Source organism: Bubalus bubalis, chromosome 2, assembly GCF_019923935.1.
Source record: "Bubalus bubalis isolate 160015118507 breed Murrah chromosome 2, NDDB_SH_1, whole genome shotgun sequence".
Taxonomy (NCBI): Eukaryota; Metazoa; Chordata; class Mammalia; order Artiodactyla; family Bovidae; genus Bubalus; species Bubalus bubalis.
This window is the reverse complement of record NC_059158.1, coordinates 38,182,953-38,716,949: the sequence shown is the minus strand read 5'-3', so window position 1 is coordinate 38,716,949 and position 533,997 is coordinate 38,182,953. Positions and strand designations below refer to the sequence as shown.

The following is a 533,997-nucleotide window of genomic DNA, read 5'->3' as shown; positions in this document are numbered from 1 at the left end:
CAGCATCACTGTATCGATATTCCCAAGGTTCTGAGCAAGCAAGGCAGGAGGCCATGTTGTTTTACACATGTCTGTATAAACAGATGGCAGGGAAACACTCCGTTGTGACAGGAAGGGATGATAAGGCATGAAGAGTCATAAACACTTTGGCACAACCTTCATCCCAGCTGAGCCCGGGCTCCATGTTTGCTCAGGTGTGGCCCTTCTCTTGCCACAGCTCGGATTGCATCACCTGTTGCCCTAGAAGAGAAGGGGTTAATCTGGGGGATGTAAAATAAATAAGCACACACTCCTTGGCAACACTGCCACCCACCCTCTTACACGCACAGCATACCTCCTGAGAATAATCACACATTCTCATGCGTTACATAACAACAGTCCCCTCCTTAGCTTCCCTGCAGTTTGCAAAGCATTTGGATACACTTCATTTTTACATATCTTAAATATTTTTAGACCATTTCAACTTTACAGAAACTCTGCAAGGACAGTGCTAAGAATGCCCTTGTCCCTTTTATCCAGATTCTTCAACATCTCTCCATATTTTGTCCCTTTTATCCAGATTCTTCAACATTTCTCCACATTTGCTTTGTCACCTTCTCTCTCTCTCTCTCTTTTTAACATATTTAATTTAATTATTTATTTGGCTGCATCTAGGTCTTATTTGCGTCATGTGGGATCTTTTCCTGTGAGCCCAATAGTGTGCAGAACTCAGTTGCTCTGTTGCATGTGGGATCTTAGTTTCCTGACCAGGGATCGAACCCGTGTCTCCTGCTGTGGAAAGCAGATACTTAACCACCGTACCATCAGGGAAGTCCCACCTGTCTTTTAATAAACACCCATTAGGGCTTCCCTGTTGGCTCACTGGTAAGGAATCTGCCTGCCAATGCAGGAGACACAGTTTAGATCCCTGATCCCGGAAGACTCCACGTACTGCAGGGCCTGTGCACCACACCTACTGAACTCTGTGTCTCGAGCCCGTGAGAAGCAACTGCTGAGCTGACATGCCACACCTACTGAAGCCTGAGTGCCCGAGAACCTGTACTCTGCAACAAGAGAAGCCACCAAAATGAGAAGCTCGTGTACTAGTGAGTAGCCCCTGCTCGCCACAACTAGAGAAAATCCCTTGCAGCAATGAAGACCCAGTACAGTCAAAAATAAATAAATAAATAAAATTTATTAACAATTAAAGCATTATTTGTTTAACCATATATTTATGACAGACTTTAATAGCCCAGACGGTAAAGCATCCGCATGCAATTCAGGAGACCCAGGTTCGGTCCCTGGGTCGGGAAGATCCCCTGGAGAAGGAAATGGCCACCCATTCCAGTATTCTTGCCTGGAGAATTCCATGGACAGAGGAGGCTGATGGGCTATAGTCCATGGTGTTGTAAAGAGTCAGATATGACTGAGTGACTTACACACACACACACACACACACATCATTCTCTGAGCATTTTGTTATATTCTGGCACAAGCAAATGTCCCAGGCTCCTTTGTACTTTCCCTGCTCTGGCCCTGGAATCAGCCATTGCTACAGGAGCCCTGATTTGTTTTAGTGGAGGGTGGTATTTAGAAACTGTGATCTGGGGGCTTCCTGGGCTGCTGTTACTGGGGTGTCATTACTTCTAGGCCTTAGGAAGGAGCTAGGACACGTTTGTATAAACAGCCACTTTTCATTATTTGCACTGGTTGTGTTTTATAAAGAAACTACAAACACCAAATGGACGATTTAGGGGAACCCTGGACCATTTAGGAGAAATGGGAACCAACAGCCTCAACACAGGGCTAAGTGATCTTCTGGCCCCAAAGGAACTGGTTCCAATCCAGGGCAGACGCAATATGTGGAATGAAACTCCAGTTGTGCAATAAATACTCTGCCTAGTTGTCGAATGGTGGTGATGACCAAACTGATGGTGAAGGAGAAGAGTTGGCTGTTTAAGGCAAGTGCTCCTGGCTGGCGGCAAGTCCACTGGGGAAGCCCAGTGGCCTCTGCCAAAGGAGAGCAGGCCTTGTTCACCGGTCCAGCTCGCATTCTCTCTTCTATGACTCAGCTACACTAACTCTTACTATTTTCCACTTGCCTGGGCCAGGGGACTTTCATGGGTCAGTGGCTCCATGCCTGGGAGAAGTCTAAGGTCCTGGGAAGGCAGAGGCCCATGAACTGGCCTGGTCAGGAGATGGCAAAGGGATGGGAGTAGAGAGGCCAGATAGCTGCATACCCCCAAAGAATCTGACCCCAGAAAAGAATCAGCCAAACTCTAATGCAGTGCCCGGTCCCAGCTTAGCCGATCTTGATTGGGACATGAGTGGGAAAATGAGTTCCTTGCTAGGAACGGCTCAGAGCAGGACTTCTGAGCTGGGGCCTTGCCAGCTGACCCTGCCGCCCCTTCCTGGCCCTTCCTGGCCTCGGAGGAGCAGGATGGAGGTGGGGGCAACCACCCCTGGGGGTACAGTCTCTGTTTCTGTGCTTCTTGCACTTGAACACCCTCCCCTTACCCTCTCAGTCCCAAATCTTACTCCTTACCACCACTACCCCACCCCCAGTGCTTAAACATTTACCAAAGCCTGGTCAGGCAGTTTTCCAGGGGCTTTGGCCCCGTCAGGCACTGATGAGCACTGAGCGTCACTGAGCGGTCCACGGAGCAGAATTGCTGATGCTGACTTAATGCCCCCCACACCCTACAAAGGTCCCCACTAAGGCCCTTGCCACTTGACAGCCCTTCAGTCTTGGCCTACCTCCCAGACCCCAGGCACCATTGTTCCGAGTTACTTTATCACCAAAGCACCAGGCTTGTCTCCAGATTACAAGGAGAATGGGAGGAGAAGGCCGGGGCGGGGAAGTGGGGAGGCTGGAGTTGTTATAGTCGCAGCCACGTCTGAGTGACAGGTCAAGGAGCTGGAGATCTGGCTTTCCACATCTTAGGCAAGTGATGTCAATCTCTCTGGGTCTCAGTGTCCTCATTATAAAGTGCAAAAACCTAGATACATAGATACTAGAAGTTTTTTTTGTTTGTCTCAATACAACTGAGCGACTAGCACACGGAAGTTTTGCAAATCTGAAGCAAGATCATGAGTATTTTTAAGTTGCTGAAAATTGGAACGATCCACGAGAAAAAAAAAGTTTAACTCTCACTTGACTTCTTTTATCAGCATTTGTGTAGCTGTGGTACCAAATGCTAAGGAATCATATGTCCAGCTGTGAAGTCGTAGAAGCCAAGAATGTCATAAGTTGGATAGCATTTCTTATTTATTTAACAGTTTCTGACATTTTCAACACTAATATGTATTGAGAATTGCCAAAAAAAAGTTTTAAAGGGCATTTTAGCACTTTTTAAAATTTAAGTGTTTTTCAGTAATATATATATGTATATATTAGAGATGTATTATTAAAGTTTTATAGTAGAGTTCATTTTAACTAAAGTGTGTATGTTAGTCACTCTGTCATGTCCAACTCTTTGTGAACCCAATGGATTGTAGCCCACCAGGCTCCTCTGTCCATGGAATTTTCCAGGCAACAATGCTGGAGTGGGTATCCATTCTCTTCTCCAGGGGATCTTCCCAACCCTGGGATCAAACCCAGGCCTCCCACATTGCAGGCAGATTCTGTACCGTTTGAGCCACATAATGTATAAAGACTAATGTTGAGTTTTTCCAGCGTAACTGTCACTTACTATCTAAGCAAGAACATGATTTGTTGGATAACTTCAAAATGATAAGTTATATCATGTTTAGGTAGGGATTGAATGTATTTAAAAATGGATTGATACCATTTTATATGTTAGAACATCAACAATTTCAGGACGTGGTGCATGGAATTCTTGCATTTTCCATCATGAATAATCAGCAGGTTCCCTGCCATACATTTTAAGCATGGTTTCTACTCAGTGGGAGAGAAACTTTCAGGCTGGTTTTTCTAAGCATGTCTCCGTATTTAACACTATACAGTCTCCATTTCCAATAAAAGCAAAGCCAAATTGGAAGAAATCAGCATTTGCTTTTTTTTTGGAAGAACCCAAGATGTCTTGTTGTGTTTTAAATACTGGGTTGGCCAAAAAGTTCTTTTTCGTTGGTGAACATGTTGCTCAATAAAGTTCTTGGTGAAAATGAAAAATATGTCTTGTATTTTCACTTAGAACCGAACAACCTTTTTGGCCAACCCAATAATTTCAATCAAAGATGAATGCAAATTATAAACCTGGCGATGAACACTTTGAGGCAAATTGCAAGATTCCTCGTGAAGTTGCTATGCTTCAGCATCAATATTTTTTCTCTTTCTCCTTACTAACCAACCAGCCATTGTGGTTAGACATAAAATGATAAATGACGGTATTGAAAAACTATTTAAAGTTGTTTAATGGTCAAAAAATACACATCGACTATCATGTGCTGCTGAGTAAGAAGCTGTGCCCTGGAGAGGCCAGTCACAAGAACTACTTGCTCACTCCGTAAGTACTCCCATTGCTCTGGGGGAAGCTTTTTAATTTGTTCTAATTTATTTTTAAGCAGTTAATAGGGTTAGGTGGTTTTAAATGTAAAAACTACAACAGCAAAGTGGAATTATGGGGTTGAATTCAACATGCATTTATAATTTCAATAGCTGCTGCCAGACTGTTCTCCAGAGGGTTTGTTCCAATTTACATGCTCAGCAGAAAGATCTGAGTGCTGTTTCTACACATCTTTGCCAACTCAGGGTACTGATGAATGTTTGATCTTGGCCAGTCTGATAGGTGAAAGTGGTATGTTAGTGCTAGTTTAAATATGCAGTTCTCTTATTGCAGGTGAGATTGGCATCTTTTCAAATGTTTGAGTCATTTGAATTTTTTTCTGCCTGCAGATTGTCTGTTGATATCCCTTGTTCATTTTTTTCTATTGAGGTTTGTAGGTTGTGGTTTTTTTTTTTTTTTTTTTAAGTGATTTGGAAGAGCTCCTTATTTATGATCTGGAGAAGAAAATGGCAACCCACTTCAGTATTCTTGCCTGGAAAATACCATGGATGGAGGAGCCTGGCAGGCTACAGTCCATGGGATCACAAAGAGTCAGACACGACTGAGCAACCAACTATTTACGAGGGAAAATTAGCTGTATGTTTATGACATTAACCACAAATACTTTTTCAAGTTTGTTGTTTATCCTTTAGTTTTGTTATCATAGTTTCTGTCATGCAGAAAAATTTGAAATATATATGTATACTTTTTTGGAGTGGAATTTATCAAGCTTCTATTTTTACGACTTCTGGGTTTGTGTCCTAATTAGAAAGGCCTTCTAATTGGAAAGGGTGAGGAAAATGATTATTTAATTTAGTAAAACTGCATGAAATAGAATGGGACTAGACACCATCATCTCCTTTTAAAGTCCCCGGCTAGGAAGACGTCACTCTGGGAGATAATGAAGGACAGGGAAGCCTGGTTGTTCTGCAGTCCATGGGGGTCACAAAGAGTTGGACAAGACTAAGACACTGAACGACAACAACAAAGAAGACTCTGGGAGACCTTGGGCTCTCACAAGCCTTTGGTTGGTACAAACGGATTTATCCCAATCTCTTCATTGAATCAGCGTGAAGGCTGAGACCCAGAGAGGGAAAAGTCCAGTCAGGGCTGGTGTAGAACCAGCCCACCCGCTTTCCCTCAGGGGGCACTGCTTTCTCTTCTCAAGGCACCCCCAGGTGAGGGTAAGCTCAAACTGGGCCGTATTTCTGCATAGAGCAAGCCTCCCTGACTCTGCTGGGAAAGGGGAAGAGAGGCTGCCTCTAGCTACAAGTGCAGAGGCAGATTCTTTGAGCGCTGAGCCCGTAGGGGTGCGGGAGAGGGCGGGGGAGCCTCAGGCACCGCCCCTTCCTACCATCTTCTCGAGGCCACGCCCCTCCCGGGCCCTCTCCTGACCTGTAAGAAAGCAGTTCCTCAGTGCCCAAAGCCTTCCTAAGAGCCTTATCTGGAGGATCAGCGCTTTCGTTCATTTCTGCATTTCTAAGAAGCAGTGAGCTGGGTTTACCGCAAAGCTCAAGAAGCTGCGGCTTCAGCATCTGCCTCGGTTTACAACAGGTCCTTCCCAGGATGCGATGGATCCCGGCGTGGTGTCCCCAGGATCGCATATTTTTGTAAAAATCGCCTTTTGAATTCTCTTTCTGAGAGAGCTCCCTCCCACACTGGGGCTTCCGGTCCCACAACCCACTGCGGATCTACAGTTAAGCTTCAATAACTGCGAGGTTTAAAGCCAGCTCAGGCAAAAGACCCGCTTGTGGGAGGGGATCTTCCCGCCACGTCTAAAATCACATCGATCCAGGGGACCATCTTTAGTCACAAGTTCTGCAGAACAACGTCAGCCTTCCAGCGAGCCTGGGCCCCCAAAAGCTGTGCTCTCACGTCTGAAAATTCTTTTCCAACCGGTGTCGGGACCACGACCCTTATTTATATTAAAGGGGGCATGATATAGTGACCCACTAAACATAGTTCTGATTTAAATAATCTACTATACAATGGGCTTCCCTGGTGGCTCAGATGGTAAAGAATCTGCCTGCAATGCAGGAAACCTGGGTTTGATCCCTGGGTCAGGAAGATCCCCTGGAGAAGGGAATGGCAACCCACTCCAGTATTCTTGCCTGGAGAATTCCATGGACAGAGGAACCTGGCGGGCTACTGTCCATGGGGTCGCAAAGAGTCCGACACGACTGAAGCAGCTTAGCACGCACGTAAAGTGTAACCGAGAACCACTCTTCTTTATTAAAAGAGAAGTGGGAAGCCCACGTGCTCTACAGACACCTTCTCAGGGTTTTTTTTTTAACAGCCCTTTCTTTCTACTCAACTTAGATTCCTGTCTGAGAGTGACACTCCCCACACAACACTCTGCTCTTAGCTTTTACCTAAATGCCAACAGTTATCAGGGAGCAGAGAGCCCCTAGTCTGAGGACGGAGGCACCATTCCCACCAGGAAGGAGCCCCAGCATGACATGGGGAGCAGGGAATACAGAGCCTTGGAGGGATCAAAGGAGACAGAACAGGAGTGAAGGAACAAATGCAGATTAAATCACATTCCAGATTCCCTGGAGATGATGTGGAAAAGACTTGTTAGTTAGGAAGGGTGGGAAGGGCAGGGTGACAGAAGGGAAGGGAAGAAGGGAAGTACCACCCAAAAGCACATGGAGGGAGGCAGTGGTGAATATATGTGGGCTGTGGGGAGCTGCCCCCCATCTCCTTCCTTGCCTGCCAGGCTCCTCTGTGCATGGGATTCTCCAGGCAAGAATACTGGAGTGGGTCACCATGCCCTCCTCCAGGGGATCTTCCTGACTGACCCAGGGATCAAACCCACGCCTCTTACATCTCCTGCATTGGCAGGCAAGTTCTTTACCACTGGGTGTAAGGAGTGCTGAGTAACATCTGTCTCCCTGAGCCCTCTCCTCCAAACACCCAGTTCCCCTCCTTCCCCTCAAACACTATTGCCAGCACCTTCCTCCCACCACACATAATGTATGAAACAGTGGTGGTGAGAATGCAGCTGGTTATATGAGCTTAGACTTTCTCTTGTATTTAAAAAATAAAGGTTGTGAAACCACTTTTGAAAACTGGTTGGCGATATCTTGAAAACTGACCACTGGCATATCCTATAACCAAACAGTTTCTTTTCTAGGTTTCTTTCTGACAGAGATACACACGTCTGCTCACCATGAGACTGTTCAAAAGTGTTCATCACAGCATCAGGTCTAAGAGTCAACCATTGGAAACATCCAACAACTCATGGAAGGCAGAATGGATAAATAAGTTACAAAATATCTCTCTAATGAGCTAGCAAACAGTGTTGAAAATGAACCCATGACTGGGTGTGTCCCAGGAATGTGCTGAGAAAGCCAGATTCACAAGGGGCATATGGAACTCTTGGTGCAAAGATGAAATGCAACAACCATGAATCTACAGTGCTTGGTGTCAGGTTGTGGTGACCAACGCAGGGAGAGAGAGCGGTGATGGGGGTTTCTGAAGTGTTGTCTGTGTCCTCCTGGGCTCAGGATCCTGAATCGCCCCGGGTCTGTCCAGGGCCTGTGGTGCCCCAAGGTAGAAGAGCAACATGAAAATGGGGATGAGGGACAACGTGGCAGAGGGAAGTCATCATGTATGAGAAGCGTGGGGAGCCCCACAGGGACCGAGTGAGCTGGACCATCAGCCCCCCAACCTGGCCTGAGCAGCCTGTTGCTGGAGCCGGGCTGGGAAGGCTAATGTGCTTGCTAAATCAAATTCAGGAATTGAGTCCAAAGCCTTTTACACAGCCTGGGTTGGTTCTCTAGGATCCGAGAGGAGTGAGACCTGCTCTCAGCTCTCACGGGGCTCGCAGTTTGGTGGGAGGAAGATGTGGCGTCTGGATGAACAGCTTGAATGTAACACAGTGAGAGCCACCAGGGAGGGAGGTGTGGGCCCGTGCTACAGGAGCCCTGAGGAGGAGGCATCTCTCAGGCTGAGGAGCTGACACAGGAGAAGGAACAGGAGCCCCAGGGCCAGCGGAGGGCCAGCAGAGTCAGAGGATCAGGGTTGGGAAAGCCCAAGAGCTTTGGGCAACTGCATTTTCTCTGGAGCAAAAGTTTATGCAGGGAAGTGAAAGGAAGTGAGGCAAGAAACGGGCAGGACAGGACCCCGAACTGTGACCAGCTTGGTTTATCTCACTTGGGAGTCAAACTTTCCCTTCCTTCCTTCCTTCCTTTCTTTCTCTTTCTCCCTTCCTTCCTGACCCTCTCCCTCCCTCTCTCCCCTCCTCCCTTTGTTTTTTCACTTTTTCTTCTGCCTTTAGAAAACCAATACCTAAAATAACTTAAAATAACCTTCCCTAAAATAGCTTTGAAATATGCAAAAACTGAGAGTGTTAGCTCCATAAAAACAAGAACTTTGCTAATTCCCCATCATTTCCCCAGGGTTCATGGTTGGTACATGACATTAGGTAGATGCCCAAAAAATATGCATTGATGATGTGTTGATCATCTGTGCTGTACCTGTGATATAACATAGGCAAGATGGGGATTGACCGTCTTGAATCATTATAGTTAACCAGCAATCTTGGCAAATGCCACAGCAGGGGACGGGGGCCAAAACACCTTACCTTGGGGTGGGTGGGGAGGAAGGCTTCCTGGAGTGAGCAGTACATGGTAGGAGCTAGTCAGGGCAGGTTTGTTCCAGGCAGAGGAAACAACACTGGAGAGGCCCAGAGGCAAGAGAGCCCTGGCTGGGGTTGGGGGGAGGTGTATGTGCATGGCTTGGGGGCAGGAGTGAGTTTGAAGAGGACAGAGCTATGAGGTAGAGTTGTAAAAGGGGAGCAGGGATGGCTGCAGAGTAGGGATCATACTTGAAGGCCAAATTAAGAACATGTGGCTTTGACAGGGAACTCTGCTCATATCATAATGTCATGTGGCGGCCTGGAAGGGAGGGGAGTTTGGGGGGGAATGGACACAAGTATATGTATGCTGAGTCCCTTCGCTGTTTATCTGAAACTATCACAACATTATTAATTGGCTGCATTACAATATAAAATAAACGGTTAAAAAAAAAAGAATGTGGGGCTTTGTTTTAAGGACAGTGGAGCTCAGGCAGGACAATGCTGTGATAAATTTTGTGGCAAAAGGAACAGATCTGAGAGGGCAGGGAGAGGGGAGCCAGGCAGGTAAGAGACTGTTAACACCAGGTGATGGAGCAGAGGGTGGTCTAGGCGAGGACAGAGGCCACGGGGGCAGGAAACAGCAGGACTCACAGAGTCTTCTGAAGGGAGACTGGACTTCCCTGGCGATCCAGTGGTTAGGACTTAGTCTTCCACTGCAGGGAACACGGGTTTGGTCCCTGGTCAGGGAACTAAGATCCCATAAGCTAGTTGGTATGACCAAATCAATAAAGAAAGGGAGACTGGTCTTGGGGACCAAGGATGGGTGAAGGAGAGAGAAGAGCATAGCATGACTCCCAGGTCTCTGGCCTGGAAAACAGGCTCAATATGGGGAGAGGGACATTATGTAGATGCTACACAAGTGTTATGTAAATGCTACACGGGGCTTGCCTGGTGGCTCAGACTAAAAGCATATGCTTGCAATGCAGGCGACCTGGTTCAATCCCAGGAAGATCCCCTGGAGAAGGGAATGGCAACTCATGTCAGTATTCTGGCCTGGAGAATTCCATGGGCAGAGGAGCCTGGTGGGCTATAGCAACCAATACACACTCAAGAGTTACTTCCACTTATTCAAATGTACTGTTTGCCTGTGGCTCCTCTTCTGTGGTGACTGATAGAAATGACAAGTGGCCTGGCCCCAGGCTCTTCCGGCTCTCAAGGGCTCAGACCTGGTTCTTAGTCTGTGGATATCTTTCAGGCTCCTTTCTCCTCCCTCCACCCTCCAGCTCTTAAGGAAGCAAAAATTTTTCCTTTCTGGCCCTGAGCCCAGCTTTCAGCCAAGGATTGCATGAGTTTCTCTCCAAGTCACCTGCTCCTTACTCATTCCTGCAGGGAAATGCCCCACCTGCCATAGAAGTGAAGTCGCTCAGTCGTGTCCAACTCTTTGCAACTCCATGGACTGTGGCCTACCAGGCTCCTCCCTCCATGGGATTTTCTAGGCAATAGTACTGGAGTGGATTGCCATTTCCTTCTCCAGGGGATCTTCCCAACCCAGGGATTGAACCCCGGTCTCCCGCGTTGTAGACAGATGCTTTACCGTCTGAGCCACCAGGGAAGTCCTGCCATGGGGCCTGGCTTTTGACTCAATTTCCCTTTCTCCCACCCAGGATTTTCTGCTCATCTTTCAGGCCTCTTGCCCAGCAGCCCCTTCCTTCTTCTTGGCTTCCTTCACCTTTCTCCCCAAGCTGCAGCTTCTTTGAAAATCTTCCCCACCCTTCTGGAACCCTTGATTGTGCATCGGTGCCTATACCTCTTGGGTGCTAAGCTGTAGGTACTCTCTGATGCAGGCAGGTGGTCACCCTGATCTTGATACAAGATATCAGGGTACATACTCAGGTTTGTGCAGAGAGATGGGCTAGACTGGAAGGTCTCCAAGGCAGAGTCTGGTCTCATTGAACAGCCCCAAAGCCTGGCACTCAGTAAATATTTGTTGAGAAGAATATAGCAGACATGGAGGTGTGTTTGCAGACCTCCCTCCAAGAAAGGACTTGCTATTTGCTGCCAGGAGTGTGGTGAGCTGACGGGTCCAGTTCTTAGCCTCTCCCTGGTCCCCAGGGCTGGGACTAGGCTGAGGAGAGTGAGGCGCCCAGCACACACAATGTGAGGTGGGGCTGGCTCCCAGGGTCATCCAAACACCTCCTATTATTTTGTGCACCTTGCTCACCTCTCTCTCATCCTGGCACTTGGGGGCCAATGGGGGCTGAACCCAGCGGTGGTCCTAGGGCCCAGTCATCTCTGCCCAGCTCAGGCCTGGCTCCTCCCATGGGCTGGCTATCTTTGCTCAGGAGTTGCACATCAGGCTTGTGGAGAATTGTCAGATCTGCCCAATCCTGTTTCCTTTCACGGCAGTGACTCCCCAGGGACCCTTTCCCATGCCTATCTTCATCTCAGCAGCTGCTTCCTGGTGAACCTGACCTGATGAGCAGGTGCATCCAGATTACAAAGCAAAGCACTGATGCCCCTGGGAGTACTCACGCCCCGTCTTGGACCTAGTGCCTGGCATAAATCACAAGGACTGACTGAACGGTGAGGCGATCCCCAAGGGTCTGAACGCCTGGTGGGAGTCCAGTGACTAGATATGCTGGCCTTGGCACCCCTGTAGGTAGTCATGAAGGTGGCAGAGCTGTTTCCACGGTTTAAATGTTCTCCTGAAATCTATGCTTTTAGAGGAAACAAGGCCACTCAGGTTCACAAAAGGACCCAAACTTTTTGCTTTTGGTGGGAATGATATCAGAGCAGTGTGGCAACATCGGCTTATCTTGGGTAAGCAATAATTCCCATTGGCACCTGTATATAAACATGTTTTTCACTGGGCATAATGGGAGCAGAGGAGAGCAGTGGGAAGGTCAATGGCTTTGGACTGTCACACCAGGTATCCTCAGGCGAATCATCCTACCTCTCTAAGACTCAGTTTCCCCATCAGTAAAGTGGGATCTAGGAATGTCTGGTTATGGGGACTGCGGGGATTGGATCAGATCACAATATAAAGAGCCCGCCACAGTGTTTAGCCCAGCATGGAGTGGCAGCTACTTTTATCATCAACTAATGCCCATCAAAACCTTTTTTTTTCTTCTTTTTACTATTTGGCCGTGCCACTCAGTGTGTGGGATCTTAGTTCCCTGACTCAGGATCAAAACCAGGGCTTCCTGCAGTGGAATTGCAGAGTCTTAACCATTAGACTGCCAGGGGAGTCCTGCCCATCAAAGCCTTTTCAAAGATGGAGTTGATAGGCATGGATGCCACAAGGTGGTGAGTGGCCGAACTGCTTTGCAAGGACCAAGTCAAGACAATGCCAGTGCCAAGTCACTTCAGCCATGTCCAGTTCTCTGCGACCCTATGGACCATAGACTTCTCTGTCCATGGAATTCTCCAGGCAAGAATACTAGAGTGCGTTGCCATGCCCTCCTCCAGGGGATCTTCCCAACTCAGGGATAGAACCCACATCTGCATTGGCAGGCAGGTTCTTTACCACTAGCGCCACGTGGGAAGCCCAAGTCAAGACAGAGACCATTCATTTTGAGAATAAGAGAGCATTCAAACTCTGAGGCCATAGCAAACACGGACCTGAGCTGAGCCAAGCTCCTTGGGAGCCAGGGACAAGCTGGAAGAGTGAAGTGCAGTGGGAATCTTCAAGTTTCCAGCCAAGGGCAGAGCTTGGTGTGGAGTGTGGGAGATGGAATAACCTCTGTATTTACAGGATTAGGGTTTAGTCAATGTCCCAGGGATGCTCATGTACATCAGCCTGAAGGATCAATACATACAAATGACTTGGTAGCTGGATCCGCCAGGAAGATGCACAGATCTACATTTCTGTGGGTGCCCAGGGCTTTTTAGAAAGGAGACTGTTCCCACATGCCAGGGGCTGTGGCCAAAAAATAAACCATAAAGTAAAATAAAAAAGAACGTTGGTGCCTTAAAAAAAAAAAAAAAGAACAACAACAAAAAAATGGAGACTGTTGGCTTTTCCTCCTAGGAGGCAGGAGGTTGCATATAAAGAAGGCCTTTATGTGGTCTGGGGCTCTGTGGAATACTCTACATGTACATATGAAGTAAAGACTGAAAGGATTCTGTAAAGCAATTATCCTTCAATTAAAAAATAAATAATTTTAAAAAAGACTGCAAGGAAATACATAAGTGTCAACCATTGTTTTTTCACTTAGGGAGTGGGATCATGGGTGATTTTAATTTTATTTTTTATACTTTTTAGTTTCTTCTGAATTTGTTCTCCACAGATGGTGATGATGTAGGTAGATGGAGGGTGTAGGTAGTGGAGGGTGGACGTCAACAAGGAGTTTTAAAAAATGTATTATCCTCAGGATCTATTTAACTTGAAGATGAGGTTCTAGACTCAGCATTTTCACGGCATGACCGAGAATCCACTGTCAGCTTACGGTTTATAGCAAACAAGTGAAAGAAATCCACCGAAGCTCTTTACACCCCATTTGGGATGGGAGTAAGGATGGTCCAGGAAGCCTGAATGATCATCTCAGATTCTCATTTATTCTTCCCTTCGACACAAGGAAGGGAAGTGGAAGCGGAGGTCCTGATTGTCCCTAGAGCAGCTCTGCGATGAGTCAGAGGCTCAGATAGGATCTATGGAGAGAGATCTCTACAATCTAATACCAGGCTCAGCTTGTCATTCTGAAGAGGAAGAGCCTGGGCACCAAGCCCTTTGATAATCTGACAAAGTGTGTGTTTGGCATTCTCACTCTCTTTCCTGAGTTATCTCTTTACTTCTAGACATACTTTCTTGTCCCTCCCTGTCTAGGCTCTTTAAAACTCTCCTGGACCCAAGCCTTACACATTCCCAAGTTGTCCCTTTTCATTCCCAACCTCCCTCTCCACTTTTACATTTCCTTCACTGTCCTATTCTTTGCTCTCTCTTTGCAAAGTGTGCTGACCACTAATTTTTACTAGAGTGTAAAAGACTCCTACTCTGTACTAACTGTTCGTAAAACAAGCTTCTAAGAAAAGCAATTTTACAATGGAATTCACTCTCTGGAGAAGTAGTATGTTGTTGTTGTACAGTCTCTAAGTTGTGTCCGACTTTGCAACCCCACAGACTGCAGCATGCCAGGCTCCTCTGTCCTCCACTATCTCCTGGAGTTTACTCAAATCATGCCCATTGAGTTGGTGATGCTATCTAACTATCTCATCCTCTGCTGCCCCCTTCTCTTTTTGCCTTCGGACTTTCCCAGCATCAGAGTCTTTTCCAATGAGTTGACTCTTCGCATCATGGCCATAGTATTGAAGCTTCAGCTTCAGCTTCAGTCCTTCCAATGAATATACAGGTTTGATTTCCTTTAGGATTTACTGGTTTGATATCCTTTTGGTCCAAGAGACTTTCAAGAGTCATCTCCAGAACCATGATTCAAAAGCATCAATTCTTCAGTGCTCAGACTTCTTTATGGTCCAACTCTCACATCTGTACATGACTACTGGGAAAACCACAGCTTTGACTATACAGAAGTTTGTCAGCAAAGTGGTGTCTCTGTTTTTTAATATGCTATCTAGGTTTGTCATTGGAAAGGAAGCTTTCCTTCCAAGGAGCAAGTGTCTTTTAACTTCATGGCTGCAATCACTGTCCACAGTGATTTTTGGAGCCCAAAAAGATAAATCTGTCACTGCTTCTAACTTTTCCCCCTTCTAGTTGCCATGAAGTCATGTGACCGGATACCACGATCTTAGTTTTTTGAATGTTGAGTTTCAAGCCAGCTTTTTCATGCTCTTCTTTCACTCTCATCAAGAGGCTGTTTAGTTCCTATTCACTTTCTGAGTGATATCAGAGTGATATCATCTACATATCTGAGGTTGTTGCTATTTCTTCCTGCAATCTTGATTCCAGCTTGTGCTTCATCCAGTCCAACATTTCACATGATGTACTCTGCATAGAAATTAAATAAGCAAGGTAACAATATACAGCCTTGTCATACTCCTTTCCAAAATTTGAACCGGCCTGTTGTTCCATGTCTGGTTCTAACAGTTGCTTCTTGAGCTGCATACAGGTTTCTCAGGAGACAGGTAAGGTAGTCTGGTACTCCCATCTCTTTAAGAATTTCCCACAATTTGTTGTGGCTTTAGAATAGTCAGTGAAGCAGAAGTCAGTGTAGAAGACCCAAAACCTAATTCTAGAATCAGAAGATCTGGATTCAAGTCTTGTGTTGGCCTTTAAATTATTAGCTCACCATGAGCAAGTCATGCCCTCCTGGAGCCTGTTTCCTCACTTGTCATAACAGGACCTCGAAACTGTCTTTTTAAAAATCAGGTCACAAGATACTTTCCCCCTCCATTGTCTTGTTTTATTTTCACACTAATCCTGTGGTTATTCCCCATCCATTATATCTTTTGATTGTCACACTAATCCTATCTGGGCAGGAAGCCCTATTTTCTGATTTGCCTTTCAAAGTTGAGTTCAGATAAGCCCATCCCCAGAAAACCCTTCTCCCCACCCCCGCCCCCAGGCTAATCATTCCATGGAGATGGGAGTGGGGGGCTGGGCAGCCTCTGAGTCTGGCATTGGTTCCTGTCGCTCCACTCAATCCCCTACCTGCACCAAGGGCAGTGATCCCTCATTGTCCTTTTGGTTCCTTAGGGCTTTGCACACAGTCTCTAGTGACTGTTCTAGAAAATTGAATGACACCAAGTCATCATTCACGGGGGAGATTGAAACTGAGCAGGGCCCTGTGGGGATCCCAGATGTGGATGTCTTTCTTTCCCCCGTATCTTGTAGGCAAGACTCCAGCCTCCGTCATGACCTTCCCTGCGTTCCAAAGGGTGGATTCCAACAGCTGCTAATCAAGGGTGGGGCAGCCAAGAAAACACCTGCTGTTGTTCAGTTATGCCTGACTCTTTGGGACGCCATGCACTGAAGCACACCAGGCTTCCTGTCCTTCACTATCTCCCTGAGTTTGCTCAAACTCATGTCCATTGAGTCGATGATGCTATCCAACCATCCATCCTCTGCTGCCCCCCTCTCCTTCTCACTTCAGTTCAGTCACTCAGTCATGTCTGACTCTTTGTGACCCCATGGACTGCAGCACACCAGGCTTCTCTGTCCATTACCAACTCCTGGAGTTTACTCAGACTCATGTCCATAGAGTTGGTGGTGCCATCCAACCATATATTTGATCTCAAGATGGTGGGGTAGAAGGATGTATGGTCCTCTTCTCCTTCGAGAACTCCAAAATTACAACTCACTGCTGAACAACCATTGACAGGAGAATGTTGGATCCCACCAAAAAAAGATACCCAAGTTCAAGGGCAAAGGAGAAGTCCTAGAAAGATGGTAGGAGGGGCAAAATCGTGTTTAGAATCAAACCCCATACCTGCCAGAGATGCTCGAAGGGTTCAAACAAAATCTTGTGCACACCAGGCCCCAGAGACCCCACAGAGACTGAGCCAAAACTGTGTTTGAGTGTCTCCTGAGGAAGTACGGGTCAGCAGTGGCCTGCTGCAGGGGCAGGGGCTCTGGGTTCAGGAGACTTGGTCACACAGCCTGTGGCGTAAGCCCTCTTGGAGGAGGTCACCATTAACCTCACCATAGAGCTGCCGAGCAGACGACCCACAAACTGCAGAACAATTATACCACAGAAATTCTCACACTGTGAAGAAAGTCCTAGGACTTTACAACAGATTTCCCAACCTAGGGATCTGGCAAAGGGACTAAGAACTCCCAGGGAATTTGACTTTGGAGGCCAGTGGGATCTGATTACAGAACTTACACAGAACAGGGGAAACAGACTCCAGAGGGCACAAACAAAACCTTGTGTGCACCGGAATCCAGGAGAAAGGAGCAATGACCCCCACAAGAGACTGACCCAGACTTGCCTGTGAGTGTTCAGGAGTCTCTGGCAGAGGCATGGGTTAGTGATGGCCTGCTACAGAGTCGGGGGCACTGAGTGTGACAATGTATGCATGGGACCTTTTGAAGGAGGTCACCATTATCTTCTTCTACCTTCAATCGTTCCCAGCATTAGGGTCTTTTCCGTGAGCTGACTCTTCGCATCAGGTGCTCTAAGTATTGGACCTTCAGCTTCAGCAGCAGTCCTTCCAATGAATATTCAGGGTTGATTTCCTTTAGGATTGACTAATTTGATCTCCTTGCAGTCCAAGGGACTCTCAAGAGTCTTCTCTAGCACCACAATTGGAAAGCATCAGTTCTTCAGTGATCAAGCCTTCTTTATGGTCCACCTCTCACATCTGTTCATTACTACTAACCACCTGAGGCAAGATTAAAGGGACCAGAGAAACTCATCAAGATTAGGAGACTGGACCACCTGAGACTAAGGACTGCAAACACTGCTTACACCTTAATCTTGTCAGAGACCTCACGTTTGACTCACTGTTATAAAAGTGAAAATGTTAGTCGTTCAGTCGTGTCTAACTCTTTGGGACCCCATGGGCTGTAGCCCACCAGACTTCTCTGTCCATGGAATTCTCTAGGCAAGAACACTGGAGTGGGTAGCCATTCCCATCTCCAGAAGATTTTCCCAACCCTGGGATCAAACCCAGGTCTCCTGCATTGCAAGTGGATTCTTTACCATCTGAGCCACCAGGGAAGCCCATTCTTATGAAAACCCTCACCAGATCCTTTGGGGTCGAGACACAGCTTTTTGAAGCTTGGTGTGTGTCCCTTCACCTGGCAAAACAATAAAGCTATCCTTTTCTACTTCCCCCGAAACTCTGCCTCCAGGATTTGATTTGGCACCAGTGTACAGAGAAGCCAAGCTTCTGGTAACAAGAATGCCCTCTGAATTCTGTTTTCCACAATATTCATTAGCAACTACCGCCTCCCCCTACCATGACCCTCTCTAGAAACTCAGTAGGTGGGCGGTGGGCAGGGTCTAATGACTGCACCAGGCAGGAAAGATCTAAGGGCAGAGCCCTGGGCCCCTTCTATAGAGGCTGCCACCCTCAGGGCACCAGTCCTACAAATACAGTTGGTTCAAACACCAAAGAATTGTGAAATTACCTGTACTGCCCTGGGCCAAATATCACCTTACAAGTATCAAAATGATATTGCAAATATCATCTGACAAGTGCCTGACCCAGGGCTGGTACTTCACTGATCTCCAAGGCTTGTTCCTGCTTCCACCTTCTTAGCAGGTGGAGGTGGTCAAAGGGGACAGTGCAAATTGGTTTCCAGTACACACAGCATACACCTCTCTGATGGCAAGGCAGAGGGCCCGCCCCCACCCCCGCCACCCGCCCCCACCCCCGCCACCCCCCACACACACTTCCCCAGCACTGGCAGCCACTTGGTAATTTATCCACAGAGTTTATTTCCTTCTCTCAGGGTTCTGGGTGCCCTTCTCCTAGGGAGAAGTTTGAGAGGTTTGCAAGGGTGCTGCAGAAGCTGGGTCACTGGCAGCATGCTGATAAAAAGCAAGAATTTGAGGCTTCCCTGGTGGCTCAGTGGTAAAGAATCTGCCTGCCAATGCAGGACACAAGCGTTCGATCCCTGATCAGGGAAGATCCCAAACGTTGTGTAACAACTAAAGAAAAAAGTCACTCAGTCATGTCTGAGTCTTTGCAACCCCATGGACTGTATAGTCCATGGAATTCTCCAGGCCTGAATACTGGAGTTGGTAGCCTTTCCCTTCTCCAGGGGATCTTCCCCACCCAGGGATCGAACCCTGGTCTCCCACATTGCAGGCAGATTTTTTACCAGTTGAACCACAAGGGAAGCCCTATAATTGATGCTACTATATGTTATATATGAAAGTTGTTAAGAGTAAATGCTAAGTGTAACAACTAAGCCTGGGCACAGCAACTATTGAGCTTGTGCTCTGGAGCCTAGGAGCTGAGACTACTGAGCCCACGTGCCCCAAATACTGAAGCCTGTGCGCCCTAGAGCCTGTGCTCTAAAACAAAAGAAGCCACTGCAAAGACAAGCCTGAGCACTGCAACCAGAGAAAAGCCCTGGCAACGATGAAGACCCCGCACAGCCAAAAATAAATCAATAGAATAAATAAAATTATTTTTTTTTTAAAGAAAGAATTTGGAACTGGCATTCCCAGCTCAACCACTTACCAGCTAGCTATGCCACCTGGACATGTAACTATGTCTCTTGTAACCCCAGTGCTCTCATCCTATAAAGTAGAGGTAATAACATAATAAGATTGCTACCTCATTGAGTTTTTAAAAAATATGTATTAATTTATTTGCCTGGGCCGGGTCTTAGCTGTGGCATGTGGGATCTTCAATCTTCATGGCAACACGTAGGATCTAGTTTCCTGACCAGGGATCAAACCCAGGCCCCCTGCACTGGGAGTGTGGAGTCTCAGCCACTGGACCACCAGGGGAGTCCCCTCACTGAATTGCTAAAGAGACTTAGGTGAGGAAATATATGTCACAGGATGGGCAGAGTAAATTAGACTAGTAATTTTTTTTCTTCTTCCAGATTTATTGAGAACTTCTTCCTGGTATAATTGACATACACAACAGCATCGTTTAAGTTTAAGGTGTACTTATCGCAGTGTTTAATGAACATCCACCTCATACAGATACAAGATTAAAGAAATAGAAAACAATTTTTTATTTTGATGAAAACTCTTATGATTTTCTCTCTTAACAACTTTCATACATAACATATAGAAGCGTCAATTATAGGGCTTCCCTGGTGGCTCAGATGGTAAAGAATCTGTCTGCAACTTAGGAGACCCAGGTTTGATCCCTGGGTCGGAAAGATCCCCTGGAGATGGGAATAGCTACCCACTCCAGTATTCTTGCCTGGAGAATTCCATGCAAAGATAGAGGAGCCTGCTACTGCTAAGTCACTTCAGTCGTGTCCAACTCTGTGCGACCCCATAGACAGCAGCCCACCAGGCTCCCCTGTCCCTGGGATTCTCCAGGCAAGAACACTGGAGTGGGCTGCCATTTCCTTCTCCAAAGCATGAAAGTGAAAAGTGAAAGGGAAGTCGGTCAGTCGTGTCCGACTCTTAGCAGACCCCATGGACTGCAGCCTTCCAGGCTCCTCCGTCCATGGGATTTGCCAGGCAAGAGTACTAATGGGCTACAATCCATGGGGTTGCAAAGAGCTGGACATGACTGAGTGACTACTCCTATTCCTACTAGTGTTAAGTGTATTCATCATGTTGTACATTACGTACATGTACTTATTTATCTTATAACTGGAAGCCTGTAAATTTTGACTGCCCTCAGCCAACTTCTCCTCCCTTCACTGAATCTCATTTTCTATGAGGTTTTTTTTGGCTGTGCCACGGGCTTGCAGGATCTTAGTTCTCAAACCCATGCCCCCTGCAGTGAAAGCATGGAGTCCTGACCTCTGGACCTCCAGAGAATTCTATGAGCTTATTTTGAAATATAATTAACCTGCATCACTATGTTAACTCCAATATTACTTCAATATTAGAATAGCAATTTTTATGATCATCTCCACTGTTGCCTTTGGGGGTCAGGAGGAAAAACCGGGCAGGGGTCTTTTAGAGCAGCCTACACCAGGACCCCCAGCCTAGAGTGAGTCCAAAGGCTGCCTTGGCAGGTGAGGAGCACTCAGGCAGCCCTGCCCTTGCTGCTGGCTGGGGCTGGAATGTCCTGGGTGCTTGCATAAAATTTGGGATGGGGACCAAGTGGCTTGGTGTGTACAAAGTAAATCATTCTCTGGGCCTCAGAAACTGTAAGCCTTGGCCAGGCTTTCTAGGTGATGAAATGAACCAACCCTGGGTGGAGCCTGTCAGCCACTGCCATGGATACACCGCCCTACCCACCGGAGTGAGAACGGAACAGTGTGTCTTCCTCTGGGTGTCAGCCTGGCCCAGAGCCCCGGGACCAGGACAAGACTGGAAAGTCAGGCAGAGGGAGAGAGACAGTGGATCCTGGTGCCCTTCCCCTTGCAGGACCTCAGTTTCAGGAAATTTCCAAGGTCCCATCAGTTGAGGGAGATGTCTCCCTCCTCCCTTCCCAAGGAAAGGCAGGGGGGCTGGGCACTCTCTGAACTCTTACTCTGCCATGAAAACAGTCTGAGTCTTAGTTTCTGTCATTCGTTCATTTGTTCATGTTTTCCTAAGGACTGAGCCCATCCTGCTGCAGTTAAAACATCTATTCTCAAGGCTTGAGGATCTAAGATAAGAAGAAAAGGGGGACTTTCCTGGCAGTCCAGAGGTGAAGACTTCATCTCCAATGCAACGTGTGCAGCTTCAATCCCTGGTCAGGGAGCTAAGAACCCACATGCCTCATGGCCAAAAGATCAAAATGTAAAACAGAGGGGATATTGTAACAGATTCAATAAAGACTTCAAAAATGGTCTACAGCAAAAAAAAAAAAAAAAAAAAAAAAAGAGATTAAAAAAAAAAAGAAAGAAAAGATGCAAACTTCCACCTACCCCATATTAGCCAGGTGACAGACAGCAAGGGTACCCAGACAGAATGTGTTGTGGGAGGTCTGAGGGCCTAGGAGGGGCTGAAGGAGAGCAGGATGTGGCACCCCGAGGGGAAGGGGCGAATATTCCAGCTGAGGGGACTTGATGTGTGTCTGATATGGCAGAAGTCAGAAACCCTGGGCTGCAAGTGACCTCTTCTCCTAGACCCCCTAGACTGCCCCTGCTTGTGTACTTGGCCCTGCCCTGACCCAGGGCTCAGCCCTGCTGTGGGGGCTCCCCAGGGGCTGGCTGTCCTCCTCTCAGCCCCTCAGTTGGCCTCGTTGGTAGCTTCAGGGGCTGCTGGGGACCAGCTGAGAGCAGGCCCAGCGTGGAGGAGGCGGGAGCTGCAGGAGCTGAGCCCCCGGCAGCCTCTCTCATCACTCTCCCTTTCGGGTTTCATTCCGGGTTCACTTAGCAGTGATTTTCCTACCGCTGAGTCACCCCGGGAAGAGCAATAAACAAGGGTGATTAAACGTGTTATAGTTTCTGGGATTTCCCAATTCTGTTTATAGGAATTGAGAGGCATGCCACAGACATACCTGTGGTGAGGTGGGCAAGGGCCTCCAGGCCCTAAGGAGATACCCCTCTTGGACTGGGGGTCTCCAAGGGCACAGTCAGGGTCTCCCTGTCAGATCCTGGCTTCCTGGAGACAAGGCTCTATCTCCCTTCAGACTGGGGGCTCCCTGAGGCCGTATCTCCCCCTTCCATCAGGGTCTTCCCGAGAGGAGCGTCCAGCTCTCATTTTCTGTACCAATCCCCTGTAGCCGTGGGTCACTGGGTGCCCCCTCAGAGGTATAGTTGGACCCACTGTTTGGAACAGACTAGGTATTTGGTGTCCTCTCCCGGGATTCTTCTCACATCAGAGGAAAATGCCCAGACATGAAATCTCTCATCTCTCTCCTGAGTTCCTTCCTCCTCTCTCCTTTCCCTTCTCCCACTCAGACCACAACATTTCCACCCCCATCCTGCCCTTTGGTCCCCTGTTCCATTCGAGAGCTACTCTGCTATTCATTGACCAGAGAGCAAAGGTGGCAGACTTGGGCAGTGTGGTGAAACCAGAGTCCAGGCTGACGGGGTGAGGTCTGGGTGCCTGCCTCTCACCCCTCCTGCTGACGGCTGAGTGAAGGCACTCTGGGTGCCTCTGGCTCCGTCCTCAGTAGGAGCCTCGGGTCAGAGAGAAATGGCTGGTGCCACATCCATAGTGGGAATGGCTTGCTGGTCACCGGCTGGCCCCAGGAGACGAATGTCAGCCAGCATTTCCACCATCCCTGTTGTTGGCCCTGGCAGCAGCTCACCCGGATGACCCCAGCGGCTACTGGTGGCAGAGCCTGTCCTTGGGGTCGTGGGTGTTAGACAACGTTGATTCTTCTCAAACTTTCCTGCCAAAATGACACCCCAAAGGGCCAGATCTCCTCCTCCTCCCCAGGGCTTTGGCTCAAAATAGCCCCCTCAATGCCTTGGTAGGATCTCAAGTCTTGTATCTAAAACCCACAGGTAAATGTTACATTCTATTCCATCACAGCTGTCTTTAATACAAAATGTCCGTTATCTTCCTCATGTTCTTTGAAGTCAAATGGATGTTGCAGGAGAATTGGGGGCCCATTTATCCTTTGGCTTTGCAGCCCTGGGCCCCTTGAGGACAGCGGTGGGAGCCCAGAGCAAGTGGCGCAGGGGCCCAGGCAGCCTCAGACTTAGTCCCAGTGCAGACTTACCACCCAGCCTCAGCTGTGCAAGAAGCTGCTCCGTCCTTCCTGCCTTCCACTACCCAGGTGTCACAGTTGGAGGTCAGGGGTCTCTCGGCCCCCTGAGGGTGCAGGCAGGGTGGGGGAAGGGTCAGGGAGCTGCTGCCCTGGATGCAGGGCACTGCGGTTCCTCCTCCTGGAGAGCTGCTTGGCTCTGCTCCCTGAAGAGGCTGAAGAAGGATCACACACTTGGACTAAGGATGTTGATGAATCCATGGACAGTGGTGGTGTCTACCATGTCTGGTCCCAGGAGGCCTTGTCACGCCCCTGGGCCTGGCCACTTGATAGGAATGCACATGGAACATGGCAGCTCCTGGCAGATGCTATGGGGGTGCTGCCTGCCAGAACCTGGGCAAACCCCTAGGAGGAGGAACTATGACAGCCAGGGAGCTGCTGTTTCCTGCTCCCCTATGTCCAGGGGGGTCTTCCCGACCCAGGGATTGAACCCACGTCTCTTAACATCTCCTGCATTGGCAGGTGGGCTCTTTACCATTCGCACCACCTGGGAAGGCCCCCAGAGCCCGTGCTCCACAACAAAAGAGCCATGGGACAAGAAGCCCATGCATCACGACTAGAGAGTAGCCTCCACTCACCAGAACTGGAGAAAGCCCATGCACAGCACTGAAGATCCAGAGCAGACAAATATAAATAAATTAAAAAAAATTTTAATTCATTTCACTTTTTTGAGATATAATGAACCTACAACACTGGGTAGTAAGTTTGAGGTTTACAGCACAATGACTTACATATATTGTGAAATGATTACCAAGATAAGTTAACATCCATCATCTTACATAGCTACTCCCTGCCCCTCCAAAAAAAGAAAAAAAGTGTTTTTCTTTGTGATGAGAAATCTTAGGATCTACTCATACCACTTAATAACAAAGAGACAAATAACCCAATTGAAAAATTGGCAAAGGGCCCAAATAGATATTTTTCTAGGTAGGCCAAGAGGTACATGAAAAGATGGTCAACATTACTTGTCATTCCAGTTCAGTCGCTCAGTCGTGTCCGACTCTCTGTGACCCCATGAATTGCAGCACGCCAGGCCTCCCTGTCCATCACCAACTCCTGGAGTCCACTCAAACTCACGTCTGTTGAGTCAGTGATGCCATCCAGCCATCTCATCCTTTGTCGTCGCCTTCTCCTCCTGCCCCCAATCCCTCCCAGCATCAGAGTCTTTTCCAATGAGTCAACTCTTCGCATGAGGCGACCAAAGTATTGGAGTTTCAGCTTTAGCATCATTCCTTCCAAAGAACACCCAGGACTGATCTTCTTTAGAATGGACTGGTTGGATCTCCTTGCAGTCCAACGGACTTTGTCATTAGGGAAACGTAAGTAAAAACAAGAATGAGATATCACCTCACACCCATTAGGATGACTACTGTCTAAACCCCAGGAAAAAACAGAGTTGATGAGGATGTGGAGAAATTGGAACCCTTGTGCCCTGTTGATGGGAATATTAAATGATGCAGTCATTGTGAAAAACTGTGATGGTCCCTTTAAAAATTAAAAATAGAATTTCCATGTGATCTAGCAATTCCACTTCTGGATACATACCCCAAATAATTGAAAGCAAGGTCTCAAAGAGATGTTTGTACACCCATGTTCATAACAGCATTACTCACAATAGCTAAAATGTGGAAGTGACCCAAGTGTCCCTTGAAGGATGACTGGATAAACAACATGTAGTAAATACATACCATGGAATATCTTTCAGCTTTCAGAAGAAAGGAAATTCTGCAATATTGCTACTATATGGATGAAACTTGAGGACATTATGCTAACTGAAATAAGCCAGTCACAAAAAGACAAATACTGTATAATTTCACAGCTGCTGCTAAGTCACTTCAATCGTGTCCGACTCTATGCGACCCCATAGGCAGCAGCCCACCAGGCTCCCCCATCCCTGGGATTTTCCAGGCAAGAACACTGGAGTGGGTTGCCATTTCCTTCTCCAATGCATGAAAGCGAAAAGTGAAAGTGAAGTCGCTCAGTCGTGTCCAACCCTGTGCGACCCCATAGACGGTAGCCCACCAGGCTCTCCCGTCCCTGGGATTCTCCAGGCAAGAATACTGGAGTGGCTTGCCATTTCCTTCTCCAATGCATGAAAGTAAAAAGTCTAATTTCACTAGAATAGTCCAATCATGGAGATAGAAAGTAGGAGGGTGGTTGCCAGGGGCTACGGGGGAGGAGAGGGTAGAGAGTCCTTGTTTCACGGATATACAGTTTCAGGTTTACAGATGGTCATGGAGTGGCAGACCTGACTCTGGTTAAAGGCTTCAGTCCCACCAGCTCTACTATTGCAACTCCATTATCTCCCTCTGGAATGCCCATATTAACCAGACTCTCGAGGTCCCAGCAGGCTAAGTCCTGAGGCTAAAGCATTGCCTGGGAGAGAACTGTAGCCTTTAGTCTGATCTGCCCATAAATCTCATGGCCACAGGCCACTGCTGTGAACTGGTGCAACACATTCCTCTTCCTGAAAATCTCTAAGAATTTACACAAATTGATCCACCTGTTCCCCTAAACCCAGAACAATGGATGCCCAACTGTTCTACTTTTGAGTAACTAAGTGTTCTCCAGAACTAACCCTTTGTCTCACAGAGAAGGTCAGTTGTCCTCCATTTCAGAAAAGAAGGAAGGAAGGAAAGAATAAAAGAAGGAAAAAAATAAAGACAGACAGACCATCCTGCTACATCTGAAAGATGCAGCCAGGTGGGCATCCAGGAGAAAGTGCAGGGACACAAATGCCGAGTCTCTGAGATGGGCAAGTCAGATAAGACTGGACAGTGTAGCTGGCGCCGTGGAAAAAGTCTGGGTCCCTTCAAAATTTATATTGAAGAGGGGTTGAAATCTGAATCCCCAAAGTGATGGGCTTAGGTGGTAAGGGTTTTGGGAGGTGCATAGTCATGAGGGTAGAGCCCATCTGAATGGGATTAGTGCCCTTATCAGGGAGAATGCTCCCTCTCCCCTTCCACCCTATGAGGACACAGAAGGTGGCTAGATAGGAACCAGGAAGTGGGCACCCGCCAGACACTAACAGCTGATCTCAGACTTCCTAGCCTTCAGAATTGTGAGAAATGAATTTCTGTCATTTATAAGTCACCCAGTCCATGGCATTTTAAAAAAAAATATATATAGCTGCCAGAGACACCTGGACTTAATAACATGGACATCTGTCCTCACAGAGAGACACTCTGGGGTCTGATTCTTCACTGGAGTTGCGGGGAAGGATGTGGCCAAGTGAGGAAGCTCAGTCAGGGTGTGTCTTTGGAGGTAGTGTGGGGTGGTGTGAACACCAGGGTCTTGAAGTCAGGCTGAAGGCTGGTTTGAACCCTAGCCCCAGCGCTACCACCTCACAAAATGAATGAATACATCAACACATAGTAAGCGGTGAGGAAGCTGTAGTGTCATTTCTTTCCCCATTTTCTTTTCTAAAAATATTTATTTAAGCTGAGTCAGGTCTTAGTTGTGGCACACAAGATCTTCATTGCATCATGTGGGATCTCTTTCTCTTCCTTGTGTGGGCTCTCTAGCTGCAGCCCATGGGCTTAGTTGCCCTGCAGTATATGGGATCTTAGTTCTTTGATCAGGGGTTGAACCTGTCTCCTGCATTGCAAGGCAGATTCTTAACCACTGGACCACCAGGAAAGTCCCTCCCCATTTTCTACTAAGAGTGCCCATGGGCAGTTCATGGTCTCTGAGCTTGGTTATTGTTTCTGAAATGAAATGCCTGTCTCTGTGTGTGTCTCTTCTTCCTCCAGCAGGTTAGTACAGAAATGTTCTCATGGAAAACATGAGGAAGAGAGAGAGAGAGAGAACAAGTCAACTCATAAGCACTTTTGAGCTTTAGTTGGTGGAAAATTCTAAAGGAGGTGGGAATACCAGACCACCTGACCTGCCTCTTGAGAAACCTGTATTCAGGACAGGAAGAAACAGTTAGAACTGGACTGAACAACGTGGAACAACAGACTGGTTCCAAATAGGAAAAGGAGTACATCAAGGCTGTATATTGTCACCCTGCTTATTTAACTTATATACAGAGTACGTCATGAGAAATGCTGGGCTGGAGGAAGCACAAGCTGGAATCAAGATTGCTGGGAGAAATATCAATAACCTCAGATATGCAGATGACACCACCCTTAGGGCAGAAAGCGAAGAAGAGCTAAAGAGCCTCGTGATGAAGTGAAAGAGGAGAGTGAAAAAGTTGGCTTAAAGGTCAACATTTACAAAACTAAGATCACGGCATCTGGTCTCATCATTTCATGGCAAATAGATGTGGAAGCAGTAGAAACAGTGGCTGACTTTATTTTTTTGGGCTCCAAAATCACTGCAGATGGTGAGTGCAGCCATGAAATTAAAAGATGCTTACTCCTTGGAAGGAAAGTTATGACTAACCTAGACAGCGTATTCAAAAGCAGAGACTACTTTGTCCACAAAGGTCCGTCTGGTCAAGGCTATGGTTTTTCCAGTGGTCATGTATGGATGCGTGAGTTGGACTATAAAGAAAGCTGAGCGCTGAAGAATTGATGCTTTTGAACTGTGGTGTTGGAGAAGACTCTTGAGAGTCCCTTGGACTGCAAGGAGATCCAACCAGTCCATCCTAAAGCAGATCAATCCTGGGTGTTCATCGGAAGGACTGATGTTGAAGCTGAAACTCCAATTCTTTGGCCACCTGATGCGAAGAGCTGACTCATTTGAAAAGACCCTGATGCTGGGAAAGATTGAGGGCAGGAGGAGAAGGGGACGACAGAGGATGAGATGGTTGGATGGCATCACCGACTTAATGGACATGGGTTTGGGTAGACTCCGGCAGTTGGTGATGGACAAGGAGGCCTGGCGTGCTGTGATTCATGGGGTCAGAAAGAGTCAGACACGACTGAGTGACTGAACTGAAGTGAACTGGTATCTCATTCGCTAACATTCCATTGGCCAAAGAAAGTCAGATGACCAAACTTGTATAGTCGTAAGTTATGGACAAAGGGATGCAGAAAGTGGCAAAGAAGAAAAAGAGTTGATTTTGGCTCTTAGGAATGTGGGAGGCATTGATTCAAGTAGCAACTAAAATGTACTCTGAGGGAAATAGACATGGCAGGGGTTTATAAAGGTCATACACAAAGGCATTCCAGAGAAGTTATATACGTTATCTTTGCAGAACTAAGGGTTGATGCCTACAGGCATCTGGTCACTTGTGGGTAGCAGATTCATTGCTGAACTGCGTTCTCTAGGCAGTAAAGAAGACAAGTTCCAGGTGGTCTCAGGATCATTGGGTTGAAAGTTTATTTTTCATTCAAGAGTGAACAGGTGTAAGTTCTACTTTCTTAATGGTGCCCTGGCTTCATTTTAGACCCTGTAAAGGAATTTTCTGGCAGTCCAGGGTTAGGCTTTCATTGCCAAGGCTGTGGGTTCAGTCCCTGGTTGGGCAACTAAAGAAAAAGAAAAAAACAAAGCCTGTGACATAAGTAACTCCATTATGCTGTTCATGGTCCATAGAAGTCACTGTAAAGTCTCATGACATGGAGGGAATGAAGAGTTTGGAGTATTTTCTAGGTTGTACAGCAAGCAACACAGGGCCAGGGGTACACAGCTAAAAGCTCTGTAAAACATTAGAACTTCTCAGAGTTCCCCCTTCCCTCCCATTTCACCAACCATGTGATGACTGATAGCCGGGGGACTCTGAGCTAGGGGGTTTCCCAGGTGGCCCAATGGTAAAGAATCTACCTGCCAATGCCGGAGATCCACGAGACACAGCTTTGATCCTTGGGTCTGGCAGATCCCCTGGAGGAGAAAATGGCAACCCACTCTGGTATTTTTGCCTGGAGAATTTTATGAACAGAGGAGCCTGGAGGGCTGCAATCCGAAGGGTCACAAAGAGTCAGACATGATGGAGCAACTGAGCATGACACACGGCAAGAGCTAGGGAGCATTCTCAGTTAGCCAGGAAGAACACTATCAGTTAAGAGCAGGTTCAGCTTGCCAGTTACAGAAATCCCAAGTAACAGTGTGCTAAATGAGGTGGATACTTCTCTCATGTAAAAAAAATCCAGCGGGAAGCAGATCAAGGCTGGTATGGCAGCACCTCAATTGATAGGAACGCATGACCTTGTGAAATGAAATATCTCCTACCATGTCAATAAACAAGAAATGTCACAACCATCAGCTATTCCTGGCCTCCAAATGTGAATGAGGGCTCCCAAAATGGGACAGAGCATTTACAGTCCAGCAAGAAGCCGCCATCTGCCACATGAACCACACCTTAAGGTGAACAAGCAAACAAGATCTGGCCCCAGCGAGCTGAGGTGCATATGAAATTAACGAATTCAGCGAGCCCAGAGACTTGCATCTTCCCATACACAGAATGCTAAATTCCTTAACTTGATATCTGATTTCTCGTACCTCACAATAATCTTTGGTGTTCAGACTGCCTGCTCCCTTTGTTGCAAACTTATATATAGTCTGACTCCCCCCTCCTGCCCCCTTGGAGCAGTTTTCTCAGAGCTACTGAGAAGCTGTCTCCTGGGCTTGGGGTCTTAAACATTCTCACTAAATAAAATAACTCTTTTATTAAAATAAAATTAAAAAATAAAATATTTTTTTTTAAATAAAATAAAATTTTAAAACAAAATAAAATATTTTCAGGTTGTGATTATATTTTTTAGTCAACATCTTCCTATAAAGTGGATTTCCTACCTTAATGCAGCTTTTTTACCTCACAGTCCAAGAGGGCTGTTGGAAGTGCTACCTTCCAAAACAGAAAGGAGGAGCTGAAAAAGGGAATACTCCCCTTTTTCAAGACAGTTCTACACACAACTTCTGACTCTATCCTGTTGCAAACACAGAAGCCATTCTCCCCTCCTTACATAGTAATAGCATTTTTGATGGATCCTTAAGGGGCTTCCCTGAAGACAACATTTCCCAGCCTCCCACGCAGGTAGATGTGCGCATGTGACTAACTTCTGGCCAATTGACTGTGAGTAGAAATGATACACCAACTAGCTGTCACCTTAAAGGGAAGAAGTTTGATCTCCCTTTCCCTTTTCTCCCCTTTCCACTGACTGGGATGTGGATGTGATGGCAGGAGTCATCCTATATGATGAGATGAAGGTCTTCTATTGAGAATGATAAAATAATAAGATGGAAGGGCCATAGACCACCTCTCGCTTTAGTTGCTAAGTCGTGTCCAACTCTTGCAACCCCATGAACTGTAGCCTGCCAGGCTCCTCTGTCCAGGGGATTCTCCAGGCAAGAATACTGGAGTTGGGGAGTGGGTTGCCATTTCCTTCTCCAGGGGCTAGCAGTATAGTTAATTCTCAATTCTCTAGCCCATAGACCATATACCAGGTATTTATATGAGAAATAAATACATTCCTCCATTATTTACCACTATTTTTACCATATATCTACCATTATTCCTCCATTATTCACCACTATTTTGCATCTCTTGTTTCAGTAGCAAACCAATATCCCTTTAATGTCCATTAGACACGCTTATCACAAAGCCACTCTGTTTCAAGGGAGCCTGGAAAATGTGGTTTTTATTCTGGGCAGCCCTGTGCTTGGTTAATGACTGGAGGTGCATCCTTGAGGAAGAGAAGATCCTGGAGGCAACTCAGCCATCCCACCCACTGGAGGAATAATAATAGTCAACACCACAGTCTACTTAGTGGGGCAGATGCTGTGCCGGTGGCTTTGCCTCCAAGTCCTTATGGAACCTCACAGTCATCCTGAGACTAGGCATTAGAGTCCCAGTTTTAGAAGTGGAAGGACCGAAGCCCAAGAAGTTGGAACCTGGCCAAGGTCACACAGGCCCTAGGCGTGGAACTAGGATTCAGACACATGTCTGTCTAGACTCAAGCTCCTAAACCTATGCTTGGTTCTTAAAGTGTGCTTGCTGGACCAGCAGCCTCAGCCTAAGAACTTGGAAAAGCAAATTGTCCTAGAAGTCACATACTCAAGAGGTGGGGCCAGCAACCTGTCTAGCCTTCTTGGCAAAAGGGATGTAAACTCAATGCTGAGAATTTTCCAAGTGGTTTCCGATTGCTCCAAGGCAAACCTGAAAATGGTGTGCAGGGATCCTCACCTCCTCCCTCTCCAGACAAACCCAACCACCAAGAGAGATTCAACCCTGACCAGCTCCAGGCTTCAGTTCACCTACTAGCCCCAGGACTGGAGCTTGACTTAATTGGTGCAGGCAGAGTCAACTTGGGGCAGGGAGATGGCTTTGTCTTCTCCCCAGGAGACTCATAAAAGGGGTGATGGAGAGGGAAGTAGCTGTGGCTCAGCCCCTGGATGAAGTTTTGGGGTGAAGAGGGGAAGTTTACACCATCTTGGGGTCGTCTTTAGGTATCTGATGTCTACTCTATGAATGAGATCACAAGTGTCCTCTCTGTCTCTCTGTCTGTCTCTCCCTCTCTCTAAGTCCCTGGGCGCTACTGTCCAAGGTACGGCTGGTTTTCAGCAGGGAGGAGGGGAATGGGAGTCTATGGTGGAAGCTTCAGGGACTTTGGTCATTTCTGGTTCCCTCCAGGGCAGAAGGTGATGATGATGGTGTTTTTACGACTATCACATCTGTAGCATTTACTCTGAGCCAGGCCATTTTCTAATCTCTTCATGTGCATGAACTCATTTAATCCTCACAATTCCGTGCTGCTAAGCTACTGCTGCTAAGTTGCTTCAGCCATGTCCGACTCTGTGCGACCCCATAGACGGAAGCCCACCAGCGCACCCCCCCCCACCCCCCCCCAGTCTCTAGGATTCTCCAGGCAAGAACACTGGAGCAGCCATTTCCTTCTCCAATGTGTGAAAGCGAAAAGTGAAAGGGAAGTCGCTCAGTCGTGTCTGACTCTTAGCGACCCCATGGACTGCAGCCTACCAGGCTCCTCGGTCCATGGGATTTTCCAGGCAAGAGTACTGGATTCCATGAGCAAGGTACTATTATTAACCCTGTGTGAGATGGCGAAATGAAAGCACAGAAAAGTTAATCATGTTGCCCGCGGTCTCACAGCCAGTAAGCAGTGAAGCTGACCTCTGAACACAAATCACGTGGCGGCTGTGTCCATGCTCGTAGCTGCTGAGCTATTCATCCTCCAAATAATAGTAAAGACATTCAAGGAGTTTTTTTCTTTTCTTTTTTTCTTTACTTATTTTAAAAAGTGCAATGTTCTTACCATTGTAGAAAGTGAGATATTTCTAGCAGACCCTTGGTGTTGGTGGATTAAACATCTGCGGTTTGGGTTATTTTTTAGGACCCATTGTGCATGTGTGTGTCTCACCAGGAAAAGCGGGAATGTCAAGGCCAGAGATCGCTGCTCTTTCCATGGTGTCATGTTCTAAAAGGAACCTGTGCATCACACTTGTGGTTCCCATGAAAAAATAAACCCGATTTTCACTACCAGTCAAAACAACAATATTTGTGCAGCTCCAGTAATAACCACTAGAACCACTCTTCCTCCTGACTTCCTGGCAGTGCCTTACCCTCAGCTCACTCTCACTCTCAGGGCCCCTGCAGCTTTCTTCCCGTGAAACCCATGTTCTTAGGCTGACAGCAGCTTCTAACTGGTTTAGGGACTCACCTCCTCTGGGAAGTCTTCTGGGATGGCTCATGCCTTCACTCTGGGTGGGACTCAGCTCTTCAGAACTGTGTGCTCTCTATTGAATTGACCTTTGTGATGCAAGCCTCTGTGGTTCTCCCTAGACACCTGTGATTGAAGTTTCTATTTTTCTTTTTCTTGTCTCCCAAGTTTGACTCTTATCATCTTCCCCTCTGGGCTTCCCTTGTGACTCAGCTGGTAAAGAATCTGTCTGCAAGGCAGGAGACCTGGGTTTGATCCCTGGGTTGGGACGATCCCCTGGAGAAGGGAAAGGCTACCCACTCCAGTATTCTGGCCTAGAGAATTCCATGGACTATATAGTCCATGGGGTTGCAAAGAGTCAGACAGAGTGACTTTCATTTTCACTTTCTTCCTCTCTGCTATTTTCCCTTCCTTTTCCTTTCCTTGCCTTCTCTCCCTTTCCTCTCTCTTCCCTTTCCCTCCCTTCCTTTCCACTGCCATCCTTCTCTTTAATGCTCTTTTCTACCCTTGATCATCCTCACTTCTTTGCTTTAGCTCTCAAGGTTATTCCACCTGGTCTACTCTCTCTCCTTTTCATCTGGTGACCAGAAATCAGCCCAGAGCCTCAAGCCTTGATCCAACCTTTCCTGATGCCCACAGACTTGACTGCATCACCTCCTTCTCTGGCTTCCCACAGCCCTCCAGCATCTAGTTAATCCCACAAGTTCAAGCATTTGAATCGCTCTCCACTTATTTGGCATCATTTAAACATTTATTGTGCACCCACCACACACAAGGCCTGCCTCCTCCTCTGCCTGGAACACTCCTCCTCATGCTTCAGAGCTCTCCCGGAAATTGTCTCCTCCAGTCTGGACTCCCTTTCCGGCAGGTGGGCAGGGCCCCCTCTGCTGCCATGTCCCCTGCACATCGTAAGTGTGATGGAGGTACACGGGCACAGATGCTGACCGTGCCCTGTCCACCCTCCACTCACATCCCTGTGCACTCTGCAGGCTTCTGCACCACGTGTGGTGGGGAGCTAGCACCTCTGGGTTTAGGGAGATTTGAGGATTATATATCCCAGATCCCTTGCCCCTCAGGAGGGCAACTCTAAGCCACCCAGGTTCCCAGGATTCTGCATGGAGTGGAGCCCCAGCCGCCCACAGCAGTCACCTGCTCGTGAATACTCTCTGCCTTGGTTTCCTCTTCTTCCCTGTGCTTCCCTCACTTCTTACCAGTGCTTCTTGGAGCCACTTCCCAAGTAAACTACTTGCAGCCAAACTTTGTCCCACAATCTACTTGTAGGGAACGCAAACGAAGAAGGTAGATCACATAGAACTTACTCTGTCTGAATCACATAGAATGTTCTAAGTCCTGAATTTGCATCAACTCCTTTTTAAAAAATTTATTTTTGGCTGCATCCGGTCTTAGCTATGATACACAGTCTTCTTTCTAGTTGAGGCGTGCGGGCTTAGCTGCCCCAGGCCAAGTGGGATTTTAGTTCCCTGACCAGGGATCGAACCCACATCCCCTGCATTGCAAGGCAGATTCTTAACCACTGGACCACCAGGGAAGTCCCTGAATTCACTTCATCTATACCACAGCCTTCTTCATGAGGGAGATCTTGCTATTTATCCCTTCCATTCACATATGAAGAAACTGAGGCCCAGGGACTTTGAGTAGAGGGGACAACTGTCTCTTTTTTTCTGGGGACTAAGGTGTTTCCTGGGTGTGAGACTCTCCCAGGACAGTCTCGGGAAAATCAGGACTGGTGGTCACACAAGAGTGAAGGGGAAGATGGGTTGGGAGCCAGGCAGGTGCTCCAGGGTGGCGTTCTGGAACACCCCCCTGCCTCCCAAAGCACAATCTGCTCTGCTTTTAAGGGGTCTGCTTCTCACCAGAGGGTGGGGTCACGTTTTGTACCTTTCTGTCTCTAAGTTTTGCACTGAGGGGATGTTTCTTGGTGATTGAGCTAGATATTGGGGATCATAGAAACAAACAAAGAAACAAACAAGGACTTCCCTGGTGATACAGTGACTAGGAATCCACCTGTTGATTCAGGGGACATGGGTTCAATCCCTAGTCTGGAAGATTCCACATGCCTTGGCACAACTAAGCCTTTGTGCTAGAACTACTGAGTCTGCGTGCTGCAACCACTGAAGCCTGTGTGCCTAGAGCCTGTGCTCTGTAACAAGAGAAGCCACCTCCATGAGGAGGTCCCACTCTCTGAAACTAGAGAAAGCCCACGTGCAGCAACAAAGGCCCAGTGCAGCCAAATATTAAATAAATAAATAAAAATAAAAATATACGGGTGAGATGCAGCCCTGCACTCAGGGAGCATCTAGTCGGATGGCGGAGACCTGGTTTCTTACGTCACGGAGCCCCCAGTCTGATGAAGGGGTTTCCTGTTGGGGGCAGGGTCTGTCCCTACCTCCCTGACTTCTCTGCAGGGCCCAGAACAGGGTTTCTGGGAGCCTTTTCCCTGCCTGCCCTCACGCTGCTGTCCCCAGCCAGGCAGAGCCAGGCAAGGGTGACAGGGTCGGCCTGACACCCCATCTAGGTCTCCACTCTCGCCACCCAGAGCATGAGCTGGAGCCTCTCCTGGACCAGGGTGGGTGGATTGACTCCTCCAAGCATTAATTCAGAGCTCTGAGCCTCCATCCCCACCACCTGGCTTAAGCTTGGCTCAGGTAGGTGAGAGGTTGATGAACTTGAACTGGGTGCCTGGCTCAGTCAAGCCCTTGCAGGGAGTGGGGTGGCACGTTCCATGAGTTCATGGCAAAGAATGTCACGAAGAGAGCGTGCACTGTGGGCAGGTCTAGGCGATGGTGCGGTTCCCAGGGCCTAGAAAGGGTGGGGAGTCCTTACCACTCCTAGGCTGAGGGGGCAAGGAAGGGCAGTCTTGTGAGAAGCCAGCCAATGCTGCTACCCTGGGAAGGGCCACTGGACACTGTGCCCTTAGGCGAGGGACACAGCCACTGCCAAAACCAGGACCTGGGGGGAGAGGGGAGCAAGTACCCTGACTCCTCTGTCCCCACCTCACCCCCCATCACTTTCCTTCTCAGGCCTAATCAAATCTGAAGCCAAAGACCAAATGAGCCTTGGTGATGCAGTCCTTGGGTGTCAGCCCCTGTCCCCCACCTTAGAAGGTTCAGAAGTTCAGAGAAAGTCAGAGGGTGGATGGGAGAGGAATCAAGAGAGATTAACAACCAGAGAGCTGCCGAAGGCTCTCCCCTCTGCTGCCCGCCCCCCACCCCACCCTACCATCATGGGGAAGGCCCTGTTAGGTGGGTGGATCAGGAGTTGCCCTTCTGAGATTCACAATAACATTCTCATTTTACAGTCTGTCTCTTTGCTTCCCAGAACTCTGGCGAATTTATTCCATCTCCTCCTTACTTCCTGCCCCTCCCAAGTCCACTGGAGGCCAAAGGGCAGGCAGGTCCAGGTCTGGAAAGAAGGGGCACAGCAGGGCTTCATGAACTGCTTGATGGAAGAAGGTGGAGGGGGAGATGTTTCAGGCCAAGAAGAAGAGAAAGTGAGGGAAACAAATATTTCTGAGCCCTATACTGCGCTAGATACAACATGGGTGCTTTCTCACCGGTTACTCATTCCCCTGCATTCCTCAAAACAATCCTGAGGTTGGTATCAGAATTTCCATTTTAAGGATGGGAAGATTAAGGCTCAGAGAGGCTCTGTGATTTCTCAAATATTGCAGAGCAAGTGATGAGAGTAAATGAGGTAAATGTTGGTCTGAAAAGATATGAAAAGATTGGAATGTGGGCAAAGGTCAAACAGGATTCTATCCCCAGGGTCAGGCAGGGAGTAAGGGACTGGGTCAGTGGCTGGAGAAGAGCCAGCCAATTTTTCTTTTATACTTCTGGACAATATGCTGGTAAGCTGTGGGGACCATCCCCGGCGCCGTGTCTAGCTCCAGCTGTTGTTCCTATCTGCAGGTTGTGAGCTGCAATGGGTCCCGGAGGGCTTGGGAGAGATTTTCTGTCTGAAGGTTGGGGCTGGTAATCTTGGGCAAAGACCCTAGGGATGAGATGAGAAGGTCTGGTGGGAGGTAAGGGTGGCTGTCTCCTTGGCGCCAAGGAACAATTTCAACTGAGATGATTTCCCCCAGCAAAGGGCAAAGGAGAAACATGAGATAAGGAAGTCCTGCACTGTATTTGGGGGGAGGGGGAAGGAGGATCAGAGAGAGTCAGAGGCCCAGTCACCACTGTGTGTACATGGCAGGTGGGATGGACTGGGGCAAGAGGCCAGGGACCAGCCCTGTGGGTCAGTGGTTGAGTGGATCTGTGGGTGAGTGGATTTGTCAGATGGGAGGTCCTGGGGCCAGCAGTGTGGGTTGTCTGGGGAGGGTGGAGGGGGTGGTCCGTGGGGTCGACTTCAGGGCAGTGCTCTCTAGGCCTGGAGCCCAGGGGTGGGGACCTAGTGAGATAAGGGCTGAGGGGAATGGGGAACAGGGAAGTTTCAGCATCGCTCTTGCCCCAGGCTGAGGATTCTTCCAGCTCCTACTGAGTCAAGTCCTTCTCTGGCTTGGCTCCTAAAATTAATGGACATCCCTCCCCAAGCTGGGCCTTCAGCATCAGACAGGCCACAAGGGAGTGGGCAGGGCCCTGGGAAACTTGTATTGTCTGTGTGTGTATGAGAGAGAGAGGGAGACAGAGAGAAAGAAAAAGACAGAGAGAGATCCGTTGGATCCAAACTCTTAAGACAGCCCCAGGAGACAGGTGGGGCCAGGAACTGCCCTCCCTGAGACGTGGTTAATTAGAACAGTCCAGACTGAGATTGTAGAAGTAGTAAGACTCAGACTCCCTGAAGCCAGGCTCTTCTTTTAGAGGTGAGGAAACTGAGGCACAGAAAGAGGAGTGGCTGGTTAAGATCTCACAGGACTTAAAAAAAAGGAATCTTCCTGCCCCTTCCAGAGAACTGGCAGCGATCATTAAGATGACCCACTCACGGGGATCAGTGGCTACCTCCCGTCTTAACATCCATCAAGAATCTCATTTCCCTCATTTTAAAATAGCATTAAATAAATAGCTCCTTTCTCACAGAGTTGATGGGAGAAGAAAATGACCAAGAGCTTAGAACAGTGTCTGATGCGTAGTAAGCACCCAATAAATGTCAGACATGATAATGATGATGGCGGCGATGATCATAAAAGATGCCACTGTTTTAAAGGTGACGGCCGTTTGACATTGAGTCTGATCTTGCCCGGGCTGTGCTGGAGCCACAGAACTGGGCCGCCCATCCATGAGGGAAAGGGGAAACAGCAGCTGCCTGGGGTGAGGGTTCTGTCTGCCCCTCTGCATCAGGGTCCCCAGCCTTGCATTTGCCTACTCTGTCTGCCCTTCCTGGTCTCTGCTAGGAGGTTCCCCTGTGACTCATGAAGAGTCCAGACCCCTCCTGGCCAGCAGCACCACGGCATCAGCCTGGGAGCCTCCAAGGGCAGGGTTTAGTCCTGCATCACCACTTGCTCAGCCCAGTCCCCCTGGCCAGCCACCCACTCCCCCCAACCCAACCCTCAACCCCGCCCCAGCCCCAGAGGGATCAGCAAAGGCTGCTGCCTGCCACGTGGCTGCCGGCCGGCAGTGTCCGCCTCCTGCCTCAGCCCCCGGGCCTGCTGTGGACCGCCAGCCGCTGACGTCCACATTGCGCTTCCTCTGGGCTGACGCACACTCTTCTGGTACTTTGCACAGTCACTCATTTAATCCCGGGAGATCAGCTCTGCTCTTATCTCCGTCTCGCGGAGGAGAAAACTGCTGTAAAGAAACTTCGAGTGATTTGTCGGGGATCACAGAGCTGGTCCAGGGTGAGCCAGGCACCACTACAGTATACAGTTTTGAGGGCCCCCTTCCCCCCCTCCTCCAGGATTTGGTGGCCGAAGTTGTGTGAGTGAATGAAGGACTTGGTTCCTTGCCTGCACACTGTGGATTGCTCTCTGGCTGCGACTATCACAGTATCATGGTTCCACTTCCCCTCCCTCTTGACTATGTGGGAAAGACCTCACTGCCCATTTTGCTCTATGATTTCAGTCCTGAGGTCGGCTTTTCTGTTCTCGTCCCTTTCCCAGATCCCGACCTCTTTCTGTTTCTTATTATTTGTCTCGCCACTCTACAACCCTCGCTGTTCACCTGTGTTCTCTCTCCTCTACCGGTCCCAACTTCCCGATTTGTACTGAGAGTCCCAGCGTCTCTTCTTATTGGCTGTGGGGCAGACGTCTGTAGGGAACTGGCCAATCAGAAGCTTTCTTCGGCCCCGCCCCCAGCATCACAGGTTGTCAGTTGCCTGTGCAGCAGACATTCTTAGCAGGGATAGGCACGCGGTGATGGGCTGGGTGGAAATAGAAGGACTGTCTAGAGAGGCATGTGAAGAAAGAGGTTCAAGGCAAGACAGAATTGGAACCACAGAGGCCAATCTAGCACTCTGGGTTCCTCTCTCCTAGTTCTGAATTGCTAGGCCCTCCTTCTGGGGTGTGCTAAGTACAAGGAATGTTATTTCCAGAACTGCAGCAAACTCTTTTGCACTTCGACTTTCCTCTGCCCAGCCCGTAGGCCTTAAGAAGTGGGCATGGACCCTGATGTTTACTCGCTGGTGTTTGCTCCTGAGTCTGGCCTTGGTCCACTTTGGCCCAGGCCAGATGGGGCAAGCTGGATGGTGTAACAACCCTTTCTTCTTACTCTGCCAAGAGGCTGCCCCTGACCCAGTTCCACCAGGGCTCTGAGGCTGAGGGGTTTGCCCACAGGGAGGAGCTACATGGAGCAACCCCAGGTCCTTGAGATGCTATCTATAGGATGGTGGAGGGGAGCAGACTTGCAGGTGCCCACTGAGACCAAGGACCCAGCTGACCCAGGTGACCTGCAGGTGCTGGTTGGTACTGCCAGGGGCTCCTGGCTGGGCTTGGGTTCCTGGGTGTAGTGGGGACCACACAGCTCTGTGCTGCCTTAATAGCAACCCTGAGTAAGAGATAGAAATGCTTAGGGTGACGTGCTTTGCAAACAGAAATGACCTCTGCAAACTCTACCTGGCTTTACAAACGGTGGTTGGAGCCTTCAAATGCAGTGGGGCAGGTTGAGTCAAGAGGAGCCCACTGGCCTGTTCTGGGCTTTTCTGTGGTATAGTGAGTGATTGAGTAAGAATTAGGAGCCAAACTGGGACCAGTTGCCTGCTGCGTATAGGAGCCCTGAGAGGTATCAGCAAATCTGTAATGACTTTCCCTGGCAGGTCTCTGGGGCTGTGGGGAGCCTGCACTGCAGCCCCCAGTCCATTCCCTCCTCCTGTCTGGGGCAAATCCACCTGGGGAGGGAGTGATTTCTCTAATATGTTCCAGTCTCAGAAGCTGCCTTTGCCTCTGGGTACATGTGTCACCTGGAGTTAGAATTAGATTTGGTTATGAGTGACAGAAAAACTCAATTCATAGTGTTTTAAATAAGCTTAATTTTTATTTCTCTCTTATATAAATGAAGTCTGGTGGAATCCAGTCCAGGTTTGTTATGGTGCCTCTGCAAACGTCAAGAATCCAGGCTCCTTCTATTTCATTGTGTCACCAGTCTCAAACATGGCCTCCAACTCATGGTGCAATATGGCTGCCAGAGCTCCCGCCACCGTTGCAGCCAGCTAGAAGGGAGTGGTAAAGAGAAGTACCCTCCACACACTGTAAGTCACACAGATTACTTCTCTGTATATCCCACTGGATAAAATTTAATCATATAGCTGCACCTAGCTTCAACGGAAGACCAAAATCTGTAAACTTTTGTCTGGGCGGTCTTATGCTGAGCTTAAAATCAATAATCTTCTTGCTGAAGAAGAAAGTGGAACAAATGCTGGAATATAGTTAGCTGTCCTTTCCGCAGCATGAGACTTGAGTAGAAGGTTCTGGGTGCTGCCCCTCTGGAGAGCAGCTTGGCTGTGGGGAGTGGGGTCCTGCCTCCTCATCCAGGCCCTGACTCCAGCTTCGGGGCTTGAAGTTCCCCTTGGAACTCTGAGGATAGCAGGAGTATGATTCTCGTGGAGCCTCCAGTAAGGAGAGGATCAGTTTGATGATCAATGCCAGCCACGCCATCCCAAAGAGGATCCACAGAGACACTGTGTTCTGGTACCACAGTGGGTAATTCCGGGAGGGGTTCATTCCTGAGGGAGAAGCAAGGTCAGAGGATGCAGACCTGGGAAAGTCAGGGCCAAGTTCCCCAAACAGAAACAGACACACATGGCTTTGTGTGTATAAGCAGAACGTGGGAGGTCCTAACTGGTCTGAGATGGCTGGGATCACCTCCCTAGGATTCTAGGAAGCCTCCTGGATTAACTCCTAGAGTTTTGACCCTAAAATTCCCCTTTGTCTTTCTGCAGGACTCTGCTTATGCTCTGTCCCAGTGGTTCTCAAAGTGGGGCCTGGGGACCAGCACCATCAGCATCACCTGAGAGTTTGTTAGAAGTGCGAATGGTCTGGATTCCATTCCAGATCACTGAATCAGAAACTGTCATAGGAAATCCTCCAAGAGTGTGTAATACCTGCTCTGTGGTTTGCCTGTTTCTATGTTTGGTTTTCTCAAAGGAAAGGCAGCTTGCCAGCAGCTTTAGGAAGAAGGAATGGAACTGCTGGGGTTTGTATCCAGGCTCATTTCTCACTAGCTGTGTGACTGTCATCTGCCTGAATGTCCTTTGCCTGTGAAATGGGGACAATAATTTCTCCTCCTTGGCTTTTAGATAGGTCCTACACGCTCATCCCAGCGCCCATCATCTGCTTCTCCAGACTGGATTTGCACATCTCTCCCCCTTGAGCGCTGTGCTCCAGTTACTCTGGTCCTTCCCCTATTTCTCCATCTATCAACCTTCCTGCCCCAGGACTTTTGCACTCGCTGTCCTCGCAGTTCAGAATGCTCTTCATTTCCTCACCCTTCAGATCCCAGCTCAGAGACTAGACTGAGCCCCTGTGTTACCCTCTCTCACAGCCCTTGTGCTTTGGCCAGGTAAGTTACTTACTCTCTCTGGGCCTCAGCTTCCTCATCTATAAATTGGGGACAATAAGAGGGTCCACCTTCTAGGACTGTTGTGATTATCATATGGTTCGTATCGTAACGTGTTCATATTGTAACATGCCTGGCATGTAAGATCTGTAGTCAGGTGACTGTTTTTCTCAGCTTTGGAGCCCCACAGATCAGGACTGGATAGGGAATGATGGAAGGAGAAAACAGATGGACTCCCTGTGAGGCTTAGGTAGGTCATGTGAAGAGCCTGCTCCAGGGCTTCCCTGTTGGCTCAGTGGTAAAGAATCGCCTGCCAAAGCAGGAGATGAGGGTTCACCCCCGGGTCTGGGAAGATGCCACATGCTGCAGAGCACCTTAGCCCGAGCACCACAATTACTGAGCCTGTGCTCTAGAGTTTGGGAACTGCAACTGCTGAAGCCCAAGCGCCCTAGAGCCTGTGCTCAGCAACAAGAGGAGCCACTAAAATAAGAAGCCCGCACAGCAACTGGAGAGTAGCCTCACAGCAACGAAGACCCAGCACAGCCAAAAATAAATTTAAAAATAAATAAAATTATATATATAAGAGGCTGCTTATAACTTCGTTCTTCCCTCTGTCCTGGGGGTCTATCTTACCTCCCTCATCAGAACAAGATTGTTCAAAGGGCAGAGCTCTGGCCTTTTATTTCCCTGACATCTTCTTCTGTCTCCGATCTGTATACTACCCACCTCTCTGTCCACTTCCCATTCTGTCCTGCTGGCCCCAACACCACCACTCCTCACTGTCTTCCCCAGCCTGGACACGTCTCCTGGGTCCCAGCTTGGGGATGAGCGCACAGCCCTGGAGCTGACATCACCGCCTGGCAGCAGCCCGGATTGCATTACGCTGATTGGGTTAGGAGGCCACGATTCCGCTGGCGGTCCCAAATGAGAGCAGCTGTGAGCCAGCTCTCTGCCCCCGGGGACCGGTCGGCTTGGCTTGCTCCTGTCGATGGAAGGGGGAGGAGGTGTTCTTCTCCCTTCTGATTTCATTTTTTCTTTAGCTGAAATCGTAAGCAGCAGGAGACCCAGCAGCTGGCAAGGCGCTCAACTGAGTTGCAAATGCAATTGGGGGACGTGGGGGCTGGCTGCAGGGCCAAGGAGGGGCAAGCGGCTGGGACCTGAGGGCTGCTCTGACCGCGGCGTTTGGACAAGAGGATCGGCTATGAAGACAACGCCCCTGTGGCTGCTGACATGGGACAGTGGAGGCCCAGAGTCCAGGTGGTGGACCTCAGCATTCCCATCCGAGAAAGGGGTTTGACCCTGTCCCTAGAAGACAAGGAGGGCTGAGAGACATGGGGAAGAGCTGAAGGTGGATTGTCCCCTCTCAGCTATGGAAGATTCCAGAACATGTGCACATGAGGATCCCTAGCTTGGGAGTCTATCCTAGACCTGTCCTTGGCTTGCTTGCCCTATGACTTTCATCAACTTCTTTCTCCTCTCTGGGGCTGTCGCTGAGGCAGCGGGGGGGCTGATTGTGCAGACTGGGCACCGTACAACCCTAGAGGGTTGCCATTCACACCCAGCACAAGGAAGATGTGCTCGTGGACCTGGTGTGGCCTCTGTCCTTGTCTCCACTAGGCTCTGTGACCTTTAAGAATTACAGGCACTATCATGTCACCTACCCAGCTCCTCTGAAAACCTTCAGAACTTTCTTGTAGTCTTAGGACAGAGTCCAAAATTCATGACTCAGCCTGAGAAGGCTCTTTATGTGACCAGGCCCTGCCTCCCTCTCCACTCTGAGCTCCCTGCTTCCGCACTGGACGTGGGTGCCCAGGAAATACTCTTCTGACCAGTCCAGCTGCAGTAGCCTCAAGCCAGAGCTGTGTGTTCTCATGGAGAGGGCAAATGAGGGCACGTGTGGTCACTTGTCATGAGGCGCTGAGACGGCTGCAGAAGGAAAAGTGCGTGGTGCAGGGGACAGAGCTGCCCATTGCCACTCCGTGGGCGTGGTCTGCCTGGCACCCCTGTGGACTTAAAGGGCCCTCGTGGGTTCATACCAGGCCTTCTCAGTCAGAGCATGTGGTGGGAGGGGGCTCTGGGGGGCCTGCACCCCACACACCAGCCTCCCTGCCCTGTCAGTCCCCACTGGGTGGCTCACAGGGTAGCAGGGACCCTCTGATCAGCCCTCCTTGCTCCTGCAGAGATGGCTGTGTGGAGGTCGCGGCCCACCTCCCAAGCCCCTGCTCCCCCAGTGGTGGCAGAGACCTTGTCTCCTCTTTCCAGGGTGCCATGTCTAGAGACGCCTGCCTCCTCCCCCTGGCCCTGCCTTCCCTCAGGGGACCATGGGGCCTCGGGACATCCTCACAGAGCATCCTAACAACCCACAGAGGTTTGTCCAGACATGCTTCTAAGGAGCCTATTGTCAGCTCTTCCCACCTAGGACCAAACTCTAGAGCCCTAGTGGTCAGTGGGCACCAAGAGACTGTAGTTAGGGGTCCCATTCCCATTTCTCTTCCCTGCTTTTTGCACAGGGCACCCTCAGAGAACAAGGACTTGTGGGTTTAAAACTGGGGCAAATCCTGAGTTTCATCCTTTGAGCCCTGGGGTAAGGGGGAGAGTTGGTGGGAGGGGGCCAGAATGACTACAGAAAAGCCCTGAGGTTTTCAGAGGAGCTGGGCAGGTGACATGAATTTTTTTTTTTTGGCTGGCCCCCATGGCACGTGGGATCTTAGTTCCCCAAGCGGGGATCGAACTAAGGCCTCTGCATGGGAAGCACAGAGTCTTAACCACTGGACAGCCAGGGAAGTTCCAGGACTTGTAATTTTTAAAGGTCATAAGAGCCAAAGGAGCACAAGGACAGAGATTATGCCAGTCCATGGGTGCCCTTCTCATTGTGCTCTGTGTGAATGGCAACCGCTTAGGGTTGTGCAGTGCCCAACCTGCGCAACCAGCCATATGCAATGGCCCTGCCTAGACTAGGGAAACGGCAGTGGGCAGAGAGGAGAGGACAGATCCAGAACTCATTCTCTGAGCTTCATGTGTGTGAGTGAGTGTGTGTGTGTGTGTGTGTCTGTGTGTGTCTGTGTGTGTTTGGGGTGCAGTTGAGGCCTTGGGGACGCTGGCGTCACCTGTCCTCAGACACATTTCTCCTCTGGGGCCAGGAGTGGAAGCATGACTCACTTGGAGGAAACCATCCCAAAGACTTCCTTCCAGAGCAACAGCGTCCCTTCCAGGATGGGGGACATCGGGAAGGGGCACCATGAGGCCCCAACACTGGACCCTGGGGATGGAGAGGTGCAGGGAAGCGGGCCCGGCACCCAGGCCAGAAGGCGCTGACCATCACCAGGCCCAGCCCCTCGTTTTACAGACAGGAACACTGCGGCCCAGACGGGGGTTATGGGAGGCCGTCTGGAAAGGGTAAGAGTTCTTGGAGGCAAACAGATCAGAATTCGTGTCCTACTAGCTGTGTGATAGCAGGTAAATGGCTTGGCCTCTCTGAGCATCATCTTCCTCCTCAGTAAAATGCAGTGACAATCATTACTCTTAATGGGCTAGCTCTTTGTTACTTTGGTAGGACCTCATTTCTTTTTTTATTAAATGTATTTACTTATTTGGCTGCACCGAGTCTCAGCTGTGGCACGCGGGCTCTAGTTCCCTGACCAGAACTAGATGAAACCCGGGCCCCTGGCATTGAGAGCATGGAGTGTAGCCACTGGGCCACCAAGGAAGTCCCGGGACCTCATTTCCGTATTCCAGTCTGGGTTCTGTCTTTCTCTGAAGGAGAGAAGGGACTCCTCCCCGGTTTAGGATCAGCGATGGGAGGCGGGGCACAAAGCCCGCCTGAGGCCTGTGTGTGGTGGTGCTGGGGGGCCTCTGCTTGTTTGGTGACCCTTTGGGGGCAGGGAGTGAAGGGGGATGAGGCTGCCCCTGCGCCCACAGAACGCCTCTCTGCTGCCCCCTGCTGGGCACCCACCCCACTCTGTTCTGCAAGGACAGTTGCTCCTGTTTACCTTGCCCACGATGGGTGATGACCATCGAATAAATCCCACCCTGGACACTCTGGGCCACACAGCTCTTTCTTGCTAACACTCAAGAGTTTGGAGGCTGACTGGGGGCTGGGAGAGGCTGGGGTTTTCTGATTCTCCCAGGCTCTCCTGCCAGACAACCCTGCACTGTGATGGGGGCGACGTGGCCCTCAACCCAGGGACAGTAAGAAGTTGGCATTTTGTGGGGCAGGGTGAAGTGGGGGAGAGGTGAATGAGAGAGGCCCTGGCCAAAGATGGATGGGGGAGGGGACTCAGAGCCCCCCTTTTTCTGATAAGCTTTAAAAATATGTGACCCTGTGGGATCCTCAGGTTCCTCGGAATGACTAGAAATGTGGCTTACAGCCCGAGGCGCTGGGTTCAAACTCCAGCTGTCACTTTTAGCTGGGCGGCCTTAACCCCATCACACCACAAAGGCAGGTTAAACCAGCCAAACTAAGCCTGTGTGCTCTGGACTTTGGGTCCCCAAACCCCATGGGCTGGGCATGCAGCAGGTGCCCAGGGATGCGGGCTACGAGCAGATGCATGCAGGGTGCCGCTCGCGTCTCACCAATCACGTAGTCGCCGAAGCCCACGGTGCTGAGAGTGACGAAGGAGAAGTAGAAGCCCTCCACATAGGTCCAGCCTTCCATGTGGTTGAAGAGCAGCGGGGGCAACAGCAGGAAAAGCAGGAGGCCCGACAGGAGGGCGCTGGAGCCCGCCAGCCACCGGGCCTTGGCCGGGTCCTGTGGGTACACACGGCGCCCAGCCCCCGTGAGGCTAGTTCTGCCCGGTGTGTGCGGCCCTGGGATGGCGGGGTGGGGTTGGGCAGATAGCCTGGGGGGTACTGAGCTGCAGACAGGGCTAGCACTCCCCTGGGTAAGGAGGGAGGTGCCCTCGGGGCTTCTCCACCAGTGTGTGTTCCCCGGGCTCCTGAAAAGGGCTTGGCTGCCTCGTGCCTTTCCTATGTCTCCCCACTGATGCCCCTTTGTTACTGAAGACCCCCCCCCATTCTGGGCAGTGACCCCCCCAACCCCACTGCACTCCTACCAGGAACCCTGATTTCCAGAAAGACCTTCTGCTTCCAGCAGTGACCCACCCCCTGGGGCACCCCGTGACTGCCAGCATCCACCCTTTTCTACCAGAGACTCTCCCTCCAGGTGGCGGTGGCGGCCCCCGCAGCCCCCTCACCTTCCAGGCGCCCCCCAGCCTGCGGGCACAGCGGTGTACCGCCTGCTGCATGCAGTGCCCCAGGCGGTTGAGCACCACGAGGTTGAGCGGGATCCCCACGAGAGCAAAGAAGATGCAGAAGAGCCGGGCGGCCATCGTGCGGGGGCTCAGGTTCCCGTAGCCTGAGGGCAGCAAGGGGACACTTCAGGGAGCCTTTCTATCCTCAGGGGCCCCAGTTCTACCATTGCTACGGATGGGACGCGGCAGCTGGGCTGCCCTTCCCGGGCGCTGTGCAGGGCCCGACACACTCCCTCCCTCAGCCCAGCCTTAGCCTCCCTTCCCATGGAGGTCATGCCCCAGACCTGCAGACTGGAAGACCAAAGCTCTAGGAGGGACGGTGTTTGCACCATAAAACGTGAGAATCCCGTTTGTCCTCGCTTCGCTTCTTCCCTCCCTGGGCGGGCGGAGAGATGGGAGAGGGGGACGGAAGGATGCAGAGCCCCTAGGGCCCTCCTCCCCCTCAGAGCTGGCCCAGACAGTTTTAGGGCTACACCGAGCGGACAGAATGGAGAGGGACAGAGTCCACGTTGGAATGGTAGAGCTGGGCAGAGAGGCTGCGAACCTCTGAATCAGGTGGGCCTGGGGCAGGGGGTGTGGGGGTGTGGGGCTCAGAGATGAGGGCGCCCTGCACACCCGGGAGGCCTGGACCACAGTGAGTACATCAGCACCCCCTCCTGCTCTGGAGCTCAGGGAATGCTGGTGGAATGGGTATTTTGGAATTTATTAACGTGTCAGCATTTGTTGAGTGCCCACGGTATGCCAGGCTTATGCTAGACCCCTGGGGTGTAAGGATGAATAAACACCATTCTGCCTCATCCTTCTGGGGCCCATTGGCGTCAAGGGGCCTCCCAAGCATGCTTGCTTCACGGTGGAGGACTACCCAAGTCCCCGGGTAGCCTGAGATCTGCTTCCAAGAAGTATTTTCTAATTTAAAGCTAGATAGAGAGTCCTCTGGGTGCATCTTCTTAGCTCCACTCTGGGGAGGAAAGGGCGGCAGGGGGTGGGGTGGGGCGGGGTGGGAGTAGGGGGCGGCTGGGATCCTGGTTTTCTGGGGCCAGCGTCCTGGCTGGAGGAGGTAGCTGTAGCCACCAGTGGGGTCAGCCTGCCACCTGGTGGTGAGTATTGTGTCATGCAGGCTCCGGGGCAGGGCGGCTGGGCTGGTTGATCAGGCAGCCCCACTGAGTTATTTCCTGGGTGTAGAGTTGGAGGGGTCTAGGTCACTCTTCTTCTCCAAACAACAGCCCCCAGACACCCTCCCAGGACAAGTTTCGCCTCTGCTCTCCTGAGGACAGGGCCAGAGGAACGGGAGTGAGAACTAATCGGGCGTCCCTGTGTGTGGGGGAGGAGAGGGGCTTGGGGAGGATGGTGATGGGGGTGAGGAGGTGCCTTAGTGAGCTGGGGGGAGGCCTCTGACAGTGGCCACCTCTCCCAAGGCTGAGACAGGGCGTTCTGTCCCTTCTTCCTTCCCAAGTTCCCCTTATTCTCCTGCACCCCCTCCTGCCGCCCTTCCAGGCTCCGTGTTAGGTGGGCTTGACTGAGCAGACCAGGACCCTTACAGTGCCCAGAGGGTCTTTACCGCTACACAGGGGACCCTCTGCTTCCTGAAAGGTTGTTTAGCAGAAATCCCCAGAGCAGGACTTCACAAACCTTCCAGGAACCTGGGTGGAGGGCAGGAGTCGATTCAGCAGATCTTCCGTAAGACCAAGGTTCTGCTCCCAGGCGGTGTCCAGGCTGCTCGGCCTGACTGTGCTTGAGGTCCTAGTAATGCCTCCGAAAGTAGCTGGTCCCGGTCTCTCAGGCAAGGCCACCCTCCCCAGCACCATCCCCCCCCGACCCCATCCTTCTCTTACCGATGGTGGTGATGGTGGACACGGAGAAGAAGAAGGAGCCCACGAACTCCCAGCGTCCCATGCTGGTAGTGTTGCCAAGGACGATGTCCCCATTTTTGTATGCCTCGATGATGCCCTGGGGGAGAGGCTATAGTGACCACCAGGCTCTCTGGGGCAATGGGGCCCCTGCACCCAAACACACACACACACACACACACACACACATGCACAGAGCCATCCTTGTAACCACTCTGATCTCAGCCTGTCTGGAGGAAGGAGGCTCTTCCTGTGCAACCAGGGCCTCCCCCAGGGCAGGGAGCATGGGGACAGCTCCTTCCCCTGTCTACCCTGGAGCCCAGATCAGCCCTGGGTATCACACTGGCTGGGAGAACTCCATTTGTTTTCTCTCCTGTTCACTCTCATTCTTGCAACAAGCCCTGGTCAGGACCTGCATGTGAGGTATCAGGGGAACTGAAGATGAAAGAGACATGACCTCAGTTTTCAGTGCGACAAAGCCAAACTTAACTTTGTTTCTTTTAATTTTTAAATTATCTATCTATATTTTTGGCCATGCCAATCGGCATGTGGGATCTTAGTTCCCTGATGAGGGATCGTCCCCCTGAATTGGAAATGCAGTCTTAGCCACTGGATTGCCAGTGAAGTCGCCAAACTCAACTAACTTTGATACAGTGTCCTCCATGAAGCTTTAGGCACCCAGCTACGTGATTCTGGGCAAGATAGCCAACTTCTCTGTGCCTCAGTCTCTTTCTCTGTAAAACGGGAATATTAATAGCACCCACTTCATGGAGTTGTTGAGGTTTAACGAGTTATTAGGTGTAAAGGCTTAGAAAAGTACCTGCAACACGGTTAAGGTTAGCAACTGCTATCATTATCATTATTATGAATATAATGCTGTAGAAATACGGGATAGGAAGGGTGTGCATTCTGATGGGGGTAGGGTTAGAAGACTTCATGGAGAGGGTGATTGCTTTTCTTTAACGTACCAAAGTACAAAATACAGTTTTATTAAGAATTATGTGTGTTTTCCCCCATGATTCTCGATTTTCTGAAAGGTGCTTATTTTGCCTCCATACGTACTTTAAAAAATGTATGTCATCAACATTAGCATTCTGTATAAATGTGAGAAGGCAGCTGAGGGTGATGCTTTAGTTGGGCCTTCCTAGAGGGTTGGCTAGGATTGTTCCTGGTAGAAGGACGTTTAGGGAAATAGGACCACAGGAGCACAGGCTGGAAGGGAGGACTGTGTCTGGGATACTGAAAGGTGGTTGGCAGCCAGGCTGGGGATGGAGTGGCAGGCTTCTCCCAAGGTCACCGAGTAAAGAGGAGGCAAGCTCAGGTATGTGTGCTCCGTGGCAGCTGGCAGTACAGAAGATGCTGGCAGATCCGGAGAGGAGAGAGTCCTGCAGGGGTGAGTGATGGAGAGGGCCTGGCCTGCATCCCGGTACGGAGTGCCCAGGAGGCACAGAGAGGAGGTTCTCAGAAGCCCAGGGCTCTGGCCTTATTTGGTGTGGGTAGTGAGGGACACATCTAAGAGCTCTCTGAAGGTGTGTGGATTCGGGGACAGATATTCGGAGCAGGGAAGAGCAGAGCCGCTTACTCTTGACCCGGGGGGAATTTGAGGGCTGCTAGGAAGGTGCAAGAGGAGAAGGGGGCAGGAGAGGATGAGATGGTTGAATAGCATCACCAACTCAAAGGACATGAACTTGGGTAAACTCTGGGAGATGGTGAGCGACAGGGAGGCTTGGCATGCTCCAGTCCAGGGGGTCACAAAGAGTTGGACACAACTTAACAACTGAACGACAACAACAGGAAGTTACATGAACATGTCTGCCCTCACTGGGGAGATCTGGGTTGGAGACACCACATCTGTATTCCTGGGGATGGTTGAAGCCACAGGGGGCTGAGGAAGGAGGTGAAGTGGAGGTGAGCCGGAGGTGGGTGGAGGGGAAGAGATGAGAGCTCCGCTAAGAAACTTGGGAAGCACCCCCATACACAGATCTGCACTGAGGCAGTCCTCATGGTGGTTGAGAGCCCCAACACTCTGACTCTGAAGCCGTGCCTTTGTATGTAATCTCTCTGAGCCTCAGTTTCTCCATCTCTACAATGGGCACGATAATAATGGCATCTACCTGTGAGACAGGTAGACTCACAGGAGCAAGCTCACACACTAGGAACAGCACCTGACTCGCAGTAAGCGCTGCATGGAAGTATTTCCTATCATTCCCATTGCCGTCACTGTCACATTTTGGGGGGCCAGGCTGCTTGTAATTGAAGTTCACCACCTTTTCAAGGGGAGTGTCGCATAGCCTCCAGGACTAGGTGGTCTGTATTTGTAGAAGTTTAAAGATAAGGTGGAGGTGTCATCTGAGATTCTTAGCAGAGATAGTCCTCTGCTGGGCTCCGGGCCTGACACATCCACCCAGTCCCAGGGCTCAGGACTTCACCTCCGCTCCAGTGCCCTTGTCCCTTGCTAGCAGACACACTTCCCTGCCACCTTCTGGGGACCAGCTTTGGGCTGGCAACTCTGGGACACAGGCCCTGCTTTCCTCGCCAGAAAAGGCACCCGGACTGCAGAGCGGGGACGTCTGGCTAGGGGTGCAGCTGTCTGCGCTCATGGACCAAGCCAGGGACCTGGAGATGGAAGCTTGCGTCAGATCGGAGCAGCCCTCCGTCCAGCCCAGGGTCGAAGGAGACCTTCATCCATCGTGAGGCCTGGAAGAACCCTCCCCTGCCTGCCTCCCTCCCCTAACCCCGCTGAGTCTTCCCCCACCCACTCAGCAGTCTCTGCCCTCCACGATCTCTGCATCCTCCCACCCGCCGACCCCTGCAGACCCTCTGGGCCCTCGCTGCGTGCCCTCAGACTCGGAGAAACCCGGGTTCAGCCACCGAACTTCCCTGTGTCTGCTGCTTTCTTTTTGCGCACCTCAAATCCCCGGGCCCCTGGCTCCTGCACCTCGGCCCCATTCCACTTAACCTGGGGCGTTTTGTGTGTGTGTGTGTGGCAGCGGGGACAAGAGCGCTCTGCATCCCCTTTCCTCCCAGCCTCCAACGATCTTGCTGCCGGCTCGATCATCATCAGACCAGACCAGCGCCCTCTGCTGTCCCCGTCCCCAGGTCTCAAATTCGCATGTGGGTCTCCTGTGGAAGGGGCCATGGGTACCCCTTCGCCCTTCGCCCGCTGTCCGACCCCACACAGCGCCCTGAATTCCCAGGTGGACCCCTCCCGCCTTCTCCCAAGCTGAGCAGCGCGCTCTGTCTTAACGCCGCCCGGACCCGGTCGGGCCCACCAGCCCTGGACCCCGTCAGTGCGCCCCCTATCGCCTTCACCCCGAGATTTGGATGCGCGCGCCACGCAACTCTCCGGACAGGGAGGGTTTCGCCTCTCGCCCCGAACCCTGGGCTCATGGCGCCGCGCTGCGCATTTCTCTCGCCCGAGCCGGGGTCTTTGCATCGGCGGCCATCCAGCCCAGGACTCTGGTCTCCTCCCTGCAACGCGCGCCCCCAGTCGTCCGCGCGTCCGTGCCTTCCACTTTATTTCGGAGAAGTGCTCCTGGCGGTGCCCTGACCGGAGCCGGACCGTGCCCTTTCTCCCCGTGCCCGTGCGGTCCGCTGAGCCAGCGCCCCCGCGCCCGGGCCGCCCAGACTCTCCCCTCACCCGGATCAGCGAGTCCAGCGCCTGGCCATCCAGACACGTGAAGTTCCGCAGCAGTGCCCACTTGTCGCTCTGGAATCTCTTGCTGGAATCGTGCGCCGCGGGGCTCTCCAGCACCCAGAACACGCAGGTGCCCAGGACCAGGTAAGTCAGGTAGGTGAACAGCAGGAGCAATGTGCTCGGCACCGGCATCGCGCAGCCCTGGACCCTGCGCTCGCTCGCATCCCAGGCTCTCCATCCGCTCTTAGCCGGAGAGGCGGAGAGGCGGGAGTCGGGAGCCATGGACCCAGACCGAGGCGCAAAGGAAGGGCTAGGGAGGAGCTTGGCTGGTCCCTTCTCTGGCTAACGCCCGCCTCTGCCCCGTTTTCTCAGCAGAGGAGGTGTGTGCTGGGGAATGGGACAGTCCTGCCCCACCCCGAGCTGGGATCCAATCCCCGAGACAAAAAGAGGGCAAGCTGTGGGCATCTGGCCCCGCCTCGAATGCGTGTGGAGTGCCCACCCCCCGGCACGCCTAGCTCAGGAAGAAGGGGAGGTCTGTTGGTGACCGCAGGCGCTGGGAAAGACCGGCCCAGGGCCTCCCCGTATCCTGTATGTAGCAACAGGTGGGAGGAACTCCTGCAGATCGCGCTCAGGGGGAAGAGAAAGCGGCAGGCAAGTTTATTTTCCCGGGGCCCTGGGATTATTACCAAGGACCCGCTGCCTGTCAAGTCCTCTCTGGATCTCTCCCATCACCATCCTTGCCTTATATACCCAAGGATGCGAGATCCCAGCAATCTATCGCCAATTGCCCGTGAACTTGGGAGGCAAGAGGAGTCTCGGCCAGCGGGCTTGTCCATTCCCTGCTTCTGAAGATGCCCCCCTACCTATTCCCTCCTCCACCCAGGATGGAGGAAGGATTCAGTATAAAGAGTCCTGGGGGTTCCCAGTTTCTCAGGCTTCTCCTCCATGCCAGGAAGTCCTGGGTGTAGCCCGGGTTTCTTGCTGCTGTAGATCCTTCCCTGAGTGTCCCACCCAGAGCCTCCTCGGCTTCACGGTCTAACCTCAGTCCAGTCCAGAGGTCCCTGGTCTGTCTTGGCTCAGAGAGGTTTGCAGTCCTTGGTGAGCTTGGGCCTTTTGATATGTGCGTGTGTGCTAAGTCACTTCAGTCATGTCCGATCCTTTGCGACCCTATGGACAGTATGTAGCCTGCCAGGGTCCACTGTCCCTGGAATTCTCCAGGCAAGAATACTGGAGTGGGTTGCCATGCCCTCCTCCAGCGGATCTTCCTGACCCAGGGACTGAACCCATGTCTCTTAACATCTCCCTGCATTGGCAGGTGGGTTCTTCACCACTAGCGCACCCACCTGGGAAGCTCTGGGCTTGGGATGGACTGGTATAAATCTGTCTTCTCCTTCTGGCCAGAGGTGTCACAGTCTGGCAGGAGAGAGTCCAGGCTGCATGAGATATTCCCAGTGGAGGCTGGACCTCCTCACAGCTCATTTCCTGGAAATCTCCTGGGATCAGCTGGCTGGTGTTTTCCCAGGGAGGGTTTGGAAGGGCTTGTAAGAGCCCAGAAGGGGTAATGAGATCAAAGGGTGCCATGAGGCAGTCAAGGGAGGCCATACTCAGGAAAGTGGGTGGGACGCGCGGGAGTGCTGAAGCCTTGTTCATGGACAGCTCTAGACCTCTAGGCAAGAGGAAGTGGCAGACCTGGAGGCAGCCTGCCCACCCCTCTAGCTGGGAGTCTGCTGAAGGCATGATGATGACTCCAGAGTCCCTGCCTGGGCCAGCGGGTCCCATGGGCGCACGTCATATCCTGGTCTGCCCATGCCATGAGGTTTTGGTCACTGGGTCGGAGTTGCCTCTCTGCTTGTCTAGTCCTTCCACCTGGGGGGCAGGAGCGTCACTTGCTGCCCTGGAGCCTGGCCCAGCGCCTGACGCACACTGGGGGCCTGATGACGCCCCGCACACGTATCAGATGAGGCACAGATACAGCGGCCCTTTGTTTATTGTCCTGTATGAGATCTTCTGGGGTGGGGGGTGGGGGCAGTTCAGGAAGCGCGATGGAGATTTGGTCATAATGATCCATGTCTGGATTCAACTTTTTCAGGTCTTTTTTTTTTTTTAATTTTTTGGCCAAGTGGGATCTTAGTTCCCTGACCAGGGATCAAACCCACACCCCATGCATTGGAAGAGTGGAGCCTTAACCACTGGACCACCAGGGACGTCCCCACAGGTCACTTTTGAGGGAGGGGCTCGGGGATCGCAGCACACATCTTGCTCCGCACACATCCGTCTCCTGTTCTGTCTCCTTTCTGTCACTTTCTTGGGCCCTCCTGTCTCCTTTCTCTCTCTGGAGAGCTCCTGAGACCAGCTCTGGCTGGGAAGTGAGTGGGTTGGCCAAGGAGGAGGTGTGGCAAGAAATCCAGGGGGCCTATGGGGTGGACAAAGGATGCTGTGAGGGGCTTCTGAGGCCATGGATTGGGGGGGTTCATGCAGAGATGGGAATCTTCTGAGGTCTAGGGAGCCCATTGGTCTCGGGGGCTCCCCCTTCCTTGAGACCGAGGCCTCTGCCTAGAAGCCAGAGCTGGGAGCACCGGTGCAGAAGCAGGGGGCCCAGTGGGAGGACCAGTGCCAGCCATGCCAGGCCCAGGAGGATCCAGATAGCTGCCAGACTCCGGTACACCGAGAGGTAATGCTTGCTGGGGTCCGTGCCTGGCAGGGAAGGGGGACACGATCAGTGCCAGTGGTCTGAGGGACAGCCACCCTCCAGGTTCCAAAAGGGTTCCCACCAGTCTCGCCCTAGTAAGGATCAGCAGGCGAGGCCCCTGGGGCGGGGGAAGGGTGATGGGTTCCGGGACCAGTGACTTCTGAGGATGTTGTGAGAATTCACAGCAGCCTCATAAAGTGTTTGTCTCCCTTGAATAAGCAGGGGCTCTCTGGTCCTCAAGAATTACCCTCCTCCCCACGCTGACACCCGCCCCTCCCCCAAATCCTGGTGGCCCCACCCCTGTGATCTGTGGCTGCCCCTTTCTCACCGACAACATAGTCCCCGAAGCCGATGGTGCTGAGGGTGATGAAGGCAAAGTAGAAGCCCTCGCTGAAGCTCCAGCCCTCCACGTGGCTGAAGATCATGGGCGGCAAGATGAGAATGAGCAGCGTCCCCAGTGCCAAGAAGAGGGCCAGGCCCAGGGTCTGCAGCAGCTGGAAGCGGAGGAGTCTCTGAGTCCGCTCGGAAGGCCCATGGTTATAAGCAGGGGAGGGGGTCTGGGGCGAGCTAGGAAGTGGGCTGGGCCATAGTCAGGTCCTTAGCCTGCACCCCTGTGGGGCGGGGGTTGTATCTCTGTGTGTGTGACATCTTGTCCAGGCCAGGGAAAGAGCTGGTCAGCAGGATTGTGTTTGTGGGTCAAGTTGGAGATGCCTTTCGGCTTGGTGTCCACATGTGCAGGACCCCGAGGACTTAGATATGGGATAGAAGATGGTCACTGAGCTGTCCCCAGTCCTTCTACACCTCTGCCTCTTTGCATAGCTTTGCAAGGGCCCAGATGACAGGGTGGGCACTGGGGGTGTTCAGGGTGGGTGGTGTGGAGATGGCTATTGGAGTTCTCTGATGACCATGGAGGTGTGTGCCCAGATTGATCCCCCTTCGAAGAAGGCCTAGCTGAGCTGCCAGCAGGTGGCCTCCAGCCATCTCTCTCGCTCAGGGTGTATTTCAGCCTGGCCCAAGGGCACACCTTGCCATGCCTGATTGAGGCTGGGGCAGAGTCCTGGCCACGTCAGCGCCCACTGTGGGGCAGCTTGTGCCACCAGCACCCGCCCAGCTCCTTGAGGGGTGGGCCAAGGCTTTGTCCAGCCTGCGTCACAATTTCACTCCTCCGTCCACCTGGACCTTTTCGTCCATGGTTGTCGACCCCTAACACCCTGCTAGCCAAACTCTGTCTCCGTGTCAGCTTCTGGGCGACTTGAGCGCAACTGACTCTGTCCCAGTGGGGCTGTGGGGAGGGAGGACCTTACCTGGGAGCGTCTGGGCTGGTCCTCCCACCTCTCCAGCATGGTCAGGTGGGCACGCAGCCCTGTGCCCAGGTGGTTGAGGAAGACCACATTGAGCGGGATGCCCACCAGGGCGTAGAAGACACAGAAGACCTGGCCTGCCTCTGTGCTGGGCGCCAGATTCCCATATCCTGCAGGCGGGGGAGAGGGTGCAAATATGAGGAAGGGAGAGTTTGGAATGGCCTCCCTGACAGACTCTAGCAGAGGCTGGTTTTCCACCACCACGGGGAAGAGCGGTACAAAGGGGAGGGTGGGACGGGGCGAGAGAAAGCTCCTCTGTTCCCATGAACGCTCTTCTTAACCTCTTCTAGAATGATCTCGATTGGTAAGTATCCTTTGAAGGCTCATCTCCAAAAACACCACCTCTAGGAAGCCCTCCTGACTGCCAGCCTCTTCCTCTTTACCAGGTGTGATTCCCCACAGTGCTCTGTGTCATTCCTATCTAGCTATCTAGTTTGCCCTGTGCTCCTATTTTTAGCGTGCTTATCTTATCCTTCGTTATTGGATCAGAAGCTCCTTGAGAGCCAAGCTTGGGTGTGATCCAAGGTCATACTTTGCTATCTCCACTCTATCCTTGGGTCTGATCCAAGTTCATACTCTGCTACCTCCACTCCAACTGCTTTAATGTCACCTGAATTCAAGGACGGTGTGTGGAACTGAACTTAATCGAATGAATGGGGAGACCGGGCTTCGCGGAATGGAGGGGTTCCTTGTGGGAGGGGGAGTGGGTTTTCTGGCCGAGGGAGTAGAGCAGATGCTGTTGGTGCTATGTCCCCTGGGAACACAGGGACAGCAGTTGCAGCTGAGTGGACAGCTCTTGGACACTCAGGGGACTCCCCACCCCAAGTCCCTGCCTCTCTGTCTACCCGAGGGGTTCTTTTGGCCACAGGAGTGTGTTTGGTCTGGGGGCAGGTCCGAAGTGCTGGAGAATTCATACATCTGGACTCAGTCCTCAACCAGCCAGGGCAGGAGTAGGTAGATAAATACGTCTGCTTCCTCCCCACTTGGCTGGGCTCTCCTTGGCTTCTCAGAGGGTCCCCAGCACTGGTGAACCCAGTGGCCCTAACCAGTCCCCTGCTCATGATTGTGAACTCTTTTGCCCTTTCTCCTCTTCCTGTTTCACTCTCCCGCTTCTCCTGCTTCCCAGAATCGTCTCCGAGATAAACCACATCCTTGTCTCGGCCACTGCTTTTGGGGAACTCAAACTTCAGCGGGGGTACTGGGGTGGCCTTCTCCATCCCAACGCCCTACCTATGGTGGTGACGACCGTGCCCGCAAAGAAGAAACTGCTGCCGAAGTCCCAGTTGCTGGGGTTGGTGGAGTTGCCTTTGGGGTTCACGCCCTTCACCCAGGCTTCCATGATGACCTGTTGAGGAGGGGGAGCAGCAGGGGGTGGGAGGAAGAGGTTGCTGACAGCACCGGCTGGTGGCCAGCCTCCCCGCTGAGTGTTTCCCTGTTGTTTCACCTAATGAAGTTCTTAAGTCACATTCCCATTTCATGGAAGAGGAAACTAAGGCTCAAAGTGGCTGACTTGCCCAAGATCGCTGAATTCCAAGCTCACTTCCTGCTTCGCTGGCCAAGGGCTGAGTGTGGTGTGGGCTTTAAGTGTGGCTAGTGGAGGGGAGATGGCTCCAAGGGGACAGACTACTTATGGAGTCATCCAGGTGGGACATGTTGCCTATAGCCAAGAGAGTGAGACCCCAGGGGTTGCCAGGACGAGAAGACTTCAGGTTGGATGTTCCTGGAAGGGTGTGCTTGCGAACATGAGGTTTGGGACCACAGGAAAGCCATGGGGCTGCCCTCTCTTGGGGCTGATGGTGGACAGAGGACCTTGAGTTCTCTGAGCTTCCAGGTGAGCTGACAGGCTTGCTCTCTGCTGCCCCCTGGTGAGTCCCAGGTCTATAGGAGAAATTCCATCAGAGGCCAGGGCAAAGGTCTCTGTGTGTGTGTGTGTGTGTGTGTCGGTGGTGTATATGTGTGGTGTGTTGTATACATGTGGTGTGTGCATGGGTGCCGTATGTTGCACGTGTGTGCATGCTGTTGTTTATAGAACTTGAATCCTGCAGACTCAAGCCTAAGCCCCTCTGTCCCCTGCCAAGCCCTCTTGGAGGTGGGCGGGGCACCTGCCCCCATCTGCTCCCAAACTCCTCCCCTGTAGCCGTGAATTGTTCCAGGGTAGCTGCGCAGTCTGGCCACCTGGTAGAGCCCCAAAGGCCAGAGGGAGGTGGTGGGGAGGGGAAAGCTCCAGCCTCCAGTGCCTGTGGGAACCATTTCCCCGCTGGATGGGTGAGCAAGCTCTGCAGGGGCTGGGGGTGACCCCTGTGAGGGCCAGGCTAGTCTGGATGTCGTGACCGGGGCTGTCTGCTTCTCCTCATTTTGGCAGAATTGGCCTCTTCTCATGTGAACCTTGGCCTCTTTCTCTTTCCCACTCATCCAGAGAGGCCAGACCGAATATTCCAGAACACGCCTGCTCCCCAGAGACCCTAACCCATGGGAGCAGCACTGGCCCTAAGATCCGGCTGTCCCCTCCTCCAGTCTGGGGGTCTCCATCCTGCGGAGGAGGGGCCGCAATGCGGAGGGTGCTGGGGGTGGGGCTCCCAGTGCGGACTGTCTATTCTTCTCTAAGAATCCCCGTGCCCAGGTGAGAAAGGCAGACTTGCACCCCGGGCAAGTTTCCTGATGGTGTCGGTCTTCAATACTGTTTTTGTTACTGTTATAGCTCCGCTCCCCCTATTGTCATCTGAACAGTAGAGCAGGCCCTCTGTATCCAGGAGATTCACACCAGCGCGGTTCACACTGGCAGATACGGAAAGCATCCCTGGGGTTCCTGGAAGCAATCCCGCGCGGACACCGAGCGATGACTGTTATGTGTGTTCTTTGGGAATCTTACCTGGCATTCTTCTGCCTCTCAGTTGGACATCCCCTGGCAAGTGAGGGTCCCTGCCAAGGAGGCTGAGGACCCCCGGGGAGGTCTGGGGGCCTTTCATCAGTGGCACCTCCCTCAGGATTGTAGTCAAGCCTGTACCTTTAATTACATACCAGCTACCAGTCCCTCCCCTGCGCCCTCTGCAGCTCCAGGAATTGCCTCGAACCGGGAGCTGAGGGTGGAGGGGTTCCAGGGCCTTTGCCTTACTCCCCATCCTGAGCCCTTCTCACCCCTGACTGGGGTGCTATGGTCCCAGCCCTGTGCTGCTGGGGAGCGAGGAAGTGAAACCTGAGGCCAGAAGCCCCTTTTCCTGGGAGAAAGGGCCTCTCACGGTTCTGGAAAGTTCTCTGACCAGCCAGCCCACATCTCATCTTCAAGGCCTGCTGTTCTCCAGTCTTGGGGGTCCATCAGTGTGGCCTGAGGACTTGTTAACACACAGCCTGTTGCCCTGGCTGCCCCCTGGAGTTCCTGACTCAGGAGGTCTGGGGTGGGACCTGAGGGGTGGCCTTTGTAAGGAGCGTCCACATAGGGCTGATGCTGCTAGGCCAGGGCCCAGCCTTTGAGAGCTGCCCCCTGCACTTATGTTAAGCTGTGTGGCGAGGAGCAGCTGGCTTGGGTTAGAGTTCTGCCTCTGCCATTAACTACGCAGCTCTGGGCAACATACCCCACCTCTCTGTTGCCCAGTCCCCACCTGCAAATCTGAGAGAGTGGTGGCAATAGGTAATTATGAGGAAACACATAGAAAACACTGGGCCCCAGGGGATGGACCAGTATTGGTCTGACCCCCTTGTGATGGCCCTGCTCCCTGCTGTTTGGGCACATTATAAACACTCAATAAAGACCAGTCATTGTGATGAATCTGCACGTGGCTTGCTCCTTTGTGGTGGGTGTTGTCCCCCACCGGACCCCCTGGTCTCACCCTCCCCCACAACACCTTGGTTTTGTCTGGTTTCCGGGAGAGAGGGGACTGGGGCCCCATAGTTTCTACAGAAGGGATCCAAGCAGGGGTGACCCATCCATCACCAGAGATGCCCCGTGGGCACCAGAGGGGTGGGGCTCAGTCACCCTGGCTGTTGCTTATCAAGCCCAGGTCCTTGGCGGCCGGCGTGGTGGCTGCTCCTGACCTTTATCTGTGTCTCCCACCCACAGTGTGGTCAGCAGCCCAGGGCCGGGGGAGGTGAGCTAGTGGGAAGGCAGAGGAAGAAGCTGCCTGGAGCTGAGGAAGGGGAAGCGAGGAGTGTGGGGGCGGAAGTGTGCACCGTGCTGGTAGCCCTGACACACGATTCACATTTATGCAGCAAGTGGCAGCCTGGAAAGAGCTTTCAATCAGCTCTCAAACGTCTGCGGCACATATAAGACTATTCTCCTCACCTAGAAGGGGACCAGAGAGGTTAAGTGGCTTGCCCAATATCACACAGCAATCCAGTTATAGACCCCGGGGCCAGACTCCGACCTCAGGTCTCCCCTGGCTCTCTGTTCCCATCACGCTCGGCTTCCAAATGGGGCCTCAGCCATCGGTGGTGGCTCTGCGCCTGCATTCTGCAACCCCGCCTCCCCAACCCCCATCCCACATCAGCCTCTCCCCTCCACCTGCACAAACTGCTCCACGGCCTGCTGGTCCAGGCAGGTGTAGTTCTCCAGGAAGCGCAGCTTCTCGAACTGGAACCGGTCCCTGGACTGAGACTCTGCCTGCTTCTCCAGCAGCTGGAAGATGGTGGCGCCGAGCAGCAGGTAGCAGACGTAGGCCAGGAGCAGGGGCAGCACCCGGCCGCCCCAGCGGCTGCAGAGCCCGGTGCGGGGCATGGCAGGCCCAGGACTGTGCCAGGGCCGTGGGGGCGGCTGTGGAAACAGAGGCGGGAAGCGCCCGGGGACCTGGTCTGGCCTCCTGCCTGCCTTACCCTCCCTGGCGGCACAGGTGTTCGGAGGCTGGGGAGTCTGTTTGAACAGTGCAGCTCAGCTTGGCTGCACTAAGTGCCCTGAGTGCAAACAGGCCTGCCACCCCCCGCCCAGGCTTTTTTTTTTTTTCCCCATGGAGAGCAGCAGGTCAGCGGCAGGGACCCCTCAAAGAGACCTAACGGTCCTCCTGAGCGCATCATGTCCCACTTTCTGCCTCCAAGTTGGATGGGTGTTTGGGGACCAAATCGGATGCTCCCCTTCACTCTGTCCTGGCTCCCTTGGCAGCTCCCAGCTTTTCACCCATGACATCTTCTGAGCCCCAGGCTTAGGAGCTGGGAAGAAATCAGAACGGGTGTGAATAAAACTTGCACTCAGTTGCCTTGGTTACGAAATGGGGCTGGAGGGATGGACCTGCCTCTTGGGGGAACCCAAGGATGAGAGACCTGGGTGACAAATCAGGGGAAAGCAAATAGACAAAGGACAGTCTGGATCAGGAAAAGTGTGAGGCTTGGTGTTCCTAATAAACTGGATGCATTTGCTTCAGAGTGTTTGCTGAAAATCCTCCTCGCTTGAAATCCTTAGCAGGTTCCCTTGGGAGGCTACGTCGGTGAGACATAAGTGTGAGTAAAAAGAAGCTAAGACAAAGTATCTCCCGGCCTGGAGGTCTTAACAGTGGTTCACTCCGGGTGGGTGGAATCGAGGGTGTTTTCCTCTCTTTCTCTGTGTGTGTGTATTTGCAGCAGCTTTTTTTTTTTTTTGATTTATAACTCACATGCCACCATTCACACACTTAAAGTATATAATTGGATGGTTTCTCTGTTCAACTATATTCAGAGGCCTGCAACTATCCCAAGATCAATTTTAGGATATTTTTAAAACCTCAGAACGGAAACTTGCACCTTTTAGCTGTCACCCCCATCCATCCAGCCTGCCCCCTTGGCCTCTGGCCAACAGTTAACTTGCTGTCTCAGGATTTCCCTAATCTGGACATGTTTAAAAATTTTTAAAAAGTGAAGTATAGTTGATTAACACCATTGTACCAATGTCCACTGTACAGCAAAGTGACTCAGTTATACACATGCTGCTGCTGCTGCTAAGTCGCTTCAGTCGTGTCCGACTCTGTGCGACCCCATAGACGGCAGCCCACCAGGCTTCCCCGTCCCTGGGATTCTCTAGGCAAGAACACTGGAGCGGGTTGCCATTTCCTTCTCCAATGCATGCAAGTGAAAAGTGAAAGGGAAGTCGCTCAGTCGTGTCCGACTCTTCGCGACCCCATGGACTGCAGCCCACCATGCTCCTCCGTCCATGGGATTTTCCAGGCAAGAGTACTGGAGTGGGGTGCCATTGCCTTCTCCAAGTTATACACATATATACTTTTTAAAAAATATATTCTTTTCCTTTATAGTTTAATCACAGGATATCAAATGTATCGGTAGTTCACTGTGCTATACAACAGGACCTTGTTAGACAGCATTTCATTTAAATGCAGTCATACAATATGTGGACTTTTGTGTCTGGCTTATTCAATTAGCATAATGTTTTCATTATCCGAAAAGTAGCAAGTGTCACTACTCCATTCTTTATGGCTGAATAATATTTCATTCCATGGATATGTACCAACATTTTATGTGTATTTATATATCCGTTTATCAGTTGATAGATATTTGGCTGTTATGAATAATACTGCTATGAGTGTTCACGTATGAGTCTCTTCTAGTGGGATTGTAACTTTTCATTTCTCCCCTGTAGTGTCCTTAAGAGTAGAATTGCTGGGCCACATGATCACTCTATGTTTAATTATTTGAGGAGCCACCAGACTGTTTTCCAAAGCAGCTGTGCCCTTTTACATCCCCACCAGCAGTGTGCGAGGGTTGCCAGTATAAGCTGCTTGTATTCTCTGGTGTTTCCTGTAACAAGCTGCGCCCGCAGACATGAGTTGCCACGCTGATAGCTTTTCCCTCCTTCTCGACGAACAGAACCCCACATTTGTACATGTCAGCCCCAGGCAGTGGAGCCTGGCTGATCTCACCCATCATGATAATCCCACTCCTCACTGTCTCAGGAACAGCCCTGCGAGGGCGCTTTATGTACGGGCAGTGAAGTAAGTGAAGACCCATAGGGGGTTAAACAAAGCACCGTAGCTCTGTCCTCCCCTGGTTTCTGGGGAGCCTTGATGGGTGAAGTACACCGTTAGTCCCCTGGAGGCAGGGAGGCCAGGCTGTCATCGTCCCCACCCAGGCAGTCATTCTGGCATTTCTAGCTCTGCATCTGCAGGCAGAATGGCTCCGGGAGCCTGTGGACAGTCCACCAAGGAGCCCCAGGTGCAGCCAGGCCATTAGAAGCAAACACGTGAAAGCGGAGGAGAGGGGCCCAGAGACGGGGAGGGGATCAGGGGATCGCCTGCCCCTTGCACCCACTTTCGGAGCTCCCTTGCAGCAGGGCCGCCCTCCCCGCCCCGATACCTGGTTCTGGCCAATTAGACGTGAACAGAGACAGCTGCGGAGGAGTGGGCTGAGGGTGCTGCCTCTGAACCAAGGGTGGTCTGCCCTGAATGCACAGATGCTGATCCCTGCTCAACCACCCCGTGTCCTTGCAGGAAAGGTCATGAGCATCGCAAAGATGCTCAGCTAATTCCTGCACACGCCTACCTCTAGATGTAAATGGGCTTGAAACCTAAGCCTGATTTGTTTAAGCCACAGTTAGGGATTGTTACTTCTCAATGGTTAGATAAGTTCAAGGTTCAGTTGGGGCCCCGTCTGGGGGTGGCAGGTGCTGGCTCTGGGTCCCTGAGGCCACCTGGGGGTCCACAGCTGTCTCCTGTAAGGCCCTCCTCACACCCAGAGCTTTCCCAGACAGCACCATGCTGGGAGGCCGGCTGGTCCTGGGGCAGAAGCAAGCATCTGGGTCACACATCTCGCCCTCGGTCCTGGCTCTAAGCTAGGGTTATGCTTACACACCTGCCAGGCGTGTGATAATCAAATCCCATTTTATTGCCTGGGAGAAGCTCAGTATGTGAAGAGTTCTCCTTTACCATTTGGAAAGCTCACGTGCTTCTGTCTGGGGACTCGGGCGGGTCTTAGCAACCTCTTCTGTGCGAATATCCTTGCTGAGTCTGGGCACAGTCTGCAGTGATGGTGGTGATTCTCAGGTGGAAGGAAAGGGAGGGGGAGCACGGGCGAGCACAGTGGGGAGGGCTGTCTGTTGCAGGTGGACAGGGCTCCCTCACAGCCTGGACAGGAAGGATGCCAGGCTCCCTGTGGGCCAAGACCCCCACTCCTTTGGGGACCCCCTGTTGAAGGCCTCGCCCCATTTCTCCCCGCTGCTGCTGTTTCCTCTCACAGGGCATTGTGTGTGTGTTGCTCAGTCGTGTCTGACTCTTTGTGACCCTCTGGGCTGTACCCTGCTGGATCCTCTGACCATGGAATTCTCCAGGCAAGAATACTGGAGTGGGTAGCCATTCCCTTCTCCGGGGGATCTTCCCGACCCAGGGATCGAACCCTGGACTCCTGCAATGCAGGTGGCTTCTTTGCTGTCTGAGCCACCTGGCTGGAGTTTAAGACAGCCTTTCCCAGGAGCTCTTCCAGCTTAAGGGGACCACAGAGCTAAAGGATGGAGCCTTCATGGTGGACTTGCTGGGAGCTCAGCTCGATCGGTCCCCAAAGCACGCCCCACTCCAGAGCCAGTGCCTGCCCCGCCTCCGCTTCACTCGTAGAATACGTGAGCTGGGTGCCCTCTGTGTGCTGGCACCTGCCTTGGCTGCTCCCCTGCCTGGCTGTGGCCTGGCCTGGCCTGGCCAGGTTTAGGAGGGAAACTTCAGGCCTGCGGGGACCTCCCCTGCCCATCAGACATGGTCCCTGCCTGCATGACACCTCCCCACGTGGGCGCCACTCTGCTGGGAGCGATGGACGGACACAGGGCATGATTTATAATCCCTTTCAGGGAATTACTGCTCCTAATGGGAAGCACCAATTTGTGCTTCCCCAAGGTGGGAGGGCAAAATCAATTAATGGAGAGTCTAACGTGGCCAGGCCTGCTGGCAGAGTGTGGCCTGACATCCGGCAGTGATAAGGGACCTTCTGAGGCTGAACTAATAAGGAGATTGGAGGAAAAAAGAAGAAAAACAACCCTCCCCCCCACCCCGATCAATTTCATGTACAGTGGCCAGAGGATGCAGGGCAAACAGAGCAGCTGGATGTGGGCCTCTTTCCGTCTGAATGAGCCTGGAGGGCAGGGCAGGCCAGCTCGCCCAGCCGCCGTCCAACATTGGTATTTGCTCATGGAGTTTCTCGATAGGCGTGCATCTGCACAAATGAGAAAGGCACGGACCAGAGCTCAGGGGAGGGGCTGAGGCCCACCTGGCCCAGGTGCGTCCCCTGCAGGGGAAAGGGCAGGTGGAGCGCTCCGGTCTCAGGTCCTGCCACCCTAACCGTGCCCACCTACACAGTGGCGCATGGGGCCAGAGCCACAAGCCCGGTGTGTGGTTGTCTGGGCTCCTGGTGGTGTCCCCACTGTGAAGGGTGTGGGAGGCAGGCCGTGTGGGTGTGAGTGCCCTGCTGGCCAGAGAGTCAGGGGAGGTCCCGCTGGGCTGTGTGGCCCCCGGCGGATGGGGAAAGCCAAGGGGAAGGAGGCTGAAGATGGACAATCAGACAAGCCCACCTGTTACTGACCTCATTCAGAAGATTCCATTGTTTATTGGGGCAGCGGGATTCATTTCTCATGAGAGATAATTCCCTGAGCCCCAGTGTGTAGCGAGGTTGAGACGGGGGCTCTAGTTGAAGTTGGGGGGACTCCCATTCTCATCAGCCCAGAGAGCTTGATGCAAGAGCCCCCCGCCGTGACTCTCAAATAGATGTCCTTGCCTGAGTTGGATTGACCTTGGAGCAGACTCTGAGACCAGATGTGGGTGTGCGTGGTTTATCTGGAAAATGAGCCCAGGAATGGATTCCGAGAGAGCAGGGAAGAGGGGCAGGGGAGAAACGTGGGCAGCCCCACACATGTGATGGAGCAGGTGGCCGCTGTGGGCACCCAGGGGGTCCACCTGTGGGGGCCTGGGGGACACCACCTGGGTAGGGCTCACTCAGAGTTGTCCCATGGGGTGGAAGGAGGGTGGGGTGTTTAGCTCCCAACTCCCATCCCTACCAGCTGAGGGCTGACAGGGAGGTTACCTCCTGCACTGCCAGCCTGCCCGCACATAGGCGACTAGAGGGCTCACTTCACTTGTTTCTCTTCTCTTGGGGTTCCAGGTCTTGTAGTGCCTCTGGTCGCATGTCGGAAAACCCTTGTTTTATGTGTCTTGCCTAGTTTTCAGTCGCTTAGTGCAGGAGGCTGAATCAGGTCTCTGTTGCTCTATTGTGGCCAAAAGTGCCAGCTCCATACAACCTACTCTCACGTGCCTGCTTCCCTCTTAGCTCAGTTGGTAAAGAATCTGCCCGCAATGCAGGAGACATGGGTTCGATCCTGCATCGGGAAGATCCCCTGGAGAAGGAAATGGCAACCCACTCCAGTATTCTTGCCTGGAGAATCCCATGGGCGGAGGAACCTGGCGGGCTACAGTCCATGGGGTTGCAAGCGCTGGACACGACTAAGTGACTTTGCTACTAGTACACTTTATTTCTTGGTTGTGCTGGGCCTTCGCCGCTGTGTGTGGGCTTTCCCCAGCGGCAGTGAGTGGGGCGCTACTCTTCCTTACGGTGCTCGAGCTTCTCGTCGCGGTGGCTTCTCTTGTGGCAGAGCACAGGTTCTAGGCATGGGCTTCGGTAGTTGTGCTGCATGGACTTAGTTGCTCTGTGGCATGTGGGATCTTCCCAGAGCAGGGATCGAACCCATGGCCGCTGTGTTGGCAGGCGTTATCTTAACCACTGGACCAGCACGGAAACCCTCGAGTGCCTTTCGATAGGCGGCATAGAAGGAAGGAAACAAACTCTGAGAAACTCTGGGTCTGTTCACATACGATCTCTGGGTTTCAATTCCTGTGGCTCTTGCCACAGTTAATGCTTCATAGCAAGTCACAACCCCCACCCTGCCAAGTCTCTGGCTAATGACAGCCAGCATTTATTCTCAGGAGTATGGGTCCTCAGGTCAGCTAAGGCTCAGCAGACCTGGGCCGCCTGATGGGGAATCCAGGCTCCAGTGCTGCGGGGCTCGACTCCAGGCTGAGGCCTGGGCCCGGGTCGGCTCCCTGCGTGTTCTGGGGTGTGGGCTCAAGGGGGCAGCGCCTGCCCAGGGCATGTTCTTGCCAAGCAGAGACCACCAGCCTGGCAAGAGGCAGGCCCAGCCAGGCCAGCACATTTCACGCCTCTGCTTGTACTGTCACTGCCAATGTCCCCACTAACCAAAGCAAGTCGCAGGGCCGAGCCCAAACTGAAGAGGGAAGGAGGCATACTCTGCCCTGATGAGGCCATGGCCAGTGCTTTGGATGCCTGTTACTGTTACACAGGGGGTGAAGAATTAAGGCGGGTTATTCAGTCTACCCGGAGAAGGCAATGCCAACCCACTCCAGTACTCTTGCCTGGAAAATCCCATGGACGGAGGAGCCTGATAGGCTGCAGTCCATGGGGTCATGAAGAGTCGGACACGACTGAGCGACTTCACTTTCACTTTTTACTTTCCTGCACTGGAGAAGGAAATGGCAACCCACTCCAGTATTCTTGCCTGGAGAATCCCAGGGACAGAGGAGCCTGGTAGGAGGCTGTCTCTGGGGTCGCACAGAGTTGGACACGACTGAAGCGACTTAGCAGCAACAGCAGCATTCAGTCTACCACAGCTTCTCTGCTACTGCTGCTGCTAAGTCGCTTCAGTCATGCCCGACTCTATGCGACCCCATAGACGGCAGCCCACCAGGCTCCCCTGTCTCTGGGATTCTCCAGGCAATAATACTGGAGTGGGTTGCCATTTCCTTCTCCAATGCAGGAAAGTGAAAAGTGAAAGTGAAGTCGCTTAGTCGTGTCCGACTCTTAGTGACCCCATGGACTGCAACCCTCCAGGCTCCTCCGTCCATGAGATTTTCCAGGCAAGAGTACTGGAGTGGGGTGCCACAGCTTCTCTATCTGCTTTCTAACCACCGCCCCCCTCCCCGCCCCGCCCTTTCCAAGATCCGAGAAAGCCACATTCTAAGCCTCCCTCCTCCTAACACTTCCTGCCACAGGACTGGCAGAGCCAGTTTGGTCCTAGTAGGACCTGAGTGGGAAGTCACTGGCCAGGCTGCTTTCCGGAAGACGTTTTGGGAAAACTCCACACTTCGGCCTGGAGTGAACTCAGATACTCTGGACCTCTTCACGGCTCTCCGGAACCCGGTGCGGAAAGACCCTGCTGGAGGGTCTTTCTAGAACGTTTCCTCCGCTCCTCCCATTTGCAGGGCCCACAGGGCTGAGGGGAAGTTGCACCGGGGGAGCGGCCGTCCACGTCAGAGGCCGGCCTCTGTGGGGAGGGGGCAACTTCGGGGGCTGTCTGTGTTCCTCTCGTCTTTTCCTCTCCGGCCTCAGCGACTGTTCTAGGAGGGGGTTTGCGCTCTGCGTGGGGCCACGTCACACATCCCTGTCAACGAGGCCTTTGGGTCTGGGAGGTGACTTCTGGGCAGGAGCGCTATGGTCCGCAGACGAACCAGCTCCAGAGGGCTGGGTACCAAGGTGTGCTGGGTACTCTGAGTCTGTTTCTGAGGGAGCCTGGCCCACTCCATGCCATCCTCGGGGCTCGTAAGAGAGAGAGAAAGAGCGTGTTTGTGTCCTGCGGGCTCCTGGGCAGGCTTCTAGAATCAGGCTGTGAGGGCAATTTGTGCCCCCCTCACTGGTTCCGTGGACTTTCCCAAGGATTTGCTACATGCCACGTGGGGGCCAGGTTGCCCAGTGGGCCCAGGGGAGGTCACGGGGGCCCAAGAAGCAGGAGCGTGGCTCTGACTCTGCCACTCGTGAACTAAGGACATATTGCTGGGGACACAGTGATGGGCAGGACAAGCAATCCCTTGTTGTTGTGGGGCTTTTAGGCTTGGCGGTGGTGGGCTCTGAAGGCCATTAGAGAAGAAGCAAGCAGGGGATTCTCTGGCAGGCCAGTGGACGGCTTGCTGTCAATGCCGAGGACCTGGGTTCAAATCCTTGTTGGGGAACTGAGATCCCACAAGACGTGCACCATGGCCAATAAAGGGGAAAAAAGAAAAGCAAATAAAGATCTGAGATCTGTCAGGTAGCGATGAAAAGATAACAGAGTGACGGGGTAGAGGGTGACCAGGGTGGGGGTGTCCCTCTAGTGGGCGTGATCAGGGAAAGCTGCCTGTGGAGGGGACCTCTGCCGCTAACTGGCTGTATAATTAACAACCAGGACCTCCCTTTCACTTCATTTTTCTTTCTTTTTTTAAAATAATTTTATTCATTTATTTTTGGCTGTGCTGGCTCTTTGTTGCTACGTGGACTTCTCTAGTTGCAAGGAGCCGGGGCTGCTCTCTAGTTGCGGTGCTGGGGCTCCTCACTGCGGTGGCTCCTCTTGTCGTGGGGCGCAGGGGCTTCAGTAGCTGCAGCTCTGGGCTCTAGAGCACAGGCTCAAGAGCTGTGGCTTGCGGGCTTAGCGGCTCCTTGGCATGTGGGATCTTCCTGGACCAGGGATGGATGGAACCTGTGTCTCCTGCATTGGCAGGTGGATTCTTTACCACTGAGCCACCAGGGAAGCTCCCCCCACTTCAGTTTTCTAATGTTATAAACAAGGGTGTGGGTCAGAGGAGCTCTGTCTAGCTTTGAAATGTAATCACCTAGCTTCTCTTGCATGATCCTGTTACCCAGACCTGAAAGGGTCGGGAGGGGGTGTGGGGAAACTGACTATGCCGTACTCTCTCTCTGCTCCCTCCCCTGGGCGACTCATGGGCCAGAGGTGACAGGGCAGTGGACAAGCGCTTTTATTCGGTTAGCTGCATTTCCAGGGTCCCTCCCCTTTCCCCCGTCCACCCCGCTGCAGCTGGCTTGGACCTACTGCCAGTGTCCTGAGGCGGGTGGCAGTCCCCTCAAGGGCCTCTAAGGGGTGGCCCACCCTCCACTGGCCCTGAGCCTGAAGTGCTGAGAGGACTCCCTGAGATATGATCCTCCGTGGGAGCGGGGAGAATTGGCCCAAACCCTGCTGAGTCCAGAGGCATGGGGTGAAGGTGAGGCCCAAGGTGCCCACACCGCCCCTCTCGGTTCTCAGCAGAGCTCCCGGGAGCCATCCACTGCCCTCTGGGTGCTGCCGTAGGGGTGGCTCCCGGGAGACGCAGCTGATTCAGGTGTTGCCCGTGGGTCATCTGGACCATGAGAGTGGTGGTGCAGGGTCTGGCCTGGGAGGGCAGGGCTGGCCATCTGGATGCCCTGCTGCTCTCCACTGCCTTGCCTATGGTCTGACCTGCTGTGTGACTGCCCCAGCCATTCCTGGGCGTCTCACCCAGGGGCTGCGGCAGGGGAGTGGCGGGAAAATATTGGGTTGGCAGAGAAGTTCATTTGCAATTTTCCTGTATGATACAGAAAAACCCATATGAACTTTTTGGCCAACCCCATAGCTAAAGATAGCCCATTATCATTTCCGCCTCCTTCTACCAGTATGAGCTTCCCTGCCACTGTGCTAGGATGGTACTGTTTCATGATCTCAAAGGCTTGTAGTCGTCTATGTGTAAGACCACAGCAAGGGTGAGCTAAAGCACTCGTTCCACCCCTAGAACCCGGCGCTGCCTGGCTGCCCACAGCTCCAGCACCCACAACAAGGACAGCACCGTGAGCCTGGCCCAGCCCCACTGGCAGCATCCAGGGCTCCATCCTTAAAGAAACACAGCCTCCCAACTGGGATCCAGGTCACTAGTTGCTTCCAGCAGTCCACAGATCGCTGCTGGAGCTGAGCCCTTCTTCTGGAGTCCGTTCTTGCTGCCACAATGCACCGGGGAGCTTACTGGAAACCTGAAAGGAGACGGGTGGTCTCGGTTAGGCTCTGCTTGGGTCACGGACCTCTCGGATCACCCCCCGTGGGTATCAGGTGGCGCACCGCTCAGGGCCTTACTCCCAGGGGGCTATGTCTACTCCCCAAACACTGTAGGAACTGCCTGCCTGCTTTGCTCTTCGCAAAAGTCTCATCACCCCGAGCCAGGACCCACACTCACTTTCCCGCTCCATGGTTTTCACTGACACACCTGTTTCATTCCTGCAGATTCGCTCCTTGTTTTTTGCCTCAGGTATTCATTATATTCCATGATGTTTTATCCTACAACCATGTGGCCCCATCTAGAAGCTTCCCATGGCGGGGCCTGGAGAAAGGGTTCTCTGGCCTAAGAAGCAAGACCCCTGGGTTCTAGCCAGGATGGTCCCCAACCCATGGTATGACCATGGGTAAAACATGCTTGTTCTCTGGGCCTCACTTTTCTTACTTCCAAATTGCTGGAGTAGACCAGGTACCTGGAAAAAGCCAAATAGCTAGTGTGGCTCCCTGCTTTGCAAAGCGGGGCCCACTGACCTGTGGCACGGGCATCTTCAGGAGCTTGTTAAGAGATGTAAACTCTTGGGCCCCACTCAGACTCATTGGACCCAGAAAAGTATGAGAACTAATATGGGGGACGTGCAGTTAATTTGCTTAAAGTTTGGCTACCATAATAAGAATTTCTGAAGATCCTTGGGTAAAGAACACGGTATTTTTTAAAAAACTGCATCAGACAGAGAGATGAGGCGGCTGCAGCATGCAGGTGTGGACGTGGGTACCTGGCAGTGGGAGGTGTGGGCGTGGCTGGCTCACTCTTCCGGAGGGGGAGTCGGTGATTCTCTGCGACGCAGAGAATGTGGGAAGTAATAGGGAGGAAGATGTTGAAAACAATTCAAGGCTATGAACCCTTCATCCCCAAATTTAGTTCTGTGTGCAAGACCTAGTTCCACGGACTTCACTGTCTAATTCAATGGAGATGGTCCTTATTATTATTTTTTTTTATTTAAAAACTTTTATTTTATTTTTGGCTGCACTGGGTCTTCACTCTTTGTGAGGGCTTTCTCTTGTTGTGCTGAGCGGGGGCTACTCAGTATTTGTGGTGTGTGGGCTTCTCATTATGGTGGTTTCTCTTGTTGCGGAGCACGGGCTCTGGGGCGTAGGCTTCAGTAGTTGCGGCCCCGTGGGCTTAGTTGCTCCACGGCATGTGGGATCTTCTCGGACCAGGGATAGAACCTGTGTCCCCTGCACTGGCAGGTGGATTCTTAGCCACTGGACCACCAGGGAAGTCCTGAGATATCCTTATTTATTTAAACAAAAATTATTTAATTTTTGGCTGCACTGGGTCGTCATTGCTTCTCGGACTTCTCTGTAGGGGCTCCTCTCTAGCTGCAGTGCGTGGGCTTCTCCTGTGGGGGCTTCTCTTGTTGCAGAGCACAGGCTCTAGGGTTCATGGGTGCAGTAGTTGCTGCTCCTGGGCTCTAGAGCACAGGCTCGTAGTTACGGTGCTTGGGCTTAGCTGCTCTGTGGCATATGGGATAATCCTGGATCAGGGACTGAACCCACATCTCCTGCATTGGCAGACAGATTCTTTACCACTGAGCCACCAGGGAAGCCCAGTCCTTATTTTTAAGACATTCCTGGCTGTCATAATTGACTCCTAGACCAGGAAGAAAGTCAGACACACCAGAGGGTGGGAAGGTGATGTGTTCTAGTCACTCTGGACCCAAGGTTCCCCCAGCTCTGGTGCAGGTTGGAAAGGGCACCCTTACTGCTACTGCTAAGTCACTTCAGTCGTGTCCGACTCTGTGCGACCCCATAGACGGCAGCCCACCAGGCTCCCCTGTCCCTGGGATTCTCCAGGCAAGAACACTGGAGTGGGTTGCCATTTCCTTCTCCAATGCATGAAAATGAAAAGTGAAAGTGAAGTTGCTCAGTTGTGTCCGACTCCTAGTGACCCCACGGACTGCAGCCTACCAGGCTCCTCTGTCCATGGGATTTGCCAGGCAAGAGTACTGGAGTGGGGTGCCATTGCCTTCTCCCTAGGGTGCCTTAGGAATCCTCATACCCAGGCCACTCACAGGATGGATTAAATCAGAATCTCTGGGCCCCGGCTGTTCTGAAGAACGGCCAGGTCCAAACCCGCTGCTTTTATTTCTCTGTTCCAAGAGTTGGCGAGGGCAGGTACTGGGGACTGTTAGGCATGTGGCTGTGGACCAAGTCACAGGTCTGAGGCTTCTTCTGCACCACTGAGAAGCGTCCTGGGCCAGGACTGGTAAGGAGCACAGAGTCGGAGCCAGCTCCCCACTAGGGCTGTCCCTGCTTCCCTGCCCCAGACACTTGCCTGCAGTGAGGACTGGGGGTGAGGGTGGGGCTGAGAAGAATGGGCCCAGTGCTGGGCTCAGAGTGCACGATATTCAAAGACATAGCCTTTCACACGGATCGACCTCCACTCACAACAAATGTCCCAGATCCCATCCATTCTCTATGAACCTCATTTAAGTAATGGAGCTACCAGTCGATGCTGGTGACTGTGGATTCCCAGGGTGGAGGGCACTGCTACACCATTGAAACCACCACCGCACCTCACCGCGTTGGATCAGGTCTCAACACACAGGCCAGTTTCCCCGCTGATGGCTCCCTGGCGCTCAGCAGGTTACGAGGGAACTTTGTGGACCTTGTCTCAGGAGAGCTGTCCACCGGGGCAAAGGTGGAATCTGGACCTGACAGGGGTGACAGGGAGGCTGGAGGAGGTGAGCGGCCCCGGGTCGCCCAAGGCCGAGATGGACAGCCCTTACGTCCCGGTCTCTTCCTTCCCAGATCTGTGCTGTTTCCATTTCCCTGGGAGGGCTCCTGATGGAAGGAGAGAGCCAGGGGCTTCTCAGAGCGGAGGTGCTGGGGCTAGGGGGACTGGGGGGCTTTGGGGATTCTCCTCCTGGCTGGAGAAGAGGGCGTTGTGGTCACGGTGGGTCACAGCAAACATCAAAGTTCCAGACAGACATTCTTCCAAACTCAGGATTAAGGAAGATTCTAGAAAGGGGTTAATCTCATTTTCTCCACTCTCGAAGCCACTGTTGGCAGCTAGAAACAGCAGCTTTGACACCATGGATGACTAATGCCCCTTCCGGGGGAGATATACCTGTCCACGTGTGCCCCTGGCAGGGATTGGAACGCTCCACAGCTTCCCCAGGAATCCTAAATCAAACAGATTCATCCTGGCCCTTGGTGAAGCCTAAGAGCCGGCTAAATCACCCTTTCCGGGCTCTTGTTCCTTGGCTGACGGTCACAAATCCCCCATAATGAGCACTTGTGAAGGAGCCCCGCCAGACAGTGCCACTGAATTAAGAGCAGAGGGGCCCAGGGCAGGGACGGGCAGTGTTTGCTTTGGCTGCGGAGGGGAGGGCAAGGTGCCTGGGCCCAGCCCGTGTGTTTGCCCACAGGGAGGCCTGATAAGTGGGCTGTGTAGACAGCGCGGCGTGGTGGACCGGGGCCATCTGCCATGCGTCGGGGGTGGGGGGAGACCACACCTGCTGCTCTGCAGCCCCGACCTGGCCAGAGGGGGGCCCTTTTCACCCTGTCTTCAGCTTCCCTGGGGCCCCGCGGTCACTAAGAACCCGGGATTATTTTCCTCCCCTTGGGGAATAAAAACTGAACCCTCGAACTTGTGTTTGTTTTGATGAATTACTTCCAGGCTGCCGTTTGTTTGGAAAACCAAGCTCCCCAGCTGCAGGGAGGGTGGAGGCTGAGGGAAAACACCCTCAGCAAGCTGGCTTTCCAGACGGCTCGGCCCAGCGGAGTGCGGGAGGCCTGGGTTCTCCTGGCTCTGCCATTGCAGTGGGGGGTGGGGGGTGGTGGGTGGTGGGGGGTGTACCTCAGCTTCCTCTCCTGTCAAAAGGGGGGAATCATACTCATGGTTCTGTGTGCCTTACAAGTGTGTTGAGGGCACCACATGGAATAATGTTCATGAAGAAAACATAACTGGTAACCTGCTCTAAACATCATAATGAAAGCACCCCAGCTGGACTTCCCTGGTGGTTCGGTGGCTGAGACTCCATGCTGCTCCCAATGCAGGGGGCCCGGGTTCGATCCCTGGTCAGGGAACTAAGATCGTGCATATAAGCAACTAAGATTCCGCGTGCCACAACGAAAATGGACCATCCCGCGTGCTGCAACGAAGACCTGGTGCAGCCAAATAAAGTAAATACATAAAAATAAATAGTTAAAAAAAAAAAACCAAGAGTGCCCCAGTCTTTGACCCAGTTTCCTGCACCAGCCAGGCCTGGTGTCAGCGGGAAGATGCCATCCTGCCATAGACCTTGGATGTCTGCCTTTTCTCTTTGGAGCGGGTTGGAGGGTCACATCACTAATGTGTGAAACAAAAGCTGAGTAAATGGAACTTTAAAATATTGCTTATTTGTAGACTTTTGGATGGGACAAATGATGGTTGAATTTTATGAATTTGTTCCTGGGGGTGGGGGTGTCTCCTAGCTCCAAGAACAATGCTCCCTCCACTTATGTCCTGGACATTATTCCGTCAACTTCCTCAAAGAATTTTCTCTTGCATTTTGGTCCTCTTTCCCACATCATAAATCCCCCTCCATTTTTTCTCCCCTTCCTGGGCTGTTCCTTTCAGTGTATAAACAAATCTGCGTGACCCCCACGTGTCCCTTGCAGGCGGCAGTAAGTCCAAGCCATCCAGACCTTCCCAGGAAGGTACTTCCCTGAGAACCACTGGCTCCTGGTCCTCAGTGGCCTGCACGACACTCTGGGGCCGGAGTGAGCTTTCCAGACCACTGGTCAGATGACATCACGCTATGGTTTCAATTCTTCCCGGAGTTCCCACCACGCACTCCTGGAGCAGAAGCCAAGCCCAGGAGGCCTGTGGGATCCTGCCCTCCTCCCTGGCTTGGTCCCCTGTCCCAGCCGTGCTAGTCTCTGTCCCACTCTGTGACCATGCTCAGTCCTTCCCCTCTGGGCTGGCCCTTGCTGCTCCTCCCAGAGTGAGTGGAACCCTGGCCCCCAGAACCACAAGGCTGCGTCATCCTCACTCTTAGGCCTCAGTTTTGAGTCTCCCCCTTCCCGCCTCCCAGATAAAAGCATCTCTCTGGGGATCTCTATGCATCACGTATTCCAGCTACTTCGGAGCTCTCGTTGGCGCCGAGGATGAACTTATGTCTCTCGGATGTGTTCACAGCCTCTCTCCTTCCTTCCAGCCCGTCGAGGGCTTCAGTCTTGTTCACTGATATGGCCCCAGCACTGGTACAATGCCCGGCATACAGAAGATGTCTAATAAACACAGTGCTCATTTACCGACTGGCTGTCTGATATTGCTCTGTGTCTGAAACGTATCATTAGAGTATTTGGGGGATGAGTGGGGGGTGGGGGAGGAGGGGCATGGCTTGGAGAGTACTCAATCTGAATCCAAATTTTTCTAACCCTAACCCTAACCCTAACCCGTCTGGTGCCTTGTGGCCGTGTGAAAGCGACGCTAAGCCAGACGAGTAGCCTTTGGATTACTGAGATGAGGCCAAGACTAAAAGGAGGGCTGGGGTCAGGGGCCCCGGATGGAGGCTGGTCCCACGGGTCTCCAGGGAGAGGAAAGAAGTCCTGTCCACACAGGAGGGCAGGGGCCACGAGGAAGCGGGGGAGGCCAGTGATGGAGGCCAGGCTGGGCCTTCTCTTTCTCTTCCAGCTCCTGACACACCGCATATTTCTTCTCTGACTGTTCCCCTGTCCTCAGGCCTGGGCCTTCAAGTGGTGTTCACACCTACAACTCGCTGGCAAGAACCAGGCTCCAACAGGAGAGTAAGATTTTGAGCTGGGGGTCGAACGAGTTCCCAGCCGTCGGTCATCCCTTCGTTTGGAGCGGGCAGATGGAGGGGAGCTGGCTCTGGGGACAGGCGACCAGACATCATCCTAAAGAGCTGGGGACGGAGGGACACTTTGCCAAGAGGGGCAGGCAGGGGCCCCTGGGCCGGCCACCCCCTTGGCCTGTCTTGGTGTGTCCGAGGCTGCCTTCTGGGGCTGTCTCCAGGAGGAGGCAGCGGTGGCAATGCAGGAGGTGACTGCAAGGCCCTGCCCGAGGCTTTGGGAACCTGTGGAAGCTTCCTATTTCCTCAGCTCCCTGTTGTTCCAGCTTTCCCCACACCGCCCCTCCCCCCGACAACCTAGGGCCTGACCATGACCTGGGCCCTGGAGGAGCTGCTGGGGAAGGGGCTCTTACCTGTCCTCTGCAGGATGTTATGTCTGGCCTTAATGAAGGCCAGGATGTCGGAGTCCGTCTGGCTGTCCCCTGTGAGAGGGACGGACGACAGTGGCCTCTCTGGGATGCTGGGGACAATGACACACCACACTTTACCATGCTTGACCTTTGGTTCTGGGATTCACCTTGCCAGGGCACTTTTCCTTGCTCATGGCTGGATCCACTCTCACCCCCGCTTCTCTGCAGCTCCTGCAGCAAGCCGCCTGCACCCACGCGAGGCACGTGGCACCTGGTATTTTGGCTCAAACCCTTCGTGGCTTCTCATCAGCCTTGGGATGAAATTTGGACTCGTCCCTGTGTGATCTAGGCTGCTCACTGCACTCCAGCCACCCCGTTTCTCTGATAGACCAGGCTCCTCCCGGCCTCTGGCCCTTCGCTTTGCCATCTCCTCCTTCTGGGCTGCTCCGTCCCCAGACCTTCACACGGCTGCACGAGCTTTCAGCACCTCCTCCATCCCCTCACCCCCACCTCTCTGCCCCACCTCTAACTGACACAAACCAAGCCCATTCTAGGGTGGGCCTGCCTTCCTCAGCCCCTGGCTTAGGTGTTGTATCCTCTAGGACATGACCCCACTGCACCCCCACCCCCACCCCCACAGGAGGTGAGCGCAAGGCCCTGCCCGAGGCTTTGGGAACCTGCAGAAGCTTCCTGCTTCCTCAGCTCCCTGTTGTTTCAGTTCCCCCCCTGGCCTCCCTGCCTTGGGCCTGACCATGATGTCGGCCCTGGAGGAGCCGCTTAGCTAGCCCTTAGCTAGTTGCTCCTGAGACAGAGATAACTCTTTCCCCTTCTCTCCTTAAAAAGAGAACCATACACTATTTAGCCCAGCAAGTTGCCACATTCAGAATACTACATTTCCCAGCCTTCTTTGCAGCTATGTGTGGTCAGGTGACCAGATTGTGGCCAATGAGATTTGGAAGAAGTGAGATTTCTTTTCCCCTTTAAAAAGGGAGAGATGCAAGGCTCCTCTCCCTTCTCATTTTCCATGCAACCCCTAGACGTAAAATCCTCCTTGAGAAATTCAAACGAGGTGCTCTCCTGGCTCTGGCAAGCATTAGTCCTCGCACCCGTCACTCCACAGGGCATGGACAGTATCGACTCCCTTAGAAGGTGGGGAGGATTGTATGTAACAGAGGGTTGCTTATCACCTCATGCAATATTTGGCATTCTGACTGCAGCTCAGCGAGAAGAGCTAGAGCAGGGCTGGGGCAGGGAGGCGGGGGCAGCTCTGCAGTTGTGCCTTCCGTCCAGAGTGGGGGTGTAGGGGTGGAGTGGGGGGTGGTGGTGGGTGGAATTCACCCTTGGGCAGCCTGTGGAGAAGAGCAGGGCCTGCCGGGTGAAGCAGGGCTCGCGGGTAGTCTAGTCAGAGGGCACTGGAGACACGCACTGGGGGTAGGGGCCGCATCGGCTTTGCTCAGCCTGAGGCCAGGCCTATCAACTCCATCCCTTCCCACCTGGGACTCTGCGTGGAGCTGGTGGGCTACATGGAACTGCCCCTGGCCTGGCTCCTGTTCCTTTAGTGGCCCCAGGTACATCAATTTACGACGACACATGGGCTTCCTGGCTGGTGCTAGTGCTAAAGAAGCCGCCTGCCAGGGCAGGAGACATAAGAGACACAGGTTCAATCCCTGGGTGGGGAAGATCCCCCGGAGGAGGGCATGGCAATCCACTCCATTATTCTTGCCTGGAGAACCTCATGGACAGAGCAGCCGGGCAGGCTACAGTCCATGGGGTCACTAAGAGTCGGACACGACTGAAGCGACTTAGCACAGATGCACGTGAAGCAACTCAGGCTCCCCAGGTGGCGCTAGTGGTAAAGAACCCGTCCGCCAGTGCAGGAGACATAGAGATGTGGGTTTGATCCCTGGGTTGGCAAGATCCCTTGGAGGAGGGCATGGCAACCCACACCAGTATTCTTGCATGGAGAATCCCATGGACAGAGGAGCCTGGTGGGCTACAGTCCATGGAGTCGCAAAGAGTCAGACACGACTGAAGCGACTTAGCATGCACGCACGCATGTGGACCAACTCTGCCTGCACGGGGCCCCAGTGACTCTGGGGACACTTCCTCAGCTCTGGGAGTTGGCATCTGTGAGAGATTCCAGGGAATTCCTGGGGTGCCAAGGTGGAGGCCTGCCCTGGGCTCCGTCTGTGAAGCCACTGCACTGAGGGGCTGCTGGGGCTGAGAGAAGCTGACTGGCGGTTTCAGCCCGCTGCACCCACGGCAGGGCTGTCGCGGGAGTCAGAGGGGGAAGAAGACCACAGACCTGTCCTCCATGGGGGCACCAGGGCTGCTCTGTTCCTGGCTGTGCAGGAGGGGGCCAGGCGAGGGCAGGATCTTCCTGGCGTACACATCGCTGTAAAGACAGATCAACAGGAGACAAATGTGTGGAAGGAGGTTTGCAGAGGAGAAATCTAGAGTTTATAGTTAGGAGCTGTATGGATTGATTGAGAGTTTGTGCCTCCCGAAAACTCATATGTGGGAATCGATTCCCCAGCGTGATGGTATCTGGAGGTGGGGCCCTTGTAAGGTAACTTGTCTGGATGAGATCATGAGTGTGGAGTCCCCAGCATAGGACTGGTGGCCTTATAAGAAGAGGAAGAGAAAGAAATCAGAGCTGTCCCTCTGCTGTGTGAGGACTCAGAGGAGACAGCCATCTGCAACCCAGAAGGAGGTTCTCACCAGGAGCTGATCCCTTTGGACCTTCGCCTGGGACTTCCCAGCCTTCAGAACTGTGAGAAGTAAACAAATTCCTGTTGTCTAAGCTGCTTAGTCTATGGTTTCGCTTATGGCGGCCCAACCTGACCATGGCAGAAGCCAAGACTCTGTTATGGATGATGCTCAGTCTGTTCAAGCTGCTATAATAGAACGCCATGAACGGGATGGCTTCAACTACAGGAATTTATTTCTCGCTGTTCTGGAGGCTGGAGTTCTGAGGTCAAGGGGTCTGCAAGGTCAGGTCAAGGCTGCCAAATTCTTGTGTCCTCACATGGTAGAGAGAGTGAGCTCTCTGGCCTCTTTTTTATCAGGGCACAAATCCTATTCCTGAGGGCCCCGCCCTCATGACCTAAAGACTCATCTCCAAATACTATCACTTTGGAGGTCAGATGTCAACAAACGAGTTTTTGGAGGACACATACAGTTTATAACATTCTGCCCCGACCCCACTCCCCCCAATTTATGTCCTTCTCATGTAAAATACATTCGTTTCACTCCACCAGCCCCCGGCTTGTGCCAGTATCAACGCTAAATCTCATCCACTGAGGTATCATCTCAATCAGATGTGGGTGAGACTCAAAGAAGGATTCATCCTAAGGCAAAAATCCCTTGTTGGCTGTGAACCTGTGAGACCTGACAAGGTATGTGCTTCCAAAATGCAATGATGGGACAAAGCATAAGATAGACATTTCCATCCATTTTACCTTTTTCATTCCAAAAGGGAGAAATAGGAGAGAGGAAGGGAGTGAAGGTCCCAAGCAAACCCAAAGCCTACAATGCAAACTTCATGGGATCTTAAGGTTTGAAAGGTCTGGACCCTCTTTGGCTTGATGCTGTACCCCCCAGACCCACTAGGGGTGAAGGTCCTGTCTTCTGGACCCATGGGTGGAGGTCCTTCATGGTTTTGCTGAGCAGCCCCACCTCCACATCTTTGGGCAGAGGCTGTCTGGCTTGTTGAAAGCAAGGCTATGCCCCCTCGCCCCCCGACACCTTTTGAAACAGACGAGGCAGTTGTGATGATCTGTGAATTGCCTCTGTGGTCATTCTTGCCTTGACCTAAAGGCTACTGCCCGTTCACATTGGATTAGCTCTATAGTCCCGTCCTGTGAGATCTGAGAGGTCCACCAGCCTTCCTTTCTTCCTCTCATCTCCTCCCCTTCAGTTCAGTCTCACAGTTTTCCCTCTAGGAAGGCTGATAAAGCCCGCGATCCACACCCACGCTAGTCTCCCAGTGTTCTCTTCTGATACATTTCCTCGATTTTTGCAATATGAATAGGCTGAGATGTTTCCAAATCTTTACATTTGAGTTCCTTTTTGCTTAATAATTCTCAAATCATTTCTCTCTTCTTGAATTTTGATCTCAGCAGTCAGGAAGGGCCTGGGCCTCTCCTGCAACTCTTTGCTTAGAAATCTCCTCAGCTAAACATATGGTTTTGTCACTTGCAAATTATTCCTTCTACAAAAGGCCAGAACGTGAGCGTAGTTCAGTCAAGTTCTTTGCCACTTTAGAACAAGATCACTTTTTCTTCAGTGTCCAGTAGCATGCTCCTCGTTTCTGAGACCTCACCATGGGCTTTACCATCCATATTTCTAAGAACATGTCCAGAAGATGGACATGTTCTCCTCAGCTCTCCTCAGCTCTCCTCTTTCCTGTCTTTCTTTCTTTCTTCCTATTTTTTTTTTTTTTTCCCGTGGCTGCACTCCGTCTTCATTTGGGTGCTCGGGCTTAGTTGCCCCACAGCATGGGGAATCTTAGTTCCCAGACCAGGGATCGAACCCACATCCCCTGCATTGGAAGGCAGATTCTTAACCACTGGACCACTAGCAAAGTCCCTCCTCTTTCCTTTCTGAGCCCTCGCCGGAACTGCCTTTAAAAGTCCATTCATGATGATCTTAGTGTCTTACAGCACGAGCTTCCAAACTCTTCTAAGCTTCTACTCATGACTCACTTCCAAAGCTGCTGCTACATTTCTAGGTATTGGTTATGGTAACACCCTACGTCTTATACTAATTTCTGACTGAGTCAGTTTGGGCTGCTATAGCCAAGTACCATAAACCGAATGGCTCATAAACAGTGGAAATTCATCATTTCTCTTGGCTTTGGGGCTGTGCGTCCGAGGTCAGGTGCTGGCATGGTTGTGTTCTAGTGAGGGCCTTCTTCTGGGTTTCAGACTGATGACTTCTTCTTGTGCTCTCACGAGGTAGAAAGAGAGAGAGCTAGTTCTCTGAACCTTTTTCAAGATTTTTTTTTTTTTGATGTGGACCAATTTAAAAGTCTTTATTGGTTACAATAGTGTTTCTGCTTTATGTTTGGGTTTCTGGGCCGCAAGGCATTTGGGATCCTAGCTCCCTGACAAGGGGTCGAACCCACGCAGCCTGTGTTGGAAGGCCAAGTCCTAAGCACCGGACCAGCAGGAAGTCCCTGGACTCCCCTTACGAGGAATAATCCCGTTTTTGAGGGCCTCACCCTCATGACCAAATTACCTCCCAAAGGCCCCATCTCTTAATACCATCTCACTGGGGATTAGCGTTCGATATGAATTTGGCGGGGGCACGAACATTCAGTCTATAATAGATGTTTACACGTTAATTCTCATTGTCAGAGCGTTGCATGTACCGGCTGTGGAAGCCGAACAAAGACAACAGTGAACACAGCTGCCACTTGCAGACGCTGGCCTCACACAGGTCCTGGGAGGGCGCTCAGCAAACATCACCCCACGTAATCCTCTCGATAGCCTCCTCATCCCCATTATATCGTTGAGAAAAGCTGAGGCTTAGGAAGGCTAAAGAGATTCTAAAAGTTCCCCAGCTGGTAAGTGGCAGTATCTGGATTTAATCACAACTCCGTGAAGCTTCAGAACTTGAGCTTTATTTTTATTTTTGGCTGTGCTGGGCCTTCGTTGCTGTGTGTGGGTTTTCTCCAGTTGGGGTGAGCGGGGGCTCCTCTCCAGTTGTGGTACGCAGGCTTCTCATCGCAGTGGCTTCTTTGCTATGGAGCACTCGGCTCTAGGCAGGAGGGCTCGGTCAGTAGTCGTGGTTCCCGGGCTCTAGACTACGGGCTCCGTAGTTGCGGCACACGGGCTTAGTTGCCCCGCAGCACATGGGATCTTCCCAGACCAGGGATCGAACCAGTGTCTTCTGCTTGGCAGGTGGAGTCCCAACCACTTGCTTTATTAACCAGACTCAACTCTGGCATTCTAAGGACACACATGAGACACACAGCTTGTTCCTGGCTGCGTGGATGACCCTGGGTGGCCCTGGTTGACCGGCTCTGTGCTCTCTGAATCAGGAGTCAGAGCCAGCAGCTCCGCAGATGCAGCTTTGCACGTTTAATGGATGCCGGCTCCTTGCCTTGCTCCCCAGTTGGGAGACAGTGGAAACCAGTAGCACCCCAAGGAGGTGAAGAGATAAGCCGTCCGGAATGGCAGTGATGTGAGAGATCCCCTCCCTTGCTTTATGACGTCCTGCCTAGACCAGAGTCAGAGCAGAAGGAGGCCTGCAGAGTCACCTGGCCAGAGCTCTCCTTTTCCCAGTGGGGACTCGCGGGACAAATAGCAGTAGGGTTAGAGACAGGGCCTCTGGCTTTGCCCAGCCCGTGTCATCAGCCACAGGCTCTCCATGGGCCCGACAAGCTGCTGTTCCAGCCGTGAGCACCGCTTCTTCCCCAGCTCCAGCCTTCTGCCTTCTCCCGTCTCAGCCAGAGGCAGGGTCTCTTACCCTGGGCCTGCCTCTACTGGCTCAGGACTGTGGGTCCTACAAACAGGAAAGGAAACAGAGCCTAGGGTTTTTTTTCACCCCCAGCATCTCAGAGACTCTGCACTGAGTCTAAGAGAGCAGGGCATCTGTGCCGTTTGGCCAGGGCTGCTGCAGGACCAGTGGTGGCCGCAAGGTGGCAGGCTCTGCACGCCTTTCTTTGGAGAACAGAAGCTGGCTTCAGAGCTCCTTCTGAACAGTGTCTGGGGTACAGCCTCAATACAGGAGGGAGAAAGAGCTTTCCATCCTGCAGGTGCTGCAATGACACCAGGCCGAGGTCAGTTTGGAGACTGTAGCAAGCCTTGCAAGATCCAGCCATTGGCACGCAAATGGCTCAGGAACTCAACGGTTTCCCAGAGGAGATGCTGGAGGATGCTCACAGGTGCCAGCTGCTGAGAGTTGGGGGTGGGCGGAAGAGAGTGGAGCTGGAGCTGGCAGGGCAGAGGGCATGACCACACCAGGGCAGAGGGAGCATGTAGTACCCTCTGTGGGGACCCAACCGCCCAGCCTGTTACCTCCAGCAGCTCATGCAGGAGGATGGTGCAGTATGGAGGCCGTAGCTCCAGGACAGGGGTGGGGGGCTGTGGGGTGGGGGGGGATGGGAGTGGTTGGAGGGGAAGGACTCCTCCAGTCCGGAGGCTTCAGGAGCGTCCCAGGATGCCACAGCCTCTGAACCCTCAGGGCCATACCACAGTGACCTTTGTCCTCTCTCCTGACCCTCCAGCCTTTGACAGTGAATTCATTTCTCACACAGACGTGCCTTCTTGGAGAGACAGCACGCCAGCCATCAGAACTGATTATCTCTTTATTCATATGGATTAATTAGTATTATTAATAATGATTAGGCCTCCTGGGTTGCCCATCAGCATGCGGTGAATTTAGTGTGATTGGCCCACAGGCCCTAAACATCCCTGGGGAAGGGATGAAGTCAGGTCTCTGTCAGAGTCTAAGAAGCAGAGGACCAGCCCCTGGGCTGCGGAGGGTCCATTGGGAGGAGCAGCCTCTCTGGGGCTCAGGGGAGACCAGCAGCTGGACTCCCGCTCTCCCACTCCGGCAGCTTTCAACACTGAAAGCTGGGACATTCATCTGTTCATGGAAGGATAGTGACAGAGGGATCTGGGCGCAGCTTACGGATAAGACAAGGGCATCCCAAAGGGGGATGCTGGCTTGCCCGAGGGCCCGTAGCTCAGGAGAGCACCCTGGGTGAAAGTGTAAACTGAGGGGACTCCTTGCAGGTAACCCATGGTGAGCTGATGGGCAGCTTCGAGATCCAAGGTTCTGAACCTCAAGGTTTAGGATCTGTGGTAAGCATACCCAGGGATCACTTTAATTTGGGATGGGTGTGTGCATACTCAGTCGCTTCAGTAGTGTCTGACTCCTTGCAACCCCATGGACTGTACTCTGCCAGGCTCCTCTGTCCATGGGATTCTCCAGGCAAGAATACTGGAGTGGGTTGCCATGCCCTCCTCCAGGGGATCTTCCCCACCCAGGGATCGAACCTCTGTCTCTTACCTCTCCTGCACTGGCAGCTGGGTTCTTTACCATTTGTGCCACCTGGGAAGCCCTAAACTTGGGATACCCAGGGAATATCCTGGAAGGCCAAGGCCAGACGGGCCATTCTTCTCAGACAAGGCAGAGGCCGGGGGAGGGTTCTAACAGTGTTTCCCAAGGAGATCCTAAGAGGTCTGCCCAGTGGCCGGGTCTTAGACCCAGTCCAGGGTGGGCACTCTCTTAGAGGAGCTGGCAGTGGATGGACACATGGACAAGCAACAGAGAGTTGCCTGGGTGGAGAGGGAGGAGGGGGAGAAGCATTGGGAGGAAGACGAGAAAAGGGAGAAAAAGAATGTAGGATGGGGGAGGTTAGGGAAAGCAAGAAAGGAACGGAAGGAAGGGGAAGAAGGGAGGGAAGCAGTGAGCAGGAGGGAGGAAGCGGGGGGAGCAGGAAGGATAAAGTGCTGCTCAACATGGAGCCTGGAGTAGGGCTGAAACTGCAGCTCTTTCCATTGCTTTTTGTTTGTTTTTTTGTTTTTGGCCACACCTCTTGTTAATCTCAGAATTCAGAGCATCACAGCAATGAATGATGTTGCCGTTTCTCCACATCCTCACCGGCATTTGGTGGTATCTGTTTCATACATTTTATTCTAGCCATTCTCATAGGTGTGCAGTGATATCTGGTTGTTGCTTTAATTGTAATTGGCAATGATCTGTGATGCATCCTGTTGTACACTTATTTGCCATCTGTATATCTTCTTTGGTGAGTGGCTGTTCAGATCTTTTGCTGACATTTATATATATATATATATATACACACACACACACATATATCAGAGAAGGCAAGGGCACCCCACTCCAGCACTCTTGCCTGGAAAATCCCATGGACAGAGGAACCTGGTAGGCTCCAGTCCATGGGGTCGCTAAGAATTGGACACGACTGAGCGACTTCCCTTTCACTTTTCACTTTCGTGCTTTGGAGAAGGAAATGGCAACCCACTCCAGTGTTCTTGCCTGGAGAATCCCAGGGACGGAGGAGCCTGGTGGGCTGCCGTCTATGGGGTAGCACAGAGTCGGACACGACTGAAGCGACTTAGCAATAGCAGCAGCATACACATATATATATTTCAAACATTTTCTCCCAGTCTGTAATTTATCTTTTCATTCTCTTAACAGTGTCTTTCATACAGCAGCATTTTTTCATATTTATAAGGTCAAACTTCTCAATTTTTTTTTTCTATTGTGGGATCTAAACTGCCTTTTAAAACATCAGGGTAGCCAAGGAGGACACACCCTGCCAGCTATTAGCCTGGGGCCTAAGAACTCACATCGGCCCATGTTTCCTAAAGCTGGAATACAAGCCGAAGTGCTGGCCCTGAGGACCAGCTTAGGGGGTGTGAAGAAGTCCAGGGGAAAATGTCAGCGAGGTGGTGGACGGCTCATTGGTTGGCTGCTTTGTTTTAAGAACAGGTTTAAATTTTTTAAAAATTTGAAAATTTTTTGGCCACACCACTCAGCATGTGGTGTCTTAGTTCCCTAAACATGGGGTATTGAACCCATACCCCCTGACGTATAGAAGCCTGGTGTCTGAACCCCTGGACCACCAGGGAAGGCCCAAGTGTAGGTTTAGATTTAAAGAGAAGTTGCAAAGCTAGTACAGAGAGTTCCCACGTACCCCACTTCCCGTTTCCCTTATTATATAATCTCACATTCAAGAGAGGCACGTTTGTTGCAACGCTGATACACTGTTATTAACTATAGTCCTCTTGTTATTTGGATTTTCTGAATTTTTCTTATCCAGTCCCATCCAGGACAGCACACTCCATTTGACCATCATATCTCCTCGGGCTCCTCTTGTCTGTGATGGTTTCTCAGAATTTTCTTGCCTTTGATGCCCTTGGGCAGGCCTTTTGTTGAATGCCCCTCAACTGGGATTTGTCTGACCTTTTCCTCATGATTCAATGGGCATTACGGGTTTTTGAAAAGAAGACCAGGAGGCAAAGGGCCGTTCTCATCACAGCATCATGTAGAGGACACTGTCGGACAACCCCATTCCTACCCCCTTTAAAAAGCTCTATTTCACATTCCAGTGCAAGAGCTCGGTTCCTGTCAAGGATCAGGCCCTGGTGGCGGAGGTCGAGGCCCCGCTCCCGCTGGCCTGGCCACGACGCTAGCCGGCCTGTCTGAGGGATGGAGGCTGCACGAGGCAGGTGTCATTGGCTCCACCAGCTGCTCTGCGCCCCCTCCTGAGCCTGGGCAAGGGCACAGTCATCTGCCAGAGCTCCCTGGGTCCCGGCAGGCTGACTCCCCGCTGCCTTCCACCAACACCCCCCCCCACCCCAGGTCACCCCTCCTTCTCCCCTCTGCCAGTCGTTCCTTCCTACCCCGGGGCGGGACCGTGCCCACAGTCTGGCTAAGTTGTTCTTGTCGCTGTGGCAGCCGGTCCCCTGGCTGTCAGAGCCAGAGGGACAGGGCTGGGGGTGGGGAGGTTCTCCCACAGGTCTTAGTGACAGCCACTGGCTTGAGCATCTTCAACTAATTTAACAGTACAGGTCACTCATTTTCCTGGATCACGTAGCCTACAGAGAGACTTTTAGAGCATCAAGACTGGGTTGGGCGAGAGAGGTAGGGCACCCCAACCTGTTGCAGGGTTCTCCCCTTACCTTTTGTTAGAGAGAGGCTGGGACCTTTCGTGCTGGGCTTCTGACATCTGGGGAAAGGGCTTCATGTGATTCGATGGAGTCACTGCTAAGGAGTTTACCTGCTGGTCCAGGAGAAAGTTTCACAGTGTAAGTGTGAATCCAATGACGTGGGAAACTGTCTTTGATGTATTGCTATAAACGTTGGAATATACAACATGTATGGGGAAAAAAATAGATCTAGATGTAGCCATGGACCATGCTGATGGGCGTGGAAACATTCTCTCTGGATAGCAGGCTAAGGGGTGATGTTTGAGTCATTCTGTGTGCTTTTCTCTGTTTTCTGAGTTCTCCAAATTGAGCCTGGTGCACTGGGACGACCCAGAGGGATGGAATGGGGAGGGAGGAGGGAGGAGGGTTCAGGATGGGGAACACATGTATACCTGTGGTGGATTCATTTTGATATTTGGCAAAACTAATACAGTTATGTAAAGTTTAAAAATAAAATAAAATTAAAAAAAAATACAATTTAAAAAAATTATTTATTTATTTTTGGCTGTGCTGGATCTTCTTTATTGCCAGGGCTTTTTCTCTAGCTGCGGCGTACAGGCTTCTCACTGCGGTGGCTTCTCTTGTTGCGTACCACAGGCTCTATCTAGGGCACGAGGGCTTCAAGAGCTGTGGCTTCTGGGCTCTGGAGCACAGAGCCTGTATTACTTTCTGAAGTTAAGAAAAGATGTGTCCACAATGTAATCTGACAGTGCTCCAGAAGTCCTTTCGGCTTTGCCTTCCCTCGTCCCAAAGAGATGCTGGAAGAGTCAGGCTGACGCGCTCAGCGCTGTATGTGGGGGCAGCCGGGCCAGGGTCCCAGAGACCTTGTACGTCTCCACACAGGTCTCCGGAGCAGCAATTAAACCTCCGCTGACCCGAGTCCTAGCAGAACGCCGCCCCCCGCACCGCGCCCCGCCCCCCCCAGCCCCGCCCCGATTCTCCCAGAACAGGAGGGCGTGGGAGGCTGTGAGCGGCTGCTGCCAGGCCACTCCCCCCGTGCCTCGCCGTCTCCCTCGGAGACCGTCAAGGGGCAGCTTCTCATCACCTGCCGCCTTCTGATGAGGCTTATGGCTTTCCGCCTGCCCCACTCAGGCCTCCTCCTCAGGCTATGAAGTGGTGTCGTGGCCGCATGGAGCTGACTCCCCAGCTACACGTGACCTATTGCCCCTGCTGTGGTCACCTGGTCCCTTCTGCTTCTGGGACATCCTGCAGGGTGGAAGGCCCACGCGGCGACACCTTGGCTACCCTGGCTTTCACTGTCCATGCGAGTAATAAACGATCTGAAGCCAGCAGCCTCGACGGGACTCTTCCTGGCTCACACAGAATGACCTACACAACTGTCCTGCGGCCAGATGCCCGTGGGCACCAGCAGGGCTAACGGCCTCACCCACTGGTGACCTCACGAGGGAGGCTTCCTAACTGGAGAACAGACAGAACCCAAGGGGTGCTGTGAGTGTGACCGGGAACCAGGGACATCTTTATCCTTCCTAACTTCCACCTGAAATTTAACATTTCTTTCAGTGATTAAATGTCGACAACAAACCACAGGAGTATGGGAGGCACCAGTGACTCTAACCAGTAGAGATTACACTTATTTTCAGATCACATTACAGTTGGTGCAGCAATCTTGAAATATCTGTGTTCTACTTTGAAATTTTGGTAAGTATGGAGCACTCCCCCAGATCTTATTAATTTGTGCATTTGTAAAACACTATACATATTATTATACCATAACTTTGCTGCTAAAATATTGCGATAACTGTACTTCCGTCTCATTGGTTTTATTTGTCATTGTGTGTATTTAATTTTATCCAAATAGGCTTCTGCATTGTCTGGTCACAGGTGGCAGTAACATACGGGTTATGGCTTGGTTGTGTCTTTGGGAAAATATCTTCCGTGCCTCTCAGCTTCCTCATCCTTAAAATGAAGTGAGCAGCCTGTGAGATGGCCTCGAAGGGTTCTGCCAGCCCCACGAGAGGCAGGATTATGTGTCTGTCGCCTCCTTTGTTGCACACACCTGAGGGGAGGTCACGGGAGGGCGGTGGGAACTGAGGGTTTGTACTAACGTTTCTTACCAGGTTATTCTAGCCTTTATGATATCATAGAGTACTTCTAGGAATTTGTCTAGGAAATATGCAAAAACGTTTCTTCAAATACGTTTCCAGGGAACCAGTCCCCAAACAACCTAAACATTAAACAATAGGAGGCTAAATATATTAAAACAGATCCATATGCTTGAACAGCGAGGGCCTTGGAATGATGTCATGGAATAATAACATGGAAGAGGTGGCAGGCTGGACAACGAGGGAAAAACAAAGGCATTTGTAATACTCAGAGACTAATATGGGCACTTCCCTGGTGGTCCAGTGGTTAAGAATCCGCCTTGCAGTGCAGGGGACACGGGTTTGATCCCTGGCCGGGCAACTAAGAATCCACGTGCCGTGGAGAAACTAAACCCACGCGCTACAGCTGCTGAACCTGTGCAGCACAACTAGAGAGTCCGTGCGCAGCAACAAGACCCCTCGGGTTGCAATTACGACCCGGCACAGCCAAATAAATAAATTCATATTTAAAAAGAAGGAAGATTTCTTTCTTAAAAAAAGACTAATATGATTCTATTTTTATAAAAGCATGTGGATGTATATGCGTAAAAGTATAAAATAATATAATCCAACATGTTATATCGATTATCCTTAAGTGGTGGGATTATGTAATCTTACCTCGCGTCTATGTTTATAACATATATAAAAATATATATATATATATAACTGTAATAAAGAACAATCAAGTGTTGTCACTCCATCACAGGAAGCAACGGTGGCAAATCCCTCGGCTTTTGGGGAGCTGTGCACACTCCACCTCCACCTCTCCCTGGGAACAGTGAGGCACCGGACCACTCACATTCCTTATTACTACTGAACACTCACTTCAGGAGGCAGGGGCTGAGAGTGCGTTCGGTGTGGGTCAAGGCCCCCCATTCTTTTCCCTCTGCACCCACCCCGCCAGGGGAGGGCTGCGTGTCCCGCCCCTCCCTGGCTGCCTGCCAGTCCCCAGGCCGCAAGAGGAGGGTGGACTCCGGGTCAGCGAGCGGCACAGCGGCCAGTACCTGCAGGCTGGTTGCCTCCTTGGCCCACCAGGCTTCAAACTCTTTCTGCAGTTTCACCTTGGCTTTGTCCATGAGCAACTGCAAATGCTCTATCTCCACCTTCAGGGCCTTCAGGCGTGCGAACATCGTTTTGTATCTACAGTGGAATCAGAGAAGGGGGAGGGAGGGAAGGTTCGAGAGACCAGGGTGAGCCTCAGAAGCCCGGCAGAACGGCCGTGGTGCCCGAGGCCAGAGCACTGTGCTGGTGTGTGAGCCCAGAGCTGGGCATTTCTGTCCAGCAGGGCACGGGCTCCCCTAGAAGGCTGGCTATCATTACTGGGCACTGAGGGGCAGACGTTGCTCTAGCCACTTGCTGTCTACAGACTCATTCAATCCTCTTCACCACCTTAGGAGGAAGGTGCTATTATAACCATCTCCCCTTCACGGGTCTGGAACCTGAAACATGGAGAGGTTAAGGAACTTGGCCCTTAACACAGAGCTAATAGGTCAGGGGTTTGAACCCAGGCCATCCGGGGATGAGGGCAGGGTGACATGTGACCCATTTGGGGTACATTCCTAGCCAGCTCAGGGGTGGGTGGCTTGGGTGGCAATGACATCATTGCCCGCTGCAAGCAAGGAAAGTTTCTTGTTTGGTTTCCCACAAGCAAATTTTTCCAGGGCAGAGCAGATAGCCAACCTCTCTGCTGAATGCCTAAATAAAGAAATGAACCGAGATGCTTGTATCAGTAAGGACCACAGGACTGTTTATGCTTGAGGCTCCTCGCTCAGCAGGTTAAATCATTCTGGGGCTCTCAGTGGCTGCAGGAGGGTCTGATGTTCTCCGTCACCCTGCAGGTACCGAGCCTCAGAAGAGCAGCGAGGTGGAGGCCCTCCGTGGTCATACTCCGGGGCTCCCCTAGAGGGCAGCAGCAGACAAGACTAGCTGCTTCCGGGGCTGCAGCCCGGGCCCCAGGCTGCAGAGGCTGCAGAGGGTGCAGATGGCGACCAGCTCTCCCTGCCCGAGTCAGGGATCCTGGCTCTGGGGCCTGGCTGGGCCTTCCATTTCCACTCCAGCCTCACCCTGCCACGGCTGGCTTCCTGCACCTCACGACTGCCTGCTTAAAGGTGGCGCCTCCTCCAGCTAATTTAGGACCCACTTCTCAGAGGAGCTGCAGGCCTGGGTTGGTGGGGTGGGGGGTGGTGGCCCCCTGCCCTGCCCCACAGCTCCAGGTGGTCCCGAGGGTCCTCTAGGGGAAGGGGTTGTGGTGGGGGTGGGGGGCAGGGATCAGGGTGTGTGCGGCGAAAGGAAAGGGCACCTTCTCTTCTCTTCCTCCAGCTGTGATCGCAGCTTCTCTTCCAGCTGGTCTGGCACCGAGGGCACGGGGATGTTTTCTGAGATACCTGGAGAAGGGAGATGCTGATAGCTCACTCCAGCGAGGAAGAAAGGGAAAGTGTGATGTTTAGAGCAGATGACAGAGTCATCGTGCCTCCCAATGTGAGAGGAGACCCTGTGAGTCCCCGTAGGGTTTCTGGATGGAAGCTTGCTTCACTCGCCTCCTCTGGGTGGCAGCCTCTGCTCGGCCGAAAGGCCCCGGAGGAGGCTTCTGTGATCATGCTTTGGACGTAAACCCACAGTCCAAAGCCTGTCACAGGAAGGCAATTCTTCCTTATGTCACTATCAGTCCTTTCCCCATGGGGTTCCCTCATTCCTTCTTGAGTCATCAGCGAAGATGCAAAAGAGCATTCCCCCCTCTTTTGATACAGAGCCCTTTGTAAACCACGAAGGCATCACTAAAACGGCTCACATCTAACTTTGCACCACCTAAGGTGCTGAATTCTCCAGCCTCAAACCATGTGCCCCACTTTTGACTTCCCCTAAAGCACTGCTTCTAAGCCTGATTAACCCAACGCGTACCTGGGCTGAGAACCACGCTCATATGCCCTGTCCTGTGGGCAGCGTGACAGGACCCCTCACAAGTCCTAGGTGAGGGCTGCGACCCAGACATGCCAGCCGCTGCTGCTGGTTGCCAGGTTGCCCGCTCCAGGTACTACTGGGCTTGTCTGGAGCCTGTCTTTCCATAGCCCGGTGGTTGGGATCTGTCTATCCTCCCAGGAGGCTTTTGGTGGTTATACCGCATGTCTTACTCAGAAGGCATCTTAGAAGTCACGCAGCCCCACTTTCTGCTCCTTGGAGGGGACACTATCACGGGCCGGGCACTTAATGTACATGTTCAGACAACTGCTCCCACTTTACAGATAAGGGCATGGAGGTTCAAAGAGGTCACACAGCTAACTAGAGAAGCTTGGATCTAAATCCAGGTTTGTTTAGCTGCATAGGCTTTGGAATCAGAAATTGCTTTGATGACATTTTTGAGGGTGGTCAACTGCTTTCTGCCATGGTATTGCCAGGTGTTGGGTTCACTGCTTTGCATGAGAGCACAATTCATTGAGGGCAGCTCTGTTTCCTCTTTTTTTTTTTTTTTTTCTTTCTGTTTCCTCTTAATTGGAGCTGAGACCTGCCGCACTAACTTCTTTTCACCTCTACTTTGGACCTGTGGAGCAGCACAGTATGTCCTCCTTAATCTGAAGAGTCTTTAAAATATTTTAACAGCGACCACCACAACAAACTGTCACATCCGTCTGGAGCTTTATTCTCAGGCTGACTCCGCCCAATTCCCTCATCTTAGGGCTCAGTGACATGGTGACCTTCTAACTGATCGTAAGTATGGAGTCTGCATCTAGACATTATATTCCAGACAGGCCCAGGAGAGGCAGGGTAGAGGACAGCTTTCCTAGCTTTGAAAAATTCATGTTCAATATTTCTATGGGAGGTGAATTACAAGCAATGATCATTACTGAGCGTCTCCTTTATTCCAGATCCTACCAAGTCCTATTAGGCACTGGGCTAGGTGCTCTATTTACTATTGCTAATTCTCAAAATAACCCAGCAGGAGAGGCATTACCAGCTCATTTAAGTTAAGAGTCTGAGGCTCAGAGAGATCAGTAACTAACTCAAAGTCACTCAGCTAACAAGCGGTAGAGCTGGGATTTGAACCCAGTTTCTCTGGTTCTAAAGAGCTAAATGCTTATACCAGGCAACACCCAGCACTGCTTCTGTATTTCAGCAGTAAGGACATTGTCACGGTCATGTCAAGTCTGTCACTGTCTTCTATTAATCTTGTAGTCGGTTGACACACGTTCCTATTTTTATGAGTGGTGGTCAAAATGCATTCTGTTTCACTGTGACTGTCCTTTGGATCCCAAATGCAACATTTCCCATTCATCAGGGGTTTAGCCTGCCGAGGGGTCCTCATTCTGGCATGCCTCTATTCTTTCCCTTTTGGTTGCTTTTTATGTTGCTATCTACTGCTACGGCTGCTGCTGAGTCGCTTCAGTCGTGTCCGACTCTGTCGACCCCATAGACGGCAGCCCACCAGGCTCCCCCGTCCCTGGGATTCTCCAGGCAAGAACACTGGAGTGGGTTGCCATTTCCTTCTCCGATGCATGCAAGTGAAAAGTGAAAGGGAAGTCGCTCAGTCGTGTCTGACTCTTTGCGACCCCATGGACTGCAGCCCACCAGGCTCCTCCATCCATGGGATTTTCCAGGCAAGAGTGCTAGAGTGGGGTGCCATTGCCTTCTCCATGTTGCTATCTAACTCACTGACAAATATGCTAAGTGGATTGGGATTCTGTTCTTTATCTGCCGGGCACCTGTTTCTCTCTCCCTTGTGTCATGGGTCACCTGTCACTGGCTGAGCAAGCGTCTCACCCCACAGACACCATAGACCTCCCAGAGGAAGTCTGTGCTAAGCTGGTGCCTCTTAGTGGCCCTAATGACCCAGACTGCCCATCCTAGTCACCGTGGGTCCCCCAGACCCAGGCAGCCAAGTCCCCGAGGGCAGGGACTGGCCCCTCTGCTCTTTGTTCAGACTCCACATCCAGGGTGCCCTCAGTGCCCACAGTGCTCATGGGCCCTGTCCTCTCTGGGAAAAGTCAGGAAGTACCTCAATGCCAAGCTGATAACTATGGGACTTGAAATGTGAATATTTCCTTTCCTAACAGTTTCAGCAATAAGCACATGCATCTCTGTTTAAAAAAAAAAAAAAGCTGTGACTCTTCTGCTTCCTTTTAATACTTTTCCACCCAGACCAAGGAACTCCCTCAGGGACGCAGTGAAGACCCTGCTCTGGGGGAAGTGAAAGTGTGAAAGTGAAAGTCACTAGGTTGCATCTGACGCTTTTGGACCCCATGGACTATACAGTCCCTGGAATTCTCTAGGCCAGAATACTGGAGTGGGTAGCCTTTTCCTTCTCCAGGGGGATCTTCCAAACCCAGGGGTTGAACCCAGGTCTCCCGCATTGCAGGTAGATTCTTTACAAGCTGAGCCACCTGAGGCGAGATCATGCTGGACCTCAAAGGGCCTGGTGGGGACATTGGCTTTGTGAGAACTGAGAGGCTGGGGGCTGCTGAGGAGAGGGAATGGCGTGATCTGTTCCTTTGATGGCCAAGCCAAGTAGTTGATTTGCCAGTTAAGACAAAGCTGTTGCAAACAGAATAGTTAATGTGAGGTGGCGCCAGGGTGGTGAAAGGATCTGGGAAAGAAACCTGGGACTCGGGGACTTGGGCAGCCAGAATGAGGGCACAGCGTACCCCCAAGACACAAGCCATCCACGTTGCCATGGCAACCAAAGGGGCCTCTCTGCCAAAGTGATGTTTGCTGAGTGAAATGCATTGTAACCCCACCAGGAGACGGCCCCTGGCTACTTCTGCTGCTTCCTGAGGCTTGGCTTATCAGACGTCTCTCAAGAGAAAGAGGGGCTGGGAGCTCAATGGGAACCAGACAAAGCGGCTGAGCAGGAACAGAGGCAGAGGGAGCAAGTAAAGGGCAGTTGGGCTTCGTGGGTCTCCGTGCCCACTGGGCCTGTGGCCAGCGACAGGGCCTCCGGTCACCTGACAGTCACCTCCTTTCAAGCGTGGGCTCCTGGCTGGGATGGGAGCACAGGAGGTCACAGCCCTGAGGGGCCCAGGAGGTCACACTATGGGCAGCTGGCCCCCAAACAACACACAAGCGAAGAAGGAGGGCTTAATTCCAGCGGCCGTGGGTCTGAATGTCACATACAGAGGAATCCCCCAAGCCTCAAAGAGTAACTGGAACTTCAAGTGGGGCCCGCGCCGTCCTGGGGTGACCCTTCCTCTGATGAGTCAGGTGTTCGGGAATTAGCAGCGTAAGACAAGAGGGGCGCTGGTGGGGAAGGCCAGACTCCCATGGGTCTGCTTATACCTGGTGTGATTTTGGGGGCACCGGAAACATCACCTCCCTGCACCCTACACATACACACACACACACACACACACACACACACACACACACCCGCCACAACTCTCCTAGTCAGTCCATGTCTGAAATGTGTGAATCTCATTTCTTTTGTTCACAGGCTCTTTACCGGGGGTGAACGTGAGAATCACCTAAGGAGCTTGTAAAAGCAAGAGACCTCTGGGCCCAACCCCAGACACACAGCATTAGGATTTGACAGCAGATGCCCCTGTGATTCGACGCTCACCCTTTATTAAGAAACTGCTCAAGGGACTTCTCTGGCAGGCCAGCGGTTAAGATTTCACCTTCCAATGCAGGGCGTGCGGGTTCAATCCCCTGTCAGGGAGCTAAGACCCCACATGCCTTGTGGCCAAAAAACCAAAAACATAAAACAGAAACAGTATTGTAACAAATTCAATAAAGACTTTAAAAACTGTCCACATCAAAAGAATCTTAAAAAAAATCTTAAAAAAAAAAAAAAAGAAACCGCTCAAGGCTCTACATCCAGTTTCAATACAAGTACTTCATGTGGGAGTCACCGAGGATGCCAGACCTGCAGGGGGTTCAGGTAAGATGCTCTACGGGGGCCTGAATAGCAATTTACCCCCCGCCCACCTTCCAGACCTCTGGAAGCCACTGTGGGGCAAAAGGACTCGGGGCTTTGCAGCAAGAAGTCACGGTCTCTGTGGGGCTGGAGCCACCTGCACTTGGCCCTTGCCGGTGGAGGATAAAATCTGAACATGTGGCTCTCTGTGGCTCTTCTATAGTAACTCCCATCACAAACCGGGAAACTGAGTTCTGACATGGGTAGTGACCTTCCCTGGGTTCACACCACTGGTAAAAAGAGCCGGAGTCAGGACCCTGCTCTGCCTGACTTCAAAGCTGGTGCTTCTTCCTGTGCAAGTGACCTGCACAGTGAAGGCTGCCACAGGGCAGATCACTGAAGTCGGTATTGACTCGCCCTTGGTATTTGCAAGTGATGCTCTTTTGTGCGAATGCCTTTCTGATGTGGGGCTCGGGAGCTGAGAGAAAGCCTCAGTCTCTCCCCTGTGTGCTGGCCTGCGTGGACTGCCCTTTCCTAACCAAACCCACCACCTGCACCCTGATCCCACTTGGCATTTGTAGCTCACCCGCTGGGTGTGAGGAATGGTCTCATCCACATTACCTACTGAGTAATTACCCACTGGGGCGCCTGAGGTCAGCCCCCAGAACACTCCGAGCCAGCCTGCTTATCTCCTTAACTGTCTGCTAGGAGTCTCAATGAAGGCAGGATTGACATTTCCAGCTAGGTACAACCGAAAGTCCCTTGGACTGCAAGGAGATCCAACCAGTCCATCCTAAAGGAAATCAGTCCTGAATATTCACTGGAAGGACTGATGCTGAAGCTGATACTTCAATACTTTGGCCACTTGATGTGAAGAGCTAACTCATTTGAAAAGACCCTGATGCTGGAAAAGATGGAAGGCGGGAAGAGAAGGGGACAATAGAGGATGAGATGGTTGGATAACATCACTGACTTGATGGACATGAGTTTGAGTAAGCTCCTGGAGCTGGTGATGGAGAGGGAGGCCTGGCATGCTGCAGTCCATGGGGTCACAAAGAGTTGGACACGACTAGTGACTGAACTGAACTTAACAACCGAAAGGGGCCCTGTGGGCTTCCGGGGAGCAAGGCCAGGGCCCTCTGTGGAGGAGGCTGTGAATTATGTGGCTCTCCCATGGCAGACGAGACATGAGAGCCACGAAAGCATTCTGGCGGGTGGCCTCAGCTATCTGACTCAGGGTCTGCTTCCCAAATACCCACTCTAGGCCTCCTTGGGCTAGACTGTCTCACAGAACCCAGGTTGCCCAGCTCCATCCCCTTTCAGAAGTCAGCATGTCTATTCTCCTGAAGATGGATGTTGTCAGTAGGCTCAATGACCACGACGGTCAGCAGCTCAGAGGCAAAGACTCTGGCTTCCCCATCAGACCATTTCCTGTTTAATGGCTCAAGTGAATCGCCAACTGGAGCGATCACAGGCTGCTGGGCGCTTGGCGCTGCTGTCCGTCTTGGTGCTGATTTTGCGTAATGCCATTGCTGCCCGTGGCTGGCTCAGACTCAGGGGTGTGATGAATACCCTGCAGACCCAGGGCTGTGGCAGATCATTTCTCTGGCCCCGACTCATCACCATTATCTTCCCCACAGGGAGAATGGGGCGATTTCCAAGAGCACAGATGGCCATAGTGAGAGTGAAAGTGTCAGTCACTCAGTCATGTCTGACTCTTTGAAACCCCAGGGACTGTAGCCTGTCAGGCTCCTCTGTCCATGGGATTCTCCAGGCCAGAAAACTGGAGTGGGGTGCCATTCCCTTCATATGGTCAATAGTACAATCACGATCCTTCCATTCGCCTGTTTGAAGCATGGACCCTGCTCCGTGCCTGAAGGCCGGCCACATCCCTTCCTGCCCGAGTCACCCGCTCTGAGTCCACTTTGAGCCTCTCTGCCACAATCTGGCCACTGGGATGGGGGCTTCTCTCCTTCCACATTGCTCCCCTCACTGCATTCTTGGAGGAGGATGCAGCCTGCACAGAGGGTCAGTGTGGACTGACAAGCAGTACAAGGGGGACCCCAGAAGCACCCTGTGTTCACAGGAAGGTGTGTCTGGTCTCCTCACTCACTCCCCGACCACGATCACCTCTGCTCAAACTGGAGCTCTTTCCTCCTTCTGTCTCTCCACAGTCCTTCCTGCTGGGACCCCAGCTGTACCTCCACTTTCTCCTCAGCATTCTCTGGTTGCACCACCCAGAGCCTGGCACAGTGACCCTCTTTCTGAGGCCCCTGGCATCCCCCACTCTGCCTGGGGCAGGTCTGTGCAGAGGCTGCTCCTTCCTGCATCCAGTCCACGGAGGCTGCCTCACTCTTCAGAAGTGCCCACAGTTCTGAACTCAGGGTTTCTCTCCGGGCCTGAGTCCCTTGGCAATTCTACCCACTGTCACTTTAGCCTCACCGACCAGTGGTGACCACATGCCTCAATCTTGGTGGCTTTTCAGAGAGTCATTAGCAGGAAGCTTGGCATCCCTAAAACTCAGGTTTTAGGGATCCCTAAAATCCATCACACTGGACCCAGCATCTCCTGCATTGGCAGGTGGATTCTTAACCACTGAGCCATCAGGGAAGCCCAACACCAGTATTTTCAAAGCACCACTTAGAGCTTCTTCTTGGTTATATGGAATACACAGCACCTATCATTTGTATCTGAGCACAGACAACCCCGATTTCCCCAAATTCATCATTGGTTTCTTTGGGGGAAATGGGAGGATCTCAAGCAGCTCCACTACACTGGCAATAGAGTAGGACCTACCAAACAACGAGACCTTTCCTGGCTGAGACTGGCCAAGCACAAGGACAGGTGGAGTAGATGGCCATGATACATTTTAATCCAGCACATGAGGTTCAGGGGTTAGAATTTTGTCTTCTGTGTTTGATTGCTACCAATGGAATGTGTCCTCCCTGCCCTCTTCCCGCTCCAAGTTCACATGCTGAAATCGAAGCCCTAACTTGATGATATCTGCAGGTGGGGCCTTTGGGAGGTAATTCGGTCATGAGGGTGGGGCCCTCATGAATGAGATTAGTGCCTTTCTAAGAAGAGACCCGAGATCTAGCTTGATCTTTCCACTATGCGAGGGCACAATGAGAAGCCAGCAGTCTGTGCCCAGGAGAGGGCCCTCACCAGCACCTGACCGTGATCTCCAGCTTCCACCCTCTACTGCTGTGAGGGAGAAAGGTTCTTGAAAGCTACAGAACTTTTTTTTTTTTTTTCAAAGGCTTAGTGGTAAGAAGAGAAATAGAAGTTGTTTTGGTTGATCCATGTGAAAATCTGGGGGTGCTGCCATTTGTACCCTGGGTTCTCTCACCCTTGTGGGGTCCCACAGAGCCCATCTGAAAACCACTGAGCTGCCTGATCCTGAAGGGTCCAGGCAGTTGTCTCCATTAGGGGTTCCTCTCCATACCCTGGAATTCCTGGTCTGGATCATACTAGGTGCTCAGTCAAATCTGCTGAATAAATTGATGATGATCTGGCTTTCTGTTTTCTCTAAGATTTGTGGTTCCCAGGCTCAGAATTCCAAAAGAGTATTTCAAGACTCAGTCTTAAAGAATTTTCCGCCGAATGGCAGAAGGTGGCATTAGCAGTGGCCTGTGTGTGGAGCACGGCAGGGGCGCCACAAGAGGCCACTGCAGCGATTCTGTTTGGGAGACGGAAGCTTCTCAGAGCGCTTGGGGCTGGAACAGGGCAGAGCCTTCAGGGTCAGGGCTGCTCCTGGCCCTCCCGGAGGCCCTGCTGGGATTCAGTGCTCTCACTGCTGGGTCTTCAGGTCAGGTTGGTGGGCCCTGCCTGGTGGTCATTTGAGGGCCCACAGGGCACTGCAGCCACCGTGGGCTGCTGTCAGGGGCTGCTTCTGCAGGGTGAGTGGCCAGCGTGGGGCTCCCAGGCGGCCCCAGCTCTCGCTGGGCAGCGTCTGCAGCAGGTTTACTCAGAGATGGCAGGAGCACCATCCCCCCGGGCCGGGCTGCAGGTGTGTACCCAGAGGAGGCGCCCAGTGCAGGGGCTGGGTGCAGGCTTGGGTGGCTAGGTGGGCAAGGGGGGGGTCCCCAGGGTGGTGCAGACTATTTACTCGTCAGTCAAGTAGTGTATGCTGAGGAACGCATGCTCCTGCCTGGGGCTGTCTTTTCCTAAAAGGCCTCTCCGACCAAGACTTCCTTCCTTGCTCAGAAATGTCCAGTGGCTCAACTGCCTGTGAGCGAAATGCTCAGGTTCAAGGCTCTCAATAAACTGGCCCTCCTCACCATTTTAGTCTTTTTTTCTGGACGATTTCAGATCAACTCCCCACAGTCATCCTCCCCCCACCTCCTCCACACACAAAACAGACACATGCCACACACATACACCCCACATGCATGAACACTCACACTACAAACACACATACACCCCCATACACATATATACACATAGACTGCATACACACATATCCCCCACATACATATACATATATACCACACACATACACTCTACATTCATACGTTTATATCTCTCTCAGACACACACCACACACATGCATCCCTCCACATACATATACATACATATCACACACACTACACACTCCCCCCACATACATACATATACATACAGGTCACACTTACACTATATACACACATATCCCCCACATACATATAAATATATACCACACACACACACACACACACCCTACATTCATACATATACATATGTATCACACACATACCAACATGCATAAACATACATATACACACATCCTACACTCATACATATACATCTATATCACACACACTACATACACACATATCCCCCACATACATACACATACACATCACACACACACCCTACATTCATACATATATATCACACACAAACTACATACACACACATCCCACACATACATGTACATATATACCACACACACGCACACACGCACACACATGCACACACACCCCAGCCCCTCTCCCCATGCTCCTTTCTGAAGTTCTGAGTCCTGCCTATTCTTCTAGGCTCAGCTTAGGCCCATGGCCTTGGTGATATCCCCAGTTCCTGGAGCTCCGACGGCCTTGTGCTCGCTCTCGCCTGTCACATTTCACATGCTGCTCGGCAGTGCCATGCGCTTTTTAAATTTTAATCACAGGCACTTGGTAGAGTTCTGATTGTGAGCTGAAGGAGAGCCAGTCCCTGATCAAATACTGCTCAGAAGAGACACTTGAGAGAGAGGGCACAGCCCTGCGTCCTGGGGCGGCTTCTCCCTGTCCTGTTCCCGCTCCATGTGGCCATCAGAGGGCTGGGCGCCCGGCGTGTCACCGCACCGCTCCCAGAGACACCCTCAGCGAGTCACGCACTCCTGACGGGCCTCTCGCTTCTACAGAGGGTCGATGCCAGAACCATCTTGTTGGACAACATTTCGGTAACCTTTGCAAAACTGCAGTTGACGATGTCATTCGCTGTCACTCAGAGTCCTTTATACAAAGGTCTTCACAATAAATTCTGCTTTGTGTTTAGTTCCAGAAGAAATTCTCTTTCTGCAGATAAATTAGCATGCTTCCTGTTGTCAGAAAATGAAAACTATGGAACTCTGGGTGCTCCTCTTTCTGCTCCGAGGCTAGATAAGACAGAGTTGGATTTACTGCCTGCATGTTGTAATCTGCTCAACTGTGGGGTCCAAAGGCATTTATTCCTTCTACTTCCTTTAAATGGACTTATTTTATGCTCAAATGTCTCATTACACTTCTATAAGATGCGTGAGTCTCAGAGTCATCTGGGGAAGCGTTGACTCTGGCCTTTTTATTGCCTGTGCCAGCTGCTGCAGGGACAGAGATGAATTTGACTGCACCTAGCTTCCCAGGAGCTCATATTTTTGTGTGAAGAATAGATATGGAGATAAATAATTACAGGACAAGGGTGGTGCTCCAGCAGAGGTGCCTGATGCTAGAGGACAAGCAGACTGGGGAGAAGGCGGCAGGCGAGGCTTTGTGGGGAAGGTCAAAGCTGACTTGGTTTGGGGCTACAGTGGGAAGAGGACAGTGGACAGAACAATGTGTGCGTGCTGTTGCTTCAATCGTGTCCGAACCTTTGCGACCCCAGGGACTATAGCCCATCAGGCTCCTCTGTCCATGGGGATTCTCCAGGCAGCAATATTGGAGTGGGTTGCCATGCCCTCCTCCAGGGGATCTCCCCAACCCAGGGATCGAACCCAGGTCTCTACTGTCTCCTGCTTTGGCAGGCGGGTTCTTTACCACTAGCGCCACCTGGGGAGCCCCACGGCACCTCTCACCTCACCATTACACTTCTGCTTTTCGAGATTGCCTTTCTGCAAATTTTCTTGGGCATATGTCTATTCCCACAAACAGAGACACATTCTTACGCAAAATACATGAGAAAACCTCTCCTGCTCAGACTCCCTCATTACCCCTGAACCCCCTCACCCCCCAAAATCCCAAACCCAACCAACCAACCCCCAGCTACACACTCATGGATGTAAAAGAAAGAAATACTACCAAAGGGAATATCAGAAATGGAGGGAAAGTAGAGAGGAGAAGAAGCAGACGAAGAAACAGAACAGACAGGGAAGGGATCGCCATACGAACAAACCCACGGGAGTGGAAGCCCAAGAGCGGGTGTAGTCACCTCCTCATCACTCCACCAAAGCTCAAACTACAGAACGTCACGAAGACAAATACACTGAGTGAGCTGTCTGTGGTCTTACAGAAGCTGTGGGTCCTTGCCTTCAGCCCCAACGCTAGTCCGAAGGGCGAGGGTTAAGGCAGGAAATGGCGCTGCAAGCGACCTGCTGCATCGAGACTTTCTCTCAAGGAGAAGTTTCTGAACTGAGGTCCCCTGGGACACAGCGCACCGGCAGGTCCACAGACCTGTCAGACAAGCTCCCCAGGCGCCTGGACAGCCACGTGGCGTTTGATCTCAAGATGGCAGCTGGAGATGGTACCACTTCCTCTTTAATTGGGATAGTCGGCTTTTAAGATAATTAGGCATTTCAAATGCTCTTAATGAGACTCAGCCACAGTGTTTTTCGTTTGAGGTTTGCTGATTACTTTGGGTGAAGCTGGGCCCTGCTGAACCTGACACCAGCCATATTTTGGAAGAAGGCTCCAGAGAGGTGAGCAGAGGAATTAAGGAGGAGCCTGCTGTTGAAGACACGTGGCAGGGTCAGGACTGGGGGGCAGAAAGACTGGAGCACGTCCTGCCCTGAAAGCCATGGAAATGGCTCCCCAGACCACAGAGTGAAACTGCCCTTGGAATGATTTGAGTGGTATTTTCCACATCATTGTTTCTATTCAACAAGCATGATGGACACTGGAGAAGAGGCCCAGGGGGAAGCCCCAGGGACAACTCCCCATCCAGTGACCTGCATCTTGACACAGCTTCCAGTGGAGAGCCTTGTGCCCCGCCCAAGCCTGGCCCTAGGAGTGAGGACCCCGGGAGCCCTGGCTGCATCTGGAGGAAGGTGCTCTGCCGACCCTGCACAGAATCTCAGCTCCAAGCCCCTGCACAGGCCTCTGGCAAGAGGAGGGTAGGCCCCGAACGTCCGTCTGACCCTTCAGTCCTAGGCCCAACAGGGAAAAGCTTGGGTTCTGTCTGTGTGGCTTAGGCTTCCTTGTTGTATGTTTCTGATGTAATTGCTAGTTATTTGATATGATCATTGTTATGACCGAAACTGAACAACCAACCTCCCCCTTAATCCAAGTTACTGGAGTCAAATGGATTACCCTCATGATGCTAGGGCTCAGCTCCATAGCCTCCAGAGACCCTGGGTGCAAGGTTTCTCCAGCTATAGGTGATTTCGGGGGTCAGACATTCTCAAGGGGAACCCCCGTTTGGAATACAAGAATAGCTTATTTAATCAAAGCTCTAGAAGGCTTGATCCCAGCTAGGTGGTGAGGACACGGGGCTCCTGCCCAGGAACCCTGCTCTGCCAGCTTTCTTGGGTTGTGTATCACAAGGGGGCATTTTCAGTGGATGCCCACTGCCTAAAAGGTGCCCAGGGCCTCTCAGAATATCACTCTGTTGGTTTAGTGCTTGCATTATGGGCCCATCATTGCTGTGGGCAGTAAATAGCATGGGGACCAAGGGTGCCTGGGGTGGACTCAGAGACCTGGTTCAAGTCCTAGCGCTGACAGTTGCTAGCCTGTGACCCTGGGCAAGCCACTGAATGGCCTTCATCCAGAAAAGGCGCTGGCCTCAGGACTGTTGGGCACACAAAAACAGTGCACAGAGAAGAGTTCAGCCACCAGGAGCTGTTTTCACCACCAATTGTTCCTTCTGGGATTAGCTGGTCTAGCTCCAAGTAGGACCCTGAGGAGCTGGGATATAGCGGGTGAGTTCAGGTTGGAATGTGGGATGGAGAAGGTCAGAGATGAGGCAGCTGCTGGGAGGGTGGGTGCCAGGTGCTGACCGCTGGAAGCAAGTACACTGGAGGGGAAGCCTGGTGCCAGAGAGGAGGGGCGTCCAGAGGAAGCTGCCCTGACAGCAGTCCTCCCCACCCCTGACCTTCCTGAGGTCCAGCTAGGCGTGGGTTCCCCAGACCAGCTCAGTCTGTGTTACCTTCACCGTCCACCTGCAGGCTCCACTCTGTACCCACCTAGAGCCACCTGCTGCATGTGCCGCTGGGTGATTTCCTCCTTCAGGCAACCTGTCAAAGACACAAAGGAAACCCCAGGTGAGTCCTCAGCGGGCTGGGGGAAGAGGTGGCCTTGGAAGCAGGTGGTGTGTTAAAAACCTTAGGCAGGGTGAGAAAGGCAAAAGTGGGCACAGGGACCTCTCCTCCCTGGAGACTCTGTGCTCCCAGTGCAGGGGTCCTGGGTTCGAACCCTGGTCAGGAAACTAGATCCCACATGCCACAACCGAAGATCCCACACGCTGCAAATAAGACCTGGCACAGAAAAATAGACAAATAAAAATTTTAAAAAGGTGGGTACAGCTTCCAAGAAGAGCCCTTCATGCCCTGGATGTCTGGAAGAAGAGGCTGCAGAGACTGGGCCCCTGGCACATCAGTACAAGCACACATTCCACCTTTGGAGACAGTATCCGTGGGCTCAGTTATCTTAGTCTGTCCCTCATAATCTTCGCTGGGGCTATAGTCTCTTAAATAGTTCTGTGTGTGCATTATTAATGCAGGGGGAGGCAGGATTTGATCTTCTAATACTTTACAGGGCCCCCTTGAAATCCACTTCTTTCTTTTAAGCTATAAAGAAACTGTGTCAAATAAAAAATACTGTGGTTTTAGTTGACGATAACCTTCATTTGAACACAACAGTTGGTGATTTGGTAGGAAACACATCTAATGCCATATTGCATTAATGCAGGTCTAGTGGCTTCCCTGCTGGCTCAGATGGTAAAGAATCCATCTATAATCCATTATAATGCATCTATAATGCAGTTTGTTTTATCCCTGGGTCGGGAAGATCCTTGGAGGAAACGGCAACCCACTCCAGTTTTCTTGCCTGGAGAATTCCATGGACAGAGGATTCTGGTGAGCTACAGTCCACGGGGCCCCAAAGAGTCGGATACGACTGAGCGACTAACATTTTCACTTTTCACAGTGAGTGGAACAAGGGAGGTGAGAGCACCGCTGTACTCTGCAGTGGTCAGAATACAGTTGGTTATTTGTTCTAGGAGCTACTTTTTGTAAAGAACATTCGTAAAACAGAACATATTTAGAAGATGGTAACCGGGCTGGTGAGGGGGTCTGAAACCACACCATGTGAGAAATGGCTAAGGTGACTGGAGATGTTTAGACAGGAAAAAAAAATATTTGGAGTTCTGGAGACAATGGCTGTCTTTAAAAATCTAAACACTCTTATATGGCCGAGGGAATGGATTTATTTCTGTCCTGCCGAGGGTAAAAGTCAAGTTAAACGAAGGCAGATTTGGGGCTCAGTATGGGGAAGACATGGCTCATGAGGACTGTCTCCATTGTGGATTAAGTTGTCTCAAAATGGACTAAACCTCCTGGCAAAGCAGTGGTTCCCCTCCTGAAGGCGCTCAAGCAGAAGCTGGGCAGCTATGTGTTGGGGTGTTGGACGGAGAATTCCTGCCTGGGGTAGGAGCTGGGACAGAATGACCGCCTGTCTTCCCCCATCTCTGAAGCTCCATGATGCCGTGCTTGAGGCCTGGCTGCAGCGGCCGCCCTGGGGTTTGTTTATGTCCCAGGGCTCCACGCACTTGTTAACATGCCAGTGCTGTCTGTACTGCACATCCCATTTGGGATACGAGATCAGGTCACTGGGGGATTCTGAGAGAGCCTGGGAACTTCACTGCCTCCTTTCCTTGTATAAAGTACATTCTGTGTCTCAGATGGCTTCCCAGGTGCTGGTGGTAAAGAGCCTGCCTGCAAATAGAGGAGACTTTAGAGATGTAGGTTGGATCCCAGGGTCAGAAAGATCCCCTAGAGAAGGGCACGGCAACCCACTCCAGTATTCTTTCCTGGAGAATCCCATGGAGGAGCTTGGTGGGCTATGGTCCCTAGTGTCGCAAAGAGTCAGACCCTACTCAAGCGATTGAGCACAGCACATGTGTCAAAGGCTATGCCTGAACTGAGTTTCCAGTGAAGTGGTCACAGGAGACCTGGCCATTCCCTGAAAGTTCTAGGGCATTCCTAGACTATTAAGGTTGGGAGGGATGGCAGAGGCCATTCAGTTTAATTTCCCCACCTAATTGAGGAGTCCCTTCTACAGAATGAAATGGTCATTTCACCTCTCACTTGCATGTACCTGGGCTGTTCCACTGGTTAAACCATACATAAGGAATTACTAATGTGGTGTTGATGCATGACTCCTTGTAATTTTCCCATCTGGATTTGGTCTGTTCTCTGGAACAGCATAGAAAAAGGATCCTCTCTCATGGTCAGTGAGACTCCTTCATACATCTGAGGATGCTATGGTTTCTCCACTTAGACATGTCCTCTGCAGGTTAAACATCCCCAGGTCCCTCAGCTTCACCTTGGAGACCACCATCTCCTGGTGTATCACAGTGCAAGTCTGCCGTGACTTCCAGTGTCCGCCCAGAGAGAACTAGGCACAGAGAGGGAGCCAGGGACTGGGCAGAGCAATCGTCACACCCCAATTCCAAGTGGGGCCCATGAGAATGTAGGGACTGTGTTATATGGGAGTGGGGAGGTGGGAACCTGGCCCAAGGATGAGTACTGGATGAGCCTGGAGCCATCAGGACCTGAAACCTGAACAGTCTCTTCCCCCATGATCATACTGTTTGTGCCAGCAGAGTCAACAAGTTGGGGGCACAGAGGCGGTGCTGGGCTGAGCCTCCAACATTGCTGACTTGATTTTTAAAGAAGCACTGCATACACACTCTTCAAATAAAAGGAGACAGTTCTGTGGCAAGCACAGTACCTCTTGAGACCCCTCTCTTGATTTTGAGGATGTCATCAAGGGCTTTCTCAGGTCCACAGTAGGGAGTGCTGATGCTACATGGTTCCTGGCTGGTTTCTTGGGTATCTGCACAGTGCCTTGCACCACAAGCCTCTTACGTGCCTGGGTACTGTGCTGTGCTTAGTTGCTCAGTCATGTCCAACTCTTTGCCACAGCATGGACTATAGCCTTCCAGGCTCCTCTGTCCATGGGGATTCTCCAGGCAAGAATACTGGAGTAGGATGCCATGGCCTCTTCCAGGGAATCTTCCTGACCTAGGGATTGAACCCAGGTCTTCTGTACTGCACGTGGATTCTTTTACCATCTGAGCTACCAGAGAAGCCCAAGAATACTGGAGTGGGTAGCCTATCCCTTCTCCAGGGGATCTTCCTGACCCAGGAATCGAACCTGGGTCTCCTACATTGCGGGCGGATTCTTTACCATCTGAGCTACCAGGGAAGCCCCATGTGCCTAGATGCCTCCCCTCCTAATGAGACTGGACAAAGACCTGCTCCTTTAGAGCCATATGGGGCTGCCTGCCCCTCTGGAAACTACTTCCCTGATGACAACAAGCTTCCCTGCCAGGAACATCCTTGACAGCTGGCTTTCCTGACAACTCATCTCTCTGACCAGGTGCCTCCTTGTCTATGTGCCTCCCACAGGGCCATTTCCCCAAGCCTGGTGGCAGGTTAGTTACTCAGTCGTGTCTGACTCTTTGTGACCCCATGCACATTAGCCCGCCAGGCTCCTCTGTCATGGGATTTCCCAGGCCAAGAATACTGGAGTGGGTTGTCATTTCCTTCTCCATTCCCAAGCCCTGGGGAAGCTATTTTGGAATGATGGGATGAAAGATTCTTACCGTCCCAGGCTAGGAAATGGTGCTCATGAAAATAGAGAGGGAGGTTTTGCCACCAGGACTGAGAGTTCTATAAACTCTGCAAACATAGATACCCACTCCCTGAATGGTGAGCTGTACCTATGGGACACGAGCTGGGTCGTCAGAACGCTGCATATTGATAGAGGTAGGTTGGAAATGTGTTTAGTGATTCTCAGTTTTGGCCAATTTGGCTAACATCTACAAATCCACCACAGGGCGATTTTTGTTTTAGAGATCTTCGCCAACAAGCTTCTAAAGATAGCCTCATGGCTGATATCTAATTGCATTTTCCAACAGAGCCATTCTTCATGCAATGATAACAGTCTCTGTAATCGGCTGGATCTTGCAGCTCCACAGGTCTTGGCAAAAGGAGTTGAGGGGGATTGCAGAAATCACTCTGCATGCAGCTCGCTGTCATTAGCATGGTGATAAATCTGCTGCTTTTGGCCTGGGTTCCTGGACACGTCCCTGTCCCAAGGTATGGAAAAGAGATGAAACGGAAACAGAGGACTCCCAACCCAAGGCAGGAGATGCCGCGGAGGGGAGGAGCGCTCTGCTTGTAGGAGAATGGTGGTAATTAGTAATTTGGTCCCTGGTAATTTACAATGGTACATGTTAGAAACACCTTATCTCCCTTTCAGATTCATTAATGGACAGAGTGGGGGTGGCAGCAAGGGGTGCAGGAGTGCACAGAGCTCCAGAAGAGATGCAGGACCTTAGAAACAACCGCGTGGAGGGTACGTGGAGGCGGTGCACTTCCTGAAAACAGTTTGTCTGTACCAAGTGGTAGCTCATATGAGAGGTATAACCATCACACGGAAGCAAAACTCATTTTTCAAACTGATACTCAGTTTTCTGGATGAAACAATTTTCCTGAAGCTTAATACTCTATTTTGCATGCATATTGGTTTGAAATCCTGTACCAAGTGAAAGCTGCTTAGCTGGTCCAGACCAGTGCCCTTCACTTACGTCCTCCCAGTATAGTTGTTGCGAGCTGTTTGTTTCTCTTTCACCATGCAGTGCCTTATTGAGGATGTTGAAGTTACAGTCAAGCAATACCTATTTATTTCTCCTTCACTCTGTGTTAAGCACTATGTTCTAAGTGCTACAGAACATACAGACTAGACTAATAGAAGACTCCATTCCAACTCAGGAACGTTAGTATGAGGTGGTAGATGGCAAAGAGGTGGCCCACGTGCTCTTCCTTGAAAAAGCTGAACCCACAGCAGACCTTGCTCTTCTGTCATGGATGGTTTGCCTTCCTGCTGAGCCTGACTTTGGCTCTTCAACACAGTACTTTGGGCAGTGATAACCAGTCGGTTGAAGTTGGACTTGAGATGAAGCAAACCTCTTTGCCATTTTGATCATACTACAAAGTGATTGCAAATGTGTAGGTCAAGAGTTGTTACTGTTCAGTTGCTAAGGACTTCCCTGTAGCTCAGATGGTAAAGAATCTGCCTGCAATGCAGGAGACCTGGGTTTGATCCCTGAGTCGGGAAGATCTTCTAGAGAAGGGAATGTCAATCCACTCCAGTATCTTTGCCTGGAGAATCCTATGGACAGAGGAGCCTGGCGGGCTACTGTCCATGGGGTTGCAAAGAGTCGGACACGACTGGGCAACTAATACTACACTACTACTAAGTCGTGTCTGATTCTTTGCAACGCTATGGATTACAGCCCACCAGGCTCCCCTGTCCTTCACCGTCTCCCAGAGTTTGCTCAAACTCATGTCCATGGAGTCGGTGATTCTATCTAACCATCTCATCCTCTGTTGTCCCCTTCTCCTCCTGCCTTCAATCTTTCCCAGCATCAGGGTCTTTTCCAATGAGTTAGCTCTTCACATCAGGTGACCAAACTATTGGAGCTTCAACATCAGTCCTTTCAGTGAATATTCAGGGTTGATTTCCTTTAGGATTGACTGGTTTGATCTCCTTGACATGCAAGGGACTCTAGTCTTCTCCAACACCACAGTTCAAAAGCATCATTCTTTGGCGCTCAGTTTTCTTTATGGTCCAGCTCTCTCATCCATATATGACTACTGGAAAAACCATAGCTGTGACTATATGGACCTTTGTTGGCAAAGTGATGTCTCTACTTTTTATTACACTGTCTAGGTTTGTCATAGCTTTTATTCCAAGAAGCAAGCATCTTTTAATTTTATGACTGCAGTCACTGTCTGCAGTGATTTGATTCAAGTTCAAATTCCAATTCTGTTACTTTCTAGTATAGCAGCTTACTTAACATCTCTAAGCCTCAACTTTATCATTTGAAAAATAGGTAATAATAATATAACTGGGATAATATCTGCTTTCTTGTATCTCAAGACTCTTGGATGGGATCAGAAGATAACAAACCAGCATCTGTGACACAGCTTTAGGCATCGAGGCTCTTTCAGACATATTGGAAGGAAACTGTATTTATAAGGTGACAGACTCTGAAGGGCAGATGGTTCACCATTGGTCAACGGTAGAGGGAAGTTGAGAGGAGAAAAAGGTGGGCTAGTGGTGTTGGGAAAGGCATCATCACTAAAGGTGAGATTTGAGTGGGTTCCAGGAAAAGCAAAGGGGTAAAGGGGGGGGGGTTGGGAAAGCCATTCCAGTCAGAGAGCCATTGGGGTCAGAGAGTGGAGAAGGCCAGGTGTACATTGGTTGAGGGAGGGGTTGAATGGGGGAGGACGGCTAATATTAGAATCCTAGGTAATTCCAAAGGGCTTTGGACCCAGGTAGAAATCTCTTATTCTATTTGACTATTATTTGACTACTATTGTATCATAGCCCAGGGAAATCAAGTGAAAATACACTTCAGTAGCAGGACTGGGGTGCGTGGAGAACACAGAATGTTTACTGCAAGGGGCCTCTTTGAAAAGGAAGGTCTAGTTAGTGGTTCTGAATTTGGAGCATTGCTTTCGACTGTGACATGGAAGCTGGTTTCTCTGTGTTCTAAACAGAGGACTGTGATTACCATAGGTTGTATTCCCTGAGTGGTTCGTAAGGCTGTTAGTAAAAAGAATGGGCCTAGCATAAAGCAAGTGTACAGTCTTAGATGAATTTCCAATAAGTGAGTACATAAATCATTTGAAGCCTTAAAATCAGGCACCTTCATCTCCTCCTTGCTAATAAATATTTCATCAGGCTTTATCTAAACATGTTTGTGAAATTTGACAACCTATTGAGTCAAGAATCACCTTGTCCCACCTCAGCAATGGTGGGTAAAATTAAAACAGACTATCGAGAAGGCTTTGCTGGGTTAGATGACAAGACATATTTCTGAAGACCAGAAGTGGGGCAGAAATGCACAGTAGAAAGCAGAGCTTAAGCCTTCAGTCTCAGGACTCCGGTCCAGAAGCAGGAAGAAGACCAAGAGTGTGCTGTGCAAGACACAGTTTGAAGTCGCAGGTCAAGGGGAGACTCCCTGCCACCCAGCCTATGAGTGAAAGGGGACCGAGGGAAACCAGTTCTTCCTGAGCCACCTGGGGCTGAGTTCAGTTCACTTGGGGCAGGCCCAAGATGGAAGAAAGGGCAAACTCAGTCTCTGTTGGCTGAGCTGAGATGCCCACTGACTTTCTGACCAGGTCAGCCACAGCCCCATCCCAGTACTACTGGGAGCAGCGGCTTCGGATTGTCCTTCTTAGAGCTGCTTCTGGACTGGGGGCCTGGAGGGCCTGTCAGACAGAGAGGGGTGAGCGTAGGAGACAGGGAGAAAGAGAAAGAAAGAAAGTGGTTTTCATTAAAAATGAACCTGTCCACCCAAATGCCAAAACATATGAATAAATCTAATGCTAAGAAAAGATAGCAAAATCAATAGTTGGGACATGAATTTGTGAGAGATGAAAAAGTAGTTTTCTGGACAGGCAGAAGACAACATTTATTGATACAGAGGCACAGAGGGTTGAATTAGTCTTACTCTTCCATTTACTGCGCGCCAACCTCATCAGTCTGGAGAAAGCCTCCTCTGTGTGTGTTTATGTGTGTGTGTGTATGTGTGTGTGTCTCTGTGTGTGTATGTGTGTGTGTGCATATGTCTCTGTGTGTGTGTATGTCTGTGTGTGTGTGTGCATTTTTATCCTCATGCCTTACACCCCACCCCCGTTCCTATTCTCCTCTTCCTCCAGCAGGCACATATACTAATTTGCTTGAAGTGCGTCTTTGTATTGTGTGTAATATTACAATCGGCATTATAAGCTTTCTGTGCAGTTTTTAACTTATAGAAATAACACTGTGCTACAGATCTCATTGTTTCCTGCTTATTTATCAGTACTGTGTTTTGGACATCTACCTCTTTTGCTATATGTGCATCTAATTCTCAGTTTGTAACTGCTACATACATTTCATAGTAAGTACCCCTAACTCCCCAATTTTACTTCCCTTTCCGGAGGCTGGAACAACTAGACTGCCCCCATTTCCATGAACAGAAATAGCACTGTGATGGCCATTCATCATGGAGTCTTGTAAGTCTCTGAGAAATCTCCTTTGCTGGGTCTCAGCAGATTGGTGTTTTGAATTAACACTATTCTTCATCACAACTGTTTCAGTCTACACTCCCAAGACAGACTTCAAAATAAGCATGTTGAGAATACTCAAAGAGGCGAATGCAGGTATAAGTTTTCTTTAAAAGGAACAAGAAATCATGCAGCAAATAGGAACTAATACAAATGAAATAAGAGCAAGTGGATAGGAAAGAAATTTTGAAAAGAAAACTAGAATCATTGAAACAAACAAACAAAAATAATAGAAGGGATAAGGGACTAAACCCCAGACTGGACATATTTTAATGGTGAATTAGTGAACTGGAAGAGAGTATAGAAAAATCCATCCCAAACACAGCACAGAAAGCAAGAGGTAAAGCTGGCAAGAGCAGTTAAGAGTCACAGAGAAGCGACTGAGAGGCTTCATCATCAGTCTGGTAAGCGTCCTAGGAGAAGTGAATGAGGCAATAGTGAAGAAGCAATATTGGAAAAGATAGCAGTTGAGATTTTTACAGAACTGAAGGAAAGCATAAGCCCTTGGGTTGACAGTGCACTCTGAGCATTAAGCAGGATAAATAAAAATAAATCTACCCCTGCACATATTATAGTGCAACTGCAGAACTTCAGGGGAAAAGACCCACTATTACCAGGCTCCAGGGAACCTGCAAAGAGCTACTCAGACAACAGCCCCCACCTCAGTGACAGAACAGGCCCAGGAGACAATGGAGGGAAATAATTGTCAACCTGAAGTTTATACTCAGTCCAACTATCATTCATAGGTGAGGACACAAGAAAGCAATTTTCCATCGTAAGAGGACTAAACTTTCATTATGTACAGAGCCCCCTCTCCAGCAGGACTCACTGAGAGGCAGCCAAACAAGAGAGCATGGACTCTGGAGCCAAGCTCCCTCATCTGCAGACCAGCCAGGTCATTTGCTGGACAACTTCGGGTAAGTAGTATGTCAGGGTGCCTCAGTTTTCTCATCTGCAAAATAGAGATCATGACAGTATCTGTTGAGAGGACTCAACTAGGTCACGTATGTTAAGTGCTTGGAAGATTGTCTGGTGTATAAAAAGAACTATGCAAGTGTAGTTCATGGCACATAGATGGGGAAACAATGGAAACAGTGGCAGACTTTATTTCCTTGGGTTCCAAAATCACTGCAGACAGTGACTGCAGTCATGAAATTAAAAGACACTTGCTCCTTGGAAGAAAAGCTATAACCAAACTAGATAGCATATTGAAAAGCAGAGACATTACTTTGCCACCAAAGACCCGTCTAGTCAAAGCTTTGGTTTTTCCAGTAGTCATGTATGGATGTGAGAGTTGGACCATAAAGAAGGCTGAGTGCTGAAGAATTGATGCTTTTGAACTGTGGTGTTGGAGAACTTGAGAGTCCCTCAGACTGCAAGGAGATAAAACCAGTAAATCCTAAAGGAAATCAGTCCTGAATGTTCATTGGAAGGACTGATGCTGAAGCTGAAGCTCCAATATTTTGGCCACCTGATGTGAAGAACTGACTCATTGGAAAAGACCCTGATGCTGGGAAAGATCGAAGGAGGGAGGAGAAGCGGACGGCAGAGGATGAGATATTTGGATGGCATCACCAACTCAATGGACATGAGTTTGAGTAAACTCTGGAAGTTGGTGATGGAGAGGGAAGCCTGGCATGCTGCAGTCCATGGGGTAGCAAAATGTCAGACACAACTGAGTGACTCAGCTGAACTGAACTGAACTGAGATACAGCAATGAGATCTGAGAGCCCAAAGCTGAAACAGGGGCCAGAGCCAGGTCCTGGGGTGGGAGTGGGCCGGGGGTGGGTGGGAATGACATCAGGAACCCGTGCAGCTCCAGAGCCCAGCACACTCCCTGTGCCTCCCTCAGGGCCTCTGGTCGTGTATGATGACAGAGGATGAGATAGTTGGATAGCATCACCGACTCAAAGGACTTGAGTTTGAGCAAGCTCTGGGAGATGGTGAAGGACAGAAAAGACTGGTGTGCTGCAGTCCATGGGGTCTCAAAGAGTCAGACACGACTGAGCAATTGAACAACAACAAGGCAAGTATAAAGCCTTATTATGATGATCAGCAAGAAGAAAAATAAACTCAGACAAATATGCAAAATAAAAGAAACAAAGATGTACATAAAAAGTAGAGCATTTAAGTAAAAATATTTAGTAGCTACTAAAAACACCCTGTGTGTGTGTGTGTGTGTGTGTGTGTAAAAACTAAAATTTTAAGCAGCAAGAACGTTGGAGCTAAGGTGAGAGGATGTCCTAAGGGGAGTTGAAACAAGCTATAGCCCTGGTTGTGGGTGGAGGAGGGTAGATTTGTAACTGAAGACTTTGTTTCATTAACTTTTTAACTCTAGAAGAATAAAAATATGTGCCATAGCAGCCAAATAATAGAGAATCAGAAAAAAGACAGGGGAGAGCCTTGCAGAGAGGGAAGGCTGCAATTTTAACAATTCAACACAGCAGGAACAGAGGAAAAAAAGAAGCAAAGAAGACAGTGGGGGCAAAGAGGCATAAATAACCCTGTTTGGTCAAACAATGATAAGAATCTCCCATACGTGTATGTATATGTGTATAATCGTGCATGTATGTGTGTGTGTGTGTGTGCAAGTGGGCGCACACCTATAAACATGCACTTATGATTGTGGAGCTGATCTGCATGGGAATCTACAAAGTTGTTCTGATGTGTTACCTGGGGGTGGAAATGGGTGGAGGATGAACTGGGTGAGAAAGTGAGAGCCAAGCAAGATGAAAACAAAATCACACATCAATAAGTGAGTATGCCTTATGGTTTATGTAAAAGTGTATCTGTGTGTGTTTATAAAAAGAAATTAAAATTTAAAGACCCACTGTGGAATGCTTCAGATGTGATGCTATTGCAGCATGCTGAAAACTGTTCTGGGGACCTGCCACATGTGAGGACTGAAAATATTCACAACCTGAGCTGCAGTGATAGGTTGGGGGCCATTGGGACTGTTTCGGCTTATTAGTTAGGGCTCTGTTACTGCTCAGGAACCTGACTGAGAAGGGGGGAGGATGGAGGACAGAGAGTCAGGCGGAACCCAGAGCAGGAGCACGTCCCCAGCGCTTTCCCACTGGCCTGGGCTGGAGGAAGGTGTCCGAGAAGTCTGCAGCCCTCCCCCGGAGCAGAAGTTGGGTCCTTCCCTGGGTTCCCTAGACACAAAGGTCCAAGGACGGAGCACAGGTTGGGAGACCAGAAATGTTTTAATGCTTGGCATGTGTTTTTAAGCCTTTTCATTCCAAAATGATATTTCAGTCCTCCGGAATTTCAAGATGCTTCTTCCATTTAAGATCATGTTTGGTAACATTATTAAGTCACAGAGAGAAAAAATGCAGTTCATTCTAAAAACTATCAGTGATTTTAAGAAAAACATATTGTAATTTGCTTTGATTCCCCTTATGGGTCTTCTTCTCTCCAGGGCACCCCATCACCCTAGCCCTCCCTTGTAGAGGAGGACGTGACCCATAATTGATGAGCATTTCAGCTTGGGATGAAAACACCAGACCTGGGCTCCTTTCTTATCACTAGGATAGTACCTGGTGATCATATTTGGCGAGACACTCTCATTTATTAAAAAAAATGATCAAATTATACTATGTCTGAGAGACCAGATTCCTTTCCTATGGGATACTCATCCTGGCTACCCAAAGAATCATAATATTTATATGAGATTAGCACATTCTGTCTGAAGCTTAGGCATTTGGCTGTTGAATATGCTCAATTAAGCTGAGGAGCTTATTGATATCACTATTCCAGTATGTGATAATATTCCATGAACATATTCAGAGAATTAAGTAAATGAGTGCATTTGTTGAAAAGCTCAAACAAATGTGCAGGTTAGGTAAGCACAAGGAAAATTTTCCGCTGAGTAACCAGCATGAATTGTTAAATACTAAACTTTTCAGGGAGCTGAGGCTTCATGATTGTGTTGGCATCCATTCAAAAGATGTTACTTTAGATGCCTGGAAGTCCTTATTTCAGCAAGGGAGGAATATACCCAGCTTCTAAGACCTGCCCTGGAGGAGAAAATGTAGATCATAATCTTTCTTTCCATTTGAAGATGTGGCTCTTTTTGCCAGGGATGCTATTTGGGGCGAGGGGAGGGCCCCTGCATCACGGCTTCTGACCTCCATCCCTGTAGCCCCAAAGTAGCCCAGGACACTCTCAGAGGTGCCCAAATGCATTCAAGACTCTCCTGCTCCAGGCTGGGGGTGGATAGGGCTATTACACCTGTTTCCAACATCCCCCACTCACATGGGAGGCTAGTTTGTATGGACCCCTCATTGACTGGGAGGTAAAGGGCAGGGTTCACCTAAGGGATATAAAATAAGATGTTTGATTTGGCAATGTATATAGCTTTTAGGTAGAGTAACATGAAAATAGTTTCACATTGCTCTTTGGTACAGATAATAAACTCTTGCACTCCAAGATAAGGCTTGGTTCTATCCACTTGGCTTTAAATCAGCTAATGCTTAAAAAAAGTCAATGGAAAGAAATATGCCCCAGTGAAGGCTCACTGCCGGTCCAACTGCCAGCTGGTGTGTGGAATGACTGCCTTACAAAGAGTGCTTCTTGATGCGGGAATTGTTCTCCTTCAGAAGAGGCTGGAGATTAGGGGAAATGTGTCAGTGGGTTTGTAAATAACAGATAAAATCAAATGGAGATGGTTTCAGCTTCCAGGTTCAAAAGTCACTTTTTAATGTGCTATTATACCCATTGCATTACCAGACCACCTGATCTGCCTCTTGAGAAACCTATATGCAGGTCAGGAAGCAACAGTTAGAACTGGACATGGAACAACAGACTGATTCCAAATATGAAAAGGAGTACGTCAAGGCTGTATATTGTCACCCTGTTTATTTAACTTATATGCAGAGTACATCATGAGAAACACTGGACTGGAAGAAACACAAGCTGGAATCAAGATTGCCGGGAGAAATATCAATAACCTCAGATATGCAGATGACACCACCCTTATGGCAGAAAGTGAAGAGGAACTAAAAAGCCTCTTGATGAAAGTGAAAGTGGAGAGTGAAAAAGTTGGCTTAAGGCTCAACATTCAGAAAACGAAGATCATGGCATCCGGTCCCACCACTTCATGGGAAATAGACGGGGAAACAGTGGAAACAGTGTCAGACTTTATTTTTTTGGGCTCCAAAATCACTACAGATGGTGACTGCAGCCATGAAATTAAAAGACGCTTACTCGTTGGAAGAAAAGTTATGACCAACCTAGATAGCCTATTCAAAAGCAGAGACATTACTTTGCCAACAAAGGTTCGTCTAGTCAAGGCTATGGTTTTTCCTGTGGTCATGTATGGATGTGAGAGTTGGACTGTGAAGAAGGCTGAGCGCCGAAGAATTGATGCTTTTGAACCGTGGTGTTGGAGAAGACTCTTGAGAGTCCCTTGGACTGCAAGGAGATCCAACCAGTCCATTCTGAAGGAGATCAGCCCTGGGATTTCTTTGGAAGGAATGATGCTAAAGCTGAAACTCCAGTACTTTGGCCACCTCATGCGAAGAGTTGACTCATTGGAAAAGACTCTGATGCTGGGAGAGATTGGGGGCAGGAGGAGAAGGGGATGACAGAGGATGAGATGGCTGGATGGCATCACTGACTCGATGGACGTGAGTCTCAGTGAACTCCGGGAGTTGGTGATGGACAGGGAGGCCTGGCATGCTGCGATTCATGGGGTCGCAAAGAGTCGGACACGACTGAGCGACTGATCTGATCTGATCTGATACCCATTGCTTTTTTCTTGTGTAATGAGGGCCCCTGGGCTCTGCCTCTGCAGTCATCTACTGGGGGCTGGGATCTGTGAGAACAGTTCAGGAGAATCACCCAGGGTAGCCACGAGGGGCTGAGCCTAAGGGAAGGAGCCAGTGGGAAGACTGGGAAGTTGTGGTGGAAGTGAGAAGCCAGAAGTGTGGCTGGCCTTCTGAGACCACCCAGTAGTGGTGAGGGCTCACTTGGGAGGAGGACAATGGAAACTGGCCTAATTGCAGCGGGACCCTGGGCCCGGAAGAATGGAAACAACAGGGGTTTGGGAGCAGGTGGGCTGGGACTGCCAGTAACTTCCAGTGAGTCATCTTGGGCCACTTCATCCCTTTCAGCTTCATTTTCTTCACTAAAATCAGGTGATAACACCATTGCGGTGAGGTTGCTGAAAGAACTGGACAAGATATACAAGGAGATCAAATGAGTCAATCCTAAAGGAAATCAACCCTGGATATTCACTGGAAGGACTGATGCTAAAAATGAAGCTTCAATACTTTGGTCACCTGATGGGAAGAGCTGACTCATTGGAAAAGACCCTGATGCTGGGAAAGACTGACTGTTGGAGGAGAACGGGATGACAGAGGATGAGACGGTCGGATGGTATCACTGACTCAATGGATATGAGTTTGAGCAAGCTCTGGGAGACGGTGAAGGACAGGGAAGGCTGGTGTGCTGTAGTCCATGGGGTCGCACAGAGTCAGACATGACTGAGTGACTGAATAACAAATACATCAGCTACCCAGCACAGTGCCTGGCACATTGAAGGGGCACAAAATGAGGTAGCGATGGTGGTGTAATAGTGAGAGTAATTATTATGGGGGGTGAATTACAAGTAATATTGGATCTTCTCTGGTGTCCAGTGGCTAGGACTTCACCTTCCAATGCAGGGGTTGTGGGTTCAGTCCTGGGTTGGGGAACTAAGATCCCACATGCCGCATGACCAAGAAAATCAAAGCATAAAACAGCAGCAATATTGCAACAAATTCAGTAAAGACTTCAAAGAAACAAAAAACCAACTAATAACCACAAAGAGGACAGGAGTAAGCAAATCCACTGTAATTGTTTTTAAGCCTTGATTATGTTCACATATGACACCTGCATTTTTTCCTATATCCTTTCTTGAAAGTCATCTAAAGTCTAAATTAATGCATTTCCTTGGGCCCAGTGGATGCAATGTCCTTGCAACAGTCCCAACTCAGGGCTTCCGCCGTCAGTGAGTTCATCTCCAAATTTCTACAAATGTAGGACCCCATGGACTAAACCTCTTGTCTTTGGATCAGTTATTCAGCCTCAAACTCACCATCACTTTCTATCGTAACGGGGTCTTTCATGTTCCTTGGCATTGGCAAATATGATTGATCTCCATAAGCAGAGGTAAGTGACTTTTTAATAAGCTTGCTTGAAATGGTGTTGATAATGGCCCTGCTTTCAGAGCCTGAAATAATTCCTACCCTCATTCTTTTATTTTGCTGTATTTTCCAGAAAATAGCACTAGAACTCTTTCTCCCTAGGTTTCTGTGGTGGCTAAGTATCCCCAGTGAGGGGAGGGGAGGCAGGGAGAGCGGCAGAGCTTGCCAGCCGTGTTGTAGAGGATGCTCTTCAGGAAGAACACCGTTCCCCTCCCTGAACTTGAACTCCATGACATTTCGCATACATGGCTTCATTTCTGTACAGATTTCAGTCCCGCTGGTCATTTGGGGGATAAGTGGACTCCAGGAAGTTAGGACTAGATAAAGGAGGCAGAGCAGATCACAGAGCCAGGAGGGAGGCGTTTGCGGTGAAGTTCTGGGAGAGAGAAAGGGAGTCGACAGGGACAGTCCCCCAGCCTGAGAATTACACTTCTTCATTCATCAGGAGGGCGAGGGGTGGGGTGGTGGTTGGAACACGCGTAAGTAGGGCTGACAGTCCCAGCCCTGGGGTCTGGTGCTGCATCTCAGGGCGATCAACAGCTCCAAGTGCTAACATCAGAAAGGCAGTGCGCACTGAGAGAGAAGGAAAACAGACACAGAGAAGGGACTGCCATCATACAAAAACACAGAAATAATTTACAAGCTGCATGCTGAAACTTCAGGGGAGAGAGATCCTAACTCTTTTTTCAGTGTATTAGGAATGGTAAGGGGAAGTCGAACACGCAGAACCCATCGTGACAGACAGAAGATGAATCAGATGTTGTGATGGAAATGGATTCTTTAGTGTCCTGGCTTTAGTGTTTTGTTTTGATGAATATAAAAATATTTGCAGGACCTTTCATGGGTTTACTCAAAAACTGAGTCCTGTTTTTCACAAAAAGTCTCAGTCCTTAATTCTGACTTTTCCTATCGTAGGATATACAGGTCCCTGGTAGCTGGGATGGATGGACAGCTGTACTCAGTAAATGAAAACATACAACAGCATGTATCTCAGGGCTTAGCAACTGTTGAGAATTCTCAGTTCAGTAGAAACTACTTTCCTCTCGGGCTCCCCTGGTGGCTCAGTGGTAAAGAATCCATCTGCAGTGCAGAAGACACAGATTTGATTCCTGGGTCGAGAAGATCCCCTGGAGGAGGGCATGGAAACCCACTCCAGTACTCTTGCCAGGAGAATACCACGGACAGAGGAGCCTGGTGGGCTACAGTCCCTGGGGTCAAAAAGAGTCAGACATGACTGAGTGACTGAGCACTCTTCTATCTACCTATCTACACACACATATCCTACTGGTTCTGTTTCTTGGAGAAACTTGACTAATACAGGTGATGTGGGTGTGTGTACTTGTCTAAGCACTTGCTCTAGCACTTTGGGAGAAGAGGACAGAGCATCATAGGATGGACGTGCGTGCGTGCTTAGTAGCCTCAGTCAAGTTTGACTCTTTGTGACCCTATGGACTATAGCCCACCAGGCTCCTCTGTCCATGGGATTCTCCAGGCAAGAATACTGGAGTGGGTTGCCATGCCTTCCTGCAGGGGATCTTTCCCACCCAGGGATTGAACCTGAATCTCCTGTGGTTCCTGCATTGCAGGCAGATTGTTTACTGCTGAGCCACCAGGGAAGCCCTCATAGGATGGACACGCAGGCTATAATCTTGTCCTCATCTTGTAGGTGAATGCAGGCTCTCCTCCATATTTTAAAAAAATGTGACTCATAAGGACTTAATTTCCAAAATACACAAACAGCTCATACAGCTCAATAACAACAACAAGAAAAAACCAAACCAATTGAAAAATGGGCAGAAGATCAAAATAGATATTTCTCCAAAGAAGACCTCAGATATGCAGATAATACCACTCTAATGGCAGAAAGTGAAGAGGAACTAAAGAGCCTCTTGATGAGAGTGAAAGAGGAGAGTGAAAAAGCTGGCTTAAAACTTAACATTCAGAAAACTAAGATCATGGCATCCGGTCCCATCACTTCATGGCAAATAGAAGGGGAAAAAGCAGAAGCAGTGACAGATTTTCTTTTCTTGGGCTCCAAAATCACTGCAGACAGTGACTGCAGCCATGAAATTAAAAGGCACTTGCCCCTTGGAATAAAAGTTATGACAAACCTACACAGCATGTTAAAAAGCAGAGACCTCACTTTGCTGACAAAGGTCTGTATAGACAAAGCTATGGTTTTCCACTAGTCATGTATGGATATAAGAGCTGGACCACTGGAGACTAAACATCGAAGAACTGATGCTTCCAAATTGTGATGTTGGAGAAGACTCTTGAGAGTCCCTTGGATAGCATGATCAAACCAGTAAATCCTAAAGGAAATCAACCCTGAATATTCATTGGAAGGACTAATGCTGAAGCTCCAATACTTTGGCCACCGGATGTGAAGAGCCGACTCATTGGAAAAATCCCTGATTGCTGGGAAAGATTGAAGGCAAAAGAAGAGGGCAGCAGAGGATTAGATGGTTAGATAGAATCACCGACTCATTGGGCACGATTTTGAGCAAACTCTGGGAGATAGTGAAGGACAGGGAAGCCTGTCATACTACAGTCCATGGGGTCACAAAGAATTGGATATGACTTAGTGACTGAATAACAATAACCAGATAAGACATACAGATGGCCAATAGGCACATGAAAAGATGCTCATCATTGCTAATTATTAGAGAAATGTAAATAAAAACTACAATGAGGTATCGCATCACCCCAGTCAGAATGGCTATCATCAAAAATCCACAAAGAGTAAATGCTGGAGACAGTGTGGAGAAAAAGTAGCCCTCCTACACTATTGGTGGGAATATAAATTGGTGCACCCACTATGGAAAACAGTATGTAAGTTCCTCAAAAAACTAAAAATAGAGTTGCCATATGATTCAGCAATTCCAGTCCTAGACATATACCCAGACAAAGCTATAATTTGAAAAGATACATGCATCCCTATGTTCACAGAAGCACTACTTATAATAGACATGAAAGCAACCTAAATGTCCATTGATGGATGAATGAATAAAGACGATGTGATGTACACACACACACACACACACACGCGCGCGCATATATATATATACACAATGGAATATTACCCAACCATTAAAAAGAATGAAATAATACCATTTGCAGCAATGTGGATGGATCTAGAAATTATCATACTAAGTGAAGCAAGTCAGAAAGAGAAAGGCAAATACCATATGTTATCACTCATGTGGAATCTAAAATATTTAGGTTAGTACAAGAGTAATGGTGGTTTCGGACTGTGAATTTTATATCATTGTAACTAGGGTCAAACACATCTTTATTAATCAAAATAGGAACCATTACAATCAACACATTTTTGCCAATGAGAAATAAGCTTGTTTGTTTAGCATAAAAATCCATGCTTCAGGATTGAATGAACTCTTGGAAAGCATTTTCTGCTTCTTGCTGGTTGTGGAAGTCTTTTCCCTGCAAAAAGTGGTCAAGATGCTTGAAGAAGTTATGGTTGGTGAGAGGTCAAGTGAATACGGCAGATGAGGCAAAACTTGGTAACCCGATTCTTTCAACTTTTGAAACATTGGTTGTGTGACTTGCAGTCGGGCATTGTTGTGGAGAATTGGGCCCATTCTGTTGACCAATACTGGCTGCAGGCATTGCAGTTCGGTGCATCTCATCAATTTGCTGAGCATACTTCTCTGATGTAATGGTTTCACCGGGATTCAGAAAACTGTAGTGGATCAGACCAGCAGTAGACCACCAAACAATGTCCATGACATTTTGGGGTGCAAGTTTGGTTTTGGGAAATGCTTTGGAGCTTCTTCTCAGTCCAGTCACTGAGTTGGTCATTGCCAGTTGTCCTATAAAATCCACTTTTCATCATGCATCACAATCTGATCGAGAAATGGTTCATTGTTGTTGCATAGAATAAGAGAAGATGATACTTCAAAATGAGGATCTTTTTGATTTGTGATCAGCTCATGAGGCACCCATGCATCAAGTTTCTTCACCTTTATAGTTTGCTTTGAATGCTGATTGATTGTAGAATGATCAACATTAAGTGCTTAAGCAACTTCTCACGTAGTTGTAAGAGGATCAGCTTCGATGATTCTCTCAGTTGGTCGTTGTCAACTTCCGATGGCCAGCCACTATGCTTCTCATCTTCAAGGCTCTCGTCTCCTTTGCAAAACTTCTTGAAACACCATTGCACTGTACATTCATCAGCAGTTCTTGGGCGAAATGGGCTGTTGATGTTACAAGTTGTCTCTTCTGCTTTATGACCCATTTTGAACATGAATAAAAAAAAATCACTGAAATTTGCTTTTTGCCTAGTGGGCCTTAGAAAGCATCACTACAAACAAAGCTAGTAGAGGTGATGGAATTCCAGTTGAGCTATTTCAAATCCTGAAAGATGATGCTGTGAAAGTGCTGCACTCAATTTGCCAGCAAATTGGGAAAACTCAGCAGTGGCCACAGGACTGGAAAAGGTCAGTTTTCATTCCAATTCCAAAGAAGGGCAATGCCAAAGAATGCTCAAACTACCACACAATTGCACTCATCTCACACGCTAGTAAAGTAATGCTCAAAATTCTCCAAGCCAGGCTTCAGCAATACGTGAACCATGAACTTCCTGATGTTCAAGATGGTTTTAGAGAAGGCAGAGGAACCAGAGATCAATGCCAACATCTGCTGGATCATGGAAAAAGCAAGAGAGTTCCAGAAAAACATCTCTTTCTCCTTTATTGACTATGCCAAAGCCTTTGACTGTGTGGATCACAATAAACTGTGGACAATTCTGAAAGAGATGGGAATACCAGACCACCTGACCTGCCTCTTGAGAAACCTATATGCAGGTCAGGAAGCAACAGTTAGAACTGGACATGGAACAACAGACTGGTTCTAAATAGGAAAAGGAGTACGTCAAGGCTGTATATTGTTGCCCTGCTTATTTAACTTCTATGTAGAGTACACCATGAGAAACGCTGGGCTGGAAGAAGCACAAGCTGGAATCAAGATTGCCAGGAGAAATATCAATAACCTCAGATATGTAGTTGACACCACCCTTGTGGCAGAAAGTGAAGAGGAACTCAAAAGCCTCTTGATGAAAGTGAAAGAGGAGAATGAAAAAGTTGGCTTAAAGCTCAACATTCAGAAAACGAAGATCATGGCATCTGGTCCCACCACTTCATGGGAAATAGATGGGGAAACAGTGGAAACACTGTCAGACTTTATTTTTTTGGGCTCCAAAATCACTGCAGATGGTAATTGCAGCCATGAAATTAAAAGACGCTTACTCCTTGGAAGAAAAGTTATGACCAACCTAGATAGCATATTGAAAAACAGAGACATTACTTTGCCAGCAAAGGTCCGTCTAGTCAAAGCTATGGTTTTTGCAGTGGTCATGTATGGATGTGAGAGTTGGACTGTGAAGAAAGCTGAGCACTGAAGAATTGATGCTTTTGAACTGTGGTGTTGGAGAAGACTCTTGAGAGTCCCTTGGACTGCAAGGAGATCCAACCAGTCCATTCTAAAGGAGATCAGCCCTGGGTGTTCTTTGGAAGGAATGATGCTAAAGCTGAAACTCCAGGACTTTGGCCACCTCATGCGAAGAGTTGACTCATTGGAAAAGACTCTGATGCTGGGAGGGATTGGGGGCAGGAGGAAAAGGGGACGACAGAGGTTGAGATGGCTGGATGGCATCACCGACTCGATGGACGTGAGTTTGAGTGAATTCCGGGAGATGGTGATGGACAGGGAGGCCTGGCGTGCTGCGATTCATGGGGTCGCAAAGAGTCGGACACAACTGAGCGACTGAACTGAACTGAACTGAACTGAAAGTAAATATAAAATAAACAGCAAGTAATAAGTCATTAGCAAAAAATAGAGAAATGAACATTAAAATGATATATAACATAATCACATTTAACAATGTATTCCAATATCAAATGGCAAAGTTCAACAAAGCAAAACTGCAATTATCTTAGCACCAACCTAACACGACACAAGTGACCAGATCTACGAAACAGAAACATGTTCAAGGACATGGAGTGCAGACTTGTGATTGTCAAGGGGAAGGGGGAAGGGGAAGCAAAGTATTGAGAGTTTGAGATTAGCAGATGCAAACTACTAAATATAGAATAGATAGCACAGGGAACTATGTTCAAAAGCCTGTAATAAACCATAATGGAAAAGAATATGAAAAAGAATACATATATGTATAATGGGATCTCTTTGCTGTACAGCAGAGATTAATACATTATAAATCAACTAGACTTCAATAACCATTAAAAAAAAAAAAGAAGACAACAGCTTGGTTTGGGAAAACAAACTGCTATGAACTATTTGTCATGGCTCTGATCCAGTGGCCTGGAGAGAGTAAATATGGGAAGATGTGGTTGGGCCTGGAGTTTAAAGCAGGTTGCTCCCCGGAACACCTGACTCAGGGGATATAGTGGCCTCAGTAAACAAGGCTCCAGAGCCACTGAGTCAGGACTCTCCAGGGTCTCACTGCCAGACGTAGGATTTAGAAAAGCTACTCTCCGGGGAGCATTTCCATTAGCCTCAAGCATATGGTGAATTCTTGTAGAAGTCTGCCTGGCCTGGTGTTGTAGGGTAGCTAGTGGAGCAGGGTCACTGAGGCAGGAGCGGTGGCCACTGGTGATGCCCACAGTGGAGGCGGTGGGCTCAGCAGATGGCAGCCCCTGCAGGAAGAGGAAGCCAGGGGAGGTGCACTGGACCCACGCTCCAGAGCCTTCAGGAGGCAGCCCCTGGAGACCCTCACAGGAACAGTGTGGGGACTTGTTTTGAGATGACTAGCTGAATTTCCAGCAGTGAAGCCAGCAGGGACTCTGGCCACGATGATTTGGAAATAAAAAAGAGGCGTAGGCTGTTTGGCTGTCACAGGCTAGTTAGCCAGGGATATGTGAGACTCCGGGGAGAAGTTTCCTCTAATGCTGTCCCCCCCTACCCCAGCCACCACCCCTGCCAGCCCCAAGCCAGGGGTGGGAATGGTGGCTTACAGGGGCAGTCGGAGGTGAGGAGCCATACACAGTGGGGAAGGATGGCCTTCTCTCAAACATGGCCCAGCCGATTATGTTCCTAACTGATGCCAATCTGAACTCACAAACTGCTGAAGAAACGAAATCTGGTTAAATTTGTTCTTTTTCACTCTTCTTAAAAAATATCAAAAAGCTAATATTTTGCAGGCAGCTCTTATCCTGGCCATGCGGGCCTGGCCTTGTGGGGTCCAAAGCAAACACACCTGATCTAGATTTGGTCAGCATTAGGAGGCCCAAGAAGCGGCCAAGGAATTAGGAGAGGAATCCGAGGATTGTTCCTCCTCCCAAAAGGCCTCCACTTGAAATAGCTCTCGCTTTGCAGGAGCTGAGTGGGCGTGTGACAAGGAGCAGGGATGTGGGGAGAAGTGTTTTCAATTCACTCGGGCTCACGTGAAAGGATTTTGATGCTGACCTGTCATTGGCAACAGATCTGACTCCTTCACGGGGATGAATATTTGTCATTTCTCTTCACAGTCCAGGGTACCGGTGAAGAGTGAAGATGTGGGTTTCTGGTGGGGACTTCACTCTGAGCCGTAGGCTGTTGTCTGCTGGAGACAACATGCTTGAGGTAATGACTTTCTGAACCACAGAATTGCAGAAATCTGTTTTTCATGGATTATGTGTCAGCTGACTGAAGTCAATGACGGATCCTGGTTGTTATTTTAGCCATGAGGGGGTGTTTGGTGGGATTGGTGGTTTTCACCTGGAACTTAGGAAATCACCGACTTGTGTCATGAATGTACAGCAGGAAAAGAACAACTAAGTTTCTGAAGGGCAAACGGCCGCCCTGACTCCTGACAGTGTGACGTTACCAGAATTGACGTTTGGGCTTCTGGGAGGCTGTCAAGGGCTCCGAGGCTGTCTGTGGTTTCCCCACTCACTTGAATTCTCTTGGATCCAGTCTGCGTCACCCCACTTCCAGTTTTCTCTATCTTCCTTTAACTGCTTGAGTTAAGGAGACCCCCTATCTTAGGGAGGTGTCTTCCAGAAGCAGACCCTAGTATAAGCAACTTATTTAGGAAGCTGTCCCTGGACAAACTGATAAAGTAGCCAGTGAACTGGGCACTAGCAAGCCAGTTCTACTGGAGGCAAGTGCAGCTCAGTCCCACTGAGGACCCCTGGGGGGTCAATGCAGGACACATTTCTCTGAGCTGTCCCTTCTGGGGGTGAGGGGGGTGGGGGAGATAAGTGTGTATACACCAACTTCTAACAGTCACTGGGGAGGCCCCCTGGGGGAGGGGCATTAATTCCCTGGCACTTGCCTGCCCCACTTGCATTGCTTGGATGGTCAGAGAAGGCTCTCGGGGGACTGGGAGGTGCCGGGAGGTGAGGTCGTGCTAGGTGAACACAGAGCAGGCATCGAGGGTACAGGTGGAGCCCTGACAGCATCTGCTCCCGCCTTTATTTCTTGTTCCTCATCCTCCTGGTCTGGAAGAGATTACCACTGCCCTCAGTCAATATAGTTTCTTACAAACAAAGCTAGTTCTCTGGCAACCAAGCCAGCAGAGAGAGAGGCAGAGGAAATGAAATATTCTGGCCAGTCTGCTGCCTGATTTCTTAGAGGTCTGGCTGGTACTGGGCAGGAGAGAGGGTCAGGTTTATTTTCTGGTGTAACAGCCCCTAGTTTTCTATTGACCATGTGTTAATAGAAAGCAGATTTCCTGGACCTTGGCTCACATTCTGCATGTTGGAGTGAGCTACTCTCTCTCTCTCTCACTGCCTCAGTTTCCCTCTCTGGGGTGACACCTTGTAAATGAAGCCTTGATATCAGAAGCTCCTTAAGGAGCTTCTTCATGGAGATCAGCTTTCGTCTCGCGCTGTGGAAAGGTGCTGACAGCTTGCTATGATGGTGAATGCTACTTTGATCAACCCTGGCGGTGGGGGACACCATGTGGAAGCCCGAGGGACTTCAGCTGTTTCAAGGACTGAAGCTAGGACAAGAGGAACAACACATTCTCCTTTTACCCATTCTGTGCCATGCCTGGCAGAGACCTGCAGCAAACTAGGAAGTCAGGGAAAGACACTCCTGGTTGGGCGGAGCTTGATGAAATACTGTTACGTGGAGAGAGACAAAAACATAAGCAAACTGTCTTTAAGCGGGACAGGGATCAGAAAGTCTCCAGAGGTGCATTTAAGAAACCCCTAGATTTTCTGGGTTGACCACAGAAGGGAAAACTGAATTACAGATGATTATCTCTGATCAGATCTCTTATGGACACTTATTTGTGGTGACCTGTTACTCCACCAACAAAGCCTGGCTGAGGAGCCCTGACTATTTGTTTTATCCGGGGATCTACAGAGTAACCACAGAGTCTGACCCCAGGAGTCGTCTTTGTCTTCTCAACCAGCTTTTAAGTGTCCGGAAGCTGGGACTCTGTGTATCCCCCACACAATCCTGGATTTTATTGATGCACAAAAATCACCAAATGAACAAATCACAAAACCTTGAGTTTCCACCAATATTCCTGATCATCAGTTCAGTTCAGTCGCTCAGTCGTGTCCGACTCTTTGCGACCCCATGAATCGCAGCACGCCAGACCTCCCTGTCCATCACCAACTCCCGGAGTTCACTCAAACTCATGTCCATCGAGTCTGTGATGCCATCCAGCCATCTCATCCTCTGTCGTCCCCTCTTTGATCATAGAAGCCCTCAATTTTCCTACTCTCTCACTCTTGTTAGCCCTGCCCAAATTGTAGAAAAACTGTGGTAAAGACTCCTTCTGTGTTCAGCCTGAGATAACTGACCAAATTTGTACTCTTACCCCATACACAATTGCCTAAAGCACCCTTCCTAGAGAAATTTAAAAAAAAATTTCTGTCCTCTACATAAGATTCATTTCAAAATCATAGCTGAGATATGTTAATATTCCCTTCCATCTTCTTTATTCCATCCTGTTTCATTTGAAATTTTATTAAATCAGCATATGGTAAAATTGACTTGGCTGTGTGTGTGTGAACACACATGAGCGATTCTATGAGATTTAACACATACACAGGTTTGTGTAACCACCGTCACAATCAGGATTCCCAAAAGTTCTATGACTTCACAAAAGTCCCTCATCTTGCCCTACTGGATTCACACGCTCCTCCACCCCTGCTCATTATCACCACACTTTCACCCTTTTCAGAATATCATATGAGTGGAATTAGGTTGGATGCAATTAGGTTGGGTCCTGCTGACTATGCCAGACTTCCTTGGAGGCTCATTGGTAAAGAATCTGACTGCAATGCAGAAGAAGCGGGAGATGTGGGTGTTCGTTCCCTGAGTCAGGAAGATCCCCTGGAAGAGGAAATGGCAACCTACTCCTCTATTCTTGCTGGGAAAATCCCATGGACAGAGGAGCCTGGCAGGCTACAGTCCATGGGGTTGCAAAGAGTTAGACATGACTAAGTGACTTAGCACAAACACGCAGGTTGTATACAAGTTTATGAGCACAAGGTCTCTGAGGTTTTCGATGTTGTCATGTGTATCTGCAGTTTGATCTTTAATTGTTGAGCAGTATTGTATTTTATGTAGTTGAGCCATTCATTCATCAAAAGACATTTGGGTTATTTCTGGTTTTCACCAATTATGAGGAGGACTGCTATACACATTCGTATGCAAGTTTTTGACTGAAGATAAGTTTTCATTTCTCTAGGTTAAATAGCCAAGTTGTATAATATATCCTTGTGTAACTCCATAAGAAACTGCCAAAGTCTTTTCCGAAGTGTGTTTACCATTTTGCATTCTCATTAGCAGAGTATGAGTTCCAATTGCTCCACATCCTTGTTGGCACTTGATGATATCAGTTTACAAAATTAAAAAGCCTATTTCAATGAAGGTACTCATTAAGAGATTAAGACAATCTCATCATTGTTTTAATTTACCTTTCTCTAACTGCTAATGATGTTGCACATCTTTGCATATGTTCATTTGCCATCATATATCTTCTTTGGTTTGTTCAAGAGGTTTCTCCTTCATTCTTGAAGCATGGATTTAGGAGTTGCTTTAAATCTTTGCCCCCTAACTTGAACACTGTGTCAAGATAGGGCTGGTTTTATCTGTCATCTTTTCCCTTGTGAGTTGAGATTTTCTTGGTTCCTCTTAAACTAAGTAACTTTGGATCACATCATGAACATTTTCAGGGTCTTATTTAAATCCTAAGGCTACTGATTTTTGTTTGTCTCTTTCAGCAATCAGTCTGGTTAGGTTCAGGTGGCAAATTCCACTAAGTCTTCTTTGGACCGTGGCTCCAGTGTTGGCTCTGTTTTCAAAGGCTCTGCGGTGCTTTTCAGATTCGTCCCATGTGTGTGCCCCTCAGTGGCCAGTATGGGACTTGGGTGTTGGTCTACCTTATAGCTGGCTTCCCTTGTGGCTCAGCTGGTAAAGAATCTGCCTGCAGGGCCAGAGACCTGGGTTCGATCCCTGGGTGGGGAAGATCCCCTGGAGAAGGGAAAGGATACCCACTCCAGTATTCTGGCCTGGAGAATTCCATGAACTGTATAGTCCATGGGGTCACAAAGAGTCCAACACAACTGAGTGACTTTCACTTTCACTACCTTATAGTCGGACTGTCAAACTCTTTGTTACGCTCTTTAGAACCACGCAGGCCCAACTTGAAGGTGAGCCCAGTAGTTAATCTAAACAACTTTATGAAATTCCTGTCTTGATCTCCTTTCCTTTCCTGTGTGATCTTCCTGACTCATTATGACTTCCTGAGGCCTCTTGATGCTGCCATGCAGTCCCCATGACTATGTCTGCATCCGGCACCAAATAGTGGGAGGACAGAGAGGAAAGAGCAGTGGGAAGTCTTCCCATGTTTTTGGTACCCCGTTTCCCCTGTTCCGAATGAGGGAGTCTCCTCCATCAGAGCTTTAGGCTTCTGTTTGGCTTCTGCTGCTGTCACTGCTACCAGATTTTCTGGGGGTGCCAATTTGATGGCACTTTAAATTCTTATCTCCTTCCCTGAGCTGCCACTTACTTTTTGGAATTCTCAGATAGCTGCTCCATGTGTTCTGTGCATGGTTTATAGCTGCCTTCAGTAGGACAGATGGGATGGAGTCTGGTTACCTTGTTCAGAACTGGAAACTCACACTGCGTTTTTGACTTTTTTATTATAAGAATATATCCTTCTCACTGTTAGGGATGAAAACTCTCTTCCATAATATATTATTCATTTTCTTTTATTGAAAGTTTAATTGATAAATTATTTTTGGCTGCCCTGGGTATTCATTGCTGCATACAGGTTTTCTCTAGTTGTGGCGAGTCGGGGGTACTGTGAAGCTGTGGTGCGTGGGCTTTTCATTGCGGTGGCTTCTCCTGTTGTGGAGCACGGGGCTCTAGGTGCATGGGCTCGGTAGTCATGGTGCCTGGGCTTAGTTGCCCCATGGCATGTGGAATCTTCCTGGATCAGGGGTTGAGCCCATGTCCCCTGCGTTGGCAGGTGAATTCTTAACCTTTGGACCACTAGGGAAGTCCTAGTTTTCTTTTGTTGTCATGAGAGCAGGCTCATTTCTTTCCTTTACCCAGCTCATTAGCTGATTCTATAATAGATATGCTATATTTAATTTCTTATCAAACTTCAGACATTTGTTACTACCTGATCCTCTGACCACCAAACCCTGAATCTCTCTATTACCTGCCTTGTGGTCCTGTGTTTAGAGCATGTGGATCTGCCTCACATCAGATTCATACTATAGAAACTCTAACAGCCTGGATTTGGATGAGGTATGACAATACTTATCATATTCATATAATGTCTTTTGTCACTTTAAATTATGTAATCTTAAGCCATTTTCATTAAACTTGGGAACAGGAAAGGAGAAGCTGTTCCCGTTATTAGCTAATAGTGATTCAGAGGTTCTAATGAATGCAATAAGACAAGAAAAGAAAATACTAAGTGCAAGCAGTGGAAAGAGATTTTTCTTTTGCGATGAATATGATTTCATTTCCAGAAAATGCAAGAGACTATAGCAAGAAAAAGCCCACTAAAATTGAAAAGAGAATTTGGTAAGATGACTGGGTACAAGAAAAAAAAAATCTATTTTTTAAGTAGATTTTTTTTTCTATCCCAGGAAATGGAACAATATTCCATTCAAGAAAGCAGCAAAAATTATAATACTCTTAGGAAGAAATCCTACTCCTAGAACTCTATTCCAAGGATTGGCAAACCAGAGCTGGCAAGCCAATCTGTTCTGCGGTCTGTTTTTGTTTGGCTTTGGACTTTGTCGACCTAAGAATGGTTTTTACATTTTTATAGAGTTGTAAAAAAAAAGGAGAAGAAGAAGAAGAATATACAACAGAGACCACAGGAAGCCCACAAAGCCTAAACTATTTACTATCTGGTCCTTTAAAGAAAAAGTTTCCATAGAGGTAAAAGCACCGGTGTATAAGGATATATATGCATGGGTGTTTATTGCAGCACATTTTGTATGGCAGAAAAATGGAATTAAGAAAATGCCTGTCAACTGGAAAATGATAGAAAAATATGGTGAGGCAACCCTTCTATAGAATATTATGCAGGCATTAAAAGGAGTAAGATTGCATCCTAAAGATTAATATCTCCACCCTTGGGGCAATCTCTCTCTTCCTCACTCCCACTCAGAAATCTCTGAAGCCTACCCATTGCCAAACAAAAATACTCATGACACTTTAGCCTTAAAAGGAGTGAGAGGCTTCCTTGGTGGCTCAATGGTTAAGACTCTGGGCTCGCAATGCAGGGGGCTTGGGTTTGATCCCTGGTCAGGGAAATAGATCGTGCATGTCACAACTAAGACCTAGCACAGCCAAATTAAAAAGATAAATAAATAAAAATTAGAAGATATATAGCCACAGCAGTTGATTTGGAGGGATTTTATATGTATATTCATATACATATATGAAATTCAGAATGCAGGATGTAGAGAAATGTACATAACATGCTTTTTGTCTCTTTTGATAAGACAAGCAACCCAGTCTTTCATATAAGAATATGAATTTAATATAATTATTAATGTTGACATAGTATAATTATTATGTTGACAAGGATAAAGGATTTAGAAAGGCTAAAGGGGCACTTTCACTTTTCACTTTCATGCATTGGAGAAGGAAATGGCAACCCGCTCCAGTATTCTTGCCTGAAGAATGCCAGGGACAGAGGAGCCTGGTGGGCTGCTGTCTATGGGGTCGCACAGAGTCGGACATGACTGAAGCGACTTAGCAGCAGCAGCAGCAGCAGCAAAGGGGCATGGGCATTTTTGTTTGGCAATCGGTAGGCTTCAGAGGTTTCTGAGTCGGAGTGAGGAGAAGAGAGATTGCTGTGAGCTATGGCTTGGAGATATTAATCTTTAGGATATAATCTTACTACTTATTACCAAGAATTCTAATTTAAAGGTGGCCAACTCCACTGACTCAATGGATGTGAGTTTGAGCAAGCTCTGGGAGATGGCGAAGGACAGGGAAGCCAGGCATGCTGCAGTTCATGTGGTCGCAAAGAGTCAGATATGACTGAGCAACAACTTCCTATAGGCAGACTACTGCCATATCTGCTGTTTCCCTCTCTGCTAGACCCTTCTATCCAATGGATTTCTCTCTTTTGGTATCAGTGTCCTTGGATTCTACTTTAGCAGTGGAACAGCTCTTTGCTTTTGGCAGCAGTCTGAGTCAACCCTGACTCTGACCTCTTTCCTCTGCTGTTCATCTCCTGCCCCAGTAACAACAGCAGAAAGGTACTACCGTTAGGGTCCCACTGAGGGCTGACTATGGATTCACCACCTTGCCTTCCAAGTGTTGGACCCCTTTTTCCACGTGGCGTCACCTCTGGAATGGGAGTTAATAAAGGTAGTGTTCTAGTTATCGTACCGGGGGGTGAGGCAAAGCTAAGCCCTTCCTGACTCCTCTCCATGTCGCAGCCTTTCCTTTTCACAAGACACCTCTGCAGAAATATGCTGAATATGTTGCTTCACCACCTTCAAACATAGACCTGGCCTTGCTTTGGATTACGGGTGCAGGCAATTGATAAACTTTACGTCTTTGATGTCCCTTGTCTATTATGTTTACCTGGCACATTACCCATTTCTGTACTCATTCCTTAATTATTCACTTTTGTCTTCCAACAAAGGGAGTACCCAAGACCTCTAGTATTTGCTAATGAGTTATAGGTACTTGCCACATTCCAATTATTTATTAGCAGGTTGTCTAGACTAAAGCATCATCAAAACATGTGCTAATAAGTTGTTTTGCAAAACACAATTAAGTTTTTAAAATATTCAGGCATCCTTAAAGATGTCTTCAATAAAGATTAAGTCAATAAAATCAGTCTTTACCTCATTACAAAGCTTAGGCTTTCAGCGGTAAGACTGCCAGACTCGTGGTCTGCTAAAAGGTTTAAACATCTGCAGGCAAGAATCATGTGATCATGCAGTGGCTAGTGGCCAAGAGACCATGATCTGCAGTCATCATGTTCAGTTTTGACCCATGTCTGTTTCAGTGAGGCCTGTGCACTGTGACCAAGGTTGGGTTAGATGTTTTGTTAGATGTTATGTAGTGCTGTGGTGAGGTAGGGCTGGGAAGGGGACTTGTGCACGCATGCTAAGTTGCTTCAGGCACATCCAATTCTTTTGAGATCCCGTGGACTGTAGCCTGCCATGCGCCTCTGTCTGTGAAATCCTCCAGGCAAGAATACTGGAGTAAGTTGCCACGCCCTCCTCAAGGAGATCTTCCCTAAACAGGGATCAAACCCACATCTCCTGTGGCTCCTGCATCGCAGACATATTTTTTACCACTGACCAACCAGGGAAGCCCTGATAACTCTCACTCGTTGACAACTTAAAAAAAAAAACAAACAAAAAACAGACAAGGGGGAGAATGGATACATGTATATGTATGGCTGAGTTCCTTTGCTGAAACTATCACAGCATTGAGAACTGGCTATACCCCAATACAAAATATAAACTTTGGGGGAAAGAAAAACCAGACAGATCAGTCTTATTATCCAAGGCAATTTTTAAAAATTAGAGAGAGGCAACTGTCCTTGGGTTCTTCCTAAAAACCTTAAGAGAAAATTAAAACAAGTGACGGACTGGAAGAAAACATCTGCCACACATTCCACAGAGAAAGGCCCAATATCCAGACGGTACTAAGTGCTCCTGCAAATCAAATAGAGAAATTCAACAACCAATGGGCAGAGGATATGAGGCACTCACTTCCACCAGCTGTCAGCAAAATGCAAATTAAGACAATAAAGAGATACTATTTTTTTTTTTTTTTTTGCTCTCCAACTGGCAAAGCCTAAAATGACTGATATTATCATGTAAAAGCAAGGATGCAGAGGAATGGGTACTGTCACACACTGATGGGAATATAAACTAATGAAACCATTTTGCAAAGGCAACTGGGGAGTACTCAAGAAAATTGAAAATACATATCCATTACCGTTCTCCCCAGCTCTACTTGGCATCTACCTCAAAGAAACACTCATGTTTGTATACAAAAACGCATGCATTGTGACAGAGAAAAATTGGAGGAAAAAAAAGACATTTCTCTCACAAGGGAGTTGTTAAATAGATCATGGTTCACTTATACTTAACAGTGGCCCCATTAAAAATGGTGAGCAGTAGACCCGTGCTCACTGTAAAGAGAGAAGAGCAAGGTGCAGAATAACATGTACTTTATGGTTCTATTTATTCAACAAGATAAGGCATCTTTGAATAGGTCTACTTCTGTCTATCTCTCTCTCTATCTATCTATTATCTATCTACCTACCTATTCCCTATCTTTCAATCATCTATCTATGCCCAAATGCACAGAAGGGAATGGAAGGACATGCATCAAATTGTTGAAAGTGGTTTCTCTGATCCGGGGAGGGGTCTTGGTTGGTTCCAGGGAGAGGAAATGAAGAGGATTCTTACCTTTTGATATGTATATTAATGTAGTGTTTGAACATTCTAGAGCAAAATGCACCCATGAATCACTTGTGCAATTAAAAATGTACAAAGATAACCCTGAAAAGAATCCATAACTTTTTAAGCACTAGAGAGAGGCTAGTAAGGGTCCTGTCACTGACTTAGCCCTTCTTCAGCTCTCGCCAACCTCTCCGCCTCCTTCATTATCTTCCTGGGAGTAATGGTGGGAAAGGCTTCTTTCACTGACTCCTTTTCTTTCTTTTCATCAACTTAACTCAGAGAGGACGTATGACCTAATATCTCCTTTTCAGTTGGCTTGTGAACTTTCTGCCATGTGAGGGCACTGGCCTTAGAGCCCAGCAGAAAGTGGGCTCGAGTTCTGCCTCTGCCCCTTATTGCTACTGCTGCTGCCGCTAAGTCGCTTCAGTCATGTCTGACTCTGTGTGACCCCATAGACGGAAGCCCACCAGGCTCCCCCGTCCCTGAGATTCTCCAGGCAAGAACACTGGAGTGGGTTGCCATTTCCTTCTGCAATGCATGAAAGTGATAAGTGAAAGTGAAGTTGCGCAGTCATGTCCAACTCTTTGCAACCCCATGGACTGCAGCCTACCAGGCTCCTCCGTCCATGGGATTTTCCAGGCAAGAGTACTGGAGTGGGGTGCCATTGCCTTCTAGCTGTGTATTATTGGGCATGTGTATGAGCCTCTGTAGACTTCAGGTTCTTCGTTTATGTTAAGAGGATAATATTATAATAGCACCTCTATCAAAGTTGGTTATTATTATTATGATGGGGACTTGATCTCTTTGACTCTTAGTGGCCCAAAATCTGTGCTTAGACACCTGATAGTTGGTTGCAAACATCTCTTGTAAATATCCCAGTCCTTTCGGGCACCCCCAGCACTGACCAGACATCGATCCTAGACTCTGGGGAGTCCCTGTGGCACTGTCTCTGGTTCTCTGCCTCTGGGCCTCCTTTCAGATTTGCTCAGGCAGCTGCCCGGGGTCCTGTTGTTAGGACTTTCCCCACACAAGCTGCCTGGGTTGGGCTTTTGTTCATGAGATGCCTGATGAGGGATGCAGTCCAGATGTGCTTGGGAGGGAGTGTCCCTGCTTTTTAATGCTGCCTAACTGCAGACACCTACCTGCCGGAGGGGAACGCAGAGTCCCTGTAGTGGCTATGAGAATGTCTCTCTGTGGAGTTTCATCGCCTTCTCTGAAAGTCTGAGCAGTGCCTAGCAGCCTTGCTGTGGAGCTGTGTGTACCTTTTTCAGGCTTAAGTAAGTTGTGGTGCAGACTGAGCATTAGAGAGCGGGGCTGGTCCACAGGGTCTTGTTACTACCTGAGGCCAACACCAAACCATGGCCATCTCCACCCCAAGCAGAACAGGGTGAGGTGGGGACAGGCCCACTCTTGCATACGCTGTGCTTTGGAAAACTATTGGTGGTTTTCAGCAGGGGACTCATCAGTGATTTCAGGGTGGTTGATAGTGGACATAGCAAACAGGCTATTTTCAGCTCTTCCCTGTTCAGCATCACTGACAAAGCCCCTACCCCCACTTCCACTTCAGTTACCACTGTTTCCATGGTGCCAACTACCTTCCTCCAGCAAATGTGTAAGGGGAGTCCAGCTCATGCTGCTGTGTTTAAAGACTATCTCTTTCCCCTTCAGAGGGTGTTGACAGAGCCCTCAGCCTGTGGGGTCCACCATTCACAGATATGTGCCTGTCGTTCCCCGTCCACGGGCTTCCTGGTTTACAGACAGAGTCACAGATGTAGAAAAAAACTTATGGTTATCGAGAGAGAAGGAGGGGGTGGGACAAACTGGGAGATTGTGAAGACATATACACACTATTATATATAAAATAGGTAAGTAATAAAGACCTACTGTATAGCACAGGGAACTTTACTCCATATTCTGTAATGACCTATATGGGGAAAGAATCTAAAGAGTGGATATAAGGATATGCGTAGCTGATTCACTTTGTTGTACAGTAGAAACTAACACAATACTGCAAATCAACTACACTCCAATAAAAATTAATTTAAAAAGAAGTTGGCACTTTTCTGCAGGGTTATTCTGATGTCTAGATAAAAGTATCGGCTGGCAAAGTTATTTTTGAGATACTTGTATGAAAATGATCATATGAAGAATGCACATTACTGCTATGATGAGATTAGAATGCATTATCTGCCTTCTGAAAATCTGAAATTACTCTGCTATGAGGATAAGAAATTTTATTTTAAAGCATTTCATTAAATGAAATAGGTGTTGGGAAAATTGGCTCTTTGAAAAAGATTCAACTTACAGCCTCAGCTTATACCACATTTCACAATAAATTCCAAATGAGTTGCGTGTGAAAAATAGAACAATAAGAAAAACTAGAAGAAAATTTAGGAAAGCATTAAACAAATATCAGGCAATGAACAATTCATCATTATAACTATTACAATGACCCTTCCTAAGTATAAAAGCACTGGAGGAAGTTGTAAAAGAAAAGACCAATGAATTTAACTAGATGAAAATAAATAAAATCCCTATATATTATAATGTACTTTACAAAGATGGGTCACTATTACTGTTGGTAATACGAAGAGACAAGGGCAAAGTGCTTCCTGGGGAAACTAGAAATAAAAGAATTGATGTCGCCTTATAGGTGTGGAAGCCTGGTGTGCTGCAGTCCATGGGGTCACAAATAGTCAGACATGACTGGTCAACTGAACTGAACTGAACTCTAAGTGTTCAATTGGCAAAACCTTCACACCTGTGAGATAGAGCCAAGAGGACACGAGATGTCCATTACTGTGCCTGCTCAACACGTTCTGGTTATAAAACATAAACCTCCCCATCACACCTTCTTTTGCCTAGGTGGACACTTTCTGAAATACAAGACCTCTCTTCCTCCCTGGTAACATCTGCCTGGACAAGACATGGGTTTCTGATCCAAAGACAGCACATTCTTAAGCTTGCCAGCAGCGGCTGTCCTGAAGGCCTGGAAAAGATAAACTGGGCCAGTCAAGTTTTCTTTCTCATAACTTTGAGCTAGAGTTAGTTGCTCAGTTGTGTCCAACTCTGCATCGGTTTGCGACCCTATGGACTATATCCAGTCAGGTTCCTCTGTCCATGGAGTTCTCCCTGTAGTTTGCCAGGCTCCTCTGTTCATGGAATTCTCCAGGTAAGAATACTGGAGTGGGGTGTCATTTCCTTCTCCAGGGATCTTCCCGACCCAGGGATTGAACCCAGGTCTCCCACATTGCAGGAAGATTGGTTACCATCTGAACCACCAGAGAAGCTCTTTGAGCTAAGGAACTTTGAGCTAAGAAACAAGCAAATCTTTAGCTTGTTACCTTGGGGACAGAGTTAAAGGATGCTTTCAGGTACAGCTGGGGCCAGAGCAGACCAAAACCACGAGCAAGCACAACCCATGGTTAGCAGGGTCAACAGGTTGCAAGAGCAGATGTTCACAGAGGTAGCAAGAGGCCCTGAAGGAGGTATAGGCAGTGTGCTGGGCTCTGGAGCTGCACGGGTTCCTGAGGTCATTCCCACCCACCCCTGCCCCACTCCCACCCCAGGACCTGGCTCTGGCCCCTGATTCAGCTCGCTGGGCTCTCAGATCTCATTGCTGTATCTCAGTTCAGTTCAGTTCAGCTGAATCACTCAGTTGTGTCTGACATTTTGCTATCCCATGGACTGCAGCACGCCAGGCTTCTTGCTCCATCACTAGCTCCTGGAGCTTGCTCAAACTCATGTCCATCGAGTCGGTGATGCCTTCCAATCATCTCATCCTCTGTTGTCCCCTTCTCCTCCTGCCTTCAATCTTTTCCAGCATCAGGGTCTTTTCCAATGACTCAGTTCTTCACATCAGGCCAAAGTATTGGAGCTTCAGCTTCAGGATCAGTCCTTCCAATGAATATTCAGGGTTGATTTCCTTTAGGAGTGACTGGCTTGATCTCCTTGCAGTCCAAGGGACTCTAAAGAGTCTTCTCCAACACCACAGTTCAAAAGCATCAATTCTTCAGCACTCAGCTTTCTTTATGGTCCAACTCTTACATCCATACATGACTACTGGAAAAACCATAGCTTTGACTAGACGGACCTTTGTTGGCAAAGTAATGTCTCTGCTTTTTAATATGCTGTCTAGGTTGGTCATAGCTTTCTTCCAAGGAGCAAGTATCTTTTAATTTCATGGCTGCAGTCACCATCTGCAGTGATTTTGGAGCCCAAGAAAATAAAATCTGTCACTGTTTCAATTGTTTCCCCATATATTTGCCATGAAGTGATGGGACCAGATGCTATGATCTTCTTTGAATGCTGAGTTTTAAGCCAGCTTTTTCACTCTCCTCTTTCACTTTCATCAAGAGGCTCTTTAGATGCTCTTTGCTTTCTGCCATAATGGCGGTGTCATCTGCATATCTGAGGTTATTGATATTTCTCTCTGAAATCTTACTATTTTTTGACTTTGAATTGGTTTATGTATCTGAAAGAGAAGTTCACTGTCAGGCGAAGAGTCGGTCAGCAGGTAAATCCAAGAGGAAGCCACTGCACTGAGCAGGTCTGTGGCTGAGGGTGGGGAGCATACGCCGGGATGTATTATAATAAGAGATATCAGAGGGAGCAGGTCATTGACAGGAGGCTTTGAAAGCATCTACTTAGAGAATACCAGAGTGACAGTCTTCAAAGATGAACAATCCAAGGCATTTTCTTTATCTGTGGCTATTTGGAGTATTTATATTTGAATACATAGGGGACTTCCTTTGTAGCTCAGTTGGTAAAGAATCCGCCTGCAATGCAGGAGACCTGGGTTCAATCCCTGGGTTGGGAAGATCCCCTGGAGGAGGGCATGGCACCCCGCTCCAGTATCCTTGCCTGGAGAATCCCCATGGACAGAGGAGCCTGGTGGGCTTCAGTCTTTGGGGTCACAGAGTTGGATACGACTGAGGGACTAAGGATGGATGGATACACAGCATAGATAGACAGGATGTTTTGAGATATCACTTTAAAGAAAATAATGTAGTTTGACTTTGAAATTATAAGAGTGTAGAGAAACTGTTGTTTTCTAATTCTTTCTTTAAAAAAACTTTTTATTTTGTAGTGGCATTTATCTTTCAAACTGTGGTTCTGGAGAAGACTCTTGAGAGTCCCTTGGCCAGCAAGGAGATCAAAATAGTCAATCCTACAGGAAATCAAGCCTGAATATTCATTGGAAGGACTGATGCTGATGCTGAAGCTCAAAAACTTTGGCCCCCTGATTCGAAGAGCTGACTCATTGGAAAAGACCCTGATGCTGGGAAAGATTGAAGGCAGGAGGAGAAGGGGATGACAGAGAATGAGATGGTTGGATAGCATACCAGCTCAATGGACATGAGTTTGAGTAAGCTCCAGGAGATGGTGAAGAACAGGGAAGCCTGGCGTGCTGCAATTCATAGGGTCGCAAAGAGTCGGACACGACTGAGCGACTGAACTGAACTGAAGTGAAGTAGAAACGTAGCATATGGTATTGTCTCTTCTGGAGAAAAGTGTATTGTGCCCAGAAGAGAGGTGGCTGGGGTGGAGGCTGCCTGGAATCTCTGTGGGGACATTCACTCCCCTGGACACTGGATGCCTGGCAGGGCTTCACCGTGCCTGTGAGAACCTTGCTCTCAAAACACTTCTCTGATTTGACTCCCTTTGTGCTTGGGGATGCTTATTTATTAACCTTCCAGTAATGAATCTATTTTGTTCCTGGGAGAAGAGGCCTTGGACAGAGGCAGTTTAAGAGTTCCTGTCTATAAAAGAACATCCTCCATGGTAAATTAATAGACTGCCTCTCTAGGTTATAGTGAGTATGATTGACAGGGGACAGCCCTCCTGAGTTCACCCTGCATGGGCCAGATCCTGGACCTTGTTTCATTCACTAAGGTAGGACCACTCTGTCAGGACTCTTGGGAGGCAGCCATCCATCAATTTTTTTTTTTTTTTTGGCTGACATTCCAACCAAATCACTGCTTCCTTCTTTATATGTGACAATTATTAGTGTTACCTCTTGTCAGTTAATACACTCCACAGTCCTCCAGCTTGCTCAAATCATTTTGCTGTTGTTGTCTGATCTCCAAACTAAGACAGCAAACATTCAATCAAGTCTATGAAGATATCAGTCATACTGGTTATGGGCTGTCACTCCGGTAACTGCACGTCTTATAATTTCAACATTCTAAATTGTTAAGGGAAGGACTTTAAGAAATCTTCCTTCTGCTCTTTTCATCTTTGGATACACCGAGTCATCTCAAAAGGTGCCAATCTATCCTGCTTTTAGCGATTCTGAGAATCTATATTCTGTTAATCACCTTTTCTGACAAAATGTCTGTTTCACATGATCAGCTATAGGTTCAATACAACTGAAAATCATCTCTTCCTTTTTGAGTCTCTTTAAAGATGAGCTACAGTTTACTGATCCCTCTGCGCAACACCAAGTAATACGCAGTGTGCCCTCACGCAATTATGTTTAACAGGAACCACTCACATGGGATTGGTTAGGTGGAGCTGGACTCAGTGTCATACAGCAGGTTCATTTGTTGACATAGGGCGTTTTTTTCTAGAAAGTTCAAGAAAAGGTTGTTAAATACAAAGGAAGCTAGCAGAGCTGAGCCCCGGGGGCGGCGGGGACGGTCAGAACTGAACCCAGCCCCTCTCCCCACATGCCTCCTCTGAGTCCAGTGTGGCCAGTGCTCTTTCTTAGAAGGAAGCGCTTCTTTCTTCTTGTGGGGCCCTCTGTCTGAGCATGTGTTGTTCACGTCTCCACAACTCAGCCCTCAGACCTTCCTATGTGCTCTTCTATCATGAGAGCCTCGTTTTGGGAGAAAAATGGATGTTTTGCATAGTGTTTCCTTATGCATTAGGAATTTAACGTGTCTTTTTATTTATATCATTATTTTTTATTAGGATTGTAATTGGTTGAATTAGAGCACTAATTTTAAAATTACATGGGCTTTGAGAAGTCTTTCCAGTCTTAATCTTCCTACAATCCCTGCTATTTTTTTTAGTATGTGACTGCACTTATTCCATTACAGCAGAGGCACCGGTACATAAAGCCAGTTTTTAAATCCCTCATTCACAGCTTCCTTTTTTTCCAGGATAAATAACTCTAAGCGTTTTGGTCCCTCATAGGAACTACTATCCATTCTTTTACAGACGTATCCTGTTTCAAGCCGCAGATCAGTATCTTAGAGGTTTGTAGTGAATATGATTGCTGTCAGCCCAGCACTTCTTCCTTTGGAGACAGAGACTTCTTCAGTTCCCTAAAACCTGTATTCAGCTTCTGTGGAGCAGGTGGGCTGAGTCCTGAGGAGGGGACATAGGATGTAGCACCAGTGAATCAGAACGTTTCACTCCCTGGATGTAGGGTCTCCTTCAGAGATGGACGCATGACCTAAGCCAGGTCGGTCATTCCCCCTCTAGGGGTTTTTGCCAACAGTGTTGGAAAAGACCCTGTTTACTGGGATTATGAATCTATCATCCAGAGGTCCCTAGCCTTTATGGCACCAGGGACTGGTCTTGTTGAAGACAATTTTCCCACAGATGGTGTAGGAGTGGGGGCAGTTTCAGGATGATTCTTATAAGAAGCCCTCAGCCTAGATCCCTCACATGTGCAGTTCACAGAAAGTTAGTGCTCCTAGAGAATCTAATGCCACTGCCGATCTGACAGGAGGCAGAGCTCAGGCAGTAAGTAATGTGAGGGATGGGGAGTGGCTATAAATACAGAAGGAACTTCGATTGCATGGCCACCATTCACCTCATGCTGTATGGCCCCAGGGATCATGCTGTATGGCCCTGGGGATCATGCTGTATGACCCCTGCTATGGTCCACATTAGCTTAGACCTTTGAGAAGCACCTTCCCACTAAATTGGGAGAGACTCCCAGAGAACCCAGTCGAGTTGGGAGGAGGGGAGAGGGAGAGAGAGGACGGAGTGGAGGATGGGGAGGAGGGTGCATATGAAGCCAAATGCATTCCTTGGATTTCCTGCTTTCATGAGACAATAAAATTCCTCTCATGCTTACAGCCAAACATCCTGGCCAATACAAATTGAACACAAATTAATTAAATTTGTTTGGTAAGAGTAATTAAAAAAATCAAACTAATGTGCAAACAGAGCTTATTTAAAATTCATGTGATGAATTACTTAATAAAGCAAAAAATCCCCCTTGTAACATTTTCATCATGACTTTACTGTTTTTCTCTGAACCATATCTTTTCCCGTAGACAGGCAGAATTCCCAGGAAATGCAGTGCACACACATGGAAATGCTGGGCAGAGGGAAAGGGTGTCACCTTGACTTTTCGCATTTCTTAATTTTGAGAGCATGCATTTTTTCACATTATGGTGACATATTTTTATTTTGTGGTCCTTGATTTCTTTGCCTGCCCTTAACCAGGTTTCTCTGGTCCAGTTGATTGGTGCTTGTTTTGGTACCTAAGCATAAGTACTTCATTACACCCATTTCTACTAAACCTCATCTAAGTTTGTGATTTGAAATCTCTCATGTTTTCTGAAGCATCAGTAAGTGCACTCAGTTGGAATTGTATAGAGCCTGAACATATGACCCCTCTATTTTATTTTGCAAACCACTGGAAATGCGAGTTGAGACCCATGTGGGACACTGAACCCTCCAGGGCTGCGGCAGGTCTGCAGCACACCTTTCTGCAAATTAGAAAAAGGCACCCCTCTCTAAGGATCAGTGCAACCGTGGGCCAGTGCACGTGGGATGGAGAGCGAGGACAGGCTGGGTGTCACACCCACTCATCCTTGCAACTGAGCTCCACTGGGTGAAAGACCAATCATTAACCATGTTACAGAGACCCTTTTCATCTTCTTGGGCTCCATATGCATGAGCTAGGGTCTAGTATGAGCCTTTTGTTGGGCACATCAAATGAAGGGCAACAAGATTCAGGAAAACTGAGTAATAGGTTAGTAAAATATTAAACTCAGAAAATTTCAGAGGCAGGTAAATCTGAATTTATGGAGATAATACACTGTATTTAAAAGTTTTGGAGTTGGACAGAAATGGACTTTGATCCCAGACTGGCTACTTAACAGGCCACCTCCCTGAAATTCCATTTTTAAAAAAATCTGCAAAATAACGATCATACGATATTTCAGAGAATCTAGGCTACGTCAACTGTAAGATCTGGTCTCATTAAAGAGGTTTTTAAAATGAAAAGACAGCCAATGGATTGTTAAATGTTTCCTGACTTCAGAGGTGTTAAGACTGTAAAACTTGTGTATTTTAGAATCTATGACACATGTATCGACTGCGGTTCTTTGCGTAGATTAAATGAGATAATGCGCTTGCTAAGTTCTTGGCACGGCCCAGCGTCAGTGCTCAGTGAAGCTGCAGTGGGTGCAGTTATTTGGAGCTGGTGACAAATAGTAACAAGAGAATAGACTTGACTGAGGCCTTCACAGCCTCACAAGACAATCTGGATGTAGGGTGAGATACTAGAAGCCAACATGCATGGGCAGGTCCAGAAGTACACCTCAGAAGAAGATGAACGTAGGGAAGATGCACAATGGAAAAATAGTCCCACGAGTTCTGCTGATGGAGACCCAGATCTGAGCAATGACCTACCCAAACCCCAGATGTGTAGGAGAAACACTTTTTAAAAGGGTACTGTTCAAATGGTGGGCTGGCGGTCCTTGTTTGAAGGTGAAGCAGGAGAGGGAAAACTTCCAGAATGTTCTGTCAGTTTTTCTAGCATTTGGGTTTTCTTCTTCCCTGCTCACTGACATCTACTTCTGTTACATTTCCTGTGATTTCTGAAGCGATCACTGATTGGCTCCCTGGGGAAAACGCTTCTGTGCTACATCCTCTGATGGATGTTTTCAGTTAGGCCTAGAGGGGTCTGTGGAGGGTGAAGAGGTGCCAAGACGCGTCAGTTAGGCTATTTCACCTGCCTCAGAAGCTGCTGGTTCCCAGACTGGGCGAGTGTGGGCCTCATGCCAAGGAACAGCCATTCATTGTTCTCTGATGCCAAAGACAATGCTGCCAGAGGTAGCACACTGCTGCAGAGAAGCCAATGCCAGGATTCTAATAAGTGAAAAACGGCCTGGATTGTGCCTCTGCTTTGGAAGCCGTCTGTTTCTTTTCCTGCAGTTTAATGGCATTTTTAGAGATATGATCAGTGGAGGCAGGGTGTATATGAATGTGTGATGGAACCTATGATGGGAAGTGGCCTAAATGCTGTTGAGTATAGGGCAGGAAAGTGCAATGAAAATGGCTCTCCTTTCGAAAACAAAGACCTCATTATTCGGGGAGGAGATCCTGAAGAAATTAGTCATTTCTTCCATTTCTGACTTCAACTTGTTTCAGCGTCAGGACTGATGTAAATGGGGTACAGAGAATGACGAAGAAAGGAGTTTGTGGCAAGAGTTTAATCGATTCAGTTTGGGTTGGTTTGTTATAAGAAAAGAAAATAACATGGAAATTTTGGTTGAATGATTATGCCATGTAAAAATTAGATATTATATGGTTGCTCCTGAACTAATAACCTCTAGGGATTTTTAATAATGAAATTCATGGGCTTTCCCGGTAGCCTAGTGGTTGAGAATCTGCCTGCCAATGCAGGGGCCACACATTTGATCCTTGGTCCAAGAACTAAGATCCCACATGCCGCAGAGCAACTAAACCCCGGAGCTGCAAGTACTGAAGCCCGGGCGCTCTAGAGCCCATGCTCGGCAACAAGAGAAGCTACCGAAAGGAGAAGCCTGAGCACCACAGCTAGAGAGCAGCCGCCACTTGCCGCAACTCGAGAAGGCCCGCGTGCAGCAGTGAAGACCTGGTGCAGCCAGAAATTAGAAAAAATAATATATTTCTTTAAAAAAAAGAATGAAATTCAAGTGGCAGCTCTGGATCACAACATCAGAGAAAAACCAAATTGCCCGAGAAGACAGTGGCAACCTGCAGTCGAAGCGTGTGGGCTAGCTGTGTAGATCACAGACAGAGCTTCCCTCTCCCCTCGGCAGGCCAGTTGCACATGCACCCCCAGCTTCTCACTCCAGCCCGAGGGTCCGGAGAGAGGATGTGGCCCAGCCTGGGAGCGGAGCTGAGTCATCACCCCACGCATGTCATGGCACATCCGTGCCACGCTCCCACCTCCAGGCTGTTAGATTCACTAAAGGACTTGTAGGGGGATGAAAATTCCACTTGATTTAATTTCTCCCTAGGAAAAAATACACTCAGCAATGTTGTAAATCTCTTGAAACCAGTTTCCTTCAAAGTTGCCTCGGAAATTTTAAATATGTGTACAAGTTCCGCCTTGTACTTCCTTAGTCTTAACCCTGTGTCGAGATGCAGCGGTGCCGGTGGTGGGGGCTACTCACGGTGGTCAAGCACTGTCAGGGGCTTGTTGCGTAAGGGGGCTGAGTCTCAACGATCCACTTGCCTTGGCCCCACCTCGTATCAAGAGCACATTTTTAAGATGGGTGGCCAGGAGGTGGGTCTTAAGCCTATTATTTGCATAAAATGACTTGAGAGTGACATTGGTTTTATTTGCACCACTGAACTACCAGCCACTTTCTAATTAGCAATAAATGTTTGAGTTTTAACTCTGCTGTGAACTCTACTTATTATTATGCAGAAAACACAAAGGTTTATTTGCCCAGGGCTCTCTCTAGTACATCTGGACCTTTTGTGTGTAAATTCCAGACATATTGTCTGGAATACCAACTACAGCCTTCAGATCCCTGGCCTGGGCAGCTGTGGGGCAGCCTCTGATTTGCCTAATCTCAAGAACTATGGCAAATTGGATCCATCAATGTGTGTTGTTGCATCAGAATTATGGAGAATTTAAAATTACTTGTGACGGCAACACACTGTACTCAGAGTGAAACACTAAGCGTATTAGAATGGCCACTGCTGTCTTCCGCCGTTTGTATATTTCATTAGTGTTGGAACAGTTTTATTTTGGTTTAGAGAGTTAGATGTTTTCCAAGGGCAAAACTTTATGTCACTTTTTGGGGAGAAACGATTCATAAAATGCCCTCCCCTCTTGTCTCCCCAGGAGTGAAAACAGACCATTAGGTCCTTCGAGTCAGATGACTCTGACAAGCTGGCTCTGAATCCACTTAGGCCTGTTTCCCCTTCCCTCGTCATTGGTTTGGGTCACTGATCTCTATGAGAGTCTGATAAACTATAAATGTTATCTCTAGAAAAGTGCTCCTGACCCTCAGGTTTTTTTTTTTTTTTTTTTCCCATATGGTTTTAGGGGTTTTGAGAATTCAAGCCAAGAAAGGAGTTTTACATAGGATTTTAAGAGAGACCAATTCCATTGAAATAGTTATCAAGATTTTAAAAAGTTTTGTGATATAGAAATAGCTATATGTGCTTTTATATAAGTGCATTAAATAACAAGGTCTACTGGTGAGTCTAATAACTACTGTAATTTTGAAGCACTGATGAGTATAAAAGATATTTTACAACATCTGCCAACTGTGCTGTGAAATGAAAATGTCAGTAATTTCCACTGTGACAGGTGCTGGTACTTCTACTGTGGTCTGCTGCTGACATTCATCATTGGACGGAGCGCTAAACTGCAGTTAGAGGTTAGTGAAAATAAAGGTGCCTTTTCCCTGCATCCAAGTTGCTGGACCTTAAGTCAAGAACCTCTGAGACTCTAGAGATCCTTGTCCTGGTGCTGGACGTGGCTCGGGGTTTGCTGGCCTCAGTTCTTTGTTCAGGCCGCAGTAGAGAATGCAGGGCTACCTGGTTCCCTAACTGAAATGACCCTAGGCTATTGTGAGTTGCCATATTTTGTAGGAAAAGCCAAAAGGGATGTTCATAGTGGCCTTCTGTCCTGTTCTCACTTATGAGAGCAGAGAGGTCGGGACGAGGGGGACACAGGAGTCAGCTGTACCAGATAACTCCGTCTTAGCTAGCACAGAGACAAAGCCACAAGGCACCCCCTTGGTGAAGCTGCCCAGCCTGGGAGATGGGTCTCTGTGTGTCTTCTAGCTTCGGGTGAAAGAAGCGTCTTCCTCTCACTTTGACAAAGATCTGAGGCACAGTATTACCGAGGTTGCCTCTTGCCTTAACCTCGCTTTTCCAGGGATGCTCACCTAACTGGGGGAGCTCCATTGGCAGCCCAAGTCCTGGGAGGGCAGAGTGACTCATTTTTGCCTCTCATTCTCCTAGCTACTGAAAGAGAGGAAATGGTGCTGAAAAATGCACACCTGGTCAAAAACGATAAGTATAACTCTCGGAGGTGTGAAAGTGCTCCACAGTCCCTTACAAACGTCAACCGTTGCTGCAATAGTACAGTTATGACCAGTTGAGCTATTGCTGGAAAACACCAGGTACAGACAAAACTTGCTCATTGGGATGCTCAGGCTCAGGCCTGTATGAGGATGAACAGTTCAAGTTCTAGACAAAAGAAAGTGATTTCCCTGATGAATGGTGGGAGAGATGACAAACTTCCAAGGAGAGGTGCTCTCAAAGCAGCCTCCTTGGCAGGGACCTCCTGAAACTGGTCCTCACGGCTGCTTGGAAGCACATCATGACCTGATTTCACCAGGAAAATGGCCTGTGAAAGAGGCTCGCAGAGTGTCATCTGCTTACCAATTTTACTTCTTGCTTCGTTTATGCTTTCTCCCAGGGCCTTAGCTTCAGCAAATCTGGAGGGAAAAAAAGAAGAAATGAGAGTTTAACCTTTTCTGTTCACCCTAAATTATGTTTTAAAAATAAGAGATTTCTGAGAGGTCTCTGTCATAAAACTTCATGGAAAGGGACATAAAAAGACAATTTAAATGAATGAAATACATTTGGCTTAAGAGCAGAGATAAAATTTGCATTAATTACTGGTGTCATGAATTTTTACTCCTCTCTTCAGTGTAGAACTTCCTTCTCATAGTCTCTAATTTACGACTTTTGATTTCGAATGTTTTATGATACAAAGAAACCAGAGTAAAGCAGGGCTCTACGCCTTATGTGTGGTGTTCTATTAATCATAGTACCAAGATATTAGAGTCAAAAAATATTTAAAGAACTTTTTTTCTTCTGATCTTTTCTCTTTTTTTTCTGACTGGTAAACTATGGCTGGTCATGAGGCAGATTCACGCCATCATCAGCTTCTATAAATCAAGTCGTACGGGACGCAGCCACATGGATTCCTTTGTTTACTGTCTAAGGCTGGTCTCACACTGCAGAGGCAGTTGAGCGGCTGTGACGGAGACTATGGAGCCTGAAGAGCTGAAAATATTTACTATCTGGCTTTTTCCAGAAAAAAGTTTGTTTACTTTTTTTATAGATGATGTTAAACCACATTTTGGAACTATCAAAGCAAGAAAAAAAATAAACCCCTCATTATTCCCCACCCAGAAATAGACCTATTCTGAGATCTAGTTTTCTTTCTAGCCAGTTGTTACATTTAAGATCATATACATATATATATATATATGATTTTATGCTTTGATTTTTTTTTCATTTAGCATTGTAAGTCCTTCCCTATGTTCTTAGAAACTTTTCCATTATCTTTAGATGGCTGCCTACTAGTCCCCCAGATGCTGTATTGACATTTACTTAATGACTCCTCTCTATTTTCCAACAGGTATTCTTGAGAAGCCCCCTGAGAGCCCAGTCTTACACTGGACAAGTGTAGAAATGACCTCTACGAAAACTATGCCTTCTAGGCCTACACACAGTGGGCCCTTAGGAAATGTTATTGCTCCATCCGCAAATCTTTCTGGATCCCAGTAAAACCCAGATGTGCTATTGCTTCATCCATAAGCACGTTAGTCCTGCGGGATTTTGTTAGAGGACGTGGGGAGAAGAGGGCTCCCAGGTACGGGAATACCAGAAGTGAAGCTCAGAGTGCCCAGAATGCTCTGGGCTGGCTGGGAAAGAGGCGTGAATTACGTCACTGCTATTTTCCGACCGTGTCTGCTTGGCTGGAGACTGCCGACAGAAGTTTCCAGGGAAGGGGACTACATTTTCTCTCAGCGTTAGGTTTCTTGGGACTCCCCACCCTGGCTCCTTATTAACAGTGTTCAGGCTCATCCCAGACGACATATGTCCCTTCTGCAGCTAGGGCTTGTCGCCTTCTGGAGATGAGTACAAGCCCACTGGATGCCACGCAGACTGAATTCAGCTCAGCAAACATTTGTAACATGGGTGGGTCGCTGTGCTGGGCTCTGGGGCTCAGTCTGGCCTCTGTCCCCTGGGCAGGTAGACTGAGGCTTTGTCTGGGCCACTCAAATGAGGACTATCTTCATCCTTTAAGCTCTGCCATGTGGAGGTGGCGGGGGGCGGGGGCGCTCTAACTGTTTGTTGGTACCACGTCCATCCTCAGCACCTGCGGTTTCAGGGCATTTGATAGTCCTCCACAGCCCAGTGAATGACGCCTCTGACAGCCTGGTCCACAGAGTTCTGGAAGCTTGAGATTCTTGGGAATGAGGAAACTACAAGAGCAAGGCTGCAAAGCTGCTGAGATTTACATCAGTGCTGGAGGAAACCAGGACAGAGCCGGAGAAGGGAAGTTTCTGAAGGCAGAGAGGGCCATCTTTGCAGAGGAGCCCCCACAGGCACGGAAGGGAGCTCCCCGCCCTCCCTGGTGGTCACCCACACATGTCGGGGTGTGGGGCCCGTGGCGAGGAGCTGCTGAGTGCTGTGGTCAACCGTCTTCAAAGAGCCGCCCCACGCCAGGCTGGCAGACACGGCCAGGAAGCCGTGGGCTGTTGTTCCAGGCTCTCTGCAGCCCAGCGCGGAGCTAAAAAGGGCTTTCCCACTGGAGAGGAGTGGGCTGAGGGCTGAGCCGTCTCTGAGAGACCGTTTTCCCTTCGCTCTGCAGCTGTTGCCACCCCAGGCCACCCCACCCACATGCTTTCCTGTTCCTGCGTTGTCAAGACAGACTCTTGCCTGAGGAAGCCCAGCCCTGAAGGAGAAGGAGGGGAGTCAACAGCGATGAGACATGGCTTTGCATTCCTGTCTTGTTCGTCCTGCATCTCCACACTCCCCAGCCCAGCTCTCTCAGAGCCACCCCCTCGCCTTCTTCCTGCCCTCGCCTGAGCTCTGGACGAAAGAATTCATTTACCATGAGAGAATCGCAGAGTGAAAACAATTCTCTTCCATTGGCTTCCACGTTTCATCATGTATCTCCCTGTTTTTTTCCCCCCTCTCTCCCTGACTGTTGCTTCTCAGACTCTTTTTCAGGCTTTTCTTTTGCAATCTGTTCCTTAGATGCTGGTAATGGTCAGGGTTTGGGCTTCCCTGGCGGCTCAGATGGTAAAGAATCTGCCAGCAAGGCAGGAGGCCTCGGTTTGATCCCTGGGTTCAATCCCTGGGTCGGGAAGATCCCCTTGAGAAGAGAAGGGCTACCCACTCTAGTACGCTTGCTTGGAGAATTCCACGGACAGAGGAGCCTGGTGGGCCACAGTCCACGGGGTTGCAAAGTTGGAAATGAATGAGTGACCAACACTTTCATTTTCTTCAGTGGTCAGGGTTTAGTCTTAGACCCTCTCCTCACGACACCCACTCTCTAGGCACTCCACTCAGGCCAGTGCCTTCATTGGCCACCTCTTTGGACACCTTCCAGATCTCAGTCCTGCTTTATTTTCTGTCTATTTGATGCCCTGCAGATAACTAAAACCTATGGGATCCAGAGCAGGGCTGAGGACCTTCCCTGAAGACCTCCCTGCCTTTCTCCCCTCGCTGCTTGGTACCCACACTCGCCCAGGGGCTCATGCCACTAACCTACACACCACACCAGCCTTTGCCCTTCTCTCCATCAGCCCCTTCACTCAGTCCTGGAGTCTTGCCCCCTCTCTGTCCTCAGTTCCTACACTGACATCCCACTGAGCTTCACCCTGCGCCACCGGCCCTGAGAGGGTGCTGCCATCTCTCCCCCATACCACTTCAACTGCTACTTGCTGGGCTCCCTGCATTTATGTTGCCTGCCTTTGGGCTATTTCCCACATTTCAGTCTTTGTCTTCTTGTCTAGGGTGATTAACATAAAAAAAAAATGTGTTGACCATTCATGGAGTGAACGTCCAATTCGCTTCCCCATCATAAAGACTGGGTCTATGTCCTTTCCTTTCTCTGTTGACTCATTCCTGATATGATACCTTGGCTGCCTCTGTCATATGGTGATGAAGATCCAATTTCCATTTCTATTACACTTTTTAAAATACCGAAATTCCTTTCTATCGTGTCCCCTTTCCCCATCAAGATGGCTGCCCTCTTGCCCCCACCAAGGGCTCCTCCCGAAACAGGAGAGCACTGCTACCCTCACCTACTTCCAGCGAGCAGTTCTCAGGCAGCATCTGGGCTGCTATGCTTACTCAAAGACAATTTCAAATTGTTACTCTCAAGCCAAAAAAAAAAAAAAAAGTCTTTTTGAATACCTTTTTTTATGGCTAGCATTGTTTTAAAAAAAAAAAAACCGTGGGGAGACTGAGAAGATTCTAATCTAATCTTTGCTCTCAGAGTTCATAATTCTAGTTCAGGAGACAAGGCGTAAATACAAAAAACAAATGGAAAAATAATAAAGGTTAAAATTGAAGTCTAACAGGAACCAGGGAACTCCTATTTGGGGTGGACTTTATTTCCAGATGATGATGGTTAGATTTGCTCTTGGATGCTCTTGGTCCAGTTTTCCTGTTGGCGTGATATTGTTGTTCTAATCTCTATCTAAAGGATTCAACTGAGTGGGGGGGGGGGTGCTTTTCTTGGTTGCGTTCACATTATCAACGCCTTCATTTCCAATTGTGGCTGACCTCCCCATTGATTTACTCTTCTGTTACTGAATGGGACCCTGCGACAGGGGATTTAGTTTGTATGAGGGACCCGTCACAAAAGAAAGTCAGCTATGTGGTGCCTGGGCACTGGAGTTAGCCAAGCATGGGGCTTCTAGCCTCTCTTCATGCTATTATATACTGTGACGATGAGTCATGCCTGGAAAATGTAGTGATTTTCAATTGCACTTCTATCTGAATCGTCTCCTATTGAAAAATCCGGCTTAAGAATTGGCTCACGTGCTCCAGTCTACTGGAGGGCAGATATCCTATTAATGTGCCAACATCTTATTTCTGTTGTCACAGGCGGGCAGCACAACTTTCCCCAGGCTGGGGGCAGAGCTGAGACATGCTGGCAACAAGGGGTAGAAATCCCTCCTACTAAGTGACCCTAACGGCTGAGCCACTGATGGTCCCCTCTTGCAACTCGGCATCAACTCCCACACTCTGGGGGAGCTGAGGGAATTTGAGTCATCAAGAGTCCCTGTATTTAGGCTTAGAAGCTACTTGCCATTGGCTAACGAGGCTGAGCTGGACCAAGGCTTGTGTTGTTGGGGGGTAGTGGTGGTCCTAAGCCCTTCTTTTCTGGACTTTTCCAAGTGCAGCACTAGGGCCCTGGGTTGGCAGAGTTACTTGATAAGAGAAGTAGTGAACAGAACGGGAGAGCCCAGGCCCACGGGTTCTGCTGGCTGTGGATAATCAGGAAGGTAAGACTTTATAAGAGGAAGTCTATTAGAAGTAGAGTTAGGGAAGAGCAATTATTTTTTGGCTGTGCTGGGAAGCATGTGGGATCTTAGTTCCTTGACCATAGATCGAACCCTCAGCCCTTGCATTGGAAGCGCAGAGCCTTAACCACTGGACTGCCAGGGAAGTCCCAGGGAATAGCAGTTTAACCACCCTGGGGAACACCACTCTGGTGCATATCTGTATTCCTAGGACCCGTCATTCCTCCAACAGATGGTCCACGTGATGCTCTCGGTCACTAGAGGGACTGGGAGCAGATGGGTTGGTGGGATCAGGGTCACTGCAGACTGATTCCTAAAGAGATGGAGGCCTGGAAGTTTTTCACACTTGATTTCAATGTTTGCTATGGGAGCACTGATTGTAGTTATTTGTTTTCTATGAAAACATCTCTCTTTGTCCTCTGCCGTAAGAGTTATGAGCATGTAATATCTGCTAATTGAATACTCTCTGTGAATGCAAAGGTTCCAATCCTGAGAAAAGAATAGGACCTGGCTTACACTCCCTGGTCCCAAATATTCCTTTAATAATTGGTAACGCTGAACAGATGTAGACATCTTAAAAATGTGGGCTGGTCTGCTGACTTTTCATTTGATTTTAAAAGACTGATTTACTGCTGGGAAAACCTCTTCTCAGAGGGGAGCTTTGTGTGAGTTTCATTAACTCCTTTGCTTTAGGGCCTTGAGGAAGATGGGACCACCATTCGCACCAGCCCGTCCTGTGAAATTTCCACGTGTGTGAGCCCAAAAGCACATCTGTCATGTGGCTGTCAGAACTCTGCTGTTCTAGAGTTAGTGAACTCTGTACTGGAAGCCCATACATCCTCATCTTTTCCAACCGCCCCACCTTCCCCCGCCCCCCACAAACCCATCTCCTGCTGGAAAGACACCTCTAAGCTCAAGAGTACAAGCCTGACCCAGGAGCCGCATCAATTCTAGAACAAGAGACATGACATATTATGTTCTTTCTCAAGGTCTCTGGACAAGCTTTCTGTCCGGCCAGTGGTTTTCAAACATGGTGGCATGTTGGAATTCTGAAACAAATGGATGCTTGGGCTCTATCTAATTCAGTGAGAATACCCAGGGAGTCAGGCCTGGGCTCTGGCAGCTTGTACAAGCTCCACGGGTCAGTTTACCATGAAGCCAGGGCTATGAGGTCACCGGTACAGGCCCTGAAGCCCCGGGACATAGCTAAGGGCTCTAGTGAAGTCACTGGACGAGGCAGCTGTCCTCCAGCCTGATGCGCGTGTCTCCAGACAAACAAGGTGTCCTGCTCCAACACATCCAGCTGAAAATACACAGCCTGCCCCAGGGAGAGGTTTGAAAGGTACGTGAAACCCCCTGGATTCACAGGCTCAAGTCTTCATGGGTGTGCATATTCCAGTTTCCTGGAAACAGAGACCTCAACTTTCACTCGAGTCACTTTATTTTCTCCCTGTGTGAGTGCTAGTTGCTCAGTCGTGTCGGACTCTTTGCGAACCCCATGGACTGTAGCCCACCAGGTTCCTCTGTCCATGGGATTCTCCAGGCAAGAAGAGTAGAGTGGGTAGCCATTCCCTTCTCCAGGGGATCTTTCTGACTTGGAGATGGAACCCAGGTCTCTCCCACATTGCAGGCAGATTCTTTACCATCTGAGCCGCCAGGGAAACCCACCTTCTCCCTACTCCTTGTTTTATCCATCTATCACTCACATGCCACATCGGGCTCCCGTTCTGTTCCCTGCAGAGGTAGCCCTCCTTACTGGTAAAGTAGGCTGAAGGATACTTTTTTGTTCTGTTGTTTTTGTTTGTTTGGTGTGCATCTATTTATAATTTATATAAACTGTGCTCTTACTTAGTGCTGCTCTTGTTGGCATGTGCTCAGTAATCCACCGCTGCCTGCTGCACCCAGCTCCCCAACTGTGGCCTGCACGGAGCGCCCCCAGCCTTCTACTCTCCACTTTCCCAGGGATGGACAATCAGCCAGACGGACAAAAGAAGTTGAAGCAGGACAAGAGATTGAGGGTGGTAATGAAGGTTCAGTAGGTACAGCTGCCACAGGCAACAGGAAAGAAGGCAGAGCCGGGAAAAGGAAAAGGGAAGGCCGGCGGCCCTGAGGTCCCAGCCCAGCTGTTAGCCGATGGCGTTTACACTTGGGGGCGTAGATCGGAGAAAGTGGGCTTCCCTGATGGCTCAGATGGTAAAGAATCTGCCTGCGATGTGGGAGACCTGGGTTCCATCTCCAAGTCAGAAAGATCCCCTGGAGAAGGGGATGGCTACCCACTCTAGTCTTCTTGCCTGGAGAATCCCATGGACAGAGGAACCTGGTGGGCTACAGTCCATGGGGTTCGCAAAGAGTCCGACACGACTGAGCAACTAGCACTCACACAGGGAGAAAATAAAGTGACTCGAGTGAAAGTTGAGGTCTCTGGTGGGTGAGACAAACCCACCGGCTTTCCAGCCCTCCTCAGCCACAAGCAGAGCTGCTGTGGACATCCTCCTCTATGGCCCCTTCTGAGGCTGTGAGAACCTCTTGGGAGCTGCAGTCGATCCTCTGGATCCATGGGTGGAACTTGTGGGTTCGGAGGCCGACTGTACTACTCATTTCGCCTAAGGGACTTGAGCACGTGTGAATTTTGGTATCTGTGCATGCATGCTTAGTCGCTAAGTCGTGTCCGACTCTTTGTGACCCCAGAAGCTGTAGCCTGCCAGGCTCCTCTGTCCATGGGATTCTCCAGGCAAGAATACTGGAGTGGGCTTGCCATTCCCTTCTCCAGGGGATCTTCCCCACTCAGGGATCAAACCTGGGTCTCCTGCAAAGCAGGCAGATTCGTTACCGTTTGAGCCACTGGGGAAGCCCTGGGTATCTGTGGGGGGTTCTGAAACTCATCCCTGCAGGTGCGGAGACACGCTGGCTGTAAACCCAGAAGGGGAATTGCTGGGTCACAGGGGTTGCAGACACCTTCTTGGTTAGGAGGGCTGCTCCGGCCTTCACTGGATTCCTCCAGTGATCTGGGATCCGCGCCCCCGAGTGTAAATGCCATCGGCTAACGGCTGGGCTGGGCCCTCAGGGCCTCCCCTTTTCCTTTTCCCAACTCTGCCTTCTTTCCTGTTGCCTGTGGCAGCTGTACATACTGAACCTTCATCACCACCCTCAATCTCTTGTCCTGCTTCAATTTTCTTTTTCACAGACAAAACAGAGGCCATCTTTAATGTGCCCCCTCTGCTTCCAAATGTATCAGCGTCAGCCCACCTTGCTGTGTTTCTCCATTCCGGCTTCCTTCCAGGCCCCCCGCCCTCTGACGGTCCCCACTGCCTGGCTCCCTGGAGCCTTGCTGGGCCAGCGGTTCCCTTGTTTTGTTCCCTACTTTTCCGCCCCTTCTCTTTCTCCCTGCTTGCACCCCCCAGAAGCTTGCTTTTGCCTGCTGCCTACAACCCTGACCAATTCTCCTTCCTGAAACAAACTTCTGATCTCCTCAGGCTACTTCCCGTTTTCTTGCCACAGAAGTCTTCCTCCTCTCACAGCTCTCTGAACACACTGCTGGCCCTCCCTCATTTGCCCAGTTCCTTCTCACCTGCTCCTTCACTCCTTGTACCTAGTTCAAGCCCTTTCAGCTGCCGACTCCCTGGGCACTTTTTTCTGCTGCCTCCAGCTTATTACTTTTTAAGTTTTTGAAAATAAGCTTTATTTATTTGACCTCTTTTTAGAATTTTTGGTACCAAAGAATTCATTTGCAGGGCAGCAATGGAGAAACAGACATAGAGAACAGATTTATGGACAGGGGAAGAGGGGAAGAGAGGGTGGGAGGTATGGAGAGAGTAACATGGAAACTTACATTACCATATGTAAAATTGATAGCCAAGGGGAATTTGCTGTATGGCTCAGGAAACTCAAAGAGGGGCTCTGTATCAACCTAGAGGGGCAGGATGGGGAGGGAGATAGGAGGAGGTTCAAGAAGGAGAGGACATACGTATACCTATGGCTGATTCATGTTGAGGTTTGACAGAAAACAAGATTCTGTAAAGCAACTATTCTTCAATTACAAAATAAATAAATTAAAAACAATTTTGGGTGCACTTGTGGCTTCTCTGGTGGCTCAGATGGTAAAGAAGCTGCCCGCAATGCAGGACACCTGGGTTCAATCCCTGGATCGGGAAGATACCCTGGAGAAAGGAGCAGCAACCCACTCTAGTATTCTTGCCTGGGAAATCCCATGGACAGAGGAGCCTGGCAGGCTACAGTCCATGGGGTCGCAAAGAGTTGGATGTGACTTGTGGCATATAGGATCAGAGTTCCCAGACTCGGGATCAGACCTGCACCCCCCGCATTGGAAAGCAGAGTCTTAACCACTGGACCACCAGGAAAGTGCCCCCTGCCTATTTCTTTGTAGCATCTGACACCACTGACAACTTGCTTCTGGGAGCCATCTCCCCTCTTGGCTTTCAGGCTGGTCTTTCCTGCTGGTTCTCCTCTCTTCTCAGCTCCCTCCCCTCCTTTCTTGAAAGCTTCCCCTAAGTTTCTTACCCTCCAGGCTCTTGTACTTTGGGCCCGTTTCCTTGAGGGAGCTCGTCCCCTTCTCATGCTTCCTTGAAGCATTTATAAACATATGATTCTCAAACCTGGAGCTCATTTTAATTCAACAAATACTTTTTGAAAATGTTCTGTGTGCTGCGATGCGGAGTCACACATGATGTCTGAGAGTTCGCGGTCTAGAACCCTCTCTTTTAAACCCTAGGCCCACATGCCCAGCAGTGTTTTCTGTTTGCACCCGCTTGAGGACATGCACTGAATTCAGTCATTAGCTGTAACAAATGATGTACCTCTAAGCTTTTTCTAAAGGGCCTAGAACACAGGCTTTGCTGGACAACCTGTCAACGAATGGGGCTGCCTGCTCTGCTTCTGGCCGGGAGAACACATTAGAGGTGTCTGGGTCACAGGACATGCATGTGTATACGCGTCCCGTGACCAAGAAGTGCAGGGCGGCTCTGCAGAGCTGCTGGAGGGCCTGGGGTTCTAAGATGCGGGGTTTGGTATGTGTTGTTTAGTCACTAAGTCATGTCTGACTCTTTTGTGACCCCAAGGACTATGCAGCTCACCAGGCTCCACTGTCCATGGGATTTTCCAGGCAAGAATACTGGAGTGGGTTGCCATTTCCTTCTCCATTTGGACTGTAAGCACTTTTTTTTTTTTTTTTCCCTTGCCTTTGCAGCAGTGAAATAGAGATAGAGTCCCAGACTGCTGGGAATTAATGTAAGATGTGAGGACTGTATGCAAAGTGCTGGCATGTATAGCCCCTGTTCTAACGTTGCTGGTGACCCAGCTGTACTGGGATAATGAGGCTTAAAACGTGGGAGACAAGGGTACCAGGCTGGACGCAACTCAACCAACGTGAAGCTGCACACACCCCATGCCCTTCTCTCAGAAACCGGACTGGGCGGATGAGAGAAGCAGAGCAGCAAGTTTTCTGGAGGCTGGCCCGGCAAAGCCTTGGAGGACCAGCTGCTCTCCATGGCGGCCTTACCTCTGCTTCAGAATCTGTTTGTTGTCTTCGATGGTAACGCTGTCAGCATGGTCCCTCTTGAAAATCTCAAAAGCCTCCTGGCGTCCTAACGACATTTCCTCTCTCATCCCTGTTTGGAGACACAGGGAAATGGCCTCAGTGACGGCATGGGGGTCCCATTAATTCCGTTGTCTCTTTAGTCAGACCTCAGAGCCAAGCCTGGATCTGGAGGCCCACAGCAGAGAGGCTCCTGACCAGACAGGTGGCCCCAGGCCAGGTGGCCCCAGGCCCTTCCAGCTGGCCACTGCCACCCAAGGAGGAGGCCCTTCCAGGGACACCCGCTGTGACCTGTGGGGCCTGAGCCTGGGCCTCCTCGTGACTCTTGCAGGGCGGAGTCTGGAATGTCTGGTCAAAGGAAATGAAAACCAGAGCCCCAAGCCTTGGATGGCCGGGGACATCTGCCAAAGCACTTTTGGCCATCATTCGGGGCCACGTTTCTCCCCATTCTCCTGTTATGCCCCATTTGGGTTTTCTGTTAAATTTCACCCTGAATTTTCAGGCATCCAGTTAAAAGAAGTCAGGTTCTCAATCACAAGACCCAAGAGTGGACAGCGGTGGAGGTTCCTAGTTCACAACTAACTTCAATCTCCTGGATCCCTGGAGCCACTACCGGCCGAGCAGGGTGGCTGGGCCCTGCTCAGTGGGGCCAGACTCTGAAAACAGAGTCAGAACAGCCAGGGCCCTGGGGGTGAGCAGATGGCATTCCTGCCCTGAGGCCTCTTCCTCGCAGCTTCTCAGGGTGAGGCTCCAGGCAGGTGTGGGACCCCATGGTGAGAGCTGCTCGCACAGCTGGATTTTGGATGAATCTATGGAGTCGTTTTCATGCCTCTGCCTGTGGTTCCCTTTGGTGTATTGTCATCCACTTAACTCTATCTTTGAAGCCCTGGCTGAGTGCCGCCACCTCCGTGGAGCTTGCCGTGAGCCCCAGACTAAACAAATCCTCCCTCCACTCTGTGTCTAGCAACGCGTCTGTGACCTGCACAGCCCAGCAGACGCTGCCTCTTCACATGACAGGCCTTTCTCGTGCAACGCACGTCTCTCAGGAGGTAGAGATAATATGTTTCGTGAGTCCCCAGTGTCTTGTTCAATGTCTGGCATTTAGAAGGTACACAACATATGTCTGTTAAATGAATCAGGTCAGGCATGAACCAGGAGTGATGCAGAACCTTGCTCTCATTGCCATGGGAACTGGGTCCAGGGTGAGAGGGGCTCGCCTGGGTTATGAGAGAGGTGCATTCATATGGACCACGTGCCACATCTCCTTTTGCCTGGAAAAAACCCATGGTATTCCATCACCCAGCCCTGGGGTGAGGCACTGGACCAGCCCATCTGATACCAATTTAATGATTATTGTTGATAAAAATAGCACCACAGAGAATGTCTGAATGGTGAGGCACAAGACACCCCACCCTTTTCCAATCAGAAGCAAATGGGCTCATCTCAGTCCTATTGCACACTCCTGAGTCGGGTGGGCCTGGGAACGGGTCTGAGCCATGCTCAGAAAGATGAGCCCTGATGCGTGAGGGACATTAGTCGGAGGGTGCTTTGGCCCAGCAGAGCCTGCCAAGAGCCAAAGGACTCCTTCCACACTTTCCCCCCGACCCTAGTCCATGCCCAACTCTGACAGTGTATGCCCTTTTACTGCGTTACTTTTATGATTTATCATGTATAGGATTTGTTTTAACCAGAGGGTAGAGGACTGAATCTCTCTGGACTACTCATTGGAAAAGACTCTGATGCTGGGAAAGACTGAGGACAGGAGGACAAAGGGGACGACAGAGGATGAGATGGTTGGATGGCATCACTGATTCAATGACATGAATTTGAGCAAACTCGGGGAGATGGTAGAGGGCAGGGAAGCCTGGTGTGCTGCAGTCCATGGGGTCACGAAGAGGCTGACATGAGTGAGCGACTGAACAACAACTGGGTTTGGGGAGAGGGAAACTCCACCAAGATCACGCTTAGAACCCATCTGCCTGTGGGACCCCTAGATTGCCTCCCACCCAGGAGGTGATGAGAGGGCCTCCACCAGCCAGAGGCAGAGGATGTGGGGTCAGGGTGGAGGTTGTCCAAAAAGCTGTAGAGGAGAAGAGTTCATGGCCTTTTCTCTCCCAGGCTCTGCGCTCTTTTGGAGCCAAGAGCCCAAGGTGACAGCTGGGTGGAAAGACCACAGCGAGGCTTCTCAGAGTCCACGGCACTGATATGGTCGTAGGTCCTGGAAGAACTTACAATCAGCGGAAAACCCCACTGGGCCTTTCCTGAGGGGTTGGGGATTGGTCCTGGCCAGAGGGAGCAGAAGGGACAAGGGACACACAGAGGCAATAAGCCCAGAGGGTAGTTTGGGAGCATTTTGCAGAGAATTTGGAAGGTCGTGTTAAGAAAATTTGGGGCTGGTGCCATGACATCTTGTACACAAATCATCAATTTTTGGAGACTAGAAATTTAGTAAAGTCCACATTATGGGGTAGTTCCCCTGGAAGTATTTGACACTTTTGGTGGTTTAAAAGGCACCTGGGGTCCTGCAGTACCATGGCTTATTGTCAGGAACGCGGGGGACTCATTTTCCTCCAGCTACAGTGGAGGAAGATTCTGGGACTGAAGTTCTCTGATGGTGATGACCTCGGGTGAATGGGCATGAGAGTGAGGGCTGACGGCTCCGGGAGGTCAAGGTGAGGTGGCGAGGATGCCCATGGACTGAAGGCCAAGAGGCAAGGCCAGGCCTGAAGCCTCTGGGGGCTTCACGGCTTCACCTGGAGGGTGAGGCTGGGTCTACAGAGAGGGGTGTGTGGAAGAGGCCCCACAGGCAGCCACAGTGCGTGATCCTGGATCCATTTCACCCCTCCTCTCGTCCACCTCTGCTGGCTTAGAGCCTTTTGGACTGTGCTAAAAGACCAGCTCTCACTCCAGTTTGGGGTCAGCCACAAAGTTAAAAATAAAATAAAAAAGCACCTTTTTTATTTACAGAAGAGACAGCCTCACCTTCCTTCCCTCTCAGGGTTTAGAAAACAGCTCTTTCTGGTCTGGTGACCTCTACCCTCTCAGCGCTGAAAAGAGCAGGAGCTTCTCACCTCGCTAATGATTTATTTATTCTCTCAACAAATATTAATTCATCTTAGGTGCTGTGCTAGGCATGTGACAGAGAGATAAGCTGGAACAAGAAGATTAGAGCGATGGATCCTTGCCCTTAAAGAGTTAAAAGTTCAGTAAGGGAGAAAGGTGAACAAATAATTATAAAAGAAATCGCTGCTTGCTGTAAGGCAGGCTTAGGTCCGGGAAACAAGGAGGGAGGGAGGCCAGGTCTGTCAGGGGGAGTGGGGAGGCTCCTGAAGATGGAGCAGCACTTGTCAGGTGGAGAAGTGGAAGAGATCCCAGGGAAGCAAGGGGCCAGAGAATTGTAGATTAAAAGGGCAACTGGAACCTCCATCCTGTTCTCTATAGTAGCTCCATCAATTTACATTCCTATCAACAGTGTAAGAGGGTTCCCTTTTCTCTACACTCTGTCCAGCATTTATTATTTGTAGGTTTCTTGATGATGGTCATTCTGATTGGTGTGAGGTAACACCTCATTGTAGTTTTGATTTGCACTTCTCTAATAATTAGTGATGTTGAGCATCTTTTCACCTACTTCTGGGCCATCTGTATGTCTTACAGATTGTGATACAGAGTGAAGGAAGTCAGAAAGAGAAAAATAAATATTGTAGATTAATGCATATATGTGGAACCTAGAAAAATGGTACAGATGAACCTATTTGCAAAGCAGCAATAGAGACACAGATGCAGAGAACAAATGTATGGACACCAAGGGGGGAAAGCGGAGTGGGATGAATTGGGAGATTGGGATTGATAGGTCTCCCGCATTGCAGGCAGATGCTTTAACCTCTGAGCCCCCAGGGAAGCCCATAAATACACTACTGTGTACAAAATGGGGCTTCCCCGGTGGCTCAGTGGTAAAGAATTCCCCTGCAATGCAGGAGACGAAGGAGACTCAGGTTCGATCCCTGGGTCAGGAAGATCCCTTGGAGAAGGGCATGGCAACCTACTCCAGTATTCTTGCCTGGAGAATCCCATGGACAGAGGAGCCTGGTGGGCTACAGTCCATCGAGTCGTAAAGAGTAGGACATGACTGAAGCAACTGAGCGAGCGAATGATATATAAAATAGATAACTAGTGAGAACCCACTGTATAGCACAGAGAACTCTACTCAATTTTCTGTGGTGACATTAATGGGAAGGAAATCCAAAACAGTGGGACATATGGATACACACAACTGATTCATCTGCTGTACAGCAGAAACTAACACAACACTGTAAAGCAACTATTCTCCAATACATTTTTTTTAAAGGGCAACTGGATTAATATCTGTGGTAGTGCCACTGGTAGGAATTAATTTTTTTGCATATCTGATGCTAATCATGGTGCCAAGTGCTTTCTTAAAGATTATCCCAGTTAAACTTCTGTGTGATCCCTGGTCATAATTTCATTTTACAGAGGAGGAAACTGAGGCTCACTCAAAGAAATGGTTATAAAGGGAGTAAAAAATTGCCCAGCTTGTAGAGGAAGGTAGATCTACTCTTAGGTCAGTTTTTCCAGGGAAAAGTATGCCCGATAGAGAAGGCAGTTGCTGGGCTCTAAGTGACCTGGTAGCAATAGATTTACCCACGAGCTTGTAGATTATACTCTTATTAGTGCCCATCTTATCTAAAATTCTGAATTCTTTTTTACAGTATCATCGAAGAAACAGAACCATGAGTTCTGTTTACTCTTTGCATAGTTTGCTTCATATGTTAATATGTTCTATTGGTATTTCTAGAATTGTGAGCTCCAGGAGGGAGGGGATTTTTGTCAGTTTGGTTTGCCGCATTATTACTAGTACCTGGATAGTACCTGGCACATCAGTGGGACTCAATCAAATATCTTGTTTTTTCTTTTTTTAAGATTTTTTTTGATGTGGATCATTTTAAAAGTCTTTATTGAATTTGTCACAATTTTTTGCTTCTGTTTTATTTTTTTGGCTGAGAGGCATGCGGAATATTAGCTCCTCAACCGGGGATGGAACCTGTACCTTCTTCATTGGAAGGCGAAGTCTTAACTGCAAGACTGCCAGGGAAGTCCCCAAATATCTTTTGAAAGAATGAATGTTTTAGATGCTTTACATTGTTCCTCTTGGAACAGCTCGCTGTGATGCAATGCAGGAGGAGAAGCAAGCACCCACTGCTGCTAGGGGAGTGGGTCCATCCACTGAATGGTATGATTTTACATTGGCAGGTGGATTGTTTACCACTGAGCCATCTGGGAAGCCTGCATGGTGTGATTCTAGAAATTCAACACCATCTTCTCCCTACTATATCTTACCCTTAGAGATGAATTCCATCTCCAAGAAGCTTTTGTTAAAAATGCAAATACTCTTGAAGGTATCTATTTTAGGGTTAGCCAAGAAAAACTCCATCATTTGTTGACAAGTAGCTAACAGGTCCTACAAAGATGAGACATAAGATAGTGTCTCGGGCTGGTGCCAGAATCGCTGCGGGGTGGGAGGGAGATCTGAGCTTAGAAGGGATGATGCCCTGTGCCTTCTTCCCAACTTTGTTTAGTCTGCCAGACTCAAAGGTCTATCAGTTTTGGCCTCAGGAGCTCTGACGTGTCATGCCATCTAGAACTCTCAGTTTTGTTTCCTCTTATTGGATTTCAACCAGAGGTCCCAGTGCTGAGTCCCAGAAAATATAAATGACTTAGGGAAGCCTGCTGGCTTGCTGAATCACAGAACCACTTAAAACCTAAAGGAGAGCAAACAAAACATCACGGGGTAGTATAAAATTTCAAACAAAACAAAGCAAGAAACAAAATCCCCCCCAAACCCAAAAGGACAGGAGTTTCTCAATCTCAGTCCCCAAAATAGGACATTGCAATTCTGGGTTGTGAGTTGGATGGAAAATATTTCCAAGTCCTGAAGGTGCAACCTCTTCTGAATTTTGATACTTATTAAAGAGCACTGAGGTAGAGATGGCAGTCAACGAGGTGTCCTCAAAACTAGCTTTGGAGCTGGGTTTCTGAAAAGTTCGTAGGTACTGGTCTCCTACACAGTTCTGAATGCTTCTTTTCCTTTTTCTTGCCAGCCTGAAATTTTGTTCCTTATTTTTCTACAGAATGCAAATCCGTATTTTTGGAAGCCCTCCCTGCCCCCAACCCAGGGTCCCATGGAAACCAAATGGAAAGAAAAAACATCGGAAATGGAGAGTTTATGCTGCTGCCGTTGGGCCTGCTGTCTGATTTCCTTTAGTCTGGGGCCTGTGGGCCAGAGCTCATTTTCCTGGCTGCCCCCAAACAACCTACTACTGCTTCAGCTATTGCTTAAAAATTGACAGGAGAAAAATGATGGAGCGTTGTGTTCTTCATGCTGAAAAATGATTTGCTAGTCTGAGCCAGAAATATATTTGCCTTGGGAAAGACATGTATTCATGTGGTGCCTCACTTTCTTCTGACTGAGAAAGGAAGGGGAGAAAAGAAGATCAGCAGGGAATCAGGAAAAGTGGGGTGGATCCTAAGGGGAGGGGGTTCAAGCCCACTGTTGGGTTCTAGATACATGAGAAGACTCAGAGCCGGGAGGGGACAGGCGGGCGTAGGCGGGGAGGAAGCCGGATGAGCGACGGGATAACCACACCCTCTGTGGCTTGGCGCAGAGGTGTTCTAAGGTGAAGGTAAGGGAATGGCTTTGACGCAGTGCTGTGATGAACACCTACAGTACGTAGACCATGGAAGTGCACATGGGGATGAGAAGAGATAGGTAGGGAAAGAGTGGTTTCTTTGGTATCTAAGTTCCACATGCACTGAAATTTCTCAGTAAGTGCTGACTTAGGTGAAATAAACAAGAATGTGTGTGCGTGCATGCTGTGTGCTCAGTTGTGTCCGACTCTTTTGTGACCCCATGGACTGTAACCCGGCCAGGCTCCTCTGTCCATGGAATTTTCCAGGCAAGAATACTGGAGTGGATTGCCATTTCCTCCTCCAGGGGATCTTCCTGACCCAGGGATTGAACCAGAGTCTCCTGAGACTCTTGTATTGGCAAGCAAGATTCTTTACCACTGCCAACACCTGGAAAGCCCATACAAAAATATCCTTACACAAATAATCAGAAGAGAATCCCACCCTCTAGTGTGTGGAGAAGTTAGCATGAATAGACCGATGGGAGGGAAAGGAATGAAGAATTGAGATGAAAGGAGGGGCTAATCTATCAAGGTGGCGTGAAACATAAAGGTCAGGAGGACCTTTGGGATAGGAGGACCCAGGGAAAAGTCCATGGTCCAGCATTCTTGGGGATGGTACTTGGATGCCCCGAGGGCCAGAGGAAGTGATGGCTTCAGCCAGAAACGTGGGTGAAGGACACATCAGTAACTTTAAGCATGAACAGCAAAGGGTCCTATGATGCTAGACTAAATGAACTCATGAGATCAGGAGGTGCTTAAGAATGGACCGCCTCCCAGAAAACCTAGAAAGGACATCTGAGATACTGCTTTCACTGTCTTGCCCCCGCTGTGGGGCGGATGCTGTCATCTAGGAAGGAGGAGGGTTTCTGCAGCTACATGAAAGACAGAGATGACACGAACATAGCCCCTGTGTTCCCACTTTCCTTTCTCACACCCATGGAAGACGGTGCTAACCAATCACAGTATTCTTTGCTGGAGAAACTAACTGTAGCTCTAGAGTTTTCAGTAGGGCTCTTCAGGCCTAGAAGTCAACTCCCCGAGGCACAGCAGCTCTTCCTAGTCAGTTATCTCTGGCATAACAGCTCTTGCTGTAATAGGGCCCTCATATTACTAGCCGATTAAATGACGTCTGCTGTTGCTTTCATCATTCCTGTGCTTTTAGGGAAAAAGAGTTGCCTTCTTCCATCACCTTAGGGATTGACATGAAGGTAATCCTTGCCAGGGAGCAGCATCGAGCCCTGAATCCCTGAGAGCGGCGGTCTGGGAGGAGACGCTCCCCACCGCCAGGGTGATAGAGGTCACCACAGGAAGCCATGCTATGGCTCTGTTTACTTTGAGGGCCAGAAGCAGCTCATCTACAATTTGAGGGGTTGCTGGGCGGGTAGAGCAGGGTATGGAATCAAGAGGAGGAGGGGAAGACAAAACCACTTAGCCACGACCCAAGTGGCTGCAGATGTGAAGCCCGAAGAGTAGATCTTTTGGAGGGGGGACCAAGGACACTTGCTTAACCTACTTCCCCCCTTCTGATGGACAATTTCTGGAGTGGGTGGATGCCCCCAAAAGCTTTGGGGTCAAAAACCTTAACATTCAAACCAGATGATACCACCTGGGCTAAAGTCCTCAGATGAGGACTTGCCCTGGAGTTTCCTAAATTGCCACATGAAAGACGTTAAAGGAGAACTTTAATTAGTAGATTCTTAGGGGTGGCTTGGAGCGGCCTTGGCAGGGAGTGGAGTGAAGGGAAGATTCGAAGTGGAAAGAAAGCCACTGAAACCTTAGGAGACCCACCCAATGGTGGCACCGCATCTAAATAAATCAAATGGGCTCCTGACTTATTGTGCCAGAAGTCACACATCCCACCAACAACCCTACCGGGGCCAGGCAGCACAGGCCATGTGAGCTGGACGGGACGAAGGGACAGCATGTGATGCAGGCTGTTTCCTTTTTGTCTTGGTAACCGGGGCTGGTCCACCCTCCTGGTGCAGCTGTGTCCTGGATGTAGGCCTCAGCAGGTGAGAGAAGGCCCCGTGTGCCAGCCCAGTGGATGGTCTTGGAGCCCCTGAAGGAAGGGCAGCTGTTTGAGCTGCCCGTTTCCAGCAGTAACATAAAACCTTCAGACAGTGGTCCTGAAGATCATCTGCAGAAAACTGTCATTTTCCTAACCCAGGATCTCTGTGGTTTTTTTTATTTTGTGAGTGTTTTTATTCAGGACAAAGTGCCCATGTGGGCTGCTTAGAGAGACCTGTGGGCAGACGTGGGCCTGGAGTTTGGAGAGCAGCCTGGGTCATGTTGGCATTTCTGCGTTTTGGAGTTCACTCAGGAATCTGGAGGCCAGTGATGTTTCCATGAAATAAGACAGCATCCTGTGGCTTCTGCTGCCAGGCTGACCTGGACCTATGGGGTCTTTTCCATCCATTTCAGTCCATAGAAGTGACAGCCGCCAAAGGGCCTCAGTGTCTCATTCCACACTCAATATTTGGACTAACCCTAGGAGGAACGACGTGGGCTCTAGACCTTTGGGGGTTAAAGGGCAGTTGATTGAGAGGCCCACTGAACAGAAAGGTAGCATTTCTCTTCAGTTTAGAGACAGTCTCCAAATTCTGCGAAACCTGAAAAATACTGAATTGCGAGTCTGATGTGTCTTGATCACTTCTAAAGGCCGTGGTTAGCAGGGTTCTGTTGCCTGGATCCCCCCTCGATGAGTTTGGTTCTCATGTCAGCCTGTGCTCTGGGGTCAGTGGTGGTTAAAGCAGAGTCCACATGTCCTGATGTCTGAAAACAAGGCACATGGTCTATGTATGCCTAAATTAGGAAGGAACTCCACTCTAGTCTCAAATTTATTTGATACATTTTAAAAAGATAATTAAAGAATCACATTTTAGCCTAGTAGCAAAATGCTCTTTTCCTGCAATGCATGTGGGTTTAGATAAAATTCTGTTTCCCTGGCTTGGAAACAAATATAAGGCAAAATGGAGTTTAGATGCTCATTCCTTCAGGGAAAAAAGAGAGAAACTTATTTTGTGTGTGTGTGTCTTCTATGTGACAGGCATAGTTCACAAATATTAACTCAACTAATCTTCACAATAACTCTGCTGGTGGTGGTGGGGAGCTAGTGCTGGCTGAGAACTCGGTACTATATTGTCGTCTCATTTAATTCTTTCAACTAGGGAGTGTGGGGCCCACTTTACAGGTAAGATAATTGAGGTTGAAGGAGATTAAAAGGGACTCCAACACAACAGTTAGTAAAACAACAAAGCCATAACTCGATCCCAGGTTTGTCTGATTCCAAACACTTCCCTGTGCATATAGCATTGCGAGATGGAAATCATTTGCCAAGTAGAATTAATCTCACAAATACCAGCTAACCAGCGTGGTCAGACTGATGGAGTCAGGGGTGGCAACAAGAAAAAGGCAGATTTGGGAGGGTTGGAATGTGGACTGAAAACCATGAAAAGCATGATGGCAGCTCAGAAAAGCTGGAGATCTCTGTGAAGGGGGAACAGAGGGCACCAGGTGGCTGGGAGGAGTCGCCTCACCTGGGGCCTGCGGGGTGGGGTAGAGATCAGAGGTGAAGGGCAGTTGGCTGACCTGCAGTGAAGCCTTGTCCTTCTGCCATGAGGGCTGTGTGAGTTAGCCTGCTATGGCAGGACCAGCTAAGTAGGTATCTTTCCCTCATCTACACGGAGCTTGTACGCAGAAGGGTCTCCACCGTGAAAGGATTTGTGCCCTGAAGATGGTTCTGTTGGACTGAAGCCAGGGAGGATGCTCCAGGAAAGAGAAGGGGCAGGGTCCCGGTTCTCAGTGTGGACTTCTCAGAGACTAAGCTCCCGCCCCAAATCAGCAGTGGTTGGGAAAGGAGGTGACAAGGCTCCAGGAGGCCGTCATCTCCCCTTTGACCTCTCCACATCCTAACTGGCGCGTCTCTGGAAAGCATCTCATTGCTTACATGGAACATCTGTTTGTTCACTTAGGCAGCGAGTCAGTGGGTGAAGCGGACCATCTGTTAACAAGTACCGAGTGTCTACTCTATTGACAGCTCGCTCTCCCCCGGCTAGTGACAGATAAATGGAGGAGCCGTTGCCCTTGGCCTCAGGAGGCAAAGCACTGTGGGGCACGGGGAGATCAGAGCTTATGTGACGAAGCACGCGAGTGCTGAGACAGAGGGCCGACGGCGGCGCGGTGCAGGTGGTGTGGGTGTTCGTGGGGTTCCAGGGGGCCATGGTCAGACTGCAGAGGGGCTCTTGGAGGAGTGTTCCTTCTGGGGAAGGTTTTAGAGGAATGAAGAGGAGGAGAGGGAAGAAAGGAGCTTGGCCTGGCACAGTCTGACGGGGAGGACCTGGGGGCGTGGGTTTCCTCTGGCTATGACAGGACCTGGGGCCCAAACGACCTCTAGGGGTGGACAACACACTCCCCACTGTTTGCTCAGGGCAGCCCCAGGCAGAGGCCACTGGGGCTTTCCACAGCCTCCTCAGGCAACTCTCCCCTCTGCAAATGACTGAGGAAGAGCATTATGCTTTAGCATGTACCCTTGGTGATCCTCCCAACCAGGGGCTGGGAAAAGGCCATAGGATATGGAGTGAGAAGCCGTGGATCTGAGCGTTGGCTTCTCTTCAGCTTCGGGACCTGGGGTCTCTGCCATTTACACTGCTCCAGGTCTCAGCATTCTCCTCTATCAAGTGAAGCTAACAGGACTCCTATCTCTTAATGTTACTGTGAAGGTTAATGAGAGGAGGCAGCACTTGGTGCATAGCCCCCTTTCAAGGCTACTGAATACCTGGGACTTCCCTGGTACTCCAGTGGCTAAGTAAGACTCCCTGTTCTTAATGCAGGGGAGCCTGGGGTTTGAACCCTGGTCAGGGAACTAGAGTCTACATATTGCAACGAAGATGAAAGATACTGCCTGCCCCAACTAAGACAGGGCACAACCAAATAAATAAAAATAAATATAAAAAAACCCTACTGAATACCTTTTGTAATGATGTATTTTCATGGTGATTTCACCTGCCCATCACCCCCACCCCTCAGGCCACTAGCTCCAAAAGGCAAGTGAATTTGCCTTCTGTGTTTGTAGCCCCAGCTCCAAGCTCAGGGCCGGGAACACAGTAGGTGCTCCAAGCAAGGTCTGTCGACTGAATGAGTGGAGCAAGGATGAGATAATATCTTTGGTTAACTTGTTTTTCTTAAAAGCATTATTTGTTAAACTGTATATATACCTCCAATGCGGTTTTCTGTGTATATATTTTACAATAAAAATAAAGAAAGACGAATACAGCAGCTCTGAATCATTTAAGTCTCTGACAGAGTGAATGAATAAGTATGGAATACCCTATAAAAAGTGAAAGTGTAAAAAATGAGTTATTATTATCACCATAAGTAATAATGAGTCATCTAAGAACCTCCTCGCAGAGAGCTGTTCAGAGCGCGGGAACTACTTTAACACACTAGCAGAATTTTTAAGGTGGCTGCAAATTATAGTTTAGCAACATAGGGAGAGAGAGTGGTTTAAACGGTCAGGCTGGCTTCTTCTTCCAGCCTCTAGATGCTGCAGTGTAGCAGGACTCAGCTCTGGGTGCTCCTATCTTTCAACATGTAATTTCATTCAGTCTCACAGTTTTAGTATGCATTATACACCAAGGGCTCCCAAAGTTCTATCTTTAGCTCTGTCGCCTCCACTGAGGGCCAGACTGGGACGTGTAACAGACCGCTTGAAATCTACTTGAATCTCTAATTGGCATCTCAGACCTGACATGCCTCAAGCAGAACCCCAAGTTTCATACTCCTTTCCAAACTCCACCCCAAGCTGTTTCCCCTAATTATTTCCATATCAGTCAATGGCATCACTTGCTCTAACAAACAAAAAAAACCTAGGACTCTCCCACGATTCCTCAGTTTCCATCTAGCTCCGTCGGCACGTTCGGTCAGCAATCCTTTACGATTATGCTTTCCATCTCTCTGCTTCTCCTGGTCTCTTTTTTCCCCCACCCTAAGGCACCTCCTCTGCTCACCTGGACTGTTTCCTAACAGCTTTGGGAAGCTTCCTTTTGCTCTCCTGTGATCTTTCTGCTCCCCACAACAACCTGAGTGATTTCCTAAGAACACAATCACGTCACTTCTCTGCTTTAAATTTTCTGGTGGCTTCTCATGGTCCCCAAGGAATTGAAAGTGAAAGTTGCTCAGTCGTGTCCGACTCTTTGTGACCCCATAGACTAGCCATGGAATTCTCCAGGCCAGAATACTGGAGTGGGTAGCCTTTCCTTTCTCCAGGGGATCTTCCCAACCCAGAGATCAAACCCAGATCTCCTGAATTGCGGGTGGCTTTACCAACTGAGCTATCAGGGAAGCCCTACAAACCCCAAACTCCTCAGCCTGGCAGGCCTCCCATTGTCTAGTTTCTGCCTACGTGTCTTCCCCACCAATCTCCCACTCACATCCCCTTTGCTCGTGTCTCTCCTTGGCTTACTGATCTTTCAGTTCCTCAAATATGTCAACAGTATTCTCGCCTCTGTGTCTGTACACGTGCTGTTTGTCCCTTTTGTCTGGAATGTTCTTTCCCTGAATCATTATGACTATTAACTCCCTGTTCGGTTCTTAGCTCACTCGTCACCTCCTTTGGTCCTCAACCCACCCCTATCGTTTCCTACCCTATTATTCTCATTTTATAACCTTCCTACCACTTGTCACCATCTGAAACTACATGCATGCATTATGTAGAGTAAAAACTCCGCCTAGGTATAGATCTGTTTTCACTACTCCTTCTCTGGTGTTGGGAAGGAAGAAAAAAAAAAAAGAAGAAGAAGAAAGGAAGGAAGAAGAGAAGGGAAGAAGGTGGGAAGGAAGGAAGGAATCAAGGGAGACCGGAGGGCGGGAAGGAGGCACTGGAGGAAGAGCGGGGTACAAGTTCTATTGGAAAGAGGTCTCCTAACAGGCCCCAGATTTGTGCCCTCATCCTGCCTTCCACATCAAGCCCAACCTGCCCCTTATGGAGACTCCTGGGTTTGTAGTCCCTCCTCTCTGCACCCACAATCAGAATTTTAAAATGACTATTCTCTCCCAGGGACTTGCCCGGGCAGACTTGCACAGGCCTTTGTTAGCCCACCTCCTGGGCACCCCCTCACCTCACCCTCCTGCTCTCCCTCTCTCCCTGAGTCTTCACTTGGGTGGTGTTTGTTTTGTTTTTATTTTCTGAATATTGAACCCAGAACAAATTTCTTTCTAAAGGGAACTAACCTGCATTCCACATGAAGTGGCGGGGGGGCCTTTGAGAACAGTTCCCATTCCTTCCCCTGGCAAGAAGTTCCTTTTCTTTTCACTTATTTATTCATTTTTGGCTGCACTGGGTCTTCGCCACTGCATGCGGGCTTTCTCTGGTTGTGGTGAGCCAGGGCTACTCTTTAGTTGTGGCTTGCGGGCTCAGTACTTGTGGTGCATGGGCTTAGTTGCCCTCAAGCAGTGGGATCTTCCCGGACCAGGGATCAAACCCATGTCTCCTGCATTGGCAGGTGGATTCTAAACCACTGGATCACCAGCGTAGTCCAAGACCTTTCATTTTTAAGACTGAGAAATGAGAATCTTTGGGGCTGTGCTTAGTTGCTCAGTTGTGTCCGACTCTTTGGGACCCCATGGACTGTAGACCATCAGGCTCCTCTGTCCATGGGGATTCTTCAGGCAAGAATACAGGCGTGGGTTGCCATGCCCTCCTCCAGGGGATCTTCTCAACCCAGGGATCAAACCCAGGTCTCCCGCATTGCAGGTGGATTCCTTACCGTCTGAGCCACCAGGGAAGCCCCATCTTTAGGGCTGCTGCTGCTGCTGCTAAGTCGCTTCAGTCGTGTCCGACTCTGTGCGACCCCATAGACTGCAGCCCACCAGGCTCCCCCGTCCCTGGGATTCTCCAGGCAAGAACACAGGAGTGGGTTGCCATTTCCTTCTCCAATGCATGAAAGTGAAAAGTGAAAGTGAAGTCGCTCAGTCGTGCCCGACTCCTAGCGACCCCATGGACTGCAGCCCACCAGGCTCCTCCATCCATGGGATTTTCCAGGCAAGAGTGCTGGAGTAGGGTGCCATTGCCTCCTTTAGGGCTACCCAGCATCATTTCAGGATGCTGTAGGGCTATCCAAGTTAACATCTGTGCCTGGCATTCATACATCCTCAACAAGGAGAAGGAAATTTACCATTATTAACTATTTGTATTATGCCATTCAGGGAAGTTTCTGAAGAATTTTTCTTTCATAGATGCATTATCCTATAGGGATTCAGAGAGGAATACAGCTGATGCAGAAGGCAAGTCCTAAAGATTTAAAGCCCGTATCTTTGCCTAATGAGGTAAGACTATGTAAAAGGTATTATTTGATTTTACTTATTATCAAGATATAACTCACCCATTGCTCCAAATTTAGGAAATAAAAACATGGTACAAATAAGCAGGAAAAAAAAATCACTTGCCATTCCTCCACCTCGGTTTTTCCTATACTTTGTTTAACTACATGGTTAAGATGATAATGTATATACAATTTTGCAGCCTGTTTATTTCACTTAAAATTATCTCACCATCCTTTTTTCTAAGTCATTAAATTCTTCATGAATATTATTACCTTTTACAGCTGTCTAATATTTCTTCATTATAGCCCATTCCCTAATGTTGGACTTAGATATTATTTTATATATATGCTCTGTAAATGCTGCAGCGAGCATCTTGGTGTATAAATTTTACTCCACATTGAATTATTATGTAATTAACATAATTGCATTTACTGAGTGCCCACTATACCCCAGTTACTGAGAGCTGGTGAACACTCCCACTTCCTTGGAGAGCGTTCATCCTCCTGAGGGTGAAGGGCCAGGAGGATCAAACTAATCCACACGGCTAATCAGCTCTGTGAAGAGAGGTGAGGCAGAGTAAGGGGGCAGAGGGTGACGAGTGGCTGGGTGAGCCGATTTTCCTTAGGGGGACTGGAGGAGCGTCTCTGAGAACACGGTATTTGCACAAAGACATTCTGGATTATTTCCGCAGGCTAGATTCCTAGAGGGAGCTTCTGAATTAAAGTTCGTGCTTTCTAGGGAGCCAGTTTACAGTTCTCAGCAGTGCCTGGAAAAAACCCCAGCTGTAGAAAGACACCCTGCTAGGGCATGATCTTAATGAGCAAGTGACTTAATTCCTCTGTTCCTTAGTTTTCTTGAGGGAGGTGGAAATAATTGCACCTGTTTATGTACAGTGTGTGTGTGTGTGTGTGTGTGTGTGACAGAGGCAGCAGGGCTGCCAAGTGGCCACAGGGAAGGGACGTTAAGGGTCTGCATCCCAGGAGAATGAGCTCAGGGAGCAAACGTGAGTCTGTGAAAAGTGAAAGATCAGGTTGCTGAGTGTGTGCGGGGCACTCTAGCTGGTGAAAGCATAACTGAAAGAGGTTCCGGAAGGTATGGCACGAACACGGACTGTGTCTGGCACGAATCGGGTGATCTGAAGGAGAGGAACTCAACCTCTCGAGAAGAGCTGACCGACAGTCGGGGCTGAGAAGGGAAGCTATTAAATGACTGGTCACATAGTGGTGCCCCGTGGCTCGTGACCTTCAAGAAGACACTACAAAGAAAGCCTTTTTTCCTTTGTGAGTCTGCAAATAGGTGGTGTCCTTGGTTTTCTCAATCATAAAATGGGAAGAGCAATGTCTCCTGGCTCATAGGCTGGCTTGGGGGATTAAGTGGGCTTGAAATTCGGAAAGAACGTGATGCCGTGACTTGTTCACAGAAGGTTTTTGATAAATGCTTGTTTCTCTCCCTCGACTTGTATAAGCGTGTGGGAAAGGTTCTGGGGCAGTGAGAGAAGGGGCAGTGGTCTAAAGCACTTAGAGTGGGGAGGGCTTAAACCCCAGCGCCGAGAACTGGATTGTTTATTTGCCGATGCACCAGCATTTGGGTTGTATCTTTTTGAGATCTGAGATCTGTAGTAATAATAGAGATGCAGACATAGAGAACAGGCATGAGGAACGGGGGTGGGGGGAGAGGAGTGGATGAATTGGGAGATTAGGATTGACATATATTTACTACCATGTGTATAATAGATAGCTGGCAGGAACCTGCAGTTTAACATGGGGAGCTCAGTCTGGAGCTCTGTGATGACCTAGAGGGGTGGGATGAGGGGTGGTGGGAGGGAGGTCAAAGAGGGAGGGGATATATGTATACTTATAACTGATTCCTGTTGTTGTACAGCAGAAACTAACACAACAGTGTAAAGCAATGATACCACAATTTAAAAATGAAACATTTTGTTGCATCTAAGAAAACATCTGCTAATGTTGATAGAAAAACTCCAAGGAAGGAGTTTCAAAGGCCTTGGCTGATGGCTGATGATAAGTAAAGTTATCAAAGGCCTCTATTGTAGCCTCAGACATAGATGCTCTCCTTATCTAAAATGATCCACCTAATTTGGAAAGCAACTCAAATTGTATATTTCCTTTGGGTCTTTCCAGCAGTGTTTCCCCTTCAGCTCCAAGTCCCTCTACTGCCGCAGGTCCTGCTGTAATCTCTCTCTCCTCCATCATACCTTTCTGATCCAACTGGAGGCTCTTTGTAAGGTGGGGACCAGGTGGACCCTGCTTGGGTCTTGTGCATTTGTCTGGGTTGAGAAAAAGACAAGACCTGCCCGCCAGTACCATCCTCGCCTCTCCCAAATTCCAGGATGTCCCGGCTCCGGAGGCACCCAAGGGAGGCCACAGATCGGCTCCAGCTCCTGCTGGCCTCATGGTTCCCACTTGTATTTCTCTTCTGCTCTCTTTGCCTCATCTCTACACGAGGCAGCAGCACGTGCACAGCTTTTCTCGGCACTTGCAGTAGTAGCTCTTCTCTGACTTCTTCCCTCACTTTCTTTTTTTTTTTTTTTCATCCTGTCTTTTCTTTAAGCCAGAAGCAGAACCAGATTGCGGAAAACAACGCCAAGGGCAGGAGGCCCTGACTGCTGCCATCTGCTGCAAAGGCAGGAAGAGGCGGGGGAGGGAAAGGGTGCTAAAAGTCAAGTAGCCTGATGAAGAAGAATCGCAGTTTGATTTGCCTCTTGGGTTGGCGTTCATCTGCAGTGGAAAATGTTCCCTGGCAGATGCTCTTGGACCTGGTTAACTGTTTGCAGTCCAGTGGCTGGGGAGAAAGACTGTCCCCTCTGCCTGGGCCCAGGAAGCCGTCTTTCACTCCACTGGGTCCACTAATGAGCGCTAGGTTGCCTTGGGCGGTAATTTGCTCTTTGGAGACCAAAAAAAAAAATGTGAAGAGTGAGTGGGCTGAAAGCCCCCCTGGCTGGGCTTCCTCTTGTTACAAACAGCCAGTCTTTGAACTTGTAATTATGAGTCATGGGGCTCCCAGTCTGGTGCAAAAGTGACTCATTTTAAGCAAATTATCAGTGCTTTCCCTGTTACCAAATGCTAGGATCAGTCATTCTGTATATTTAAAAAAAGGAACCGTTTTATTAAAAGAGCAGGATGCGTGGAAGGAGAGCGAGCTGCACGGTGCTTTCCAGATGCATGGACCCAAGTCAAGCTCAGGCCAGTGCAAGCCAAGCAACAAAATAAACAGTAAAAATGGCACAGAAAGCCAACGATCAGGAAAATTCGTTTCAGAACAGATGCAAAAGCACCTCTTTCAGCCAGCAGCATACAATTCCTGTAGCGCTGTGGTTCCTGGACATTCTCCCCTGCCCCCTGCCAGCTCACTTGGACCTACTGGAATTGAGGTCAAGGAAGAAATATCTTTCTTTGGGTTGATTTAACCCACAACGTTGTTGAAGAGTCCATGATGAGAGATACCTCTGAGTTGCCCAAACCTGGTGACTTAGACAGATGGACTTACAGACACAGCAATCACAGTGAATAAATGTGATCTAGAGATGAGTCTGTGGTGGAAAGAGAATTTCAGGGCCTTCTGTTCCAGAGCTTTCTCCCGAGGACACCTGCTATGTTAATGGTCTTTAGCTGAGGAAACATTTGAAATGATCATTTCAAACGATCAGTTTTGTCAGTTGCAAGAGTAGTAACTGCTCTGAAAAGACAATTTTTCTTCTCTGATGCCTTGGGCATGACGAACACTTCCCAGGACCACAATAAGGGGAAATGGGACCAGAGAGTGGATTCGTGTGTGTGTGTTTTGAAAAAATGGCTTGAAATTTCTCATTAATCCCTTTAAATAGCCTCTTATATACCCATACCACTGTAGGAAGATTCCATAAGCTACATGGGGAACTTGGCTCTGAGTTAAGTTGTCTAACTTACAAATTTTACATCCTTTCTAGATTATTTTCAATTTAAAACAGCCTTTCTTGTTTTTTGAAAACATCATTTCTCATCCCTTCCACAGAAACCATATACCAAAAAACTCTATATTTGTATGTTCCCAACTCCCCAGGCTAAAAATCCACTAATCAATTCTCAATATTTTTGGAATATCCATCTTTTATGCATTCTGCTAATTACAGTAACTGATAAAGAGTCAGCAGAAGCCATAAAAAGTAAAGGCAGAACATAACTGTCAACAATCTGCTCCTAATTGGGAATTCCAGAACGTATTTTCAATTCTCATACCTCTTGGCCTCTCTGCAGTATTTAAATATTCCTTAATTATTAAAATTTTTCTCTCTAGCATCTCCACATAGTTCTCTCCTTATCCTCCTTCTGTGTCTCTGACTGATCACTGCAAATCTCTGTTACTGGCAGCTATGCTGCTTGCCCATCTAAGCGGCACAGCTGACACCGAGGAGGTCAGTGGGGCGGAGGTGTTGGATTCTGTGAATGCTTCTGATGGAATCTGATGACATACACTGTGTGAGTGTATACTAGAACTCTTGAGTTGCAAATAATGGAAAGCCAAAATTTAAGATGACCTTAAAAAAGGGATTGTATTAGTTCAGGTAACTGAAAAATGCAAAGGCAATGCTAGTTTCTGGCATTCTTTGATACACAGATTCAAAAACCAAAAGAAAGAAAAGATTGATCTGAGGAAGTTGCTCAAAACACAGCACAGATATCTAAAGAGATGCAAAATGTGAGAGACTGCAATGTGGAAGCTAGAACAATAAGACCTAACAGATGTTTAGTAGGTGTTTCCAAAGAGGAAAATAGAATTGAGGAGAGTCAATATTAAAAGAGATAATGGCTTTGCATTTTCCAGAAATAAAAATTATGTGAATCCTGGTATTCAGGAAGCGCAATAAATTCTGGACAGGAAAAATAAAACCAAAACTCATTCCCTAATAATATTGATACTGAGAACACCAAAGACAAAAATCTTAAAAGTAGTCAGGGGTTTTAAAAGGCACATTACTTACTAAAGAAGGACAACTAGATTTACAGCAAACTTTCCGATTGTAACAATAGGAAAAAAGACAGTAAGACAGTAGCTCAAAGGTATTGAAAGAAAATATGTACCAACCTAGAATTCTATTCTCAGCTAAATTGACATTCAAATCTGGGGAACAGAATGCTTACTTCCCTCTCTATCCTTAGAAAGTTTACTTAGAATGCTTACTTCCCTCTCCATCCTTAGAAAGCCCAGTAATCTTTACCCCAGCTACACAAAAATTTTCACCAGTATCCAAATACATTATATCTTCTCATGAAGCTTTTGGGCTTTGTGATGCTGCCTTCTTGGCCTGGAATGCCTTTTTCCACATGGCAGGCTCCAATTTATTCTTGTATTTTACTTCATGAAGAAAACGTTGAATGTAAAAGAAAGAAGGAAGATGCAAGAAGAATTAGTAAAGGCAAGTAAAGTTCAACAAATAAAGGAACTAGGAAGATAAATCTAAATAAGTAGTGCCTGTATATAACAATACTAATACTATTATTAATTTGGAATAAAAGAAGAATGAATATAAACCTGGTAATATGTTGAACACCTACAATATTTAAGATAGAGAGTGCTTAGAATTAAAATGTTCTAAGTTCTTTTGTTTAGGAAGGGGTAGAACTATTAACTTGCATTTTATTTCATAAAGTAAAAATTGTTAAATTTGAGAATAATAGAAATAGTCTATGAAATGTCCAAGTCAATATAAAAATAAAAGAGAAAAACCCTCAATAAATCTACTGAAAGTAGGAAATAAAAATAGAAGGAAAGACAAATTACAATGAATAGAAAAGAATAAATTAAATAAAACTAGAAATCCAAGATATTAGTAATCATAATAAATGGAAATAGATCAAATTCAGTATTATAAATAATAAAGACTGTCAGATTGAATTTTGAAAATAAAGATTGAAAGTAATAGGAATGTAAACACTAACCAAAGGAAAGCTAGTGTAGCAAAGTTACCATCAGGCAAAATAAATTTTAAGCCAAGTTCATTGTTAGGGGCTAATAGGCTCACTATGTGTTGATAAAAAGAAATCATAAAGCAGATACAATAATTCATAAATTGAAAGCACTGATAATACAGCAACAAAATGGACAGAACCAGGGTAAATAAATTACAAAAAAGTGGCTAAACCCATTATTACAGTGGAACCTTTAAATATACCTTCTCAATAATTGAAAGATAACTAGACTAAATGAGTAAAACTGTTGAGAACTTGAAATAATGTGATTAGTGAGATCAAGCCAAAGAACACACAAAAATCCTATATCCCCAAATGGAAAAACATACATTTTTTTTGAACATACATGGAACATTGACAAAAAACAAATATGTACTAGGTCCCGAATCAGGTCTCAACAACTACAAAGATTTAGCCATAGAAGCCACGTTCATTGATGACAGTGCAATAAAATTAGAAATTAAAAAAAAACAAAAAGATATCTTTAAAAGTCCATGGGAATTCCCTGGTGATCCAGTGGTAAAAATTCACCTTGTAATGCAGGGGATGTGGGTTTCATCCCTGGTTGGGAAACTAAGATCCCACATGCCTTGGAGCAACTAAGCTCGAGCATGGCAGCTACTGAGCCCACACGCTGTGGAGCTTGAGTCAACACACCACATCAAAAGATCCCACATGACACAGTGAACATCCCACATGCCGCAACTAAGACTCAATGTAGCCAAATAAACAAATAACTTAAAAATTAGTACTAAAAAGTCCGTATGTTTGATCATTTATAGAACATCTCAAAATTACTTATGGGTCAAAGAAAAATCAAGAAGGAAAGTAGACAGTATTTGCATGTGTGCTAAGCCACGTCAGTCATGTCTGACTCTGTGCGACCCCATGGACTGTAGCCCACCAGGCTCCTCTGTCCATGGGATTCTCCAGGCAAGAATACTGGAGTGGATTGCCATTCCTTTCTCCAGGGGATCTTCCCGACCCAGGAATCAAACCCGTGTCTCTCACATCTCCTGCATGGGTGGGTTCGTTACTACTAGTGCTATCTGGGAAGCCCTTGATAACATTTATTACAATGTTAAGGTTTTCATACCAAATCTTGTGGAATGCAGCTAAAACAGTAATTAATAGCAAATTAATAGCTTCAGGATTCTATCAGAAAATAAGGAAGACTTTAAGTTAATGAAATAAGCACATATCTTGAAAAGGTAGAGAAACAACATCAGGATAAATCCCTTACAAGAAAGAAGTACATTAGAAGAACACATCTGTTCTTATGATTCCCCTGCTTAGAGCAATATCCTGCTCATTTCCCACTCTGCCCTCATAGATAGCCCAAGTTCCACCTTCAATTCCCAGCAATTTACTCTGGGGTTAAATTTTCACGAGTGTCTAAATATACTGTATGTTTTCATGCTTTTGCAATACTGACTCCTTGGTTTGGAATGCCCTTTTCCACATGGTAGGCTCCAATTCATTCTTCTAATTTCAGTTCGAGTGCTACCTCTTCTTGGGTAATCCTTCATAACTCATCCGGGTAGAATTATTAACTTCCTTAATGCATTCTTTTACAATCATTTCAATATAAAATGCTTTTTAATTTGAAAGTGAGCATGCATGCATGAATAAAAGTCCTAAACCAGGTTGTCAAAGAAGAGTTTTTGGAAGACATCAGCTTTAGACTAGAACTTGCTTAAAGCCGAGCCAGATCTTGCTTAAGGCCAAACTTAATAGCAATAGGAATAACCTCAGCAATAAATCATACTTAAGATTTACTGAACACTGCTCTGTACCAGTTAATAGTTCAAAAGAAGTATTCTTCATGGGCAGATGACTCAGATGATATGAGTGAGGCTAACCCTGTTGGTTGGCTAACCTAAGAATCAGCCCTAATCCACTTCACCTTTGCCTTCCTCTCACTCTAGAAAACCACTGTTCAATAAAAATATACTGCAAGTCATTTATACATAATTTTAAGTTTTCTAGTAGATATATTAATAATGTAAAAAGAAAGAGGTAAAGTTAATTTTAATAATATATTTTATTTAACCCAACATATCCAAAATATTATAATTTCAAAATGTAATCAATATTTATAAAATTAAGATATTTGCATTTGCTTTTTATGATAAATCTATGAACTTATTTTATGCTTATAGTACATCATAATTCAAACACTGAATAGACATCGAAAACATGACCTATATTTATATTTCATAGAATTTACAATTTTCCTAAATATCCTTAAAGGTTTTCCAGTAGCATGCCATGTTCTCTGTCCATGGGGATTCTGCAGGCAAGAATACTCGAGTGGGTTGCCATGCCCTCCTCCAGGGCATCTTCCCAAACAGGGACAAAACCCAGGTCTTCCACATTACAGGCAGATTCTTTACTGTCTGAGCCACCAGGGAACCCTATAAATACTGGAGTGGGTAGCCTATCCCTTCTCCAGGGGATTGTCCTAACCCGGGAATCGAACTGGGGTCTCCTGCATTGCAGGTGGATTCTTTACCATTTGAGCTACTTGGGAAGCCCTTCCAGTAACCAAAATGAGGGCTAAAAAGTATTGTCTATTGATAGTCACATCCATATTGACAGAACTGGTCAATTAAATGTGTATGTCTAGTACTAGAAACAATGCATGTGCCTATTGACATGTACTACAATATTAAAATCTTGTATCACACAATGATTAAAGTATAAGATTAAAGTGAAATGTACTCCTACCAAAACAACAAAGTTGTAGCTAATGGAGATAGGTTTTTTTTACTGCTTCCATTTTTATATTTGAATTAAATAAAATTATTATAAATTAATAATAGAGAAATTAAAGTTAAATAAAATTAGAAATTCAGAGCCTTAGTGGCTCTAAGAGATTAGTGGCACTAACCTCATTTTGTGTGTGCTTAGTCACTGAGTTGTGTCTGACTCTTTGCAAACCCATGGACTGTAGCCCACCAGGTTCCTCTGTCCATAGGATTCTCCAGGCAAGAATACTGGAGGGGTTGCCATTCCCTTTCTCCAGGGGATCTTCCCGACCGAGGGATCGAACTGGGTTTCCTGCATTGCAGGCAGATTCTTTGCCGTCCAAGCTACAGGGAAGCCCAACTTCATTTTAAGTCCTTAATAATCACAGGTAGCTAGTGGCTACCAAATTGGACAGTTCAGCTATAGAGGCTAGAAAAGCCATACATCCATGTTCCCAGACTTTCTAGCACCTTAGCATAGCTCTGTAACACGTTTTTGACCAAAGAAAATGCATGACCACATTTGGAGTGGCCTTCTGGGAAGTCTTTTGCTTTCTTGATAAAGGGAAAAAGTCAAGAATCTGCTAGCACCATTCCCTTATCTTTCTTCTTACTTTGCATGTGAACATTATGTGATGCCTGGAACAACAGCAGACCACTTGTTGCCAGGGGGCAACTCATATGAAGATGAAAAGTCTACACACTAACAGAGAATAAAACTTGCACCTGAAAGCATTCCATGCAAGAAAAGAGACAATCAAGCAGTCTAATAGAGTAGAAGAACATGTAGAAGAATAGTAATAAATTTGCAGAGATGGGGTAGAGCCAGAAGATGGAGGGTCCCCTGGATACCTCAGCTGAGAAGCCCTGAGTAACGTAACTGTATCTGTCTTATGGACCTTGTCATGTTCTGTCTTTTCTATAACAGTTTATATATATATGTTATTTTTTCCAGTTACTAGATTATAAAGACTGGGAACTTTTACAGAGAAAGCATTCAGTAAATATTCATGAGCTGAATGATCAGATATAGAACTGGAGGGATCAAGAATACCTTTTCAGCACAGATCAGATGTTTGAAATGAAAGAAAACCCAGCAAGCTAAAGCCCTGAGTAAGAAATCCCATTAAGGGTTCCTGTGTTAATGTGCCAAATAGAAAGCCCTTAGCCTAACTCTTCTATGCTATAGACACCCAAAACAAAAAGGACAACGCTGAATTGAATTTTGCCTAAAAACCCTCTCCACTTTCAACTTAATTACTAGGTTGTACCTTTATCCTTCCTCTGACATTGGGCATCTATTTCCATCTCTTTGAACATGTAGTACCTAACCTCGCTTCTGTCCTTATTCCTCTGAACTAAGCTCTCCCGTTTTCTCTCCTGTATCTCACTTCCACATCCCACTCCCAGTGTGAGGCCTCTAACTTACAGCTCAAACACTGTTCAGACCTCTACTGGCCAGTCTGCCGCCTGTCTCATCAACTCCAACTTACAATTCAGTCAAATTCCTCTGACTTTATATTTTACAGGACATGTGATTTTTTTTTCAGATTTTAAAATAACACGTTCCTTATAGAATATTTGGAATAAACTTAAAAAAAAGAAAAATCTTTAATCTGACTACCAAGTGATAATAACTATATTTAAGTGTACTTTCCTTCAGACATTTTTCTATACACGTTGAGACTATGTAACATAATTAAAATTGTATCATAAACAAAGCTTGCATTCATCCTTTTGATTTCTCATCACACCACGAAACGTTTCCTGTGTAATCAGAAATGCTTCAAAAGTGTTAAAAAAAAAACCAACAAATCACGTGATATTCCATCTGATGGCCGCTCTTTAATGTAACTGTACTTTTATGCCATCAGTTCTCTTTTCTGATTTCCCATGGTGACTGCCAATTGTCTTTTGCATTAAATAAAAAGTGTGATTCCCGGACCCTGTCAGGTGCTGTCATTCTATGTCTGCCTCTACCCTCCAGCTGGTGTTTCATGTTCCAGCCAAACACACCAGCTCTCTCCTTCGCACACAGCTCACCTCTTTGCCTCTGAGCCATCCTGCATTTTCTTCCTCTTACATCTCTCTCTTGTCAAATCGTTGCTCTCCTTAAAATTTACCTCAGGCGTCATTCCAGTAACCTCCCACCGTCCCTTTATATTTCATAGGTCCCAGCTTCTCAAATGTGCACGTTTATGACTTGGTCTGTGTGTAGCTGGTCATATATATGTTTCTACCCCCATGAGTTACGGTCTGACAGAGGGTGGGGCCTGCATGACGGGCCGAGAGCAGGAGGAGCGGAGCTGGAGGGTGGGGAGCCCCTTCTTCTTGATCCCCGCCCCTCTAATGCACTTTGCAAGGTCTGGTCAACTTTAGACGGGAGACCAGACCTCATGTTCTCATGCTCAGGGCTGAGCAGCAGTGGGGAGGGGCTCATGCTGGCCTGACTGTGAGTAACAAGATAGACTATCAGGCATTTGGAGACCATCTGCATTTCCAGGCTAAATGAGAACATATTTATTTTGGCTGTGGAGTATCTGGAGGATGAGGGAACCTCTGTGCATATGGGAGTCTTACCCCCCCCCCCCTTTTTTTTTTTTTTTTTTGGAAAAAGTGATCTCAATTAAATCCTATATCTGCTTTAGATTAGCTGGTGTGTGAAGTACAAACTTGTGCACTAACTGAAGGGTCCCAGTGAAGGGTCCCTACTTTTGTATCTAATGTTTATCTCACACGACTCTTCTTTCATAATTGAAAGTTGTGAGCATCTTCACAACTTTTGGTTAAAAGCTGAATCGAATATAAAACAGCCACTAGCCTCCTTGTCCTTAGCCCGGTCAGGCCATCACTTGGCAGCCAGTCTTGACACAGCCTGGAAGCCAGCAGGCTGAGGTGACCAGCCAGGTAGAGTGTTTGTAAGCACCACTGAGTGACGGTGACCCCTGAGATGGTTACAGCTTGCTGAATTCTGCGTAAGGATACACCTACGACGGATGAAAGGCCTTTCAAGAACTGCCTTTTTCAACTGATCGTTTTTACCCTTGTTAATGGACAACAAACTCTAGGTTCCTGAAAGCATGACTGCTCCAGTTTATGGCAAAAGAAAGCTACATGAAAACCAGGTTTTGTGCTTGTTAGCTACCTGAGCAAAAAGCTAGATGGGAGCTGGCAGCTTTAAGATGTATCAGTAGATTTGATTGGTCAGGACACTGTTCTGTCACTCACTTTCCCAAATGTTTCTGGCTTCACCAGATAGCTGTGTATTTCTTGCTTCCAGGACAGGTTGTGGACTAACTCTTCTGCTTCCATAGTAAATGGGATGCCATAGCCTCGATATGTACAAGCTGTGAAGGAAGTAGCTCTATTATTTAGCTGGTAGCATCACTGGCCATGAAGTTATCAAGGGAGGGCACTGGGGAGAGGTCAGATATAACCATAGGGTGTGATGGACACATCTTTGCAAATGAAGAATTTTGGACAAGTAATTTTGGATGAGATATAAGCATCTGAATGCAGAGTTCCAAAGAATAGCAAGGAGAGATAAGAAAGCCTTCCTCAGTGATCAATGCAGAGAAATAGAGGAAAACAATAGAAGGAAAGACTAGAGATTGCTTCAAGAAAATTAGAAATACCAAGGAAAAATTTCATGCAAAGATGGGGCTCGATAAAAGGACAGAAATGGCATGGACCTAACAGAAGCAGAAGATATTAAGAAGAGGTGGCAAGAATATACAGGAGAACTGTACAAAAAAGAGCTTCACAACTCAGATAATCACGATGGTGTGATCACTCACCTAGAGCCAGACATCCTGGAACGTGAAGTCAAGTGGGCCTTAGAAAGTATCACTATGAACAAAGCTAGTGGAGGTGATGGAATTCCAGTTGAGCTATTTCAAATCCTGAAAGATAATGCTATGAAAGTGCGGCACTCAATATGCCAGCAAATTTGGAAAACTCAGCAGTGGCCACAGGACTGGAAAAGGTCAGTTTTCATTCCAATCCCAAAGAAAGGTAACGCCAAAGAATGTTCAACCTACCGCACAATTGCATTCATCTCACACACTAGTAGAGTAATGCTCAAAATTCTCCAAGCCAGGCTTCAGCAATATGTGAACTGTGAACTTCCAATGTTCAAGCTGGTTTTAGAAAAGGCAGAGGAACCAGAGATCAAATTGCCAACATCCGCTGGATTATCAAAAAAGCAACACAGTTCCAGAAAAACATCTATTTCTCCTTTATTGACTATGCCAAAGCCTTTGACTGTGTGGATCACAATCAACTGGAAAATTCTGAAAGAGATGGGAATACCAGACCACCTGACCTGCCTCTTGAGAAACCTGTGTATGCAGGTCAGGAAGCAACAGTTAGAACTGGACATGGAACAACAGACTGGTTTCAAATAGGAAAAGGAGTACGTCAAGGCTGTATGTTGTCACCCTGCTTATTTAATTTATATGCAGAGTACATCATGAGAAACGCTGGGCTGGAAGAAGCACAAGCTGGAATCAAGATTGCTGGGAGAAATATCAATAACCTCAGATATGCAGATGACACCACCCTTATGGCAGAAAGTGAAGAGGAACTAAAAAGCCTCTTGATGAGAGTGAAAGAGGAGAGTGAAAAAGTTGGCTTAAAGCTCAACATTCAGAAAACGAAGATCATGGCTTCTGGTCCCATCACTTCATGGGAAATAGATGGGGAAACAGTGGAAACAGTGTCAGACTTTATTTTTGGGGGACTCCAAAATCACTGCAGATGGTGATTGCAGCCATGAAATTAAAAGATGCTTGGTCCTTGGAAGGAAAGTTATGACCAACCTAGATAGCATATTCAAAAGCAGAAACATTACTTTGCCAACAAAGGTTCATCTAGTCAAGGCTATGGTTTTTCCTGTGGTCATGTATGGATGCGAGAGTTGGACTGTGAAGAAGGCTGAGTGCCGAAGAATTGATGCTTTTGAACTGTGGTGTTGGAGAAGACTCTTGAGAGTCCCTTGGACTGCAAGGAGACCCAACCAGTCCATTCTGAAGGAGATCAGCCCTGGGTGTTCTTTGGAAGGAATGATGCTAAAGCTGAAATTCTAGTACTTTGGCCACCTCATGTGAAGTGTTGACTCATTGGAAAAGACTCTGATGCTGGGAGAGATTGGGGGCAGGAGGAGAAGGGGACGACAGAGGATGAGATGGCTGGATGGCATCACTGACTCGATGGACATGAGTTTGAGTAAACTCCAGGAGTTGGGGATGGACAGGGAGGCCTGGTGTGCTGCCATTCATGGGGTCGCAAAAAGTCGGATACGACTGAGCCATCGAACTGAACTGAACTTGTCTCTTCAAAAATCTAAGCAATGACGTTGCCACCAAGAGACAAGAATAGGCAATTGAGAAACAGCTGCCAAATGTGATCCCTCTGAATCACCCTTGAATCCTCCTTCCCCAACACTGGCATTTAATTGTTCACAAAGACCTTTTGATTTCGTTTCACATAAATCTCGCCCACTCATCTCTTCTTCCTCTTCAACACTACTGCCTTGCTTCAAAGTCTCATCATCCCATGCCTAAACAATTGCATCTCACATTTTCCTGATTGACTCTCTGACTCCATTCTAACCTTCTCCTTATGCTTGTCAGGAATATCCTTTTCATGTTGATCTTATAGCATTTATGCTTACTGTACCATTTCCCAACCTTATGGATTCAACAATTGGGCCTCATCTTGAGCCCCTATTTCTGCCACGCTCCCCACCTGCTAGTGCATCTTGTGTTCTAATTACACTCAACCACTTCAAGTCCTCTAGCCAGTTCATACCTACCCGGCTTTTGCACATCTCTGTTCTTTTTTGACCATGCTGTTCCCTGTTTCTCAAATATTCTTCTCTATCACCTCTGTAGGATGAATTTATTTCAAGAGGCAGCTGAAATGTTGCTACTCCTGAAGCCCGCCCTGGTTCCTCCAGGACAGAAGGTCATTTCCTTCTCTGCATGGGCTAGCACCCTCCTTATTTTACATTGGAGTATAGCCAGTTAACAATGTGAGTTTCAGGTGGACAGCAAAGGGACTCAGCCATACATGTACATGCATCCATTCTTCTCCAAACTCCCTCCCATCCAGGCTGCCACGTGACACTGAGCAGAGTTCCCTGTGCTATACAGTAGGTCCTTATTGGTTACCCAAGATCTCCTTTACATTTGTCCATCTCTTTCACTTTTCCGTGGGTTCCCTGACCTCAGCACTTAGTATCCCAGGAACTAACACAGAGCCTCACATATGTGTGATGCTCATTCAGGTTTGCTGAATACATAAATAAGGTGATACAGGAAATTACTCTGATCAACAATTCTGTTTGACAACAAAACCAGCTTCCCGTCCTCCCTCCTTCCCACTATCCTAATCTTTCTTCCTTCCTTTCAACAACACTAGGTACCAGAACTCTTTCATACTTTCTAGAAGAACATAGAGCAATTGTTCCTTAGTTGAAAATCAAAGACAAGGGAGTTGGCATTTCCAAAATGGCTGTACGAGGAGCTCAGAGGGCCTTCTCACCAGAAAACAACCATAGCTAGTGAAAAAGTTTTTTTTTAATTCTGGAAATCATCCTAAGGGGACAGAACAGATGGAGAAATATTTATTCAAGAAAATCTACTAAATCTCAGTAAGAATAGTCATAGTTCATGGCATTTGAGCCAGGAGCTTCCTGTTTCCCACTTCAGGGTGATGAAAGTTTTACTCCAGATGAATGCAAATTAGAACACAAGCCTCCCTCTACCCACAGACCCCAGACTAGAATTAGGGTACCTTGATAGGAGGGGTAGGCTGCCAACATTTCTCATGATTCCCAGGTCAGGTGTTTCAGAAATTTTATTCTGGGCAGGAGGAGATGAGAAGTCTTCATCCATCCCCCATCTTAAAGACAGAACCTCCACCCCAAGTATAGCAGGTCAAGAATACTGGGACTTTATCTCCTTTGCCCTAGTTTTCTCATAAAGTGATGGTTCTGTGCTGCAAGAGTTAAGCTGAGAAGACAAAAGGTTACTGTACCTGACCAGCACTACAGTTATAAAGCAGGAGTGTCACTTTAAGAGAAATAGACTTGTCATGTATAACAGAACTCTAGGAAGATTAAAAGCTGACTTCTTCTCAGAAATGATGGAGACTGGAAGGCAATGGGATAATATACTCAAAGTTCTGAAAAAATCTGCCAACCAAGGAATTATATCCAGCAAAAATATTTTTCAAAAATTCAGATGAAATAAAGATATTCTTAGATAAACAAAAAATGGAGAGAAGCCATTGTTATCAGATCTGCCTTAAAAAAAAAATACTAAAGGATATCCTTCAGGCCAAATGCAAGTGACTCCAGATAAGAATTCAGATCCATAAGAGAGAACAGTGGAGCAGGAAGAACTTGTGCTTGTCTCCTTCCATGGGACACCAAAATCGCAATTATTTACAGAGCAACTCTTGATGAGAATGATCTGAAAACTAGCAGAAAAGATCTTATACCACTAACGATACAAAGTAGGAACCACAATGAAATGGGTAAGAGGAATTAAGATGCAGTATAGTCAAGACCCACACCCTGAGCTAGGTAACCCACAAACAAGAGGATAATAACAATTGCAGAGGTTCTCCCCAAGGAGTAAAGAGGTCCACAGCCCACATCAGCCTCCCCAACCTGTGGATCCTGCACTGGGAAGATGAGCCCCCAAGGATGTTTGCTCTGAAGGCCAGCTCTCTTGGGAGAACCAGAGGGCCATAGGAAACAGACTCCATTTTTAAAGAGGGCACACAAAATCTCACACACTCTAAGATCCCATGTAGAAGCAGTAATTTGAAAAGAGCCTATGTCAGACATAATTTCTGATCTTGAGAAAGAGGCGACTGGTATTCACTCTGGGGATTGCTGTGCTGGCGAGTGCCATTTTGGATAAAGATTATCTAAGGATGATGTCTGGGACACACAGGAGTATGATTAGGAGGGGTCTCTTTTCATGCTTCACAGGTGATGTGGAAGATGTTGCCCATTCACAGGGTCAAGTTTAGATGACATATCCGTTGGATCACTGAAAAAGCAAGAGAGTTCCAGAAAAACATCTACTTCTGCTTTATTGATTATGCCCAAGCCTTTGACTGTGTAGATCCAACAGACTGGAAAATTCTTCAAGAGACAGGAATACCAAATCACCTTACTTGCCTCCTGAGAAATCTGTATGCAGGTCAAGAAGCAACAGGTTAGAACTGGACATGGAACAACAGACTGATTCCAAATTGGGAACGGAGTACATCAAGACTGTATATTGTCACCCTGCTTATTTAACTTAAATGCAGAGTACATCATGCGAAATGCCGGACTGGATGAAGCACAAGCTGGAGTCAAGATTGCCGGGAGAAATATCAAATAACCTCAGATACGCAGATGACTTGCTTCCAATAGAAGCAAGGTCCGATGCTGTAAAGAGCAATATTGCATAGGAACCTGGAATGTCAGGTCCATGAATCAAGGCAAATTGGAAGTGGTCAAACAAGAGATGGCAAGAGTGAATGTCGACATTATAGGAATCAGCAAACTGAAATGGATTGGAATTGGTGAATTTAACTCAGATGACCATTATATCTACTACTGCGGGCAGGAATCCCTCAGAAGAAATGGAGTGGCCATCATGGTCAACAAAAGAGTCTGAAATGCAGTACTTGGATGCAATCTCAAAAACGACAGAATGATCTCTGTTCGTTTCCAAGGCAAACCACTCAATATCACAGTAATCCAAGTCTATGCCCCAACCAGTAATGCTGAAGAAGCTGAAGTGGAACGGTTCTATGAAGACCTACAAGACCTTTTAGAACTAACACCCAAAAAAGATGTCCTTTTCATTATAGGGGACTGGAATGCAAAAGTAGGAAGTCAAGAAACACCTGGAGTAACAGGCAAATTTGGCCTTGGAATATGGAATGAAGCAGGGCAAAGACTAATAGAGTTTTGCCAAGAAAATGCACTGGTCATAACAAACACCCTCTTCCAACAACACAAGAGAAGACTCTATACATGGACATCACCAGATGGTCAACACTGAAATCAGATTGATTATATTCTTTGCAGCCAAAGATGGAGAAGCTCTACACAGTCAGCAAAAACAAGACCAGGAGCTGACTGATTGAAGAAAGTAGGGAAAACCACTAGACCATTCAGGTATGACCTAAATCAAATCCCTTATGATTATACAGTGGAAGTGAGAAATAGATTTAAGGGCCTAGATCTGATAGATAGAGTGCCTGATGAACTATGGAATGAGGTTCATGACGTGGTACAGGAGACAGGGATCAAGCCCATCCGCATGGAAAAGAAATGCAAAAAAGCAAAATGGCTGTCTGGGGAGGCCTTACAAATAGCTGTGAAAAGAAGAGAAGCAAAAAGCAAAGGAGAAAAGGAAAGATATAAACATCTGAATGCAGAGTTCCAAAAAATAGCAAGAAGAGATAAGAAAGCCTTCTTCAGCAATCAATGCAAAGAAATAGAGGAAAACAACAGAATGGGAAAGACTAGAGATCTCTTCAAGAAAATCAGAGATACCAAAGGAACATTTCATGCAAAGATGGGCTCGATAAAGGACAGAAATGGTATGGACCTAACAGAAGCAGAAGATATTAAGAAGAGATGGCAAGAATACACAGAAGAACTGTACAAAAAAGATCTTCACGACCCAGATAATGACCCAGATAATCATGATGGTGTGATCACTGACCTTGAGCCAGACATCTTGGAGTGTGAAGTCAAGTGGGCCTTAGAAAGCATCACTACGAACAAAGCTAGTGGAGGTGATGGAATTCCAGTTGAGCTATTCCAAATCCTGAAAGATGATGCTGTGAAAGTGCTGCACTCAATATGCCAGCAAATTTGGAAAACTCAGCAGTGGCCACAGGACTGGAAAAGGTCAGTTTTCATTCCAATCCCAAAGAAAGGCAATGCCAAAGAATGCTCAAACTACCGCACAATTGCACTCATCTCACACGCTAGTAGAGTAATTCTCAAAATTCTCCAAGCCAGGCTTCAGCAATATGTGAACCGTGAACTTCCAGATGTTCAAGTTGGTTTTAGAAAAGGAAGAGGAACCAGAGATCAAATTGCCAACATGTGCTGGATCATGGAAAAAGCAAGAGAGTTCCAGAAAAACATCTATTTCTGCTTTATTGACTATGCCAAAGCCTTTGACTGTGTGGATCACAATCAACTGTGGAAAATTCTGAAAGAGATGGGAATACCAGACCACCTGACCTGCCTCTTGAGCTGTATGCAGGTCAAGAAGCAACAGTTAGAACTGGACAAGGAACAACAGACTGATTCCAAATAGGAAAAGGAGTACGTCAAGGCTGTATATTGTCACCCTGTTTATTTAACTTATATGCAGAGTACATCATGAGAAACGCTGGACTGGAAGAAACATAAGCTGGAATCAAGATTGCCGGGAGAAATATCAATAACCTCAGATATGCAGATGACACCACCCTTATGGCAGAAAGTGAAGAGGAACTAAAAAGCCTCTTGATGAAAGTGAAAGTGGAGAGTGAAAAAGTTGGCTTAAAGCTCAACATTCAGACAATGAAGATCATGGCATCTGGTCCCATCACTTCATGGGAAATAGATGGGGAAACAGTGGAAACAGTGTCAGACTTTATTTTTCTGGGCTCCAAAATCACTGCAGATGGTGACTGCAGCCATGAAATTAAAAGATGCTTACTCCTTGGAAGGAAAGTTATGACCAACCTAGATAGCATATTCAAAAGCAGAGACATTACTTTGCCAACAAAGGTTTGTCTAGTCAAGGCTATGGTTTTTCCTGTGGTCATGTATGGATGCGAGAGTTGGACTGTGAAGAAGGCTGAGTGCCGAAGAATTGATGCTTTTGAACTGTGGTGTTGGAGAAGACTCTTGAGAGTCCCTTGGACTGCAAGGAGACCCAACCAGTCCATTCTGAAGGAGATCAGCCCTGGGTGTTCTTTGGAAGGAATGATGCTAAAGCTGAAACTCCAGGACTTTGGCCACCTCATGTGAAGTGTTGACTCATTGGAAAAGACCCTGATGCTGGGAAGGATTGGGAGCAGGAGGAGAAGGGGACGACAGAGGATGAGATGGTTGGATGGCATCACTGACTCGATGGACGTGAGTTTCAGTGAACTCCAGGAGCTGGTGATGGACAGGGAGGCCTGGCGTGCTGCGATTCATGGGGTCGCAAAGAGTCGGACACAACTGAGCGACTGATCTGATCTGATCTGATGCAGATGACACCACCCTTATGGCAGAAAATGAAAAGGAACTAAAGAGTTTCTTGATGAAAGTGAAAGAGAAGAGTGAAAAAGCTGGCTTAAAACTCAACATTCAAAAAACTCAGATCGTGGCATCTGGTCCCATCACTTTATGGCAAATAGATGGGGAAACAATGGAAAGAGTGACAGACTATTTTCTTGGGCTCCAAAATTACTGCAGATGGTGGCTGCAGCCATGAAATTAAAAGCTGCTTGCTCCTTGGAAGAAAAGCTATGACCATCCTAGACAGCATATTAAAAAGCAGAAACATTACTTTGCCGACAAAGGTCCATCTAGCCAAAGCTATGGTTTTTCTTGTAGTCATGTATGGATATGAGAGTTGGACCATTAAGAACGTTGAGTGCCAAAGAATTGATGCTTTTGAACTGCGGTGTTGGAGAAGACTCCTGAGAGTCCCTTGGACTGCAAGGAGATCAAACCAGTCAATCCTAAAGGAAATCAGTCCTGAACATTCATTGGAAGGACTGATGCTGAAGCGGAACTCCAATATTTTGGCCACCTGATGTGAAGAACTGACTCACTGAAAAAGACCCTGATGCTGGGAAAGGTTGAAGGCAGAGGAGAAGGGGAAAACAGAGGATGAGACGATTGGATGGCATCACCAACTCGATGGACATGAGTTTAAGCAAGCTCTGGGAGTTGGTGATGGAAGGGAAGCCTGGCATCCATGGGGTCGCAGAGAGTCTGACACGACTGAGTGATTGAATTGACTGATTTTAGGGAAGGAAAGAGGAATACTATGTCATTTGTTCACCCACGTGGGTAACCGTCTACTGCAGCTGTTCCTACTGAGCATTGGAGAGAAGCCATAACTCCATCCGTGAATACCCTACCCTTCCTGGCAAGTACGTGAGCTTCCAAGGGAGTAGTAAGCACTGACCGCCCACATTCCTTTATTCGACGTCCTTTTTCACGTGGGCTCCTTTAAGGTCATATTGCTTTAAGATGACCAGACTTTTTCCTTTAATGGAACATCACCAAGCCCTTCTTCCCCCGACCTTTTAATTCACATTGAATAATAAAACTTAACGTTGACCTGTCATTTGATATTGCAACACCATAGATGCCAAAGGTAAGGCCTTGAGTTTGTGAGAAGTTTGCAATTCTTGGTCCAGCAAGTTTTCAGGATGTAATCTGGAAGTGTTTTAAATTCCAAAAAGAAATATGACACCCCTCTCTTCTGTTTTCATTTCCTTTTTATCCTGGTCTTCTTTTCCCCTGGTATCTTTTATAGTCTCCACGTTGCCTCTTTGAGGCGGTCTCTCCAGCACGTGGAACCACCTCTTCCCAGGGAAGGCGCTGCATTTGCTGCTGTTTTTGCTTCCTCCTCTCTGATTCCCTGACCTTCCTTTCCGTCGTGCCTCTGTGGTCCACAGCCAGTCTTCTCTCTGCCTTTTTGTCTGGCCATGAGACGGAGCCCTTCCTCTCCTCTCTGCCAGCTGTGCAAATGGATCTATCATGCTCTTTCTGGATGAGGACACTGGTCACTCTACGTCTTGAGTTTTACTTTTCTGTGGTCATTTTATAGGTCCTCCATTCATAAAGTCACATGTGTTCAGCAAATATGTACCCATGATAGCTACAGGCTATACAGAGTCTCTCAGATGTCCTGACCCTGAATGTCACCAGGAGAGGGTAAGAGAGTAATAAATATAATTCCTCAGCACACCTGGAGGGACAGCTCCAAGTAGAAAAGGTCTAAGTAATTCAAATCCTTGTATTCCTCCCGATGGAACTATAATACTTTAGGAAAGAGAGACTCTCCCTACATACTTGCTGAGGATCTAAATTTTGGGGATATATGTATGGCCTTGCTGAATAAACATTAAAGACATCATAGAGAGTGGAGTAAACTGTAAATATTTGGCCTTCTACTTCCATTTTTAAACAAAGCCATTGATACTGTTGATACACCAAGGTAGCCTAAAGTCCAGCAGTCCTAGCACAAGGGGCTCTTAAAATCTATGTCTTGGAGCATAGTATCCTAATATAGGTAGCAATAAATCCCTGTACTCTACCTTCCAATCCTCTGCAAACCCCCATCTTCCTCCCCTTCACAGGCAAATGCTTATAAATTCTCGGTATTCTCTGGCTCCAGTTCCTCAACTACTCTTCACACTTCATTTCATTGTGGTCTGGTTTCTATATTTGACACTCTATTGAAACTGCTCTTCTCAGGTCAACTTACACCTCCTTATTGCCACACCCAATAATCCTTTTTTTTTAAACTAGACCTTATTTTGCTGGGAGGGATTGGGGGCAAGAGGAGAAGGGGACGACAGAGCATGAGATGGCTGGATGGCATCACTGACTCGATGGAGGTGAGTCTCAGTGAACTCAGGGAGTTGGTAATGGACAGGGAGGCCTGGTGTGCTGCGATTCATGGGGTTACAAAGAGTCGGACACGACTGAGCGACTGATCGGATCGGATCAGATCAGAGACCTTATTTTTTTAGAGCAGTTTTAGGTTCACAGCAAACCTGAGGGGAAGGTACAGATATTTCCCATTTACCCTATATCCCCACACATGCACAACCTCCCCATCATTGACACCCCCACCAGAGTTACAGCTGATGAACCTACACTGATCCATTATTACCACCCAAAGTCCATAGCTTACGGTAGGGATCACTCTTGGTGGTGTACATTCTATGAGTTTGGACAAATGTATAATGACACGTATCCACTCTTACAGTATCATGCAAAATAGTTTCACTGCCCTAAAAATCATCTATGCTCAGTCTATTTATCCTCCCCTCCCCCAGCTCCTAGTAATGAATAATCTTTTTACTGTCGCCATGGTTTTCCTTTTCTAGAATGTCATTATGTTATAATCATACAATATGTAACCTTTTTATATTGACTCTTTTTTTTTTTTTTACTTAGTAATATGCCTTTGAGGTTCTTCCTCATGGCTCAGTAGTTCTTTCATGGATTGACCATTTCCTTTTAGCGCTGAATAATATTTCATTGCCCGAATGTAACACAGTTTGCTTTTCCATTCACTCTGGAAAGACATCTAGGTTGCTTCCAAGTTTTGGCAATTATGAATAAAGTTGCTACAAACATACATGTTCAGATTTTTGTGTGATGTAGATTTTCAACTTCTTTGAGTAAATATCAAGCAATATGACTGCTGGATTCTATGGTAAGAATATGTTTAGTTTTGTAAGAAACTGCCAAAGTGTCACTTTTAAGTTTAAAAAATTTATTTATTTATTTATTTTGGCTGTGCCGGGTCTCTGTTGCTGTGCGGGCTTTTCTCTAGTTGCAGAGGGTGGGGGTTACTCTCTGGTTGTGGTACATGGACTTCTCGTTGCTGTGGTGTCTCTTGTGGAGCACGGGCTCTGTGCATGCTGGCTTCAGCGGGCTCAGTAGTTGTGGGCTCTGGAGCATGGGCTCAGTAGTTGTGGGCTCTAGAGCATGGGCTCAGTAGTTGTGGGCTCTAGAGCATGGGCTCAGTATTGTGGCACACAGACTTAGTTGCTCTGCAGCACGTAGGATCCTCCTGATCCAGGGATCGAACCCGTGTCTCCCGCACTGGCAGGTGGATTCCTTGCCACTGACCCACCAGGGAAGCCTGCCAAAGTGTCTTCTAAAGGGGCTGTATCATTGTGCATTCCTGCCAGCAATGAGTGAGAGTCCCTGCATCCTCCCCAGAATTTGATGTTGTCAGTGTTTGGGATTTGGGCCATTCACAGAGGTGTATAGTGGTATCTTGCAGTTGTTTTCTTAGTAGTCTGCAATTTTCTGATGTCCTATGAGGTGGAACATCTTTTCACATGTGTATTTGCCACCTGTATCTTCTTTGGTGAGGTGGCTATTAAGGTCTTTGGTCTATTCTTTTTAAATTGGGTTGTTTGTTTTCTTACTGTTGGGTTTTAAGAGTTCTTTTGTATATTTTGGATAACAGTCCTTTATCAAACGTATCTTTAACCAACACAAATATTTTCTCATAGTTTGTGGCTTCTCTTTATTTTCTTGACAGTGTCTTCCAGGGAGCAGAAGTTTTTAATTTTAGAAGTCTAGTTTATTGATTTTTTTTTCCTTTCAGGTTTTGCCTTTGGTGTTGTATATAAAAAGTCATTGCTATACCCTAGGTAATATAGATTTTATCCTTCTAGGAATTATAGTTTTGGGTCCTGGAACCATTCCTCTATGGATACTGGCAAATGACTATATGCAGACACACAACACACTCTAATATAAATATATATATTTCACATTTTAACTGGGCTTCCCTGGTGACTCAGCAGTAAAGAAGTTCAGTTCAGTTCAGTTCAGTTGCTCAGTCATGTCTGACTCTGTAATCCCAAGGACTGCAGCACGCCAGGCTTCCCTGTCCATCACCAACTCCAGGAGCTTACTCAAACCCATGTCCATCGAGTCAGTGATGCCATCCAACCATCTCATCCTCTATTGTCCCCTTCTCCTCCTGCCTTCAGTCTTTCCTAGCATCATGGTCTGGTCTTTTATAATGAGTCAGTTCTTTGCATCAGGTGGTCAAAGTGTTGGAGCTTCAGCTTCAGGATCAGTCCTTCCAATGAATATTCAGAAGTTATTTCCTTTAGGACTGACTGGTTGGATCTCCTTGCAGTCCAAGGGAACTGTCAAGAGTCTTCTCCAACACCACAGTTCAAAAGCATCAGTTCTTCGGCGCTCAGCTTTCTTTATGGTCCAATTCTCACATCCATACGTGATTACTGGAAAAACCATAGCTTTGACTAGATGCACCTTTGTTGGCAAAGACAGACCTTTGTCAGCCTCTTCCAGCAATACAAGAGAAGACTTTACACATGAACATCACCAGACGGTCAATACCAAAATCAGATTGATTATATTCTTTGCAGCCAAAGATGGAGAAGCTCTATACAGTCAGCAAAAACAAGACTGGGAGCTGACTGTGGCTCAGATCATGAACTCCTTATTGCCAAATTCAGACTGAAATTGAAGAAAGTAGGGAAAACCACTAGACTATTCAGGTATGACCTAAATAAAATACCTTATGATTATACAGTAGAAGTGACAAACAGATTCAAGGGATCTGATAGACAGAGTGCCTGAAGAACTATGGATGGAGGTTCGTTACATTGTACAGGAGGCAGTGATCAATACCATCCCCAAGAAAAAGAAATGCAAAAAGGCAAATGGTTGTCTGAGGAGGACTTACAAATAGCTGAGAAAAGAAGAGAAGTGAAAGGCAAAGGAGAAAAGGAAAGATATACCCATTTGAATGTAGAGTTCCAAAGAATAGCAAGGAGAGATAAGAAAGCCTTCCTCAGTGATCAATGCAAAGAAATAAAAGAAAACAATAGAATAGGAAAGACTAGAGTTCCTTTCAAGAAAATTAGAGCTATCAAGGGAACATTTCATGCAAAGATGGGCACAATAAAGGACAGAAATGGCATGGACCTAACAGAAGCAGAAGATATTAAGAAGAGGTGGCAAGAATACACAGAAGAAATATACAAAAAAGATCTTCATGACCTAGATAACCATGATGGTGTGATCACTCACCTAGAGTCAGACATCCTGGAATGCAAAGTCAAATGGGCTTTAGGAAGCATCACTACAAACAAAGCTAGTGGAGGTGATGGAATTCTAGTTGTGCTATTTCAAGTCCTAAAAGATGATGCTATAAAAGTGCTTCACTCAATACACCAGCAAATCTGGATAACTCAGCAGTGGCCACAGGACTGGAAAAGGTCAGTTTTCATTTCAATCCCAAAGAAAGGCAATGCCAAGGAATGTTCAAACTACCACATGATTGCATGCATCTCACACGCTACCAAAGTAATGCTCAAAATTCTCCAAGCCAGGCTTCAACAGTACATGGACTGTAAACTTCCAGATGTTCAAGCTTGATTTAGAAAAGACAGAGGAACCAGAGATCAAATTGCCAACATCCGTTGGATCAAAATAAAGCAAGAGAGTTCCAGAAAAACATCTACTTTTCTTTTATTGATTATGCCAAAGCCTATGTCGATCACAACAAACTGTGGAAAATTATTCAAGAGATGGGAATATCAGATCACCTTAGCTGCCTCCTGAGAAATCTGTATTAGGTAAAGAAGCAACAGTTAGAGCCAGACATGGAACAACAGACTAGTACCAAGTAGGGAAAGGAGTATGTCAAGGCTGTAATATTGTCACCCTGCTTATTTAATTTATATGCAGAGTACATCATGTGAAATGCTGGGCTGGATGAAGCACAAGCTGGAATCAAGATTGCCAGGAGAAATATCAATAACCTCAGATATGCAGATGACACCACCCTTACAGCAGAAAGTGAAGAGGAACTAAAGAGCCTCTTGATGAAAGTGAAAGAGAAGAGTGAAAAAGCTGGCTTAAAACTTAACATTCAAAAAATTAAGATCATGGTATCCAGTCCCATTAGTTCAGTTCAGTTCAGTTCAGTTGCTCAGTCATGTCTGACTCTTTGCGATCACGTGGACTGCAGCATGCCAGGCTTCCATCTCCATCACCAACTCCCAGAGCTTACTCAAACTCATGTCCATCGAGTCAGTGATGCCATCCAACCATCTCATCCTCTGTTGTCCCCTTCTCCTCCTGCCTTCAGTCTTTCCCAGCATCAGAGTCTTTTCCAATAAGTCAGTTCTTCATATCAGGTGGCCAAAGTATTGGAGTTTCAGCTTCAGCATCAGTCCTTCCAATGAATATTCAGGGTTGATTTCCCTTAGGATGGACTGATTTGATCTCCTTGCAGTCCAAGGGACTCTCAAGAGTCTTCTCCAACATCACAGTTCAAAAGCATCAATTCTTCAGCACTCAGCTTTCTTTATAGTCCAGCTCTCACATCCATTCATGACTACTGGAAAACCATACCTTTGACTAGACGGACCTTTATTAGCAAAGTAATGTCTCTGCTTTTAATATGCTGTCCCTCACTCCATGGCAAATAGATGGAGAAACAAGGGAAACAATGTCCAACTTTATTTTCTTGGGCTCCAAAATCACTGCAGATGGTGACTGCAGCCATGAAATTAAAAGATGCTTGCTTCTTGAAAGAAAAGCTGTGGCCAATGTAGACAGTATATTAAAAAGCAGAGACATTACTTTGCCAACAAAGGTCCGTCTAGAAAAAGCTATGGTTTTTCCCGTAGTTGTGTATTGATATGAGAGCAGTAAGGAATCCACCTGCCAAAGCAGGAGATGCAGTTTGATCCCTGGATCAGGAAGATCCCCTGGAGAAGGAAATGGCAACTCACTCCAGTATTCTTGCCTGGGAAATCCTATGGTCAGAGGATCCTGGAGAGCTACAGTCCCTGGTGTCACAAAGAGTTGGACACGACTTAGCGACTAAGCAATAACAACAACATATCTTAATTGAAAAATACTTTGTTGCTAAAAAATGCTAAACATTATGATTCTTCAGCAAATAGTCATCTTCTTGCTGGTGGAGGGTCTTGCCTACCATTTGATGTCTGCTGATTGATCACGGTGGCAGCTGCTGAAGCCTGGGGTGACTGCAGCAATTTATTAAAAAAAGACAAGAAGGAAGCTTGCTGCATAGATTCACTCTTCCTCTCACGAATGATTTGTCTGTAGCAGGCAATGCTGTTTGATAGTATTTTACCCACAGTAGAGTTTCTTTCACAATTAGAGTCAATCCTCTTAAATCCTGCCATTGCTTTATCGACCAAGTTTATGTAATATTCGAAATCCTTTGTTGTGATTTGAGCAATTGTCACATCATCTTCACAAGACTAGATTCCAGTGCAGGAAATCACTTTTTTTGCTCATCAACAAGAAGAAACTCTTCATTCAACGAAGTTTTATCATGAGATTGTAGTAATTCAGTTACACATTCAGGCTCCAATTTGAATTTGAGTTCTCTTTCTATTTCCACTGCCTCTGTAGTTACTTACTTCCTCCACTGAAGTCTTGAACCCCTCAAAGTCATACATGAGGATGAGGGCTGGAACCAACTGCTTCCAAACTTCTGTTAATGTTGGTATTTTGAGCTCTTCCTATGAAGCACTAATGATCTTAATGACATCTAGAACGGTGACTCCTTTCCAGAAGGTTTTCAATTTACTTTGCCCAGATTCATCAGAGGAATAACCATCTATGGCAGCTATAGACTCATGAAATGTATTTCTTAAAGAAGACTTGAAAGTTAAAATTACTCCTTGATCCACAGGCTGCAGAATGGATGTCATATTAGCAGGCATGAAAATAATACAAATCTCATTGGATATCTCCCTCAGAGCTCTTTGGTTACCAGGTGCATTGTTAATACAGTAATATTTTGAAAGAAATCTTAAAAAAATTTTTTATGAACACTAGGTCTCAACAGTGAGCTTAAAATATCCAGTAAACCATGTTGTAAACACATGTGCTGTCATCCAGGCTTTGTTGTTCCATTTATAGAGCACAGGCAAAGTACATTTAACATAATTCTTAAGGTCTTAATATTTTCAGAATGGGACATGAATATTGGCTTCAACTTTAAGTCACTGGATGCATTAACCCCTAAGAAGAGAATCAGCATGTCCTTTGAAGCTGTGAAGCCAGGCACTGACTTCTCTCTAGTCATGAAAGTCCTAGATGGTGTCTTTTCCCATTATAAGGCTGTTTCATCTGCACTGAGAATCTGTTGTTCACTGTAGCCACCTTAATGAACTATCTTAGCCAGATTTTCTGAATAACTTGCTGCAGCTGCAACAATTGCTGCTTCCTTTTGCTATGGAGATGGCTTCATCCTTTACATGTCATGAACCAACGCCTGCTAGCTTCAAACTTTGCTTCAGTAGCTTCCTCACTTCTCTCAGCCTTCTAGAATTGAAGAGAAATATGGGCTTGATCTGGATTAGACTTTGGCTTGAGGAAATATTGTGGCTGGTTCGATATTTTATTCAGACCACTAGAACTTTCTCCAAATCAACAATAATTTTTGCTTTCTTATCATTCTTGTGTTCACTGGAGCAGCACTTTTCATCTTCCTCCATGAATTCTTTCTTTGCATTTACAACTTGGCTAGTTGTTTGGTGCAAATGGCCTACCTTCAGGCCTATTTCAGCTTTTAACATGCCTTCCTCACTAAGCTTAATAATTTCTAGCTTTCTGCTTAAAGTGAAAGGTGTTCCTTTCATTTGAACACATAGAAGCTATTGTAGGTTTGTTAACTGGCTTAATTTCAATATTGTTGTATCTCATGGAATAGGGAAAGGAGAGTTAAAGAGACAGGGGAATGACTGGTAAAGCAAATAAAACACACACAATATTTATCAATTAAATTCATTGTCTTATGTGGGCATGGTTCATGGGGCCTCCAAATAATAAAGCCGAGACAAGCTACCACATGCCTGAGGTCAGGAGAGGCAGCCGAGAGGAGCAACCCCACATCCAAGGAGCGGCGGCTGAGCGGGCAAAGGAGGGCCAAGAGGAGCTACTCCATGCTTAAGGTCAGGAGGGGTGGCCGTGAGGAGATACCCCTCATCCAAAGTAAGGAGCAGCGGCTGGGCTTTGCTGGAGCAGCCATGAAGAGATACCTCACGTCCAAGATAAGAGAAACCCAAGTAAGACAGTAGGTGTTGCGAGAGGGCATCAGAGGGCAGACACACTGAAACCATAATCACAGAAACTGATCACATGGACCACAGCCTTGTCTAACTCAATGAAACTAAGCCATGCCCTGTGGGGCCAGCCAAGATGGGAGGGCCATGGTGGAGAGGTCTGACAGAATGTGGTCCACTGGAGAAGTGAATGGCAAACCACTTCAGTATTCTTGCCTTGAGAACACCATGAACAGTATGAAAAGGCAAAATGATAGGATACTGAAAGGGGAACTCCCTGGGTCAGTAGGTGCCCAATATGCTACTGGAGATCAGTGGAGAAATAACTCCAGAAAGAATGAAGGGATGGAGCCAGAGCAAAAACAATACCCAGTTGTGGATGTGACTGGTGATAGAAGCAAGGTCTGATGCTGTAAAGAGCAATATTGTATAGGAATCTGGAATGTCAGGTCCATGAATCAAGGCAAATTGGAAGTGGTCAAACAGGAGACGGCAAGAGTGAACATCAACATTCTAGGAATCAGTGAACTAAAATGGACTGGAATGGGTGAATTTAACTCAGATGACCATTATATCTACTACTGTGGGCAGGAATCCCTTAGAAGAAATGGAGTGGCCATCATGGTCAACAAAAGAGCCCAAAATGCAGTGCTTGGATGCAATCTCAAAAACGACAGAATGATCTCTGTTTGTTTCCAAGGCAAACCATTCAATATCACAGTAATCCAAGTCTATGCCCCAACCAGTAACGCTGAAGAAGCTGAAGCTGAATGGTCCTATGAAGACCTACAAGACCATTTAGAACTAACACCCAAAAAAGATGTCCTTTTCATTATAGGGGACTGGAATGCAAAAGTAGGAAGTCAAGAAACACCTGGAGTAACAGGCAAATTTGGCCTTGGAGTACAGAATGAAGCAGGGCAAAGTTTTGCCAAGAGTACACACTGGTCATAGCAAACACCCTCTTCCAACAACACAAGAGACGACTCTACATATGGACATCACCAGATGGTCAACAACGAAATCAGATTGATTATATTCTTTGCAGCCAAAGATGGAGAAGCTCTACACAGTCAGCAAAAACAAGACCGGGAGCTGACTGCGACTCAGATCATGAACTCCTTATTGCCAAATTCAGACTTAAATTGAAGAAAGTGGGGAAAACCACTAGACCATTCAGGTATGACCTAAATCAAATCCCTTATGATTATACAGTGGAAGTGAGAAATAGATTTAAGGGACTAGATCTGATAGACAGAGTGCCTGATGAACTATGGATGGGGGTTCATGACATTGTACAGGAGACAGAGATCAAGACCATCCCCATGGAAAAAAAATGCAAAAAAGCAAAATGGCTGTCTGAGGAGGCCTTACAAATAGCTGTGAAAAGAAGAGAAGCGAAAAGCAAAGGAGAAAAGGAAAGATATAAGCATCTGTATGCAGAGTTCCAAAGAATAGCAAGGAGAGATAAGAAAGCCTTCCTCAGTGATCAATACAAAGAAATAGAGGAAAACAACAGAATGGGAAAGACTAGAGATCTCTTCAAGAAATAATTACAATAGTAACATCACTGACCATAGATCAACAGTAAGTTTTTTTTTTTTTACCATCACCAATTCCTTCTCCAATGTTCTTCCTTTTTTTATGAACATCTGAGTTTCTGACCTATATAATCTTCCTTCTCTGGAAAAAAATTCTTTTATTTGTTTCTCTCAAGACACATCTACTGACAACAAATTCCCTCAGTTTTTGTTTGTCTGAGAAAGTCTTTATTTCTCTTTTACTTTTGAAGGATAATTTCACAGGGCACAGAATTCTAGATTGGTGTTTTTTTTTCCTCTCTCACAACACTTAAATAATCTCACTCTACTCTCTTCCTGTTTCTAAGGTTTCTGAAGAGAAATTGAATGTAATTCTAATCTTTGTTCTTCTACAGGTAAAGTGTTCCCCCTCCCCCCTGGGATTCTTCCATGATTTTTTTCTTTATCTCTGACTTTCTGCCATTTGAAAATAATATGCCTAGGTGTAGTTTTCCTGGAATTTATCCTATGCACGCTAACTTGCTTCAGTTGTGTCTGACTGTTTGTGACCCTGGGGACTGTAGCCTGCCAGGCTCTTCTGTCCATGGGATTCTCCAGGCAAGAATACTGGAGTGGGTTGCCATTCCCTTCTCCAGGGGGTTTTCCCGAGCCAGGGATCAAACCCGGATCTCCTGCATTGCAGACAGATTCTCTACTGTCTGAGCCATCTGGGAAGCTAGCCTGTGTGCTGTTTTCTGAGTTTCCTAGATCTGTGTTTTAATGTTTGGCATTAAATTTGAGGGATTCTAAGTCATTACTGCTTCTTATGCTTCTTCCATTCCTTTCTCTCTTTTCCTTCTGGTATTTTCATCACACAAATGTTACACTTTTTGTAGTTGACCCACAGTTCTTGGATATTCTATTTTTTTCCCCAGTCTTTGTTTTTCTTTTTCCTTTTCTATTTTAAAGGTTTCTATTGAGATATCTACAAGCTAAGAGATTCTTCAGCCATAATCAGTTTACTAGTGAGCCCATTAGACATACTTTATTTCTATTGCAGTCTTTTAAAATCTCGGGCATTTAAAAAAATTCTCCCTTAGAACTCCCATCTATCTTCTTACATTTCCCCTCTGTTCTTGCATATTGTCTATTTTAATCATTAGAGGGCTTAGAATTCCTTAGAATATTAATCAAAGTTTTTTAAATTTATTTTTATTTTTCAATATAAATTTATTTATTTTAATTGGGGGCTAATTACTTTACAATATTGTATTGGTTTTGCCATACATTGACATGAATCAGCCATGGGTATACACGTGTTCCCCATCCTGAACCCCCCTCCCACCTCCCTCCCCATCCCATCCCTCTGGGTCATCCCAGTGCACCAGCCCCAAGCACCCCATATCATGCATTGAACTTGGACTGGCGATTCGTTTCACATATGATAATATACATGTTTCAATGCCATTCTCCCAAATTATCCCACCCTTGCCCTCTCCCACAGAGTCCAAAAGACTGTTCTATACATCTGTGTCTCTTTTGCTGTCTCACATACAGGGTTAATGTTTCCATCTTTCTAAATTCCATATATATGCATTAGTATACTGTATTGGTGTTTTTCTTTCTGGCTTACTTCACTCTGTATAATAGGCTCCAGTTTCATCCACCTCATTAGAACTGATTCAAATGCATTCTTTTTAATGGCTGAGTAATACTCCATTGTGTATATGTACTACAGCTTTCTTATCCTTTCGTCTGCTGATGGACATCTAGGTTGCTTCCATGTCCTGGCTATTATAAACAGTGCCGCAATGAACATTGGGGCAAAGCTTTTTTTTTTTTTAATTCCTGGTTTGATAATTCCAACACCCCTGCCTGTATCTGAGTCTAGTTTTAGTTCTTGTTTTGCTTCTTCAGTCTGGCTTTCTTTTTTGTTTCTGCTATTGTTTGTTTGTTTTGGTTTTTAGTACATCTTGTAATTTTTTTTCTTGATAACCAGATATGATGTACTGGGTAAAAGAACTGCTATAAATAAGCCTTTAGTACTGTATGGTCTTGTGTGGGAGGGGGTGGGAAGAGGGAAGCATTTTGTACTCCTGTGATTAGGTCTCAGTCTTTCACTGAGCCTATGCCTCTGGGCTGTGATCTTTACACATTTTTCTCAGTCCACACCTCTCCTCTACACCCACTTAGATGGGATAGAATACCTATAATGGGCTCGAGTTGGATATTTCCCTTTTCCCACATGGAAGGCTAGAGTCAGCTGGAGTTGGTTATTTTCCTCCCCTAGGTCAGTTAAGACTCTGATAAAACCCCGGCAGGTTAAGTTCTGGTTAAAGAGCTTCTCCTGAGGGCAGACCTTGCTAAAGAGAGCAGATCCACTTGCATGGAATGTGTTTTTTCCATCCCTTACTTTCAGTATATGTATGTCCTTACTTCTGAAGTGAGTCTCTTGTTGGCAGCATAGAGATGATGGGTCTTGTTTTTATTTATCCATTCAACCACTTGATTGGCCTTTTGATTGGTGAACTTAGCGCATTTAACATTTCTAAACATTTATTTAATTTCAACTGAGGGATAATTGCTTTGTCACACTGTATTGGTTTCTGCCGTACATCAGCATGGATTAGCCATAGGTATACATATGTCCCCTCCCTTTGGAACCTCCCTCGCATCCCAACCCTCCAGGTTGTCACAGAGCCCTGGTTTGAGTTCCCTGAGTCACACAGCAAATTCCCACTGGCTATCCATTTTACATATGGTAGTGTATGTGCTTCCATGCTACTCTCTCCATTAGTCTATTTACATTTAAAGTAATTATTGGTAGGTATGTACTCACTGCCATTTTGTTCATTGTTTTCTGGCTGTTTTTGTGGTTCCTGTCTATTCCCGCCTTCTTTCTCTTTCTTCTGTTGTTTGTTGGTGGTTTTCTTTAGTGTCATGTTTAATTCTCATTTTTTTTCTTCCGTGCATTTACTGTAAGTTTTTTCCTTGTGTTACCATGAAGTTCACATATACTGTTGTATATAAATACTAGTCTGTTTTAAGTTGATAACAACTTAAATTTGAACATATTCCAAAGTTTGTCTTTTTACTTACCTCTCCCACTTACTTTTGATGGCACATTTTATATCTTTCTATTTTATGTATCTCACAACCAATTATTGTAATTTTAGTTAGTTTTTACTACTTTTGCCTTTTAACATTCATTCTGACTTTACATTGCTTTTATTAAATATTTACCTTTTCCAGTGAGATATATTTACTTTTGGATGGTTCTTATTGTTAATCAGTACCATTTGTTTTCTGCTTAAAGAAGTTGCTTTAACATTTCTTGTAGGGCTGGCTTAGTGGTGGTGGATTCATTTAGCTTGTGCTTATCTCTCCTTCAGTTCTGAATGATAATCTTTCTAAGTAGAGAATTCTTGGTTGGAAATTTATTCTTTACAACACTTTGACTACATCATGCCATTCCCTTCTGTACCGTAAGGCTTCTGGTGAAAAATCTTGCAATAGCATTACAGGATTTTTCTCATTTGTAACACTTTTTTCTTTCTCTTGCCACTTTTAGGATTCTCTTTTTATCCTTAAATTTTTACCGTCTTAATTATAACATGCCTTGGTGTGAGTCTCTTTGTATTCATCTTATTTGGAACTCTCTGAACTGGTATGTCTGTTTCCTTCCCTGGACTAGGGAAGTTTTCAGCCACTATTCCATCACTTTCTTCTGTTGATAGAGATCAGCTTCTTCTCCTGCATTTCTCAGTGCCATAATTCCTCCCCTTAAACTAATTTCAATGAGCTAAGGACTGAATCCTGGAAAGAGCCCCGGTTTTGGGTTCAGAAGTCTCAAGTCAAAGTCCTGGCTCCTCTTTATGAATTGTGTGACCTTAGGCAAGTCATTCAACCTCTCCCGACTCCTCCTTGTCTACAAAATGGGTGGGTGGTGGAGATAAGAGCGACTATAACAGCTTTGGGGGGAGGAAATGACACAATGAACACAGATGCGTGGGAAAGACTCTTAAATGTTAACATATGTTAAAACTGTTTCTTCTTGACTGCTCATTTAAACACATACACACACACACACACCCAGAAGTGACAAGAGAAAGGAAAAGAACCAATGGTAGTAAGTTTGCCGGTATCCTAATTTTCCAAATGTTCTGATTTTCAACAGTTAATCTCTATCAATGGAGCTAAAACATCAAGTAGAATCCCATTCACATTATTTTCCTAGGCCCCTTGACAGTATTTTTTAGGATTATTTTCGGTCACAGAGGGTCTGGAATTGGGGCCTTAACCTGAACTTCAGGGCTGCCTTCTCATTCTTTTCCTGCCCCACTTCTGACTCGCTGATCCTTAGTGTGGCTGTCACCCCTGACCCAGTCCCTGGCTTGACCTGATCTTGTACTCTGGGCTGGGCTCTGCTTTAGGAGAGCTCCCTGAAACTGTGGAGGCAAGTCTCACGCTCTGAGGAGGCATGGAGGCCTTAATGAGCTGGCGGAGGGACTCATGCTTCTTTTGGGGGATGGGCTTAACTTTGGGCACAGCTGTTAGGAAAGTCACTTCAGGTACCAGTGCGCCGTGGAAAGCTCTGCTGTGGTCTTGCCGACAATTACTCTCATCCCTTACCTAGTCGTGGCTTCTCTTGGACTGAAGATAGTATAAAACAAACAGTTGGCAAATATATTGCTGGAGAATGGAATTCCATGAAAGTCAAAACAACAATCAAACAGACAAACAATCAAAATGCACTTTGCTTGTGGCTTATGGTATTCTGTTGTGGGAATGCATAGAAACAACAGAGAAACAAAGAGTGCAAGCTTGAAACTCCAGCTAATGACAGTCTTTGTGGCCACAGGAGCTGAGTTTGGGGTGGATTCTTAGGGAAAATGAAGCTGGAAGGAGCCTTATTTTGTTTGTCCTGATTTATTAGCTAGTTCTATGGAATCCACTTGATCAAACCAGCTCCAAAACACTCTAAATGAAATCTTTAAGTGAACCAGAACCCATGGGAAAGAGAATTCCTTGTCCCTCAACTCCCTCACCTTTCTGGGGATGAACAAAGTATTTCATGTAAGAGTCTCCACTTTTCAGCTTGAGGCAAATACTTATTCACTCTTAGAATACTGCATGTAATATCTGAACATACACAACTTATTTTAAATCTTCTCTGTGAGTTTATCACATCTTATGCTGCTTCAGGGAAGAATCATATCTAACTGAAGATTTATAACTCCAATAGTACAAGCATTTATGCAACCATTTATCTACTCATTCATACAAACATTTATTGGATTTACAAATTTTGACTGAAAATCTACTTTGTAGCAAGGCACTGGGGAAAGCTCTGGGAGGCATAGAGAAATGATGAAGTCAGTCCCTGAAGAAGGAGCATAAAATCAATCCACTGGGCCCCAAAACATATGAAAATATGCTCAACCTCACTCATAATAAGAGAAAAGCAAATTAGAGCCGTGCAAAGATTTTACCCAATAGACTAGAAAAGCCCCCAAAGTGGTAACCCGCTGTGTTGGCAAGGCTGTGGGGAAGCAGGCAATCCCAGATATTGCTGACAAGAATGAAAAGTTGTACTACTTCCCAAAGAGGATAATTCTCAAATCTCTATGAAAGTTATAAATACATGTAGACTTTGATGCAGTGAGCCCATTTACAGAAATGTATTCTATGGTTATACAGGCACATATACAAAATGATATAAGAGCAAACTATTTTTTTTCAGCATCATCTGTAACAGTGAGAGATTATTAAAATACACACATCCATCAATAAGGGCCTGATTCTACATATAATGGAATACCATGTAGCTGACAAGAAGAACGATGTGTTAAAACCTTCAAGATCTATTATCAGTGAGAAAAGCAAAATCCACAGATGCATGTTACTTTTTTTTAAGAAGGAAGATAAGAATATGCATTAGTATTTCCTTGAGTTTGCACAAAGCAACTCTTGGATACACAAGGAGGTCATGAAAGTGTCTTAGAGTGGTGGTGGTGTGGACATATCAGGCTTGATGGGAAGGGGACAGATGGGAGCAGGCGGGAGCAAACCCTTCACTGTATGCCCCTGTATTGTTTGGATTTAAGAGTCACGTGGTTGTTACTATCTCTTCAAAAAATAAAATAGGTCTACTTAAAAATATTTTTTAGGGAAGGCACATACTTGTTCCAATAATGTGTACAATACACGTTGGGCCATATTTTCTTATTAAATCTAAAACTCCTTGAGAGATGAATCACATAAGAGCCTTTTAAACTAATATCTCAGATATTTTCTCCCTCTCCAAATTCTCTTGTAAACCCTTGCCAGATTAATCTTCTCAAATACCCCTTTAGACAGACTGTCAGAAATGTTTCCTTATGGTCTCTGCATCAAATTCAAACATCTCTGTTCGACTTTTAGGTCTCTCCCCAAACTCACTCAATCCAACTGATGCAATCTGATGTCCACTATTGAGATCTCCAACTAGCATCTCATGCTCCTATCAGGCTGGGTTCAATGTTGTCTTTGAACGATTCCATCCCTGTGCTTTACTTGGGCTATTTCCCTTGTCCCTGGGGATGCCTTCCACTTTGCCTTCTGTTTATTCTGAATCTCACTGTCTCCCAAGGCCACTCCCTTCCCTAAAGACTGTGCTGTGAGTCCACACTGATCTGTTCCTTATGTGACCTCCGAGATACTTAACATCTTAACCAAGTGCTCTAGGCTTGGTTTTGATTCTGTGTGAGATTCTTAGGTCCTTAAAGATAAAGCCAATGGCACCTAAACACACACACACACACCTCACTGGGACCCTTAGGAGGCAGCAACATTAACCATACACATATACAGTTTTCTGGGTCCTACTAAGGAGAGGTTGTCCAGGCACAGCTGTCTGACTGGCTAGACCTCAACTCATTTCCCACTTTATGCTTTAAATGGGGTTTTAGGGGCCATGAGCCAAATTCTGTTCTGATTCATGTTAAATGTTACATAACAGGCATCCTGTTGTTGTTTAGCTGCTAAGTCATGTCCAACTTTTTTGTGACCCCGTGGACTGTAGCTCACCAGGCTTCTCTGTCCATGGGATTCTCCAGGCAAGAATACTAGAGTGGGTTGCCATTTCCTTCTCCAGGGGATCTTCCCGACTCAGAGGCTGAACCTGCAGCTCCTGCTGCATCTTCTGCATCACAGGCGGATTCTTTACTACTAACCACTGGAGAAGCCCAGTAGGCATCCTACCTTGAGACAAAACTGAGATCCAAACATTACTGGCTGCACCTGGTGAACTGGAGGGTGGTCCCAGGTGGAGTCCCCCCGACCTCCCACCATCACCACCAGATGAGGGAAGAGGCAGGAGGACATTTGAGGTAGGAGAGAAGAGGACGCGGTGTCTTTTCCCAGTCCCGCTAGCCTGTGTCTGAGTGCTATGGAGCAAGATGCTGCAGGGCAAACCAAAGGTCCCGTTTCCACGAGGGATGCCAGGAACCACACAGCAAGAGTCCGAGTCTGTGAGGGAGCATCTGCTAGGCCAGTGTGGTTCTGGGATGGTGAGAAGTGGAAAGCAAGCAAGGCAGCTTCCACAGTTTTTGAGTTTTGCAGCTGGAGACGCACCAGGAGCCAGAGCCTGAGCCAGGTGGCCTGGTGAGCCTGGGACAAGTGACTTCTCAAGCCATGGATGTGAGGGAGGGGACTGCTATGGAATTACAAGAAATACCAATTCTTGAGCAATGTTAAGATCCTTACTGGGGCTGTCAGAAATCCCTGGGTGGTTTGGGGATTCTGCAGGATGCTGGGGACGGGAGTGGATGGAAGCAAGAGCCAGAGACGTTTAGATGACTGCTGGTGGTGTGACCTGATCCACACCCCCAAGCAGAAGACACCTCGCGGAATTTAGCTTACACTTGCCATTCATCAACAATTTCCTCCCGCAGAGGGGGCCCACAATCTCACTGATCATGAACCCATGGTTTGAATGACAGAATTTCAGAGTGAGACTTAGGAACAGCCAGCAGGTTGCATCCTGAGTGCTGACTCCTTCTCATCAACTGGGAATGGCCCCTGTGAGTCCCCTCAGGAAGGATTTCAAAGCCCAGTCTGGCTCACTGGGCAAAAACACCATAATCCACTCTACACATGTCTGCCCTGGGCTCAGAATGGGAGGCCACACTTCTTGTGGATCTGTTATCCTTGCTCCTGTGTTACAGACAGAGAAACTGAGCCCTAGAGAAGAGAAGTGGCTTGTTCAAGATATTCTTACCAAGACAGAACCAGGACCTATGGCTTCTCCATTATCTTGTAAGGTTTGTTTTTGTTTTGGTTTGGCTTGCTTTTAGAAAGAGGAAAAAGTAAGGATAGTCAAAATAATGAATGATCCAAAACTTTAATTTTAGTTAATAGTTTTACTCTCCCATCCCTCCCCACTGTGCTGCCGTGCTGTGCTTAGCTGCTCAGCCGTGTCTGACTCTGTGACCCCATGGACTGTAGCCCACCAGGCTCCTCTATTCATGGGATTCTCCAGGCAAGAATACTGGAGTGGGTTGCCATGCCCTCCTCCAGGGATCTTCCCATTCCAGGGATCGAACTCAGGTCTCCTGCATTGCAGGTGGGTGGATTCCTCTACCATCTGAGCCACCAGGGAAGCCCAAGAAGACTGGAGTGGGTAGCCTGTTCCTTCTCCAGGGGATCTTCCCGATCCAGGAATTGAACCGGGGTCTCCTGCATTGCAGGTGGATTCTTTGCCAGCTGAGCTACCAGAGAAGCCCATTCCTTCCCTCTGCCCCTCCACCCACTCACAAAGAAACTATGAGTTCCTCATAAAATAGTCAACAGATTTGAGACTTTCTCCTTTCTCTCTAGCTCTCTGCCTACTCTTTGGGAGGGGGGGGGGGCGGGTAAGATGGAGAAGTAAAGGAAACCAAACAGACAGAATACAGGTGGTCTGCAGGAAAAGCAAGTTGGAAAATACAGTTGAATAACCCAGAATCTAAGGTGCCTGCAAACCTTTCTTGTAGGTACTCAGATCCTTTCCCTTCACAGCTGCTGTTTTCCTGAAGGTCCTTCCTCCACTCCTACCACATACACCCCCACCTCCAACCCCACCCGGCTCCACATCTGATCTCTGCAGCTGGGTTTATGAGGAAATAGTGATCTTTTAAGATTTCCCACCTGCCACATCACATCATGAGTCATCACACTGGGGTGTACCTTCGTCTGACGTGCCAGGTCTCTCTGCTCACATCTTAAAAGGCAGTCTTTCACTCACAATAACAATCTGAAACCCATTGATAGAGACCAGGTTTTAAACTAGTGCCTTTCGAGCATCTGAAAGAGATCTAAGCTTTGACCCTAACACGGAGGACGCGGGCACTTAAATGTTTCGCCATTCTTCCAGGCCTTTATCCAGGATTCAAAGGGAAAACTCAAGGACTGTTAGTGCAATATTCAGGATATTAGCCCTAAGAGAAACGGGAAATGGAAAAAAGCCTGCCAGTGTTTCAGGAGCAATCAATGAAATGAGACAGCCTCTGACAGAAGACAAGGCATCGAAGAGTGACATTTCTCGGTGATAAGCTGCTCTATTCATTCCACAAACATTTATTGAATTCTGAGCCAGGGCCAGGAACCAGGGACAAAAACCGAAGCAGTCACATTCCATGTTCTTCATGGAACTGTGTGGGGAGGCCTCCTCCCACGTGAACAGGTGACTTTGGTGCGGTGTGACACGCAGTGAGGAAGGCGAGGGCTCGGAGCTATGGGAACGCTTTCAAAAGGGACTTACAGGGACTCGCCGCTGCTAATATGCATTCTGTGCTTTTATACTCTGCCCTACATGTGCACCTGTGCACTCCCCCGCCATCTCTGCTGCTAGGTTGCCGGTGCCACATTTCAACATGTTTGTTTTGTTTACAGGGTCTGTCCTACAGCAGATGCTTCCTAAATAATTAAATCCACAGACATTGATCGAGCAGCTGGTACCTGGTGAAGCAGAGAGAGCAGGGGAGGCTCGTGGTGAGGAATGCATCCTTCCCCGACTCAGGACTGTCGTTCAGTGAAAATGAAAGGCATACTGTGCTACAGGGTCATAAAGGCAGCACAAACAGACGTGCTGGAAGGCAGGAGCAGGAGAGATCAGTTCTGCGGGGATGGACAGGGAGGCGCAGGGTAGGGACAGAGTACGGAGCAGAGTAGAAAAGAGTACACTGGGGGTGAAGCAGCAGGGGAGGCAGGAGAGAGAGAGAGGCCAGTGCCACGCTGCGGACCTTGGATTTTATTTTCAAGGTGACAAAAGGCCTATTGCTGACTGACTGATGGGAGTGATTAACTTCAGGAGTCCCAGGTGTGTGGGAATCTGGCCGCGTTACCGGAGTTAAGCAATTACTAAGAGCCCCCTGGACTGTGTGGCTTCCCTTGGCTCAGACGGTGAAGAATCTGCTGGCAGCTCAGAAGGCCTGCGTTTGATCCCTGGGTCGGGAAGATCCCCTGGAGAAGGAAATGAAAACCCACCCCAGTATTCTTGCTTGGAGAATCCCAAGGACAGAGGAGCCTGGTGGGCTACAGGGTATGGGGTCACAGAGAGTCAGACACGACCGAGTGACTAACACTTTCACTTTAACACCTGCACTGTGAACCCTGGTGCTATTTTTCTCTGCATTAGCTCTCTGTGCTAAGGACTGGGCCTGTTTATGAAAAAGTATTGCTGTTTCCTCATGCACAGGCCAGGCCACAGGGCACTGGACACATTACGGCAGTCAGCTTGCACTTGTGACTAGTCATCCCTGCCCCTATTCCTCCTCAACCCGGTGTTTGCCGCCCCGGGGAAACCTCTCCCACCAAGTCTACATGGCGAGCCCTCCGGACCCATCCTCTGCCCCGCTCTCTTCACTCTGATTATTCCTCTATCAGGTTCTGTCTCTCCGGCAATTGACTGTCAGGTCCCCAGCCCTACCCTGGGCTCTACTCTTGACCTGGGGATTTTTCCACCTTACAGATGAGAAAATGAAACCTTAGTGGGATTAAGAGAATTGCGCCTGTCACTCCGTAGTAAGTGCAGTGAACAGAAAGGGGCCTGCGGTGGTGCCCCCGGTGCTGGGACGCTAGGGTACTTCCTGGCTGTGATGTTAGCACAGCCTACACGTGGTGGGTGAGACTAACCACTTGCAGAACCATTTCAGGGACAGGATGTCTCATGAAGTGAAGGAAGGAAGGAAAGTTCTAGAAATTTAGAAAGCTCAAAGAGTTCATCCCTGATGCTTTATCTAAAAACATCCTCCCCTAGCCTAACACCTCAACTCGGACTATAGTTTGGTTCCCTTCCAAGCACTTCTGACATCTTCAGGTACCTGACTGGTAACTGTCCAGTCACTTGAACACGAGGCCCTTGAAGGCTGGGGTTTTATGTCTTCACCGACCTCTGATCTTTGCACTTAGAATAGGGCTTGGGACAAAGTAAATGATGGATTACAGCAGCCAACAGCTGAGTGATTTTCAAGTGAAGAGCTTGACAAAGCATTGCTCAGGTTCCCACCCTCCAAAGATTCTGATTCCTGCCTCTCTCACTGATAATCTGTGTGGAGAACCACTGGCACCGAAGGAGTTGTTGGCCCTTCAAGTGTTTAGAGCAGAACAGAGGAGCAGCCCCAAACGAAGGTACTAATGGACGTTTTATAAAGAATATGCCAACATGAGGAGAAATGGTAACAGAAAGAGCTGATACGTACATAGCACTGTCTTCAGGCCCAGTGAAGGGCCTTGTGCTCTACATTTTGCAAGCACTGAATATTCACAACAGTTCTATGAGGGAGATGGTATACATTATCTCCATTTTGTAGGTACGAAAACTGACGCACGGAAAGGTTGAGTGGCTTGCCCGAGGTTGCACAGCCAGGGAGTAGGATTCAAAACCAGATGGTCATGGTCCAGACTCCAGTATTCTTGCCTGGAAAATACCATGGATGGAGGAGCCTAGAAGGCTGCAGTCCATGGGGTCGCTGAGGGTTGGACACGACTGAGTGACTTCACTTTCACTTTTCACTTTCATGCATTGGAGAAGGAAATGGGAACCCACTCCAGTGTTCTTGCCTGAAGAATCCCAGGGACGGGGGAGCCTGGTGGGCTGCCGTCTATGGGATCACACAGAGTCGGACACGACTGAAGTGACTTAGCAGCAGCAGCAGCATGGTCCAGAGGGCATGCCAGGCAATCCACAGCAACGCTTGTGGCAGATTACAGATGGCCACGAGCGCCCTGACATTCCTCCCATTGAGAGGGGAGACCGTGTGCCCTCCCCTTGAGCCCAGCTTGGCCTGCAGCTGACCTGACCCATAAGGAATGACAGAAGCATCACTACACCAGATCTGGGCCTAGCTTTTAAGAATTTCCATTTCTTTCCACTGGAGCCTTGACCTTCCACATCAGGAGTCTGACTACCTGCTGGAAAGGCCGGGTGGAGAGGCTCCAAGGCTCCAGGGAGAGACCGGGGCTTGGCAGGGCCGGGCTCTCCCTTCTGGGACCCCAGGCATGTGGGTGAGCCATCCTGGAGCCCAGCTACGCCCGGCTGACTCTGCTGGCGGCTCCACTCAGCATCACGCGGAGCTATCGTCACTCGGCTGACCCCCATCTACATGCCCGAGTCACAAAACCACACGCTGTTAATAAAACCGTCTTGTTCTACACCTTGCTGAGTTTGGGGACAGTTTGTTACACAGTTATGCTTCATTAACCAGAACAGTGTCTTCCCAGGTTCCAACTGTGACACACAGAAAGAAGTATCTTTTCAAGAAAACACATACACACTAGAGAAACCCTGAAGTTTGCTTTGACTCCAGACTTTGAACATGCAGGTGGCCTAGAGCCTAACATGACATCGTTTCTGCAGTCTCTGAACTCGTGAGTGATAGGCTGCATGAAGCCAGCAATGTTAGTAATAAAAGAAGGCATGTTGTTCGCATTTATTGTTAACATCCATCCATTCATTCACCCATCCATCCATCTGAAATCAAATCTCACAATATTGCCCTTATTCTGTGTAATATACCCTGATGGTCGCTGTTCCATTTAATTTTTAAAACACTCATTATGACCCACTAAGTTACTTTCCTGACCCACCAGTGAGTCAGCACCAGCAGTCTGAGGAAGGATGGGCACCGAGGAGAAGCTTGTCAGAGAATGGGCATCATCTAGGTGAGGCAATGCTTCAAGTCAGCCAATTCCGACGTTCCATTTACTCAGCAGAGAGAGGGTGGAGAACCCCACCCCGCCACCGCCAGGCTTCATGACGCTAGTGTTGAAAACTCTCGTCTGACTGTTGTGCTCTGATCCCACATTCAATAATCAGCTTATATAGTTTGACCTGTCATTTCTGTACACGCTGCTCCCTTAGCCTGGGACTTGATCCTTTTGCCCAACCCCACTAATGCCTGATGAACAACTCCTATTCATCCATCAGGACCCATCAGAGATGCCCTTTCCTTTCCCCAGAAGCCTTCCTTGACTATCTGAGTCTGGGTTATGTCTCTCTTCTATGTAGTCTAAGCCAACTGTATTACCCTTGCCTGTGTTCTAGGTGGGGGGCTGTAAAAGCTTAAGATAGTATTTTACTCGGTTATGACTCCCTACCACCTGACACAGCACGTGGTGCTGAGCAGGCACTTGGTAAATGTATGTCAAATAAGCAAATATCTGTCTAACCATAGAAGCACCACTATGAACAAAGGTAGTGGAGGTGATGGAATTCTAGTTGAGCTATTTCAAATCCTAAAAGATGATGCTGTGAAAGTGCTGCACTCAATATGCCAGCAAGTTTGCAAAACTCAGCAGTGGCCACAGGACTGGAAAAGGTCAGTTTTCATTCCAATCCCAAAGAAGGGCAATGCCAAAGAATGCTCAAACTACTGCACAATTGCACTCATCTCACACGCTAGCAAAGTAATGCTCAAAATTCTCCAAGCCAGGCTTCAGCAATATGTGAACCATGAACTTCCAGATGTTCAAGTGGGTTTTAGAAAAGGCAGAGGAACAAGAGATCAAATTGCCAACATCCACTGGATCATCAAAAAAGCAAGGGAATTCCAGAAAAACATCTATTTCTGCTTTATTGACTATGCCAAAGCCTTTGACTGTGTGGATCACAATAAACTGTGGAAAATTCTGAAAGAGATGGGAATACCAGACCACCTGACCTGCCTCTTGAGAAACCTGTATGCAGATCAGGAAGCAACAGTTAGAACTGGACAAGGAACAACAGACGGTTCTAAATAGGAAAAGGAGTATGTCAAGGCTGTATATTGTCACCCTGCTTATTTAACTTATATGCGGAGTACATCATGAGAAACACTGGGCTGGAGGAAGCACAGACTGGAATCAAGATTGCCAGGAGAAATATCAGTAACCTCAGATATGCAGATGACACCACCCTTATGGCAGAAAGTGAAGAGGAACTAAAGAGCCTCTTGATGAAAGTGAAAGAGGAGAGTGAAAAAGCTGGCTTAAAGCTCAATGTTCAGAAAACAAAGATCATGGCATCTGGTCCCATCACTTCATGGCAAATAGATGGGGAAACAATGGAAATAGTGGCTGACTTTATTTGGGGGGGGGGGGCTTCAAAAATCACTGCAGATGGTGACTGCAGCCATGAAATTAAAAGACGCTTATTCCTTGGAAGGAAAGTTATGACCAACCTAGACAGCATATTCAAAAGCAGAGACATTACTTTGCCAACAAAGGTCCATCTAGTCAAGGCTATGGTTTTTCCAGTGGTCATGTATGGATGTGAGAGTTGGACCATAAAGAAAGCTGAGAACCAAAGAATTGATGCTTTTGAACTGTGGTGTTGGAGAAGACTCTTGAGAGTCCCTTGGACTGAAAGGAGATCCAACCAGTCCACCCTAAGGGAGATCAGTCCTGGGTGTTCGTTGGAAGGACTGATACAGAAGCTGAAACTCCAATACTTTGGCCACCTGATGCAAAGAGCTGACTCATTTGATGCTGGAAAGATTGAAGGCAGGAGAAGGGGACAACAGAGGATGAGATGGCTGGATGGCATCATCGACTCAATGGTCATGAATTTGGGTGAACTCTGGGAGTTGGCAACGGACAGGGAGGCCTGGCGTGCTGCGGTCCATGGGGTTGCAAAGAGTCAGACACGACCGAGACTGAACTGAACTGAACCATGTACATATTCTTACTAGAGAGAGACTGTCCTGACCAGCCATTTCCCAATCAAACATTAGAATTCCAACTTGCTTGGCAAACATAAACAATATTGAAAATTCTTGTTGATTGACATTTTGCAATTTAGATAAAACTCTGTCTTCTGTGGGTTTAGTTTGCCTGAGTCAGTCCCCATTACTCTCATTAACTCTGAGAGGAATCACAAAATTAAGTTTCTGGAATGGCAGTGCTGACTACTAGACCTTTATGATTTTACTGAATTAATGTGACCTTCTAAAGTCTTGACAGCAGTCCTCTTGTGTCTAATTCGACAGCCCTACCTTGCTCCCTGACATTGATTATAAGTGCAGGGCCAATATATGAAATCTGGTGCTTTAAAAAATATAGCTATTTTCCATGTCTTCATCTGAATTAATGTGATGACAGTCTTAGAAATAGGTTTAAGGTATTTTTTTTTTATTATGGTAATTTTATTTGTAATCATCAAAGCTTGAACAATCCAAGTATTTTTTCACTTTAAAAAATTTCATATAAAACCTTTGTTTTCTAAATTGCCTCTGACTATTTGGATTTCTTTTGTGGGATTTATTTCTTTTCCTTTTTGAGGTTCAGAGTTTTCTTTTTAAGGAAAGCTATTAACGATTTTCCAAATTGCTTTTGTCCCAAATCATGTAAATTGGTGCTCACAGCAGGTGTCTGTTGGTTTTGAAAGTCAGGGATGGTCATGGCAATGGACTTGAGAGCTATCTCAGCTCAAACTGAGGTCTGCAGGGACCTCTTGTAATTAATGTTATCACTAAAATAACCTTGGACTATTTGTTTCTTACTTGTTGCCAGGGTAGAAAATGAAGAATACTAACACTTGAGTGAAAACAAAACAAAACAAAACAAACTCAAACAGGAATCTGAAGACCAGAGAGGGATGGTAACTGTGACTGGAGCTGGGAGGGACTGCTCTCCCCAGTGACTGGCTTCATAGAACCAAGAAAATAGCTGCAAGGGGAGAGCCACGTGGGAAGGGGATGGGAAGATAAAGGTCTTATAAATGAGCAAACTGCACTGCACCAAACTACTTAAGACAGACCTAGAGGCACAATGACTTTATATTGTTATCAGTCACTTCAAAAAGAAAAATTAAGGTCTTTTGGAGAGCAGGGCACAGAGTCTAGGGAACAATCCAAAGAGTGGAAAGCAGATAATGCATTCAGAAATGAACTACTGGCTGTGCTCTTGACCCGTGACATCTTTGTTCTTCTTATCCTCTGGCCAGATTTCACCCTTGGATATATGTAAAAGTTCCTGGTAAATTCAATGAGAGTTAAATGTGCATGCTTAAAGGACAGATTTGGCCTGTAGTATCTTTCCAAAGATATTAAGAAAGCAATAGAAGGGAAAATGGTTGTCGGGCCATCAGAGTTCTTATTTCAGATGGGAAATGCCGGGAGAGATGGGAAGCACTGCATTACTCTCTCCTTTGGAGAAGGATCTGTCTTTGGATTCCCCGACGCCAGTACATTCTCATTACCACTTAACCGTGTCCACAGAAGCATGGTCTGTTTCAAGGAAAATTCTCATCCCTTGCAGTGGAAGGTGCCTAGACAACGTGAAATCTGGATGGATTGTGAAGGTATCTGATAAGGGAAAAAAATGTTGGGTTGGCCAAAAGAGTTTGTTCTGGTTTTTCCTATCTTATGGGAAAATCTGAATGAACTTTTTGGCCAAGCCAAATATAAACTCTTATTTCAAAGGAGAAACAGTGAGCTATGACGCTTTTATTGATGAGAAATGTGGGAACGCTACGGGGGGAAAATACTGGTTTGGGAATCCAAACAAGTGGTTTTGAGTTTGATGACTGTTGCCAATAGGGGTGGCGAATGACTCAGCTGCACTGAGCTTTGGGGCTTTCATCTGTAAAACAACAGATGGTTGACAGCATAAAGAAGATGTCCTTAGTTCTAATACTCTGTGATTTTGTGAAATGTAAAATTACCTATAAAAGTACTCTACCAGGATTGTTATTACTACTCAAGTCATTATTATTACCCTTAGTATTCAAGGTGGGCTTTTCTTTTTTTTTCCTGAGTACCTAATGAACTCAAGGATTTAGCAAGGGAGATTTCCAGGAAAAGCACTGAGAGAGCTGCCTGCTTTCTCCCAGCTGCCTATATTACAAAGAGAGAGGATAGAGATTAATTAAGAAACAAGTCAGTCAGTTTTTGAGTAGAAGTTGGAAGAATTTTATAGGCTCCAGAAGTGTCTTTTCAGCCAACAAAGGGTTCTTGAATTAAGGAATAGCTTTCTGGAAAAGATGACAACTGGGGTGGAAAGTTAAGGCCCTTTGTTAAGACCTCATAAAGACCTAGAGAGGTATCTCTTCGACTCGCTCTGACAGACAAGCATCTCCTAAGGATTTCAAGGGCTCACCCCACAGATCCTTCCCAGCCAAATAAGAGCTTCATTGTGCCAAAGCAGCCTCAACAGGTTGGGGGTCCAAAGGCTTCTTTTTTGTTTTGTACCATCTCTGCCCCTTTCAGCCCAAACTGATAGAATTTCCCTTAAAACTTTATGGGCTGCCTACATATCACTTACTTCCTCTATGAAGCTCACAACTTCATGACTGAAAATAAGCTCCTTTAGAGCAGGAATGGGACCTAAATTTGCCTAGTACGCAGCTCAGGGGCTTGCATTCATCAAACCTACATTAAATGCTGATGATAATGAAAATTTCTGAGAGCCTGCTATTTGTAAGGCACGGGTTAGATCCTTTTCTTCTCTGTTTCCCCTGGATCTTCATTAGATGCTGTTAGCCAGACTCAGGAAATAGAGAGGCATTCAAGCCTGTCTGCTTGATTCTCTTTGTATTAACAGTAGTTCTAGAGAAGGTTTGTAGGGGAAGATGTTGAAACTATTGCCATTGGCTTGGTATTGTCTGTGATATAGGATTATTTATGCCAGATGTTTTGTGTAGCACTTTATCACAGATAATTAGGAACTAAATACAGTGGCTATTTTCCAAACAGAATATATTTCATGCTCATATGGCCACCTTCAAATTGTATAAAATCCCATTCAAAATTTTACAGCAATCCTTCTTGCTAGTTGCTCTGGACTATCCTCTGGCCTTCCCCTAAACCCATCACTGCTTCTCAGTAAATAGAGCTCAACCTGGAGCTCCTCTTCTGGCTTGAAAAACCTTCTTATTTATTTATTTATGGCTGTGCTGGGTCTTCGTTGCTGTGTGTGGGCCTTCTCTAGTTGCAGCGAGCAGGGGGCTATTCTCTAGTTTTGGTGCGTGGGCTTCTCATTGCTGTGGCTTCTCGTGTAGTGGAGCATGGAGTCTAGGGGGAGTGGGCTCAATATCTGTGGCACACAGGATTAGTTGCCCCGAGGCATGTAGGATCTTCCCAGGCCAGGGATCGAACCCACGTCCCCTGTGTTGGCAGGCAGATTCTTAACCACTGGACCAAGGAGGTTCAAAGAACCTTCTTTTGGTCTCTTTCTACATATGTGTTGGTGAGGCCCTGGCATCTTTCATCAAAATCTTCCACTGCTCCCAGCAACAAATCTCTTGTTGCATAATTCCCTACATAAAGAATATTGTCTGCTCCCCAAACCATTAACAACATTCCTGATATTCTTGGGAAAACCTCACCAAAGAAACTACTTCCTTTTTAATCCCTCTAGGGACTGTAAGTGTGCAGTGTGGATTCTCCTTCCCCTTCTTACCAGTGTTTCTTTCTCATCTTGTGCTTATTACTGACTTGGTCCACAGCTTAGAAGGCAAGGGTGATATCTGGTAGGTGACTCTGGATAGTCTCTGGGAATCCTCACGCATTCAAGAGAATTGAGCGTTACATTTTGAGTTTAAGATTGCACACTCACTCAACTCACTAAGTCCTAGGAACATTGCTCCATTTTATTCACTTGGATGTTTATATATTAAGAGGTAGATCTAAATTCTTCCCTAAGAAGTTTCTAAAAGGAAAGGTTTACAGTGAAATAAGTGATAAATTGACAGAAATTCATACCAAATAAGAAGATATTTTTTAAAAAAAGGTTAAATAATCATAGGCATTTTTGTAGCACTTAGAGAACAGATTATACAATAGTATTTCAAATATCTGAAAGTAGCATTTTTGTAAAAAATATTCAAATAAAGCATCATTCAAATAAAGCATAAGTTACATTTGATAACAAATAAATTGCTTTCAGAATTCTGAATTTTTGAAAGAAAGACTAATATTCAGATGCAAAATAATGGGATATTTTATTCACGGAGAGAAAAAATATTTTGACATTTGATTGTTCTCTATTCTTCATCCTTTCTGTAGGAAAGACAATCAAGATGAATGGATGGTGGGGTATATCAGTTCAGTTCAGTTCAGTTGCTCTCTGATGACAATAGTTAAAATCTACTGTATTTTTTGTCTGCAAAGTTATCAGAAGTTCCTCTTATGACTTTATAGACAAGAAAGGTAAGGGAGTCTATATGAACATGGTGAATCCACAGAAACTTCCTAAATAGGCAGGGTAATTGCCAGGATCATCTTTCACCAGCGGACAAACATATCTTTTGCATCAAGAGCATTTCTCAGAGCATGTGGAGATGTGGACATCAGAGGCCTCAGAACCACCACATTTATTTAGAGAAAGGAAATAAAGGTGGAAAAAATCTGTATCTGCAGCTCCCACACCCCACGTCCGCGGGTGGCTCCAGAACAAACCAGTCACCAGCAGCATTTTCGGCCGATGAGATAACCGCATTCCCAAACAGCCACAACACGGACAAACTGCTGTAATTAAAACAGTTTCCACAGCGTCCTGGTTCTGTGAGGCTCCAGGGAAGGGGGGCTCTGCTCTCCGTGTCTCTGCACGAAAGGGGAACTGGGTGGGGAAGGCACACACGGTGAGCTGATTGCAGCAGCGAGAGAGAGACAGGTACAAACAGGGAAGCGGGCCTGGGCTACCGGGTATAAGCCCTTCCCCAGGGGCACTCTCTTCTCCAAGCCCTGCTTCCTGAAGGCAGGCAAGGGGCCACCGCCTTTGGTCTTGGTGTCTCTTCCTCAGTAGCCATGGCGCTTTCTTACCCCAGCCACCATCCTACAAAAAGCACCCAGTGTCTGCTCTGTTAAAGAGCGTATAAAAGGGATGAACAGTGCAGTGATCCAGCATGCCTGAACAATGGTTAAACAAAACAAACAGCTGTATGGGGGTGTGTGTGTGTGTGGATTTTCCAGATCTTTGGTAAATTAATACAGAGTGTGATTTTTTTTAAAGAGGGGGGCAGAGATGTAGAGAGCACACATAATGGATACCAAGGTAAGAAGAGAAGGGTGGGATGAAGTGGGAGCTTGAGACTGACATAAATGCACTGCTATGTATAAAACAGATAACTAATGAGAGCCTTCTGTGCAGCACCAGAAACTCTACTCAGTGCTCTGCGGCGACCTAAATGGGAAGGAAACCCAAAACAGAGAGGATAGATGTATACGTATAGTTGACTCGCTTTACTGTACGGCAGAAACTAACACAAAGCTGTAAAGCAACGATGATAAGTCGCTTCAGTCGTGTCCGCCAGGCTCCTCTGTCCATGGGATTGTCTAGGCAAGAATACTGGAGTGGGTTGCCATGCCCTTCTCTAGGGGATCTTCCCAACCCAGGGATCGAACCCACGTCTCTTATGTCTCCTGCATTGGCAGGCAGTTTCTTTACCACTAGCACCACCTGGGAAGCAAACTATACTCCAATAAAAATTAATATAAAAAAATAAAGGGGAGGGCAGGCTGTTTATCATACAGGAGACCTCCTCATTCGTAGACTTTCCCCCAGGACTGCTCTGGGGGAGACTGCCTTCCATGTGATAGATGCTCACGTCTTTTGAATTGAATTGCTGTGGAATAAGTCTTCCTCTTTCACTTGTTATCCTTCTACATCTGTATTCCTCAAGAATTGCATATTTCTGCTTGGTTTTTCTTTACCACGTTAAACCACTCTCTTTAGGCTTTCTTCCCCTGGAATGATCACCATACTTTCTATTCATTACTTATGAAAGTCTGTCTGCCTTCCACACTATAAGAGCTGGGAGGGCAGGTTCACCACACATCCCCACGGGCTCCCCTTTCTGGGTATGATCACTGCTGCTGCTGCTAAGTTGCTTCAGTTGTGTTCGACTCTGTGGGACCCCATAGATGGCAGCCCACCAGGCTCCCCCGTTCCTGAGATTCTCCAGGCAAGAACACTGGAGTGGGTTGCCATTTCCTTCTCCAATGCATGAAAGTGAAAAGTGAAAGGGAAGTCGCTCAGTCATGTCCGACTCTTCGTGACCCCATGGACTGCAGCCCACCAGGCTCCTCTGTCCATGGGATTTTCCAGGCAAGAGTACTGGATTGGGGTGCCATCGCCTTCTCCGGGGTATGATCACTAATAACCTTCAAAACCAAGGTGTCCAGAATGAATCCACCATTTCACAGGTGATCCCACCAACTAAGGCGATCTAACCATGAGACTGTTACTCCAGCTGTGTTTTAGACACGGCCCGCCTCCATCTGCCCAGGATCACACCAGCTTTGCTGGCAGGCCTCTCACAAAGTTAGCAGTTAACCAAGATCTCTGGCTCTCCTACACAGGGAGCTGCTTTTCCTGGGACTCTCCTTTTGCCACTTTCTTCTTGTTTGATGGTTGGTTTAAAATGGCTTCATTGAGATATAGTTCACATAGCATAGAATTCAACCACTTTAATTGTACACTCCATATTTTTTTATACATTCACCAAGTCGTGCAACCATCGCCACAGGCAACTTCGGAACATTTCCATTATGCTGAACAGAAACCCTGTGCCCTTAGTGATCACTCCATAGTCTCTTGTGTGTCCTCTGGCCCAAGGCAACCACTAATCCACTTTCTGTCTCTACAGACTTGCCTATTTTGTTCATGTCACTTAAACAGAATCATGTGTGGGTTTTTTTTTCTTGTGTGTGTGTGTGTGTGACTGGCGTCTTTCACTGAGCATATTTTCAAGGTTCATCCACATATCAGTACTTCTTTTCTTTTTGAGGCTGAATTACAAGTATATACCACATCTTGTTTATACAGTCACGAGTTGTTGGACATTTGGGGTTGTTTCCACCTTGTAGCTGTTGTGAAGAATGCTACTGTGAACGTTCTGTATAAGTATCTGTGTGAACATGTTTTCAATTTCTCTGGGTACGTACCTAAGGATGGAATTGATGGGTCATGGGGTAACTCCAAGTTTAACTTTTTGAGGAACTGCCAGACTGTTCTCTGGGTGACTGTACCATTTTACACTTCCACCAGCAGTGTGTGAGTTCCAATACTTCTGTGTCCTCTCCAATACTTAAATGTTTGATCTAGCTCCCACAGTGGTTGGAGTGGTCATCTCACTGTGGTTCTGATTTACTATTCTTCCAATGACTGATGTTGTTGAGTGTCTTTTCACCTTCTCATTGGTTATTTGTATATGTTCTTTGGAGAACTGTCTGCTTGAATCTGTTGCCCATATTTTAACTGAGTTATTTGACTTTCTATTGTTGAGTTATTAGTATTCTTATATATCCTGCATACCAGACCCTTATCAGATATATCAATTGCAAATGTTTTCTCCCAACTCATAGGTTGTCTTTTCATTTTCTTGATAGTATCCCTTGAAGTACAAAGGTTAGGAATTCTGGTGAAATTCAATTTATCTATATTATCTTTGCTGCTTACATTTTAAGTGTGTCCAAAAAAGCATTGATAAAACCAAGGTCATGTAGAGTTATCCCTAAGTTTTCTTCTAAGCATTTTATATAATCTTAGCTCTTTGATTCATTTTGAGCAATTTTTTGCCTATGGTGTGAGATAGGGGTTCAACTTCATTTTTGTTTTGAATGTGGGTATTCAGTTGTCCCAATGCCATTTGTTGGAAAGACCATTCTTTCTCCATTGAATGGTCTTGCCATTCTTTTGAAATTCAACTGACCATAGATATATGGGTTTATTTCTGGACTCTCAATCCTATTCCATTTGTCTATATTTCTGTCTTTATCCCAATATCATATTGTCTTGATTGCTGTTGTTTTGTAACAAGTTTTGAAATTGGGAAGTGCTGAGTCCTTTAACCTTGTTTTTCTTTTTCAAGACCATTTTTGCTATTCTGGATCCCTTGCTTTCCCAGATGAATTTGTCATTTTCACAAAGAAGCAAGCCAGGATTCTGATAGAGACTGGATTGCCTCTTTAGATCAATTTGGGGGGCATCACCATCTTAACAATATTAACTCTTCTGACCCATGAACATGGGCTACCTTTCCATTTATTCATATCGTCTTTAACGATATGAATAAAAGAATATGATTCTTTCAACAATGTTTTATAGTCTTCAAAGCATGTAACTCTGGCCTTACCTTAGTAATTTTTTCCTAAATATTTTATTCTCTTTGATATTGTTGTAAATGGAATTGTTTTCTTACTTTTATTTTCAAATTGTTCATTACAATATGTACAGAAATACAATTTTTCTACATATTAATCTTGTATCTTGTACCTTGTAACCTTGTTGAACTCTTTGATTAGTCCTAATAGTTTTTCTTATTTATATTCAAGATCATATCATCTATGAAGACAGACAATTTTAATTCTTTCTTTTCAGTTTGGATACCTTTTATGATGTTGACTTTTTAACACTAAGAGCAGAACTTTACATTTATTTCTACCCCATTTAATTTTATTTTAACCCATAGGTCATTTCTTTCCATTTTTTATAGTTTTCCAGTGTATTTTGTTTGCTTTTTATCTCCATCAGTTGGCATAGGGTCTGGTGTTTTGCATTCAATAAATGCTTGTAAAATTAAGAATGTGGTATGGATCTGCAATTTTGGAAGGAATGATGCTAAAGCTGAAACTCCAGTACTTTGGCCACCTCATGTGAAGAGTTGACTCACTGGAAAAGACTCTGATGCTGGGAGGGATTGGGGGCAGGAGGAGAAGGGGACAGAGGATGAGATGGCTGGATGGCATCACTGACTCGATGGACATGAGTCTGAGTGAACTCCGGGAGCTGGTGATGGACAGGGAGGCCTGGTGTGCTGCGATTCATGGGGTCACAAAGAGTCGGACACGACTGAGCAACTGAACTGAACTGAGTTATGTTCTATGTATTTAATTGATACGATTGTTAAACAACATGGGTGCCAAAAAATTTTCTAGGGTCCCAGGATTTCAACAGTGGTAGAAGTGGTGCTCAGAATCATCCCTTTCACAGGACCACGGGGCCATATCAGAGGCAGGGAATGGCAGCCTCAAGAATCAGTGGATGTACAACCAGCATGAAAAAGAGTATGGAAGTTCTAGCAATCCCACTCTTGGGTATATATATATCCAAAGGAAATGAAATATTTCAAAGAGTTAACTATACTCCTACATTCATTGCAACATTATTCATGACAGCAACAATCCAAGTGTCCATCAATGGATGAATAGATAAAGTAAATGTGATATATATAACAATGGGATATTATTCAGCCTTTTAAAAGCGGGAAACCTTGTCACTTGCCACAACATTGATGAACCTGGTGGTCATTATGCTAAGCGAAGGAATTCAGGCATGGAAAGACAGATACATCATTATCTCACTCATATGAAGAATCTAAAACATGAATTCACGGAAGCAGAGAGTAGAATAGTGATTGCCAGGGGCTCTGGAGTGGGGGAGATGTTTGTCAACAGGTCCAAAATTTCAATTTCGAAATTGAATGAATGAATAAATCCTGGAGATCTAATGTATAGACGGTGACTATAGGTGATAATACTGTATTACGTTCTTCAAATACAAGTAAATCCTGAATGTTCTCACCACACACAGGTACACACACAGGCAAACACACATACAGTAACTGTGTAAGGCAAGTGAGTGAGTGATAGTCACTCAGCCCAACTCTTTGCGGCCCCATGGACTGTAGCCCACCAGGATCCGTTGTCCATGGAATTCTCCTGGCAAGAACACTGGAGTGGGCTGCCATTTCCTTCTCCGATGTGAGGTGATGGATGTGTTAACTAGTCTTTCACAAGATATACATATACTAAACATTATATTGTATACCTCAAATATACACATTTTTACTTGTCAATTATACTTCATCAAAGCTTGGGAAAAAATAAAGTTTAAAAAAAGAAGCAATGGAGACTGGCACACACTGGCACTGGCCTTGTGCTGACAACAGAGGGAGGTGGTGAGGCATCCTTGCCTTGGGCAGCAGGCGGCGCCACAGAGGCCTAGTGAGAGAGGAGGGGCACAGCTGCCGTGATGTTGGGGGTGGGGAGGGGAGACCTTGGTCACGTGCACGTGAAATGCTCTCTGTGGACAATTAACGGACAGGGAGATACTCTCAGGGACCTGGGGATACCAGAAGACTAGGTAGGAGTGAGAGTTAGACGTGAGAGCTGTCTTACCCAGGCTGCAGTGGCCTGGAGAAACTTAAGCCAGATGTGTTAAGTCTCTCCATCATAAATTAGTTCTTCAATTCTACCTTTTCCTCAAGATGCCAGTCCATTTTTCTTCTTTCCCTTAATTTTACACCCCTAAGTTGCTTGCTCTGCTTCTTCAAATCCCACACAACCCATGACACTTTGGCTTCTATATCCACCATCTACTGAAGGAGATCTACCTAAAGCCCCTCAGATGGTGTGGTCACATCATACTTCATTTGCCACGTGACCACAGGATCAGTGGAAGTCAAAGGGGAGGCAGAGGCTTCTGCATCTACACGCTGTGCTCAAAGGGCTAAACTGCCTCCCACAATAACATTGATACTGATGTACTGCTAACATTTCTTGAGTACTTAGTCTGCTCAGCCAAAATTTTATGCATGTGTGTATATATATGTATGTATATGTAAACATATTTTAGATTTCAGACTCATAGTAACCCACTGAGGGTTCAGAAACTTCCTCTTTCCTCATTAAGTGACAGAATCCAGCCTACCATTTTCCTTCCTGCTCACAGTCATTTGAGGGAATAAAGTTTAGAAAAAAGTGAGCACTCCCCTTTTTCAAGCCTGAGATGGTTACAGAGTAAGTTAACCAATTTTTATATGGAAACCTTGTTTATGAAGAAACTACCCATTATGTTCGTCTATAGAGTCAACAGAAGCCACTTACCAACGGTAAATTATTAACATGTTCACACTGAGCCCAGAATGATGAGTATATATTTAGTTAAATTCTTACATGGCTAGAATGAGTCGAAGCCTGGGTTAATACTGCGTTATGCTTCAGGGACCCTAGTTTTGTGAGATAGTTCTGAAAATTAGCAAATTTAGGAATTCTATTTTGATTTATAGTGCTTGCTGTTGCTGCTGCTGCTGCTGCTAAGCCGCTTCAGTCATGTCCGACTCTGTGCGACCCCGTAGACGGCAGCCCACCAGGTTCCTCCATCCTTGGGATTCTCCAGGCAAGAACTCTGGAGTGGGTTGCCATTTCCTTCTCCATTATGGTGCTTAATCAAATTATTTAAAAAGTGTAACTTTTGTACCAGAGTTACAAACCTGTCACCGCACTGAAATAACTGCTAGGGTGACAAAGTAAAGATTGCAAACTGGAGTTTTCAGTGCTTTGCGTGCTTACCAGGGGCAAGCTTGGCCGCAGAGGCCACGTGTCCATGTCCAGCTCCTCCTTGGAGGCAGCAGCTGGACTACACTAAAAATGGAAAACTGCTCATTCTGCATCGACTCCCTTTTGCAGTCTCAGTAAGTTCCTCAGTGACAGGAGCCAGCCTGCCAAATGTCAGCGTCAGGATCCGGTCCAATGTAAACACCAGCATCGTGTGGCTAATACATGGAACTGGAGCTACACTGCTTACCCGCCACTCCTAGCTCAAAGACGACGTCCCACATCCAAGAAAAACAGATCGGTCAGCACGAAAATTGGTACAGTTGTCAAGGAGAGAAGTCAATGCTGGTCGAATCCACTGTTGTTAGTCAAGTCTGAGGAAGACCTTAAGAACTGTGGGCTCCTTACTTGACTGACTCCTTACTTGGGCTTGCCACACTATCTGTAACCTTCCGTATCCCAGGCAGGCTTCCCAGGTGGAGCAGTGGTAAAGAATCTGCTTGCCAATGCAGGAGATGTGGGTTCCATGTCTGGGCTGAGAAGATCCCCTGGAAGAGGGCATGGCAATCCTCTCCAGTATTCTTGCTTGGAAAATGCCATGGACAAAGGAGCCTGGTGGGTTATAGTCCATGGGTTTGAAAAGAGTCAGACAAGACTAACTGAGCATGTGTGCGCGCACGCACACACACACACACACACACACACACACACTATCCTAGGCAGATGGATTTGTTTGGAGAGAAAGGGATTATTTGCTCTGATGACTCACGCAATTCTAGCACAAAGCACAGTGTTCAGGGTTCCTGACAACCAGTCTAAGGCAGGCTCAGAACCAAATTTATCCTGTATATTGAACAGTAAGAAATTTCAACCATAGTGACAGCTTCTATGTGGTTGCATGGGGTCAGGCCTCCAGATAAAGCCACGCTGAAGTCACTTTTGACAACCCTTTACTTTCCTATCATTCCCCTACCCCTGCTCCAAACCCACGTTTCCTAACACTTCTTAATGTTCTTACACATTCCCTTTCCCTGTCCTCTTTACCATACAGTCACCCCCCTGTGCTGTTCCCTGCCATATTTCTGTAAGTGAACATCTAATAGATTATATATGATTGGAGCTGGAGAGGTAACTTAGTTATTTTGGAAACTTACTCTTGGTTGTGTTAGTTGCTCAGTCATGTCTGACTCCTTGTGACCCCATGGACTGTAGCCCACCAGGCTCCGCTGTCCATTGAATTCTCCAGGCAAGAATTCTGGAGTGTGTTGCCATTTCCTTCTCCACGGGATCTTCCTGACACAGGGATCAAACCCAGGTCTCCTGCACTGAAAGGCGGACTCCTTATCATCTAAGCCACCAAGAAAGCCTTATATTCCTGGTTGCTCATCTTTAAAGGAAAATTTTATCCTATTAACTAGGAATCCAGGATGTCTTAAGGAGAGGAGAATTCCGTGATTTTAGGGTACATCAGAATCGTATACAGAACTTGGAAAACTGTAGTTTGCATGAAGTGGGGCCCATATTCACCAACTGCCCCCATGGAGCTTAGGATTTGGTATTTTGAGAAACGCTGTTCCAGACTCCGACCAAGACCTTCCCTTCTTCCTAATTCCTGGGCTGTGCATGGTTTATATTTTCAAAAGCTTCTCAGTTGAATCTGATGCACCTGAGCCATAGATCTCATTAAAAAACCTAAGGAGAGATGGGGTGATGTGCGGATTCATGTTTGGCCTGGAGTGTGCCATCTGGGGTGGCTGCAGTCAGGGAAATGCAGACAGAGGGGGATACTCAGGGGAGGTGGGCAGGGCTGTGCTCCAAGGACACTAATGTGTCAGGGATGGGAAGACCATGCAGGTAGCTGAGCAGGTGAGAGAGATCCAGACAGTCCCGGGGACAACCCACCTGGTGGTGGCATGGAAGTGACTGGAGAGAAAGAGTGGAGAAACACTAACCAGCTTTAATAATCCAGGAGAGAGAGGATTAAATGCAAAACAAAGGGCAGTATCCCGAGTTTGGGGCAGAATTGGTCAGAATGAATAACCAATTCAATCGTGGGGAACTAGGGGAAGAAAGAATGATTTGTGGATTCGTTACAAGCAGATCCTGAGGGTGCTGACCCTCCCCTGGTTATTTCTCCAGGGGCCTTTGTTGTGATGTTCTTTTGTCAGTTCAGGAGTGTGCAACCAAGGGGCTGGCGATAAATATTTTTAATAATAAAAATGCATTTATAATATATATATTTTCCCCATGGAACCACATTTACAACTTCCATTTCTTTGTAAAACATTTTCTTTCTTGCTGTGCAGCCAACTGCCATGAAAGTCATCCTGTTTTTGGTAAAAAAAAAATTTTAGTCGCCTTCTCCAGGGATGACACAGTGTTTGTCCAATACATTTAGTGTCCAGCAGCCGGGACTTGGAGGTGATCAGAAATGGAGCCCTGGAAGAAAGGCGAGGATTGGGCTTGGGAAGCTTCCAGTGTAATCTGAAGCAAAGTTTTGCAAAGTGCGGGCTCTGTGTCAGCAACGCAGGTGCCCAGGGCCCACCCACAGGATCCTAACATGGGATTCCTACATCCACTAAAGTTTGATAACCACTGGACTAGAGGGGTGGGTTCTAGAGACTATGACTATTAACAAAGAGGCCAGCAGGAAGAATCAGAAATAAAGAGAAGAACTTTCCTCTCTACAGAGAGACTAAAGGGGTGGTGATGGTTAGAAACAACATTATTTTTTCTAAACTATTTTCTTTCCTTTTTCCTATGATTTTTGTTTGTTGTCCACCGTAGGATTTTGTGTATGTTTTCATTGCCATCCTTTGTTCATCTGCTTGTGATGCTGGTGGACCACAAAGAAGAGGGGCATTTCCAGGTTTGCTGGAGGGTGCTGGCTCACTCTTTCTCAGCCTGTCTATGGGACCCAGCATCTCTATGGCCTCCCACCCACAGCCTGTACCAGTCTTGGCTGTGGCAGGCTGCACTCAAGCAGCCTCAGCCGCTGAGCTCCGGGGTGAGTGTCGCCACCTCATGCCAGGGTTCTAGGGCTCCTGGTGGAGCACCTAGGCTCCCTTGTGTCTGTCCATCACTGTCTTTCTCTTCCTTCCTCCACCTAAGCACAGGTTATGAGAAAGCATTTTGCCCCAGCTTCTTTCCCTACACTTCACCCACTGAACTGCAGGCCCATCCCGGGCTTCATTCACATTTGCCAGGACGCCAACATCCAGTTGGGCCCCTAGAGTCCTTTCAGCCAATGGACAAGCTTCTCTTTCCTGTGCCTCTAACCACAGGCTAGGTTCTTAATACAAATCAACAATGAAGGGCTTCCCTTGTGGCTCAGCTGGTAAAGAATTCGCCTGTAATGTGGGAGACCTGTTCGATTCCTGGGTTGGGAAGATCCCCTGGGGAAGGGAAAGGCTACCCACTCCAGTATTCTAGGATAGAGAATTCCATGGACCGTATCCATGGGGTCGCAAAGAGTCGGACACAACTGAGCGACTTTCACTTTCACATGAAGAGCTACAGGAATGTTTCTGTCCTGACTTTGTGTTTAGTCTGCCTCCTGAAAGGAAGTCTACTATAATTTGGTCCTATGAGCCAGGAACATTTATGTTTTTGGTTTTGTTTCCCAATTAGGTCTTCGACAACCCAGAGACGTAGGTATCATCTTCAGGTTTATATAGATTAATAAAAAAAGAGGCTCAGAGAAGTCAAGCAACTTGCTGAAAGCCACTTGGCTACTGGAGGCATATGAATGAAGATTCTAGTTCAGATCTTCATGACCTCAGAACTCATAATTCTTTCTTTTATGAAGTAGTGGCTGGCTTCCTGCTGGTGTTCCCATCGGAGTTTACCATGATGTTTGAAATCCTATGGCAAGTGATCCAGCTGCCTTTTGAGGGGTCAGTCAACCAGATGGGAGGTTTGCTTCCCCAAGTACCTGTTGCATCAGCATCAGGCTTTTCCTTTTCCACCCTGCAAGACTCCCATGTGCCTGAAACTGCCCACGTCTCACAAGTAGCAAACACTGGCAGGCTGATGATTTCTACACTCTTGATCCCTACTCATCATCATCCACAACACACTGAGGCATCGTTGTTGTTGTTCATTGTTCAGTCGCTCGGTCGTGTCCAACTCTTCGAGACCCCATGGCCTGCAGCACACCAGGCTTCCCTGTCCTTCACTATCTCCCAGAGTTTGCTCAGATTCATGTCCACTGAGTCGGTGATGCCATCCAGCAATCTCATCCTCTGTTGCCGCCTTTTCCTGCCCTCAACCTTTCCCAGCATCAGTATTTTCCAATGAATTGGCTGTTTGCATCAGGTGGCCAACATTGGAGCTTCAGCTTTAGCATCAGTCCTTCCAGTGAATAGTCAGGGTTGATTTCCTTTAGGATTGACTGATTTGATCACCCTGCTGTCCAAGGGACTCTCAAGAGTCTTCTCCAGCACCACAGATCAAAAACCAATTCTTCTGCATTCAGCCTTCTTTATGGTCAAACTCTCACATCTGTTGGATCTATACCAACAAAGATCTTAATGGCTCGATAACCATGAGGTGTGATCACTCACCTAGAGCCAGACATCCTGGAATATGAAGTCAAGTGGGCCTTAGGAAGCATCACTATGAACAAAGCTAGTGGAGGTGATGGAATTTCAGCTAAGCTATTTCAAGTCTAAAAGATGATCCTGTGAAAGTGCTGCACTCAATATGCCAGCAACTTTGGAAAACTCAGCAGTGGCCATAGGGCTGGAAAAGGTCAGTTTTCATTCCAATCCCAAAGAAAAGCAATGCCAAAGAATGTTCAAACACAATTGCACTCATCTCACACGCTAGCAAAGCAATGCTCAAGATTCTCCAAGCAAGACTTCAACAGTACGTGACCCAAGAACTTCCAGATGTTTAAGTTGGATTTAGAAAAGGCAGAGGAACCAGAGATCAAATTACCAACACCCACTGGATCATAGAAAAAGCAAGAGAGTTTCAGCAAAACATCCACTTCTGCTTTATTGACTACACCAAAGCCTTTGTCTATGTGGATCACAACAAACTGTGGAAAATTCTTAAAGAAATAGGAATACCAGACCACCTTACCTGCCTCCTGAGAAATCTGTATGAAGGTCAAAAAGCAACAGTTAGAACCAGACATAGAACAATGGGCTGATTCCAAATTGGGAAAGGAGTACATCAAGGCTGTATATGTCACCCTGCTTATTTAACATATATGCAGAGTACATCATGAGAAATGCCAGGTTGGATGAAGCATAAACTGGAATCAAGATTGCTGGGAGAAATATAAACAACCTCAGATATATAGATGACACCACCCTTAACACAGAAAGTGAAGAGGAACTAAAGAGCCTCTTGATGAGGGTAACAGAGGAGAGTGAAAAACCTGGTTTAAAATTCAACATTCAAACAGGAAAGATCGTGGCATCTGGTCCCATCACTTCATGGCAAATAGATGGGGAAACAATGGAAACAATGACAGACTTTATTTTCTTGGGCTCCAAAATCACTGCAGATGGTGACTGCAGTCAGGAAATTAAAAGATGTTAGCTCCTTGGAAGAAAAGCTATGGCCAACCTAGACAGTATATTAAAAAGCAGAAACATTACTTTGCCAACAAAGGTTTGTCTAGTCAAAGCTATGGTTTTTCCACCAGTCATGTATGGATGTGAGAGTTAGACCATTAAGAAAGCTGCGCGCTGAAGAATTGATGCTTTTGAACTGTGGTGTTGGAGAAGACTCTTGAGAGTCCCTTGGACTGCAAGGAGATCCAACCAGTGCATCCTAAGGGAAATCAGTCCTGAATAGTCATTGGAAGGACTGATGCTGAAGCTGAAACTCCAATACTTTGGCCACCTAAGATGAAGAACTGAGTCATTAGAAAAGACCTTAATTCTGGGAAAGATCCAAGGCAGGAGGAGAAGGGGACAATAGAGAATGAGATGGTTGGATGGCATCACTGACTCAATGGACATGAGTTTGAGCAAGCTCAGGAACTGGTGATGGACAGGAATGCCTGGCGTGCTGCAGTCCATGTGGTTGCAAAGAGTGGGACATGACTGAGCTGAACTGAACTGGAAAAACTATAGCTTTGACTATATGGGCTTTTGTCAGCAAAGTGATATCTCTGCTTTTTAATAAACTGTGAAACTAATGAGGCTCTATTTTCACAGCCCCTCTTGCAGGAGCTCCTGAGAGTATCTTAGTGGTATAGGGACACGGCCATAGTTGTAATAAAATTTTCAAAAGACATTCTAATTACAATCAGTCAAGACCCCTGGATCGATCCACTTGAATTGCCCCTCCATCCCACTTCCCATCTAGTCTGGACATGTGGAGTGCTGGCATGACCACGGGTGGTTTAGGATCTGACTAAGGAACACATTTAATCTGGCTTTATTTTTTTTATTGGAGTGTAATTGTTGTACTGATCTTGCTTTGGAATAGAAGAGTCGCATAGTGTTCAGCTGTTGCTGTCTTTGCTTAAGCTATTGCCAGTGGTCCTGGTGCCAGAATAGCGCCCCCTGCAATGCATTCTCCACTCACTGCCCTCTCACAGGCACTGTGGCAGGAAGGTACAGGCTTGAGTCTACACCGTGACATGCTCTGTGGCACCCAGCACTAGACTCTGGTATGGGAATAGAAACAAGGTTTGAATGTATGAATGTGGAGACAGGTCTGTGGAGGTAGAAACATTCCTTCAAGTCCGAGAGCGCACATAAAAAGAAACTTGATGGAGTTTTTCCAAATTCAACAATAATTCTAACAATTTACATGACATCAGCAATAAGTTGAAAAGCTGAAAGTCTTTCCTAAACTACCAATAAGATAAACAACCTTAGGGAACCCTCTTAGACTGATGGTGGGAATGCAAACTAGTACAGCCATTATGGAGAACAGTGTGGAGATGCCTTAAAAAACTGGAAATAGAACTGCCTTATGACCCAGCAATCCCACTGCTGGGCATACACACTGAGGAAACCAGAAGGGAAAGAGACACGTGTACCCCAATGTTCATTGCAGCACTGTTTATAATAGCCAGGACATGGAAGCAACCTAGACGTCCATCAGCAGATGAATGGATAAGAAAGCTGTGGTACATATACACAATGGAGTATTACTCAGCCATTAAAAAGAATACATTTGAGTCAGTTCTAATGAGGTGGATGAAACTGGAGCCTATTATACAGAGTGAAGTAAGCCAGAAAGAAAAACACCAATATGGTATACTAACGCATATATATGGAATTTAGAAAGATGGTAACAATAACCCAGTATACGAGACAGCAAAAGAGACACTGATGTATAGAACAGTCTTTTGGACTCTGTGGGAGAGGGAGAGGGTGGGATGATTTGGGAGAATGGCATTGAAACATGTATAATATCATATATGAAATGAGTCGCCAGTCCAGGTTCAATGCACAATATTGGATGCTTGGGGCTGGTGCACTGGGATGACCCAGAGGGATGGTATGGGGAGGGAGGAGGGAGGAGGGTTCAGGATCGGGAACACGTGTATACCTGTGGTGGATTCATTTTGATATATGGCAAAACCAATACAATATTGTAAAGTTAAAAAATAAAATAAAATAAAAATTTAAAAAAAGAAGAAAAATTGAGTAATCTTTCTAATCTCTCTATGGAAAATAATATTATCAAATGGCCCAATGAAGTGGTGGTCAGAGATTATGCAGCAAAAATGTAGAGAAAAAGTATTACAGAGGTGTGTCAAGCAGTTAACTAATTGAAATATTGCATTATTCTGGACTTCGTTAGCTTTTTAAGATTTGTAGTGTGCTGCGATTAAGTTCTCTCATTATTTCATAAATATTAAATTTCATATCTACTTCTGACTTAGTAATTTTTTATTCTTTTCCTTAAGGAGGACTCCACAAATTGTATAAGCTTCAGGCCTCACAAACCTGGATTTTCTTCTAATAGTGGCATTTATGAAAGAGCTGTCTAGATTTAGGCATGAAACATGAAAATGTTGGTAGGTTTCAGACAGTGAAAGAGAAATATCTATGATATTCCTTACAAGCAGAATCTAAAAAGAAATGATGCAAATGAACTTTTTTGAAAGACAGAAACAGACTCACAGACTTGGAGAACAAATTTATGGTTACCAGGAAGGAGGGGTGGGGAAAAACTCCTACCAGGAGTTAGGGAGTTTGGAATCGATGTGTATATAATACTATATTTAAAACAGATAATCAATAAGGACCCACTGTGTATCACTGGGGAATTCTGCTCAGTGTTACATGGCAACCTGGATGGGAGGGGAGTTTGGGGGAGAATAGATACATACATACATGTGTATGGCTGGGTCACTCTGCTGTCCACCTGAAACGATCACAACATTGCTAACTGGCTATATGACCAACCTAGACAGCACATTGAAAAGCAGAGACATTACTTTGCCAACAAAGGTCTGTCTAGTCAAGGCTATGGTTTTTCCTGTGGTCATGTATGGATGTGAGAGTTGGACTGTGAAGAAAGCTGAGCACCGAAGAATTGATGCTTTTGAACTGTGGTGTTGGAGAAGACTCTTGAGAGTCCCTTGGACTGCAAGGAGATCCAACCGGTCCATTCTGAAGGAGATCAGCCCTGGGTGTTCTTTGGAAGGAATGATGCTAAAGCTGAAACTCCAGTACTTTGGCCACCTCATGTGAAGAGTTGACTCATTGGAAAAGACTCTGATGTTGGGAGGGATTGGGGGCAGGAGGAGAAGGGGATGACAGAGGATGAGATGGCTGGATGGCATCACCAACTTGATGCACATGAGTTCGAGTGAGCTCCAGGAGTTGGTGATGGACAGGGAGGCCTGGCGTGCTGCAATTCATGGGGTCGCAAAGAGTCAGACACGACTGCACAACTGAACTGAACTGAACTGATACTCCAATAAAAAGTTAAAAAAAAATTTGTGGTTTTTCTCTTTCCTTTGGGAAGTCAAAATGCTCAAATGAGGAGCAAATCCCTGCCTTTACCTTGCTGCCCCCACCTGTACACCGGCATCTCCATCTATGTACTAGCATTTAAGTAGAGAGTATGGCATGAGAGATTGAGAGTCAGAAAACCTCTTTCATGTAGGGCACACAGTTGAAAAAGAAGGCAAGTGTGTTTTCTAAATATCTATTACATACATACATAAACACAAAATGAATAAGATATAATTTTTGCATCCTTTAGACTAACCCAGAAACACAAAGAAGTGAAATCATTCAAATTTCAATGAAGTCCCCTAATATTTTCCTTGCAAGTCAACACATAGAGAGGCCATATATATTCACACAGAAATATTCACATAGGAAAAAAAAAAGGTGTGATGAAACACATTTAATTACTTCATTTAATGAAACTATTTGGATGACGATTCCAAAAATAGTCATTTAAACTCAAGACTTCTTTTTTTTTTCTGGAGATGATTTTCCCTACTACATGATTTAGTCATTTTCAGGTTAAGTAAATGGATGGACAAATGGAAAATAACACAGCATTAATTTGAACATCAAAACCCAATTAATGATAGAAAAACCAGCATTGTTTTCACTGATGATTAAAGTGAACAAACCAAAGAAATGCTTAAATGATGTTTTTATGTTGTTTTGATGAAGCTGATCTAAGATTAAAAATGCTCTGAAACCTCAACTGCAAATAGAAAACTATAAAACCTACTACTTTTTAAACTATATGAAAAATTTCTGCATGTAATGTACATTAAATTCATGTGGATTTGAGTGAGGTAAGGGAAATATTTCAATTACAAGGACAGGATTTCATTCTATGTATACTTAAGGTTCATCTTATAACCCTCATTCTGTTTTTCCAGACAGAAGGGCTTTTCCACGTCTTTATCAAACCCAAATGTCTAGAAACAGGAATGCAGGCTTTCACAGTTCAGGAAGATTTAAAAAGAGAGCTAGGTGGTGTCATGGGGCTTCTCTTGTGGCTCAGATGGTAAAGAATGCCCCTGCAAGGCAGGAGACCCAGGTTCGATCCCTGCTTTGAGAAAATCCTCTGGGAAACGGAATGGCTACCAACTCCAGTATTCTTGCCTGGAGATTTCCATGGACAGAGGAGTCTGGCAGGAGACAGTCTACGGGGTTACAAAGAGTTGGACATGACTGAGTGACTAAGTATACACAGATGGTGTCATGAAAATGAGCCGTACTGTAAGATTCAAAATAGAATATTAACACCAAAGTAGACCTTCCTCCAGTGTTTGATCTGGGCTCAGATAAAGCTGCCCCAACCCCCTCTCTCTGGTGTGATCCCGTCACTTGCTGCTGTGGCCCACGCCTGTTCCTCCCAGCTCCCTCCTACTTGCTCTCCTTTCACAAGGCTGCTGCCCGTGGTTCTCTTCCATTTCTACTCTCCTGGTCTGACTGTGATTCTTACCATTAAACCTTTGATACATTATCCTAAGTAGGAAAAGAGATTTCTCCTTACTGCTAAGTCGCATCAGTCGTGTCCGACTCTGTGCGACCCCATAGATGGCAGCCCACCAGGCTCCCCTGTCCCTGGGATCCTCCAGGCAAGAACACTGGAGTGGGTTGCCATTTCCTTCTCCATTCCCCTTACTACCTCTCTCAAATACGCCTCTTGCTTTGCACTCTGGTCTGACAGCCCAGAATGCATCTAACAAAATCATCACGAAGTGATGTAGGAGATGCAGTTACTTCATCTCTGCCACCCCAGCAACGGAAGTAAAAGCTGCAAGGAGTCCCTTTCCACCGCTGGCTGGCTGCAAAGAAATATCCAGCATACCAGATTGCTAGGTCCACATTTCAGGACACTAATTCCATCAGTGTGGGAATGTCTACATCACCTGTGGTATAACCGCATTTATGCATCATTTAAAATGACTGAAGTGGATCTATGTACGAAAGTGGATAAACCTCCAAGACATACTGCTGAGTGAAAAAAGATGTTTCTGAATGATAGCATTTACTACAATGTAAGTTTCATGTGGGCAAAGATCTTTGTTTTATTCAGAGTTCAGTGGCCAGCACCTAGAACAGTTCAAGTGCAGAGTACGTACTTGACATCTACTGAATGCATGAATTTAAGGAGAAATATACAACTATATATATGTTAAATAATGCTACACATTTTCCATGAATTTATCATATAAAGATATGTATTATATATTAAATGAATATATTAAAAATACAATTTATATTATATATTACAAATATAGATATATTATTTATATATTTTGAATTATATGTTATTTATATATAATTATGTATGTGCTCAGTCATGTCTGACTCTTTGTGACCCCATGGACTGTAGCCCGCCAGGCTCCTCTGTCCATAGAATTTTCCAGGCAAGAATACTGAAGTGGGTTGCCATTTCCTACTGCAACAAATATACAGACATATACATATATGTAAGTATATGTATATATATGTATGCATTTAATGAAAAAGTAAAGTTAACATACATACACTTTTAACAGTTTTAACCGGGGAGGTGGGGATTGAGAGATTGGCATGGCTTGTCAAAGGAAACAGTGTTCTTTGTAAGGTTTCAATTTTTTAAAAGGAAAATATGCACAGGTATTACTTATAAAATGAAAAGTTTTATGGCATCATTCTTGCTAAGCCATGAGGATGTGTGGTCACTGGACACAGAATAATCATACAAAATCTTTCTACAGGCTGCACACGAATGTCGGGTCTGTCTCGACAATACACTCTCCTGACTTCTGCGTCAGCTACCAGGAGGCCAGCTGATTGACTGTGGCCGACTGGTTCCCTGACCACTTTTCTTCTCTTTCCTGACCTCTGTAACCCTAGTTAACTCCGGTGGAAGGATAGCTGTACCTGATGTGGAGTGAGGCCTGGCAGGACAGAAAGGCCAGAGCAGTGGTGTTTCCCAGCAGCACACTTCATTCTTGCTCCCTCTCAGTGCCCTGTCCTCCCTGTGGCCGGCTCTCCAGGCCTCTAGAAAACAGGCCCACATCACAGTGGTATCCCACCCACATGTGTCATTTCCTCAGATTACCGGTGTTTATCTTAGCTAAGAAAGGGGTTGACTAAATGAAATGCACTGAATTAGAATAATGGATGCTTCAAGCTTAACTGTTTTAAACTTGTTATTTCATTCGCCTAAATGAAAGTGAGACTGAGGCAGTTTCAAGCTTTGGGGAGAAGGCTATTCTGGGCAGAGCATCCCTAACACCCACCAGAGGCTCTTGCTGTTAGGGATCAGGAGAGATGCAGAGGAGAGAGTCGTGCTGAGAGCCCAGCTGCAGTGGTGCTCAGCTGGGCCATCTTCCGTCTTCACCTTGGGCAGACTGGTGAGGGACAGTGAAGGATGTGGACCGAAGAGAGGCCCCCCCGGACACATTTAGACACCATCTGCTGCACCGCCACCTGCCTGCACTTGGTGACAAAGGGGACTTTAAAACTCCAGGGCCAATCTTCTGTCAAACAAAACTATTCCATAAAAATGGAACATTGAACACCAAAGCAGTGGGTCTGGGGGTGATGAGGTTTTGTGGGCTCTGTTTGCTAAAGGCAAGAATTGATTTTTTTCACACAGAGTAAGCATCACCAAAATGGAAGGGGTGGTGAGTCATGATGTTATGAAATGATGTGATAGCCAATTAAGTTTTCACTTCTGCTTACATTTTTAAAACAAGAGCCTATCTGTTATACATCCGAGCTAACGTAATTCGTTTAACAGACCTTGATGAGTTTGGAGAGCAGAAGAGACCACTAAATCCTGTCTGTCTCCCCAGAGGACTTTATCAAAAAACTATCTTGGGCCTTGATGAGAAAAATCACCCCAAACCCCACATTAGGCAGAACATCACTTTTCCATTATCTCATACATACGAAATGCTGTTCTGGTCCTGCTTGTGTTTACAGAATAAAATGGGTCAAAGGAATTCATTGAGATTATAAAGGGCAAGAGAAATGCTAGCGGATAGAGACCCAGTAGCTGCGAGACTTAATGGAATGGAAAAAAATGGAAATTTAACCTATGAGTCAGTAAATCAACCATTTAGATAGTTCTGGGCCAGCAAGTATGGCAGGACGTTTGTTTAATTTAGTGAAGACAAAGAGAACTAAAACAGGATACGCTAGAAAAGCCCCAAAGAGGAGAGGCAGTGTGCACGCACGTGTGCAGGGGGCATGCACACTGTGTGTTGCGCGTGTGCTGTCCATTCTGTGCGAATGTCTTCTGTGTGCGTGCATGAAAGTATGTGTACACACATATATTTGCACAGCTGGGACTGATGGACGTGATTTACAGTCACTCCTCAGTGTCATCTGATTTAAGTGATGAGCATTGCAGACTAACGGATTAAAAAAATCCTCAATTTCTCTTTCTCATGTCATACCCGTGGATTATAAAATACTGAGGTTACATATCTCACTGAGTTTTACAGTAATATAGGAGAATGATTAAGCAACATAGGACTTGAAATATGAAATACTATGCTACAGTCTTATAAAAGGAATATTCCAGGCATTACCTTGTGATCACTAACATGAATTTCTACTGAAAGAAAAAGATACCAGAAAAAGCCTGGGTGGTGTTCACACCTCAGTTAAACCGCTGTTTGGAGATGAGGCCTGAAGGGTGAGCTAGTGGCTACATGGTACTTCTTGGAAGTACCACTGTCCAAACCCATTAAAGTCTTGTGAGTGAAGTCACTCAAATGCTGCAAAATGTCACTCAAACCATCCAAATGGTAAATGTTGAGCTTCTAAAGAAATTAAAGTCCTAAGCAGAGAGATCTTTAAATACATCTCAATAGCACAGTTGGAGAAAACGCAGGGTGGCCTTGAGTATTCTCATCATGCAGTAAAGACGGAATACTACAGTTACATGTTATTATCATTTTGTTGTTATCTGTCAGCTTGGCAAAGGCATATGACACTATGAACAAGCTCTGGAATCTTTTAAGTCTGGATAGAGAAGTTCTTCTGATTGTATGGTTGGTGAAGTAAGAGTGTCTCAGGGGAAGAAAGCAGCATATATAATAGTTCTGTCTTGGCTTGTCAGCTTGAGGAAACTAGGTTCAGGGTCTTTCTGGGCACCTGAAAAACTTCCAGTGGAACAGGTCACATTATTAATGAATGTAGTGGTTACACAACGTATTTCTGAAAATAACCACATACAGATGGCTGGGCTCTAGAAACTCAGTCACAACAAGATATGGCCACGGTGCCATGATAGCAGCCACGCCGAGAGCTAGTTGTGGCCACTGACAACAGACCTGAAGAACAAAGAGCTGAATACACTACATCAGATGAAGTCAACAGGCAGCAAAAGATGTTCATGGGTAATAATACTCCAAACAATGTTCTATGGAGCATGAACATCCGGTGAGATGTGGATAAGCATTTGAGGCAAAAGTTTGAGAAATACTATGTACTATAGCACCTCTGTCCTCCTCCGAGGTTCAGAAGCTGGGAATTCCACCAGCCTGGGAGGAAATAGATGGGGAAGAAGTACAGAAAGCTGCAGTATATGGTGCTCATATGACATGAAGACCAGCTCCATCTCCTCCCGTACCGCCCCCCACCCCACCGCCAACATAAAACCAGCCCTGCAGCCGTCCTAATGAGCCCACAGAGACCTCCCTATTCCCCTCCTGGGGCAGCTCTTTTAAGGCTACCTGTGATTCCTGACACCAAGGAAACATCACGACAAAGGAAAGGGCCACGGGTAATATTGTCAGATAAAATGCAGGATTTCCCTGTTAAATCTGAATTCAGATAAATAATGCATAACTTTTAGTATAAGTATGTCCCAAATATTGAACGGGACCTACTTATACTGAAAACAAAATCTGTTGTTTATATAAAACTCAAATGTAACTGATCATCCTCTATTTTACTTCTGTCATCCCAGCCAGAAGAAGGTACACAACCCTCTTCTATCATTTGTAGAAGGTGCTGAACACAATACACCTCTTTATGAGGCTCAAGACATATAGGAAAGAGATGGCTATAGGAGCGCCAGGAAATTTCTGTTCACCAGAATGAAGTAGAAAACCAAAAGCACAGAATTTAACAGATTCATGGAAGCACAGCATTAACCAGTGCAGCATAATAAGAGGATGGGGAGACAGAACAGCCTGAAATGCAGCAAGAAGGGATGAAGCAGTGCTGCTGAGCTAAGATTTCTGGAGGACGGATGATAAGAGGCAGAGAAACAGGTGACAGGTGTGAAAAAGTGTTAAGTTGCTGAGTTGTGTCCCACTCTGTGCAACCCATGGACGGTAGCCTACCAGGCTCCTCTGCCATGGAATTCTCCAGGCAAGAATACTGGAGTGGGTTGCCATTCCCTTCTCCACGGGATCTTCCCTACCAGGGATTGAACCCGGGTCTCCTGCATTGCAGGCAGATTCTTTACCGTCTGAACCACCAGGGAAGCCCAAAAGGCGACGAAGCGCTTTTCAAACAATGTCTAGGATTCTAGTCAAAAAACAAACATCACATGTGTGCAGTGCAGAAAGGCTTGTTGCTTCCGAGGTGGCCTTTCTGTCACACCTACATCCGACTCAACATCCACTGAATACAGTAAATATGAGGGACATAATCATAGACAGGAAACCTAGCTGAACCTCATTGTAGTAGTAGCAGCAGAGTGCTGAATTCTGGCCCGGCTGTCAGAGCAACTGATAGATGTTTTATAAAGATCACGTCTTATGCACCAAACAAATTCAGGGTTCATCTATCATGTTTGCAAAAATACATTCCCTACCAAACGCACTGACAGAAACCATTTTTATCTTTGTTGGTATAAATCCCGGAACATCAGTTTTGAGAAAGGAAGTGCTGATGGAGTTTTCGAGCTCCGGGGTGAAGCAGACACTGCAGCTTCGTGTGATTATTGTCTCTCATCGCGAGGAAGTCTGATCCTGTTATGGCCACGGGGAACTAACAGAGTTAAAACTGTCAGACTGGAGGACTTAAGGATTCTCAGTGCTGAGCCTGGCCCAAGTCACACAGACCAGAGAAAGAAGCTCCTTGAGTCCCTTCTGTTTCTTTTGCGTTTGTGTTTCTGTGTTACCTCCAGAGGGGGCTCTGCAGAGGCCTCTGAACAGTGAAGACATAGGAGCTTACACTTCAGGAAATACAACAGCAAATGTATGAATATATGACTTAGGAACAACCCATATCTATAAACCCACAAAACCACTACCACTGATGCAAGAGCAGCCTCTAGGCCGGTGCCCTCTCCCTAGGAGGGTTGCTGCTGCTAGAACCCAGCCGGATTCTACCCAGAGATGAGCCTGGAGGGCCATACTTACTGCTTCCCTTGAGGTGGGGGCAACTCTACCCCAGGGGGATCTCTCAACTCCTCCCCCACGTTTTTCCATGCTGTATTTGTGTCCCAGCCTCCGCAGGGGCTGGGGTTTCCCTGGGGGTGGAACATTCTAGAAGCCAGCTGATCTTTCTCCCCACCCTCATTCCAACATATTCATCCAAGGAGAGTTTGTTTCAAGGAGAATTCTCAGAAGAACCGATAAGAGACTGAATCTACTACCCGTGGCCTCAAGGATAATCAATCTGACCACGACTTTTATCCCTGCCATCTTTGCTTGCCCACAAAAGGCAAGGCCCTCCAGGAAGTTGTCACCTCACTCGTGATCCCTGACTCCCTTGTTCTACCTCTGCTCACCCCCCACCCCTCATTCCACCGTGGGGCTCCCGGAGAATCTGTCCTAAGCTGCTCTCCAGACCCCACCTTCCACTGTTGACTAAACTCTCTCTCACCCTTGACATCTTCACGAAGCACCCCTGTGGCTCTTTCTAATCACTGAAATCTGACTCTCCCTGCAAGGACACTGCCTGCTCTGGAGCTCTCTCCAGTGGAGGACTTTCATTCTCCTGCAGTGTAGACACCAGAAGGGCCAGAGGCAGAGCTGGCCTTCTTCTGACTCCTTGATACCATTTCAAAATTACTGGTTTTAAAAATTTTTTTAAACACCAAAGCCAAATATTTTCCTCCTTTGAAATCTGTATTATTTGGTTCTGCTACCCACTGTCTATGATGCTGTAACTTAAGGCTACTCAGTATATATATATATATACATACACACACACACACATATATATATGTATATAGATAGATAGATAGATAGGACCAATAGTAGACAAACCAGCCAGCTAACCCAAGCTGACTTAAACTCCTGGTTCACAGTTTTCCTTTCTGCCCCATTTCCTGCCAATATCCGGAATGACTTCAACACCCACAAAGAAACTCCACTTAACAACCCTAGCCTCAAAATTCCTTAACCTGCAATGACCTGTGTGACCACTTCCATCTCACTTCCTCACCTCCTACTCTTCAATCTGGTGTTGAGAGCTTTCTGCCTCCTCACTCTTTGAAATTGCTTTGGCAAAGGTCACTGCTCACTCTGCATCCACTCCAGTGGACTCTGTAGTTCTCATCTTACTTGACCACACTGTAATATCCAGTGCAGTCAGTCACATCCATTCCCCTTAGAGCTCTGTCTCTAGCCTGGCTTTTGAGGTCTCCCTCTCTCCTGACTGTCTTGCCTGTCAAGTTCGCCCTTTCTGGCTCTTCTGCCCCTGTCTATGCCATCAATACTGGGGATCCTAAGTGTTCTACTTTTGCTCCTCTACTGCCCGTCTCATTGTGTGACCTTCTCCACTTCCATGGCTAAAGGTCAACCACAGATCCATGTCTCTAATTAACCCCTCACCTTGAGCACTAGCGGTGTATGTGCTGGCTTAGACACTTCCATCTTAGACCCAATCTCAATGTTCCTTAATTTGACTCAGAAACTTTTCCTATAAACCTGTTTCTCTTCATGTGTTCACTGCCTTGGTTAAATGGCACCATATCTACTCAGAAACCAGGGAGAAATCCTAGACTTTTCATCTCACCCCCACACTGATCAGTCACAAATCCATTCTCCTTCTAGATACTGCAAACACTTTTCTCATCTTTTCAGTCTCCACTGTGGCTGGTTTGATTCAAACCCTTTTAATTTCCTACCTCGATGGCTACTACCACATCCTATCTACTTTCCCCTCAGTTTCCAACTTACTTAGCACACTGCTATCAGTGACCTTTCTTTAACAGAAATCTGGCCACATTACTCTCATATTAAAAAGCCATTATGGCTCCCCATTGCCAACACAATAAAGTTCTGAATTTGGAAGCAAGGCTTTTAAGCTTCTCATGAGCTGATCTCTCTCCAGCTTTATTTCTTGCTTAATATTTCCTATCCACACAAATCCTAAAACCCACCCAAATCAAACGCTTGCAATGTCACGAACATACCATGTGCTCCACACCTCTATGCACTTGCTTGAGAAACTTCCTGGTCCTTAACGCCCTGTCCTTCTTCCCCTGTATCCCCGCCCCCCACCCCCGCCCTGGCCCCCATTCATTCTTCCAGATGTAAATGTGATTACTCTTTGAACACTGTGTTCAAGTCCCAGCTGTTCCACATCGGTTTCCTAAACCGGCCCAGGAAGAGTTGACCTTCCTCTTCCATGTCCCACGATAGTGTATGTGCATACCCACTGTGAGCCCTCTTCTAGACTGCACACCCTCTAACAGGCGCTATGTCTCATTCACCTTCTAATCTCTCACACTGAGCACTGACTCACTGCTTCAATTCAACGAGCATGTATTGTTGCTGCTGGTCAGTCACTAAATCATATCCAACTGTTTGTGACCCCATGGACTGCAGCACACCAGGCTTCCCTGTTCTTCACCATCTCCTAGAGTTTGCGCAAACTCATGCCCATTGAGTTGGTGATGCTATCTAACCATCTCATCCTCTGCTGCCCCCTTCTCCCTTTGCTTTTAATCTTTCCCAGCATCAGGGTCTTTTCCACTGAGTCAGCTTTTCACATCAAGTGGCCAAAGTACTGGAGCTTCAACTTCAGCATCAGTCCTTCCAATGAATATTCAGGGTTGAATTCCTTTAGGATTGACTGGTTTGATCTCTTTGCAGTCCCAGGGACTCTCAAGAGTCTTCTCCAGCACCACAATTTGAAAGCATCAGCTCTTTGGTGCTCAGCCTTCTTTATGGTCCAACTCTCATATCTGTACATGACTACTGGAAAAACCATAGCTTTGACTATACAGACCTTTGTCGGCAAAGTGATGTCTCTGCTTTTAATGTGCTGTCTACGTTTGTCATAGCTTTCCTTCTAAGAAGCAAGCATCTTTTAAATTTCATGGCTGCAGTCACCATCCACAGTGATTCTGGAGCCCAAGAAAATAAAATCTGTCACTGCTTCCACTTTTTGCCCTTCCATTTGCCATGAAGTGATGAAGCCACATGCCATGATCTTAGATTTTTGAATGTTGAGTTTCAAGCCAGCTTTTTCACATGTATTTAATAAATTTAATGAACACGTACTTAATGAATGAATAGAAGCCACCACTCCTGCAGCTAAGGATAATCTTTCATACTTCCTGTGAGCTCTGTAGTAGAATGTCTCATATTCTCCACATTATCTCAAACAGCACACTATTTCATGTGTTCTAGGGAGGAAATAAATATATAATTGGTGGAAGATTAATGTTTTATTGCCAAGGTCTGGGCAAGACTCTGCATGTGTGTGCACATGTGCTGGTGTGTGTGAGAGAGGGAGAGACAGAAAGACAGACAAAGAGACAGAGAAGACCTCTATTCCCCTGCTGGCAGAGTGAAGGGGCTGTGTTCTTGGCGTCCCAAGCAGAATACATTGTGTCACAGAAACAATGCTAAAAATAGTGATTAGATTATATGATTCCTTTATTTTCAGCTTTACGGGTCATATTGCTGTTGAGTTACATCATGGGCTATAAAGTTATATAATTCAGCTAAATGAAGGACTATATTTCAGATATCCTATAAAACTTACGACTTGTGGTGGATACTGTGATGTCGCACCCAGCTACTCCTTCAAGAACAAAGGACTTATTCCTCCAGTTGTCAGGAGCACCTCAGTGGAAAGCCCTCACATTTCAACCCTATTTGGGGATTTTTCTCAGCTGAAAATAAACTGCGTCATTTAAAGGCACACCTCCTTTCAGGGGCAACCCATATCCAATGATCACCTCGAGGGTAGAAAGGCCCTGCCCCCCTGCCTCAGCTTGGGGATGACTCTGAAAGGCCCACTCAGCAACAGAGCCCCTCCTCAGGCAGCTGAGGCCTTTGCTGGGGTTGCATCAAAGCTCAGCGTCTCCCCCCATCAATCCTGGACATCCTTCCTCCAACTTCCAAGGGTGGTGGTCCCAGGGACCCTTCCTAATGTGTCTAGCTTTGTTTCCCAGGAAACTCAACGTACCTGTGCATGGGAAAAAAAATCTGAGCTCAGAATAATCAAGTGAAAAATTAAGTTTTGAATGCAATGTTTAATAAGATGAAAATTACTTGTGTTCTGACACAACCCTCATATTTATCCTTTATCCTAGAGCCAAAAGACAGAGTTCCTGTGTCCAGGACACTCCTTAACTTTTCTGTTGCACACGAGTGAGTCCCTGTGGGCAGCTGGTCTCCCATAGGTGTCTGGTTAGGGCAGTGGAGTACCTTCTCCCAGAAACTTTTGAAAGGAGGCTTGAAGATATCCCTCCTACTTGAAGAAATTACTTGCTTCGGCAGGCAGTACCCAACCTACTTATGGACATAACTGAAGAGAAATACAGTCTTTCACCCTAAAAGCTTCAGGGCAAGTTGAGGAAAATAGCATTATCCCAGAAAATGATGTCTCCTGTGACCAGATGGGAAAGGGGGGAGGGTGTTGGCCTGCACTTTATCTGCTTTATCTTGGTGATTCTAGAATAATAGCTGTTTATACTGATGAAAGCCAACACACAAACAAACAACGCAATACTCTGCCTGGCTGCATCTTCCTCCACCCTCTCCTCACTGTCATCCGCAGACCTCTCTTCCAGTCATTTCATGGAGCACTTGAGTAGCACATTCATTGTCTTCCCCTGCATATTCAATCCATCAATTTTTATAGGTCATTTTGATGTCCACAGGACTAAATATCCATTTTACCAAACTACTTTCTGACTCTTTGATGCCTCTAGTGTTTGAACTCTCCTTGTATTTGGAACCTGTGTTCCCCCTCCTGACCACACTGTCTTTCCCAGAGTCAGGAATTGATGGCTGGCTGGTTGAAAGTCCAATGATCTGGACCCTCTTCTTGAGCATTAACCATCTTGAAAGACATCTCTATCTACCTATGTGTCTCTTCCACTGGATTAAAAATGACTAAAGGGCTCATAGAAGGTGACTTTTAGGGCTTCCCTGGTAGCTCAGATGGTAAAGTGTCTGCCTACAATGTGGGAGACCTGGGTTCAATCCCTGGGTTGGGAAGATCCCCTGGAGAAGGAAATAGCAACCCACTCCAGTATTCTTGCCTGGAAAATCCCATGGACTGAAGAGCCTGGTAGGCTACAGTCCATGGGGTTGCAAAGAGTCGGACATGACTGAGCTATTTCACTTTCACTTTCTAAGACAGGTAGGTAGATAGATAGATGGATAAACGACAGATAGATAAAGCACATGGGTGTTCCTAGGTGTCTGCTGAATCCAACCAAATGTCAGAAGCTCAGTTCCATCTAGGGCCCTGATGCTTTCCTTTAGAAAACACCTAGACTTTTTTTTCTTAACCAACATTTGGGGAAAAAATTATCCCTTATTTAAAATAGAAAGGTAAGGACTTCTCTAGTGGTCCAGTACTCAAGACTCCACACTCCCAATGCAACGGGCCTGGGCCTGATCCCTGGTCAGGGAACCAGATCTGCAGGTCATGACTAAAAGATCCTGCATGGCTCAACTAAGATTCAGCGCAGTCAAATAAATATTTTAAAAAACTAGAAATGTAAATTATGATAATGAGGGATACCACTTTTCACATATGATGTTGACAAAATATTAAAATGTCTATTTCCCAATGCTGGAGAGGGTATGGTGAAATAAGCACTTCATAGCACAGTAATTTTGCAAGTTGTATCGAGATCCAATTCCTCTGAGCCAGGGATTTTTCTGTGGATCTTCTCTAATGAAATAATCTTAACTATAGGAAAATCTATGTGTATAAACTTGTTCATTATAGCATTGTATAATTTTTAAAAAACGGAACCAATGTAGATATCCAATAGAAAACACTTAGACTTTTGTTTGTTCACTTTTTAAGTTTGATCTTATTGGGATTGCAAAGACTATCAGATTAAACAGACATTTGAAAATGGTTGTGAGCACTGATTTTGAAGCTAAAGCAAGTGATTTGTTCTCTCTCTCATGACTGTCATTTATTCATATAATCTATAGACCCTTCAAATATGAAGGATGCAAAGGTGCATTCCTCAGAAACAGTGAAAAGTGAAAGTGAGTGAAAGTGTTAGTCGCTCAGCCGTGTCCGACTCCTTGTGGCCCCATGGATTGTAGCCCACCAGGCTCCTCTGTCCATAGGATTCTCCAGGCAAGAATACTGGAGTGGGTAGCCAATCCCTTCTCCAGGGAATATTCCTGACCCAGGGAATGAACCCAGGTCTCCTGCATTGCCAGGCAGATTATTTACCACTGAACTACCTAGGAAGCCCTTGGAGTAAACCTGGTCAGTAATGCTTCCTGCAGAAATGAGATTGACCACAAAGCTACAGAGAAGGCAATGATCATTAACTCACTCTTTCTTTGATTGCATTTATGGGGAAGTGCAAAGATGAGTGTGGTTAGTTCCAAGAGACGGTGAGATGGACCATGAGAGATTTGAAAAGCCAGGGGTCAGTATTTGTGCCTGAGGTCTACAACAAAGCAAGCTGGAAAGGATCTTAGAAAATCTAATTGCGATTCTTCTCTGGAATAGGAAGAATCGTTTTGTGGATGAATTTTGCCTCCATAAATTTCTCTTTGAACATATCTTTTCAACTTCGTGGACTGGGTATATGAAGCCTTCGTAACAGTAGCTTTTGTTCTGGAAAGCAACCCTTTGAGCCAGAAGAGAGCAAATTCAAGGAACTGCCTCAAGGTTTGCATCAGCCTCCGGAGGCACCAACACCCCATCCTCCTGCGTGTGCCGCTTGCTGCAACCTCAGCACCAGGAGAACTCTGGAAGCTGAGGAGAGGGAGGACAGAGCTGTCCTTTATGCCGTGAAGGGCTGTTGTGGCAAGTTCTTCAGCTCCTCTCTGTTGCCATCACTCCTTCATCAGACTATGATGCTAGCTTCCAAACCATTTACTCAAGTCTCCCGGTGCCTCATTTCCAATACATCCTAAAGATTTCTTCCAGAAAAAACACCCAGAGCACAATGCCCCCCTCTGCTTTGGTGGTTCCCTTGCAACTGAAAGCAGGAAACTCCCTGGTGAGGTTTTACGTGTTTTCATAACATGGGCCTACTTGTTCAAGAAATAAAAGTAAGACATTAAAATAATATGAAAACATATAATATTAAAAGAAGTTCCCATCTATTCCTCTACCCCTCCCAGAAGCAATCATCCTAACAACTTCCCAATCATTTTTCTACCCTATTTATTCTGACTTCCTGTACCTCTTGCTAAAATAAAGACAACAGGTCCCAAATGGAGTCATTTATGCTAAACCCCATGTCACCAAAGGAAGATTTAACTGAATTACAGTTTTGGCTCCTCCAGAAGTGGAGTCTTTAACCAGTCAATCAAGAATCTACCTGACACAAACTTCCCTGGTAGTCCAGTGGCTAAGACTCTGCACCCCCAATGCAGGAGGCCTGAGTTTGATCCCTGGTTAGGGAGCTAGATCCCACATGCCGCAACCAAGAGGTTGCACGCCGTAACTAAAGATCCCACGTGCTGCAACTAAGACCTGGAGCATTCAAATAAATAAACAAAAAAATTGCCCGACAGACCCCTGTTGCGCCCGAAAGGAAGGTGACCTTGCTATAACCAACCTGCCTTTGGCCAGTATTTTTACTTGCTTGTTCCCACTCCTGTCTGCCTGCAAAAGGCTTTCATTTTGTACAGCTCCTCAGAGCTCCTTACTGTCTGCTAGACTGGGGATGCTGCTTGATTCACAAATTGTTGAATAAAGACAGTAAGATTTTTTAAATATGCTCGGTTGAAATTTAAAAAAAAAAACAAACTCCAAGAAAGCAGTTAAACAGATATTCCTGCAACTTTACTTGCTTTCATTTTCAAGCCTTTGTTCACATTAATTTTTAAACCTGGAATGTTGACAAAGTTCTTCCCTCCATCATTGAATGTCCAAACTCTAAAGGCCTAACTTCCAAGTCACTTGCTCTGTAATGTCTTTGCTGATTTACTTATTGAAACTTTTCCCTTCTCTTTCGAATTCCTGCAGTAGCATTTCTTGTATTTCCTGCTTATAGCATTTGTTAACTTTATTCTCTGCTCTTTCCCTGTTGCCCAAAAGCATTTCTCAGTCCCCCCCGCACCCCCACCGCCTCCCTCAACAGGTACCCTGGGGCCTTCCTGTGTATATGAAGGACTCAACAAATTCTCCCTGAGTAAGAGAAAAAGAGTCTGGAGTCTCCAGAGCTTCCCTGGTGGCTCAGAGGGTAAAGAACCCACCTGTAGTGCAGGAGACTTGGGTTTGATCCCTGGGTCAGGAAGATCCCTTGGAGAAGGGAATGGCTAACCACTCCAAGATTCTTGTTTGGCGAATTCATGGACAGAGGAGCCTGGCGGACTACAGTTCATGGGGTCTCAAAGAGTTGGACATGACTGAGCGACTTTTTTTTTTTTTTTTTTTAGATGCCAATGACATCACCTGTGATGAGTGGGTTCTGTTAGCATTTCAGATCATTAAAGGAAGTGGTGAGTCCTGAGGGGCTTCTGGGATGTTGACTGGTTCCAGGTGACTATTTGGAAGAACAGTTGGAGAACCAAATCAGAAAGATACCCCACAACAAAACAACAACAAAAACTCCCAAACTATAATATTCCTTCTATTTTAAAGAGAACAGTACGGATGGCTCTTTGTAAACTGTGGAGTTGAACAACCCCTCTCATTATTCCAGTGAAAGTGAAACAGACATTTAACCTCCAAAACAACAACAAAAGACTCTGGAAGCCCCAACCTCCCTCTGTCTTGGTGGGCGGCTCATGCAAAGATGGGGGTGCTCTCTGGTGAACCATGAATTTGGTTTCATTTTCTTTTCACACAAGGGATTTGAAAGAAGTTGTTTTCAGCATAAAGTAGCGGATGAATGGGAAAAGGGGGAGGCTTGCCAAAGGGGAAACAGTTGCACAAGAGCCTCAGAATGGAAGATGGTCAAATTTACTTGCTCTCTGCATTAAGACAGGGATGGCTAATAGAATCTGACAACACCTACAGAAGGCAGTAATACTTTCCATCTAAACAACATGCTTATTAATTTTTTGTATTTGTTTTAGTTTATACAAGCCTCTTGTATATAAAATAGTGCATGAATAAAAGCCCAATCAGCGCCCAGGATTTTAAATATTGCAACAAACTACCCCATTACCTGTTGCTTTGCGGCATTTGATTCATCAAGCAGTTTTCAACCTAATTGTAGTTTTGCCAAAAAATAAAACCATTAATCTCTCCTTCAAATGGTTAGATCATTATCAACCCATTTGTGAGCCGAGTCCTATTTAAAGTCATTGTGAGAACTATATCCGACAGTTAAAACAACTTGAAAACGCTTTCAACTCTAAGGCTTTTCTCCAAAACTGCTTTACCTCCTTTGTACTTGGACTTTGCAAACAATTTCCATTATTTTTTCAGTGCTTTTATGTTCAAGTGAACTTAATTCATCCTCCAAACAAAACTACAGTCTGTCTTGATAGCAATATCAAGGGATAAAAGAGTTACTGAAAAAAACTGGCTATAATTATGAGTTGGGAGAGAGATTATGGGATGCGCGGGAAAGAAGAATTATGAGAAGGGAGATGGTGTGGGCGAGAAAAAATAGAAACAGAGAAGGTCTGGCACCTGGCGAGCGGCAGGGTAGCGATACTGGAGGCCACTGGTTCACAGGCGCAATAGCGTGTGTCTTCAGAAAAGGCCACGGGAGAGAGTTCCTTCCATCAGGAGCAAGCGATTCTAACTCAGGAACTGATGCTGACCTTTCATTTCACGGCCAGTGCCATGTTCTTGCAGCCAACAATGCCAGCTGTTGCCAGGCCAGGGGAGGCACTGCTCTCCACCTCTGTGAAGAGCCTCACCAGCCACCCAGAGACCTGGGGACCAATCATCACCCCCCGTAACCACCCTTACAACAACAAGCCCTGCTCCTCCTGGAGTGTTTCTGATACGCCACCTCTCTCCTCCTCCCCATCCTCTGGCTGGGACTCCTGGACTACAACAGCCTCCTAAAGGGTGGTCTGGTCCTGTGTCTTCCGCTGCCAGTCCGTCTGCCCAGCATACTGCTGAACCTGTCCTCCCAGCCTCTCACTCCCCAGAGCCCACCACTCCTGGCCTTTCTGCTTCATAAAATGCTCCTTTCCACCACAAAGGCAGTGGAAGCCGTTCAAGTGATTCCTTCTGCTTGCAGAGTTCCTCCCAGCCATGCCCCACCCTCATGCCCACTTTGGGTCTTCCGGTCTTAACTTGCAGGAGAGTCTCCCTGCTGTGTGCTCTCTCAGCCATACAGAGTGTACTTTGAAATGAACTGTTCGAGACTCTCTTCTCTGTCAGTCTGTAAGTGCTCTGAGGTCAGGGGCTGCTGGGCCATGCATGTCCTTGTCTGTAATATGGGGGTAAAACAACAACTTAATGGAATAAGGATTAGATGAGTTCACTTAGGTAGTGAACTAACTATAGTACCTGATACATGTAAGGACTATGTAAGCTTGGTATCTGAGTCATTCAGTGGTGTCCAATTCTTTGCGATCCCATGAACTGTAGCCCACCAGGCTCCTCTGTCCATGGAGTTCTCCAGGCAAGAATACTGGAATGGGTTGCCATTCCCTTCCCCAGGGGATCTTCCCAACCCAGGGACTGAACATGGGTCTCCTGCAGTGCAGGCAGATTCTTTACCCTCTGAGCCATCAGGGAAGCCCATGTAAGCTTTAGCCATATGACAATAATTGACACAGTAACTAGAACAAAGCATGTACTCAATAAATGTATGTTGAATAAAGAAATGAAAAAAAATGATGGTGGAACTAATGAATTCACCAGTCCAGAGGGCCTCCTTTTTCCAGCTAGCTGTTACCCATAAGACAGTACAGAAATGCTGTATGGAGAACAATCACAGAGAAGAATGATTGCTTGTTCCTGTCTACTGACACCATGATCAATGGTAAAAAATAGCATTTTTGTTTCCTGGGATTTGAACTTATCCTACTCTGTTGCTAAAGAAATATTCACAGCAAGAAGATTTGGAATGAATGAAGAGATAAAGGGATATAACATCACCAAATACACTTCCAGCCTTCTCAGTCTTGTCTCTATTAACTAAAAAGTGTGCTCTTTAATGAGCACCATACTCTTTAATTATTTCCAAGCTAGATGCGTAAGAAAACCACACATGGCAGGTTGTTCATCCCAACAAATGTTTACACAGAAAATTTCAACCTAAGTTGCAAAAGGGAAGCTCTTTATCCCTTTGTTCTAGAACATTCCATACTTCAGATTTCTCAATGTCTTCACCAAAAAAGGCATTGGTCAACTATACACATGGTCTGCCAGTCTAATAGAAAGAGAAACGTATAAAACCAACCTGGACTTCCAGCATGGTTCTGTGGCTGCTGTAGTGATGCGGCGTGCATGCTCAGCCGCTTCAGGGGTGTCCGACTCTTTGCGACCCTGTGGACTGTAGCCTGCTAGGCTCCTCGGTCCGTGGGGATTCTTCAAGCAAGAATACTGGGATGGGTTGCCATTTCCTACTCCAGGGGATCTTTCTCTCCCAGGGATAGAACCTGCATCTCTTACGTCTCCTGCATTGGCAGGCAGGTTCTTTACCACTAGCGCCACCTGGGAAGTCCGCTGTAGAGGTGGTACCTACACACTTATCAAAAACTATACCCAGGGCAGGTGCCTCGGAGTCAGTCCAACCCTGACAAACCCTATTATCTGACAAGACTGTGTGTGCTTATTGTCCTTTAAGGCAGACTGTGATCATATCCGAAAATAAGTCTGCTGCAGAGAGCTCATTTGGATTTATAAATAAACACTGTTTCATCACATTAGTGGTGATTCTTCTCTCCCTCCTGTATTGGAGGAAGTTTTCTGTTCTCTTCTCTACAGTTGGCTTTTCTGCTGTTGCCCTGAACCCTCTATTTCAGCCTCTGGGACAGTCCACACTTTGTGTCTTCTGTTTAGTCATCAGTTTTAGAAACTGGCATTTAAGAGATTTGGTCATTATAAAAGTGAATTCTGACAGATAAGTTGTTAGAACCTTCATCCTTGCACATTTAAAACTAAAGGATGCTACACTGAAATCCATTATGGAGAATGAATTTTTTTTTTTTTTTTCCAGAATGGAAATAATGGCGACAGAATCCACATGCCAATGCAAGAGATGCAGATTCAATCTCTGGGTTAAGAAGATGCTCTGGAGGAGGAAATGGCAACCCACTTCAGTGCTCTTGCCTGGAAAATTCCACGGACAGGGGAGCCTGGCGGGCTACAGTCCATGGGGTTGCAAAGAGTCGGACACAACTGAACAACTGAGCACATACTTTACTTGGGGTTTCCTGTTATTGCTGCTGCAGCTGCTTCTACTACAACTTCAAGACTTCAAGAAATGTTGGTAACATTAAAAATGGTAATATTTATGATGATTAGTATAATAATAAAGATTATAATCATTTACATGTTTGTTTATTTTTTATATGGAGGTATAATTTGACAGCCTCTATTTCTGATTTATAATTATAGAGTTTGTGTGTATAAATAAGTATAACTGACCTGTTTTTCTGTGGAGCAAACTGGATCTGTATGGAGAGGTGCTGGAGTCCAGGGCCGGAGTGGGAGCTGAGAGTGGCAATGTCTTCGGACCGTCCAGGTTCCCAGGTGGGAAGGGGGCGCTCTGGCCATGACTCAGTTGACTTCTGTCCACGCTGGAGAGGTGGAGAGCATCCTGAGCTTTCTTCTTCTCCTTCTTTAACATATTTACCAAAATATCTAAAACTTGACTTAAGGATTTAGTCACTCATGATGGATTAGAATGATCAAAACACTTATTTTCAAGTGAGATTGATAGATTCAACAACACTTGCTATGGTCGTGTGACAAAGACAGACAAAAGAAAGACTTCACGTTTCTGAGGTCCTTGATAAAGTGATGGACAGGGTAGGAGGCTACTGGCCTTTCAATAGGGCACCATTATCATTACATGAAAAATGAGCAAGCCAAAAGGCCTTTAAAATCTTTGAGTTCAAACTAATTTGGGCTTAAAGCTTTCATGAAAGCATTTGTAAAAAGGAAAATGAATCCTGGGTAGTGGTTGACAATGGAGCTGTCTCCGTAAACAAGACTTGAATGCTGGAAGCAGCTCTGGAATCAGCAGGACGAGGAGCAGGGAGACTGCAGAGCCTGCCCAGCAGGCAGCTCAGCAAAGTCAGCTCTGGTGCCAGACCACCTCCACGTCCAACTCATGCTCATTCCGCATACCTTCGAACGGGGCTTTAAGTCACCTTTTTAAAAGTCTCTAATTTTTGGTCTCTCTAATTTCACTAAAAGAGGTGAATTATTAGTAAAGATGTGCATGCTAAGCAACTTCAGTCTTGTCCAACTGTCTGCGACCCTGTGAACTATAGCCTGGCAGGCTCCTCTGTCCATGGGATTCTCCAGGCAAGGATACCAGAGTGGGTTGCCATGCCCGCCTCCAGGGGATCTTCCTGACCCAGGGATCAAACCTGCGTCTCTTACTGTCTCCTGCACTGGGGGGCAAGTTCTTTATCACTAGCACCACCTGGGAAGCCCCATTAGTAAAGATTTATCATTTTAAATTAGAACTTTTGTGGGCCATATGGATCTATTAGGAGCACTGATGATGAGTGATAAAGTCACTCCATTCTACCCTCCTTCACTGTTCTTTCAAGTTCAAGTCGTCGAGCCCTCTAGGGGGTTCTGCCATCATGAGGAGAAAAGATGACACTCTTTGGAGAACCTCATAACTCTCCCTGCATTGCACTGAGATGAATCCAAGGCCTCACCAGCCCTGCAGATGGCTTCATTCAAACAGGAGTCTGAGGAAACTTGAAGATGGTGTAGGACAAGACGGCTACACGAAGCCGGGGGAGGCATCCAGGCATGTTCATTCTTGGGCAGGGAACATGGAGAGCACTTGACCTCCATTTTCCTCTTCAGCTTTGACCTCAGCTTTTTGTGATTTCTGGAAGCATGGTTTTTCTCTTACAAGCCCTGACACAGCCTCTGTTCTTCACCTCAAACAAGCTTGTATTTACCAAAGGTGTTCACAACTTTGGTGGTGTCTAGGAATTCCCCATTCCTCTGTGCGGGGGTGATTCGCGAGACCATCATGCACTTTCACTGATTCCTGCTTGGCCGTGGCCATGTCCTTCCTTCACTCAGTCAGCGACACTCCTTGGAGCTTGCACTGGGTGCCAGGCAATGCTGTGTTCCAGGCACAGAGATAGAAAGATGCAGGGGCACACTGGGTTTTTGCTCTCATGAAGCAGATGTCTACTGGAGAAAGCTGGATCTCTCTCACACACACATACGAGGGCAGAAGTGCCAGATTGCTTATTTTTTTAAAAAGGTCGAGAGTGACTGAGTGGCTGCTTTCTACTGGGTGCTCAAGAAAGGTTCAGGCCTCAAGACAGGCTTTTTAGAAAATGACATTTAAGCTGAGACCTGAATGACAAGAAGAGCCAGACGTAGGGAGGGTGTCTAAGCAGAGGAAGTGGCGAGTGCTGAAACCCGAAGGAGAAACAGGCCGGGCAGTGGTTTACAACAGAGGCTATTTCACCACCCACGGGACGCTTGGCCACGTCTGGAGATATTTTTGGGTTGTTTTTGGGCTTTCCTTCTGCCCAGGGGGTTGGGGATGCTCCTGGTGGCCAGTGGGTAGAGGACTGCTCAGGATAGCTCCGACGGCGGCACCGCTGAGGTTAAGAAGCTGGGTATTAGAAGTCAGGGCAGAGAGGCACCGTGCCCACAGCCTAACGTGCACGGGGCGGGGGCAGAAGACACGAAGAGGGGGCTGGGTGGGCGCAAGATCACGTGGGGCCTCTTCACCTGGAGGAAGAAGCATGATTGCTACTCTAAGTGTAACGGGAACCTGCCGGAAAGACTGAACCAAAGAAACGCGGTGTTCTGATGGACGTTCACAAAGGCCACAACAGAGACTCATCTCGCTGCCCCCCTTCTCTCCAGTTCCCTTTGTCTGGCCCTGCTTCCAACTCCCATCTCATTCGCGCCTCTGTTCCTGCCAAGTGCAGCCCTGGGGACCAAGTGTCACCCCGTTAAGTGTTTTGTGAAGAGATGTCTGAACTTTTTGCAAGCTGATAATGCCACTGAAGTGACACCGTTTTCACTCCCTTTCCACGGAGAGCATTCCGGGCTGCACACTGTCTTTCTGTTTGCAGGACAATCTTCTGCTGAACTCTAGTAGGATCACTTTTCCTCCTATTTTAAGCCATATCTTTTTCACTCCTCCTGTCAGTATACTGGCCTTCTTGGTTCTCCCCTAAAAAGATAATGAAAATCGTCTCCAACCTGACTGTGAGACACTATGAAACGTCAGGAGCCTTTCTTGGTCATTAGCCCTTGATAAATGTCAGCTTTGTGATGAGTATGTCTTAGCTGCTCTCCCTCCTTCTTCTGAGTCTGCCCATTGTCTGTGGGGTCACACCCTCCATGGTGCAGCACTCTACAGAGCCTGGAGCACAAGCCAGGCGGCATCTTACCAGCTCTGCTCAGCTCTGAGATGCTGGCGAGAGGCAGTGTTGTCAGAGATGACGGATGAAGAGCTAGGGCATCCATCTGGGTGTGAACTTCCAAGTTCAGTGCTCTTTTCACCATGCCTCCTACACATTCTCCTTGTAAATATGAGTCTCAGAAGGCAAGGACCCCGCTGGAGTTGTTCACGGTCGGGAAAGAATCTAGCACAGCCCTGCGTGGACAGCGGTACCTGGATTTACCAGTGAAGAAATGATGTATGTCTCTCTCTCACTCCCTTTGTAAAATAAACATATACGAACAAGCCTAGACTGTTCCCTCTCTGTCATATCTCATTTCATCCCTCCCATATGCACAGACATTCATAAGCCCAGAAGGGGATTAAGGAGTTGGTAGGAGTATTTAGGGGAGATGATCCTGAACTAGGATCAAGGCCAGGAAAAGAAGCAGAGCTCAGACTGGGGCTGGGGCCAGGACTGAGGCCTCGGCTGGGACCATCTCTGGGGATGGATAGGGCAGGAGAGAGGAAAAGGAATGCAAGGGCGACGACAGTGCAGCAGCACTTGGAGACTCGGGCTTGTGTGGGAGCTCAACTCACAGTCAGATCCACTGTTACTGGCCCGATAATAAAGCAGCTCGAGCCCACTTGAATCAGACACATGGGGTCTGCTAACACTCAACTAAAATTAGAGGCTGAAGTTAATCAGGCAGAGTGCCTACCTCCTATTTGGTTTGGTTTTACCTCTTTATTACTGGATTTCCTTCATGTAAGCTATTTTTTATGAATTTTGCACAATAGCTAAAGCTAAAATACCTTTTAGCAATTTTTGAGAAGTGAACAAAAATATTTGTTCATAAAGAACTGACCGAAATCATTTCTTATGCATGCTTAAAGCCTGCAAATGTAATGAAAATGCCAAATCTTTTGCAAGAAGCTTGGAAGATAAAATAAGAAACAATACTGAAGAAATACTGGGGATACCTGAGATCTAACCATCCATTAGGGGCTCTTTAGAGATGGACAGGGAGGCCTGGCGTGCTGCAATTCATGGGGTCGCAAAGAGTCGGACACGACGGAGCGACTGGACTGAACTGAGCTGAGAGGTAACCACCTCATCTGGGGGCTTGCCAGGCGGCGCTAGTGGTAAAGAACCCCATTGCCAATGCAGGAGATGTAAGAGACACAGGTTTGATCCCTGGGTCAGGAAGATCCCCTGGAGGGGACAATGGTAACCCACTCCAGCATTCTTGCCTGCAGAATTCCAGGGACAGCGGAGCCTCGCAGGCTATAGTCCATGGGGTCACAGAGAGTCGACTTAGCATGCACGCATGCACGCATGCATGTCATCTGGGAGAGAGGCAGTTCCCATGTGCTGTTACCATTTTCAGTCCCCAATATATGCTGTCTCCTAGAGACGTAAGAATTCTATCCTTAACACTCATCTACACTCACTTCCAAATTTGGAAACATTTGTAAATGGAACTCAAAGCAGTAGATCTGGCTTTTAAATAAAAAAGTTACATTTAAATCAATCTCTGCTCTTTATAAGCTAAATACCATTTGTCATTTCTCGGCCATCATTCGAGTTTCACCCACACAGAGGCCACAAATTCTGGGCCATGGTGAGGCTGTGGTCAGCCCGGTGTCCGGCCAGCTAGCTAAAGATAACCAGCTAGCTCACTGTGTCAGGACTAAAACAGGAAGAGCACTGTAGAGTAGTCAAAAATGTATTAAAAATTTTTTAATGTGGAGAGAAAGAAAACCCATGCTTTTCAATAAACTGAAATGTCTCCCATAATGGTGAGATATCTAGCTAAAAGCAAGGTAATTTTTTTTTTTTTTCTTTTATGGCAACTCTGGTTTTTACTAGTTGCGACAACATGTTTGGTGAAGGGACATTTTACTTCTAAACAGAAAGAAACAACGTGAGCTAGAAGCTGGGTGGGGAGCTGGGTGATGTGGCTAGGGGAAGATAGCTAAGGGTTTCCTGGTCCAACCCCATAGAAGAAGAGTCTCTAATCTCTGCAGAAAGGATACTGATTTCATTGTCCCTCTGCTGTAGAATATCACGTAGCTTTTTATACTCTTCCTCTTTCAATGGTTCTTGGCAGTTTTGATCTTTGTTTTCGGAGGGGGCTGTGCTCTGTCTGTGGATCTTCTTGTCATTCAGCAGTTTCTGTAAGATGAAACAAGAGCTTAGCACCCATACGTCTACTCCCAGTGTCTTGTGTCTCTGATTCTTTTCGCCTTTACCAATGCCTTGCACACATTAGGTGTTCTCCTCTGACGCCTCGCCTTGCAATGCGGTTGCCTTTGCTGCAACGTGTCTTCCTCCTCCTACCTCCTTCATCATACCCCTCCCCCTTATCTTGTCTTTCCCTCCCTAACATGGGAAAATCCTGCTCAAACACTGTCTTCTCTTGAACGTCTTTTGCTTTCTCTATAACCTCATACCACTAACTCACACTTTAAAAAAAACCAAACAGTTGTCATGTATTATAATTATTCTTTACATATCTGTCTCCTCTGTGACTTACTTATTCAACTTTGCCTTCTCTATGCCTAGTCCAGAACAGACTCACACAAATGTCTATTATCTTAATGAAGTATGCTAAATTACAAGTCAGGCAGACACAGAGGCTAAGGATATTCACACTGTGTCATCATGAAAGTAAAACCTAAGACCGAGGCTGCTGGAGAAAAATGAAGGATACAATTCTTTTGACATAGCTAGAAAATAAGTGGTTTTGAACACGAAATGATTTTGTGTAGAAGGTAGAGAGATTCCCGGCCAAAGCTTTAGAAGTCCAAGGTCTGAGCTTATCCATTGGAAAGTAAGATACAACCTCTGAAGAAATTCAGTGATCATCTGTTTGAACCATCTCAGTGGTTCAAAGATCATACTGTTCTGGAAATGGGAAGCTGGCTCCTCAACCTTTCAAGAGCAGGTCAACTAGAAAAGCTTTATTGCAGTTCGAACACAGCAGACAAGGGCTTCTAGTAGTGGAAATGCTTAAATTTACCTTTAAATAATGGAAACAGTGATGAATTTTACGCATATCAGTGCCAACCTCTAGTTTACTCTCTGGATCCTGGTCTTCCAAAAAGGATGTTATTAGTTTTTCCAGCCTAAAAATACATAATGTATGAGAATCAACTACAAGCTTGAAACTTTAGAAATTCTAGTGACATTACTTTGTTAGCTAACATTTGAATTACAGGACATTGTTCTCACTTCCTTATGAAAATACAGTTATCCGATTTGACTATAAACATTAACGAGGAAGAAACAAATTGGCAAAGTGAAATCTGGAAATGATCCAATTATTTGACTAATTTCCAGTGGACTTTCACATGCAGATTTCAATTCAAGAATCATTTGATTTCTACAAGATACGCATTCTAGCCTGCAACACTGCTAAAGATAAAGTAATGAAAAAAATTTTTTATTAGTTTCATTAAAAATTCATGCTGCTCAGTCTGAGCTGGGACCTTAGTGGTGCCCCAAACCCTTTGAATTACTCCTGGTTAACATACCGTATTCACAGTGGCTCTTCCAAATCCATCCACAGCCCCCAGCCTCCATCAATAATGCAGCTTCTCACTAGACTGAGAAGTCAAAGTTGTTTCAAGTGGGCTCCTTCTGCTACCTTTTCCTCCACCTGCCAGTGTCTCTGTCTCACCTCTCAGCCCTCTTCCTTCTGATTTTGGATAATATCCTTCCTCCTTCTCATGGCCAACCTCTCCCCAGGCTCCTTGCAAGGTTACCTGATTAGTTACTTCCTTAGCACCTCTTCATGCTGATCTTTCCCTTCTCCTTACAAGGATTTTTCATGTTAGTCCTATTCTAAAACAAATAAAAAATAGAAAACAAACATCTGCCTTTGGAGGGAACATCCAGGCCACACCAGGAAGCTTAGTTTGTGGCTTATAGTGTCCACACTGCATTCTAGGGTCTGCATGGCATCTTCACTCCCTCGTTAGTTTATGAGAATCATGGGGCAATTCTTGACTCTTATTCTTCCTTGTGTTCCCTCTCCACGTCCCTGTATCTACAGCATCAGTATAGAATCAATGGAATGATTCCTTCTGTGTTGAGATAAGACTCTTGATAAGGAAGGTGTAAGAATGGCAATCACTGTCTGTGATGCTCACTATCATTATATGGTGGCAGTCTATCTTTCTCACATTGTTTTGAAAATATCTACACACTTTCAGCATCATTTTGAACAGAACACATCTCCTTTCCACTAGTACTACCAGCCTGCTCAAATAAGATGTAATGATTTCCTTCAGATAGCAGAGGATGAGATGGTTAGATAGCATCACTGACTCCATGGACATGAATCTGAGCAAACTCTGGGGGTCAGTGAAGGACAGGAAGGTCTGGTGTGCCACGGCCCATGGGGTCAACAGAGAGTCGGACACGACTCTGCAGCTGAACGACAAGAAGCAGCTTTGGACGTCGTTCTTACTTCTTCCTGCAGTCTGTGACACATGAAAGCTGTTGCTTCCCAATCTGCACTGTCATTTTTAAGGAGCATCTTTGGGTGGAGGGGTACTTAGTTGTACCATTTGCTGACTGACATAATCTTACCTTGTAGCAGGCTTCAAACTGTCAGAGACATAGAGACATTCGTTTCTGATACAAAATGTGTTCATGTTTTTATGTGAAATATTATAAAAATAGATATTTATGGAAAGAATTCCAAACAACACAGGTGTGACTATATTAAAAAATAAACACTCCACTCTTCTCCATCCCTTGCCACCATTCTCATCTTTATTGACTCTCAATACTTTGGGGAATCCACGGTTAGTAGCTAAAATACATTCTTCTCGTTTTTAATGAAGCAGCTACCTATAGCCTTATGTGCATTTGTAGATTTCATTTGTTTATACAAAAATGAGATCACACTCTGAATGGAGTTCTATATTATTACTTTTCTAAACAATTTATCAGAAATAATATTCCATGCCAGTACATATATAATAGAATTATTTCATTTTAATGGCTATATAATATTGTATAGTGTGTGTCCTGAGCCTCTCATGATAGACACTGAGGCAACATATTCATAATTGCTACTTTCTTCTGTCACTCACGAGGAGGCCTGAATGCACAACTGCCAATTAATGAAGTTTCAAAAAATAGTAATGCATATCCATTTGTATTGACCCTGAATACTTAGCAAAAATTCTGGAACTTGGAAAATTATCATTAGTTCTAGAATTTACCACAATAGTAAATAGAATTTACTATCCTCTGGAGTAGAAGTGTTTTTTTGTTTCCACTGTCCCTAAAATTTCAGACAGCCAATATTAGATTATGGCACCCCACTCCAGTGTTCTTGCCTGGAGAATCCCAGGAGGAGCCTGGTGGGCTGCAGTCCATGGGGTCGCTAGGAGTCGGGCACGACTGAGCGACTTCACTTTCACTTTTCACTTTCATGCATTGGAGAAGGAAATGGCAACCCACTCCAGTGTTCTTGCCTGGAGAATCCCAGGGACGGGGGAGCCTGGTGGGCTGCCGTCTATGGGGTCGCACAGAGTCGGACACGACTGAAGCGACTTAGCAGCAGTGGCTAGTCAATTCTTCTGCCTTGCTTTTTCTTTCGAAAATAATTTCTCCTGTATAGTCTGATCGTGAAGTAAATATTCTAGGAAACACTCCATTAAGCAGGGCTGAAGTGGGTTCCAAGCTCACAAGAAAGCACTGTAAGATTGTACAGACCTGCTCATTAGCTGAGTTAACTCACAGATCACTCTGTCTCACTGGACTTTTTCTTGCACAATAAGAGTTTAGGATACAAGGAAGACCAGGAATCCAAACAAACGGTGAAGAACTTCTGCTGAAATGAAAGAAGTGGATTGCTTCACCCCCCTGAGACTTGATTAGTTGGATATAAAAGTAAGAATGAAGATCAGGCCTTTTGACGTGCAATTTTTTTTTCCTTAGTACTTGACACAACAGAGCCTCTTCAGATAAGAGAAACATGCCCGGTCTTCCCTTCATCCATTAAATGATTTATTATTGAATTAATTTTCTTATCAGCCAAGGACTTGGCCTAACAATTAAAATGCAGAAAAATGCCTATTCAGATGTTTCTGATGTACTCCTCTCATAGTTAAGAGTGAACGATTGACCCTAAATTCCCTGCATTTTCCTATCTCCCAAAATAGTTCCTAAGTTCATACCTAGTCACTGGTCCCAGTGGGGGTCTCCCAGCTGCCAGAACCCTGTTGGCCAGTGAAGAACTGTCTGCAGGAAAGCTCTCCCAAGAGGTCAAGCGAGCATGATAAGTCTGTTCTTTAGGATAAGCTTTTGTAAACAAGAAATTTTACTTGTTCTCTGTCGCTAGGAAAAAAAGAAGTAAAAGAATCCCATTGGAGAAGTAAAACTAAATGCATGCCAGTCAGTTCTAGTTCATATAGACAAGAAAGATGGTGGACAATCTATGTGCCTGAACACTAAGCCTGGCTGGTAGGTGACTGGAGGATGTTGGTGATGATACTTGTTTCCACCAAACTGACTGTTGATGAGACAGCGCTGACAGCCTGTAGCTTAGATCAGCAGTTCTGTTGTGCTATAAATTTTGATTCCTGGCCACATCACAAGCTGTCATTGCTTAGTTGCTAAGTCATGTCTGTCACTTTTGTGACCAGATTGACTGTAGCCCACCCGGCTCCTCTGTCCATGGGATTTCCCAGGCAAGAATTTTGGAGTGGATTGCCATTTCATTCTCCAGGGGATCTTCCAGACCCAGGAATCGAATTCAGGTCTCCTGCATTGGCAGTATGGTTCTTTACCACTGAGCCACCCGGGAAGCCCATGGCCACACCAAAGAATTGACCATAATTTCTAATGCATGCTTTATCCCCTCAAGACCACTGGACTACTTTTGTTTTTGCTCCCAACATTTCTTGCCAAAAATAAAGTTTTATCTGCAGCCATATTTTTGTGGAAATTTAGGTTTAGTAGTGTGAATAGAAAGGGAAAGCCAGTTAATTATCGTCAACAATAGCTGGTATTACTTGGGCAAGCACTAAATACTAGCTACTGGTCTGTGCCCTTTGAATACAACATTTCCTTAATCTGCACAACAACTAGATGGGCTGAGTACTATTATTGTCCTCATATCGTAAGTAAAGGACCTGAAGTACAGAGAAGTTGTATGTCTTGCCCAAGGTCATACAGCCAGCAGACCGCAGAGCTGGAATTCAAACTCGGGGAGGCTGACTTCAGAATTCAAGTTTTAAACACTGTGCTTACCATACTATGGCAAAGTCACTACATTTATTTAAATATCATGCTGGGCAGTGCATTTCTAAAGGGCAATGCCATACCATCTAGAATTTTTTGAAAAGGTAAATAGTTGAATAGACAAGAGGGAAATAACTGAGCTGCACTTGCTTAGATCTTAATAAGGTCACTGACTGGCATGCTTTATAACAGCAAAGGGAAAGAATCGGAATGCCCCCTATTAGGAAATTAAATAAATTATGGCATCATTGTTTACACTGTTAGGCAAGTATTTATTTATTTTTAAATTTTTTAATTTTAATTGTTAGGCAAGTATTTAAAATGATGGTGAAGAGGTATATCTACTGGCATTAAAATAGTCATGATATACTATGATAGGTTAATAATGAATCCCTTTACAGGGATTCTGCAAGTAGCCTGAAATACACCCACCAAGAAGATAAGAGACAAGAAGGAAGGAGTGAAAGACAGAAGGAAGAAAAAAAAAAAAACCTGAGGCTTTTGCCCAGTTGCCTTTGGCTCAAGAGCATTTATTATCTCCTTGTGAAAAGAGACTAGCGATCCAAGAGAAACTTGCTCTTCTGCAGTGTTTTTATCATTATGTTACATTCAACTGTTTATTAAATGAAGTTCATTGTTTATCCATTGTGCACGATTATGATGTTCTCATTATTCTAAAATAATCTTTGTTAAAAAAATTCAGGATGTTCCTTTCAGCATTAGCATCTCAAAATGAATCACAAACCATGTCTCTACGGTACTGGCTGTGGGAAAGTTGGGGGAAAAGAGGAATGGGTATAAGCAAGGAGCACACCTAAACTGGAAACCCTGGCTGGTTCTAAACCCCAGGGCAGCTATGGGAAGTGCAGCCCAGAGAGTAACTGGGGGACAAAGACGGCAGAAGTGTCCTATGACACAGTCTTATTCCAGGCAGTTAATGGGGAAAAACAAGGTTAGGGAGTGCAAGGCATTGGGACCTTATCCTCGGATACTGAGCTGGAAAGAGTGAGCGGGATACAAAATACCCCAGCTTGTGGGTTAGGGCTGTTCTGTGGCAGAATTATGGAGATGACTGGTGCCCCTGAGCTGATGGCCCTGCTGGCTTCTCACTGGTTCTGAGAGAACAGGCAGTTCATTCTCGAGGGCTACTAAGGAGTTCTGATTGCAGAAGCTAACTGGGACTAATTATGCCCAAATGTATCAGAATCTGCCTGACCCCCATCAGTCATTCGGCCACTGAAGATGGTGCTGTCGAGCACAGGTTGTGTCCGACAGGGTCAAGCAATGGGGTTGTTGACAAACTATAGTCACGTATCAACGTGAGCAAAGATCTTTCTTAAGAAGCTGAAAATAATGATAAAGATAAAAGGAAACTGGAGAACTCAACTTCTAGGAATATAACTACATAGGAAGAATGGGAGAATAGTTACAAAATTAAAAATACTGCTCACTGTATATAAAGAATGTGGCTGAACAATTATGTTGAATGATCTCAACCATGAACTAATTCATCAGCTTCTGTGGGTCACAAATTTCTCAGCTGTGAAATGTGCAAAACAACATCATCTCTGGACTGTTTGAGCTCTATGAAACAATGTAATTCAAGGAACAAAGACAGGGTATTTATTGTCTGGCCCATGAATGCCTTGCTCTTCAGTGTGAATAGCAGGCCAACTTCTTAGGCATCACCTGGGAGACTTGAAGAAATGTAGACTCCCAGGCCCCATGCCAGACTTGCTGAATCTACATTTAAACAACATTCCCTGGGGATTCCTGTGTGCATCAATGCTTAGGAAGCCATACAACACAGCAACTTGTTGAATTTTGAGTTATGAATATAAACACATCTTTTTGGCTCTGGAACCCAAAGAAATAACTTGAGATATTAAAGGAAAGATATTAATGAAAGATATTAAATTAAATTAACAGCATCCCTTGATGGTCAGCCACGTCCTGGCTACTGTGCTAGTGACCTTACATGATTTCTTACTTAAGAGGGAAAAGAATTAAAGAGATGATCAGAGTCTGGTGCTTTTTATAACTGCCTTCCCCTAAGTACTTTATTATTACTTTTATTGAACATCCATTACGTTTCAGCCACTCTTACATGTATTTTGTTATCTATCTGTACCTTAAAGCTAAAAATTATTTTCCCTCCTTCACAGGTAAAGACAGGAGCACTCTTAGAGATTAAGTAACTTGCATACTATTAGTGGCATATTATATGCAACGTACTGCATATAAGCTATAATCTATAATCTATACAACAGACTGGTTCCAAATAGGAAAAAGAGTACGTCAAGCCTGTGTATTGTCACCCTGCTTATTTAACTTCTATGCAGAGTACATCATGTGAAACGCTGGGCTGGAAGAAACACAAGCTGGAATCAAGATTGCCGGGAGAAATATCAATAACCTCAGATATGCAGATGACACCACCCTTATGGCAGAAAGTGAAGAAGAACTAAAAAGCCTCATGATGAAAGTGAAAGAGAAGGGTGAAAAAGTTGGCTTAAACCTCAACATTCAGAAAACTAAGATCATGGCATCTGGTCCCATCACTTGATGGGAAATAATGGGGAAACAGTGGAAACAGTGTCAGACTTTATTTTTTTGGGCTCCAAAATCACTGCAGATGGTGACTGCAGCCATGAAATTAAAAGACGCTTACTCCTTGGAAGGAAAGTTATGACCAACCTAGATAGCATATTCAAAAGCAGAGACATTACTTCACCAACAAAGTTTCGTCTAGTCAAGGCTATGGTTTTTCCTGTGGTCATGTATGGATGTGAGAGTTGGACTGTGTAGAAGACTGAGCACTGAAGAATTGATGCTTTTGAACTGTGGTGTTGGAGAAGACTCTCGAGAGTCCCTTGGACTGCAAGGAGATCCAACCAGTCCATTCTGAAGGAGATCAGCCCTGGGTGTTCTTTGGAAGGACTGATGCTAAAGCTGAAACTCCAGTACTTTGGCCACCTCATGCGAAGAGTTGACTCATTGGAAAAGACTTTGATGCTGCGAGGGATTGGGGGCAGGAGGAGAAGGGGACGACAGAAGATGAGATGGCTGGATGGCATCACCGACTTGATGGACGTGAGTTTGAGTGAACTCCAGGAGTTGGTGATCGACAGGGAGGCCTGGCGTGCTGCGATTCATGGGGTCGCAAAGAGTTGGTCACGACTGAGCGACTGAACTGAACTGAACTGATAATGTACTAAATTCGTATTTTCATTTCAGAACTTTCCTTCCTACAGACTTTTGAAAAACAAGCAAAATGCAAAGAACAATGTGATCAGATAAACTTGGTGTCTTGCATTTCAAAGAAAATAATTTTGAATAAGATGCTGCAGAGGGGGTCCTTGAGACCCAGTGGTGGAAGGTGAAGGAAAGCCTTATTTTGACTTTGCTACCATGACAAGCTTCTTTTATGGGTATGACCCTTTAAAACATACAGTGTTGGGAAAGCACATAATTTATAAAAGGAAAGTTCGGATAAGAACAATAAATTCACAATTTATGATTAACTACAATCCACGGGACATGAAAAACTGAAGGCTGCAATTGTGCCAACAGGACTACAACCAAAGGAAACTACACAAATATTTCTTGGGGTCATTAGTTTCACATTTGCTTTTTGTTCGAGTCTGCTGAATGAACTATTCCCAACTGGCTTAAAGGTGGTTACGTCAAGATTTTTTTTCTTTTAGACTTCTCTGGTCTATGACAAGTATATACATTTATACACTTACCAAGCCCTCACCAGTAAGTGAAAGACATGGACCCTCATGCGCAAGGAATTGAGTTCAGTGTCAGCCACTTTGTTGGAATGAGCTCTTTTTAATAACACTAGGGAGCCAGATAATGACTTCCCTGGTGGCTCAGATGGTAAAGAATCTGCCTGCAATGCAGCAGACCCAAGTTCAACCCCTGGTTGGGACAATACCCTGGAAAAGGGAATGGTAACCCACTCCAGTATTCTTGCCCAGAGAATCCCATGGACAGAAGAGCCTGGTGGGTGACAGTCCATGGGTCTCAAAGAATCAGAGACAACTGAACGACTAACACTTTCCCTTTCTTTCAGGGAGCCAGAAAGTTCCTAGTTTGGGTGATACAGAGGAAATTCCTATGCAGAGTTTACCAACAAGATTTCTCTTAGTAACACACATTTCGTTTACCTCCACAAAAGCAGTTATATAGCCCCTCAAATGCAGAGCTTCTTAACCTCTGGATACTTTCAGTGTTTCAAAATAGCAAAGGCAAAACATCCAAATCAGAATCCAGACTCACTTGCCTCTAACACTGAAAAGTGAAAGTGAAAGTGGCTCAGTCGTGTCCGACTCTTTGCAACCCATGGACTATACAGTCCATGGAATTCTCCAGGCCAGAATACTGGAGTGGGTAGACTTTCCCTTCTCCAGGGGATCTTCCCAACCTAGGGATTGAACCCAGGTCTCCTGCATTGCAGGCAGATTCTTTACCAGCTGAGCCATCCTGCATTGCAGGCAGATTCTTTACCAACTGAGCTATGAGGGAAGCCCTCTAACATTGAAGATATAGCCTATTTATAGGAAAATACATTCACAGACATGTACTTCAATTTATAGAATTTTAAAAATTATTTAAAAATAATTTTTAAAGAAACTAGAAAAACTTTAAAGGCCCTACAAACTCTTAAAATGCAATGATGAAGGCTTCTGATAAGTTATAAAAATTAATTTTTTTAACTTACATTTTCATATAGCCAATTCATTAAAGGCATACACATATGTTGATATGACCAAACATTTTAACTTCAGTAGACATAGAAAGTTTCATTGGTTTAGAACAAACATAAGTAAGAAATTAAACTAATGCAAATTAATCAATCCCTACCTAGGAATAACTGCCTCTTTAAATTCTACATCTTTTGAACCCTTTGCTCGCTGTAGGCAAATGCTCCATTATTTGTGTGAAAGGGTGAAAGTGTTAGCTGCTCGGCCCTGTCCGACTCTTTGTGACCCCATGGCCTGTATTCCACCAGGCTCCTCTGTCTGTGGGAGTCTCCAGGCAAGAATATTGGAGTGGGTTGTCCATTCTCTTCTCCAGGGGATTTTCCTGACTCAGGTATTGAACACAGGATCTCCTGCATTGCAGGCAGATTCTTTACTGTCTGAGCCATCAGGGAAGCATTTATGTTTAATGTAAACATGAACACCTGTCTCCACAAATCCATCATAACTAAGAAACTGACTTATAGGAAAGAGAAGAGTGGGGTGGTAGAATGGGGCAGAGATGCCAGTTAGGGAGCAGGACAGCTGGCGGCAGAAAAAGGTGAAGAAAGTTACTGTTCAGGAAGTGGGTAATGACAGGAGAAACAGGCAGGAAAGGTTTCATTACGGTGGAGATGGAAAGAGCTAGCAGAGAGAAGCTAAACTGGGTTGAAGCTTTGAGAAGAGTGTAGTAGAGAGACAGACATTGAGGGCAAGGACAGGGGAAAGACCGGGGACAAGGATGGACTGTGTTAAAATGGAGGAGCTGCGGGGACAGCCCCTCTGAGAAGCATACTGGGGGCAGCGTGGAGCAAGAGGGAGGAGAAGAGGCTAGAGACGGGGAGGGGAAGGGGCTGAGGGTGGGGTGGGGTGGGGCTGGGAAGCAAGGACAGGAAAGGCAGGCAAAGGAAAGGATGAGGTGGAGAGAGAGGGAGGGGAGAGAGAGACAGATCTCAGGTAGTTAAGACCAGAATGCACCCATGGAAGAAGGTGAGTGACGAATTTGCAGGACCAGGGCCAGTTGGAGGGGACTGGGCTCTGCGAGCTATATAGACAGCTATATAGCTCATTTCCTCGCTGGTAGCTCAGATGGTAAAGAACCTGCCTGCAATGCAGAAGACCTGGTTTGGGAAGGTCTCCTGGAGAAGGGAGAATGGCTACCCACTCCAGGGTTCTTTCTTGGAGAATTCCATGGGCAGAAGAGCCTGGTGGGCTGCAGTCCATTGGGTCACAAAGAGTCAGACACAACTGAGGAACTAACACTTTCACATAGCTCGTCTCCATGGTTATAGACTTCCCTGACAGTTCATTAACTTGAAGGAGCAGTGAAAGCTTTATCTATCCTTTGCTCCAATTCTTTGAACTCTTTTTCAATAATTCTGTCTTTTATGGAATTATGTTTGTGGACAACATTAATGTGTAGAAATAAAGATTTCTCAGTTGGTTCTTTTAGCAAAAATTTAAAGTAGTCTTGGTTTACATGTAAAAATGCAGAACATAAATATACATATATATAGTTTGTTTTTTAATATTTATTTTTTATTTATTTACTTTATTTTAATTGGAGGTTAATTACTTTACAATTTTTTAAATTAGAAAACTTTCAAAAGTTTTAAAAGAGGTTGAAAAAGATTTTGTTATGTAAAAATACAAAGTCAATCCTTGTGAGTATGTCCCCATTTGATGACAAATCATTTGATTTATCCTATCATATGGAAAATAACTTATTGCTGTTTGGAAACATGTGTTCATGTAATAGGAAATCGAGGACAAATTTATGTAAATTGAATCAAACTCAAGTTCTATATTTACATTGAAGATAGGTTTATAAGACAAAGACGGAGACTGTAGATGCAAACAAAAAAATCACAATAAGTGATACTGAAACCTTAAAAATTAAATACTTGAAAGGAAATGGACTTCCCTGGTGGCTCAGATAGAAAAGAATCTGCCTGCAATTCGGAAGACCTAGGTTCGATCCATGGGTCAGGAAGATGCCCTGGAGGAGGGCATGGCTCCCCACCCCAGTATTCTTGCCTGGAGACTCCCATGGAGAGAGGAGCCTGGCAGGTTATAGTCCATGGGGTTGCAACAAACACAACAAAGAGTTGGACACAACTGAGTGACTAACACTTCACTTCAAAAGGAAATGACCATTAAACTGTTAAAACAATGATGCAGGACCCATATAAAGAAAAATACAAATTAACAGAGGGATCAGAGAGGAAAAGAACACACTGGGAGTCATTATGATCCTGAGTGAGAAGATGCAGAACTGTAATCTCTCTCTAAACTATCACTAAAAGTTAAAGCAAATCCAATGAAAGTTTCAATGCACTATTTTTTCCAAAAAAAAAAAAAAAAAACCCCAAAAAACAAACATATACACCCAAACCCTACAAAGTTTTATTCATATTTTTTTGGGTGAAGGGTCTATCAGTTCAGTTCAGTTCAGTTGCTCAGTCGTGTCCGACTCTTTGCGACCCCATGAATCGCAGCATGCCAGGCCTCCCTGTCCATCACCAACTCCTGAAGTTCACTCAGACTCAGGTCCATCAAGTCAGTGATGCCATCCAGCCATCTCATCCTCTGTCATCCCCTTCTCCTCCTGCCCCCAATCCCTCCCAGCATCAGAGTCTTTTCCAATGAATCAACTCTTCACATGAGGTGGCCAAAATACCAGAGTTTCAGCTTTAGCATCATTTCTTCCAAAGAAATCCCAGGGCTGATCTCCTTCAGAATGGACTGGTTGGATCTCCTTGCAGTCCAAGGGACTCTCAACAGTCTTCTCCAACACCACAGTTCAAAAGCATCAATTCTTCGGCGCTCAGCCTTCTTCACGGTCCAACTCTCACATCCATACATGACCACTGGAAAAACCACAGCCTTGACTAGACGGACCTTTGTTGGCAAAGTAATGTCTCTGCTTTTGAATATGCTATCTAGGTTGGCCATAACTTTCATCCCCCTAAATCTATACATGAGCCTGACAGCACCTCTGCTGAAGATGAGCATATATTCTGATATGAGGAGATATTACAAGTGAATGAAAAACATAGGTTAAAAAGCAGTTTTAAAAGCATGAGCTCATTTTTATTGGAATACATATGTATTCATTGAAAAATTTGGAGGATTACAACCAAATAATAAACAGTTGTTATATTTTTTTATTATCTGAATTATACCATTTAATGATAACAGCTGTTATCTTTGAATAGTGGAATTACAAATGATCCCATTTTTATCTTTGTCCATTATCACTTTTTCCCAATGAATATGAATTGTCGTAAAATGAAAAATTATAAAACTCCTACAATTCTCAAAGTAAAATTTTTAAAAAATAGATAAAATTACCAACTTAGTTTCTAACATTTCAAGTTAATTTCCTTGAGGATAATGCTATGGGAGAGAGACATACATTATTTGTTATTAGGTCCTTGAAAAGAAGTGAAGTCAAAGTCTCTCAGTCGTGTCTGACTCTTTGTGACCCCATGGATTATGCAGTCCATGGAATTCTCTAGGCCAGAATACTGGAGTGGGTGGCCTATCCCTTCTCTAGCAGATCTTCCTGATCCAGGAATCGAACCGGGGTCTCCAGCATTGTAGGTGGATTCTTTACCAACTGAGCTATCAGGAAAGCCCCCTTGAAATGAAATCCACAGTTAAATCCTAAAGCTGTTCCTCCATTGCTTCCAGACGGGTTTGATTTGTTGATATGATCTAATTACTTATTTTATGGTGCTGATTATAGTAGTTGGTGGCTATTCCTGCATTTGTTTATCCATCCTTTGAGCTAAGCTATCAGGGACCAGGTGTTAGATGTCATGTAATTTATTATTTCCATAAGTGCACATTTTTACACTGTGGGTTTTCTGTAAGTGGCATAAACCATATAAAACTGTAATTAGAACAAACATTTGTTTCAGGAAGTCTTTAAAAATATCCAGCTCCATGTATATGCAAACCTTTCCTGTGGAAAGGTTACAGGGGAAGGCAGGAGAGAAATACAAATATTCCTGTGTGATGTGATGAAGGGTCTCATTCCTTCTTTTAAAAGAATTCCCCAGAGCTCACAGAATCCAACTCACAAAAAGCCTTCACATTGAGAAAGCATTAAATAATGGGAAGAATGAAATGGTATGCTCATACTTTCACACTCCAGACGTCCTAATTTAGAATCAAGTACTTGGACTGCTGAGGAAAGAGCTGTCTAGGCCAGAAGAATCCAATGTGTCAACTGTAGTCCGATAAATGGGATGGCCATTCATGCCTTGCCCGTTTTTTGTTATCTGGTTTTGATATTCATTAATTTGGTCTATTAGGACCCAAAGCACTTAAACTTTAGGAGAATAAAATAATCACTAAAGTACAGAAACAGACCTGAGATGGAGTCAGGCCTTTTTAATCATATTAGATAACTATGTCTGAAGAACTCAAATGCTTCCATAAACTACCCAAGGATAATTAACACAAGCTGTAGACCATGCTTTTAGTTTTCCCTTTAATATCTTCAAAATGTGGTGTCAGGACCAGAAACACTTTGTACTGAAGTGGAGGAACATCATCTGTAGTGAATTATATCTCATGAGTGATTTCAGAGATCTGATTTCTTATAAAATAAGAAGAGAGAGCATTAGCTATTAATAACCCTCTGGGATATTTAATCTGCAAAGCTTAGATTATTTCTCCTCAGCCAGCCATTATTAGAAGTTGGGATAAGGATGCCTAGGATCCAAGAGTTGTGAATTCAGGATCATGTTAATAGATAATCTTGTTTTTTTTTTTTCAAACATTATATAATTACTTGGGCCTTTCCTCTTCAGGTGGTGTGAATGAACTGTTTGGAAAATACTGACCATGTATAAGATGTTTCTCAATTCTTTACCGAGTGAGACATACTAGGAGGAAACTATATTGAAGGCTTAAATATACATGTTGCTGCTTAAGGACAGATTCTAAGATGATGAAGAATAAAAACTGAGAATGTGCTAACTCCTTATTCTTACACTGATTCAGAGAGCAGAGCATTTACTAACTGCCTACTGTGATCCCGGTAGATAATTTAAGACAATAAGATCCACCCAAGACTATTCTTTATAAATCCTCCTGGATCTGGATCTTTAAAAATCCTTGAGGTGGTGGGTTCAATGGTAATTTTTAAAAAAGATACAAACGGAAACATCAGTTAGTTGTTTTCAAGGCAAAAGTATTCATGGAAATTATGCAGATGAAAATAAGAATCCTGATCATACAAAACTGAAATAGGGTTACAAATATTGCATCAGACACATACTGAAAGGTTATTTGAGGTTTACATGAAATTCACATTTAACTGGACGCCCTGTGTTGTTTTTTTTTTTTTATTTGTTAAACCTGGCCACCCTGAGCTGCAAGCCAGAGAGCCAGCAGCTGCTCCAGCGTGGAGCTGGCCTGTGGGTGCCGCTGCGGGAGCGTGTCGTCCCAGGCATGAGGGAGGGTGCTTACAAATGCTGTTGGTTAATAACCTGCTCCCTAGAAATAAAGACAGGAGAGGCCCGACGCCACTGTTCTTTTCTGAGAGGATGAAAAGTACTGGAAGCATTGACCACAGCATCTAAATGTTTCCCCACTACTAATATACTACATTTTCAATTGATTTTAAAGCTAAAAATTCAGAGAATTATAAAGCTATTTAGAGCCTACAGGGAGCCAGAATTGGTGAAGGCCGGTTCTCTTAGGGTTAAAAAAAAAAAAAATCTGACTTGGTAGAAATCTTTTGTTAAGTCACATCACTTCTCTTGGACTAAACAGATGACTCTATAAAACAAGAAACCCAGACTGTGGCTTTGCTTGTATCGATCCCTCCTCTATCTGAAATAGTCTCCCTGGCCAACTTCACTTTTCTAAATCTTGCCTTAATTCATGGGTCTGCTAAAAGTTGTCCCTGAGCTTCCCACTCAAAAGTAATTTCTGCTCCTCCAGTTACCTCAGCACTTCTCCTGTGTCAGGTACCACTTTTTATCTTATAGATATTCACGTGCTGGTCTTGACTGCCTTCCATGACTGAAGCCCTCTAAAGCCAGAACCTGTCACTCACTCGTCTTTATAATCCCCGCCCTGCCACCCGGGCACCAAGTGCCTCGTTCTGATTAATGTCCCTGCTGTGGGCTGAGGACTCAGCCTTTTCTATGTGCTTCTAAGGAAGGCAGACTTTTTAGGGTCATTTTGCAGAAGTCATTGCCTGAGCATTTTCTGATTCAAGTCAGACCCTCAAAAATGCCTTTGTATAGAACTGAGCAATAGCAAACAGGAATAGAAATAGCGAACGCAATGAAAATCCTATTGCAGGCACTCCTGAGGTTGTGTAATTACGGTCAGAAGTCCCTGCATTTTAAAAAAGGCTGATTGGGGGCACTTATGGACTGAGCAGATAAGTTGCCTTTACAACAAACATATGGATCAGCATCAGGATTCTGACCAGAAAGCATGGCCACAGTGGGTGCAGAGGGGAAGTTCCCCTGACCCAGAAGACAATCGGAACCAGGGCAGTGAAAGAAGGGACCTAAGCCAGAATCAGAAGGAACCCTCCCCTAGAATAAGATGGACAGCTAAAACAGGACCTATGTAATAAGTTATTACTAACCTATATACTATTATCTGCACAGAATATTTATGAAAGTGAGTTTAAGTCATAAAGTTCTTTTCGGTAAAAAAACAAAAAACACTAAGAAAGCAAAAACATAAGTAGTAAAGTCAAACATTTTAGAAACAAACAGTGTGCAGTCTTTGCTTCCCTAACCCACTGAGGAAACGTGATGCTCTGGAGGTTCAAAGCCCAGCTTAGCCGCAGAACAAGGCTCAGCAAATGTGGAGGTGCCTGGGGAAGCCACGAGCATGATGGCATCATCCAGGGAGACCCCGAGGAGTGCGTTTACGAGATCAGGCATGAGGTGGCCCCAGGCCTTCTCCCCAGCCCTCTGGGCTTCTAGTCATGTGACACAGTCAACAGAAGCCATGTGAGAACATGTGTCTGTGAAATCAGTGATACTGACTGAATCAAACAAACAAACAAACAAAAATAAAATCCCATACATTTCCGCTTTTCCTCTTTAGCTGATAACAACAAAAAATAAGAAATGACCTTTGGAAAAGCTAGTCGTTTGACCTGAATGGTGGCTAATAAGGATAATTAGGATCTGTCCCTGTGTTTCTTAGTAAATACCTCATAGGTTAGTGGCCCTATGATTACTTGAACTGTGAGGAATTTAATTATTGGCATGAACTCTTGAGTTTTATCAGCTGTGGTCACTTCTACATAAACTGTCTCATATGAAAACAAGCACTGGTTAATATACTTCTAACACACCAAAAATGAGCCAACAGAGTGGGTGGATGTTAACTTTACTGTTCTCTGTCTTACTCCAGAAGCCAGTTCCTTAGGATGGAAAGCAACACACATTTCCTACCAGGGGAAACACTTAAGTCTTTTCCTTGTCTCTCGGCACATCTTCCAGATAAGACTAGATAGCATAGCTAGAGTGAATGAACAACAGTGAAGAAAATCCAGTGTTCCAGACAGACCTTAGTTTCTGAAACAAACAATATAGAAAAACCTAGCTAATTCTAGAATTCTGCATGCGTTTTGGCCTGTAAACTCCTAGAAGCAGGATTTAAGTTTAAGTCATCACTGTACACCTTACATCTTTGTAGCTCAAGGTCACAAAAGAGCAGCTCTGGAGACAGACACAACAGGGTTCAAATTCCAATCCTGCTTCTCGCCTTGTTAGCTGAATGCAATTTGCCTCATGAAGTTGTTGCAGAATTTTTATTAGACTATGTACATAAGAAGTGCAAGGCAATGCCTATTGGCAAATGCTCAATAGTGGCATTTACCTTTACAGTTACATGTTTGCTGAGTGATTTGATGATAACTTATGGAAAATGTTAGGTGTTAGAGAACCTTTCACTTTTATTTTACCATATATATTTTTAAATACCCTTTTAAATATTTTGTCTGATCATAGATTGATACATGTCTGTCTAAGGCAAAAAGTTTAGGAAATATAGTATAAAAAAGATTACTCCAATGTTAGAACCCAGAGATAACACTGTGAAACTTCAGTGTTTATCCTTCCAGAGTTGTTTGTAAGCAACTATATATATATATGCATATAAATGTATACATGTAAATGCATGTTTTGGTAACAAAAAATAAGATATAGAGTTTGGAAGTGTTCCTAGGTCAATATAATATATGGTTCTTCATTAATATAAAAAATCGCCACATTATGTTTCATTAAATGAATGTATCATAACCCAATTCACTATTACAAATGATACTGATAAATACCTTTATACATACTCTTTGTACATTTGTCCTTAAGGACAGATTACTAGAAGTTAAACTGCTGGGCCTAAAAGCACACCCATTTAAGTTTGTACAAATGCTCTACAGGGCTGTCCAACAAGGGGTGTGTGTGTGTGTGCTCACTTTTTCAGTTGTGCCTGATTCTCTGCAACCCTGCAGACTGTAGCCTGCCAGGCTCCTCTGTCCATGGAATTTTCCTGAAAAGAATACTGGAGAAGGTTGCCATTTCCTCCTCCAGGGGATCCTCCCAGCCCAGGGATTGAACCTGTATCTCCTGTGTCTCCTCCATTGCAGGCAGATTCATTACCACTAGGCCACCCGAGAGGAACAAGCTAAAAATTTGCCCAGGCCTCAGAACCGGCCTCCCTGTCTGCCACCCCTCACTGGCACTGTCTACTCTGCCTGCAGAGTAAGAGCTCATCCACGCCCTCACTGACATGGTATCATCATATTTTCATTATTACCAACATGACTGGCAAAAAATTACATCTCATTGTAATCTGCATTTCTTTGCTAATTAGCAACTCTTTGTTTCTTGATGGTTGCTCTCTTCTTCCAAACTCAGAGGAAAATTCATGGCTATCAGACAGGGAACATAACAAAAAGTGAGATGCGGAAAGAAGAGGAAACACGTGGCTGCCAATTTCAACAAGGGATTTCAGATTAAACAGAAAAGTAAATAGTCAGTACTGTACTCTGCCCAGCACATGCTATTTGACTGATCAGAAAGCAAATTGATGAGGGAAGCAGTTGAAAAGCATGAATAGTGGGAGGTGAGCTTATGAACAGGTAGAGGGAATCTGATTTCTCCAGGAAACTGAAGAAAGCACACAGGCAGCACTAGTTACCTTGACATTGCTGCTGCTGCTGCTGCTAAGTCGCTTCAGTCGTGTCTGACTCTGTGCGACCCCTGAGACGGCAGCCCACCAGGCTCCCCTGTCCCTGGGATTCTCCAGGCAAGAACACTGGAGTGGGTTGCCATTTCCTTCTCCAATGCATGAAAGTGAAAAGTGAAACGGAAGTCGCTCAGTCGTGTCTGACTCTAGTGACCCCATGGACTGCAGCCCACCAGGCTCCTCTGTCCATGGGATTTTCCAGGCAAGTACTGGAGTGGCGTGCCATTGCCTTCCCCCTACCTTGACATTACCGATGACATATTTTCGAGGCTGTGGCAAAAGTCATGAGCCTGCTCGGTTAATGATAAACCCAGAGGGAACCACTAGGGAACTGGGTTGGGAGGAGGGGAGTGGGAATGAAGAATATTCGGAGGAATACAGCACAAAAACAAAACAACAAACAAAACAGTCCTGGGTCGTCACTGAGCTTAGCCCCTTGGAGTTAGGTGGCTAGGACACGTTGCTTGCCAGGACAACCAGAGCAGGCTAAGAGCCTGTCCTCACATTGTCTGGAGGGATGTTTGTCTTCTGAGAGCCTTGATAGGACAGCCCGTGAACCCCAAGCAAAAAGGGCTCTGGGTGCTTGGGATGGGGTTGGCTGGAGAAGGAACAGGGATTGACATTTTACTTTGGTGCCTTCGTAGGGAGCTGGATGTACATTGTGGACTCAGATTTACATGTTATTTTGGAGATAATTCTTCACTGTATTCTGCCAAACTAGAACAGTCTGTCAAACTAGCATTTTTTTTTTTTTTTTTTGGATAGGTGTCAAAGTAAAAAGCTGTAGGATTTATCCCAATGTTCAGCTGAATACAAAATAACTGTCACTGCATAGCCCAGTGAATGACACAAATTATCCCTGTTCCACTCTGCGGCACTGTTAACTCTACTGGCACTATGATGTCAGACATTGGGGTTCTTCAATACAAAAAAAAAAAACACTTTGAATTTTCTCACAAGTTCTCAGATCTTTACTTGGATGTCTGGGGGTGGGGGTAGGGTGGTGGGCATCCATACTTTACAGAGAAGCCAGCTGAAAAATAAAAGCAAAGTGTCTATTTTCTGGATCCTAGCCACTTGGGAGCAGTGCTAAGAGTCCTCAAGTTTGCTTTGATATCGCATATGGATAGTTCCTGAAGCAGGCCACTTTGAGGCATTTTATTTAGAAAGCTTGATCTATTACAATTACCTGGTGATTAATGAACCTTTCTTTCATTTAGTCCCTCACACTCCTGGTCTTTATTGCCCACTTTGTACATGCTTAATTCTTGTCTTTATTTTTTGGACAAGCAGGTGTCCATCACTGGGTTCCCTCTGGCCAGGCACCATGATTCTGCTGCTTCTTGCTTTGGCTGTTTCAACAGCTCCTAGCACAGGGCTCCGGTATGCCAATAATAATCCTCGGGGACTGGGAAGTAAGACCTCGGGATGGATCAGAATACCCAGATTACAGCAGCTGCAAGGCCAAGAAATGAAATAGGAGGAATCTTAACACCTCCTCTTGCAAGCCTCAGGGGATGAAGCTAAGACAAACTGTTCTCTCCGAACTCTCTTTAGCCCACAGATTTGTAAGCAAATGAAGATAAATCAGAAGATATACCCAAAGGTTAGACTCCTAAAATTATACAAAAAGTGAGCTCCCCCTTCCCACCAAAACAAGTAATCAAAACAAAATCCTTCTCAGTAACTGCAAAAAAAAAAAAAAAAAAAAAAAACAACCCCACAAAACTTCAACTCAATTCATCTTACCAATTTATAAGATTTTAAGATGTTCCCTGACCATTTTATCTTTGTGTATTTTTAGTACAACTATGATACAGATGTTGAAATGCAAAATTCAGAAAATGGAAAACAGAAGGCTTTGCTGACATATCCAGCGTTTGAAAGAAAGAATGGAGAGTACAAAATAAAGATCCTGGGAAGCACCTGAAAGAAGTATTAAGGTATAAAAATAAAGTATGTATGTCAAACTTCCACAGAGAGATGCAGAGAATTCCAATTGGCAACAATCCTGAAGAACAGGGTGAAGAGAGAACCAGGGCTTGGAGTCCACATCTTGATGTTGGATACAATATTTATAAGTCCCTTGCAAAGTCATCTAGGAGAAAAAGTCTACGCCAACATCATTCGAGCAAAAAGGATCTGCCTTTTACTGTTGGCATGTTTTCCTTGTGCTCAGATATGGGCATTATATACAGGTTGTTTTCCTTTTAATGTCTGCCTGTATTTTATAGAACTTCTATAAGTGAATATTATTTATACACTTACATATTTTATCAAGTAACTATACATACATATATTTATAAAGATTTTGTTCACATTTATAATTCTGTTTTAAATCCAAGTATAAATGTTATGCTTCAGTTATGTGACTCAGGCTGTTACTTTAAATTTCCAAATATCTTAAAGGTCTCAGCACATGTTTCTCACTTGGAGGGTATGTGAAGCTTGTTATGGTTAAGGAAGTGGACAGTAAGATGCAAAGCAAACAAGTCCAATTTGGAAGCATTTTATGAACATTCCATTCTGGCAATTTACAGTTTTTGTTTTCTTTAGCCCTTTAGAAATACAATCTTATATCAACTGTATTAGAAAAGCACCACTCTGAAATGACTGATTAATAATACACAATATTATAGCCCAAATATACAAAAAAGAATATAAATATTATAAGATATTTTAAAGTTAAAATGCCAGAAGCAGATGTAATTTAGATCTCAGAAACAACTATGTGCGTTATGCAATAATTTGTTATATGCCAAGAGAGAACATTTGTTTTTAATTCTGCTGTGAAATGCAGTGTAAAAATAGAGTTAATAAAGAAGGGCATTTTTTTTCTGCTGTTCATTAATTAAGTGAAAAAAAATTTATTTTGCCACTTGGAGGTGAGAAGTCAGCAAGTGACGTGAATTTTATAAAAATAACTTTTAATTTTCTGTAGAAATCTTAGGAAATATGGCCAAAATAAAAGCAAGATAAAACAAAAACCACCACTAGTACTTCTAAAAACATTTTCCTGGTTTTTCCCTCTGGTACTACCTCTTTCTTTGTGCATGAATGTGTGAGTGTGTATATTCTTAAGATGTTAACACGTGGTTTCTTTGTTTCTAATAGAGGAGCCTGACACAATACCTAATAGAAGTGAATAGATTCTTCAGCTGCAACAAAAGTGGTATCAAAGAAGCACGGGGGGTAATACAATAATAATGTTAATAATAATCATCATAATTGTGTTTAGTGCAGAGGATGAATTATTCCATCAATCACAGTGAGTGGGGACAGTTATTACACTCACGACAGATGAGTAACTGCGACACGTGTATTGGGTTTACTAAAAAGTTCATTCAGCTTCCCCATAAGATGGCTCTTGTAGTGCTTAGCTTTCTTTAACTTCATTCAAAACAATTTTTTTAGATTGTATGTATTGTGACAGCTGTCATGTCAGTGTGCATTAAAAAAATTATCAAAATCGGTGATTTTTGTGTAGCCATTTTAATATTGAAAATGGAAAAAAAAGGAAAATTTTCTGATATTATGCTCTATTATTTCAAGGAAAGTAAAAACACAATCTGAATCTGAATTAAACTTGGGAATGAGCAAATTTAATTCAGATGACCATTGTATCTACTACTGTGGGCAAGAATCCCTTAGAAGAAATGGAGTAGCCCTCATAGTCAACAAGAGTCTGAAATGCAGTACTTGGGTGCACCCTCAAAAATGACAGAATGATCTTGGTTCATTTCCAAGGCAAACCATTCAACATCATAGTAATCCAAGTCTATGCCCCAATCACTAATGCTGAAGAGGCTGAAGCTGACCAGTTCTATGAAGACCTTCTAGAACTAACACCAAAAAAAGATGTCTTTTTCATCATAGGGGGCTGGAATGCAAAAGTAGGAAGTCAAGAGATGCCCAGAATAATAGACAAATTTAGCCTTGGAATACATAATGAAACAGGGAAAAGGCTAACAGAGTTTTGTCAAGTTTTTTCATTGGTCATAGCAAAGACCCTTTTCCAACAACACAAGAGATGACTCTATACATGGGCATCACCAGATGGTCAATACTGAAATCAGATTGATTATATTCTTTGCAGTTGAACTGGAGAAGCTCTATACAGTCAGCAAAAACAAGACCCGGAGCTGACTGTGGCTCACATCATGAACTCCTTATTGCAAAATTCAGGCTTAAATTGAAGAAAGTAAGGAGAACCACTAGGCCAATTGGGTATGACCTAAATCAAACCCCTTCTGATTATACAGTGGAGGTGATGAATAGATTCAAGGGATTCGATCTAGTAGACAGAGAGCTTGAAGAACTATGGACAGAGCTTCGTAACACTTACAGGAGGCAGTGACCAAAACTACTTCCAAGAAAAAGAAATGTAAGAAGGCAAAGTGGTTGTCTGAAGAAGCTCTTTACAAATTGCTGAGGAAAGAAGAGACGTGAAAAGCAAGGAAGAAAGGGAGAGATACATCTAACTGAATGCAGAGTTTCAGAGAACAGCATGGAAAGATAAGAAGGCCTTCTTCAATGAACAAGGCAAAGAAGCAGAGGGAAACAATGGAATGGGAACTACTAGAGATCTCTTCAAGGAAATTGGAGATATAAAGGGAACATTTCATGCAAGAATGGTCATGATAAAGGACAGATATGGTAAGGACCTAACAGAAGCAGAAAAGATTAAGAAGTGGCAAGAATACAAAGAATTATACAAAAAAGGTCTAAAGACAGGGATAACCACGATGCTGTGGTCACTCACCTAGAGCCAGACATCCTGGAGTGTGAAGTCAAGTGGGCCCTATGAAATATTACTACAAACAGAGCTAGTGGAGGTATTGAATTCCAGATGAGCTATTTAAAATCCTAAAAGATGCTGCTGCTAAAGTGCTGCACTCTACATGTCAACAAATTTGGAAAACTTAGTAGTGGCCATAGGACTGGAAATGGTCAGTTTTCATTCTAATCCCAAAGAAAGGCAATGCCAAAGAATGTTCAAACTATCAGACAATCATGCTCATTTCTGATACTAGTAAGATTATGCTCAAAATCCTTTAAGCTAGGCTTTAGCAGTATGTGAACTGAGAATTTCCAGATGTACAGACTGGGTTTAGTAAAGGCAGAGGAGCCAGAGATCAAATTGCCAACATCCAACGGTCACAGAGAAAGCAAGAGAATTCTAGAAAAATATCTATTTCTGCTTTATTGACTACATGAAAGCCTTTGACTGTGTGGATCACAACCAACTGGAAAATTCTTATAGAACTGGGAATATCAGACCACCTTACCTGTCTCCTGAGAAACCTGTATGTGGGTCAAGAAGCAAAAGTTAGAACCATTCATGGAACAACTGACTGGTTCAAAAATGGGAAAGGAGTATGACAAAGCTATATATTGTCACCCTGCTTATTTAACTTTTATGCAGAGTACATCATGAGAAATGCTGGTGTGGATGAATCACAAACTGGAACCAAGATTGCTGGGAGAAATATCAACAATCTCAGATATGCAGATGATACCACTCTAATGGCAGAAAAGTGAAGAGGAACTAAACAGCCTGTTGATGAACGTGAAAGAAGAGAATGAAAAAGCTGGCTTAAAACTTAATATTCAAAAAATGAAGATCATGGCATGTGGCTTCATCACTTCATGGCAAATAGAAGGGGGAAAAGTGGAAGCAGTGACAGATTTTATCTTCTTGGGCTTCAAAATCACTGTGGATGGTGACTACAGCCATGAAATTAAAAGACTCTTGGTCCTTGGAAGGAAAGCTATGACAATCCTAGAGAGCATATTAAAAAGCAAAGACATCACTTTACCAACAAAGGTCTGTAATGTCAAAGCTATGGTTTTTCCAGTAGTCATGTATGGATGTGAGAGTTGGATCATTAAGAAGGTTGAATGCTGAAGAAGTGATGCTTTTGAATTGTTGTGCTGGAGAAGACTCTTGACTTTGGACTGCAAAGGAGATCAAACCAGTCAATCCTAAAGGAAATCAACCCTGACTATTCATTGGAAGGACTGATGCTGAGGCTGAAGCTCCCATACTATGGTCACCTGATGCGAAGAGCTGACTCGTTGGAAAAGACCTTGATGCTGGGAAAGATTGAAGGCCAAAGGAGAAGAGGGTGGAAAAGGATGAGATGGTTAGACAGCATCATTGACTCAACAGACATGAGTCTGAACAAACTCTGGGAGATAGTGAAGGACAGGGAAGCCTGGCTTGCTGCATTCCACAGGGTTGCAAAGAGTCTAACACAACTTAGTGATTGAACAACAAAAAGACACAGTGAAATGCAAATAAGATAAAAGACTTCTGCAGTGTATGGAGAACAGTCAAAAGTGGTTGGGGAAGTTTCACACTGGAGATTTCTTGCTGGATGGTGCTCCATAGTCAGGTCAACCAGCTGAAGTTGATAGCAATCAGATCAAGACATTGAGAACAATCAGTGTTATATCATGCAGGTGATAGCTGACACACTCAAAAATCTCCAAATCAAGCATTGAAAATTATTTGTACCAGCTTGGTTATGTTCATTGCTTTGATGCTTGGGTTCCACATAAGCGAAAGAAACCTTCTTGACTGTATTTCTGAATGTGATTCTCTACTGAAACATAATAAAGATGTCTGTTTTTAAAACAAATTGATGAGTGATGAAAAGTGGATACTGTACAATAACATGGAACAGAAAAGATAAAGGGGCAAGCGAATGAATCACCACCAACCACACCAATGGCTGGTCTTCATCCAAAGAAGGTGACATGGTGTGTATGATGGGATTGGAAGGGGGTCCTGTATTATAAGCCCCTTCCAGAAAACACAGGATTCATTCCAACAAGTACTGCTTCAAATTAGATCAACTGAAAGCAGCACTTGATGAAAACTGCCCGGAATTATTCAACAGAAAATGCATAAACCTCCATTAGGATAACACAAGACTACATGTTTTTGAAGCCCAGGCAAAAACTGTTACAGCTTGGCTGGGAAGTTCTGAACATCGACTGCTTTCACCAGACACTGTACCTTTGGATTGGCATTTATTTTGATCTTTACAAAATTCTCTTAATGGAAAAACAAAACTCAGTTCCCTGGAAGACTGTAAAAGGCAACTGCAATGGTTCTTTGCTTAAAAAGATATAAAGTTTTGGAAAGATGGAATTATAAAGTTGCCTGAAAAATGGCAGTAGGTAGGGGAACAAGACAGTGACTATATTGTTCAATAAAGTTCTTGGTGATAATGAAAAATGTGTCTTTTATTTTTACTTAAAAACCAAAGCAACTTTTTGGCCTACCCAATAGATGATATAATTTGCCCAAGGTCACACAGCAAAGATTAGAAAATTGAGGTAGGGGGGTCATTTAAGATAACACATTGATGTTATCTTATCTCCTTCAATGAAGAGGAGAGTCAAGATTAGAAATCAAGTCTCTTGACTCTCAGTCCTTTCAAATAAATTTTCTCTGCCTTATTTTGGTTGACAACTCTGGATAAAGTTCAGAAAATAGCTGTGAGCAAGATTCTGAATATTGCAGATAATTCCTGCATCACTCATACTGACAAGATGAAACCCACCGGATACCAAACCAGTGCGTGTTGAATCTAAATGTCAGGAAGTGCTTACTGCCCACAGAGACTGGTTCTGAGGATCCTTGTTCACACCAAAAACCCAGCACCTCTGAGTAGAGACCCTGAAGATGGAAAATGAATGGCTCAAGAAAGAAGTATGAGAGGGAATCAAGGCCCTGATGGAATGTTCACCAAATCATTCAACAAATACTTATGGAGAATCTACCACGGGCCAGGTACATAGTAAAAAAACAACACAGATGAAGTCCCAGACCTCATGAAGTAGAGATAGACAAAGGAAAATGACACATTAAATGTGATGTTGCTGCTATGAAGAAAAATAACTCAGCATAAAGGAGGTAAAGCATGGTAGGGGAAGATGTATTTTAGACACTGTGGCATGGGAAGGTCTTTCTGATAATGTAACATTTGAAGAGCGAGGTAAGGGAGGAAAACTATTTCAGGGGAGGGATGGTGACAAGCAGCGGCTTGGGAGGGTTTGAAGCTGTAGAGGTTGCAGGGGCCAGGTCTGGTGGGGTCACTGGGCCCTGGAAAGAGGTTCTGGATAGTCACAGGTAGGCAGCATCACTCTCACTGGGACAGTTTCATCCATAATAATGAGAAATTAGGTACAAGCTTTCTTGAGATTTTTCATTTTTCAGTGAGCAACCTGATGTAGGACAGCATTCAGTCATATCTCTCATAATTTTCAAGAGATCGCTCAGATTCCGGTATAAGCCTCTCACTCTGTCTCTCCAGCCTCCTCTCTATATTGATCTCTGTCCGTCTCACTCTCCCTGTCTCAATCCCTACCTCCCTCTCTTTCACCCTTGCCCACATGCTCAGGTGCACGTGCTCAGTTGTGCCCGACTCTTTGAGACGCCATGGACGGTAGCCCGCCAGGCTCCTCTGTCCATGGGATTCTCCAGGCAAGAATACTGGAGTGGGTTGCATGCCCTCCTCCTTTAATCCTTAAGGAACATAGTTTCCTGAAATCTACTCTTTCCTCTCTCCACAGTGGAAGAATAATCAGGATAGCTCATCATGTTACAGAACTTTTATAGCATAAGTCATGATTTTGAAGCATATTTTTAATAGTTGTTTGACAAATAAAATCACTTGGATTTCTAATTATACACAAATTTATAGTAGTCAAAACAGTATGGTACCGGCCCCAAAACAGTCACACAGATCAATGGAACAGAATCGAAAGTCACGCATATATGGACAATGAATTTATGATAAAGGAACAAAGAACATATAATGGAGAAAATCTTCTCAGTAAATGATGTTGGGAAAATTGGACAGCCATATGCAAAAGAATGAAACTAGACCAATGTCTTACACTGGTACTCAAAAATTAACTCAAAATGGATTAAAGACTTAAGTGTAAGACCTGAAACCATAAAATTCCTAACAGGAAACATAGGCGGAAACCTCACTGATACCAGTTTTGGCCACATTTTTTTTTTTTTTTTTTTTTTGATCTGACTCTAAAGGCAAGGGAAACAACAGCAAAAATAAACAAATGAGACTACACCAAACTAAAAAGCTTCTGCACAATGAAGGAAACCAGCAAAATGAAAAGGTAAACCACTGAATGGAGAAGATATTTGCGAATCACATATCCAGTAAGAAGTTAATATCCCAAATATATAGAGAAGCCATTCAACTCAACAACAACAACAAAACCTGATTAAAAAATGAGCAGAGGATCTGAATAGATATTTTTCCAAAACAGACACACAGATGGCCAACAAACATATGAAAAGATGACCAACATCACGAATTGTTAGGGAAACACAAGTCGAAACCACAATGACCTATCATCTTACACCTGTTACAGTGACTATTATTGAAAAGACAAAGACTAACAAATGTTGGAAAAGGATGTGGAAAAGAGGGAACCCTCATATACTGTTGGTGGGACTGCAAATTGGGACAGTCACTATGCAAAACAGTATGGAGAGTCCTCAAAAAATTAAGAATAGAACTATCATATGACCCAGCTATTCCACTTCTGGATATTTATCTGAAGAAAATGAAAACACTAGTTGGAAAAGATATATGCACACGTATGTTCACTGCAGCATTATTTACGACAGCTAAGATAACGGAGATAACCTGTGTCCATTGATGGATGAATGGGTAAAGAAGATGTGCAACATATACATAATGGAATGCTATTCAGCCATAAAAAGGAATGGAATCCTGACATTTCTGACAACATGAATGGACCTTGACAGTATTATGATAAGGACAATAAGTCAGACAGAGAAAGACAACTACCATATGCTCTCACTCATACACTGAATCTAAAAAACAAACAAACAACAAACATACAAAATGAAACAAAGAAAACCTCACTGATACAGAGATCCGATTAGTGATTACCAGAGGAGGAAGGTGTTGCAGGGGATGAAATGGGGGAAGGGAGTCAACTCTAGAGTGATGGATGGTAACTAGACGTGTGGTGGTGGGCACTTTATAGTCCATACAAATGTTGAATTATAATGCTTTACACCTGAAACTTACTTTTTTAATTAAAAAAATTCTTAACAGTGGTTTGACAAATAAAATCACTTTAGAGGCCAGTGACAATAAGCCGAATATTAAAGGGATAAAGTATTATTGATCCAGGGTTAAGTACTGACAAGAGATTCTCCCTATAAGTCTAGTTTGGTATCTAACTCTCCCTAGGAGTGTATTAACTCAAATATTGGAGGGTATCATTTATTTTTTTCTTGCTTGCTTTTCACTTCATAAACAGTCTGAGGGTCACAGGACAAGATTTATTATGATGATGATGACATTTTTCAAATTATATGGGATAATCTCGATTTTAATTATTCTGTCCCATGCCTTTGGGAACAAGTTATCAAGTTTTAGCTTCAAGAGAGCCACTATACCTGTAGTTGAAATCTGTTTTATGGTTCTAATCCAGCTCAAAACGTATTGAGAAACTGAACCCAATAAACTTTTATTAGACTGGTCTAATAAAAAAAAGTTGAACTGCAAGTTAAACATGGTGGAAATGACTTCTCCTGAGTCACCTTTAAATGCTTACTTTAAAAGGATGAAAGCACTGATGGATTTTCTGTAAGGCACTTCCTCATTCAAGTCTTTCCTCCCTGGTCCTCTGCCCTTTCCAGAACACTCGCCCTCCCTGTCTTGGACCTGGACGTTTATTACAGCAGTTCGGCACCATCACGAAGCACGTATGTCTGGTCGTCTGTCCCTCTCTCTCCGATGGCCAGCCTCCTGCAGGACTCTTTGGTTTGTCTGAGTGCCTGACATGGTATTAACCATATTCAATCAGTGTTTATTCACTAGAAAGAATGAATAAAGGTAAAAATTAATCTTATTTCAAAGTGAGATTTATTTGGTGCGAGAATGGGACTTTAAGACTCTTCCTTTAGATGTATTTATTTGCATTGAAATAGAGGCTTGGACATCAATGAAGCTTTTATTAGTACAGATATACCCTTTTGAAACAAATTGTATTGTTTGTGGGGAAGATAACACAATGTATTTGGTTTTAAACTACATTTATAGCACAGAGAGCTCAGCTCCATGCTCTGTAATGACCTAGAGGAGAGGGATGAGAGGGAGGGAGGTCCAAGAAGGAGGGGATATATGCATATATATAGCTGATTCACTTCATTGTACAGCAGAAACTAACACATCATTGTAGAACAATTATTCTCCAATTAAAAAATGTATTAGTCTTATTTAATTGTATTAAAAGAAACACTATCAGATAAAAATTTCCAAATATCAAGCAAAGCCCCATGGAGGAAAGGTGAGGTCCTTCCTTCCATCTTGCACATGGTCTAAGGGCCCAAGGGTCAATTCCAGCATAGCTGCCAGCTTTACCCAGTGTTTTAGCCTGGAAGGATGGGATTATTCCCCAACAGGAGAGTGAGTAGAGCAAAGAGGAATCTGGGGACTTCTAAAGAGCAGGCAGGAAGACTGCCCTCGCCAGGGACTCAAGTCATTTCCTGTTTGGTAAAATGTACCTCAAACTAGGGCACCATTTCCTTCAGGTAACACTTGCTTGCACAAGTGCATTTCCATTGCTCAATATCTTAAACTGTGTGATCGTGTGACCATGAGCCAGTCAGAGACCTCTCAAGTTTTTCCCCTTGTGGATTTAATGTAGTTATGCATAATCTTTACTATATTAATATTCACTGCATATTCTTTGATTGTGTGTCACAAAATGACACAAAGAAAGGTGCTGTGTACATTCAAGTGTTTTTTCAAACTTTTAACTTTTTATTTTGTATTGGGGTATAGCCAATTAACAACGGATGCTGGGATAGTTTCAGGTGAACAGCAAAGAGACTCAGCCATACATATACATGAATCCATTCTCCCCCAAACCCCCTTCCCATCCAGGCTGGCAAATAGCATTGATGTATTCATTCATTTACAGCAGACATTGCTCCTGCCCTCAAAGGCCTTTCCACATGGAGGGGACACAGATAACACCCAAACAATACCACAAGTGCGTGATTATACAGAGATAAGTACTCCGAAGGAAAAGCACTGCAAATACGAAAAGATGCAGCACAGTCATGTTGAGCTGGGGCAGCAGGTCAGAGAAGATGCTCTTGAGGATGAACAATTTAAACTGAGGTTTGAAGGATAAGTTGAGGTTTGAAGGATAGAGTTTGACCCCTCCAGAGACTGGAAACGCTTAGGTTTTCAGAAACTTTATCAGATAAGTTAAGAAGGTTACATCACTAACAGGTACAGAAATTGCAAGGAATTTTTGAGACCTTGAGAAGGCAGGAATTCACCTACATCTGTTAGGTGAAATCTGTGATAAGCCTTTGGCATGACTTTCCTAGCCCTGGGACTTCCCTGTAGCTCATACAGTAAAGAATCTGCCTGCGATGCAGGAGACCCAGGTTTGATCCCTGGGTTAGGAAGATCCTCTGGAGAAGGAAATGGCAATCCACTCCAGTATTCTTGCCTGGAGAATCTCATGGACAGAGGAGATCTGGACCACTCATGGACAAGTCTGTGGGGTCACAAAGAGTCGGACATGACTGAGCGACTAACACTTGAAGGATAAGCAGAGCAAACTAGATACACATGTGTTTGTGAGCAAGCACGTGTGTACGTGCCCCCATGCACACGTCACCCCAGGCAGGAGTCAGCACCCACTGCCTGTACAACGTCCCCAGGGTGGAAGACAGGATGAAATTAAACACTGAAAGGTCAGTGCTGTCAAAGTAAAGGGAGCAGAGGGGAGAGGAATGTGAAATGCGGTTGAAAACACAGAAAAGGGTCAGCCCAGGCAGACTCTTGTAGGCCACATGCAGGATTTTGGTGTTTTCCCAGGAACAACAGGAAGTCAGAAGTCACTGAGGAGTTTTAGGAAGAGTGAAATGGTAAGAATCGTCCTTTTAAAAAAGAGTATTCTGGCTTCACAGAACAAGATTTAGAGGGGAGCAAAAAAAAACCTATTACGACATTATTTTAGTAGGAGAAAAAAGAAGACAGAGGTTTGCAAGGACAGCAACAGTCGGGGTGGGGTGAAGTGGTCCAATTCAAGACATATTTTGAGGATAGAGTCAACAGGAGTTCCAAACTGATTGGATTTGGGAGGTGAGAAAATGAATAGAATCACAGGAAACCTCTAAGTTTCTAGCCTTGGCAACTGTAGAGCTTGTAGAGACACTGACTGATGGGGATGTAGGGCCAGAGACCAGGTCTGGAGAAAGATGAAGAAGAATTCAGTTCAGGGCACCTCCCTGGTGGTTCAGCAGTTAAGTATCCACCAGTGCAGGGGACATGGGGTCGATCCCTGGTCCAGGAAGATTCCACATGTCACGGGGCAACCAAACCCATGTAGTGTAACTGCCGATGCCGGCGCTCTCTAGAGCCTTCGTTCTGCAAAAGAGAAGCCCCCTCGATGAGAACTCCATGCGCTGCAACTAGAGGGTAGCCTCTGCTTGTTGCAACTGGAGAACGACTGTGAGCAATGAAGACCCAATATGGCCAAAAACAGATATAAATAAATAAATTTTTTCCCCAGTTTTATTTATTTATTTACTTTACAGTATTGTATTGGTTTTGCCATACATTGACATGAATCCGCCATGGGTGTACACATGTTCCTTATCCTGAACCCCCCTCCCACATCCCTCCCATCCCATCCCTCTGGCTCATCCCAGTGCACCAGCCCTGAGCACACTGTATCATTCATTGAACCTGGACTGGCGATTTGTTTCACATATGATAATATACATGTTTCAACGCCATTCTCCCAAATCATCCCCCACCCACAGAGTCCAAAAGAGTGTTCTATATATCTGTGTCTCTTTTGCTGTCTCGCATACAGGGTTATCATTATCATCTTTCTAAATTCCATATATATGCATTAGTATACTGCATTGGTGTTTTTCTTTCTGGCTTACTTCACTCTGTATAATAGGCTCCAGTTTCATCCACCTCATTAGAACTGATTCAAATGTATTCCTTTTAATGGCTGATTTATACTCCATTGTGTATGTGTACCACAGCTTTCTTATCCATTCGTCTGGTGATGGACATCTAGGTTGCTTCCATGTCCTGGCTATTGTAAACAGTGCTGCAATGAACACTGGGGTACACGTGTCTCTTTCAATTCTGGTTTCCTCAGTGTGTATGCCCAGAAGTGGGATTGCTGGGTCATATGGCAGTTCTATTTCCAGTTTTTTAAGGAATCTCCACACTGTTCTCCATAGTGGCTGTACTAGTTTGCATTCCCACCAAGAGTGTAAGAGGATTTCCTTTTCTCCACACCTTCTCCAGCATTTATTGCTTGTAGACTTTTGGATCGCAGCCATTCTGACTGGCGTGAAATGGTACCTCATGGTGGTTTTGATTTGTATTTCTCTGATAATGAGTGATGTTGAGCATCTTTTCATATGTTTGTTAGCCATCTGTATGTCTTCTTTGGAGAAATGTCTGTTTTGTTCTTTGCAAATAAACGACCCAATCAAAAAGTGGGCCAAAGAAATAAATTTTTTAAAAAGAGAATTCAGTCTGGGGCATGCTGAGTTCAGGACCAGCTGTCAGAGGGGCAATGTGATCTATGAGTAGGGCATTCAGAGAAGAATAAATATGAATGAGTAAAATAAACATGAGTCTTCAGGGTTGAATCATCTAGTTGCATCTAGATGGCAACTGAGGTGTGGGTGTTGAAGAAATCATCTAGGAAAAAGTACAAAGAAAAAGAGAAAAGGAGGTCCTATGACAATGCTTGAGGAATGTCCACATGAAAGGAGGATAATCTGGCCCAAGAGGCCAAGGGGCAGTCAGGAGATAAGGAGAAGACAAGAGAAGAGAGTGGTCAATCATGTTGAATGCAGGGACTTCCCTGGTGGTCCAGGGGTTAAGACTCCACCATCCAAATGGAGGGGCTGTGAGTCTGATCCCTGGTCAGAGAACCACATGGCTCAGACTACACCCAAATAAATAAATAGAACTGTTTAAAAAATTGTTTAAAAAAATAATGTTGAACACTGCTGAGAGGTCAAGGAAGATAAAGACTTACATAGGCCTATCAAATTGATCTACACTGAGGTCCATCAGTAACCAGTGTAATGGGGCAAAGGCCATACTGGAGTGTAAAGGAGTGAGTGGGATGGAAGGGAAAGGAGACTGGGAGTGAAGGCAACTTCCTGGGATGGTTTAGCTTAAAGGAGATGAAAGCAACTGTAGATAGAGGGGGGCTTGGGGGTAAGGTCAAGGAGGAGCATTTCATTTCAAATATGGGAGACTATTGTAATTGAGCCTATTGTAATTGAATACTATTAAGAGTCTAGTAAAGAGTCCAATAAAAAGAGAGAAGTTGCAGATAAAGAAAAAAACAGAAGGTGAGTTGAGGTCCCTGAGATGGTAGAAGGGACTGGGGTTGCAAATATGGTTGGTGAGGTCACCTCTGGAGGGGACACCTTCTCTACTGAACAGGAAGGAGGGAAAGGTGGGGAAAGGTATGGGCTGCTGTGCAGGTTTGGAGCAGAGCAGGCAAGTGAGGAAGATGCCTCAACTTGTACACATAGTAATCAACTGTAAAAATATATGTCTGTGTGCTTTGAGGGGCTTGTCATCAAAGATAAGTTGCTATTATTTAACCATGGCAAAATTTTACCAAAAAGAAAATCCCTCACTGTACAGTTTTGTTTTATTTTGCTTTGGTTTGTTTAATGACTGGTCTTTTAATTTTATAGTTTGTCATACAGAGGTCTCCAGTTTTTTAAAAGTCAGGTTAGTTGAGGTTAAATTTATAGACAGTAAAGTTTTAAGTTTACCCTTTTTAGATATATACTACTATGACTTTTCTGGAACTCTCTTGCTTTTTCGATGATCCAGTGGATGTTGGCAATTTGATCTCTGGTTCCTCTGCCTTTTCTAAAACCAGCTTGAACATCTGGAAGTTCATGGTTCACATATTGCTGAAGCCTGGCTTGGAGAATTTTGAGCATTTCTTTACTAGCGTGTGAGATGAGTGCAATTGTGTGGTAGTTTGAGCATTCTTTGGCATTGCCTTTCTTTGGGATTGGAATGAAAACTGACCTTTTCCAGTCCTGTAGCCATTGCTGAGTTTTCCAAATTTGCTGGCATATTGAAAGCAGCACTTTCACAGCATCATCTTTCAGGATTTGAAAGAGCTCAACTGGAATTCCATCACCTCCACTGGCTTTGTCCAATACTTTGGCCACCTCATGTGAAGAGTTGACTCATTGGAAAAGACTCTGATGCTGGGAGGGATTGGGGGCAGGAGGAGAAGGGGACGACAGAGGATGAGATGGCTGGATGGCATCACCGACTCGATGGATGTGAGTTTGAGTGAACTCCGGGAGTTGGTGATGGACAGGGAGGCCTGGTGTGCTGCAATTATTGGGGTCGCAAAGAGTTGGACACAACTGAGCGACTGAACTGAACTATGACTTTTGACAAATGTGTATACTTATATAACCACCACGACAACCATGATATAGACTATTTCAATCACCCTTAATACCTCCCTCTTATTCCTTTTCACAGGTTCCTCCCCTACTGGCGGCCTTGGCAACCCCTGCCACCCTGACCCCTAACACGCACACACACACACGCACACGCACACACACACACACACACACACACACACACACACTGCGCTCACTCCTTCCAGGCAACTTTGTGTACCCAGACCCCTTCATCTTAGGGTGGCACCTTCTTCCTCATGACATCCTTTCAGACTTAACTTGCTCAGGGAATGATATCTGCACCCCCACTTTTTAATTTCTATGTAACTATTTAGCTTTTCATTATCATAGGTTGTGAGCAAATAATATATTAAACCATGTATAATAAACTGATGTTAGATTTAAAAACATGGGGCTGAAAGTGTATATAAATAGCATTTAGTCATAAGACAGCATTTACATATAAAGGAGTCATTAAAAAACTAATATGAGTAGAATTAAAGTATAATTAAGGCTTTACAATTCTCAGTGTCCATTTGTTCTTTCCACTAATACACCCTTGTATTCTCTGTTTTACATATATATACACTGTGCTCAGTCATTTCAGTGCTGTCCAACTCTGTGCGAGGCTATGGAATTTAGCCCGACAGGCTCCTCTGTCCATGAGATTCTCAAGGAAAGAATCCGGAGTGGGTTGCTATGCCCTCCTCCAGGGATCAAACTGGTGTCTCCTGTGTCTCCTGCATTGCAGGCAAATTCTTTACCGTTAAGCCACTGGGGAAACTGTAACTCCTAGAAATTATTTTCTGTATCCTATATTCCTGAACCCCCTCAAACACCTATTAATATGACTAGCGTCTAGTAGGTACTCACTACATTCAGGCAGTAGGATTAACTGATCTGCAAAAACTAGCTAAAGGAAGTAAGTCAGAGAAAGACAAATACTGTAAGAACTCACTTATTTGTACAAAATAAAAAAGGTGAACTCAGAAAGTAGACCAGTGGTTGCCCGGGGCTGGAGGGCAGAGGAAGCAGGGAGACATTAGTCAAAGGGTACAAAATCCCAGTTATAAGGTGAATACATTCTGAGGACCTGAGGTACAGCATGGTGACTAAACTCCACAATACTGCACCGTATGCTTGCAAATTGCCTACAGGGTAGATGTCAAAGGTACAGAAACAGAAAGATAACCGTGTGAGGTGATGGGGATATTGACTAACCTTACCGTGGTCTTCGTTTCACAATATATATACCTATTCACATATTAAATCATCACACTGTACTCTTTTAACTTACCCAATGTTATATGTCAATTATACCTCAATAAAGTTGGGGGGGAGGAAGAAAAAAGAAAAGCAAAGGATCAAGATGTTCGTAAATTTATTTTGAGAAACTTGAGCCCAAGAGATCCAATTCAGTTGCATCTCAGAAAGAAAATGTCGCTATGCAGAAAATATTCTACTCATTTAGATTTGGGCCAGGAAATGAGGCTTCCATCCTAGCCAGAGGCCTAAAGGCTTTAGAAAAAAACCCAAAGGAAGAAAGAGGTATGTGTTTAGAAAATCAATCAGAATCAAATCTTCACCCAAGAAGTTTTGCATAAACATTAACTTGGCTACACAGCCTTCATCCAGCTGTCTCTTTTCAAATTTACAGAGGCAAAGAAAAAAAGATGTAAACTAAAAATATCCCAATAACTGGAGGCTGACATCTGAAATCCTCTTCGGTTGGAGCATCCAAGTCAATGCAACAAATATTTACATTGAGAACTGAAATTCTGGGAAATAGTTCAAAAATTTGGTGGGGCTAGGAAATTAATAGACATCTCCAAACTGTCCAATGCATGCTACACAGAATATATTATCCAATACCTATCTGGTTTCTGATGTCCTTCACAGAATCTCTGATAGGAATGTCTTCATGCCATGCCAGTCAACATAAGCCCAGGGATCAGCAGGACAGAGAAGCAGATGAGGCTAGCACATTCCTGTCACTCTGCCCTGCTGCTCCGTGGGTCCCTTCTTGTCCCCACACCACCATCCCCCTCCCACGGCCACCACCAGGGAGCCTGGGCACAATGAGAGGGCTGAAGCTGATTCACATTCCTGAGCAAGTGTCCAGGGTGGCAGAAGACACAGAAGCACCAATGATATTAAATAGCAGCACATTACAAGCAAATGTTAATTTCCTTCTTTTACTCTAACATAATAAAGAGCTCTGAAACCTGATGAATTTTAAGCTATACCAATATTGATCTAGCTAATCAGGCCAAAATGTAACTGCAACAGTATAGCGAAAACAGTAACACAAAGCCACATAATCTGAATAATCCCCACTGTCAGCACGAACAAGCACCAAAGTTACTGGATTGCTCTGAAACTGTGCTTTGGTTTTGGCAGGGTGGATTCAGTCTGCAACATGTGTTCTCCCCAACTGCTGATCAGAAATCATTAAAGAGATGCAATGCTATACATGGTATACTTATCTTGACCCAGAGAAGGGACTTCATTGCGAATATGCCAACGTTTACTTACTTGCACATGAACTAATTTTACAATGATTCCCAGGTGGCGCTGTGGTAAAAAATTCGCCTGCCAATGCAGGAGATGCAAGAGACACGGGTTTGACCCCTGTGTGGGGAAGAGCCCCTCGAGGAGGAAATGGCAACCTGCTCCAGTCTTCTTGCCTGGAGAATCCCATGGACGGAGGAGTCTGGTGGTCTACCATCCATGCGGTCACAAAGAGTTGAACACGAATGAGCACACACTATGCCTGAACTCAAAATTAATCATTGGTACCTGTGCAGTCTCATGGCTTCTTCATACACCTCCACACAATGCTTATACACTGCATTGTCATTACTTGTGCTTGTGTCTGTCGCCGCCACTAAATTGTGAACCTGTTGAGAGCGGGATCCAGGTTTTGTTCATCTTGGTGTTCCTTGCAGGGCCTACAGTAGATTTTTGTGAGTACTGGATGAATAAGAAAGGTTGAATGGGTGAATGAGTGAATCAACTGCCCAGAAAAACTAATGGCAATCCTACATACTGTCTCTGTAGAAACGGTTCCAGCTGACATTTGTGTATTCATTATCCGTGGATCAAAGAAAGCCAATCCAAGATCTAACAGTCTGTCAGTATTTTAAACCTGTTGTCACAATTTTATTTCTCACGACTCTGCCCCCAAACTCCTGTGAGAGGAGAATCGTGAGAATTTGCTTGTTGTCAATAACTTTTAAACAGAAACATCTGTTTATGTAATAAATGGCAAGTTAGTGAAAGATGTAATGTAAATATAATATGATATTAAATATCATAGAGAAAGTATAATGAACTTTGCTTATTATTGTTTCTTGTGCTTTATAGAATTTTTCTTCTTGTGGAAGTATAGTCTGTGGTGGTCTATTTAAGAGAGGATGTACCATGGGAAATTTCCTGTCTGAAAGTTTGTATGTCTGAAAAATGGCCACCTTCACCTTTGAATAGTCGGCTAGATACAGAAATCTCCATTCACAGCTCTTTTTTGTTTTGGGTTTCAGTACTAGAAGTCCCTATTTCCAGAGCTGCTGATGAGAAGTCTTCACTAAATCAGATTCTTGGTTGTTAATACTTTTCTTCTCTAACAACTTTTAGGATTATTTTCAATATGTTGAAGTTCTAAAATTTTTCTACAGTATTATTGCACTACTTAGCATATGATAACTCTTTTGTTCTGAAGTCTTATGTCCCTTTTTTTTTTTTTAGTTAAAAAAATAGGTTTTATTTCTTTAACTGTTGGCACCCATGCCTTCTCTTTATTTCTTCTTTGGAAACTCATTGTTGTTGATACTGGTAAATCTAGGGCTATTCTCTATGGTTCTTTTGTTTAAACTTTCTTAATCTTTACCTTTTAACCTATATTCTGGAATGATCCCTTAGCTCCCACCTTCTTGGCTCACTGATTTGCCCCTCTGTGTTTTCATTCTGCTCTTCAGTCATCAAGTTCTTAATGGCAACAGGTACATTTTTTCATTTTCAAGATCTCTCGATCCTGCTGCTGCTTCATGGATGGAATGCCAGCAACCACTCCTCTTGCTTAGTTCTTGAGGCCTCCATGCTGTAAACGCTTGTTCTTGTCTTTCTCCATGCTGGCTGTCCTCATATTCCTAGTCACTCCCAACTGTGAGCTCACATTTCCTAGACTCTGAGCTCTCTGCTTGGGCAGCCAGTCTTGGGTAAGGGACTGACGCAGCGGTGGCTACCTGTGCTGCTTGCTGCTTTCAGTGACGAAGTGAGCAGAGCTGGAGGCAGGAGCTGTCTCCAGAGCTTACACAGTCCCTCTTTGTTCTGGGCATCATCAGTTTCCTGGGGCACTTCCCTATTTCCTGGGACTACTGACCTAAATACCAGGGGATAAAGGGAAGAAGGAGAACACTGGGGGTTCACAGGAACAAAGTCCTCCCATTCCAAGAGCTCTGCCAACCCGTACGGCCATTTCCAGCCCTCTCCCGCTCCAGCGTGCCACCACTTCCAGCCATGGGGCCTTGGTGGTGCTGCACCATAACTTGGTTGATCCCTTCCTCCTGTCTAGACCCCTGTGAAACCTACTTCTTATTCTTGGGTATAGCTGGAGATTCAGATGTTTCTTATATCAGTTCTATCATCCACCCAATGTGGAGGAAACCTGTGGCATAGGCTTACTCATTCTGACATCTTGAACCACCACATTCAAAATCTTAGCTTAAACTGAGCCTTCTGAGCAGCACAGAGCACACAGGAACTAGAGAAAACACTGCTACTTACTTGGCACGTGGGTCATTTCCCTGTTTGCTCTTAGATCCAATTTCCACTTTTCCTTTCCGTGACTACATCACACTGCTTGGCTCTTTTAACAACTGGCTCTGGGTAAGTTCAGCCAGTGGGAGGCACTGGTGGAAGCTAGAAGGGGAGATGAGGGAGAAGCCAGGCAGGGCTCCCTGTGGGATGATGCCTCCGTAGCGCCCAGGGCTCTTCCGAGGCCCCAGCTTCCGTCCCGACAGGCAGCACTCAGCTTGTGCAGCTTCTGCTGGCCGGCACCAGGCTCCGGCTTCGGTAACACAACCTTCTACTGATGTCCCTCCAGTCCCAGGCTGAAGGACCTCCTCCTGCTGCTCTGATCTTTGGGTTGCTGTGAAGGTGACTTCCCTGGTGGCTCAGATGGTAAAGCATCTGTCTACAATGTGGGAGACCTGGGTTTGATCTCTGGGTTGGAAAGTTCCCTGGAGAAGGATATGGCAACCTACTCCAGTACTCTTGCCTAGAAAATCCCATGGACAGAGGAGCCTGATGTAGCACCCCATAATACCGTCTCCTGTACGACAAATTTCCTATATTTAATTCCTGCTGTTGAGAGGCCTAGAATGCTTTTGTTTTCCTGACTGGATCCTGATTTGAAGATCAAAACTCTGAAGAGGCACCTTCAAAAATAATATTGGGTAAGCCCTTTCTTTATGCCTTCCCAGGTGGCTCAGTGGTAAAGAATCCGCCTGCCAAGCAGGAGATACAGGTTCAATCCCTGGATTAGGAAGATCCCTGCAGGAATGGCATGGCAACCCACTCCAGTGTTCTTGCCTGGAGAATCCCATGGACAGAAGAGCCTGGTGGGCTACAGTCCATAGGGTCGCAAAGAGTCGGACATGACTTAGCAACTAAACAACAACAAGCCCTTTCTCTGCAGGGCTGGGAGCACCATAATGAAGGAATTTGAAACTTGGGTTTCTCAGTATCTAAGCTATCCCAGGTTATTTCAAGGAGTGACATGAAATTCTTTAAAATGTGAATTCTGGCAGCATATTTCACCTTAATCTCATATATGTCATGAAGCAGTTTTGTAAGGAAAGCCTTAGGGGCCTATCACATTATTAAACACAGTGTTCTAAAATGAGGAAATGCTATCCCAGAGGAGGAAGGCTTGGCGTATAACAGAAACCTTGTTTAAGGCTTCTCAAACTTTAGCCCTGCATTCGGGGGCAGCCATGAAGTTGTTTAAAGAAAATACTTCCACTGCCTGTTAGTTACCATTTTCTCTGTTGAGAAAGGGTCATGTGAAATGACAGTAAACCTTCAGAAAAAGCTTGTGTAGCTTGTTTCTCTGAAGCAGAGAGTACCACTGCCTGCTAAGCCTAGTCCATTGTTATCACTTCACAAATGCTTAATAAACAGCACAGAAGAAACAAGAGAGCCCGCCGTGGTGGCTCGTGATCAGAGCAAGAACTCGAGCCACGCTGTGCCCTTGGCATGCCATATGGCTGCAAGTCTAAAGGCTCTGAGAAATGCCGCACTTGTATGAAGTCCTGAATACCTGCTTTCATTCCCATTTTGAGTGTTTGAACTGTAATATATGGGCCATCTATTTATTAAAGGAGAGAGCTTACTTTGGCATGGGATAAATTGGTGCTTGCAGCAAGATGCTGTTTAATACAAAGGACGTTTCTGGAATTCCTTTCAGATCTGAGATCCACAGCTTACAGAGTGTGTGGTGGATACATTTAAAAGTTGTGTGACTATTATACGATCCTTTTTCTTCAGCTGGCATGAGAAGGATACTCCCATCCTCTTCACGCTCTGTTCTTTTCTTCCTCAAAGCTGAGGCGGCAAAAACACTGCCAGCCTTATGCAGCTTTTCATGGAAAGCCGCCACTCTTCACTGGCGCCTACATGCAATTTCAGACTGTCCCAGGAGACCTTCGCGCTTTGAGGTGAATTCATAACATTAGGGCCAACACAGAAGTTAACACAAACTTGCACTGTTAAAGAAAAAGTCTACAGGCTTACTGAAGGAGCTCTGCTTCTGTGAGTGCCTCTGTCCTCTGCTCCCCAGTGACAATGGCCAGTTCATCCTTCAGTTCCTGGATTTCCTTTTGTAGGCGTATAATCATCTGAAATGGCAAGGCAGGAGCATAAATGTCAGCTCCTCATTGAGGGGACTATGTGACAGAGAACACACATCTTTTAAAATTATTAACAAAAATGTACAGAGAAGGATACCAAAGGCACTCTTGTACTTACCACCTCGCTTTGTTAAATCTTATCATTTGGTCAAAATAGTTCTAGAATTTTTCTTAACAAAGAAAACATTACTGACGGAACCTGGAGGCTCTTACTCCTGTTTCCTCCTGTCCTTCCTTGGGTGACTGCGATCCTGCATTTAGTGGGTAGCATTTCCCTGCATGTTTTAAATATTTACTCCATAGGTATAGGTATGACTGTAAATGATATATATCATTTTGCATGCCTTACACTTAATGTAAATGCTATTACACTGCATGTAACTGCAACTTGGCTTTTCTTCCTCACACTACGTTTGGAGATTATTTATATTGTTTCGTGTGGTTCTAGTTCATGAATTTTCATGGATGTATAGTATTTCAATAAAGGACTACATCACAACGGATGCATTTACATCTCCGGGACATTATGGACGTTGGAATTTTACCTTTGCTGTTACGAACAGTGTTGCGGTGAACACTAAAAATCTCTGGGCACACCCAAGTTTCTCTGTAGTGCACTTGCAGAGTAAGTGCAGCTTCCCTTTATTATATGTTGCTAAACTGCTCTTCAAAATAGTTGTATAAATTTATATTCTCATCAACTATATATGTAAGTTCCTGCTTCCCCACATTTTTGTCACTATGTATGTGGTATTGCCAGACACTAATTTTGCCAATTTGGTAGGTGTAAAATGGTCTCTTTTCTAGTTCTAATCTGTGTTTTCATAATTACTGGTGAGGTTGATGATCATCGTTGTAAATGTATGTTGACTGAGTTTCCTCTTCTGTGAATTTCTTATTCACCATCTTGCCCATGTTTCAGTTGAATTGTTTTTCTTTTCCTTACGGATTTTCAGGCTTCTTTATATATTCAGGATGTGAACCCTTTGTAAGTTTTATGCAATGCCTGTATTTTCTCCCAATCTATGTCATGCTTTCCACTTTGTGGTGTTCTTTCTGTGAAACAAAAGTTTTAAATTTCACGGCAATTTCATTATCAACTTATTTTGTTATGAGTTGCATTTCTGTGTTTTCTTTGAGGACATCTATTGTACCTAGAGCCATAGCAATATTTTCCTATACTGCATGTGCATGCTCAGCACATGTCTGACTCTTTGCAATTCTGTGGACTGTAGCCCTCCAGGCTCCTCTGTCCATGGAATTTTCCAGGCAATAATACTGGAGGCGGTTACCATTTCCTCCTCCAGGGACTCTTCCTGACCCAGGAATTGAACCCGAGTCTTTTGTGTCTCCTGCATTGAAGGTGGATTCTTTTTTTTTTTTTTTTTAATTTTATTTTATTTTTAAACTTTACATAATTGTATTAGTTTTGCCAAATATCAAAATGAATCCGCCACAGGTATACATGTGTGCCACCTGGGAAGCCTGTATTTCTCTATAAGTTCTTTAAAAAGTATGAAAGTTTTGCTTTTTACATTTAGGTTGATTTTACTTTATAGGAATTATAAGATATGGATCTAATTTTAATTTTTTTATGGCCAACCATGCAAGGTTTGCTATTACAATTCTGTTATGATTCTGTTATGTATTTCTACATATAAGACTTGTCTTTTTCTAGGCTATTGGTTAAAAACATTTGTCTACTTGACTATACGCATGGTAATACCACACTGTTTTAATTACTGTATCTTAAGAAATTTTGGCATCTAGATAGAACAAACCCTTTCCATCTTGTTCTCTTCTAAAATAGACTTGGCTATTCTTGATCATATGCTCTTTCATATAAATTTTAGACTTGGCTTGTAAAATTCTATCAAAGACTCTCCTCAAATTTCAACTGTAAATAAATTTGAGTAAAAGATTAATTTGATAAGTAATTAAAGTAATCCTAATGAATCACTGGGCTTCCCAGGTGGCTCAGTGGTAAAGAACCTGCCTGTCGATGCAGGAGATGCAGGTTTGATCCCTGGATTGGGAAGATCTCCTGGAGAAGGAAATGACAATCCACTCCAGGATTTTTGCCCAGAGGATCCCATAGACAGGGGAGCCTGGTGGGCTACACATCAGTGGGGTCGCAAGAGCTGGACACAACTTAGTGACCAAGCAGCACAGCATAATGAATCATGATATCCACAAACATGGTATGGATTTCCATTGATTCCTTTCAATACAGATTTATGGTTTTCTCTATAAATACCTTATACATCTTTAATTAGATTTTGTCCCTAGAATTTTAAAGTTTTTGTTGCTACTATAAATGAAATTTTTATAAAATTGCATTTTCTAATTACTGGCTTTTGATGTATAGGAAGGCAATTCATTTTTATGGATTATATAACAAATACTTTTCTGAACATTATTTTGGTTATCATTTTTTTTTGTTATCGAACACTTGGATGTCCTTTTCCTTCTTGGCTTCACTGGGTCTTCACTGCTGCATATGGGCTTTTCTCTAGTTGTGGCAAGTGGTGGCTGCTCTCTTCTTGGGGTATGCAAGCAGAGAGTAGCCTCCTCTCCTTTTCATTGTGGTGGCTTCTCATTGCACAGCACAGGCTCTAGGGCACATGGACTGAGTAGTTGTGGTACACAGGCTTAACTGCCCCTCAACATGCGGAATCTTCCTTCCACAAGACCAGGGATCAGCCCTGTGTCTCCTTCATTGGTGGGCAGATTCTTAACCACTGGACCACCAGGCAAGTCCCACTACTGGATGCTCTAGATGAGCAATCAAATAGTCCACCAGTAATGACCAGTATTCTTTTCAAATCCTCATAAATTAAAAAAAAAATTGTCTCTTTCCTAGCCAGAAACTCCAAGTACACCGCTTAAGACATTCTTGTCATATTCCTTTTAACATTTCACTTTTAAAATGTTTGCTGTAGTTTTTGATTGATACCCTTAATCACTCTAAGGATGTTCACTTATATTCATAGTTTGATGAGCCTTTTCAAACTATGGATGAATGTTTAATGTTATCAAATGTTTTTTTTTCTGTAGCTAATGATGTGATGATACAATTTTTTTCTTTTAAACTGTGAAAGTGATGAGTCACCTTAATTCATGTGATTTTACATTTTAGTAGAACTACTTCAGATAAATAAAGAGCTATAAATAATACCTTGTCCCTACTTCTAAGCTTAAGTGAACATTCAGGTACTGACTACTTCAGTTCAGTTCAGTTGCTCAGTTGGGTCTGACTCTTGGCGACCCCATGAACCATAGCACGCCAGGCCTCCCTGTCCATCACCACCTTCTGGAGTCCACACAAACCCATGTCTATTGTGTCGGTGATGCCATCCAACCACCTCATCCTCCATCGTCCCTTTCTCCTCCTGCCCTCAATCTTTCCCAGCGTCAGGGTCTTTTCAAATGAGTCAGCTCTTCGCATCAGGTGGCCAAAGTATTGGAGTTGCAGCTTCAACATCAGTCCTTCCAATGAACACCCAGGACCGATCTTCTTTAGGATGGACTGGTTAGATCTCCTTGCAGTCCAAGGGATTCTCAAGAGTCTTCTCCAACACCACAGTTCAAAAGCATCAATTCTTCTGTGCTCAGCTTTCTTTATAGTCCAACTCTCACATCCATACATGACCACTGGAAAAACCATAGCCTTGACTAGATGAACCTTTGTTGGCAAAGTAATGTCTTTGCTTTTGTATATGCTGTCTAGGTTGGTCATAACTTTCCTTCCAAAGAGTAAGTGTCTTTTAATTTCATGGCTGCAATCACCATCTGCAGTGATTTTGGAGCCCAGAAAAATAAAGTCAGCCACTGTTTCCACTGTTTTCCCATCTATTTGCCATAAAGTGATGGGACCGGATGCCATGAGCTTAGTTTTCTGAGCTTTAAGCCAACTTTTTCACTCTCCTCTTTCACCTTCATCAAGAGGCTTTTTAGTTCTTCTTCACTTTCTGCCCTAAGGGTGGTGTCATCTGCATATCTGAGGTTATTGATATTTCTCCCGGCAATCTTGATTCCAGCTTGTACTTCCTCAAGCCCAGCATTTCTTATGATGTACTCTGCATAGAAGTTAAATAAGCAGGGTGACAATATACAGCCTTGACTACTCCTTTCTTATTTGGAACCAGTCTGTTGTTCCATGTCCAGTTCAAACTGTTGCTTCCTGACCTGCATACAGGTTTCTCAGGAGGCAGGTAAGGTGGTTTGGTATTCCCATCTCTTTCCAAATTTTCCACAATTTATTGTGATCCACACAGTCAAAGGCTTTGGCATAGTCAATAAAGCAGAAATAGATGTTCTTCTGGAACTCTCTTGCTTTTTCAGTGATCCAGCAGATGTTGGAATTTGATCTCTGGTTCCTCTGCCTTTTCTAAAACCAGCTTGAACATCTGGAAGTTCACGATTCACGTGTTGCTGAAGCCTTAGCTTAAGAAATAAAACACTGCAGGCTCTTGGGAAGCCCTTACCCCTGTAGAGCTTTCCCTAAATGAATTTCCCACTACTACTACCCTAAATCTGGTATTTATTTTTCCCATCCAGTTGTGTTCTGGGTGGTTTTGAGGACAGTTTTTCAATTGTCACTTGTGTTTCAGAAAAGCTCTGTACATCAAATAAAGAACAGTAGTGTCAGTTTTTAGAAGCAATTATAAAAGAGATCAGGAAAAAACACTTGTCAATTACCAGATTATTTTGCTCCAGGAAGACCTCAACATTTGTTCAATTATCAGCTATTAGCTTTTGACTCCTGATTTCTCGTTTCATTAAATCTCTCACAGACCTACATCAAACACATGATAATGTTCATCTTTCTTCAAATTCCTCAAGTTCCTTCAAAGAAAAGTCTCTGCAGCCAAATTTGAAGGGAAAAACCTCAAATGTCTAATATGTTTATTTTTCTTTAGTCATGAAGTAATGTTTGTCTTCAGGCTAATGAGCCCACTCCTGTCTTTCTCATTCTGCACAGTAATGTTACAGGGTGGCTGGCAGGGTCGGAACAGCAGAGGGATTCATCCCAGGCATTCAGTTCCACTTGTCTTAGGCCTTTCCACTGTGTCTCCTTTTTTCAGGGGGGTGGGGCGGTGCCCTGTGATGCTGGTATGAGAGCAGGGGCTGGCCTGGAAAAAGGGACGTTCCTCACTCATTGGTTTCTCCAGAAGAGAATTCCATCAGGCGAGTTCAGGTTCCCGGAGGCAAGAAGGACAAAATGGTCAGTCCCACTATTCTTCTCTCCTCCTTTTCCTCTACGCTTTGATGGAATGATTTCAGGGAAGGAAGGGCAAACACCAAGAGGAAGTAATAATATGGGTAATGGATGAATTCGAGATTTTCATTTTTTGGAATTTGAGAAATCTATAAATTAAGCACCATTGAAAAGATTTCAGATTTTTTTCTTTTTTAAAAAATAATGTATACTACCAAACTTTTGCACTCAGGCTTTTCTATGGTGGTCCAACTCTCACATCCATATATGACTACTGGAAAAACCATAGCTTTGAAAATATGGACCTTTGTTGGCAAAGTAATGTCTCTGCTTTTTAAGACGCTGTCAAGGCTTGTCTATACTTTTGAACTGTGGTATTGGAGAAGACTCTTGAGAATGCCTTGGACTGCAAGGAGATCCAACCAATCCATCCTAAAGGAAATCAGTCCTCCTGAATATTAATTGGAAGGATTGATGCTGAAGGTGAAACTCCAATAATTTGGCCACCTGATGCGAAGAACCCACTCATTAGAAAAGACCCTGACTCTGGGAAAGATCGATGGCAGGAGAAGAAGGGGACGACAGAGGATGAGATGGTTGGGTGGCATCACCAACTCAATTGACATGAGTTTGGGTAAACTCTGGGAGTTGGCGATGGACAGGGAGGCCTGGCATGCTGCAGTCCATGAGGTCGCAAGGAGTCAAACATGACTAAGCTACTGAACTGATCTGAACTGAGGCTTGTCATAGCTTTTCTTCCAAGGACCAAGCAACTTTTAATTTCATGGCTGCAGTCACCATCTGCAGCGACTTTGGTGCCCAATAATATAAAGTCTGACACTGTTTCCATTGTTTCCTCATCTATCTGTCATGAAGTGATGGGACTGGATGCCATCATCTTCGCTTTTTGAATGTTGAGTTTTAAGCCAGCTTTTTCACTCTCCCCTTTCACTCTCATCAAGAGGCTCTTTAGTTCCTCTTCGCTTTCTGCCATAAGGGTAGTGTCATCTGCATATCTGAGGTTATTGATATTTCTCCCGGCAATCTTGATTCCAGCTTGTGATTCATTTAGCCCTGCATTTTAGATGATGTACTCTGCATTTAAGTTAAATAAGCAGGGTGACAGTATACAGACTTGACGTACTTCTTTTCCTATTTGGAACCAGTCTGTTGTTCCATGTCTGGTTCTAACTGTTGCTTTTGGGCCTGCATACAGGTTTCTCAGGAGGCAGGTAAAGTGGTCTGGTATTCCCATCTCTTTAAGAATTTTTCAGTTTGAGCTTTCCAGTTAAAGGCTTTAGTATAGTCAATGAAGCAGAAGTAGATGTTTTTCTGGAATTCTCTTATTTTTTCTGTGACTCAATGGATGTTGGTAATTTGATCTCTGGTTCCTCTACCTTTTCTAAATCCAACTTGAACATCTGGAAGTTCTTGTTTCACATACTGTTGAAGCCTAGCTTGGAGGAGTCTGAGCATTACTTTGCTAGCATGTGAAATGAGTGAAATTTGCTATAGTTTGAACATTCTTTGGCACTGTGCTTGTTTGGGATTGGAATGAAAACTGAGCTTTTCCAGTCCTGTGGCCACTGCTGAGTTTTCCAAATTTGCTGGCATATTGAGTGCAGCACTTTCACAGCATCATCTTTCAGGATTTGAAATAGCTCAACTGGAATTCCATCACCTCCACTAGCTTTGTTTGTAGTGATGCTTCCTAAGGCCCACTTGACTTCACACTCATTAAGATGTCTGACTCTAGGTGAGTGATTATACCATCATGATTACCTGAGTCATTAAGATCTTTTTTGTGTAGTTCTGTGTATCCTTGCTACCTCTTCTTAATATCTTCTGCTTCTGTTAAGTCCACACCGTCTGTCTTCTGTGCCCATCTTTCCATAAAGAAGGCTGAGCACTGAAGAACTGATGCTTTTGAATTGTGGTGCTGGGAAAGATTCTTGAGAATCCCTTGGACTGCAAGGAGATCCAACCAGTCCATCCTAAAGCAAATCAGTCCTGAATATTCACTGGACAGATTGATGCTTAAGCTGAAACTCCAATACTTTGGCCACCTGATGTGAACAGCCCACTTATTAGAAAAGACCCGGAAGCTGGGAAAGATTGAAGGCAGGAGGAGAAGGGGATGACAGAGGACAAGATGGTTGGATGGCATCACTGACTCAATGGACAAGAGTTTGAGCAAACTCCAGAAGATGGTGAAGGACAGGGAAGCTTGGCTTGCTCCAGTCCATGGGTTCGCAATGAGTTGGACATGACTGAGCAACTAAACAACAACCAAGCTTACCCTAGTTTATTTTCTAGAGAAATCTTTTTTTTTTTTTTTTAAAGGGAGTGATTTAAATAGTACTATAATCTTAATTTTGGAGTTTTACAAAATTGAGATACTGTATTTCAACATTTTCCATGTTGGTACAAATTAATTCCTTGTTTTATTTTATTTGTAGAAGAAGACTAACAAAAGAAATAAAACATATCTGCATTTATAATGAGTAGCTGAATCAGGTAACTTACAAATATCTTTCCTTAAATAAAATACTTTGATAAAGAAGAATGAACTGTTATAAACATAGAGGCTTGGCCATTTTTCCATGGATCCAACCAACTACTAACTTTTTAAAATCTCTAGAATAAGTAACAGAACAATTATGCAGAATACTATTCTATTTAATAACCACTGAAAGGCTAGGACCTTTCTAGAAATATAATTGTATATGATTTCATGTCTGTTCTCAGGACTCTCTGTGTATCTGACAGGGGGCTGTAGATAAGAGCACAGGCCCTGGGGCCAGACTGCCTGTGTCTGAGTCCTGTTCTGTGACCTATTAGCAATGCAACTCAGATCAAATCACTAAATGTTCCCGTGCCTCCCTTTTGTCACCTATAAGGTAGAGAAAAGTGAAAGTGAAAGTCGCTCAGTCACGTCCAACTCCTTGCAACCTCATGGACTATACAGTCCATGAAATTCTCCAGGCCAGAATACTAGAGTGGTAGCCTTTCCCTTCTCTAGGTGATCTTCCCGACACAGGGATCAAACCCAGGTCTCCCACAGTGGGGGTGAATTCTTTACCAGCTAAGCCACCAGGGGAGCCCAAGAATACTGGGGTGGGTAGCCCTATTCCTTTTCCAGCAGATCTTCCTGACCCAGGAATTGAACCGGGGTCTTCTGCATTGCAGGTGGATTCTTTACCAACTGAGATACCAGGGCAGCTCAAGGCAGAGGAAGAGATGGCATCTACTCAGGAGGCTGTCATGAGAATTAAATGATTTTACACGTTTCCGGTATTTAGAACATTGCCTGGTTATGGGAACTGAGTGCCCCCAGGCTTTAGCTAAGCTTTTACATACTTTGATTTTTTTTTTAACATAGTTAAAAGTTGCTTACCAATTTGGGATCGATTTCTTCATTGAGAATGGCTTCGTTCTTTATGAGTGCCACTCGTTGTGCAAATCTGCAGGTAGATATAGACTCCTAAGAAAGCAAGATTATGTCCTTAAAGTGTTATTGCAAATAGAGAGAAAACAACTTCTGCTCACAGGAAAAATGCATACAACAATTCATAAAACACAAAGAGGGAACAGGCTTCCAAATGAGGAAGCTTTGCCCGGGAAATTTATTTTTCATTAAAGTTTTGTTTGAGCTTAATAAAATGACCAATGCCCAAAGTGTGGAAGATTTGAGGTTCTAAGTGACAATTGGCGTATGATTTTCTACTTTTCTGTCAAACCAGAACCACACAATACAAAGCAGAATCATAGCAGGTACCACCATCCATAAGCATCAAAGGGTACAAAATAAATATCTGTAACAGGTCCCAAAGAGAGGCTTTCCACAGTATCTCACAATGCACTTGGGACTGGGCCTTGTTTGGGGAGACACCTGGGTGCTTTCCATTTTCCTCTCTTAGAGAAAGTCTGAATCCCATCCATTAAACTGAAATTCTGTAAAACATCAGCTGGCTCTAAAGGTACCTGGGACATTTGGCAGCCAGCCTCTACCAAGGCGTCCTGGCGTTGGGCTCAGGGACACGTCTAGGCTCACATCTTGGTGATGTCTCCAAGGCATCTAAGCAACCAGGAGAAGAGTGGGTGAGGAGAAGCTGATGGGTCTCCTCTCTCAGGTCTCTCGCCAAGGTAAATAACCCATAAGCAGGTCTTCCAAAACATGTATATGAAGTTTCCTGCAAACCATCCCGTGCTATGTGAACTCAGTTCTCAAAAGGGGGAATTTCAGAGCTGGCACATAACCCAAGGCTCTGAACTCTGGCAGCGTCTTTACCTCTGAAGGCATACCCCAGCCCAGCTGAAAAGACGGAGACCCACCCAGGACCGTCAACTCCATCTCACAGACTAGCACAAACACTCAGAACTAAGATCTCTGGAAAGAAGAACCAACATACGTCTATATTCCTTTTCTCTAAAGACAGCGTGGCGATCATGGTCGTCATGCAGTTCCCTCCCAGGCTGTCTCTCAGGACGCTGGTCATCATGGAGTTCCGATACGGAATGTGCGAGCGGTGCTTTTCTGAGAGGGCGATGATAACCTGTGGGGAAGGACAGAAACAGCAGCGTTAACTTAGCAGAAAATGCACAGCTGACAAACAACTGACACAAAATGCAGTGACCCCCCCACCCCAAACTGGGCTCAGGATAAGCTGAACAATAGTCAGTACGGTCATGGTGAAGAGGAAGGGAAGCAAATGGAGCAAGACCTGTCCAAGATGAAGCCTGGAATTGCTGGACAGATGATATAGCTTGTACAGAATTGTATATATTATTATTGTCTTTTTCAGTCACTGGGAAATTCATATTAAAAACTCAAGGGTATATCATGCCAGATTTTAAAAATTCAACCAAAACTGGTCTGAATGCCTCTTCGTCAAGGTAAGAGAGACAGAACACTGAATCAGAACCACAAGAGGAAACAGACCCCAAATTCTGGCATCAGATTGTCCAGGTCCAGATTCCAGCCTTCCAAGGCATGTCATTCAACACTTCGGCTTCAATCTCCTCATCTGCCAAACATGGAAAAGACAGTACTCACCCTGTGAGTAGTTGGGATGATTAGAAGAGTTCAAATGCACAAATTACTTGGAGTAGAACTAGCCCATAATAAATGCTGTATGCGTGTTTCCTTTCACTGTTAAGTGATGGACAAGAGGACCTTGATTGAGCTAGAACCTGCTCATCTTGCTCCTCAGGAGTGTCTTCAGTACTTAACAGGAAGGTAGTAGATGAATGTTTGGGAGATGGATGAAGAGATGGTGTGGACTGTCCCCAAGGGAAGCCACCAGGGTTTCAGGGGTTTCTGGGGAAGATGAATCCAGTGCCAGGATGCCCACTGCAAAGCACCAGGAATAAATCACCCACAGATGTGACATGTGATTTCAGGGGAATCACCAGGTCCTGGCTCCTGAGAATTCTGCCAACACCTGCCAATGCTCTAGTCTTCTGTCTTCCCTGGTGTGTAATTTTCATCACCAGAACTTTCTCTATTCCTTTAGTTACAAAATAAGATGGGAGCATTGCTTTTAAAGGATGCTTTTAGCAAAATCATGTAATGATACCACTTGTCTTCCTTTAAATGAATGACCACAGGTTTTACTAGGAATCAGAAATCCCATGAGATTTTCTCAAAAACCACTTTTCCACTCTGAGAAATGGACCCTCCCACCTTATCGTTTTGTTCCAAACATCTACCCAGCTTCTTCTCCCTGCCTTTGATCCGAGCTGATGGCTACACACCCTTCTTCTAGGCGTAAGCAGCCTGTATGCCCCACCCCTAAATCCCCCTCACATCCCACCCTTCTTGCTGTTACTGCCTGGCCCTTGCCCGAGTCCAGCCCTCTGTCCCCTCCCTGTTCTCCTCTAATCTATTTTTTTCCTAAAATTAACCCCTTTCTTTGCATTAATTTCTCTCTCTCTTTCACCTGGGTCACACCCATCCTGCAAGCCACAACAGTCCTAGACTAAGATGGATCTTGCCAAGGTCACCAGTGACCCCAGTGAATGAAGAGCACTGACCACTATCTTACCAGACCTCTGGTTTGAGGAAGGCATCAACATGGGTATTCACTGCCTCTTTCAGGAAACTTTATTCATGTGGTAATCAGGCTATCACACTTTTCTGGGTTTTATTTTTCCTTAAAAACTAGTTAATGAATGTTCCTTTATCTTCTTTCCAAATGCTTCTTTATCTTCACCTCAATCTATTGAAGTGCTCCAAGGCTCCAGTCCTGGATCCTCATCTCTTTATTATCTATAGTCTCTCCCTGTGTAATCTCATCCAATCCCTTGTTTTTAAATATTAGGTCGGGCAATGGAAAAACCTGAATGAACTTTTTGGCCAACTCAATATAACCATGTCCTGATGTCTCCCCAGCTTACAGCATCAGCCACTGCCCCTTCCCTGAGCTACTATCCTTGTGGCAACTCTGTTATCTCCACCTGGATGTCTGTTCCTGATTTCCTCTCTCCTTTACTGCCAGTCTCATTCTTTCTCAGATTTTACCCATCATTATTAGTGGCCCCACCATGCACCTATGGCACAGTCCAAAACTCTAGGCATCACTCTTGAATTCCCCAATTCCAACATCAATTTCTATTAGGTTTACCTGCAAGATACACCCAGGATTGGACCACTTTCCCCACCTCTTTTGCCACTATGACAGTTCAGGCCACCATTGTCCCTTCCTTGGACAACTGCTCCAGGGTCTGAACCAGTCTCCTTGCTTCTCCTTGTGCCCCCCGTGGTCTCCTCTCTGCAGAGCAGTCAGAGGCATCTTTATAAAATGTAAGTTACATCTGGTCGCTGTCCTGCTTACAGCCTCCCATGTACCTGGTATGATGACCCAAGCCCTGTCTGCAAGTTCCTGTCCACCTATCTGACCTCATCTCCTATGGTGCTTTCATGGACCATGCTGGCTTTGCTCTTGCTGTACCAGGCCAAATGTCTCAACCTTCGAACTTGTTTCTTTTAACCTGAGATGCTCTTGCCCCAGACTTTCTTACATCTTCCTGCTTCTTACCAGTCAAGTCTTTGCTCAAGTTTTATTTCCTCACCAGGGTTTCCCCTGAACCTTCTATCAAAAGTAACACTCCAATATCCAGGTTCTTAGTCTATGCTATTTTTCCTCAAGTAATTTTATTCATTTATTATTTGGTCAAACAAGTAAATTTTATTCATTTAATTGTTTGTTATCTGCTTCCCTGCTAGACTTTCTGCTCCACAAGGCAGAAATAAAACACTTGGTTTCTCTTGTCCATGGCTCCATCCCCACTGCCAAGAGCAGTAACAGTAAACAGTAAGCAGTGTGACAGAAACTAAGCTGTGTTCTTCAGCTCTCATGACAGCCCCCAATCTAGTCCTGCTTCCTGCTGCTGCTAAGTCACTTCAGTCGTGTCCGACTCTGTGCGACCCCATAGACGGAAACCCACCAGGCTCCCCAGTCCCTGGGATTCTCCAGGCAAGAACACTGGAGTGGGTTGCCATTTCCTTCTCCAGTGCATGAAAGTGAAAAGTGAAAGTGAAGTCGCTTAGTTGAGTCCGACTCTCAGCGACCCCATGGACTGCAGCCTACCAGGCTCCTCCATCCATGGGATTTTCCAGGCAAAAGTACTGGAGTGGGGTGCCATTGCCTTCTCCAGTCTTGCTTCCTACAAAATGTCATTTCCTAGTCTCTCATACAGCTCACAGTTTGCATGAGACCTACCTCCATCAAGCAGACACCCCCGTGTGGGATTTGGGGGTGAGTAAATGGGAGTGGTCCCCTTCACGGATCACAGTCTTGTTGTGCAAAGGGGCTTGCATAACTCAGTGAAGCTATGAGCCATGCCGTGCAGAGTCACCCAAGACAGACAGGTCATAGTGAACAGTTCTGACACAATGTGGTCCACTAGAGGAGGGAATGGCAAACCACTCCAGTACCCTTGTCACAAGAACCCCATGAGCAGTATGAAAAGGCAAAAAGACATGAAACTGGAAGATGAGTCTGCAGTCAGAAGATGTCCAATATGCGCCTGGGGAAGAGTGGAGGGCAATCACTAATAGCTCCAGAAAGAATGAAGCAGCTGGGCCAAAGCGGAAATGATGCTCAGTTGTGGATGTGTCTGGTGGTGACTGTAAAGTCCAGTGCTGTAAAGAACAATACTGCATAGGAATCCGGAATGTTAGGTCCATGATTCAAAGTAAACTGGGCATGGTCAAGCAGGAGATGCCAAGATTGGATATCAACATCTTAGGAATCAGTGAACTAAAATGGATGGGAGTGGGTGAATTTAATTCAGATGACCATTATATTTACTACTGTGGGCAAGAATCCCTTAGAAGAAATGGAGTAGCCCTCATAATCAACAGAAGAGTCTGACCTCAAAAAACAACAGGAAGATCCCAGTTTATTTTCAAAGTGAACCATGCAACATCACAGCAACCCAAGTCTATGCCCCAACCACTGATGCCCAAGAAGCTGAAGTTGACCAGTTCTATGAAGATCTACAAGACCTTCTAGAACTAATACCCAAAAAAAAGATGTTCTTTTTATCATAGGGGATTGTAATGCAAAAATAGGAAGTTGAGAAATACCAGCATAACAGGCAAGTTTGGCCTTAGACTACAAAATAAAGCAGGGCAAGGGAAAACAGTTTTATCAAGAGAACATGCTGGTCATAGCAAACACACTTTTCCAGCAACCCAAGAGACAACTGTACACATAGACATCGACAGATGGTCAATAATGAAATCAGATTGATTGTGTTCTTTGAAGCTGAAGATGAAAAAGCTCTATACAGTCAGCAAAAACAAGACCTTAAGCTGACTATGGCTGAGATCATTAGCTCTTTTCTGCAAAATTCAGGTTTAATGTGAAGAAAGTAGGGAAAATCACTAGGCCAGGTGGCAAACAGATTCAAGGGATTAGATTTGGTAGGGAGAGTGCTTGAAGAACTACGCACAGAGGTTTGTAACATAGTACAGAATGACTAAAACCACCCCCAAGAAAAAGAAATGCAAGAAGGGAAAGTGGTTGTCTGAGGAAGCTTTACAAATAGCTGAGAAAAGAAGAGAAGTGACAGGCAAGGGAGAAAAAAAAGATATACCCATCACAATATAGAGTTTTAGAGAACAGCAAGGAGAGATAATAAGAGAGATTTGGAAAACTCAGCAATGGCCACAGGACTGGAAAAGGTCGGTTTTCATTCCAGTCCCAAAGAAGGGCAATGCCACAGAATGTTCAAACTACCATACAATTGCATTCATTTCTCATGCTAGTAAGGGTATGCTCCAAAATCGTTCAAGCTAGGTTTCAGCAGTTTGTGAACCAAGAACTTCCAGATGTACAAACTGGGTTTAGAAAGTGCAGAGGCACCAGAGATTAAGTTGCCAACATCCATTGGCATAGAGAAAGCAAAGGAATTCCAGAAAAACATCTACTTCTGCTTCATTCATTATGCAAAAGCTTAGTGAATCCACTGTATGGATCACAATGAACTGTGGAAAATTCTTAAAGAATTGGGAATACCAGACCACCTTACCTGTCTCCTGAGAAATCTGTGTGTGGGTCAAGAAGCAACAGCTAGAACCTTACATGGGACAACTGACTGGTTCAAAATTGGAAAAGGAGTATGACAAAGCTGTATATTGTCACCCTGCTTATTTAACTTATATGCAGAGTACATCATGCAAAATGCCAGGCTAGATGAATCACAAGCTGGAATCAAGATTGCAAGGAGAAATATCAACCTAAGATATGCAAATAATAGCCCTCTAATGACAGAAAGTGAAGAGGAACTATTTCTTGAGGAGAGTGAAAAACCTGGTTTAAAATTCAACATTCAGAAAACTAAGATCATGGCATCTGGTCCCATCACTTCAAGGCAAATAGAAGAGGAAAAAGTGGAAGCAGTGAGAGATTTTATTTTCTTGGGCTCCAAAATCACTGTGGATTGTGACTGCAGCCATGGAATTAAGGTTGCTTGCTCCTTGGAAGGAAAGTCATGACAAGCCTATACAGCATATTAAAAAGCAGAGACATCACTTTGCTGACAAAGATCCATATAGTCAAAGCTATGGTTTTCCCAGTAGTCATCTATGGATGTGTTGGACCACAAAGAAGTCTGGGTGCTGAAGAATTGATGCTTTTGAACTGTGGTGCTGGAGAAGACTCTTGAGAGTCCCTTGAAATGCAAGGAGATCAAACCAGTCAATCCTAAAGGAAATCAAGCCCGAATATTTATTGGAAGGACTGTTACTAAAGCTCCAGTCCCAATACTTTGGTCACCTGATGCAAAAGAGCTGTCTCATTGGAAAAGACCCTGGGATGCTGGGAAAGATTGAAGGCAAAAGGAGAAGGGGGTGGCAGAGGATGAGATGGTTAGATGGCATCACTGACTCAATGGACATGAATAAGAGCTAACTCTGGGAGATACTGGAGGACAGAGGAGCCTGGTGTGCTACAGAGTCAGACATGACTTAGTGACAGAATAACAACAGATGAGATTGGAGGCCATAAGTAGGAAGACCATTTTGCAGGAGATTAGTGTGGCAGTGGCATCTGGTTCTTTCGAGGCAGCTACAGAGAAGGTTCTGAAAACTAGAACCTAATGTTCTACATGTGCAGTGGGGATAACAGCAGTGTTTAACAGAGCCATTCAGGGCTCTGCTTAGAAGTCTCTCTCAGTTGCTCTGCTCCTAGCTGGGTCATACCCCAGCCCAGTTTTCTAATTTTTCTCGAGATTCTTTATGTTTCATAAACTCTCTGCCACTTAAATTAGCTGCAGTGAATTTCCCAGTTTGCATCTAAGAAATCTGAGTAATATAACACAATCTCAATACTTTTCTGTTAAATGAATATGAATGAATGAATGAGTGGCTTCATTAGTTTTACCTAGGAAGGCACTGTCAGGGTCATTAGTAGTAGATGTGGGAAAACTAAGTTTCAGTGTAAGTGGAAGGAAAGTAAGGAATATGGTGGACTACAGTCTGACAGGCAAGGTGGTAGCATGGGGTGCTGAGTAGAGCTCTGGATCCTAAGAACCAGGGGTCAAACACCTGAAACAGGCAAGGATGACCCAAACACCAAATACAAGACCAAACAGGTGCTGGTCTGGCAGATATGCAGAGAGGGTAGCATACTGTTTATGAATCATCAGTTCATAATGATTCATCATTACTGTTTATGAATCATCAATTAAATATCTAACAGTTTTCTAAGTACTTAGAGAACATAAAAAAGAAACAGTTAGGTAACACATTCAATAAATACTTTTAAAATGGTCCACATTAAGGCAAATCTTATTTAAAAAAATGAAACCTTTAAAAAAATAAAGAGCTCAGATGTCCATGGAAGATTATCCCCCGAGAAAACCGACAGAGTTACAACTAGCCCGGCACCGTGAGCTTTCTCTCCTGAATGCAGCAAATCCAGTGGAAGCCAAGTGGAAAGCGACACTGAAAAAGTCCCACTCATGTTGGCTAACTGGCAGGGGTGACCCAGATTCTGATTTCTGTGCAAGTGCAGAGCAAACACTCTATGTTTTCAGTGGTTTCGCACTTGATGTTTGGCCTGACAGAGACCCAGGGTCACCCGAGGAGTGCTTGGTGAAGCTTCTGGTTGGAACAAGTATGCACGGCTCCTTCCTTTTTCTCCTAGGGCTCGATTTCTAGGGCCAAGATGTACCCTGTTATTGTGGCTTAAAATGTTTTCGAGGAGACTTTTTGGAAAAAGTACTACATACACAAGGAAAACTCCAAAACCAACAGTACTCGGGCACGCAGAAATTTACTTACTTCTGAGCATAATGAGGTACATTCAACTCAGAACGGCTGTGCCCTGCGAGCAGGTGTAAGGTCTTTCAGTAATGTCCAGGGAGCAGTTTCAATCACATGGATTTTCTATACCAAGTGTGGGTTAATTCACGTAAGAATGGCTACCAAACTGTCTTTTCCTAGTCTATCTCCATCTTATATATTGAAACTGAGACAGAAAGGATGTCATTCGTCACCAACCTCTACATGAGTTTCTGTGATAGCTTTTCTCTTACTGCACTGTGAGCACTTGTTTATACACCTGGCTCTTTCACTGAATGACATGGTAGCACAGACTATTTCTCAATCATAAGTCGATCCCCATTGCCTAACGTAACTTGTAGCACCCAGTGGACACTCAATCACCATTTTCTGAATGGATGGATGAAGCTGATTAAACTAAATTGTGTTATACTTCCAGTCTCATCGCCTCATAATTAAGTCCTTCATAAGGAAACTTTCTTTATAAAAGTCCTTGAATTCTGTTACTTCATCAACAGTATCTGCTCATTCTTTTTATTATTCTCATTCCCAGGTATTCCTTGGTAGCCTCTCACTTGTCTGTGTAAAATTCCAATATTTGTCTACTGTCCTCTTACATTCTCTATGGCAGCAGCTTCTAGGTTTACTCAACCCCACATACCCATGTGCATACTCTGCATTTTTCCATATTTATGCTCTTCTTTCCTCGCTTGCTGATCTGTTCCTTCTCTCCCTCTCTCCATTATTTTATGCCATGACCTCCATGAAGACACTTGTACATCAGTGTAAAGAGCTAATGGCTACAGCAATGCAGCCAGTGGCTATGAAACAGATAAGTTACGTTTGGGGAGCCAAAAGCCAACAACATGTGAATGTTACCAGGACCCTGGGTGAGTCAATCCCCTGGTGGGAGCTAAGGGCCGACAGGCTCCCGGTTCTCACTGTCCGACATGCCCTGACCCCATCTCCTGGCTGGGCTCGCTCCGACTCATTCCTCAGATCTCTGCTTTGCATCAGCCCCAAGAGAACTTTCATTAACTCTCCCCTCTCAGTCTAAGTCCAGTCCCCCAGGACAAGCTCTTCTCGCCTCTTGGACTTGCTCTTCAGGCTCCCATCAGGATTATAGCCAGGTTTATTCTTATATTATATAAGTATCCTTATTTAGATTACTTATTCAGAGTGTGTCCCCCTCCAATGGACCGTGAAGACTTCAGGGCAAGGACCTTTTCCAATTTTGTTCAGCACTGTGCTCCAGGACCTAGTGCAGTCCTTGGCACATTATTGCTCCATATAAATATCTGTTAAAGAAACTAGCTACACAGAAAATCAAATGCCACCATGACTACTTACATGAGGCTGATGGTACCAGAATTTTGAAGTGAAGAAAGGTAGGGAGAGGAAGAGTTTTAATAACAAGTAACAGCTTGCAAAGATTGTATAGAATGAATGAAGAAAAAAGAAAGGATTAGGAGCAGAATGTTTTTCTTGAGTGATTATAATTGGTGAAAATTTTGGTTCAACTAGCAAATATAAATACAATTTCACATGAATGGACAGATCTAATGGGAGTTAAAGGACAATGCTAACATCTGAAACAAGTAGGTATATTTTGAAAAAAAGCACTTTGAATATAGTTCATTATGTTTTCATATCAGTGTTATATAAACATCCTGCAAAGTAACAAGATCTGTTAAGTAAAATTAGAATGTAATATATGAGCAAGAAGGAGCCCAAGAATGCTGACTATTGTCAGAAACACTATCTGAACAACATTCAGGCCTTAATCTCAGGGCGCTGCATTACTGGGGTTCATTTACTCAGAGCCCCACTGTGTGTGCCTTGTTCTCAGAGAGTTCCCTTAGGTTTCTCTCAAACTACTTTCTCAGCCAACTTGGCCATTAGAAAGCATTTAACATCAGGACAACATCATTCTCAAAAGGGTTCATTAGGCAGCTTTAAAAAAAAAAAGTATATTTTTCCCAAATCTTTCAGTCTCCAACATTCATCAACAAATCATTCTGCCTTGCCAATGTTCTCTGTATTTCTCCACTCTAGCTTTTGATCATGTTTCTCTTTTTTTTATTCTTGGAATTAGTTGCCATCTTTAACATTCAACTCACAGTGTTTATACTCACAGAGCTGAAAGGAACTTAAGAAATTTAATTCAATTCGCTCCTTTCAGAGAGAATTTTTTTTTTTTTCTGGAAGATTTATTTAGCAAAATTCAGATGAGCTTTCTTTGCCCTTGGAATAAAACTCAGAAATTAAAAATTGAGCATGCACTGGGACGGACTGTAGTACACCTGGAGCGGGGACAGGGAGGGAAGCTAGATAAACAGAACCACTGCAGGGTCAGAATCACCAGCTGAAGTCACCACAAGCGGAAAAGATACTGGTCGTCTTCACATTATGGCCTCGCAGCTAATCTACCAGCCCGAAACAAATAGGCCATGGAGGGTGTTTCTTAAATTCATACCCACTACTAATTTTACAATAAAAACAATAAGCAAAGGTAAAAAAAAAAAAAAGCATAGGCTTTGGAGTCAAGCAATTTGAGGTTCAAATCCTTATCTCACCACTAGCTACATGATCTTTGGAAGGCCTAGGGAGGACATGAGTTATAAAAACTGTAAGATGGGGGGTAATAACTAATACGTCCAGTGCACAACTGTTCTGAGGTTTAAATGAAATGTTTATACAGAATTATATTAGCTACCCCAATGTTGATAGCAGCATTATTCACAAGAGCTGAAAGGACAAAAGAAGTCATGTTCCTCAACAAAATATGATATATCTATATCTACATTCCCCCTTCATGGATCATGGCCTTGTTGTGGTGAAGGGGCTTGGGCAACTCAATGAGCATGCCATGCAGGGCCACCCAAGACAGACAGGTCACAGTGGAGAGTTCTGACAAAACGTGGTCCACAGAAAGGAATGGCAACTCACTCCAGTATTCTTGCCTCAAAAATCCCATGAACAGTATGAAAAGGCAAAAAGATATGACACCAGAAGATGAGCCCTAGGTCCGTATGCTACTGAGGAAGAGCAGAGAGATACCTCTAGAAAGAATGAAGCAGCTGGGGAAAAGTGGAAATGATGCTCTGTCATCCTGCTTATTTAATTTATATGCAGGGTACATTATGGGAAATGCTGGGCTAGATGAATCACAAGCTGGAATCAAGATTCCTGGGAGAAATATCAACAACCTCAGATATGCAAATGATACCATTCTAATGGCAGAAAGTGAAGAGGATGTAAAGAGTCTCTTGATAAGCATAAAAGAGGAGAGTAAAAAAGCTGGCTTAAAACTCAACTTAGTTGAAAAAACTAAGACCATGACATCTATTTGCCATGAAATGGTCCCACGGTAACTGCAGCCACGAAACTAAAAGACACTTGCTCCTTGGAAGGAAAGCTATGACAAACCTAGGCAGCATATTAGAAAGCAGAGACATCACTTTGCCAACAAAAGTTTGTATAGTCAAAGCTATGGTTTATCCAGTAGTCATGTATGGATGTGAGAGTTGGACCATAAAGAAGGCTGAGTGTCAAAGAAGTGATGTTTTTGAACTGTGGTGTTGGAGAAGACTCTTGAGAGTCCTTTGGTCTACAAGGAGATCAAAGCAGTCAATCCTAAAGGAAATCAACTGTGAATATTCATTGGAAGGGCTGATGCTGAAGATGAAGTTCCAGAACTTTGGCTGCCTGATGGGAAGAGCTGACTTATTGGAAAAGACCCTGATGCTGGGAAAGATTGAGGGTAGGAAGGGGGTGACAGAGGATGAGATGATTGGATAGCATCACTGACTCAATGAACATGAGTTTGAGCAAACTCTGGGAGATACTGAAGGATAGGGAAGCCTGGCATGCCGCAGTCTATGGGGTTGCAGAGTCAGACATGACTTAGAGACTGAGCAACCACAATATCTACACTTCCACACTTTCAATGTAGAGGAGGCAGATCAATCCCTGGTTGGGGAATTAAATCCCACATACCATGGAGCAACTAAGCCCGGGTGCCTCAACTACTGAAGCCAGAGTGCTCTGGAGCCTGTGCTGCAAATACCGAGCCTCTGGGCCACAACTAGAGAGTCCACGCACTTCAACAAAAGAGCCCACGTGACACAGTGAAGATCCCACACGCCACAACTAAGACTCAGTGCAGCCAAATAAGTAAACAAGCACTTTAAAAAAGGAAGGACAGTCCAATACATGCAAAAACAAGGATGGGTCTTGCAGTTATGCTAAGTGAAAGAAATCAGACACAAAAGGACAAACATCGTATAATTCTACTTACAGGAGTATATGGAATAGGCAAATTCATAGCAGCAGAAAGCAGAATAGGCATGATGGGGGCTGGGAGTGTAAAGAGATGGGCGTTATTGTTTAATGGGTACAGAGTTTCTGTTTGGGATTATGAGACTTCTGGAAATGGATGGTGGTGATGATTGTACAACATTTTGAATGCACTTGATGTCACTGAATTGTACACTTAAAAATCAGAAAGTGGTAAATGTGACATTATATATATATCACCACAATATAATATAATTTTACATCATATATGTTTTGTTTTGAGACACAAAACAGGGCCAAAATGCTAGTAGAATGCCTGATGCTATGTACATGGTCACAAGGAGGGAGGTTCAAGAGGGAGGGGACATATATATATACCTAAGGCTGACTCATGGTGATGGCAGAAACCAATACAATATTGGAAAGCAATTATCCTCCAATTAAAAATAAATAAAATTTATTAAAATGGTAGGTATAGGTCATCCTACCCCAACTGTTTACCTGTTCTAAGTAATGCAGCGACAAGTTGATATACTTGGCCTCTGTCAGAAGCTGGCCTCCGACTCCAGTCTTGGCAACCCGCTCTGAACCAGCCAGGTCCACCAAATGCAGCTTGGCGTGTCTCACGGTTGCAGATCCTGGTTCCTTGCTTGACAGGTGAATGGTGAAAATGCAGTGAGAACGGGTTGAAGCTTGGTTCATAGGAGTCTATAATAAATAAGTTGTAAAACAAATGTGAACAATGAGAATTTTGGAAGACTATCAACCGATTTACATGTATATTTCCACTGATAAGACATTTCCCATGAAGTGAATACTTTCAAATGGAGTAAAGATGCTTGCAGCGGAGATCCTTAATATGAATTACTTTCAGTGTGTTACCTCCTGAATGACTGATAACAGATATGGGTGGGTTCATTCAGAAAGTGAGAGTTTGAGTGAGGCAAAGCTTGGGTCTTTTTAAACAATACGATAAGTTTACCCTGTTACATGACCACAGACCATACCTTAACTTTGGCTGGCCATACTGAAAATGTTCAATGTGAATTTCATAAGAAAAGAGCTGGGAATGGGCGCATTGAGAGAGTTCATTCCACAAATGTAAACACAATCCACAGGCAAGGATACCTAACATCATTGCTACTAGCCAACACTGAATTGGGGCTCCCAGTCAAAAGAATAAACAAGAAAAAAATATGAGGCATAGTAATAGAAAAGAAGAAATTAAAGTGACTTATACACAGAAAATACTGTGGTTTACAAAGAGAATGCAAGAACATCTACAAATAAACTGTTAAGGACTAAAAAGATGAGCATGGTTGTTGGATGAAAGATAAATATGATAAATCAGTAAAGTTCTAATAATCCAGCAACAATTAATCAGGAAATATATTATTCATAATAGCAACAAAGATGATGAGATAATAAGAGATTAATCTTATAAAAGATATGCAATTTACAAGGAAAATGATAAAATAATATTAAAGAAAACAAAAGGGAAACCTGAAAAATTGAGGTGCCAGATATTAACATACCATTTCATGGATGAGAAAATCCAAAATTAATCTCTGTATTAATCTCTATTAAGCAATATATTCAATGCAATTGAAATACAAATGCTGTTGGTTTTGCTTACAGGGCAAAACAAATTAATTCTAAAAATGAGATGGGAGAGCAAATATTGAAAATAATCAAAACCAATTCTGTGAAAGAATAATAAGGAAAAGGGTCTTGTCTTGCTATATATCCAGGGATAATCATAACACTAGAGTAATTAAAACAGAGTGGTACTGCTGCAGGAGAAGATAACTAGGTCAGTGAAACATGCTATGCTCATTTAAGGAACTCTGCCTAAGTTCCTGGGTGACATCATAGCACAGAGGAGGAAGGATGGACTTATTAACAAATGGTGTTGGAATAATGGGCTATCCGTCTTGAAAATGTAAATTTAGATTGCTTTCTCACACTATACACATAAATAAATGCCAGAATGTATAAAGATTTGTGTGCAAAATAACACAACTTTTTTTTTTTTTCCTTTTAGTTTAGCGAAATGATTTATACAAGGCAAACATCCTGTTAACTACCTCCGAGGTCAAACACCAATTCTGCCAGGCACCTCAGAAGACCCATCCTAATCCTCTCCCCAAAATAAACATTTTCTTCCCGACTCTGTAGTAATCCCTTTCTTAGATTTCATGGTTTTATCACTTAAGTACGCATCCTTAGATACTACAGTTTTAGTTTTGTCCTTAGGTTTTTAGCTCGAGAAGTCTCTGATTCTCATTCCATCCACAGGTTTCCTTTCCACCCCTTTGTTTTCTTTACAACGTATCTGCTGAAGAACTTGAGCCATTTGACCAAAGTTTCTCGGTCTGCACTTTGCCGACTGCATACGTTCTCATGGGAGAGTTCAACTTGTCCTGTCAGCTCTATTTCTTGGGTATCAGCAGCTGGATCGAGGGCTTGACCAGACTTACGTCCTATCCCTTTAGCAAGACTACCAGTGGCGGTGTATCTTTTTATCAGGAGATGTACACAAGTCTGGTTGTTGCTTTTTTGAAGGAAATAACACAACCTTAACCTTTATAAAATATAGCAGCATATTGTAATCAACCCAAGGCAGTAATAGATAACCTATGAAAAAACATAAAACACAAAAATGAATGGATTTGAAATACTTGATCAAATAATCCAAAATTAAAGAACTTCTGTGTGATGATATCTGCTGCTGCTGCTGTTCGGTAACTCAGTTGTGTCTGACCTTTTGCGACCCCATGGACTGCAGTTCGCCAGGCTCCTCTGTCCATGGGATTTCCCAGGCAAGAATCCTGGATGGGGTTGCCATTTCCTTTTCCAGGGATCTTTCCAACCCAGGGATTGAACCGATGTCTCCTGCACTGGCAGGTGGATTCTTTACCACTGAGCCACTTGGGAAGCCGTGATATCTACCATAAAGTTAAAACACTGGGAGGTGATATTAGCAGTATATGTGGCTGACAAAAGATTAACATTTGAAATACAGAACCCCCACAAAACAATAAGAGAAAGACAAACAACTCAGAAAACAATGAGCAAAGGATATAAATATGTATCCTAAAAAGAGGAAACCTGAATACGGTCAACATGTCTTTGAAAAAATACTCAGGCTTACAAATACTCAAGACAAGTAATTAAAATCCAATAATTAACTATTTCATTCACCTCCATCAGACCAGAAAAAATGTAAGAAATAAAGTCTAACAAAACAAGTATTTGTAAAGATATAAGGATGTCGAAATATTATATACTGCTGGGGAGATTGCAAATTAAAACTCTTTTTTTTTTGAGAGAGAATTCCCTATGACCTGCAAGCCAGCAATAATAGACTGACTACTGGTCAGGCTCAGATGGTAAAGAATCTGCCTGCAATGCCAGAGACCCAGGTTCGGTCCCTGGGTCAGGAAGATCCCCTGGAGAAGGAAATGGCCACCCATTCCTGTATTCTGGCTTGGAGAACACCATGGACAGAAGAGCCCGGTCTGCTACAGTCTATGGGTGGCAAAGAGTTGGACATGACTGAGCAGTTAACACTTCATTTCACTTCACCAGGAGTATTTCCAAAAGGGAAACCTGGGCCAGGTACATTATAGGGGAAAGAGACAGAGGCAGAGGGAGACAGAGATAAAAGTCAAATGACCCTGCAGCACTGCTTAGGGGGCAAGAAGTTGATGCAAGATGTACAACCTAAATGGACACCTTGCGGTGGAAAGATAAATAAACTACACAACAGTAAAATGCAACAACTTTGTGTAGGTTGACATTGATTTCTAAAACAGAATGTTGAGGGAAAACGGAAGGTTAATGATAAAAATACTATGATAAAACTTAGATAATTAAGAAGGCAATATTATTTGAAAACATTAGCTCGTGGTGCTATAACCTAGGTCATTAAAAGTTTAGAAAATGGACTGAGAGGATATAGCAAATTAATGATAGAGGTTGCCTTTGTGAGAGATGACTTCACCATTATCTGAAATATCCTATTTCTTTTATTTAAAAATTATCAGAAGTAAATAGATATCAGACATCAAAAAATATCTAAAATAAAAAGTATCTAAAAATATTTCAAAGGAATGTTCATATGCATAAAGCCATTCAGATCTCCATCTCTGCAAAATGGGATTTAACAAAAGAATTTCTATATGGATACACATGTATTCAGATAGCGTAACATGCTGCTGCCGCTAAGTCACTTCAGTTGTGTCCGACTCTGTGTGACTCCATAGACATCAGCCCATGAGGCTCCCCCATCCCTGGGATTCTCCAGGCAAGAACACTGGAGTGGGTTGCCATTTCCTTCTCCAATGCAGGAAAGTGAAAAGTGAGAGTGAAGTCGTTGAGTTGTGTCCGACTCTTAGCAACCCCATGGACTGCAGCCCACCAGGCTCCTCCATCCATGGGATTTTCCAGGCAAGAGTACTGGAGTGGGGTGCCATTGCCTTCTCCATACTGTTACCATAGCCACCTTCAAATAAAAGTTTACATTTTATCCAAATAGAAATTAAGATCATGGCATCCTGTCCCATCACTTTACGGAAGGGGAAAAAGTGGAAACAGTGACAGATTTTATTTTCTTGGGCTCCAAAATCACTGCGGAAGGTGACTGCAGCCATGAAATTAACAGATGCTTGCTCCTGGGAAGAAAAGCTATGACAAACCTACTTTGCCTACAAAGATCTGTATAGTCAAAGCTATGGTTTTCCCAATTGTCAAGTATGAATGTGAAAGTTGGGCAATAAAGAAGGCTGAGCTCTGAAAATTTGATGCTTTTGATCTGGTGCTGGAGAAGACTCTTGAGAGTTCCTTGGAAAGCAAGATCAAACCAGTCAATCATAAAGGAAATAAACCCCGAATATTCATTGGAAGGACTGATGCTGAAGCTCCAATACGTTGGCCATCTGTTGCAAATGTTGCAGGAAGACGGACCCCCTTCCAGGGCCTGAAACTGTGCTCTTGTCTAACACTTGGAAATGAATTGTCGGAGGAGACACATGTGCTGACAAAGCAAGAGATTTTATTGGGAAAGGGCACCCAGGTGGAGAGCAGTAGGGTAAGGGAACCCAGGAGAACTGCTCTGCCACGTGGCTCACAGTCTCGGGTTTTATGGTGACGGGATTAGTTTCCGGGTGGTCTTTGGCCAATCATTCTAATTCAGAGTTTTTCCTGGTGGCGCACGCATCGCTTAGCCCAGCTGGATGCTAGCGAGAGGGATTCTGGGAAGTGGACGGACATGTGGTGTCTCCTTTAGACCTTTCCTGAACTCTTACGGTTGGTGGTGGCTTATTAGTTCCCTATTCCTTATCAGGATCTCCTGCCATAAAACAACTCATGCAAATGGTTACCATGGTGCCTGGCCAGGGTGGGCGGTTTCAATCAGTGTGCTTCCTCTAACAACTCCTCCCTGAGAGACTTCTTGGGAATTAGGGCGGAGGTCTCTTCCTTCTGTAACTTCTTCCTGCTGTGCATGGGTAACATATGTGTATGCTATTTTTTCTGTAAATGTAAATTCTTGATAGACACCATTGTAGATTTATACCAACTAGCAAAATACCTGGGCTTCCGCGGTAGCTCAGCTGGTAAAGAATCCGCCTACAGGGGCTTCCCAGGTGGCGCTAATGGTCAAGAACACTCCTGCCAATTCAGAGACATAGGAGATGCAGGTTTGATCCCTGGGTCAGGAAGGTCCTCTGGAGAAGGGCATGGAAACCCACTCCAGTGTTCCTGACTGGAGAATTCCATGGACAGAGGAGCCTGGTGGGCTACAGTCCATGGGGCAGAAAGAGTAGGATGTGACTGAAGCGACTTGGCACACACACGGCAAAATATACAGATGTCCAGATACTGGCATAGTTTTGGTGATGATGATGTAGCTAGTGGATTAAATAGGCTGAAAATTTGACCCATTACTTGTTGCCATAATAACTATACCCAAAACCTAGCCAGTGTGTGATTTTGCATGCTAAAGTGGATCAGCAAATGACTGTGCATGTAAAACCGCAAACTCAAATTTAGAACCTAAGTTGAGGTGTTTTGGAAGTGACTGTAGGTTATTTGCAGAACTTAAACATGGGTTTCATTTCACTGTTATATTCACACGACAATAAATCCTACAGCACTGTAACAAAAGTCAAATGGCAATCGATAGAAATGACTAACATGGAGACTATCCCCAACAGCTGTCTTCAGCTTGTAAATCGATGCACTGAAATCACTGCGAAATATGGGCCATGAGCAAAGAGTGGAAGAGTCGACCCATTTCAAAGGGTACAGCAAATTAAACTGTATTTCTGTACTCTGTAATTAAAATGCAGTAATACGTGTAGGAGTCCATGCCTACAATTTTGTAACGTCTCATAAATATTTTCTGCATGAAGTAGTAGTTGGTGTCCTCTTAGCTAAAATTTTCTTAAACCTCAGAAAACATTCTTAATGTGTAGCTGCTTAAGTGTGATTGAATGTGCCAGTGCCTGCTCTGTGTTTACTTAAGCACGTCTTTGTGTCTCATAGGCATGCCCTTGCATTTGTCCTTTTAAAGGTAAAACTGTACTAAAACCTTTCTGAAACTGCCTAAGAACAGATGGCACCATTTAGGCAGATTCATTCAAATTTAAGCGCACATTTTAAACAAATGTGCTCTTGGCACGACAGACAGTGCCTTTGGAACAATTCTAGTGATGATTAATCATCTGCATGCAGAGAGCTTTCACATTTTATATCAGTCTCTGTATACAGCCCCATGTTAGGCCGTACAGAGACAAGAAGGAAGAGAAGGCCTGGACCTTGCCCTCAAGGTGTTTATAACACAGTTCAGGAGCTACTGGCAAAATGTGTGAAATGAGAGTGGACAATGAAAAAAAAGCTAAATGTGCAGGATAGAAAGTGATCTGTTTTCAGCACTGAGCATCCTGATCATTGAGGTAAAACCTAAGAATGCTAACCGTTTCTGCATTGTGGAAGCTCTCCACCTTCCTTCTGGTCCCAGGTTTCTAGAGCCAAAGACCACCCTGGTGCTCTGCCTTTCTCACCCTCTAACTGCTTGCTCAGTCTCCTATTCTTTTATTGTGCTCTTTTCTCTCCAGTCTGTAAAAACAGCCATGTCTGAAGCTATCTGTGGTCACCATATTTCTTCCTCTTGGGGAACTCTCCCATAGCTCTGATTCTCATTGGATTGGTTGTTATTGTTCAGTTGCTCAGTCATGTTTGACTCTTTGCAACCCCATGGACTGCAGCACGCCAGGCTTCCCTGTCCTTCAGCATCACCCAGAGCTTGCTTGTCCATTGAGCTGGTGATGCCATCCAACCATTTCGTTCTCTATTGTCCCCTTTTCCTTCTGCCTTCGATCTTTCCAGCATCAGGTCTTTTTCAACAACGATTTGGCTCTTCACATAAGCTGGCCAAAGTACTGGAGCTTCAGTTTCAGCATCAGTCCTTCCGATGAATATTCAGGGTTGATTTCCTTTAGTATTGACTGGTTTGATCTCATCGCTGTCCAATGGACTCTCATTGGATTGGTACTGTCACACACCCAAATCTTAGAACTTGGAATTGGATGACCTGGTTTCTTTAAGCTCATGTTCCATTGCTTACTAGTGTTGAAATCTTAAGCAAATTTACATAAAGTAATTTTGTTTTTCATGCCTTTGAAATGCCATAATAAAACTTGCTTTGCTGCAGAGAGTTATACTAATTACCTATTGAAGTGTTGAAGTGGTCCATGAACTGTAAAAGGTCATAAAGATGTCTCACTACTGATGTTTACTGTTCAGATGCCTCTGATGTCCTCATTTCGAACCACAGTTTCTCTGTACCCCAGATTAGAATGTCCAAGAGCTGGACTGATAATTGTCATTAAAATGCCTTACCAGCATCTTGAACTTAATGTTACCCCAAACAACCTCATCACTTTCCCTCATGCTGTGTCTAATCCATTCTGTAGCATTTACCTCCATCTTCTCCTTTCCTTCTCCAAATAACTATTACCTCTCACCTGGGTTACTACATTCTTTCCTTACTAGTGTCCCACCCCCAAATTTATTCTTGTTTCCTCCACCTGTTCCCCACCTTGCAGTCAGAGTAATGCTTCAAAAGCACATATTTGATTATAACAATCCCACCTAAACCACTCAATTAAACTGTCACACTCTCTAAGACTAGTAGCTCCAGTTTCTTCTACTGTGCCTTACATGACTGTTTATCAAAACTCTTTTTAAAATATGGTTCTCTGACACTCTGAATTGAGTATATTCTTTCAAACATAGCCTAACCGCAGCAGAGAACACTGGAATCTGAAGAATCTAAATCTAGTGTTGCCAATAAATAGCACACAAAGTGATAAACCGTATTTGCTCCAGCCTTTTCCCCGTGCTACGGAATTTCTTTGGGAAACACACATACTTGTTTGTTTGATGACTGCATTTGATTAGTTTTTATCCCAGCATGACTATCTGTTGAGGTAATTCTGGATTTTTACTGTTTTGCAATTCTGTGCTATCTACAAATGAAACTATATCTCTTCACCCAAACAATTTTGAAAGAATGGAGTAGGGCAGAACAATAGCATTCCACGAAGACACCTTTGCTTTCTACTCCACTCAGGGGTATTTTCTAACTGGCTTCAATCCAAGGACTTTCAGATATCTTCAATTTCTCTTTATATCCCCAAGGATATTTTGAGGGACTTTATTAAATAAACTGAATTTACTTGACCTATGAATTTTTATAACCCTATCAGAAAAGTGAATGAAATTGAGGTGAATCAGTGCTGACTTTTTTCTAACTGGTTATTGACCATCATTTAATAATCCTTTTTTTTTTTAGATTCTTTTTGAGGCTTTGGTATCAAAAATGTTTTAATCTGTCACTTGCCAAATATTTCCCTTTTCAGAGGGTTGAGAATAAATAACTTTCTTTTATAGAGTAAAAGTCTAAAACCCAGGCTCACTGGTCCCTTACAGATGCATCATATTGGTAGTCTGTGGCTGATGACAGTTAGTTTCCTCCAGCTTAGCAGAAGCCTACTTCTCAGGAAAGGCCTATCTGAAAGGTTCTACAGAGGCTCTCACTTCCCACCTCCTCCCACCTAGACTCTGAGCTCCTTGAAGGCAGGGACTAAGTCTGATGCATCATTGTAACCCTTGCAAAGCAATATACAATAGTTATTTAAAATCGTCTGTTAAATTGTTGGCTCTTGTTAATTTCTAGTTTTCCAGAATCTCTATGGCATGCTTGATAATTTTAGAACTCCCTAGGCAAAGTGAAATACAATTTGAGTCTAAAAATTAGAATTCTTTGTACAGCAAGACTGACTTAAATCTCTAAATCTATCTTGGACTTCAATTACTCTCTGTGCCTGATTCCAGAGCTCTGATTAACCCCTAGCCTGAACATCTTCAACTACCCTTTCTCCTCCCCGGATTGTCCCCTTGATGGTCAAGTATTGGCCAGTATGTCTTACTGGAAAAGTATGCTCTTCTCCTACTCTCCAAATAAGCCTATTCAAAATTCATTTATTTTCATAAATTCCTTGCACTATTCCTAACTGAGTGGCAAAGAACTGATGCTTTTGAACTGTGGTTCTAGAGAAGACTCTTGAGAGTCCCTTGGACAACAAGGAGATCAAACCAGTCCATCCTAAAGGAAATCAGTCCTGAATATTCATTGGAAGGATTGATGCTGAAGCTTAAGCTCCAATAATTTGGCCACCTGATGTGAAAAGCCAACTCACTGGAAAAGACCCTGATGCTGGGAAAGACTGAGGGCAAGAGGAGAAGGGGGCAACAGTGGATAAGATGGTTGGATGGCATCACCAACTCAGTGGACATGGGTATGAGAAAACTCAGGGAGATAGTGAAGGACAGAGAAGCCTGAGTGACGCAGTTCATGGGGCTGCAGAGTTGGACAGGACTTAATGACTGAAAAACAACAGCAAATTCCTAACTAGCATTAACTACTGTGGTCAGAAAGCCCATTTAAACATTTGTGCATATAGTAGAAGATAACTAATATTCAAACTCTGGAAAAATCCATTGTTCTAAATGGATTTTTAAATGTCTATCACTTTAAAAATTATGCCATTGTAATGGACAGTTTGCTATAGGGTAGTAAGGAATGATGGTGGAATCCACCAGGCTACAACCGAATGTTTGACGGTTAACCCATTTCATGCAGTGTAGAGAGTGGTTTGGGTTATAGTAAACAGTGAAAGTCAAAGTCTCTCAGTCATGTCTGACTCTTTGCAACCCCATGGACTATACAGTCAGTGGAATTCTCTAGGCCAGAATATTGGAGTGGGTAGCCTTTCCCTTCTCCAGGGGATTTTCCCAAGCCAGGGATCGAACCCAGGTCTCCCACTTTGCAGGTGGATTCTTTACCAGCTGAACCACAAGGGAAGCCCAAAATCAAAGTTGCTCAGTTGTGTCCGATTCTTTGCAATCCCATGGACTATACAATCCATGGAATTCTCCAGGCCAGAATACTGGAGTGGGTAGCCCTTCCCTTCTCCAGGGTATCTTCTCAACCCAGGGATCACACCCAGGTCTCCCGCGTTGCAGGCAGATTCTTTACTAGCTGAGCCACAAGGGAAACCCAGGAATACTGGAGTGGGTAGCCTATCACTTCTCCAGTGGATCTTCCATGGAATTCTCCAGGCCAGAATACTGGAGTGGGTAGCCTACTCCTTCTCCAGAGGATCTTCCCAACCCAGGAATCAAACTGGGGTCTCCTGCATTGCAGGCAGATTCTTTAACAGCTGAGCTACCCAGGAAGCCCTTCAAAATGTAAAAGATGACTCAAAAATGACCTGGTCAGACAATGGTGGCTTCAAACTGTGTATCTAAAAGGGACCTGTGGTAGCAATGTACTTGTGGAGTGGTATTTGAATCTGCTTTTGCAGCTTTACAAAACAGAGCTTTAAATCGAGGAAATACCACACCTCTGTATTGAAGGCTAAAAGCTTCTTCTCCTCCAGCCCTTCAAGCCATTTACTGGCACTGGCTGGGCTACCATCCTAAGAAGCTCTTTCACTGAACAAGAATCATTTCCTACAGAACAGGAGATATTCCTAGGCTGAAAGGGAAACATGAAAAGAAATGGTAGAGCAACAAGAATTGGGAAACAGTGATAAGCATTTTCAAAAGCCTGTCTATTCATCTTCCCTGTTGGAATCTGCAGATGTACAACTTCTAATCCCGATGCTCTATGATTTTGTTACACATATTCTTATTGGTAGAGCAACAAAACTTTTCACTTTTGTTCATTATTTCATCATCATTTGTGTGGGCATGGCCATGTTCAAGATTGAAAATTTGGGGACTTCCCTGGTGGTCCAGTGGCTAAGACTCTGTGCTCTCAATGCCAGGGGCCTGGGTTTGACCTCTGGTCAGGGAACTAGATCCTACATTTGCAACATCTGCATGTTTCAACCAAACAAGTAAATAAATACATATCAAAAGTAAATAAATATCATGCGTTTGAAAAAAAGATTGAAAATTTTGATTTTAGGGGCAAAAAATGATATGTGAGGTATGATTTTTGTGTTTACATAGTATACTATTAAGGTGCTTCCCAGATGGGGTTAGTGGTAAAGAACCTGACTGCCAACACGGGAGACTTAAGAGCCATGGGTTTGATCCCTGAGTCGGGAAGAGGACTCAGGGATCCTCACTCCAGTATTCTGGCCTGGAGAATCCAATGGACAGAGAAGTCTGGGGGGCTATGGTCCATAGGGTCACAGAGTCAGACATGACTGAAGTGACTTAGCACACATGAACAATACTCTAGTACGTTTTTTGTACCTTTTTTCTACTTTCAGTTAATCTCGTATGTTTTCAATCACTTCAAAACTGATTATAAATAGTTAATACAGTCTTCAATGATTTGAATAATTTATTTATGTTACATATAAGATTTCCTAGGATCCTTTGAATACTTGCCTTTTCTTGTCGGATCTTATAGCTTATATTCCATTCTTATGCACCAAAACTTTTCTTTTGTTTTCACTCACTTTTCTATTTTAGAGTGAAATAGCTCAACAAGAATTTCCCTTATTTTAGGATAAGTCAGGGGAAGGAAATCTCTCTTAGGCTGAAGAGGAGTTTGTAATATATGTGCTTGTGACTTTTAAAGCAAACCAGCTAAGAACAACAACATCAGCCAGCAAATCCAGAATTCAGCTTTCACTCCAATTCTCCTTGCTTGGTAACACTTTCTAAGCAGATATTCTATTTGACCTGTTCCTCTGCTCATCTGCTCTATCTGAATTGAAGACTGAGAATACTAATTGCCTAGGTGTTTCCCAGACTAATATTTGAGCCTTTCAGATTAAAGCTCACTCTTAACCAAGGATTATCTAGCCCTCCTCTGATTGTTTAAATGATTTCTTATCTAATTCCTCCCGTGGCACATCTTGGCCCACGAGGCCAACCATGGTGGGCAAGAGGCCCACCATGCACCCTATGAACTCTAACTCAGCCTGGAAAAGTAAGGCCTGACCAAACCTAGTGGTTTAGCATGAGACCCTAAAAACACCCATCTCAATCTTTTCTTTCTTTCTAAAACAGCATCATTACTTTTATTTTTAACCAACTAATATGTATTGACTTTTCACTATATCTACGGCACCAGGAATAGCAAGAAAAATACAGCATGCCACATAAAGTAATAATTACAATTCAGCAGAACATATTTATAATAGAGTAAAGGGAAAATTATATTTGACCTGCCCCCCGCAAATAGAGCAGCTGCATTTTCCCAGAGTTGTCAGAGGCAGATTCATTCACAATAAATCTTGAGCCAGAACAAATACTGCGAGTATTTATAAATACTCAATAAATACGTGAGTATCTGAATACTCACGATAAATCCTGAGTATTCTTTAGGAGTTTTGCAGTTTTACAAGGCAGATCAAAAGACAGAGGTAGCAATGACACTAAAGTACAAAATCTAAGTTGTTTCAGAATATACATACTGCTTAGCAGCAAAATATCCCCAATTAGATCACCCTCTATTGGAATTAATGACCCTAAACTGCTCATTTTCCTTTCTGGTTTTTCGTTTTATAAGATACCTGGCTTTTAGAAAAGTGATCAAACTCATTGCCCCTAGTAGAAAGATTTCTAGGTCCAGCGCATTATCAAAGTAGCTCTGTAAAAGGGAAAACAGACCAGGCATACTAATTTTGTTTAAAGTTTAAAAGAAAGCTTTGGAACAGTCTGAAACATAAGTTAAGACTGTGTTAGCAATTGTGATTCACCTTTCTGATAAGAATAGCCTGTTTGTTTTATTGTTTATCCTTTCTAACACATCTGGAATCAATTTGATGGATTTTTGATTTTCATGCCTTCAGAGATCTGCTTGTTGTTGTTCTTTAGTCACTAAGTCATGTCCAACTCTTTTGTGACCTCCCTGGTGGCTCAGATGGTAAAGAATCTGCCTGCAATGGAGGAGACCTGGGTTCCATCCCTGGGTTGGGAAGATCCCCTGGAGGAGGGCATGGCAACCCACTCCTGTATTCTTGCTTGGAGAATCCCCATGGACAGACATGCCTGGTGGGTTACAGTCCATGGGGTGGCAGAGTCAGACATGACTGAGCGACTAAGCAGACACACAGGGCTGCAGCCCATCAGGCTTCTCTGTCCTGGGATTTCCCAGGCAAGAATCCTGCAGTGGGTTGCCATTTCCTTTTCCAAGGGAATCTTCCTGACCCAGGGGTAGAACCTGTGTCTCTTGCATTGCAGGCAGTTTCTTTACTGCTGAGCCACTGGGGAAGCTTTCAAAGATCTGTCAGCTGACTTCAAAATTTTAGGAAAATTGAGTGTCAGAGTTAGTGATGACTCTTCAGTTGGATGTCAAGATTCAGAAGATTGCTTCCCTATGGGTCATTTCTTCAAAATTAGGCAAATCAAAGTCAAACACATTTACTAAAAAAAATATAAACATGCTAAAATCAGCACATATGGCAAATTGAGAAAGAATTTATCTATATCTTAAATCAGAGCTATGTTCAATTATCATCTCTGTTTAATATCATTGAGCTGGGAATCATCATATCAACACCAGGACAAAGGTTTGTTCTCTGAACAATGGAAAATATATCACCCCAAGTGTTCCCCACCTTTTTTTTTTTTAACTTGACTGCAAGAAGAGTCATAGCTAAATTTCGTCCTCAATGGCATCCTTGTTGTCTAGCATATTCATTTTTCATCTTTTACATTAAGTTTAACTATTTTGTCTCTTCTCTTCCTATTAAAATTCAGTCTCATTTAACAATTTCCAAGTTTTACCATACACATAATTGGAAAAAATAATATTATAAGGATTAAAAATCTAATGATCTTCTCAAGAATTTATGGCAGTTCATTTAAACTGGCTTTAGGGAAAACTTTTTGTTTTTTAATACATACTATATACCTCAAGATGATAAGTAAATTGAAAATAACCTTTACTATCCTGTGTATATACAGCCTTGACGTACTCCTTTTCCTATTTGGAACCAGTCTGTTGTTCCATGTCCAGTTCTAACTGTTGCTTCCTGACCTGCATACAGATTTCTCAAGAGGCAGGTCAGGTGGTCTGGTATTCCCATCTCCTTCAGAATTTTCCTCAGTTTATTGTGATCCACACAGTCAAAGGCTTTGGCATAGTCAATAAAGCAGAAATAGATGTTTTTCTGGAACTCTCTTGCTTTTTCCATGATCCAGAGGATGTTGGCAATTTGATCTCTGGTTCCTCTGCCTTTTCTAAAACCACCTTGAACATCAGGAATTTCACGGTTCACGTATTGCTGAAGCCTGGCTTGGAGAATTTTCAGCATTACTTTACTAGTGTGTGAGATGAGTGCAACTGTGCAGTAGTTTGAGCATTCTTTGGCATTGACTTTCTTTGGGATTGGAATGAAATATCAATAACCTCAGATATGCAGATGACACCACCCTTATGGCAGAAAGTAAAGAGGAACTAAAATGCCTCTTGATGAAAGTGAAAGTGGAGAGTGAAAAAGTTGGCTTAAAGCTCAACATTCAGAAAACGAAGATCATGGCATCCGGTCCCATCACTTCATGGGAAATAGATGGGGAAACAGTGGAAACAATGTCAGACTTTATTTTTCTGGGCTCCAAAATCACTGCAGATGGTGACTGCAGCCATGAAATTAAGAGACGCTTACTCCTTGGAAGGAAAGTTATGACCAACCTAGATAGCATATTCAAAAGCAGAGACATTACTTTGCCAACAAAGGTCTGTCTAGTCAAGGCTATGGTTTTTCCAGTGGTCATGTATGGATGTGAGAGTTGGACTGTGAAGAAGGCTGAGCGCCAAAGAATTGATGCTTTTGAACTGTGGTGTTGGAGAAGACTCTTGAGAGTCCCTTGGACTTCAAGGAGATCCAACCAGTCCATTCTGAAGGACACCAGCCCTGGGATTTCTTTGGAAGGAATGATGCTAAAGCTGAAACTCCAGTACTTTGGCCACCTCATGCGAAGAGTTGACTCATTGGAAAAGACTCTGATGCTGGGAGGGATTGGGGGCAGGAGGAGAAGGGGACGACAGAGGATGAGATGGCTGGATGGCGTCACTGACTTGATGCACGTGAGTCTGAGTGAACTCCGAGAGTTGGTGATGGACAGGGAGGCCTGGCGTGCTGCGATTCATGGGGTTGCAAAGAGTCAGACACGACTGAGCAACTGATCTGATCTGATCTGATCTGATCCTGTGTACAGACAATAACACACCAAGCAGAACTCAGATATACATTTGAAAAATCTTATTCTTATGAAAGAAGTTTTATCCTGTCAAATTGGTTGTGATAGCTCTCAATGCAATGTTTGAGTTCAGACATCAAGACCTGGACTCAACACAGATCTGAGGAAAATTTCATTCACAGTACAGATACTGAAGGAAGAACCCTCAAAGTACAGGGGTTTAGTTTTTATATACATTATTTTACTCCTTTATAGTCTAATAATATATTCTCAAAATTTTGAAGATTTCACAGTTCTCTCTATGGCTATGAAGATCTCTTGCTGTTAGAACTGGCAAGTCCCAAACATGATCAATTTCCTGTTGAAGGTTTGGGGCAGCTGAGAAGACCCTTGTCTCCTCCCTCCTAACTTGAAATTTACACAAGAAATAGATGTAAAAGTCAGTCTGCCAAAAAATGAAAGTATCTATCAACAAGAAGTGCTAGAAGAATAGCTTCTTCTATGTCTACTTAATAAGAAACATTGACTTCTTATACCCAAAATTGATTTCCTGCCAGCTTCCCTCATGTGTATTCCTGGTTGTAAAATAAGCCAAAGCAATCTATCTGAACTATTATCCCAATTTCTTATAGAAACAGCTTTGCTGCTGCTACTGCTGCTAAGTCACTTCAGTCGTGTCCGACTCTGTGTGACCCCATAGATGGCAGCCCACCAGGCTCCCCCGTCCCTGGGATTCTCCAGGCAAGAACACTGGAGTGGGTTGCCATTTCCTTCTCCAATGCATGAAAGTGAAAAGTGAAAGGGAAGTCGCTCAGTCGTGTCCAACTCTTAGCAACCCCTTGGACTGCAGCCTACCAGGCTCCTCCGTCCATGGGATTTGCCAGGCAAGAGTACTGGAGTGGGGTGCCATCGCCTTCTCGTGGGTTAATCTCTGCCTCGTTGCCCTCTGCTCCACTCCTTCCCTTCCCTCTCCTGTGCTCTACATTGCAGGGACACTGAGTACTAAAGGCAGCATTTCCCCAAGACTCATTTCAGCTGGGATCCAGCTGGGAAGAAAGGGAGGGGGAGAAATACTCTGGCTTCTCCCCATTTCCTGCCTCCCACCACCCTGCCAATGCCTCCCACCAGCTGAGACCCATCTATAGTTTATAGTAGCTTCCCGCTGCTAGTCATCTCTGAGTTGCATCACCATCCCGTGGCTGGCATCTCAGATTCTTCCACCATCCATGAAACAAAAGTATCTGCGTTGATTTCCTCTATTTCAAAAAGAGTGGTTTATTTTCCTTGTTTGATCCTGATTGATACACTCAGTTAAATACACAACAATTTAATATAAAGCTCTGAGATGTTATACAAGACTGATAGAAGTATAAAGCTTTTGTATTTCTTTCAAAGTTACAGGCAAGACACTGCCCATTTTGTACACAAGATCCTTGAAACAAGTACATTGTTGTTCTTTAGTCGCTGAGTCGTGTCTTACTCTTTGAGACCCCCATGGACTGCACTCTGCCAGCTTCCTTGGTCGATGGGATTCTCCAGGCAAGAATACTAGAGTGGGTTGCCATTTTCTTCTCCAGGGGATCTTCCCGACCCAAGGATTGAACCCGTGTCTGCTGCATTGGCAGGCGGATTCCTTACCAGTGAGCTACCAGGAAAGCACTTCAAACAAGTATAGATACAATTAACCTGCAATTCAATGCCTAGAAGTTTGCGATCTGAATAATGAAAACCATATAACCAAAAATGTCAAAATGTTTCCCAAGTTTTTATTTGTCTGCCTGAAGAATCATAGCTAAACTTTGTTCTTAACGGCAATAATTAATTTATTCCAGTCGTCTATCATATCCATCTATCTTCTTTTAAACTAAGTTCACCTTAACTTTTTTTTCTCTTTGACATTTTTTTTGACCTGGTTTATATGTGTTTTGAAATTGTAACTTGCTTCAAACCCATTTGGAAAATAGATTATATATTTACACACACATATGTTTTCTTACTGAAAAAGCCATGTTACATTTGAATTTTATGAAGAATAATGAGTCATTATTTTGTACAAATGACACACATTCATTAAGACAGACTGAGTTAGATTATGGTAGCAATTTAATAAATAGCACCACAATCTCTGAGGCTTAAAAATCACAATTTTTAAATCACAAGGTTTCTTTCCTGCTCATATTATTTCTCCAGGATTGTGAAATGGTGACTCTGTTCCATGTACTTGACCCCTCGAGACTGGTGAGGATGCTGCCATCTTCCAAGGCCACCACCCCGACATGAAGCTTTCAGGGTTTGCCACAGAGGAGCAGATTAAGGAGAACTTCATATTAATTCTTACAGGCTTCAGACTAAAACTGACATGCCACTGTCATTCAGATTTCATTGGTTAGAGCACTTGAACTCTATTAACTTCAAAGAAGCATGTGCCAGAAGGAATAACCAAGAAGTTTTGGTAAACACTGGTAATCCCCACCACACTCATTATTTTAAAAATCTAAACAACACAAAAAAGAACAAAGATGAAAATCTCCCTCGAAAAATGTTAGTTTGATAAAAATTATTTATTTTTAATATATGTATACAAATGTAAGAACATATAAGAGTACTTTACCAAAAAAAAAGCATACTACACATGTTGTTATTGTTGCTCAGTTGCCAAGTCATGTCCAACTCTTTGCGACCCCGTGGACTGCAGCACACCAGGTTTCCCTGTCCTTCACCATCTCCCAGAGTTTGATCAGATTCATGTTCATTGAGTCCATGATGCCATCCAACCATCTCATACTCTGTCACCCTCCTCTCCTTCTGTCCTCAATCTTTCCCAGCATCAGGATCTTTTCCAATGACTTGGCTCTTTATGTTGGTACCCAAGTATTGGAGCCTCAGCTTCAGCATCAGTCCTTCCAATGAATATTCATGGTTGATTTCCTTGAGAATTAATTGATTTGATCTCTTTGCTGTCCAAGGATTCTCAAGAGTCTTCTCCAACACCACAATTCAAAAGCATCAATTCTTTGGCACTCAGTCTTCTTTTCATAGTCCAACTCTCACATCTGTACATGACTACTGGAAAAACCACAGCTTTGACTATATGGACCTTTGTCAGCAAAGTGATGTCTCTGCTTTTTAATATGCTGTCTAGGTTTGTTACAGCTTTACTTCCAAGGAGCAAATGTCTTTTAATTTCATGGGTACAGTCACCATCTGCAGTAATTTTAGATCCCAAAAAAAGAAAATCTGTCACTGCATCTACTTTTTCCCCTTCTATTAGCCATCAAGTGATGGGACCAGATGCCATGATCTTTGTTTTTTGAATGCTGAGTTTTAAGTCAGCTTTTTCACTCTCCTCTTTCACCCTTATCAAGAGGCTATTTTAGTTTCTCTTTGCTTTCTGCCATTAGAGTGGTATTGTCTGCATCTCTGAGGTGGTTGATAATTCTTTCAGTAATCTTGATTCCAGCTTGTGATTTATCCAGCATTCATTCATCCAGTACATCATTGCTCATGATGTACTCTGCATATAAGTTAAATAAGCAGGGTGACAATATACAGCCACGATATACTCTTTTCCCAATTTTGAACAAGTCTGTTGTTCCTTGCCCAGTTCTAACTGTTGTCATACTATTCTTAATTGAAAATTATTAAATTAAATTTTATTTGAATTTAATAGAAGAAAAAGGAAATAAAACTGAAGGAACTGATGACCTTCCAACAAAATTTTTTTTCATGGTAAAAGACGCATATCCTTTTTTCTAAAAGTATCTCTTTAGAATTAAGGAAAGCTCATGGAATTAAACAACTTGGGTCATTATATTTTTTAACCATATGGTTGATATGTAGACAGCATCTATTCCTTTCTTGGACTTCCCTCATGGCTCAGCAGTAAAGAATCCACCTGCCAATACAGAAAATGTGGGTTTGATCCCTGAGTTGCGGTGGGAAGATTCCCTGGAGAAAGAAATAGTAACCCACTCCATAATCCTTGCCTGAGAAGCCCTATGGACAGAGGAGCCTGGCAGGCTGCAGTCCATGGGGGTTACAAAAATGTCAGATACCACTCATTCACTAAACAACAGCTTCTTTCTTGCTTTGCAATATAAGGAAATCAGCTCACTTCTAACACCACTCCCTCTTCTATTTTCTAACTCCAAATTTGCGTTTCATCTACTATTAATTTATATTTTCAAGGTTTATAATATTCACTTTACACAGTTGCTTAGTTTTACATCTACAGTTAAATAAATTCAATGTTTTCCACCATACCTTTTGTGATGCTTCTGGGTTCCCACATCCTTTAATTTGGTTCATCTCTTAACTGATTAGACTTGACTGTCAAGTAATTTTTAAAAAGGATCACTGGGTTCATTTTCTTCCAGAATTCACACATGCTTAAAATTACTCATCTGATGTCTTTGCTTTTTAAGGACAATTTGAAAATTTGGCTGGGTATAAAATTATTGGGACACAATATTCTTGCTTTAGAACTTGTTCCACTGTCTTCTGGCATTGAACATTGCTGTGGAAAAGTCCAAGTACAAACTTTTTTTTTTTTTAATATTCACTCATAGTTGGCTTGCATTTTTCTGACTGGATGTTCATAAAGTTCCTAATTTAGCTTTGGAAATTAGTAGCCTCAGTAGATTTTATCTTGGAGTAGAGCTCTTTCAATTTGAAACACAGCATGTCCTTTTCATCTGCAGATTCAAGTAACTCCAGATTTCAGGAAACTTCTCTCTCTCTCTCTCTCTCATTCTTTATTCATGTTTTTTTTCCTGTTGCCCTCATTCTTTTCTTCAGGATTTCTAATTATGCACAGTTGGTTTCTCCTTTGTTTCTCTGATTATTTTCAGCCACATTTCCTCCTCTTCTCCTTTTCCATCTCTTCCTCTTCTTCCTTGTTTTTCTTCTCCTTTTCTTCTTTATTTTTTGCTTTTTAATGGACTCTCATCTCTATAATGGCTTTCTTCTCTTTCATTTCTAGGTACTTCAAGCTTACTTTTATCTTCTTGTCTTGCAATCTTTTCTTTGATTTTTTCTATATTTTTAGGTATTTTTAAAACCGAAGATTGCATTTAGGTAACATATTTAAGATTATGAAGTATACTACCTTGTTTCCTGAGGTAAGCAGTCTTCAAACGTATGTTGCTTTACCCATCACACTCCACATTTATGAAAAGATCTTTAGCTATTTTCCTTCTTATAATTTTATCTTTAAGCATGTCCATCTTTTTCCTAGAGAGTTCAAATTCACTTTGTTTATTACATAGATTTACTCTGCACATTTCATTCTTAACTTTAAGAGCACACACTTACTTAAGTGTGTGTGCGCTTAGTTGCTCAGTCATGTCCAACTCTTTGCAACCCATGGACTGTAGCCTGCCAGGCTCCTCTGTTCATGGAATTCTCCAGGCAAGAATACTGGAGTGGGTAGCCATTCACTTCTCCAGGGGATCTTCTTGGCTCAAGGACCTAACCTGGGTCTCCTGCATTGCAGGTGGATCCTTTACCATCTGAGCTACCAGGGAAGCCCTTGAGAGCATATACTTTCCTCAAATTTTTGCACTAAAAGATCTGGGGTGGTAAAATTTCTTAAGTCACAAACTCCCTGAATTCCACTCACCAAGGCCATCTTTCTTGGCCATAAGCCTAGACTACTAACCATAAAAACAGCCTGTCTTTAACTCTTTTGGACTCACCTTCTATAGTGCAGAATGAATATCTAAATCACATTTCTCTATCTTACTTGCCTGTGTCCTTAGATCTCATCACTCTAACCAGACGATCATTGGATTTGCATTTAAGAATTGTGACCCTTTCTTTAAGGCGAAACCATATCCTGCCTGAGGTTGGAGGATATATGTGCTGGCTCTCAGCACCCTCCCTTGCCGTAATTCAAACTTCACAATATTTGGCAGATTTCCTCATGGTTTGGGGTTACGGCTATTTCCTTATTTCACTGATGATGGCTTTCCCCTTCTACTTTTCATTTTTTGTCACTGTTGTTGGTGGGTTTTAGTAACAGGGAGTAAAGGCTACTGTTTTTCTGCTGTTTAATCAGAAATCAGAATTTTAAAGATCAGAAGAAACTCAGGAGCTAAGTTTTTACAGCCAATAAGATTGTGTTTCTCTAATTATGTATATGGGTTAAGTACATTTTAATATTCTAATAATGGCTGCACTGTACCACTTCATTTATTTTAATAAACATTTTAGATTTGAAATTCATGGTTCATGCAATACTATTAATCAGGTTAGATGAGAGCAGAATGCAAATGATGTTATAGACAGAATCACTGGTTAAGAATGACTGTATATTTCTCATATATATTAAAAAAAAAGAGGGAGAAAAATGCCTGGGATATACTAAGGGCTCAAAATTCATGTTCCCTTCTTTCTATACCTAACAACATATATTCAGTAGGTTAGAGAAGAAGTTAGAATTGTCAACACATCTTTTGCTAGGGCTCCTAGCTGCTTAAATCAAATCCCTTATGACTATACAGTGGAATTGAGAAATAGATTTAAGGGACTAGATCTGATAGACAGAGTGCCTGATGAACTATGGACGGAGGTTCATGACATTATACAGGAGACAGGAATCAAGACCATCCCCAAGGAAAAGAAATGCAAAAAAGCAAAATGGCTGTCTGAGGAGGCCTTACAAATAGCTGTGAAAAGAAGGGAAGCAAAAAGCAAGGAGAAAAGGAATGATATTCCCATTTGAATGCAGAGTTCCAAAGATTAGCAAGGAGAGATAAGAAAGCCTTCTTCAGCAATCAAAGCAAAGAAATAGAGGAAAACAATAGAATGGGAAAGGCTAGTGATCTCTTCAAGAAAATTAGAGATATCAAGGGAATATTTCATTCAAAGATGGGCTCAATAAAGCACAGAAATGGTATGGACCTAACAGAAGCAGAAGATATTAAGAAGATGTGCCAAGAATACACAGAACTGTACAAAAAAGATCTTCACAACCCAGATAATCACGATGGTGTGATCACTCACATTCACCTAGAGCCAGACATCCTAGAATGCGAAATCAAGTGGGCCTTGGGAAGCATCACTATGAACAAAGCTAGTGGAGGTGATGGAATTCCAGTTGAGCTCTTTCAAATCCTGAAAGATGATGCTGTGAAAGTGCTGCACTCAATATGCCTACAAATTTGGAAAACTCAGCAGTGGCCACAGAACTGGAAAAGGTCAGTTTTCATTCCAATCCCAAAGAAAGGCAATGCCAAAGAATGCTCAAACTACCGCACAATTGCACTCATCTCACACGCTAGTAAAGTAATGTTCAAAATTCTCCAAGCCAGGCTTCAGCAATACATGAACCGTGAACTTCCAGATGTTCAAGCTGGTTTTAGAAAAGGCAGAGGAACCAGAGATCAAATTGCCAACATCCACTAGATCATGGAAAAAGCAAGCGAGTTCCAGAAAAACATCTGCTGCTGCTGCTGCTAAGTCGCTTCAGTCGTGTCCGACTCTGTGCGACCCCATAGACGGCAGCCCACCAGGCTCTGCCGTCCCTGTTTTATTGACTATGCCAAAGTCTTTGACTGTGTGGATCACAAGAAACTGTGGAAAATTCTGAAAGAGATGGGAATACCAGACCACCTGACCTGCCTCTTGAGAAACCTATATGCAGGTCAGGAAGCAACAGTTAGAACTGGACATGGAACAACAGACGGTTCTAAATAGGAAAAGGAGTACATCAAGGCTGTATATTGTCACCCTGCTTATTTAACTTATTTGCAGAGTACATCATGAGAAATGCTGGGCTGGAGGAAGCACAGGCTGGAATCAGGATTGCCAGGAGAAATATCAATAACCTCAGATATGCAGATGACACCACCCTTATGGCAGAAAGTAAAGAGGAACTAAAATACCTCTTGATGAAAGTGAAAGTGGAGAGTGAAAAAGTTGGCTTAAAGCTCAACATTCAGGAAATGAAGATCATGGCATCTGGTCCCATCACTTCATGGCAAATAGATGGGAAAACAGTGGAAACAGTAGCTGACTTTGTTTTTGGGGGCTCCAAAATCACTGCAGATGGTGATTGCAGCCATGAAATTAAAAGACGCTTACTCCTTGGAAGGAAAGTTATGACCAACCTAGACAGCATGTTCAAAAGCAGAGACATTACTTTGCCAACAAAGGTCTATCTAGTCAAGGCTATGGTTTTTCCAGTAGTCATGTACGGATGTAAGAGTTGGACTATAAAGAAAGCTGAGCGCTGAAGAATTGATGCTTTTGAACTGTGGTGTTGGAGAAGACTCTTGAGAGTCCCTTGGACCGCAAGGAGATCAAACCAGTCCATCCTAAAGGAGATCAGTCCTGAGTGTTCACTGGAAGGACTGATGTTGAAGCTGAAACTCCAATACTTTGGCCACCTGATGGGAAGAGCTGACTCATTTGAAAAGACCCTGATGCTGGGAAAGATTGAGGGCAGGAGGAGAAGGGGACGATAGAGGGTGAGATGGTTGGATGGCATCACCAACTCAATGGACATGGGTTTGGGTAGACTCTGGCAGTTGGTGATGGACAGGGAGGCCTGGCATGCTGCGGTTCATGGTGTCACAAAGAGTCGGACACGACTGAGCGACTGAACTGAACTGAACCAGCTGCCTATTGAGCGTAATGATAAACGAATGCTCTTCTTATTATAATAAGAGCAGGGTGAGATGGATTTAACCTGTCAAGTATTTTGTGCTTCCCAGGTTTACAAATCTTGGAGAACACTTGCTAATTATATACAACTAATAAATCTTTCAAAAAAAAATCTGTGAGGTTGTTTTATTCAGTGTCTCTCTAATAGTCTAGTGGAATATGATGCCAGAACTCTAATTGCAACCCAAATTCTCTTGTTTCTCACACACACTACACAAGGAACTTGAGGCTTAGAGAGCTGTTGACAAACACAATCACACAGTAAAGCTGCTGTTTCCTTCCTGTGCTGTCCTCATGCTATTAGACAATGTGTCCAGTGACGGCTGTTTCAGTACCAGTATCTGCACCAACCTACTAACTCCATTCACAGCCTGTCTCCCAACTGCCTTTGCACTTCCACAAGGTCACACAACTCAGTAAAAAGTTTGGTGGAATGCAAAGTCTGAGAGCTTACAGAACACATCAGTACAATGCAGATACATTGAGTATACTTTTTTTTTTTTTTTTAAATTTCAACCAAAGAATTAGGCAGAAAGACCTTTAAGAGCTCCTGGGAAAATAATTTACAAATCACATAAATGCTGTTGGTAGGCTGGTTATTTAGAAAATAACCTCTTCCAAAAGGGTTGAAGCACCACAAATTAAATTTTAAAATGTCAAAGTCATCTGTGATATCCTCTGTACTCCCCAAGAGGCACTGTGTACCATAAAATCACCCCAATTCTGGGCCTGGGATTACAGGTCCTTTCTCCTGAAATCATCAAGTCTTCTTCTCCACGTGAATTAAAAAAATAATAATTGATGACTGACCAACTATGTAGTTGCCAGGTGCTGAGAGACTACAGCAGAACACGACTATAGTCTTGTTTTAAACAGTTGCCAGCTGAGAACTGTAGTGTCTTTCCAAATGTTACACTATATGTATGTGTGCAGTCCCTCAGTCTTCTCCAACTCTTTATAGCCCCATGGACTGTAGCTCCCCAGGCTCCTCTGTTCATGGGATTTTCTAGGCAAGAATACTGGAGTATCTTCCTGACCCAGGGGTCAAACCCATGTGCTTTGTGTCTCCTGCATTGGCATGCAGATTATTTACCACTAGTGCCACCTGGGAAGCCCATTATACTATATATATTTAGCATAGGGTGTGTGTGCGAAGTCACTTCAGTTGCATCCAGCTCTTTGCGACCCCATGGACTGTAGCTGCCAGACTCCCCTGTCCATGGGATTCTCCAGGCAAGAATACTGGAGTGGGTTGCCATGCCCTCCTCCAGGGTGTCTTTAAACCCAGGGGTTGAACCGGCGTCCTTTATGTCTCCTGCATTGGCAGGTGGGTGCTTTACCACTAGCATCACGTGGGAATTTAGCATATTATTGCTTCTGAATTTATCAAGGTAAAGAGCAACACCAGGTAACAATCATATAAGAAATTACACCCGAGGTTATTTGGACACTGTGTTAGTTCTCCAGCACAAAAACTAGGCAACTTAGGCAACTTCAACAACAGAAATTTGCGATCTTACAGTTCTGAAGGCTAGACATCCCAAACGGAGGTGTTAGCAGGGCTGGTAATTCCTTCTGAGGACTGTGAGGAAGGACTCCGCCCCAGGCCTTTCTCCTCAGCTTGTAGATGACTGTTCTCATGTTCACATGACACACTCCCTCTATATCTGTCTGTCTCCAAATTTCCTACTTTATAAGGGTACCAGTCGGAGAAGGCAATGGCACCCCACTCCAGTACTCTTGCCTGGAAAATCCCATGGACGGAGGAGCCTGGTAGGCTGCAGTCCATGAGGTTGCTAAGAGTCAGACACAACTGAATGACTTCAGTTTCACTTTTCACTTTCATGCACTGGAGAAGGAAATGGCAACCCACTCCAGTGTTCTTGCCTGGAGAATCCCAGGGACGGGGGAGCCTGGTGGGCTGCCGTCTATGGGGTCGCACAGAGTTGGACACGACTGAAGTGACTTAGCAGTACAGTAGCAAAGGGTACCAGTGATGTTGGATTAGGGCCCACACAAATGACCCCATTTTGAGTTGATCACCTCTCTAAAGACACTATCTCTCAATAAGGCTACATATTCTGAGGTACTAGGGGTTAGGACTCCAACATGGGAATTAGATAAGGTGAGACAATTTAATGCACAAAAGACAGTACTGTGGAGTTTTGGTAGAAAGGATCCCCAGACACTACTCTCTTCTCCAAAGTCGCTTGTAAAATAATGCCGTGTTAGTTTAATTATGGGCTTCCCAGGTGGTGCTAGTGGTAAAGAACTTGCCTCCCAACACTGGAGATGCAGCAGACCCGGAATTTGCTCCCTCGGTCAGGAAGATCCCCTGGAGGAGGGCGTGGCAACCCACTCCAGTACTCTTGCCTGGCGAATCCCATGGATAAAGGAGTATGGAGGGCTACAGTCCATGGGTCGCAAAGAGTCAGACACAACTGAAGTGACTTAGCCCGCAAGCGGTCTAATTATTCACTTTGAGCAACACTATGGCTTCCTAAAATGAATACTTAAATGGCACTTTCACCAATGGAGATTGCTAGAAGGAGCATCTGATTTTTTTAATCTAGGACAGCTTCTGTCAAGATGCAGTTAAAAAAAATCCTGGATTTTACCTGGATCTTGACAGAAGAGCAAGTAGAAATAATCAGAAACAGAAATACAGATGGCAAATAAAGGTATAAAAGAATTTGGTAATCAAAAATGCAAGTTAGAACAAAATTCATTTGACTACCAAATTGGCAGAACTTTCCAATCTTGTGGTGTTGGCAAGGGCACAGAATAGGGATCTGTTCACATACTTCTCTGGGAGTGGGTTTCAACCAGCTGCTTAACAGTAAAACCTGAACTGCCCCAAATTTAGACTGAGCATACTTAAAATGCTAAAATGCATATTCCTGGGCTCCACTGCTGAGAACATGAACCCATCCATCAGATATGGGGTCCTGTGTCTTTGGACTAGCATGGCGTATGCTGATACAAGCTATCCTCGGGCCACACGTGGGGACAGTGTGCTCTAGACTGTGGGTGGGGCTGGGCAAATCATCTCAGCAATGGGGCTGTGCAGGGGGATCGAATGCAGAATGTCTTGTCCAATTAGGTTTAATTAATTGAGAGCACCATTTCAGTGCTAAGACAAAAAGTACCAAGTCATACTTGCTACTGGTGGGCTTTGACGTTGGGTCACAAACAGTTCAGCTTTTACAATATTTATTCTCTTTGGCATAGCAAATCAACTTTTGGAAAAAAAAAAAAAATCTACCCCAAGGACATAATCAGGTTTTATTCAAAACATTGGTAGGATTACAGAAATTATTTAAAAGTGGGTTCTAAAAATAAGAAAAGGATGAAGCTACTCTTAATAACTTTTCCTTAAAATTCTGGCTCTCAGTAGGAGAACTTAAAAGGGAAGAGCATGCTTGCTTTGGTCCCCATATTCAGGCTTTGTTTTGCAAATGTTTTCTGGTTACCATGGAAACTTCTGGATTTCTCTGTGTAAATGGGAAATTGGGAACCTCGTCTTCCGAAAAAAAATGATTAGTGTGTTCTTTTTATCCTGGTAAGCTCATTGCGTGCTGACAAATTACATTCTGACAGCTCAGTTGTAATCTAAAACATGCCTCTCTGGAGACTCTGAATAATAAAGTATTTCCAGGGATTGACAGTTATTCTTCGTTTATATTTTTATGTATTTGCTTTCAATGAATTCAAGAGATAATCTGAAGTGTTGCATACTTGCTATGCTTTTTAAATAATTCAGAAATGTATCCTCACTTGAAAAATCTGACATGTGTCAATTTGATTACCGCGCTCATGAATTGTGGTGTAAGGAAAGAACATAAGCTTCTGAAATGGTCAGACTTGGAGCTGAAGCCAAGTTCTGCCACCTACTAGCAGTGCGACCTTGTGCAAGCAGTCTAACTCTTTGAGCCTTATTTTCCATCTATAAAATGAGAGTCAGAAATAATATGTACAAGTATCCACAACAGTGACAAGTCTACCGAGTAGGTTCTTGATAGAACATGGTAGTTATTACCAGAGAAAAAAATAAAAGCAAGCACAGAAACATCCAAAACCTATTAGACTTGGTTTAAAAGCAATCAGGCTTCACACAGGAAAAAAAAAAAATGAATAAAATTGTAAAGTAATGCACAACCAGCATTATTAGAATTGGACTTCTCCAGGTTTCAGCTATTTGTACTATTGTGAAACACTCAGTGGTAAATAATAGGAAAAGACTGTCAGAATTTTGTAAGATGAGAACAGAAGAGCTTATACAAAGGAAGCTCAAGGTCCTCAAAACTTTACACAACAATAATCTGAGAAGATGCAGTTGGCTCAAGTTAGAGGCATAACTTTGAAAGCGCAAATTCGTTAACAGGGGCCATGGTGAACAAGGGCCAGGAGCCCTCCCTGACCCATTCAAGGTGAAGGGATGGAATTGTGAGAACAAGGCCTAGCCTCCTCTGGGATGAGTCACTTTAGGAAGACGGTCAGCAAAGAGGCAGGGGTAGGTTTCGCCTCATGTTTTCCAGGAGCATTTATGATCTCCCATTTTTATTTTTCATACTCCGTTGGTGGGCAGGACCCATTTACAGTCTGTACCTCTCAGTTTGCTGTTGATTAAACTATGTATGGAGGAGCAGGATTTTTAGTGAAACATGTTAAATCTTTCATTATTACACTCCCTACTTCTTAATCTGCCTTTATTCCTGTCCCTTCAATTACTGTGACAAATGAGCACAATGGATGACTGCGTGGGCAAAATGTTGAAACAATACACAAATGCAAAACACTGTAAACAACAGAAAATATTCTGAAATTGAAAACTAGGCACAGCTCTCTAAGTGAAAATAGTAATTTAAGGGTCCTTAAATCCATATTATATGTGGCACCTCAAATCAACATTTTTAAGCTAGTCTGTTGAAAAGTACTGATGCAGAACCAGTAAAACAACAATGAAACAAAGGGCCCAGAGCCATGACAGATGTCAACACCTTGTCAACATGACAGATGTCATGCTTTCATTACCTGATTTCCCATTTATCTGTCTTGTATTTAAGGTGGTACATTCCAAGGGGTGAAAATGGGGCAGAAGGAAAGTCACTTGAGGGAGACTTTCTCAGACTACTTTTCCTCCCAGCTTATTGTCTCTTCTGTTGTTTGTCATCAGAGACAGGGTAGAACACAGAACTCAGGGAGCATGGTTTGAAAAGGAAAGTGCCTGTTTCCACACTACCACCACCCAAATCACCAGTAGCGCTTCTTAATTCCTTTCAGTGCAGTGTGACCCTCCATCTCCAATCAGTAACTGGTTGAGGCCCATGACCCATCTGGGTTAATCCTGTCTCCTGCTTATGGTTCCAAGGCAAAATATAGGTGACCAGTTAGGTGTAAATGTCAGATTAGCAATAAATAGCTTTTAGCACAAGAATATCCCCAATATTGCACTGAGGTATACTTCTATCACATACCATGGCAGTGTTCCTGGATCTGCCAACAAGAGCTGCAAATGCATAGAGCACTTCCTATGCTCCAAGTGTTATTCTAAATTCTTCATTAATTCTCTAAACCCATGAAAATCCATGGATAGGTAAACAAATGCTAGTATATGGATGACTGGAGGTTAGGAAGAATAAGCTACATAATTTTAAGTTGCAAAAATTCCTATAATGAAGACTTCGGATGAGTTGTCATGGGCTGGCTGCAAATCAATTTGTATAAAATTTAAAAATACAAAATTAAAAGAGACTAGATTTTAGTCCCTGCTCATTAACTAGCTAAAAGACCTCGAGAAAGTCTCCTCAATTCTCTGGTTCTAGGTTTCCTTTTCCTAAAACATGGGATTTGGATGAGATTATTTTTAAAGTCATTGCTGTCCCCCAGATTCCATTATATTTTACAGTGTGCAAACACAGCTTGCAGAGAAAAGCTTATTACCTCTGCAATCATTCTGTTGGTGTCACCCAAGAAAAGCAGATTCAGAGCTTCTTCCTCTGTGGTCGCCTGATGAAGAGACAAATTTTTCAGGTGGATATTCTGATCAGGGTCCTCCAGGACTGTCACTTTCCTAGGGAAAAAGGAAACAACAGCTTTGAGAAGGAAAAGAACTTCAAGTCTTTCTTACAGGTTTCCTTTTTGAAGGCCGTATGTGTGACGCCTTGAATTTATAAAATCAAGAAGTACACGGGGCATCAGACAGTACTAGATTAGCATCCAATACCGACATTCCCCTGGCAGTACTACCAAATAGCTTTGGGGCTGAAAAGTACATTACAAGCTCCTAATTCAAAGGCAGCTTTATTGGGAATCATCAGATCCCCAGAGCATCTGAAAATGCATATTCTTACTGAATTTAAAATGCCCGTGGACAACCTTCTACCTGTGTCAGGAAGCTTGGCTATGCCTCTTTTTTGCCATGTCATAATTCAGTTTCTTACATTAGGTGGTACTGATTTTTCTCTTTCTAATTTTTCCCTTTTGTTCAATTTCATATTACTTCAATCTATGTGACATTTCAAACTGGTTAGCTCACCAATTTAAACACGATGAAAATTGAGGCATTTGTCATCCCTCTGGGAGTTATTCCCTGGTTTTCTTATTAAGGTGAGTTAAAAATTCTCAAGAAGTCTTCTAATAAAATCCTAGTTTATAATTATTATTTTTATGTCCATCAGATATGTTTTTTGACCTTTCTTCTTTTACAACATCACTTTTCCTTCCATTGACTCCTTAGGTTTGGAATTACATTCATTTATTAAAACTCCTCAAGAGACATTTTGGTGCCAACACTGTGTCCTCCCATGTGAATCTTAACACTGTCTCAAGAGCTGGCTTGTCAAAACTCTCCTCAGAGTCCTCTTAGGACTTTCTGGCAACTTCTGGAACACAATTTGGCTAAATTCCTAATAGTCTTTCAAAGGACTACAAATTCAAGCAACAGAATTACTAAAGAGAGTTCCCTGTTACCTCCTGAGTTTTGCCTTCGTGATCATTTTTAAAATTGTTGAGGAAAGGAAATCTGTAATTCACAAGTGTTGCCAAGTGTCTCTCCAGGTGTCTGCACTCGCTCACAACAGCAGAACTGATGATGCCAGGAGGTCTGCTGGCATCATCTAGCCTGCCATCATCATCATGCCTCCCTTCAAAGTACCACCAGCAAGTGGACATGTGTCACTCACCTACTGACAAAAACACACTTAGAAAACTTTAAAAGTGAAGATTTTGCAAAGCCCATAAGTTTTCAGCCTTCCCTTCTGTAAGGGGACTCTCTGGATTTTCATATGTAATTTGTGGGCACTTAAAATACTAATTGCAGGAAGAAAGTGTAGTTTTTCCAGCCCATCTGTGACCAATATGTCACTAATAATGCAGCTTGTTGCCAAGTTTTGGACTTCTTTTTGTCTCCTTCAATAATACCAATGAGATGGAAAAAGATCTCTTCCCTTAATGGAAACAAGTGTATTTTATTTATTTTTCAACAAGGCTCATAAGTCAGCTTATTAAAAATGCTTTAAGAGTTAAAGAAAAAAGCTTGGAAAATATGAAGGCATTTTTTAAACTGAAATAGATGAATTGTGCTCTATTTTTAGGAACCCTCTTTATTCCTTAAGCTTTATTTCCACTGTGATTCTTCTGAAATGCTTGAGGTTTGGTAAATGCAATCCCTAGGGATACAAAAGTCAGAATTCCTCCTAAATCTACAGATTCTGCATCTCAAAGGTGAAAGAAGTTAAGTAATATGGGAAGGAAGATAAAAGCATGAAATGAGTGATGAGACAGTACATCAGAAGTGAGAAAAGAGGAGAGTTCTGTCTTTTTCAACATGAAGAAGAAAACAAATTCTTCTACTCTGAGGCAAAGTAACCTGCAATATATGCTGTAAGACCAAGTCAGATACAGAACCATCCTGTGCAAGATCAGAAAAGGGGGAGATGAGGGAGCAGAAAATGATTCAAAGAGGAGGATGCCCACACTCCCTGGGCACAGAAAGGCTCCTTTAATCCAGTCATTCTCACCCTGGCTGCATACAGGACCAGTCTTCGGAACGTAAACCAAACAACACATCAGCACCAGGTGTCCTCTTTAAAGATTTTGATTTGAATATTCAAATCAAATATGGGTGCGGACTGGGTGCCAGAGTCTGTAAAGGCTCCAGGTGATTCTATCGTGCAGCCAAGATTGAGAGTTACTGAGTTCATCTTTAATGACCATACAAGGTGGACAGATGGGAAGGTTTCTGATTTCCTTATAGTTACTTTCCACCCAGCTCCACCTAAGCCCAAAGAGGAGAGTTACTCATCTTACTGGTTGAAGTCACTTTGGGTCATATATCTACTAACAGGCAAGGTCCCTGTGAATTTTAAAAAGCTTGTCCTTCCACAGGAAGTTTCCTTTTTCTACCTCCCTGACCATGCCACTGATGGGTAAACTAAGCCACCCATTAACCACAGCAATAACTAATGCTCAACTGGGGATTATGGATCTTCCTGGACATCCACAGGGTTTACATCATGACTGAGCCAAAAAATCTAAATGTGATGTCATACATAATCTCCTCACCATTACCTCACTGAAATTTAAAAAAAAAAAAAAAAAGGGCAGAAAACCAGCATGCACAGAATTCTAAAAGTGTTCAACCTTTTAGATAACCTGAATGGCTCACTGATTTAGGTTACATTTACAAAGAATAGTAGAAGCATAATATAGGAAGTATGGAATGTCAACAGCAGCATTTGGCTAAATCGCTCAGAGCCTCTGATCTGCAATGTCCTGCAGAAGCATTATGCTTCTATATTTACTTCCGGGTGCTTGTCCAGCTGTGTCACTTTGATCACAATTTGCATGTGCTTCAATTTTTCTGCATAGAAATCTCAGTCGTCTTTTGTAACTCATCACCATGTAATTTCTCTGACTCTTTTCTGATTTTTCACTTGAGCTTAGCCAAAAGGATGAGAAGCGACTCTTTTCTGGTTCTGTTTCCCTCACTATTTGCTTATTTTTGCCCACTGAGGTTTTGAAAAGTAAATAAAAAGACAGGTTGGTGTCTAGTTTAGTTTGGCTTCTCTCAGGGTTCTCTCCCTGCTCCAGGCTCATCTGCGGGCACCCTTTAATAAGAAGGCTCTGCCTCTGGCATCTTTCTGGAATCTTCTGTGGTGCAACTTTCTCCAATCAGGGTCTCCCTTGCCAGTTCTTCTCCTCAGATTCTTTCCTGGTTTCTGCCCAATCCCTTGGGCATGAGGCTTTGGACTTTCCCTTATTGCCCTGCCTGCTCTTATTGAAAATTCCTTTTGCACTCACCCTCACAACCCACGTGTCAGCCCCACCCACTCATACACTTTGCTCAGAGAAGCATGGCCTGAGCTGGGGGTACTTCTTCTTACCTAAATTGGTTAATCTGGGGGTGAGGATGTTTTAAACTCTGCTGTTGGTGGAGAATTTTTCAAAGTCAGAGGAAATAAGAACCATTAGCAAAAGTTTCTTATTAAGTTGCTTCCTTCCCTGCCCCCACCCCCAACTCCCCAGCTCTCTCACAAATCAATAGCTATTTCCTGAATCCTTAGTCCACTACTCCGTTCTGGCTATAATTTTCATAGCTTGAAAGAGGGCTTTATTGGAGTTTCTTAAATAAACATCTTAATTCCAAGATGGAAACCCCCCAAACTATTTATTTGATTCTCTTTGAAAGGGCCTGTGAATAGTTTTCTCTACAAAATGTTTCTAAAATGTTTAGATTTTGAGCAAGAAGTCCCTGATAGCCTTAACTTGGACCCCTAAGTGGAAAAGTTCTGCTAAGTACACTCAGCCTGTTTAATGATGGGGAAGAAGCAAGCTTTGTGTTTTCTCTGTAAACAGAGAATCTTTTCCATTTGGCTAAGTAGTTGGAATTTTTAGGCTTTCTAACTGACTGGAAGACATATAAGGAGCAATGGCCAAGCTCTTGTTCCCAATAATGGAAGCCATCAATGGGAGAACCCTCCCCACTCTCCATCCCACCTCCACGACATTCCAGTACCACCAACTTGCTGAACAGGGACTTTCCAGGAGTTATTACAATGAATCTGGTTTCTCACTTTCGTGTGATAGACAAATACTGCTATGGTGATTTCTTTTTTTTTTTTTTTTTTTTTTTTACTTGCAGGGCCCCACGTATTGGTACAGGCCTTGCACTCCACAATGGCACCATGTTCAAGACGTTGCAATCCACATCCTATGCCTGCAGATTTATTAGGACACATGCTGGTCGGGGGCAGTTAACTGTCTTCTAACAAAACCAGCATATTACAACAATTTTCCAAAAGATGGCAGGGGTGCCTTTGAATAATCACAGGAAGGTGCCATACAGACAAGAGGGAGCCCTGTCTAGTCACCTTGACTTTGAAGAGTATCAATATCAAGAGCAGAGGGGCCTCATAAAAATGGGAGGGTATCCATGAGGCTCTTTTAAATAACTGAAAGTATCTCACAGGTTGTAAACACAGCCCTGCTATTCATTTCAGTAAAGAGAAAATTCTACAGTTTCGTGTTTTTCAACCTCCTTCCCTCTCACCCCACCCAACCCATTTTCAGCAGCTGTCCACAGGCAAGATTTGGGGGAAGGGAGGATACACATTTTTAGGAGAAGTATGTAAGAGGAGCCCTCCTTCCTGCATTTAAACACTTTCAAAGGTAGACTTTCTTCAGATTGACTAAAAATCTCAAATATTTCTTCTGTTATAAAATATAAGTAATTGAAACATACCACATAAGAAAGTTTTACGAATGTGCAATAAATTTTTCTGTTGATCTTAATCTAGATAGATTGGGCTAAAAGGATACTTTTTCTATTTAACCACTATTAAGATATTTTGAAAACTCTTCCTAATATCTTGAAAAAGGTATCTTTTCTTTCTCATTTTATCTAATATTATACTTTCTTACTGATAAGGAAAATATAGCCAATCACATGACACTTTAGGTTGAGTTATTTATTTTAGCCTACAAAGCACCAGGTTCTCAACCAAATATTTAAGGAAGATGTTAAACCAACTATCTACAATTTTGTTCAAAAGAGAGAAGGAAATACTTCCTAACTCATACTATGAGGCCAGCATTACACTTATACCAAAACCAGACAGAGACATAATGAGAAAACAAAACTCTAGACCATATCTCTCATTAATATAGATGTAAAAATCCTCAATAAAGTATTAGCTAATCAAATCCAACAATGTATAAAAAAATTATACCCATGACTAAGTGGGATTATCTCAGATATATAAGGTTGGTTCAACATTCGAATATCAGTCAATACAATCCATCATATCAATGAACTGAAAAAGAAAATCACACATAATCATATTAATAGATGCTGAACAAACATTTGAAAAATTCAACACCCATTCATGACAAAAAACTCAGTAAACTAGGAATAGAGAGGATCCTTCTCAACCTGATAATCTACAAAAAAACCTACAGCTAACATCATAGTTAATGGTGAGAAACTCAAAGCTTTCCTAGTAATATCAGGTACAAGGTTAGGCTATCCCCTCTCATCATTCCTTTACAACATTATACTGGAAGTCCTTGTTAGTGAAATAATTTAAGAAAAGAAAATAAAAGCTATACAGATTGGGAAAAAAAAAACACACAAAGATGTCTTTGCTCACAGATGACATGCAGAAAACCTGAAAGAACTGATTAAAAAAACTCCTGAAACTAATAAGTGATTATAACAACACTGCAGGATACAAAGTTAACATACAAAAATCAATTGTTTTCCTATATAACAGCAATTAACAAGTGGAATTTGAAATTAAAAACACAAAGCCATTTACCTTAGCACTTAAAAAATGAAATGTTTAGATATAAATCTAACAAAATATGCCCACCATTTATAGGAGAAAAATTACAAGATTCTAATGAGAGAAATCAAAAAACTAAATAAATGCAAGGTTTTCCATGTTCATGGATAGGAAGACTCAGTCCCGTCCAGATGTGACTTCTTTCCAACTTGATATACATATGCAATGAAACCCCAATAATCCCAGCACATTATTTTGTGTATATTAACAAAATGATTCTGATGTTTATATGGAGAGGCAAAAGACCCAGAATAGCAAAAACAAAATTTAATGAGAACAAAGTTGGAGGACCAACACTACCCAACTTCAAGACTTACTATAAAGCTGTAGTAATTAAGATAGTGTAGTATTGATGACTGCAGCCATGAAATTAAAAGACGCTTACTCCTTGGAAGGAAAGTTATGACCAACCTAGATAGCACATTGAAAAGCAGAGACATTACTTTGCCAACTAAGGTTTGTCTAGTCAAGGCTATGGTTTTTCCTGTGGTCATGTATGGATGTGAGAGTTGGACTGTGAAGAAGGCTGAGCGCCGAAGAATTGATGCTTTTGAACTGTGCTGTTGGAGAAGACTCTTGAGAGTCCCTTGGACTGCAAGGAGATTCAACCAGTCCATTCTCAAGGAGATCAGCCCTGGGATTTCTTTGGAAGGAATGATGCTAAAGCTGAAACTCCAGTACTTTGGCCACCTCATGCGAAGAGTTGACTCATTGGAAAAGACTCTGATGCTGGGAGGGATTGGGGGCAGGAGGAGAAGGGGACGACAGAGGATGAGATGGCTGGATGGCATCACTGACTCGATGGACGTGAGTCTCAGTGAACTCCGGAGTTGGTGATGGACAGGGAGGCCTGGCGTGCTGCGATTCATGGGGTTGCAAAGAGTCGGACACGACTGAGCGACTGATCTGATCTAATCTGAGTATTGATGAAACCATATGTAAATTGATCAGTGAAATGGAACATAGAATTCAGAAACAGACTCATGTAACTACAGTCAGCTGATCTTTCACAAAGATATCAAGGCGATGTAATGGCGCAAAGACAATCTCTTCAAAAAGTGGTTCTAGAACAACTGGACCTCCACACACAAAGAAATGAATCCAGACACAGACTTCATACCACTCATAAAAATTAACTCAAAATGAATTACAGACCTAAATGTAAAATGCAAAACTATAAAACTCCTAGAAGGTAACACAGAAGAAAACCCAGATGGCCTTGGGTATGGTGACATCTTTTTGGATACAACACTAAAGACATGATCCTTGAAGGAAATAATTGATCATCATTAAAATTAAAAACTTATGTTCTGCAAAAGACAATGTCTGAAGACGTAGAAAATAAGCCACAGACTGGAAGAAAACATTTGCAAAAGACACATCCGGTAAAGGACTGGTATCCAAACTATACAAATAACACTTAAAGCTCAACGATAAGAAAACAAGTAACCCAATTTAAAAATGGGCCAAAAATCTTAACAGACACCTCACGAAAGAAGATGTACAGATGGCAAATAAGCATATGAAAAGATGTTCCATGTCGCGTGTCATCGGGAAAATGGAAATGTAAAAAATAATGAGATACCAGTACACACCTATTAAAATGGTCAAAACCCAGGACACTAAAAACGTCAAATGCTGGGTTGTAAAGCAACAAGAATGCTCATCTAGTGTTGGTGGAAATGCAAAAATGGTACAGCCATTTTGGTAGTTTCTCAAAAAACTAAACTATTCCTATCAACCCCAAACTTAGAAGCAACCAAGATGCCCTTCACCTAATGGATAAACTTTAGTACAAACAAACAATGGGATACTATTCAGTGCTAAAAAGAAATGAACTATCAAGCCATGAAAAAACACGGAGGACCCTTAAATGCATATTACTAAGTGAAAGAAATGAGTCTGAAAGAGCTATATACGAAATGATTCCAACACTGTGACATTTTGGGAAAGGCAAAACTATGGAGATAATAAAAAGAGATAATAAAAAGATTAGTGGTTGCCAGGGGTGGAGGTATGGGGTAGCGATGAGTAGGCAGAGTGCAGAGGATTCAAAGTCAGTAAAAACACTGTGTATTATCGTGATGGGTGCATGTCATTATGAATTTGTCCAAACTTGTGGAATGTTCAACACCAAGAGTGAAAATCTATGACAAATTATGGACTCTGGGTTATTTTGATGTGTCTGTGTATGTCCATTCTTGGTAACAAGCATGTCATTTTGGTGAGTGATGCTGGTAATGGGACAGGCCATGTGTGTGTGTGAGGAGGAGACATAAGGGACATCTCTGTACCTTCCTCTCAGTTTTGTTGTGAACCTAAAACTAAATACTTTATCAAGAAAAAAAAAAGGTCCAAACTGAAAGCTGCTGCTGCTAAGTCGCTTCAGTCGTGTCCGACTTTGTGCAACCCCATAGAGAGCAGCCCACCAGGCTCCTCTGTCCCTGGGATTCTCCAGGCAAGAACACTGGAGTGGGTTGCCATTTCCTTCTCCAATGCAGGAAAGTGAAAAGTCAAAGTGAAGTTGCTTAGTCGTGTCCGACTCTTAGCAACCCCATGAATCGCGGCACACCAGGCCTCCCTGTCCATCACCAACTCCCGGAGTTCACTCAGACTCACGTCCATCAAGTCAGTGATGCCATCCAGCCATCTCATCCTCTGTCATCCCCTTCTCCTCCTGCCCCCAATCCCTCCCAGCATCAGAGTCTTTTCCAATGAGTCAGCTCTTCCCATGAGGTGGCCAAAGTACTGGAGTTTTAGCTTTAGCATCATTCCTTCCAAAGAAATCCCAGGGCTGATCTCCTTCAGAATGGACTGGTTGGATCTCCTTGCGGTCCAAGGGACTCTCAAGAGTCTTCTCCAACACCACAGTTCAAAAACATCAATTCTTCAGCGCTCAGTCTTCTTCACAGTTCAACTCTCACATCCATACATGACCACTGGAAAAACCATAGCCTTGACTAGACGGATCTTTGTTGACAAAGTAATGTCTCTGCTTTTGAATATGCTATCTAGGTTGGTCATAACTTTCCTTCCAAGGAGTAAGCATCTTTTAATTTCATGGCTGCAGTCACCATCTGCAGTGATTTTGGAGCCCAGAAAAATAAAGTCTGACACTGTTTCCACTGTTTCCCCATCTATTTCCCATGAAGTGGTGGGACCGGATGCCATGATCTTCGTTTTCTGAATGTTGAGATTTAAGCCAACTTCTTCACTCTCCACTTTCACTTTCATCAGGAGGCTTTTGAGTTCCTCTTCACTTTCTGCCATAAGGATGGTGTCATCTGCATATCTGAGGTTATTGATATTTCTCCCAGCAATCTTGATTCCAGCTTGTGCTTCTTCCAGTCCAGCGTTTCGCATGATGTACTCTGCATATAAGTTAAATAAACAGGGTGACAATATACAGCCTTGACGAACTCCTTTTCCTATTTGGAACCAATCTGTTGTTCCATGTCCAGATCTAACTGTTGCTTCCTGACCTGCATACAGGTTTCTCAAGAGGCAGGTCAGGTGGTCTGGTATTCCCATCTCTTTCAGAATTTTCCACAGTTGATTGTGATCCACACAGTCAAAGGCTTTGGCATAGTCAATAAAGCAGAAATAGACGTTCTTCTGGAACTCTCTTGCTTTTTCCATGATCCAGAGGATGTTGGCAATTTGATCTCTGGTTCCTCTGCCTTTTCTAAAACCAGCTTGAACATCTGGAAGTTCACGGTTCACGTATTGCTGAAGCCTGGCTTGGAGAATTTTCAGCATTACTTTACTAGCGTGTGAGATGAGTGCAATTGTGTGGTAGTTTGAGCATTCTTTGGCATTGCCTTTCTTTGGGATTGGAATGAAAACTGACCTTTCCAGTCCTGTGGCCACTGCCGAGTTTTCCAAATTTGCAGGCATAGTGAGTGCAGCACTTTCACAGCATCATCTTTCAGGATTTGAAATAGCTCAACTGGAATTCCATCACCTCCACTAGCTTTGTTCATAGTGATGCTTTCTAAGGCCCACTTGACTTCACATTCCAGGATGTCTGGCTCTAGGTCAGTGATCACACCATTGTGATTATCTGGGTCATGAAGATCTTTTTTGTACAGTTCTTCTGTGTATTCTTGCCACCTCTTCTTAATATCTTCTGCTTGTTAGGTCCATACCATTTCTGTCCTTTATCGAGCCCATCTTTACATGAAGTGTTCCTTTGGTATCTCTGATTTTCTTGAAGAGATCCCTAGTCTTTCCCATTCTATTGTTTTCCTCTATTTCTTTGCATTGATCGCTGAAGAAGGCTTTATTCTTTGGAACTCTGCATTCAGATGGTTATATCTTTCCTTTTCTCCTTTGCTTTTTGCTTCTCTTCTTTTCACAGCTATTTGTAAGGCCTCCCCAGACAGCCATTTTGCTTTTTTGCATTTCTTTTCTATGGGAATGGTCTTGATCCCTGTCTCCTGTACAATGTCATGAACCTCAGTCCATAGTTCATCAGGCACTCTATCAGATCTAGGCCCTTAAATCTATTTCTCACTTCCACTGTATAATCATAAGGGATTTGATTTAGGTCATACCTAAATGGTCTAGTGGTTTTCTCCACTTTCTTCAATTTAAGTCTGAATTTGGCAATAAGGAGTTTATGGTCTGAGCCACAGTCAGCCCCTGGTCTTGTTTTTGCTGACTGTATAGAGCTTCTCCATCTTTGGCTGCAAAGAATATAATCAATCTGATTTCGGTGTTGACCATCTGGTGATGTCCATGTGTAGAGTCTTCTCTTGTGTTGTTGGAAGAGGGTGTTTGTTATGACCAGTGCATTTTCTTGGCAAAACTCTATTTGTCTTTGCCCTGCTTAACTGCGTAGTCCAAGGCCAAATTTGTCTGTTACTCCAGGTGTTTCTTGACTTCCTACTTTTGCATTCCAGTCCCCTATAATGAAAAGGACATCTTTTTTGGGTGTTAGTTCAGAAAGGTCTTGTAGGTCTTCATAGAACCATACAATATACCCTGTAGCTTTTTTTTTTGTACATAGTGGTTTGTACCTCTTAATCCCCAAAGCTGCGAAATATCCTGTTACGGTTGTGATGAATTCTTGTCTTGATATCCACATTAACTTCTTTCTTTTCAATTGGTAAACATCCTTTCCTTAATACCATCATTATTATTTCTAGTGATCATATTATTAGACTTGAACTCTGGTCTTTTGATTTCCCCAAGAACTTAATCAACCACCTAAGCTAACTGTACTACCACAAGTCTGGCATTGCAGAGGTGCCAGCAACCTGTATATGATTTATCCCTTGTCTGAAGAGGAACAAAATGGAAATGAGTCATTTAATGTACATCAGTCCCCTACATATGAACTAATTCTGCTCTAAGAGTATGTCTGTAAGTCCAAAAAAAATTAGCCAAGGTACCCAACTAATACAGTCAGCTATATAGTACTGTGTAATAGGTTTATAATACTCTTCACACAAATAATACCTAAAAAACAAAAACAAAATATAAAGAGAACACTTCAAATCTTACAATACAGTACTTTGAAAAGTACAGTGGTATAGCGCAACAGCTGGCATCCAGGGGCTGGCATCAAGGCAAGAAGAGTTACCGACTGGAGGAGGCAGAGGAGGTGCGAGAGGGTGGTGCTGAAGGATCGTCCCCAACAGGAGATGGAGGGCGAGCTGCAACGTCACTCATGCCTGACGCTGATGGCACAGGTTCTGGTTCCTCGCTGGATTCAACTCTATCTACTCTCTTGAAAAAACGATCTAGTGATGTCTGGGTGCGTGCGTGCTAAATCGCTTCAGTCATGTCCGACTCTTTGCGACCCTATGGACTGTAGCCCATAGTAGCCGGTAGTAGCTGTTTTTTTTCTTGTCACAGACGACTGCATTCTGAACGGCTGCTACAGCGCTTGTGTACCATTCTACCTTCGGGTCTTGTGCCTCGAAAACTAGCAGAGCCCCTCAGATAAAGAAAACCCCCTTGCGTTTCCTGCATCGTTAATCTCTTCGGTTCTTCAGTTACTTCTTCCTCTTGTCCCGCTTTGTCCTTTATCTGGGCCTCCATTTCCATCAGGTCTTCATTAGTAAGCTCCTCATGTTGCACAGCAAGGAGTTCAATGAAGTTGTCCTCTTGCAGAACTAGCTTCAGCTTCTCGCTGAGGGTCACTAAGTCACTGAAGACCTTTTTGGACTTCTCATCCACCTTCTCAAGTCCATGCAAACTGTGAGCAAACTGCAGGCAAAGGTTCTTCCAAACCCCATTCATGGTGATGGCCCTAACCTCATGTCAATCAGTCAATATTTTTTGTGGCCTTGTAGATGTTATAGTCTTTCCAAAATTGTTGTGAGGTTGTTCCTGATTCATCACTCGCCTTTACTGTCTGACGACAGGTGTGACGTAAATAATATTTCCTGAAAGTCGCTACAGCTTCTTGGTCCATAGATTGGATGAGTGATGCAGTATTTGGTGGCAGATGCACTACTTTGACCTTGGGATGAAAGTCATCCATGGATGGGGGTACCCCAAACATTGTCAAGCAGCAAAAGAATGTTGAGTGGGATGTCCTTCTCCAAGCAATATTTCTCTACCTCTAGGATAAAGTGGTGGAAAAAACCAGTCTGGGAAAATGACCTGTATAACCCAGCTTTGGAGTTAACAGGAAGAGACTTGTGCAGCTATGTTTTTAGGGCTCTTGTGTTTTCTGAACAGTAAACTAAGAGTGACTTCAGTTTCATATTGCTGGAAGCATTGCCACCAAACAACAGAGCTAGTCTATCCTTTGCTGCTTTATAGCCTGGCATCCCTGGTAGCTCAGACGGTAAAGTGTATGCCTACAATTTAGGAGACCCGGGTTCAGTCTCTGGGTCAGGAAGATCCCCTGGAGAAGGAAATGGCAACCCTCTCCAGTATTCATGCCTGGAAAATCCTATGGACTGAGGAGCCTGGTGGGCTACATCCATGGGGTCGCAAAGAGTTGGACATGACTGAGCAACTTCACTCACTCACTCAGCCTGGCATCAAGTTTTCCTCCTTACTGCTGTAACTTCAGTCTGGCATCCTCTTCCAATACAGTCCTGTCTCACCCACATTAAAAACGTGCTCCGGTAAACACACACCTTCATCAAAAATTTCTCAAAGCATGTCAGGAAATTCCCAGGCAGCTATTGTATATGCACTCACCATCTCGCCACTTACTTTTACGTTAAAAAGGTTGACTATAGCCTTGAATGGATGAAACCAGCCATGGCTGGCTTTAAAGGATGCACCCTCTGATTCTTTGCCATGTTTCTTCTTCAGTTCAGTTCAGTTCAGTCGCTCAGTCATGCTGACTCTTTGCGACCCCAAGGCCTGCAGCATGCCAGGCATCCCCCGTCCATCATCGACTCCTGGAGCTTACTCAAACTCATGTCCATAGAGTCAGTGATGCCATCCAATCATCTCATTCTCTGTCATCCCCTTCTCCTCCTGCCTTCAGTCTTTCCCAGCATCAGGGTCTTTTCAAATGAGTCAGTTCTTCACATCAGGTGGCCAAAGTATTAAGAGTTTCAGCTTCAGCATCAGTCCGTTCAATGAATATGCAGGACTGATCTCCTTTAGCATGGACTGGTTGGATCTCCTTGCTGTCCAAGGCACTCTCAAGAATCTTCTCCAGCACCACAGTTCAAAAGCATCAATTCTTCAGTGCTCAGCTTTCCTTATGGTGCAACACTGACAGCCGTACATGACCACTGGAAAAACCATAGCTTTGACGAGACGGACCTTTGTTGGCAAAGTAATGTCTCTGCTTTTTAATTGCTGTCTAGGTTTGTCATAGCTTTTCTTCCAAGGAGCAAGTATCTTTTAATTTCATGGCTGCAGTCACCATCTGCAGTGATTTTGGAGCCACCGCCCCAGAAGTTTCTCCTTCAAGTCTTCATAAAGGCTTTTAGCTTCCTCTTGAATCAGCATTAAGCTGAGCGGGATTCAAAGCTGGTGCTGATCCTACATCTACACACTGAGAAGTTTTTCCGTCTTCTCTATAACTTTTCCATGCTTCTTCGATATTATTGTCAACATCATTGGCATAGCAGACTTGACGTGTTCCGTCCTCTTGTCTGTGTTCTTTATAATTCATGTTATAGGAACAAGCAATGTCTACCATTTTTTCACCTCAGTCTACTCTCTCAGTTATTTACTTTATCATTTCCATTGCTATCGCTTGGCACCTCTTAGTGGTACCAGCTACATCACCGCTGCTTTTACACTTGTTTCTGAACATCTTGGGACTGAAATAAAGATACTAAACTACTATACTCTATACCTGTGGTGTGTGTGCTCAGTTGCTCAGTTGTGTCTGACTCTTTTTCGACCCCATGTATTGTAGCCTGCCAGGGCTCCTCTGTCCATGGAATTTTCTAGGCAACAATACAGGAGCAGGTTGCCATTTCCTTTTCCAGGGGGTCTTCCCAACCCAGGAATCGGACCTGCGTTCGAATCTGCATTGGCAGGTAGATTCTTTACCACTGCACCATCTGGGAAGCCCGCTCTCTATAGTACTGTACACAAAAGCACACCTGCGTGTAGACGATGCACACACGTGACAATGCATGCCAGACATGTGAGCTTATGTGACTGGACGTGCAAATGAACATTAGCATCGTTACAAGTTCACAACGTGAAAGCTTGAATGTAGTGTATCCTACGTAACTCAAGAATGCCTGGTGTCCGTGCGGCAACAACTCCCAAGAAGCTTCTGCTTCTTGCTGTGCTTAGGCTCCCGGATGCTATGAAAACAAGTATCATCAAAACAACTCAAGAAATAGACCTGCTGGCTACTGCTATTGAGATGCAAAACCAAAATGAGAATTATCCATGGTAGGCAAAAACAGAACCAGATTAGGTACAATTAATGTGTAGGAGAACCAACACCTTTCTCACCAGTGGTTATATTTATTAATTTATTGGTTATTGTCATTTAATTATTTCACTAAGATTTAGCATGTATATGAAACATTCTTTGTTTTTTCTCAAAATTGTATCCAAATATGATAACAATTTAGATTGCTAATAACTTAATCGGATTATCTTTCTATATTATCTTAGATTAACCAAACTTCTCCCACCCAAACAATATCACATCATAACAATTAACAGACAGAATGGCTTCCAAGTGTAACATAGGTAGGCATGACTTACAACAGACTCATCTATTGCCTACAGCAACCACCATTTGCATGATTTTCCAGAAGTAAATATTTAACAAAAAAAAACTACACTTGTTACCTTCCCTCTAATACTAATACCCTTTGCCAATTTCCAACTACATTCAGCTGCCACATTCCTTTTATTAATGCTCCAGGCTCACAAATAATTCATCATTGAATGAAATGTCTTGTTTGGCTTAAATCCATATGGTAATTACAAAGCCATACACTAAAATTATCTTCTTCAGTGCTACTAACATTTTTTTTTTTTTCAAGGAAAATCATTTTCCTCCCATTTTCACTAATACTTGCTTTCTAGTTCAGAGTTTATAGTTTCAGTATCACAAATTATGTGCTCAAGTTTTCCACATTTGGGGAAATTACAGAAATAAACAGAACTAGAGGCAATGGATTTGCAATTTTGGAAAAACATAGCATTTCCTCTGCCAAGCAAATAGCTTTATACACCTCTAAGTTTACTCTATGGCATTTTACAAGTTCTGAGTTTATTTACTTTCATTACTTTCATTTTAATATAAACTTTATTATTTTTCCAAGTATAAAAGGAATGCATGCTTCTTGTAAAAAAAGTTTGAAAATTTTAAAAGTAGAAAGAATTTTAAAAGAGTCCCATCACAAGGACAATGTCAACTACAAATTGACACTTGCCATCTACTTCTACAATGATTAAATCATGAGCTGCTGTAGCTGCTGACCTTCAACACCCCCTGAAAAGAGTTCAGGGTGGAGAGCAGAAATGAGGGAAAAATTGGCAGGACAGGTCTTTCTGATTGATATTTTCAGGAGCTGATTTTATGATCCCAATTTTTGTATCTCCTCATATCTAGGAAAGCACCAAAATCCTACATGGTGACGAGTGTTCCTCATGACGAGCAAAAGCATCACAAGACTAGGAGAAAACTGGGAAAAATATGTGCTTGATTGTATGTATTCCCCCTTCACCAAAATCACTCATATACTGATCTTTCACCACCATCCTCCCCACCCCCGCCTCTTTAGAGCAGCTTCTCAGAGCTATCTGAGGTTCTGTCTCCCAGGCTGCTGCCCTCATTTTGCCCCAAATAAAACTTAACTCACAATTCTCACATGTGCATTTTCTTGAGCTGACAACAACGACACATATATTGATATGATTCCTCAATTTCCTTGTTATACCGCTTAATATTAACGATACTATTTTCCTTTGACTATTTTTGGATACAAGTGCAAGGAAAGGAGTGGGGGGGGTCTCCGTGGTTGGATTTTCCCCCTAAATAACTAAGTGTGGCTCACAGTGCAGGTTGCCTGTATGGGGTCTGATGTCCCTTTCACCCTCTTAGGCTCTGATTTTGTTCAGGGAATTATTTTAAAACACTAGTTTTTCCCTGACTCCCTTGCAACCACAGCTGGCCATGTGACATGATTCTGGTTAGTGATAAGTAGGTGAAAATCAATGGGCAGAGCTTCTGGGAAGACTGTTAAAGGGGCAGCCTTAACCAATGATTTTTTTTTTTCCTTTTCTCTTCCAGGAATGTGGGCGTGGTGTGGAAGGTAACTCAGGCATTTTGCAGACTGAAGTCACCTGCTGAGATGGCTCAGCAGAAAGGCACAAGGAAGTCCCTAGGGCCTCCTGAAGCTTCCCAGGCAGCCCTGGCTGCAATTTACAGAACCCTTACTGTGCTCCAGCAGTTGACGGGGAAAGAAGGAACTGTTTGGTTAAGCCACAGTAAACTGGACTGCTGTTATCCAGTTATTAGTTGATTCACTAACAGAAATGTCTAGTATCACTGACTGAATAACTCTTCCCTCTGTCCACAGTAAATAGTAACACGGTATAGGATCTGATTCTGGTTTATCTGTTCTTCACCTGTATAATTTTCAAGCAGTATAACATGATTTCGTTATTAGGGTTTTTACCTCATTGGGGCAGGAATCCCTAGAAGAAATGGAGCAGCCATCATGGTCAACAAAAGAGTCTGAAATGCAGTACTTGGATGCAATCTCAAAAATGACAGAATGATCTCGGTTCGTTTCCAAGGCAAACCGTTCAACATCACGGTAGTTCAAGTCTATGCCCCGACCAGTAATGCTGAAGAAGCTGAAGTTGAACAGTTCTATAAAGACCTATAAGACCTTTGAGAACTAACACCCAAAAAAGATGTCCTTTTCATTATAGGGGACTGGAATGCAAAAGTAGGAAGTCAAGAAACACCTGGGGTAACAGGCAAATTTGGCTTTGGCATACAGAATGAAGCAGGGCAAAGGCTAATAGAGTTCTGCCAAGAGAATGCACTGGTCATAGCAAACACCCGCTTCCAACAACACAAGAGAAGACTCTACACATGGACATCACCAGATGGTCAACACCGAAATCAGATTGATTATATTCTTTGCAGCCAAAGATGGAGAAGCTCTATACAGTCAGCAAAAACAAGACCAAGAGCTAACTGTGGCTCAGACCATGAACTCCTTATTGCCAAATTCAGACTTAAATTGAAGAAAGTGGAGAAAGCCACTAGACCATTCAGGTATGATCTAAATCAAAGCCCTTATAACTATACAGTGGAAGTGAAAAATAGATTTAAGGGACTAGATCTGATAGACAGACTGCCTGATGAACTATGGACAGAGGTTCATGACATTGTACAGGAGACAGGAATCAAGACCATCCCCAAGAAAAATAAATGCAAAAACCAAAATGGCTGTCTGGGGAGGCCTTACAAATAGCTGTGAAAAGAAGAGAAGCAAAAAGCAAAGGAGAAAAGGAAAGATATACCCATTTGAATGCAGAGTTCCAAAGAACAGCAAGGAGAGATAAGAAAGCCTTCCTCAGCAATCCATGCAAAGAAATAGAGGAAAACAATAGAATGGGAAAGACTAGAGATCTCTTCAAGAAAATCAGAGATACCAAAGGAATATTTCATGCAAAGATGGGCTCGATAAAGGACAGAAATGGTATGGACCTAACAGAAGCAGAAGATATCAAGAAGAGGTGGCAAGAATACACAGAAGAACTGTACAAAAAAGATCTTCATGACCCAGATAATCACGATGGTGTGATCACTGACCTAGAGCCAGACATCCTGGAATGTGAAGTCAAGTGGGCCTTAGAAAGCATCACTACGAACAAAGCTAGTGGAGATGATGGAATTCCAGTTGAGCTCTTTCAAATCCTGAAAGATGATGCTGTGAAAGTGCTGCACTCAATATGCCTGCAAATTTGGAAAACTCAGCAGTGGCTGAGTGTTTGAGTTTTCCAAATTTGCAGGCATATTGAGTGCAGCACTTTCACAGCATCATCTTTCAGGATTTGAAAGAGCTCAACTGGAATTCCATCACCTCCACTAGCTTTGTTCGTAGTGATGCCACAGGACTGGAAAGGTCAGTTTTCATTCCAATCCCAAAGAAAGGCAGTGCCAAAGAATGCTCAAACTACCACAAAATTGCACTCATCTCACATGCTAGTAAAGTAATGCTCAGAATTCTCCAAGCCAGGCTTCAGCAATACGTGAACCATGAACCTCCAGATGTTCAAGCTGGTTTTAGAAAAGGCGGAGGAACCAGAGATCAAACTACCAACATCTGCTAGATCATGGAAAAAGCAAGAGAGTTCCAGAAAAACATCTATTTCTGTTTTATTGACTAGGCCAAAGCCTTTGACTGTGTGGATCACAATAAACTGTGGAAAATTCTGAAAGAGATGGGAATACCAGACCACCTGACCTGCCTCTTGAGAAACCTGTATGCAGGTCAGGAAGCAACAGTTAGATCTGGACATGGAACAACAGACTGGTTCCAAATAGGAAAGGAGTACATCAAGGCTGTATATTGTCACCCTGCTTATTTAACTTCTATGCAGAGTACATGCAGAGAAACGCTGGGCTGGAAGAAGCACAAGCTGGAATCAAGATTGCCAGGAGAAATATCAATAACCTCAGATATGCAGATAACACCACCCTTAGGGCAGAAAGTGAAGAAGAACTAAAAAAAGCCTCTTGATGAAGGTGAAAGAGGAGAGTGAAAAGGTTGCCTTAAATCTCAACATTCAGAAAACGAAGATCATGGCATCCGGTCCTATCACTTCACGGGAAATAGATGGGGAAACAGTGGAACAGTGTCAGACTTTATTTTTGGGGGCTCCAAAATCATTGCAGATGGTGACTGCAGCCATGAAATTAAAATATGCCTACTCCTTGGAAGGAAAGTTATGACCAACCTAGACAGCATATTCAAAAGTAGAGACATTACTTTGTCCACAAAGGTCCGTCTAGTCAAGGCTATGGTTTTTCCAGTGATCATGTATGGATGTGAAAGTTGGAGTATAAAGAAAGTTGAGCATCGAAGAATTGATGCTTTTGAACTGTGGTGTTGGAGAAGACTCTTGAGAGTCCCTTGGACCGCAAGGAGATCCAACCAGTCCATCCTAAAGGAGATCAGTCCTGAATATTCATTGGAAGGGCTGATGCTGAAGCTGAAACTCCAATACTTTGGCCACCAGATTGGAAGAGCTGACTCATTTGAAAAGACCCTGATGCTGGGAAAGATTGAGAGCAGGAGGAGAAGGGGACAACAAAGGATGAGATGGTTGGATGGCATCACCGACTCAATGGACATGGGTTTGGGTGGACTCCGGGAGTTGGTGATGGACAGGGAGGCCTGGCGTGCTGCGGTTCATGGGGTCGCGGAGAGTCGGACACGACTGAGCAACTGAACTAACTGACCTCATTTCAGTATACAGTGTCACCAGTTCTCCGTCATTTCTCTATTTTTCAAACATTACTTTCTTCTTGTTTTTTTTTTTTTCTTTCAGATAAACTCCAGAATAATATCATTTTTTAAAAGTCTCTCATGTTTTGCTTGGAATTTCATTGAACTTCTACACCAATATGGGAAGTACTGACGTCTTGAAAGTGGTCAGACTTCTCATTCATAATAGTGTCATTTACCTTCCTCTTTTATTTTTCACTCCACACTATACTATTATCTTCACAAATCTCTGAATGTTTCCTGAGTTATTTCACCTTTTATTTTTGCCATCATAAAAGAGTTCAATGTTGCCATTATTTCTTCTACCTGGGAGATTCCTGGGGCTTGCTTCTTAGATTCAGTTAGATAAGTACCGACAGATAACAGGTCGTCAGCCAGCCTGAAGAGCCTCTGTCTCACATCTGGTTGGTAACCACTAGCTTTGATTTTGTAAAACATTTTCAGCTGCCCTAGAATTTGATCTGAAAACACAAGGTCCAGTGTAATTGGATAAACTGCTACGGATACCCAGGTTGTACCTGCTCTGGAAGTTTCAGAGCAGGGAGATAATATGGTACCTGTGACCCAGGTCACCTGGTCCAGACGATCGCTAAGCTACCTGATGGAGCCTCTTCCCTTCACTCACCGAGATTTCATTCTAAAGCTCTTGCCCACAGGCACTCTCTCTAGGAGGGCTCAGCCCTTCCCCTACCTTGGCAGCACTTGTCAGCCTGCGGTTTGCTCAGAACTCTGGCCTTGGTACACGCCAGCAAAATTAGGACATCACTGAGGGTCATGGGGGCAAAGACACTGGTGTGAGGGAACTGAAGTGAGCTGTGACAGAAAATTAGTGGCTGATACGGGCTCTATCCATAAAACTACTACAGCTGCAAACTATGCCTGTTTTTGCATTTACAGACATTATTACAATAGCTGTATAGTTGAGGAGTTGTGTTTTACAGACGTCTCCTGAGGTGTTTCATGGGCATGTTACATTTTCCAACTAAATGGTTAGTGAAGATAAGAATACAGTTTAAATTCTTTATAACGCCTGAAAAGAGCTCACTGAAATTCTTGCAATGTAGTGAGTGCTTCGCATACATGATATTGACACTCTCAAAAGGTGGTAATACTTTAGTAGAGCTGTAAGACTTAGAGGTGTTTCCAAATCTATGTATTCATCTGCAGCACAGAATAAAGTGACCTGGTAAGCCTAAATTATTCACAATTCTTTTAGGTAACTTATGATTTTACTTTATATGCTCAAAATTCAGAAGAGATTTTTAAAAAACATAATGTAGTATCAGAATAAATCAAACAATCAGACAACAATTATGAAGAGTACCTGGACAGTAAATTAAAAAAAAAAACAAATCCATACCAACACATAATTTTAGAAGTGCATTTTACCTCTTAATCTCAGGAAAAGAAATTATATGCATTTGTTTATATACATATTACAAGGAAAATGGAAAAGACTGTGGTGACAACGTTTTACATGTCAATAATTAATTTCATGTGACTAAATCCCCCCCAAATCTACATTCCTAATGTATGAGTGAAAATACTTTAGCTATTTCTCCCATAGTCCTACAAATCACATATTAAGCAACTGATGGTGAAAGCACCTCTCTTATGAACGGAATGTTTGTGCCCCCTCCCCCCGAATACAAATGTTGAACTGTAGAGTCCAGAACAGTGATAGATGAGCCTCTATTGTTTAAGTCTCCCCGGCTATGGTAATTTGTTACGGTAGCCAAGGTGACTAAGACAACCTTCTATCTAAGACATTTCTGATATTGAGAACGATCTCTTCCAATTAGCCATTCGGAGTAGAGGAAAAGCAGCTTCCCCCTTGTTATTACTCTAGCAGGACAGGCTTCCTCACTTTTCAGGCTAGAAAGTTCCTCTATTCCTCTACAGTTGTCATTGGCAATGTTCCATTTTTCCAGAATGCAGTCCCTGGCCAACCCACGAAGGACACAGAGTACAACTGACCAGCACTGGCCACTGGTCACTTGTTCAGATAATCCCGCAGGATGGAAGCTCTAGTTTCCCAAGAGGTCGACTCCCACACATGTCAGTAATTGACTCAGTAAAAGAGAAGGGTGGGGTTAGTTTTAACTTTGAGATCTATGCATACAGGTCTGCTGCTGCTGCTGCTGCTAAGTTGCTTCAGTCATGTCTGATTCTGTGCGACCCCATAGATGGCAGCCCACCAGGCTCCCCCGTCCTTGGGATTCTCCAGGCAAGAACACTGGAGTGGGTTGCCATTTCCTTCTCCAATGCATGAAAGTGAAAAGTGAAAGTGAAGTCGCTCAGTCGTGTCCGACTCTTAGCGACCCCATGGACTGCAGCCTACAAGGCTCCTCCGTCCATGGGATTTTCCAGGCAAGAGTACTGGAGTGGGGTGCCATTGCCTTCTCCAATGCGTACAGGTTTAGGAATCTCAAATGCTAAATGGGGCCAGAAAATGACACAAAAGAAAAGCGTAATGCAGTAGGTAGGTGTAAGAAGTGAAGGCAGCCTGCTTCATCTAAAGGCACCGACTTTACAAATTTTAAACATAAAACGTGTAGACCAAACAAAGCGTATTTGGTACTGATGCAAGGAGTGTCCACAGCGTAAGTGAAAGGACCGGCTTTCAAAAGGACCGAGTTTCCTGAGACTAGAGGAATGCAAGTGATGGGGGGGAAAGGGTGGGAGGCAGCAAGTTGAGGGAATGTGTGTTTGAGGAAATGATCAGTTTACAAGTCCGTACCACTAGACTAGAGCCCTCTGAGGTCAGGAGCAGGTGCTCTCAGCCCCTCCACAGAGCATCTGACACACAACAGACAGAACTGCACTGGACTCAAAAGCTTTGGCTTACACAAGAGCCTCCCGGGGCCTGAAGATGCCCAGAAGTCACAGTCTTCCCAAAGCTCAGATGGAGAACCAAGATAAGCCTGGGGTGTCTAGGCAAGAAGAGCACCATCACCCCCAGCTGTAGGGTCTGGCTGCCTGGGGCTGATAGCCTATCTCTTGCCAGAACACGGAATCTTGGGGAAATATCACACAATCTCTGTGACCCTTAGTTTAGTCATCCATAAAAACACGGATTATGATGTAATAGGGAAGAACTTTTTGTATTCTATTACAAATTAATCACTAAAGGGATGCTGCCTATAAGCTTAGATGGTAGTCGTCCGTCTCTGGGAACACTGCTTCCCAGGTGATAAACATTAAGCTAAAATACCTTGGTTTAGCTCACAGGAAACATCCTGACCTGTGAATATCTGTGAAAGACTGCAGGGAGGAAGAAATTAACACATTCCCTCTGGAGGCTGATGGGAACCAGGAAGTGTTTGACTTTACTCTCTCCCCTTTCAGAATAAAAGGAGTCTGAATTCAAACTCAGGCAGGATGGTTCTTTGGGGGGGTGGAGGGGGGATGAGCCTGCCACCTTCTTGGTTTGCTGGCTTTCAAATAGCATCGTTATTCCTTGCCCCCACAACTAGCCTCTCGATTACTGGTGAGCAGCACAAGCTTAGACTCTGTAAACAGTGATACTTCCTTTAATGAGAGGTTTTCCTGGTATCTCAAAGAGAAACTTTCCCTAGGTGGATGAGTGAAAAGATTAAGGTGGACAGGCCTGCATTAGAAGCATCTGGGATGCTTGTTCAAACATGATGGAACCTTCTGGAGGTGGAGGCCAGGGATCTGCATCTTTAACAGTCATTGCTCGTAATTCTTCCACACAGTTAAATTTCAAGCCACTGGATTATGACATTTTCCGGTTTTGCCTCTCCTGACTCCTATTGCCACGTGAATGGTCCTAATAACTTCCCACAATGCTCCAGACTCTCTCTGACCTCCATCCATCTCATTCCTGTCCTGTACACTACTGAGTGATATTTCTTACTGAAAGGTAGTTCCAGTCATGCTATGCCCTGGATTAAAAATCTTCAAGGGCTGCACCTTGTCTGCCAAATCCTTGTTTTTGTACCTTTCCAGTCTTAAAGTTCTCACCTGTTCCTTCACTGGGTTCCTGCTGAACAGGTCTATTAAGTGTCCCAGAACAAGATCTCTGCTTTGCAAATTCCCCGCCTCTGTTTCCACGTGGATGCCACACTCCACGGCCCAAAGTCCTAGCCTCTCCTTCAAGCACTATTCCATGTGCCATCTTCTTTTCGAGTCTTTTTGTGATTGCTTGACCCGGTGTGACTTCTTTCTCCTCTAAGCCCTTGCTATTCTCTGTGCCTCTCTTAGGATTTTCATATTCCACCTAATGCTATTTTGTACTATTTTTATCCACTGCACTATGAGGAAGGCAAAAATCCAGGAAGGCAAAGCCTATGTTGGTAAATTCAGTGCCTAGCAGAGTGTGTGGAACCAAGTTGGATCTCAATAACTGTTTGCTAAATCCATGAGTGACTCCACATGACTAGGCTGTAAGCCAGGGAGGCAGACACTTTTTGTAACTCCCGTGGCACTTAGCAGAGTTTTATATTCAGTAGGTATTAGAAATGTTGTAAATTTAAATTTAACATCTGTCAGTTTTTTTTTTCCTTTGATGACAAATTATTTAAAAAACAACATAGCCAAGACTTCAATACTGAATGCTAGAATTTACTGACTTTTTTTTTTAACAGTAATAACCATGACTGTCTTTGGAACCTTAAATGGAATGTGCATCCGTATTTAGGAATACTAAAATTGCACTAAAGTAAGGTGACTATTTTCCCTATGGTTAAGACCAGCAGTTATGCTGTTTTACTTCATGAGACATACTTAGATTCTAACTATATTCCCTTTATAGCATATGACATAAGGAGCTCTCAAAAGAAGAAGTTCTATTTTCATTTAAATTACTAAATGCAGAATAGCTCTACTACACATCTGTGCATAAGCATATATATGTCTATAGATAAAAATATAGTCCCTTACTGTTTTAAATTAAAATTACATTTTGTGATAATTGTGGATTTACAAGCAGCTGTAAGAAATAATGCAGAGAGGTCCAATGTACCCATTACCCAGTTTTTTGCAATGGTCAGTCAGTTCAGTCACTCAGTCGTGTCCAACTTTTTGCGACCCCATGAATCGCAGCACGCCAGGCCTCCCTGTCCATCACCAACTCCCAGAGTTCACTCAGACTCACGTCTATCGAGTCAGTGATGCCATCCAGCCATCTCATCCTCTGTCGTCCCCTTCTCCTCCTGCCCCCAATCCCTCCCAGCATCAGAATCTTTTCCAGTGAGTCAACTCTTCACATGAAGTGGCCACAGTACTGGAGTTTCAGCTTTAGCATCATTCCTTCCAAAGAAATCCCAGGGCTGATCTCCTTCAGAATGGACTGGTTGGATCTCCTTGCAGTCCAAGGGACTCTCAAGAGTCTTCTCCAGCACCACAATTCAAAAGCATCAATTCTTCGGCGCTCAGCCTTCTTCACAGTCCAACTCTCACATCCATACATGACCACTGGAAAAACCATAGCCTTGACTAGATGAACCTTTGTTGGCAAAGTAATGTCTCTGCTTTTCAATGTGCTATCTAGGTTGGTCATAACTTTCCTTCCAAGGAGTAAGCGTCTTATAAAATGATATTAAAGTATCACAACAAGGACCTTGAAATTGATACAATCCACTGATTGAATTCAGATGTTCCAGTTTTGCTTTTGCTCACCTATGCATAAGTGCTTTAGTTCTATGCATTTTGATAGTTTGTATATCCACCATTACAGCCAAGACACAGGAGGGTCCATCACCACAAGGATCCATCACTGGACGCATATAACCATTTCCCCTTCCCACCCTAACTCCTGTCAGCCACTAATCTGTGGCTTAGTGTAAGCATAGTGTAAGCATAGTGTAAGCATAGAAGTAAGAAGCCACTTACTTCTATGACTCTGCCAATTAATGAAAATTACATAAATGAAATCGCAAAGCATATTATCTTTTGGGATTGGCTTTTTTTCACTCAGCATAATTCCCTGGAGATTCATCCAAGTTGTTAAGTGTATCAACAGTTCATTCTTTTCTGTTATTGTCATTTTCTTAAACTGAAGATCCATAGTTTACATCAGGGCTCACTCTCTGTGTTGCAAGTTCTGTGAGTTTGGACAAATGCGTGAAGTTATATGCCTACCATTACAGTATCAAATCTGATAGTTTCACTGTCCCCCAAATCATCTGCGCTTCACTTATTCATCCTTCTACCCTTGGCAACCCTTCTCAACCACTGGCAAACACTGATATTTCTCCTGTATCTATAGTTCTGCCTCTTCCAGAATGTCATACAGTTGGAATCATCGAGTGTGTAGACTTCTTTTTGCTGGCTTTTGCACTTAGCATTATACATTTAATGTTCCTCCATGTCTTTCCATGGTTTAATAGCTCATTTATTTTTATTGCCAAATAATATTCCACTACATGGATGTACCACTGTTTTTCTATTTGCCTATTGAGAAATATCTTGCTTACTTTTGGTTTTTGGTAATTATGAATAAGGCTGCTATATCCATGTGTGGGTAGGTTTTCGTACTGTCATAAAATTTTCACCTCATTTAGTTAAATACCTAGGAGTGTGATTGCTGGATCATATTATGGTAAGACTTATGCTTAATTTTGTAAGAAATTAGAAACTGTCTTCCAGAGTGGCCATACTATTTTGCTTTCCCACCAGCAATGAATGAGAGTTCCAGTTGCATTACATTCTTGTCAGCATTTGATATTGCTAGTTTGACAGCTTTAAAAGGTATGTAGTGGTATCTTGTGTTTTAACAATTCTTCAATGACAGATGATGTTGACCATCTTTTCATACACTTATTTACCATCTATATATCTTCTTTGGTGAGATGTCTCTTCAGATTTCTTCCTCACTCCTTAACTGAATTGTTTTCTTCCTGTTGCATTTTAAGAGTGCTTTGAATGCTTTGGATACAAGTCCTTTATCAGATATGTGTTTGGTAAATAACTTCTCTGAGACTCTGGCTTGTCTTTTTAAACTACTGACGGTGCCTTTCAGACAGCCGATGTTTTTAACTTTAATGAATTCAATTTACCTATTTTATTCCTTCACAGGTCATACTTTTAGTCTTATATCTAAAAACTCATTGCCAAATGACTAGAGCAATAATTGCAAAAAGTGATTGACTTTAGCTTGGTGCCCTGGCAGTATATATACAAAGACCACAGGAAGTCAACAGGCTTGTAAATGCTTCTGCAAGAGCAGAGAGATGGAACCCATTAGAATATAAGAGGACAAAGAAACAGAAAAGGCAAAGTACATGTGACAAGAGCAAGGGCGGGTGTCCATCACGTGACATGGGAGGAAGCTTAGCTGCTCAGTGCTAAGGAACCTATTCAGTTCAGCTCGGTTCAGTCGCTCAGTCGTGTCTCTTTGCGACTCCATGAATCACAGCACACCAGGCCTCCCTGTCCATCACCAACTCCCAGAGTTCACTCAAACTCACATCCATCGAGTCAGTGATGCCATCCAGCCATCTCATCCTCTGTTGTCCCCTCCTCCTCCTGCCCCCAATTCCTCCCAGCATCAGAGTCTTTTGCAATGAGTCAGCTTTTCGCATGAGGTGGCCAAAGTACTGGAGTTTCAGGTTCAGCATCAGTCCTTCCAAAGAATACCCAGGACTGATCTCCTTTAGAATGGACTGGTTGGATCTCCTTGCAGTCTAAGGGACTCTCAAGAGTCTTCTCCAACACCACAGTTCAAAAGCATCAATTCTTCGGCACTTAGCTTTCTTCACAGTCCAACTCTCACATCCATACATGACCATTGGAAAAACCATAGCCTTGACTAGACAGACCTTTGTTGGCAAGGTAATGTCTCTGCTTTTGAATATGCTGTCCAAGTTGGTCATAACTTTCCTTCCAAGGAGTAAGAGTCTTTTAATTTTATGGCTGCAAGCACTATCTGCAGTGATTTTGGAGCCCAAAAAAATAAAGTCTGACACTGTTTCCACTCTTTCCCCATCTATTTCCCATGAAGTGATGGGACCAGATGCCATGATCTTAGTTTTCTGAATGTTGAGCTAAAGCTTAAAAGCCAACTTTTTCACTCTCCACTTTCACTTTCATCAAGAGGCTTTTGAGTTCCTCTTCACTTTCTGCCATAAGGGTGGTGTTATCTGCATATCTGAGGTTATTGATATTTCTCCTGGCAATCTTGATTCCAGCTTGTGCTTCTTCCAGCCCAGCGTTTCTCATGATGTACTATGCATATAAGTTTAATAAGCAGGGTGACAATATACAGCCTTGATGTACTCCTTTTCCTATTTGGAACCAGTCTGTTGTTCCAGGAACCTATTACTGATGCTATTATTGTGCCATATCAAAATCACCTGAATTCTATGTCACATGGTTAACCCAAGTATAAGAATATGGAAGGGATCAAAAATGTGTATTGTCATTGTTCCTCAAATGGATGACTTCAGGAGAGAACCAAGGTCAACAGACATCTTGCCTAGTATTTTTGAATGTTATTCAGAGTGTTTGGAACATTCCTGCTCAAAACAAATACAGCCAGTCAAGCAGACAGACAGGATTTCAGAGTTAAAGCCTGTTCTGGTTCAAGAGTGTGAAACCAGATTAACAGTGCATCCACACTCTTAATCCAATCCAGGTACAACAAAAGTCATATCCCATTATAAAGAATTGCTTTATCATCTTAGTAAAAGGTAAAACCTTCAAAATCCCCAGAAAACTAGCAGACTCAATACCAGTCAAATCCCATTATCCCCACACCAAAAGACTACAAAGCTCTGAGCTGTTCTGGGATTTTATACTATTGAATACATCTCAAGTACACAGGATACAGTCTTGGGATATGGGAATCTCCTTTCTTAATGAGAATCTTCTCATTTTTATTTTAATGAGATTTGTTGTCATGTAATTATAGTCTGAAACATAAGAAACTTTCAGACCACTTTTGTATGTGTGTGTGTGCATGTGGGGGTGGGTTGGGGTGTGGGGTAGTTCATTAAAAACATCTGTTTTGTAACTGAGGGCACTTTTGACTTGAGTCAGTGAACTCCTTCTCCAGCAAGAAGACAAAGGTACTAAAGAAGGAACTGCATTTTCAGACAGGGAGCTGGCACCAGCTATAGGGACAACCCCACCAACACTGAGAACCACGGCTAAATGCCAGGCATGCTGGGAAAAGGAGAGTTGCAGAGGGAGTTAAGCCTTTCTCTTGCTCTCAAGAGGCCTGAGGGTATTTTCTAGCAGGATAACAGAACGTACCTAGAGCACTTCTTATTCTTCTGTGAAGGGGGGAAGAACCACCAAATAAATTCTACCACCCTATGAGATCACTAATCTGTGAACTTTAGACACTGGAGGTTGGATGGTTGTTAAATATTATATAATCCAATGCCCACATTTTACAGACAAAGAGAAATCCAGGAAAGTGAAAAAAAAAATTGGTTTAAGGTTGCAGGTTTGGGACTAGAACCCAAATTTCCTGCCTTCTAATCAAGTGCTCTTTCCTCTAGATCACATCACCTCTCTTAGAGCTCAAAGGGCTTTTCTCACTCCTTGGTCTTCCCATAGTTAGACTGCACCTAATTACTCAGTTAGACTCAGACTCACAGAGCTCTTGCTGTTTTCCCTATACAGTCTCATCTTCCAAGAGTCTCTTTCATTGTTTCAACTTTGCAGACAACTGTTAAAACTTTGAAGGAGTTACTTCAGCCTAGGTGGGAAAGAGACCACCAGCGCAAGGAAGGCATCCTCCCCACCTCTGTGGAATGGACTGTAAACGTACACATCTGGCACGGTGTTCTCAGACACCAAGTTACACCTGTGAAACCTATCACAACCACCTGTGCAAACCCTAATGGAAATCTCCCTCTTAGGTCAATGACGCCTTAATTCTCTAGGTCCTGTGGTAAAACCTTGAAGCTATTTTTGCTATTCTGGCATGAGAGTGAGAGTATCTGGTTTTTAATCCTTATTCTACCACTAACTGAGTAGTTTTGAAACCCTGGGCAAGACCTAGCTTTCTGAGCTTCCTCTCTTCAACTAGCAAAACGAATAGAGCTGTAACCTCTGGGATTCACCTTCTCTGCAGAACCAGTCAAACCCAAGGTGGGAGACAGAGAGGAGTCTCTCTGTCTCTCTCTCCCTTTCTTCCTTCCTTTCCTCCTATTTATTTATTGCATATCTCTCAGATTTCTCTCTCCTCCATGTTCATCACAGTCAAGCCCTTCATTTCTGGGTTTATTACTAAATATGCTTCAAGCTCTTCAGTGTAGATATGGCTTGTTAAAAGCAATTTTGCATGCTTGCTCAGTCACTTCAGTCATGTCCAACTCTTTGCGACCCCATGGACTGCAGCCCGCCAGGCTCCTCTGTCCATGGGGGTTCTCCAGGCAAGAATACTGGAGTGGGTTGCCATGCCCTCCCCCAGGGGATCTTCCCCACCCAGGTATTGAACCCACATCTCTTACGTCTCCTGTACTGACAGGCGACTTCTTTACCGCTAGTGTCGCCTGGAATGCACGAGTTATCCTAGAGGTACATAGACTAGACTGGAGCATAGGAAGCTCATTAAGAAGCCTACTAGAATAAAGATCAATCTCATACCAAAAACCTGTCGTTCAAGTCCCCCAAAGGCTGGCTTCAGTTGGCCTTTCTGCTTTCATTTCACATGACTCCTCAACACATAGCCTTTCTGTCTTAAACACTATTGTTTCTTTCCTTTCTGTGAGGAAAGTGTTTTCTTTTTTGGAAACTTAATTCCAATGATTTCTTTAAGAGCAATTTCTTCCATGGAGTCAGTAGTCTTTCCTTTCTCTTAATTTTTATACAAATATTAAGAGTACCAACAATAATCCCCTTTCCTAATTCCCTCTAGTAAATACTGTTAGCATAAAAAAGATGAGATGTAAAAACTCTTAATCAACATTTACAGAAGAATATATATGTTTTACATATATTCTTTATATATATATATATTTTTATTATCTCTTCTTGTTTCCTTTGCAAATTAAAATAAGCAAATGACTGTTGACCTTTTTGGTAGAGGATTAGCATATAGTTTAAACTGTCTTAGAATAGTTAATAAGAAAAATATCACAATACATTTTCTTGGCTCTACCAACATTCTAAAGATGTCTGCACAAAAGTATATGAATTATTACTAAATATATGTATAACTTAGGCAAATATTCAAGCAAACAGTGAGGAATATTACATATATGCTTACAGAGTAACTTATTCCATTATGAGATAAGTTCTGAAGACTCTATTTCTGTTTCAGTTATGAAACAATCAGTGCCAATCTGACCAGAAGCATGTCGATGTTAGTCAATAATGTAGAGAAGCATTTGGGGAAAACAAAGTTTTATTATCTCTTTTCTATGGTGACTCTGATGGTAAAGACTCTGCCTGCAATGCAGGAGACTGGCGTTTGATCCCTGGGTTGGGAAGATCCCCTGGAGAAGGGAACTGGCAACCCACTTCAGTATTCTTGCCTGGAGAATTCCCTGGACAGAGGAGCCTGGCGGACTGCAGTCCATGGGGTCACAAAGAGTCGGACACGACTGAGTGACCAACACTAACTAAAGTTTTACTTTCTCTCTTTCGAATTCTTTTATTGCTAATTTGAATATCTTCCTCAGAGAAAGGCCACAATTGGAGGAGTGAAATGGTCTCATCTCACGTGGCAGGAGTAAAGTGGTGTGGTCACAGCCCATCAGTCCTCTCGGCACCCACTCTGAGAACATTCACTGCATCCGCTTGTACCAGCTCCAAGAGAGACTGTTTCAAGAATGGAGTTTGAAGCAATTTTAGGTCCCATCACTACTGTCTATTTGTCATAACTGGAAAAAATATCCACTACACTACAAAAAGATTCTGTTATCCAGTATTTGTTAATTATGATTGAGACCAGAAACATACAAAGTTTCAAAGAAAACAATTGAAGGGAACATCTGAAAGTAATTTCCCCCCACTCTTTGTTGTTCTGCTACTCACGGCAAATCTTCCAAACTGGAGGCTTCATGTCTTGGATCCAACAGATCATAACCACATTCATTGTAGATTTCCAAATAGGAAATGTGCGTTGTATATATTTTGCTGCTGTCCTGATTGGGAAAGAGAAAGATGTTATTAAATGGCTATAAATCATGATTCAGCTTAGAGAGAGATGAACACATTTATCTTTAGTTCCCTTACAGTTTCTCTCCTTCACTTTCTCACTTTGCATGGTTTTCATTTTCAGTTCGTGACACTTTCAAGTTGCCAGTTACCATATGCATGAAGCTTTTTTTTTTAAGATGGCCAACATCCATGATTACAAGCAACTTCAGTCTGTTATTTTTTATTGTTTCCACATTATATGTAAAAAGTCAATATACACTTGAAATGGACCAACTTGGTTGCAGAACTGTATAAAACACTATTTTTTACTTTCAGACAGGAAAAAAAAAAAAACACCAGAACACAGAATTGTTATTTCAGTTTAAAAACTTCAGTTGCCAAAGAATTTCCATCTTCAATCGTAATTCCTTTTTAACTTTTCTAATATTCAAATTTCCAATGACAGATAACAGACAGTAAATAGATGTGGAAAGTGAATTCCAGGGGACAACAATAAGATGGACATTAACAGTAACAGTAAGATGGACATTAACAGCTCACTACTTATACCTTGCATGCTCAATTGCTCAGTCGTGTCTGACTCTTTGTGACCCCATGGACTGTAGCCTATCAGGATCCTCTGTTCATGGGATGTCCCAGGCAAGAATACTGGAGTGGGTTGCTGTTTCCTACTCCACTTATACCCTACCTGTTGGGTTAATTTTCCTTGCCCAAGTGGCAAATTAGAGATATTCAGCTATTGATTAGAGAAAGGCCTTTTCTGTGCGTCATTGCTGAGATGCAATGATACATGCATCAAAGTAATTAAGATAAAAGTCAAGGTGACTGGTCCTTGTCTCAGTTCTGCCAACAGACAGAAAGAACTCACTCCCTCTTAGATGGAATAAAACAGGGGATTTTTTTTTTCAGGTCTCAAGAAAAATCCAAGCTCTGTTTTTCAATACAAAGTATCAATAAGAGTACCTCTTCTTGTTTCCCCCAAGACAGAAATGCTTCCATTTCTGCAAATATTAAGAGTCTTGCTACTCAAAAGAGGAGAGTATATTTGTGTCTTCTGGCAAGAAGGTCGGCAGATTGTCAGAGTGGATATTCATAGATAGGATTCTTTTCTATATTCAAGAAAACCCATTTGACAGGTATTATTCAAAGAAGAAGATGGGAAAAGAATCATGGCCTGCAAATTCAAATCTGGAATCTTGGTCCTGGCAACTCTGAGCTGCTACCAGGTCAGGCTTCTGTTCCACACCCACTAAAGTGTGGAAGTTGGATAAGGACTCTGTGTTCTTCAGGTTAAAATTAATATGATTCTCTGGCCCTAAAATGGCCCAAACTATCCACATAAAGATACTACCACTTCATAAAAATGAAATAATACACGAAAAATTAAGGCAGTTCTCAGCTAACACATGACTATAGCGGGATACTCAAACTACAGCTGAAATTCCGTGTCTGGTGTTCTGCAAAAGTGACAGCATGGGTTGAATCTCTACTAAACAACTTCTCCCAACCAGATGCTGGAAATCTTGATGCAGGTGACGCTGGCTGCTAACACTGACAAATGATCTATCAATTATATTAGTGTCCTCCTTTAGTAAAGGCATCATATCAACATAATTTAGGGGGCTATAGCTTACATTCGTGCAGGAAACAAGAGACTACAAATATACACTGCAACGCTAGACAGTCTGAGTGGCCTTTAGTCTAAGCCAATGTTTCCTAAAATACTACTTAAAATACTTGTGGAAAAAAGTGCTCCATGATCAACGTACATGCTGTCCATCCCTGAAAGATTCTTAGAGCAAGTTACAATCCAAGGGGAATCACTCAGCAACATCCTGAGATCCTGTCTGAAACAACACATGTCTAAAACTTATCTGAACATATCCGACATGCCCCATCGATTATGGTTTGAGATTTTAGCGTACAAATATGAATTCATCTCAGCACCAGACAAAGCTGGGTTAGAGCAGTGGCTCTGCCTTTGTAACTGAGTGATCCTGCGCCCTTAGCCTCAGTTGTTTAATCACGAAATCGGGGATAATAACCTTTAATTGCAGAACTATTGTAATGGAGAAATAAGTCTCTGTATTTTAAATCCTAACAACAATGCTAGGCACCGATAAATGTTAATAGGCACCGATAAATCATTGCTGCTGCTGCTATTATTATTTCTGAAAGCCTCCAAACAGAGAATTCAGTATGTGAATACAGAAAGAAAGGAAAAGAAAGGCAAAAAGAACAAACTGTATGTTCATCCGCAGGGGAGAAACTCTCTTCTTTCAGAAACCAGAAGAAATAAAAAAAAAAGTCAGGAAAATGGCAAGTCCATTGCCCTGAGATGATAGGGATAATTCCTTTGGCTCCTCCAGCTCCTGCATTTTCTGGGCTTTTCTTGGAATACACACTTAAAATTCACCGAGCTATGTGGCAGCTACCTTTCCTTATTACTCCTTTTTTTACTGTTTAGGAGTGCCAGACTGTAATGTAACACACATGTTCCCTGCAGACAGCCTTTTCTCCTGCCCCCAAACAAGCATGAGCCTCACAATACTCAAAAATAATGAGTGGTGATTTCTAAAATAAATGGAATCAATTTTCATCTTTGAAAATCTTTGCAAATGTGCTCCTATCACCTATTCACAGGCATTTTAGCACCTGGTATGCACTAGTTCTTAGTTTGTCTTGAGATAAATACTTTGCATAAGTCAAATGTTTCCTTTAAGGAGTCTGGAGAGCACCATGTGACTTCTAAAGCAGTCAACTGGGGGCAGCTGAGTACCTGTCGGCATTTCTCAGCTAAGAAGTAAGGACAAACTTGATGAAGAATTTCAAAGCTGCCTCTGGCTCATTCGGCCACAGTTCAGTCGGTTTATAACAAATGCGTTGTGCCCCATCCTGTTAATCTGTTCATTTACAAGGAGTTGTCCTGGATGGGGGTCCCTCCAAGTCCAGGAGGTTATTTAGAATCATTCAGAATGAAATGAGGTTTAGAGTAACATCAATGACAAACATATAAAACAATGAACCCAAGGTAGGTACTTGGGAGATATTTAGACTTTAAAAACTGTATTTTGGTAACCACAGATGAAATTTAAAGACAAATATATTTTCTGTTAGGAAAGAATTCATTTTGTTTAACTTAATTAGGGGATTAGCTCCATTCGTTCTAAGTTTCAAAGGGTTCTTTGAAATTGGTCAGAAGTCAATTGGCCAGAAGACATTAATGGCTGTAGCGATAGCTATCGTGTTTTGAGCATTGCCTATGTGCCAGGAATTGGACAGTGTCTTTAAATACAGTATATTCAACTCTCAAAGCCACTCCACAAGCCTGAGACATCGAGCAACTGCCCGAGTCCACACCCTGTTAAGCGGTGCACTAAGAACCAGGTTGGTCTGTACCACCTTCAGTGATTTCCTCAAGACAGCACACTCCGACATTAAGCCGCAAAAACTACTAGAAATTATATTCCCAGTTTGTGAGATCTGGGAACAAAACAAAACAGCTAATGTCAGAAATAAATGAGTAAACGAAAAGGAAGAATTTGGATTCAACATATATATTATACTCAATCCTTTCCTTCCCAAATTTTCTGGCACGCAGAGCTGGCATGTTTGTGCTAGGGAGATGAGCTGAACTAATGGGTAATTGCTACTTTATGGGTGGAAATTAGAATTCTGCATATCTCAGCAATTCTCATCTTTGCAACTCAAAATGCCAGCAGTATACAGTGGAGAAATTTTGGAAACACTGTTACACTGACCCAGTTAGGCCATTTGTTCCACAGAAGTGATACAACCAAAGAAGTGCTAGAACTAGCCGAGATGCCAGAGATTGTCTAGTACAATGCAGTCCCTATTTTCAGAGGAGAACTGAAACCTAGAGAATTTAAGTGACTCATTGTGTAGGATTTGTTTAAAAACAGCCAGCAAAATAAAGCCAGCCTCATGGTCAGTTTTCTCAGTTTTAAAATGGGGATAGAGATACCTACACTGTAAGTTGTGTTAAATCTTGATAAAGAAACAGATACTTGGGGGACATAGTTTTTTGAGGCAGCAACCTGCTGTGTTCCCCTTTGCCTAGCAAAAGTAATAAAGCTACCCTTTGCTACTTCAAAAAAAGAAAAAAGAAACAGGGATTTGGAACTATACAATAAATGATGCATATACTATAGAAAGGAAACTCCTCTTCATAACAATATTAATTGCAATAGGATGTTTACTGTGGTAAATTCCTCTGGGCTTCCAATAAAAGTGTGAAGGAGGTAAAGCCACACTATCCTATTCACTGCTTTAGTAGCTAAAATAAAAGATATTTTTCAATTTCTTAATGAGAAATAGAAGATATTAATTGGGAAAATGTGTTATCTGTTCTTTTAACCTCCATGGGTGTATCAGAAGGAACTCCCTTTGAGTCTTTGCTGAAGCAGAATCACTTAAAATGAGGCACCTTCTGGATTTCTACCTTTTCAGCAAAACCCCAAACTTTCCTTAAATGTAAATTATGGCCAGAGTTACTACGCAATATTTCATCATTTGTATACAATACAATAAAATGTCACAGTGAATTTTCCACCCCCAGTAAATTTCTGCGGAATGTATCGAGCATAAAATGAACTGGAAGCTCCATACCTTTTGTAATTGCTCAAAAATGTATGACAGTGTCCTTGGGATGATGCCTCTGTCGCTGTAGCGCTCCGCCCCGCCCGTGATGGTGAACGTCTTACCGCTGCCTGTTTGTCCATATGCAAAGATGGTACCATTGTAACCTGCCAGGACGCTGCGTAAAGGAATGACGCACTTTTAATATCAAAATGGCTAGTTGTATTTGTATGCATGCACGCATGCTAAGTCGCTTCATCGTGTCCGACTCTGCGACACTTTGAACTGTAGCCCTCCAGGCTCCCCTGTCCATGGGATTCTCCAGGCAGGAATACTGGAGTGGGTTGCCATGCCATCCTCCAGGATCATTTGTATTATATGGCTATTTTAATAGCAATTTGATTCAACACTACTGAAAAGACATCGATAGAAATATCTATAGAAATATTTATGGATGTGACTAGCTAGCTAGGAATTATTTTTTATTTAGGAGTCTTAGCACATCAATCCTTTTCTCTAAGAAAGAACTAGTAACTCAAATGGGATCCAGTCATCTGAAATATTTTCTTCTGTTGTTTGAATAAAATTTTTATTTTAGAATATAATTAACCCTTGGACAACAAGGGTCCACATATAATCAGATTTTTTTCACTAAATACATACTACAATACTACATGATCCTCAGTTGGTTGAATCCAGTGATGCAAAACCAGGAATACAGGGGGCTAACTGTAAAGCTATACTTGGACTTTCAACCTAAACCCCTCATTTTTCAAGGGCCAAATGTAGTTGACCCTTTTATATTTACAGAAAAGTTGCAAAGATAGTATAGGAAGTTCACATATACCCCACACCTGGTTTCCTCTATTGTTCAGATCTTAGACGGATATTGTGCATTTGTCACAATTAATGAACCAATATTGAAATATATTATTACAAACTCTACACAAATCTCCTTAGTTTTTAACATAATTTCTCTTTTGCCCCTGCTTCACTGAGATAAAGTTGGCATATAACATATATAAAATTAAGGTGTACAATGTGATGAATCAATACAATATATACTGTGAAATAATTACCACAATAAGTTGACTTAATAAATCCATCAACACATTCATCACCTCAAATAAGTATCTTTTTTGTGGTGATAACATTTAAGATTTGCTCTCTTTACAACTTATAAATACATAATACAGAATTGCTAATCATTGTCACTATGCTGTATATTAGATGCCCAGAACTTACTCATCCTATATTTAGAAGCTTATATCCTTTGGCCAACATCTCCCCATTTTCTCTACTCCACAGCCCCAGGTAACCACCATTCTACTCTCTATTTCTATGAGTTTGTTTTTATAGATTCCACATATAAGTGAGAACATATAGTTTTGTCTTTAACTTATTTTACTTAGCATAATGCTCTCAAGGTCTATCTATGTTGTCACAAAAGAATTTTCTCCTTTTTTATAACTGAATAATATCCCATTGCGAATATATACCACGTCTTTATCTATTCATCCATAGATGGACACAAGTTTTTCCATGCCTTGCCAATTGCCTTGGGAGTGCAGATATCTCTTTGAGACAGTGATTTCATTTACTTTGGATATACAGTTGACCTTTGAACAACTTGGGTTAGAATTTTGACGTGGACTTTTTTCAGTAAATACAAAAAGCCTTCTGCATTTGTGGGTTTTACACCTTCAGATTCAACCAACTGTAGATTCAAGTTTCCACCCAACGTTCATTGAATCCACAGATTCGAAACCCGTGGATACAGAGAATCAAGTATGGGACTTGAGCATTCATGGATTTTGGTAAACACAAGGGGTCCTGGAATTAATCCTCCACAGATACTGACAGATGTCCGTATACCCAGAAGTAGGGGTGCTGTATCATATGGTAGTTCCATCTTTAATTTTTTTAAGGAAACTCCATAGTGTTTTTAATGGTGGCTGCAAGCAACTTACATTTAACTGACAGTGTACAAAAGTCCCCTTCTCTTCTCTTGAAATCAGGAAATATGCCTCCAGCTTTGTTCTTCTTTCTTAGGACTGCCTTGGCTATTCAAATTCTTCTGTGGTCCTTAAGAAATTTAGGTGTTTTTAACTGCTTTTGTGAAAAATGTCATTGAAATTTTAATAGGGATTGCATTAGATCTATAGGTGGCTGTAGGCGGCTTGTTCATTTTAATAACATTAATTCTTCTGATCCATGAACATGGTATATTTTTCCATTTATTTGTGTCTTGTTTAATTTTCTCTTTAATGTCTTGTAATTTTCAGCATACAGATCTTTCACTTTCTTGGTTAAATTTATTCCTGCACCTGTTGAGATGATCATACGATTTTTATCTTCTGTGAATGTGGTGTATCACATTTTTTGATTTGCACATGTTAAATCATCTTTGCATTCCAGGGATAATCCTACTTGAACATGGTGTGTGATCCTTTTAATGTGCTTTTGAATTCAGTTTGCTAGTATGTTGTTGGGATTTTTCGCATCTATATTCATCAGGGATATTAATCTATAGTTTCCTTGTGGTGTCCTTAATCTGGCTTTGGTATCAGTGTAATGCTGACCTTGTAAAATGAATGTAGAAATGTTCCTTCCTCTCCAACTTTTTTTAGAACAGTTTGAGAAGGACTGGCATTAATTTTTAAGTATTTGGTAGAATTCACTAGTGAAACAATCTGGACTTGGGATTTTCTTTGTTGAAAGATTTTTGATTACTAATTCAATTTCCTTATTGTTATTGATCTGTTCAAAGTTTCCATTTCTCCATGACTCAGTCTCACTTCATTGTATATTTCTAAAAACTTTTTCGAGGTTATCCAGCTTGCTGGGATATAAATGCCCGTAGGAGTCTCTTATGATCTTCTGCATTTCTTTGGTGTTAGCTGTTAGATTCCCATTTTCATCTCTGATTTTATTTATTAGGAAATTCTACCTTTACTCTTAGGTGGCTAGCTAAAAGTTTGTCAATTTAGTTTAAGGAAAAAAAAAAACTTGCTTTCTAGCTATTTTGTAGTTCCTTTGTCCCTTTCTTCCTCTTCTGTCTTTCCTTGGAAATTGATGCTTTGATTCTTTCCTCTTTATCTTTTGTGTATCTCCTGCAGGTTTTTGCTTTGTGGTTACAATGAGACTTACATAAAATATCTTAATATAACAGATTATTTTAAGCTGATAGCTTAACTTTGATCACATATAAAAATTCTACCCATTTACTCCTTGTCCCATTTTTTATGTTTTTGGTATCACAGTTTGCCCCTTTTTATATTGTATATTTATTAACAAAATATTGTAGCTATAGTTAGTTCTTAATACTTTTGTCCTTTAAACTATATACTAGAGTTAAGCAATTAGTACATCACCATGTCATTGTTGTTTAATTGCTAAGTCATGTCTGACTCTTTTGTGACCCCATGGACTCTAGCCCACCAGGCTCCTCTGTCCATGGAATTTTCCAGGCAAGAATACTGGAGTGAGTTGCCATTTCCTTCTCCAGGGGATCTTCCTGACCCAGGGATCGAACTTGCATCTCCTGCATTGATAGGCAGATTCTTTACCACTGAGCTACCAAGGAAGCCTGGTAACACATCACCATATTACAGTATTAAAGTGTTCTGAATTTGACTATATACTTACCTTTACCATTATGTTTATATTTTCATATGTTTTCATGTTACTAATTAGTGTCTTTTCAATTCAGCTTGAAGAGCCCCTTTCAGCATTTCTTGTAAGGCAAGTCTAGTGATGAATTCTATCAACTTTTATTTCTCCCTCATTTCTGAAAGACAACTTTGCCAGTAAAGTATTCTTGGTTGGCAGTTTTCCACCCCCCCCCCCCCCACACTTAAATGTCTGCCCACTCTCTTGGGCTGAAAAGTTTATGCTAAGAAATCTGCTGATAACCGTATGGGGTTTCCCTTATTGTGGGCAGTTTTTTTTTTTTTTTTTTGGTGTTTTTAAAATTTTCTCTTGGTTTTTGATTTTAGATAGTTTTATTTTAATGTGTCTTGGTCTGAAATTTTAGGGTGACATATTAGTTCATGAACAGGGATATCCAAGTCTCTCCCCAGATTTGACAATTCTTACTCATTATTTCTTTAAATAAGCTTTCAGTCCCTTTAATCCCTCTCTTCTGAGACTTTAACAATGAGTAGCTTGTTTCTTTTATGGTATCTCATGCTTCATGTAGGTTTTCTTCACTCTTTGTATTCTCTTTTCTTTTTGCTTCTCTAACTGGATGATTTCAAATGACTCTTTTTTTTCTAGTTAATCAATTCTTGCTTCTGCTTGGATGAGTCAACTATGAAGCTTTCCAATGAATCTTCAATTAAGTTATTGTATTCCTTGACCCTAGGACTTTAGTTTGCTTGTTTTTTAATGGCTTCTATTTCTTTGTTGAATTTTTCATTTTGCTTATGTATTGTTTTCCTAATTTCATTGTCTACATTTGGTTTCTTGTGGTTACCTAAATTTAAGTGGATTATTGTAAATACTTTGTCAGAAAGCACACAGATCTCTATTTCTTTAGGGCTAGACTTTGGAGCTTTATTAATTTCCCTTGATGATGTCATGCCTGCATGGGTGAACTTGAATGCTGGGTCCACAGGGGCTGACCCGGCATTGGGAATCACTGAGGTGGGTCCGGCGTCTGGGTCCTAGAGTTTAGCCAAGAGTAGGATGGACTGGGAGCCTGGTTTCACAGGAGCCGGTCTGGAGGCTGGGTTCACAGGAGCCAGCCTGGTGGTAAGGCCAGTCTAGAGCTTTGGGCCATTGGAGCTGAATTATTACAGAATATTTCTACTCAACAGAATCTGTCACCAATTATATAGCAATATCCCATTAACAATGTCATTTGGAAATATATTTCTTGGCCACAAATGCACTAGGTAAATGACGTCTATGACTTTAAGTATCAAACATTAAACATTTTATTGAGTTTTGATAGAAAACCTTCTAAAATATCAGATATTTCTAATATTTAAAAGTAATGGACACAGAGAATAAATTAGCATTTTCATTCTGATTTGGCTATGAAAAGCTTTTCACAACCTATGACAAGTGAGCGCTGTAGTGTGCTATACTGGCACCTGATGATTGTTATGTCTACATTTTTAAACTTAAACATTCTCTTTCTATCAGTTGTCTTAATATTATACCATCTTCTATGTGCTTACTCTTCCTTCCCTGCAACTGCAGTAGAATAGAAAACCAAATGGCAAAGCTTCAAAGAATGCTATATAAAATTTTTTAAATGTAGGCGCCACCTATATACGTTCTATGGCTATTTCTATATTACACTGCTACAATAAAAACTAAATAAAGAAATATAAATGGGCAGATTTTGTCTCCAGTTCCTTTCAGTTGAGCCTCCTCATCCAAACTCAATCTTCCCCCCTCTTCATTGGACACTGGGAAGTTTCATATGTTTCTAATCTCATCTGGTCTATGAGAAAAATACTAATTAAAAATAAATATAGTGCGGTAAGGACCTTTCAAAATTATGTCTCCATAAGAACAATAAGAACAGTGGCAGATATAGTAAAAGTCAACTTTTTTAGAACCCTAGAAGATACCCAAAGGTTCACAACAGTCCAAGGAGTGCTTACTCAAGATAAATGACTGAATATCAGTAAGAACAGTGAGCTTTATGGTGTTTTAACCTAACCATTCCTACTCCCTTCTCCCCAACTCCATGGTAGCCTTGAAAAGACAACAGCCTTGCAGCCAGAGCAAGTGTGACGGTGCAAACTAGCAACAGGAGACTAGCAACAGCTGGGGCGCAGTACAGGTTTGGAGCCCAAAGAATTGCATTTCTCTGACCTGTCTGGAAACGTCCTGGAAAAGCCCCACTCACAGCATTTGTCATTGTTTGACCTACTCAGAGCTCACTCAGTGCAAACAGCCCTCTCCCCAAGGTGTTTATTGAAAAAAAAAAAATCAGTGTCAAGTGTTTAATATTACAGTTGCCCTAGGTTGCAATGTTAGTGAGGCAAACAAGAGGGTGAAAAAGGCTTACAATAAAAATCTGTGGAATGATATGTTTATGAGAGCTTTGAAAGTAATGATATATTCCCGAGTCTCCAGAAGGCCGCATACTGTGCTGGGCTATGCGCGCGCCCAGGAAAGACCCAAGAAGGTGATTGTATCTCACTTCTGGCTGACCCTGAGGCTCTGCACAAGCATGAAGTAAAAGCTAAGGCAGTTACAAACTTCTGGAGCATTGAGAGGGTGCCCCAACCCTACACAGACTCCTTCATCAAAGGTTTGGAGATGGACTGGTTTAAGGCATTTAAGGACAGCTCTGTCCAGTTATTAATTGATGATTAAGCAAGTGAGCAGTGATTTCAGAGGCTGCAAGCAACAAAGAATACAGACTTTACAGAGTTAGTCTAGAAAATTCACTAAACAAAGCAGTGGCAGCAATAACAATAACAAACTCTAGGGAGGGTAGAAATCTGATTTTCAGAGCTGTTATATTACATTACATATAACATCCAGTTTTCCAACCCCCAAAATTTTGAGGGCTTCCCTGGTGGCTCACTGGTGAAGAATCCACCTGCCAATGCAGAAGACACAGGTTCATTCCTTGATTGGGGAAGATTTCACATGCCACAGAGCAACTGAGCCCATGCACCGTAACTATCGGGCCTATGCTCTAGAGTCTAGGAGCTGCAACTCCTGAGCGCATATGCCACAGCCCCTGAGACCTGTGTGCCCTGTGTGCCCTGCCTTATTGCAGAGCCCGTGCTCTGCAACAAGAGAAGCCACTGCAACGAGAAGCCTGCACATCACAACTAGATAATGGCCCCCGGCCGTCGCAACTGAAGTAAAGACTGCACAGCAGTGAAGAGCCAACGTAGCCAAAAATAAATAAATAAATTTGAAATACACAAAGAAACAGGAAAGTATTTCCCATACACAAGAAATAAAAGGTTTAACAGAAACAGTCCTGGAGGAAGCCCAGACAATGACTCATTATCTAGATGTATAATTTATTTATTCACATATGTTCAAAAAAAAAAAAAAAGTAAAGCATGCTTAGAGAAAGTATGAGAATATCTTACATAAAAAAGAATATTAACAAAAAAAAATTTTTTTTTAAAAGAACCAAGTAGAAATTCCGGAGTTGAAAGTTAAGATGACCATTTTTTTTTTTTTTTAATTCACTAGAACAGAACATTTGACTCCAATAGAAAAAAATAACAATCAGTAAACTTCAGGATAGGTCAATTACAACTATCCAGTCTGAGGAACAGAAATTAAGAAGAAAAATAAATAGAAAATTAAGATATCAACATATACATAATGGAAGTCCCAGATGGAGAAGGGACAAATATTTAAAGAAATAATGGCTCTAAACTTCCCAAATTTGATGGAAAACATGAATCTATATTTCGAAGAATCTCAGTATACTCCAAGTAGAAAAAACTCAAAGATATCCAAATCTAGGCTTTAAAAGTAGAAAAAGAAAAGTGACTGATTACCTACAAGGAATCTTCAAAAAGATTAACAATGGATTTTTTTCAATAGGAACAAATGGATGACAGAGGCAATGGAAGGACATATTCAGAATGGCAAAAGATTAGACATCTTTCTTTGCAGAAGTTAACAAACATCTACTAAAATTTACATTTTAATTTTGCTTTCAGATTGGTCATTGCTACTGCATAGAAATACAAGTAATTTATATATATATATATATATATATATATATATATATACACACACACACACACACACATATATCTTACATTCCTGCAAACTTGCTAATTCTCTTGTTATTCATAATCATTTTATAGTGGATTTCTGTCTATATACATAATCATGTCATCTGCAAAAAGAGATACTTTTACTTCTTCATTTCCAATCTAGGTATCTTTAATTCATTTTCTTGCTTAAATTGAAAAGCACTGGCTAGTTCACAAATGACAAATTCTCTCAGTTTATGTTTAGCTAGGAAGGTCCTAATTTCTCCATTTTTGAACAATGAGGTTCAAAGCTACAGAATTCTCTGTTTGCACATTGATTTTTTTTGTCTTCCTTTTTATAGTGTCTCTTACTCTTCTTTTTTAACTAAAGTATAGTTGATTTACAATGTCATGCTAGTTTCAAGTATAAAGAAAAAGTGATTTAGTTATTGTTTTCCATTATACCTTATAATGGGGGCTTCCCAGGTGGCACTAATGGTAAAGAATCTGCCTGCTAAAGCAAGAGACACATGGACATCACCAGACAGTCAATACTGAAAACAGATTGATTATATTCTTTGCAGCCAAAGAAGGAGAAGCTCTACACAGTCAGCAAAAACAAGACCGGGAGCTGACTGGGGCTCAGATCATGAACTCCTTATTGCAAAATTCAGACTTACATTGAAGAAAGTAGGGAAAACCACTAGACCGTTCAGGTATGACCTAAATCCACTTCCTTACGATTATACAGTGGAAGTGACAAATAGATTCAAGGGATTAGATCTGATAGTGCCTGAAGAACTATAGATGGAGGTTCGTAACACTGTAAAATGGGTGGTGATCAAAACCATCCCCAAGAAGAAATGCAAAAAGGCAAAATGGTTGTCTGAGGAGGCCTTACATGTAGCTGAGAAAAGAAGAGAAGTGAAAAGCAAAGGAGAAAAGGAAGGATATCTGAATCCATCTGAATGCAGAGTTCCAAAGAATAGCAAGGAGAAAGAAAGCCTTCCTCAGTGATCAATGCAAAGAAATAGAGCAAAACAACAGAATGGGAAAGACTAGGGATTGCTTCAAGAAAATTAGAGATACCAAGGGAGCATTTCATCAAACATAGGCACAATAAAGGACAGAAATGGTATGGGCCTAACAGAAGCAGAAGATATTAAGAAGAGGTGGCAAGAATACACAGAAGAAGTATACAAAAGAGATCTTAATGACCCGGGTAACCATAACGGTGTGATCACTCACCTAGAGCCAGACATCCTGGAGTGCGAAGTCAAGTGGGCCTTAGAAAGCATCACTTTGAAAAAAGCTAGTAGGGGTGATGGAATTACAGCTGAGCTATTTAAAATCCTAAAAGATGATGCTGTGAAAGTGCTGCACTCAATATGCCAGCAAATTTAGAAAACTTAGCAGTGGCCACAGGACTGGAAAAGGTCAGTTTTCATTCCAGTCCCAAAGAAAGGCAATGCCAAAGAATGTTCAAACTACTGCACAATTGCACTCATCTCACACATTAGCAAAGTAATGCTCAAAATTCTCCAAGCTAGACTTCAATAGTATGTGAACCAAGAACTTCAGATGTTCAAGCTGGATTTAGAAAAAGCAGAGGAACCAGAGATCAATTTGCCAACATCCATTGGATCACAGAAAAAGCAAGAGAATTTCAGAAGAACATCTGCTTCACTGACTACACTAAAGCCTTTGACTGTGTGGATCACAACAAACTGTGGAAAATTCTTAAAGAGATCAAAATACCAGACAACCTTACCTGCCTCCTGCGAAAATTGTATGCAGGTCAAGAAGCAACAGTTAGAACCAGACATGAAACAATGGACTGCTTCTAAATTAGGAAAGGAGTATGTCAAGGCTGTATATTGTCACCTAGCTTATTTAACTTATATGCAGAGTACATCATGTGAAATGCCAGACTGGATGAAACACAAGCTGGAATCAAGATTGCCGGGAGAAATACCAATAACCTCAGATACGCAGATAACACCACCCTTACGCAGAACTAAAGAACTGTCCTGAAAGAGGAGAGTGAAAAAGCTGGCTTAAAACTCAACATTCAGAAAACAAAGATCATGGCATCTGGTCCCATCATGTCATGGCAAATGGATGGGGATACAATGGAAACAGTAATACACTTTTATTTTCTTGGGCTCCAAAATCACTGTGGATGGTAACAGCAGCCATGAAATTAAAAGATGCTTGTTCCTTGGAAGAAAAGCTATGACAAACATAGACAGCATATTAAAAAGCAGAGACATTACTTTGCTGACAATAGTCTGTCTAGTCAAAGTTATTGTTCTTCCAGTAGTCATGTATGGATGTGAGAGTTGGACCATTAGGAAAGCTGAGCACTGAAGAATTGATGCTTTTGAACTGTGGTGCTGGAGAAGACTTTGAGAGTCCCTTGGACAGCAAAGAGATCAAACCTGTCCATCCTAAAGGAATTCAGTCCTGAATATTCATTGGAAGGACTTATGCTGAAGCTGAAACTCTAATACTCTGGCCACCTGATGCAAAGAACTGACTCATTTGAAAAGACCCTGATGCTGGGAAAGATTGAAGGCAGGAGGAGAGGGGAATGACAGAGGATGAGATGGTTGGATAGCATCACTGACTTGATGGACATTAAGCTCTGGGAGTTGGTGATGGACAGGGAAGCCTGCTGTGCTGCAGTCCACAGGGTCAAAGAGTTGGACATGACTGAGAGACTGAACTGAATGTAAGAGACACAAAAGACTCAGGTTGGATCTCTGGATCGGGAAGATTCCCCTGGAGCAGGAAATCGCAATTCACTTCAGTATTCTTGCTGGGAAAATTCCATGGGCAGAGGAGCCCGGTGACTACAGTCCACGGGGCCACAGTCAGACACGCCTGAAGCGACTGAGCTCACACATGGATTATTATAAGATACTGAATATAGCTCATTGCTATACAGTAGGACCTTGCTGTTTATCTGTTTTATATGTAGTAGTTTATATCTGCTAATCCCAAACTCCTAATTCATCCCTCCCTCTCTTTCCTCTTGATGACCATAAATTTGTTTTCTATGTCTGTGAATCTGTTTCTATTTTGTAAATAAGTCCATTTTGGTCATATTTCTAGATTCTCCATACAAGTGATATCATATGATTTGTCTTTCTCTGTCTGACTTATTTCATTTAGTATGGATAATCCATAGGTTTTTTTATGGCTGAGTAGTATTCCATTGTATGTGTGTGGACTCTTTATTCCATCTTCTTTATTCATTCATCTCTTGATAAAAATTTGTTTGCTTCTGTGTCTTGGCTATTAAATAGTGCTGTAAAGAACACTGGAATACATGTATCTTTACAAATGAAGAGTTTTCTCCAGATATATGCCCAGGAGTGAGACTGCTGGATCACATAGGAACTCTATTTTTAGCTTTTTTTTTAAGGAACTTCCATACTGTTTTCCATAATGGCTGCACCAATTTACAGTCCCATCAGTAGTAATTATTTAAAAGACAGAAAGAGAAAATAGTAATTAATAAAAGTAACGCAAAGGAAATGATGAATTTCCGCAATGAATGGTGGGATATACATTTTTGGTAAGAAATATTTCTGTACTTCCTAAAACAAACAATACAGGTTATTGCCTAATTTACCCTAGCTAGAGACATTTCTGATTTATGTAAGCAAATCAATGCCTTATAAACCAAAGTTTGATGATCAGATGAAAGTTGCATTGTAGAAATTCTCTCCCTCCTTTTGAAAAACACATTTTCCCTAGAAATTTAAATTGCAAAGCTATTTTCTCATTTCTTATCTTTCAATATTTGCATGAATAAAACAAAAATAAAGCTTCTCCCCTCTTGCAGATTATAAACTGCAGTGTTATTCCACACACATCACATTTACATCCTAGAAAAAAATACAAACCATTTTAGGTTTAGTTTTTCATTTTTATTACTCTTTGTTTATTTAACCCCAAGTGGAAGAAAGCTGTCTAGACGTATCTGAAGTGAGACTTCTTTTTGTTTAACTAGATGAGAAGGCTTTAAAAATCTCCTTACATAACATCTAAATCAAAGTAACCATCAACAAATTACTACTGTGCTGCTAATTTAGTGCACTGAACCTAACAAATGATATTATAGTCCCTTAAATCTGAAGAGATAAGCAGAGTTGAAAGCAACAGCAAAGCAGTGAGATTATGGGTTTAATGACTGGCGTCATTAGAGGTTTTCTAGCTACTTTTTGTTCAATGGAAGAACCCTTTCTAAGGTATTTCTGAAAAATAGATATCTGAACTATGTTTCAACAGCTGTCTGACTGAGGAGCAGCATAGACTCATGTCTGTGTGGGGTTGCCTTCATTTTTGAGCAGAGAGGGGCAAATAAGAGGGTACCTTAAAAGATTCATGCAGTTGAGCCTGGGAAAAAATTAATAATGCCAAGAAAATACATATTTATCATTTTTTAAAATGTCATCAGAAGAAATCAAATTAATTCACCAGAAAACACAAACCAATTAGTACCTAGAGCAGAATTTTTAAGCAAATAGAAATTATACTATATGTTTAATTAGACTACTAAGACTATTAGTCAAGATAAATCTGAACTAGAATTATCAAAATTAAAGCCTCTATGTAAATACTTCTTTGGTGGCCCAGACGGTAAAGAATCTGCCTGCTATGCAGGAGAGCCAGGTTCAATTCCTGGGTCGGGAAGATTCCCCTGGAGGAGGAAATGGCAACCCACTCCCATATTCTTGCCTGGGAAATGCCATAGACAGAGGAGCCTGGCAGTCTACAGTCCACAGGGTCTCAAAGAGTCGGACATGACTGAGCAACTAAACTACAAATACATGGTAACCCTATTAGCTCATCTTGTCTTTCACCCAGTTCTAAGAACCCGAGTGGCTGAAATTCACTAGTTTTGATTTATTTTCATTCTCAGAACATTTTAATTTCTGTCCACTGTCGCCCTTTTTTGAGAATAAAGTCCCTCAGAAGTAGCCTCAAGCAGTATTTGGGGCAGTCCATTGTATTTATAGAGAATACTGTAAGTGACTCTCAATTGATTTTCACTTTCAGAATATTTCTGAGTGCGTAATTCTGCAACTTGAATTTTTAAGAGGAATTTGAACCCAAAAGAGTAGCAGTTCACAATTAACATGACTCAGCTTTGCCATAAATAAAAAATAATCTTCCCATCTGTTGAGCCAAATGAACCTCTAACCTGTAAAATTTCCAGCAAATTTTGGTCACGGGGCATCCCCTTTGCTACAAAGGGGAAGGAGGGAGAAAAGCATATAGTGATGGGGACCTAGCCTTCAGGGAAACTTGAGAAGGCGGTAGACTTGGAGAGCTAAATGGTTCTGCCCAGCAAGCTTCCTTAGTCCATCATCTTCTGGTAATAACCCCCCACCCACTCCATCCCATTCTTCAAGCTCATGAGGAATAAGCAAGTGTCAGGGCACAGGACTCAGGCCTGGACTGTCACCTCCCCTCATTCCACCATGGTCCCCTCAACACCTGTCATGTCTGTAACAGCTACTCTTCTAAGAGGCTGATAACATACCACAAGCAGAACAAAACAGGAGTCCCTCTAATACGAATTTTGAGAGGAAAAGAGCTTCCTTTTGCGGGAGTCTGTGAACCATGGCTGTCAGAAGCCATGTCGCCTGCCCTTCTGCACAGGGATCATGGATCAGATGGGTGGGGAAGGAACACTGGTCTTGTCAGGGACCTAGTTCAAGTAGTGATGACTCTGATTTTTGCAGCACTCCTTTCAATTCTCTGAATTAACTCAGTTATTTGAGTCAAGAAATCCTCTTTACTTTGAGTTCAGATTCTATTATATGTAACCAAGAGGGTCCTAACTAAAACAGAGTTTCTAGCATGATCTGCAAAGCATCTATTGTACCTTGGTTTAGACCAGCGGTCTCAGGCTGGTAGTGAATCTTGTCTACAGGAATGTTTATCAGATCAGATCAGATCAGTCGCTCAGTCGTGTCCGACTCTTTGTGACCCCATGAATCGCAGCACGCCAGGCCTCCCTGTCCATCACCAACTCCCGGAGTTCACTCAGACTCACGTCCATCGAGTCAGTGATGCCATCCAGCCATCTCATCTTCTGTCGTCCCCTTCTCCTCCTGCCCCCAATCCCTCCCAGCATCAGAGTCTTTTCCAATGAGTCAACTCTTTGCATGAGGTGGCCAAAGTACTGGAGTTTCAGCTTTAGCATCATTCCTTCCAAAGGAATCCCAGGGCTGATCTCCTTCAGAATGGACTGGTTGGATCTCCTTGCAGTCCAAAGGACTCTCAAGAGTCTTCTCCAACACCACAGTTCAAAAGCATCAATTCTTTGGTGCTCAGCCGTCTTCACAGTCCAACTCTCACATGCATACATGACCACAGGAAAAACCATAGCCTTGACTAGACAGACCTTTGCTGGCAAAGTAGTGTCTGCTTTTGAATATGCTATCTAGGTTGGTCATAACTTTCCTTCCAAGGAGTAAGTGTCTTTTAATTTCATGGCTGCAGTCACCATCTATAGTGATTTTGGAGCCCAGAAAAATAAAGTCTGACACTGTTTCCACTGTTTCCCCATCTATTTCCCATGAAGTGGTGGGACCGGTTATAAACTTATCTAAATGTAAATGGGGCTTCCCAGGTCGCTCAATGGTAAAGAATCTGCCAGTCATGCAGGAGACCCAGGTTGGATCCCTGAGTCAGGAAGATCCCCTGGAGAAGGAAATGGCAACCCATTCCAGTATTCTTGCCTGGGAAGTCCAGAGGAGCCTGGCGGGCAATAGTCCATGAGGTTGCAGAAGAGTTGGACACAACTTAGCAATAAACAACAACAACAAAATGTTAATGCCTTTTTGTGGGGCATGTTCTTCGCAGTTTGCCACAGTCCCCAAAACTCTCTACTGTCTTAGACTGAGTTGCTTCTTCAAATGTATGATACCAGCCTAGACCTGAAGGCAGGGTTACATCCCTATACAATAACAGAGTGCCAACCACAGTGGGTCCCTGTGAGCACCACCACGCCCCCAGAGGGGCACAGAGCTGCCATTCACACAGACCACAGTGGATCACGCCTCCTGGAGGTGTATAACACACAAGCACTGGTTAAAGGCTTGTGGGTTTAGTTGCCCTGGTTTGGACATCATCCTTCCAAAAGCACATCCGGCAAGATATCCTCCTAAGGTCTTGAGAGATTCACTTGCATGATGTACTGATCTAACCATAAATCCTGATAGAGAACTAAAGAGGGTTCCATGGCTAACCTTAGTTGACCTAAATCAAACCTTTAGTTGTTTTTTGAAAAGGAATATTCAAGGCAAGGCTATCTGGATGGAAAACAATTAACACACACATCCAAAATGTGTTTTTGACAGAAAAATTAAACCGTAAAGGTAGATTAAGTTGTAACTGATATACTCGGGGTCATCATTTAAAGCTCTCTGTGTCTGTGGGCATACTAGGGCTTCCTGGATAGCTCAAGTGGTAAAGAATCTGTGTGCAGTGTGAGAGACCCAGGTTCAATCCCAGGTTTGGGAAGAGGGGAAAGGCTACCCACTCCAGTATTCTTGCCTGGAGAATCCCATGGAAAGAGGAGCCTGACAGGCTACAGTCCATGGGGTCACAAAGAGTTGGACACGACTGAGGGACTGGTTATTTGACTAGAGTCACAAATAAAAACACTCACAGGCCAGATTCAGTCAAAACAATCTTTTGTTTGTCCAGCATTATCTTTTTTTCTTCTTTTTTAATCTGAATATTTGTATCCCCCGGGGACCTGTGCTTCCAGTTTTGGCACTGACATCATCTCTCCCTACTGCCCTCATTGGCTTATTTCAGATTAGCTGCCTGCCCTCTATGGAATTTTTAATTTTGCAACCTCTGGTATAAAGTAACTCAGATAAATGTTAAAAGATTAACACTATGTTTTTTTTTTAAATAAACTAAACTGAACTAAATATAAGAATGATATGAGCATGGAAAAATCTTCCAGATTTTGAAATGTCATAGGCAAACCCCCTCAAGCCACCAATCACCCAAGAAACAGACTGGATATCTCCCACCACTGCTCACGTTGCACACGTTTTAAAACACAACAGGAGGACAGGGGTGTTGCGTGCCTTCTTTTCAAACAGCGCCTTTGGCACAATTGGGACTCCTGCTCTTGGATGTATCACAAAAACAGTATCAGCAACCGTCTTTCTTGAATGATCTGCAAACTCTTCTCTTTGGATACAGGGGCTGAGAGAGAGGACCATGTGAAGTTCTTTCCAGCTGTATGATTCTCATGGATTTGTTCACAGTCTTGTCCCAGTGACTTCCAACCAAATTTTGCAAGAGGCAAACACACCACGAGGTACATAATCCAGTCTCCCCTGAAAGGACCCTCAAGATCTTATCCGCACAAAACAGCTTTATGTCCATAAGCTCATAGACCAAGTCCGGGCCAAAGCGCTCTCTAAATGACGCTGTTTATTTTTCCCCAAGTTTCTGAAGAAACCATTTTGTCTCAGCATTAACAATAGTGAAAGTGAAGTCACTCAGTCGCGTCCGACTCTTTGCAACCCCATGGACTGTAGCCTACCAGGCTCCTCCGTCCATGGGATTTTCCAGGCAAGAGAACTGGAGTGGGCAACTTAAACCTGGAAACATAAGATATATGCATGAAACTTCAATAGAAGAAAATGACCCCTTCTGAACACAATCCAGTTCTGAACTGTGTTTTAGTCTGAAGTCCAGTAAATTGTATTAAAAGGTGGAGGCTAAATTTTTATCTTATTGACATTATGGGAAATGCATTTACTGTAACATTTCTGACAGATACTTTTTCTGCTACCCTTGAGAACAAACACTTAGATTCATTAAATACATAATTGTTTTCAGATGACCATCTAAAGAAGCAACTAAAATGAAACAACAAAAGTTTTATACAGTAATGTGGAAAAATCCATTGTCTATAGAAATTTATTCAAGCAGAATTTTGCATAAAGTCTGAACTGGCTTCTTTGTGCATATTTTGAAGGAGTACAAAAGAAAATAGAAAACAATTTTCCTTAAAACTGTAACACTGAGCTGTCAGTGAATTGATCAACCACATTTTCAAAGCATCCATTATATTACATTAAAAGCCTGGCATCATGTGCTGTGTGAATTTATAGGTGGGAAAAAAACCTTTCAGTGCAAAATAATTAGCAAGGTAAATATCTTTAAATATACGAGCATGTGCATATATTATATCTGTATAATCTTCTAATTTACACATAAATCTATAACAAAATACTCCAAATGGCTTATTTATAAATGCTTACAGAGAGATAGAGGATTTATAAAAAGTCCTCTATAAGGATTTGTCATTAGAAAGGCAAAGTGAGATAACTGTATTTTCCTACGGACTCCATGGGAGAAGGCAATGGCACCCCACTCCAGTACTCTTGCCTGGAAAATCCCATGGACGGAGGAGCCTGGTAGGCTGCAGTCCATGGGGTCGCTAAGAGTCGGACACGACTTCACTTTCACTTTCACTTTTCATTTTCATGCATTGGAGAAGGAAATGGCAACCCACTCCAGTGTTCTTGCCTGGAGAATCCCAGGGATGGGGGAGCCTGGTGGGCTGCCGTCTATGGGGTCGCACAGAGTCGGACACGACTGAAGCGACTTAGCAGCAGCAGCAGCAGCAGGGACTCCATTCTTATCCTCTCAGGACTGAATGAAGCCTTTGGACTCTCCAGCTGTCTGAGTATGTAGAAATAGAAATCTAGGAATGTAGGCTGCTGCTGCTGTTAAGTCGCTTCAGTCGTGTCCGACTCTGTGTGTCCCCACAGACGGCAGCCCACCAGGCTCCCCCATCCCTGCGATTCTCCAGGCAAGAACACTGGACTGGGTTGCCATTTCCTTCTCCAATGCATGAAAGTGAAAAGTGAAAGTGAAGTCGCTCAGTCATGTCCGACTCTTCACGACCCCGTGGACTGCAGCCCACCAGGCTCCTCCGTCCATGGGATTTTCCAGGCAAGAGTACTGCAGTGGGGTGCCATTGCCTTCTCCAGGAATGTAGGCTAAGAGGTGGGAAATACAGGCACAGAAAAGAAGGGACAAAGGGCCTACGCTGTGGGGATGAATTATCTGAAGAGTTTTGAAAGAGAGTGGAGGGTGGGAAAATGGGAAACAAGGATGGTGGGGAGGAGAGCACGCAGCTGCTACAGGTGTGGAGGATGCTGAGAGAAGCAGCAATGGACCGAGGATGTTAAAGATGTTTGGTTGTTGTTGTTTTAGTCACTAAGTCACATCTGACTCAATTGTGACCCCTCAGATTGTAACCCACCAGGTTCCTCTGTCCATTGGATTTCCTAGGCAGGAATACTGGAGCGGATTGCCATTTCCTTCTCCAAGGGATCTTCCCAATCCAGGGATGGAATCCACATCTCCTGCATTGCAGGCAGATTCCTCACCACTGAGCCACAGGATCGCACCCAAAGATGTTTGCAGCCATTAAAAATGCACTCTCCTAACCCTTGCATTTGCTTGAGAGCCTGAAAACAACCTGACTTTTGTGTATCTTCAAAACGACAACCATCCACAAACTGGACCACATGGAGCTCCAGTTTATATTTGAGTTACAAGCCTTCTCCAAACGTTTAGTCTCAGGATTATTTGCTAAGTAAGATCTTCTAACTTGATTTCAATTTGGGGTGAAATGGAAGACATTTTTTACATTCCTGGGAAAATTCAAACACACTTTGATTTCAATTGACCATAATCAAGGGAGGAATTTGCCCTTGGGAAAAGAAAGGTAAATAAAAATGCATCTCATGAGGTTGCCAAGCACCCTCCGACGTGGTTTTGGTTATATCATGCATAAACAAGAATCCAGTGAGATATACGAGCTGAGGGTCTGAAGCAGAAGGATGTGACCTGATTGCAATTGCTCAGAAAGGAATGAGGGGAAAGGAGCAGAAAACGAGGCAAAAAGAATGGGCCAGACCATTACTGAGCTGACTGTTCAGCTGAGGAACGTCAAGCTCGTCCTGCAGGCCATGGAGAGTCACTGAGGGGTTGACACAGGTGGGTGGTGGCCAAGGGGTGACAGGTGGTCATTAGATGGGCTTGAGAGGAGAGGTGGGCAGCCCAATGTTGGTTGAGAGGACATCCTATGAGGGGCCTTCTAGGAACCACCGTGGGAGGAGACATGAAGAGAACAGGAGGCAATGGTGTTCACCAAATTTTGTGAGAAATGTATCCTGCTCTTAGTTTATGGATAGTATAGTTGAGATACGATCTTATCAAGTGCTATTAGCAACATGGTCTTAAATAAACTAAAAAAATTCTAGTCTTAAAGCAATCAATACAAATTTACATATCTAAAATTTTCTGTAGCACTTCAAATTTAGTTTAATAAAAACCTAACTCGGTATTTTCCTCTCAAACATATCCCTCCTCTTTCATTCTCCAGAGAATTTCTCCTGAGACTTCTATTATTGCCACTTTATGATGAAAAAACAGAGCTTTAGAGAAGTTAACTAGATCAAGGTCACACTTCTTAAGTGATAAGACCAAAATTAAAGTCTATCTAATTCCAAACATAATATCCTTTCTACTACCTAATTAAGTTATAAAATGAATCTGACCATCTTTTTTTTTTTTTTTTAACTTAATAATCTAGTGTGTTCATTAGGATCTTATCCAGTTAAATATCCATCTCAAAGTTGCCTTGCCCACACATTCACAGGAAAAAAAAAATAACCAAATTATTAGAACTTATGTTTACTGGCTTCTTTTTTTAAGGTGAGGGCTAGTCATAATAAAAAGATGACAGGTTAAGTTTTTACCATTAAATTACCCATTCTAATACTTTCCTTGTGTGCTCATCTTAAAACCACACCTTTGTGGCTCACACTGCAGGTAGTGAGAATCTTATCAGTGTGAATGCCATGCAGGTCTGTAATTCTTTCATCTTGAGTCCCTTGATTTTCATTAATTATACAGTAAAATCCTGCAAAGCGCTGTTTCATAACACCACTAAGTAGGATGGCTAAAGCCAGAACAGAAAAATAATAACATAAAATCGATGTCACCCATTGAGAGAGAAGCAAAAGACATTAGCATGTGTCAAGGCTATGGTTTTTCCAGTGGTCATGTATGGATGTGAGAGTTGGACTGTGAAGAAGGCTGAGCGCCGAAGAATTGATGCTTTTGAACTGTGGTGTTGGAGAAGACTCTTGAGGGTCCCTTGGACTGCAAGGAGATTCAACCAGTCCATTCTGAAGGAGATCAGCCCCGGGATTTCTTTGGAAGGAATGATGCTAAAGCTGAAACTCCAGTACTTTGGCCACCTCATGCGAAGAGTTGACTCATTGGAAAAGACTCTGATGCTGGGAGGGATTGGGGGCAGGAGGGGAAGGGGACGATAGAGGATGAGATGGCTGGATGGCATCACTGACTCGATGGACGTGAGTCTGAGTGAACTCCGGGAGTTGGTGATGGACAGGAAGGCCTGGCGTGCTAGGATTCATGGGGTCACAAAGAGTCAGACACGACTGAGGGACTGAACTGAACTGAACATCAGCATGTTAGTAACATCTGCATGTTAGTAACAGCATTTAAGAGCACAGGAAACAGAAAAGAATGTCCAGTCTTTTTAAGGTTTTCCTCCTGAAGGCAGCTGTCAAAAGGAGAAAGTAGCAGGGACTTCAGGGACAGCCTCTAGGCAAGGCAGAAGTTTAAGAGAAAAGAACTCAGATATTTTCCTCAGTTTCCTTTGATACCTGATATCTAAAAACTCATTTCAATTCCCTTTCTGGAACCCAAGGATCACAAAGGAATTGTAACTTGTAACGAGTAGCTAAATATAGTTTATATAATAGGTAAGGCCAGGTGGTTAAAAGACTCTTAAAAATCTAATGGAGAGGGCAGTTCAGAATCGCTTCTCTCCAGCCTCACAGTTAGCTGAGTGTTAAAGAGGAACAGCAGAAGGCTTTGTGAGACTGCAAAAAATGAAATTCCAGAGAATTCCGGTGGGAGGGGGGAGGTTTTATAGACTTCCCTGGGGAGAAAGCTGGTACAGGGACCTCTGGATCCACAGGAAACAGAAATACTCTTGAGTATAAAATGGGATGCTCAGGAACTGAGCCATTTGAAAGCCATTCCCCAGGTTTCTTTCAAACAAGAGGAACTGACTGCTTCAAGGATGTGGCCCATTATCATGACCTTTTTCTCAGCATAGGGTTGCAGGACTTGTGGGTGCGTATGCCAGGGCGGTGACAAGCTATTCTTTACAAAGGTGACAAGAGGAAAGAGCCCAGTGAGATATTAATAACTGTCAATGTGCTTGGGGTGGACAGGTGGAGAAGCCAGTGAAGCCACATTCACTGACATCCACAGTGAGCATGACAGGACCCGAGTGTGGTGGGGAACATGCTGTTACTTCGAAATGAACGTATAGGTCATCATTCAGGAAATTCTTCAGCTCCTCTCTCCCCTCCCAACCTTCACCCCCACATATACAAACGTATCTCCACTAACCTCGTCCCTTCCTTCTCTTTGATCCTAGAGGACTGGTCCTCCTCCCATCCAAAGCTCATCCCTTCTGGCTAAACTCTAGACTGTGCTCTCTCTAAACTCCCTGAGGGAACTTTCTCCATCATAACTCCTCTCTTGTATTAATACTTTTGACTCCTTCCTTTCTATTGCTTCCTCCTTGGAAAATAAGAAGCTCAAGTTTCTTCCATCAATGGAAGTGTTTTTACATTTGATTATGTAAAAGTAATTCACAAATGCATGAATATAAGCTTATTAAAATTTTAAATTACCTGTAAAATTGGGTCCCCCTTGGACATAATTGCCCCCGACCAACCTCAAGCTGTCATCATAGATAATCCCTGTTATCCCTTTTGCAAGTGTTACTTCCAGACATGTTTACATATAGGATGGTTTTAGGTCTTTTTCTATTTTCAAATAACTGGGTTAATACTCTCCGTGTTGTTGGGTGACTTATTTTGTTCACTCAGTGATATGCTTTATCACATCAGTAGGTCAACCACATTCTTCTATGCTCTAAGTCTGTGTAGCATTTCACAGTAGAAACGTATTTAACGTATTATTTCACCAGTCCTCTACTGATGGTAGAAGAAAGCCAAGTGCCAAAGAATTGATACTTTTGAACTGTGGTGCTGGAGAAGACTCTTGAGAGTCCCTTGGACAGCAAGATCCAACCAGTCAATCCTAGGGGAAATCAGTCCTGAATTTTCATTGGAAGGACTGATGTTGAAGCTGAAACGCCAATAATTTGGCCATCTGATGTGAAGAGCTGACTCAATTGAAAAGACTGATGCTGGGAAAGATTGAAGGTGGGAGGAGAAGGAGACAACAGAGGATGAGATGGTTGGATGGCATCACCAACTCAATGGACATGAATTTGAGTAAGCTCTGGGAGCTGGGGATGGACAGGGAAGCTGGGCATGCTGCAGTCCAGGGAATCACAACAAGTTGGACACGACTGAGCAACTGAAATGACTGACTGACTACTGAAGGTGGCACTAGAGATAAAGAATCTGCCTGCCAATCAATGCAGGAGATGCAAGAGAAATGGGTTCAATCCCTGGGTCAGGAAGATCCCCTGGAGTAGGAAATGGCTACCCACTCCAGAATTCTTGCTTGGAAAATTCCAATGACAGAGGAGCCTGTGGGCTGCAGTCCATGGGGTCACAAGAGAGTCAGATGCGACTGAGCACGCACACACTCTACTGATGAATAGCTGGACTCCGTCCAGTTTCTTGCCATTGCAAATAATGCTAGAAGGAACAACAGCCTTTACAATTTCTCTATAAGTGGATGCTTCGAAGTGAAATTTCCAGAAGCTGGGGTAGGTATACTCTCAATTTTGTAGATGCTGACAGTGACATCCTCTGAAGTGGCCATACCAATGTATGTTCACAGCCAAAATGGAAGAGTTTGAGTTTGCTCGTTCTCTCACTTACTCTTATATTACCAAATTTTAATTTTGCCAATTTACTGAGTAGTAAGAATATGAGAATATTTCTAATTTTCATTTGTTTGTTTGCAGTGTGATTAGGCATATTTTCATATTTCTTACTCATATTAAGCATACTTTCAATTTCATATTTCTTATTAATATTGAGCATGCTTTCATACATTTATTGACTAATTATAATTCCTCTTCAGGAAACTGCCTGTTCACATCTCTTGATTAATTCATATTGGATTGTCTCTTTCTTATTCATTGGGAGGAGTTATTTCCATGTTATAGATATTAATCCTGTTATGTGTTGCATGTTTTCTCCCAGATAGTAGCTTATCTTTTAATACTGCTTATGATGGCTTCTGTCATCCAATTTCTTTATCTGGTTCTTTTCTAAAAAGGTATTCATTGTTTTGGATGGGCTGGGTCTTTGCTGCTGCATGCAGGCTTTCTCTAGTTGTGGAAGGCGGGGGCTGCTCTCTAGTTGCGGTGGGCGGGCTTCTCATTGCAGTGGTTTCTCTTGTTGTGGACACCAGCTCTAGGGCGTGCTAGCTTCAGTAGCTGCTGCACGCAGGCTCAGCAGTTGTGGCTCACAGGTTCTAGAGCACAGGCTCTGTAGGTCAGGCACACGGGCCCAGCTGCCCTGTGGCATGCAGGATCTTCCCAGACCAGGGATTGAACCTGTGTCCTCTGTGTTGTAAGGTGAATTCTCAACCACTAGAACATCAGGGAAGCAATAAATTTTTTAAAATTTTGATCAGGTCAAATTTGCTTCTTGCATCTTGTATCATTAAGAGGGCCTTCTTTTCCCCAATATCATAAACATTTTTTTCCTCCATTTCCCTCTATTTGTCACTTTCTTTTTCTTACAATTATTTAATTCATCTTATTTTTTTGTGCTAATAGCATGAGTTAGAATCTAACATCATTTTTGCTCCGTTGATAGCTAATTTCCCCAGCACCATTTACTAAATAATCCATCAATACATTCCTCAACTCACTTAAAATGCTATCTTTACCATACATTTTCATATATACATGAGACTGTTTCTAAAATATCCACTCTGTCCTTTATTTGTTCATTCCTGTACTAGAACCACACTATTTTAATTGCCACAGATTTATAATATAGTTTGGTATCTCATCTTTGCTCGTCTACAGAATTGTCTTGGCTAATTCTTGCACGTTTTCTTTTCCTTGTGAATTTTAAGATCGGTTTTGTCAAGTTCCAATTGCTTCTAATTTATTTGACCACAGAACTCATTTTTCAAACAGCGTTGTTCAAAAGAACACAATTCAGTGATATATTGGCTTAGGTTGTATCTGGCCTAAAGATTTATTTTGTTTGGTCAGTACAGTGTTGACCTATTCATGTTTTTAAAAACGTTTGACACCCATCTGAGAGCCAAACGCCAATAATGAATGTGCAACAGAACGTTTGTATGTGTGTGGTGGGCTCTTTGCTTTCCCAAAGGGCAGCAACTGGCTGGAGCCAAGTGGTGAAGGCTCCTTGTATTTATTTAGTCCCTAAGTCCAAGTTCTCCAGTTTCTGCACTTGGCCCATTTCGCTTATTTGTGCTATGTGCCTGGACCCTAGACTGCCTTTGCCTCTGAAAACCTGGCATTGCAGTAACACCACCATAAAAGTTTTGAGTCTCTCCAATTTATCTTCTCTCTACACTCCCACCAGAATGATTTTCTATAACACCTATAGAAAATAACTAAATGAGCCACCACACTGATTTAAAACATTTGGCAACTTCTGACAGCTTTTAGGATAAGGCCCAGTTTTCTCTGTAGGCCACATGAGGATTTTCATAACCTGGAATACTTTTCAAGCATCATTTCCCATTACCTCCACACTATCCCTTCTCTACCATTTGACCTGCCTACTACAGTTCCCCATAGGTTTCCCACATATTCACCCATACTTGAATTTAAGTTGTTTGCCTGGAAGGCCAAGTCACTCCACCACCCATAAGCCTCATTTTCCAACTCTCTGCCCATTCAAACTCCTTCTTTCCTCACACATATTTTTAAAAACATTGTATTGGAGTATAGCTGATTTACAATGTTGTGTTAGTTTCAGGTATCAGTAAAGTGAATCAGAGATATAGATATAACTCCTCTTTATTGTTTTCCCATACAGGTCATTACAGTGTTGAGTAGAGTTCCCTGTGCTATACAGTAGGTCCTTATTAGTTATCTATTTTATAGATACTGGTCTATATATGTCAATCCCAATCTCCCAATTTATCCCTCCCCCTTGCTGCTGCTTCCTGCCCCACCCCACCCCCCAGTAACTGTTTGTTTTTTACATCTGTGAGTCGATTTCTATTTTGTGAATAAGGTCATTTGTACCATTTTTTTAAGATTACACATATAAGTGGTAATATATATTTGTCTTTCTCTTCCTGACTTACTTCACCCAGTATGACAATCTCTAGATGCATCCACGTTGCTGCATGTGGCATTATTTCATTCTTTGTTATGGCTGATAATATTTCATGGCTGATGATGGTAATAAACCGTTGTATATATATGTACCACATCTTCTTTATCCATTCATCTGTCAGTGGACATTAATGCTGCTTCCATGTCTTGACTATCGTAAATAGGGCTGCAATGAACACTGGGGTGCGTGTATCTTTTCAAATTATGGTTTTCTCTGGATGTATGCATGGGAGTGGGTTGCTGGATCATATAGTAGCTATATATTTAGTTTTTTAAGGAACCTCCATACTGTTCTCCATAATGGTTGTACCAATTTACGTTCCCACCGACAGTGAAGGAGGGTTCCCTTTTCTCCACATTCTCTCTAGCACTTATTGTTTGTAGATTTTTTAATGATGGCCATCCTCACAGGTATTTACTTGTATGACAGCTACACGTCCAGGTCTCAGACTCAATTCTATTACCCTCCGCTCTCCACAGTTCTTTCTGGCCATTTCTTTACTCTCACTCTTACCTTCCCACCATCGCAAGAAAGGGCTGAGGCTCTTTTTCTGTGTCCCTCTTCAATCATTACACTTCCACTGAATCAATAAGTTATTGGTTTTCTTGTCTATTCGACCCTAAGACCGTGTTCTCCTTGTGGTCAGAAATGCTATGTAAATCAATACAGTATCTGCTAGGGCAGGGTAACTAGAAGTCTATACACTTTCAACAAAACCTGTGGGCTGAAGGAAGAGAATCTCAGAGAGACAAGGAAGGACGGAGGGTTGATGGTTCAATGATTGCCTCTATTCTTGGAAAGCTTAAAATCATGTAGAATTCTGTTCGGAATTCTAGAACAGTAACATAGTCAACAAGACCAAACAACTAAACCTCCAAGGAGAGAGTGGAATTAACTTTGTCCTGTATTTTAACAAACAGAGTGGTGTGTGTGCGTGCTCAGTCACCTCAGTCGTGTCCGACTCTTCGTGACTCTAAGGACTGTAGCCCACCCAACCAGAATCCTCTGTCCCTGGGGTTCTCCAGGCAAGAATACTGGAGTGGGTTGCCATGCTCTCCTCCAGGGAATCTTCCCGACCCGGGGATGGAACCCATGTCTCCTGTGTCTCCTGCATTGTGGGCAGATTCTTTACCTCTGAGCCACCGGGGAAGCCCCAAATAGAGTGGCCACAGTTACACATCTATTTCTTGTGAATACCAAAAGCAAATTATCTCTTAAAGTTTTTAAGGTTATATTGTCTTAAAACCAATATATTTAAAAAATTTCATTGCTAAAATAATAAATTTGATGCTAATAAGTGATTGAGTACACAAATGCTTGCTTTCCATACAGGTATTTAGCAGTAGTTAAGGCAACCTGTAATCAAATAAGACTGAGGGATGCTCTTTTGAACATTCTTCTCACATATTAAACACCAATCAACTAGGCCAGCTTTGTCAAGAAAAACCCCAAAACTGATCTCGATAAAATGCCTAAGCCCTATAATCACATTTACAGAACATTTTTAGTTGTATTTTTAGTTGCATTTTTACATGTATCAATCCCATCTTGGCATTTTTAGCATCTGTCTAGAAGACTTGTGCATGTATATATATTAAACACAAAATTCCATTAATATGACATTAAGGTTTCAAGTTTGAACACAGAGGAAGGAAACTGAGAAGTTTTATGACTCTCATAACAACTTCAGCTAACGTGCTAAGCTTAGGTACTAAAAGGTTACATTGAGCTGGTACACAGAAAGAGCACAGACATAAACTGTCCAAGTGCTCATCTTGGCTAGCATGTCTATCTTTGTTTTCAAAGAACTACACACGAATATGATTTATTTTCTACATACACATAATGGATATATACAAAAGGAAGTAGGAACAGACCTTATTTCATTTAAATATTGAGGTGGTTTAAACTTAAATATTCATACTGCATTAAAAACACCTCTAATTGCATTAAAAATTGCTATACATTTTCACTATAGTTTTAGGCCAAAAAATTAAAACAAAAATGTAGACAGCATCTATTTCCAAAATAAGAGAAGTACATGATCTTATTAGGTATCTTGAAAATTCTTTAATGCTTTAAAGAGCAAAAATAATTATACCTAACAATCTTACAATGTCTTTTCAATTCTTCTCACTATTTTATTTTCTCCCTAAATGCCTTTGATCCAGAAATTTTAGAAGGAATTCTGTCAGCTTGAAAATAAGCACCCACCTTTCTTGAAGTATATAATTTGTTTCACAAATGAGAAGAAAAGCTTATTTTGTTCTACTACTATTTAACTCAGCATATTAAGTTCAGAGTTATACATTAAATAACTTCCCTATGAGTTGAGGCTAAGAACACATATTTCCACCCAAGGGAAAAAGTTTAGAGTGAATGAAAACAAAACTCAATAATGAAGGTCTTCTATGCTAGAGCATAAAAGTCCAACATGCTCTGTGGCTCTTATCAAAAAAGTACTAATTCATTTAAGTACCAGAACCTCCTTTTGGGTTATAATGAATTGCAAAAACTTTGGGCTAAAAGGCCCAGTTTGATTTGTCCTTCTCCTCTCAGGGAGGTCCAGCCAAACTATCCTGAACAGAGGAGAAACTGAACTATGTTTAGAGCCTGCCAGGAGACTCCACAATTGCTCCCAATAATTCATTCTCGTATTAAATAGCTCTGTCATGAAATCTCCCAATACCTCCAGTAAATCCTTTGTGCTGAAATTTAAACCGGAAAACTGGCCCCAGTGAGACTCTAACATGTGGTCCCCTAACCTAAAGGTTATACTGGACCATAAAGGCTCATACAATGGGACCAATTCTCCACCTATTTTATAGCAATTTCCCAACAGTTACTTTAGAACATCTGGGCCAAGAAAGTGTTACATACAGAAAATATATGTCCTATTTTGTTTCAGTATTTGGAATATCATCTCATTAATCTGGGTTTCTTTCCTTAAATGTGGCCACAAGACTAAAGCCACAGCAGAATATCGAAGAAGACCAGTTCTATATATTACCTCTGCCCTGGTCAGTCAGCAGTCAGACTGGCTTGTTCACCATATTCATGGTTGATCACATCATGGTTAATCAGCTCAATTACGCAGTGATATGAGTCAGTAAAGTTGTATTTTGTATGATTTACTTAGCCTCAAAGAAATGGATTCAATTTGGCCATGCTGAAAACTGGCCAACCTAGACATATCATATTTACCCACAAATTCATGTATGTGGAATAAATGTTTCATCAAAACTGCCAATCAAAAAATCTGTTGAAGCCCTATTGCTTATCCATTTCTCCACATATTCATTCCAACAAACAGTTATGGTTCCCCCTCTTCCACAGCACTGTTCTGGGAGCAATACAATACAAATCAGGGAAATCCACGCGCTGTAGCAGCACATATGGAGAGAGAGCCTGGTCTACACCTGGAGGGGACGCTCGAACCACAGGGTGTTGCTCAGTCACTTGGGGGCTATCACCAAACTGCATCAGAATATTGTGTGAGTAGCCACCTGTGGCTTCCCTCATGGGAAGTTGGTAAAGAATCCACCTGCAATGCAGGAGACCCAGGTTCGATCCCTGGGTGGGAAAGATCCCCTGGAGAAGGAAATGGCAACCCACTCCAGTATTCTTACCTGGGAAATCCCATGGACAGAGGAGCCTGGCTGGCTATAGTCCATGGGGGTTTCAAAGAGTCTCATAACTTAGCAACTAAACCACCACCAGCCACCTGTGGCTGGTGAGGATATAAGAGGCTCAGCTGTATTGCCAGTGTCTCTTTGGATGATCTGAGGTGCAGGTGGCTTAAGTCCATATATATAAAGTGCTCACACAGTATTGTCAATGAAGCTTTGCTTCAATAGCCGAAATCTTGCACTTTATTTTCTCCAGGCCAGCTAAAATGAAGTCTAAAGAGCCAAATCTTATTGAACTCTCTTCATTCTATTCAGCGATGTGAGTGTCATCAGTCTAAACATGCTCAGCACTGGGACCCTTGTAAAAGAACTTTACAGCAACTTCAGAATAATAACTTGTTAGCATGAGATAATAACATCATCTAAGTAGAATAATATGATCCGGAAGCATCCGTTTCCTTTCCAAATAAGTAGAAACTTAAAATGCAATTATTACGGTCAACAAAGCCATTCTGAATGATTCCATAATCACATTAAGTTTTCTAAGGCAAGTGATAGCTTCCTTTCCATCCCTAGTAAATCCCACAACAGCATCTTGTCGTGCTTCATACAAAAAGCTGGTGCCTTCATGTTTGTTTATTGCACTGCTCTCAGTGAGAGCTGCAGAATCCAAATTGGCCTCACTCTCACTGCAGTTATTGCTCTATGAAATCAATCACTCCCCAAAGGCTGACATGCACACAGTGACTATCATTCACAGTTTGAAAAGACACATCAAAGTCTGCTACTTCAAAAGCTAGTCTTACTCTACAGTTACGTGTTGATAGAAAATTTAATAACAGTCATAGTATCTTTTTTTTAATGGGTGGCCTCAATTCTTTATCAAGATTCATTTCTCCCATCTTTATAACGTCTTTTGGATTCTATTGCCGGACTAATCCCTTTGATTTGCATTTCTTTTTAAAATTTTTAATTAATTTTAATTTCTCTGATCGTAGAAGGAACATATGCTTCTTGTCAAAAGCACAGTGTAGATTAGAGTAGAAAGTCAAAGTCCTCCATAACCTGTCACAAAGATAACCCAGGTTAACATATGCTATTTATACTTCTAGATCTTTGTCTTTGTCTACAAAAGAACAGGTCTCCCAGGTGGCTCAGCGGTAAAGAATTCACCTGCCAATGCAGAGATGCAGGTTCATTCCCTGGTTTGAGAAGATCCCCTGGAATAGGAAATGGCATCCCACTCCAGTATTCTTGCCTGGAAAACTCCATGGACAGAGGAGCCTGGCGGACTACAGTCCATGGGGTCGCAAATAGTTGGACACAACTGAGCGACTGAGTATGCACCTGTCAAGAACACCTTTCTTTTTCTTTTTTCTCGGCTAAATTTAATCCCAATCCCATTTTCTTCCTGGGGCCTGGTTTTCTTCCACCTTTAGAATCTGAAGCATCCTACCCTACCTCAAATAGTAGAACTGGGAGGAAACGAAAATCAAGGACCAGAAAAGGAGTTTAAAAGACATATGGTACAGGCAAAAAATAGAAGAGAAGGCTGCAAGAGGCAACAGAGCCTTGGGAATTAATAAGGAGAAACTGCTGCTGCTGTTGGTGCTAAGTCGCTTCAGTCGTGTCCGACTCTGTGCGACCCCATAGACGGCAGCCCAACAGGCTCCCCCGTTCCTGGGATTCTCCAGGCAAGAACACTGGAGTGGGTTGCCATTTCCTTTTCCAGTGCATGAAAGTGAAAAGTGAAAGTGAAGTCGCCCAGTCATGTCCAACTCTTAGCGACCCCATGGACTGCAGCCTACCAGGCTCCTCTGTCCATGGGATTTTTCCAGGCAAGAGTACTGGAGTGGGGTGCCATTGCCTTCTCCGAAGGAGAAACTGGAGAAAATCAAATAAAGTGACTTCCCATGAAGAAGCTGATGAAGTGCTAACAAGATGAAGGAGTCACTACCAGATTGATATCCTCTAACTTCCCTCAATCCTTCACCACTGGCAACCAGGAGCCATCTTTTAAAAACACAAGTCAGGCCAATACCTGAGCAGTAATTCAGCCCAGGGATATTTTGATTTTCAACCCAGTAACCTCAGCCACCCAAAGATGGTACAACTATTTACCCTAACTGTGGTGGTGACTCTGCCACCCTAGAAAAGTTTAAATAAATAAGAATAGAGATAACAGAGTAAATCAAACCCATACTCAAAATACTTTTATGGAATACATTTAAGAGTAATGTTCATATCACTGGGCTATTCTAGTTATGTTGATTTAAAGAGTTTGAAATAATTACATAGATTATGATTTCAATTTGAAATATGTAATTGATTTCACACTTGTGATATTAAATCAGAAGGTGTAAGAACATTTTATTTAATTTTGGAAATAGTGTGGAAATGTTTAATAAAGGCTGATTTACTACATATGCAAGTTTGATTATTGTTATAGTTTAAGTTGGTTATGTTCTTAACAGTGATTGGCTTTTAGGTTTGTAAGTCTGCCTTACCAGGCAGTTGAGGTACTTGAGGAATCAGGTATTAAATGAGTAGATGAAGTTTAAGATGTTTAAGGGAACTGAACTGCTTAAATTGAATTCAGGACTAATTGTTACAGAACTTTCAACTAAGCTTGAACTAACTAATTGCTAATGAAATAATAAATGAGACTGTTCTTATGTTCTATAAATGACTAGATTTAAAAATGGAATCATAAGATTTGAATATTGAAATAAGTTTCTGAATGCACAGGTTTTATAGGTTAAATAATAATTTAAAACCCAACTAAACATAAAACATCCTTTAAATATTCCCTTTGGACAATGATTCTCAAAATGAAAGTAAGCTCCAAGAAAGCAGGAATTGTCTCTGCCGTGTTTACCCTGGTGTCCCCAGAGCCTAAAACAATGCCTGTACATCACAGGCAGTTGGAGATACTTGTCAAATGAATACCAAATAATACCTACCAAATAATGCTGGTAGGGCTTTGAGCTGGGAATCCATTTGGAGCTATTTCAACTTCCACTTCATATCATTCTACAGATCCAATTCGTGGGACCAGTCACATCGACACTAATGGAAAAACCTGTGTTCTAGAGTATTTGTAGATTTAAGGAAATTTAAGTTTTGGAACAAAATGGCCCAGGGACACTGTCCCAGGGACACGGCCCAGGGACCAGATAGCAAGAACTGTTAAGTGAGGGAGTATTAGGATTTGCACCTTGGCTGGTGATTGGAGATGGATTATAGGAAGAAAGAAGTAGGGACCTGGTGGTCTAGTGCAGAGTCAGCAATGAAACTAACTAGCCTTAGGGCTTCCCTACGAAGAGGTCCCATGTGCAACTGCAACCAAAGCAGAAATGCGGGAGACTGCGCGGTGCTGGACACGTGGAAAAGGTCAGAATAAGCACAGTGTAGGCACTTTCATATTTGACAGTGAGACGCTCCAGGAAAAACGTATGTTGAAGAGAGGAGCTTAAGTGAAGTGAAGTTGCTCAGTCGTGTCCGACTCTTTGCGACCCCATGGACTGTAGCCTACCAGGCTCCTCTGTCCATGGGATTTTCCAGGCAATAGTACTGGAATGGATTGCCATTTCCTTCTCCAGGGGATCTTCCCAACCCAGGGATCGAACCCGGGTCTCCTGCATTGTAGACAGATGCTTTTACCGTCTGAGCCACCAGGGAAGTCCATGAAATATGAATATCCCACAAATCAAGCTGCAGAAGACTTTGGAGGGAATGAGGCCAAGGCGGCCAGAAGAGATGGTCACTTCCAAGACCTGAGCTGGGAAGAGAACTAACTACAAATAGAAAGTAAAAAGACAGAGTTGAGTCTGAGGAAGCACCTGCCCTTTATTCATTTTTTAAGCTTCTCTTGAAGGCATAGGCAGAGGAGAACATGATGACAGCAAAAGAGAGGATGAGGGAGAGGCAAGAAACCACATCAGGTGAGGAAGGGCAGTTTTAAGAGAGAATTCTAAACAATTCAGCGAACACCTTCAGACACCCAAGCAGACAAATGGGCCAATAAAAGTGCTGAAAGACTTGTCCCAAGTACCTCAAGTGTGCAAGGTGGGGACCACTCTACTAGCTGGGGATACAGCAGGGGCTGAGACATACAGGTTCCCGGTCCACATGGGACTTAAACTCGAGGGGAAATAATGAGGATCGGGACTCATACCAATTTAAAAAGTAGAACAAATGCTGTAGATAGTATAATTTCATGTGGTGATAACGGCCATGAAGAAAAATAATAAAGCAGGGGAAGGGGAGAGAGAATGAGAGGAGTTTATAGGATCGTCAGGACGAGGAGGAGGAGCCGATCAGCGGGTTCAAGCTTGGAGTTTTGAGGGTGGAAGACAGAAAACTGAGAAAGGACAGAGAGACGGTTGGGTATCCTAAGAATGGCCGTCTCCAGAAGGATCGCAGGCCTGAGACAATGGCACGACAATTACCTCTAATTTCCCCACATGATGGCAGCCTTGATTCTGAGACTGAAGAGTATTGAGCTTTTTTTACCCCTTAACTTCTCACTGACAGATGGTTGCACGTGGAAGGAGCTGTTGTAACAGGTCCTCTCACAGTATTTCTCAATCAATTAGGGTCCTCTGGCTCCAAAACACAGTGTTTTTCATGACGGTGGACGTTACTGCATGTGAAACATGGAATTAGATAGGGAAAGAAGGAATATGTGGGCTAGCCATGAGCAGCATTCAGTTACCAGCACAGATGAGATAGAGGGGAAAAAAGAAACAGGAAAACATGTTCATTTTTCTCTTCTCTAGCCTGAGTTAGAGTTGCGAGCGTGAAAAGTTAGAGAGACCTTTCTGCGTGCCGTTCAAAACTTGGATAAATCCTTCGTCCTCTATGTAATTTATTTTAGGCTTGGAAAATTAGAAAAGCTGCGCATTCGACTGTATCTTAAATAACTAAGAGCAAGAAGAGCCATCCTAAGACGAGTTCAAACATTGACTCATCCAACACAAAGTACACGATTACAACAAACTGAAACCTTCGTAGAATTTTTATCCTAGAATTCAAAGAGCCAGGAGAAGTCTCTCCCTACTGAGCGCCTCCCCACGACGTGCAGAGACTCAGCGTGTGTCAGGATCCCTGATTACAAGGTCATTCGGTCTTTGCTTGAATACTTCCTGTGATGAGACGCTCATTATCTCTCACAGCAGCCGCTTCACTCTGGGTCAGGTTTACCGGCTGCTCAGCCCTTGTGTCCCCAGAGCGCCTCTTGGGAATGTTCCCTGATGGCTCCTGTTGCGACGTCAGGTCTCCAAGTTAAATGAATTATTCTTTAAGTCCCTCAAGTGAGAAAGACAAATGTAATTCAAATCCACCTCCATTATAATTTTAAGCAATGTTTAATGCTAATTTCAATGTAGTAAAACAATTTTGTGAATATATATTATTTTGGCTTCTTTTCAGTAATGAAAAGTGAAATCTACTAAGAATGAAATTTACCTGCAAAATTACCTAAAGTTATAAAAACCATTGAAACATTTATTCCCAAGATTAAATATTGAATACTCTGACTACACCATAAAATTCTTATTTCAGGTAATGGTTAGAATGTAACTTGAGTATTGACTTTTCAAAGTTATCTATTTATTTTTATTTAATACCTGTACGTTGGACTCATGAAATAAGGGATAAAATACATTCTCTTAAATCATTTGCTTAGATGTTATGAGAAGTTGCAAAAACAAATCTAAGGGGAAAAAAAAATAAATGAGAAAATCTAACAAAACAAACCAAGCTAAATGTTTCAAAGGTCACTTTTTAATTACTTTACAAAGCATCCATTATGTAAACAAAGCTCTACTCCACAAGGCATACAGTTCCCCCACTGCTCTGACTTAGAGGAAATGGCTAGAATTATTCAAAGGAGTTCCTTTCTTTCTGAATACTAATATTGAATAATCTTCCATGAGCATTATGCAAAGCACACACATATGAATTTATCCAAGACATAGAGGCTCTCCACAGAAGTGAAAAACTGACCTGCATAATTCATCTAAGTGCCACGTCTTTGAGGTGGTGAATCATTTCCTTTGCTTTAAAATATTTTCCACATCTCACACAGGTCTATTCTCAGTTTATTTTCTTTAGAAAATGTTACTGTTCATTCATAGCCAGCTACTTTCAAAACTTTAATTGTAATAAGAAACTCTCAGGTTGTTTTTTTTTTTTTTTTTCTGTATCTTGACTGATCTCTGTCACGCCAAGTACTTGGGCTTTGTACCTCATACAAGAGGCTAATAGGTACAGTCCTATTAGGTAGAGGAGCTGTGTTTAAAGGCGCAAGGACCCTCTGGGATGCAGCATGGCCCTGCAGTCAGAGCCAGCAGCCAGGCCAGGGCAGGGGTGGCAGGGGCCGCGGGGCCAGCTCCTGGATAACTAGCCGGGACTGCAGCACACACAGCCTTGTAGAAATGTTGCCCACAAGGGCGAACTACATGCTGTTTGCTTCCTCTTCTTAAAGCTTCCTTTCTGAGGAGCCCAGCAGGAGGAGGGAGTGAAAAGGCCACTCTCCCAGGAATCACTGAGGAAAGGTCCTTTAATGGAAAAGCTATCCTGCGCCTCTGCTCAGAAAGGTGGGAAGTCCCCATTGCATGGGGACTCTCTGAGAAATCCATGGGGCTCTGCTTCCCTCCTTCTGAGAAGGTACGCTGTTGCTGTTCCCCACTCCTCTGTACCACAATCTGTACTTGTCAGTTCAGCTGCATAACAAAAGACCACAGAAATTGTGTGCCCGTTAGTCGCTCAGTTTTGTTCAACTCTATGCAACCCCATGGACTGTAGCCCACCAGGCTCCTCTGTCTATGGAATTCTCCAGGCTAGAATACTGCAGTGAGTAGCCATTCTCCATTCCCCAAGACCCTTTCTCCTGCAGGTCCAGGAGGTGAGCGGTTTCAGGTGAGAGCTCCCTTTAGGCTTGCCACTCTGCCTTGCCCTGTGTCCTCTTGTGGCTGAGAGAAAACAATCCCCCTTTCTTCTTCTCATAAAATCATAGTACTATCTGAATAGGGCCCCACTCTTATGACTTCACTTAACTGTAATTACCTCCTAAAGACCCCATCTCCAGACACTGTCATACTGGGGGTTAGAGCTCCAACATACAAACTGGGGGGGGTGTTAAAGTGCTGCACTCAATATGATAGCAAATTTGGAAAACCCAGCAGTGGCCACAGGACTGGAAAAGGTCAGTTTTATCCCAGTTCCAAAGAAAGGCAAGGCAAAAGAATGTTCAAACTACCGCACAACTGCACCCATTTTATATGCTAGTGAAGTAATGCTCAAAATTCTCCAAGTTAGCCTTCAATAGTACGTGAACCAAGAACTTCCAGATGTTCAAGCTGAATTTAGAAAAGGCAGAGGAACCAGAGAACAAATTGCCAACATCTGTTGGATCATAGGAAAAAACAAGAGAATTCCAGAAAAAACATCTACTTTTGTTTAATTGACTATGCCAAAGCCTTGACTGTGTTTTTCATAACAAACCGTGGAAAATTCTTAAAGAGATAGAAATACCAGACCACCATACCTGCCTCCTGCAAAACCTGTATGCAGGTCAAGAAGCAACAGTTAGAATCGGACATGGAACAATAGACTGGTTCCAAATTGGGAAAGGAGTACATTAAGGCTGTATACTGTCACCCTGCTTATTTAACTTATATGCAGAGTACATCATGCGAAATGCTTGGCTGGATGAAGCACAAGCTGGAATCAAGATTTTCAGGAGAAATATCAATAACCTCAGATATGCACAAGATACCATCCTTATGGCAGAAAGTGAAGAGGAACTAAATGGCCCATTGATGAGGGTGAACAAGGAGAGTGAAAAGGCTGGCTTAAAACTCAACATTCAAAAGATGAAGATCATGGCATCTGGTCCAATCACTTCATGGAAAATAAATGGGCAAGCAATGGAAATAGTGACAGACCTTTTTCTTGGGCTCCAAAATTACTGCAGATGGAGACTGCAGTATGAAATTAAAAGATGCTTGCTTCTTGAAAGAAAAGCTATGACAAACCTAGATAGCATATTAAAAAGCAGAGATTACTTTGCCAACAAAAGTCCATTTAGTCAAAGCTATGGTTTTTCCAGTAGTCATGTATAGATGTGAGAGTTGAAGTATAATGAAGGCTGAGCTCTGAAGAACTGATGCTTTTGAACTGTGGTGTTGGAGAAGACTCTTGAGAGTCCCTTGGACCGCAAGGAGATCAAACCAGCCAATCCTAAAGGAAATCAACCCTGAATATTCTTTGGAAAGAGTGATGCTTAAGCTGAAGTTCCAATACTTTGGCCACCTGTTGTGAAGAGCTGACTCATTGGAAAAGACTCTGATGCTGGGAGAGATTGAAGGCAGGAGGAGAAGGGGACAACAGAGGATGAGGTGGTTGGATGGTATCACCGACTCAATGGACATGAGTTTGGGCAAGCTCCAGGAGGTGGTGATGGACAGGGAAGCGTGGTGTGCTGCAGTTCATGGGGTCGCAAAGAGTCGGACTTGACTGAGTGACTAAACAACAGCAACGAAAGACCCCATCTCCAGACACTGTCTTATTGGGGGTTAGAGCTCTAACATACAAACTGGGTATGGGATGAGGGAATAATTCAATCCATAGATATAGAAGATAAATTGCTAGAATGGAAATGGAGTTGCTCATAAAATCTCCAAATAATTTAGAGTTCCAGACCCAGAAAACAGGTAGGAGCAGAAGGCAGCTAGACAACTAGAAACATTCCCAAACTATGCCCATAACCATTCTGATGAGGCCCCACTGCTACCCTTGGATACCACAGCTGAGGCTGTCAGCCCTGATACCTAGAAAGCCAAATGCCAATGTCATGGCCACTGCCACCATCAGCAGCCTAGGAACTTACTTTCCCTGTTTCTGTCCTAACTCAAAATCCCAGACATCTGATTAAGAAGCCTAGGTCAAAAGGCAGCACCTTATATGCAGGGGATGTTGGTAAAGCAAGATTTTTTTAAGGTTCTACAATGCAAGGAGGGCTTCCCTGATAGTTCAGTTGGTAAAGAATCCGCCTGCAACACAGGAGACCCTGGGTCGATTCCTGGGTCGGGAAGATCCGCTGGAAAAGGGATAGGCTACCCACTCCAGTATTCTTGGGCTTCCCTGTGACTCAGCTAGTAAAGAATCTGCCTGCAATGTGGGAGACCTGGGTTAGATCCCTGGGTTGGGAAGATCCCCTGGAGAAAGAAAACGCTACCCTTTCCAGTATTCTGGCCCGGAGAATTCCATGGACTGTACAGTCCATGGGGTCACAAAGAGTTGGACACGACTGAGCAACTTTCACACACACCGTGCAAGCCAGGCCCTACCTCCCACCAAGACTCATATGCTACGTGGTTCCCTAAACACAGGAACAAGGCTCAGATGCTAGACAGACACACCTCCAAATGCCAACTACCTATACAATTATTACATAGGATAAGTTAATAGTCTGGCCCATATACATAACTAAAATAAAAGTTCCGTGAAAAAAAAAAAAAAAACACTCTCATCATAGCCATGAACTCTAATATTGTCTATCTCACCTATATTATATAATTAAAAACTTCTGACCACAAACAAGTAAATTTATTTTATAACCTACTAGATCCTGAATTGTGATATGGAAAACACAGGACTAACATTAAAGTCAGGAGACAGGAAAAACATTTAGGAAGTTATCCAAGTGTCAGGCAGGAAAGGATTAGAGTGTGGGCTAGGGCTTCAAATGTGGCAACAGAATACTGGAAACAGATATGAAATGTTTGGAAGGGGAGGTATTGACACGACTTCTTTTTTTTTTTTTTTTTTGAGTTTTTTTGATGTAGACCATTTTTCAAGTCTTTATTGAATTTGTAACAATATTGCTTCTGATGTTTATGTTCTGGTTCTTTGACCATGAAGCATGCAGGATCTTAGCTCCCAGACCAGGAATTGAACCTGAAACCTCTAAATTGGAAGGCAAGGTCTTAACCACTGGATCACCGGGGAAGTCCTTGACAGGACCTCTTGATTAATGAATGTTGGTTGGGGTTACGGAGAGAAAAGACTAAAGATCAAATGCACAATTTCTAGTCCAAATAAAAACTTATTTCTTAAACAGATTAGATTCCTTTGCTGAAAATGTGGTTACATCATTAGTTTGCCTAACAAATTTTCAAATACAAACATTTGAAATATTTTCAAATAAATATTTGAAAATTTTATTTATTTTATAACAAAATATTTTCAATAAAAAAAAGAGTAGGAGTCTTGGACCAAGTAGGAAACCCTGAGTGAAAAACTCAGCACAAGGGGCCAGACGAAAAAAAGTTCAAATTGATATTAGACATCTATATTGTACTGCCTTTCTGGGAAAGAGGAATTTCAGAGAAAATTTCGAGAAAGATTTTAACCAAGGGGGAAAATAGTTAGAATAGGAATAAAAAGGAAAGAAAATCTTAAAGTAGCTTAACACACGGCCAGTATTTTTGTTGTTTGTTGTTGTTCAATCACTAAGCCATATCCAACTCTTGTGACCCCATGGACTGCAGCACTCCAAGCTTCCTTGTCCTTCAGTATCTCCTGGAGTTTGCTCAAACTCATGTCCACTGAGTCAATGATGCCATCCAACCAACTCAACCTGTCACCCCTTTCTCCTCTTGCCCTCAATCTTTCCCAGCATCAAGGTCTTTTCCAATGAGTCTGCTCTTCGCAACAGGTGGCCAAAGTATTGGAGCTTCAGCTTCAGCATCAGTCCTTCTAATGAGTATTTAGAGTTGATTTCCTTTAGGATTAACTGGTTTGATCTGCTTACTGTCTAAGGGACTCTCAAGAGTCTTCTCCAACACCACAGTTCAAAAGCATCAATTCTTTGGCCTTCTTTATGGTCCAGATTCAGCCTTCTTTATGGTCCAAATCTCACATCCATACACGATTACTGGAAAAACCATAGCTTTGACTATGTAGACTTTTGTTGGCAAAGTTGTTGTCTCTGCTTTTTACTATGCTGTCTAGGTTTGTCATAGCTTTTCTTTCGAGAAGCATCTTTTAATTTTATGGCTGCAGTCACCATCTGCAGTGATTTTGGAGCCCAAGAAAATAACATCTGCCACTGTTTTTAGCACTTTATTGCCAATATTTTAGTACTTTTTATTAATGTAAAAATACTCTAAAATATAGGAATTGGTGCATGGTAAATTGCCTCAGTTGTGCCCAACTCTATGGGCTCCTCCACCAGACTCTTCTGTCCATGGGATTCTCCAGGCAAGAATACTGGGGTGGGTTGCCATGTCCTTCTCCAGGAGATATTCCCAACTCGGGAATCAAATCCACGTCTCCTGTGGCTCCTGTATAGCAGGCAGATTCTTTAGAGTTGAGCCACCAGGGAAGCACAAAATACAGAAGTATAAAATACCAAAATGAATTTATTCATGAAAGATTATAGAGAGAAAAGACATGGAATTTAGCCTTGTGAAAAATTTCCCACAAATCAGTTGTGTAAGCTTAACTTATATGTCTATGACATGGCAAAAAAAGGAAAGGGGGTAGATGCCATAAACTGTAGATCAGCCAGATGGAAGTTATTCCTGAACAAAATACAGGAAGAGATCATCACATGGCTAGCCTGTTTGCTTTCCTGTGTTTCTCCTCTACCAGGCTGAGGGTCAGGAAGGAAGGAGCTATGGCTTGTTCTTCTTTATATCTCTGGTGCACAAAGTACACAGAGAGGTACATAGTATGTACTTAGAAATATTGGCAGGAGTGAACTGGACTGACCCGAGCAAGTTCATTAAGGATAAGCCTTGTGAGCCAAATATTGAAAAGTAAACTGAAGTGAATAACAGATTGGAGACATTTGTAAGTAATTTCAAGGATTTCTGATCCATGTCCACTGATAGAAATATCTTCAGTGGCATACACCTGGGCTGTGTACATGAACTGTTCTGGTTTAATGACTTTTACTAAATGCTTTTGGAAAATCAAGATGGTTTGTACAACAAATATACAAATGATTCAGTATGGGAGGTAAAACTAACAGATAACTGAGCCATGATTAAAAAAAAATAAAACTAGAATGAGGGACCAAACTTAATAACAACAATAAAAATGTAACAGAGATGAATAGAAAGCCCTGCAGCTCAGCATTAACAACCAACAGACCAACTGCATTAGGACAGGATCAGGAAATGTAAAATGACTAAGACTTCCAATTCTTTCTCTAAGGCTGACCAGAAAGCTTGAAGTCACTCCTTCTAAAAACTACTTAGAAATTCTGGATAAAATATAATGTATATCCTTTTAAGGGCATAGCTGAATTTGCCCCCCAAAATGTAAGGAAACTATCTCAGGACCAAAGTAAATGAAATGAAGTAAATGAAAAACAAAGTAAAAACGTATGAGGGAACACTAGGACTACCCTAGAAGTGTAGGGGATAGGAACAGAATGCTAATGTCAATAACCAGGGTTTGGTCCAATGAGTGAGTAAGTGAAGAAACTGAAAGTCACTCAGTCCTGTCCGACTCATTGCGACCCCATGGACTATACAGTCCATGGAATTCTCCAGGCCAGAATACTGGAGAGGATAGCCTAGCCCTTCTCCAGGGGATCTTCCCAACCCAGTAATCGAACCGGGGTCTCCGGCATTGCAGATGAATTCTTTACCAACTGAGTTATTAGGGAAACACTATATGAACTAGGAATTTAGAAATCAGATCAGATCAGATCAGTCACTCAGTCATGTCCAACTCTTTGTGACCCCATGAATCGCAGCACGCCAGGCCTCCCTGTCCATCACCAACTCCCGGAGTTCACTCAGACTCACGTCCATCAAGTCAGTGATGCCATCCAGCCATCTCATCCTCTGTCGTCCCCTTCTCCTCCTGCCCCCAATCCCTCCCAGCATCAGAGTCTTTTCCAATGAGTCAACTCTTCGCATGAGGTGGCCAAAGTACTAGAGTTTCAGCTTCAGCATCATTCCTTCCAAAGAAATCCCAGGGCTGATGTCCTTCAGAATGGACTGGTTGGATCTCCTTGCAGTCCAAGGGACTCTCAAGAGTCTTCTCCAACACCACAGTTCAAAAGCATCAATTCTTCGGCCCTCAGCCTTCTTCACAGTCCAACTCTCACATCCATACATGACCACAGGAAAAACCATAGCCTTGACTAGAGGAAGATTCCTTATAAGCCTTGTGCCTGTAAGTACTATCCTAGTAAAGTAATGAACAAAAAAAAGTTATATGCACCTATCAGCATAGGGAACAACAGGAAGCATGTCTGCACTACGGGTAGGAAAAGAAAAAGTCTTCTTGCAGCCTTTGTAACCATTGAATTACTCATGTGCATAACTGAGGTATAAATTTACACTACCCAATTGGTCTGCAAGTCTCAGTTGCTGAAATTCATATAAAAAGTGGTTTCAAGCTGATGACAGCCTTGGGGTAGCAGGAAGAAGCAAAAATAAATCTAGTCCTAGTGACATGCCCTTAATGCTATAGAATAGGATTCCAAAAGACCTAGTTCCACTGAAGATGAGCTCACAATCCAAAAACAAAACCCACAAAGGCACAATCTACAGAAAATAGTCAGTAGGTATAATAAACATCAGGTTCAGACCTACAAGAGCTTTAGATATAAAGACTATACAAAAAACGTGTTTAAATACTTAAAGTAATAAAAAATAATAGAATAGCAAGATGCTATGAAAAGCAAGGACAGACAGAAGAAAAATGACCAGACAAAACTTCTAAAAATGAGAATATAATCACTGAAATTTTAAAAACTTAATGTAAGGGTTAAACCAATTAGGCATAGGTAAGGAAACACTTGGTGAGTTAGGAGAGATTATCTGAGGAAATTATCCAAAATGCAGCAAAGAACAATACAAAGATAGGAAATACATATTTTTTTAAATCTAAGAAATAGCAGTGAATGCAAAGGAAAATGAATATGAGTTATAGAAGCAGACACTAAAGAGAATGAAAAAGGGAACCTGTTCAAAGAACAGTTGAGAATTTTCCAGAATTGATGACAGACCTGATTCTCAGATTTAGGAAGCATGAGTCCTAAGTAGGATATATAAAAATAAATTCACACAGAGACATGTCATTATGAAGCTACAGAACACATAAACAACGTAAAGCTCTTAAAAATGATGCAAGAAAAGACACTGCATGAAAAAGAAAAAGTAATTAAACTAAAGCAGACTTCTCAAAAGCAGAAGTTAAAAGTGATGGAAAGAGATCTTCAAAGTACCGAACAAATATAACTGTCAACCAAGGATTCCAAACTCAGCTAATATATAAATCAAAAGAAATCTATGCTGACAGAATTAATCATTGACAGACCATCTCAGAAGAAGCCACCAAAGGACATACTTCAGGAACAAGAAAATGAAACCAGAAAGAAGAGAAAAAAAAGACTGCACTGAGCAAAGATCTGGGAAAATATGAGAAAAATCTTAACATTCACTAAGTTTCTTTTATAAAATAACAATAATGATAATTGATATGAGTCATATAAAAACAATGTGAAATTAAAATAGTGGGCAAATCAGACAAAATAGGAGGAATGTGACTAAAGTTAATAATATAGATTAGAAGATTAGACAGATTAATTTTATTTTATTTTATTTTTTAAATTTTATTTTATTTTTAAACTTTACAAAATTGTATTAGTTTTGCCAAATATCAAAATGAATCCGCCACAGGTATACATGTGTTCCCCATCCTGAACCCTCCTCCCTCCTCCCTCCCCATACCATTCCTCTGGCTCGTCCCAGTGCATTAGCCCCTAGCATCCAGTATCGTGCATCGAACCTGGACTGGCAACTCGTTTCATACATGATATTTTACATGTTTCAATGCCATTCTCCCAAATCATCCCACCCTCTCCCTCTCCCACAGAGTCCATAAGACTGTTCTATACATCAGTGTCTCTTTTGCTGTCTCGTATACAGGGTTATTGTTACCATCTTTCTAAATTCCATATATATGCGTTAGTATACTGTATTGGTGTTTTTCTTTCTGGCTTACTTCACTCTGTATAGTAGGCTCCAGTTTCATCCACCTCATTAGAACTGATTCAAATGTATTCTTTTTAACGGCTGAGTAATACTCCATTGTGTATATGTACCACAGCTTTCTTAACCATTCATCTGCTGATGGGCATCTAGGTTGCTTCCATGTCCTGGCTATTATAAACAGTGCTGCGATGAACATTGGGGTACATGTGTCTCTTTCAATTCTGGTTTCCTCAGTGTGTATGCCCAGCAGTGGGATTGCTGGGTCATAAGGCAGTTCTATTTCCAGTTTTTTAAGGAATCTCCACACTGTTCTCCATAGTGGCTGTACTAGTTTGCATTCCCACCAACAGCGTAAGAGGGTTCCCTTTTCTCCACACCCTCTCCAGCATTTATTACTTGTGGACTTTTGGATCGCAGCCATTCTGACTGGCATGAAATGGTACCTCATAGTGGTTTTGATTTGCATTTCTCTGATAATGAGTGATGTTGAGCATCTTTTCATGTGTTTGTTAGCCATCTGTATGTCTTCTTTGGAGAAATGTCTATTTAGTTCTTTGGCCCATTTTTGATTGGGTCATTTATTTTTCTGGAGTTGAGCTGTAGGAGTTGCTTGTATATTTTTGAGATTAGTTGTTTGTCAGTTGCTTCATTTGCTATTATTCTCTCCCATTCTGAAGGCTGTCTTTTCACCTTGCTAATAGTTTCCTTTGATGTGCAGAAGCTTTTAAGTTTAATTAGGTCCCATTTGTTTATTTTTGCTTTTATTTCCAATATTCTGGGAGGTGTGTCATAGAGGATCCTGCTGTGATGTATGTCAGAGAGTGTTTTGCCTATGTTCTCCTCTAGGAGTTTTATAGTTTCTGGTCTTACGTTTAGATCTTTAATCCATTTTGAGTTTATTTTTGTGTATGGTGTTAGAAAGTGTTCTAGCTTCATTCTTTTACAAGTGGTTGACCAGATTTCCCAGCACCACTTGTTAAAGAGATTAGACAGATTAATTTTAAACTTTATGAAGTCAAGTAGGCTTATAAATTTTTAATGATAACCATTAAAAGAAAACAAAGGTAATATAAAATTTCCAGATAAGAAGTGTAGAAAATAAATAAGAAAAAGGTGGTCAGCAAAACAGAAGGTAGGAAAAGAGAAAAAAAAGACAAAGAAAAAGGATAAATAGTATGTAAATATGATAGAACCAACTGTAAATATCAGTAATCACTAAATTGACTGAAATTTGGATAGAAAATTAAAAGTCATCTATATATCATTTACAAATAGAAACTAAGATGTAAGACCATGAAATTTTGAAAGATGGAAAACTTGTAAATCAACTATATTTCAGTAAAAAATAAAAATTAAAAGATGGAAATTACATTTTTTATGTCCTACTCAGTGTGGACATTCACACATTGTATCGTGATTGTATCAACGTATTTGATTACTGCATGCTGCCTCAGACCCTGTGGTGCTATTATGTAAGATTATGTCCATGTACTGTGGGCTTTAGATATGGGCCTATATGCTTTTCACTTATTTTTTAAACAGAGTTTAAGATAAAGAATTGTTAGACATGGAATCCATCAGGGCAAAGGATTAAAGGAAAGATTCTCAGGAAGATGAAGCAATTCCAAACGAATAACATAACCTCCAAGTATACAAGAAACGAATTGACATGAATTACATGAATATATATATGGAAGTCTTTATACATCTCCATTGGTTCTTGATAGATCAAAAAGAAAAGAAAAAATTCTACGGATATAGCAAACTTCAACCACAAAGTCAACAAGCTTAAACCGAAGGACAAATATGGAATCCTGCAGAGAAGTTAATTAGCTATTATAAGACTTTAAACAATCTGAAATTGTTCCTGGAATCATGCATCAGGTGGAGAGACTGGTCAAATGACCTCTAGGATCCTAACTAACTCTGGGGTTGTTTAGTCTAGTTTCAATAAATATTTTGCTCAAAGGTTTAAAATTCAGGCTTTTTTTTCCTCTTTTTTTTCCAAAACTGGGTAAAGCTCTAGGATGAGTTATAGCTTGAGGTATAAACCTCAACATGCCCACTGTGTTCCACTTTGAGTTTGGAGTGGGGTGGGGATCACCAAGCTAAACCCAAAGAAAACTCCATGGGTGTAGTCCAAAGGGAACCAAATCAAACGAACCAACAATTTTGCACAAATTCCCATGAGCCAAAACCACTGAATTTCACTCAGCAACAAAGACCTATATTAGACGCCCCCTCATCAGCTGGAGCCAAATTTTCCTAAACCTCAGACATGTCAGGCACTATTCAGTTTGCAAGATGAGCAAAAGGCTAGATTTCAAAAGAATTAACTCAAAACTATTCCAGTTTCTATAACATTTTGGAGTCTTTACAATGCAACATTTTGGAGTCTTTACAATGGAATAAAATTAGAAGGAATAAATCACACAAGGCCCCAGTACCCTCCGCCAGGCAGCAATATTTCCTCCCAGAAATTCACCATGGGGAAAAGAAAAAGAATTTGTGTACTGATGTTCAACAAACAAATGACAGCAGCATTCTAGAAGGCAAAAAAATAAATAATAGAGCACACATTGAAATAATATAATGGGCTAAATTTATAACTAACATATTTATAGACAGATTTGGTCCAAACATGTATATACAATTACTGTTCTACTGTTATAAAAACAGATAAGGACAAAAGGGAGCCATCATTTAATTGGTTCATAGAGTAACTACTTGTGTAGAAAACAGTTCTTTGTGTACTCATGTATGAATTTACATTGAAAATTTATGATATCTGAGTGTCCCTTTTTAGAGAGTCTAGTTAATCTATTTACTTTGTATCATTTTTAAGGGAAGCTTTAGGGAGGTATTATCTTCACTGATGCTTACGTTATCCCCTAGGTGGGGGGCCTGGGAAGGGCAACAGTGGGGAGAGGGAAAGATGGATGGAAGAAAAATTAACAGAAGCATCATCTGTCCTGTGAGCTTCTAGATCCTTTGGCTTTTCCTTAAATTCCTTTCTACTTTTGTACAAGTCATTCCATCTCTCTGGAATGCCACCCAGAATTCGAGATCAGTCTTAAAATCTGTGCACAGACATCATATGGCAGGATTTCTTTTCTTACATGAAAGCTATTAATAACTTAATGGTATGTCATACAACTCAAGCATCCCAAATAAAGCAAATACAGTTAGTTTTAATTCCCCCAAGCAAACTATCAATTCCTTGAGAGCAGGCATGGAACCTCAGTGTTTGTCAGGACCAAGTACCATTACACTTCCCCAGCTCTTCTGTTGAGTATGCACTGGTTTAGACTGGGCTTCAAACAACTTAAAGTCTAATAAGATAAAGAACAGGGCGGTGGGCGGGGGGGGGGGGTGGTGGGGGCAGGGGGAGACAATTAAAACAACTTCAACACAAAATCCACTGAGGCGTATATAAAAATAGAAAGGAAATGGGTCAGGTGTTTTTTAGTGGGCAGACTGTGCTTATTGGTAGAGGAAGACAAGACAGGCTCATCAATGAAGATGTTAACCTAAGAACCAGAAATGGGAGAATGCACTATAATAGGCTGAGGATCAGCTAAAATTCCTCCTTCCTACTTTGACAGCTTGACCAAGACTAGAAATAACTGGCCATTAAGCAAGCAGTTTTGTTTGTTTTTTTAACTAGGGCAGGATAAGACAGAGTGGATACAAGTAATAGTGAAGGTAACTACAGAAATAGACATTCCACAAACATGCATTTAAAACCCATTTTCCCAAGGCACTGTGTTATCAGGAAAGATGGGGAGTGTGAGGGGCAGTACAGGAGAGGAATGCAAAGATGAATGGAAGGCAGAGAACACTTGTCCTTAGTATGTTCACTGTACAGGATACAGACGGACAGGGAAGACTGCATGATAAGGGCCATGTATCAAGTACCATAGGTACAGCAGGAAGGGTATAAACACTCCTATCCGAGAGAACCAGAAAAGTTCTTAATAAGTGACTTTTAAAAGTAACTCAGGACAATTTGGGCTTTCCAGGTGGTGCAGTGGTACTGAATACGCCTGCCAATGCAGGAGGCTCAAGAAACTCGGGTTCGTTCCCTGGGTCGGGAAGATCCCCTGGAGAAGGAAATGGCAACCCACTGTAGTATTCTTGCCTGGAAAATTCCATGGACAGAGAAGCCTGGTGGGCTACAGTCCATGGGGTCACAAAGAGGCCAACACAACTGAGCAAACGAGCGTGAGGCAGGACATTTTTATATAACATTTACATGGCTCATAACAACTGAGCCATTAAAATAAAAATTTGACAACCTGATTTGAACATAATTGCCATTACAGTGAAAGAAAGATTTCTATATCAGAGCTACTTCTCCATTTCGGAATAAAATACAATTAGACACAAAAACAAAGCTCTTCATTGTTCTGTTTACAACAAACTGTCAGCACCAAATATTTCATACTAGGAACTGTGTTCTGTTTTGTCGTTTCATTTTCTGGCCCTGGTTCAGGTATATTTTCATGTGTAGAAATAGCACCTGATGATGTACATTTCCATGCTACAAAAAGTAGGAGAGAACAACTCTCAACTTTTAAAAAACAACTTGAGAGTCTTTTCTTGTTCACTGAACAGTAATTGACTTTTCATTTTTCTCTCTTCTCAGCTCCCCTCTCTTCTTCTAATACTCATATCATTCAGCAAAACACAAGCAAACAAAAAGCCCAAAGCCAACATTCCATATAGAACGTCAGGGCGCCTGGACGAGGAAGGTGGGAGGTCCACCAGACCTCACTCGCTTCCCGTTTCCGAGTCGGAGCGTTCCCCTTCCTGGTCCTGCAGGGAACTGGAGAATCAGCTGTTTCACCCCTAGTTTCTCTAGCCTGGAAATGCAATTTCTGGCTTGGCGACAAATTCCACTGGAACAAAGCCAACAAACAGCATGCCCTATGGATTCATTATAATGGGGTTTTTAGCCCTATTGGCATTCTGTGCGCATTCAAGGGAAAGGACATCTTAGAGAACGGTGAACCTAGTAAGAGCTACAGGTTCAGAAGCGTAGAGCTGGGAAAATTCACTGCCTTTGCCTTTCAGAGGAAAGAAGATATGTTCCTGGAGGTGAAATAACACAGTTCCGTCCGTTCTCTCGTGCCCCAGTGCAAGGATGCTGACCACACGCCAGGTACTCACGGAGGAGCTGGGAATGCTGCAAGGAACCAGACGGCAAAGGACCCTGTTCTTGTGGCACTCACATTCGAGCTGACAGGAGACAGACCATAAATAAGAGAGAGAAAGATAAGAAAATGTGAGGGCTATGACGAGAATGAAACCAGAGGGATGTCTTCGAGAGAGTAACCAGATACGTGACTTCAGACTGGGAGGTCAGAGAAGCCCTCGGTGAGGAGGTAACATTTAAAGTGAGACCCGAGTGTCAAGAAGGAAGAACACCTAGGGAATGAGACCACAGACCCAAAGGCAAGAATAACCTCTTCTTATACTAGGAACTGAAAGAAGCCCACTGAGACAGGAGCCAGGGGAAGGAAGGAATAAGTCTGAGGGGCCACTTGTGCAGGCTTTGTAAACAACGTGAGCGAATCTGGGCTTTATTCAAAGTTCACCGAAGAACCTTTGCAGTACTGTGATCAGGGGGATGATTAGATCTGCTGTACATTTTTAAAGGCTCATTTTGTCTACTGAGTGGTGAATGGTCTGTGGGAGGGCAAGAGAGCAACTGAGAGGAAAGTCGCTGAAATACTGATTAGGGCAGCCGCAGTCAAGCTGGTGACTTGCTGACGGGCATGAAGAAAAGGGCAATCAAGAGTGACTGGAGCCACTTACAGAGATGAGGGCAGCTGAAGAAGGGCAGTTACGGATGAAGATTTCGAGTTCCTTCGAATGTGCTACCTTTTAGACGACCGTTAAATATCCAAGTGGAGATGTCAAGAACATGATTAGATATAGAAGTCTGGGGTTCTGGGAGACATCAGAGCTGGGATAAAGATCTGACGGCCAACGATACAAAGATTATATTTAAAACCATGGGAATGAATAAGATCCCAAAGACATCAAAAAGAGAAGAGTTTGTCCAAAGACGAAGCCACCAGTGTTAAGGGCTCTTGGAGAAGAGAAGGCAAACAGACAAGGGACTGCCAAGTGGGTCAGGGAACAGGACAGCGTGTGAGTCCATGTGGATCCTCTAGGAAGGCGACACCAGGATGGGACTAGACATATGGAAGATACAACGGAGATGGGATGAGGAGGAGGTGAAGAAAGCTTCAGGCCTTTTGTGGGTCTGACACCTATGAAAGGGGAGGAAGATGGGAGGAGGGAGGAAGAGCTTCAGGTCACAGTTCAGTTCTAAAGAAGGCTTGGCCTGGCCAATGGGGACTTCCTGATCCAAAGTAACAGAAGAACCTTGTGTAGTGAGACTGTCCCAGTTCTAGTACCCCCTTCACCCTCACTTACTGGCTGGGAACACTCAGGAAGTCTGGGCTTTGTTCCCACTGTAACAGATCTAAGAGCATGAGAGCTGGAGGCTGTCACTCAGGTATCATCCTGAAACATACGCTCATGAAGGGAGCCCCTGGGGGACACCTCCATAGCCACCACACTGTGATGGTACAAAAACGAGTGGTAAAAGACTCCAAGAGGAAGAAGCAGTTAACCTTCTCAAATGCTGCTTAGACATCAAGTAACACAAGAATGGGCACATGACCACGGTTTCTCACAACACGGAGGTCATCAATGACCTCAACAAGAGCCATCTCAGGAGGGCAGAGAAGACAGAAGCCCAGCTGGAGAGGGCCAAGGGATGAAGAGAAAGCAAAGGAGTGCAGACAAGAAGACAGACAACTCTCTTCAGGTAGTGTTGCTGGGAAGAGGGAGTAAACAAGTGGGAAACAGTTGAAAGGGATATGAGTAAACGAAGTAACATTACTAGAACACACTGGCGAGGATAATCCCTTTAGATTTGAAAAATCAGTGATGTTGCAGGAAGAAGAAAATTCCAAGTGCTGTATACTTGAGACAAGAGAAGAAGGCCTCAGGAAACAAACACAGGATTAACCTTTGGAAGGGACACGGGAGTCTAACCAGAAGAGTAAGGAAACCAGAGAGTTAGGCACTGATGCAGGCTGGCAGATTCTGGAGTGGGAGAATGAGGTAGGACCTGTCTGACTGGGTCTCTTTGCTCAGTCAAGTATGAAGCAGCTGAGAGTAAAGGGAAGGGAAAGGAACATAGGAAGTTTGAGGAGAATTAAATGGGGAAATAGTGGTCTCTGAGAGTAAGACGGCAAACATACCAGGAAGGCGTATTACGTCTTCGTGGCCATAGTATGTCTCTCTTTGAAGCATGTGGGTATGAGTTTAGAGTAAGATCCATCAACACAATTAATGCTTTTCTCTAGCAATATTTAGGGGCCTAAGGGTAGGCGCAGAGTAGGTGGCTGATTAGGCTTCACAAGAGAAGGGGTTTTGCTGAGTACATGACAGGGAAAGAAGTGGAAGAATTTATGGTGTTTCTTGGCCATGGCTCCAACCCCCTGTGATGGCCGTTACAGTGGCTGAGAGGCTACAGCTCCTTCAACTTTCCAAACTCTTAGAAAAACTTCTTCTCTTTTCCTCTGCTTGGGCAACCTCTGCACTTGCGCTTCCTTTGTTACTAATGAAACTCACAGATATCAAAGCTTATAATGCAAAAATCTGCTGCATAAGTTTATTTTTGTTTTAACTGAATTTAATGAAGTTTTTAAAATTTTGTTCTTTTATAATGAGGATTGGATTTTAAGACATCATTGAATTTAAATATCTTTTCTATGGATGGCAGATGAAAGGACCTTTTGATAAAAATAAACAAAAGAGCTCAACATGACATCTTCTTAAGTCTTTGCTAGGATGATAGAGTAAGTCATTTTTGCTAAGGTATTATATTTAGCTTAATAATTCTATCTAGATCTCAAATGCACATAAAATGGTAATTTTTTTAAAGAAAAGATATCATCACATTAATCTTTTTTGGCAGTTTGCCCAAGGTAGGTGCAACCAGAAACTCCCCATTTATTTGAGCAAATCTTTACACTTACATACTCTCTTCAAGGGGCTTCCCAGGTGGTAAATGGTAAAGAACTTGCCTGCCAATGCAGGAGGCCAAAAAGAAGCGCGTTTGATCCCTGGGTCAGAAAGATCCCCTGGAGGAGGGCATGGCAAACCCACTCCAGTATTCTTGCCTGGAGAATCCCATGGACAGAGGAACCTGGTGGACTATAGTCCACAGGATCGCAAAGAGCTGGACACGACTGAAGTGACTTAGCACACACGCTTGAACTAGCTTCATGTAAAAACATTTGGCCAAAAAGATGCTAGCATTTACACCCATCCTGTGCCAAAACTGAAACCTTTTAATCAGCAGCTTTCTATTATAATCTTAAAGCTATGGCTTACTTTAGAATGATTCTTAATTCTTAAATAAACACAACACCAAGGTAAGTACTTGAAGAAAATATAAATGATTGTTTGTGCTCAGAGATTTGAATTTCTTGTCAAATCCCCAAGTTTGGCAGTTTAAGCCCACGGTAGTATCGTAAGGGGTTCCAGGCAACAAGGAGAGAGAACGGCCAAGAAACGCTGGCCTTCTCCCATGACCCAACCGCCCACGCTAGGAAAAATGACTGGGAAGCACATTTGTCAAGAACAGAACCTTCTCTACAGAACCACCACCCAAAACCCAAACTATAAACAGCCACTCATTCAAAGGTCCTATTTTTAACAACAAGAACACCTGAATTATAAAAATGTATGTTTTTTTCTTCTCCGAGCTCCTAAAAATCAACTGCATTTTAAAAGTTTGTGTATACCTGAGACCACGAAAAAAAAAAAAAAATTACAGGCTATCATTCTATGAAGTTTTAATGATCCAAGGATTCCCAAAGGGACTGTTACAGGGCTGTTTCTTTATTTTCAGTATTTGAGCATGAAGACGTGAAGCTACACTTTGAGGAAGGTGCTGTGTTGGGAAGATTTTCACCGCCAAGCCAGCCGTGCAGAAGCAGCATGCTGCAGCGATCAGCGGTGCCCAGAGTCCAGAATCAACACGCTGCAGCTGCAGACGACAGCAGCCCAGCAGCACGAGGCCAAGAGCCAGAAAGTGTGACAGGTCACCGCACAGAGGGACCCGGAGGACAATGGACAATGAGGAATGCGTGGTGGACGCGGTGGGGGCAGCAGAGGACCCAGCCCCCCACACAGCGCAGGCAACAAAACCACGACTACGGCAGCTCTGGGGACGGACTGACAGGGCTGACATGATGTAAAAACTAGGTCATTATGAGAAATGAATACCAACTCCTCATGTCAGGCTCTTCAGAAAAGAAAGAAGCTAAATTGGAAACTTTGATGAGCTCATATTTTAAAGAGAATACTTAGTTGTGGGCAAAGGAAGTTTTATTTTTTTTCAAACAGGGCTGAGGATTATAACTAAAATTTGAATTTCTTATTCCTTAACATCAAAGAATATCAATCTTTCCATCTTTCCTGGGTAACAGAGAAAAAGAAAAGTTATTCTCTTTTGAAGTATTCATATGAAAGTGCCAGGTGAGGAGGGAGCACTGCTGATAATTTGTGGTTGATCAACCTTATCTGTCATCAACATGATTAATGTTAAGGTGCTTTATTACTGTGAATATTCCTGGGAAAACAACGAAATCCTGGATCACTCATATTATCATACCTGGAAAACAGTAGGGTGGTTAAGACTATGTATCCTGGAGCCAGGTTGAATCCTGGCTCTATCACAGCATAGTCCTGTGACCTTTGCAGGTTACCCAGTGTTTCTGTGCTTCGCTTTCCTTGCCCCTAGAACAAGGATATTATTTATACTTACTTCATAGCAGAGGTGAAGGAATTAATTACGCCACAGTAAATCATTGTATCAGTGAGGATCCCTACAGGAAATAGATGCACACGCTATTCATTGAGAGTCTTTTTACAAAGATGTGGGACATACAGAGGAGCCCACAAAGAACACACTGAGACCTGCAGCTTGTATCAGTGGATCTGATATCACCCCCTAGGGCTTACACAATATCAATACAAAGGGAAAGGAAGGCAACTGGAATCCAGAGGAGAGAGAATTATTGAGAGCAGGCTGCCTGAAGAAGTAACTCATCTGATCAAAGTGACCTTGCAGGGAAAATCTGGGGGGAAGCGACCTCAATGTCCCTTCCCTTCTCATCTCCCACTGGGGCTTTCCATTGGCCAAAACTGCCCAGCAGCTTGGGGGCAGGAAGCATGTTGATGAGCCCAAAACCTGTCCAACAACCAAGACAGAGACCAGGTAGCAAAGGGAAGACAGGAGGCCTGGAGGCACAAAGAGACCCAGCTCAAGCACTTTCAGGCACCAAAACCATCTGACAGTTTTAAACATCCTAATTTCCACAAATACACATTAACTGTACAATAATTAATTATGTCATACCAGTCAGTACCAACTGTGAAGAACAGATCTTCTACACACTGCAAGATTAATATACCCAAACTTTCACTTTGACCTGATACAGACCAGGGATCAAGAACTCCTTATTTATTCAATTTTATTATGACCCAAGATAAAGGAACTATCCTAGGAACTAGCTGAAGCGTGTCTCAGATTGCCCAATAAGAATCTGCTACGATATTTTGCACTCAAGCCAAAGCCATAAAGAGAAGTGAGGCAAGGGACAGCTGGAGACGTATTCTCCTGAGCCTGAGCTTCTACAACAGAACAAGTGGAGAGTCAGGAGGGGAGGGGAGGACTGTATACAATCTGGATTTTCATTTATTGTGAATAAAGACTGTCTAATTATGAGATACATCATTGTAAAAAAAATGCTTGGAAATAGTCACCTGAAACCTGCTTTCTTATCTCATCACTTAGAAATGTACTGTAAAAGGTATGAAAATTTTCAGATTATGAAGAGATTAACTTCTAAATGCAAAATGTAAGAATTAAACATCAGGTCATAAAATGCTGTTCTCACACAGTTTAGTGATAATGTACATTTCCATATATATTTGGTCACAAAGCCAAATACAATGCCAGTGTCATTTTAAATGTTGTTAATAAATCACATTTTTATTATCTAACTAAATTCAAAGTACAAGAAACTATGCCTCATTTGATAAGTGAGGAAAAGTCAAAATGTTTATGTAATTAGAATATTATTAAATTTTTATTAGAAATAAATGTTATAATGTAATATTTACTAATATAGTTCTATAGCCTAGGATAATTCTTCCTTTTAATCTATATGCCAAATTATTATGTAATTTAAAACATCCCTAGAGGGATTTTCAGTATTGTGGTGAAAGAGAAAATTAATCTAAAAGGGTGATAAACACTAGTGTAATAAGGAAGAGCCTTTTGTATTTATTACAAGTTAATCACTAAAGGTATATAGCCTATAAGCTTAGGCTATACATAACGGCCATCTCTGGGAACCCTGTTTCGCAGGTAATGAGCATTAAGCTAAAACACACAGAAAACTCCTGACCAGGCCAAGCTGTGAATAACTGCAGGGAGGAAAAAATAAACGCATCCCCTCCGGAGGCTGATGGGAACCAGGAAGTGTTTGACTTTACTTCTGCCCCTTTAGGTATAAAAGGAGCCTGGATTCAAACTCAGGCAGGATGGTTCTTCGGGGGCGTGAGTCCACCATCTTCTTGGCTCGCTGACTTGCTGAGTCAAGTCATTATTCCTTGCCCCAACAACTCATCTCTCAATTACTGGCCTCTTGTGCAGTGAGCAGTATGAGATCAGACTTGGTAACACTAGTATAAAGTAATGATATAACTAGATAAAAAGGCAGAGACCAACTTAAGTTTTCCCTGTAAGACCTCAAACAAGGGGCTTAAACGCCATTCTGTAGACAAGTCCCTGAAGGGTCTCAGCTGGGAAGGAATAAGATTGGTGGAACAGCTGACAGTGATGAAGCTGGCAGGCAAAATGACCTGGCCGTGTGAGCGCAAGCAGGAGGCCGGCTGGAAAGGCAGATGGGCAGGGACCTCGCGTGAGCAGGAGCCTGAACTGAGGGTAAGGTGGGGAACGGGCACACAGTGCAGACAAGAAGGAGAGGCTGTTATGGGGACAGAAAGAGGAGGAGGAAGGGCGGAGGAGCAGACAGGGAAGAGAACTGGACTGCACTGGTTACTGACAAAACACAGAGGGCAAGGGTACAGAAGGACTCGAAATAACCTCCAAGTCTCAAGTATAAACACTGCTGCGTGCCGTTTATATGAGAAGGATCAGGAGGAGGGGCAGATGGGTGACTGCATCAAGCTAATAAAACAACAAAGAGAGGACTTCTCTGGGGGGGTACAGTGGATAAGAATCTGCCTGCCAATGCAGGGGACACCAGTTTGAACCCCAGTCTGGAAAGATTCCGCATTTTTTAGTTGCCTCGGGCAACTAAAGGCCCATGTGCCACAACTACTGAAGCCCAGGTGCCCAGAGTCTGCAATCTGCAATAAGAGAAGCCACCGCAACGAACAGCCTGTGGGCCACAACCAGAGGGAAGCCCCCGCTCGCCGCAACTAGAAACAGCTCACACGCAGCAGCGAAGACCTAGCACAGCCAAAAACAAATATATAAATAAATTATTTTTTTAAAAAAACAGAGAAGACATCATCCAGACAGAAATGACCAGAGGCAGAGGGAAATGCAGAAACAGGAGAAATCCACTGATGAAGATGTGAACTCCAACCAAGAAAATAGACAGATATATCACAGCAACAGGGGCTGGAGGTAGGGCTGCCAGATCCAATACAGGATGCCCAGTTACATTTGAATTTCAGATAAACAATGAATAATTTTTTGGTATAAGTACGACCCAAGCAACATTTAGGATGCATTTATACTAAAACTTTATTCATTGTTTATCTGAAATTCAAATTTAATGGGGTGTCCTCTGTTTTCATTTGCTGAATCTGGCAACCCCAGCTGAGGAAGTGAAGAAACAGATGAACTTCTGAAAGAGGCAGACTAAACTGGAGACAAAGGCCTAAGTGGTAAATTAGCAAAAAGAAACATAAAACTAAAGGAAATGAACCTATGTTCAAATTTTTTAAGACCCCCTAACTTCCCCAAAGTAACCCCTACCATTCTTTTCATAACGTGATGGCCAAATGGAGACATGATAGACTTTGGCTTAGTTTAAGGTTACGGTACTAGACCATTCAGAATCATGTTCTAAAAGAACTTTATTGAGGAAGTCTCACACACTTGCTTTTCCATCCGTACTTCCAACCTTAGAGAGGCTGAAAACAACAGGGAAATAGCCAAACAGCTTTGCAATATACTGAAGCTGTGCTATATGACTCACAGTTCAAATAAAATGGGTCTCACAAAGAAGAATGATGGCTTTATCACTGAGATGTTTCCTGAACCTCCATTCATTACTTATTTTGTCAAGTAATCTCCAAGGGGAAGTATTTTTAGCGTACCTACACTTTCATACGTTGACTGGAGGCTACTTAATATACAACCCTATTGTACTCTGAAACTATTCCTTAAAGGAGATGCATTGTGTAAGGTGAAACAGAAGAGTTAGACTCAGTATTTTTTTTTCATGAGAGAACAGTGTGCTGTACTTAAAATATATATAGGCCTGACTTTTAAAAGTGACACAAAGGTGGTGGTAGTGTAAGAGCATATGAGACAGAGTGGTCATAAGCGGTGCAAGCATAAAACACCATTGCTCTTATCAACCACACAAGGCAAGTCAGTACATGGCTGGACTCTGACAAGACCCACCAGGAGCCTCTTTAAAGCATGTCTGAAGCAAGACACAGGCAGAGACGTAGGCAAGAGAAGGAAGGGAACTCTTAAAACACCACTGAGTCGTGTCCGACTCTGTGACCCCATGGACTGTAGCCGCCAGGCTCCTATGTCCTTGGGATTCTCCAGGCAAGAATACTGGAGTGGGTAGCCTTAACCCTCTCCAGGGGATCTTCTCAACCCAGGGATCAAACCTGGGTCTCCTGCATCACAGGCAGATTCTTGACCATCTGAGCCAGCAGGGAAGACCCCAGAGATTTTAGGACCTTCCTAAATTAGGTCCCATGGTCTTCCAGCTCCTGACTGATGCTTGTGTATGTTTTAGGAGGTGAATTATGAGGCAGGGACTCCTGGCTGCCTCCCAGCAGTTCTTCTCCCCTCCTTCTCAGTAACCAAGCCCCAGATGTTAGCTGGGCACCTGGCCTCCCAGCCCAAAGATTCACATTTCTCTGCCTCACATACTGCCTGGTGTGGCCATCTGACTGAGTTAAGACCTAATGAAATCTAAGTGGAAATGTCATGTGGGAATGCCAACTGTTCTCTCTAAGAAGCAGCGGCTGCAGTCTTCTCCTCCTACTCCTTCCTCCTGCCGGGAAGGTGTATCTCTGGGCCGCCGTCTTGTACCACTATGTGATGTGGTAGGGAAGGTGGTCATGGGGATGTTTGTTGGTCATTGAGCTGGACTGCCTACCTCCAGGTTTCCTTTATGTGAAGTAATAAATACTCATATCTTTAAGCCATATTAAGTTTTTCTGTCACTCACAGATGAATTAACACCTCACTTATTCAAATACAGTTGAATCACCATCACTGATTCAACTATACACACACACACACACACACACACACACATACACATGTAAAATATACCAAAGTGTTTACAGCCTAACACATGATAGAAACCCAACGCATGTTAGTTCTTCTTTATTTGGTATGACATGACTACAATCAACCCAAAATATACAGACATCTGTTCACTTCCCATTATCAGATAGAGGAGGTAACTATTGGACACCGCAGAAGGACACAGCCAAAACAAGCTTTGTTCTTGTTCTTCACCTTTTAAAATCACCCTTGAAAGTCATCAAGTCTTCAGTATCTTACAGGTATCTTCAAATTGATTTGGGTTTCTATTTTTGTTTTTCTTTTTTAAATAATTTTATATTATTTAGGGCTTTCCTTGTGGCTCAGCTGGTAAAGAATCCACCTGCAATGAGGGAGACCTGGGTTCGATCCCTGGGTCAGGAAGACCCCCTGGAGAAGGGCACGGCAACCCACTCCAGTATTCTGACCTAGAAAACCTGTATAGCCCATGGGTGGGCAAAGAGTTGGGCACAACTGAGCGACTTTCACTTTCATTTATTTATCTTTGGCTCTGCTGGGTCTTTGTTGCTGTGTGGGCTTTTCTCAAGCAAGGGCTACTCTCTACTTGCGGTGCACAGGCTTCTCATTGCAGTGGCTTCTCTTGCTGCAGAGCACAGGCCCCAGAGCACGCAGGCTCCGCAGCTGCAGCTCCTGGGCTCCGGAGCACAGGCTCAGCAGTTGTATCACATGGGCTTAGTTGCCCTGTGGTTGTGGAATCTTCCCAGACCAGGGATCAAACCCATGTCTCCCGTATTGGCAGGCAGATTCTTTACCACTGAGCCATCAGGGAAGCCCCTGACTTTCTTTAATTTGCTGCTTATTCAAGGCAGAGGTTTATCTGTCCAGCTTGTTGCTTCTCTTGATGCCCTCTTCTCTGGCATCTCCAACATCTTGTCCTTTAGCAGAACTTCTCTCCACCTCCAAGTGGTACACAGGCAGGGCTATCAGTGAGTCTGGGGGAATATGGGTAAAGAGGGTATCCCATCCTCTAGTGATAGATTTGTCTGGGAATAGGCATGATCCCAGAATCCTCACACGGGCATTTTATTAATGCTAGCAGGAAAGATAAAGTCCTATCTGAAGGTTGTGGTTTTGCAAACCTGTAACCTTGGAGCTGCCAGCCACATGGAGGAAACTGAGACTGAAGTCAACACATTTCTAGACTTCCGAGTAATGTAAGCCAATAAATTTCTTTTTCTTTGATTTGAGGTGGGTTTTTAATCTCTTGTCATTGACAAAGTTCAGTAGACTAACATTAGATGGGTCATTTTGCATGGTTCAATGACATATTAAGGATAAAATAGATTGAGAAACTTCAGAATCAACCTTTTAGTATCTGCATTGGTTATCTTCTTAGTACTGTAAAATTTTTATTCATATTACTTATATAATATTACTAATATTAGATGGAAACTGGGAAATATTTGGAGTTATAACTTTAACTAATGTAGATATGAAACCATTGGCATGATTTCCATCCTTCTAATGGGAGGCTATAGTCCACGGGGTCACAAAGAGTCAGACACGACTGAAGCAACTTAGCATGCACACACAATTCTACTTAAAGAAGCCGATCATGTTTTTACATCATATCAACATACAGAAAATAGTTTTGGTGTGCTACTTAAGTGTTTCATTATTCTGTTGGCTTCCTTGGAAATTCAAATTTTACGGACGTGATATAAACATTCCCTCTACCAGAAACAAACACAGAGCACAGCAACTTTCAGTAACAATTTCTCCCACTAAAGAAGCAATTCCATTTTTAAAAGTAGCAGGCAGCACAAGTTTGTTACTTAAAACTGGATACTTCCTACTTGTAACAGTAATTCTGATTTTGTCTCAGGGAGAAAAAAATGTTGGTGGTCTCATGGTAAACTAACCAAACTTAAAAATAAAAGAAACATTGATTTTCAAAGCTCCTAGTGTTTGAGAGTGAACACAAGTTAGTAAATATACATTTGAATTTCTACAGAGCCATGGATGAAGAATATTTTATCTATGAATAAGAATAGTTCCTAATTCCTAACATATTTGGCTATGCACCTAAATTGAGTGAAAATACAGACACTCCTAAGTGAAAACATACTGTACTTCTTTTATCATTTAGATTGAGGCAAAACAGGGTCTCATAAGAGATAAATATTCTTAACAAGCAAATAAAGAATTCCGCCACTGGGGTTTTCTTTTCATTCAACTCTTTAAGCTTTTATAACAAAGTTTTTAGTGTTCTGAAAGCCTTTTACAGCTACAATTATATGAACAACACAATTTAATTAGCATGCATTCAGTGTATGGCTCTATAGTAGGAATTTTCATTAATTAAAACAGATAGAAAATACAAAAGCATTAGCTGTAAACAATTTGAGGAACCAAGAATCTAATTTGCCTATTGCACAACAAAGAAAAACACATTGCAGTTAGGTGAATGATTTTGGCTCGCGTAGCAATTACATGTTTATCTAATAATTTCAGACTTCATTCATTTTACAAATATTCAATGGGTGCGGGTCAGCATTGTTATTGGTGCTTGGGAATCATCAGTGAATAGAACAGAAGATTCCTGTCCTTGCGAAGCTGACATTCTAGCAGAGGAGACAGATACTGTACAACACAGAGCATAGGTAAAGTATAAAGGTCAGATGGTTCTATGGGAAAACATAGGACGTGTAGACTAATATGGGGGGGTCAGTGGTAATGGGGGAGAGGGCTGGGCTGCAGTTTTCACTGAGACAGTCAGGGCATACCTCACGAGAAGGTGACATTTGAGCAAAGACTTTAAAGAACTGTCAGTGCGAGCTATGCGGGTATTGGGGGAACAGCATTCCAGGAAAATGGCTAGGGCAAATGCTCTGGGCTGAAGATTCCTGGACTGTCAAAATCTGAAGCCTAGTGAGCAAAGCAATGGCACCCCACTCCAGTATTCTTGCCTGGAAAATCCCATGGACGGAGGAGCCTGGTAGGCTGCAGTCCATGGGGTCGCGAAGAGTTGGACACGACTGAGCGACTTCCCTTTCACTTTTCACTTTCATGCTTTGGAGAAGGAAATGGCAACCCACTCCAGTGTTCTTGCCTGGAGAATTCCAGGGACGGGGGAGCCTGGTGGGCTGCCGTCTATGGGGTCGCACAGAGTCGGACATGACTGAAGCGACTTAGCAGCAGCAGCAGAGCAAAGAGGGGAATATGAGAAAATTTGGGCCTCTTTGTTTACAAGGGGGAAGCAGACCTTGAGGGCCTTTTTGGTTGGGCTTGTTACATACGTGTGAGGCCAAAGATATAATGAAAATGCAGGGCCCCTTGTTCAAAAAGGAAAAAGTGCTATATCAAAGATATTAAAATATAAAGCTTTCCCTTAAAAATATTTAGTACTTAGAGTGATTATTTATAATTAGATGAATAATTGTAGCACATGAGTAATGATTAATTTTCAAATTGTAAAAAAAAGTAGTATGTTAGTTTTATAATTTTATATAACACAAAAATAATAATACTTTATTAGTAAATCTTGATTGATCATACAATTGTCCTGACTAGTTTTTCTACATATTCATTTATTAGATCATAAAAATTTGTATTTCTGGCAATTTCATTTTCAGTTGATATAACTGAAAACTCTTAGCAAATTCAAGATCATAAATAATTTTTCTTTCAAAGGTTTTCCTTCTTGTGATGATAACTTTTAGGATCTGCTCTCTCAGCAACTTTGAAATATACAATATAGTATTGTTAATTATAGTCACCATAGTAGGCAGAGGTGGTCAAAATGGCCAGCCTTTAGTTGTAAAATAACTAAGCTATGGGTATGTAATGCACAGATAATTTTTAATTTTGAGAAAGATATTTCTGCTGATGCAACTGTTGGTGGAGTTGTTAACAGTATTTCAGAAGCTGTGACAACAGTGAAAAAAATTTCCTATAAATTATTTCAAAATGTAAAATTTACTGTATCTAAGCTGATGAATCTTATAAAACAATTTCACTGGAAAGATTTAATTCTTCATACAAATCAGTTGCATTTTAGTTTGAATTTAATTTCAAATGCAAATATATACAATGCATTTTAATGTTTCCTCTGACATCTCCTGTAAGTCATGGAGGTTGAATAAGAAACTGTGTAGATTTGTAATTTGTACATAATTCAAAACACATGTTTATACATTTGATCACTGTATCTATGATTACAATGAAAAATTTAAATTCGTCTTCACTGAGTGGTTCACCTGAAAATTCATAGGAAAATAGTGTCCTTTTCTGTGGAATGTGATCCTTAAATTTAACTCCTGTTTCTAAGCCCACAGACAGTTTCTTTACCATGTTGCAGCAGTTTTCAATAATGTGAATTCTAACCTCTCAGAGAATTCCATCAACTCTCTGATACACTTTATTGTAATGTTCATATGTCCATTTTTAATTAATTAATTATTTTTATAGCTGGAAATAGCCTTAGAGATCAGAAACCAGTGTGTGGTAGAAAACTTCCCAATCATGAGGAGCCTTGGAAACACAAGTAGAGCCTTTTAAAGAGGGGGCAGTGCATGGGTGTCCTCTCTTTTTTTGGCTATACTGACAGGATGTAGGCTCTTAGTTACCCGACCAGGGATTGAACCTGCGCCCCCTGCAGTGGAAGTCCCTGTCTGCTTTTATTTTGTAATATCTTACTTATAAAGCCTGCAGCCCGAGTGCCTGCAGTTCCTGTCCTAGGGCTCAGGCTGGAGGCTTAAATATCAGATGCTGCCAAGACCAGCTCTGGGGATACAAGGGCCAGCCAGCCTCGCACGGCTGTCTGGGTGCTGCTTCCTCGGGAGGCTCCTACTGTCCCGAGTGACCATTCTACAGATGTTGTGGCGGTCACCCTCGCTTATGTAGGTCCCAGTTCCAGCATACCCACCCAACTTAGGGCCCCACAGGGCCCTGGACTATTCCCAGGTGCAGCTGGCCAAACGCTACTGTTTGGGCGCTGCCCACGATGCCCAAGCTGAAAGGTCAAGCGGGATGAAGACTGAAAGGTATCCACTGATTCCGTGACAGGAACATCACTGGTGAATTTACCTAGGTCGATTTTTGTGAAATGGGAGGGGATATGTAAACACAGCTGTGTGATACAGCAGTTTAAGGATCAAAGGACTATGAAAGGAAGATCTATTCCAGTCTCAGTTCCACAGCCTAATTACTATGTGACCCTGCAGAAGGCAATTAAATGCTCAGAGCTCTGGTTTTCTCATCTAAAATGGGAAATCATATCTATCTACCCACACGGTTATGGTAAAAACTAAGTGATATAATACATGTGGAAGTGCTGTAAGGTTGGCAAAACTCTATATAAAATGAAAGGTGCTCACTGTTACAAGTAAATCTGTTCATGTTATTTAGCGAGAAGTACACTAAAAATCCGACGCAAACCACATGGCCGATAATAGGAAAGGCCAGATTCACTGAGAATGATGGAATTTCTGCTAAAAGAGCTCTGCTCCAAGGAAAGCAACGTTCAAGTGAGGAAGATATTTAGATCTGCAAGTGATAAAACACTAGATAAATTTACTGCCGTATTTCCCCAACAATTTAAACAACATATTTTTTAACTATGGTTGTGCTGTTTGCCACAGTCGATTATAAATTCAAATAACCATAGTAAAAAATCTTGCCAGTTATAATCAATCACTGCACATTTGTCTAGGGAGGATTCTCCAGAAGGCTTTGCATTCTATTTGCTTTCTTTGTCTATCATTCTTTGGGAGGATAGAAAGGTGAGTAGTAATAACCAGGAATATCTCTGGATCATCTGTAAATGCATCCTCAAATCCTGAAGTAAAGATCTACGGTAAAATTGCAAACTTGTGCCTCAGATCAGATCAGATCAGATCAGTCGCTCAGTCGCGTCCGACTCTTTGCGACCCCGTGAATCGCAGCACGCCAGGCCTCCCTGTCCATCACCAACTCCCGGAGTTCACTGAGACGCACGTCCATAGAGTCAGTGATGCCATCCAGCCATCTCATCCTCTGTCGTCCCCTTCTCCTCCTGCCCCCAATCCCTCCCAGCATCAGAGTCTTTTCCAATGAGTCAACTCTTCGCATGAGGTGGCCAAAGTACTGGAGTTTCAGCTTGACTTATGCCTCAGGAGAAACCAAATCTAAAAACAGTCAAGGAGGGGGGAAAAATCCATAAAGAAAAAACATTCATAACTTGGTAAAACCCTGAACTGGAATGAAAAATCTTTTTCTATAAAAATGTTGGTGAGGAGCCAAAAATGGATGATAGCTAATAGTTCTGAGCACATACTATGTACTGGGGCATGTGCATTTCATGTATAGTTCACCTGCTCATCATGGCAAATGAAGTAGCTGTTATAGCATCATTTACAGGTTAAAACCTGAGACACAGAGAGATTAAATAATTTGCCCAAACCACACAGCTATTAAGTATTCAAGTTGGGAACTGAAGCAAGCTTCAACGGCTCCAAAGCTCACAATCTTAATCAATGTTTTATACAGTCTCCCACAATTACTTCTTTCGAGAGCTTTATTAAATTTCTAAAAACTAATCAATCATAATTAATTACTCAATTTAGTCCAAATAGTTTCTGATATCTCTGCTACTTTTTCATCTTCCTATAAAACATTAAATCAGGATGGATCCCCTTCTGAACATGAAGGCTGCCCTAGCATCAGGGTAACGCGTCTTGATTGATTTTATAAATAAACATGACGTAAATTATAAATAAGGGCTTCCCGGTAGCTCAGAGGTAAAGAACCCACTTGCCAATGCAGGACATGGGGGTTTAATTGCTGGGTCAGGAAGATCCCCTGGAGAAGGAAATGGCAACCCACTCCAGTATTCTTGCCTGGAAAATTCCATGGACAGAATAGCCTGGCATGCTACAGTTCATGGGGTCGCAAGAGAGTCAGACATTACTCAGCGACTAAACAAAAGAAAACAAAAATTATAAGCAAACAAATACCAATTTTGAATTCAGGAAGTTATATAGATTACATCTCAGATCTCTGGGAAAGATATCATTAAAGACAAATACCACCAGTACCCTCTGTCACTATCTCCCTGTTTCCCAAGCCCTTCCAACCTGTATTAAGCTTTGTACCAAGGTCAAGATCCCAGTTCTAATTTGGTGCATCAGAATCACTTACAGATTGCTAAAACACAGATGGCTCTGATTCAGCAGACCTGGATGGGGTCCAAGAAACTGCATTTCTAACTAGTTCCTAGACTACATTGATGCTGTTGGTCCAGGGACCACACTTTGAGAACAACTGCTGTTGCTCAGTCACTAAGTCGTGTCTTACTCTTTGCAACCCCATGGACTACAGTATGCCAGGCTTATCTGTCCTTCACTATCACCCAGAGTTTGCTCAAACTCATGCCCATTGAGTCGGTGATGCCATCTAACCATCTCATCCTCTGTTACTCCTTTCACCTCCTGCCTTCAATCTTTCCCAGCATCAAGGTCTTTGCTAATGAGTTGGCTCTTCCCATCAGGTGGCCAATGTATTGAAGCTTCAGCTTTAGCATCAGTCCTTCCAATGAATATTCAGCACTGATTTCCTTTAGGACTGACTGGTTTGATCTCCTTGCAGTCCAAAGGACCCTCAAGAGTCTTCTCCAGCACCACAGTTTGAAAGCATCAGTTCTTCAGTGCTCAGCCTTCTTTATGATTCAACTCTCACATCCATACATGACTACTGGAAAAACCATAGGTTTGACTAGATAGACCTTTGTCAGCAAAGCAGCATCTCTGCTTTTTAATATGCTGTCTAGGTTTGTCATAGCTTTTCTTCCAAGGAGCAAACATCTTTTAATTTCATGGCTTCAGTCACTGTCCACAGTGTTTTCGGAGCCCAAGAAAATAAAGTCTGTCACTGTTTCCATTGTTTCCCATCTATTTGCCATGAAGCTACCCCATGCCTGAGGCCAGGGGCGGCGGCCGAGAGGAGCAGCCCCACGTCCAAAGTAAGGAGCAGCGGCTGTGCTTTGCTGGAGCAGCCGTGAAGAGATACCCCACGCCCAAGGTAAGTGCTGCGAGAGCGCATCAGAAGGCAGACACACTGAAACCATAATCAGAGAAAACTAGTCAATCTAATCACACAGACCACAGCCTTGACTAACTCAATGAAACTAAGCCATGCCACCACCCAACACAGGCGGGTCATGGTGGAGAGGTATGACAGAATGTGGTCCACTGGAGAAGGGAATGGCAAACCACTTCAGTATTCCTGCCTTGAGAACCCCATGAATAGTATGAAAAGGCAAAATGATAGGATACTGAAAAAGGAACTCCCCAGGTCAGTAGGTGCCCAATATGCTACTGGAGATCAGTGGAGAAATAACTCCAGAAAGAATGAAGGGATGGAGCCAAAGCAAAAACAATACCCAGCTGTGGATATGACTGGTGATAGAAGCAAGGTCCAATGCTGTAAAGAGCAATATTGCATAGGAACCTGGAATGTCAAGTCCGTGAATCAAGGCAAATTGGAAGTGGTCAAACAGGAGATGGCAAGAGTGAACGTCGACATTCTAGGAATCAGCGAACTAAGATGGACTAGAATGGGTGAATTTAACTCAGATGACCATTATATCTACTACCATGGGCAGGAATCCCGTAGAAGAAATGGAGTAGCCATCATGGCCAACAAAAGAGCCCAAAATGTAGTACTTGGATGCAATCTTAAAAACGACAGAATGATCTCTGTTCGTTTCCAAGGCAAACCATTCAATATCAGGACAATCCAAGTCTATGCCCCAACCAGTAACTCTGAAGAAGCTGAAGTTGAATGGTTCTAGGAAGACCTACAAGACCTTTTAGAACTAACACCCAAAAAAGATGTCCTTTTCATTATAGGGGACTGGAATGCAAAAGTAGGAAGTCAAGGAACACCTGGAGTAACAGGCAAATTTGGCCTTGGAATACGGAATGAAGCAAGGCAAAGGCTAATAGAGTTTTGCCAAGAGAATGCACTGGTCATAGCAAACACCGTCTTCCAACAATACAAGAGAATACTCTACACATGGACATCACCAGATGGTCTACACCAAAATCAGATTGATTATATTCTTTGCAGCCAAAGATGGAGAAGTTCTATACAGTCAGCAAAAACAAGACCAGGAGCTGACTGTGGCTCAGATCATGAACTCCTTATTGCCAAATTCAGACTGAAATTGAAGAAAGTAGGGAAAACCACTAGACCATTCAGGTATGACCTAAATCAAATCCCTTATGATTATACAGTGGAAGTGAGAAATAGATTTAAAGGACCAGAATTGATAGAGTGCCTGATGAACTATGGAATGAGGTTCGTGACATTGTACAGGAGACAGGAATCAAGACCATCCCCAGGGAAAGGAAATGCAAAAAAAGCAAAATGGCTGTCTGGGGAGGCCTTACAAATAGCTGTGAAAAGAAGAGAAGTGAAAGGCAAAGGAGAAAAGGAAAGATATAAGCATCTGAATGCAGAGTTCCAAAGAATAGCAAGGAGAGGTAAGAAAGTATTTCTCAGCAATCAATGCAAAGAAATAGAGGAAAACAATAGAATGGGAAAGACTAGAGATCTCTTCAAGAAAATTAGAGATACCAAGGGAACATTTCATGCAAAGATGGGCTCGATAAAGGACAGAAATCGTATGGACCTAACAGAAGCAGAAGATATTAAGAAGAGATGGCAAGAATACACAGAAGAACTGTACAAAAAAGGTCTTCATGACCAAGATAATCACAATGGTGTGATCACTGACCTAGAGCCAGACATCCTGGAATGTGAAGTCAAGTGGGCCTTAGAAAGCATCACTACGAAGAAAGATAGTGGAGGTGATGGAATCCCAGTTGAGCTCTTTCAAATCCTGAAAGATGATGCTGTGAAAGTGCTGCACTCAATATGCCAGCAAATTTGGAAAACTCAGCAGTGGCCACAGGACTGGAAAAGGTCAGTTTTCATTCCAATCCCAAAGAAAGGCAATGCCAAAGAATGCTCAAACTACTGCACAATTGCACTCATCTCACACGCTAGTAAAGTAATGCTCAAAATTCTCCAAGCCAGGCTTCAGCAATACGTGAACCGTGAACTTCCAGATGTTCAAGCTGGTTTTAGAAAAGGCAGAGGAACCAGAGATCAAATTGCCAACATCCGCTGGATCATCAAAAAAACAAGAGAGTTCCAGAAAAACATCTATTTCTCCTTTATTGACTATGCCAAAGCCCCTGACTGTGTGAATCACAATAAACTATGGAAAATTCTGAAAGAGATGGGAATACCAGACCACCTGACCTGCCTCTTGAGAAATTTGTATGCAGGTCAGGAGGCAACAGTTAGAACTGGACATGGAACAACAGACTGGTTCCAAATAGGAAAAAGAGTATGTCAAGGCTGAATATTGTCACCCTGCTTATTTACCTTCTATGCAGAGTACATCATGAGAAACGCTGGGCTGGAAGAAGCACAAGCTGGAATCAAGATTGCCCGGAGAAATATCAATAACCTCAGATATGCAGATGACACCACCCTTATGGCAGAAAGTGAAGAGGAACTCAAAAGCCTCTTGATGAAAGTGAAAGAGGAGAGTGAAAAAGTTGGCTTAAAGTTCAACATTCAGAAAACTAAGATCTTGGCATCTGGTCCCATCACTTCATGGGAAATAGATGGGGAAACAGTAGAAGCAGTGTCAAACTTTATTTTTTTGGGCTCCAAAATCACTGCAGATGGTGACTGAAACCATGAATATAAAAGATGCTTACTCCTTGGAAGGAAAGTTATGACCAACTTAGAGAGCATATTCAAAAGCAGAGACATTACTTTGCCAACAAAGGTCCGTCTAGTCAAGGCTATGATTTTTCCTGTGGTCATGTATGGATGTGAGAGTTGGACTGTGGCTGAGCGCCAAAGAATTGATGCTTTTGAACTATGGTGTTGGAGAAGACTCTTGAGGGTCCCTTGGACTGCAAGGAGATCCGATCAGTCCATTCTAAAGGAGATTAGTCCTGGGTATCCTTTGGAAGGACTGATGCTAAAGCTGAAACTCCAATACTTTGGCCACCTCATGCCAAGAGTTGACTCATTAGAAAAGACTCTGATGCTGGAAGGGATTGGGGGCAGGAGGAGAAGGGGATGACAGAGGAAGAGATGGCTGGATGGCATCGCTGACTTGATAGACATGAGTTTGAGTGAACTCTGGGAGTTGGTGATGGACAGGGAGGCCTGGCGTGCTGCGATTCATGGGTCGCAAAGAGTCGGACATGACTGAGTGACTGAACTAAACTGAACTGATGGGATTCTGGATGCCACGATCTTCATTTTTTGTATGTTGAGAAAAGAAAAGAAATGTTGAGTGAAGAGTCAGCTTTTTCACTCTCCTCTTTCAGCCTCATTAAGAGGCTCTTTAGTGCCTCGTCATCTGAGGTTATTGATATTTTTCCCAGTATTTTTTATTCCAGCTTGTGATTCATCCAGCCCTGCATTTCACATGATGTACTTTGCATATAAGTTAAATAAGCAGGGTGACAATAAACAGCCTTGATGTATTTTGAACCAGTCTGTTATTCCATGTCTGGTTCTACTTGTTGCTTTTTGACCTGCATACAGGTTTCTCAGGAGGCAGGTAAGGTGGTCTGGGGTTTCCATCTCTTTAAGAAGATTCCACAGTTTAAGGCTTTAGTATAGCCAGTGAAATAGAAGTAGATGTTTATCTGGAATTCTCTTGCTTTTTCTATGTTCTAACAGATGTTGGCAATTTGGTTCCTCTGCCTTTTCTAAATCCATCTTGTACATCTAGAAGTTCTTAGCTCATGTACACTGAAGCCTAGCTTGAAGGATTTTGAGTGTTGCTTTGCTAGCATGTGAAATGAGCACAAATGTATGGTAGTTTGAACATTGTTTCACATTGCCCTTCTTTGGGATTGGAATGAAAACTGAGCTTTTCCAGTCCTGTGGCCACTGCTGAGTTTTCCAAATTTGCTGGCGTATTGAGCGCAGCACTTTCACACCATCATCTTATTAGGATTTGAAATAGCCCAGCTGGAATTCTATCTCCTCCACTAGCTTTGATGGAGTCATGCTTCCTCAGGCCCACTTGACTTCACACTCCAGGATGACTGGCTCTAGGTGAGTGACCACACCATTGTGATTATCTGGGTCATTAAAACATGTTTTGTACAGTTCTGTGTATTTTTGCCACCTCTTCTTAATCTCTTCTGCTTCTGTTAGGTCCTTACTGTTTCTGTCCTTTATTGTGCCCATCTTTGCAGGAAATAGTCCCTTGGTATCTCATTCTATTGTTTTCCTGTATTTCTTTGCACTGTTCACTTAAGAAGGCTTTCTTATCTCTTCTTGCTATTCTCTGGAATACTGGTTTTAGACCACCACCCCGCTTCCCGCAAGCAGGTCCTGAGGCCAGGAGTTGAGTGGAATAGTTTACTTGGGAGGTGAGCCCTGGAAGCTCCCGTCGAGGCAGGGAAGGAAAACAAGCCACTTCAGGTACATGAGAGAGCAGGCACCACTGTGGGCCGCGGGGACTCAGTCTCACTGGTTTTCTCTGGCGGACGGCAAGGAAGAGGCCTTAGCGTTGTCCCCACCGAAGGGTGAAGAGATGCCTTTGTATTTAACACCCTCCCACCCCTGTCTGTCACTGGTTGGAGGGCTGCTTCCTGTGTTAACACCTTGGCACATCCAGCCTCATCTGTTCACAAGTTACAGAAGCACCTTAGGCAGAAGAGTGTGTGGCAGAGAGAGCAACAGACAGCCGCAGAACCCTGCAGCAGGAGGCCATCAACTGAAGGGGAGCAGGGAGTCCTGAGTAGACAGGGCTGGAAAGACAGTGAAAGTGTTAGTCACTCAGTCGTGTCCGACTCTTTGTGACCCCATGGACTGTAGCCCGCCAAGCTCCTCTGTCCGTGGAATTCTCCAAGCAAGAATACTGGAGTGGGTTGCCATTCCCTTCTCCAGGAGATCTTCCTGACCCAAGGATTGAACCTGGGTCCCCTGCATTGGCAGGTGGATTCTTGGGGCACCATTAATTCTGTTGTGATACACCCATATTTCCACTAATTGTAGCCTGAACACTTCTGGGCTTCTCAGCAATTTCTCAACAGAAAAGCAGGTTGCAACAGAAAAAAAAACAAAATCCAAAAGGAAACTTGGAAAGCGATGTTATCTGTATCTACATTTTATGTGAGATCGGGTTCTTAAAACATTACGACACCAGAATGAAGAAGAGAAGTTATCTGCAATCTGCGTGTGACAAGACCTTTCCTCATTTCTTCCCAATATCCTGACACTCACATATGCAGTGTCATTGTGCCCATTAACCCTTGAAGTTAGTTAATGTGACATGTGTGCACGTGTGCTAAGTTGCTTCAGTCGTGTCTGACTCTTTGCAACCCTATCAACTGTAGCCCACCAGGCTCCTCTGTCCATGGGATTCTCCAGGCAAGAATACCAGAGTGGGTTGCCATGCCCTCCTCCAGGGGATCTATCCCACCCCAGGGATCAAATCCGAGTCTCTTATGTCTCCTGCATCGGCAGGTTCTTTACCACTAGTGCCACCTGGGAAGCCCCTTAAGCTGATATACGTTGCTGTTTTTAAACACAGAGCCATGTTTTCAATTGAAAGTATGATTTTTAAAGTGTTATGTATACCTGTGGCAGATTCATTTTGATATTTGGCAAAACTAATACAATTATGTAAAGTTTAAAAATAAAATTAAAAAAAAAATAAATAAAGTGTTAAAACTTTAAGGAAAGTAGTAAAATCACAAAAGCCATGAACGTGCTGTTACAGGGAATTTCGGAGTAGTAGGAAGTGGAGCCAAGTACAGGTACGCATTTATAAACAATGCATCTGTTAAGTGAACTTGTGGCCTGAAGTTGAATAGGTCTGTGGGATCCAAGGGGTTTTTGTACAATTTGGTGGTTGACCAGCGTGTTCTGTTTGAAAGCCAACTCTGAGAAAAAGAAAACGTTTACTGGCAGGCATGTCTGGGTGAATGTCTAATGAAATTAGTTTTATTGAATTGAGACCCAAGGGGCAGAAGTTCAAATCTAATCATTCGGATTACTGAATTTGCTGAATAGAAGAACATCATAAAACAAATGACACTAAAATATTCATACTTGGGAATATTACTGTATTCTTTTGAAATAATTATAAATTTATAGGAAGTTACAAAAGGAGTACAGAGTGGTTTTGTGTACCTTCACCAAGTTTGAGGAAACTCAAACTTTAACTCAATGGTTAAATCTCGTATAACTAGAGTATATTATCAAGACCAGGAAATTAACATTGGTACGATACATGTGTAGAGTTCTATGCCATTTTATCTCATGTAGATTCAAATAGCCATCAATGCAATCAAGATACAAGACCATTCGATTACCAGAGATCTACTGATGTGTTGACACTTTACCAATTTGAATAAAGTATAGAAAGCTTGCATGCATGCTCAGTCAGTCTTTGTGACCCTCAAGGACTGTACCTACCAGGCAGTCCATGGGATTCTTCAGGCAAGAATACTGGAGTGGGTTGCTATTTCCTGCTCCAGGGAATTTGCCCAACCCAGGGATCAAACCTGCATCTCCTGTGGCTCCTGCATTGGCAGGCACATTCTTTACCACTGTGCCACTTGGGAATCCTTCAGTTCAGTTCAGTTCAGTCGCTCAGTCGTGTCCGACTCTTTGCACCCCCATGAGTAGCAGCACACCAGGCCTCCCTGTCCATCACCAACTCCCGGAATTCACTCAAACTCACATCCATCGAGTCAGTGATGCCATCCAGCCATCTCATCCTCTGTCGTCCCATTTTCCTCCCGACTCCAACCCCTCCCAGCATCAGAGTCTTTTCCAATGAGTCAACTCTTTGTATGAGGTGGCCAAAGTATTGGAGTTTCAGCTTTAGCATCATTCCTTTCAAAGAAATCCCAGGGCTGATCTCCTTTAGAATGGACTGGTTGGATCTCCTTGCAGTTCAAGGGACTCTCAAGAGTCTTCTCCAACACCACAGTTCAAAAGCATCAATTCTTCAGTGCTCAGCTTTCTTCACAGTCCAACTCTCACATCCATACATGACCATTGGAAAAACCATAGCCTTGACTAGACAGACCTTGTTGGCAAAGTAATGTCTTTGCTTTTGAATATGCTTTCTAGGTTGGTCATAACTTTCCTTCCAAGGAGTAAGCATCTTTTAATTTCATGGCTGCAATCACCATCTGCAATGATTTTGGAGCCCCCAGAAAAGAAAGTCTGACACTGTTTCCACTGTTTCCCCATCTAGTTCTCATGAAGTGATGGGACCAGATGCCATGATCTTAGTTTTCTGAATGTTGAGCTTTAAGCCAACTTTTTCACTCTCCTCTTTCACTTTCATCAAGAGGCTTTTGAGTTCTTCTTCACTTTCTGCCATAAGGGTGGTATCATCTGCATATCTGAGGTTATTGATATTTCTCCGGGCAATCTTGATTCCAGCTTGTGCTTCTTCCAGCCCAGCGTTTCTCATGATGTACTCTGCATAGAAGTTAAATAAGCAGGGTGACAATATACAGCCTTCATGTACTCCTTTTCCTATTTGGAACCAGTCTGTTGTTCCATGTCCAGTTCTAACTGTTGCTTCCTGACCTGCATACAGATTTCTCAGAAGGCAGGTCAGGTGGTCTGGTATTCCCATCTCTTTCAGAATTATTCACAGTTTATTGTGATCCACACAGTCAAAGGCTTTGGCATAGTCAATAAAGGAGAAATAGATGTTTTTCTGGAACTCTCCTGCTTTTTTGATGATCCAGTGGATGTTGGCAATTTGATCTCTGGTTCCTCTGCCTTTTCTAAAACCAGCTTGAACATCTGGAAGTTCACGGTTCACGTATTGCTGAAGCCTGGCTTGGAGAATTTTGAGCATTACTTTACTAGCATGTGAGATGAGTGCAATTGTGCAGTAGTTTGAGCATTCTTTGGCATTGCCTTTCTTTGGGATTGGAATGAAAACTGACCTTTTCCAGTCCTGTGGCTGCTGCTGAGTTTTCCAAATTTGCTGGCATATTGAGTGCAGCACTTTCACAGCATCATCTTTCAGGATTTGAAAGAGCTCAACTGGGATTCCATCACCTCCACTATCTTTGTTCATAGTGATGCTTTCTAAGGCCCACTTGACTTCACATTCCAGGATGTCTGGCTCTAGGTGAGCGATCACATCATCATGCTTATCTTGGTCATGAATATCTTTTTTGTACAGTTCTTCCTTTTAAATCCCGTTACCCTTCCCTGTTTTTAACTCATCAGGTAATGCTTTGTTTTTTGCTTCATTAAACAACTTTTGAAACTCAAGAGAAGAAAAGTTTGTTAGTTATATTTCTGTTCTTTCGCTTGTTCCTTCTTTTGTTCTGATGTTCCAAGATTCATTCTTTTTTCATTTTCCTTCTTTTAAGAACTTCATTTCTCCCTTCTTTTAGGGTAGATATGCTGGCATCTAATTATCAGTCTTCCTTTGTCTGAAAATGTCTTTATTTCCCCTTTATTCCTGAAGGATAATTAATTACTGGGAATAGGGTTCTAGGCTGAGAGTTCTTTTCCTTCAGCACTTGAGAATATTCTGCTACTTCCTTCTAGACGCCGAGCTTTCTGGAGTGGAGTATGAAAAACACTATAATTCAAATTATTTTTTCCATGTAGGTACGATATTTCTTCCTCATTGTTTTCAGATATTTTTGTCTTTAGTTTTCTGAAGTTTAATGTTTGTTTTCAAGTGGATTTCTTTGAGTTTATCCTGTTTGGAACTTTCTCAGCTTCATAAAGTTCTAGGTTTATGCCTTTTGCCAAATTTTGGGAATCTTCAGTCATTATTTCCTTGAATGTTTTTCAACTATATTCTTTCTCCTGTCCTTCAGGACTCTGATAACATGAATGGTGGATCTTTTGCTGTAGTTCTCACAGGTCCCTGGGCATCTTTTTTTTTTTTCCAGTCTATTTTCTATTGCCCAAATTGGGTAATTTCTATTGTTACATATTAAAATTGATTGACTTTTTCATCTGACCTCTCTATCCTGTTATTGAACCCACCCACTATATTTTTAATTTCAGTTATTATATCTTAAGTCTAAAATTCCCATTTGGTTCTTCTTTATATCTTTTTTTTTTTTTCACCAAGACTTTGTATCTTTTCATTTCTTTCAAACACTTTCATGCTTGCTCAGTGAAACATTTTTTATGATGGTTGCTTTCAAATACTTGTCAGATCATTCTATGATCTGTGTTATAGGGTGGGGAGGCTGATGGTGGTGAACTCCAGGATCCCTGTAAGACTTCCACTGACAACCTGGGTGAGGGGAGAGGGGAAGTTGTTACCTCTGAGAGGGGAGGAAAGTCCTTCCACTCCTTCTCAGATACCACCCTGGCAGCAGTGGAATGGGGTGCCTTGTTATAGCCAGGCTTTGCTGGATGAAGGTGGGGCTGTGGGTTTTTCCATAGTATTTGGATGGAGTAGGGCAACCAGTATTTAAAAATGTGTCTCACTGGGTTGCCCTCTTTCCTGGTGCCTTGGTTATAGAGAGCAGAATTTGGCGGGCACTTTTGTCTGGACTTCCCTGGTGGCTCAGATGGTAAAGCGTCTGTCTACAATGCAGGAGACCTGGGTTCGATCCCTGGGTCAGGAAGATTCCATGGAGAAGGAAATGGCAATCCACTCCAGTACTCTTGCCTGGAAAATCCCATGGATGGAGGAGCTTGGTGCAGGCTACTGTCCATGGGGTCGCAAAGAGTCGGGCACGACTCAGCAACTTCACTTTCTTTACTTTTGTCTAAGTCTACTGGTGTTTCTTGGTTGCCAGTTTTTCTAGCATCCAGCCTGGAATACACCAGGCAACAACAACAGCAAAAAAACACACTGGAAACTCACTGCTGGGTCATTCCTTTAGGTCCTGAGGCCCTCTCACCAGTCTACCCTTTTATCTTTATGTTCTTTTAAATACAATGCCCAGAGTTTTTAGCAGCACTTAGTAAGAGGGTTGCAGGAGATGCAGGTTTGATCCCTGGGTCAGGAAGATCCCCTGGAGAAGGAAATGGCAACCCACTGCAATAGTCTTACCTGGGGAATTCCAGGGACAGAGGAGCCCAGTGGGCTACAGTCCATAAGGTCCCAAAAGAGTCCAACACAACTTAGCAACAAAAACAGCAAGGAAGAGACTTATAGAGAAGTACATCGACTTCATCTTTGTTTGGAGACAGAAGTGAGTAGGCAGAGTTTTAAAGTGCCAGAAATAATGAAGATTTCTAACTTTTCAACCCTTAGATTGAACAGGGCATTGACGTTCACAAAGTCCATTCAAAGGCATTGCTTCTTTGCATCTTCAGAACCTGGTAAACTTGATATTATTAGCATCAGCCTTTTCATATGGGAGAACTGGTTCAGAAGGGACATGCCTGACCCAGAGTCACACAATGAGTTACCACAGGGCTGAGGCCAGAACGTGATTATTCTACTTGTTGCAAAATTTTTTCGAGCCCAAGTAGAAGCATGAGTACATGGAGGTGAATAGCTGGCCAATGATATTAAATACTCTTCTGTGGCCCTCCTTGTCTCCCGTTCTGCTTCTCTTGTCTTGAAGGTGCAGGATCTATATTCACTGCTTGTGCTGCAGGAACTGGGCAAGCGATGTGACCCACAGCATCACCAGCCAGGCCTGTTTTCTAGGGCACAGATGACAGCCCTGATGGGCTAGGCCCTGGCCCCACGGGCAGGTGGGACTACCTGCTCTGGGAGGAAACCCCTCAAACCAAGCCCTGGCCTCCCACCCAGTCAGAGCACAGGTGGACAGACATTCTCCCTGAGGTCGTGACCCTGGGAGCTTTCTTTTCTCCTCATGCTCTTCTTCTCATAAACTGACAGGCTGCCCTTGATATTGTTCACCATTCATGAAATCAAAGGTTAAAAAGCAGTGGTTCACAGTAGATTTTCAAAACCAACCTGGCTGCCTTGTTGCAATGCAGAGGCTTTACCCATCCTGTGGGGCCCACTGTGGGGACCTACATCTTTGTCACAACCCGTCCTCCTGGCAATGTGCACCCTATTCATTTCAGTCCAACCATGTTCTTCTCTAACACTAAATCTCCAAATTTTTCCTAAAGCACTCACTGTACCTGAAACAAATTTCCTACATCTGAAGCTTTTAAGTATAACATAAGATCGGCTGGAACACTGGGATTCTGCAGATTTACGAGTGCATGTGATAAAACCTCCAAAAAGTCTAGACCTCAAAGTTTTCTGAGTCAATCTTTAAGTAAAATTCACACTCCAGAATGATGTGCCATGTTCAGTCTGTGGCCTCAAGTATCCCCTCGTAGAGCACCACATACTCCCAAGATCAACACACTCCAGTCTGAGAAGCATAACCCCAGGTAACTTATCAAATAAAGCTACAAACTCTTTTCTATGGTTCAACAGCACACACTAAACACATCTGTGGACTTCCTAAAATTTATCTTTCCAAAAAGTTATTCCAAAACCAGTGAGCAAAAATTAATATGACAGAAGGTAGTTTTTATCTGTTGCTAAACAACAAAGGATATATTTCAGGAAAATAAAGTTTAGAAGAGGCGGGATGTGTTTCCTAGTGGCGACTGCTAAACAGCAAATAACCACAAAGATACAAGTTTAAAGCTTTATGAATTCTCACCACCAGTCCCGCAAATCTGCAGTCATGAGTCATATTACTGATTTGAATTAAGTAGGAAAAGGCATGTCTAAAAATAGTAAGATTCTTGAATTACAGAATTTTGGAAAGAAATATGATTAATTTTATTTAGCTCCAATTGCACTCAGTAACCAGAATTAAGCTACAGTGGGTTAGCCCAATAGAGAAGCTTTAAAGGCACGGTGGAGATGAACTGGATTTATGCTGGGAATTTGTTCCTGGAGACCAATCTTCATCAGGAGTAGGCATTTCCATTTAACATCTAAAGTGGCACAGATTCCATTCACCAGGACTGCCAAGTTAAACAATTCTTTAATTTTTTTTCAATTTATGGGGGTAATTATTATTTCAAATATTATATATAAATGAGATTTTATTGTTACCTTGTATTTTACCATTTCAGAGTCACACAATTCAAGTTTTCAGAAAGCATGAACATACTGCATATGACATATTTAAAGGAAATGAAAATAGTGATTCTCCCGGTTCTTAGTCCAGTGTTAATTTGCTTAATGACCCCCTCCTCTGCAGATGAATCAGAGAGAGGTGTGAGTTTGCCTCCACCTGCCCATCCAACGTTGAAGAATACTTTCCAGCAGAGGAAGAGCCTGGATTACTGACAGTGACCAGAGTCCCTGGTGGTAAGCAACAACCAGGAGAAAAGAGCATTCTCACACCCAGCAGAGCCGCTCAGGGACACCCTGCCCACAGCCCACACACCATTCCTTCACCACAGACATGAGGGGAGCCACGGAGAACAGAAACCACGTTCCCAAACAGACGACGGCCCTTGCAACTGACAGAGGTGAGCCCACCCCTGAGAATCACCAAACATCTGAGAAAATTCTGTAGGGGAAAAGCAAGGCACCAACTCTACAAAAGAAGAACATTCACATAGAGAAACTGCATGTAGAAAGAAAAGCCAGTGTTTCCAAGAAGAGATGCTAATTTTCTTCGGAAGGAGAAAGAAGGACATCACACCAATAAACAAGAATAGACTTTTTTTTTTCATTTCCTACAAATGAAAAAATAAAATTGTAAAAGTTATTAATATAAAAGGGAGGTGATAGAGAAAATAAAAAGAAAAAAAAATCCAAAAACATCTAGGACAAAAGTGTAATTCCTAAGAAATAAGGTCCAGATAGACCCTGGCATCTCTTCAGCAACACTGCATACAAGGAAACAATGAAGCAATGTCTTCACAGTGATGAGAGAAATTATTTTTTAACCTAGAATTCTATACCTGGCCAAATGGTCATTTAATTGTGAAGGAGAATGAAAGCTTCAGAAAGCTCCTCAGTCTTGAGCGCTCGCTAAAAAAATTGTTAATGATGATTACCAGCAAAACTAAAAGAGAACCCAAGAAACAGACATAAGTATAAGAAACAGTGATGAGCAAAGAAACAAATAAAACTTACAGATAAGCTTAAGTAAATGTTGATCATGAAAATAACGACCCAGAATGGAATCATGGGTAGATTTCAACAAGTAAAGTGCTAGGAGAGTAGGAAAGGCAAAGTAAAAGTGTGATAATGGTCCTGCCTGAGCAGCAGAGGGCCAGACAAGCAAGAGGGAAGAAGTTTAGATGTTGAGAAAAAGCACAGATGAGCTTAAATATCTGAATTAAATCACAGAGAAGTGTTTACACTTTGAGAGAGAAAATAAAGCAGCAAAAACAACAACAAAGAGCACAAACAAAAAGCAAGAAAGGGGAAAAAAATAGAGAGTATGATAAATGGGGGAAAAAATAGAGAAGAAGAATTGCTCCAAACACTATTACAGTAACTATAATAAATATAAATAGGTTAAAGTAATTAATCAAATATCAGGGACTCTGAATTTGGCTACAAAGGCAAAAGTCTGCTATATTTTATTCACCGGACCTATGTGGTACATATACACAATGGAGTATTATTCAGCCATTAAAAAGAATACATTTGAATCAGTTCTAATGAGGTGGATGAAACTGGAGCCTATTATACAGAGTGAAGTAAGCCAGAAAGAAAAACACCAATACAGTATACTAATGCATATATATGGAATTTAGAAAGATGGTAACAATAACCCTGTGTACGAGACAGCAAAAGAGACACTGATGTATAGAACAGTCTTATGGACTCTGTGGGAGAGGGAGAGGGTGGGAAGATTTGGGAGAATGGCATTGAAACATGTAAAATATCATGTATGAAATGAGATGCCAGTCCAGGTTCGATGCACGATACTGGATGCTTGGGGCTGGTGCACTGGGACGACCCAGAGGGATGGAATGGGGAGGGAGGAGGGAGGAGGGTTCAGGATGGGGAACACATGTATACCTGTGGCGGATTCATTTTGATATTTGGCAAATCTAATACAGTTATGTAAAGTTTAAAAATAAAATAAAATTTAAAAAAAATGCAAAAAAAAAAAAAAAACAAAATGACCCAGGGAAGCTGAGTGAAGAGCTTGAGACAGAGAAACTAGATAAAGCCCAACAGGGAGAAAAAAAAAAAAACCAGCAAAAACAGTTTCAGGAAAATTGGGATACAAGAAGAAAAGTATTAAAAAGGTCAATGAGGAATGTTTCCTATTGATAAATGATATAATTCACTTGAGCAACCTCAATAACAACTTGAGTATCCTGGATAACAAAGCTCTTGCCTGTTATTTTTGAGATCTTGTCATCATCAAGTCGGGTATCTCTGTCAAGTCAGTGAACAAGACAAATAAATCCCCAGCCTTCATGGAGCTTTTGTTCTGGTAGAAGGCTGACAAGCAAAAAACAAAAAAACAAACAAACAAAAAAACTAGTAAGGAAACTATATAATATGTCAGATGCTAAAACAAATATATAGGGAAGGGTGACAGGGAACGCAGTTTCAAGTCGGGTACTAAGAACAGATGGCCTGACTGAGAAGGGGATGCACGAGCAAAGGCCTCAAAAGAGCTCAGAAAGCAACCAGGCAGATTTCTGAAGGAAGAGAATTCCAGGCAGAGGGCACAGCAGGAGCCTGAGTGGGAAGTGGGCTCAAGATGGGAGAGGTGGTCAGTAATGGGGGGAATAAATAGACATCCAGGAAACACAAACTGATGTCCCCTCCCCACAAGACACTGGGACATCACAAAATAAAACACACGAGATGAGCTACCTGAAAAATGACACCAACTGAAACATCACTAAAAAGAACAGAATTTTAAAAATATACGACACCCAGTCAAGGAGACCTGAATTTAGAGAGATGCTACTGGACTGTGGCTACAACTAAAATAGCTGCTGCTGCTGCTGCTGCTAAGTTGCTTCAGTCACGTCCGACTGTGCGACCCCATAGACGGCAGCCCACCAGGCTCCCCCGTCCCTGGGATTCTCCAGGCAAGAACACTGGAGTGGGTTGCCATTGCCTTCTCCAATGCATGAAAGTAAAAAGTGAAAGGGAAGTCGCTCAGTTGTGTCCAACGACTCTTCGCGACCCCATGGACTGCAGCCCACCAGGCTCCTCTGTCTATGGGATTTTCCAGACAAGAGTGCTGAGTGGGGTGCCATTGCCTACTCCGTAAAATAGCTTAAGCCTATTCAATTATATCTTACCAACTGTGATGGAAGACAGTATAAAAAGAGAAGGGCTTAAGTTCAGGGATCTAATGGACAGCATGGTGACTGTAGCTAATAATACTCTTATATACCAAATACTTAAATGTTGCTACGAGAGCAAATCTGAAATGTTCTTAGCACAAAAAAGAAATGGGAACTATGTGATGAGATGGACGTGGTAGCTGATACTATGGTGATAACCATTTTGGTGACATCATTTATAAATGTGTCAAAGCAACACATATACCTTAAACTTACACAATGTCATATGTCAATTATATCTCGATAAAGCTGGGGGGAAAAAAAGAGAGAGAAGGGCATGGTTTGAGTAGTATTCATGAAACAGGTACTTTGGAGACAATATGTGTTGATACATTTTCGGCAAGGTTGTGGTTGAGAATGCACTGATCAGTAGACTTGAAAAATGAGTTTGTTCAGCAGATGTATTAGATGAAAATACATCTAATATCCCCCTAAGTATCTGGGGATACTTAGATCATTAAAATCACCCAGTGATTTCAGGAACAGAAAGCCACCTTATTAGTAGTAATTTCCCGTATAGACTCCCTATAGGAGAAGGTGCTTATCTAAGGACTTGAGCATCTAGTACCAAGGAGACTTCACCAACATATATTAATAAAATGGCACTCTGATTTATTCAGAATTATTTATTCTCAGGTGAGTTTGGTTTTAGTAGTCAGCAGCCCAGAACTACCTGGATATGCAGAAACAAAAGGGACCTAAGTGAAGAGCCAAGTTTTGAAATAGAGCTATTACCCTAAGGTAGAGTTGGGTCTGGAAAAGGCAATGGCACCCCACTCCAGTACTCATGCCTGGAGAATCCCATGGGCAGAGGAGCCTGGTAGACTGCAGTCCATGGGGTCGCGAAGAGTCGGACACGGCTGAGCGACTTCACTTTCACTTTTCACTTTCATGCATTGGAGAAGGAAATGGCAACCCACTCCAGTGTTCTTGCCTGGAGAATCCCAGGGACGTCAGAGCCTGGTGGGCTGCCGTCTGTGGGGACGCACAGAGTCGGACACGACTGAAGCAACTTAGCAGCAGCAACAGAACTGGGTCAATCAGAATTAGGCCTTCCAGGTGTCACAGTCCTTCATCCATCTAACCATAGGCATGAAATACTGTCCTGAGCAAACAGCACTGGACCTAACAGTTAGACGACCATCTAGGACTCTGCCACCACTAGCTACCAGCCCTGAGCAGTGTTACTTAGTCTCCCCAGTCCTCGGAGATTTACGTATCTTTCAAAATGGGAGTAGTAATAGCCCTTGTATCCGTCTGACCGGTTTGTTTTGAGGCTCGGCATCTAAATCTAAAACACAAGCTGCGAGAAGAGACAGTATCAGTGCTGCCATCGTCACGCGCCCCGCAGCCTGAGTACATAATTGATAGACTGAAGCGCGTGACCACAGTTATCCGAGAATTGAAGGCAAGATGAAAAACCACTAACCCACTGAACAAAATATAGGAAATCCTACCTCTCAGCAACTGGTTTGGCAATGTTTTCAAAAATGGTCTCCTGCTTTGCATCCTGATCAAAAATCCTTTGAAATCTGCAAATGTGAAAACAGTAATTATTTAAAAGCTGAGCCTTCAAACCCTATTGGAGTAATCCATTTTTTTCCTCCTAAAAGCTCTGTAAATTACCCCATATTTACATCACTAGGCTTACCTAACCTAACACAATGTTTGCCCTGTAGCCCCAAACACACTGAGCTCTTGTACCCCTGTATACAAATGGTGGGTAAACAGTATTGCTTTGACAAGATCTGCACAATAAATCCCTCTGAAAAACTGCAGCAGCTTTGAACCAAATAATAAACTGTGTGTTTTTTAGCTCTCAAGAGGAACAGTGTCTGCAATTGGCATCAAATTCAGATCGAGATTAAGTGCATGAAATGGAAACCCAAGAACAGGACGTAAACAGCCAAAGAACTTCTGATGCCTGACCTGCAAGGAAAAGACGCAGCTGTGAAATGCATGATTATTGAACTCAGTTTTAATGTCTTGAATTGAAGTTTATTTTCCATTAAATTCCGCATCCTAGGATCAGCTACTTAATTCTCAGGATAGTTTACTTCATTTTGTTGCTCAAAGTCAAAAGTCAAACAGTAAGTTAAAATAGAGCTGTATTGTAAAGGAAATCTTGATCTGACTGGCACAGCTAGGGGACTGGGGACATAGGATGGTGTCCACTGCACCGTTATTGCAATGGCACCTACCTTAGCTTAGGACAGGGTCACAAGCACTGCCAAACACTTGGAGGAGACGCTGAGCTGTGCTGTGCTTAGTCGCTTAGTTGTGTCTGACTCTTTGCGACCCTAGGGACTGTAGCCTGTCAGGCTCTTCTGTCCATGGGGATTCTCCAGGCAAGAATACTGGAGTGGGTTGCCATGCCCTCTTCCAGAGGATCTTCCCAACCCAGGGACTGAACCCAGGTCTCCCACATGGCAGGTGGATCCTTTACCATCTGAGCCAACAGGGAAGCCCCAGGAAGATGCACAACCCATCCTTATACAGTGTGTTTACTCACTACCAGCAAGTATGGCCCCCATTTCAAACATCATGAAGAGAGAGACAGCAAGACAAATGGGGGAAGGAAAGGTGAGAAGCAGGGAAAAGGCAAGGAGAAGGCGGAGAGACAGAGAGAGAGGGAATATAAGTGGACAGGGCAAAACGTTAATAAATTGGTGACTCTCCCACAAAGGGTAGAGGAGATTTGATTGCATTATTCCTCCACTTCTTCTGCATATTTAAAAGTTTTCAAAATAAAAATTGGGAGGGGGAGGATTTTAGAGCAAAGCCTTTGAAACATACATGTCCTAAGCAGCTTTCAAAGTGGTGTGTGTGTCTGCCCACACCAATGAATTGGGCACCAGTTCAATTAAAGTAGAGATGACACGAAATGTAGGTTTGTTTTCACTACTAAGGAGTTCAGAAGGATGTCTGGAGCTGGGTTGGAAATATAAAATGGAATGAATTTCACTGTCTTTCAACAACATTCATTTCAAAAGATTCCTATAGCATAACAACCACCCTTTTGAAGAAGCAAATAATGAAACTGTATATAAAGAGAGATTGTAAGGCGCTCTGGGTACTCATTTAGCAGACAGGATTATAATTTAGCAATATTTACTGAGTGTGCCCAGAACACTCCTCAAGACCCCAAAGGTGTTTGAGGGCTTCAGATACGAATATTGAGATAACGTGGCTGCTCAAGTGCTGTTTGGAGAACTGCCCACTGTGAAGTCTGAGCACGGACCCAGTGGCGCTTTTCGGTGATGACGATGTTTCTGAGGCTGTTTTGATTCTTTTACCAAGTTGGTGATGACTGAGTAAATGAATTAGTCATTCCCAACCCTACTTCCTTACGCTTCCCTGGTGGCTCAGATGGTAAACAATCTGCCTGCAATGCAGGGGACCTGGGTCTGATCCCTGGGTCGGGAAGATCCCCCTGGAGAAGGGAACAGCGACCCACTCCAGTATTCTTGCCTGGAGAGTCCCATGGGCAGAGGAGCCTGGTGCGCTACAGTCCATGGAGTCGCAAAGAGTCAGACACGACTGAGGGACTAACACAGATACACAACCCCACTTCCTGAAGGGGAATGACATCTACCATCGTGTAAACCAAAGAGATGGGAGGAGGTTCAATAAATCATACATTGTGCATTAAACATCAAATATAATCACTCTCAAACATCTTATTTTATATAACAGAGTTGTACAATAATCTGGAAATTCATTATGATCAGCTGTCTTCTGAAAGCCACTAAAAAGCAAAATAAAATCATAGAGTTTAAGAGGTTTAATCTAATCCTTTCCAGAAGAAGAAACTGAGACTTGGAGAGATAAAGCAATTTACTCTTGGCCCTGGAGCTAATCTATCATGTGTCTTGAGATATAACTTAAGTTTCCTGATTCCAAGCAGGTCCTTTAATTTATTAGGAGGTCATGTTATTGCTGTTGTTCAGTTGCTCGGTCATGTCCAACTCTTTGTGACCCTATAGACTGCAGCACACCAGGCTTCCCTATCCTTCACTATCTCCCAGAGCTTGCTCAAACTAGTGTCCATTGAGTAGGTGATGCCATTCACCATTTCATCCTCTGTTGTCCCCTTTTCCTGCCTTCAATCTTTCCTAACATTAGGGTATTTTTCACTGAACCTGCTCTTTGTAACAGGTAGCCAAAGTTTTGGAGCTTCAGTTTCAGCATCAGTCCTTCCAATGAATATTCAGGGTTGACTTCCCTTAGGAGTGACTGGTTTGATCTCCTTGCTGTCCAAGGGAATCTCAAGAGTTTTCTCCAGCACCACAGTTTGAAAGCATCAATTCTTCAGTGCTCAGCCTTTTTTATTGCCCAGCTCTCACATTAATACATAACTACTGGAAAAACTATAGCTTTGACTATACGGACCTTTGTAGGCAAAGTAATGTCTCTGCTTTTTAATAGGTTTGTCTAGGTTTGTCATAGATTTTCTTCCAAGGAGTAACTGTCTTTTAATTTCATGGCTGCAGTCACCATCTGCAGTGATTTTGGAGCCCAAGAAAATAAAGCCTGTCACTGTTTCCACTGTTTCCCCATCTAGTTGCCATAAAGTGATAGGACCAGATGCCATGATCTTCATTTTTTGAATGTTGAGTTTCAAGCCAGCTTTTTCACTCTCCTCTTTCACCTTCCTTCATCAAGAGGCTCTTAATTCCTCTTCACTTTCTGCCATAAGGGTGGTATCATCTGCATATCTGAAGTTATTGATATTTCTCCCCACTATCTTGATTCCAGCTTGTGCTTCATCCAGCCCAGAATTTCACATGATGTACTCTGCATATAAGTTAAATAAGCAGGGTGACAAATAGCCTTGACATACTCCTTTCCCAATTTTGAACCAGTCCATTGTCCACGTCCAGTTCTAACTGTTGCTTCTTGACCTACATACAGGTTTCTCAGGAAGCAGGTAAGGTGGTATGGTAGTCCCTTCTCTTTAAGAATTTTCCACAGTTTGTTGTGATCTACACAGTCAAAGGCTTTAGCATAGTCAATGAAGCAGAAGTAGATGGTTTTCCAGAATTCTCTAGCTTTTTCTATGGTGCAACGGACATTGGCAATTTGATCTCTGGTTCTTCTACCTTTTCTAAATCCAGCTTGTACATCTGGAAGTTCTTGGTTCACATACTGTTGAAGACTGGCTTGAAGAATTTTGAGCATTACTTTGCTAGCAAGTGAAATGAGTACAGTTGTGTGGTAGTTTGAAGATTCTTTGGCATTGCCCTCCTTTAGGATTGGAAGATTGTGTAAGTTTTCCCTACAGTGTTAGTCACTCAGTCGTGCCCGACTCTTTGTGACCCGATGGACCACAGCCCACCAGGCTCCTCCGTCCTTAGTCCATGAGATTTTCCAGGCAAGGATACTGGAGTGGGTTGCCATTTCTTTCTCCAGGGGATCTTCCCAACTCAAGGATCGAACCCGGGTTTCCTGCATTGCATGCAGATTCTTTATCGACTGAGCTACAAGGGAAGCCCATACTCCATTTCAAATGTGGTACATGCTGATTTCTTCTCATCCCAAACTGGCTTCTTCTGGTCTTCTCCATCCTAGCAAGTGCCAACTCCACTTTTTTCAAAGTTCAGTCCAAAACCTTAGAATATATGCTTGACTCCTCTCTTTCCATTGTACTCTGTATCCAACCCATCAGCAAACTCTGCTAGTCTGACCTTCAAAATACACCCAGAAGAACCCAATTACTTCTCAACATTTCCACTAGCTACTACTCTGGCCCAAGCAACCATAATTTCTTGCCTGGTCTCCCTTGGCCCCCTTACAGTCCATTATCTACACATTGGCAAGAATGATCCTGCTAAAACATAAGTGAAATTAGTCTATTATTCTGTTCATAACCCTCCATTACCTTCCCTGAGCACTTCAGGAAAAGCTCCAAAGGACCTGGCCACTCTGTTACCCCTTAGCCTTTGTCTCCCTCCAGCCTTCTTGCTCACTGTCTTCTAGTCACACACATTCCTTGTGCTTCTTCAAGCAAGCCAGGCACTCTCTCATCCCAGGAACTCCATTCTTGCTCTGTCCTGATCCTGGAATTCCCATCCCTCACACAGCAGAGTGTCTGGTTTCCTTACCTCCTTCAAGTTTCTGTTATAATGTTCACCTTCCCTGAAGCCCCTGTGAAAAACTGCAGCCATGCCTCCAGTTTGCTGCCCCTCATCCCAGCAATCTTTATTCGCCTTTCCTTACCGTATTTTCCTCCACAGCACTCCAAACTTTCTGACATACACACACTGCCTGTTCATCTTTTCCCACTAAAATGCAAGTACCTGAGAGCAAAAGTTTGGTGCATTCCTTGCTGTATTCCCGGCCATTAAAACAGCACACAGTGGATGGGTAATAAAGATTTACCGACTGCATGAATTTTCTTGGGTGAAAACAGCCTTTAAGATGCTTAAATATTTTATCTCTGAACATACGTAATTTACTAATTTCTTTATTTAAAATACTAAAGCCAATATTTTTTGTTTCTATCATCCTATAGGTGACACAAATTGAAAGTTCTTCCTATTCTCTGACTTGTGGGGATAACATAATGGAAATGGGAAAGCTCAGTGGATGTTGGGAAGCTCATGAAGAAAAAACATCCCTTAATTTTACTTTTCTAAATTTAATCTTATTTTATGTATATGGATCATACTACACACACTGTATTTGTAACTGAATTTAATTCATTCAGCAATGTAATCAGATATCTTTCTATGAAAATAAATCTTACTTTATTACATCAAATAAAATAAAGATTTTTAATTCAGAGGTTTAGAAAGAATGATCAAGAGATTTAAAAATCATAAGCAAACAGCACTTTTTCAATAAGCATATGTGCAAATATACTGTTTATATCTGCATAACATACAGCATACTTTGGAAATGGCCAAAAGATAGCTGCTGCTGCTGCTAAGTCGCTTCAGTCGTGTCCGACTCTGTGCGATCCCATAGACGGCAACCCACCAGGCTCCCCTGTCCCTGGGATTCTCAAGGCAAGAATACTGGAGTGGGTTGCCATTTCCTTCTCCAATGCATGAAAGTGAAAAGTAAAAGTGAAGTCGCTCAGTCATGTCTGACTCTTAGCGACCCCATGGACTGCAGCCTACCAGGCTCTTCCGTCCATGGGATTTTCCAGGCAAGAGTACTGGAGTGGGGTGCCATCGCCTGCTCCAAAAGATAGGGACATGGCCAATTGTTTCTTAGCCATCAAACAGAATCAAGCTGAACACAATGTTTTAGGAAATTGTGACTTTGTGGAGACAGGCCTAGCCCAGTTGTCATTAAGTCATAGCTAGTGAGGTATGTAGTATGCTTATACCAGTGGGAGAATGCCACCTTCAGAAAAGTAAGTCATGTATTATAAGGCTACTCCTTAGGGGACAGAATACAAGGCACTGAGGAGCCACAAAGACAAGGTTAGACCTACCTCACCATGCAACCCTGGGCTAGTCCTTCTGCTGTGCTTACTGTAAAAGGAGACACAAGACAAAGATGGGCTGGAGGTGGTGGGAGAGATAACCATGACAGACATAAGGGGGGGAGTTGTGAAGACCAAAGAGAATCTTTATGAGACAAAGTCATCATCATCATCACCATCATAACGAGGAGGGAGGAGAAATAAGAAGTAGAGAGAAATAAACACACAAAAAATATCTGAGGTGGTTCTATCCATGCGCAAGGGCAGGAACAGTCTCAAATTAAGGCCCATGCAGAACATCCTAGAACACAAGAGAGCAATTAGGACGCCTTCAGCAGGACCACACAGAGTTGCTCAGTCGTCTCCGACTGTTTGTGATGCTATGGATTGTAGCTCGCCAGGCTCCTCTGTCCATGAAATTTTCCCGGCAAGAGTACTGGAGTAGGTAGCCATTCCCTTCTCATTTGGCCTAAAGATTAAATATGGGTTTAACTTGAGCTCAAACTTCTCCAGAAATTAAAAGTGTGGATTAAAAGAAATTATGCCATCTGAAATTATCCCATCTGGAGAGTAAAGACAATATGGAACAGCCATAATCTCCAAATTTAAGGCCTGCCTACTAGGAGAGTATTTGGACCAAAGGCACTGATGACAATCCAGGAGTGGCTGAATGTTGCTTGAATCTTGCGGTTCAGCACTGTGCCAGAGAAATAAAATGCAACCCATAAATATGAGTATATATGTAATTTAAAATTTTTACTAGCCATATTGTTTAACTGAAATAAAACAGGTGAAATTAAATTTAATAATATATTTTAGCACAATATATTCAACGTGTTATCACTTTACTGTGTAGTTAATATGAAAAGAATTATTGAGCTTTTTTATATTCTTTATTTCATAGTAATCTTTCAAAAACCCTTGATATGTCTCATACTCACAGCACATCTCAATTCAGACCAGCTCCATTTCAAGTGCTTAAGAGCTAAACGTGGCGAATGGCTGGTACAATAGACCGTACAGGTACAGAGTGTGCATATGCACACGTGAGGTCACTATGCCTTTTAGGTTATTAAGAAAGCTCACCTATTTAGCTTACAGATTTTTCCTTAAGTTGTCATCTTTAATAAATGTTAGTCATGCACTGAACGTCCTATAAGTGGGCCAAGAAGGAAAAAGATAACACTTGATAAACAGATGTAATTAAAAAAAAAAAAAACAAAAGGGTAGGATCTTAGGATAGCGCGTTGGATACAGAAATATACCCCCTTTTTAATTCTGGGGACAGCAGTGAACAGGCAACTTGAATTCTATTTACTAGATAAGACAGAGAACTGTGCTCCATTCTCCCCAAGAAATGATACCGATGATTTCACAGTGGATGTTAAAGCAGGACAAGAGTTACTTCAATAGGAAAACAGAACTGAAGATGGAAAAAGAAAAGCTTACTTAAATCTGTAGCTTTCTCGCTTATTATTCACAAATCCATCTGCCAAATCACGAGGTAAGATGATTTCCAAGCTCGGTGTTAATTTTTCATCTTCATCTATGGAATAAATCTGCAAATATGAAGACAACAAATGAATATAAAATGATAAAATTACGAATTGAACAATGACCATGTTATTATGACATGCATTGTAATAGTATTTAAAAAACTGTACTTTTCAGATAAAAAGTCATAACACGGCACAACTTGGATAATTTTCCTGTTTAAACTCTGTGCACACTCAAACAAATATATGGAACTGAACAAAAAGTAAAACCTAAATCAGTGCCTGATCAAAACTCAGATCCTCTCTGAATGATCTAATACTCAAATTTGAGTATTTGAGTGTCTGTCTCCATTGTTGAGAAAATAATAGCCCTGACAACAACATATTATCTAAGTATTGCTTTGGAATTATGTGCCAGAAATTAACATTACTACAACCAATAAGCATTTCTCAGCATTTACAAAATGCTAGACACAGAGATGAAAGGCCTGGGTCTGAGCCCTCTCAGAGAGCTCACAAGAATGCCCTAATTCAAGTTATGTTCAAAGAAGCCCGAGTTTCCATGAGACATATTTAAGCATTTGATAAAAGACATGTGGTTTCAAAAGACACATGTAATTCACGTCTTTGATGTCATTTTCTAGGTTCTCCTCCCAGCTCAGCCACTAATTAGAAAATGACCTGAGAGAAATCACTTAACCTCTTTAAGCAGATAGGGAAATGAAGGGTCTTAACCAACCCCCTTTACAACTGTAATATTCTGATTCTCTTCTTGGTTATCTACCCCTTTACTTATTGGCCAGGAAAAGCAAGAGTCCAGCCTATAAACAGATCATAGGGAATAAACAGAAGTCTACAATTTGATGTCCAAAGACCTGGGTCTAACACTGATCTCAGTTTACCAGCTGTGTGACCAATCACCACTTTTAGCATCTCAGTACATACATAAGATGAAGAACACAGAATCGCCTCCATTACAAGATTGCTGTGGGGATCAAATGATGTCATGGAAATAGAAGCATTTTGTAATGCACCATAAAAAATGTTAGTCATTAGGTTTAGAAGTTTTTAAAAAGGACTTTTTGTCTTTCACCAAGAAATAAAACTCTTTCTAACAAGCAATACTTCCAATTTAAGACCCATTTAGATGCTTGATTATGGGGGGAAAGTCATATTCTGAAATAAGTAAAAAGCCTGCCTAAATCTCCAGAAAGTCTGAATAATTTTCCTAAGCAGATTTTTATTGAGCTCTCTCACTTAAAATGTGAGGAATTCATGTAAGAAAAGTCATGCTGTAAAATAAAATTATTCATAGAAAGTTATGGCATCACGTCCAAGGCCTTCTGGTTAGATTTTCTCAGGAGACATTTAAAAATTATATTCTATAGGGCATTACATTGTTTTTTTTAAAAAAGGTTAATGGTTAGACAGGTGAGTGAAAAGGGTGAGTAAGACAAAAAAGCGTACAGGAGTGAGGGATGCCATACATTTTTTAAAAACCTGTAACAGTACTCAGAAGACAAAAAGGGCCAGTAACTATTAACAGAGTAGGAACAGTGACTTTCCACTCCTCTCATTAAGCCATTCTTTGAGGCATTAAGAAAAGCCCACAACAAGAAAACTTGTTTAGTCTAATAGATTGGCTTTCTACCGTTAGTCATAAAAATATTTGAGATGGAGCTGTTCTTTAATAGGAGACAATTAGACCAATGCAAGGATGACTATGAAGATATTTCAAAATATACAAAGCACTATGCAAATGAAAATCACTGCTACAGTTAAAATTATCACAGAGGGTCATCTTATGTATCTTTTAATACATTAATCTATAAATTAGCATCATTTAATTTATAGTGTCTCAGGGAGTATAATTAATGAAGTAACAGAGCCACAAAATGAAGAAAAAAAAATACCTTTGAGTCACTCTTAGTTTAATGCTACAAGGAGTATATCTAATCAGAGAAACAACCACACAATCTTTGGGAGCAAAAGTACAGGGTGCCAACAGTGGGATTTCTAAGGAAGGGTTCAGTTCAGTTCAGTTCAGTCGCTCAGTCGTGTCCGACTCTTTGCCACCCCATGAATTGCAGCACGCCAGGCCTCCCTGTCCATCACCAACTCCTGGAGTTCACCCAGACTCTCATCCATCGAGTCAGTGATGCCATCCAGCCATCTCATCCTCTGTCATCCCCTTCTCCTCCTGCCCCCAATCCCTCCCAGCATCAGAGTCTTTTCCAATGAGGAAGGGTAGGGATACACTAATTCAAAACTTGCTCATCTGTGTTCTCTGATTTTTCTGTACATGGCATAATGTTGCAACTCAGTAAGAATCTGGCATTATTAAAGCACAATATGATACCTAAAAATATTTCCTGGAGTAACGAACAAGACACTCCATGGAATCTCACAGAAGAAATGCAAAAGAAGGCACATTTAAAAAATACAAACATTGCACTTTAAGGAAAGAAGTTCAAATTAAATCCAACGTTCTCTATCAACCCACCCCCCCTCCAAGCCCCACCTCTATCCATCCTGTCACATGATCACATCCAAGTACCTGTTTCTGACTGCTGAGTCAATATAGACAGGTTCAGTATTTTTAGCTAAGAATGTGGGGGTGGAGGTGGGGGAAAATATGGGTGTGGGTGCAATTTTTATATGTGATATACTTTAAAAACCTTGTAAGTGAATATAAGAGGAGAAAAAATGGGAAGATACTCAATGGTTGCTTTCCATACTCTATATTCCTTAAATTTTTTAAATGCCACACTTAGAGTGTTTTCATGCATCTTTTCCTAACCATATTCCATGAATGAAAAGACTGAAGATGAAAACAATGACAAGACACTATATTCCCCTTGTTTTAAATATATAAATTTACATGGGGCAAATCCTAAATTATGAGCTGCTATGATGACAGAGGATGAGATGGCTGGATGGCATCACTGACTCGATGGACGTGAGTCTCAGTGAACTCCAGGGGTTGGTGATGGACAGGGAGGCCTGGTGTGCTGCGATTCATGGGGTCGCAAAGAGTTGGACATGACTGAGAGATTGATCTGATCTGATCTGATCTGATGATGTTACATGGACTTCCCTTGTGGCTCAGCTGGTAAAAAATCCACATGCAATGTGGGAGACCTGGGTTTGATCCCTGGGTTGGGACGATCCCCAAGAGAAGGGAAAAGCTACCCATTCCAGTATTCTTTCCTGGAGAATTCCATGGACTCTATAGTCCATGGGGTAGCAAAGAGTCAGACGTGACTGAGCGACTTTCACTTCACATGATGTTACATGGGCTTCCCAGGTGGCTCAGTGGTAAAGAATCCACCTGCCAATGCAGGAGACAGAGATACTAGTTTGATCCCTGGGTCAGGAAGATCCCCTGGAGAAGGAAATAGCAACACACTCGTGTCTAGGCAATCCCATGGAGAGAAGAGCCTGGTGGGCTACAGTCCATGGGGTCACAAAAGAGTCTGACACGACTTAATGACTAGACAACAGCAAATGTTGTTACATATTTACATACACTCTTTGTAGATATGAAGTAGAGATAAAATATTATTAAAAATACACCCATTCCAGATTCTCATGAATATGACTCAGATGGTCTTGCCAATATTCTTATTTTCTGAGGCAGAAAGGTTTTGTCCCAAAAGCTTTGGAATAAAAAAATCCTTAATTAAAATCAGGGTTCTGCCACTCACCAGGTGGCTGGCTGAGCCAAATTATTTAACCTGTCTGAGACTCAGCTTCCTCATCTATAAAATGAGGAAAACATCAGCCTTGCAGGGTTTTCATGAGACTCGAGGATAATGCAGACAAAGGATCTAAGTGGTAAGAATTACTATGCTCCTTCCCAAGGAAAGAAAACAATGTTTTGAAACATCTGAGGAGCATTCAAAGTATTTCTGCTCAGAGTAGGATCATGCCTTGGCCTTCTTTGTACACTTCTGAGCTTAGTATCCTAGAGGAAACGCCTAGTAAATGCTCAGGTAATGTTTTCAGAATAAAAGGTATGTATATTCTTTGTGTAAGTTGCATAAATACCTGTTTACATCTGCAACGAGTGTATGTCAACGTTTATGTTCAGAATGACAATATAGTCAAAAAACTCTAAGGGCCCACTGCGTAAGAACCACCGTGTAGGCTTTGTGTGTCTCTATCTGTATCTATCATCCGTATCATCTTCGAGTGTGTAGACACGTATCTCTGGCTTGCACGTTTTGCCCGAGGATAAAACAGAAGTTTGAATGCACCTGGGTGGGCAGACCTGAGTAACTGTTTTCGAGAAAAGTGCAATAAGGGCGCACAGCTGAGGCTAGTCTATGATCACGCATACACGCAGACGTACATGTGCGTGCACGGGTCTGCAGCTGCATGAACACGTGTGTCCCGGAGTACACAGGTGGTTCTGTGCATGTTAATCGGGGCCCGCAGGTCTGTGTCGGGTGGAAATGGACTGGGGGGGTCTGTCCTCGTCCCCTGACAGCAATGTGTTGGCGTCCGTGGGCTGTTCGGGTGCCAGAACAGAGTGTGCTGGACGCCTGGCCGTATCCCGCGCCGGGCGCGGAACCCCTCACCCGGGCCGGGGACCCTCGCGTGCCGCCCCTCCCCCGGCCTGAGAGGCCCCGCCGCGCCGGCGCCCGTGCTGCTCCGACCCGTACCCCTTGTTGCTGCTTCCGGACAGTGGGCTTCACCCTGGCGAAAATTTGGATCGTCTGCTTCACCATCTCCTCCTCGGCTCTTGCACTGACCCTTGACCTCTCTCAGGCGCTGGCTCCCAAAACTTCTGACTCCAGCCGCCTCAGGCAAGCCGTAGCCTTGGCAACAGTAACTAGGGACACTACCCATGGAGCACCGCGCCAACCAGGACCGCCTCCTCTCCCTAATTGGTTGCTGACAGGTGGGAAGGCCCGGAGGGAGGGGTTGAGGGCGGGGGCGGGGCCGAGGACGGGGCGGGGCCACGCGAAGAGAGCTGCGCTTGCGCGTGATCAGATCTGGCACCTGGCTTAGAGCCAAAGCTGGCTTGGAGAGTGGTTAATGGGGTGACAATAGTTATGCCTTGCCCGTTCTTTAATCCATTCTTTCTCTTTGCCAACACCTCTTTTTAGCACTGAAGTCGTTCTGGTTTTTATTATTCATTCATTGAAAAGATGGCACTTGATTTGTGACAGCGATGTACTGCCTGGGGATTCTGAGCTAAGCAAACACTTCCTGTGCCCCCTTGGAGATTAGGGTCTGATGAAGGAGACAGAGTTTTAATGGGAAATCACAAGTTAAGACGGGGTAAGACCGAGTCCTGTGGAAGGGCACCTTATCTAGTTCTGTTTTGGAAGAGGCCAAAACTGGAGGAAGGGGGACAATTTTTCACGCAATAGTCCTGTCATGAAAGGATGGGCTCTGGTGTGCACTGTTGGGAATGTGAGTTGGTACAGTTACTATGGAAAACAGTGTGTATGGGCCTTAAAAAATTAAAAATGGAACTGCCGTGTGATTCAGCAATTCCACTCCTGGGTATATATACAAAAGAATTGAAATCAGAGAGATAGTTGCACTCCCAAATGCACCAGAAATATTAACCAAGATATGGAACCAACCTAAATGCCCACTAATGGATGAATGGAAAAAAGAAAATGTTATATATATATATATATATATATATATATATAATATGAATATTATTTTATATATTATGTTTTATATCTATAATGGGGGTATATATATTATTCTACCAAAAAATAAAGACATCCTGCCATTTTAACAACATGGATGGAACTGGAGGGTATTATGCTTGGTGAAATATGTTGGAAAAGACAATTATTGTATGGTCTTGCTTACATGTGGAATCTAGAAAAGTTGAATTCATAGAAACGGAGAGTAGAATGGTGGTATCCAGAGGCCAGGAAGTGGGGGAAATAGGGAAATACTGGCCAAAGGGTAAAAAGCTCCAGTTATAAGTTCTGGAGACTTAGTGTACAGCATGGCAACTTTGGTTATATATTTGCTAAGAGAGTAAATCTTAAATGTTCTTACCAGGAAAAAAAGGAATTATGTGAGGTGATAGAGTTGCTGACTGGCTTTATTGTGATAATCATTTCATAATATATGCATGATCAAATTATCACATATTATACTTTAAGCTTATATGTCAATTGTATCTCAGTAAATCTGGAAAAGAAGTAAATAAGAAAATAATAAAAAGAAAAGATGGAGTCTTCAAAAGACACTGTTAACCCATGAAAAGTTGTTCCACGTTTATCCACCAAGGTGATACATGTTAAAAAACCACAATGAGATATTGCTACATGCTTATCAGAATGGCTAAAATTAAAAATAGCCACAAAACAAGATGCTGACAAAGATATAGAGAAACTGAATCACTTATGTATTACTGGTAGGAATGTAAAGTGTAAAACATATTGTAGATAATTGTACAACCACTCTAGAAAATTGTTGAGTAGTTTTATACAAAACTAAGTGGCTATTATAAAATCCAGCATTAATCCCAGAGAAATGAAAACATGTTCACACAAAAATCTATACATGAGCATATGTATGGCTAAGTTCCTTTGCTGTCCAACTGAAACTATCACAGTATTGTTAATCGGCTATACTCCAATATAAAATTAAATGTTAAAAAAATGCAGGAGACCCAGGTTCGATCCTTGTGTGGGGAAGATCCCCTGGAGAAGGGAATGCAATCCACTCCAGTATTCTTGCCTGGAGAACCCCATGGATAGAGGAGCCTGGCAGGCTACAGTCCATGGAATCTCAAAGAGTCAGACACGACTGAGTGATGGGCAATTTCACTTTCTTTGATTTAAAAAAAAAAAAAACACAAAAAACGGAAGCTATTACATGTGTGTTCATAGCAGCTTCATTCATAGTAGCTCCAAGTTGGAAAGAACCCATATGTCCTTCAACCATTGAATGGCCAAACTGTGGAATACTATTCAGCAATTAAAATGAAGAAATTACTGATACATATAACTACTTGGATGAATTTCCAGGGAATTATGCTGAGTGAAAGGAATCAGACTCAAAAGTCAAATACTGTATGATTCCATTTATATAACCTTCTTGAAATGACAAAATTATAGAGATGGAGAGCAGATTAGTGGTTGCCAGGAGTTAGAGAGGCAGAGTGGGGGGAGGTGGCTGGGGCTATAAAAGGATCTTTGTGATGGATTGTTCTTTATCTTGACTGCGGTGGTCACAGAAATCTACATATGTGATAGCACCACACAGGAGGAGACACACACACACACACACACACACACATACACAGTACATATAAACAGCTGAAAGTTTAATAACATTGGATGAGATGGATGGATTGTATCAACGTTCATTCCTCAGTTATAATATTGTACTATAGTTATGCAAGATGTTACTAGTGGGAGAAACTGGGGGAAGAGGATGCCAGATCTTTCTGCATTATTTCTTACAATTACATGTGAATCTACAATTATCTCAAAATAAAAAGGTTTAAAAAGAAACTCTTAGAGAATGAAAAGGCAAACCACAAACTGGGAGAACAGTCTTGAAAAACACATATCTGACAAAGGACTTGCATCCAGAATACTTTGAAACTCTTAAAACCTAATAATAAATAGGAAAACAAACAACCCCGTTTATTTTTTTTATTTTATTTTTAAACTTTACATAATTGTATTAGTTTTGCCAAATATCAAAATGAATCCGCCAACCCCATTTATTTTTATAAAGAAGGGTGTCAAAGATTTAAACAGACACTTTCCACTATAAGGATGGCAGATACATGAAAAGATGCTCAACATCATTATAATGAAATAAAAATTAAAACCACAATCAGATACCATTACACACCTTTCAGTTCAGTTCAGTCGCTCAGTTGTGTCCAACTCTTTGTGACCCCATGAATCACAGAACGCCAGGCCTCCCTGTCCATCACCAACTCCCAGAGTTCACTCAAACTCATGTCCATTGAGTCGGTGATGCCATCCAGCCATCTCATCCTCTGTTGTCCCCTTCTCCTCCTGCCTCCAATCCCTCCCAGCATCAGAGTCTTTTCCAATGAGTCAACTCTTTGCATGAGGTGGCCAAAGTATTGGAGTTTCAGCTTCAACATCAGTCCTTCCAAAGAACACCCAGGACTGATCTCCTTTAGGATGGACTGGTTGGACCTCCTTGCAGTCCAAGGGACTCTCAAGAGTCTTCTCCAACACCACAGTTCAAAAGCATCAATTCTTCAGTGCTCAGCGTTCTTCACAGTCCAACTCTCACATCCATACATGACCACTGGAAAAACCATAGCCTTGACTACAAGGACCTTTGTTGGCAAAGTAATGTCTCTGCTTTTCAATATACTATCTAGGTTGGTTATAACTTTCCTTCCAAGGAGTAAGCATCTTTTAATTTCATGGCTGCAATCACCATGTGCAGTGATTTTGGAGCCCCAAAAAATAAAGTCTGACACTGTTTCCACTGTTTCCCCATCTATTTCCCATGAAGTGATGGGACCAGATGCCATGATCTTAGTTTTCTGAATGTTGAGCTTTAAGCCAACTTTTCCACTCTCCACTTTCACTTTCAAGAGGCTTTTGAGTTCCTCTTCACTTTCTGCCATAAGGGTGGTGTCATCTGCATATCTGAGGTTATTGATAAAAAGAAGAAAATAAGTTAGCACTTACAAGAACTGGCATGGATGCAGAGCAGTTGGAACTTTCAAACACAGCAGGAGAGGATGCAAGATGGACCAGCCACTTTGCAAAACAGCTTTTGAATTTCTTGAATATAAAATTGCGTATATACTTACCATGTAACCCAGCAATCCTACACCTCAGCATTTACCTAAGTGAATTGAAAAATGATGTTCACACAGAAAGGTAAACAGGAATGATTATTGTGGTTTTATTCACAATTGCCAAAAGCTGGAAACAAAGCAAATGTTCTTCAACTGCTGAATGGATAAACAAACTGGTACATCCACACAATATAAAGGAGTGGACTGCTGATGACTGTAACAACGTAGTTGAACCTCAGATTTGTAATGCTGAATGAAAGATGCCAGACTCAAAGTTACACACTCTAAAATTCCATTTTTATGACTCTCTGGAAAAAAGCAAGACTATAGGGATAGAATCACTGACCAGACTAGAGGTTGCCAAGGGCTGGGGGTAGGGAAAGAGATCAACTACAAATGAGCATGGTAGTTTTTGGAGGGTGATGGAATTGTTTTACGTCTTGATTTTAGTTTTGATTACATGTACAGTAACAATATACATGTTAAGTAGTCATAATTGGATGTGCAAGTTGGACCATAAAGAAGGCTGAGCGCCAAAGAATTGATACTTTTGAATTGTGATGCTGGAGAAGACTTAAAGAGTCCCTTGGACTGCAAGGAGATCAAACCAATCAATCCTAAAGGAAATCAACGCTGAATATTCACTGGAAGGGCTGATGCTGAAGCTGAATCTCCAATGCTTTGGTTACCTGATATAAAAATTTGGTTACCTGATATAAAAAACCAACTCACTGGGAAAGACCCTAATGCTGGGAAAGATTGAAGGCAAAAGGAGAAGTGGGGGGAGGCTGAAGATGAGATGGTTAAATAGCATCACTGACTCAGTGGACATGAATTTGAGCAAACTCTGGGAAATAGCGAAGAAGAGCAAAACCTGGCGTGCTGCAGTCCATGGTGTCACAAAGAGTCAGACATAACTTAGTGACTGAACAACAACAACATTACTATGTATATTTGTCAAAAGTCATAAAACTATCTATATACTTAAAAGGGTAAATTATACTGTATGTAAACTAGTATAAGAAAAGCAAAAAAAAAAAAATAGATAATGAGGAATGAACAGGTGGGGCAGTAGCAAGGCTGGAGAAGAGGAGATCACCAACTATGAAACAGATTTTAAGAGTTTTTTTCACCTGGTGCTAAGTGGAAAGGAAAAAATGACTCAAGATTGGGCTGTTACATTGTTTTTATGTTGGCTCTTGTGAATCATGCTGCTGGTTACATGTGGATGCAGATGTCTCTTCAAGATACTGGTCTCATTTCCTTCAGGTTTATTCCCAGAAGTGGACCAACCTTTGTCCACCCAGAAATAAATGGTCAAAGGAATTGTGGCATGTGTATATACAATGGAGTATTATTCAGCCATAAAAAGATGGAAGTCATGATTTTTAATAACGTAGATGAAGGTAAGTGAAATAAGCCAGACAGAGAAGGACAAATACCGAATAGTATCATTTATATACAGATTTTTTTTTAAGTCAAACTTATAGAAACATGGAGTAGAATGGTGGTTACCCGGGACTGGTGTGGGGTGGGGGATGGGGAGATGCTGGTGAAAGTTTCAGTTATAAGATCAGTAAGTTCTGAGGACCTAATGGTACAGCATGGTGACTGTAGCTAATAACACTCTATTGCATACTTGGAATTTTTCTAAGAGGATAGATCTTAAGTGATCTCACCACAAAAAAATTTAAAAGTAGCTATGTGAAGTGATGAATGTCTTAACTTGACTGTGGTAAATACTCCGTGATGTATACTTGTATTAAATCATCCCATCGTACACTTTAAATATATACAATTTTATTTTTTGGTTATACCTTAATAAAGGTGGGGGGGGGCAGTGGGGAAGATTGGGCAGTTGGGTGCAGGTACTCACCTGGACAAGTAACACAGATTAGAGCAGGAAAGAGGAGCATGAGGAGTCAAGGACATGCTTAATTTCAAGTACCTGTGGGACCTCTGTCTGTAACTGGATAAATTTTAGGAGGAAGCTATGGCTGAAAATACAGACTGGGGAGGCATCCCAGGGTGTTGTTTTTTTTTTTTTCCCCCAGAAAGTGATCTAGTTATTCACAAGGAAGAAGGCTGCAAACCTTACAAGTATGGTTGGCGGTGTAAGCGGGGCTACACAGGAGACTGGAGGAGCAGCTGGAGTGATGCTCTGAGCGAGAATGGCAGATGCTGTGACATGCAAACCAGGAGGAGAGGCACTTAAGAAGGAAGTGTCCAATGGTGTTGGATACTAAAGAGGATGCCCTGAAAAATGTCCTTGCAGTTTAGCAATTACAAGGTCACTGGTAACCTCAACAGCAGCTTCAGTAGCGTGATGGGGTCAGAAGTCAGATTACAGGAGGCTGAGAAGTAAAGGGGAGGCTAGGAAAGTGGAGGCCGCCGAGAGGCTACCTTTCCAGAAGTCGGCAAATGGTTGCAAAGAAGCAAAACACAGGGTGAAAGCTGGAGGAACATGGAGGGAGGGAAGGGTCTTTTGTTCGTATGTGAGGGGGTGAAACCAACAAGGAAAGAGAGGTTGAACGTATAGGACAGAGAGAAGATAATATGTGTTTGCCCCAGGTGAATAATGGGCATTATACCAAGATGGTGTGATGCAAGAGGCCAGGAAGCTGAAGGCGTTCAAAAAAGCTCATTTTAAGTGTTGAATCATGGAATTTAGGTTGGTTAGAGAGGTAAGAGACCTTTGACATGGAGGAATGTCATGAGTTTCAGAGAGAGAGCTATGGGTGCCACATAAAGAAAATGGGCACGTCTTGTCTTGAGTGCCAGGCCACAAGATCAAATGCATTGATGGGGAGGAAGTGTGTGTTCAGATCCTGCTTCTCTCATACCTAAGGGTGTGACACGGGGCGGATTACTTATGTTTTTCAGTTTCATTTACCTCATCCAATACATGAGGGTGGATTGGATAATAAATAGCTATGTCACTGACTTGGAAAGATCACATATGGACATGAATGTAAAAACATTATTCTAGGGTGAATAGAGAATGCTCAGTACTCAAAAGATTCTGACTTCTGAACTGAATTCTTTTTTTTTAATTTCATATTCAAAAGCAGAGACATTACTTTGCCAACAAAGTTTCGTCTAGTCAAGGCTATGGTTTTTCCTGTGGTCATGTATGGATGTGAGAGTTGGACTATGAAGAACGCTGAGCGCTGAAGAATTGACGCTTTTGAACTGTGGTGTTGGAGAAGACTCCTGAGAGTCCCTTGGACTGCAGGGAGATCCAACCAGTCCATTTTGAAGGAGATTAGCCCTGGGATTTCTTTGGAAGGAATGATGCTAAAGCTGAAACTCCAGTACTTTGGCCACCTCATGCGAAGAGTTGACTCATTGGAAAAGACTCTGATGCTGGGAGGGATTGGGGGCAGAAGGAGAAGGGGACGACAGAGGATGAGATGGCTGGATGGCATCACTGACTCGATGGACGTGAGTCTGAGTGAACTTTGGGAGTTGGTGATGGACAGGGAGGCCTGGCGTGGTGCGATTCATGGGGTCGCAAAGAGTCGGACACAACTGAGCGACTGATCTGATCTGATCTGATCTGATTTTTGGCTGTGCTGGGTCTTTGTTGCTTTGCACAAATGCTCTCTGGTTGCGGCAATCAGGGCTTACTCTCTAGTTATGGTGCCCAGGCTTCTCATCGTGGTGGCTTCCCTCGTTATGGAGCGTTGGTTCTAGATGCCTGGGCTCCAATCATTGTGGTGTGTGGGCTTAGCTGCCCTGAGGCATGTGGGATCTTCCCAGATGTGTCCCCTTGCATTGTCAGGCAGATTCTTAAACAATGGACCACCATTAAGTCCCTGGTCTATATTCTTTTGATTGTAAACATCTCCTCAAGAGTTGAAACTTCAACATATATATGTATAGGAGATGCCCCAGGGATTACAAACTTGCATCTCCTGGGCCCAGACTGATGGAGTAAGCATGTCAGACAGATAGATATATGACAATAAACTGCAGTCATGTGAACTGGAGACTAAGTGCCCCCAACTAAAAACATTCACATTTAAAATGGTTAAAGCACAAGGCTTCCTAGATAAAGCACACTATGAATCCCCCGCTTGCAACCTCTGTTTCTTTTCCTGGTATAACCGTCATCAGTAACTGGCAAGCCCAGGGCCTCTGACAGGTTTACTTAAATCTCAAACAGATGGTTCTAATGAGTATTAAATAAGTTTGGAGATTAAATCCCTAAGTTACAATGTCTTTCCCACAACTAGAATGATACTTGGTATTATTATTTGCACCTTAGCCACTTGCTTAAATGTGGGAATTAAGATCCCTTCAAATTGTTCAAAAGATTCTTGAGTTCTGCAGTTGTCAAAACAACGTATAATTGCATAGGCAAATTAGCCAAGGTTTAGAAGCCTCAAATCTGAAAGAAATTAAGGCTGTGCCTGAAATGAATTAGTCTGTAAGCAAGTTAGTTGGGTTTTGTGTGTTTGATTGTATGTTTTTTAAGAAAAATTGTAACTGTGACCTAGTACTAATTTTCAACTAGCTCTTTAGCTGTTGATACTACAACTGCAAAATACATTAATCTTCTTTGTAGGTCTGAAGAGGGACCAGTTAAAATTTTAGGGCTGGTAATTTTGTTATTATTGAATACATACATAAAATTACCTAGCTGAAGTAAACTTGCCCTTCTGTTTTATTCAGTGACTTTGGGGGATTTATGATGGTTTGTTCAAAAATCTTTCACTGACACAGCAATCCTCTTTTGTATTAGATGAGCAAGCATGTTCAGACAGAGGTGGTAGGGTCCCCACAAATGGGATGGAAAACATTTGATTGAGATCTTCTCCCATTAACTTTGGAGAAGGCATTGGCAACCCACTCTTGCCTGGAAAATCCCATGGACGGAGGAGCCTGCTAGGTTGCAGTCCGTGGGGTTGCAAAGAGTCGGATACGACTGAGCGACTTCACTTTCACTTTTCACTTTCACTTTCATGCATTGGAGAAGGAAATGGCAACCCACTCCAGTATTCTTGCCTAGAGAATCCCAGGGACGGAGGAGCCTGGTGGGCTGCCGTTCATGGGGTCTCACAGAGTCGGACACGACTGAAGTGACTTAGCAGCAGCAACCCATTAACTTACTCCAAGGGGCAAGACGAGGAGCCAGAATCTTGCTGCTTACTAGTTGATGTTGTTTAGTTGCTAAGTTGTGATCAATTCTCTGCAACACCAAGGACTGTAGCTCACCAGGCTCCTCTGTCCATGGAGTTTCCCAGGCAAGAATAATGGAATGGGTTGCTTATTGGTAAATAGCATTGTTAATAGAATAAAAAGTCAACCAATGTAAACTCTCTCTCTACTCTCTTGGAAGCTGTTCTTATCCCTAATAAGAACTCAAGAATGTGTTTGGGGATGATGGAGAGGATATTGGGCATGATTCCTTCATGACTCCTTAGTGTCCCTCACTGAGGATTCCATGGGAAGGAATTGAAAGCCAAAGAAGGAAGCATATTTTCGATGGTGGATGCTTTTCTTCCTTAGACATCCCTTTGCCAGCTGAGCTCTTGTTCATCAGTCTTACGAGTGGTCAGTATGGTCATTATCAGAAAGATCCGCTCATACCTGGCAGAATAAAAAAATCATTTATTCCCTTGTTTCTGAATCAAGTAGAGAATACATAGAGCATTTTCTGGTACTCATTAAGTGCAGAATAATAACAACATGCCATTAAATTGCAGAGTAAGTGTACCACAAAATCTGTAATATATAATTTCAGCAAGGAATTTTCTTTTGAGAATATGTTCAACTAATTTAAAGCATAACTTCATTAACATAACCATCTCTGCATACAGAGCAGAGTGGAATTCATAAAACTTTACCAGCACTTGGGTTTATAAGATCACAGTGGGAATCACCAGGATTGGTAAACTTGCAAGGCCTCCCTTTCCCTATCAGACGGGGGATGGAGATTTGCAACATTATACTGGGACCTCGCTCGGGTTCATCTCCCTCTGGCTCAGAGGCAGAGGCCCCTTTCCTCCTGCTTTGTCTGATTCTCTTCCTGCAGCTCTCCTGGGGCTCTCCCTGAGCAGCAACATCAAAGTCATTTATGGCTGGAAGCTGGTGGCCAGCCATATGGAATTACAGCCCAGGCTCTCGCCGGATTACAGAGTGTAGCATATGAACCAGATGACAGTGCCATGGCACAGAGGAAAGGCTGGTGAAGCCTCCAGTTTTGAATGGAAAATATGACTGCGTGTGTATTTATATACAGGCTCCTCATAAACAACCTGAATGTTTCACCAACATCCCAATGAAGCAAGGGATGGGCTGAGTTAAAAATAGCTCCAGAATGCCTCTCTTCCAAGTAAATTACCCACCCTGTTCTATCTCCCCCGGCTGTTTACCATAACATGTTTCCCTGCATATTTCAGAATTCAAGAAATGCCTACCAATACATAGCATAACTTAAGACTTAGAAAAGAAAATGGCTCTCATAGCAGAGTTTCTTTATCTAATGCATCATTTATTTATTCGACTGTGTTGGGTCTTAGTTGCAGGGCAGGAGATCTCTCACTGCAGCACACAGACTCTAGTTGTGGAGCAAGGGTTCAGGGTTTGTGGTGTGCTGGCTTAGTTGCCCCAGGGCATGTTGGAGCTTAATTCCCCAACCAGGGATCGAACCCACGTACCCTGCATTGCAAGGAGGATTCTTAACCACTGAACCCCCAGGGAAGTCCCTCATGTGTTATTATTGCCACAAAGTCCAACAATCCAACTTACCCATCCTGTATCTAGCTATTTAGCCATCTCATGTACCTGAATATCTACGTCCTCATCTCCTACTTGCTGCTCAACCCCTGCAGTGTGGCTTTCATCCCCCAACACTCCACAGAACCTGTTTAAGCTTTGCAGCTCCGGAGTGATATCTTTTTGTATGTACATCCTGGAATTACAACGTGATAGACCAGTTGTCCAGGCTTAAACTTAGCATTGCTCCCTGCTGCTTTCTCCTTCTGAGATAGCCAGGTTCCAAGTCCCAGTGATCCTATCTCCTAAACCACTTTTGTCTCCTTCTGGTCAACTCCATGTGTGCTTCTTATTGCCTTAATGTGACTCTCCGTTCTTTGCGACAGTTAGCAGAGGTCTCCCAACTGCTCTTCTTGCCTGTAATCTTGTTCCCCCTTTATTTCATAGTCTACACCTGATACTGGATTGTCTTTATGAGGTGCAAATCAATTCATGTCACTCCTTGTTTGAAAACCACCCATCCTTCTCTGTTATGAATAGAATCGAGTCCAAAGAGCCTTCTTAACCTGATCCCAAACTGTCTTTACGTCAACTTCATATCCCTTATCATGTTCCCCACCCCTACTCCCCTGTCCTTCTCCTCCAATCGCTGATTTCCTGCAGTTCCCAAGCATGCTATGCTTTTGTATGTCTCTGTGCCTTTGTCTGTGTCGTCCCTACTGTTTCCAGTGCCCTTTCCACCCTGCTCCTTGAGAATACTCAACCCACCTTTCAAAGACCCAGCTCAAACGCCACCTGCTCTGTAAAGGCCGTCACCCTCATCTCCCCTTGGCAAAGTTAGTGACCCTTTTCTGTGCAGCTACCTCTTATGTGTCCCTTTGTAGTAGCATTTATTGTCCTGTCAACACGGCCTGTACAAATCTGTCCTCCATTCGTGCCAGGGATTATTTAAAACTTCAACCGTTTCCTGCTCTGCCTCTGTATTCCCAGTGACTAATAAGGTTTTACACACATACCAGAGATTTCTACATCCCTCATGAATGAATGAGCGCATGCATAACTCATTGCAAGGAATCAATAAAATAAAACCCCTACAATTGAACATTTTTATCTGAGGTTCATATTTCCATGGCAAAAATCCTCCTCCTTCTCCTCTCTCAGCCCAGGGAACAAAGGTAGCCTCAGACTGAGTAGACACTGAACAGGAGGAAGAGAAGCAAATACAGCATCACCGTTTCCATTTCTGAACCCTCTTTCTTCAGGCACAAAAAGATGGTTACCAATTTCCCAGGGCGATAAAGAGAGCGCTTTTTCAGTGGCACTGGAAGAGAACAGAAACAGCGATAAGTCACAGAAGCAAAGGAGCCCCATTGTTAAGTCAGTGAGTTTCATCCAGGATGTCTGGGAAGCATTTAATGAATCTTGGAATAAACTTGTTTTTCATTTTAAGAAGAATGCACTGTTTACAAACGACCAATTAAATGTTTATTCACCTTCTTTTGTTTCACTTTGAAAAGGGTTTGTTTGACAGTTTGACAAAGGCAGTCTCTGGCAGTTCAGTAAAGGGCTCTCCCAAGAGCTTTAGTCCCCAGACAGCAAAGGAATGTTTCCTAAAGTACACAGCCTCCTGCCGCTTTCTCCCGCCTCTGTTCCCAGCCCTCGCTCAGTATTCAGGCCCAGGTGAAACCTCACTTTCTCTGAGTAACCTCTCCTTGTTACTGAATCCAAGCTCACTCTGCTGTTTGCATGACTGGCCAATGGCTGGGAGATGAGGTGTTGAGGCAAGGAATAGCGACTTTTTGCAGTAGGCCAGATATCCAAAAAGATGGCGGGCTAGTGCCGTAGAGTACCATCGTATCAGGGGCGGGATGCCATTTTCTTTTATAGAACAGAGAAGGGGAGGAGGTGAGTAAGTCAAGTAAAAAGGCCATTAGTCTTGCAAACTATCTCCTGGCTTGGCCGGTATCAAGAGGGGATGTGTTAATTTCTTCTTTTCTGTAGCCATTCGTAGGTGGGCAGGGAATAAAGGCACTTTTAACATTCAGGCAGAGGGGCAAGGTTCCAAGATACAGGCCATTGTGTACACTTTTAGCTACAGACAGCATCCTTTTAGTGATTATAATAACAAAAGCAACAAAGAGCAAAGATTGAAGTAAAAGGGACGGATCCAAGATGGAGTCAACCATGGCTCTTCCCTGTTACACACTGATCCTCTCGGACTCCATACCGCACTCTAGCTCCGCGAACCTTTAGCTCCCTGAACACCCTGTGGCACCCTTACTCCACACTGTCATTATTACTCATAACACTACGTACTCACCGTGGTTGAGACTCAACAGTTTTTTTTTGTGGGCATCAGTAGTCCGTTCTTTTCATTGCTGAGTAGTGGTCCGTGAGTTAGATGTGCTGCGATGTGTGTATTCATTCATCCAGGGTAGGACAAAAGTCTTCATTTCTCAAAATTAATGCCTAGTGGTACAATTGTTGGGTCATGCGGTTAGCATATGATTACATTTATAATAACCCCTAAACACTGTTTTCCAAAGTGACTCTACCATTTTGTCCTCTAAGTGGCAATATTTAAGAATTCTTTTTTCTATCCTCATCAACACTTGGTATTCACATTCTTGAAACACTTTCTAGACTTTTAATAAGTACTAGTATCTCACATGGTTATAACGTTCATTCTCCTAGTGGTAAATGACAGTGAGCCTCTCTTTATGGACTTATTTGTCATCTACATATCTTTGATAAAGTAAAAACCTTTGGTCCACTTTCTAATTGAGTTACTTGCTTTTTGTTGGCTCTCTACATATCACAGGGCTTCCCCAGTGGCTCGGCGATAAAGAATCCTCCTGCAGAGCAGGCGCTGCGGGTGACATGGGTTCAGTCCTTGGGTGGGGAAGATTCCCTGGAGGAGGGCATGGCAACCCACTCCAGTATTCTCACCTGGAGAATCCCCATGGACAGAGGAGCCTGGTGGGCTACAGTCTATAGTGTTGCAAAGAGTCAGACACAACTGAAGCGACTTAACACACACATACAAACACATACATATCATATATACATATGTTTATATATGATCTATGAATATTTTCTCCAAGTCTGTAGTTTATCTTTTCATTCTCTGAACAGCATCTTTCATAGAGTAAAAGTTTTAGAAGTGCTCAGTTCAGTTCAGTTCAGTTCAGTCGCTCAGTCGTGTCCGACTCTTTGCAACCCCATGACTCGCAGCACTCCAGGCCTCCCTGTCCATCATCAATTCCCGGAGTTCACCCAGACTCATGTCCATCGAGTCAGTGATGCCATCCAGCCATCTCATCCTCTGTCATCCCCTTCTCCTCCTGCCCCCAATCCCTCCCAGCATCAGAATCTTTTCCAATGAGTCAACACTTCACATGAGGTGGCCAAAGTACTGGAGTTTCAGCTTTAGTATCATTCCTTCCAAAGAAATCCCAGGGCTGAATGAAGTCTAATTTATCATTTTTTTCTATTATACTTCACGCTTTTGATGTCATATCCAAGAACTCTAATTCACAGTCATAAAGATTTTCCTCCTACTTTTTTCTAAAAGTTTTACAATTTGACATCAATTTCTACATTTAGGCTTATGATACATTCTGATACATTTAAAATTAATTTTTATAAGATGTGAGGTACATGGAATTGAATGTCTTTGGAGACATTTTGCCTTTACCTTGGAATACCTTGTTTCCAGTTCAACCATTGCAAGATGGTTTATTTTTTATGTCACGGTTATCTATGGAGAATCTTTGAGGATGGGCATATTTGATTTGAAGAAAGGCTTAATTTTAACCAGACAAGCTGACAGCAATGAATATTAATAAAGAATTAAAAATGCAGATACTAAAGTATCTAGTCCTTGCTTTGACAAGCATTGTTTGTCAAAATCAATACACAGTATGTATGTGTTTATTTGTATGTATGCTTCTGTTCATTTATTCACACATCCACACACATCTATAGACTCTTAAATATTTCTGAGTTTATTGCTTCTCCCTAGAGCTTTAAGCCACAATTTTACTTGTTCAGAAATACCAGCTACCCTTTTCCCAGAGGCAGGAGATTTTGGTTAGTAGCTTTAGAGTTTGTCACAAACTGTCACATTCTTCAGTTTATAAAATGGATTTGACTTGGGTAGACCGAAGATGGATTTTCCATTACATCATTTTGAAATGGATAGCCTTTCCATAAACACACTTAGACACTTTATCCCAACTTTTACTTTTTTTCTATTTCATTTTCATGTTTTAATGGCCCTCTTGCCAGCATATCCCTTTTGGCATTGTTGGCAACGTCAAGAAGCTTGAGTGCATCTGCCTTACCCTGAATCCACCAGAATGGCAGAGGGGTTTCTTTGCCAAGCCCAGTGAGCTTGAGGCCTGAGGCATCCCCATTACCACTTAGTACCATGAGACCTTCACATGGAGCTGGGAGCCTTCTAAATTTCTTGGATTTAGGATTAACAACTTTCTCTGTTGTTAATTCTTCAGTGTTTCTGGATTCACTTAATATAACACTGTCAAGCTTTAGTCCAAAATATATTCTTTGAATTAAATAAAAAAGCAGTTATCTAGGCCAGCCTTTACCAAAAAACACAGGATACTTGCTGTGAAAGATTGGATTGTTTGTTTCAGCTCTTCACTTGTCTGCAGTAGGGTTGTACATCCACACCCTTCCCTTTGCAGCTGGCACTTGTACCCCGACAGGACAATGGGACAGTGGGAAGAGTTTGCTTCCCCCCAAACTCCACTTTGTTGGCAGTTGGCTTGGCCAGTGGAGTGCTGTGCAATTGGCGTGAACTTAGGCTTTGTGTCTGTTTGTATGTTTTAGCTTGCCCTCTTGCATCCCTGTGATCATCATCATCAGAACATGGCCCTGCTATGGCTTCCCTCTCTTCAATATGGGCCCAGCATGAAACACAGAGAACTGACCCAAACCTGATCTGCAGCTTGGACCTAAACTAGCCAAACTGCAGCTTGAAGCAGAGCTACCTAACCAGTCCACAGACCAGTGAGTAACAAAGGTAAAATTCTTGTTTGTTTATGCTTGTTGAGTTTTCTTACTTATTAACACACTGACCTATCTCTCAGTCATGTTTCCCACAGGCAGTGAAGTCCATATGAAACCTAGAACAAACTTATTTGCTAGGAGAAACAAGTGAATATTGTAGCCATGAATCAGAATGGTTACCATCTTCTCATGGATTTTTCTCCAGTCTACCCCAATCTTCAAGAATCCACTCTGAGCAGATTTTCTGAGCATCCTTTTGGTCAGATTAGTCTGTGTAGAATTACACCATGTGAAGGCTGTCATTTCCTAGTGGTCCTCACAAGTGCTGGATCCCAACAACGGAAGCCTCTATCGAGTTGTTATGTTATGATTTACATATGGGCAATGGTACAGGTTCCAAGCTGTAGAAGCCAGATTTCTTGGCAATACAAAGTACTATTAAAATTCAGCCTTTACCCAAGAATATTAACAAGCTCTGATCACTAGCAGTTACGGTCCATCGCAATGTTCAGCGAGTATCAGCATGAAATGACAGGCTGTCCTTTGTCTCCCCGAGATCCCCAAATCCCCAAACGAACACATTTTCTTACATTCCTTGCTCCAGGAACATAGGTATATTTTGCAGTTAACATTACTGGGCTTGGCCAGACCTCAGGAGTCTTATTTCCTTACACCTAGATTTTTTGCTAGATAATTTTAATTGGACTCTTTTATTACAGTGCACTCTTTCAAAATCTAAGGATATAGCTGGCTATTTTGTTTACCAAGCCCATCTCAGCATTAGATGCCATCATCTTACTGGCAGAAAGTTCCTCGGCCACCTTGAGCCTCAGATTTGTATCTTTACAACATGATCAAAGAGTCTTCCTACTTTTAATGCATCTCATGAGCCCTAAATATTTAAAAATAATCACCAAGTACATAAAAGTCATGCTTAACCTTATAAAACACGTGTTGGCTCCGTTCATTTTCTCAAAGTTCACCTCCCCTTCTGTGCTTTAACTTTTTCTACTTCTCACCCGGCCATTCCTTTCTTCCTTGGATCCGATTGTTTCTCTTCTGACTAGCCAAACACAGGCAGATTGAGCAAGGCTTTGTCACAAGAGTGATGTTTAGCCAGAGCGAGGAAACACTAAAGGGAGACATTATCGTCTTTTAAATTTCATTTATTTTTATTTTTTTGGCTGCATTGCATGGCATGCAGGATTAGTTCCTCAAGTAGGGATCAAACCCATGGCCTATGCAATGGAAGCAAGAAATCTAACCACAGGGAAGTCCCTATGCTCACCTTTTAACATGTGGTGGTCTGTTATATAAAAAAGGGAATATGCTAGAGAAAAAAAGAAAGAAAGAAAGAGGGAATAAGCTTGTCCTCTGTTGCTATGGAGAGGATGTGGCTAAACAAGTTAGAACAAGTCATAGAAAAGAGTTGCCAGGGAAACTCTCCTATAGAAAAGAAATTGGGCTCACTTAAAATTTTTTCAATCAATTGGTAATGTCCAGTCATAGAATAAAAAGCAGTGAGTCCTTGTCAGTTAATGGATTCAAACTTTTCAGGCATAATAAACACGTAATTCCTATGTCTCTGAGTACTTTCCAAATTTAAAATATTATGATTTGATCTATTTGATCTATTTGATTTTCTACAGTTTATCTACTGAGTGTGCAGTGCAGGATAACATCAGCTGTAGCAGATTCATGATTCTGTGATTAAATGAAAAAGTCAAACAGAATTTGTAGTCTTGAGTCTAGTAGGTCCTTCTGAATACTCCTGACTTCTGCGGAATCCAAATTGAAATATCTTACATAGTAAGATAGAGAGCTTTCTACTTTTTCATATTGTGCTGGTTAGTTTTTTATTATACCTACAGCTCCAGTGTTTAGAAGCATAAATATGCATATAACTTTATGACTGGGATCATGTTAATTTACTACCTCCTGCTGTCATTCTGAAAGGAGCTTGTTACTCTGTTTTCTAGTTTCTAACCACAACAATATTAAAAACAACATTAAAAAGCAGAGACATTACTTTGCTAGCAAAGTTCCATCTAGTCAAGGCTATGGTTTTTCCAGTAGTCATGTATGGATCTGAGAGTTGGACTATAAAGAAAGCTGAGTGCCAGAGAATCGATGCTTTTGAACTCTGGTGTTGGAAAAGACTCTTGAGAGTCCCTTGGACTGCAAGGAGATCCAACCAGTCCATCCTAAAGGAAATCAGTCCTGGGTGTTCATTGGAAGGACTGATGTTGAAGCTGAAACTCCAATACTTTGGCCACCTGATGCAAAGAGCTAACTCATTGGAGAAGACCTTGATGCTGGGAAAGATTGAAGGTGGGAGGAGAAGGGAATGACAGAGGATGAGATGGTTGGATGGCATTACCAACTGAATGGACACGAGTTTGAGTAAGCTCCCGGAGCTGGTGATGGACAGGGAGGCCTGGTGTGCTGCAGTCCATGGGGTTGCAAAGAGTCAGACACGACTGAGTGACTGAACTGAACAGAACTGAACCACAACAACTTTGGGGTTAACTTTCTTTTAGTCTAGCTATATTAACATACAGAGTGTACTAAGAGAAACACTTTCTATGTTGACTTTTAAAATCATGAATACAATTCCAAGGAACAAAAATAGTAGATAGTGAAAATTCTTCCTTCTCTAACAAAATCAAAAGTCAGATTTAAAAACTATATTTAAGATTTAAAGACTATCTAGATGCTTTATATGAGATTTGGGATTATTTTCTTCTACCTACATATACCTTTTAGAAAATCCTTTGCTGTGATTGATTAGTGGTGAACTAAGTGTTTGAAAGAAAATGCCATTCCTGAAGGACATTTTTCCTGGTGCAAAATTCTAGCAGTCATCATTTATTTATTGCTTTCAGCACGCCAAAGACTGGTTTCTGGCTTCCATCAGTGTTGTTGAGAAGTCAGCTGTCAGTCTAATTACAGCTCATTTGAAGGCTTTCTTTTTTCTTTCTGGCTGATTTTACAATTTTTTGTCTTTGGTTTTTTAAAGGTGCCCTCTAATGCACCCAGGTGTGAATTTCCTTTATTCATCCAGTTTTTGACTCAGTATGCTCCTTGACTTAGTGGTGTTCATCAGTTCTAGCAAATTCTCACCCATCATTCTTCAAATATTGCTCCTTTGCCTTTTACTTTTTCTTCTTGGATCCAATGAAGCATCTTAGAATTCTGTTACATTCTCTATACCTTTTATCTTCACGTCGGCATTTTCTAAGGATTTGTTCATTTCTCCAGGATTCATTTTTAATATATTTTTTAAGTGCATGAATTGCAACTCTATTTTTTACACTTAAAGGCTGACGAGAAACCTTTACTAATCCTATTAAAGAAAATCCCACATGACAGCTCAATTGAGAAGTATGGTAAGCGTGTTTACTCATTAAATACTATTTTTCTAGAGCACAACATGGAACATCTAGCATGCATGTTTAATCTCAGTACAACAGATTCAAAACCAAGTATACATGTTTACATGCTGCAAGGCTAGGTTACAATTATCATAGTCATCATCATCATCATCTTCACATTTTCTTTTCAATGCATTTGATGCTTCATCAGCAGTATTTTGTGATGACAGCATGTTAGTGGTAATAAGAATATTTTGGGACCTGATTAATGACGGATTAATTAGAACATTCTGAACCGCTGATGTTGCAGGAATTGATGCCTTTACAGCTGGGGATTGTGAAGTGGGCATCTGTACTGTGAATCTTTGCCCTGTGAGGGACACTGGAGTCCCTACTTTAGTTGAAACGGACATGGCTTGTGGGGTTGGTGTGCCAAGCGTGGGAGTACTTGGTCTGCTAGTAACTGAACCAACACTTAACTGTGGAACTCTCATTCTTCCTGTAGAAGTAGATGCCTTTTTTGTAAAGACTTAAGTCTATAATTCGGAGCAGTCAAGCAATACCTATCAGGTGGCAATCTAGGACCTGAATATGGCTTGATCCATGGCAAAGGGGTTTGATTTCTTTGCCTTGCAATATCTAATAAAAAAGTCTCTTGGGGGAGGAGAGGTAACAGACTGGTCAGCAGGACACTGGATTGCCAATCGCACATCATCTGCATCAACAGTAGCTTTCTTAGCATGATTAAATAAATTTTTGCATCATCTAGAATTGTGGTCACATACCAGAAAGCAACCTCCAACATCTGATTTATAACTCTTGGTTCATATTCTGTAATCCCCATACCCTTCAGGATTTGTGCCATCATCTGTGCATCTTTTGGCATGCTCTTGGGAGAAGCCATCTTGCCAGACTCCTTGATATTTGGTGGTCAAACTTTTCGAGCTAAATCACACACATTAATGTATTTCAGTCCTGATCTTGATGCAAGTTATTCGCCTAATGTAGTTTTTCCAACCCCTGGTGTACCAGTGAGTAGGATGTTTGGAAGCAACATGGTCCTCACCCCACTGGCTCTGGACACCTCTGCACATGCACTCTACACCCGACTCATTTTTAATGTTTTTGACTCATCTTCCAATTCTCCAAGTCTCTCTTTAAGTGCTATTACACCTCCCTGCTGAGATCTTATTTTTATTACTATATTTCTCAACCCTGCAACTGTTTATTCAGTTTCTTTCAAAAAATCCAGGTCACTTTTTTATGGTTTCCAGTTCCAAGCTATAATTTTAAGATTGTCTTTTTCGCTAATTGAATATACTACACATAGTTTTTCTTGGTAGTCTGTCTCTAGTGCAGTCCTATAGCCTACTTTTTTTCACTTCACAGTATATTGTTCACATAATGTTACTCAGTTTCCTGTCTTATAATTTTGGTATCTGAATAATATTCTGTTGATCAAATGAATGGTAGTTTCCTCATTTATAAGACAGGAATATTCCTACCTCTTGGGGTAGCTGCCTGGCTCACAATAATTAATCTCATAGAGAATACTCTAAGTAATTACTTCTGACCTTCTGTATCTTTGCAATGATTATGACTTTAAAAATTATGTTTATGAGTAGATGGGGTCTTAAAGAAAATATGGAGAAATGAAATAAGTTTATTGGGTATTTGGATTCTGTATGTTAAATATTTCCATTGTTTATATTTAAATATGTTTATGTACTAAACATAAATCATAAAAGTAAAATGAAGTTCCTTAAAGGTAAAAAGGTAATATTTTATATTTTAATGAACCCTTTCTGTGTACCAGGTCCTATTCTAAGCTCTTCACATGTATTAGCTCATTTGACCATCTCCCAGCAACCCTCTTTGAGAGGTATAATTATTAGTCCTACTTTACAGATGATAAAGTTGAGGTCCAAGAGGGTTAAATAACTTTCTATGGTCATACAATTAATAAAGAGCAAGGCCAGGATTCTAATACAAGCAGTGTGGCTCCAGAAATCAGTTTGTTAAATATTGGTGTATGAAAAAAATGGAGAGGAAACAGGAAAGAAAAAGCAAGAGTATCAAGTGTACCTCCACCAGTAAACCTCGTTATCATATCTTCTTTGACATCCCCAGCTCCATTTTGTACTAATCTTAGAGAACCAGGAAAAGATGTGAAGAGAAAAAAGACAGTGTTCCACGTTCTATGGATGTGTAACAAGTCACCCTTCGTGGCAGAAAGTAGCCATTTGTTTTACCCATGGATTTCATGGGTCAGAAGTTCAGAAAGGGTAGAGTGAGCAAGATTTGTCTCTGCCTAACAAGGTCTAAAGCAGCTTTTTTTTTTAAGTTTAAAAAAAAAATCTTTATTTCAGATAAAGTTATTTCCATAATTAAGATTAAAGTAAATGCACTTCCATGAGTCCATTATTTCAGGTGACTGAGTCCTCAGATGAAAGACTTGAAACTGGGGACAGAAATTAGGCAGTCATCTGAAGGCTCCTTCACTCACTCGTCTAGCTGTTGATGATGATCCCTGGCTGGGAGTCTCAGACACTCTTTGTGAGGACCTCTCCAGGGGGGCTTCCCTCAGAGACTAGATTGAGCTTCCTTGTAGCCCAGGGTTGGCATCATCCAGAGTTAGCACTTTTAGAGAAAGAGAAAAGCAGATGGGGAGAGGGTGGGAGAATGAGAATAAGGCTGAAACTTTTATGATCTATCTGGGAACTTACATAGTATCTCTCCTACGTTTGTCAATGAAGGAGACGCAAAAGATGCAGGTTTGATCCCTGGGCTGGAAAGATTCCCTGGAGGAGGAAATGGCAACCCACTCAAGTATTGTTTTCTGGAAAATTCCATGAACAGAGGACCTGGTGGGCAACAGTCCATGGGTTCGCAAAGAGCTGGACACAACTTAACACACAGTGTGATTTCCTACCATACTCTGTTGGTTGATGTAGTCATGACCTCCCCAGTCTGACTCAAAAGAAGGACAGCCACATTATAAGAAAATTATATGAGGTGGGATGTGAAAGTGAAAGTCGCTCAGTCATGTCCAACTATTTGGGACCCCATGGACTATACAGTCTGTGGAATTCTTCAGACCAGGGTACTGGAGTAGGTAGCCTATCCCTTCTCCAGGGGATCTTTCCAACCCAGGGATCGAACCCAGGTCCCCCACATTGCAGGTGGATTCTTTACCAGCTGAGCCACAAGGAAAGCCCAAGAATACTGGAGTGGGTAGCCTATCCCTTCTCCAGGGGATTTTCCCACCCAGGAATTGAACTGGGGTCTCCTGTATTGCAGGCAGATTCTTTACCAACTGAGCTATGAGTAAAGCCCATGAGGGGGATATATATACATGCCAGTGTACATGTGAGGTGGGATATATATTGGCAAATATGCCTGAGAAGGAATATATAAAAGTTCATTTCTGTGTTGTACTGAAGCCAACAGAAAGAAGAGTGGTGATTTAGGCAATCTTTTTTAAGTTAAAAATAACAGCTAACAGAAAAATATGCATTTTCACCCAGAGTAATGGTGAATGAACAGATATACTAATTTACATAAATACAAATGACTTTAAAACTAACAATCTTTGTAAGTCTGCCCTGACTGATTTATAAACTACCTCCGATATTTTACAGTAGGACACATTCTGGAGGAAGAAAAAGTCTGATTTCACGTATCATGACTGGTCTTTATATCTGAGGACCACACTGAGAGTGCATCTGTGGGACAAGGCTTCCCATTAAGCAGACAGAATATTTAATAGCAAGAGCTTATATGATGTGGCAATTTGGTTCTTACGTGTAAATTATTATACAAATAGACACTTCATAGGAAAGAAAATGCATCTTTTGTGTCACTGATCAACAATGACAGCAAAAGATTAATTTTAAGAAAAATAAATATGATCTTTCAACAAACATGGTCAATGAAACCAGATTGAACATTCAATTTATGAGATGAAACTGATGCCTATAACAAACCAGCAGATTATGAGATAATGTGCCCTGTTGAATATCAAAAAGCCTGAAATATCAAAGAATGTTCTGCATTCACTGGTTTTACCTAAAACTCTGGGTATAAGGTCAGAGGCAAAGCCTGAATGGTTAGAAGGAGCTGACTGTGAATTTCCACTGTATCGTGGAAGGCATAACCACTTCTCAAGCATCCCTACTCCAGTATGCCTCAGATGAGGTGGGGGTGAATTTCAAACCAAAGAGGCTCAATAAAATCCTATTTAGGAACAAATCAATATGTATTAAAATTAAATCCAAGTTCTCAGCCTGTGCAAAAACATTTGTAAGTTACTATCAAGATTTTTCTTTTTCTTAAAAAAAAAAAAAAGTTTGCTTATTTATCTGTTTATCTGGGTCTTAATTGTGGTATGTGGGATCTTTTTTAGTTGTGGCATGTGAACTCTTACTTGCAGCATGAGGGGTCTAGTTCCCTGACCAGGGATCAAACCCAGACCCCCTTCAGTAGGAGCCCAGAGTCTTAGCCACTGGACCACCAGGGAAGTCCTGCAAGATTTTTCTTAAGGAAAATGATCATAATTACAAAACTCAGAGGCATCAAAGCTAGACACGGACACAAAACACAATCCTATCCAAGGCAGATGGATATGTGGGTTGGACCAAATGTTTTATGGGAACTTCAGAAGATGTGCAGCTAAGATGGTTGGAGGGAGGACCAGGAAGAACCAGAACTTCTTTTCTGGACCATTTCTCATGCCTGCCCAAGCCCTCTGGATCATGTGAGCTCCTGCTTCTCATGCTAAGTTTTTTGGCCCCTCCCATTGTGGTAGCAATACAATAACAACGAAGACAGTTCTGAAGCAAGATGTAATGATGATAATAACTACCTAAGAATCTCCTTGGGTGTACATTATTTATCCTCACCATTGGCAAATTGACGAGTTATACACAGATCACCTGCTTGTGTTTTTTTTTAAGTGACAAACATTTTCTTTTATGGTGGCGGGAGTCTGTTGAAGTAAACAGTAAAGGAATACTGGGGATATAATTTAATAGAGTTTGTATAAATCAGAAATGAGTCCAAATTTCATGTAAAAAAAACCTAGAGGATGACTATATAAAAATTTTCCTCTTGAACTAAGTGATTTTTAAATAATTTAAAAAATATGCTCTTGAGCTGAAAAAACATGGATGTTGGGAAAACTCATTTTGCATGCAAAAGGAAAAAGAGATATCCGGAGAATGCTTGTGTATTTTGCTGTCTTGTAGTGGTCCTCAGTTGCTGGACAGTTCTGAAAGTGTGTCTGGGGAGACACATTCAGCTCAGTGGCACATAGAGTCTGAGGCTGCAGTGCTGTGGATGCTGACAGGTGGCATCCACCTTCCTCTAGGCCGGGGTCCCCAACCCTGGGACATGAACTGGTACCTGTTAGGAACCAAGCTGCACAGAAAGAGGTGAATGGCAGGTGGAATGAAACCATCACCCCCTCTCTCGGCCTCCCCATCTAAGGGAAAATTGTCTTCCACCAAAAAAGCCCCTGGTACCAAAAAGGTGGGGGACCACTGCTCTAGGTCATCCTGGAGTTCTTGGCTGACTCTCTACTGGAGGACAGAAGAAGCTTGCTATCCTTTGTGGAGCAAACTTGAAAAATGACATTATATGTCCAGCTCACTCATAGTTAACATGGACGGAACACATTAGGTGGGTCCCTTCCCTTGTCCGATGGTGGAACTGATGGCCCACTCCAATTCTCTCTCCCTTAGCCATATTATGTCATTTGGAGCATGACTGCAGTTGTTGACACAGCAGTCTCCTTACCACACTGCAGGGGGATGCCACTCCCTGCCCAGGATCATCAGAACATGTTGCCTCTCTGTGTTTCTACTTCTTGATGGCCACTACTTTTACTCCTCTTCAGTGGCTTTCAAAGGCCTCATTATCCATTTGCCAATCTCAGCCAATAATTTCCTTCCCTCTGGCCACAGAGTTTATAGAGCTGCCTTTCTCGCTCAAATCACTTGTCAGACCCACCTCCAGCTCCTGCATCCGAATTTCCATGTAGGGAGGTTGTTTACAAAAGGTCAAGGGACCTGTTTCATTTCTCCATTGTCTGGAGCACACCCATCATTGCATGGAATTATGCAACGTATTCATGGCTTCTGAAAATAATGCTTACCGTGTCTCTTGGAAAATCAGGATAAAATTCACTTCAAATAAGATGACCAATGTGAACTTAAAAAAGAAACCCACAAGAACTCACTTTTTGAAACAAAACAGAAGCTTTTTTGGCCTGCGCAATGCCCTCAAGTTTATTTCCAGTAAAGGATCATTACAGAGACAAATAACCCAACAGTTACTGTTGCCGGATGCAAGATGGCATGCCCAGTGCACAGAGGGACCAAACAAAAGGAAAGATTGGATTTTGGAGTAGAGAGAAGTTTATTGCAGGACATGCAAATAGAAAGGGTGACTTGTGACCCCTCAACCCCAAACTTCTTGAAGTGTTTCAACACAGCATTTTTTATTGGCAAAGAATTCATTTTTTTTAAATTTATGTTTAATTGGAGGATAATTGCTTTACAATTGTGTGTTGATGTCTGCTGTGCAACAACATGAATCAGCCACAAGTATACATATATCCCCTCCATCTTGAGCCTCCCTCAAGAGCACGAAGCTGAGTTCCCTGTGTTTTATAGTATCTGCAAAGCATTTTTAAAGGTAAGGTGAGAGAGGGGTGTGATGCTTTTGAACTGTGGTGTTGGAGAAGACTCTTGAGAGTCCCTTGGACTGCAAGGAGATCCAACCAGTCCATTCTGAAGGACATCAGCCCTGGGATTTCTTTGGAGGGAATGATGCTGAAGCTGAAACTCCAGTACTTTGGCCACCTCATGCGAAGAGTTGACTCATTGGAAAAGACTCTGATGCTGGGAGGGATTGGGGGCAGGAGGAGAAGGGGACGACCGAGGATGAGATGGCTGGATGGCATCACTGACTCGATGGACGTGAGTCTGAGTGAACTTTGGGAGTTGGTGATGGACAGGGAGGCCTGGCGTGCTGCGATTCATGGGGTGGCAAAGAGTCGGACACGACTGATCAACTGAACTGAACTGAACTGAGGGAGGGCTGTGGTTAGTTGTTAAAGACTTCTCTGGTCGAAATCTTTTGTTCTTGGCTGCCATCAACTTCCAGTGTTCCTGTTAACCTCTAACAAGACAAATGTTATTCTCTTTTCAGCAACTTTTAATCTCTGTATGAATGGAAAAGTGTTACACCCTTCAAAGAATGGACTATCCTATATATTTCAGGCTATGGGCTACATTCTTTTTTTTTTTTAATATTTATTTTTGTTTGTTTGGCTGTGCCAGGTATTAGTTGCCACCATTCTCTGCCCACCCTAGAATCCATATGCTGAAAAGGTACAGCATCTGTAGGACCAGACTGCAGACTTCTTGAAATCAGCTCCTAAAACTCAAATTCCCTTGCAATCTCAAGAATGTTTAACACATCATCATGTGTAGGGTAGGTCCTCAGATATTGCTCACTTGGCCACGGTTCAGCTTCCAGTTATGTGACGTAAGATAAATATTGGATAATACAGACTGGGTTAAATTACCTCTACATATTAGCTCTGACATTTATAAGCGGAATTTCTAAGGTCTTGAGCTACTGGAAAAATATACAAAGTATAGGGCAATTCCTTCCTATCATCACACAAATAGTGAACTACTCTCTAGGGAAGTTGACCTTCATTAGGTTGCTCACATTAGTTGAAAATGTATTTCAACTGAGCTTGAACCCTCACTTGAACATTCTTCTTAGAGGATTTCAGCCACTCTTACAGTTTCAGCTACCTCCTTAAAAGTGGATGATTCTCGAACACTTTCCAACTCCTATCCGTTTCAGGATCTCCAGACTACTCATTCCAACTCTTCATTGGAAATCTTCACCAGGCATTTAAAAGCCAGCTTAAAATTAACATGTGCAAAGCTAAAGTCTAAATCTGCTTTTCCTATTTCAAATATTATTTTATAACCTTATCCTCCCTAATGGATCCTAGCTAGAAACCTAGGCATCATCCTTGACTTTTTCTTCAATCTTACTCTCCAGAGACACAGTGAGTTGCCATATCCCATCTTGGTTGCCTTCTTAGCTCATTTTATTTTTCAGTTTTTTGAGATTTAATTTACATTTCATAAAATTCACTCACTTTAAATAGGTTCTTCAATGTGTCTCAATAAATGTATCTAGTTGGGAAACTGTCATCACAATTTGGTTTTAAAACACTCCCATTATCTGAAAAGTTCTCTGTACCTCTCTCTGTACTCCCACCCTGGCCTCAAACAACCGCCTATCTGTTTCTACAGTTGTGCCTTTTCTAAAAATCCCATATAAATGAAATTACATAATATGAAGTCTTTTGTATCTGGCCTATTTCACTTTCCATGATGTTTTTGAGATCCATTGGTGTTGCATGTAGCAATAGCTTGTTCCTTTTTTGTTGTTGCTGTTCAGTTGCTCAATTATGTCCGACTCTCTGCAACCTCATGGACTGTAGCACACCAGGCTTCTCTGTCCTTCACAGTCTGTGGAGTTTGCTCACATTCATGTCCATTGAATCGGTAATGTCATCCAACCATCTCATCCTCTGTCGGTCCCTTCTCCTTCTGCCTTTAATCTTTCCCAACATCAGGGTCTTTTCCAATGAGTCAGATCTTCTCATCAGGTGGCCAAAGTATTGGGGTTCAGCAGTTCCTTTTATAGTTAATAGTATTCCATTGCATGAGTATACCATAGTTTGCTTATTTATGGACATTTGATTGCTTTTCCAGTTTTTGGCTATTGTGACTAATATTGCTAAGAACGTGCTCTTACAAGTCTTAGCATGGATACAGATTTTTGTTTCTGTTGGGTAGAGATCTAGAACTGGAATTATATGGTGAGTATATGCTTAACTTGTAAAGAAACTGCTGTAGTTTTACAAACTGGATGCTCAAGTTTACATACCACCATCAGTGTATTTAGGTTCCAGTTTTTCTATCCTCATCGATACTTGGAATTGTCTATCTTTTAATAGTTGATGTTTTGTTCAGTCACTAAGTCTTGTCCAACTCTTTGTGACCCCATGGAGTCCACCAGGCTCCTCTGTCCATGGGATTCTCCAGGCAAGAAGACTGGAGTGGATTGCCATTTCCTTCCAGATTAGGGATCAATCAAACCCATGTCTCCTGCATCGGCAGGTGGGTTCTTTACTGCTGAGCCACCAGAGAAGCCATCTTTTAATAACAGCCATTCTAATAGAAGTAGCAGCACGTTTCATTATCATTTATTTTATATTTTCCCGAGGACTAACGATGTTGAGCATCTTCTCGTGAAATTTGCATCCATTTATCTTCTTTGGTAAGGTATCAATATCATTTGCTTTTCTTTATTGAGTTGTCTCTTGTTATAGAGTCATAGAAGTTCTTTGTATTTCCTGGATATGTATCTTATTGAATATATGTTTTGCCAATATTTTCACAGGGTCTGTGACTTGCCTTTTCATTTTCTTCATGGTGTCTTTTGAAGAGCCAACATTTAGCTTCTTACCTTTTGAATGTGGCTCATACCTCTCTTCCCACAGCCACTTCTTTGAGCTCAGCTCTTTTCTATTCATGGCTGAATTTTTGTAGTAGCCTACTGACTAGTCTCTTTATCTCCCCATTGCATTTTCTAAAATGACCTTTGCTTTCAGGACTAAACATAAGTTCTGTAGCCACACATATGTGATGTGACAACTATGGAGGGATGCCCCTCACATTGTTTCCCAAACAACCTGCTGTAGAGAGGATGGTGACTGTCAGCGTCCAGCCACCAGAGCTGTGGATCCGCCACGGCACTCACTCCAGGGCCACTCTTGCTCCAAACTGCACAAGACAGTGACCAAACTCAATGCAAGACTCTGCTAATAGGCGACCCCTGCTGAGGAGCTCCTAATCAGCTTTGCCAAGGCTTTCTCAGGGTGTTGCTGCAGTCTCTGGAGCTTTTCCAACCCAATTTCTTCATTCCTCATTTTTTAAAAAAACTTTCTAAGTTTCATTGTGAATTGTTCCTTTTTTGTGAGTCTATATTGAATTTGTTGGACTTCCCAGGTAGTGCAGTGGTAAAGAATCTGCCTGCCAATGCAAGAGATGGGGTTTCGACCCCTGGGTAGAGAAGATGCCCCTGGAATAGGAAATGGTAACCCACTTCAATATTCTTGCCTGGAAAATTCCATGCATAGAGGAGCCTGGAGGGCTATGTCCATGGGGGTCACAGAGAGTTAGACATGACTAAGCACACACACACACACACACACTGAATTTGTTACCACATCCCTTCTGTTTTATGTTTTACTTTTTTTGGCCACGAGGCATGTGGGATCTTAGTTCCCTGAGCAGGGATCAAACCTGCACCCCCTGCCTTGGAAGCTGAAGTATTAACCACTGGATGGCAAGGAAGTCCTCTTCCTTCCTTCTTTCCTTTCACAGGTGTCAAACCTACATCACAATCTGAAGGCTCTTCTAGCCTTCTCCTATTTCCTCTCCCTTTATCCTTCTTGGTGTTTTTCTCAGTAAACCTCTCACATGTCTAGTCCTATCTTGGCATCTGCTTCTCAGAGAAGCCACCTGCCACAACAGGCAGGGCCTTTCCTGATCCAGTCCCCACTGTAAGCTTGCTGACTCCTCAGTTGTCAGTAAATTTGTGTGTTCTTCCAGTTCATGGTGACTATAGAAAGAACCAGGGCTTCTTCTGCCAGTTTGCTCTCTTTTGTTCAGACTTCTGAAGCAGCAGAAGAAAAATCCATCTGCCATAGTAGAAAGGCTATGATAATGTGCTGAGGAAGCCTTATAAGAGTAATGTTAGGCAGGAAGTTAGCCATGAGCAACAAGAGGTGGCCCCATTCACTGAATGTGGAATAGCTGCCTAATCTCAAGCTATTTGCCAACCCCTTCCCAAACACATATCCCATCATTACTCCAAAATGGTCAAGGGACTGGAAAAACCCCCCACGGGCCGACTGGAGGGATTTTTGCCACTCTGGCACATGTGCACACCTCATGCTATCATGTCCTTAGATAACCTTTGGTGGCCATAGGGCTCATTAAGTGTTCATAAATATCCTACAAATACATACATCTAATTATAACAAACTGAATTATGGGAAGGACATGTGCAGTAGAGCCTCTTCTTATACAAACTGCAGCTGTCAATTAAGACTGTCAATCAACAGCCTCCTGGATTATACAAAAGTACCTTGCCTTAAAAACCCTACACCCCAGCTCTCCCCAAGGCCATTGGCTTCCTTGGCCTGGCCCACCTCTCTCTTGAGGTATTCTCTCTGTTCTCTCTTTACCTTCAAATAAACTCTCTTGCAACAGGTAAAACTTCAGATTCTTTTTTGCATTCTTATCAAGAACTGAAGCCCACAGGAGGAGGAGTCTCCAGACTCTCTTCCACTAAAAGTAAGAAGAGCAGGAACTCCAAAAAAAATTCAACCCTTCTAAAGAACGTATACCCTCAACACCTTCTTTTGAGGTGTGGATGTTGGAGGAAGGAAAAAAAAAAAACAAACCCTTTTTGATAGGGAGTTATTCTCCTTGTACCCATAAATAAATTTACTCTTCCTTGCAAAACCCGATGCTTCTGACAGTGCTCAAATGTGCTGTTAGAGGGGTTTTGTCAGTAGTGAGAGACAGCAGGCAGGCATGCTGTGTTTATCATCGCAGGAATCTCATGGGGCTCTTAAAAAGTTGCAGGGCTCTGGATCCCAACCCAAACCTCCTAGACTAGATTTTCCAGAGAAGAGCACTGGGAAGAGTATTTTGGACAAATGCCCCATTACAATGTTTGCAAAATACTGGTAGAGTGGTTCAGATTACAAGTACTAAACCTAGCCTGATTAGTCTGGTTCTCTGACTTTTTCTAGCTGTGTAATCTTGGACCAGCTCCTTTGTTTTCTCATTTGTGAGATGCTATAATGAATAGTACTTCCCGCATTGGTTTCTGTGAGCACACACAGAGTTAATGGTTTGGGTATGAGTAGGACAGTGTCTGTTGTTTGTGGGTTAGTTGCTAAGTCGTGCCTCACTCTTTTTGTGACCCCATGGGCTGTAACCTGCCAGACTCCTCTGTCCATGGAATTTCCCAGGCAAGAGTATTGAAGTTGGTTGCCATTTCCTTCTCCAGGGGGGGTCTTCCCAACCCAGAAGTCGAACCCGAGTCTCCTGCATTGCAGGCAGATTCTTTATCATTGAGCCACCTGGGAAGCCCAGGACATTGTCTGTCTTATAGTAAATTGCTTATTAAATTTTAACTCTCTTTATTTGTTTCTATTGTTATCATCATTACCATTATAAGTCTTATTAGTGACAGATTGAATGCAACAAAATCATGAGCAGCTGCCAGGTGTTATGCTAGGATCCAGTAGGGAGACAGTATATTTTTGAAGGGTATGGTTAGAATACAGAAATGAGCCCGACCTACCACCTGCTCATAGCTAGTTGAGTTTTTCCCTACCTGGCCACGTTCTCCCATCTAATCTCCATCATCTAGGGCATTCATTAGTCAGCTCTCTGTCAGGATTAGGAGTGGGCTTGGTGGTTGGTACAGAGACAAGCTAATAGTCTTTGATCTAGATTTAGGAGAGGCTGAGAAAAGTCTCTTAGTCATCAGTTCAGAGTTCACATCCCAGGGAATCTTATTAGAGAAGTGAATGACCTTGAGCAAATTATTTAAGCTCTCTGAGCTTTTGTTTCCTTAATTTCTGAATGTTTTCTACCTCTCTGGGCTACTGTGAGGCTTAACTAGCGAGATGATGGATGTAAACTCCCATGGTGGGGGCTGAAGAAATGGGCAGCCCACCTTGTTTCATTAGGACTGTTTTTAGTTCACTGAGATAACCTATCCACAGACCCTGGATGAACCCAGCTGTCTCCCTTGGAGGGGAGAATTTCAAGACCCAAAAGCCTCCCTCGACTGCCAGACTTATAACTCAAATTAGCCATCTTTTCTCTGAATGTCTCAGTGGTGCGTGGGAATTGTCACTTCTCACCTGTATATTGTCTTGTCATTTACTCCTACAGTCCAGGAGTGGCCGTTCCAGGGTCATTTAAAAATGCTGAAAGAAATACATAGCTCAACAAACCCAATTCTTTCCTCAAACTTTGGCTTTGGTTTTATCAACATGGTTTTTAATTCTTGCCCCCTGCCTCAATGGTGAGCGCACATGGCCTTTGTAAACATGTCTTCAAAGTTTACAAAATGAACTTTGAAACAGGACAGTAAGTAATATCACCAAAGCAGCAGTCATTGAGAAAATGGTCTCTTTAAATGGGCTAATGTTTTGGACTTTGATGTGTCCAAATTTCAGAGGAATATATATATAAACGTGTTGATATAAACTTTATTTTTTTAAAAATTAGGACATTTGCTAAAGCAGTTGCCAAAGTGGTGCCTAATTTGGAATTGTTCTTTCCACCCTGGTTTGCAAGGGATTTGCTATGGGGTAAGAGTATATAACAGAGACTGCAAATCAAAATTTGCTTCTTGCAGATTTCCAAGCTTAAGGAAAAAGTCCCACACAATGGATTAGAAAGTACTTGAAATCTCTCTGAAGTGAAGGGTAGGATTATGCAAAGATAGTAACAGGCAGTTCATAACCTTTTTGCTATTTTTCAAGTGTGATGGTGAACCCCTGCAAGCTAATAAAACACAGAAATAGAGACGTAACAAAAACTTTTCGTCACTGAGAATGAAAACACTGGGATACTCTAAAAAACTTGCTAGATAAGCAACTCATGTTCAAAGGTGAAATAAATCATACACATTATATGATTGATTTATTTAAACATAAGTCTATACTTCAGGGAAAAAAATGATTTCTGAGGAATAGAATGAAATTCAGGATGCAGTTGCCAAGACATCCCTTGGAGAAGAATTGTATCTACTTAGATAAAGCTGGGATGGAGTCATGTGAGGTGGAATGCCAACTCCCAGGAAGCTGAGCCACAGCGGGTCCTTATGTCCTTTGTACAAAAAGGAGAGGTTATGCCTAGGGTGACAGGAGGAACCTCCTTTCCTTGACAAAGGACAAACAGTAAGTAGAATCCTACCAAAAGGGTTTTAGAAAGGCCCATAGATGAGGGTTATAGTACCACAGCTCGAGTGGCAGTAGGCAAGTCCTCCTTTCCTGGTGTGAGTTGGGAGACTGTTGTAGATGTTTAGGACAGGGACTTTCCTGGTGGTCCAGTGGTTAAGAATCTGCATGCCAATGCATGGGACACCAGTTCGATCCCTGGTCCCAGAAGATCCCACATGACACAAGGCAGCCAAGTCCATGTGCCATAACTACTGAGCCCACACACTCTACAGCCCATGCTCTGCAACAAGAGAAGTCATGGCAAGTGAGTAGCCCATGCACTACAACAAGAGAGTAGCCCCACTTTTGGCAACCAGAGAAAGCCCCCTCGTAGCAGCAAAGACCCAGCACAGCCAAAAATAAATAAACAAAAAAAAATTCTTTAAAAACAAAAAAAAGATCTTTATGAGAGTCTTGCCCAAATTCAGAGATTTAAAGCACATCCCAGTGCAACCTGGCAGAGAGAGATTTTTTAACCTTAGTCCTTGGCATGTGTTTTATTCATTTAGTCCTGCATAACAAATTATCTCAAAACTTGGGGCTTGAAATAACAAGCTATTATTTTTCATAATTCAGCAAAAATTTGATCAGTTTTCTTCTCCAAGTGGTGTCAGCTGGGGAACTTGGAAGCATTCAGCTGGTAACTGGGCTGGGAGGTCCAGGAAGACTACACTCACAGGTCTGTTGACCTGGTGCCCCATTAGGCTGCCTCTGCATATGGTTAGCTTGGGCTTCCTTACAGCATGGTGGTCTCAGGGTAATCTGGCTGCTGACATGGCAGCTGGTTTCACCAGGTCTTAAACGTTACCACTTGCCACTTTTGTAGCATTCTGTTAATCAAAGCAAGACATAAGGCCAGTCCAGATTGAAAGGGAAGAGACAGGGACCCCCCATCTTGATGGTGCAGTGTGCTCCTTGGTTCATCTTAAAGGAGGAAAAGAACTGATGGCAGCCCTCTCTGGAGAGTCTACCATAGTCTGAGAAGGTAGGGCTGGCAGCTGATGGCTTTGGAGAAGAGCGTGAAATCAGGCTAAGCCAGGGAGAGCTGCATCTGGAGGCAGAGCTGATGTATGAATGGTTATTAAAGTTTAGGCAGTTGGGCACCAAACTTCAGGTAGGAGTTCAGACATAGTGCAACAGGAAGTTGATCCTAAGGAATCCTAGGGGCAAGGAGTAAAGGAATCTGGGAACATTATACCAACATGAATCAGGCTTCCCACAATACCTGGATTTTTTTTAAAAAGTCAAACATCAGACATCCCTGGTAGTCCAACAGTTAGGAATCTGCCTGCCAATGCAGAGGACATGGGTTCGATCACTGGTCCAGGAAGATTCCACATACCACAGGGCAGCTAAGCCTGTGCCCCACAGCTATCAAGCCTGTGCTCAGGAGCCCCTGCTCTGCAACAAGAGAAGCCACTGCGATAAGAAGCCTGAGCATCACAACTAGAGCGTATGCTTTGCTTGCCGCAACTAGAGACTGTTGATATGCAGCAACACAGACCTAACACTGTCCAAAATAAATAAATAAATAAAAATGTTTTAAAAGATCCAATGATGTATATTGACATTATTGTTTTTTAAAAACGAAGTCAAATATCTGTACAAAAACAAGTTCCTTTTGCATCATCTTCGTGTTACTGATGTCTCTAAGCTCTTTAGGTAAAGAGCGGGGAGATGAATGGCTCAGAAAAGACGGGGCCAGAAAAGCACAGTCAGTTGCCCAGCCTTATCCTGGCTGCATCTGACTTCCTCGTCGCAGCTCTGGAGGCTTCACATGAAATAGCCAGTGTTCTTATTGAGGAGAAGGCGGTGCTCTCCTAGGGAGTGCTTGTAGATGTGGTCATCCTAAAGACCTTTGCTGGTGGGAGTGCTCCTGGTGTTGAGTGGATAAGAGCCAGGGAGGCTAAGTATTCAAACACCCCACACACTCGCAGGGCATTATTGCAGCCCAAATGCCATTGGCACCCTGACTGAGGAACACAAGGTAGACAATTGGGGTGATATTGAGTACTTGGGTGGAAATATGGAATTTGGAAGATGTTGGGGCTGCAAGATCCCATAATAGGCTGCTATCTTCTAGTAAGTCCAGTAAGTCACTGCTAAACTATAGCAAGCATGGTGCCTATAGAAAATACAGTCTTTAGATCGTGTACCCCCAAAAAAGGCCACCTTTGAAAGCATATTTCCTCACTTCTCTCAACTATTCTGAAATGATGCTGGAGAATCAAAAAATGTTATAATATTTTTATAGAAATAAGGTTGTACCATAACCTTGTGAAAAGAAGGATTGGCTTATCTCCATCTGTGGAAATAAAGTGCATCCTACTTTTGTTGTTCTTACCAGGATAAAATATGTTCATTTTTGCTGTGAAGAGATGTTGCTGCTAACATGTACAGAATCCTATTTATTCTCTCCCAATCATTTCCTCCTACCTGCCAATCCACCAGGTTTACATGGTCAAGTCCAGTCTCTGATGGCAGGGGAACCTGACATGTAGAACCTTAAATGGGGTCCAACGTGTGGGGTCTAAGCTTTTCTTCCAGAATAAACTTCACCTTGTGTGGCAGAAACATGCTCTGCAGCCTTTCTCTCGCAGTGATACTTTTCAGAAGTGAGCTTGAGTTTGGGAGTCCTGATCAGTCTGGCCATGAAATTGCTCCTCCCGATGTCAACCTTGTTCTTCTGGTCTTCCTTTGTTTCTTTTTATGCTTTTACTCTTTTGTGTAGCTGTGACTAATGCAGAGATTTTCTTGGAGGGAAGACAGCATTCCATGTGAAGCAGCTTAGCACTGTCCATTCCAAGCTGTGGAAATGAGCTAGGTGTTTGCCGCTGTGTGGTTAGCAGATGGCTATGTCTCACCCACTCCTAAGCTCAGAAAGTTTCCAATTTTAAAAGCTTTTTAATGACCTCTAATTTGTCAATGGATAATACAAATTCGGCACAAACAAGCAGTGATTTAATTGGGTACACTGACATCTGCTTTCACTGCCGTGTACTTTTGAAAATTGTGCTCAAGTACTTTGGTTGAGTCTACACTGACCATGAAGAAAGCCATTGAGTGGGGGCAAGCTGTAACAGATGTAGTGTAGATTTCATTATCCATACAGGGAATTACCTGTGGCAAATTTGAAATCCTCACGTTATTTCTTCTTCTACCTAGCACTTATCTGGACTCCTTCCCTCTGTGGTTGGTTGATGTGTGCTCTGGGAATGCAAAATCATTTTAGTGCATTCCCTTTGATGACTTGGAAGCATCTGAGACCATGCAGAGCCCCAGGGTCATGGTTATGAACAACAATTATTGTACTGGAGACTTACAGATGTGCCGGTTACTAGAGGGTTGTGGTTAATAGAATGTTAAACAACAAAGAGTTTATTGTAGAACTGAGGAGGAAAAAAGCTCCCCAACAGCAAAATACATAATCTCAGAAAGTCAGGGGATCTGGAAGAAAACACACAAAGTTAAGTTTTCCCTTTATAAAAAATGGTTTCCCCAAATTAAATGGTCTGAGTTTTAGAAACTTACCCTGTGGGAAATACATTGCTTCAAAGGAGAAAGAGATTAAATGGAGATGCAGCGAGCAGTGTCTCCCACATGTAGACTCTCTTCCACAACCTGGTTAGGCATTTGGTGAAATCTGATTAACTCCAGTCACTAGGGAACTGTTCAGTGGCTTTTTAGTTCATGGCACTGAGTCTGGCCCGTGCACCGACTCATGTCCTCCTACTGCACATGAACATCAGACCTGATCTTTCCATGGCAAATTCAAATGCAATTCAGGCACTATCATGATCCTTGACACTGAGTGCGCTAACCCGACACTGCCTTTTAATGCCATCACCTGCCTTGGCCTGTAGTAACCAGACACATAAATTGGGTCTTGCTAAGAAGTTCACTCCAGTATTCTTGCCTGGAGAATCCTATGGACAGAGGAGCCTGGCGAGGTACAGTCCATAGGGTCACAAAGGCTCTGACACAGCTGAAGTGACTTAGCAAACACACACACACAAGAAGTTCACCAGCGCTTCCCTGGTGGTCCAGTGGTTAAGAATCCTCCTGCCAGAGCAGGGGACGTGGGTTCAATCCCTGATCCAGGAAAAGCCCACATGCCGCAAAGCACCTAAACTTTACCTCAACTACTGAGCCCATGGGCCTAGAACCTGTGCTCTGCAACAAGAGAAGCCGCTGCCGTGAGAAGCCCACGCATCACAACTGCAGTGTAGCCCCTGCTCACCACGACTAGAGAAAACCTGCTTGCACCAACGAAGACCCAGCACAACCGAAACAAATAAATAAAAAAATTTGAAAAACGTTAGTATGGCAAAAACCACTACAGTATTGAGCCTCCAATTAAAATAAATAAATAAAATGCTTTTAAAAAGAAAGAAGCAGAGGTGAGAATCCAGATTATAAAATATTACAAATTAAAGAGACTAACAAAATTATAGACAAATGTCACTCATTAAATTTTTTGTTTTGGAAAAAAAAAATACATGTTTGCAAGTAATTCTCATTTTTATTGATTTGAGCATTATTTATCCTGGAATGGTAAGAGATACATTACCTGTAAATGGAAAAACTGTTTACTCACAGTGTAAATCTTTTTATATCCAATAAATTTCTCAAAAAAACTGTAAAGTTCACCAAAAGCAAAGAAAACTCCATGGTGTTGATGCTCGTCATATCACAGTGGATGGGCTTGTTTCTGACCTATTGAGCTGACCGGAAAGTTCATACTTATGAAAAAACCTGAACAAAATTTTTGGCCAACTCAATATTTCCCAAGATCAATGGGGTGAGCTGTGAAACAGACCAAACCCCACTGGGTTTACCTAATACAATAGGTAGACAGGCTACATAGTGCCAGGCAGTTGGTGGTAGAATGTATTTCTGCCCAGTGACTGCTCTGAAGGTCTTTGACTTGTCCGTCCAGATTCATTCCTACCCCCCTCCATCCTTCTCTGTGTTCAGGGAGGTTGATCTTGGATTTGCCCGATAGGGAGGGAGAATATAGCATTGGGAGACTCAAGGAAAGCAGAGCACAAGATATACGGCTCCACTCCTGGTTCCTAACCCACTTGGTAGCCACTTCCCTCTATCTTCAGTTTCTACTTAAGTCCCTGGCTCCCTTGGAGCAGTCCACTCCGCCTCTGGGTTCTGGTTACCACTCTTCCCTTTCATCCTTTCAGGCCTAGGATTGTAATAGCTCCTGCTATGTCTAGCCCCAGGTTGCTGTCATACTCTGTAGATTTTTTCCCACCCAGATCTTTGGAAGGGCCCCTTTGTTGGCCTTCCCAGCTAGGTCAGCAGTAAAAAATCCACCTGCCAATCCAGGAGGTGCTGGAGATGCAGGTTCCATCCCTGGGTTGGGAAGATCCCCTGGAGGAGGAAAAGGCAACCCACTCCAGTACTCTTGCCTGTATAATCCCATGGACAGAGGAACCTGATGGACTTTATGCGGTCACAGAGTTAGACCTGATTGAGTGACTGAGCATGCATGCAGCCCCTTTGTTAGGCTGGCCTTAAGTTACCCAGTGAGTAGGATGGCCTGTCTTCTGCTGGAACCCTGCTGACCACATAGACTCAGTTCACCCTCTTTGTATGTGACTCCATGTGTCCCAGGCTGCAGGTAGGAGTGCAATAATAATAACAGACACAAAAGAGTGTTTCTCTTCGTCCTTTGCCCCCATGCTTCCTGCAGAAATTTCAGTTCCTTGGTGTCCTAACAATGAGTCCG

General features: G+C 44.1%; 3 protein-coding genes, 1 long non-coding RNA gene and 1 pseudogene across 12 annotated transcripts; 1 reads left to right on the top strand and 4 right to left on the bottom strand.

Annotated features, from left to right (window-relative positions):
• Positions 1 to 40,254: 40,254 nt before the first annotated feature.
• KCNK17 (potassium two pore domain channel subfamily K member 17) lies at positions 40,255 to 52,928 on the bottom strand. 3 transcript variants are annotated; one of them, XM_025270549.3, is made up of 7 exons: positions 52,501 to 52,884; positions 48,846 to 48,960; positions 48,643 to 48,753; positions 47,298 to 47,389; positions 46,957 to 47,117; positions 46,337 to 46,511; positions 40,255 to 40,931 (listed from the first exon to the last, which is right to left on the bottom strand). In XM_025270549.3, the coding sequence occupies exons 1-7, from the start codon at positions 52,733 to 52,735 to the stop codon at positions 40,636 to 40,638; spliced, it is 1,185 nt and encodes a 394-aa protein (XP_025126334.3). In that variant the 5' UTR covers positions 52,736 to 52,884; the 3' UTR covers positions 40,255 to 40,635. The 3 variants fall into 3 exon arrangements, with proteins under 3 accessions (XP_025126334.3, XP_006074790.3, XP_025126347.3); XM_006074728.4 differs by lacking the exons at positions 47,298 to 47,389; positions 48,643 to 48,753 and having other exon boundaries at positions 52,501 to 52,928; XM_025270562.3 differs by lacking the exons at positions 40,255 to 40,931; positions 47,298 to 47,389; positions 48,643 to 48,753 and adding an exon at positions 40,945 to 41,372 and having other exon boundaries at positions 46,344 to 46,511; positions 52,501 to 52,928.
• Positions 52,929 to 54,241: 1,313 nt separating this feature from the next.
• KCNK16 (potassium two pore domain channel subfamily K member 16) lies at positions 54,242 to 62,404 on the bottom strand. Its single transcript, XM_006074727.4, has 5 exons — positions 61,043 to 62,404; positions 57,778 to 57,892; positions 56,491 to 56,657; positions 55,515 to 55,680; positions 54,242 to 55,191 (listed from the first exon to the last, which is right to left on the bottom strand). The coding sequence occupies exons 1-5, from the start codon at positions 61,253 to 61,255 to the stop codon at positions 54,968 to 54,970; spliced, it is 885 nt and encodes a 294-aa protein (XP_006074789.1). The 5' UTR covers positions 61,256 to 62,404; the 3' UTR covers positions 54,242 to 54,967.
• A 6,650-nt stretch (positions 62,405 to 69,054) lies between these two features.
• On the bottom strand, positions 69,055 to 495,046 carry KIF6 (kinesin family member 6). Of its 5 annotated transcripts, none has more exons than XM_006074725.4 (22): positions 494,869 to 495,046; positions 490,155 to 490,264; positions 482,728 to 482,802; positions 399,581 to 399,728; positions 394,826 to 394,935; positions 363,034 to 363,163; positions 333,187 to 333,393; positions 321,005 to 321,148; positions 319,990 to 320,076; positions 311,256 to 311,359; positions 269,698 to 269,803; positions 268,712 to 268,850; positions 263,716 to 263,931; positions 161,956 to 162,064; positions 151,546 to 151,601; positions 105,723 to 105,773; positions 92,570 to 92,654; positions 91,275 to 91,410; positions 88,142 to 88,242; positions 79,783 to 79,872; positions 77,481 to 77,587; positions 71,105 to 71,247 (listed from the first exon to the last, which is right to left on the bottom strand). In XM_006074725.4, the coding sequence occupies exons 1-22, from the start codon at positions 494,932 to 494,934 to the stop codon at positions 71,237 to 71,239; spliced, it is 2,388 nt and encodes a 795-aa protein (XP_006074787.4). In that variant the 5' UTR covers positions 494,935 to 495,046; the 3' UTR covers positions 71,105 to 71,236. The 5 variants fall into 5 exon arrangements, with proteins under 5 accessions (XP_006074785.4, XP_006074786.4, XP_006074787.4 ...); XM_006074726.4 differs by having other exon boundaries at positions 88,142 to 88,239; XM_006074723.4 differs by lacking the exon at positions 77,481 to 77,587 and having other exon boundaries at positions 69,055 to 71,247.
• Positions 455,258 to 488,054, top strand: LOC123329992. Of its 3 annotated transcripts, none has more exons than XR_006640114.1 (3): positions 455,258 to 455,386; positions 478,192 to 478,465; positions 487,785 to 488,054. It is a non-coding gene; the product is annotated as an uncharacterized LOC123329992 (long non-coding RNA). The 3 variants fall into 3 exon arrangements; XR_006640115.1 differs by lacking the exon at positions 487,785 to 488,054 and adding an exon at positions 486,683 to 486,986; XR_006640116.1 differs by lacking the exon at positions 487,785 to 488,054 and adding an exon at positions 483,087 to 483,356.
• A 19,175-nt stretch (positions 495,047 to 514,221) lies between the features above and the next one.
• On the bottom strand, positions 514,222 to 520,156 carry LOC102402666 (annotated as a pseudogene).
• Positions 520,157 to 533,997: the final 13,841 nt, after the last annotated feature.

Bases quoted from the DNA above. Each gene is read 5' to 3' on its own strand.
- KCNK16 (XM_006074727.4), bottom strand. From the start codon at position 61,255: ATGCCCCGCACCGGGCTCTGCAGCCGCTGGGGCGGCCGGGTGCTGCCC. The intron at 57,893-61,042 runs GTGGAGGGGAGA...CCTCCTCAACAG, and splicing joins CCGTGGAGCAGTTTGTGCAG to GTCATCATGGAAGCCTGGGT. The intron at 55,681-56,490 runs GTAAGGTCCTCC...CTCCGCTTCCAG, and splicing joins ACCAGCCCAGACGCTCCCAG to CTGCTGCAGACCCTGGGCCT.
- KCNK17 (XM_025270549.3), bottom strand. From the start codon at position 52,735: ATGGAGAGCCTGGGATGCGAGCGAGCGCAGGGTCCAGGGCTGCGCGAT. The intron at 48,754-48,845 runs GTAAGAGAAGGA...AGGCATTACTAG, and splicing joins GTCCACCATCACCACCATCG to GACCTCAAGCACAGTCAGGC. The intron at 47,118-47,297 runs GTCTGGGGCATG...TGCTGCCCTCAG, and splicing joins TTTGGTCTTCCAGTCTGCAG to GCTACGGGAACCTGAGCCCC.
- KIF6 (XM_006074723.4), bottom strand. From the start codon at position 494,934: ATGGTGAAGCAGACGATCCAAATTTTCGCCAGGGTGAAGCCCACTGTC. The intron at 482,803-490,154 runs GTAAGCTTTTCT...TCACATTTGCAG, and splicing joins CGAGAAAGCTACAGATTTAA to ATTTCAAAGGATTTTTGATC. The intron at 88,243-91,274 runs GTACTGGCCGCT...CTCCTGGACCAG, and splicing joins AGGAGGCAACCAGCCTGCAG to CAGGTAAACTCCTTAGCAGT.